General features: G+C 41.7%; 3 protein-coding genes across 4 annotated transcripts; 1 reads left to right on the forward strand and 2 right to left on the reverse strand.

Moving 5' to 3' along the window:
• Window positions 1–1,977: 1,977 nt before the first annotated feature.
• LOC126481010 (UDP-glucose 6-dehydrogenase) lies at window positions 1,978–96,166 on the reverse strand. 2 transcript variants are annotated; one of them, XM_050104465.1, is made up of 11 exons: window positions 96,016–96,166; window positions 95,734–95,893; window positions 91,608–91,745; window positions 55,009–55,173; window positions 33,031–33,228; window positions 31,049–31,196; window positions 28,464–28,558; window positions 20,715–20,918; window positions 17,701–17,856; window positions 17,087–17,204; window positions 1,978–2,117 (listed from the first exon to the last, which is right to left on the reverse strand). In XM_050104465.1, the coding sequence occupies exons 2-11, from the start codon at window positions 95,890–95,892 to the stop codon at window positions 2,035–2,037; spliced, it is 1,464 nt and encodes a 487-aa protein (XP_049960422.1). In that variant the 5' UTR covers window position 95,893; window positions 96,016–96,166; the 3' UTR covers window positions 1,978–2,034. The 2 variants fall into 2 exon arrangements, with proteins under 2 accessions (XP_049960422.1, XP_049960423.1); XM_050104466.1 differs by lacking the exon at window positions 1,978–2,117 and having other exon boundaries at window positions 14,189–17,204.
• Window positions 96,167–141,095: 44,929 nt separating this feature from the next.
• LOC126481964 (sel1-repeat-containing protein YbeT-like) lies at window positions 141,096–431,996 on the reverse strand. Its single transcript, XM_050105928.1, has 4 exons — window positions 431,745–431,996; window positions 431,523–431,664; window positions 431,311–431,443; window positions 141,096–141,204 (listed from the first exon to the last, which is right to left on the reverse strand). Exons 1-4 carry the CDS (start codon window positions 431,805–431,807, stop codon window positions 141,096–141,098), a joined length of 447 nt encoding a protein of 148 aa, XP_049961885.1. The 5' UTR covers window positions 431,808–431,996.
• A 7,117-nt stretch (window positions 431,997–439,113) lies between these two features.
• Window positions 439,114–498,130, forward strand: LOC126480673 (probable deoxyhypusine synthase). Its single transcript, XM_050103898.1, has 9 exons — window positions 439,114–439,264; window positions 440,225–440,411; window positions 442,334–442,443; window positions 442,525–442,689; window positions 452,338–452,556; window positions 468,131–468,323; window positions 469,037–469,140; window positions 476,549–476,674; window positions 497,989–498,130. Exons 2-9 carry the CDS (start codon window positions 440,234–440,236, stop codon window positions 498,085–498,087), a joined length of 1,194 nt encoding a protein of 397 aa, XP_049959855.1. The 5' UTR covers window positions 439,114–439,264; window positions 440,225–440,233; the 3' UTR covers window positions 498,088–498,130.
• The last annotated feature ends 50,254 nt before the right edge of the window (window positions 498,131–548,384 follow it).

Consider the following 548,384-nt stretch of genomic DNA (forward strand, 5'->3'; position numbering starts at 1 on the left):
CAAGACGCATCCAACACATGGCTAAGAAAAGGCAATATATACAGTGAGACGGAAGGATTCATGAGTGCAATACAGGATCAAACAATAAACACCAGATATTACAGCAAGCATATTATTAAAGATCCCAATACCACAACAGATAAATGCAGGCTTTGCAAACAACAAATAGAAACAGTAGATCACATCACAACCAGATGTACAATACTAGCAAATACAGAATACACCAGAAGACATGACAATGTAGCAAAAATAATACATCAACAACTTGCCATACAACATAAACTAATAAAACAACACATTCCCACATACAATTATGCACCACAAAATGTACTGGAGAATGATGAATACAAATTATACTGGAACAGAACCATTATAACAGATAAAACAACACCACATAACAAACCTGACATCATACTCACCAATAAGAAGAAATTAACACAACTAATCAAGATATCCATACCAAATACAACAAATATACAGAAGAAAACAGGAGAAAAAAATTGAAAAATACATCCAACTGGCTGAGGAAATCAAGGACATGTGGCATCAGGATAAAGTTGACATTATACCAATTATACTATCAACTACAGGAGTCATACCACACAATATCCACCAGTACATCAACATAATACAGCTACATCCAAATGTATATATACAACTACAGAAATCTGTAATTATTGATACATGTTCAATTACCCGAAAGTTACTAAATGCAATGTAACATATACCATACAGTTAAAAGGAAGTCACACTTGATCAAGGTCCGCGTCACTTTCCATTTTTAACCAGACATAACATCTGAGAAAGGAAAGAAATAATAATAATAATAATAATAATAATAATAATAATTAGTTTGGAGATGGTATCTTGTTACTGTTTAGAGGAGTACAATTTTTAATGAACATGTGTGACAAGCATGTGTAATGTGCAGTGAACTGAGCTAACAAATCATGGCTTAAGGACTGATTTAATGCTTCAGTTTGGCACTAGCTGCTTGCCGCACCTTCAAGGTGCTACAGACATTCTTTGGGGTTCTGACAAAAGGGATATCATTGGAGTGTTCAACTCAACAATGTCACTCATTTTAACTTATTAGCAAATGTATACATAACACTTTCCAGACTTTTGTAATACACTACCTAACATATTCCTAATAATATTACACAGTGATATTTCACTTCTGTTAATACCCTTTTCATTTTGCCCAGTTTTCTCAAAGTTGCGAGGTGACAAGAATGTTTTATAACTCCTTTGTACTTTTTTCCTTTTTCCTGTCCCTAACATAATCAATTTTTTCAGTTTGTTGGCCCAGTGTTAAGAAACATCACTTACACATTTATTTTTTCATCATACATCTTCAGTAGTACACTAAAACAGAGAAGCAGGGCACTCCAAAATATACTGCATGTTCTGGACCTGACCACAATCAACCCTCATCCTTCAAGCTCCAGCTTGCTAAGTTTGTCACTTATCATTCATTCATTCATTCACACATTGTGTTCTGTAAATCTCACCACAATGGAAAGGCTATGGGGATGTGGAATGAATCATGTCACACATTAACAGGCAGAAGCAGCCACAGCAGGTTACTTCATTGATGCCACAACTGAATAATCTCTAAGTCTTCAAGTGATGTTTTCACTGTTTTCTTCAATACATTTGTCTTGGAAGGTAGGGGATAGGGGCAGGTTAGTAATTCAAACACATTGAAGATCGTGTTATGCAGAACATCCAAGATATTACAAGCAGTGGCTTAATTAAGAGTACACCTCAATTATTGTAAATTATATTCATCATTCGTGAGGCATGCCATCTGTGACCTCTAGTTATTTAAAAAATTAGAAATCAATGCAATCTTAATGTGTGCAGCACTATAATTTAAATAATTAGAAAAAGGTGGAGAATGAAACAGTTCTGTCAGTTTCAGGGAGAAAGTGGGCTGTACCTGACTCCACAAATACTTAAATGAATTCCAGTATTTTTTTTTTTATTGGGATGTAAGTTCTTACACATTACAGTGCCATCATAAATGCATCAATGTACTTTATTGCACTGCAGTAGCAATGTTGCCAGGGAAGGATGTAGCCATGATCTCCCATAAGAAAGTCTCCCAGCACCTGGAGAGAAACAAATAAAACAGTAATTAGAATGACAAGATTTTTTTTAACAATTAGCATCTCAAATATTTGTTGAGTAATTGTACTTGTACTTCAATTATTATTTTATTTTGAGTTTTTGGATATGGTTTCAGTGTATAAATAACTTACTTATATGTGGAAAGCTAACATTACATGCTTGCTTAGTGTGGCTCTGTTGATAAAATACAATACTTATAGCTACATCTACATACATACTCTAGAAGCCATAGTATGGTGTGTGTTGGAGAGTACCTTATACCACTACTAATCATTCCATTTTCAGTTCCATTCACAAATGGAATAGGGATAAGACTCTAAAGTTGCCATTTTGGTCAGTTTTGAGAACTGTCATGCCACAAGAACTAAATTTTATAGGTGACACATAAAACTTATTACATTCCAGAGCATTATTGGTTATTCATTTTGTATAAGAATTCTGTAATGAATAACAAATCTGTACTCGTGGCTAGTGCCTCCTTGTAAGCATCTGTGGGATAGATGGTTCACTATTGATGGACTGAGCTTGTGCTCTCTTGAAATGTCACGATCAACTCTTTAGCAAATTCTTAATGTAATTTGGAGTAAATAAAAGTGCGTGCAAGAAGAGATCATGGATGTTTGACTGAAGAAGAAACAAAGTCTACACTGCACCATTTGAAACAAGCAGCGTATTTCTTGTCCATTGACATTGTGCTTCTTCGCAAAAACACCCACTTGCATTCTGCTGAGTTGATGGAGGATTTGTTCCAACAGTTTAAATGGGTAGTTTCTGAACATTAACCTTATAGCCTGGTCTTGGCCTTGAGTGATTATCATCATTTTCCCAAATAGAAGGACTTTGTGGGGGAGGGAGCACTGTGGAAATGACAACAAACTGAGAGAGGACATTAGTGCCTGATTCAACAACTTGGTGGCAACTGACAATGCAAAAGGCATGTGAAAGCTTGTGGAGACATACATAAAATGTTTTTAAACTGGAAGAGAGACTACATACAAAAATAGCTAAGATATCAAAATATGTTGTAACATGAGTTTCCTTTCCTCATCTTGAACTAAAGTACTTGGAGAAACCAACATTACTCTTATTCTACGTATCATTAATATGTTGTTTCCAATTAAATTTCTTATCAGTCTGGCTACTAATTGTTTGTTTTCTTTAACATTTTTTGCTAGTTACTGTCCTTACTTTATGCTCTTCCTTTATTGGTTAAGTTATGCACTGTCTAATACAGATTTGTGGGTACCATGTTTTATGTTAAAATGTAATCATACAATAACGTTGATCACTCCTCCTATTGACATATGTCAGTTGTATTCCATTTTAACTTAGTTTTGTCAGCAAAAATAACTATTTTGCTTCACAAATATAAGAGAGGTCATTTATGTCCTTGTGATTTTCAATTTGTAGACTGGTTTGATACAGCTCTCCACATTAGACTTCCCAAGATTTAACTTTATATACAAAATTAAAAAATTTCTCTTTTCCAGGAATGTTTATCTTGCTATTGACAGTCTTCATTTTACATCCTGTCTACTTTGTCACTTACATTATTGCCCAAATAGCAAAATTGTCTACTACTTTTAATGTTTCATTTCCTAATCTAATTCTTCAGCATCACCTAATTTAATTTGACTACATTGTTTCCTTCATTTTACTTTCATTGATATTCATCTTATTACCTCTTTTCACAACACTGTGCATTCTGTTCAAATGCTCTTCTAAATCTTTTCCCATCCCTGACTGAATTAAAACGTCATCAACAAACATCAAAGTTTTTACTTCTTCTCATCGATTTATAATTCCCTTTCCAAAATGTCCCCATTTCTTTTAGATATCACTAAACATATGGTTTGAATAACATCAGGCATGTACTACAATAATGTTTCACTCCCTTCTTGCCAATGCTTCCTTAAGTTCTTATAACCCCAGTCTAGTTTTCTGTACAAGTGGTAGATTACTTTTTGCTTCCTGTATTTTATTCCTCTTACATTCAGAATTTCAAAAAGTGTATTGAGCCGCATTGTTGAAAGCTTTCTCTACATAAAAGAATCTGTTAAAGGTAGGATTGCCCATTTTAAGTGTATCACCTAAGGTAAGTCTTAGGGTCAGTTTGCCTAACATGTTCCTACATTTCTCTGGAACACAAACTGATCTTCCCCAATGTCAGCTTTTGCCAATTTTGCATTCTTATGTATTCATGCCTTTCAGCACCTGTTGTCTATGGATTCAGAATTATTACCTTCTTTTTGAAGTCCAAGAGTATTTTCTCATATATCTTGCATATTAGATACTAGGTTGAATAGTTCTATCATCTCTCTCTCTCTCTCTCTCTCTCTCTCTCTCTCTCTCTCTCTCTCCCCCAAGGATCTCAATAACTCTGAGCAAATACCATCTCGGGTCTTTTTTCAACATAGGTCATTTAGTCCTCTGTCAAATTATTCTCACAATTTGTCTCATCATAACCTACTTCCTTTTCTCATTCAACAACATTGACTTGAAGCTCATTTCTCTTCTATATATTCCTTCCACTTTTCAGCTTTCTGTCCTGGCTCTTGATATTCATAGAGCTCTTTCTTTTTAATCCAAAGGTCTCTATTTTCCTACAGGTAACATTTGTTTTTTCCTCTAATCATACATGGTTCTAAAGCCTTGTATTTCTTGTCCAGCTATTCCTTCTTGGCCATTTTGTACATTCTGCACTCACTTTTTAGATGTGTGTATTTGCTGTCACCTGCTTGATTTGCTGAGTTTTTATATTTTCTCCTTTCATCATATCAGTAAACATCTCACTTGTTATCCAAGGATTTCTGCTGGGCCACATGGTTTGCCTGTTTGATCCTCTGCTGTCACCACAATCTACCTGTTTATCTTCTATTGAATTTCTTATCCCCATTTCTGTCAATTGTTGCTTAATGCTCCTTTTGAAACTGTAAACTGCCTCTGAATTTGTTTCAATTTATCCACCTTTCTGCAGTTTCTTCAGTTCTAAGCAGCAGTCAATGAATTACATGTGCAGAATACACACATGGTCTTGGGGCTGGTTTGTAGTATAAAACCTGGTTTCGAAATCTCTGTTACCATTATGTAATCTGTTTGGAGCCTTCCGGTGTCTTATCTTATATATCCGGTATTTTATTTTGTTATATACATATAAAAGGCATGTCTGGAAAGTAAATACTATTTTGGAAAATAAGTCTAAACATTTTTTTTTTTCAAACCAAACTTTATTTTCACAAGAAAGAGCATCACTTGAACTCTTAGTCTATGTAGTAGTCACAATTGTTCTAACATTTGTAACAGCAGGAAAGTAACTTTTCTATGCCTCTTCATAGAAAGATGCTGCCAATGAAAACAGCTACTGCTGAACCCCATTTTTTGCATTGCCATCCCTATCATAGTGCCTTCCTCCAAAATCACACTTCAAGTTCAAGAACAAGTGGTAGTCAGAAGCTGCGAGACTGGGGCTGTATGATGGGTGATCCAACTGCTCCCAACCAAATTGCTGAGTGACACCAGAACAATGGGGACATGCATTGTCACAAAGCAACACAGAGCCTTGACTGAGTATTCCACGCCTTTTGTTTTGAATTCAGTGCTTAAGTTTTCAGTGGTTGGTTGGTTGGTTGTTTCGGGGAAGGAGACCAAACAGCGAGGTCATCGGTCTCATCGGATTACGGAAGGACGGGGAAGGAAGTCGGCCGTGCCCTTTGAAAGGAACCATCCCGGATTTAGGGAAATCACGGAAAACCTAAATCAGGATGGCCGGACGCGGGATTGAACCGTCGTCCTCCCGAATGCAAGTCCAGTGTCTACCCACTGCGCCACCTCGCTCAGTTTTCAGTGTTTCACAGCACTGTACCACATTGACAGTCTCATCTTTGGGAAGGAAGTTGTCAGACAGTCTGCCCTGAATGCAGTGCACAATTTTTTGTGCAAGAAATGTTTTGATTTTTTTTTTTTTTTTTTGGGGGGGGGGGGGGGGGTGAGATTGTGAGTACCTCCAGTCCATCAACTGTTGTTTTGATTCTGGAGGGACCTCACAAACCCATTTCATCAACAGTCGCAATTCTATTTAAGAATTCATCTCCCGCATAAAGTATTTGGTACGAAATGTCAAAGCACTGCAGTCACTTTGTTTTGCGGACTTCTATAAGCATTTTCAGAACCCAAAGGGAACACAATTTGCAAGAATTTAAGTGCTTTGTGACAATCTTGTGCAAAACCATTTTCTAAATCTTTGGAAACTCTACATAGACCATTTTTATTGTGAACTGTCTGTTTTCATGAATTTTCTCAATTGCTTTCTCGACTAAACCATCATTAAATTGTCCCACCCACTTTCTCATCATTTCATGTCATTAAATTTTCATGATAAATCTCTAAAAGCTGATGAATTTTAACTGGCTGAGAATTCTTCCCTTTCAAAAACCATATTACAGAAGGCGCTTCATACTCTGTAGGCTCAGAGATGGTCTTAAAAGTTTTGAGTGATCAATAAAAAATGTGAACACAACACAAGGCTGCTGTAATGACATCAGTGGAAAGACAATGAACCAGAGAGGCGAGTGTGAATGTGTGGAACTGTGATGCTAGTGCTGCGGTGGTAGTAGAATGAGACTTTACTTAGTTTCTGGACACACCTTGTACAGTTGGAAGGTGATTCTTGGTCGACATGATTATTTCTGGTTGGTTAAATGTGGTATATAGGTCACAATTAATATTACGTGGGGAATATAAAATGTTGGAGTAATTTGTGAATAGTGAATGAAAACATCATGCAGGATCTACATTGCCACTAACTGTTCAACCATATAATTTTTGGAGTATATTTTCTACAAGTTAAAGTCTTAAAAAAAAAAAATATATATATAATGCTATGGGCTAAAGAATTAGCGTTGTTGCTCTACAGTTTCCACATTTCAGCAGTTCATTAGCAACATATGTAAAATAGTTGCCCAATTAGATTGTCATCTTCAATATCAAGCATTGTGATATTAGATAAGGAGGCTACTGGGATAAATGCACATTTTTTCCTCAGTTACAATCAAACTGTACTATATTACTTCATGTCAGTTTGAATGTAGCAAGTTGGAGCTGTGATCTGCTTTCAAAATACCTTCTTTATTATAAATCTTGTTAATAAAAGAATGTATTTTTGTAGTGCAATTTATAACTAAAATAGCACATTTTTAAACTAAATATTGACCTAATTGAGCACAATTGTTCTCTAGCCTTACTTTTTCAGTAAAATTGGTTTAGCTGAAAATAGGTGTTAGAAGGAGCAGTGAAATATCTGCAGCTTTCATCTGGAATCCCAGTAAAAATGCTATTAATGAATGTAATTTATTTGGGTTCATTATCAAAATTATGGTAAGCAGCACTCTGTCCTTTTAATAATATTATTGTTATGCCATCCTGGGCTTTCTGGGGTTAGTTTAAATTAGGAAATAAATTTAAATCATTCAATCAATGAATTAAAATCATGCCCTCAATGTGTATGCGATGATTTACACTTCAGCAATATAAGATGATGAATAAGGTTGAAAACTGTATATCTTCATGCATTGTATTCCATAGATACCATTCAGAGGATGAACCTTCAGGTGTATGGAATGAGTCAAGTTATACATGAAAAACAGACAAGCAAATGATATAAACTTAAATCATACACTGTAGCAATGATAAACTGAAATGCTTAATACTCTTTGTAATTATGACAGTGAAATATAACCTAGCAAATTAGAGAGGAAGCCATAACACTGAAAAAAGCTGTTTGTTCCTCTGCTGAACTCCAGTTGGAATCCCAACAATATTAGGAAATAAACAGATTGCTAGTCACTGTAAAGATTGTCTGTTGAGCTGCAGGCAGGCACAATGAAAAGACTGTTACAAATTATATTTATTGGCTAAAGCCTTCTTCACCGAAGAAAACAAACACACATCCACACAAGCAAGCACACCTCATGCATGATGACCACTACTACTGGCAGCTCAGACTGGAAATGCTTAGAAAGACATCTGCGAGGTGTGACGTTATCTACTTTACACAATAACTTCTTCTGAACAAATACTTTATTTACTTCAGCCGCACTACACCAAAAAGGTAATTCCTTAAGAGAACAGGGAGCTTACGTCTGTAGAAAGATCATACCTTTGTTTTTTGATCAACATAATGACAGATGCTTCTAAGGGCATAATGCTCTTGATTAATTTTTATCCATGTGTTGACTCCCTTTTAACTTTTTGTCCAACTGGACCACAAAGAATTTCACACACTGCTTCATTCAGTACATGGCTATTGATGTCTACTTCTGGTGCTAAAAGGTCATATTTGCTTGTTTAAAATTGTATAATATGAGTCTTTGAGAGATTAAGACCAACTGTTAGCTGTGAATCACTTGGAGGAATGTCCACTATCATCTGAGTTGCATCTACTAATTTGAATTTGGACCTTGATTAGCATGCTCATGTCAGCAGCAAATGTTACAGTTTTTGAACTGTTCTTTAAAGTCATTAGAAGATCATCTATGTATGTTAAAATAAGTAATCCTAATGCAACCTTCGTGGGAGCCCACAGTATGTTTTGCCATTCCAAGATTAGTATCATTCTTGTGGCACAGTCTGATAATGTGATTCTTGGCTTTCTGTTGTGATGGTATGATGCCATTTGCTCGAGAAATATGTTACTTATGCCATAAAAATTTAGTTTGTCAAATAATATTTTGTGTTCCACACTATTAGTTACTTTGTCAAGGTTACAGGCTATACCAACAGGATAATATTTATTGTTTAGCTTTGCCAAGAATTCACTTGAGTTCCCGTATGACTTTCTCAGTGGAAACCTATTATGAAAAGTCAAACTACAAGGCATTTAACACATTCTGCTCGTAAGAATGAGACAACATTCTATCATAGGCTACTCACTCAAACACTTTTCAAAAGATTGTAAGGAATCAATCAGGTCCGTAATTAAAAGTGGTTTGCGTATTTCTAGTTTTATAGATGGGTGCTACTACTGCACATTTAAGTCTGTCAGGAAATACACCCCACGTCTTTGACTGACTGACTAAAATGTAGCTTACGACTAATCCTATCGAGTCACAACAAAATTTTAATACGCTGAAACACCACAATATCCAGCAGCACAACTACTTTTTACACATAATCTTCTTCTTCCATTGGCTCTACATCCCAGGATGGGACTTGGCCTCCTCAATAATTTTCTGCCATTCCTCTCTGGACTTCGCCATGGACCTCCAGTTATGGCAACCGACTCTGGCAGTGTCCTCTCCAACCTCGTCGCTCCATCTCAACCTAGGTTGTCCCCTTGCTCTTCGTCCTCTAGGTTCACTGCAGCAGGCTTTCCTTGTGGGATCTATCTCGAGTTACATTACATGTCGAGCCCATCTCAGTCTACGCAGCTTTCTGAACTTTACCACGTCATCCTCCTTATAGCAGTCATAAAGTTAATCATTTCTTCACCTTTTCCAGGTCCTATTTACATATACAGGTCCAAAAATCCTCAGTATACTTCTTTCACGTGACCACAATTTTGTTTTTCATCTTGCTTCATAATTGTCCATGTTTCTGAGTCATAAGTAAGTACTGGGCATATCAGCATTTTGTAAAGTCGGCACTTAGTCCCTATTGATATAAGCTTGGATTTAAAATGTCGCCACATTCCAAAGCAGCATCGGTTAGAAGCACTTACGCCAGCCATAATTGCAGTAAAGGTGGTGCCATTTGAGCCCATATAGGTGAAACATTCCACTCACTAAAATGTCAATCCATCAAGGGTTATTGTGGGCTGTAAGGGTTGGTGAGTGCCATTATACATATACTTTGTCTTTTCTTCATTAATTCTCAGGTCCATCTTCTCTGCACTCAGTTTTAGAGCTGAAAATGTGCTTTGTAGATCTCTAAGTGTTCTGCTCATTAAATCCAAGTCATCTGCATATCCCAGCAATTGTCCAGACTTATAGTAGATAGTTCCTCTTGTCTGAATACCCGATTCACATACCACTTTTTCAAGTGCCAGGTTAAAAAGTAGGCAAGAAAGCCCATCTCCTTGCCTTAGCCCACTGAGGTGATAGTCTTGACTGCACTTGCATGGTACTCTGGGGATACTTTAGGGTAACCTCTGTTCAATGCACCAATTTTCCAGGCACTCTAAATCCTCGCATTGCCCCATAAAGTTTGGCCCAGTTTATTGTGTCAAATGCAGATTTAAAGTCAATGAAAAAACCAACATTGAATTTACTGGTCTTTTCTACTATTTGTCAGAGAGTATATACCCGGTTTACAGTTGACTTTCCTGGTTTGAACCCACATTGATAGTTTCTGATCTGCTATAGGTGAAAGTCTACTAAACAGGATATTAGATAGTACTTTATATATAATATTTAAAAGTGTTATGCCTCTGTAGTTGCTGCATTCAAATAGATCTCCTTTCTTGTGCACCAGACACACTATCCCTATATTCCATTCTTCTGGTAACTCTTCCTTTTCCCAGATGAGGCACTCAGTCTTGTAGATCCTACGATTTAGCTCAACTCCTCCAGCTTTCACTAGCTCAGATGTTATATTGTCAGTCCCTGGTGCTTCATTGTTCTTCAATGGGACAATGGCTTTCTTCACTTCTCCTTGGGTGGGGGTGGGGGGAGGCATCACCTTCTGGAGCAACTGGGGACTCTGAAGCATCCAACAGTTCACTGAAATACTCTACCCAATGCTTCAATATCTCTTGATCATCGGTCAGTAGTGTCCCATTTTTACTTTTACACAGGTTGATGCGCAGCTTAAATGCTCTTCTTTCACTATTAATTTCCTGATAAAATATTCTAACATCATTTGTTTTCCCAATTGTCTCCAGCTCTTCAGTCTGCTTTCTTTCCCATTCCCTTTTCTTTCTCCAATACAGTTTCTTCCCTTCTTTACTCTTATCTTGATAATTTCTTTTTGCTAAACAAGTATATGATTTTTCAAGCATTTTCCTGTATGCCAGATTTTTCTCCTGACTTTTCTCTTACATTCTTCATCAAACCAGGAATTCCTTGGTTGTTTTCCTTCTTTCCCTACCACTACTTCTGCTGCTTTAATGACTGCATCACTGCAAGTGTTCCATTCCTGATCCAGGTTATCACTTACACTAGGGGTGTATATTGCAAGATTCTCAGCAACTTGCGCAGAATACGTTTTAAAGAGGTCTTCATTTTTTAACTTCGATACCATATACTTACTTTGAGGTGTTCCTTTGACTTTTCTTGCATTGGATATTCGAGCTCTTAGTTTCGCAATTACAAGGTAGTGGTCTGAATCTACATTAACTGAATCTACATTAACTCCTCTGTAAGTTCGTACATTAGTAAATTTGAGGAATGTCTGCCATCAATAATTACATGACCAATTTGGTTGAAGGTACTCTGATCAGGGCTACAACATGTTGCTTTATAAACCCTTTTGTGTGGGAACATAGTGCTACCTACAGTCATGTTATGTGACAGTGCAAACTAAATGACTCTGTGGCCATTGTCATTTGTGTATTCATGGAGGCTGTGCTTTCCTATTAGTGGGAGGTAATGTTGTTCTTTACCAATCTGTGCACTGAGGTCTCCAATAATTATTTTAGTGTCATACACAAAGCATCTATCATAAGTTCTCTTGAGGTTCTCAAAGGTGTCTTTATCCTGGTCATCTGATATTTCTGTGGGTGCATATACATTGATCAATGGGTAGTTTGAGAATCGGGTCTTCAATCACATTTGTGAGATCCTAGATGTTATTCCAGTGAATCCACTCACTAAGTGTTTATATTTTTGTCTTACCGCGAACACTGTACCAAATTCATGGTGGCTCTCCGAACCATGGTAGAAAATTATCCAGCTTCCCCTATCAAGAATTCCATGTCCAGTCCATCGTATTTCCTGTAGGGCAATTATGCCTGCCTTGGTTTTACTGAGTTGATCTAGCAGTGACCTCAGGGCCCCCGATCTGTACAGCGATTGTACGTTTCAGGTTCCAATAAATACATAATTTTTTCGTTTGCCTTTAACAGTACCATGTCGTCGTTCATAAATTCCTCCGGCTTCTTTACTCTGAGGTTCCTGAACAAGAGTTTTTTTTTTACAGGAAGGAGTTGTTAGCCACTTGCCCAACCCCCAACTTGGAGGACCAGGATTTGTATGAAGTTTACTCCTTTAGGGAAGCTGGCTTCACTACGCCTATAGAGCCCTCCCTGCCCTATGTTGTGGGACACACTTTGTCTGACTCCTTTGTCAAGAGCACTCCAGCTTGAGTGACCCTGCCAGTAGCTACGCTACTGCCGACACAGCTCTTGACTTCATCGGAGCACGCAAACCCTCCCGCCCGGCACTGAAGGTACCTTTGATAAGGCGGTGTCCCCTGGGAAGGTTTTACACGTAATAACTTTTTAAAATATTCTTAGCAGTTGTATTTTTGAAACTAATATCTATTGATTGTGTAAACAGTGTCTACACAAATATATCTTTCACAGCTGTGTGTGCATTCAGATGACTGCAACTGAACTAGTACATTACAGCACAATCACTTTGGTAATCAATGTGACACAATTTTCCTTATTCCTAAAACGTTCTATAATAAACACACACTGATGAGCCATAACATTAGGACCACCTGCTTAACAGTGTGTTGGTGCACCTTTGGAGTGCCATACACCAGCAATTTATTTGGCATGGATTGAACAATTCCTTGTAGGTTTCTGGAGGTATGTGGAACTGTACGTATGAGCACTGGTTGTGCAATAACCGTACCTTATTGGCTGGTAATTTGTGGGCTTGGAGCTGACACCATATTGCATCCCATGTATGTTCCATCTGGTTCAGATCAGGTGGATTTGGTAGCCAAAACATCAATGTGAGTTTACTGTCAAAACACACCACAGCAAGATCCTGGCCAAGATTATCCTGCTACAAGATGCCACTTATCAGGAAAGGCATCACGCATGAAGTCATGCAAATGGCCTGCAATAATGCTCACAGAGTTCACAGCTGTCACAATGCCTTTGATTACTACCACAGGTCCCAATGGAATTCAACATGGATGTCTTCCACAGCACAGTACTACTCCCTCTGTTCTAAATCTGTGGCATGGTGCATGTTTCAAGCAGCTGTTAATCTGGATAACAGCATGTCGGACACGACTGTCGACCTGATGCAACAAGAAATAGGATTTTTCTGGCCAGACGACATGTTTCTATTGATCTGTGGTCCAATCCTGATAATCCCATGCCCACTGCAAATGTAATGTCATTGGTTAATACAAGCACGAATAGGGCTCGTCTGCTACAGAACCCCATCTTCAACATTCTGCCCTGAATGGTGTGCTTTGAAACACTTGTGCCTGCACCAGCATTGTACTCTGTCATCCGATCTGACACATATCACCACTTATCCTGCAGAGTGGGAAAGCCCTTCACCTTCATGTTCTATGAATAGGTGTGGGCATCCTACAACTTGTTGCCTACTCATGGTTTCACCATTGTTCAACCACTTCCACAGATGCTCAAGACAGGAGCATGTGAACAGTCTACCAGCTTCATATATCATTGCTGGAATGGTTTCCCATTCATCTCTGCTCCATTTATTTGCTTTCCTCTCCATGTCGCCTGCCAGCAGTCTCACAGTGAGCATGGTGATAATGTTTTGTCTCAGCAGTGTATAATGCTAAACAACTGGTAGTAAAGTTCCTACAGTGGTGTACCTCACATGGAGCAATAGAGGCAAAGTTACCCTTGTCTCTTACAAGGACTATAAGAACAGCCTCATTAAATGCATTAAAATTATGGAACACATTTTTTGCACTAAGCAGCTTCTCTGTTGGCATAAGATTATCCCAGTTCACCTAAGAGCACACATTTATGAAATATCAGGCCCAATACAGAACTGAATTAAGAATGTCTTGATAGATAACAAAATGTGCAGCACTGGAAGAACATAAATGTAAATTTAGGTCAGTATTCCACAGTAACAATGTTCATTTTCAGGAATAAGCGAGAAAAATTTTAACAAAATGTATTTAGAATTCATGTATTTGCACAGTTACAGATAATGCACAAATTACATGGTCACTTACAATTTAATAAATAAAACGGACAACATAAAACTGCATTTGATTTTCACGTTTGACACAGATTGAGACATCTCCACAAGACTGACCCTGGCAAATGAGATTATGGGTGGCATTTTTGGTATCAATAATTCAAAGCCAATTCTGTGGTCTTATCACAAGTGCAAGACATTTATTCTGGAATATATATTACAGTTGCTGAGAAAATAACAGCTGTGAATAGAATCATAAAAGTTATAATGCATGATGCAATTGTAGTAAGTCATTCATATAGCTGAACATGTATTATATTCACAGGGCTGTTAAATTATGCAGATAAGTTGGTGTGGGGGTGGGGGGTGGAGGGTAGGGAGGAGATCAACCTCACTGAGAAAAATGCATAATCCCAGTTGCCAGGATCAGGTTACATGCATAAAATCAACACTGGATGTGTTAACTGTAGCACTTATCCCATGCCCATCACCACTTAAATGAACTAACAAGGAAACATTTTATGTTACTTTAAGTATGCTACTGTCAACTGAAGGTTTCTGCTATGGAATGATCAATTGTACAAGTATAGCAGTGTAACAGAACAGTATCATAACTGGCCTAATTTAATATGAAATTCAGTCATGTTTACAAAATTTAACGACAATGGATACACAAAAGCACACTCAAGGAAATAAAATTCAGATTGCTGCCTTAACTTGAAGTACAGAACTATCACATACAAAGAATAACTGAGAAGAAAGATGTGAATGCTGGATGAACAGAAGGTTGTGAATGACTGCCAGCTCTATCGGAAATATTAAAAATATTTTTTTCCATCAACTTCAAGTAGTCAGTAGTAACAATAAATCGAGATGCATTTCACATTCTTTATCATATCATTATGGATCCATTCTCCTTTTTATTTCTGTTGTATAGACTTGTGCAGAAACTTTAGCTTTTGATATCTGAAGTTTGCATTATTTTATTTGCTGATGCTGTCATTCACTCCCCAATCCTCCCAACATCAGGCAAGCAAGATCTATCTATGAGTCTAGCACAAATGAAATATGGGGAGAGGTAACCACACACCCACTTGTAAGTACTGTCATTTATCTGCAGGTGACTAGTTACTTTCCCTCATTTTTGCTGTGGTTGTTTCTATCTTGATATTTTCATTATTGAAATACCACATACAAAATATTTTCCTGAACAACATGGCAGCTTTTAGCACACACAAATTAATATGGTAGTTACATCATCTAAAGACTCACTCAACTAAAGAGTAAATATTACAGATTCATGTGTACATAATGATCACTGGCATTTATTTGTTGCTGCATCAAAAGAACACATCAAGAAGTCTACAAAAAGCAAGTTTAACAATTAGAAAAATCACACATATAATTAAATACTTTTCATTCTATAATATTTTTTGTAAATGCATATTTGTCTTGCTGTAGTACATTTATTATACGATTAAATGCTTTCAACACATGTACAAAGAAGCTGGGAACAAATGAATAACACATTTTCACAATGAAGATCTTACTTCTCTACATCATTTCTTTTTAACATAATACTCTCTTAAGGGTTGCCTTCTTCAAAGAATATTGCAGTAGGTCAGAGGACAAAACTAGTTTGTTATTTAAGAAATTGATCAGTGGGGAAATTTTGAATTAAATGTCCCATAAACAAGTACCCTGACAACTACAGTCCTCAAAATACTGCAAATACTTCAAACAGGAATCAATTTTAAATGAGATGATACTTCAATCACAGTATCAATTGACAGCAGTCAATATTTATATTTGTGGTTTTATGTAATGAAATTTAATTCCACTATAGGGAAAGAGAAGGAACAATAAATAGCTAAAATATATTGTGAAACTATTAGGTGTAAATGGAATTTATATTGAAGTACACACAGAATACTTTCCTTTAAAATGTTATGCTATATATCTGATAATACTGATGGTATCTTGCTCTAGTTTCTGTATGGCAAAGGCAATTTCCCATAGAAATTACCACCACCTTGAAAGCACAGAATGAAAGTAAATCATTAAACTCCATTCCTGGCTCTCAATGGTAACATAGATAATGGATTAATATGAAAGGAGAAAGTGCATATAAACATTTTTAACTTGTGCTCTCTGCTTCCTCTTGCCTTATACCAAAAAGTGGAGGTGAAGATTGAGGGAGAGGGGAAGCAATGGCAGAGGGGGATAGAAAATATTAGTCTATATGATGGAAATCGCATGAGGATTATGACAGGGCACTTGATAAATATAATGGAGAGGATGGGTGTGAGGGGCTAGTAGCTTGCTGTCTCCATCAGTGCCCTGTCACTTACAGTCACTTTCTGAAACAAAAGTGCTACGAATGTTATGACGACGACACCTGTAGTGTCATTCATGAAAGTTACATTGACCACAAAAACTACAAAATGAAATCAACAATAAACATAAAACTACTTACGTGTGCTACTATGCAGGCAAAAACTAGATCTTTATGAAACTAAATGAATATTATCTCCACAAGTTGCAACAGTGATCATTAAAAGACAGAAAACAAGAATTATAACACAACAGAACACACCTATACAAAAGTGTAAAAGATGTAGATGATTAATATACAATGAACAACATACATCTTTAAGTTATATGTTTTATACAGAAAATAAGTCTTTAAATGCTAACAAGTGTTCACATACGGCACAAGTTACAGGAAAATTGACCTGCTTTCTGTCTGAAACATACTACTCAGTCTGACAAGATCATCTATGCAATGTCACTTTCACATTCAGTCTTTATTTAAACCTGTGTTGTACTGCCCCACACTCGAGATACAACTGGTCGTGAAAGTCTTTTACCTATTGTCTGTACTTGGAAACCAATCTTCATCAGAGCCTCATGATCCAAAATTTTCCGTCCATCAAATATGTATGCTGGTTTCATCATTCCATTATAAATGCGTTGGTAATCAAGAGTCTAGAAATAACAACAATGATAATAATAATAATAATAATAATAATAATAATAACAATAATAATAATAATGATAACAATAACAACAACAATAATAGTAATTATAATGAGTTTTACTATCAGCACAAAAATTGTGAGGGGAGCACTTAAGCATGAAAGTATTATGGCATGCAGAAGTTTATAAAATTAAGCTGTTAACATTTATATGTTTATAATTACAGGCTTATTCCACTACATGAAAACTTTTCTCCTACAAGCAAAACCCACATTTTAAAATTCTCATGCAACTGTTTTAAAGTGCTTGTACAAGAGGAGGGGCATCTGACAGCAGGAAATGGGTAAGGAGTGCAAGAAATTGGTAGGAAATGGGAGGAAAAGGTATAGTGTATGGAAAGGAGGACGTGGATGTGGGTATGGATGTGGATGTGGATGTGCACGTACCATCAAACTAACCCATGTTTCAAAATATATCAAAGACAGGTAATTCTATCAATACTTACAACAAACTCATCCCACTCGGTACATAGTACTATAGCATGCGTTCCCTTTGTTGCTGTATATGCATCACTATGTATCTCAATTGATTTCTTCACCTTTTCAGGCTCTTCTGTGACAGATGGATGTGTCAAGTCCTCAAGAATCTGTGAAGGTTCCACCTAATACAAAGCATCAACATCAGTTACTGCCAAAAATGGTAACAGTTGGCTAGAACACTAAGTGACAAGGCAGCACGCCAGCTATGAGATATTTTCTCTTTTGCATTTGTGACAAAAGTAATGCAGTTATCTACATTACCTCAATGAAAGTAATAATGTTGTGAATATTTTTGGAAGTATACATGTTGTTCTTTTATTTACTTGGTTATCTTGAGGGCACATTATGAAAATTGTTCTAAGCTACCAATATATTTCCTCACAGACTGTTGAAAGTACGTCTTCATACTGAAGCCAGAGACTGGAATTGTCTCCTATGAAAGAGCCTGTAATCTACTGAGTCATTATCTAGACACACCCACACATTATTGAACAGAATCACAGAAACGCAGTATTTAAAGGAGACGAAGTATCACGGACTGGCACGATGATGTGTTTTCTAGTTTGGAAAGCCTTTTTTGTCCAAAATAAAATGCTCAATAGCCTCTCTTTACATGGTGAGCAGCAATCTATCCTTATCATATCAATTTTTGTTATTCCATCCTGGATTTTTCATTACGTGAGAAAAAGACTATTCGCCACAGACATTCAATTTTGATAATTTTGGATGAATTTTTTTTAAGACAACATTGCTGAAATCCTCTAAACATAAACAACTGATAAATAAATGAAACCCTTTTTCACAATCTTTATTGTACAATGTAGGTTTTGAGTTATAGGACCAGTCTCCGCTATGTAACTGATACCAGAGATGAGAACCAAGCAATTCTATTTCTGTTAATTGTATAATTTTAAAGTTATCTCTGTTGTTAGTTTTGCTACAATTATATATGGAATTACATATTCATTAGTCCACCTCCATTGCGCAGCAGCAGCGTTACCGCCTACCATGCAAGGGGGCCTGGATTCAATTCCTGGCAGGGGACTGGGTGTTGTGTGTCCATCATCATTTTCATCAACATTGACACGCAAGTCAACGAAGTGGCGTCAACTAAAAAGACTTGCAATACGGCAGCCAAACCCCGAAGAGGATAGGCCAATAAATGTCATAAGATCATTTCATTTCACATCTTCATTAGCACAGCATTTATCATAAGTATGACTAAACGTACACTGGACTAGAGCTATGCACAGGAATGGAATCTTTTGTCATTATCTACTCATGAATGAAGACACTAATTTTTCTTCTATGCCAGAGGAGTAACATTGTCTAAAAAGGAATGAATAATTGAATTGTTCGTTCATTCAATAATAAATGTGGGGATACATACATTTGTTTCTTAGTTGCTGATATCTCTGAGTGAGCTCTGCACCCTTACTATGTATGTGCAAGACTTCTACATCTACTTTGTATTTGTCATTTTCATCTAAACAATGTTCAGAAAAAAACTAATCTGGCTTCTTTAATACATTTAGTCACAGTTTTGGTAAATGCTGTCCTAATGAATTTTTAAATTGTACTGCCAACACAGACAGTTTACAGTTTAAGTCTAAAATTGAAAGATTAAAGTTGACATGTTAATCTTTGCTTGGTTCTCATTTTTGGTATCACTCGCGTATTGACACTGGGCTAATAACCTGGAACCTAGGTCGTACAATAATAAAGACATTTGTGAAACAAAGCTAAAGAACTGTTTGTTTGGTTAATACAATATTTCACCAAGAACCCACAGATGAACAAAGAGAAATAAACACCTGACATCTTGTCAATATATTAAATGGTGGATTTCAGTTACCTTAAGCCTAATAAGAATAAAAATTTTAAAGGTAGTTAGGAAAGGAAACGTGTAACAATTATTGATTACATGAACAAAGAGAGGCAAACATATTTTGCGGCGTGCATCACGAGTGTGTGCGCAGTTCCAGGATCTCTTCCTAAATCCCTGCATTGATTTTGACACGGACACAGCAGGTTGCAAGAGTATCAGCACTCTGGGGTTTATAGCCTCCAAGCTCCAATAGGAGCTGAGATGTAGGAAACAGGTTTTTTTTTTTTTTTCATCCCCTGGTGTATAGGCTGGCCTGCATGACAGGTATGTAGTGTGGGAGCAGTGTTGGTCTGTCTAATCAAACTGCTTTGCATAACAGTCCCTTGATGTGTAGGCGTCCTGGCATGACAGAGGTGTTGTATAAGAGCAGTATCAGCCTGCTTTGTCAACTTGTTTTGTGGGCAGCATACATGTGTGGATGGGCACAGCTGCGGCAGTTTGAGACAGACAGTGGAGGGGCAGAAAGGAGGGACAAAGCAGAGGAGGAGGAGGAGGAGGAGGAGGAGATGGATAGGTAGTTGGAAGGGTGAGCAGACGAGAGAGAAAGAGAGACACAGAGAAGGGGGAGGATAAGGTGTGTGCAACATATGTATGGAATGTATACGTGAATGAAGCTTGGGAGGGGGAGGGGGGGGGGGGAGGCTAGTAAATATATAAAGGAAGAATAAGTTAAGTGCTACTCCAACTACTCATGTGACAAACAAGTGGGAGACTAAATTAATAAAAATGGTGGGTTGTTATACCGAACAAGAACACTAATCCATCATATAATCAATTATTGTGAAACTGAATATCAGTGAAAAGTGTTTTATCAAATGTAGCTTGTTATGAAAGTCCAGAAAATTTTATACTTTTACCTTGAAACATAAAAGTTTGTAAAGTTATAAAACAAGAACTATGAAGCTTTACAAAGTAAAGAGTACTTTCTTATTGATATGACAGGAGGCAAACAGAATGTGAAATAAAAATAATACATCTGACTGAAGACGGATTTAGCATTAATTTTGCTGCATACTCAGTCCAATAAGGCCCCTTAAAAATATATAATCTGTAAGGAACATGCATGCAAAATGCATATTTAACAGTACAAACCTTTGGATCATAAATATGCAACTTTGCTCCTTCATCTAGTAATGTCGTTGAAACGTGTATGGCTGGAGACTCCCGTGTATCTCCTGTATTCTTCTTAAATGCAAATCCAAGTATTGTTATTTTTTTGTCTGTTACAGTATTAAACAATGATTCTATAACTTTAGCAGAAAACCGAGATTTCTGATATTCATTCATATCTATCACCTGCAAAGGAAAATAGAACTATAATTTCATTACTGCTCAGTATCAGTTATTTAATTTTTATGTAAGCAATTTGAAAAGGAAAGGGATGAGAGTGCTGCTGATAAAGCGCTTAAAGTGCAGTCTCAATACAAATGAAGATCACACACGAGTGTTATCCAAGAGAGTGAAGACCAACATTTACATGTCTCACTTCTCCCTCCTTCCATTGTTGTTGCCACTATGTTGTAAAGGGGCAATGTAGTACGATTGTTTTTTTTCTTACATGGCTTTAAAATATGTAACAAGTATAATGTATATCCTTTCCACACTACAAGTGGGTCCTCATCCTAGGTCTGAGTTACTGGCTCTTCCTTTTTAACCTTGGTAACATATCTCTCACTACTGAGGAATTATTAGTTCTGAGATGCAGGTAATGTGTCCTGTTTACTTTTATTTCTGTTTGATGCTCACTGATATGTCTGTATTACCCATATTCCAAAATAAATGTGTTTAACAGCAATACTACACATTTTGCCTCCTGAAAGTAGGCACGGACCAGAAATAAGGTCTCTCAATTTATTAACAGATATAAATACTCTGCCAAAAAGGTGAGTCAAAATGTCACCAGCTTTCTGAAGGCTAAAAAGGTTAATTATACTAAAATTCACAAACTGTTAGTGACTGCAGCATCTTCTGCGCATCATTTAAGTTTAAAAGTATGTTCACTATGAACTTGATAGTAGTTCACAAGAAGCGAACAATGAGAGCTATCTTTAAATATCTCACCTGTCATGGGAGCTTCATAACGAATTTTCTTTAAATCGTGGTGTGACTGGTGAACTTACGGAACATCGATCTGCAACTGCACTATAGCTTTCTAGTAGATAGAACTCTGCATATCACTCTGAACATGAAGAAATTGACAGATGTTCAACTATACCAAAGGGAGCATCAATGGTTATTTACTGTTAAAAATAACTGCCACACCAAAAAAAGTGAAGCACCCAGCAGACATGGCTGGATTCAGTCTAACTTCATACACAGGCCCGTCATCAATGTGTATGTAAATAGTTAGACTTACAATTCTCTGTGACAGGTATAAGAACCACCAAAATGTGTCAGTGCCTTTAGTGCTGTTACCTATGTAAGGGGGGGGGGGGGGGGGGGGAATGTGAACAGTGCCAGGTGTTCAGTGATCACAGTGTAGGAAATGGAGATACCATGTACTCATAAGAGACAGCACTATCAGCAGCTTTTACTGAGATTTTGGGTCTCAGTTTGGCTGCTAGCTGAAACACAGAATATCCAGATTTATGGGGCATTCAGGTGTGAGAGTGGCCTGATGTTGGGCTGTAAAGGAAGTGTGGGCATGCGTATGCATCGACAACATTCTGGTCGACCATATCTAACCACCACTTGTGCCTTTTTGGGCACCAAGAGTGTCATAATGTGCTCACATCTTCACCTGCTATTTAAAAACAGCTAATGGGCTCCCTGCAACATATTGTGTCATGCTGCATCATTGGTTGGAGACCAGCAGCAGCTGGACTATAGAATTACCATTCCATGCATGCTCAGCTTTTAACACCATAACACAAACAACTGCATTTTGAATCGGGCAATGACTGGGAAGCATGGACTACTGAGGGATGGTAAAGCATTGTGTTCAGCAACGAGTCACAGTTCTCCACTTCTACAGATGACCATCGTTGAGTTGACCTGGGGAGAGATGCCACCCTTTCAATGTTTGGAGAGGCACAGTGGTGTTACTCTTGGGCATCAGAGTCTGGGGAACTATCAGATATGACTTCACATCAAGGCCATTAGTGATCAAGGGAGCTCTGACAGTAAAGCAGAGAATCTTTCATCCTCATGTGACAGTATCACGGTGCAATTTTTTGACGGGACAGTTTTTTTCAACACATGGCATTTATGTGTATGAACTAACTGGCTGCTCGATGTTGAGGTACTCCCATGGTGAGCGTCTGCTCCCAATAGAACATGTGTGGGGCCACCTCAGATGCCAGCTTTGTCCCAGTGTCTGTATCTAGGATACCGATGATCAGCTTGCCACAGCAGAAGCTGCAACAGCTTTATGACATGCTTCCCAATCGAATTAGTGCATTTCTCGAGGCCAGAGCAGTGCAACGTCATACTGGTAAGGAGCTCATATTTCCAAGTTCTTTGTAAATTTAACTCCATTTCATTAGCACCAAAATAATGGCACATACCCTCTCACCCATGAAGTTTCATTTTGTTTTCTCCTTTCCTTCTGGGTGCTTCACTATTTTTGTCAGGCAGTATGTATTCAAATGACGTGGCGGGTAACAACAGAAGTTTTGTAACCTTGTAACTGTAAAATATCTAGTAGTAGTTGTCCTAAATGCTTCAATGTGTAATGACCCTATAAAACTAGCTGTAAGGCAATCTGATGTTAGACAGATTCATTTAAAGAATCCTAATGATGTGTAACCCTTTCCTTAAAGAGGTAGTTTACAAAATCTTATTTGACTGATTTGTAATATTCTTAGATCAGCAATAGAGGAGATAAAGACGTGACTAGAACTACTGGTCACCAAAGGGACTTCAGGAATCTTGGAATCTTGCCATGTTGTCATCTCCTCCACTGCAGAGTCCTGAGGATAAAAAGCAATTCCTCACAGTAAACTGGTCCAGGAGCACTGACCTGAGACACATTTGGGGAACACAACTAAACAGACAATAAAGCTCCCCTTCTTAGACCATCAGTGTAAACACTAATTAAATTCTGGGCAGCAATTTAAAACAATGTAAAATTTAGTTTTAAAAATGTAATTTGGGTTATAATTATTCCTGCACCTCTTTAATTCTAAAATTAACCTGAGTGTGGAGCGATTCCCCTACTCCATCCCTGGCTTTGGAGCTTAATCCCCCCTCTCACCTCTAATAGCTCGAGTCTCTCCCTCATGTGGATTCTGAATGGTCTTGTTACCTATGGGCAGTTATTGAACAGATGTCCCAGTGGTAGCCAGGAATTGGAAATGAATGCTGATGATTTTGAAGATGTTATCAAACTGAGAATGCAGTCTCACCAGCATCTGCGAAGAAGCTAGAAACTGGGCTTGTGTGATAAGGCCCCATTGCCATCCTAACAGCCTCATGCTGTATCACATCCAGATATGAAAACCTTGTTTATACAGAAATCTGGCAACTGTATTAAAGTGGCATCTGCACGACGCCTTAATAAAAATGGAGCAGACATGCATTATCTTATTCCCAAGACTGACGACTAATGCATTTTAAAAATTTAAAGCCTTGAGACCTCTTAATTTCATGTCTTTAAGGTGTGACAGCTCAAGCACTTCATTTTTTCTGTAAAACTGAGAACAGTGTCCCTCAGTTTTAAAACAAGTATATTACCGAGAGGTGGGAACAATTAAAATCAACATAAACAGTTTCCTCTGAAGAGAAATTAAAACCTGTGGCAATCACCCAATTCTCCAATTGCCTGATAATCAAATGCAACTGATGAGTGGTTATTACTAGAGAACACGCAGCAGTTTGAAAACTCATCCATGAAAATCGAACATTGTGCGAGACTCCTTACCACAAACATAATGCTACTATTTATCATAATGCCGAACGCTGTTACACTTTAAAAACTTCCTGAGGCATGGTGTTGTTCTTAAAATATTCCAACAAGCCCTGTATCTAAAAACACTGTTCTGACAGGAAGGAGTGTATGAAACTGGGGAGGCATCCATGGAAACCACACCTGTGGAGCTGAGATGAGTGACTGGACACAAACTTTGGTGCGACTAACAGCCTTTACATGACATCAGAATTTCTTTGGGTTTTGTGAAAAAGAATTTGACAATATTCTGCTATGGTAGTCATTGAAGGCTGCTCTCGACAACCAAACACATTTTACTCAGTGTCTCTCTATAGCCCTATGCTTTGCTCTACACTTATTTAGCAATAGTCTGTTTCTTTAGAAGTTTCTTTACAGTGCTTGTTTACCATGAAGAGCCTCCCCACCCTTTCCTCCATTATGAACTTTTCTATTGGGTTCATATCTGTCCAATGCATGGTCAACTACTCTTTTATATGTGAACTATATTTCCTCGACATGACCCCGTCCATTGATAGAAGTTTGAATGTCCTCATTGAGAAAAGACACTGTCTCTTTTATCTAGTATTTCCAAACATACAAATCTTTCTTCTTGTTTTAGTTGCCTTTTATACTTTGGTTGTCACTGTTGCCACAACCGCCTCTTGGTCACTGATACCAGTGAGTGATCCTCAAATAAGTCAGGTCTGTTTGTTGTCATTAGATTTATTTCCATCATGAGTGGGATTCTGAACTATCTGTTCCAAGTAGTTTTCAGAGAAGGCATTTAATAATGTTTGAGAGGACATCTTGTCACACCCACCACTAACAAAACTGTAATTTTCCAAATCATATTGGTTGATCAAAATCTCCACTGATGATTACAGTATGACTGGGGAACTTATGGACAAGCAGACTGAAGACTTCACTAAAAGCTTTCGGTTATGTCAGGAGGTGAGCCTGCTGGTCAAAAGGAGGATTCAATTACAGTTTTATCCCATCCCCAATATTGATTCCTGCACAAACAATCTTGTATGCAGCTTTAATTTTAATCTCGTTAGATGTGAGTTTGTCTACTGTGACAAATACGCCACCCCATTAGCCCATACTTTCAATACACACTTAAATTTTCCCTAAAAATCGCACTGCTATCAACTTTCAGTTTTAGCCAGCTTTCCTGTTCCTAGAATTGCACGAGTGTCACTGCTTCTCAGGAGCACTTTAAACTATGACACTTTGTTGTGAATGCTTCAGCAGTCAAGTACTAGGATTTGAATACTCTCACCTTTGGGGGGACATTCCTTTGGATCTTAACCAACACTTTCAGGTCTCTCATAACATTCATTAGCTGTACTGGATGGAGACTCACTTAATCTGAAAAACCCTTGTGTCTATACCACTCACAGTCAACTACCTGCAAAGCAGCCTCTAATGTGCACTGCACACCTGGCCCATTTAGGGGGAACCTACAGTTCTCAACCCTATGGCACAAGTCCAGAAACTCGCAGCCTAGCTTGTCACAGAACTCTTGAAGTATCTGGTTCAGTCCTTCCACTCAACTCAGAACAAGGGAGCCACTATTAGTTCTGGAAACAATGCTACAAATTGTGAGCTTTGTAGAAACATGTGTGAGGCTGTTCTTCTCAAATCTTCTCTGCCAACTGCTGGAATGATTGATGTATTAACTCAAAGCCCACAGGAGAGGCATCGTTTGTTTTAACATTCACCACAGCTTGCAGTTGATTGCACCCTGTCCCATCAATGGCTGCCAGAATAAACTTTTCAACATGTTGAATGAGGCCCCCATGCATACACACTGAGTGCACCTGGAGTCCTTTCATGCCCCTCGCTACCATTTCCCTGGTGTACCTTTACTTATTGCCTGGGGCTACCATTATTTACTGCAGGTTCAGTTTACCTTAGTTTAAACCGTGCAGCACCAACAAAGCAGCTTTTCTGCTTGGGGTGGTTAACAGTGCATACAACTGCTTGATGTCCAGATGATCAACAAATTAAAACGGAATCTTGGAAACATAGGCAGAAGGGTTTGCCCAATATGTGAAGTCTCAACTGATCCATGTGTCCTGTATCCATTCTTGTTCCACTGAAGTATGGGAGCCATTTTAGTGTTTCGTTTTTTAATCTCCTCCTATCTTTCTGCTGGGACGGTGAGGCACTGACAGATTGTGGGGGAGGCATTCTGTGTGTAGTGGCAAGGCATCTAACTCCATGATATCCTCCTCATCAGTCAGATGTGCTATTATTACATGTTACGGTACCTGGGACATCTTTTGATCCAAACATCATGCTACTTTCCTGGTCAGTTTTCCCTTGGAGGTTGGTAGGGGAAATGGCAAGTTGAGAGAGACACTTTTTAGATTACCTTTTCTATAAACACTGTTAAAGCATTCCTTCAGCAATGTATGATTTTATAATCTTTACACAGATTTTACAATACCAGCAGAGCCATTCTAAACCTTCATGGATATAGAAAAGTGGCACTTTTTTCAAACATCCCCTCTATGTTTTTAGTAAATACAATCACATTTTGTTTGATTACATACTGAGACCCTTTACTAATTTTAATCAGACTATCAGAAGGAAACTCTTCTCTTACTCTTTTCGCCATGTGGTTGTGAATTCTTGCAGACAACACACCCATCGCATTTGGAGTGGTTTTCATCATGGTGTTCCCATGAGCAGCTTGGGATGTAAAGATTCACCCATACGGAGCCCTACTTGCCTGGGTAAGCATTACACAACCGAAATGTCGCAGGTTCCTCAGTCCTCAGAGGTTGTCTGGTGATGACAGATAGGTTTGTACCATCCTAGAATTGTGGGTGGTTAAATCAGGATCCTTGTTTCCTGTGACACACAACATTCCACCGGCTTGACCCACAGTGGTCGCTGAAGCATGCTCAGAACTTACAGTTCTAGAGGACTGGTAGTCTTCACCAGATCCCAGCTCAGGTAATGCAAGTTCACAAAACCTGTACTCAGCCAATGAAGGCCAAGTTTCCTATGGTGCTCTTCGTCTGGCAAGGTTTATTAATTTAATAGCAGCACTTGCTTGTGAAGGCCATGCACAAACTGGAGCATTATGGAATTAGGGGAAAAGTTAACAAACACTTCCTTCTACATCTATAAAAGGTTCAAGCAGAAGCTCATCCTCTAGTGTCAACATGAAGAGAATATATAGGATTACTATAATGATGTTATGAAGTGTGGGGCACCACAAGATTCTATTCTAGTCCATGGCTTTTCGAGACATAAATCCAGCAACTGCCGTTGATATAAGAGATGATTCAAAAACAAATGGATAAACCAGGACCACTTGGAAAAACAATGGATCATCATCATTATTATTTACATTTTATGGCATCCAATGGACCACTTTACGCAATTTTATTAAAAGAGTTTTTCAGTTTACTGTTGGACCAGTATTTCTCCATTATCTCAGATATAAATTTTTTTTTTTTTTTTTTTTGTTTCCCATCTGAAATCATCCTTCGCATTTTCTGTTTGCTGATATTTGAGTTATGTTTGTAAAATTGTTGAACCATTTCTATCTCTTTAGTCAGCATTATATATTCAGTATCTGGGGACCTACCTGAACCTTGCACGGCACCAAGCCAGAGATTTAAAATTCTTTTACACAGAAGGTAAGATCAGAGAAGAGGGTACTATCCAGATTGCCACACCTTTCACATCATTCTCATGACTGTAATGTCGCTGAAGAGTTTGGAGGCACCAGACAACCGATGAAGATAAACAGCCAGAACTTGGTACAGCACTGCAGCCTTCATTAGTATGAAGGATCAGAATGGCATTAAATTCAAGATATAGCCAAGTACATTTTAGGAATGGGTGGTCATGAGTAGACTTATAAACACATTGTTATAAAATCTAGTAATTTTTACTAAAATGCAAAGCGATATCGATGAAAAAATGTCATTAAAAATAATAGTAACACTAACCTGTTGCCAGTAAGCTGCAACTTCTGGGAGGTTAAGACATTCACAGATGTACACAAGATTAAGTATATCCTTCTGGAAACAGCTACCACCAAACCCTGTATAAGAAAATACACCACATTAAAATTACTGCTACACCTTAGCTGCACTTTGCACACTTTTCCTGAAACATTATACAGAAGTACAAGGGTTATTTTAGACTAGAGGTGATTTCTTTCTTTCTTTCCTACTTTCTTTAATTGATTCTATGCCACTGTGACCATTCCTGACAAGGCTGTGTGGTGAAGTTGAAAGATTATGGAGGAAAGTGTCAATAATAAGACAGATATTGATAGCATAAGAAGAAGCATACAGCCTGAGGCAGGGATTCAGGTTTATATCCCAGTTCATGTCCATAATTTTAACTTGTCAGTAATTATTAACCATTTCTCATGGGAAATATATTAATATTTTATTGAAGGATAAAAACAATACAAAAGAACTGCCAGACTGTGATGGTTTTAGGAGTACGTTATTTCATTCCAAAAGGTATCAGTCATTTCACTTATGGTCATGATGTGGTATCAGTATTTTTCATGATGTGGGTTTCAGTTTGACCAGTTGTATTTTCTTTTAAGTGAATTACACATCCAATCAGGCAATGAAATATTAAAGGCTCATATGCCTCAGACAGAACAGCAAGTCTGCCATGATGGAGCACCACAATAAGTTTAAATCACACTGTACTGTTCTGGAAAGCTTTCATGTACTAGCTGCACAGTCACTTACTTTCAATAGTAAGATACAAGAAGTGACAGAAATTGTGAAGCAGCCTGCCAACATGAAGCACAATGACAGATACAGGCAACTCTTGCCTTGGCTGTCAACAGAAGCTGGCCTAAGAGCCGATGGCATTTGGGAAGCTGCACCGAGAGATGTGACAGTAAACAAAACAGCCAAAAACATCTATTGTATGCACAGTTTAACTTTGCAGTTACTGTGGGGGATGCTGAGAGCGATGCCTCCATCCCACAAGCACTCACAACTCTTTGTTGGCTGCCTCCCTCTGACTGCTAACCACCCATCCCCAGTCCCACTCCCTGCCTCCCTTTCCCTCTACCCACCCTGCCCAACACTATCACTGCCACAAGCAGTACACCACCCACAAAATAGCATTGGTGCTGTGAGATTAGCTAGCACCACTCAAAGTATTTATGAAATTATACTATATAAGGTTTGATTGTGGGACTGGTCCTAAAAGCAAATTTGCCACCCTAATGGAGACCACTTGGAACAGTGGTTGGAACACTGGTCTAAAAAACATGACGACACAATTACACAATGGGAAAAGTTTTACCGAAGTTGGGCAATTCAGTTTTCATTATACATAGACTATTTATAAGGTGTCTCTCACTGACTCCTGTTGATTGCAGATCACACATGTATACATTTTTCTAGTGTTCTGCTCATTTATGGTGTCATAGAATAAACATTTTCTAGATATTCCTGACAATTTCTAGTCCATTCATACTGTATACTTATTCATACTGTATCTTCTATATTCTTCCCAAAACATCTTAATCATTTCATTAATTACCGATTCACTTAGCTAGACATAAAATATGATAAAAGATTCCTTTGCTACACACACAATAACAACATGATCAGCAATTGCACTGTAAACTTTCATTGGCTAATATCGTAAATCATGTCTTCTTCTTATTCAATCTGAGGACCAGTTCGATGCCTCTGTCCACATTATTATATACCATGTGAAACTTTTCATCTCTGCATTAACTACTGCAACCTACATCCATATCAGCATACTTACTCTATTCATCCCTTCATCACCCACTACAATTTTAGTCTCCCCCCCCCCCCCCCCCCCCCACATCCTGGTGCCCCCACTTCCTTCCATTACCTAGCTGATAATTTGATTCATAATTATTCAATCTCTCCATCTAATCTTAAACAATTTACTGTAGCACCACATTTAAAAACCTTCTATTCTCTTTTTGTCTAAACTGCTTCTTGCCCAAGTTTCACTCCCATACAAGGCTACACTCCAGACAAATATCTTCAAAAATGACTTTCCAATATTTATATTAATATCTGATGTTAGCAAATTCCTCTTTTTCAGAAATGCACTTTGCACCATAGCCAATCTAATTTTATATCCTCTCTGTTTTGGCCATAATCTGCTGCTCAAATAATAAAACTCATGAAGCTTTAGTGTCTCATTTCACTTCATAATTAATTCCTTCAACATTACCTGATTTAAATCTACTACATTCCATTACCCTTGTTTTACTTTTGTTGATATTGATCTTTTAACTTATTTTCACAACATTATTCCATTCATACTGCTGTTAAATAAGAAACACATACTTGCACCTTACGGTCCATTCTCAGTGCTTGCAAAATTATACTGTGGTATCCAAACTGCTTCCCTCACACAGGCTACACATCACATACATACTAGCATTTCTCTCATTTTGAATAAATTGTTCAACACATAGCACCTTCTAAGGTAATAGTGTTCTTCACATTTGAAATAATTACCTGTAATCAATGTGAAGCTATCATGATTACTTAAATAAGTGTCTTACCAACAGATGCTTGCAAAAATTTTGGACCAATCCTGGAATCAAGACCCACAGCACGTGCGACTTCAGAAATATCTGCTCCTGTTGCTTCACAAACAGCAGACAGTGAATTAATGCTTGAAATTCGCTGGGCCAAGAAAGCATTAGCTGCCTACAAGAAAAAATTAATCAGAGGCATTAACACAATAAAGTCAATTAGGAAAAGTCAAAATCTTCCAGATAAAAAAAGATATTAAGATGAAAATACATTCCACAGCAGAAATTGCATCAAGATTAATGTCAGCAGTAACAAGCTTTCAGGCATGCATGTTCAGAGTGCAATGCTTCTAGGCACGCATGTGCAGAGTGCGGTGCTTAAACTTGGGCAAATTTCAATTTGAATTTCCCACCATATCATAATTCCACCAGAGGTCACAATTGGCATTCTTGAAAGCCATATCCATCTAGTAAACAGTCAGAATCTCAAAATGGCCAAGATGTTACAGACAAGTGCAGAGTACAACCAAAGAGCTGCAATTATCGAAAGTCTTTACGCTGGGCGTTCACCCACTGAAACAGTTTAATTAACTTCAGGTATCTGAGATCAACTGTCTATGATATTGTGGCCAAGTATAATGCTTCAGAGAAGTGTGCAGTTTACATACTAGGTGTTGCGTATGGTGAGGGTGATATCATTACTTTGAATAGGGACAAACTGTCAGAAAAGAAATTTATCTGCAAGTTTTGACGAATGTTACAAAACTGTTAATGGTAACTGTGCCCTCAGGGAGACAATATGTCTTGCAACAAGATGGTACACCAGCTCATAAGAGCCATTTAGTCCAAAACTGGCTCTCTAATAATGTTGACATATTCTGGTAAAAGGAGTTATGGCCAACAAACAGCCCATATTTGAACCTCCTCGACTACTATGTTGCAGCATAGTTGAAAGAGTTACCAATAAGATGAGGCTCCCTAATGTCGCATCTCTATGCACCACCACTGAAGCAGCATTCATGAATATGGACAGCACTGTTTTAAAGAGTGCGTGGAATTGCTTCAGGACAAGACTACAGACGGTCATTGCGGCTGAAGGTGGTTACATCGAGTAATGTTACTCTTGAAAGATACCATTACTTATACGTAAAAGGATTTTCATTTGTATTTTGTTTTAATAAATTTGCTTTTAAAAAAGTTTCATTTTTCTGGATTTAAATGCCGCAGTCTGTACTTGGAGGTAGCAGGCACCTATACATGGAAGCAGGAGACAAGACAGGGATGCTAGGAGAAATTTTGGAGAGAAAAAAAAGAAGAGTGGAGAGAGAGAGAGAGGAGGAGGAGGAGGAGGAGGAGGAGGAGGAGAAGAAGAAGTAGTAGTAAAAGTAGAAGTAATGGAATGGTGATGTGGAGCACATGTAGCTGTAGAATGAGATAACTGAAGACATGGGTGGTGAGAAAAGTAACAGGGTGTCAGATTGTGAAGCTAGCACTGAAGTAAGTACATTATCTTACACTGCATGCTCTGAAACTGAGTGCTGTACTTGACCATTCATAGGTCTTAAAAGTTGGAAGGAAAACTTTGTATAGTGTCAGGTAGGCAGTGATAATTTCAGTGCATTCACTAATTAAAATTACATAAAGCTACAGTTACTAGCAGAAAAGCCAGGGAATGATTCTATAGGAATTAATTGTGCAGCCAGCAATTCTTATTCTCACCTTCTTGTTTGTTTTATCTGTCTTAGTAACTAACTCATGGCTGGCAAAAGTCATTTACGTCCAGGATTTGATTCACCATGAAAACTCAGATTTTTCTGAGGGTAAGAAATTCTGGAGTGTAGTTCACTCAGATTAATGAATGAAAATTAGGAACTGAAGAATGACTAGTGTCATTAATAGACAGGCTATCAAGTGACGGCCTAAAATTGAAAGGCTTGCACTGGTGTTGGGAGCCACACGATATTTACATTACCTATCAAAGTATGAATATTAATTTGTTACACACTAACCAGTTTAGACAGTTCAGATGACCATGTATTTGTTGTTATTATATTTCGTCTTGATATCCAATGTTCATACACCCAACACAATTTTTCAATAGCTGCTTGTCCTTCAGGTGAATCTTCGCCACCTATGAGCACTCTGTCTGCGTTGATCAGATCATCAATAGCAGTTCCTTCAGCAAGAAATTCTGGGTTTGACAAGATCTGAAAAATCCATATAAATTTATTAGATACAGCAAAGAGTAAACAGCCACTACCAATACATGGAAAACAACAATAAAAAGGACAAAAATCGTATCTAGGAGAATAATTAGTAAGACTAATTCAGTGGTACTACTGACTTATGATTTTAGAGGAAAATAACTATAGAAAGGAAGGCTAAATACAAATGCAGTCAGACTTGTAAGCAAAATAATGGACTATATTATAGATATAAAAAACAGACTGTGTGTATGTATGTCCAGATCTCCTCCCAAAAACCTGTATCATATGTCACCCAGATTTGGCACACAAATAGCAAACTTCGTATCAGCACTGTGGAGTTTATAACCTCCTATAGCCTCAATAGCAGCAGAGATATTGGCAAACATGTGATTTTAAGCCCCTGCTGAATATGCAGCCCTGCACAACTGGCATGTCGTGGGAATATCATCAGATGCGTTACTGACTTGCTTAGCGAAGCAGTCTATACATCAGCAGCAAGAAAAGATTTATCCAGTCCCTGTCATGTAGACTACCCTGCACACCAGGCATATTGTGAGAGCAGTATCAGCTTGCTTTGTCAACTTATTTTGCACTAGCAACACTTGAGAAGGACAAAAAGAGGAGGAAAATAGACAAACAAAAAGAGGAGGAGAAAAGATGAACTGGAGAGGGGGAATAGGGGATGAATAGGGAGGTGTGGGGGAAGAGGTAATAGACAGAAGAGAGGGAAGAGGAGATGAATAGAGACAGGGTAGGACATTGACATTGAGAAGGGGCAGGAAGGGATGGGCAGATATGCAGGCAGGAGGAAATGGGCACGGAGAGTGGGAGGAAAAGATGAGTAGAGAGGGGTGAGGAGGAGATGGACAGAGGGGAAGAAGGGTACAGATAGAGATATGGGGAAGGAGTGGTCAGAGAAGGATGAGGTATGAGGAGAGACAGGCAGTGGACAGGCAGTGAGGGGCGTGAGAAGGAGATGGGCAGACAAGGAGATAGACCAAGAGAGGCGGAGGAGAAGATGTGTGTAACGTATGTGTTGAACACTCATGCAAGCAAAGCTGCAGGGAAAAGGCTAGTGTGCATCTATAAAGCAGAGCATAAGTATGTATGTGCAGGAACTCCTCCCAGACCCCTGCGTCAATTTAAACCAAATTTGGCACATAAACATAATCTTCACGAGCATCAGCACTGTGGTGTTTATAATCTCCTGGCTGCACTAAGAGTGGAGATAGAGGCAAAAACAGCTTGACATGCATGTTGTGTGGGAGCTGTATGGACCTGCTTCACAGGGCAGCCATTATATCAAGGGGAATAAACGGTTTTATGGCCCCTGTGGAGTAGGCAGCCCCACACAGCAAGTGTGTAGGAGTAGTATTAGCTTGCTGTACCAACCTATTCTGCAAGGGCCACATGTGCTGATGGCACGGCTGTGGGAGGGTTGAGATGGATAGAGGGGAGAATGGACAGAGGGGGGGGGGGGGCAGGAGTGGATGTATAAGAAGAGAATGATGCAGGAGTGGATGGATAGATGGAGGGGATCGACAGAGCAGGGGAGGGGGTGATGAAAAGATGAGGGAGGAGTGACAGAAAGAGGAGAAATAGATGGACAGAGAGGGGAGAGGGATGAGGTGACAGGCAGAGGGGGGGAGAGAGGGACGAAGTGACGGGCAGAGGGGGGGGGGAGGGAGGGACGAAGTGACGGGCAGAGGGGGGGGGGAGGGAGGGACGAAGTGACGGGCAGAGGGGGGGGGAGGGAGGGACGAGGTGACGGGCAGAGGGGGGGGGGAGGGAGGGACGAGGTGACGGGCAGAGGGGGGGGGGGAGGGAGGGACGAGGTGACGGGCAGAGGGGGGGGAGTGAGGGACGAGGTGACGGGCAGAGGGGGGGGAGTGAGGGCCGAGGTGACGGGCAGAGGGGGGGGGGGGAGTGAGGGACGAGGTGACGGGCAGAGGGGGGGGGGGAGGGACGAGGTGACGAGCGGAGGGGGGGGGGAGGCACGAGGTGACGGGTAGAGGGGTGGGGGGGAGAGACGAGGTGACGGGCAGAGGGGGGGGGGGAGGGAGGGACGAGGTGACGGGCAGAAGGAGGGGGGAGGGAGGGACGAGGTGACGGGCAGAGGGGGGGGGAGGGAGGGACGGGGTGACGGGCAGAGGGGGGGGGGAGGGAGGGACGGGGTGACGGGCAGAGGGGGGGGGGAGGGAGGGACGGGGTGACGGGCAGAGGGGGGGGGAGGGAGGGACGAGGTGACGGGCAGAGGGGAGGGGAGGGAGGGACGAGGTGACGGGCAGAGGGGGGGGGAGTGAGGGACGAGGTGACGGGCAGAGGGGGGGGGGGAGTGAGGGACGAGGTGACGGGCAGAGGGGGGGGAGTGAGGGACGAGGTGACGTGCAGAGGGGGGGGAGGCACGAGGTGACGGGTAGAGGGGTGGGGGGGAGGGACGAGGTGACAAGCAGAGGGGGGGAGGCTAGAGGTGACGGGCAGAGGGGGGGAGGCTAGAGGTGACGGGCAGAGGGGGGGAGGCTAAGGGTGACGGGCAGAGGGGGGGGAGGCTAAGGGTGACTGGCAGAGGGGGGGAGGCTAGAGGTGACGGGCAGAGGGGGGGAGGCTAGAGGTGACGGGCAGAGGGGGGGAGGCTAGAGGTGACGGGCAGAGGGGGGGAGGCTAGAGGTGACGGGCAGAGGGGGGGAGGCTAGAGGTGACGGGCAGAGGGGGGAGGCTAGAGGTGACGGGCAGAGGGGGGAGGCTAGAGGTGACGGGCAGAGGGGGGAGGCTAGAGGTGACGGGCAGAGGGGGGGAGGCTAGAGGTGACGGGCAGAGGGGGGGGGAGGCTAGAGGTGACGGGCAGAGGGGGGGAGGCTATAGGTGACGGGCAGAGGGGGGGGAGGCTAGAGGTGACGGGCAGAGGGGGGGGGAGGGTAGAGGTGACGGGCAGAGGGGGGGGAGGGTAGAGGTGACGGGCAGAGGGGGGGGAGGGTAGAGGTGACGGGCAGAGATGGGGGGAGGGTAGAGGTGACGGGCAGAGATGGGGGGAGGGTAGAGGTGACGGGCAGAGGGTGGGGGAGGGTAGAGGTGACGGGCAGAGGGTGGGGGAGGGTAGAGGTGACGGGCAGAGGGTGGGGGAGGGTAGAGGTGACGGGCAGAGGGTGGGGGAGGGTAGAGGTGACGGGCAGAGGGTGGGGGAGGGTAGAGGTGACGGGCAGAGGGTGGGGGAGGGTAGAGGTGACGGGCAGAGGGTGGGGGGGGTAGAGGTGACGGGCAGAGGGTGGGGGGGTAGAGGTGACGGGCAGAGGGCGCGGGGGGGGGGGGTAGAGGTGACGGGCAGAGGAGGGTAGAGGTGACGGGCAGAGGGGGGGGAGGGTAGAGGTGACGGGCAGAGGGGGGGAGGGTAGAGGTGACGGGCAGAGGGGGGGGGAGGGTAGAGGTGACAGACAGAGGGGGGGGAGGGTAGAGGTGACGGGCAGAGGGGGGGGGAGGGTAGAGGTGACGGGCAGAGGGGGGGGAGGGTAGAGGTGACGGGCAGAGGGGGGGGAGGGTAGAGGTGACGGGCAGAGGGGGGGAGGGTAGAGGTGACGGGCAGAGGGGGGGGGGAGGGTAGAGGTGACGGGCAGAGGGGGGGGGGAGGGTAGAGGTGACGGGCAGAGGGGGGGGGAGGGTAGAGGTGACGGGCAGAGGAGGGAGGGTAGAGGTGACGGGCAGAGGAGGGAGGGTAGAGGTGACGGGCAGAGGAGGGAGGGTAGAGGTGACGGGCAGAGGAGGGAGGGTAGAGGTGACGGGCAGAGGAGGGAGGGTAGAGCAGATGGGCAGAGGAGGGAGGGTAGAGCAGAAGGGCAAAGAGATGGTGGAGATGGGCAGAGATGTGGAGAGGAAGAGAAGTGTGTATGACATGTGAAAAGCACTTATACGGGTGAAGCCGCAGGTATCCGGGTAGTTTAATATATATCTGAGGTTCTCCTAAATCACCTCTAGCTAGGAAATTGTTCACCACGCAAGTCGTTCACAGAATGAAGATTAATAAATAGAATACAACAGACATAGAACATGCAATGGTATACACAAGTGTTGTTTCATACTGAAGGTTTCCAAAGTTGTAGATCTGTGAGGAGAAGTGCTGGCAAAATCCTGCAATACTGCCGTGTACAGCAGCTTTCCCACTCTCAATGCTTATCTTCCCCACTTCTCCCCACTGCTCACTGTGTGTCTAGCACCTGTCTACAATGGAAGTGCTGACTGTTGCATCTGCCAGGTATGAAATCCATGCAGTTACCTAGTTTTCAAATATGAACCTAGTTTTCAAATATGAACAGGGTTCCACCTATCGAAACTAACCATCACTTGTGTGAAGTTTATGGCAAAAAAGTGTAAGGCCATTCATAATGTCTGCAGGTGGTGTAGGGAGTTCACTGCTGGTAGCATGGACATTCACACTGAAGACTGGAGCAGAAACCACTGATTTCAGATGAGACTGTTCAAAAGAATGTGACACTACTGTTCAAATATCAAAATATCACCATGTGTGAACTGGCTCTTCAGGTTCCTGAGATTCCGCTAGCTCTGTTGAGAGAATATTTTGTCTCAAAAATTGACATATCACATTTTTTCATGTGATGGGTCCCACGAAGCAACTACAAGCAACTGCTGGCAAAGTGACGACGACTCTGTTTTCAGACAGGTATTGTGAGACACTAAGGGACCTCAGGCAGGTGATCCAAAACTGCCAGAGAGGAAAATTGGGCAGAGGAGTGATGATGCTGCATGCTAACACTCAACACAGCATCTATTGTCAAAACCAAGTCCTCCTGGAAGGATTTGGCTGGACTGTCATTTCCCCACCCCTGCTCCTCTCTACATGCTGAACCTAGCCCTTAGTGATTACCACCTTTCCTGAAAGTGAAGGAACAATGGGGTGGACTATGATCACTGACTGATGAAATCAAACACAAGGTTATTTCATTACTCAGTGGTATCTCCAAAAATGTTTTGATAGAAATGATAATTATGTAGGAAAATAGAGTAATGTTTGAGCTTTAAAATGATGTGAGCAACTATGAAAATAAACAATGCTTTTTATTTCCAAAAAAATACGGCAATCTTAGTTTGAAAAATCAAGCCTCGGACATACGATTCTTAATATAATACTGCAAAAGACTCTACTGTAAGAACACATGTCATGAATCATGAACTAACCTATCACATCCGCTATCACTAATTTGTACTGCTATCTGTATTTGTGTACAAGCAACCATTATTTATTTGTTTCTTACACACAATCCATTCTTCATATTCCTCTGTTTAATAGTGCTTCATATGCATTTCATTCTTTTCTGGCTTTCTCACATTTCTTGAGTCTTAATTTGCAATGAATGTAGGATCTGCAGTCTCCTCATAGTCCTTTCTCACCTGAATATTCTTGTCACAATACGAACACCTTTGATATCCATACAGAATTTAACTATGCCTGTAATCTCTATGCTTGATACTTGTCTGTACTGTTAAATAGTCCTTGACAACAACTGATCTAGTTCCAATGTAGACTTGGCTTCTCTGTATCAGAATCTTCCTCATTTATGAACTGACTTGAATTATGTGATGCACTGTTAATCTATATGTGGCTGCAAGACTGGAAGACGAAATAAAAATGAATATGTCTTCCACAAATAAAGAGCACTGGATAGTGCACTTTACCATGAATGCAATACAATCAAGAGCTGTTGAAAACATAGTCACTTTTGTATAAAAAACAATCTTGTAGGATCTCTCCATTCTAAAATAACAATATTAGGAAAAGGAAAGCTGCCACTCACCACATAGCGGAGGTGCCGAGTCACAGATAGGCACAACAAGAAGACTGTCACAAATAAGCTTCCGGCCAGCAAGATCTTTGTCAAAAACACACACACACACACACACACCCACACACACACACACACACACACACACTACTGCTCTCTGGCAACTCAAGCCACACAATCTATATGCAACTCAGTACCTCCGCTATATGGTGAGTGGCAACTTTCCTTTTCATAATATTGTCGCATCCCATCCTGGATTTTCCACTGCGCAATGTCTAAAATAGTGTTAAGAGAGTAAGAATTTAAAATAAAAATAAAAAAAAGACCTTGTCAAGGTTATAAAACAATTGGATGTTGCTTGCATATGAAAGCCTGCTCTACAGCCACTTACAATAGAGGCTGTAGCGACTAAGCAGCTGCTTGAATTCTAGTATACCAACAAAGCACCAACTGACCACCTGATTTTAAGTCCTCTCTCTTACATCCGGCATACCAATGTTACAACAACTACTTGGGACCTACATGTCCTTAACTGACTTAAGGAGAGGAACTGAAATGGCTTTCTAGCATTACTCTGGGAACTGTTCAGTTTACTGTATTTAGTTTAAAATTTGGAGCAGGATTTTCTTAACATTTCCAATAATAAGGGCAGTAGCTCACAATTGGTTAAACCTCTTACTTTAGCAACAGACAGCAAAAGGTCATTATTCACAATGTTGAGAATGGCTGTGATGTGGGGTCTAAGTGGGGTACAGTCAAGTGGGGGGTGCCCTAGGGACCAGTGTTGGGGTCACTCCTGCTCCTTATTTATATAAATGATATGCCCTCTAGTATTACAGGTAACTCTAAAATATTTCCGTCTGCTGATGACACTAGCCTGGTAGTAAAGGATGTTGTGTGCAACATTGGTCCAGTTTCAAATAGTGCAGTTCATGACTTAAGTTCATGGCTTGTAGAAAATAAATTAATGCCAAATCACAGTAAGACTCAGTTTTTACAGTTTCTAACACACAATTCAAGAAAACCTGACGTTTTAATTTCACAGAATGGGAATATGATTAGTGAAACTTAACAGTTCAAATTTCTAGGGGTTCAGATAGACAGTAAACTGTCGTGGAAAGCCCAAGTTCAGGATCTTGTTCAAAGACTTAAGACTGCCATTTTTACTATTTGAATGGTATATGAAATGAGTGACTGTTTGACAAGAAAATTAGACTACTTTGCTTATTTTCATTCGCTTATGGTATTATATTTTAGGGTAACTCTTCCCATTCTAAAAGGATATTTTTGGCTCAGAAATGGGCGGTTCGGGCAATAAGTGGTGTAAGTTCACGAACCTCTTGTCCACTCCTGTTTATGAGTCTGGGTATTTTGACATTAGCCTCTCAATGTGTGTGTGTGTGTGTGTGTGTGTGTGTGTGTGTGTGTGTGTGTGTGTGTGTATTCCGTACTGTAATTTATTGTTAACAATATTAGCTTATTCCCATGAATAAGCAGCTTTCCCTCAGTTAATACTTGGCAGAAATCAAACCTGTATCTGGATTGGACTTCCTTAACTCTTGTGCAGAAAGGTGTACAGTATACTGCTGCATCCATTTTCAGTAAGCTACTGCTCAAATTCAAAAATCTCAGCAGTAATCCACACGCTTTCAAATCAAAACTGAAGAGTTTCCTCATGGCTGCTTCTATTCTATCGAGCAATTCCTTGAAAAATTAAGCTGATTCTTGTTGTATTGTTGGTTGTGTTTACTTAAAATTATGGCTTGACTTTTTCGGGTTCATAAACATTTCATTTTTATGTCATTACTTTTATGTTGTAATTATGTACTGACATGTCCCATGACCTTGGAGATCTGCTCCTCAATTTGGTGCTATGGAACTTGACGTGTAAATAAAATAAAATAATGCAGCTTATAGGAAGTAAAGAATTTTTAATGACATGGAGCTGTGTCCCCGCTGCTTCCTCAAAGAGAAGGTACTGTTCATCACTGGTATAACAGAAGTCCCAACATCACTTCTCATTATCACACTGTAACAAAAGAAAGCCAGAGCCTGACTTGCAGTGGTGGTGATGTTTTTGAAGAAAAAGAAGCTCTTGTCCTTTATTAGAGAATTAGGAGGGCAACTCATATCTCCCTCTGAAAGTCTCAAGTCTCCGAATTTCTACCTAAAGTCTCTGAATAGCTATGCACATATCTGCTTGTTTAATTAAATGGGTGAAGAAGATCAGAAACTGAAGCCATGGTCTTGTTTCTTTCTCTTTAATTATAGGTACCCGTTTTGCCGTTTCTGTCCTAAAGGCTGCAAGATTCTCACCAGATGACATGCCCTTGGAGCTCTGCAGAACCACCAGTCTGCCCGATTGTAGAGTGGCATTCATCATTTCATTGAGGAACAGGTGGCTCTTGAGGATGACCTGTGAAGGGCGAATTAATATTGTGGTGAACTGTTTGGTTATATGATCGATTCATTTCTGGGCCTTCTATCTACATTCAGGCACAACCAGTTGGCTCTACAATGCACAGTTTGGGTTGCTGAGCCCCCATTTGTAAAGCTTACTTTTGGGTGCTGTGCTCTGTCTGGTAGATGTATCCAGATTGGAAAGTGGTCACTGAAGTGCAGATTATCACTCACCTTCCACTGAGCAGGCTGTGAGAGAGTTGGAGACCTTAAGCATAGATCAATGGCAGAATTAATCTGTAGCACTGCTAAAATGACAGGTTTTCAATCACCACAAAGTTCTCAATAGCTTGAACCCAGGTGCAGGCGGCAGTGAAGCTCACAGCGCATGATGTGTGTGAAACTGCTCACAGAGTAGGAACATGCAAGCAACCGTGTGATAAGATTGTGCAGAGGATCAATTGCTAGATCATTACAAGGCAGGTAAAGGCTAAATATTGACACAAGAATGTAGCTGTTCTCAAAGGAAAGAAATGAGACATGGTATTCATAATTTATTAAGGTGGCAATGTGCCTATAGCCCTCCCTCCATCCTTTATGTGGAGACTATAATCCTCGAATGGGGCGTCAGTCTCTTTACAATGAATCTTCTACATGTTAATTCCTTCACACGGGCTGTAAACTATTTCCTGGCTGTGTTAGGGGTTGTGTCCTTGGCTATTGAGTGTGACATAGGCAGTTTCCAGTATCTGGGAGGTGAACCCTTTTCTTCAAGCTGTTTTGGAGATTATGAGTTGGTCTTTCTGTAATCCTTCAATATGAATTGCGATTGCAATCTATTAGATTAACTTAAGAGCTTGTGACTTTCCAATGGTGGCAGTGATTTCCTTCTGAAACGTTCTGGCAGAAAACAGGGCTCTGAAGGGTAGTGCTTTTGGTGGGAGCAGGAAATGGCCAACTGAAAGGCCTGAATTTGGCTCCTGAAGCTGGCAGAGAGAAAGGCTTGAATTTTAAATAATTTTGTGCAGTGGTTTGGGGCTTGTGAAACTGAGAAGATGGCTGACAAGTCATGGGCCCACAGGGCTGGAGGTGGTGTTTCCAACTGCATTTCTCAATGACTGTGTGTCAGATTAAGACTCGAACTTGGCACCTTTGCAATTTGTGAGCATGTGCTCTACCGACTAACCTAGCCAAGCACACCTCACAACCCATCCTCATGGCTTTAATTCTGCCAGTACCTCATTCCTACCTTTCAGACTTCACAGAAGCTCTCCTGCAAAACTTGCAAGAAAGGATGTGAGTCATGCCTGGGTAGCTCAGTTGGTAGAGCACATGCATTTATGGAGTCAGTAACTGAACCTTAGTGAACAACAAAGCCATTATTCAAATAATGCCTACATGAATCCAAAAGTGCATTCCTGTTCACAGATGTCGAATTCGCATAAGAATTGTCTGTTTTCTTTGCAAATGTTACTGTTTAGTGACTGAGCATGTGCTCAATAGGGTGAGACCTCAAATTAAGTTTTAGAGCTAAGTAGCTACATCGACTGAGGCGTTTAGTAAACAAGACAGACTTTGCTAAGTTTAATTGATGTCAACAAATTATTTTTGTTTTCACGGAAACTTGAGGTATGGTTGTTTGGTGTGACCTTTAATCCTGCTGGCTTTGAACTGTTATCTTGTTTCGTTTTTAATGGAGATTATTGGCAGAAGTTGCAAGAAGCCAGCTGGGGGTAGTGTATCAACTGTCAGCAGTGTACAGGGGGCGGACAAAAATATCAAAGTCAGAACCTCTTACCATGCCTAATATGGTGCAGGAGAACCACTGTCACTGAAAACTGCTTCCAGGGATCTCAAAATGGATAAAAACAGCACCTGTATGGTTTTCAAGGTAATCTTATTCCATTCTTCCTGCAAAATGGGGCAAGGTCATGCAACAAAGATGGAGGTGGATAGCCATCACGCATGTTTCTCTGAAAAATAGACCACAAAAGCTCAATAACATTGAAATCTGGTGATTGGTGGCCGGGGGAGATGCAACAATTCATCCTCGCACTCACAAAACAATTCCTACACAGTGAAAGTTGTATGAACAGGTGACCTGTCATCTTGGAACACAGCATCACCAATGAAGAACAAAACACTGTACCTCAGAATGGACTTGATCAGTCAAAATGATCATATAATCCCAGAATGAGATTTTCACTCTGCAGCGGAGTGTGCGCTGATATGAAACTTCCTGGCAGATTAAAACTGTGTGCCCGACCGAGACTCGAACTCGGGACCTTTGCCTTTCGCGGGCAAGTGCTCTACCATCTGAGCAAAGGTCCTGAGTTCGAGTCTCGGTCGGGCACACAGTTTTAATCTGCCAGGAAGTTTCGATCATATAATCGTTGGCAGTAATGCAACCTTGCAGAGTAAACATGGCATCCACGGAATACTATGAAATGGCTGCCCACATCATTACCAAACGCCCACCATGTTTCACTCCTCTTAGAACGTAAACTTGATCAGAAGTTGTCAACATTGTGCAACAAGACGCCTCTAATCAAATGACTTTTGCTCAATGATGCACAGTCCCAGACCATGTTCTATGGTTTTAGCACCATGTTTTCCTGTTACAGGTATTTGAATCGCTGAATAGTGATTTTGGGAGCTTCCCTGCAATTCCGTACTTACGGAGCACGCTTCTTCTTGTTTTTGTGCTGAGAAGGGTTCATGAGTACAACAGTACTGCAGGGACTTACGCAGCTGTCATCCTCTTAGTTTTCATAATAATTCTCTTCGATGACTGTTTATCACAAACACTCAACACATACTTTCACCCGTGTTGTGACTTAGCAGATGATGTTTTTTCACTTTCCCTGTATGTGGTATGAAACAGTGCCTCTTGAAACATTGAACACTTTGGCTACCTTGGTTATGGAAGCACCAACTGTAAGAGCATCAATAATTTGTCCACATTCAAATTCTCTTAACTCCAAAATAAAACACTCATAACTACGCAGAACATTGTTCTGAAGACAACTGGCACTTTTAACTTATTGAGGACATTGCGCACGTGCCATTCTTGGTCAACTACTACAGCGCAAACTGCAGGCATGGGCTAGCATCTGCATTATGTTCAAGCACACTTCAGCTTTGTTTTAAATACCACCACAATGGTAGTGAGGATTAGTTACCTTTGAGACGAAGTGGCAAGTTGAGGGGAAAGAGACAGGAAGCAAAACAGCTAGTTAACAATACACAATTCTCAAGGCTGATACCAGGATTTATTCATGGTTGCCAAAAGACAAACCGAACTGACAGGCAGACTTTGATGGGAGTGCTGTAGGGCAAGTACAATCAAACTGCTGGCAATGCAGCTGAATAGCTGCTGGAGTCAGTTGGTTGTATCTCCCTGTGGTGATGCGTATGTGGTGGGCAGAGTGTATTTTCGGCATAGGCCACAGCTGGTGTCTGCTGTTGGCAACAGTGCTGCACGGAAGCCAAGTCTCATGAATGCCGTAATCGATGTTTCTACTCCAGGAACTTCTGTGGCCTCTCCTACTGAATCTCGCTTAGATGTGTCTCTTCTGGAGTCCCCAAGTCAACTCTCCCACACCAGGATGGTCTCTTAGCATTCTGCAGACCTCACTCTTCAGACGTGGCCACACATCCAATTGGCCAGATCATCATCTTCTGCCTGATCAAATTATTTTGCAACATCCTTGTTAATTACAGAGGCTGGACAAAAACACGGAAACACCAAAAACACCTGTTCCCATACCCAATATGGTCTAGAAACTGAAATATGGCATCCCGGCTATTACACAAGTTGAAAATATGGTCACTATTTTTTTTATAAACTTAAATTTGCCATATTTCGTGACAGTACCTTTTCCATTAGACGTTTGCAAGCAAATATAAGTCTTGGCTTCAGTTGTCTAAGTATGATTCCACAATGCATCGTTGTCGGCTGCAGAAAATGACGTGGTTCAACGTGTTTCTCTCATTTTGGTGTTTCAAATACAGTTTCTTCAAATGTAGATTCTTCTTTTTAGTTAATACAAAAATAATAGTTAACATAATTCAAAATTATTTATGACGGCGACCTTCACATTGTTCTTCCATCAACACACACCAAGAGTTAGCTTCCGACTCGGACTGACTATAGTCAAAGACTACTCCAACGTCAAAGATATTTTACACAATCAGTTTCTTTGCTATTCTTCGCTACATTTTCTAATAGTAATCAATATGCTTTTACTCTCAAAAACAGAAGTAAATTAACATATAATAAGACAAATTATAATAAATTCTGACAAAAATATAAGAAAACATTTTCAATTCAGTATCGACAAATACGGTAAAAAAATAACATCTCCCAGATCCATTACAAAACCCAATGGCACCCAAAATCACATCCAGTCACCTCGAAATGAATAAATACAGACCATGTATGGTTTTCAAAGGAATCTTATATCACTCTTCCTGCAAAATAGAGGCAAGTTTGGGTAATGACGCAGATGGATATCAATCAGTCACCTTTCTTCCCAGAGCATACCACAACGGCTCAATTATATTGGTATTACTGTGGTGGCTAGGGGAGATGTGGCAATTCATACTCATGGTCACAAAACCAGTACTGAACAGTGCAAGCTGTGTGAACATGGACCCTGTTGTATTGGAACACAGATCACCACTGGGGAATAAACATTGTGCCACGGGAGGACCTCATTGGCCAAAATGGTCACACAATCCCTGCACTAATGCAACGTCACAGAATAACCTTGAGCCCATTGAATATCATGATATGGCTGCCCAAATCATCACTGAACTCTTTTCATGTTTTACTCTTACAATGTAAACTTGGCCAGAATCTGGAAACAGCATTCAACAAGACTCATCCGGTTAAACGACTTCCTTCATTGTTCCATAGTCCACATTTTGTGTCTCTGGCACCATGTTCTGCTGTTATGAGCAGTTGCAATAATTGACGTAGATTTGGAATTCCAACTCACCCTGCAATTCCCAGCTTATGGAGCACTCATGTTGTTTTGATGCTGAAAGGATTCGTGAGTGTGACATTCAGTTCTGCAGTGACTTCTGCAGCTGTTGTCCTCTTATATTTGATGACAATCCTCTTCAAAGACTGTGTCATGATAATTCAACAAACCCTTTCTTCTGTGTTGTTACTTAGTGGATGATGTTTTTCCACTTTCCACATGTATGGCATAAATCTCTGATATGGTTGTTCTTGAAACACTAAATACTTTGGCTACCTTGGTCATGGATACACCCACCCTACGAGCACCAATAATCTGGCCATGATCAAATTCACTTAACTTTGACATCAAGCACTCACAATTTCACAGAACACAGTTCAGATCCTGACTGACACTTGCAACATATTGACAACATCGCCAAGATGCCATTCATGATCAAATACAAAAGTGAAACCTGCAGGGTTGGCTAGTATCTGCATTTATGTTCAAGCATACATTTCTCACAGTGTTCCCATATTTTTGTCCAGCACCTGTACATTTTGTAGTCCAGTGGTTGCATGGCAGAATCATTTTGAGAGTAGTTGCATTTTTACAGGCCATTTATTGGTGGTACAGAAGTAGTTACAATTGTAACTGTGTCTCATGTGTCCAAGTGAGGCTGGCGACTCTTATGCAGATTGATTTAATAGTGTAACAGGTTAGAAGATTAATCCAGATCTGCCAATAAAAGTGTGTGTCGTATATTTTGTTTTGCGTACTGCACATCTCAGAGCCGCATGGATTCTGGCCTTGGAACTTCAAGCAATGCCACTGAAGTTCTGAGGCACAGATGAAAGGTACATTTTAGGATCCCCAGCCCACCACTGTTGAACCTCAGTATAACAGCCATTTTAACAGAGAAGTTTTTATCTGTTTTTCAGATTCTGGTGGGCTGATGTGCTTATTGCAGTTGGAGGTTTGGATGAGAGCTCAAAAGTTTCTCTTAGGGATAATTCGTATTCTATAGACTCTGCAGACAAAGTATCATCTGTTATGTAAAACAGAACCACACCAGTGCAGTCTGATGTTTCTGTTTTATATTCTGGATTTGAAATTACCAAATTGGCTGTAAGAGATAGACTTTCTAGCTTCTACATACTGATGTGGCAGTCACAGCTTCCACTTAGATTTGTGTAAAACAGTTACTTAATCCTACTAACTTTTTAGTCTAAGCGACAAATGGTGGTGTGAACAATGACAGTTTTAGAGCACGATACAGATTTTTCACTTCAGTGTAGGGGGATTCACTGTGTTGATTTTATTTTTATCAATGAATGCTGAGGACTTTTAACTCCAGACTTCAAAATTCCCACTGCACTTTATGCAGAAAAATAGCAATGATGTGGTGTTCCAGGTTATATGCTGCTTTTGTCACATTTGCTACAAACTGCCTAACTTTTGCAATTAATACTGGTGTACCCATAAACCACGGACCATGCCACTAGTGGGGTGGCCTGCGTGCCTCAGTGTTACAGATAGCCATACTGTAGGTGCAACAGCATTGGAGGGGTACTTGTTCAGAGTTCAGACAAACAGGTGGTTTCTACAGAGGGGAAGCAGCTGTTTCAGTAATTGCAGCAGGGGCAACAGTTTGGATGAGTGACTGATCTGGCCTTATAGCATCAACCAAAACTGCCTTGCTGCAGTGGTACTGCAATGATTGAAAGCAAGGGGAAACTACAGCTGTAATTTTCAAAATGGTTCAAATGGCTCTGAGCACTATGGGACTCAACTGCTGAGGTCATTAGTCCCCTAGAACTTAGAACTAGTTAAACCTAACTAACCTAAGGACATCACACACATCCATGCCCGAGGCAGGATTCGAACCTGCGACCGTAGCGGTCTCACGGTTCCAGACTGCAGCGCCAGAACCGCGCAGCCACTTCGGCCGGCAGCTGTAATTTTTTTTTTTAAGGGTGTGCAGCTCTACTGTATGGTTAAATGATGATGGGTAAAATATTCTAGGAGTAAACTAGTCTCTCATTTGGACCTATGGGCAGGGATTCCTTGGGAGGATGTCATTCGAAACAAAATTGGCACTCTATGGACTGCAGCATGGAATTTTAGATTCCTTAATCAGGCAGATAGGTTAGAAAATTTAACAAGGGAAATTAATAGGTTGAAGTTTGGTGGGAGGAGGAGGAGGGAAAAGACTCTGGTCATGTGAGTAAAGGGCTATAAATACAAAATTAAATAGGGACAATGCAGGCACAGGTTTTATAATGAATAAGAAGACAGGAATGTGGGTAAGTTGCTAAGTACAGCATAGTGAATAAATTATCACCACACCACAATAGTACAGTGTCAACTAGCTCCAAAGATGAGAAGACTGAAGAAATGTATGTTGAGATAAAACCACTCACCCTGCAAGATCCGGGCAATCACAGAGGGTGGGATTATTGGTAGTTGGAAGTTCCAACATTAGGCACGTTATGGGGCCCCTTAGGGACTTGGCTGACAAGGAGGGTAAGAAAACCACTGTGCACTCCATGTGCATACTGGGTGGAGTCATTCCAGATGTGGAAAGGGTCCTCCCGGATGCCATGAAGAGCACAGGCTGCAGCCAACTGCAGGTGGTTGCACACGTTGGTACCAACGATGTGTGTCACTTTGGATCAGAAGAGATTCTCTCTGGTTTCGATTGGCTAACAGAAGTGGTAAATGCTGCCAGTCTTGCTTGCAAGATGAAAGCAGAGCTGACCATTTGCAGTGTAGTCGACAGGAACGATTGTGGACCTCTGTTACAGAGCCGAGTGGAGGGTCTGAATCAGAGGCTCAGACGGTTCTGCGACCATGTAGGCTGCAGATTCCTCGATTTGTGCCAAAGGGTAGTTGGGTTTTGGGTTCCGCTGAATGGGTCAGGTGTCCTTACATGCAGGAGGCAGCTACACGGGTAGCAGGGCCTGTGTGGCATGGACTGAGTGGTTTTTTAGGTTAGAGGGTCTCGGGAAAACACAAGAAGGGCTTCAGTCACAAAGGGTGCAGGCTGAACACAGGAAGAACATAGATACACAAACCATTGGTATAACAGTTGTAAATTGATGTAGCTGTGTTGGGAAAGTACCAGAGCTCCAAGCGCTAATAGAGAGCACTGATGCTCAAATTGTTACAGGCACTGAAAGCTGGCTAAAGCCGGATGTAAGCTCAGCTGAAATTTTTGTGAAGAACCTAACGGTGTTCCAAAAGGATAGGTTAAACACAGTTGGTGGTGGCGTGTTTGTTGCTGTCAGAAGTAGTTTTACTTGTCGCGAAATTGAAGTAATTACTTCCTGTGAGTTAGTGTGGGCAGAGGTCACTGTTGGCAACGAGAATAAAATAATAATTGGATCCTTTTATCAACCTCCCAATTCAGATGATACAGTTGTTGAAAGGTTCAAAGAAAAATTCAGTTTGGTTTCAAACATGTACCCGACTCATACGATAATAGTTGGTGGTGACTTTAATTTACCCTTGATATGTTGGCGAAAATACATGTTTAATTCTGGAGATATGCATAAAATACCATCCGAGTCTGTGCTAAACACATTCTCTGAAAATTATTTTGAGCAGTTAATTCATGAGCCCACAAGAATAGTAAACGGTTGTGAAAAAACACTTGACCTCTTAATAACAAATAATCCTGAGTTAATAACCAGTATCAAAACCGATATAGGGATTAGTGAACACAGGGTTGTTGTAGCGAGATTGAATATTGTAATCCCCAAATCCTCGAAAAATAAGTGAAAAATATACATATTCAAAAAAGCAGATAAAAATTTGCTTGACGCCTTCCTGAGAGACAATCTCCACTCATTCCAAATTAATAATATAAGTGTAAACCAGATGTGGCTTAAATCCAAAGAAATAGTATCGGCAGCAATTGAGACATTTATACCAAATAAATTAACAAACAACGGAGCTGAACCTCCTTGGAACACTAAACGGGTTAGAACACTGTTGCAGAAACAACTAAACAAACGTCTCAAATTTAAACAGATGCAAAATCCCCAAGATCAGCGATCTTTTACAGAAGCTCAAAATTCAGTGTGGACTACAATGCGAGACGCTTATAACAGTTTCCACAATGAAACTTTGTCTCGAAACCTGGCAGAAAATCCAAAGAGATTCTGGTCACATTTGAAGTAGCAATCAATGCCTTCTCTACGCGATAACAATGGAGATACTGTCGAAGACAGTGCTGCCAAAGCAGAGTTACTAAACACAGCCTTCCGAAATGCCTTCACAAAAGAAGACAAAGTAAATATTCCAGAATTTGAATTGAGAACAGCTGCCAACATGAGTAACGTAGAAGTAAATATTCTTGGAGTAGTGAAGCAACTTAAATCACTTACTAAAAGCAAGTCTTCCGGTCCAGACTGTATACCAATTAGATTCCTTTCGGAGTATGATGATGCATTAACTCCATACTTAACAATCATATACAACAGTTTGCTTAACGAAAGATCCATACCCAAAGACTGGGAAATTGTACAGGTCACACCAATATTCAAGAAAGGTAGTAGGAGTAATCCACTAAATTACATGCCTGTATCATTAACGTCGATATGCAGCAGATTTCTTGAACATACATTGTGTCTGAACATTATGAATTACCTCGAAGAAAATGGTCTAATGACATACAGTCAACATGGGTTTAGAAAACATCATTCCTGTGAAACACAACTAGCTCTTTATTGACATGAAGTGTGTGTGCTATTGACAAGGGATTTCAGATCAATTCCGTATTTCTGGATTTCCGGAAGGATTTTGACACTGTACCACACAAGTGGCTCATAGTGAAATTGCGTGCTTATGGAATATTGTATCAGTTATGTGACTGGATTTGTGATTTCCTGTCCGAGAGGTCACAGTTCGTAGTAATTGATGGAAAGTCATCGAGTAAAACGGAAGTGATTTCTGGCGTTCCCCAAGGTAGTGTTATAGTCCCTTTGCTGTTCCTTATCTACCTAAACGATTTGGGAGACAATCTAAGCAGCCGTCTTTAGTTGTTTGCAGATGACGCTGTCGTTTATCGACTAATAAAGTCATTAGAAGATCAAAACACAAACTGCAAAACAATTTAGAAAAGATATCTGTATGGTGCAAAAAGTGGCAGTTGACCCGAAATAATGACAAGTGTGAAGTCATCCACAAGTGCTAAAAGGAACTCAAACTTCGGTTACATGATAAATCAGTCTAATCTAAAAGCCATACATTCAACTAAATACCTAGGTATTACAATTATGAACAACTTAAATTGGAAGGAACACACAGAAAATGTTGTGGGGGAAGGCTAATCAAAGACTATGTTTTATTGGCAGGACACTTAGAAAATGTAACAGACCTACTAAGGAGACTGCCTACACTATGCTTGTCTGTCCTCTTTTAGAATACTGCTGTGTGGTGTGGGATCCTTACCAGATAGGACTGACGGAGTACATCAAAAAAGTTCAAAGAAAGGCAGCAAGTTCTGTATTATGGGAGAGAGTGTCACAGAAATTATACAGGATTTGGGCTGGAAATCATTAAAAGAAAGGCGTTTTTCGTTGCAACGGAATCTTCTCACGCAATTCCAATCACCAACTTTCTCCTCCAAATGCGAAAATATTTTGTTGACACCGACCTACACAGGGAGGAATGATCAACGTGATAAAATAAGGGAAAAAATGGTTCAAATGGCTCTGAGCACTATGAGACTTAACATCTATGTTCATCAGTCCCCTAGAACTTAGAACTACTTAAACCTAACTAACCTAAGGACAGCACACAACACAGAGTCATCACGAGGCAGAGAAAATCCCTGACCCCGCCAGGAATCAAACCTGGGAACCCGGGCGCGGGAAGCGAGAACGCTACCGCACGACCACGAGCTGCGGACAAAATAAGGGAAAGCAGAGCTCGTATGGAAATATATATGTGTTGCATTCTTTCCGCGCACTATACGAGATTAGAATAATACAGAATTGTAAAGGTGGTTCAATAAACCGTCTGCCAGGCACTTAAATGTAATTTGCAGAGTATCCATGTAGATGTAGAATTGTGAAAGAAAGCTGTATACATGGAAGGGACCTGGAGACACTGGAACATTTCAGACTGATTATATTATGGCAAGACAGATATTTCATAACCAGGTTTTAAATTGTAATACATTTCCAGGGCAGGTGTGGACTCTGAGCACAACTTACTGGTTATGAACTATAGATTAAACTGAAGAAATTGCATTAAGGTAGGAAATTAAGGACATGGAGCATTAGGCAACAGTTGATTAGAACAGGAGAAAGCAATACAGTGGAAGATGAATGGGTAGCCTTGGGAGACGAAATAGTGAAGGTAGCAGAAGATCGAGTAGGTAAAAAGACAAGGCCTAGCAGAAATCCTTGGATAACACAGGAGATCATGAATTTAATTGATGAAAAGAGAAACTATAAAAGTGCAGCAAATAAAGAAGACAAAAAGGATTAGAAATGCCTAAGTGATTATACTGATAGGAAATGCAAAGTAGCTAATGAGGAACGGCTAGAGAACAAATGTAAGGATGCGGAAGCATAGAACACAAGGAGAAAATAGATACTGCCTACAGGAGAAATTGAAGTGGGCTTTGGAGAAAAGAGAAATAGCTGTATGAATATCAAAAGCTCAGATGGAAAACCAGTCCTAGGCAAAGAAGGGAAAGCTGAAAGGTGATAAAGACAGTCTATACAAGGGAGATGAATATAAAGCCAATATTATAGAAACAGAAGAGGATATAGATGAAGATGAAATGAAAGAAGTGACATTGCAAAAAGAATTTGACACAGTGCTGAAATATCAAAGTATAAACTAGGTCCCACGAGTAGACAACATTCTGTCACAATTACTAATACTCTTGGGAGAACCAACCATCACAAAACTCTTCCACATAATCAACAAGATGTATAAGACAGACGAAATTCCCTCAGACTTCAAGACGAATGTAATAATTCCAACTCTGAAGAAAGCAATTGCTGAGAAATGTGAAAATTACTGAACTACCAGTTTACTTAGAATGGTTGAAAAATACTAGTACGAATTATTTATCAAAGAATGGAAAGACTGGTAGATCCTGACCTCAGTGAAGATCAGTTTGGATTCTGGAGAAATGAAGGCACATGCAAGGCAACACTGAACCTATGACTTATCTTGGAAGATAAGTTATGGAAAGGCAAACCTATATTTATAGTTTTTGTAGACTTGGAGAAAGCTTTTGACACTCTTCATTGGAATATGTCTTTGAAATTCTGAAGGCAGCAGGGATAAAATACAGGGAGAGAAAGGGTATTCACAACTTGTACAGAAACCACATGGCAGCTGTAAGAGTCAAGGGGTATAAAGGGAAGCAGATGTTGAGAAGGAAGTGCAACAAGGGTCTGGCCTATCCCCAATATTATTCAGTCTGTACATTGACCAAGCAGTAAAGGAAACCAAAGAAAAACTTGGAATAGAAATTAAGGAAAAGAGAGAAGAAATAAAAACTTTGAGGTTTGCTGATGACCCTGTAATTCTGTCACAGACAGCAAAAGACGTGGAAGAGCAGTTGAATGGGATGAACACTGTCTTGAAAGGAGGCTATATGATGAAAACCACAAGCAAAACAGCGATAATGTTATTTAGTCTACTTAACTCAAGTGATTCTGAGGGAATTAGATTAGGAAACAAGGCACTTAACATAGGAGGCACATTTTGCTGTTTGGGAAGCAAAATAACTGACACTAGCTGAAGCAGAGAGGACATAAAGTGAAGACCGGCAATGGCAAGAAATGCGTTTCTGAAGAAAAGACATTTGTCGTCATTGAATATACATTTACGTGTTAGGTAATCTTTTTTGAAAGTATTTTGCGGAGTGTAGCCATGTATGGAAGTGAAACATGGATGGTGAACAGTTTAGACAACAGGAGAATAGAAGCTTTTGAAATGTGATGCTTTAGAAGAATGCTGCAGATCAGATGGGTAGATCGCGTAATTGATGAAGAGGTACTTAACAGAATTGGCGAGACAAGAAATTTGTGGCACAACTTTACTAGAAGAGTGGGGTCGGGTGGCAGGACACATTCCGAGACATCATGGGTTCACTAGTTTAAGTACTGGAGAGAAGTGTGGGAGGTAAAAACTGTAGAGGGAGATGAAGAGATGAATACAGTAAGCAGATTCACAAGAGTGTAGATGAAGAGGTTTGCACAGAATAGAGTAGCATGGAGAGCTGCATCAAACCAATCTTAAGACTGAGACCACACCAACAACAACTTCAGTACTTTATCAGTTAAGGCAAACATAGCAGATATGATGCACTGCTTGTGTAAAATAGAATTACAGCAGGCAACCAACCAATAAAGAACACAGACTATGTTACATCTTACTACTACTGAAACATGTTACATGTTCTTCCCAAAACAGCAAACAAGTAACATTGGTTCCCTATACCTACAGGAAGACCGAAAACACATGCAGAAATTCATTTCCTATGCTAGTTCATAATCTTCTGGATATGTCATCAGCCTTCTACTTACATTAACTTAAGCATATTTTGTAATCAGTTACCATATCTATAATGGTGAGGTAAACATCCATACCTGATACGATACACCTGGCTTTTTATTTGCTCTCAGGATGTTGAGTATACTTTCTGCTGCCCTAACAGGTACAGTGCTCTTTTCAACAACTATCTTGTCACCTGTGGCCATATCTGCAATCATTCTGGCAGCACTCTCCACATACTTCAAATCTGCAGCTCGACCCTGTAAAATGATAATGCATGAAATCCAGGCAAATTAGTCCCTTACTAAGCATATGAATATGGGTTTTGGTTCAGGTTAATTGATATATCATCCTAAGTAAATTGGTAGCAGTTGCAAAGTTTGGCAGTAAGTGTTACATACACTTGCTTCACTGACATCTAGAAATAAATCCAATAATATCTGTCTCTTCTTAATAACTCACAATACTTAATATATGGCAATATAAATCCTGACAGCAGAACATTAAATGTTCACAAAATACAAATATTTACATAAAACTCATACTAATTATGAGTCTCTCACATGCCAATCATAAAGTATGAACTCACATAACTGACTTCTCTGATTTCATTCACCACGAGACAAATTCTAAAATCCCACACCATTGTTCCTTGAAATGACACTGCTCAAGGTTTCTGCCAGCGGAGCGGCAGTGTAAAGAAAACTACTGTGAAAAATAAGAGGTACACTTCCCTGGTCAGGTGTGAGAACATGATTACAACTTCAACTGATGCAGTAATATGAAGCACAAACGTGGATAAAAGTAAAGCAATGAGATTTTGATATTTTACATGGTATATGTTTTACATTTACTCTAATTTATCGATAGCCATTATGTCCATATAAAACTAATAGGCTAACTGGATGGAACCAGAAATAAATAGGAGTAAATCTAATTGTAAATGTATTATTTTCTGAAAGATAAGCTAGATGACATTAGTGGTGGGTTGTTTATGGTCATAAAAAAGTCTTATAACTACAGTGCCCATCACATCAGAAGGTAAGTGGTGTGAAGGGAGAAAAGAATATGGAAGCATGGAGGGAAGGGGGGGTCTGTTTACAGACAGTGGCAATTGGGGTTGTAGGCAGTGGGGGCATATAAGACAGGCCATTGATGAAGTTGGCTGCAGCAGCTGTACTAAAATGAAAAGGATAACTGGCAATAGTGCACCATTAATAAGTAGTCTCCACCCAAGATATTAAGTCACGGGACAGTTTATTATGGTTTAATAACAATTTTAGAGCATTGGTACTGAAGCAAAACATTATTGAAAGCAGATTTAAACAAATATATAACTTAAGTGACGAACAGAAACTGAATGAGACCAAATGTGGAAAAAAAGAATAATTATGGCCATATGTACAATTGTTTGACTTTCTTGATAGCTTGGTTCTCCTGCTCTGGATCTACATAAATCTCAGGCCAACAGTATTTTGTACGAACCCCTTGACAATCTCACAGATTTAACAGTAACAATACAGTATGTAAAACTGAACTGAATAGTGGCAAAAGAATACTTTTTCCGTGTTACTAGTTTATTTCAAAACTTGTGATGATGCAACTCCATGCATCTTGTAGGTGCTACCTGTGATCCCTTGGTCACAATCAACGAATAAGAAAAAGCATTTACTTACATATAAAGCAATACTAGAATAGTAGTATCAATCGTTTATTTAAATTTATTTCTCTTAATCTCCTTAAGGTCAGTATCTTTGCTTCAATTACATTTTTAAAAAAATGAAGGTGGACACCATACAGGTATCTGACTGCAGTTTATTTTATTCCACTGATCAGTGGCATTGTATCAGTTTATTTTTACAAGATTGAAACTCTGATTTATCTTTTTTACATTTGTTGCCCTTTTAAACAGTAAAATACAGGGAGTGAGAGGCTATTTTCAACTGGTACAGTAACCAGATGGCAGTTAAAAAAGAGTTGAAGGGCATGAAAAAGAAAGGAGTGCAACAGGACTGTAGCCTATCGCCACCCTCCTTTAATCTGTACACTGAGTAAGCAGTAACAGAAACAAAATAAAAATTTTGGAGTAAAAATTAAAGTTCTGGGAACAGAAATAAAAACTTTTGAGGTGGTTTGGCAATGACACTGTAATTCTGATAGACAGTAAAGAACTTTAAAGAGCAGTTAAACTGAGTGGACAGTGTCTTGAACGGAGGATACAAGATGACCATCAACAAAAGCAGAATGAGGATAATGGAATGCAGTCTAACTAAATCAGATGGTGCTGAGGGAATTAGATTAGGAAACAAGACGTTTAAAGTAGTAGATGCATTTTGTTATTTGGGCAGCAAAATAGCTGATGATGGCTGATGCACAGAGAGAATAAAATGTAGAGTGGCAATGCAAGAAAAGCCCTTCCGAAGAAAAGAAATGTGTTAACATCGATTAAAGATTTAAGTGTTAGTAAGTATTTTCTTAAAGTATTTGTAGGTAGTTTAGCCCTTTATGGAAGTGGAACATGGATGATAAGAAGAGAATAGCAGCATTTCAAATGTGGTGCGATAGAAGAATGGTGAAGATTGGAAGGGTAGACCACATAACCGGTGAGGAGATACGAACTGGGCTGAAAAGAAATTTGCACCACAACCTGACTAGAAGAAGGGATCAGTTGACAAGACCCATTCTGAGACATCAAGGGATCACCAATTTAGTACTGGAGGGAAGTGTGGTCAGTAAAAATTGAAGAGGGAGACAGAGATGAAAACAGTAAGCAGATTCAGAAGGATGTAAGTTGCAGTAGTGATTTGGAACTGAACAGGCTTGCACAGATTATAGTAGTATCTAGAGCTGCATTAAACTAGTCTTCGGACTGAAGACAAAATAAGATTGGCTACATTACAGAATATAGATAATTAAATATTTCATGGAACTATTCCAACAATATCATGAAAAGGATAGTTGCTACTCACTATATAGTAGAGATACTGAGTCATACATAGGCACAACAAAAAGACTGTCAAAAGTGAGCTTTTGGTCGATAAGACCTTCGTCAAAAATACACAAAACACACACACACACACACACACACACACACAAAACAGGAGTTTCTGGCTGTTGAAGCCAGACTGTGAACAGCAGTGCATGATGGGAGGGACAACCAGGTGGCGGGGGTAAGGAGGAGGCTGGGGCAGGGAGGCGGGACATAGCAGGTTATGGGTGGGGAACAGTAAGTGCTACTTGTGGGAGTGTACAGGTACAAGATGGAGAAAGGGTATGGCAGCCAGGTGCAGATGTGAGGTTAGACAGCGGAGGGGAGGAGGGAGGTAGCAGGAAAGGAGAGAAGTAAAAAGACTAACTGAACGTTGGTGGAATAGAAGGCTGTGTAGTGCTGGAATGGGAACAAGGAAGGGGTTAGATGGGCAAGGACAATGACTGATGAAGGTTTAGGCCAGGAGGGTTACGGGAACACAGGATATGTTGTGCACCTGCACAATTCAGAAGAGCTGGTGTTGATGCGAAGGATCCAGTCATTGAAATGAAGAATGAAATGTTGGGGGGGGGGGGGGGGGAGGTGCTTGCTCAATAACGAGATGGTCCACCTGTTTCTTGACCACAGTTTGTATGCCGACAGACAGCTTGTCGATTGTCATGTCCACGTAGAATGCAGCACAGTGGTTCCAGCTTAGCTTGCAGATCACATGACTGGTTTTGCAGGTAGCCTCGCCTTTGATAGGCTCTGTGATGCTTGTGACAACTGGAGTAGATGGTGATCGGAGGATGTAGGGGACAGGTCTTGCATCTAGGTCTACTACAGGGGTACGACCATGAGGCAAGGGGTTGGGAGCAGGAGTTATGTAGTGATGTATAAGGACATTGTATAGGTTCTAGGGGAGACAGAGTACCACAGTGGGAGGGGTGGAAAGGATAGTGGATAGACATTCCTCATTCATGCTCTGAAATAAGGAATGTCCTATCCACTATCCTTCCCATCCCTCCCACAGTAGTATTCTGCTGCCCACCAAACCTACACATTATCCTCATCCATCTCTACAGAAGCCCTGCTCCCAAACCTTTGCCTCATGGCTTATATCCCTGTAATAGACCTAGATGCAAGACCTATCCTGAACACCCTCCCACCAGCACCTACTCCAGTCCAGCCACAAGCATCACCTATCCCATCAAAGGCAGGGCTACCTGTGAAACCAGTCATGTTACCTACAACCTAAGCTGCAATCACTTTGCTGCATTTTACGTGGACCTGACAACTAACACGCTGTCTGTCCGCATGAATAGTCACTGACAAACAGGTGGACCACCCAGTTGCTGACCATGGTGCCTGAAATGACTGTCTTCATTTCAGTGACAGCTTCATAGCCTGTGCCATATAGATCCTTCCCACCAACACCAGCTTCTCTAAATTGTGCAGGTGGGAATTCTTCCTGCCATATATCCTAATTTCCATAATCCTCCTGGACTCTACCTTCATTGGTCATTGTCTTTACATGTCAGCCCCTTTCCTGTTCCCATTTCAGCACTATACAGCCCTCTATTCCATCAACACACTTTCAATCTTTTCATTTCTCTTTTTTTGCACTCCCCCCCCCCCCCCCCCCCACCCACCCCCACCCTCCATTTAAACTTCCAACAGCACCTACCTGCCTGACCCTCTCTTGATCTCGTGCCTGTATGCTCCCACAAGTAGCACTTAGAGAGGAGAGAGGGAGAGAGAGAGAGAGAGAGAGAGAGAGAGAGAGAGAGAGAGAGAGAGAGAGAGTACTTTTCTGATGAAGGTCTGGTTGGCCAAAACTTACTACCCGACAGTCTCTTTGTTGTACCTATCTGCAACTCAGCATCTCCTCTATATGGTGAGTAGCAACCATCCTTTTCATTATGTTGTTACATTCCATTGTGGATTTTCCACTGTTTGACAGAACTGTTCCAAGTTATTTATATGGAAGAAAAAGCCAATTGTACAGATGGGTGGTACAGGCCGTTCACATTCAATGTTGTGAAAACATAGTATCAAGAGGTGCAGCTCAGTGGGCAGGTATAAGACAAATCCAAAGGTGCGATACTCAATTCCAAATCAATCTTAACATATTTTTCTGTTACTTATTGCTTCTTTCATCTCTAGAAAATTATCAGCTAATGTGAAAAGTTTCACAGTGCTTCAGAGTCCACATTAAACTGTTGATCCCCTTCCTACTGGCTGGGTAAGTCAGGAACAAATTATTAATTGATTCAGATTGACAAATATAACCTCTACTCATACTCACAGGAACCTTCTACTTCAATTTTGCTACAAGGTAAACTACTACTAACAGCAACAAACATGCAACCACCAACTGTATTTAATTTATGCTTTCGGAGTATCCCAGATTCCTTGCAAATATTTCAGCTGAACTTACCTCTGACTTCAGCCAGATTTAGGTAACTGTAATGATTTGAACTATGTTTTCTGTTAGCATTTGGATCCTGGCTCTTTCGCAACTCAACTATGACAATTTAGCAATACAATATGGACTTTTGCTATGTGTACTCTCGTCCTGTGTTTGTCCAGCATCCTTCAAGACTGAAGCCCTTTCTGTACTTTCCTGAGATACTCTAACTTAAAAAACAGCACAATCCATTCCGCACAACCCCCGTTATCTGTGTAGCCTCCTCCTGTGTGTAGTGGACCCCTGACCTATTAAGTGGAATCCAAAACCACACTATTCTATGGCACAAGTTGAGGAGTCTGCAGCCTACACAGCCGCAGAATGCTACGAGTCTCTGGTTTACACTCTCCAATTGGCTTTGTATCAAAGATCTGCAATCAGTCCTTTCAATGATGCCAGAGATGATGAACTATACCTTCATCTCACATGCAAGACTGGCACTCTTTACCAATTCAGATAACCAACCAAAACCAGAGAGAATCTCCCATAATCCAAAGTGACACATACTGTTTTTCCAACATGAGCTACCATCTGCAATTGCTCATCTGGAAGGACCTGTTCCATTTTTGGGATGACCCCCCGCCTGTAGTATACACACTGGACTACTACTGTTGCTTGGTAGCCATACCCCTAAGGGAGCCAATTACCAATCTAACTTTGGAGCTCTCAACCACCAGTAATCCCACCTCCTGTAAATGCCCAGACCTTGCAGGCTGAGAGGTTTCCTCTGAAACAGGGCACACAACTGCATTAGCTGTAGACAGCATTTGAAACCTGTTTGTCAGTCGAACCACAGAGACCTTGCAACCAGTCTCCCAGAAAGTCTTTTGCTGCCTGCCACACCACAAAACAATCTGCCATTCAACCACAGGTGGGGGGAGTCACCCTCAATGTGAGCAGTAAATGGGGTGATCACAGTGGTGGAGTGACTGGGGGACACGTGGGATATACTAAACATCCCTTGGATCCTCACATTAAGCCTCCACAGTGATACCCCACAGACAATAGCCTCAAGCTGCGTAACCAATGTCAGCACCACCTGGAGGTGTGAGTGAAGGGTCACCAACTCTACTTGCATCTGAACACATCAATCGCAGTCCCTATCCATATCAAAGATGGTGGATCTATACACTAGACAATTATTAAAGTGCAGAACTGTGGCTACTTGACACACAAACATACAAGGAATTTAATATTTTACACTAAAATGCACACACTCTCTCTCTTCTCAGCGATCACAGGCCCTGTAGACCACGCGCTGCATCAACGATCTGCTTCCACCACCTCCTATCTCTCGCAGCCTCTCTCCACTCTGCGAAAATTCCTAATGCTGCGATGTTCTCCTCTACGTCATCTTTCCACCTTGTATGAGGTCGGCCCAATGGTCTTGTTGCCTGGAGAGTTCCTTCAAATGCTTTCTTGGTGATTCTGTTGCTTTCCATTCTGGCCTCATGTCCAGCCCACTGCAACTTTTTAATTTCTGGATGATAATGGATTGATTCATTAACTGATGAATTTCATTGTTCTTTCAAATTCTCCATACGCCATTCTCCAACACAGGTTCCCAGATTTTTCTCATTACTTTTCTTTCAAAAACATTCAGTTTCTCTCTTTCATTCTTTGTAAGCGTCCAGCTTTCTGAACCGTACAGTACTACGGGGCAGATAATAGTGTTGTATATCTTCATCTTTGTGGTGATTGACAAAGCTTTACTTTTGAGTGGGCTGATTAGTGAGTACAGACATCTTGACCCTGAGGCTATTCTTTCATTTATATCCATTGTTATGAAATTTTTACTGTTGAAACGTGATCCAAGGTATTTAAACTGGAGAACTTTTCTGAATTTAGAATGTTGGTCAATTTCAAAGTAAGGATTTGAGTTTATGACTTGACCTATTTCCATATATTCGGTTTTCTCTTGGTTAATCAAAAGCCCGATTTTGCTGGCACTCTGCCTGAGAGATCTGTACATATCTTTCAGTTCTTCTTCAGTTTCACTCAGCAACACTATCTCATCTGCATAAGCCAGGAGTTTTACCTCACTGTGTTTGAATCGGAGACCATTGCATACATGTAAATTACTCTCCCGAACCACTTTCTCTAATGCAAGGTTGAAGAGGACACATGAAAGAGTGTTTCCCTGTCGTAAGCCTGTTTTCATTGGAAAGGTGGAGGATATGGATCCTCTGAACTTCACTGCTGCCTGGGAGCCATCCATGCACAGTTGTATCATCCTAATGATTTTACTGGGTATACTAAATTCTTGTAATGTGTTGTAGAGGCTACTTCTGTGGATGCTGTCGTAGGCTCGCTGGAAGTCAATGAAGAGACAGTGGATGTTTTTGTTAAGTTCCCAGTATTTCTCAAAGATCTGTCATATAGTAAACAAATTATCGGTTTGTTCGAAATCCAGCCTGGTAATCTTGAATAACGTTTTCCACGTAAGGTTTAAGTTTTCCAGAATGGTCATTGACAGGATTTTGTGTGTTATGTTCAGCAAACTGATTCCTCTAATTTCCACATTCCACTCTGTTTCCTTTCTTGTGTATAGGACAAATTATTGCAGTTTTCCAATCTTCAGGTAGCGTTTCAGTTTTCCAGATCATTGCGATAAGGTTATAAATTTCTTTGTGTAGTTTGCTTCTGCCCTCTTTTAACATCTCTGCTGAAATCTGGTCCTTGCCTGCTGCCTTGTTGTTTTTGAGCTCGTGAATGGAGCCGATCACTTCCTGTTCTGTGATTCTACATTCGTCATTATTAATGCTGTCACTCTCAGACATTGCATAATTGAAGGTTATGTGCGGATCAATGCAATTTAACATTTCTGAGAAATACTCTTTCCATCTTTCTAAGATACCTTCCAACTGCATTAGCATATTTTAATTTTTATCTTTTATGAATAGGTTTTCACTTTGATAACCTCTCTTACTTTCCTTTGTATACTGAAACAACTTCTTTGAGTTTCCATTCCTGCTTTCCACTTCTATAGATTCTAGGACTCCAGTTATATATTTCCTTTTCTCTGTTTGCAGAACTCTTGCTGTTTCTCTTTTAACCACGTTGAACATCTCCCTCCTGTCCTCACTCTCCTTATTATGCAGCCATAGCATCCTGGCTTCTTTCCTCCTTTCAACTGCTCTGTAACACTTTTCCTTAAACCATTTCTGTTTCTTCGTTTTCTTTTTCTTGCCCAGTGTTTTTTCTGCTGCATCTGTTACTGCAGTCTTTATTCTTTCCCAAGCCTTCTCGACACTATTTTCCTCCACAGCTTCTTGCAATGCTGTAAATCGGTTATTTATTTCAATCACATAGGCTTCTGTAACAAACAGTTCCTTCAGTCATTCGATGTCTAAATTTGGTTTTGGTGTGGCTTTTGGTTGTTGATTCCAAATCATCTTGATTTTCATCTTTCCTACCACTAGGAAATGATCCCAGCTAATTTCAACTCCTCTATATGTCCTGACATCTCTTATAAATGAAGTGAAACGTTGATCTGTCATAACAGGGTCAATCTGATTTACTGTTTTGCCATCTGGAGAGCACCATGTACCTTTGTGTGTATATCTTTTTGAGGGAACATTGTCGAGCAAATTCTCATATTCTTTGACAGTGCAAAGTTGATCATTTTTAATCCATTTTTGTTTGTGGTCGAGTGCTCGCTATGTTTTCCTATTGTGGGAATGACCAGATCCTCTTTACCTATTTTTCCATTAAAGTCCCCTAAGATAATTCTCATATTTCTTGTTGGAATACTTTCGACTACTCTCTCCAATTCTTCATAGTACTCATCTTTCTCATTCTCAATTGAATCTTCAGTCAGTGCATGGACATTTATGAATGTTATATCGTACCACTGGTGTTTGATTGTTATGTAAGACATTCTTTTGTTAATGGGATGGAATTCCTTAACCCGATTAATAATCCTGTTCTTAACAGCAAAACCAGTACCAAATTCATGATGTTTTTCACCTCCCCCATAAAAAATGACACAATTATCCTCCGTGTGTGTCCCTTCTCCAAGTCACCTAACTTCCTGTAGAGCTACACTATCTGTCTTGCATGTTTTTAGTTCAGATAGCAAAGTCATTGCTGCAGCTGGTTTATTAAGACTATGAACAATCTGCCACCTCACAGCTTCCAAGCTTGCTGAGTAATATTTTGGATTACCATTTCCTGGGCAGATTGCCTTTCCCAGGCTCCGAGCTCTGCCTGCCCCGTAGAGATGCCTTCCGCCTCTTCTACTGTTGGAATGCTATAAAAAAACATTCTCTTCCAGCATCTGAGCCGTTGACATCCTCTTCACTGGTTTTGGTCCACCCCAGGTATTTTATTTCCACGGTACCCACCATATCTGGTGAGCAGTCCCCTATCCGCCACCTGGGGAGGAGCCCAATGAGGGACCAGCAACCCCTCACAGTAAATTAAAGTAAGTCGCACCCTGTCAGATCTCGTACAACTCACAAATGAAACACCATGCTCTGATGTGATGCTGCAGCGACAGAAGCTGTCTCCTAACACTCTGTGTAGCGTTATTTTTATAGCTCCTTTACTGCTTTTGGTTCTTTCTTGGATATGCTAAATCTCAATCTTGGTGCTTCCATGATCTTGCGGCATGTATCACAGTGGACCACTTTTGGCATTCCTGGAGAAATAGAAGCTCCCATTTTCTCCACAACATTAATACACTGTCCAGTAACGTTAATGTGACCACTTTTCAGAAGCATGAATAACCACCTTCTGCAGCACAGACTGTTACGAGACATACAGGAAGACACCAACAGGGATGCAGAGCCAAGCACATTCCAGTTCCATGGCCAGCTGTGCTAGGTTTCTTGGACGAGGATCTATGTTGCAAACAGCCTGATTATCGTGGTCCTCCGATTCTCAACTGGGTTTAAATCTGTGGAGTTTTGTGACTATGGGAGTACAGTATACTCATTTCCAGTAGATAAATTTAATTATATTTCAAGAGACTGCAGTCTCAGGCAAAAGTGAGAACTCTGCAGAGCATATTTTAATGTTAGTTTATTCTCCTTGTTATGTTTTTTGTACATTCAAGCCTCATTAATGCAACATTCAAGTAATTTTTTCATTTTTGGTAGTCTGTTTGTATGTTCTCAGTTACTCCTGACTGCTTTGCCTGTATTTTTTGAGATCTTATTCAGTTCCTTTATGCATTACGATATGGCTAGGAACTGAGCTGGTTGTGAGCAGGCACAAGTAGAATTGGGTGCTGTCAGTAAACAGCTGGAAGTTGAGTTGGCTATGGTCAACATTCAATAGGCTTCTTCCTACTGCTCAAAGCTCCAATAACTTGGTGGTGCTGGCGACGAGACCTGTGACACCTTTGGTACCTCTGGAATCCCCCGGTGACCTGGTTATTGTTTTGTCTTCTGATATGCAACATCAAACCGGTCTCCCTACACAAAAGAGACAAAAGAGGGAATGGGCTGGATGGCTGGCACCTTGCCCCTTAGCAACAGCTATGATGTACTACTTAGTGTTGATAACACTTCTGAAACAGATTGGGATGCCTCTACTGTTGGGCCAGTGGCCAGTTTTCCTGCCCAGTCCAGATAGGTGCAAAGGGCAGGTATGCTAGTCATTTGGAGCTCCAATGTTGGGTGGGTAATGCAGTTCTACATCTACATCTACATCTACATCTACATCTACATCCATACTCCACCACACACCTCTATGGGTTCTCCCTTCTATTCCAGTTGTTCGTGGAAAGGATTGTCGGTATGCTTCTGTGTGGGCTCTAATCTCTCTGATTTTATCCTCGTGGTCTCTTCGCGAGATATACGTAGGAGGGAGCAATATACTGCTTGACTCTTCGGTGAAGGTATTTTCTCGAAACTTTAACAAAAGCCTATACCGAGCTACTGAGCGTCTCTCCTGCAGAGTCTTCCCCTGGAGTTTATCTATCATCTCCGTAACGCTTTCGCGATTACTAAATGATCCTGTAACGAAGTGCACTGCTCTCCGTTGGATCTTCTCTATCTATTCTATCAACCCTATCTGGTACGGATCCCACACTGCTGAGCAGTATTCAAGCAGTGGGCGAACAAGCGTACTGTAACCTACTTCCTTTGTTTTTGGATTGCTTTTCCTTAGGATTCTTCCAATGAATCTCAGTCTGGCATCTGCTTTACCGACAATCAACATTATATGATCATTCCATTTTAAATCACTCCTAATGCGTACTCCCAGATAATTTATGGAATTAACTGCTTCCAGTTGCTGACCTGCTATTTTGTAGCTAAATGATAAGGGATCTATTTTTCTATGTATTGCAGCACATTACACTTATCTACATTGAGATTGAATTGCCATTCCCCGCACCATGCGTCAATTCGCTGCAGATCCTCCTGCATTTCAGTACAATTTTCCATTCTTACAACCTCTCGATACACCACAGCATCATCTGCAAAAAGCCTCAGTGAACTTCCGATGTCATCCACAAGCTCATTTATGTATATTGTGAATAGCAACGGTCCTATGACACTCCCCTGCGGCACACCTGAAATCACTCTTACTTCGAAAGACTTCTCTCCATTGAGAATGACATGGTGCGTTCTGTTATCTAGAAACTCCTCAATCCAATCACACAATTGGTCTGATAGTCCATATGCTCTTACTTTGTTCATTAAACGACTGTGGGGAACTGTATCGAACGCCTTGCGGAAGTCAAGAAACACGGCATCTACCTGTGAACCCGTGTCTATGGCCCTCATGGACGAATAGCGCGAGCTGGGTTTCACACAAACGTCTTTTTCGAAACCCATGCTGATTCCTACAGAGTAGATTTCTGGTCTCCAGAAAAGTCATTATACTCGAACATAATACGTGTTCCAAAATTCTACAACTGATCGACGTTAGAGGTATAGGTCTATAGTTCTGCACATCTGTTCGACGTCCCTTCTTGAAAACGGGGATGACCTGTGCCCTTTTCCAATCCTTTGGAATGCTACGCTCTTCTAGAGACCTACGGTACACCACAGCAAGAAGGGGGGCAAGTTCCTTTGCGTACTCTGTGTAAAATCGAACTGTTATCTCATCAGGTCCAGTGGCCTTTCCTCTTTTGAGCGATTTTAATTGTTTCTCTATCCCTCTGTTGTCTATTTCGATATCTACCATTTTGTCATCTGTGCGACAATCTAGAGAAGGAACTACAGTGCAGTGCAGCTTTGGAAAAAGACATATAATCTGTCATCCTCTGTTTCAGTACCATTTTGGTCACAGAGTGTCTGGACATTTTGTTTTGATCCACCTACCACTTTGACATAAGACCAACATTTCTTAGGATTTTCTGTCAAGTCAGTACATAGAACTTCACTTTCGAATTCATTGAACGCCTCTCGCATAGCCCTCCTCACACTACATTTCGCTTCGCATAATTTTTGTTTGTCTGCAAGGCTTTGGCTATGTTTATGTTTGCTGTGAAGTTCCCTTTGCTTCCGCAGCAGTTTTCTAACGCTGTTGTTGTACCACGATGGCTCTTTTCCATCTCTTACGATCTTGCTTGGCACATCCTCATCTAACGCGTATTGTATGATGGTTTTGAACTTTGTCCACTGATCCTCAACACTATCTGTACTTGAGACAAAACTTTTGTGTTGAGCCAACAGGTACTCTGAAATCTGCTTTTTGTCACTTTTGCTGCCAGTTACTCAGGGATAGAGCATGCTCGACATGAAAAATGGCAATGTGCACTTGGAATATCTGCCCATGGAGGGGGTGCCTGGAGAGGGGAGCTGACTCATTCATGACGTGGAGGAGGCCCTGCCAGTGGGTACAGACCACACTGGGCACAACCGGCTGCAAATAGCGGCACATGTTGGGATGAATGATGCTTGCCACTTGAGTTCTGAGGCCATCCTCTGCTTCTTTTGATGGATGGCTGATTTGGTGAAGCCAACTAGCAACACACAAGGGGTGTAGATTAAGATTACTATTGACAGCACAATACCCAGGTCCGATCCTCTGGTGTGGAGCAGAATGAAAGGTCTAAACCAGAGCCTCAGACAACTCTGACAGTATCGGATGTGAATTTCTTGACCTCCACTATTGGGTGCAGAACTGTAGGGTTCCTCTTAACAACTTAGGTGTGTAGCACATGCAGGAAGGGGCTACTATGATAGCGGAGGACATGTAGCATGCAGATGGTCTTTTTTTAAAAGTAGAGACCCCCCTCCCCAAATTGGGATCAGAGATGAAATACATACCAATATTGAAGTTACAGCCATCACAAAGTTCTCAGAGAATGCTTGTTTTCCCAGAGAGGTATAGAAAACCTTAATATGGTATTAGTAAACTTCAGGAGTCTCCAAGGAAAGATCCCACTGATTGAAACAGGAAGTGAATAGCTTGGTTGGTTGGTTTGGGAGAGGGGACCAAACAAAGAGGTCATTATTGGTCCCATGATCTAAGATGGCAGAAAGTAAGTGAGGAACAACACAAATAGCACAGTCAGTCAACGTGCAAACAAAGAGGGAAAAGGGATGTCAGGGCAGCAGGAAGAGGAAAGAACAGGAGGGAAAGTAGGTGGAAACGGGGGGAGTAGGGGCTGGGGCAGTGTGGCATCAGCACTGCCACTGCCACCAACCTCTCCCAATACCTACACTGTACCATTATCACGCTACAATGGGGATGACACCTGAGGAAGAAGTCACAAGAAAAGGTAAAATAAAACAGTGCAACAGACCAGACAGAAATGTAGGGAAAGGGGGTGGAGGGTGGGGAGGATGGAGAGCCTGGCCAGTGTTGAGGCAAGGTTAAAGGCTCCATAACCAACGCCTATGCTAACCGAGGACTAACCAACCCAACCTAGTACAGCCAATACAAGGCTGCAGAGGATGGTAGATTCCCAACAGGAGAACAGCGGTAAGAACATCACATGGTGGGAGTCTCCTTGACAGCACAAAGTTTATTAGACAAGGGGGTGGCCTTCCAAGAATCAGCCCATGATAGAGCAGAAAAGGATTTGATGTAAAGCCATAAATCGGCCCATGGAGGGGGTGACAGATAATGTCGGTAGGTGGTTACCCCCACAGCCAAATGATCAGCAAGTTCATTACCTGGGATACCTACGTGGCCAGGAACCCAAAAGAAATCAACCAAACAAGCACCACCACCAAGATCAGCGAGAAGGTCGTTGATGGCAGAGAGTAAGCGGTGGTGGAAAAAAGCACTAAGTGATAATCCTGAAGGCCACTAATCAAGTCCATAATAACAAAACTCAGATGAGAGAGGACTGTTTAATAAAACAGAGGGCCTGCTACATGGCCATCAATTCCATAGTAAACACCGCACATGTGGCAGGCAAGAGATGGTGTCCCATACCAACAGAAGATGTGAAGGCGTATCCCACATGATAAACATATTTCAAGCCACCGGTATAAAAAACAATGGCATACTGAGACTCCTGTAAGAGTGTTTGAAACAAACATTGGAACACCATTGGAATGATGGAGGCTTTTGGCCCCAGAAAAGATCCATCTTAATCTGTAGCCAAGGAACTAACCAAGGAGGGGCAGTCGGGAGAGTACATGGGGAAGAGGACAAGGAGGGGAGACAGATGTCAGAGGAGAGAAGTGAGGCAGAGCCCAACTAAGAAACCCACCTGAGAGTGGGCAGTGGGCACTGGATGGCCCAAAGTTGTGAAAAGAATAGAATAGGAAGGGTAAGCATGGAAAGAGCAATGGTACAGGAAACCAGGAGCTGGGACAGTCAAATCGAAGGGTGAAGGATTCCAGTGTCAACCAGAAGACTATTGACAGTGCTAGTGGCCACGGCACCAGTGGCTAAATGGATGCCACGATGGTGAACCAGATCCAAGAGGAGTAATGTGGAAGGGTCAGCTGGTCCATAGTCCAGGTGGGGCAGAACCAAAGCCCTGTAAAAGCGGAGAAGGGTCAGACTTTCTGTACCCCAAGATTTGTGGGCAAGGAAGCGAAGAACATTGAGTTTACAAAAAAAGCCAATCTTCGGATGATGGACATGAGGCAATCAAAAGAGCTTCTTGCAAGAAATGGAACTGGGGGACCAAGGTCAGGCGCGGGCAGCGAGGTAAAAGTTCTGGATGAGGATGTGCTGTAACACGGCGACAGAAATACACCACCCTTGACTAAAGGGGAGAGAATTGAAACCTGTGTGAGAGTGTCCATGTGGAAGCATGCCAGATGACGTCCTGAAGTAGTTGTTCTGCAGAGGCCACCGAGTGGTATCTTAGCCAAATACAGAAATCTTCCACACACAGAACAGTGGTGACCTATGATTTGGCACAGGCCACAAATGATTAGAAAAAGGACATTTAATACTGAGCTCTGTGGAACACCATTCTCCTGGGTCTGCAGAAAGCTGAGAACAATGCCAATCCGGACTCTGAATGACCAACCGGACAGGACCTGGTGAATAAAAATTGGGAGGGGGCCCCAAAGACCCCGAGTGTAAGGAGGATGTGATGGTGCCAAGCTGTGTCGTAGGCCTTGGTTCGTTGGTTTAAAAGAGGGGGAGCGGGGGGGGGGGGGAGGGGGGGGGGGACCAAACTACGAGGTCATCGGTCCCTTGTTCCTAACTAAACGATGCCACAAGTGTGAGAATAAAACAGGTGAGACATATAACACAAAATGGAAAGAAAGGAATAACCACAAGAACAAAGGAAAGGCAACGAACACTAAAAGGAGCAACAGAGGACAAGAAAACAACTGGGAGACACTAGACACAGAAGAGAGTAAAACAAGAAAGCAGATTACAGTGGCTGGCTGACCACGAAAATAAAAAGGAAAAGCCAGCCACCCTACAACACAATAAAACCTCCACCCTAAAAGCACTAGGGTGGAAGAGACAGAGGGACAAAGGACATGCACTAAAACTTAGATCAAATCATAAAACCCACCCTCACAAATAAATCATAAAATTAAATCAGACAATGAGGCGTTGTCAGATAAAATGAGTGGCAACAAGACCGGTTACCCAAGATTTCGTCGCTGGGTAGTCAAAGTGGGACAGTGCACCAGAATATGGGCCACTGTCAACCAGGTGCCATACCGACACTGAGGTGGGTCTTCACAGTGCAGGAGGTAGCCATGGACCACCCAGGCATGGCCAATGTGGAGCTGGCGGAGAACCATGGAGTCCCTGCGAGGGCCCTCATTGAGGAATTCCACACATTCGTGGCCCCCTTAATGGCTCGCAGTTTGTTGTGCATACTGAGATTTTGCCATTCCATCTCCCAAAGCTGAAAAACCTTGCGGCGTAATAACATACGCAGGTCAGTTGCGGGGATGCCCATCTCTAGAAGTGGTTTCCGTGTAGCCTGTTGGGCCCACTTTTCAGCAAGTTCATTTCCTGGGATTCCGACGTGACCAGGGGTCCAGACGAACACCACTGAATGACTGGACCGTTCCAGGGCATAGCTGGACACCTGGACGGACGCTACCAAAGGATGACAAGGGTAGCACAGGTCGATAGTTTTCAGGCTGCTCAAGGAGTCAGTACATAAAAGAAAAGACTTCCCAGGGAATGAATGGAGATACTGAAGTGCACGAGAAATGGCTACCAGCTCTCCACTGAATACACTGCATCCATCGGGTAAGGAATGCTGTTCAATATGGCCGCCATGAACATAGGCAAAGTCAACGTGACCATCAGCCATCGAGCCGTCGGTGTAAACCACTTCAGATGTAGCCTGTTGGGCCCACTTTTCAGCAAGTTCATTTCCTGGGATTCCGACGTGACCAGGGGTCCAGACGAACACCACTGAATGACTGGACCGTTCCAGGGCATAGCTGGACACCTGGACGGACGCTACCAAAGGATGACAAGGGTAGCACAGGTCGATAGTTTTCAGGCTGCTCAAGGAGTCAGTACATAAAAGAAAAGACTTCCCAGGGAATGAATGGAGATACTGAAGTGCATGAGAAATGGCCACCAGCTCTCCACTGAATACACTGCAGCCATCGGGTAAGGAATGCTGTTCAATATGGCCGCCATGAACATAGGCAAAGCCAACGTGACCATCAGCCATCGAGCCGTCGGTGTAAACCACTTCAGAGCACCAGAACACGTCAAGAATCGAGAGGAAGTGAGAGCGGAGAGCTGCAGGATTAATGGAGTCCTTAGCGCCATGTGAAAGGTCCAGATGAAGCTGTGGCCGAGGTGTACACCATGGAGGTGTATGCGAATGGACCGCACGTAGAGGTGGTGAAGGGAAGGACTCCAGTTCAGAGAGGAGACACCGCACGCAAACTGCAATCGTTAGCCCCAAACTGGGCCGGCGATGCAGGAGATGGACTTCTGTGAGCAGGAAAAAGGAGACGGTTATTAGGATCCTCAGGTGAAATACAAATGTGTGCAGTGTAACTGGCGAGCAGTTGTGCACGTCTGATCACTGGACTCGTCCTAAAAGCTCCTGTCACTAGTCGAATCCCGCAGTTGTGCACAGGGTCAAGTAAATGCAACACTGAGGTCGCTGACGAACTATAAACCATACTCCCATAGTCAATTTGGGATTGGACAAGGGCTCTGTAGAGCCACAGCAGTGTAGAGCGATCTGCACCCCAATTGGTGTTGCTCAAGCAACGGAAGGTATTAAGGTACTGTCACCACTTCTGCTTAAGCTGACAAAGATGAGGAAGCCAAGTCAATCGAGTATCAAAAATCGGTCCACTACAGTGAGTGGGTCGTTATGAAGGTAAAGTTCTGGGTCCAGATGAACGGTACAATGCCGACAGAAGTACATGACACACGACTTTGCAGCTGAAAACTGGAAGCTGTGGGCTAGAGTCCATGACCGTGCTTTGTGGATGACTCCCTGTAGGTGATGCTCAGCAACACGAGTCCTGATGGAGCAGTACAAAATGCGGAAGTCATCTGCGTACAGAGAGGGTGAGATGGACGGCCCTACAGCTGCTGCTAGACCATTAATGGCCACGAAAAATAGAGACAGACTCAATACAGAGCCCTGCAGGACTCCATTCTCCTGGATGTGGATGGAACTATGGAAGGCACCAACTTGGACACGGAAAGTACAGAGCAACGGGAAGTTTTGGATAAAAATTGAGAGTGGGCCCCGGAAACCCCACTCATACAATGTGGCAAGGATATGATGCTGCCAGGTCGAGTCTTATGCTTTACGTAAGTCAAAAAAGACGGTAACCAGGCGTTGCCATCTGGTAAAGACTGTTCGGATGGCAGACTCGAGGGACACAAAATTATCAGCAGTACAGCGACCCTGGCGGAAGCCGCCCTGACACGGAGCCAGTAGGTCATGTGACTCCAGGACCCGACCCAACCGACAACATACCATACGTTCCAGCACCTTACAAAGAACGTTCTTGAGGCTGATGGGCATATAGCTATACACATCAAGCGAGTTGTTACCAAGTTTGAGCACTGGAACAATGGTGATCTCCCACCACTGCAGTGGAAAGATGCCATCGCACCAGATCCGGTTGAAGATAACGAGGAGATGTCGCCTGTAGTAAGATGAGAGATGTTTAGTCATCTGGCTGTGGATCCGATCTGGCTCAGGAGCTGTATTGGAGCAATGTGCACGGGCATTGAGGAGCTCCCACTCTGTAAATGGGGCGTATAGGATTCACTGTGGCATGTAGTGAATGAGAGGACGTTCCCTTCCAGCCACTGTTTGAGAGTGCGAAAGGCTGTGGGATAATTCCCCGACACAGAGGCTCGAGCTAAGTGCTCGCCAATCGTGTTTGCATCGGTAGATAACACGCCATTTATGGTAACACTAGGAACACCTGTTGGGGTCTGGTACCCAAAAAGACATTTGATCTTTGCCCAGACTTGGGAAGGTGACGTATGGCACCCAATGGTCAAGATGCATCTTTCCCAACACTCCTGCTTCCATCATTTGATAAGCTGGCGAACTTGGGTATGGAGCCGTTTAATACCTATGAGGTGCTCCAGGGAAGGCTGCCACTTATGCCGCTGTAGAGTTCGCCAACGCTCCGTAACTGCTTCAGGGACTTCTGGTGACCACCAAGGGACTGCCTTACATGTTGGGCACCCTAAAGAGTGAGGGATCGCATTTCTTGCCGCAGAAACAATTGTTGTAGTCACCTGGTCAACCATCACATCAATGTTGCCATATGGGGAGATTCAATGGTGTCATCAGAGGTGAAAGTTTCCTAGTCTGCCTAGTTTAAAGCCCATACAGGCAGGCATCCATGGGCCTGATGCTGGGGCAGTGACAGGAAGATGGGGTAGTGGTCACTACCCCACAGGTCATCATGTGCTCTCCCAGTGGATAGGTGGGAGAAGTCCTGGGCTGCAAATTGATAAATCAATAGCCAAGTAATTATCATGAGCCACACTGAAATGGGTGGCAGCCCCAGTATTTAAGAGGCAGAGGTCGAACAGAGACGGTAAAGTTTAGATATCTCTGCCTCAGCCAGAAAGCACAGTCCCACCCCACAAGGAGTTATGGGCGTTCAAATCTCCCAAAAGTATGAAAGGTTTAGGGAGTTGATCAATCAGTGCAGCTAATACATTCAGAGGTACTGCACCATCTGGAGGAAGATATACATTGCAGACAGTCATTTCCTGCATCATCCTTATTCTGACAGCCACAGCTTTAAGAGGGGTTTGAAGGGGCACAGTTACACTAGACTGACTTTAGGACATAAATGCAAACTCCACCTGATACTCTATTATAGTCGCTATGGTTCCTGTAATATCCCTTGTAGCTACGGAGGGCAGGAGTCTGCACTGATGGGAACCAGGTTTCCTGGAGGGCAATGCAGGTAGCAGGTGTAAAGCCTAACAGTTGCTGTAGCTCAGTCAGGTGGTGGAAAAAACTGCCGCAATTCCACTGGAGGGTGACATCGTCATGAGACTGGGAAGGCACAGAACATCCAATGAGGTAGTTTACACCTCAGGGTCACCTGCTGCCACCGACTTATTACCTGAGCAGTATATATCCATTGTGTCTGAGGGTCTGGCGAGATCTAGGTCCTCAGTGAATGCCAAAATCTCCATTCCATCCTCAGACACAGAGCTTGTAAGTAGTGGTGGTGTGGATGCCACTGCAATTTCTTTGGTCTTAGGGGGTTTTCTTTTTAGATTTCTCTCACTGCTCCTTGTGTTTCCCTGACTCTGAGGACTTCACTGGCTCAGTCCCTGGGACTGAGTATGAGTGTGAATTCCTATAACCAGCCACTATTGGGCTCATCAGCCACTGGTGGGTGTCATCTCCACTAGCAGAAATCTGGGAAGGGAGTGACCCAAGGGACCCCTTCCTATCGAGAGAAGCCGAAGAAGTTGTACGCTTCTCCGGCTTGGAAGTGGGGACTGATGTCCCCGATGGTTTGGGGGGGGGGGGGGGGGGGGGGGGGGGTTGCTCCTGAAGTAGGTGGTGCAGGAGCAACCGGGAGGGGAATGCCCCCCCCCCCCACCATCAAGGGGACAGGTGTAGTCTTCCAGCTCTGATAGGTGACTGGGATTGGCGGAGCTGATGGTCCCAGAACTGTTGTAGCAGCAGCATAAGACGATGTTATATGCACATGATGTAGGCGTTCAAATTTTCTCTCAGCCTAAGTGCAGGTCAGTCGGTCAAGGGTCTTTTACTCCATGATTTTCCTTTCTTTCTGGAGAATCTTGCAGTCTGGACAGCAAGGCAAATGGTGCTTTCCGCAGTTGACACAGATGGGAGGCGGGGCACGTGGAGTATTGGGATGTGATGGGCATCAGCAATCTCGATATGTGACGCTGGAAGTACAGCAGGAACACATTTGGGTGAACTTCCAGCACCTAAAGCACTGGGGGAGGGATGTAGCGCTTTACATCACAGCGGTAGACCATCAACTACCTTCTCGGGCAACGTATCACCCTCGAAGGCCAAGATGAAAGCACCGGTGGCAACCTGATTATCCCTCAGACCCCGGTGGACACACTGGACGAAATGTACACCTTGCCGCTCTAAATTGGCGTGCGGCTCATCATTGGACTGCAAAAGAAGGTCCCTGGACCATATTTCACCTCTTATGGGGCATGATGATTACAGAAACATCCCTCAGCTTGTCACAAGTGAGTAACACCCATGACTGGGCAGAGGATGCTGTTTTGATCAAGACTGACCCAGATCTCATTTTGGACAAGCCCTCCACCTCCCACAATTTGACTTCTAAATGCTCAACAAAAAGCTGACCCTTCAATGTCATGAAAGATTCCCCATCAGCTCTCTAACATACAAGGTACTGGGGCAAATAAGATCTGCTGCCATCCTTAGCCTGGCGTTCCGCCCATGGTGTGGCCAGGAAGGGGAACAATTTGGGGTTGTACTTTTGTGCATTCAATTGAGCTCGTGAACGCTTAGAGACTGCTGGTGTTTCACCATCAGCAAGTGATGATGGACTATGCTTCATCGCGTGTCATCCGCCCTGGCGCCACCCACTCCGACCATGGGCCCTCCCCACAGGTGCCACCCAGCTGCAGCAAAAGCCACCTGGCAGGGTGGTCATTGCCAGGAGTCCCGATACCCCAGGGGGATGGACATCTACCCCTTGGCATATGTGGGAGTTAACGGTGCAGGCATCAGCAGAGTGATCCCTGTGTGGTCAGGGGCCTACAACCTACAGGGTACATGGCATCCCCACACAACAGACTGGCTACCGTGCTGGATAACAGGTGCAAAGAAGTCCACTGTCATCATCACCACAGAAAGTGACACTGCAGAGCACATGGTGGGAAATGCACCCAGGAAGGTGTCCTCTCCCAAGAGATGGAGAATGAATGGGACTGAAATGCGCCTACGAGAAAGTGCGCTAACGATCTCAATGCACGATGGACACAATGCACTATGCAAGGTGCCCTTCCCCAATTGGCTCGCTCCTTAGGAAAATTTTGCAGAATGGAGGTCAAACCCTACAGGAGACCATCACATAATGGCCGAAACGTATGAAACTCCTTTTAGTCGCCTCTTACAACAGGCAGGAATACCATGGGCCTATTTTTACCCTCGGACCAGCAGTGGAAGGCGGCAGAGGACAACTGTTTCCCTGTGAGAAGACCACATGGAAACTTCCACACATTCATAGCCTCCTTTATGCAGTATGCAGTTTGTTGTGCATACTGTTATGCAATTCCGTCTCCCAAAGCCGGAAAACCATGCGGCATAAGACAGAACACAGGTCAGCATGGGAGATGCCCATCTCCAGTAACGTTTTCCGCATCGCCTGTTTGGCCAGCCTGTCGGCAAGTTTGTTGCCTGGGATTCCGACATGTCGTGGGGTCCACACAAAGAGCACTGAACGACGGGACTGCTCCAGTGCATAGATGGACTCCTGGATAGATGCTACCAGAGGATGGTGAGGGTAGCACTGGTTGATAGCTTGTAGGCTGCTCAACAAGTCAGTACACAGGAGAAATGGCGCGCCAGGGCATGAGCAGATCTACTCAAGAGCACGAGATATGGCCGCCAGCTCTGCAGTGAAAACACTGCAGCCATCTGGCAAGGAATGTTTTTCAACATGTCCTCTGTGAACATACACAAAGCCTATGTGGCCATCAGCCATCAAGCAGTCGGAGTAAACCATGTCACAGACCCAAGAACACATCAAGTATCGAGAGGAAGTGACAGCGAAGAGCAGCTGGGTTAACTGAGTCCTTAGGGCCATGCAAAAGGTTCAGACGAAGCTGTGGCCAAGGCGTACACCATGGAGGCGTATGTGAACAGACTGCGAAACCATGAACCACACTCCCACAGTCAATTCAGGATTGGACAAGGGCACTGTAGAGCTGCAGCAGCGTAGAGCGATCTGCACCCCAATTGGTGTTGCTCAGGCAACGGAGGGGAATTGAGTTTCTGCCAGCACTTCTGCTTAAGCTGACAAAGATGAGGAAGCCAAGTCAATGGAGCGTTGAAAACCAGTCCTAAGAATCGAATTGTCAGCACTACAGTGAGTGGATTGTTAAGAAGGTAAAGTTCTGGGTCCAGATGAACAATGGAAGTGCATGTCACACGACTTTGCGGCTGAAAACTGGAAGCTGTGGGCTAAAGCCCATGACTGCGACTTGTGGATGGCTCCTTGTAGGCGCTGCTCAGCAACACCAGTACTAGAGCAGCAGTATGAAATGCAGAAATCATATGCACACAGAAATTGTGAGACTGAAGGCCCTACAGCTGCTGCTAGACCATTAATGGCCACTAAAAATAGACACACACTCAATACTTAGCCCTGATGGATGCCATTCTACTGGAGATGGGGGAAACTATGGGAGGCACCAACGTGCAAATGGAAAGTACGAAGAGAAAGGAAGTTTTGGTTAAAAATTGGGAGTGGGCCCCGGAGACCCCACTCATACAATGTGGTAAGGATATGGTGTCACCAGGTCGTGTTTTATGCTTTACGTAAGTCAAAAAAGACAGCAACTAGGTGTTGGAAAAAGCCTGTTTGGATGGTAGACTCAAGGGATACCAGATTATCAGTGGTAGAGTGACCCTGGTGGAAGCTGCCTTGACATGGGGCCAGGAGGCTACTTGACTCCGGAACCCAACTCAACTGCCGACACACCATACGTTCCAGCAGCTTACAAAGAATGTCACTGAGGCAATGGGCCGGTAGCTATCCGTGTCAAGCAGATTCTTATCGGGTTTGAGCACTGGAATTACGGTGCTCTCATGCCATTGCGATGGAAAGATGTCATCGCACCAGATCTGGTTGAAGACAAAAAGGAGATGCCGCTTGTAGTGAGGCAAGAGATGTTACACAGCTGACTGTGGATCCAATCTGGCCCAGGAGCTGCGTCGGGGCAACATGCAAGGGTGCTGAGGAGCTCCCACTCTGTACATGGGACGTTATAGCATTCACTGTGGCATGTAGTGAACAAGAGGACTTTCCCTTCTAGCTGCCGTTTGAGAGTGCGAAAATCTGGGGGGTAATTCTACGATGCAGAGGCTCGAGCAAAGTGCTCGGCAATCGCATTTGTGTCGGTAGGTAACACGCCATTTATGTTAACACCAGGAACACCTGTTGGGGTCTGGTAACCGAAAAACTGAGCTGTTTAAAGCCTACAAGGTGCTCCATGGAAGGGTGCCACTGCAGAGTTCGCCAACACTCCTTAATTGCTTCAACGACTTCCGGCTACCACCAAGGACTGCCTTATGCCTGGGGCACCCTAAAGAGGGAGGGATCGTGTTGTCTGCCACAGAAACGTTTGTTGTAGTCACGTGCTCAACCATCACATCGATGTTACCGTGTGGGGGAGATTCAATGGTGGCAGCAGAGTTGAAAGTTTCTCAGTCCACCTTGTTTAAAGTCCATATGGGCAGGCATCCATTGGCGTGACACTGAGGCAGTGACAGGAAGATGGGAAGTGGTCACAACCACATAAGGCATCCTGTGCTCTCCAGTGGATAGCACTCATTGCACAACGGACACAACGCACCATGTAAGGCGCCCTTCCCCAACTGGTTTGCTCTTCGGGAAAATTTAGAAAGATAGAGGTCAAATCCAACAGGGGACCATCACATAAAGGCCAAAGCCTGCGAGACTCCTTTTAGTCACCTCTTACAACAGGCAGGAATACCTCGGGCCTGTTCTAACCACCAAACCTGCAGGAGGCCATGATGAAGAGACAGAAGAACCCAGAGAGGAAGCATAGCGTTCCCATCACACCAGTTTGCTCTGTTTACGTAACGGCCTTTGGCACAAGGTAATAAGACCGACAGAGGATGGGTGTCACTTATGTGTTGCAAAACATGACAACCACAGGTAGCGGTTGCTCCACCAAAGAACTGACCAATGGCAAATGGGGGCCATCAAGCAGAGAATGGCAATGCCGGCAGCATGGATTATCTTACTGCACAGATTGCAGATGACTTCACCAATGCAACCTGACAAAGACGATGGAAACATGACCTACGAGGTATATAGAGGCCAATCAGCATGATGGAAAGCCCAGGGGGGTAACCGAGTCATTGGGAGGCAGGAAGGGAGGAAGAGAATCAACAGAAACTGGTCACTCTCACAGAGGTCATCCTGTGGTGACCAGTGTAAGGAAGGACGAAGGGATGGGGAAGAGAGCGGAAGATCAGTGGCAGAGAAAGTGCTACATGCAGCACTAAAATGGAAAGGGGGACCATCATTAAGAAGACACAGGTTGTGGCCTACAAGACACTTGTCAGTGAGGGGCCCCCCACCTAGATGACTAAGCACAGCTCCGCAGAGGGTGATCGGAATTAAAATCCCCAACGAGGAGGAAAGGAGGGGGGAGTTGCTGAAGGAGGACAGTTAGGGTATCAGATGTAGGTTGCCAGCCAGTAGGAAAGCAGAGATTGCAAACTATGATGGCAAAGTCCAAGTGCACCCAAAAAGAAACTGGTTCCAATGTGATACGAACTGGGATTCACGTACTATCAATATCCATATGGACCAACCTGCAGACGCCACCAGAAATCCTCATAAGACCAACTCAGTTCCAACAGAAAGCACGAAACTCATGAATAGACAGTGAGTGAGTATCAGTACAGTGAGATTCCTGGAGAACGACCCAAAGTTGCCGAGTAGAAGACAAGACAGTAGTATCCATTACACACTGAAGAGCCAAAGAAACTGGTACACCTGCCTAATATCGTGTAGGGCTCCTGCAAGCATGCAGAAGTGCTGCAACATGATGTGGCATGGAGAAGACTGATGTCTGTCGTAGTGGTGGAGGGATTGACATCATGAATCCTACATAGCTCTCTGTAAATCCGTAAGAATACGAGGGGATGGAGATCTCCTCTGAACAGCATGTTGCAAGGCATCGTAGATATGCTCAAATGTTCAAGTCTGGGGAGTCTGGTGGCCAGCAAAACTGTTTAAACTCAGAAAAGTGTTCCTGGAACCACCTGTAGCAATTCTAGGCATGTGGAGGCTTGCATTGTCCTGCTGGAATAGTCCAAGTTCTTCGAAGTGTGCAATGGACAGGAATGGATGCAGCTGAGCAGACAGGATGCTTACATATGTGTCACCTGCCATAGTCATAACTAGACATTTCAGTGGTCCCATATCACTAATTGCAGATGCCCCACACCATTACAGAGCCTCCACCACCTTGAATAGTCTCCTGCTGACATGCAGGGTCTATGGATTCATGAGGTTGTCTCCATACCTGTACAAATCCATCTGCTCGATACAATTAAAATGAGACTCATCTGACCAGGCAACACGTTTCCAGTCATCAACAATTCAATGTTGGTGTTGGCGGGCCCAGGTGAGGTGTAAAGCTTTGTGTCGTGCAGTCATTAAGGGTACATGAGTGGGCCTTCAGCTCCGAAAGCCCATAACAAGGATGTTCTATTGAATGGTTTGCACGCTGACACTTGTTGATGGCCCAGCACTGAAATTTGCAGAAGGTTTGCACTTTTGTCACATTGAACGATTCTCTTCAGTCATCATTGATCTCGGTCCTGCAGGATCTTTTTCTGGCTGCAGCGATGTTGGAGATTTGATGTTTTACTGGATTCCTGATATTCATGGTACACTCATGAAATTGTCATACAGGAAAATCCCCACTTCATTGCTACCTTGGAGAAGCTGTGTGCCATCGCTCAAGCACCGACTATAACACCATATTCAAACACACTTAGATCTTGATAACCTGCCATTGTAGCAGCAGTAAATTATCTAAAAACTGTGTCAGACACTTGTTGTCTTATGTAGGCAATGCCAACTGCAGTGCCGTATTCTGCCTGTTTACATATCTCTGTATTTGAATACATGTGCGTATACCAGTTTCTTTGGTGCTTCAGTATAGTTCCATTGAATGATCACAGAGTGGGTATGAAAATGGGTGGTAAATAGGTTGGAGCAAATCATGCCACTGGATCACTATCCATCACCAACGATGATGTGATGACATCCAGAAATAAGACGTTAGACTCAAGTTGTGAGGGGGAGATGGTAACTCCAGAGGCACCGGCATGGAGGGAGGGGCTTGCTCTGGGACTTATGCTCCTACTACTTCTCTTTTGGAGGTTGAGGAGGGCAGGGCACAGAGGCAGAGCAGGCTTCTGCAAGATCCAGAACTGAAAGAGAGTGGGCGATCTTGGGGCGCACGGACTGTGTGTCCCATTGCCGAATTGTTGTATCAGGCCTCCAGTCTGAGAGACACAGGGCGGAGGGGGGAAGGGGGGAGGGGGGGGGGGGTGTCCTGGGAGGGAACCCTACCACCAGCAGCACCGAACAAGGGTGGGTGTCCACAACCTCCACACAGCAGGAAAACATATGACCAAAACGCAAACACTGGCAGCATCACAGGTAGCGGGGCGTACGGCTTTACATCACATTGATAATACAAAATGTTGACCAGCTCTAGGATGGTATCTCCCAAGAAGGCCAGAATAAAGGCGCCAGTGTCAGCGCAGTTGTCTTTACTATCCTTCTGCACATGTTGAGCAAAATGAACGGTGCATCACTCCAGCCCACTTTGGCCCAAAGTCCCTAATCAGTTTGAAGGATGAGATCCCTATGAAAAATCACTTCCTGGGCCATATTCAAAGACTGGTGAGACTCTGGGACATTTCCAAGATGATCTCAAGCACAAAGAGCTGCAGACTGGATGCATCTTACTGAGAGACTTCAGTTCACCAAACTTGTCCTCAATATTCTTCACAAAAAACAATGGCTTTGTGGCATTGAATGTGTCCCCATCCATCCTAGTACAGACCAGGTACTGGGGAAAATGTTTCATCCCAAATGCAAGCCCAGCCCTCCTCCCACAGGGCAGCCAGAGAAGGGAAGATTGCAGAGTCCTAAGAAGCAGCATTCAATGATCCGTTACCAATAGAAGAGATGGCAGTTTGAGAATGGCCAGATTTTTGCAGCTTGATATGCTTCACTTGCCAAGCATCTTGCCTGATAACAACCCACACTGCTCAGAGGCTCTCCTCATGGGCACCACCCACCACAGCAAAGGCCACCTGGCACGGTGGCCATTGCCAGTAGTTATGATGCTCCTGGATGACAAGCAACCACTCCTTGGCACATATGGGAAGCCAACAGCTCAGGCATCAGTAGTGTGATCCCTGTGTTGTCAGTAGGATCAGCCAGATGAGAACATAACAGCCCCACCATACAGACTAGCTGCATGTGCTGGTGACCTAGCAGGGCGAAGGGTGGTTAGGTGGGGAAGGAAGGGGGAAGGGGGGGAGAGACAAATCCACACTGTAGATGCTACAGAGGGAGTTCTTTCCCAAATGACTCACACTAAGGACATAAGATTTAGAAGTGGAGGTCAAACACCTAGGGGGTACCTGAAAACACCAAAAATGATGAAAGAGAAACGAAACCACAAGAAATACAGAAAACCACATGGATCCCCAGGTCGACATAACTAAGAGCACTGAAGGAGGGGAAGTAAGGGGCAGCAGGAAAGGAGCGAGGATGGGGAGGGAGGGGTGCAGAGAAGAAGAGGCTGCAACAGCTTGGGGTCCCATGCTCGAACTCACGAAAGAACCATGAGCTCCCCGGGGAGGGAAGGGTGGGGGTTGAATAGCAACAAAAACCTGGTTTCAGATTGGAATATTTATCATAAGTTAGTTGTCAATGGTGATGGCACATTTATTGCAGTAAAGAACCCAGTAATATCTAGACAGGTCATTATGGGTTCTGAATGTGAATTAATCTGGGTGAAGTTAAGCATCATAAGTCAGCCAAAAATGGCCATTGGATGCTTTTATAGAATTCTGTAGTTGTAGAGCATTTCAGAGAGAACTTGCAGAATATCGTTAATAATTTCGTCGATCATGCTGTAGTAATGGGGGGTGACTTCAACTTGCCAGGTATACAGTGAGAGAGTCATGCTATCAAAACTAGTGTCATTGACTAGGATTTGTGTGACATTATTAGAATATCGATTTCAAAAATTACTTTGAGCAGATGGGTAGAGAACCATCTTGTGAGTCTTAGGTGTCCTAGCAACAGACAGACTTGAACTTATCAAATCACTTAACACAGAGTAAGGTATCAGTGTCCATAAGACTGTGATGGCAACTATGAGCACAGGTTTTACAATGAATGTTAAGAAAGGTTGGAAGATATTTTTGCTTAGCAAGAGTGACAGGATAAAAACTGCAGAGTATCTGAGTAGGCAGCATCAAATATTCAGTGATGAAGACAAAGATGTGAGGCACAAATGGAAAAAAATTCAAAAGTACTGTTTAATATGCCTTAGACAAGTATGTTCTGAGCATGTTTTTAAGGGATTGGGAAGATCCATAATTGTTAATAGCCATGTTAGAAAACTGACACATAAACAAAGAGAGCTTCGTCACTCTTTCAAGAGAAGTCAAAACCTAGCTGACAGACAAAAACTGAATGAAACTAAAATGAGTATGAAGTCAGCAATGAGAGAAGCGTTCAATGGCTCTGCAAGTAATATTTTGGCAACTGATCTCAGTAAAAACCATAAGAGGCTTTGATCTTATGTAAAAATCAATAAGTCATTCAAAATCCTCTGTTCATTCACTCCGTGACCATACTGGCACTAAAATGGAAGATAACAGAGAGAAGTCTGAAATGCTGAATTTGGTCTTCTAAAATGCTTTCACCATGGAAGATTGTAACAAGGTCCCTCTTGTCAATCACCATATGGACATCGATATGGCAGGTATTGAGATAACCAACTGTGGATTAGAAAAACAATTACAGTCACTTAGAAGTGGAAAGGCATCAGGAGCAAATGAAATCAAATGGGCGAGGGCCTCCCGTCACCTAGATCTGGTGCAAGTCTTTTTAGTTGGTGCCACTTCAGTGACTTGCTTGTCGTTGAGGATGAGATGATGATGAAGATAACAGAACACCCAGTACCCGAGTGGAGCAAATCTCTGACCCAGCTGGGAATCAAATCCAGGCCCCTCGCATGGCATTCTACCATGCTGATCACTGAGCTATGAAGGCGGACATCAGGAGCAGATGAGATATCTATAAGATTCTGCAAAGATCATGCAAAAGAATTTGCTCCCCTTCTAGCAAGAGTTTATCGTAGATTGCCGGAGTAAAGAAGGGTACCTATCGATCCGATAAAGGTACAGGTCAGTTCCATTTTCAGAAGGGCCTTAGGACAGATGCATGTAATTATAGGCCTATATTGTTGACAATCTGTTTTAGAATTACAAAACACGTTTTATGCTCAAGAATTATGACACTTTTGGAAAATAAAAATCTCCTCCATAAAAAATCAATATGGATTCCGTAAACAGAAATCTTGCAAAACTCAGCTCACTCTGTTTCTCCATGAGATCCATAGTCTATTGACAATGACTCAGGTTGACGATGTGTTCCTTGACTTCAGAAAGGCATTAACACCGTCCCACACTGCTGGTTGGTGAAAAAAATATGGGCTTATCAAATGTTGGACCAAATTTTCAAATGGATTCAAGAAATTCCTTGCGGACAGAACTCAACGTGTTGCCCTAAGGATGTGTAATAGGACCATTACTGTTTACAGTGTATATAAATGACCTAGTGGAATGGGTCAGAAGCTCTTTAAGACTGCTCACAGATGATAGGACTGTCTACAGGAAAGTAGCAATGCCAGATGACATTATCGAATAGCAGAATGACGTGCAAGGTATTGATGAATGGAGCAGGCTCTGGCAGTTGACACTGAATGTGAACAAATGTTATGTATTGCACATACATAGGAGAAGAAATCCTTCCACATGCATCTCGTGATATGACCATAAAGAGAAAACTGGAGAAATTAGAGATAATACAGAGGCTTAACGGCAATCACTCTTCCCTCACACCATTTGCGAGTGGAACAGGCGAAGGGGGATCAGAAGTACCCTCTGTCACACACCATTAGGGGGCTTGCAAAGTATGATGTAGACCTAGATCCTGGTGCCCTTTGAATCACACGTGAACATTGCTAGCTGCGTGACATGTTGCACTGTCCTGCAGGTACATGCCATTGTGCCACGAAAAAGCAAACTGCAAGTAGGGGTGGACATAGTGCCTGAGGATAGGTGCATAATTGTGTTGATCCAATGTCCCTTTCAGAATGATGAAATCACACAATGAATTCCCTCTGTCTTCCTGGACCTTTCCAAAGATTGTTGCAGTGAGTTTACTTTCAGACTTTTCATGCCATAAACGCCAACAGCCATCTGTCCAATGGTGCATAGAACATAGTTCATATGAAGTGGCCACCTGTCGCAACTCAGTGGACATCCAGTTGTGATACTGGCATGCAAATTCCACCTGCATTGCCAATGAACAGCAGTCAGTATTGGTGCCTGAACCAGGTGCTTGCTGTGTCTGAAGTTCCATGTGGCTTTTTGCGGATGATGCTGTAGTATACAGAGAAGTTGCTGCATTAGAAAATTGTAGCGAAATGGAGGAAGATCTGCAGCGAATAGGCACTTGGTGCAGGGAGTGGCAACTGACCCTTAACATAGACAAATGTAATGTATTGCGAATACACAGAAAGAAGGATCCTTTATTGTATGATTACATGATAGCGGAACAAACACTGGTAGCAGTTACTTCTGTAAAATATCTGGGAGTATGCGTGCAGAACAATTTGAAGTGGAATGATCATATAAAATTAATTGTTGGTAAGGCGGGTACCAGATTGAGATTCATTGGGAGAGTCCTTAGAAAATGTAGTCCATAAACAAAGGAGGTGGCTTACAAAACACTCGTTCGACCTATACTTGAGTATTGCTCATCAGTGTGGGATCTGTACCAGATCGGGTTGACGGAGGAGATAGAGAAGATCCAAAAAGAGCAGCGCGTTTCGTCACAGGGTTATTTGGTAACCGTGATAGCGTTACGGAGATGTTTAGCAAACTCAAGTGGCAGACTCTGCAAGAGAGGCACTCTGCATCACAGTGTAGCTTGCTGTCCAGGTTTCGAGAGGGTGCGTTTCTGGATGAGGTATCGAATATATTGCTTCCCCCCTACTTATACCTCCCGAGGAGATCACGAATGCAAAATTAGAGAGATTCGAGCGTGCACTGTGGGTTTCAGACAGTCATTCTTCCCGCGAACCATATGCGACTGGAACAGAAAGGGGACGTAATGACAGTGGCATGTAAGGTGCCCTCCGCCACACACCGTTGGGTGGCTTGCGGAGTGTGAATGTAGATGTAGGCCCATATGCAGCAACACTTGCTGAATGGTCATTGATGAGAGACTATTGTTAGCCCCTTGGTTCATCTGTGCAGTTAGTTGCTCATCAGTTGCACATTTTGCTGTCCACAGTATGCATTAAACATGCCAGTACACAAGAAGTTCATAAAATTAGACATTTTGGATACTCTTCCACCTTAGGCCCAAAAGCCAATGATCATGTCCCTTTAGCTGTCGGGTCAATCACATTACACATTATGACAAAGAATGCACTGTTTTCCGTATCCCCCTGATAACCTGCCATTTGCCACCTGTGAGTCGTCATTGTCTCTTGACATTTAACATAGGTGGTGATAGTGTTAATGTGACAGGACCATGTATAATGTGTTACTACTGGTGCTTTTGAAGTCCCACAAAGTTCAGTCCTTTGCACAGCATATGCAGTGCTGTCATTTATATACTTCTCTGTTGGGCTGACTGTTTCTTGCCTTAGCTTCTTTAGCAGACAATCTAAATTTAACTTCAGTTGAGCAGCAGTCTTATAGTGCCAGGTTTCTGTTTGTCCATTCCCTCCATTCCATTCACATGAATTTTGCAAGGGATGTGGCTATCATTTGGAGATGGAGATAAAGTATCCATTCTTTCTCCCCAATCCTTTCTTTGTTTAGTGCCAGCCTGGCACATTTTATCTACATCTACATTTATACTCCGTAAGCCACCCAACGGTGTGTGGCGGAGGGCACTTTACGTGCCACTGTCATTACCTCCCTTTCCTGTTCCAGTCGCGTATGGTTCGCGGGAAGAACGACTGTCTGAAAGCCTCTGTGCGCACTCTAGTCTCTCTAATTTTACATTCATGATCTCCTCGGGAGGTATAAGTAGGGGAGAAGCAATATATTCGATACCTCATCCAGAAACGCACCCTCTCGAAACCTGGACAGCAAGCTACACCGCGATGCAGAGCGCCTCTCTTGCAGAGTCTGCCACTTGAGTTTGTTAAACATGTCCGTAATGCTATCACGGTTACCAAATAACCCTGTGACGAAATGTGCCACTCATCTTTGGATCTTCTCTATCTCCTCCGTCAATCCGATCTGGTACGGATCCCACACTGATGAGCAATACTCAAGTATAGGTCGAACGAGTGTTTGTAAGCCACCTCTGTTGTTAATGGACTACATTTTCTAAGGACTCTCCCAATGAATCTCAACCTGGTACCCGCCTTACCAACAATTAATTTCATATGATCGTTCCACTTCAAATCGTTCCGCACGCATACTCCCAGATATTTTACAGAAGTAACTGCTACCAGTGTTTGTTCCGCTATCATGTAATCATACAATAAAGGATCCTTACTTTAACGTCTGTAGACGTCTCTCCATTGATAACAACATGCTGTGTTCTGTTTGCCAAAAACTCCTCAATCCAGCCACACAGCTGGTCTGATATTCCGTAGGCTCTTACTTTGTTTATCAAGCGACAGTGCGGAACTGTATCGAACGCCTTCCGGAAGTCAAGAAAAATAGCATCTACCTGGGAGCCTGTATCTAATAATTTCTGGGTCTCATGAACAAATAAAGCGAGTTGGGTCTCACACGATCGCTGTTTCCGGAATCCATGTTGATTCCTACATAGTAGATTCTGGGTTTCCAAAAACAACATGATACTCGAGCAAAAAACATGTTCTAAAATTCTACAACAGATCGACGTCAGAGATATAGGTCTATAGTTTTGCGCATCTACTCGACGACCCTTCTTGAAGACTGGGACTACCTGTGCTCTTTTCCAATCATTTGGAACCTTCCATTCCTCTAGAGACTTGCGGTACACGGCTGTCAGAAGGGGGGCAAGTTCTTTCGCGTACTCTGTGTAGAAACGAATTGGTATCCCGTCAGGTCCAGTGGACTTTCCTCTGTTGAGTGATACCAGTTGCTTTTCTATTCCTTTGACACTTATTTCGATGTCAGCCATTTTTTCGTTTGTGCGAGGATTTAGAGAAGGAACTGCAGTGCGATCTTCCTCTGTGAAACAGCTTTGGAAAAAGGTGTTTAGTATTTCAGCTTTACGCGTGTCATCCTCTGTTTCAATGCCATCATCATCCCAGAGTGTCTGGATATGCTGTTTCGAGCCATTTACTGATTTAACGTAAGACCAGAACTTCCTAGGATTTTCTGTCAAGTCGGTACATAGAATTTTACTTTCGAATTCACTGAACGCTTCACGCATAGCCCTCCTTACGCTAACTTTGACATCGTTTAGCTTCTGTTTGTCTGAGAGGTTTTGGCTGCGTTTAAACTTAGAGTGAAGCTCTCTTTGCTTTCGCAGTAGTTTCCTAACTTTGTTGTTGTACCATGGTGGGTTTTTCCCGTCCCTCACAGTTTTACTCGGCACGTACCTGTCTAAAACGCATTTTACGATTGCCTTGAACTTTTTCCATAAACACTCAACACTGTCATTGTCGGAACAGAAATTTTCTTCTTGATCTGTTAGGTAGTCTGAAATCTGCCTTCTTACTCTTGCTAAACAGATGAACCTTCCTCCCTTTTTTATATTCCTATTAACTTCCATATTCAGGGATGCTGTAACGACCTTATGATCACTGATTCCCTGTTCTGCACATACAGAGTCGAAAAGTTCGGGTCTGTTTGTTATCAGTAGGTCCAAGATGTTATCTCCATGAGTCGGTTCTCTGTTTAATTGCTCGAGGTAATTTTCGGATAGTGCACTCGGTATAATGTCACTCAATGCTCTGTCCCTACCACCCGTCCTAAACATCTGAGTGTCCCAGTCTATATCTGGTAAATTGAAATCTCCACCTAAGACTATAACATGCTGAGAAAATTTATGTGAAATGTATTCCAAATTTTCTCTCAGTTGTTCTGCCACTAATGCTGCTGAGTCGGGAGGTCGGTAAAAGGACCCAATTATTAACCTAGCTCGCTTGTTGAGTGTAACCTCCACCCATAATAATTCACAGGAACTATCCACTTCTACTTCACTACAGGATAAACTACTACTAACAGCGACGAACACTCCACCACCGGTTGCATGCAATCTATCCTTTCTAAACACCGTCTGTACCTTTGTAAAAATTTCGGCAGAATTTATCTCTGGCTTCAGCCAGCTTTCTGTACCTATAACGATTTCAGCTTCGGTGCTTTCTATCAGCGCTTGAAGTTCCGGTACTTTACCAACGCAGCTTCGACAGTTGACAATTACAATACCGATTGCTGCTTGGTCCTAGCATGTCCTGACTTTGCCCCCCACCCGTTGAGGCTGTTGCCCTTTCTGTACTTGCCCAAGGCCATCTAACCTAAAAAACCGCCCAGCCCACGCCACACAACCCCTGCTACCCGTGTAGCCGCTTGTTGCGTGTAGTGGACTCCTGACCTATCCAGCGGAACCCGAAACCCCACCACCCTATGGCGCAAGTCGAGGAATCTGCAGCCCACACGGTCGCAGAACCGTCTCAGCCTCTGATTCAGACCCTCCACTCGGCTCTGTACCAAAGGTCCGCAGTCAGTCCTGTCGACGATGCTGCAGATGGTGAGCTCTGCTTTCATCCCACTAGCGAGACTGGCAGTCTGCACCAAATCAGATAGCTGCCGGAAGCCAGAGAGGATTTCCTCCAATCCATAGCGACACACATCATTGGTGCTGACATGAGCGACCACCTGCAGATGGGTGCACCCTGTACCCTTCATGGCATCCGGAAGGACCTTTTCCACATCTGGAATGACTCCCCCCGGTATGCACACGGAGTGCACATTGGTTTTCTTCCCCTCTCTTGCTGCCATATCCTGTGTTGTTGACACAATGATACATTTTTACGTACACTGGTATACCTGTTTGTCCCAAAACCTCATGAAAGATCAGTGCACACAGTAGTCCATTCTTCTTCTGGTGCAGCTTATCAAAACTGAGTGTTCTATGAAACATATCACTCCCATACCATTTGGTTCGAGTAAAAAGAGCAAGCATCACAATCTGTATTTAACATCTGAGATAATGTAAGTTATCAAAATACAGTATATGTAAACTGACAGTTTGGCTGCAAACCAAACACTTGTAAAACACTCAAAGAAGATTTGTTATTGGACCAAGAGGCAATTGCAACCATCTGAGTGTGGACAATATTTATGACTACTAATTGTAAAATAGGAATCTTACCTTTCCATTTCCAAATGTCTTTGTAGGTGTGTTAACTGAAATAAATATTAGGTCTGCTTCTTTGATAGCAGTTTCAATGTCAGTGGAGAAAAACAGATTGCGTCCTCTGCATTCCTTTACAACATCATCTAGACCAGGCTGTAAAATAATAAAAGAAATGGAATACCGTGAACATCCATATGTATAACTCACCAACAAGATTGAGAACATTTTTTTGTTACATAACAGTTCCTCCTCCATTTAATTCTTCAAACTAATTTTTTCTGCTAGATTCCTCACAGAAAAAGTTATTTTGAACAATGCACTCCAGTAATATGCTACATCTGCTGCAAAGATTTTAATGTGACAATTAGTCTATGCATTATGTTGCATTAGTATAATGTTAAATATTGCCCTGGACCATCGAGAAACAGACAGAGAGAGAGAGAGAGAGAGAGAGAGAGAGAGAGAGAGAGAGAGAGAGAGAGAGAGAGAGAGAGAGAGAGGAGGAGGAGGAGGAGGAGGCACTCATGATACTAAGTAGAATAAAAAGGGAAAAATTATGGCAGTTTTCATCAATTATTTCTGAAAGCATTTGAACAGGAAGTAATATAAACTTCACAAACAATGCTAACATTCTTACACTTACCACTAGACTTATAACTAACTCTCTTATGTAGATAACTGTCTAAACCAATTTGACATCCCAAGTTAGCTAAGAGTGATGCTGGTACAAGAATCATTGTCCACAGTGATTTTGCTTGGAACTGGATGTTTGAGCAGAAGGCCAAGTTTTGGGAAGTTGCAATTGTACAGTGGTCTATATATGAGAACATACTATTCCATATCTCAACCTAAGCTGTTGACCAAGCATTACCAATGACAAAATACAATGTTATGAGAAGCAAGGTACTTCTCATTTGTATGTAACAAACATTTTGAAATGTTGCATCTCTATAGTGGTGTTACTAGGCTGATAATTTGAGACGACTACAAGATATAAAAAAGTTAGTAAAACTGTAACAGCTGCGCTTCATCCATAATCTTAGTGTGAGTAACAAATCCGAGGATGTTATGTCTTTGACCCAACTCATCTCTTGGCCACTCAAAGCCTGTCAATTTTTAGAGTTCTGCAGTTTAGGGTAGTCTATTAATTAGAAATACAAACATAGTCAAAACAGCATGAAAACATCAAAGATGTATCTATTGGGAACTTCACATTACTCTGTTGCCAATTCAATGGTCCCTTGTCATCTGATAAGATCATTTTGATCCTGGAAAATACTGTGTGGCGTGTAAATAATGGGATAAAGACAACAGATTATTAACTGAAGCTTGTGATACCACTTCACCAATTCAACCTCTACTATGCCCCTCTCTAGCTCAGGACAAATCATTCTGTCCCACAACCAACATACCAAAAAGTAATATAAAGACTAAAAAATCATTATTCTGTTCTCTTCCTATTTGCACATACATATTGCCGTTAAGTGACACATCATCATCATCATCATCATCATGTCATGGGACTAAGCCAGCATCTGGTATTGGTAGCTTCATTTGATCAAAGATAATGACATACCAAAAAGAAATACAATTGAATGTGGTTTCTCACTATGAAAGTACTATTAATGGTTGTAACACATGGGTAGATATACATCCATGCCCCATTTATGGTATGATATCACGCTCTGAACTTTCACGATAAAGTTGAACTGCAGAAAACCAGTGAAGATTTGAATTGTTTCAACGCACAAAAAGCAGTACTTGCATGAGAAACAGCTGTCATGCTACATATGAATACATCTTCAGAGGCCTTTATATTTCATTGAAGTTTCTCATACTGAGAAAATGTATGGAGTGATCTAAATTTAGCTTGAAAAACATTTTACAGCCAAGATCGCATTCATCAACATATATTATTGACAACCAGTTTCAACAGTTTAAACAGTCATCATCTAATCTTCAAAAAAAAATTTAGGGATGAATTGCATTCCATTATGTTTATTTACACTTATGTAAAACGTGACAGTTGTTAATTTGTTACACATATGCAATGTCATTCACATCAATGCATCCACACCTTATTAGACTGGTTCACAGTAGATGCCTACTGTTCAGTTTGTATATTTTACAAACACATGAAATACATCATGAAACTTACTCACCAGGTAAATTATGACCATCCTAAGCATAACTCTCATCTCATTTACAAAGCAATTTGCTGTTCTGACAATTGTAATAACTTTGATCTTCTTTAACCCGTCTGTTTGTACCTTTGTGACTGCTCTACATTAACTGCTGTGTTCAATATATCACTTTGCCTGCTCACAAACAAACTGTCACTTTCCAACCTAACCTAGACCTCCGGTGGCACTACAGATCAGTATTTCACCAGATCAAAAATTTCGTATTCACCTTTGCTAGCTTTGCCAACATGCAACCAAATTGTCACTTTCCAACCTAATCTAGATTTTGAGCTACATTACAGATCAGTGTTATCATAACCTATATTTCAAAAGTTAATACATACACACAAAACTAAGATCTCAGTGATCTGTTCTCCTTCCATTTGCATACATATGGAGTCACCTGCCACATCATCATCATTACGTTCCCCCAACACCCAGTATGACTCCCATTCTGAAACTTTTTCCTTTGCACTCGCTTGCCATTAAGAATTTCAATCCAATCACAGATACAATAATAAGAAACTCAGAGTTGGTCCTTCCTTTCAACAACAGAGAACTATTTCTTGTTGCAGATCAGCCACAAGAAAGCACATTGACACATTGTACATATTTATCTACACTGCTGACAATAGAAAAGTTCATATAAAAATAGTCAATTACAATATTATTTTCAACTATGCACTACCTTACACATTATTAGAAGTTGGCGTAATGTGGCCGTGTGATTAGTTTATTGGCGAGGATTGTCAAATTAACATTGCTTTGGTAGGAAAGAAAAGAAAAATAGTAGTAGTAATAATAATAATAATAATAATAATAGGAACCTAATCTTGTTTGTTGATTGTACTAGCTGCTCTGAAGATGACCTAAACAGGAGGCAAAAATATCTAGCAAGCAACATAAAAGTGGGCTAGCTGTTTTTCATAATCTTTCTAATAAAAAAGTTTATAAGAATTGCACTATCCCAAAAACCAGTGTAGGCACCTACACCAGTAGTCGTTACTCTAACTCTTCTGATCAACCAGCCCAACGAAAATTGTAGGACAAGCATGTTTACGGTCATTGAAAAGTTATCGGAATTGTAAGACAGTCACTTGGGACTAGCATTTCTTCAAGAGCACAATCTCAAAAATAGAATTAAATACGCATCCTAAAGTACTAGTTCTTTAACAAATATGGTCATGTGAAATACAACAGAAATTTTAAGGAAACAAAACATTAGCACTTTATATTGGAACACAATCCTTCCCCTCATTTCAGTTTCAGAGAATAACTACTCAGCTAACCAAATGAGTCGGAAAGACTGAAAATCCACACAAAGAATTAATATCAGTGACAACAGCCCAAACAAGAATGATCAAAGTTTCCCTTGTGCATCCCACACTTACTTTTGAAAATCAGTTTATGGTTTACATTCCAAGTACAAAACCTGCAACTAAATGTTCAGCTGTTAGTGTGTTTGAGTACTGAAACAGATTTTCAATTACAGGGCATCAATTTTATTCTGTCTGACAATAATACAAATAAGTTTGTAGTTCCTCTTCTGTGGGATTTTAAGGAGTAGCAGTGTTGGGGATCTTGGAAGAAGCAGCCAAGTGTTCTTTACTGCTTCAAACTACAACAACGATAGCATCATAGTACTTTTGCACCTGAAAAATGGCAATAATACTAATCGGGGATCTGGTACACTCAGTTTTTATTGTGTGTAAACTAATGAATAACAAGAAATTTGGAGCACGTTTACACAGAATGAACGTATCATAATAGAAGAATGCAGATTTATTTTATTTATAGGAAACCTAACACGGCCTGTAAACATGCATCTAAGAAATTTTATTACATTAATTATGGATAATAAACAAAATATGTTTGTGAGAAAATTAGGTTATATAAATATCAGCGCACACATCTCAAATGCTACAGCTTAACAAAAAACATTAAAATTTTGAAGTTACCTCATATATTGGTAATTTCTCCGAATTCCATTGCGCTATTCTCTCCGTGCTCTTGTCAACTACGGTGACTCTGATTTTTGGACATTTCAACGCTATAACACTGCAGGTGGGTCCACCAACGTACCCGGCACCAATGCAACAAATTTTGTTGATAACCATGCTGTTAATAGGTGCGGAAATTAGAATAGTTCTCAATTTACACACAGGCAATTAAGAAATGTCTGACAATTAAACAAAATCCTTTTCTTCTGAGTAATGCTGACGATAAGACTTCCCGCTCACCTGCCTAATATGTGTACTGTCGCACTAAATTAAATAAATTAACTACCGTTTACTATTGCTTTGCGAGATCGGATGCGAAAAAGCACCCAGCGAATCTCACGTCACACACCCACTTCCACGCACATCGTCCCTGCTGCTGGTTACACGCACACTGATTCTACAGGAGCGAAGCCTTGTGTTTTGAAGAGACGCCAGATGACACTGTCTCTCTTCGCCCCCCACTACACCGACCGAAACAGAAGCGCGCGGTATTTAAAATAGCAATCTTCGAGTCGCTTCGATCTAACTCTATGTTTCGACGCCAGTTTCCAGCAAAAGCGGTATTACGCGTGTTTGTTTGACGGATTTTCGCACTCGCATACTTGACCTCGTATCTAGCTGGAAATGCTATATTCTGTTACGGTACATATTTATTTGAAAGCGCACGGGTACGAAGATTTAAAAGTCATCCAGGTATCATCTTACAATGATACAGGATCTGCCATTGAAATAAGATAAAAATAATTAGCTCAGAAATATATAAACACAGAATATATAAGTATGCCTTTATGAAGATGGGGCGGCTGGTCGTCGTGGCCTTGATGAAGGAACCATCCCAGCATTTACTTGAAATGATTTAGGAAAACCTAAATTAGATGTCTGGACAGAGCAAACACTGTCCTCCCGAATATGGAGTCTGTGTCTTTACAACTGCACTGCCTCATTCGTTTGGTCCTTTTGTAAACTAGTTTCTGATTTACACAAAACTTGCTCTAGAAAACTTATAATATGAAACATAGTTTTGCTCTTCATTGCTGCACATTCAGGACATCTGCTGGTGACTCCTGAACCATGAATATGTACCTTGCACTCAGGGTCAGCCTTACGCATGTGCAAACGGTGCAATCGCACAGGGCTACGCGCTTGTAGGGGGCAGGGGTAGTTGTAGGGACGACAGTCTGGATGACTGACAGATCTGGCCTCGTAACATTAACCAAAACGGCCTTGCTGTGCTGGTACTGCGAACGGCTGAAAGCAAGGGAAAAACACAGACACAATTTTTTCCGAAGGCATGCAGCTTTACTGTATGGTTAAATGATGATGGCGTCTCCTTGGGTAAAATATTCCGGGGGTGAAATAGTCCCCCTTTCGCATTTCCGAGCAGGGACTGCTCAGGAGGACGTCAAATAGGAGTAATGCAGGAGCAGGTTTAGTAATGAATACAAAAATGGGAGCACAAGGTAAGCTTCTACAAACAGCATAGTGAATGCATTATTGTAGGCAAGATAGACATGAAGCCCGCACGTACCACAGTAGAACAAGTCTATATGCCAACTAGCTCCGCAGACGACGAAGACATTGAAGAAATGTATGATGAGATAGAAGAAATTATTCAAATAGTGAAGGGAAATGAAAATTTAATAGTCATGTGGGACTGGAAAAGGAAAGGAAAAACTGTAGATGGGTATGGAATGGTGGTAACGAATGAAAGAGGAAGCCACCTGGTAGAATTTTGCACAGAGCATAACTTAATCATAGCTAACACTTGGTTTAAAAATCGTGAAAGAAGGCTGTATTCGTGGAAGAGGCTTGGAGACACTGGAAGGTTTCAGGTAGATTATATAATGGTAAGACAGAGATTTAGGAACCAGGTTTTAAATTGTAAGACATTTTCAGGGGCAGATGTGGACTCTGACCACTAGCTATTGGTTATGAACTATAGACAAAAACTGAAGAAACTGCGGAAAGCTGGGAATTTCAGGAGATGGGATCTGGATAAACTGAAAGAACCAGAGGTTTACACAGTTTCAGAGAGGGCGTTAGGGAACGATTGACAAGAACAGTGGAGAGAAATACAGTAGAAGAAGAATGGGTAGCTTTGAGAGATGAAATAGTGAAGGCAGCAGAGTATCAAGTAGGAAAAAAGATGAGGGCTAGTAGAAATCCTTGGGTAATAGAAGAGATATTGAATTTAATTGATGAAAGGAGAAAATATAAAAATGCAGTAATTGAAGTAGGCAAACAGGAATACAAATGTCTCAAAAATAAGATCGACAGAAAGTGCAAAATGCCTAAGCAGGGATGGCTAGAGGACAAACGTAAGGATATAGAGGCATAAATCAGTAGGCATAAGATAGATACTGTCTACAGGAAAATTAAAGAGATCTTTGGAGAAAAGAGAACCACTTGTAACAATATCAAGAGCTCAGATGGAAAACCAGTTCTAAGCCAGGAAGGGAATGTGGAAGGTGAAAGGAGTATATAGAGGATCTATACAAGAGCGATGTACTAGAGCGTGATATTATAGAAATGGAAGAGGATATAGATGAAAGTGAAATGGGAGATATGATACTGCGTGAAGAATTTGAAAGAATACTGAAAGACCTAAGTCAAAAAAAGGCCCCAGAAGCAGGCAACATTTCATTAGAACTACTGATAGCGTTGGGAGAGCCAGTCCTGACAAAACTTTACCATCTGGTGAGCAAGATGTATGAGACAGGCGAAACACCCTCAAACTTCAAGAAGAATATAATAATTCCAATCCCAAATAAAACATGTGTTGACAGATGTGAAAATTACCGAACTATCAGTTTAATAAGTCACAGCTGCAAAATACTAACACGATTTCTTCACAGACGAATGGTAAAACTTGTAGAAGCCAACCTTGGGGAGGATCAGTTTCGATTCTGTAGAAATGTTGGAACACATGAGGCAATACAGACCCTATGACGTATCTTAGAAGATAGATTAAGGAAAGGCAAACCTACGTTTCTAGCATTTGTAGACTTAGAGAAGGCTTTTGACAATGTTGTGTGGAGTACTCTCTTTCAAATGCTGAAGATGCACGGGTCAAATACAGGGAGCGAAAAGCTATTTACAATTTGTACAGAAACCAGATGGCAGTTATAAGAGTCGATGGGCATGAAGGAGAAGCAGTGATTGGGAAGGGAGTGAGACAGATTGTAGCCTATCCTCGATGTTATTCAATCTGTATACTGAGTAAGCAGTAGAGGAAACAAAAGAAAAATTTGGAGCAGGAATTAAAATCCACGGAGAAGAACTAAAAACTTTGAGGTTTGCCGATCACATTGTAATTCTGTCAGAGATAGCAAAGGATCTGGAAGAACAGTTGTATGGGATGGACAGTGTCTTGAAATGAGGGTATAAGATGATCATCAGCAAAAGCAAAACGAGGGTAATGGAATGTAGTCGAATGAAATCAGGTGACGGTGAGGGAATTAGATTAGGAAATGAGACACTTTAAGTACTAGGTGAGTTTTGCTATTTGGGAAGCAAAATAACTGATGATGGTCGAAGTAGAGAGGATATAAAATGTAGACTGGCAATGGCAAGGAAAGCGTTTCTGAAGAAGAGAAATTTGTTAACATCGAGTATAGATTTAAGCGTCAGAAAGTCTTTTCTGAAACTATTTGTATGGAGTGTAGCCATGTATCGAAGTGAAATATGAACAATAACTAGTGTAGACAACAAGGAAGCTTTCGAAATGTGGTGCTACAGAAGAATGCTGAAAATTAGATGGGTAGAACACGTAACTAATGCGGAGGTACTGAACAGAATTGGGGAGAAGAGGAATTTGTGGCACAGTTTGACTACAAGAAGGTATCGGTTGGTAGAACATGTTCTGAGGCATCAAGGGATCACCAATTTAGTATTGGAGGGCACTGTGGAGGGTAAGAATCGTAGATGGAGACCAAGAGATGAATACACTAAGCAGATTCAGATGGATGTGGGTTGCAGTAGTTATCTGGAGATGAAGAAGCTAGCACAGGATTGAATACCATGGAGGTCTGCATCAAACCAGCCTCTGGACTGATGACCACAACAACAACAACCTGAAACAAATAAAATAAGGTGTTTTATAAAATACTTTTAATGTAATGTAATTCTATTATACACCCATTGTGACACAACTATGGCCACTGGAGTACATCTCAGAAAATCATGCCTGCATTGGAGTCGAGGGAACCAGGGGCTAAGATACTGACTCGCTGTAGTAACATGTATAGTCATCACATGAATATTGCTCTTATGCATAAATAAGAGGTACGCGGGCATTGTTTCTCAGTGACTGTCTAGTCCCTCTCTACTCATTGTTGTGGCTAACAATCAAGAATTTTTCCGTCAGCAGGTGTTCCTCACAGAATTTGTTCATTGTCGTCAGTTTAAACGTAAGGTACTTTTCCAGTTCACAACATTTCACGTGTTGTGTATGCACTCTGTGTGAAGATACAGTGTTTTTGCATGTCCTGTGAAGGTTGAAGTGCCAACACGGAAATGTCTCGTGAAAGGGACAGATGTAGAAAATACTATTCTGGTGCTTGAAAGGTCAAGAAAGTGCTACAGCATGAACAATTTTTGAGCTCACCAAAAGGCGCTTTCGAAAAATTTCTTCGACTAACAACTTCAGGCAGCGAGATTAAAGTCTGCCTAAAGGACGATGGCATCAACGGTAGCCCCACATCATGTGGTGCTTTAGATACAAGTGAACATGAAACACTGAAATGTGGACCTTCTGTTATCTCCTATTCAGGTACGCCTGGTAGTAGCAATTGTGAAATAATCACAAATTCGAAACCAGGCACTTTGTATAATACGCTAACATCCTCTATGATAAATGAATCTGTACAGAAAGGCCCTTCTAAAATTGTAAATTTTGAGTATCCCTTAAATAAGAACAGAAGAAAATTTTCAGCTGATTTTTATGTAAGACCTTTACCAAATGGAGAAAAAAGGATCGTAATGGGCTTATGTATCCGAAATCTACCGACAAAGGTTTTCTGTTTTTGTTGTAAACTTCCTTTATCTCCTTCAAACAGGTTGTCAAGTGATTAACTCTGTGATTGAGTTCATTTAAGAAATCGGTTTCAAGAGCAGGAGCAATCATTTAAACACATAAACTGAACAAAAATTGATAGAATGTAAGATATGTTTGAAAGAAAAATGTGGTGATGATCAAATTGACCTAGAACTACTGGAAGAGAGAAGGAACATTGGCGTCAGTTTCTAAAAAGAATGGTATTCACCGTAAGGCACCTTGCTCAACATAATATAGCCCACAAGGGAACCAGCGACAAGCTCTATCAAGAAAATAATAGTAATTTTCTTGGTTTGATCGAAATGATAGCAGAATTTGACACTGTTTTGCAGGAACATTTAAGGCGGGTAAAAACTCAAGAAATTCATGACTATTATTTTGCATAAACATTCAGGTTATAACTAACAGTCGAGATCGCAATAATATTTGTTTATTTACCCGTTTCGGCTATTGTTAATGCCATCTTCAGAGTTTTTTGGTCCCCTATGGCTGGTGCTGTCAGCTCCTCGGTTTTCTCATGATACCACGATCTCAACTCTTGGTTTTAACCTAAATATAGCACCAGGTTGCTGTACTCCTTAGACAATGCTGCCTACATTTAAGAAAAACATTCAAACTGAACCCATAAATTTGCTTGCCAATAAAGTAAAAAACAGCATTGTTAATTTTGTAAAAGAAAGTAAATATTTTTCTGCCATACTTGATTGTACTCCTGATGCAAGTCACAGTTAACAAATGGCATTTGTTGTTATGTTTGTAAATTTAGCAGAAGACGCAGTGACTGTGGAAGAACACTTTTTCGAATTCAGGACATCTCTTTGACAACATGAGAAAGTTTGACTGAAACCCTTTTGCAGCGACTAGATCAACTACGACACAAAATTCATGATTAGTGAGGGCAAAGCTACGATAATGGCGCAAATATGAAAGGCTATGGAAGTGGTGTTCACATCAGAATCCTAAAGTGCAATGCAAGAGCATTTTATACGTCATGTGCCAGCCACAGTCTTAATCTTGTATTATCAGATGCAGCAAAATCTACTGCAAAAGCACTCACATTTTTTTCGGTAATTGAAAGAATATACACTGATTTGAGTGCATCCACTCAGAGGTGGGAAATCTTGTTAAAAAGTATACCAACTTTAACAGAGAAGAAGCTTTCAGATACTCGATGGGAAAGTAGGGTGGATAGTGTCAAAGCTACGAGGTACCAGACAGAAGAAGTCAGAGATACCCTTCTAGAGGTGAGCAACAACACTGTTGAATTGAAAAAAAAAGAGCGAAGCACACTCACTTGCTGTGAAAGTTTAAAATACATGCCAGATGAAGAATTGAAAATGCTATGTAAAAACCTTCAGATAGAGCTAGGTGTAAACATAAATGGTGACTGTTCAAAAGACATTGCTCTATCAGATTTTTTGAAAGAAATCAAAGTGTTCAGAGAAATTGTGCCTGAGGACGTGAAAACTTCTATGTTAATATTGAACTACAAGAATGACATTGCAAACCCATTTCCCAGTTATATTGCCAACAGAATTATACTAACTGTGCCAGTGATTTGTTGCCTCCACTGAAAGGAGCTTTTCACGTTTAATGCTTATCAAGAATTACTTCAAAGCACCATCTCGCAAGAACACCTGCTTTCCCTTGACATACTTCCACTGGGACACAGTGTGGTTTCAAAATTGATTTATGAAGATATTATTGATGAATTTTCTCGTCAGAAAGCAAGGAAAAGATGTTTTGTGTAAAGTATGTAAAGCAGAAAATGCTTAGTGTTCATAACCTACATCTCATTTAATTTCTTGTAAATATAGAACACAGTCATGTGATGAAAACATTTAAGTGTATATTCTGAATAATACTTGTGAACCTTATTTGACTTTGGATTTAATTAAATTGGAAGGATTCTCATAGCTAAGTTAGTTTCTATTATTAACATTTTAGTAGTTACCATACCCATTAAGATTCCTTCTCTGGTTAATTATTTTCCTATTACAACAGTAGGTCTGCTGTAGTGACATCTCCTGATATATTGGTGGTATCTCAATGAGAAAACTTAGAATTCTTTTGAACGTGATGAAGGTATATGCCACGTTGGAGGAGGGTGGAGGCCGGGGCAGATACGGGAGAGCCCCCTGCAAGAAATTATGCAGATGGTCCCGTGTTAGCTAAGGCTGGCCTTGCTTGCACTAACTCCATTTTGCTCAGAAAACTGACTCCACTCCAGTAAATATGCAACTATGCAGCCATACACATCTTCCTGTCCTCCCCTCTGTCCAACTCAAAAACTGAGTCAGCATTCCCCCATGACAACTGAGATGTTGAACTCAGAAGAAAGTGTCTTGAGACAGTGTAACTCATGGCATGCATTATCAGACACGTTTCAATATGTATATTGAAGGTTACATCATTTGTGTAGAACATGTGAAAACCTATACAGTCAGTCAGTGGTAACGTATATCAAGAGTTTCACATATCAGAAAACTTTAAAATTATAGTGTTAAGATGTTCAGAATTTTTTTGAAGTCATTGCCTTGTTATTTGAAGATTTTAAACATGGCTGCAGCATCAACTGTTAAAATTCTTCACAATAAAGGATGGCAGCCAAAAACAGTTGCAGGATAGAATTTTTCTTATTAAAATTTTAATAAAAAAAATTCTATCCTGCAACTTGTTATTTGAGTTTCGTAAATGTAATACTTATTTGTGTCACTGTAAAGTGATTACAAGTGCATCAATTAACTGTTTGTATTTAATCTCTGTAAAGTAGATTCCAGAAAAACCAAAAATTGCTATTATCAGATTTTCTTTCAAAGAGGCTCAGTGAAGAAGTGCCAGACCATTAATCCGAAGCTCTTAGGTTCAATATTCTGTTAGTCGTAGGATTTGTATCTGTCACTTTTCACTTCTCTTACCGCTGTCAGTGATTGTTAATGGGAAAAAGGCTGAGTTGGACATGAACTGTAGGTCTCCCTATAAATTCCTGGGTAGGTCTGTTTAAAGATCAGAAGAAGGCAGCAGAGTACCTTCTCAGAGTAAGACAACACTCAAACCAGCCTTTCTAGTTGACAAAAACTTTACATATTTATTGATAAATAATTACCTGCTTCACTGGGAAGTTTTCTGAGATTTTTGAAAAGGTAATGTACAGTGCTCAAGAACGTTCATACCTTGTGCACAAACCTATAACCTCATCTATGATTCTTTAAGGAATTGAGCTCCCATGTGTAAAACAGCTTCAAACATATGATGATTTTACAGATGATTTAATGTATGAAATATATGATGTACAACACTATATTCTCAGTATCGTCAGTAGCATATCTGAAAATTTCTGGCAAAATGAGAAGCCTTGTGTTTTGAAGAGACGCCAGATGACACTGTCTCTCTTCGCCCCCCACTACACCGACCGAAACAGAAGCGCGCGGTATTTAAAATAGCAATCTTCGAGTCGCTTCGATCTAACTCTATGTTTCGACGCCAGTTTCCAGCAAAAGCGGTATTACGCGTGTTTGTTTGACGGATTTTCGCACTCGCATACTTGACCTCGTATCTAGCTGGAAATGCTATATTCTGTTACGGTACATATTTATTTGAAAGCGCACGGGTACGAAGATTTAAAAGTCATCCAGGTATCATCTTACAATGATACAGGATCTGCCATTGAAATAAGATAAAAATAATTAGCTCAGAAATATATAAACACAGAATATATAAGTATGCCTTTATGAAGATGGGGCGGCTGGTCGTCGTGGCCTTGATGAAGGAACCATCCCAGCATTTACTTGAAATGATTTAGGAAAACCTAAATTAGATGTCTGGACAGAGCAAACACTGTCCTCCCGAATATGGAGTCTGTGTCTTTACAACTGCACTGCCTCATTCGTTTGGTCCTTTTGTAAACTAGTTTCTGATTTACACAAAACTTGCTCTAGAAAACTTATAATATGAAACATAGTTTTGCTCTTCATTGCTGCACATTCAGGACATCTGCTGGTGACTCCTGAACCATGAATATGTACCTTGCACTCAGGGTCAGCCTTACGCATGTGCAAACGGTGCAATCGCACAGGGCTACGCGCTTGTAGGGGGCAGGGGTAGTTGTAGGGACGACAGTCTGGATGACTGACAGATCTGGCCTCGTAACATTAACCAAAACGGCCTTGCTGTGCTGGTACTGCGAACGGCTGAAAGCAAGGGAAAAACACAGACACAATTTTTTCCGAAGGCATGCAGCTTTACTGTATGGTTAAATGATGATGGCGTCTCCTTGGGTAAAATATTCCGGGGGTGAAATAGTCCCCCTTTCGCATTTCCGAGCAGGGACTGCTCAGGAGGACGTCAAATAGGAGTAATGCAGGAGCAGCGAATATAGTTAGTAGTGAAGAACTAATAAATTCAAATGTCATGTTTGGTGCCTGAAGTTTTTACCCCATTATAACGAACATTTAGTAAATGATTATTTTTTTGGGACTGTAAACGAAAAAAATTTATGGGAAATTAGAAATTAAGGTTTATTGCAAGTCGCTAAGTGTCCTCATTATCAAACTCTGGATGAGTATAGTCTGAGTAAATTGCGCTCAGTTTTAAGAAAAGCTAGCTTTTCATGCATTTCAATATTTATGACTCCATATTTCCTGAATTGGGTGTCATTCAGTGGTAGTTACAATTTTGCGGTTAGGCCTACATTCAGTGATATAATTATGTGGATACTGATAATGCCTGCAAAAGAGTATTGCAAATAGAGTTAGTAATAAAGAAGTAATCAATTAAAATGTCATGCCTGATGCTGAAGTCCTATGCATGAACAGCAGAAATGTAGTGAGCAGTAAACTTATTTCTTTTCTATTTTTTTAAGATGTTAGAGAGAAAAAAATTTCAAAAAAGGTTCGAAATTATGTGTAAGGTTTTTGGAAGTCGTTACATGCTCACATTCTCAAATACTGTACGAGATGAATTGAGTATGAGTAATTTACAAGCCATGAGTTATGCAGCCTCAAGATATAAAACGTATGTTGTACTCAGTATCAACATTAATACTTGATTCACTATGTCTCATCTTTAACATAAGATTTTAACATTCATGTGTATACTAGCTTAGCGCCCACTGATTTACTCGTTTAAACTGTATGGTCTGCAGAGATTTTTTTGTTTGTTTTTATTTCGTCGAATTTTTATGCTGTTCACAAATTGCAACACCTCCTAAGCCTTTCACACTAATTAAGGCCATATAAGCCTTATCTTTTCTGAATGTACTTCTGATCAAAAAGTGATACTGGTAGCTGGAGTTCAAAGTTTTTGTTAACCTTGCCTTTTGCGTTCTTGTGGAGATATTTCCATCGCAACTTCCATCCCCTAACAAATATTTCTTTACATCTAACTGAGAAGTGAAAAAACATCTCTCATAAATTTAGTTTCAAAATTTTTCGATGTAACAAAATATTTTAAAAAGAATTTTCATCTCCTATTGCACTCCTTTAGGGGTTGCATTTCCAGAAGCACTGAATCACGTAATTTTTCTTATTTCTAACTGAAAAGCCAAATACCAGTTGTAATAGATGTTGTCTTAAAAATCCTTAAGTAGTTCTTTAGTAATTATTAAATTTTACAAAACTTTCACCCACTGTTTTACCGCCTTATTCCTTGAATTTTCAAATATGCTGAAACATGTATTTTTTCTGACTGAGAAGCCAAATACCAGTCTTTATAGTTCTAGCTTCAAAATTAGCTTAATAGTGACATACTTTCAAATAGCCGTTCATCCCCTATTTCACCCCCTTAGGAGTGGACTTTCAGGCAACCCCTTCCTAAATGATGCCTACAGTACGAGATCTACACCCTCTCCAAACTTCAAGTTTGTGTCCTTATGGCGTGGACTGGGCGATTATGAGTCAGTGAATCAGTCAGGTCTTATTCCACCTCCTTAGGGACTTAACTTTCAAAAACAGTGAAACACATACTTTTCGTCTCTAACTGAGGAGCCAAGGGATTGAATTCCCAAAAACACTGAGATGAATATATTTTATTTCTAAGAGGAAAGGCAAATACAAAATTTTCTAGATTTATCTTCAAAAATGCTTACTCAATGAAATACTTTGATAAAAAGTTTCATCCCCCATAGGGACTGAATTTCCAAGAACAGTTTTTTTATTTGTAACTGAGAAGCCAAATTTAAAATTTCATAGATTTAGCTTTAAAGATGCTTTCATAACAAAATAATTTCATGAAAAATCTTATCTTTATTTCACTCCCTTAGGGATTCAATTTCCAAAAACACCAAAATGCATATTTTTTTATTTGTAACTGAGAAGTCAAATATGAATAATCATAGATGTAGCTTTAAAAATACTAAAGCAGTTCTTTAATAATGATATCTTTTTTTAAAAGAAACAGCTTTCACCCACTATTTCACCCCTATAGTGTTAAATTTCCAAAAATGTTGAAATATGCGTTTCTTTATTTCTGACTGAGAAACAAAATACCCGTTTTTGTAGGTCTTGTCCAAAATTGCTTTAATGACAACATTTTTCAAAAGAACCCTTCATCCCCTTTTTCACCTTATTAGGGTCAAAATTTTGAAAAATCCTTTCTTAAGCGATGTTTACAGTATAAGATCCATACCTCCTCCAAATTTCAAGTTTCTATCCTTAGTGGTTAGGGCTGGGTGACAATAAGTCAATCAGTCAGTCAGTCAATCAGGACATTTTCTTTTATATATCATAGATTAAGATTATGACAGCATTTAAAATTTTTAAATTAGATCAGTTCATAATCATATGAAGTATTCAAAGTCAAAGTTTTGTTATATCTGAAAGCCATTAAATTGGTAACCTACAACTGGGATCAGGTGACCATTTTAGTAGTTAAATCCTGCAGATAGAATTCTTAGATAAAGTTTGTGTTCCAGAAGGACCTTTCCTGTGAAAATACACTCTGTCAATCAACTAGCTATATAATGAACATTTAAAAGTTAAATGTTAGTTTCATGTTATTAATTGTAAAAAAAAAAATTCTGGAGTTTGGCATTTGCAATTAATAACAAATGAAGTAATTAAGCTTTTCAGTTGCAGGAATATAAATAGAATATGTTACAATCATTTCATTTCCACAATGTATATCAGTTTTTGGAACAAGGCTAGCTGATATTGATTTCAGTCACCCTTTGTAAAACTTATTCTGATAAAATTAATACGTTTCCATACCAAACAACAATTCAAAAAAGAAAACAATAAAATGACCATAGTGTTCATGAAAATTTAGGATTATTTCCACAGGTGTCAGTTGTTACGTTGAAATAAATCGACCAACTACAGCTGTACTTTTATCTGAGAGCTTTAGTACTTGTCATTACTAGCTGATGTGTCCCAGTAATATGGTGGTCTGCTAGCATTGAAAGTATGCATCTGGATGGTAATATGTTGAGTATATGAAGATGAGGGACTGTGCATGGCTATAGCCTGAGCAACAGATAAGTGTCTGCTGGCTACAGATCTAACAAGGCATGTATTCAGGGCTGGTTTCTGGTAAAGATGGTCACAGTTCCCTATTTTCTCCCCCTTCTCTCCCCCCTCCCAATCACAAATATAATATGCTGCCATTGCCACTTTTAATGTACTACAATTATATAGGATTTAATAGTAATAACAATAAAATATCCAAAAGAGTTTAGTGTAATAACAATAAGTTGCTTACATTAATGCTTAGTACCAGCTTCAAAATAACTTACAAGAATAACGGTTTTCACAATATAAAATGAAAATGTGTACACACCATTGTCAGTGTTTCAGTTAGCATTCTTATTGAGAATAGAAGTATCCTGACTATGGCAAGCGTATAAATAAGAGGAATGCTATTTCTTTCAATCATTTCCATCAAAGGTCTGGAAAGTCAGTGTTTTTGTTTTTATTTTTCCTTAGAGGATGGCCTTTAGCACTGTGGCAACCAAGAGATTCATCGATCAACTAGATGCACTGTTAAATGGTGTGTGAAGTGATATCTTTCTTGCAGTTCGCTTTTGCTTAATATCTTGTAAAGACATAAGTTCTGTGACCTACTCAAAGTGCATAAATCTTAAGTAAATCGTCATTATGCGTTGCCATAAATTATTTCCTCATTTGTCATTAGGATAACAATAAGGCCAAAACTCTACAGTGGTTAAATACCAATTAGAACAAGCAGAAACATTAAATAACAGAGTTAGCATCACCACACTCTCTGACACCATCAACGCCACTGACTATGGCACTTAAAAGAAAAAAAAAACACATTGTTCTCTACTCCAACCACCTGAACTCTGGCTAAAAATGTGCTTTCGAGTTTCCATGCCATTCTGGATCTGCAAAATGCTTTATCTCTGCTGAAGAATGTGAAACTCCCACCATTTTCGTCAGCAAACAGTGAATGGTGGTTTCTTGAAGTAAAAGTGACTTTGACAAGTACATGTTAGTATTGGCACAATTAGACAATGATTACATAAAAAACATTGAAAATGTGTTAGTGAACAATCGTACATTCGTGTGAAAAGATTTTGCTTGTACATTATTCCTTCCTGCAACACAAACGTTTGAAAAATCTGCTTTCACCTCAAACTTGCTTGAAACGGAAACCCTCTGAAGTGCTGAGGGAACAGCGTTCGTTTACATGTAAAGACGCCTTTACCTGACCTGTTTTATGTCTGACATGGCTTAACATACTTCTCAGAAAAATACGTTCTGTGCTGCCAGCAGGTACTAACTTGCCTAGCAAAGAAGGCAAATGTAACAGGTAATTACCTAGAAGATAATGAGTTTTGTGGCGAAATTTCATCTTCTGAGAGTGGTCCCGGAATGAGCGTGCTGAAAAATGAAAATCCTCCTGGCCCTGGAATGTGCAGGGCAATGTCAATAGATGATACTGGTGGCGAATCGTGTGACTTCACGAGAAAGATACTGTGATCGCCACCAGAAAACAGCTTGCGCAGAGTAAACCAACATCAGTTTACACAAAGGTAGGTATCTACAAACAAAAGTCGTGTGTACAAAGAACAAAACTTTGACAGCAGTGCAAGTGTTTTACATAAAAAGATAACATGCTAATGGTTCCACAAGAAGTTTGGACACAGTGCAAGACAATGAACAGTGCCATGTGATTATCTGGCTGGGAATGATGAGCATTAGTGTGTGCCATACTCATGATGGAGATAAGTACCACCTGTACAACAACAAAAACCCTAGTAATGTACAGTGCAACAACAATACAATCCAAACAGTAATACCAGATGCAGATTCGTAGTCGATTCCAGTCCAAAAATTAAAGTTTTTCCATGGTAACTGTGTTCTGAACCAACTTCAGCCACCTCCCATAACTTGTCAGTGACAAATAATACCCGCACCAACACGTATGTTGAATGGGAGGTTTCATTAAATTTCTGTCCTGCTTTCGCGCCAACAACGAAGTTTGTCATTGCTGATGTCAGTGGGAAAATCACAGGAACTGACTGTGTAAGATTTTTCAGAGTGATGCCAGACCTGGTTAACAGCTGTTTAGTAAGTACCATCATTAACAATTTTCCTCCAGTCATGTGACTATGCTGCTTAACAAAGAGTGCGCAGAGCCCTCTCCGACGTGCACGAAGATTTCTGTGGTGCATTCAATGGATCCGAGCAAATGTCAACTGCACACATTTGTGGTACTTGAGAAGCAACCCGTTTCTTCTGCTACAGCATCCCTGACAGGTGACCTACGTGTCATCTCCAGTGATACTATCTATGCACAGTTATTGAATGAATTTCCTGCACTGATAGATCCAGTTTTTAAGACAAGAGAAACGCTGCCACACCACATAGCACCACATCAAGACCATGCCCAGACAGCCTGTAGTTTGCCATACAGGTCGACTACGTCCAGAGAAATTTGCAGCAGCACAAAAAGACACACACACAAAAGACGTTATCAGAAGGCATTGTGTCTGTGTTACACAGTGATTGGGCATCTACACTCCACATGGGGAAGAAGAGAGGTGGTACATGGAGATTATGCAGAGTTTACTGAGCGTTAAATGCTCGCATGATACTGGACCCCTGTGAGCTACTGAACATTGCCACTTTTAATAATGTAATTAGTACTGTATCTGTATTTCTATATTTAGTGTCGTCGATTGTGCTGAGGCAATGCAGACACCAATGGCCAAGGAGGACATAAAGGAAACGGCAATCATCACACCGCTTGGACAATATTATCACAATTTTGTGCCATATGGCTTAAGAAACATCATGCAGACATGTCAGAGATCCGTGCACAAAATTTTGTGAGGTCTCCCATTTGTATTTTGATCTCTTGACGATATTTTGATTTTTTCTAAGTCATTGCAACAACATTTACACCAACTCTTTCAGCAGCTTGAGGAATTTGGCATCCTTATTAATATAAGGAAATGTGTGCTTGCAAAGGTGGAAATTTCTTTTCTTGACTACAAGGCCTCCTGCACTGGGTTAGTACAACTGCAAGAAAAGGATGTAGCTATTCAAAATGCACCGTGCCTTGTTATATACAGGGGCCTCCAGCGATTTATTAGCTTCATGAACTTTTATCGCCACCATTTTCTGCGCGCTGCGGTTGTGCAACAATTTCTCGATTATATTCTCTTTGGAAAAAATAGTTCTGGCAACAGAAAAATTCTGTGGTCTGTGGAAGCATCTAAAGCATTTGAAGACATCAGTATCTAAGGCAGAGTTGGCCACGGAGTGCCAAACTGCATGCAAGCACGATGTGTGGGCTACATGCAGGCTGAAGCACTACCTGTCTCGGCATTACTCGGTCCTTCCCAGATGTACTCGGTATAGCGTGACATTTCGTTTGGCATTACAGTGCGGCATTTTTCGGTCGGCACGGCTTTCTTCAGTTAGCAGAATCACGGTGTCAGTGCTGTTTACTCTTCGCCATTTGTTCATAGTATACAAGAGGTACATAAGTCCCATGACTACACTCCTGGAAATTGAAATAAGAACACCGTGAATTCATTGTCCCAGGAAGGGGAAACTTTATTGACACATTCCTGGGGTCAGATACATCACATGATCACACTGAGAGAACCACAGGCACATAGACACAGGCAACAGAGCATGCACAATGTCGGCACTAGTACAGTGCATATCCACCTTTCGCAGCAATGCAGGCTGCTATTCTCCCATGGAGACGATCGTAGAGATGCTGGATGTAGTCCTGTGGAACGGCTTGCCATGCCATTTCCACCTGGCGCCTCAGTTGGACCAGCGTTCGTGCTGGACGTGCAGACCGCGTGAGACGACGCTTCATCCAGTCTCAAATATGCTCCATGGGGGACAGATCCGGAGATCTTGCTGGCCAGGGTAGTTGACTTACACCTTCTAGAGCACGTTGGGTGGCACGGGATACATGCGGACGTGCACTGTCCTGTTGGAACAGCAAGTTCCCTTGCCGGTCTAGGAATGGTAGAACGATGGGTTCGATGACGGTTTGGATGTACCGTGCACTATTCAGTGTCCCCTCGACGATCACCAGTGGTGTACGGCCAGTGTAGGAGATCGCTCCCCACACCATGATGCCGGGTGTTGGCCCTGTGTGCCTCGGTCGTATGCAGTCCTGATTGTGGCGCTCACCTGCACGGCGCCAAACACGCATACGACCATCATTGGCACCAAGGCAGAAGCGACTCTCATCGCTGAAGACGACACGTCTCCATTCGTCCCTCCATTCACGCCTGTCGCGACACCACTGGAGGCGGGCTGCACGATGTTGGGGCGTGAGCGGAAGACGGCCTAACGGTGTGCGGGACCGTAGCCCAGCTTCATGGAGACGGTTGCGAATGGTCCTCGCCGATACCCCAGGAGCAACAGTGTCCCTAATTTGCTGGGAAGTGGCAGTGGGGTCCCCTACGGCACTGCGTAGGATCCTACGGTCTTGGCGTGCATCCGTGCGTCGCTGCGGTCCGGTCCCAGGTCGACGGGCACGTGCACCTTCCGCCGACCACTGGCGACAACATCGATGTACTGTGGAGACCTCACGCCCCACGTGTTGAGCAATTCGGCGGTACGTCCACCCGGCCTCCCGCATGCCCACTATACGCCCTCGCTCAAAGTCCGTCAACTGCACATACGGTTCACGTCCACGCTGTCGCGGCATGCTACCAGTGTTAAAGACTGCGATGGAGCTCCGTATGCCACGGCAAACTGGCTGACACTGACGGCGGCGGTGCACAAATGCTGCGCAGCTAGCGCCATTCGACGGCCAACACCGCGGTTCCTGGTGTGTCCGCTGTGCCGTGCGTGTGATCATTGCTTGTACAGCCCTCTCGCAGTGTCCGGAGCAAGTATGGTGGGTCTGACACACCGGTGTCAATGTGTTCTTTTTTTCCATTTCCAGGAGTGTATTCGTGAAAGATTTTTTTCGATTATGAAATAAAGTAAATCATGATTACTTGACAACCTGAACACGAAAATCTGGAAACTGTCCGCATCTGTCCGTATGCCGACAGTTTTTACCAGATAAAAATTATATTTTGTCTTCAGTGAGCCAAAAATAATTAAAAAGTACTGAAAATTTGTTTTGTTTGTGGCCTATATTGTTGAGAATCGTGAAACATAGATCCAAATCATATACATTGCTGTGTGTTGCCATTTAAATGCGGCGTATTTGCCATTTCCCCTCTTCCCTCTCCTCACACACAGACAGTCTGCCATCTCGGTGATGGAGGAAGTGCGCAGCCAAACTGAACACGAGGCACTTGTGCTACAGGATGGCTCACGAGCTGAATTCTTGGTTTTCCTGATCTAAGGAAAGGCAGCTAACATATGCAGAGCATGGTGCACCATTATGAATTGTTGTAGATGCCAGCCAGATATCAGTGGGTCCTACCTTATGGCAACAGATTCACTGATCTTGGCAACCACTGGCATTTTTCTGCAGGCATCTTACAGGGGTGCAAACTAAATGGAGCCCTACAAATAGAGAACTTCTCGCCATGTACCTGGGCATTAAACACTTCCAACCGATTTTAGAAGGCCAAAAATTTGTAGAGTTTACCAACCATTGCCCACTTGCTTCTATTTTACTGCAGTCAACTGAACTTATTTCGCCAAGTCAATGCCAACATGCAGAATTTGTGGCCCATTTTACAATGAACGTTTGAGACAGCAAAGGAAAAAACAATACCATGGCTGATTGCCTTTTAAGAAAAGTAGCCAGCATAGCAATGGTGGACTGGGCGAAGATTGCATACAGCCAGTTGATGGACACTGACATACTACGGTACATTATCGATGGAGCACCTGCCTCGATTCACCTGATGCATATACCATTGGCGGATCTGCAAATGAAATGTTGTGCGACTACAACAGCGATCGTTTATGCCTCTAATCCCACAAAAACATCGTCGAGAGATCTTCAGTGCTATTCACAAGATTTCACACCCTGGCATCAAAGTAGTGGTCAGACTTGTGACAAGCAAGTGGTCTAACAAGGAGTCAAGAAAGACAGCTACATATGAGCTCGATCCTGTGTTTTGTGCCAGAAAAACTACATTTTAATCGGGACCTTATTGGCCCATTGCTATGTATAGATGGTCACAGTTACCTGCTAACGATCGTTGATCATAGAATTAGGCGGCCAAAGCCTTACATCTAGTAGAAATCACAGTTGAATCCGACACCAAGACACTTGTGAACGTCTTGTTTTCTCATCCAGGATCCCTCTTACCATTACTACAGACTGAGGGTATCCATCTGAGAGATTATTATTCAGTTAGATTCTTAACCTTTGTGGCAGCCACCATATTTGTACCACGAGTTCCCACCCAGCTAGTAATGATAAACTGAATGTACTGCTCATTTAAATCCGTTCCCATGTCCTGAAAAAGAATCTTGGACTGATACGCTCCTGTGAGCTCTGTTAGGTCTCCTGGTGGCTATAAAAGAATATTTGTCCAGCACAACTAGTGTTTGACGAACAGCTGAGAGTACTTTTAGTCTCTACCAGCAGATCAACCATCCAATAATGTTCTCCAATAACTAGAACTGCACATCTGAGAACAACATTCACAGAACCTGCAACAGCACAGAGAACACCCTCAATCCATTTTCAGATTCAACACATCAATGCTTGTCTCAATGTGTGATGACGCTGTACATCCTCCTCTCACTTCTCCACATTCTGGTCTAAATGAAGTGATTTCAAGAGGAACAAACACGTTTGTCATGCAAAAGGGCAAGATGAATGAGAATGTTCCAACTGAGCGACATAAACCGATAGTCACTGACAGTTTAATGTGCGAATGGGTATGCAATTTGCTAGCACTAGAACCTGCACAATAACCACTGGAGGCTATACCTCCCCTTGGTTCTGCAGCCAGCAGCACCTGTGCCAGGAGCCACAACCACTTCTGACCCATACCGTGCTACAACTGCAATCAAATTGATAGAGTGGGAAGATGCAGGTCTTGTAAAATACACCAAAAAGAAGTAATTAAATCGATCCTTTTTTTTATTCTGATTGCACAAGGAACACCATCACGAAATCGTCATCATATTTAATTACACTGTTAAAAATCTTTCAGTTGCAAAGCATGTACCATGCACTGTCCCCTATCCGCTGGCCTGCACCCAGTGCCGGCTCATGCCACCACACATGCAAGCTTCTCAGGGTCCTGCAAAATGATGCGTCTCTCAGCAGCCACATCACGGGATGGTGTTCAAGAGTATCCGCTTAGGCCACATGACTGACAGACCAGATGTCGTGTTAATCCCTGAACAAAGGCATCAGGTGGCAGAAACCCTTTGATACTTGATACCTGGGAAATTCCTGTTGAAACATCTGCTCTCTCTCTCTCTCTATCGCCCTTTCTCTCTCTAGTCCTGTAGCATGCTACTGCCTGACCTGAATGCGCCATCAGTTGTGGTTGGCCCATACTGCAAACAAAGCAGCATTTACCTGGTAAACTCCTGCAGAATACCGACGCATGTGAGAACTTCTTCCAAGGCTAATGCCTGACTGAGATTCGATCCAGAAATATTGCTGAAGTCAATAAATTGATTGAGTAATTTATTTCCTGTCACATGATCATGATGTAGGGGATATGACAGGAATGATAGCTCTCCACTCCCTTTCACGGTTGGAATAACCACAGCCTCCCACCTCAGTCCTGGTGCATTGATACTCTTTGTCGTTGAACACGAACTGCTTCAAGAGTTATTACATCTGGTGTTTATGCAGAACATTGTGAAACATGTAACTTGGAGATGTCACTGCAAAAAGAGAGAGAAAGAGCTTTTGCAGATGATGCAAGATTATTTAAGCAATTCTGAGGAATACTGCCACCGCACTTGAACATTGACTCTAAAAGGAAAGATTGTGGCACACTTGTGAAACCATCCGTGAGAAAGTTCGAGCGCTTTTGTCGGAAATACCCTTCTGCTGCTTCAGGAATTACTGAATCCAGTTGAATATGTCTCTAAATAGATTCTCAAAAAGATCGCTGCACAGTTGTTTGGTTCTATTTTGCTATGTATACCACCACAGACTTTAAAAAAGACTGTGTAAAATTATGAAATCTCTCAGTCTTCCTCCACTGTTCTGGAATATTTGCGCGCATAAACAAATTAGGTAAAGTATTTAATGCCTCAATACATTTGCAAATGTTGCTTTAAATAATTTGTTTCAAATACACTTGCACAAAAAACACTGCACTGTGTTCCCAAGTGCATATGGAACAGAAATACATCAGAGCAAGCACACTCGAAAATACATCGCACGGGAATATTTATTATAAACTGAAACTAAAATAAATGAGTGGAAACACACCACATCGAAACCCTGAAGACGATCCTACATTACGCAAAAAGTATTATTAAATACACTACTACTGCAGTTTACTGCACAAGGCACAGTCGTAACTCGGGACCCACAAAGTGATGGCGCGTTTTCCAGCAGCTATAGCTCGCCACAGAGCGAAATGTCGACCGGAAGTGGGGTTTTACGACTGGATCTATGAGCAGGCGAAAACTGTGGACAACCAGATCATTACCAGGTGGTCTGCATCCTTAGACCAGCATTCATGTGCAGGTGGGGTAGAATACACCACTCCTATTGGCTCACCAAGTAAAATGGCGGGTGGAGGTGGTAGAGGTTATATAAACCCTCGTCATGGCACAGTCAGTCTCATTCTGCTATCGCCTGTGGTGGGATCAACTCAACTGTGTTCTTATCGCTTGTGTGTGTATGTTGTGTGTGTGTGTGTGTGTGTGTGTGTGTGTGTGTGTGTGTGTATGCTACCGGGTTGTTTGGAAAAAAATGAAGTGATCAGCAGCAACATGTGGCAATGGGAATGCCAGTGGTGGCAAATGCACGAAGCAACAGGAATTGCCAGGTAAGCATATATTTAATTTCACAGCATGAGATCGAAATTCGTAGTGTATATTTTTGTAAAAAGTTTCACAGTATCAAGCTCAGATTTCGAAATAACAGTTTCATAGTATCAAATCATTATGTGTTCAGATTTCGAAGTTAAAGAAAGTTTTGTAGCACACATGTTCAGATTTAGCTTTTAATTTTGTTCTTATTGTTTCGGCATATATCCACCAAATAGTGGAAGAGTTGAAGGTAGAGGTCCAACAATGGCAGCAGCAGCAGCGATATCATTGTAAGTAGTATATATTTAATTGAATACATAATACAATGTTCCTGTTGTAGATCATTTCAAGGGGCCAAAATCGATAAATGTTACTTTTTCAGTAAAAATTTCGTATTGCTGCAGTAGAAGCCATGTATACATAGTTTCTTTCTAAAAAAATTATAGTTTATGTAATATGTTGTTGCTGTTGTAGATGATTTTGAGTATCAAAATCGATAAACATTACTTGTTTTCATTTCACTAAGAATTTCGTATTGTTTCAGTATACATAACCGTTAATTTTTTCATCTCCATACTGTGAATACATAATTAAATTGCATCGTATATGCAATTGGTGTACATTCCTTCTTGTAGATGACGTCCTGGCAGATAAAGAAGGCAACTGAGAGGGGTGTGTGCTGAAGATATGCAGGAGCCATTGCGGATCCCATCTAAGTGTATTTCTAAAAAGATATATTTGTTTCCCATAGTTTTTATGTCTATATATTTTTATTATTAGATCATTATTGTTGCAGGCAATACAGGGAGTTGGACAGATGGTTCTTTCCAAATTCAGGCAATGACGAAATGCCACAGTGAGTGGAAGAGATAGAGGAAGATCTTCGTTGTTGTGAGGAGATGAGGGAGATGCCAAGGAACCAGAGCAAAACAGGTAATACATACTCTCTCTGCTTACAAGTAATCAGTATTCATTCTTTCCTTGCAGCAGCAGCAGGCAATGTCTAGAACGTCTTACCTATTTTTTTCGTTATTCTACAGCAGTTGCGTCAGGGGGCAATGCACACAGTACACCATGCCTTTGGTGCTGGAGTGACGAAACCTATAACAGCGAGACAGGGTCCTGTGTGGCATGCTTCACCAGCAAGGGTACTGCTAGTCGCTGCACGGGAAGCCGCAGCTGCTGCTGCCGTTTCCGCCCCTGCCCCCGCTGTCACCACCCCAGCACCGCTCTGGCGTCCATGGGCTGCAGCAACCAGGCTGCTCACACTGACCAAATTCTGCAGCGTCTTCTCCTCCTCCTACTCGTCCTCCTCAATCATGTACTCGTCATCAATGAGAGGTACATGCACCACTGTGCATACCCCTCGACACATCACCAAAAGCAGCTTTGTCACCTAATGGCAGTTCTCTCTCCCATCCATTTAGTCAAGGACATCATGTCAGTGACACCATACTGCAGTTAGAATACTCAGTGGATGCAGATGGCTTTGAGCACAAGGATTGAGAATTCGGCAGGATGGGTTTCTAAGAGCATGTCTTTTGGTCGTGGAAATGGAGCTCCTCAAGATAGTCAATGATCTGTGGTATCCCGCCATTAAATGCAATGTGGTGCTCTGCATTTAATTGTCGCACCTCCCCCCCCCCCCAACCCCCCTCCCAAGTTGACTCAGGCATTGAAGAGACAATACTTCATTACCTTTGGGGGGGGGGGGGGTGATAATGTGGAACATGTCAATTGCCAAGTGGCTTTGTGAATCCACATTGAGTGATATAATGGGCTGGTTTTCCAAGGTCAGAAAGAGAGGATCAGCTGAAGCACTCAGCTGAATACTAGACCTGGACATTCACACACATGTCTTTGATCTGGTTAAATGAAGGGTCTAGTTATATCAAGCTCCCTAAAGATATAGCTGATAAGAGAACATGTATTAATGTCAAAAATGAAAAGGATCAGGCTTGTTTTGCATAGTCAGTTCTGGCTTGCTAAATAAACGTTAAAGTGAATCGAGAGTGCACATATCGATATGGTAGATACTTTGATATTGATAAGTGTTATAACTTTAATTGTATCAAGATCCAGGACATACCTAAATTTGAGGTGCAGAATACTTGGAGAAGAAAAACAAGCCAGGTGAGCAGGACAAGCATACAGTCGTCAGCCCCCTCCATTTCTCAAAATTTGACAGTGGGTGTAAGATGTATGCAAACACGCTGTTCGTCTTTGAAGGTGATGATTATCATTTCGTTTGGACATGTCCTGCCTTCATGCCTTGAGTAAACATAAGGCTAAACAATATATTTGCTTAAGGTGCCTCAATTATTTTTCCCCAGACAAGGTGTTAGTGGCACATCTAGTTGACTGTGCTTCCAAGGATCTGGTATATGTTATTATGCTTAATGAGGATAACAAATTCATAAAGTTTGAAAATGCTCACCACCAGGAGAAATGCCCATTTGTAGTGTATGCAGACTGTGAAAATGACCCCACAGCCTCACATACCACCTTTGCAGAATAACGCATATCATATGCACCATTGTACCAAATTGTATCATCTATGATTCAAGTCTTAACGACTAAAAATCTTATGGTGGGGATAATCCTGTGGTTTGGCTGCTCATCGAGCTCGAAAAACCTGTATGGGAGGTTGATAAGTTTTACAGTGACAATGTTTCCACGACCAAATGGAAGGAGAATGAAGATTTGTACAATAACGCAATTTGACTGCCATATCTGTGGGCTCTCATTAGATAGAATAGCAGAAAATCCTCACAGGGATCACTGTTATCGTACGGGAAGTTCCGAGCCACAGCTGGCATAGGCATAGGTGCAATTTGAAGTACCAGCTAACAAGGCACATACCCGTTTTCTTGCTTGATTTAAGTGGGTTTGATCTAACATTCTTGTTGAACACTTGGCTGATTTCAGCATGGAGAATGATCAGATTAGTGTCCTACCTGAAAGCGTCAAGAAATACATTTCATTCTCCAAACGAGTGACACCAAGAATTATGCACTGCTTCCTCGACACACTATGTTTTATTCAGGCGCCACTCAAGAAAATCATCGAAACTCTGCCTCGGGAAGATATGCTTATCACTCGAGCTGAATTTCCCAATGAGGAAGAGTTTCAACTTGGGATTAGGAAGGGGGTTTTCCCATATGAGTATGTGGATAGTACGGCAAAACTCAATGACACTAGGTTATGCGACATAACTGCATTCTCCAGCAAACTTACAGAGGAGGAGCATCCTGTGAATGTGTGGTGGGAATTCAACATCTCCACTTTAGCTGAGTATCCATGGCATTACAAGGATATGGACGTGTGCTTGCTTGTGGATGTTTTTGAGAAATTACAGAGTCTCTACATGACCACATATTCTTTGGATCCTGCCTCTTACTACATGGCACCAGGGTTGTCTTGGGATCCAATGCTCAACATAACGAAGTGCAGCATCGAATTATTGATTGATGCTGACATGCTTCTTTTCTTTGAGGGAGGGATCCATGGGGGACTTTGCCAATGTGTCCATAGGCATGCGAAGGCAAATAACCAATAGATGGGTGACAGGTTCAACGCATTCCTTGATTTGAGTTATGTAATGTACTTGGATGCAAATAACTTATATGGGCATGCTATGCAACAATCACTGCCGATTGGGGAGTTTCTATGGGTGCCCAAAGACGAATGTAAGGGATTAGGTGGAAAAATCGTGGGGGGTATGGCAGCTCATTCTAATGTAGGGTATGTAGTGGAGGCAAAACTCACATACCCTATTAGCTTGCATGATGCACACGCTGATTTTCCATTGTGTCCAGGGAAAATAGTTCTGCAAGGAGGCTCCACCCAAAAGTGATGACAACGCTGTGGAATAAATGGGGATATGTTATTCATTATCACAATCTCCAGCAGTGTCCCACCTTGGGGATAGAGCTGGTTAGAATTATCTGGGCTATCTCCTTCAAGCAGTCCCCTGATTGAAGGAGTATATTGATTTGAATACGAGACAGTGAGCTTCTGCAATGTGTGACGTTGGGAAAGATTTTTTTAAATAAGTGAATAATTCAATTTTCAGCAAAACAATAGAGAATTTGAGGGAGCGACCTGAAATTTTGATTAGAACCGAATGGGATGGGCATTATGACGTAAGAAAATGCATAGCCAGACAGAATATGAGTAGGTCACCATATTTAATAGGAACTTTGTTGCTGTGGAGACGGCGAAGACTGCACTAGAGTTTACGAAACCCATTTATGTGGGGATGTGCATATTAGACCTATCCAAACTCCACATGTACCGCTTTCCTTATGAGTTTGCAAAAGCTCATTTTGCAGTTCTAAATTACTTTATATGGATACAGACAGCTGTATCTATCAGGTGAAGAACTGTGATTCACAGAAGTAATAAGCAACCACAGTAACGAATTGGACAGGTCCTTATACATAATCAATAATCCTTATGATACTGTACCACAGAACAAGAAGGTTATCGGCCTTATGAAAGACGAGGCGAATAGATTTATGATCATGGAGTTTGTAGGTTTGCAATCAAAAATGTACGCGTATTGCACATTGGAAGGTGCCACCCAGAGAGGGGCTAAGGGTGTGCATCATTTGGCATCGAGAGTGCTCTCTATCGAAGACTATTTGTGGTGCTTGTACAGCCATGTTCGGGGTGCTGCACCACAGCTGCTGCATATGGTACAGCAAACTAGTATTCGATTGAGAGGACACGAGGTGTGTACACTGTGCTGCAGTCTAAAATCGGCCTGTTGCTTCGTAATGATAAAAGGGTCATTTGTGATGACATGATTGAAACTATCCTGTACTCACACTACTCACTTGTAGCGAAAGAAGAGCGGGGGACTCCGACTGAGAGAGAGGGACAGAATACGTGAGAGAGAGAGACAGACAGACAAAGAGAGAGAGAGAGAGAGAGAGAGAGAGAGAGAGAGAGAGACAGAGAAAGAGAGAAAAGGTGTGTCTGTAGAGGTGTAGTACACCATGTGTGGAAAAAGTAAAGAAGTTAAAACAATATAAACGAAAAGGTACACACACACACACACACACACACACACACACACACACACATACACACACACACACACACACATATATATATATATATATATATATATATATATATATATATATAATAAAGACAAAAAATATTTCTTTATTTATTCACAAGCAACATATGTGCAGCTATGTATTGTGCATCTTGTAGATAGAATAATTTCTTCGTTTTTCACCTTCCACTAGCCACCTAAGTCAGATTAGTTTTTATGTGTATACATCCATATAGCGCACAGTAATCATAAATTCAGAATTATTGTAAAAGCTATGCTACTGGGACTGTGAAACTTAGTTGTTAGTTTCAAGTACAAGGGTAAGTGGCTGCCGCTACGATCTTCCGTCGGTGCCTTTGAAGACCAGGAGTGTAAGCTGAGAGTTGGGTCAATATGCAGTACAGCTAACATTGCATTTCTTACAACTGTTGACTGACATAGTACCAGCCTTACATGTGCTCAGGGTTGAGAGAGGTCGGTTAATAGCCGACTATGTTGCAGCCTTTCCATTAAGGTCTGGTGCATTAAGGGTATAATTATTTATTTGCACTCTACCTCATTTTTAGTAAATGGATGTTCCAGGTTCTTGGGTAAATTTAGCTCAACGACAAGTGATATCTGAAAGATGTTCGCTAAGGGTCAGGTCGGCGATTTCAGCAGAACCATCAACAATTTTACCTAATTTATCATATACCACGGAGTAGTGGTTCTTGATTTGTGGGTATGTACATTGTCATGTTGATACGAAAAGGTATGATTTCATACTGTTGAAACACAAGAGAAACGTACTAGTATCTATAATCGTTTCATAAATACCTACACTGACTTTTTAATCGTTGAAACTGAATGGTCTAAGTCCAACCCACGAGAAACAGCACCAGGCCATCACACTACCTGGAACCTACCACGATCACTTACCCCCATCTGAGTGACACAGCACACAAACCACATACTCATCTAACAGTATTGCCATGGTAGAAAACGAAACATAACAGCATGGTTAAGTGTTTACATAGTTTGTATATTACGTTGGCAAATAATTGTAATGTTGGAAACAGAATAACGGTTCAACCAACAGAAAAGTAAACACACATTATTGCTACATCAGCACACACTTCCACTGAAAGATACTTCAAGTAAATGGAGGAGAAACATGAATTATAATAAATTATCCATGACGGACTCAGTGTGCATTCATATCCCACTAGAAATATCTCATCTGTCATTAAACATATCTGCGATGGAGACATAGTTGTTATGTTGTGTCACACAGAGTGCGTCCAGTGGTAAAAATGTGATAGTATCCTACGATGTCGATATGGATTCAGACGTCGAGATCTTAGTGGAACTCGAGTTGGGGTCTTCGCACGTCCACGCTAGGCGCCAGTGCCACCACACGCCCTCTAGAAAGTGGGCGCGAGTCAAGAACGGTCTCTGGCAAGCTGCTTTATAGTCCCGCACAGCTCTCCTGGCCGTCACTTTCTGTCTGAACATAAAGCCTTCGCTCGCGCCACCTTACAGTTTCGGTCCAGGGTCTCGACATTATTCTCTTGCACTACTATCCCGGTACTCTGGTCTTAGCTCGAGACAATTTTTGTTTGTTTCTGGTTTTCGGTTATTCTACCAATGAGTCAGAAGTCTTCACACAAATGGTAAAAGAGTGACTGATGTTGATTTATTCGTACAAATTGTACCATACACTAACAGAAAAAATATCGCGACACCAAACAGTAATTAATGTAGGTTAATGGAATCTTGGGAATACATTGGTGTAGGTAATATATTTAAGTGATCAGTATTGCAAGATCACAGGGTAACGTAATCACGAGAAAATCCATTGCAAAAATGAAATGCTGGTACATTAATAAGCGTTGTAACCGCTAGAATGTTGAATGCAAGCACGTAAAAGTGCATGCATTCTGTTGTACAAGTGCCGGTTGTCAGTTTGTGGAATGGAGTTCAACGCCTGTTGGTCGGGCAATACAGGGACGGATAATGCAGTTTACGGATGACGCTGGAGCTGCGGTCCAGTGATGTCGTCCCGTATGTCCTCGATTGAAGACAAATCTCATGATCGAGCAGGCCAAGGTAACATGTCGACACTCTGTAGAGCATGTTGGGTTACAACAGCGGCAAGTGGGGAACATTGTCCTATTGGAAAGCACCCCCTGGAAGCTGTGTATATGTATGTGTATGTGAAATCTTACGAGACCTAACTGCTAAGGTCATCAGTCCCTAAGCTTACACACTAATTAACCTAAATTATCCTAAGGACAGACACACACAACCATGCCCGAGGGAGGACTCGAACCTCCGCCGGGACCAGCCGCACAGTCCATCACTGCAGCGCCCTAGACCGCTCGGCTAATCAAGCGCGGCCTGGAAGCTGTTCATCAGTGGTAGCACAACAGGTCGAATCACTGCTCTGACGTACAAATTTGCGTTAGGGTGCGTGGGACAACCACGAAAAGGCTGCTGCTGTCACACAAATCCCACACCAGAAGATGTTCCAGGTGTAGGTCAACTACGTCTAGCACGGAGACAGGTTGGTTGCAGGCCCACAACTGGCTTCCATCTAACTAACATACGGCCATCACTGGCACGGAGGCAGAATCAGCTTTCACCAGAAAATACAACAGACCTCTACCCCGCCTTTCAGTGAGCACTCGCATGACACCACTGAAATCGCAAATGGAGTCGTTTGGTATCAGTGGATGCACGCAACCGGGCGTCTGGTTCGGAGAAACCGATTTGTAAAAGTTCGTTGTGTCACTGTGGTGCCAACTGCTGCTCAAACTGCTGCAGCAAATGCAGTATGATACGCCAGAGCTATACGCCGAACGCTACAGACTTCCCTCACGGTTGTGCCACGTGGCTGTCCAGAGCGCGGTTGTCTTGCGACCATACATTCCCGTGAGCATCGCTGTCAGCAGTCACGTACAGTGGCTACATTTCTGTCAAGCCGTTCTGCAATATCGTTGAAGGAACATCCATCTTCTAGCCCTATTAGACGACCTCCTTCAAACTAAGTGAGGTATTGATAATGGCGTCTTTGAAGTCTAACTGGCATTCTTGACTAACATCCATTCACGTGTCCATTTCAAGGTAACTAACTCTCACGACCCTTAGAGCGTGTATTTAAAGGAAATCTGATTTGCATCATCATAGTGCCACTCTTCCGCAACAGGCGCGAAATTTGAACAGACCTCATCTCTCAGATCTAGAAACACGCGTAATATGATTCTTCCTTTGAGACGGTGCACATAGTGAATTTTATGCCAGTACTTAAACGATTTTAAGTGCCCCTACAGACAAAAAGTTCATTGGAATGAAATTTGGTGAACTGGATGGCCACTCTACCAGGCCATGCCGATCGATCCAATCATCTCTATGTTGTAACGCAGCGGTGTCCCACCTTGCCGGAAGAACACAGGGCAGTCGTTACTTTCGTCCAGGATTGACAAGAAAGGGTCATTTTTCAACACGCTGGATTAGATTATCGCATAGAAAAAAAAGACCACCAATACTGTCGCCCCAAATTCTGCATCATGAGTTGCTCCGCTGCTTCAATTTTACAGTCCGAACCCGGTGTGGATTGCTGTTCATTCAATATCGGGTATTTTGCTCACTTCGCCATTGACATAAAAGTTTCTCTTATCCGAAGAAAGAACGGAAGTACCAAACCCAGAAACTTTCTCGTGCATTTTCAGTGTCCTCTCACAGAACACGACCCTACGGTAAGAATCATCCTTTGTCAGATGTTGAAACATCTGCAGATCGTATGGTTGCCGCATGTTACAGTCTGCAAAATGTGCACGACACTGCCTTGGCTGACTCCTGTTGGCGCAGACACACGCTAGAGCCGCTTTGTCGGATTCCTGGCCTTTCTCCCATCACCTGTGCTGACGTACTTCCATCATTTGCCGTCTTTGGTCCTCCACATCTGCTCGCATCGGCAACAGAATCTTTTGCTTTTGAATTTCTTGATGAGTTTTACCACAGTGTCATGGATTGTCTGCATTATGTACACTGCATTAAAAATGCATGCTACACGAGGGGTGGTACCGCTGTCAACCAAAAAAGTAATGCCAATCCAGTCTTCTGTCGTTAGTGGTATTTCTTTTCAGTTGGTTCACCTTGCTGAAAACGAAAAGCAGTCACCGCCTTCACCATGTGTACGGTGACTCATGACTCATCCCGTACACCTGCACTCTATTTGATGGCTGTACTGCCTCCAGTTGCGGCATCTCGTAATACCACCATTTCACCGCTTCAGTTCGTATCTTCCGCAGCTTCCTGCTCTCCACAAGTCACGCAAACGTTTCTATCGTGACTGGTAGAATAAAGGTAACGCTGTTCTCAATATGAAAGTTTGTTTGATCACCAATTTACTTTCACTCCTATTGAAGGCGGTATGCTATTACCTTCCTCCGAGCTTTCATCTGACTTACAGCCAGTTACACATTTTAAGATGAACTATGAACCACAGTAAACTCGTGATTTTTCGGAGTGACATAAGCGGTGAAGACTGTCGAGCGAAACGTTATGAAGACCTGCTTAACAGCTTATTTACGTCTCGGGAAAGGAATATATCACTGATTCTGCGAATCAGGGATCCGACAGTTCTTTGATTGGTTTGTGCAGGTATGTGGCATTAGATGCCTACGCACAGGTCAAATACTTCGCGCAAATAGCGGGCCACTGATTTGCGTACGCGGTGATGGCATCCGATAGCGACCCAGATGGGTTCCATAGGGTTTACATTAGATGAATTTGGCCGCCGACACTTCAACGTTAGTTCACGACAATGCTCCTCAAACCGGCTGCTGAAAGATGACATCGCATCGGGGAAGACACCAAGCATGAAGGGACGTAGGTGGTTCGCTGCTGCTAGTATGTCTTCGATTACTGTCACAGGTCACATGCAAGCTCAGGAGAATGTCTCCCCGTAGCTTAATGCTGCTCCCACCAGCCTGCGTTCGTGCCGTGCTGCACGTTTCGAGCCGTCGTTCAGATCGATGACGGCGTTTGTGCAGACGACCATTAACCTAGTGTAGCAAAAATGCGATCTACCCGAACAGCCGACAGGTTTCCATTGATCAACGGCCGAATCCCGACCGAGCGAGGTAGCGCAGTGGTTAGCACACTGGACTCGCTTTCGGGAGGACGACGGTTCAAACCCGCGCCCGGCTATTCTGATTTAGATTTCTGTGATTTCCCTAAATCGCTTCGTTCCTTAGAAAGGGCACGGCCGATTGCCTTCCCCATCCTTCCCTAATCCATGAAACCGATGACCTCGCTGTTTGATCCCCTACCACAAACCAACCAACCAATCGAATTTTGATGGTCCCATGCCCACTGCAATTGTAATTATGTCGTTCGGTCAACATGTGAACACGTAGAGGTAGTCTGATGCGCAGCTCCGTGTTCAGCAATGTACGATGAACGGTATGCTCCGAAAACATGTCCGTGCACCAAAACTGTGCTCTTTCGGCAGATATGCCACAGACCACCATCTACCCTACTTTGCAAAGCAGTCAATACTCCGAAACCCACGTTCTGTGAAGAGACGTGGACGTCCAACGATTTGGCGCCTAGTGGTAGTTTCATTGTTCTTCCGTCTCCCAGCGTAGATGCTCACGACAGTAGCACGTGAACATACAACCAGCTTTGCCGTTTCCGCGTAATTCGTTCACAGGCTCTGCGTAATAATAACCTGTCCTTTGTCAATGGATTTCCCCATTTTCACTCCATACCTTCGCTAAGGTGATCCCGCATCTGTCTCTGGTCCGCTTACATACTTCTGTTACCGCGTCACTTGCCCACATCGTCACCAGGCGGCATTCAGCGTCGCGGTGGGCAGTGGTCATAATGTTTTGGCTTACCAGTGTAAGTGATAAAACTAGTCGCTTACCGACTGGGTATTCTAGCACATGCCTTTGTAGTTGTAGTGCCGTGCTTAGCCGCTGAGCCACCGTGTAGCCAGTTACAAAAAGTTCATAAAAGTTTCTAAGGTAAACAGTTGGTTCTTATGGAGGCGAACGTCACTGCTCTGTCGTGCTCCAAGCCCCTCTTCATACGAATAACAGTGTGAGTGGCGCGTAAACACAGATGAACCTGTGGGGACTGTAAACCGTCACGTTAAGCTTCTTTCAACAGCGAACGCCTGTATGCGCACCCCGCGTAAGGTCTGAACTGCGCAGTTCGTGAGAGCTTCGCCGCGAGACGCAACGGCCGTAACGAGGTTTTTCCGGTGCACAGTTGTCTCGCAGATGCATTGCTTCCTCGCTACCTGACAGCTTCTGCTCCGTACTGACGAGCCGTTATCGCCCAAGGAAGAAACAATGTCTAAGATATCACTGACAGCTCAGGAGGAAGTGTTATCCGAACCTCAAACTAACTTTTCTTGAACTCTCGGGGATCTTCCGCGTCACTGACATGAATGCACTTAGAATCAGATTTTCACTCTGCAGCGGACTGTGCACTGGTATGAAACTTCCTGGCAGAATAAAACTGTGTGCCAGGTCGAGACTCGAATTTTGTACCTTTGCCTGCCGCGCACAAGTTAGGACGTAGGAGATGAGGTACTGGCGGAAGTAAAGCAGTGAGGATCTCTTGATCCTGAAAGACCGCTTCCTTCCTTGTATCCGGGAGGGCGGGAACGTGACACTGTGGAGAAAAAAGAAAACGTCGGCAGGCACTTCCCTACGAAATGTACACTACTGGCCATTAAAACTGCCACACCAGGAAGAAATGCAGATGATAAACGGATATTAATTGGACAAATATATTATACTAGAACTGACATGTGATTACATTTTCACGCAATTTGGATGCATAGATCCTGAGATATCAGTACCGAGAACAACCACCTCTGGCCGTAATAACGCCCTTGATACGCCTGGGCATTGAGTCAAACAGAGCTTGGATGGCGTGTACAGGTACAGCTGCCCATGCAGCTTCAACACGATTCCACAGTTCATCAAGAGTAGTGACTGGTGTATTGTGACGAGCCAGTTGCTCAGCCACCATTGACCAGATGTTTTCAATTGGTGAGAGATATGGAGAATGTGCTGACCAGGGCAGCAGTCGAACATTTTCTGTATCCAGAAAGGCCCGTACAGGACCTGCAACATGCGGTCGTGCATTATCCTGCTGAAATGTAGGGTTTTGCAGGGATCGAATGAAGGGTAGAGCGACGGGACGTAACACATCTGAAACGTAACGTCCACTGTTCAAAGTGCCGCCAATGCGAACAACAGGTGACCGAGACGTGTAACCAATGGCACCCCATACCATCACGCCGGGTGATACGCCAGTATGGCGATGACGAGTACACGCTTCCAACGTGCTTTCACAGCGATGTCGCCAAACACGGATGCGACCATCATGATGCTGTAAACAGAACCTGGATTCATCCGAAAAAAATACGTTTTGCCATTCGTGCACCCAGGTTCGTCGTTGAGTACACCATCGCAGGCGCTCCTATCTGTGATGCAGCGTCAAGGGTAACCGCAGCCATGGTCTCCGAGCTGATAGTCCATGCTGCTGCAAACGTCGTCCAACTGTTCGTGCAGATGGTTGTTGTCTTGCAAACGTGCCCATCTGTTGACTCAGGGATCGAGACGTGGCTGCACGATCCGTTACAGCCATGCGGATAAGATGCCTGTCATCTCGACTGCTAGTGATACGAGGCCGTTGGGATCCATCGCGGCGTCCCGTATTACCCTCCTGAACCCACCGATTCCATATTCTGCTAACAGTCATTGGATCTCGACCAACGCGAGCAGCAGTGTCGCGATACGATAAACCACAATCGCGGTAGGCTACAATCCGATCTTTATGAAAGTCGGAAACGTGATGGTACGCATTTCTCCTCCTTACACAGGCATCACAACAACGTTTCACCAGGCAACGCCGGTCCACTGCTGTTTGTGTATGAGAAATAGGTTGGAAACTCTTCATGTCAGCACGTTGTAGGTGCGCCACCGGCGCCAACCTTGCGTGAATGCTCTGAAAAGCTAGTCATTTGCATATCACAGCATCTTCCTGTCGGTTAAATTCTTCGGGTGTAACAATTTTAATGGCCACTAGTGTTAAAGTCCCGAGTTTAAGTCTCGATCCGGCAGGCACTTTTAATCTGTCAGGAAGTTTCATAACAGCGCATACTCCGCTGCAGGATGAAAATTTCATTCTGCAAACATCTCCCTGGCTGTGGCTAACAAGAGGACCATATGAACTTCTTCTCTCCGATTTGCTTCATAGTGGCGGGCTTGTAAGTCACAATTGGGACTTGGGCATAAATAAACAGGAAAACGCATTCTAGAACGTTTTCGAGAAAATCGAGTTTGAAAATTTTACTCGTGCTTATATATTTCTTAGGATCACCAGGATTCAGCAACCGAGCGAATGAACGCTTAGTTTCAGAAGCGCGAGGTCTCTGGGTCGAATCACGCCCCTGGTACTTTGTTTTTTATTCCCACACAATTCTAACAACATATTTATTGTGACTGTGCGAATTATCAATAATTAATTATCCGTTTATTATTTTCCTAATCTTTGTCCTGATTTTTTGTTAAGGAGGTAGAAAATAAGAAAAGGATTAACTAGAACTTTCGGACCAATATAGTCATTTTATTCACATTGCTGTATCTACATTTGTAGCAAGCTTAGTATATAACATATGAAGCACTGCACAAATCACAATGATAGTGATCGTAGAAACACGGAAAACAAATATTACTGCAACATACGGCACATGAACGTCGAAGTTTTCGATGTTCATGGTTTTTTCAGAGTGTCTATTTCAAAATAAACTTGGTTCGCATCAGAAACGGTTCTCGAATGGCACATAATTTCGCGGCGTACCACGCATGTCAAAGCGTATCATAGAATATTGATGCAGGTAGCTAAAAAAGTGTAGGACCAGTAGCGAAATTTGATCCAGCGAACTCGCGCTTATAAAACTGACTGCTTACTCCCTCAGCTGTGGACTTCTTGGGTAAGAGCGATCCTACCAAATATGTCAGCACCATATATGTTGAAGTCCTAGTCGTGCTCTACACAACCTGTCAATTTGCGTCAAATCGGTGAGGAGAAGTTCACATGGCCCTCTCATAAGCCATGTCTCCGCAATATCTTTTCTTCCAGGAGTGCTATTCCTGTAAGTTTCGCAGGAGAACGTCTGTGAAGTTTAGAAGGTAGGCGATGAGGAACTGGCGGAAGTTAGGCTGTGTGTGCGGGTCCTGAGTCGTGGTTGGTGAGCTCAGATAGTAGAGCACTTGCCCGCGAAATGAAAAGACCCAGAGTTCAAGTTTCGACGTGGCTCATGGTTTTAATCTGCCAGAAACTTTCCTAATGGTTCGAACGGCCCTTCAAATTGCATTCGAGTGATACCTATCCCAAGAGCATGAAAGCAATTTCTGTAGTTTCTAGTGTAAGAGACAGATGTAAGATGAATTACACGGTCTTCCCTTTTTATGGTGCCCTTTGCGGGAGGTCGTCGATAATGTCAATTAACGATTGAATTTTCTTAACTACATTGAAGCGCCAAACAAACTTGTATCGGCATCCGTATTTAAATACAGAGATTGTAAACAACAGAATAAGGCGCTGCGGTCAGCAACGCCTATATATGACAACAAGTGTCTGGCGCAGTTGCTAGAGCGGTTATTGCTGCTACAATTGCAGGTTATCAAGATTTAAGTGAGTTTGAACGTGGTGTTGTAGTCGGCGCACGAGCGATGGGACACAACATCTCCGAGGTAGCGATGAAGTGGAGATTTTCCCGTACGACCATTTCACGTATGTACCATGAATATCAGGAATCCGGTAAAACATCAAATCTCCGAGATCGCTGCGCCCGGAAAAAGATCCTGAAAGAATGACAACAGAAGAGAATTGTTCAACGTCACAGAAGTATAGCCATTCCGCAAATTGCTGGAGATTTCAATGCATGCACAAGTGTCAGCATGCGAACCATTCAACGAAACTTCGTCGATATGGGCTTCTGGAGCCGAAGGCCCACTCGTGTACCCTTGATGACTGCACGGCACAAAGCTTTACGACTTGCCTGGGCCCGTCAGCACCGACATTGGTCTGTTGATGATTGGAAATATATTGCCTGGTCGGACGAATACAGTTTCAAATTGTATCGAGAGGATGGACGTATACGGGTATGGAGACAACCTCATGAATCCATGGACCCTGCAGGTCAGCAGGGGATTGCTCAAGCTGGTGGAGGCTCTGTAATGGTGTGGGGAGTGTGAAGCTGGAGTGATATGGGAGCCCTGAATCGTCTAGATACGAGTCTGACAGGGCTACAGAGTGGCTGCAGGAAAACTCTTCTGAGTTTAAATACTTCCGCTGGCCCCCTGGGACGCCTTGCAACGTGCTCTTCGGAAAAGATCTTGACCTCCTTGTACTCTCACGGATTAATGACAGTCTTGCAGAATTCATGGTGCCAGTTCCCTCCAGCACTACTTGATACATTATTCGACTCCATGCACATCGTGATGCGGCACATCTACGTGCTGAGTGGGTCCGTACAAGATATTAGGCAGGTTTACCAGTTTCTTTGACTCTTCATTGTACACTCCTGGAAATGGAAAAAAGAACACATTGACACCGGTGTGTCAGACCCACCATACTTGCTCCGGACACTGCGAGAGGGCTGTACAAGCAATGATCACACGCACGGCACAGCGGACACACCAGGAACCGCGGTGTTGGCCGTCGAATGGCGCTAGCTGCGCAGCATTTGTGCACCGCCGCCGTCAGTGTCAGCCAGTTTGCCGTGGCGTACGGAGCTCCATCGCAGTCTTTAACACTGGTAGCATGCCGCGACAGCGTGGACGTGAACCGTATGTGCAGTTGACGGACTTTGAGCGAGGGCGTATAGTGGGCATGCGGGAGGCCGGGTGGACGTACCGCCGAATTGCTCAACACGTGGGGCGTGAGGTCTCCACAGTACATCGATGTTGTCGCCAGTGGTCGGCGGAAGGTGCACGTGCCCGTCGACCTGGGACCGGACCGCAGCGACGCACGGATGCACGCCAAGACCGTAGGATCCTACGCAGTGCCGTAGGGGACCGCACCGCCACTTCCCAGCAAATTAGGGACACTGTTGCTCCTGGGGTATCGGCGATGACCATTCGCAACCGTCTCCATGAAGCTGGGCTACGGTCCCGCACACCGTTAGGCCGTCTTCCGCTCACGCCCCAACATCTTGCAGCCCGCCTCCAGTGGTGTCGCGACAGGCGTGAATGGAGGGACGAATGGAGACGTGTCGTCTTCAGCGATGAGAGTCGCTTCTGCCTTGGTGCCAATGATGGTCGTATGCGTGTTTGGCGCCGTGCAGGTGAGCGCCACAATCAGGACTGCATACGACCGAGGCACACAGGGCCAACACCCGGCATCATGGTGTGGGGAGCGATCTCCTACACTGGCCGTACACCACTGGTGATCGTCGAGGGGACACTGAATAGTGCACGGTACATCCAAACCGTCATCGAACCCATCGTTCTACCATTCCTAGACCGGCAAGGGAACTTGCTGTTCCAACAGGACAATGCACGTCCGCATGTATCCAGTGCCACCCAACGTGCTCTAGAAGGTGTAAGTCAACTACTCTGGCCAGCAATATCTCCGGATCTGTCCCCCATTGAGCATGTTTGGGACTGGATGAAGCGTCGTCTCACGCGGTCTGCACGTCCAGCACGAACGCTGGTCCAACTGAGGCGCCAGGTGGAAATGGCATGGCAAGCCGTTCCACAGGACTACATCCAGCATCTCTACGATCGTCTCCATGGAAGAATAGCAGCCTGCATTGCTGCGAAAGGTGGATATACACTGTACTAGTGCCGACATTGTGCATGCTCTGTTGCCTGTGTCTATGTGCCTGTGGTTCTGTCAGTGTGATCATGTGATGTATCTGACTCCAGGAATGTGTCAATAAAGTTTCCCCTTCCTGGGACAATGAATTCACGGTGTTCTTATTTCAATTTCCAGGAGTGTATATCGATTACGTTGGGATATTGGAGTATCAGAATAATTGCACTAGTTATAGACAAATAAGATCAACGGACAAAGTATTAGTCTCCACCTTAAAAGAGCACTCTGGTCGCTTTGGACGACCTTATATAGTCTAGAACAGCTATCAGGCTGTCATGTATCCCTTTACCGCTAACGTGATCCATGACAGTGAAGAGAAGTGTATGAGCAAGTAGATTGGATGGAATAAGTGTATTAAGGTGAATCGACGTGGAATCGTGACAGAATATTGGAAAGGAGCTATCGTGTTTCGACTCACCCATGGCCACGCAACGAATGAAGCTGCCTATTTTATTAGTGCATCCGAAGTGGACTGTCCAGCGCATGTGGAGGATGTGTAAGAGCTTCCCAACGCAACTTCTGCAGCGTACTCGAAACAACCTTGGTAACGTGTGGGCGGTCCCATGCAGCTCCGATCTCTCCTCATGCTGTTTCCATATGTTTGGAGCCCTGAAGAAAGTAATTCATGACCGTCGATTGGGTTCGGAAGAAGAGATGCACGCTTGGGTAGAGTCATGGTCCTTAGGCAATCGCAAAATGTTTTCTTTGACGGCACTGTCGGCCTTGTCGCACAGTGTGATACATGTATTAACAGCCATGGCGATTGCTTTTGAAGTACATAATAGACGATAAACTAACTTTTTAGGATCCTGTACCTCAACTGGTAAAAAGGGAACTCTTACAGGATCACTTTTTTGTCCATCAGTCTGTCTATCCGACTGTTCACAACCTGTTGTCTCAGGAAACCGTAGAAGTATAAAGTTGAAATTTGTCACATACTGAGGTCTGTAGTCCTTTGATGGCGTAAATATGGTAAGCTTCTAAAGTCACTGTAGTCAGAAGATACGGCCATTTATGTCACATATTTTGATGCTAGCAAACTCACTGATTAAAACCTGCAGGATGTTTCTACTTGAAGGCCGGCCGCGGTGGTCTAGCGGTTCTAGGCGCTCAGTCCGGAACCGCGCGACTGCTACGGTCGCAGGTTCGAATCCTGCCTCGAGCATGGATGTGTGTGATGTCCTTAGGTTAGTTAGGTTTAAGTAGTTCTAAGTTCTAGGGGACTGATAACCACAGATGTTAAGTCCCATAGTGCTCAGAGCCATTTTTTCTACTTGAAGCAGAATTATTAAATTTGGCAAGAAGAAGGTTTCACGGTACAAGCAAAGGGAAAAAAAATCCGAGAAATTGTTAATTTGTAATTATATCATACGAAAAAATGTTTCTCTTGTCGTTTCTTATCCGACTTCAAACTTGAACTTAAAACATTCTCGGAAGTCTTGGAATTCCTGGACCGATATCCGGCCAGTATCTATGCCAATTCCAGGCAAAAATCGTCGAGATCCTCGATTCCCGGAGTGGATGAACTGGCTACACACACTGAAGACCCAAAGAAACTGGTACAACTGCCTAATATCGTGTAGGGCCCCCGCGAGCACGCAGAAGTGCCGCAACACGAGGTTGCATGGACTCGACTAATGTAGGAAGTAGTGCTGGAGGGAACTGACACTATAAATCCTGCAGGACTGCCCATAAATCCGCAAGAGAACGAGGGGGTGGAGATCTCTTCTGAACAGCACGTTGCAAGGGATTCCAGAATACTCAATCATGTTCATTTCTGGGGAATTTGGTGACCAGCGGAAGTGTTTAAACTCAAAAGAGTGTTCCTGGGCCACTCTGAAGCAATTCCGGACGTAAGAGGTGTCGCATTGTCCAGCTGGAATTGCCCAAGTTCTTCGGAATGCACATTGGACAGGAATGGATCCTCGTGATCACTTTGATGAGACAGGATGCTTACGTACGTGTCAACTGTCAGAGTCAGACGTATCAGGGGTCCCATATCACTCCAACTGCACACGCCCCACACCATTACAGTGCCTCCACCAGCTTGAATAGTCCCATGCTGACATGCAGGGTCCATGGATTCATGAGGTTGTCTCCATGTCCGTACACATCCATCCGCTCGGTACAATTTGAAACGAGACTCGTCCGACCAGGCAATATGTTTCCAGTCATCAACAGCCCAATGTCGGTGTTGGCGGGCCCAAGTGAGGCGTAAAGCTTTGTGTCATGCAATCATCAAGGGTACACGAGTGGGCATTCGGCCCTAAAAGCCCATGTCGATGATGTTTCGTTGAATGATTCGCACGCTGACCCTTCTTGATAGCCCAGCATTGAAATCTGCAGCAGTTTGCGGAAGGGTTGCACTTCTGTCACGTGTTGAACGATTCTTTTCAGTCGTCGCTGGTCCCGTTCTTGCAGGATCTTTTTCTGGGCGCAGAGACTTCGGAGATTTGACGTTTTACCGGATTTCTGATATTCACGATACACTCGAGAAATGGTTGTACGGGAAAATACCCACTTCATTGCTACCTCGGAGATGGTGTGTTCCATCGCTGGGCGCCGACTATAACACCAGTATCAAACCCACTTAAATCTTGATTACCTGACATCGTTGGAGAAGTAACTGATCATCTAACAACTCCGCCAGACACTTGTTGTCTTATACAGGCGCTGTCGACCACAGCGCCGTATTCTCCCGTTTACATATCTCTGTATTTGAATACGCATGCCTATCCCAGTTTCTTTGGAGCCTCAGTGTATATATTAAGTTTGTATAGAACCCTCAGTGTGCGAGTCTTACTCGCACCTAGCTAATTTTTTTTCCATCTGTCCCGTTTTTATTTGACTTCCCGTCACACATTACAAATCTTAAAGCGAATGTTAATTACAGTTGTACAGAACTTTCTGCAGCTGAGCGAAAATAGAACTCGCCAGATGATGGGTGTCAAAGCTAAAAGCAATATCAAATTTAAAAAATGCCATGCAGAATCTCTGTTGTATTGCGTTCCGAATGTGGACCAACAAGCATTAAGGCAGGAAGTATGTGAGTCAGAGGGATATAAATTGTAGAGGGAAATCAAGGCTTCATACCGTAAGGATCTTCAAACAGATGTACACTGCGGAACTTATTCGGAGAAAAAAAAGCCTTACACAGGACAGACAAGTGTGGATAGCTGTATCTAACCAATCTCCGGACTAAAGACCACAACTACGTGACCGAGTGTTTGTTGGTTGCTTACACCACACATCCTCATCTGACAAGGAAATATCACAGTTTCTAGACCACCAACTAATTTTCAAGACTAAGATTCTTAGTTCCTTTTTGGACTCCGGCATCTCTTCAGTATGCATGAGAATAATTGCAACACTCTCCGAGCTTTATTTCGCGCCTACATATCTGCATTGTAGGCTCTAGAAATGTCAACAATGTGAAGTTGATTTGATGGACTAGTTATCACCTGAACGAATAATTAGAAACATTAAGGAGTAATCACTTCGCGCGTTTGTGACTAGAAAAACTGAAATTTATCTCAAATAGAAGGCTTTCAGAATTCTGTTCTATAAGTAACTGCACGGGGTCTAATACAGTGGTATAGCCGAAGATAATGAAAGGACTGTTTTATGCACAGTAATTCTGCTAGACAAAAATCGGAAAGGAAATCATCCGGAAATCATAAACTTGTTCGAAACTGATCTTCTAGTGACTAGGTAAGCTTAGTGTTATCATTGTGTCACCTTCTTTTGTGTGTAACTACAATGACTAAATAAGCATTTACCGAGACTGTTTTGGCAACATACACTGAGGTAAAAAAGACATGAGATACGTACTAAAATCGCTTTGGATCTCCTTTTGCCCGGCGCAGGGCAGCAACTCGACGTGGAATGGACTCAACAAGTAGTTGGAAGTCCGGTGTAGAAATACTGCGTCATGCTCCCTCTGCGAAAGTGTTGCCCGTGCAGGATTTTGTGCACGAACTGATCTCTCGATTATGTCCCATAAAAGTTCGATGAAATTCATGTCGGACGATCTTGGTGTCCAAATCACTCGCTGGAGCTGTCCAGAATGTTCTTCAAACCAATCGCGAACAATTGTGGCCCGTTGACATGAGTGAAGTCCATGACTGGGCTCTAAGTAGCCAAAAATAATCATTTCCAGTCAATGACCGGTTCAATTGGACCAGAGGACCCAGTCCATTCCACGTAAACCAGCCCACACCATTATGGAGTCACCGCCAGCTTGCACAGTGCCTTGTTGACAATTTGGCCCTATGGCTACGTGGAGTCTCTCCCACACTCGGACCCTACCATCAGCTCTTACCAGCTGAAATCGGGTCTCATCTGACCAGGCTATGGTTTAGAGAAGATCCAAAGAAGAGCGGCACGTTTCGTCACAGGGTAATTTGGGAAGCGTGATAGCGTCACGGAGATGTTTAGCAAACTCAAGTGGCAGACTCTGCAAGAGAGGCGTTCTGCATCGCGGTGTAGCTTGCTGTCCAGGTTTCGAGAGGGTGCGTTTCTGGATGAGGTGTCGAATATATATGTAAAATTAGAGAGATTAGAGCGCGCACGGAGGCTTTCCGGCAGTCGTTCTCCCCGCGAACCATACGCGACTGGAACAGGGAAGGGAGGTAATGACAGTGGGACTTAAAGTGTCCTTCGCCACACTCCTTTGGGTGGCTTGCGGAGTATAAATGTAGATGTAGATGTTACAGTCGTCTCGGGTCCAACTGACAAAGTTACGAACAGAGAAGAGGCGTTGCAAGCGATGGCGTGCTGTCTGCAAAGGCACTCGCTTCGATCGTCTGTTGCCATAGCCCATCATCGCCAAATTTCGCCACACTTTCCCAACGGATACGTTCGTTGTACGATCCACATTGATTTCTGTGGCTATTACACGCAGTGTTGATTGTCTGTCAGCACTGACAACTTCACACTAACGTCGCTGCTCTCGATCGTTAAGTGAAGACCGTCGGCCACTGCGTTGTCCCTAGTGAGATGTAATGCCTGAAATTTGGTATTCATAGCACTCTCTTTACACTGTGGTTCTCGGAATATTGAGTTCCTTAACGATTTCCGAAATTGAATGTTCCACCCATGTATCTACCTCCAACTACCATACCGCGTTCAAGATCTGTTAATTTCCACCGTCTAATCACGTCGGAAACCTTTCCACGTGAATCATCTGAGTACAAATGACAGCTCCGCTAATGCACTCCGCTTGTGTATGCGATACTGCCGTCATCTATATACAGGGTGTTTCAAAAAGAAAGAGCAGATTTCAAACATTTATTTCTCAAAAACTACAAATGATAGAAACACAATTCCAACGGTCCTTCACTCAATATGAGTACCAAATGTTACACAACAAATATCAAAACTGTACCTCAATATGAGCACCATTTGTTACACGACAAATATCAAACCGGTATCTCATTTCTTGCCACACACGACGCAACTGGTCTTTAGTTACCGAATTCACGGCCGCAACAATTCGATGTCGTACCTCTTGAAGAGTAGCGGGCATAGGTGGGACATAAACACAGTCCTTTATGTACCCCCACAAATAAAAATCGCAGGGAGTAAGGTCTGGTGACCTGGGAGGCCACAGACGATGACATTGATCTTGTGCTCCTGCTCTTCCAATCCACCGTCCTGGAATGGTGTTATTTAGGTACCGTCGTACAGGTTCAGAGAAGTGTGGTGGGGCGCCATCTTGCATGAAGATGAAGTGATTTGAATCTTCCTGAAGTTGAGGAAATAGCCAGTTTTCTAACATGTCCAGGTAAATGGTTCCTGTGATAGTTTTCTCCATGAAAAAGAAAGGTCCATAAACTTTGTTTACCGAAATTGCACAAAAGACGTTAACCTTTGGTGAGTCTCTTTCATGTTGAATAACGTCCCTCGGAGTTTCACTCGCCCAAATTCGTACGTTATGCCGATTAACTTTACCAGAAATGTGAAACGTTGATTCATCTGAAAAAATTAATCGTTCGGCAAAATTGTCCTCTTCCATGTCCTGTAGAATTGCAGTTGAAAATTCGAACCTTTTGTTGTGGTCGTCAGGACGCAATGCTTGCAATAACTGCAGTTTGTACGGCTTCATGTGCAGACGGTTACTCAGAACGCGCCATACCGTTGTTTTAGACATGTTTAGTTCGTGACTTGCCCGTGTCGTGGATTTTCTAGGGCTCCTTTCGTAAGCTGCACGGACACGCTCGACATTTTCATCCGATGTGCGTGGACGACCCGTGCTTTTTCGCTTGCAGATGCAACCATCTTCTACGAATCTGTGATGCCACTCATAAATTTGCTTATGACGAGGCGGCTGTTTGTTGAATTGACGGCGGAATGCACGTTGCACACCAACAATGGACTCTAACTTTGCAAATTGCAGCACACAAAATGATCGTTCCTGTGGTGTCGTCGCCATTTTCCTACAAACAAACGCCAGCGCCACTGCGGATTTGCATGGAACTTCTGCGCGGACCATTGAAAAACTTTGAACCTTTCTCTGACAAGAAACGTTTGAATTGTGTTTCTATCATTTGTAGTTTTTGAGAAATAAATGTTTGAAATCTGCTCTTTCTTTTTGAAACGCCCTGTATATGCTGTCCCATGACTTTTGTCCCCTCAATGTACTATAAAATAAAAAAAATTAACTGCTGAATAGAGCGAGAATTCACCAAACTGATTGAGCAGTTGTTGCTGTGCATGACAATCAATACTGCGTCGATGTGTGATTTACCCATACTCCTCAAGCTTCCAATTAACGAAGTGGAAAGACAAAAGAGATACCATCCATAGTTTACATAATTTATTAACCATTACATTTACAACTGTGCGTTAGGAAAATTTGTTGAACAACTTGTATCTATATTTCCAAACATTTTAAAAACAACCAGAAGTGAGAGTAAATCCGTTGCCGGAGGTAGCGGAGCTGCTACTTCAGCTTGCAGTACCTTCCTCGGCCCGCGCACAGCTTCCGCAGCGCGTCCTCTGCCTGCTTCATACCCTTGCTTGCTGCCAATTCCAGCAGCTTCTTCGATTCTCTGAAATGACAGAAATTCACAGATTCAAGTCGTAGTCAAACAAAAGTACACGCAGACACCATGTGAGAAGGTGCTCGTACTTTGTTACAATACCGGAACGGTTGACACGAAGTCTGTTGTGTGTTTCGGCGTATGGTGCTTAATCAGGGTTTAGGATACTGCCAACACTGTTAGAAACCTGTAATTAGCTCTGCGTGCGTGTTATAACTCTTAGGTGAATAGAAAAAGCAGGAAATTATATTTTTCCGTTATTTGCCAATTAGTTGTTCAAATGTGTGTGAAATCTTATGGGACTTAACTGCTAAGGTCATCAGTCCCTAAGCTTACACACTACTTATCCTAAATTATCCTAAAGACAAACACACACACCCATGCCCAAGGGAGGACTCCAACCTCCAATTTGTTGTCACTCGAAGAAAACTGGGAGGGAGTTCATAGTTCAGGCAGACTCAACAGCGGTCTTCAGTTTCCACATTTTCATATCAGAAGAGATTGATATTGTTCCATGACCAACGAGTTGGGTATGTAATACTATGATGGTCTACAGAGGATAGTTGTTCTGTAAACTTTTAGTGAAAAAGTTATATTTACGAAGCATAGTGTTGTGGGTATCTGATCCCTATAGAAGGGCCTCCGAAAGTAAAAAAAAAAGAATTTATGCTCTAGCACACGATCATTTCCAAAAGAAAAAAAGGGTTAGAGTTCTATGTCCAGTCGACAACGAGGTTACAGACGTAGCACGAGCTCGGATTAGGGAAAGGATGGGAAGGAAATCTTCCGTGCCTTTTCGAAAGGAACCGTCCCTTCATTTGGCTTCGTCGATTTAGGCAAATCAGGGAAAACCTAAATCTGGATGGCTGTACGCGGTCTGAACCATCGTTCTCCCGTATGCGAGCCAAGTGTGCAAAGCCACTGCGCCAGCTCGCTCTGTCCGACTATTTCAGTCATATAGCCGAAATAATATTCATCATATGGACTATGGTCGCTATGATAATGATATTCTATTCCTTGCCTCCAGTGCAGATGAACATCTAACGCAAGAACTTGGTAGAGTAAGTTTGAAAGCTAGCTTGAAAATATTGGTTTGGTGCATAACTTTGTAGCGTTTTTGCGTGACTTCAATAAACACAACACAAACACATAAAAGAGACTTTAGCCGTCAATAATGTATTCTCCTTCGCTATTTACAACAGTCTGCCAACGTCGAGGAAACTTTTCGATTCCGCGACAATAGAAATCACGGGGTTTTGAGGTGAAGAACTCTTCGAGCCACGTTCGGAGCGCATTTTCATCGGGAAGGGAAGTTCCTTGAAGGTTATTCGATAGAGAGTGCAAATGGTGAAAATCTGGAGACGCAAGATCTGGTGAATAAGCTGGATGCGGAATGACTTCCCAAAACAACTCCTGTATAGTGTTTTTTTGGCACTCTAGCAGAATCAAGGGCGGCCGTTATCGTGGAGTTATATCACTTCACGCATTCTTCCTGGTCGTTGTTCTTGGACCGCGTCTACAAGACGTCTCAGTTGTTGACCTTGAATGTCAGCAGTGACGCTTACAGTTCGGGGAAGCAATTTAGTACACCGCACCGTTGCTGTTCCACCAGATGTATATCATCATCTTTTGTGGATGCACACAGGTCTTTGTACGGGGAGTTGTTACTTCTTTGGGCTCAGCCATTCCTTTATTTTCCTTTTGTTAGCATAAAGACACCGTTTCTCGTTAACAGTAACGACACACGATAAGAATGGTCGGTATTGTTCACGAGCCAATTGATGACGAGCAATTAGAGATGCACACGTGGCTACGAGCTCATTTTTGTGACTTTGGTTTAGAGCATACAAACGTCGCACGATGGTGGAATGATCACAGTTCATCACATTTACAACTCTTCGAGAACACTAAGGTGAATAATAGTGGATCAATTCGTTCAAACGATCTTTATCAAACTCCGAAGGTCTTTCTGAACGTGGAGAGTCATTAATGCCAAAACAATCTTCCTTAAAACGAAAAAAAAATTCCAGCTGTGCTCTGTCCAATGGCGTTATCCCTATACACGGTACAAATGTTTCTGGCTGTGTCCGCTGCTGCCGCTCCTCTACTGAATTAAAACAGAAGAATATGTCGGAAACGTTCCGATTTCTCCACTTGGCATTCCATTTTCTAGCGTCCACAGCTACACTTACGACCTCCAAATGACAAAATGTAAACTCAAGTAACAACAGTGAATCACAAATAAAAAGTAGCGATTGATAAATAAACCCATAGCATCCGAAATACCAACAGGAGGAGGAGGAGATTAGCGTTTAACGTCCCGTCGACAACGAGATTATTAGAGACGGAACACGAGTTCGGATTAGGGGAGGAAATCTGCCGCGCCCTTCCAAAGGAACCATCCCGGCATTTCCCTGAAGCGATTTTGGGAAATCAAGGAAAACCTAAATCCGGATGGCCGGAGGCGGGTTTGATACGTAGTCCTCCCGAATGCGAGTCCAGTGTGCTAGCCACTGCGCCACCTCGCTCGGTACGCTCGGAATACGAACACTGGAAACAACAATTATATTATTATTATTATTATTGTTGTTGTTATTAAATGTCCGTAATTATTATTCACTTAATACAATTTACGTTATTTGATAATGTTGCTGCAGCCTTACACAATATAAACAAAAACGAAATAAAGTAAAGTGCAGAGAAGACTACTAAGACTGCAACTCATTGTTCCTGCCTTCAGTTGTGCGCACATAAAAAAATTAATTTCAAATATTACTTAAGTATTGCAGTTTTCTCATATTATGTATTCATGAGTCATAACTTACTCGAAATTTTCTACCTTAACGGTAAGAAGAATCAATGAAAATACTAGTTAATCATTCCACTGTTCACTGTCCTGGATGATTCTAGCCGGCACAAATGAGTCACTTCAAGCAAACATGAAATGTGTTCGGCAGCCTGTGACGTTAATTTCATCTTGTTTTTGATTCACAGCTCACATGCACTCCGCATCTTTTACCTGATTAGTGTACGAACTCCCCAACTGACCAAAAACTGCCCTTACGGCTAGCACACGAATTCTGCAGCCAGCAACAGACCTACGGTATTCTCTTGGCCACTCGCAGCAACACGTCAGCAAGCCATATTGTTGGAGTGTAGGTAAATTATTATCTTAAATGCCTTAACTGACAGAGGTAAGACGAAAAACAGTTTAAAGGAAAGGAAGTATATAATAACTAGCTTCAACTGTGGGTAATTTTCTTCTGAGTATTTGTAAGCCAACTGCAACATGTAAGCTTGGTATGAAACACAGTTCAACAAGTGCAATACGTTCATTTCACCATTTTGCCACTGCACAATTTTGTACTCGGTGGATCATTGTCTTTCTTTAGACTTCTTGTCAGTTCTTTGTACGAAACCAGAGCCCACATAATTCAGACAAATGCAACAGTCTGTACTCTTCTCAGGTTACTCGCAAAAATGTGTTAGGGTGAGTCGATTTAGACAGCGAATTAAAATGAGAATGAATACATTCACACCATTTGTCATTCTCCAAAGCGCAGAGGACTCGTCTGTCTAGTTATGCACGATCACTACGCCACTAGACAGTCATTTAACAATATGTGTCAATCTAAACATTATTAAAAGCTGTTGATTTGTATGATGAACTAAATTCACTATCTTCTTGAAACATATACGATGAATTACTGCTGTCAAGTTTTTGATATTAAAAATTAAGTTCAAAATATTTCGGCAGGATTTTCCAGTAAGTCTTAAAAAGTCAGTTGTCAGACAGCATAAAATTCTACATCTCCATCTACACCTACATGGATACTCTGCAAATCACATTTAAGTGTCTGGCAGAGGATTCATCGAACAACTTCACAATTCTCTATTATTTCAATCTCGGATAGCGCGCGGAAAGACCGAACACCTATATCTTTCCGTACGAGCTCTGACTGCCCTTATTTTATCGTGGTGATCGTTCCTCCCTATGAAGGTCGGTGTCAACAAAATATTTTCGCATTCGGAGGAGAAAGTTGGTGATTGGAACTTCGTGATAAGATTCCGTCGCAACGAAAAAGGCCTTTCTTTTAACGATTTTCAGGACAAATCCTGTATCACTTCAGTGACACACTCTCCCGTATTTCGAGATAATACAAAACGTACTCCCCTTCTTTGAACTTTTTTGATGTACTCCATCAGTCCTATCTGGTAAGGATCCCACATCGCGCAACAGTGTTCTAAAAGAGGACAGAAAAGTTTAGTATAGGCAGTCCCTTTAGTAGATCTGTTACATTTTCTAAGTGTCCTGCCAATAAAACGCAGTCTTTGGTTAGCCTTCCCCACAACATTTTCCATGTGTTCCTTCCAATTTAAGTTGTTCGTAATTGTAATTCCTAGGTATTAAGTTGAATTTACGGCCTTTATATTAGACTGATTTATCGTGGAACCGAAGTTTAACGGATTCCTTTTAGCACTCATGTGGATGTCCTCACACTTTTCGTTACTTATGGCCAATTACCACTTTTCGCAACATTCTGATATCTTTTCTAAATATTTTGCAATTTGTTTTGATCTTCTGATGACTTTATTAGTCGATAAACGACAGCGTCATCTGCAAACAACCTAAGACGGCTGCTCAGATTGTCTCCCAAATCGGCTATATAGATAAAGAACAGCAAAGGGCCTATAATACTACCTTGGGGAACGCCAGAAATTACTTCTGTTTTACTCAATGACTTTCCTTCAGTTACTACACACTGCGACCTTCAGACAGGAAGTCACAAATCCAGTCACATAACTGAGACGATATTCCATAGGAATGCAATTTCACTACAAGCCGCTTGTGTGGTACAATGTGAAAAGCATTCCAGAAATCCAAAAATCAATCTGAAATCCCTTGTCGATGGCACTCAACACTTCGTGCGAGTAAAGAGCTAGTTGTGTTTGACAAGAACGACGTTTTCTAATTCCGTGTTGACTGTGTGCCAATAGACTGTTTTTTTTTCGAGGTAATTAATAATGTTTGTACACAATACGTTCCAAAATCCTGCTGCATATCGACGTTAATGATAAGGGCCTGTAATTTAGTGGATTACTCCTACTACCTTTCTTGAATATTGCTGTGACCTGTGCAACTTTTCAGTGTTTGGATACGAATCTTTCGTCGAGCGAACGGTTGTATATGATTGTTAAGTATGGAGCTATTGCATCAGCATACTCTGAAAGGAACCTAACTAGTATACCGTCTGGAGCAGAAGACCTGCTTTTATTAAGTGATTTAAGTTGCTTCACTATTTCGAGGATATCTGCTTCTACGTTACTCTTGTTAGCAGCTGTTCTTGATTCTAATTCTGGAATATTTACTTCGTCTTCTGTTGTGAAGGAATTTCGGAAGGCTGTGTTTAGTAACTCTGCTTTGGCAGCACTGTGTTCGATAGTATCTCCATTGCTATCGCGCATACATTGTGTCTTGCCGCTAGCATATTTCACATGCGACCAGAATCTCTTTGGATTTTCTGCCAGGTTTCGAGACAAAGTTTCGTTGTGGAAACTGTTATAAGCATCTCGCATTGAAGTCCGCGCTAAATTTCGAGCTTCTGTAAAAGATCACCAATTTTGTGGATTTTGCGTCTGCTTAAATTTGGCATGTTTGTTTCGTTGTTTCTGCAGCAGTGCTCTGGTCCGTTTTGTGTACCAAGGAGGATCAGCTCCGTCGTTTGTTATTTGGTATAAATCTCTCAATTTCTGCCGATACTATTTCTTTCAATTCAAGCCACATCTGGTCTACACTTACATTGACAATTTGAATGGAGTGGAGATTATCTCTCAGGAAGGTGTTCAGTCAGTTTTTGTCTGCTTTTTTGAATAGGTATATTTTTCGTTTATTTTTGGAGGATTTGGGGATTACAATGTTCAATCTCGCTACGACAACCATGTGTTCACTAATCCCTGTATCCGTTTTGATGCTCGTTATTAATTCAGGATTATTTTTTTCTAAGAGGTCAAGTGTGCTTCTCGAAATAATTTTCTGAGAATGTGTTTAGCACAATTTCGGATGCTGTTCTATGCGTACCTCCTAAACATGTATTTTCGCCAACATATCGAGGGTGAATTAATGTCACCACCAACTATAATTGTATGAGTCGGGTACGTGTTTGAAATCAAATTCAAGTTCTCCTTGAACCTTTCAGCTATTGTATCATCTGAATTGGTAGGTCGGTGAAAGGATTCAATTATTGTTTTATTCCGGTTGCCAAAAATGATCTCTGGCCATACTAACTTACAGGAACTATCTACTTCAGTTTCACGACAAGATAAACTACATCTAACAGCAACAAACACGCCACCGCCAACTGTGTTAAGGTTCTTCGCAAAATTTCGGCTGAACTTATCTCCGGCTTTAGCTAGCTTTCAGTGCCTATAACGATTTGAGCATCAGTGCTATCTATTAGCGCTTGGAGCTCTGGTACTTTCCCAACACGGCTACGGCAATTTACAACTGTTGTACCGGTGGTTCCTGTATCTACGTCTTTCCTGTGTTTGGCCTGCACCGTTTGTAACGGAAACCTTCTTGTGTTTCCCCGAGACCCTCTAACCTAAAATACTTCCCACACCGCGCCACACAGCCCTTGCTACCCGTGTAGCCGCCTCCTGCGTGTAGTGGAATCCTGACCTATTCAGCGGAACCCGAAACCCAACCACCCTATGGCAAATTATAAAATAAATGTCACAGAGATGCTTTAGGGCAATATTTTATTTGTTACTGTTTATTAATATAAACATTTACGAAAGAAAGGATGTTCACGTTTAACAAAATCCACACTTATCATATGATAATCCTTTGAATTCAGTGTCCATTAAGTGAAACCAGTTTGAGCAATGATCACATCCATTGTTTTCCAGATTATCACCCTCGACATCACTGAAAACTTCTTCATCTCACTCTCTACACTTTATTAGTGCAAGATTTTCTACATTCCGGCCTGTATTTGTCTTTTAGGCCTACTTCTCCCCCCCCCCCCCCCCCCTACTCTTTCTGCTTGCTTTTATTTTCCTTTCCTCTCTTCTTCTGAGAATGATTTTTTCTTTTACTTATTTTGCCTTTTCTTCATGTGAATACCACTCTCACCATGTGGTAGACGAGATTGCTTTAGGAAGTGATTTTCTTTTTAAAGATTTTCTTCGTCTGATTTCTTACTTTTAGCTTTATATATAGGAGCTGGATAATACATATGATTACCAAAAAGCAAAAAGAAGTTTCTTTCTGTTTGTAGAAGCTATAGTGTCATCTACAGATTCGCCAGGCGACGGTTCTGTTGGATCTGGCGGGAATCTGGAAGAATATGATAGTGTCTGATACGGTAATGATGAGGTACTACTGTTTCAAGAGACAGGATTGTTGCCTCGGAGGTATACTTGGAGTAAAATGAGCCTGAGTCAAGATGCTTAGCTGCGTAGTTGTGGGTCTGGACTCAGACATGAAAGCTGAGATTTCATTAGACTCGTATATTCAAAGAAAATGCTGCTTTTCATCCACCCACTTTCAGATCTTCCCAAATATTAACCCTCAGGTATACTGTTCACCACTTCCTTAGGTGGTCGAATGTATGGAGATACAACCATAGGTGGAACAATCTCCCCACCACCTGCGAACACCAAAAGCACTGTGAACGTTTCTTTTTCATTGCCGCACTGAGTAACCTTGACATTTCGTCAAGCTCTGGGGGCAATCGCTTTTCCTGTCTTTGGACGTATACTAAAGCTAGTTTCACTCCCACGCAGAATCCTTCCAGGATCCTCTAATATATCTGATACTTTAATTCTTTTAGATACACTGTTAGTTTTTTAAACCACTTCCTAATAGATTCCTCAGTAACGACTGCAAGTTTCTTCGAGATTCCTTCTGTAGTGCGGTAACTCAAGATACGGTGTCTTCCTAAGAAAGACAAGTACAACTTATTCCTCAGTCAGCTGTCTCTGAACGGAGTACTCCTTCCACCATCCAAACTTATGCTTCGAACTGTATTCAAGAGGTGGTCTTTCTTTTGTCCAAAACCACACTTAAACATATTTATTAACTACTTAACAGCCTTAAGCTCTTCACCTTACGTTAGAACTGTGAAGGTCCCATTTTTCTTGGTACACGGTTTTTTAGTCTACCTTGGAGTGTTCCCCATGGCACAATAAACTTAAGATTGGCTTGGAGAGCTTTTGCGACAGCATTCTCAGGATACCAGTGAATAGGCCTTCTACCGCCTGGCATCTTCAGTTCCAATCCGTAGATTACCTGACAAATAAACAGGCCATTCCAATCGTTCACGCTGTATACTCTACATAGAACCAGTGACATGTTAATCAGGTAGTTGGTTACTGAACACTGGCTCATATTATCCATAAGATAAGCCATATCTTTTTTGTATGGCTCGCTACTGGGTATAGCAGCAGTTACAGAAATATACTGGGTATACTGATATGACTTTTTGTAAAAGTAGGCTTAATGCCGAGTGTGGTATTCAAACCGAGCAATCAGCCTTCATGGCTCAATACTGGTTTTTGTTCCTAAACTTATTCCAATTGTTATCCATCCTAAGAAAACTTAAGAATGTAGTATGGATAGCAGTCTTTAATCTTTGTACAATGCGTAAAACGATGGTGGTTGGTATGAGTGTAATCTAATGTCAGAGTATAGCTGTCTCTTAAAACCAACTTGAAGTTAGTACAAAATCAGTCATGCACTTAGTTCAAAGGGTGACTCTGACTAGCAAGCACTCCAGAGTGCAGCACTGACACTTTCCTAGAGGTAGGACGGCTGAGAACTAGAACAACACTGATAGCGGGAAGAACTAAGAAATTTGTTTGTTATATCAGTATTTGTGAGAAAATGGCTGACTATTAGTAATGGCTCAATTTAGGTGCACCTCCCCTACGCGGTCACCTTCCTGAGGGCCAAATTGCGGAATTTGTTTAGGTGGATTAATGGACCCTTTCTCGACATTTTCCGACTTTCGGAGTTCCTTTACGCTCTCTATTTCATCTGCTCAATTTAATTACTTTGCTGTGAGTAAAACTGAATGACAAATTTTTCATATGCAGTTTATTCAAGAAATATTATCAGACTTTGAGAATTAACATAATAATATCCTTTTCCTATGAGAATCAAGCTGTGACTGAAGGAAACAGTTCAGAAATTCCCACTGGTAACATTTTCGTTTTAGTTGGCATGTCTTTCAACATATTTGGCACTATCCTGATCTTTGTTTTCTATTAATCATCTTTTCTCTACATGCCAATCACACCAAATATGTTAGAAAACCCGTTTATTTATTATTATCCGTCTCCACACCTATAATATTTCCTCTCTTCCGGGATAGCTTAGCTTGACAGCGTACTAACTTCCCCTCATTTTGTTAAGAATTTACCAGATATTTCTACCCGTGAGTACTGCTTCTAGTGCTTATTCATATCGTACTTTGTCTGTCCTCTTAACTCTTGATATTATGTAGGGCCAAATTTCAAGTGAATTCGCTTTCTTCTTCGCTGATTTTGAACTTTTCAATCCTTACAAGCAGATACAAATGTAAGGATGTAGAGGCTTGTCTCACTAGGGGTAAGATAGATACTGCCTACAGGAAAATTAAAGAGACCTTTGGAGAGAAGAGAACCACTTGTATGAATATCAAGAGCTCAGATGGCAACCCAGTTTTAAGCAAAGAAGGGAAGGCAGAAAGGTGGAAGGAGTATATAGAGGGTTTATACAAGGGCGATGTACTTGAGGACAATATTATGGAAATGGAAGAGGATGTAGATGAAGATGAAATGGGAGATAAGATACTGCGTGAAGAGTTTGACAGAGCACTGAAAGACCTGAGTCGAAACAAGGCCCCGGGAGTAGACAACATTCCATTAGTACAACTGATGGCCTTGGGAGAGCCAGTCATGACAACTCTCTATCATCTGGTGAGGAAGATGTATGAGACAGGCGAAATACCCTCAGAGTTCAAGAAGAATATAATAATTCCAATCCCAAAGAAAGCAGGTGTTGACAGATGTGAAAATTACCGAACAATCAGTTTAATAGGTCACAGCTGCAAAATACTAACGCGAATTCTTTACAGACGAATGGAAAAACTGGTAGAAGCCGACCTCGGGGAAGATCAGTTTGGATTCCGTAGAAATGTTGGAACACGTGAGGCAATACTAACCTTACGACTCATCTTAGAAGAAAGATTAAGAAAAGGCAAACCTACGTTTCTAGCATTTTTAGACTTAGAGAAAGCTTTTGACAACGTTAACTGGAATACTCTCTTTCAAATTCTGAAGGTGGCAGGGGTAAAATACAAGGAGCGAAAGGCTATTTACAATTTGTACAGAAACCAGATGGCAGTTATAAGAGTCGAGGGGCATGAAAGGGAAGCAGTGGTTGGGAAAGGAGTGAGACAGGGTTGTAGCCTCTCCCCGATGTTATTCAATCTGTATATTGAGCAAGCAGTAAAGGAAACAAAAGAAAAATTCGGAGTAGGTATTAAAATTCATGGAGAAGAAGTAAAAACTTTGAGGTTCGCCGATGACATTGTAATTCTGTCAGAGACAGCAAAGGACTTGGAAGAGCAGTTGAACGGATTGGACAGTGTCTTGAAAGGAGGATATAAGATGAAGATCAGCAAAAGCAAAACGAGGATAATGGAATGTAGTCAAATTAAATCGGGTGATGCTGAGGGGATTAGATTAGGAAATGAGACACTTAAAGTAGTAAAGGAGTTTTGCTATTTAGGGAGTAAAATAACTGATGATAGTCGAAGTAGAGAGGATATAAAATATAGACTGGCAATGGCAAGGAAATCGTTTCTGAAGAAGAGAAATTTGTTAACATCGAGTATAGATTTAAGTGTCAGGAAGTCGTTTCTGAAAGTATTTGTATGGAGTGTAGCCATGTATGGAAGTGAAACATGGACGATAACCAGTTTGGACATGAAGAAAATAGAAGCTTTCGAAATGTGGTGCTACAGAAGAATGCTGAAGATAAGGTGGGTAGATCACGTAACTAATGAGGAGGCATTGAATAGGATTAGGGAGAAGAGAAGTTTGTGGCACAACTTGACTAGAAGAAGGGATCGGTTGGTAGGACATGTTTTGAGGCATCAAGGGATCACAAATTTAGCATTGGAGGGCAGCGTGGAGGGTAAAAATCGTAGAGGGAGACCAAGAGATCAATACGCTAAGCAGATTCAGATGGATGTAGGTTGCAGTAGGTACTGGGAGATGAAGAAGCTTGCACAGGATAGAGTAGCATGGAGAGCTGCATCAAACCAGTCTCAGGACTGAAGACCACAACAACAACAACAAGCAGATGCACACTTACAAGAACTTCTTCTGCAGTTCCCTTTTGGTTTTTTACACTAATAGACTTCTTTGGTCGAAGAGAAGCTTTTTAACCTGCGTGGATTTATTACCGATGTACACGTCCAGATAGCCGACAGTGCTAAAGCCTCGCCCGCGGGGCACGGGGAAGCGAGGCGTATTAACGACGCGGCCTGGTGAGCCGACCAGCCTGGATGTGGTTTCTAGGCGGTTTCCCACATCCAACTAGGTGAATACCGGGCTGGTACCCACGTCCCGGCTAAGATACACACTTCCGGCTCAGATACACACTATGCAAACATTTCGTAAACGTTCTCTCACTTGAACTCAGGTTTACTCTAGACACAGACAGTCGGGATACACAGATTCCAATCTGGGGGACGGGTGGCATCAGGAAATCCATCAGGAATTCATCAACTAACTCTAACATTGCTTCAACCTATGTAGCAATGCCGACCCCGCAGAGAAAAGGGAGAAGGCAAAGAGGAAGAACAGAAAGAAGAAGAAGAATCTATTCTTGATACCTTTCTTGCTGTAGCTGGTTCTCCATACGGGGAAGTGGGATTTCCACACTGTCTCCCTACCAGCGTTGCTAGGAGAAGTGGTGTATGAATCAATGGTGTCCTTTGAACCCCAGTGGTGTATTGAAAAATCTCAATTTGCGAAGTGTGAACGACTATGAGAACCAAATACGAAACGAACGACTTGCATTAGCCACGTTGTAAACGACCACGGTATGATACCAGAGGAGTGGAACCTGGTGCCGACACGAAGTTCTTTTCCAGATACGGCAAAAGCTACCTCCGACCTTAAAGCACCGGTCCACAGGCCAACCTTCCGTGTTTCACGGATTCACTTCACATGGCGCTGCAGTGAGAAGTGCAGTTTAATCCAGGACAATGGCCAATAACCTAGCGATAAGCAAATGTACGTCGCTCCGTACGCGCCTTTGCCGCAAATTCTGTTGATGAGATTTTTCTTTTAGTACCGGCATTCTATGTAGCTACCTTATGGTCGTGCAACACTAAATCAGCATACTTAGAAAATTCCGCCACGACATACATTGACTCATTCCTGACACAACTTCAAGGCTAAGGTACACTTTTAAGTAGCTCCACGACTCACAGTAGACCCGTCAGAGAGTTTTAGTATTTTACTGTAGAGAGATGTCACTGCCGTTACCTTAAGACTGCTAGACATCGTCTTGTGGTCAAAGTAGTATCTTTTGAACATGAAACGTTGGTAAAGATTTATACTTCATAATTTTCCGACTGTATGCTGTCTCGACACTACCACATCGTCTGATAATTGATATAGTTTCACCATACATCGTTAATTTTGTGAATATCTGCAGGTTCGCCTCATTTGAAGAAGAATATGATAAAGAAAGGAAAATTCTTTTCTACAGTCAAAAATAACTTAACAAGATCACGCAAATAAACAGTAAATACATAAATAACGTGATCATAACAAAAAGACAGCCAACATTTACACTCAAAGATGCCAATGAACCACGTCACACCAGCTAAGGCGTGCCATATGCAGACATATAGGTAGATTAACATAGATGTAAGGAACAATATTACATGTATTTTACCATTATCACAGATACACTTGATAACGACAAAACGCCGAAACGACCCCTCGTGTAAGTTCTATCACTACGTGTAAGTAAATAAATAGCGCAGCAAAAAACTAGTACGTAAAAGAAAATTGGCTTTTTCTACAGTTACTTTCAGAAATCGTCGTAAAATTCAATTACTAATTTTCTCTGTCAATCAGACAAACAAATATGCTTTTCAAACAGACACTCAATCAAATAGTTAAACTGTTGTTTCTACGCTAGCAATTATACTACAAATAAATATTTTCCAGTATTAATTTAGGAAAGGGTACTGTGTACATTTCGTCAACGCATAGTGTTCTCTCCGTAATAAAAACTCTAATAAGAGAATTTTGCATTGCTTCGATGTACTAACCTCCTCGTACAAGAAAAAGCACATATTTTTGGAATAATCTCTTCAGGCAGTTGCTACTTCCATTTTTACTACGTGGAGACTTCAACGCATATCATCATTCAGTGGGGTGTAATATTTTCTCGAATGTCGATGACTGGAAAGTGAATCTGATACGCTGGGCTCAAGACACTTTCTAGCTGAAATTAAATTAAGTATTTACACGGAAAAATTAGTAGTACAGCAACACAGAAACGAAACCAAAAATGGTCTGAATATACGTCAGCTGCGAAAAAAATTATTCCACCGATTAGACGAAAGTCATACTGTTTCAGAAAAACGTTATTCGTACTAGAGGTAGTAAATAATGCTGCAACATATTCAATTCCACAGAATATGGAAAACATAAAAAATTAAGCATCTCTCGACGATGTGGGTGGAACACGTATGTTCTAGGGCTGTAGCTCGATGACGTATAGCATTGACTGAGTACAGGAAGCATTAGACGTCAGGTAATTACCGGAAACACAAACGCATTAGTTACGAAGTTAAGAGAGTTTTTAAAAAAAGTGAAGAAGAGCTACTGGATAAGTTACTGTTTTTTTGCTTACTAACGGACCAATAAACTCAGACTCCTTAAAGAATCGGACACTCATGTATAAGACAGCTTCAAACTTATTCCTTTACAAAGAAATTAATAAGGTAAATATTTGATTTTTGCAAGTGAGCGAGAAAAAATACTGAAAATATTTGAAATTGCGCCTAAAATTTGTTAGAACGCTAAGTGGTCTCACTATCGAACGCTGGAACAGTATAGTCTGGATAATTTGCGATCCGTTTTATCAGAGGCCAGTTTTTCATGCGTCTCAACGTTTATGATATCGTACAACGATATAATTTTGCAAGTACATTCAGTGGTTTATGTGGATACCGTCTGCAACATGTGTTGCGAACAGTCAGCAGAAAAGAAGTAATAATAATATATTTAAAAAAAAAACATGCGTGATACGGAAATTTTTACTGCATAAACAGCGAAAATGTAGTAAGCGATACACTATTATCCTTTCGCCATTTTGTATGTGTGTGTGTGTGGGGGGGGGGGGGGGGGGAGGTTTAAAATGGTTCAAATGGCTCTGAGCACTATGGGACTCAACTGCTGAGGTCATTAGTCCCCTAGAACTTAGAACTAGTTAAACCTAACTAACCTAAGGACATCACAAACATCCATGCCCGAGGCAGGATTCGAACCTGCGACCGTAGCGGTCTTGCGGTTCCAGACTGCAGCGCCTTTAACCGCACGGCCACTTCGGCCGGCGGGAGGGGGGGGGGGGAGGTTGGAGGAGGGTGTCTGCGAGAAATATTTCCATAAAGATTTGAAGCTATGGGTAAAGGGGTAAAGTTTGTTGGAACTCCCTAAGTGCTCTCATTCTCAAATAATGTATGAATAAAGTCTGGGTAATGGTGCGCTATAAGTTACGTTGCCTCAAGATATAAACACAAGTTCTGTATTAGTATAATAAACCTTTAACATGAGATTATATTTCTTATTGATCAGATTATGACAGCATTTTATGTATTTAAATTCGATCAATAATTATAATAAATATTGAAAATAAATTTTTTTCTGGCCCTGGAATCCGTTTGGCAGGTAACATGCATTTGCATTCGGGTGACATGAATTGGGTTAGCAGTTTAATACAGGGTTGTAAGAAAAGCTTGTAAGGGTGTAGCACGGTAGGTTGTGCTGAGATACAATTTTTAGGAAAAGTCTTCCGTACGTTGCGCCGTTTTCGAGTTAATTAGCGTGGACAGTGGCGGATTTACATATTGGCCCACTAGGCACGGGCCTAGGGGCGGCACCTTAAGGGAGGCGTCATGTTTTGCTCTGTATTCATTTTAACCTTTTACATTTTAAGATAACTACGCTTACAAACGACAAAAATGTTTAATATTGTTAAACAACTCGCTAGTTTAAATAAACCTAAGAACGAAATTCGACAATACAAACTTGGAAATATACATGTTTACTTGGTGACTCAATAGAAATTTAACAGTGGGTTTCTGTCTGGTGTCATCTTCATGATTGTTCAAGATATTTTGAAGTAAGCTGTCAGGTCGGCAATATACAGTAAAATGTTTGAAACATTATTATTCCGAGAATGTTATCGGCTTCTACTTAACCCTACCATATTTTCCCCGTGAAAATACCTGGACTCCTGAAAAGCTGTGATGAACTAATCAGCAGTTTCTTAAATACTTGAACATGTGTGGGCCTCAGTATGTAAAACCTGACTCTACTTAAATATCTTGTAGAAATTATGGGGAAGTATCAAGTCTACCGTCCATTACTGTAATTAATGTGAAAGCTCCGCGGTCTTCAGTATCTGAAAAAATGGTTCAAATCAAAAATGGTTCAAATGGCTCTGAGCACTATGGGACTTAACTGCTGTGGTCATCAGTCCCCTAGAACTTAGAACTACTTAAACCTAACTAACCTAAGGACATCACACACATCCATGCCCGAGGCAGGATTCGAACCTGCGACCGTAACGGTCACGCGGTTCCAGACTGTAGCGCCTAGAACCGCACGGCCACTCCGGCCGGCTTCAGTATCTGAGCTTTGATTTAATGGCACCCATTTAACAAAAACTGTTGCTACTGGGAATGTTTTTCATTTTTAAACACATGCTCATAAGAAAAGAATATAAGCAGAATATATAAAAATGTGTGAAATACGCTTCACAACAGTTTAACAATTTTATTTATTGTTTTACTTCGTTACTTTTTTTGGCGAAAAAAGAAGACGACACCAACTTTCGTTTGTCTCATTTATTGTGCTACAGCCTGCACGATATTAAAGTTCCCATTCCGTGCAATCGAACAGTATGTGGTATTGCAAATTTCATATTAAACTTCTTAACTAAGCTTATTTTCTTCGGGGAAAGATTATTTTTATTTTATGTTGGAACAAAAGGTGAATTTGCGGGTATACGTAACAGCAGTGTTCATACAAATGACAACACACCACATCAACTGCCAGGAAGACTACTTAAACTTTGAAGTCTGTCTTCTCTGCCCACAGAAACCGCTAAAATGTTATAAGAATAAATGGTAAAAGAGTCGATCCAGCACACTTCACTGCAAGAAACTGCAAAAATTACTTGCTTTTTAAATTAGAAAGACAGTGTCAAGAATATTCAGAACATATTTGCGTCCCAGCTAAAATTCCGGCGACGCGGGAAACAGAAGCCAAAAAAGAGACTGTCACGGTTTACAAGACGAATTCCAGCCGGCAGGTGTGCTTCTACTGTTCACTGACAACAGAGAAACAGGCGACACTGAAATTAAATTATTCTGCATTCTCGTTCTTTCATAGCACAGTTATGTCGAGTGATCTCTGAGCTGGTCAGTTCAGTGCTCCGTGTTTAAAGGAAAAATCTTTGTGCTCGTGTGCCGTGTTTAAAGTAAAAAGCTTTGTGCTCATGTGCAGTGTAGTACGATTGGAACTGGATACAGTCTTTCTTTCTTTCCTTTCACAAATTATTTCTTTTGTTTTGACTGTTGGTTCAAAATTTTGAAAGTGCCTTAACATGAATAACAGTGAACAAAGCAATCTTGCAAAATTAAGTGGGGTTGCATTTCTGAAATTATTAAGGAAAGGCGAAAACGACAAGCCAGTGTTGTAAAAACGCTCGGCAAAAAATGTTGCTGGTTCGACTTCGAGTTCAAGTAGTTCGGATGATATTTCTTGCACTGCAGCTGTTGTAAACGACGTAACAAAAATTACAAATGAAGAGAAGCAAATTGTTCCTGATCTCGAGTTTCACAGAAAACTAAGTGTCGAGTCAGACATCGTTAGTAATGAACCTGCAGAATGGTGTGTCAATGAATCAACAAGTGACCTTCTCTTACAACGTGGCGTTAATCAAAATTGTAACAGTGATTTTTCTAATTCAAGAAGATCAATAGGCGATAAAACCAGGTATTTGAAAAAATGTATTTTACTGTAAACTTTTAAATGGTTAATCAACTTTGCGTGATTTTCTAGTATACTATTGTAGCACCGGAGTTGTTTTTTGTGCCCCTTGTAAATTGTTCAGAGGTAAGGCTGCGTTTGCTACTAATGTTATTCCAGATTGGTAAAATATTTCTTTTATCTCATCATGAGAATTCACTTGAACACAAAAATTCTGAGTTATCACACTTAACAAGAAAAAATTCACTTGGAACAGTGTCTCTTGAACTTTTCTCGCAGAGCACATTGAACGATATGGAAATCCAGGGCAGGGACATACAAGTTATCTTTCTTCAACAATATGTGGTGAAATAATAGAGCTTCTTTCTGAACGAATAAAATGAACTATCATAAGTGAAATAAAACAGGCTAAATATTTCTCTATAATAGTAGATTCTGCTGCAGACATTCCACATATTGATCAATTATCTTTCATACTAAGATATGTGAACAAGAATGGTGAACCCGTTGAACATTTCCGTCTGTTTTTACCAAACCTGGGACACAAGTCCGAAAACTTAACTGAGGCCGTACTAGAAGTCCTATCTACAAATTCGACTGATATTACTGACTGTAGAGGCCTGTCATATGACAACGCAAGCAATATGTCTGGAGCCTAAACTGGTTTGCAGGCACGCATTAAAGAACGAAATTCGAAAGCACATTATGTGCCTCGTGCAGCACAGTATTTGAATTTACTCGGCACTAGTGCTGCAAGCTGTTGTTGGGAAGTGTGTCAATTTTTCAGTGTAGGGCAAAACCTTTCTAATTTTTCTCTGCTTCTACACAGCGCTAGAATAAAGTTCTTTTTTTCATGAAACCAGGAAGCAAAACGGTAAAAAGTTTATCAAAAACGAGTTGGTCAGCAAGAGAGGAAGCGTGTGTAAGTCTATAAGAAAACTGGGAGAGCTTTGTCAATGGCCTCACACATACTGCCAATAATACGTTTGAAAAACCACTTATGTGAATTGAGGCTTCAGCTTTATTGAATCAACTCAGCAGACTAGAAACAGTACTCATGATGACAATTTGGAAGGACACAATGCAGAGGTTTAATAGTGTAAATCCGAAACTCCAAAGTGTAAATATTGATACTAAAATAGTGCATGAATTACATGCATCACGTGTAGGATTTATTGCATCTATTTGTGGCATGTTCGACTATTATGAAAATAAATCGATGGAGATTGTGACTGATATAGACTATGAATGCACCTATAAAAGATCACGAAAACGCAAACTACATGATTACGAAGAAGCGGACTCTGAAGAAGTTTTTCTGAGTGGGAGGGAAAAATTTAGAGTCGAAACATTTCTCCCAGTAGTCTACAACTTGTACAGCGAATTAGTGAGGAGGAAGGAAAGCTATATAACACTGTTGGACTCCTTCACAGTTTTCATTAACCTTAAGAACAGCTCACCTGTAGATATTGCTAAACATTCAGAAAAACTCCAAGTGTCATATGACACAGATTTAGAGCCTTCCTTCCTTACTGAATGTGTACATTTCGCGGAACTTTTGAAACCTTCCGAGATTAGTGATATGCCATTCGAAATGAGTAAATTTTTACTAAAAGAGAGGCTACAGTGCGTGTTTCCGAATGTTGACATTACTCATAGAATATTTCTATGTATGGCACTTAACAAATTGTTCATCAGAACGCTCGTTTTCGGCTCTTAAAAGACTGAAATGGTACCTACGTTCTACTTTGTCTGAGGAGCGATTGAACGCCTTGTCCATTCTTCACCTCGAAGCCGACCTCCTAACTGATAACCGTCTGAACTATTAAGATACGATCAACGAGTTTGCTGCCGCCAAAGTCAGACGCAAACTTTGCTGACTGGCGTGTTTGTTTATTTATTCATATTAGATTTAAAAATATAAGATTATAATGTGATTTTTATTACAATCTAGAGCACATTCATTGGATTTACAAACTACGTATTACCTGTTTATTATACACTTGCCGATGGCAGAACGCGGAACTAAACCTTGTTTACGTGCAGACGTGACCGAAGGCGCCCGACAATGTTAAACAATACCCGAATGACCCAGGCCGATCGGCGCTGTGCAGCCAAGTTCAAATGGCTCTGAGCACTATGGGACTTAACTACTGAGGTCATCAGTCCCCTAGAACTTAGAACTACTTAAACCTAACTAACCTAAGGGCATCACACACATCCATGCCCGAGGCAGGATTCGAGCCTGCGACCGTAGCGGTCACGCGGTTCCAAACTGACGCGCTTAGAACCGCACGGCGACACCGGCCGGCTGCAGTCAAGTCATACTGATACTGTAGTATATTATAATTGATGCGTACTCTTGTCGTCTGCTGAAATGTATAGTTATAGCGGAAATATACGTTATCGGAGAGTACCCTCAGATGAAAGGAAGAATGTGTTAACACAATGCAGTTTTAAGTTTGTTTTATCCGCTGTCGTACACCAAGTGCAGTTCAGGAACCATATTACATTTTTATTGAGTGCGACTAGTCCACTGACGCGTCCTTAAGAACAACGAATAGCACAGTGCGGAAACAGCTCTCAGCGCTCCCACACAAAACGGCAATTGTGAAGTGATCGGGTAATAGTTATTATGTAAAACATGTTTTTTGGGGGGGGTTGCATATAATATGGTGTGCCTAGGGGGGCAAAATTTTTAAATCCGCCACTGAGCGTGGAAGTTAGACAGTCAGGCCGTTGCGCCCGCAAATTCAATCGGCCCACCAGAGACGCAGTCCCCAAACCTGTGCTTCATATAGTTTCCTAAAAGGGAACAAGAGAGCAATAAAAAAATTGGACATAGGACGGTAGCAAGAATCCAAGCCGAGCCAAAGGCTGAGCAGTCCCTTGCGCTATCACCTACTCTATGAAAACAACTGACAATAATTATGTCTGGCGGTCCGCTTGAATTTAGGCGTGCAACGGCCTGACTGGCTAACTTCAACGCTAATTATCTCGGAAACGGCGCAACGTATCGAATTTTATTTAACAATTATTTCTCAGCTCAACCTACCCTGCTACACCCTCACAAGCTTTTCAGGCTGTTTCTGACCACCCTGTGTAGATCCAGTATAGCCGCCGTATGGAATTAAGTCATATATGAGATAATAGTAGCTACATCGATCATTTTCTCCTCTTCCCTTCCACAGAACAGAAAATGCCGGAAGCATGTCCTGGCATTGACAACACACTCTGTTCAATGATCACTCATTAACCTCAGGAAGCCTTAATTGCCTTATTGTAAATATTAAATCAACTAAGGTACCGGGAAAAGCTAACTAGAGACTGGAATACACACATTGTTATTGCAATACTCAGATCCAGCAAAGATCCTTCCACTGCCGGATCTCATAGACAATAGACTATCATCTTGAGTGGGAAAACCCTGGATACATTAATAATGGAAAGTTTTGTATGGTGGTTGAAGTCAAAGAATACTCTGCCACTCAATTTGGTTTCACTCAGAAAAGATAAAGTGACAATAGGTAATTTAACAATGTTGTTTATTGATATACTCAAAGTTTTTGAGCGAAAAGAAACATTAATTGCTGAATTTTTTGGGTATTCACAAAGCATATCACAAAGTGGAAATAAACGTGTTAAAAATTGGAAAGGCATGGGATACGAAGTATATTCAAACATGAATCTGTATTTTATAAGAGAAAGAAGAATATTAGTCAAATTCAGAGAAAAATTTTTGGCCCAAGATTAATAAATATTGTACTGGTACAAGGAGCACGTCTTAGTCCTTCATTCTATGTAATTTACAGAGTCCACGAGAAAAATGTATGTACTCTTTGTCAGGCTCTACCGAGATATCGATATTGTCGTTCGCTTTGAGTTACGAGCGAGTTGTAGTATGGTCTTTGGCTCAAAAGATATTAGTACTTTCATTTCGGTATTGAGAAAACAAGATGGCTGGAGCGCGCTTGACATTCGAGCAACGAAAATGTATTGTAAAGTGGTTTACCAAGTTTGATAATGCCGTTGAAGTGCAACGTCAGTGGAGGCGGGAGTTTGAAACAAATCCGCCAATGGACTAACAATTAACGCATCATTGACAAGTTTGAACTGCATGCAACGATTTGTGATATTCACAAAGGAAGATCAGGAATACAGCATACAGCTGCAAGTCCTGCTTCCTCGGTTCTCGTGTTGGAAACGTTTGTTAATTCTCCACAGAAGTCTGCTACGCAACGTGCACATGAGGTGGGGTTAGCAGCACAAGTGTACGAAGAATTCTGAAAGCTGCAAAGTGAAAAGTTTGCATTCCACGATTACTGCACGCGATTAGAGATGACAATCCTGATCGTCGAATGCAATTTTTCGAATGGTGTCAGGAAATGGTAACTGGTGACGAACAATGTGTGACGGAGGTAGTGTGGAGTGACGAGGCACAATTTAAACATAATGGAACCGTGAATGGGCATAACAGAGTGTACTGGGCACCAGAAAATCCGCGTGTTTACGTGGATAAAGCAGTCAATCTAGCAGGGGTTCATGTGTGGTGTGGACTACCATCTAGGGGCTCAGTAGGACACTTTTTGCTTGATGAGAGAAGTGTACCTGGAAATGTTACGCACACGAATTTTGCTAGGTATACGTGCGCTTTATGGAACTGATTAAGAGGTCTTCTACCAACAGGATGGGGCGCCACCATAATACCACCTAGCCGTACGAGATTTCCTGAATGACATTTTTCTGGGGCATTGTACTGGACGAGGAGGGCCCACTGAGATCCATCCCCGGTCGCCAGATCTAACACCTGTGGACGTTTACTTGTGGGGAAGTGTGAAAGATAAAATCTAACGACGTAAGCCACGCACGCTGGAGGAACTTCGCCACTGTAACATTGACTGACGTAGTTGCGCCTCGAACGATTAACATTTTGAACATTTAAAGTAACCATGTGCTAAACTGAAAGTCGTACAACATGTGTGATCAATTATTAAATGTATAATAAACACATAAATAATGCTTTTCGTTCCTTAAAGTGTGTATACATTTTTCTGACGGACTCTGTAGATTCTGTATCTCGAAACTGTTATTGTTCCACGCACGAAATACCGCAGTACTGCCGCGAGGTGTTTGCATGTTCTGGAATATTCGATGTTTGCATAAGAATCAGCACTCTCCAGTCAGAAGTTCAGTTCTATTCTACTTGTAAGTTGGTGTCAGTGCAAAAGTTCTTTCAGTTTGAAATGTGTACTTCACTAACGCTCCTGCTTTCCGATTTGGACTTGACTGGCTACGATGTGACGATATGCAGATGATATTTGTGTATAATTCCTGCAGGAGGTACATGCACTGCGCAGAAGAGGCTCTTGAAAAGGCAATTTAATCCACTAATCGTTGGCTCTCTCTCAGTGGGTTAGAAACATCAACTGAAAAATCAACAGTAGGAATTTTCATGTGGCAGCACATCAGTTATGGAGCAGTAAACATGATCTTAGATTACCAATTCTTCCCAGTAAAATCACATACTAAATTTCTTAGACTGCTGTTTGACTCGCGCTTAACATGAGGTTCTCGCATAAACAATGCTATACAGTCCGGCTACGAAGCTGAAAATATAGTTAGAGCACTATGTCGTGTGTGGTGGGAACCCTCTCTAGGACAATTACTCAATGCATATGGAGCACAGGTAAGAACCAAAATCGATTACAGTTGCTTTTTATATAACGACGTAACGAACGTATGTTTTAACAAGCTGCGTAAATTGTGATACATATGCATCAAGGTATGCTTAGGAGATGATATTATCTCCAGCGAACGCTATCTTAGCAGAATCCTGCGAAACTACAGTCCATCTGCGAATACAGCTACTGGCAGCATTCTAACAGAATATTGATAGGTGGGCATCCAGTAATCACAAGCATAGACTCATTCTCTATTGTATCCAAAAATGGCTGTACCCTGAGGGGTTGGTGGTTGGTTTTTGGGGAAGGAGACCAGACAGCGTGGTCATCGGTCTCATCGGATTAGGGAAGGATGGGGAAGGAAGTCGGCCGTGCCCTTTCAGAGGAACCATCCCGGCATTTGCCTGGAGTGATTTAGGGAAATCACGGAAAACCTAAATCAGGATGGCCGGACGCGGGATTGAACCGTCGTCCTCCCGAATGCGAGTCCAGTGTCTTACCACTGCGCCACCTCGCTCGGTACCCTGAGGGGTAAAATGAAATTTTCTGATGGGTAAAAACTAAACGATTTGATACTGTTTCAGTCACAAAACTAAATTATTTTCATAACATCATTACTGTTATCACAATTTCGAAAGACTCTAATATTGATCATATAAGTTATCAATAATTACTTCTTTCAATTAGTAGCATTAATGTGATGGAGGTTGCAGGTTCCTCATATAGTCCACCCACTACACACATACGTTGTGCTTTGTCCCATACAACACTGATGATAAAAGTAAGACGCATATATAACAAATGCTGAATATCTCAAGAAAATGTCTTCTCTACGTAACAAATGCTAAATATCTTAAGAAAATGTCTTCTTCAAGATGTACTATAGTATTATAGTACTATAGTACCCGCAGCTGTCCAGAAATTGCTTCATTATTTATTTATTTATTGTTCCGTGGGACCAAATTAAGGAGATGTCTCCATGGTCATGGAATGAGTCAATACATGAAATTATAACACGATATTAGAAACAGATAAAATTAAATATAAAAAAACATGTGAATGTATGCTTTCCCGGCGTATACAGCTGGCGAAGAGTTCTCGGGCTTCCAGCCGGTGTCTTCCGGGCGGTGTCTTCAAACTGCGACGTTTCGACGAGTGACATACTCATCATCTTCTGGCGAAGTGCCGAGACTTTGCGGATGCCGGTCCCTTTATACCTGCGGTGTGCCCCCCACCACCTGGCCGCGGGAGGCTGGGTCCAGCGGAGCCGGCGGGCGGGTGGAGGGGGAAGCGGGTGCGCCGTTCGTGTCTCCGTCAGAGCATTCTGATCGCGTCTCGTGAGCTGGACGGTTCTTGTTGCGTTCCTGGCGTACTGCGGCTAATGCTGGATTCCAGGCCGCGCTCAGTTGATAGCCTTCGTCCCTGTTCACAAGATTCCCGTGGACCCGTATTTCTATTGATTCTTTAATGACGCTATCTCAATAGCTCCCGGCTCGGCACAGCACCCTGGTGTTTTCGAAATCAAAGGTGTGGTTTTCTTTGATACTATGTTCAGCTATAGCAGATTTCTCTATCTGTCCAAGTCGAACATGCCTGATGTGTTCCTCGCACCTTTTAGAGATGCAGCGCTGCGTTTGACCAATGTACTGCACACCACATTCGCAGGCAATGCTGTATGTACCAGGTGTGTTTAGTTTGAGTGGGTCTTTAGCTGAGCCCAGCAGCTCTTTCGTCTTCGGCGGTGGTCGGAAGACGGTATTTATGTTCGATTTTCTTAATAGCCTCCCGATTTTGGCTGATGTGGACCCCAAACATGGAAGAAAGGCGAGTCTCTGGTTAACTTCCTCTTCCTGAAATTTGTCAGCCTGTCTCCTCTTGAAGGCCCTGCCAATCTGTATTTCACTGTACCCGTTTTTCCGAAATACCTCTCTTAGGTGGTGTAATTCTTCTGAGAGGCTTTCTTTGTCACAAATGACGTGCGCCCTATGTACCAAGGTGGTCAGTACTGACTGTCGTTGCGCCGGATGGTGGCAGCTGGTTGCATGGAGGTACAGGTCTGTGTGCGTCTTTTTTCTATATACTGAATGGCCCAGCGTGCCATCCGCTTTCTTCCTGATCAGTATGTCCAGGAATGGAATACAGCCATTCTCTTCTACTTCCATCGTGAAGGTGATATTTTCATGTATGCCGTTTAGGTGGTCCATAAACTCCTCCAGTGCCTGCCTGCCATGCTGCCATATCACGAAAGTGTCGTCCACATAGCGGAAGAAGTGCCTGGGTTTACGGTGAGCAGTTTGTAGTGCCACCTCCTCAAAGTGTTCCATATAGAGATTCGCGATACTTGGAGCAAGGGGAGATCCCATGGCCACTCCTTCCACTTGTTCATAATGCTCTCCATTGCACTTGAAGTAGGTGGTCGTAAGTGCATATTCAAAGAGCTTCACTGTTTCAGGCTCGAAGTACTGATTAAGGAGCGCCACGGCGTCTTGTAGCGGTTCTTTCGTGAACAAGGAGGTGACGTCGAAGCTCACGAGTAGGTCATCACTCTGTATTCAGATGTCCTTCAGTTTTCTAACGAAATCTGCGGAGTTTTTCACGTGATGACTGCAGTGTCCGACCAGTGGTTTCAATAGTGTCGCCAGGTATTTGGCCAGTCCATAACTGTGCGAGTTGATAGTGTCCAGAATCGGCCGTAGAGGCACCCCATCCTTGTGAATCTTGGGCAATCCATACAGGCGCGGTGTCGTTGGCGCTCTGGGATACAACCGTTTCTGCACTGCCTCTGGTAGATCTGAGTCCTTCAGTAGTGCCACGGTTTTCCTGGTCATCGTCGATGTAGGGTCCTTGTTGAGTTTCCTGTAGGCTGGGTCTTGCAGCAGGGAGCAGATTTTCTGTTGGTAGTCGACTGTGCGAATCAGCACCGTCGCATTTCCCTTGTCTGCTGGGAGGACCATGATGTCAGCATCATCCCTCAATGCGCGGATAGCCTCTCGCTCCGGCGCAGTAATGTTAGATTTAGGGAGTCGTGACTTGTCGATGATCCTGCAGGTCCGGATCTGCTCAGCTTCCTCCTTGGGTAGGCCCCGGATTGCTTCCTCTACGCTGCTGATGATGTCCCGTTTCGGTATGGTCCTTGGTACAGGTGCAAAGTTCAACCCTTTCGAGAGGACAGAAGTTGTGGCTGCATCTAGCACCTTATCTGTCAAATTTACAGTAGCTCTGGTGCTATTTGTTACTTTCAGGGTCGACTGAGCTCCAGAGAGTCTGCCGAATTTGTTGATCTGTTTTGCGGCAACATGTCGTTTCTGCACCTCACTGTCGGCGTGAGAGCTGCAGTCAACCCACTCCCAAGTGTGTGCCGGTAATGCTTCTGCCATTTTCAGGTGACATGCGATCAGGATGCGTGCATTCTTGTCCAGTTCTTGCCGTGTGTAGTGAATGCGTTCCCTGACAATGGCCATCCCTGCTCGCCGTAGATACTCATCGTCTTCTGGCGAAGTGCCGAGACTTTGCGGATGCCGGTCCCTTTATACCTGCGGTGTGCCCCCCACCACCTGGCCGCGGGAGGCTGGGTCCAGCGGAGCTGGCGGGCGGGGTGGAGGGGGAAGCGGGTGCTCCGTTCGTGTCTCCGTCAGAGCATTCTGATCGCGTCTCGTGAGCTGGACGGTTCTTGTTGCGTTCCTGGCGTACTGCGGCTAATGCTGGATTCCAGGCCGCGCTCAGTTGATATTCAGGTGATAAGTCGTAAGTTTAAATGAAGAAAATCAACAATGTAACACTGGAATTTGCTTAATTTTTTAGCTCTTCCAGGAGCTCCTCGACAGAATAGAAGGAGTGAGCCATGAGGAAACTCTTCAGTTTACACTTAAGAGTGTTTGGGCTACTGCTAAGATTTTTGAGTTCTTGTGGTAGCTTATTGAAAATGGATGCAGCAGAATACTGCACTCCTTTCTGCACAAGAGTCAAAGAAGTGCATTCTACATGCAGATTTGATTTCTGCCTAGTATTAACTGAGTGAAAGCTGCTAACTCTTGGGAATAGGCTAATATTGCTAACAACAAACGACATTAAAGAAAATATATACTGTGAGGGCAATGTCAGAATTCCCAGATTTTTGAATAGGAGTCGACAAGAGGTTCTCGAACTTACACCACATATAGCTCGAACAGCCCGTTTTTGAGCCAAAAATACTCTTTTTGAATCAGAAGAATTACCCCAGAAAATAATACCATACGACATAAGCGTATGAAAATATGCGAAGTAGACTACTTTTCGTGTTGAAGTGTCACTTATTTCTGATACTGTTCTAATGGTAAATAAAGCAGCATTTAGCTTCTGAACAAGATCCTTGACATGGGCTTTCCACAACAGCTTACTATCTATCTGAACGCCTAGGAACTTGAACTGTTCCGTCTCGCTTATAATATACTTATTCTGTCTGATCAAAATATCGGTTCTTGTTGAATTGTGAGTTAGAAACTGTAAAAACTGAGTCTTACTGTGATTTAGCATCAAATTATTTCCCACAAGCCACGAACTTATTTCATGAACTACATTATTTGTTACTGTTTCAATATTACACACAAGATCCTTCACTATCAAGCTGGTGTCATTAGCAAACAGAAATATTTTTGAATCACCTGTAATACTAGAAGGCATATCATTCATATAAATAAGAAACAGCAGTGGCCCCAGCACCGACCCTTGGGGAACGCCCCACTTAACAGTGTCCCATTGGGACTGAACATCACTACCACTCTCAATATTGCGGAGAATTACCCTCTGCTTTCTGTTCTTAAAGTAAGAGGCGAACCAATTGTAAGCTACTCCCCTTACTCCATAATGGTCCAACTTCTGCAGTAATATTTTGTGGTCAACACTGTCAAAAGCCTTCGTTAAATCAAAGAAAACACCTAGCGTTCGCAAGATTTTATTCAATCCGTCCAAAACCTCACAGAGAAAAGACAATATAACATTTTCAGTTGTTAAACCATTTCTAAAACCAAACTGAACATTTGACAGCAAATTGTGTGAATTTAAGTGCTCCAGTAACCTTGTATATACAACCTTCTCGATAACTTTAGCAAACACCGATGGCATAGAAATAGGTCTAAAATTGTCAGCATTATCAATGTCTCCCTTTTTATAAAGTGGCTTCACTACCGAGTACTTTAATCGGTCAGGAAACCGACCACTCCTAAAGGAAAAGTTACAGATATGGCTGAGAACTGGGCTAACGTACATAGAACAATACTTCAGTATTCTGCTAGATACCCCCTCATATCCATGAGAGTTCTTTGTCTTTAGTGATTTAATTATTAACTCAATCTCCCTCTTGTCAGTATCATGGAGGAGCATTTCAGGTAACAGTCTCGGAACACCTTTTCCTAAGAGCGCTATATGATTCCCTGTTGGGACTAGGTTTCTATTTAGTTCACCTGCTATATTCAGAAAGTGATTATTAAATACTGTACATATATGCGACTTATCAGTAACACGGATATTCCCACTACGCACTGATTCTATATCCTCGACCTGTCTCTGCAGACCAGCAACTTCCTTTACGACTGACCATATGGTTTTAATTTTATCCTGAGACTTAGCTATTCTATCTGCGTACCACATACTTTTTGCCTTCCTAATAACATTTTTAAGCACCTTACAATACTGTTTGTAATTGGCTGCTGCATTTAGATTTTGACTGTTTCTAACGTTTTGATATAATTGCCACTTTGTTCTACAAGATATTCTTATCCCTCTAGTCAGCTACCCAGGCTGCCTGTTTGTGCTAGTACCCTGTTTTAAACGTTCTAACGGAAAGCAACTTTCAAAGAGCATGAGAAAAGACTTGAGAAAAGCATTATATTTATCGTCTACTGTATCAGCGCTATAAACATCTTGCCACTCTTGTTCCTTTATAAGGTTTACAAAGGTCTCTACAGAAACTGGATCAGCTTTCCTGAAGAGCTGATGACTATATTTAACACGTGTTGCAGCACAAAAATCTTTTAAAGTTAAAATTTGTGCATCATGATCTGAAAGGCCATTCACCTTTTTGCTAACAGAATGCCCTTCTAGTAATGAGGAATGAACAAAAATGTTGTCTATGGTTGTTCTACTGTTCCCTTGCACTCTCGTTGGAAAGAATACGGTTTGCATAAGATTATATGAATTAAAGAGGTCTACCAGCATCCTCTTCCTTCCACAATCACTTATACAATTAATATTGAAGTGACCACATATAACTTACTTTTTGTATTTCCTATAAAGTGAACCAAGAACCTCCTCTAGCTTTAGCAAAAATGTTGTGAAATCGGAGTCTGGGAATCTATAAATAACAACAGCTAAAAGTTTAGCTCCGTTATATTTAACCACACCTGCACAACATTCAAAACCTTTTCAGTGCAGTACTTTGAAACATCAATTGACTCAAATGGGATGCCGTTTTTCACATACATGGCTACTCCCCCACACCGCAAAGAGCTCCTCGAAAAGCTGCCAGCCAACCTGTATCCTGGTATAGGAAGCCTCTGAATTATCTCCTTATTTAAGAAGTGTTCAGATATACCAATAATTTCAGAGTCAACATCTATAAGCAGTTCACTAACTTTATCTCTAATACCTTGTATATTTTGATGAAATATACTAATTCCCTCAATACTCGGATACCTAAGCTTTGTCAAAAGTGATTCCCTTGTTAGAGAGACTTCCCTTAAACTGGAATACCTATCAGCTGACTTCAATCTAAAAAAGGTGCAGCTCTAACACACACTACTGCAGGAATTTTCCCATGAGTGATCCCACCAACCCCACCTATGCTGTCACCTATAAGCTTTGCCAACCTCCCCTTCCCATACCTGTTGAGGTGCAGGCCATGTCTAGTGAAATTCATCCTGCTGATAGACTCCACCGACACCACTGAAATGTGACCCATGCTTTCTGTCATCAGCGCACCCCAAAGTCTCATGCTATTACGCCTGACGGCTGTATTAAGATGAGGCCGATCGTGACGCTGAAACAGTACCACGAAATGCACATTCGTGTTGCCACTCTGAGTGGCTATCTTTTCCAGGTCACCATCTATGTTATACTCCCCATCCCTATCAATACTATTACCAGCCCCACCCACAATCACTACCTGCTCCTCTTTAGTAAAATCCCTACATAACCCTCCTATGTTAACAGTCACCTGAGCCAACCCTGCATTAGGCTTCACAATGCTGGTGACCTGGTACTCACTCCCCAGCACTTCCTGCAACTGCTGGCCTACACCTCTGCCATGAGAACTACCTAACAGCAGAACCTTCTTCTTCCTCTTCGATTTTGCAACGGTTCTAGGCACAGTAACTACTGAGGTCTGCTGCATACTTCCTACATCTACAGCTATTAGAGATTCCTCTCTACTAGACTCTGACAGTTGGTCATATGTATTGTAAACACCAATAGTAAAACTATCTGAAAATCTTCTTCTCCTAGCAGATCTCTTGCCAACAGATCTCTTGCCAGATCTCTTGCGGCACAACAGATAAATGAATTAATTGACAGCACGACACAGCATTAATTACGTAACGGCTACCATAGTGCTGTATTATTATTATTATTATTATTATTATTAAAGTGGTTAGACACAAAGAAAGCATTAACAGCTGAAGTCGCCCAACTTCTGCCAGTTCAGAAATAAGGAGTTCAGCAATCAAGTGATTTACAAACAATAAGGTCAAGGAAATGTCGCATTGGAGGGCAGTAATATAGATGAAGTATGTTTTGTAACAAGAGTCTACCTTCAATGCGGATAGTTAGCTTTCTTATCCGAGAAGGAGTTGGGTAGCACTTGCTTCATCATTCATTCTAACACACATACACAGACACACACACACACACACACACACACACACACACACTAAATATCATTCACCTTTCATCATTTTAAAAATAAAAGAATTCCAAGAAAATTGTTACATTCTGCAAAATAATCAGCCGCTAAATTTGGTGATAGTGGAGGGGAGAACCATCTCATTTTTGGGTCTACGGAAGGACAACTGAATCTAATCTAATCTAACTAGATAATGTCTGATTGCACTCATGAGTAATGGTCTAAGAAAGGTTGGGAACCACTGCTGTAGAAGAACCTCAGCATTATACCATAGTCGCAAAATATACAATTATTTGAAAATGAAAATTATTATCACAAAAATCTTCCAATCTATGAACGTTTATTATTCTTCTATGATGCACCTCTTATTCACAAGTCTGTTGGCCCAGTGAAGTGTTCTGTTAATATTTACTCAAAAATGTATGGGGGAGATGCTAAATAAATGTTCAGAGTATTTCTTCATCTACACTGATGGATCCAGGCTAACTAAAATGAGCATGTAGGAGAAGTCGTTTTGCTGCCCGCAATCATGAGGGTACAGAAAATATCAGTTACCAGACGGCACATAAAGTACGCCGCACACCTAGCTCCAAACAAAATTTTTTGTAACCGAAAATTTTAGTCAACAGGAACAAAAGCTGGGGAAGAACTTTGAATAATGATACCATCGACAGTATGGATCACTGCATACAATGTAACAGAAGAGGGAAACGCGCAGAGCTGGCATGGGTGAAAGCTCACTTCAGAGTCAGACACGAAGATGTGGATGTACTTGCGAAGGAAGCAGCAACAACAGGGATACAATTAAGTATAAAACTGACTCGTACAGAATTTTATAACGTTATAAAATCCAACTTAAATTCCTTTTTGGAAGAAGACTGGGCAGTCACTATGCAACACTATAAGAGAAGGTCCGATTGAAACCTTGTATCCACAAAATCAACCACTGCAGAAGAAGTCTCTCCAGTTTAATAAGGATGAAGCTAAGCCATGGGAATTTTCCAAACCATTTGTCCCTCCTCAGTCCTCGTGGGACACAGTGCTGTGAGAGCAAAAATTAAGCTGTTGCTGATGTGAGCCAGGTCTTATTTGCTTGGCCTCCATTAAGGATTCAGCAAGAAGAACTAGTGAAGAATATGATACAGAAAACTGTACCTCTCCCTGGGTCCAGTGTGAACACTCTTGGGATCAGGATTAGTTCCTTATTATAAACAAGTGTTAAAATAACTAAATTAAATTAATTTGTGCATCTGGTGCGTGTTCTCAGTAAGAAAAGTACCTACCAACAAACGTTGCAAATAATGTAACATTAATGAACTAAAAATGATAATTTTAGTGATGATATGATATTTATTAGCAATTTAATTATTCTGTTGTTGCTGTAATACTTGAATATACACACTCATTGTTATTATATGACCAGTTCAGTACCTAAATTAATCTTAATATTTTTAGTTTGTATTTTCTGTAAATGTGTACATGGAAAATAGTTGTATGGCGAAAAGGTCGAAAACCAATAAAGAACAAATAATAATAAATAAATTGGTGAATTATTCGTTTCTGTGCTATCAATTATTTTTCTTGAAATTAATATTTTAGAATATTTCCTAGGTTACCAAAAAGTGTACCATTCATTAAAATACAGTTTAAAGCTCTTCCAGGTCCTTGAAACACCAAAATATTCTTTTTTAAATACTTTCGTCATGTAGTTTAAAACCAAAGACATACTTATGACGATTAATACTTTTAAAAAATAATTAAAAATAAAATAAAATAAACTTTTTCATTTACTGTACATCTAAGCAGTTGATTAAAATTAAATAACAGGCACACCTGAAATAGCTTTTTTCGCAGCTATATAAAGTAATATCCATCGTAAAATGAACAACGATTATTGTTCAAAAACGTTTTAACTGAGTTCATTATCACCAACGATATAAAGTGCTACGCCTAGTAGTAAAAAGCCTTAACTCATTCCAAACAACTAGTCTTGATTCTAGAATGCCCAACAAGAGACAGAAATGGGCTGGGCAAACGATACTCGTTTTCGAACGGACGTGACACAGTGCAGCGCTCGATGCAGTATCGAGCCTGCTCGAACGATCACGTGATATTCCACGCGCGCAGCGCGAGTGCAAGGGATACGCACGGAACTACGAACAAGGCACAAGAACGAGCTTATGGCTCTGCTTGAAATTTGACTTTTTCCTGAAACACAGGACGAAATAACATTAAATCTTCCCACTCTACAAACTGCTGTTGTACGCCAACAAATTTGTCGTAGGAGTTCCCATGCAGTTCCGGTATGTATGCAGGCAAAGGCGTAAATGTTGTTCTCCAAAAAATATTGCTTCACTGAACCCAGTGCAATATTTTATTTTTATGGGAAACTGTAATGATTTATCCAGTGGGTTGCAAATGAGCATTTCAGTCACTGTTCACATATTAAAACAACAGGTAAACACGTAACCAAATTTTAATATCTGAAAAAAGATTCGGATGAAACAAGGAAGAAAATTACTCAAGAATTACACGCCTAACAAACGAAATACATAGTAATAAACTGACTGTAGCTGCTATAGCGATAATAAGTTACAGCGACAAAGCTCGTCTTGGAGACAGTAGCATCAGATGTGAGTAGATCACGGGACGACCGAAAGTTCGAGAACTGGACAGAAACATGACTGCAATCTTTTATTTGTTTATTAGGTGCCGCAGTTACATATGAACATAGCTAGAAGACATTTTAGTCTCTGATTTTCAGTTATTTTTATTATTAAAATCCATAGTGCATTAAAATGCTGACAGGTCATCGTACCAACAAATGCCACTAGATCGCGGGGCGATCGAAAGAGCGGAGAACTCGCGATTTCTAGAGTGGTGACGTAAGTTGCTCGAGCAGTTTGAGTGTGTGTGGTTTGAGGTTTTCGGGCGCTAAACAGCATGGTAGCAGTTCGAGACGTGCATAACCACAGCACTAGCAAAGAAGTGCTTTACATTTGTCATTCTCTAGATTATTTCGTTTAAGGGCCTTGATCGTCGCACGAGAAGTGGTATAGCTTCAGGCTTCTTGTTGTGGTGAAAGACCGTCGACCAGCTGGCTGTTGTGTCCGGCGACGTGATAAACTCGTGTTACGTGAAGTGCAGCCATCAGCTCGTGCCATATCTCCGTGCTGTACATGTAATCACTTTGTAGTTTAAGCGAAAACATTGTTAAAATTTTCTCATTAGGTTAGTTGTACACAGTACCACGCATGGTATTGCCGGCAAAGTCCATAAAATCTATATCACTACATTTTGGATGGAAATGAAGTCAACAGTGAAAACAGAAGTTCATAGAACGTTATAAAAGTGTACTGAACACAATTTGTAAACATTGCCACTGCCTTTGGACACAAAGATAAATGCCATGATGCTTTTTGGTGTACTACACATATCAAAAAAGTTTTGCATCGCCTCGGTTCCCAGAGTTCCGGATCCTGTACAGAAAATTGGAATAGTGATCAACATAAACATGATTTCCGCCCATTTTATTGTTCACGAAAACCACACATTGCATGTTGTACCACCATACAGCGAGACCATTAGAGGTGGTGGTCCAGATTACTGTACACACCGGTATCTCTAACACCCAGTAGCACGTCCTCTTGTATTGATGCATGCCTGCATTCGTCGTGGCATACTATCGACAAGTTCATCAAGACACTGTTGGTCCAGATTGTCCCACTCCTCAAAGGCGATTCGTCGTAGATCCCTCAGAGTGGTTGGTGGGTCACCTAGTCCATAAACAGCCCTTTTTAATTTCTCCGAGTCATGTTCGATAGAGTTCATGTCTGGAGAACATGCGGCCACTCTAGTCAAGGGATGTCGTTATCCTGAAGGAAGTCATTCACAAGATGTGCACTATGGGGGGCGCGAACTGTCGTCCATGAAGACGAATGCCTCGCCAATATGCTGCCAATAGGGTTGCACTATCGGTCGGAGGATGGCATTCAGTCGCGCGAAGTGGCCGCGCCGTTTGTGGCGCCATGTCACGGATTGCGAGGCCTCTCCCGCCGGAGCTTCGAGTCGTCCCTCGGGCATGGGTGTGTGTGTTGTTCTTAGCATAAGTTAGTTTAAATAGTGTGTAAGTCTAGGGACCGATGACCTCAGCACTTTGGTCCCTTAGGAATTCACACACATTTGAACATTTGATGGCATTCACGTATCGTACAGCCGTTATGGCGCCTTCCATGACCACCAGCGGAATACATCGACCCCACATAATGCCACCCCAAAACAGCAGGGAACCTCCACCTTGCCGCACTCGCTGGACAGTGTCTAAGGCGTTCAACCTGACCTGGTTGTCTCCAAACACGTCTCCGACGAGTGACTGGTTGAAGTCATATACGACACTCATCGGTGAAGAGAACGTGATGCCAATCCTGAGTGGTCCATTCGGCATGTTGTTGGACCCATCTGTATCGCGCTGCATGGTGTCGTGGTTGCAAAGATGGACCTCGCCGTGGACGTCGGGAGTGAAGTTGCGCATCATGCAGCCTATTGCGCACAGTTTGAGTTGTAACACGACGTCCTGCGGCTGCACGAAAAACATTATTCAACATGGTGGCGCTGCTGGCAGAGTTCCTCTGAGCCATAACCCGCAAGTAGCGGTCATCCACTGCAGTAGCAGCCCTTGGGCAGCCAGAGCGGGGCATGTCTTCGACAGTTCCTGTCTCTCTGAATCTCCTCCATGTCCGAACAACATCGCTTTGGTTGATTCCGAGAGGTCTGGATACTTCCCTTGTTGAAAGCCCTTCCTGGCACAAAGTAACAATGAGGACGCGATCGAAACGCGGTATTGACCGTCTAGGCAAGTTTGAACTACAGACAACACGAGTCGTGTACCCCCATTTGGTGGAAAACTGGTCGGCTGTCGGACCCCCTCGGTCTAATAGGCGATGCTCATGCATGATTGTTTACATCTTTGGGGTGGGGGTTAGTGACATCTCTGAACAGTCAAAGGGACTGTGTCTGTGTTACAATATCCACAGTCAATGACTATCTTCAGAAGTTCTGGGAATCGGGGTGGTGCAATTTTTTTTTTTTTGTGGTGTGTATATTACGATTAGAGCAGTCTTGCATGATTTTTCGACCTCCTCTAGTACTGTCCACAGCGCAGAAGAATGCGTGCGACACGTGGGAGTCGTGCGTGTTCTAGACAAACAGTTCGCAGAAAGTTTTCATTAATGCAGTTGCGCTAACACCGTGACGAACTTTAAAGAGATTTAACTGACGTAAAGACTCTGACAAAAAAGGCAAATCCCCAAAAGACATGGTCGGACATCAATGTAACTCCGTGCTGGTACACGCCGTCGGCAGATATGTAATGATTATGAATAGGCAATTCTCTGTAACAAGTACAAAGTCCAGCAGGTGTTTTGGTGTACATCGTATTTGTTACCATACGTGGCACGGTATGTAAGGAAAGTAAACAGCGGAAGATACTGAGTGATCGCTGTGAGACGGAGAAGCCATGTACTCGTCTGAGACAGCCTTATGAGCACCTAGCAGAGTTTGAAATGGGCCTCATTGTGGATTTTCTTTTAGCCGGATGTTCGAATCTCGGAATATTCTGATTTTTGGGGCTTTTGGCTGTGGCAGTGGCCCAATAGTGTACTGCATGGGAACGTGAGGACAACCATATTCGTCGTCAAGGTTCCGGTCGACCACTTCCGACCATCAGAAGGGAGGATCGCCGTTTGTGACCCAGACAATTCGTACCCCCTTCCCATCTGCGCCTACCATCCGAGAAAATATTATGGACTCCTTTCAAAGTTCTGTGTGATCCCGCACCATTGGTCGGAGTCTAGCAGCAGCCTGTCTAGGGAATTACCGCCCCATGTGCAGGCTACTGTTAACACCACAATACAGACGGCTGCCTCCGATCTGGTGCCGTGACGGGAACCATGGACTGTTGATGAATAGCGTCTCATTTTGTTCAACAGTGAAACGTTGTTCTGCACTATACGAGATGACCACCACCGGTGTGTATGCCGGCGAACTGAGGGGTCCCATTCTGCGAATTTTTCGGCGAGGCACAGCAGAGCTATTTCTGACGTTGTCGTGTGGGATGCGATCAGGTAATGCGTAATGGCTGGTTGTGATGGAGGGAACTCTGTCGGCACAACGATAAATCACGGACATCCTGCATCCTCATGCGATGCCTCCCACGCGACAGTATTGCGGTGTCGCTTTTCAACAGGACAATGCACCTCCACATATGACATGACTTTCTATGAACTGACTGCAAGATGTTGAGGAACTCCTTTGGCCAGCACGTTTCCCAGCTCCGTCCTCTATAGGCTATATATCGGATCAGCTCGGAAGGATATTAAGGAAGTGTTAAACAGTTGTAGGCAGTTTGCGTCAGAAGACGGTACACTGACTTTATGACACCCTTCCTTACCGAATCAGTGAACGCAGAGGGGGCGCAACGTCATACTGATTAAGTGGGATCATTCACTACGTTATTTACAAATTTTACTCGATATTGTAATCACTGAAACAAGGTTGCACACTCTCCCAACACGTGAAGTTTCAATTCCTACTTCCCTTCTGTGTACTTCACTATTTTTTATCAGGAAGTGTGTATTGTACAGAAAATTACATTAGCGACTACGTACGTACAAATCACACCCATGCGCAGAAATATGTTCACGTTATACTTCATCTGAAAACCAGTAGGTTTAGTATCTTGCAGGCATGAAGACGTACTGTTCACATTCAAATATTAGTTCTTAATTTTCACAGTTACGCCTGTCCTGAGTCACCTCTGTACACTGTCTGTCGCCATGTTCATTCCTCTCTGAACCGATGGGAGCGACAATTTGAGTTGTCTTATTCGCAGTGCATTCTGTTCTAAGCGAAGTCCTCACATCGTTTAGGGATTGTCAAATGGCTCAAATGGCTCTAAGCACTATGGGACTTAACATCTGAGGTCATCAGTCTCCTAGACTTAGAACTACCTAAACCTATCTAACTTAAGGGCATCCCACACATCCATGCCCGAGGCAGGATTCGAACCTGCGACCGTAGCATCAGCGCTGTTCCGGACTGAAGCGACTAGAACCGCTTGGCCACAGCGGCCGGCGATAGTCAAATCATTGTCGTTGACTGCACTCTGTTATCTACTGTCGTTCCTATTATTGTCGTTCCCTTATTTGCGTCTTTATCGAATGCCTAAAAGTAGCCTTCAGAAAAAATATTTTCCTGCGTCGGCTGTTATTCATTTAATTTTTTTTTTTCTAAATAGGTCGTCCAGGCTGTGTAGCTATTTTCAACGCCTTAAATACACACGTTTTGAGTTACAATTCTTCTCATTGACAGCCCGTGGATAATCGGGTTTGAAAGCTGTAGTTACGATATTTGGTACTATATAAACAGTACCACACGAATACGTCATTTAGTATTGTGAGGTAGCAATAAACATTTTACAGATGTAGCTGTCGGAGCTACGTGCTGTTGTTTATACTGAACTGATTATCATAGCTACAGCTCTCAAACCCAGCCAGCCACGTACTGCCCATGAAAATGATTGTAACTCAAAACATATGTAGTAACTTTTAGTTGAGTTTTCCGTTCATATGCATAGTTACGCTTAAAAAGCGACTGATTAAGTCATGAAACAATAGCAGTTAATGTATCTTATATGCCTTCTGTTCACGCCTCTTCGGCATTTTCCGAAAGAGAATTATCTGTGATGGGTACAAATAGCGGGAAGAGACAGGCAGAGCTTCAACAAATTGAAATAAAAAAGTAATTGTTCATTTACACGGTCCAGTCCCATTAACGTGACCACCGCTGTTCGGCGTCAGCGCGCAATAACCAGTCAGAGATGGCAGGTGACAGCACTAGCAGTGAAGGGCATATAAAGCGTGACGAGGGAAGCGGAAAACAGTGCAGTCGTCGTAATGCGGAAACGGAAAAAATTTATCAGATGTCCGAAAGGTCGTGATCAGTGACTTTCGGGCCAAGCGTGGAAGCATTTCCGTAACGGCTACGTTTAGAACTGTTCCTGTGCCGCCATAGTTAAAGTATAAGGTGCAAGGCAAAATGGAGCTATCCTAAACCAGCGCCGAGGTAACTGTGGTGCACCTTAGGCCATAGATGACAGTGGTGAACAATTGTTGCGGAGATGTGTGCCGGCGAACAGACATGCAACGGCTGACCAACTGACCGCCCAGATGAACCAAAGGGCTACCAACCGTGTCTCCTCAACGAACGTTGCTGTGTATGGGCCTCTGCAGCAGGCGCCTGGTTTATGCACCCACTGGCGATGAGGTAGGAATTTGTACGCCAGTATCGCAAATGGACGTCCAGTGAGTGGCGACAGGTGACCTTTCAGATGAGTCACGTTTTATGCTCCATTGGGCCGGCGTTCCCTGGGTGACCTCGTCATTCTGGGAGGCAAGGTGGATCAAGACAAATGTACGTCTATCCGTAGGGATCATGACGACTCCTACATGCAGCTTGTTTTTCCGCGGTGCGATGGCATCTACCAGCAGGATAATGCGATGTGTCAGACAGCTCGCAGTGCGTGGTTCGAAGAGCACCAGGATGAGACTACCATACTCCCCTGACCGCCAAACTCACTGTGGGATCACTTCGATCGAGCTGTCTGCGCCATGGATCCTCAACCGAGTAACCTAATGCAACTGGCCGCGGCACTAGAGACGGTATTGCTTCACATTACTGTTGGTACCTTTCAAAATCTCACTGATTCTCTTCCTGCACGTCTCGCACCGGTCACGCTTTTGCAGGTGGTCACGTTAGAACGGACGGAACGAAAACACAGTCAATTGGCCAAAAGGTTGCTGAGACCAGTACGTTGTCCCATCATTACCTGTTACAAAGGTAATACTTTTCCGATGGACAATTACACAGAGCATATATAGCTGGGGCGTCAGATGACTATGATAGCCGGCCGCGGTGGCCGTGCGGTTCTGGCGCTGCAGTCCGGAACCGCGGGACTGCTACGGTCACAGGTTCGAATCCTGCCTCGGGCATGGGTGTGTGCGATGTCCTTAGGTTAGTTAGGTTTAAGTAGTTCTAAGTTCTAGGGGACTTATGACCTAAGATGTTGAGTCCCGTAGTGCTCAGAGCCATTTTTTTGACTATGACAAATAGCACATGATGAAAATCATAAAAACGTACAGTAAAGCCGGACTAACAATAATATTTCTAAAACAAAATATCTCTCTATATGAAGCAAACAACGCGTCATCGTCATACGTGGACATACAGTATTATTGAGCCATGTTAAAAGTATAAATACCGGGAGTTATAATATCGAATAAGGGATCCAGTAAACAAGAATAAGGCAGAAGTCAAACAAGCAATCAATATGCTGAATTTTATTCTTTGGGCAGATAAAGTTTAGAAAATAAAAAAAGTTATAAGAATGAGTAACGTAAAGCACTTGTTTATGTGAGACAGAAACCTGGAAACTGAGAAAATAAGAACGAAGAATACTTGAAACTGGGCAAATAGATTTTTTTTTTTTTTTTTTTTTTTTTTTTTTTTTTTTTTTTTTTACGAAGAAGTTACCGAGTTTCACGGCGAGAAAAGATCTCAAATAGGGAAATCATGAAGCGAAAGGAAACGCCAACGTATAAGAGGTGGTGTAAAGTTTCCGTTGGAGGGCCTTGCTGTAGCGCATGCGCAACGTAGCACAATCCTGATGCGAGAGTATAAGCACCGACATGTAGGTAAGAGCTTAGTGCGGCATGCGTGTCTTTTCGATGTGTGTGCGGTAAACGTAGAAAGGTGAACTATGGCGACGTTATTACCAAATGCGTCCAAGCAGGCCCAACGTGCAGATAGTCTTTTCCTGGCTGCCGAATTTCTCACACCGGTAGACATCCATTGGAGAATAAATTATGTGTATGGGGCGACATGTCTGTCGAAAACCACCTTCCTGGAACCTGGGCCAAGGGGTCCTGCTACCAAACGGTAACACGCGTCCCCTTATCCCACATGTCTTAACGCAGAAGTTACGCCAAATCAAGTGGGAGACTGTCGAGGACCCGCCACATAGTCCTGATCTCTTCCCAAGCAACTTTCATGCCTTGGGCTAAGGGGCCGTGAAGAGTCGACAACTCACGTCGGATGAGGAAGTGCTGTAGGCATTTACGGAGTTCTTCGCGCAGAAGGACACCGTCTTTTACGAAACTGATTTCTTCAACTGGTGCGTCGGTGGTACGATTACCTCAGTGCCCACGGCGATTATGCCTAACTGACATACAGAACTTGGGCCGTACGGCCTTCGAAGAAATGCTTTTTTTGGGCCCCGTATATATCACTGAAGGGTGGAAGAACGGCGTTTAAGATAGTATGGTCGTGTGTTGAGATTAGGGGATGAACGACGGCCGAAAACAATATGTTGTTGGCAATCTCCACACAAGAGGAAAAGAAGAAGATTCTGTGCAGAATGGAAAATCAAGTAGGGAAATAAGCGATGGAGTGATTAGGAAGAAGCTTTATACAAGCATTGAGAGGCCTGCGTACGGCCGGCCGCGGTGGCCAAGCGGTCCTAGGCCCTTCAGTCCGGAACCGTGCGACTGCTACGGTCGCAGGTTCGAATGCTGCCTCGGGCATGGATGTGTGTGATGTCCTTAGGTTAGCTAGGTTTAAGTAGTTCTAGGGGACTCATGACCTCAGATGTTGAGTCCCATAGTGCTCAGAGCCATTTTGAGCCTGCGTACGAGGTTGCGAGAAACGGCCGCAACAGCTGTAAACGAATATGAGGCGATCAAAAAGTTCCCATTCGAATGCAGCACAATCCAGAATCGTAATGCCAATCACACAAATCGCCGTTAACATTGAAACAATCACTTCGCGAACGTACCAGGTTGAAGAAAGAATGAACCAGTTTCCTAAAACATCGTGTCCTACTGCACGAAGAAGTCCGTAAATGTCTGCCGCACATCCTCAAAAATGGCTCTGAGCACTATGCGACTTAACTTCTGTGGTAATCAGTCGCCTAGAACTTAGAACTACTTAAACCTAACTAACCTAAGGACATCACACACATCCATGCCCGAGGCAGATTCGAACCTGCGACCGCAGCGGCCGCTCGGTTCCAGACTGTAGCGCCTAGAACCGCACGGCCACTGCGGCCCGCCCGCACATCCTCATCCGACGTGAATCGTCAACTCTCCAATGCCTTTTTCGAGGGACCGAGGGCGTGATAATCTCATGGGAAGAGATCAGGATTATACGGCGCCTGCTCGAGTGTATCCCACTTGAATTGGCACAACTTCTGCTTTGCGACATTTGCGATATGGGGACATGCGTTACCTTTAAGCAGCAAGAATCCCTTGTCGCACCTTCCACAACGGTGGTTTTCGACAGACAAGCTGTACCATACACATTCTTCATTCTCTGATGGATGTCTACCTACCACTGTTAGAAAAGACTAACTGCACTTTCGTCCTGTTTGGGCGCATTTGGTAATAACATCGACATGGTTCACATTGCCGCACTTACCCCACGCACATCGGGAAGACACTCGTACCACACTAATGCTTACATGTTGGTTATACGGGGTGTTACAAAGAGGTACGGCCAAACTTTCAGGAAACATTCCTCACACACAAATAAAGAAAAGATGTTATGTGGGCATGTGTCCGGAAACGCTTAATTTCCATGTTAGAGCTCATTTTAGTTTCGTCAGTATGTACTGTACTTCCTCGATTCATCGCCAGTTGGCCCAGTTGAAGGAAGGTAATGTTGACTTCGGTGCTTGTGTTGACATGCGGCTCATTGCTCTACAGTACTAGCATCAAGCACATCAGTACGTAACATCAACAGGTTAGTGTTCATCACGAACGTGGTTTTGCAGTCAGTGCAATGTTTACAAATGCGGAGTTGGCAGATGCCCATTTGATGTAAGGATTAGCACGGAGCAATAGGCGTGGCGCGGTACGTTTGTATCGAGACAGATTTCCAGAACGAAGGTGTCCCGACAGGAAGACGTTCGAAGCAATTGATCGGCGTCTTAGGGAGCACGGAACATTCCAGCCTATGACTCGCGACTGGGGAAGACCTAGAACGACGAGGACACCTGCAATGGACGAGGCAGTTCTTCGTGCAGTTGACGATAACCCTAATGTCAGCGTCAGAGAAGTTGCTGCTGTACAAGGTAACGTTGACCACGTCACTGTATGGAGAGTGCTACGGGAGAATAAGTTGTTTCCGTACCATGTACAGCGTGTGCATGCACTATCATCAGCTGATTGCCTTCCCCGGGTACACTTCTGCGAATGGTTTATCCAACAATGTGTCAATCCTCATTTCAGTGCAAATGTTCACTTTACGGATGAGGCTTCATTCCAACGTGATCAAACTGTAAATTTTCACAATCAGCATGTGTGGGCTGACGAGAATCCGCACGCAATTGTGCAATCACGTCATCAACACAGATTTTCTGTGAACGTTTGGGCAGGCATTGTTGGTGATGTCTTGATTGGGCCCCATGTTCTTCCACCTACGCTCAATGGAGCACGTTATCATGATTTCATACGGGATACTCTACCTGTGCTGCTAGAACATGTGCCTTTACAAGTACGACACAATATGTGGTTCATGAACGATGGAGCTCCTGCACATTTCAGTCGAAGTGTTCGTACGCTTCTCAACAACAGATTCGGTGACCAATGGATTGGTAGAGGCGGACCAATTCCATGGCCTCCACGCTCTCCTGACCTCAACCCTCTTGACTTTCATTTATGGGGGCATTTGAAAGCTCTTGTCTACGCAACCCCGGTACCAAATGTAGAGACTCTTCGTGCTCGTATTGTGGACGGCTGTGATACAATACGCCATTCTCCAGGGCTGCATCAGTGCATCAGGGATTCCATGCGACGGAGGGTGGATGCATGTATCCTCGCTAACGGAGGACATTTTGAACATTTCCTGTAACAAAGTGTTTGAAGTCACGCTGGTATGTTCTGTTGCTGTGTGTTTCCATTCCATGATTAATGTGATTTGAAGAGAACTAATAAAATGAGCTCTAACATGGAAAGTAAGCGGTTCCGGACACATGTCCACATAACCTATATACTTTCTTTGTGTGTGAGGAATGTTTCCTGAAAGTTTGGCCGCACCTTTTTGTAACACCCTGTACAGCCGCATCGGAGTCGCGCTACGTTGCACATACGCTGCAGCAGCGCTCTTGAACAGAAACAATTTCATCGCCCCCTCATATACGAGGGCCGTTCAGAAAGTAACCTCCGGTTGATTTAAAAAAATACACCAAGTTAAATAAAAATATTTTAATATATACATCTTACAACTACATCTTTGCACTATTTTTCTACATAGTCTCCATAGCGATTGAGGCACTTATCGTATCTCTTCACAAGCTTTGAAATTCCTTCTGCATAAAAATCACCCGCTTGTGCCTGGAGCCAGCCTGTGACCGCATCTTTGAGCTCTTCGTCGTCATCAAACCGCTGTGACCCGAGCCATTTCTTCAAATGCATGAAGAGGTGATAATCACTTGGCGCCAGGTCTGGGTTGTAAGGTGGATGGTTGATAACGTCCCACATGAAGGACTCAAGAAGGGCCGTTGTTCTGCGAACAGAGTGAGGACGGGCGTTATCGTGCAAAAAAACGATACCGGAAGTCAGCATACCACGGCGTTTGTTCTGTATAGCCCGTCGTAACTTTTTTATTGTTTCACAGTACACGTCTTGATTAATGGTCGTACCACGTTCCATGAATTCAACCAACAACACCCCTTTGGCATCCCAAAACACCGTTGCCATCAGTTTTCTGGCAGAAAAATCTTGCGAGGCTTTTCTTGGTTTGGTAGGCGAATTTGAATATGCCCACATCTTTGATTGTTCTTTTGTCTCAGGGTTCACGTACTTAATCTTGGTTTCGTCACCGGTCACGATTCTGTTTAACAATGGTTCTCCTTCGTCCTCATAACGTGACAGAAAGTCTAATGCAGAGGCCATTCTTTGAGTTTTGTGGTGGTCGGTAAGAATTTTGGGCACCCATCGTGCACAGAACTTACGGTAACCCAATCTTGCTGTCACTATCTCGTACAAGAGAGTCTTAGAAATCTGTGGAAAACCAGTAGACAACTCAGACATTGAGAAACGTCGATTTTCACGAACTTTTGCATCAACTGTCTGAACGAGTTCGTCAGTCACCAATGATGGTCTACCACTCCTCTCTTCATCATGAACGTTTTCTCGTCCACTTTTAAATAACCGTACCCATTCACGGACAACTCCTTCACTCATAACTCTTGGTCCGTACACGGCACAAAGCTCACGATGAATAGCTGCTGCAGAATATCCTTTGGCTGTAAAAAACCTTATGACAGCACGCACTTCACATTTGGCGGGGTTTTCTATTGCAGCACACATTTCAAACTGCCACAAAAACTAAACTAGCGCAGGTACGACGTTCACTCGACCACGGCTTGATGCCGACTGACCTGTTGAGTGCGTGAACGCACAGATGGCGTCGCTACTCCCCCCACAACCCGCACTGTGACCAATCGGAGGTTACTTTCTGAACCGCCCTCGTATATACGAGGTGTGATCAAATGTACGGTGAATGAATTATTTTAGTGGCAACTGCTGACGCTACAACTATTTGATGTAATTTGTCCTATAGGCTACTCCGTTGAGACAGGCGGTATAAATCAAGTTGGAATACGTTCTGACTTGTCAGTCAGCGTCCAGAGATGCTAGTCAGGTTGAAATTGGTACACGGCGATAATGTTGTAACTCTGATGACTGTTTACAAGTTAACAAGTGATATGAGCGATTTAAAAGCGGAAATGGCTCTACAGAAGACGAGCAACGTTCGGGACGTCCATTAACGTCAAAAAGAGAAAAAATGCAAAGTGGGAAAACTTGTTTGTTCAAACAGTTGAAAAACTATTCGAGAGCTTGCCGAAGAACTCATCATCTCTTTGCAACGCATTTTAACGGGTAATTTGTAAATGAGACGAGTGAGCGAAAATTTTTTCCCCAGGGGTGTAAAGCTAGCTCGCCTCCACGTGGTGCACCCCGGGTAACGCTAAATGAGCTAGCACATAATGGCAGTCAGACAAACCGTGAAAGGTTCTCCTGACTATGCAAGTAGACACAAAAAACGTCCTCCTAAGGATATGCCAACAAGGAAACTTGGACCTACGGTCCGAATCTGCCATCTCAACATAGAGAGCATAAGCTATTCTAAGTGCCAATACTTATCAAAACTACTGAAGAAAGACAACATTGATCTGATCACCATTCAGGAAACACATTGTAGTACTGAAGTACAACTGCGGAAAAGGGGCAAAATACCCGGATTTGAATTACTTGGTGCCACTTACCACCATACCCATGGTGTTGCAACCTACATCAGACATGATATAGAAAATGCCTCCCTTATCTCCACGTCGTCAGGTGATGGAATCCATAATGTCACAGTAAAAAAAACCGTTACAAATATTTATAAACCTCCAACCACTCCATGGCCAAGATCAGTAATTCAGGCTCTACCTCACCCAGCAATCTATCTGGGAGACTTCAATAGCCACCACGAACAGTGGAAATATAAGGAGTGTGATGCTAATGGTGAAACCTTGGTGAAATGGGCTGAAAAAGAAAATCTTAACCTTATCTTTGATGCGAAAGACCGTTACACATTCAGATCAGCTGCCTGGGAGCAGGAATACAACCCGGATCTATGTTTCACCTCAACTGACGGAAATAACCAACCACTACCAGCTACCCGTAAAGTCCTGTGCGACTTTCCTCATAGCCAGCACCGACCAGTCATTATTGAAATTGGCAGCCAAATCCCACTGGTGACTTCCATGCCTTGCCCCAGATGGAATTTCAAGAACGCAAATTGGGAAAAGTACTCTCGAGACCTTGATAAATGTCTAGGATGGATACCACCTACCCATAAAAACTATAGAAGATTCATCGGAGCAGTAATAAGCACTGCCAAGAAGTACATCCCTAGGGGATACCGACGAGAGTATGTCCCAGGGTGGTCCAAAAACAGTGACGAGCTCTACCAGCGCTTCCTCAAGACGGGCGACAAAGAACTGGCCGATGACCTTCTCCACAGTCTTGATACTGCAAGACAACGTAAATGGACAGAAGCAATGGAGAGCCTGAATTTCCAGACTTCAAGCCGACAAGCATGGACCCTGTTAAGGAAATTAGGAAGTGGAGCACCTATTCAAAGACAGACAGCAAACGTCTCCCCAAACACCATGGCATCTCATGTAGTGGCCACGTCCAGAGCCCCTAGTGACAGAGCACACACGATCAAGATGAAACGAGAACTCAGGAATCTGAGGAATAAGGCGACAGAAACTGAATACGCTCTCCCTTTCTCACTCGAAGAAATAGAAACAGCACTCAAAGAGGTCAAGCCAGGGAAAGCACCAGGACTCGACAGCATTAACCCAGAACTCCTGATACACTGCGGTAAATACACAAAACTCTGGCTGGCGAGATTCTTCACCGACATCATCCAAACCGGTAATGTGCCTAGTGACCTCAAAAGATCGAAAATAATAGCCATCTTAAAACCAGGGAAACCAACAAACTCACCGAAGAGCTACAGGCCCATAGCACTACTGTCAGTAATATATAAATTGTTAGAAAGGCTCATCTACAATAGAATCTGCCAGAAAATACTCAATGCTATACCAATCGAACAAGCAGGTTTCAGACCAAACCGCAGCTGTGTCGATCAAGTTCTCTCACTCACGACGTACATTGAAGCTGGGTTCCAAAGAAAGCTTAAAACCTCTGCAGCATTCATAGACCTGTCAGCTGCCTACGACACAGTCTGGAGAGAAGGCATGATTTATAAGTTCCTCCGCATAATCCCATGTAAACTAACAGCTCGCCTACTAAACAACATGCTGAATGACAGAACGATCCAAGTCACCATGGGTTCAGATATTAGTTCACCGAGGAAATTAAAAAATGGCCTACCTCAAGGATCGGTGCTTGCACCACTCCTCTTCAATCTCTACATTGCAGACATACCGGAAACAAGATCAAAGAAGTTTGGCTACGCCGATGACTGGGTCCTTGCAACGAGAAGTCAGTCATTTGAAGGGGCAGAGGAGACCCTAACAGCTGACTTGGAGAAGATGGAAGAATATTTCCGAAAATGGCACCTGCAACCTAACGCCAACAAAACAGAAGTATCATGTTTTCACCTAAACAATAAAGCGGCTAAGAGGGAGCTCAGAATAAAATTCGAGACCACATGGCTTACCCACAATAAAACCCCAAAGTACCTAGGTGTGACCCTCGATAGAACACTCTCTTTCAAAGGTCACCTAATGAAAACAGCAGAGAAACTAAAAACAAGGAATAACATTATACAGAAGCTCTGTGGAACGACATGGGGAGCGGCAGCTACTACGTTACGGACATCAGCCTTAAGTCTCGTCTTCTCAGCTGCCGAATATTGTGCGCCGGTATGGCTAAACAGCCCCCACACCCATAGAATCGATGCACAGCTCAATAACACAATGAGAATGATCGCTGGTGTAATAAAGACTACACCCGTGGAATGGCTCCCAGTACTAAGCCACATACCACCCCCTAACCTACGCCGCACAAACGCTCTTATAAGAGAGTACAAAAAGATAATGAGCAATCGGAATCTACCCATCCATGGGAATTTTGAAGATGCCACCCAAAGCCGCCTCCACTCCAGAAGGTCACCCATCAGAACCGCAATAGCCACATCTGCAACAGAGGAAGAATTCAACATAACCAGCGCCTGGCACCAAGAATGGTCCTTAAAGAACATGAGGAAACTTCCATGTATCTCCCAGAAGCCTCCAGGTTTTGACTTATCACGCAAAACCTGGGCAACTTTAAACAGAATTAGAACTAAACATGGCAGATGCGCCTATTCCCTCTACCAGTGGGGCATGACAGAATCGCCGCTATGTCAATGTGGAGAAAATCAAACTATCCAGCACATAATAGAAGACTGCCCCAGGACAGCCTATGATGGGACTCCAGAAGATTTCCTGATGGCGACTCCAGAATCAATTGCATATATTAACTCATTAGATGTTTGTTTGTAATTACTTCCAAACTACTATAACTTTGTATAACTACTGTAACATGTGTATTATGTGTAATTTTGTATAATTTTGTATAATTCTGTATAACTATTGTAATAACTGTAAGAATATCTAATGCCAAATTATTACAATTTTGTATATTGATTGTAATAACAATTGTGTCTAAATGCCATACGCTAAATAAAATTTTTCCCCAGACTTTCGAGTGATGAACAGGGGAGAATCGATTATCAGTTTGAAAGGAGATGAAGCATCGTCTTCATTCAGATCCTGATTTCATCCCCAAAACTGGAACTAGAGATGAAATTTGGGTCTATGGATATGACTCTCAGACGAAAAGTCAGAGTTCCCAATGAAAAACCATTGAATGTCCTTGTCCTAAAAGGCACATCACTCAAAATCGAATGTCAAAATTATGCTCATTATCGTTTTCCATAACGAAGCCATAGTGTCATCATAGTTCGTTCTAAGGGGAACAACTGTATACGACGAATTTTACAGGGGCGTACCGTAAGGTCTACGAAATGATGTACGAAGAAAGAGACCAGAAAAATGGGCCACTGGCTTCCTTCGTCATCACGACAACGCGTCGTTCTACACTTCGGTTTTGATTCGCGAGTTTTTGGCCGGCAAAGGGGTTCCTATCTGTCCGCAGCTACCTTGTTCACCATATTTAGCACTATGCGACTTCTGGCTCTTTCCAAAAATTAAAACCGTGCATAAAGGAAAACGTTTTGACACCAGCCATGTCAGACCAGCTGAACGCATTTCCAAAAGAAGCCTTCCGGAAATGCTTTCACTCATGAATTCAAAGTTCGGATAAGTGCGTTGCTGGCCAAAAACAGTATTCTGAAGAAGAGTAAATAAAATTTCATGGAAGCTTTTTACTTGGGGTCTGACAAAATTCTTCACTCTATTTTTTGATCACATATAAAGTCATGTGATACCTATTAATATCGCGTCGTACCTCCTTTCTCCTAGTGTAGTGCAGCAGCTCGACGTGGCATGGACTCAGCCAAGTCGTTGGACCTCCCCTGCACAAACATTGAGCCACGCTGCCTCTATAGCCTCCCATAATCACGAAAGTATTGCCAGTGCAATATTTTGTGCACGAAGTGACCTTTTGATTATGACCTATAAATGTTCAATGGGATTCATGTTGGGCGATCTGAGTGGCCAAACCATTCGCTCGAATTGTCCAGACTTTTCTTCAAACCAATCGCGAACAATTGTGGCTCGTTAACATGGCGCGGTGTCATCCACATTTTAAGTCCATGACCATTGCAAATGGTGACCAAGTAGCTGAACATAACCATTTCCAGTCAATGGTCGGTTCAGTTGGACCAGAGGACCCAGTCCATTCCATGCAAACACAGCCCACACCATTATGGAGCGAACACTAGCTTGCACAGTGCCTTGTTGACAACTTAGGTCCGTGGCTCCGAGGGGTCTGCGCCACACTGTAATCCTACCATCATCTCTTACGAACTGAAATCGGAACTCATCTGATCCGACCACGGTTTCCAGTCGCCTAGGGTCGAACCGATAAGGTCACGTGCCCAGGAGAGGCGCTGCAGGCGATGTCGTGTTGTTAGCAAAGAAACTCGCGTCGGTCGTCTGCAGCCATTGGCCACTAAAGCCAAATTTCGCAGCATTGTTCTGACGGATACGTTCGTCGTACGCCGCACATTGATTCCTGAGGTTATTTCACGCAGTGTTGCTTTTCTGTTAGCACCGACAACTCTATGCAAACGCCGCTGCTCCCAGTCATGAGTAATGGCCGTCGACCGCTGCGTTGTTCAATGTCGGAGATAATGCCTGAAATGTGGTGCTCACGGCACACTCTCGACGCTGTGGATCTCGGAATACTGAAATGGCTAACGATTTCCAAAATGGAATTACCTATGCGTCCAGCTCCAACTACCTCTCTGCTTTCAAGGCCTGTTAATTCCTGTCTTGCGGCGATAATCACGCCGGGAACCTCTTCACATGAATCGCCTGAGGACAAATGTCGGCTCCGCCATGTGCACTGCCCTTTTATGCCTTGTGTACGCGATACTACAACAAGCGAACTCCCTATAGGCCGTTGTTAGAATCTCTCGGAATTCTATCTCTGCCATCCCTGTACATGCAGGGTCAAGCTGAACTCCATCGATAACATTTCGGAGATTTTCTGTGTATTCTGGTACAAAGCACCCTAGGTCTCTTGGGGCTCGTCTCAGAGTAACTGCATTTCGTTTCATTTATTACCTCTAGCTATCTCTGTATATGTATTACACTGAAGATGTCTGCTCAACAGCACAAATGTCGAAGGCAAGCATTGCGGGTTTTGTGTCGGAAGTATGCTTTCAGTGCAGATTGGTTACGTCTCAGATTGGTTTCTCTACCAGTACTGGTAGAAAGTGAATAGTGATACACAGCAGTACGCACAGATAAGATGAAGGCGTGGTTGATATGTACTTCGGATTGAGTTCATTGAATGCGATGGAAGAGCGCTGTAAGGGCGCAATGCTGATCTGTTTTCGCAGCGACAGCAAGCAACTCGCAGTATTTTTTTACTAACATCTGTTGCATAGCTCCGCGAAATTTTGTGGTGTATGTGATGTGTGAAATGCGTTCTTTACCTAGCAATTTCGGACAGAAATTTACGAAACACGAAAAGAAAACTTCTATAGCATACAGTGGCTGACGTTGAAGGATACAGCCCATTTTTTCGCCGATCACGATCTGCTTTTATTGAAAACTTCCCAATCACGTGGTCATTATTAAATAGTGAATCAACTACCCAGTCTACTTAACAGATTTTATGTTGTGTGTATTTTTTCTGTAGGGATATCTACAATTCTGAGTTGACGCTGCAACCACAGAGGAAGTGAAGGAAAGCAACAGACAGGAAGTCACAGACATTTGTCATGCCATAACGAAGCTAGCCAGTGACAGACTGCGTAAAACAGCTTCAGCAGTATGTCATCATTCGTGGCCGCTAGTTAACCGATTTAACCTTCCAGTGTTATTGGAAAATTGTTTAATTTGCACATTTTATAGGAAAAAAATTACGTTATTTGTGTCCTTTGATTTTTATTGCCGTTGTGAAGACGGGAATTATTTCTGGTGGAACATTCCTTTATGGATATATCAATTTTATTTTCTTCTTTTTGTATTTTTGCAAGAATCTGCATAATACAGTGATTCCCAATCTGGGATAATTGCCCCCTAAGGGGTCAAATGAAATTTTCTGAGAGCTAAAAACAAAATGTTTCGATTGTGTTTTGATCACACAGCTAAATTTTTTTTCAAAAATCGTTAACATTATCACTGTTTCATAGGAATGTAATATTGATTACGTAAGTTATCAATGACGACTTCTTTTTTCAAATAACGCATGGCTCAATTGGTGAAGGCTACCGCTTGTGAAAGGAATGTATGAACAACATCTTCCTCAAACAGTCCACCTGCAACATACATACTTTGCACTTTCTACCATGCGTCTTTGATAGTGAAATTGAGCACATACATTACATATCCTTACATATCTGATGAAAACACCTTCTTCTAGTTGTAGGTAGTTCCCTCTATGGACCGGATTTATTCACTTCATAACAGATAAACGAACTAATTGACAGCAGAACACAACAGTAACTACCTAATCGTTACTGCACTGCTGTACAGCTTACAAGTATTATTATTATTATTATTATTTATGAAAGTAGAAAGGCAAGTATTGGTAGCCTGAAGTCTTCTAGTTCCTACTAGTTTAGAGGTAAGGAGTCCAGGAATCAAGTGATTTACTTACAGTAAGTGCATCGGAAGCTTTTTAACTTGGTTGATTTTGAATGGGTTGCTTGGTGTGGGTGAAAAAAGCGTTGCTAGGAAGAGAAGTGGTGCAGAGGAAGCATATTTTGTATTTTAACTTGGTTGATTTTGAATGGGTTGCTTGGTGTGGGTGAAAAAAGCGTTGCTAGGAAGAGAAGTGGTGCAGAGGAAGCATATTTTGTAACAAATGTCTACCCTCATTGTAGATAGTCTTTTTTTCCCGAGAAGCAATTGTGGGTAGCACTTGAAATACGCTGAAAATTGTTTGATAATTTTGTTAAAAAAGTCGTTATATATAAGCACCACCAATTGTCTCATTGATTCATTAGCTCGTAGTTTAATAAAACACCTACAGAAACTGAATATAATTTATTACTAAAAATAAAAGAATTCAAAGACAATTCTGTTTCATTACGCCGGCCGGAGTGGCCGAGCGGTTCTAGGCGCTACAGTCTGGAACCACGAAACCTCTACGGTCGCAGGTTCGAATCCTACCTCGGGCATGGATATGTGTGATGTCCTTAGGTTAGTTAGGTTTAAGTAGTACTAAGTTCTAGGGGACTGATAACGTCAAATGTTAAGTCCCATAGTGGTCAGAGCCATTTGAACCATTCTGTTTCATTATAAACCGATAACATTGTGACCACTGCCCACCGCAACGTTGGATGGCACCTGGTGGTGTTGCGGGCGGTTGACGCGGTAACAAAAAGTATGAGAGCAGACACGGACGGGGGTCACCCTAGCGAAGATATGGAGTGCAAATGGGGCAATCCATTGAGATAGCCGGCCGCGGTGGCCGTGCGGTTCTAGGCACTTGAGTCCGGAACCGCGTGACTGCTACGGTCGCAGGTTCGAATCCTGCCTCGGGCATGGATGTGTGTGATGTCCTTAGGTTAGTTAGGTTTAATTAGTTCTAAGCTCTAGGGGACTGATGACCTCAGATGTTGAGTCCCATAGTGCTCAGAGTCATTTGAACCATTGAAATAAGCGACTTTGACATTGATCAGATTATTATTTCGCAGCCTATGATCGAGTATCTCGAAAACGGCGAATCTGGTCAAACGTTCACGTGCTACTGTCGTGAGCACCTACGGAGGGAGATAGAAAGACAGCGAAACTACCACTAGGCGCTAATTAATTGGACATCCACCGCTCTTCACAGAAAGTGGGGTGCGGAGACTTGTCTAATCTGTAACGTAGGATAGATGGTTATATGTGGCATCTCTGCCGAGAGAGTGCAATGTTGATGCACGGACAAGTTTTTCGGAGCACACCGTTCATCGTATATTGTCAAACATGGAGCTCCTCAGCAGACTACCCCTACGTGTTCATATGTTGACCCAATGACATCGTCAAGTGCGAGTACAGTGGCCGCGAGACCATCGTAATTCGACCTTCGATCAATGGAAACGTGTCGGCTCTTCGGGTGAATCACATTTTTGCTCCACTAGGACTCTGGTCGCCTCCATAAACGCCGAAAGCCGTCATCGACGTGAACGGTGGCTCGAAGCGTGCAGCCCGCCACGGACGCAGGCTGATGGGACCAGTATTAAGCTATGGAAGACATTCTCCTCACTTGCATGGGACCTGTGGTAGTAATCGAAGACACGCTGATAGTCGCGAACCACCTGCATCCTTTCATGCTTGATGTCTTTCCCGACAGGAAGAAGGAAGAATGGGTTTAGCGTTTCGTCGACGTCGAGGTAATTAGAGACGGAGCACAAGTTCGGATTGTGTCGAGGCTGGGGAAGAAAATCGGCCATGCCCTTTCAAAGGCACCATCCTGGCATTTGCTTAATGCGATTTAGGGAAATTACGGAAAACCTAAATCTGGATGGCCGAATGCGTATTTAAGCCGTCGTCCTCCAGAACGTGAGTCTTCCCCTACAGCGATGTCATATTTCAACAGTATAACTGTTTGTGTTTTGAAGCCAGAACCGTGCTCCTACGTTTGAGGAGCATTATAGCGAACTCTTGTTGATGTCTTGGCGACCAAATTCGTCTGGTATAAATCCTATGGAACCCATCTGAGTCGCTATCGGGCGCCATCACCGCGTACGCAAATCAGTGGCCTATTATTTACACGAATTACATGATCTGTGCATAGACATCTAATGGCACATACCTCCACAGACCTATCAACAAACTGTCGGCTGACTGATACGCAGAAACAGTGATGTATTTGGGTTCAAAGATGGACAAACAAGCTGTTAAGCAGGTGGTCATAATGTTTTGGCTCATCAGCGTATGTCTGGGGTACCTATCTGAAATGAGACGCGTTTGAACTGTTTATAAATTGAATCATCTATGTCAGGGGGTCGATAAAAGGAACCAATTATTAATTTATTCCTGTCGTCTAGTATATACTAACTCACAAGAACTATCTACTTCAGTTTCACTACAGCGTAAACTGCTTGTGACAGAAGTAAACACTCCACAATCAACTGTATTTAATCTGTTCTTTCTGAACGCAGTTACGTTCTTTGTAAAAGTTTTGGCTGAACTTATCTGTGGCTTTAGCTAGCTTTCTGCACCTGTAATAATCCCAGCTTCAGTGCTCTCTATTAGCGCTTGGAGTTCTGGTTCTTTCCCAACACAGAAAAGACAATTTACAACTATTATACCGATTGTTACTAGGTCTTCCCTCGTTCTGTGCTTGCCCTGCATCCTTTTAGACTTTCTGTAGTTTTCCGAGACCCCTTAGCCTAAAAAACCGTCCATTCCTCTCCGCACAGCACACGCTACCCGTGCTGCCGCTTCCTATGTGTAGTGGACTCCTAATCTATTAGCAGAACCTGATACCCAATCACCTACGGCGCAAGTCGAGGAATCTGCAGCCTACACGGTCGCAGAACCGTCTGAGTCTCTGATTTAGACTCTTCACTCGCCTCTTTACCAAAGGTCCACAGACAGTCTATCGACAATGCAACAAATGGTGAGCTCCGCCTTCAGCAGTGTATAGTTGGGCTAATACTGGAGAGGAGAGGAAAATAACTATTATCTGATAGTGCCCAGGTTAATGGTCTCAGAAAGTCGGGGACGACTGACATAATATCTCCCGCGTTTTGCAGTGCGTCGAGATACTTTACCTTTGGCGTGGAGAAACGTAGGACTAATATTTGGGTGGTGTGTATTGCATATCCCCATCCGACCGTTTTCATTTACGTCTCATACGTTTTTCCGTGATGTTCCTGAATCAGACAAGGCAAATGCTGGGATGATTGCTTTCAGAAGGGCACGGCCGATTTCTTTCCCCATCGTTCCCTAAGCGACTAGACGGGACGTTAAAAGCTATTATTCCCTCATTCTTTCCTTCCTCATTTAGGTTTACCGCTGCCGTCGTAAATAGCTCAGGCACGTCTCACTACGATCAGAGCAAAAAGACCTCGGCCTATCGCTTGCTATTCCCTGTATAGTCTGAGCATGCACTCACTGACTTTTGGCCTCCCTGTCAACTCTAATCTGCCTTCCTTTCTCATCCGTGGGACAAGAATTGCTGATCATGAGTCACTTAAAAAGAAAATTTCACTCTATAGTTGAATGTCTTTGTATTCTATCTTGGAGACTATTTTAAACTTTGCCGGACAGGGCTCGGACACCGATCTCTGTTGTAGATGGCAGCGTTCTGCCTATTCATCTTCTTCACAGAACTCTGTAGTGTAGTGTGCTCTGTAATGGTACATTATGACTCAGCTCGTTCGCCAAAAAGAATCTCAGCTTTTAACGCTTCGACCCTCATCTGTTCAGTTTTGGTGGCTTGGATACTGGACACTTCAAAAGACATCTACTGAGGCAGAAGATCATATCTTGTTGATAAGCAAAAGCGGTATTAAGTGCTTCCGCGAAAGAAAACTAAATGAGTCCGATAACTGGTTACATCGCTTTACCGGCGAAGTACTTTTGCAATGTAATCCACTTAAGACATCAGTTTTTTCCTCTAATGGAACAAGACAGATTCATTTACAGAGACTGTGTGCAAGTATTTACAGAGACTGATTTTTTTTTCATGAAGATTAGTAAACTCCTACGCTCAAATGACCATTTTAAATCGCAAATTACTACCTGTTTCGTGATTTAGAGGTGTACGTGTAGAAATTACTTAATTCGGGTAGGAGGCTACGTTTTCCTCTGTTAATGTTTTCTGCATACGAAATAGCAGAAACGTCACGAATCGTTACGTTAATCAGAAAGTAATCAAATTTCATACAAATAGTATAATTGTAACAGGATCCACAACTGTGATCAACCTCTTGAAAGAAATATGTTTCCTGCATTGCCCTGTTGTCCATTCCAATTTCATTTTTATGTTGTGTACTACGACGTTTCGGCTGTGCAGCTATTCTGAAGCAAAATGTTTAACCCGTTAACTACCTACATATGTTGCGGGTTAGAGTCGTAGAATTCCATGGGCAGTCCGTGGTTGGCCAGGTTTCAGAGCTGTAGCCGTGATATTCGCTTAGGTACAAACAGGAGCAGACAGACAAGCCATTTCTCGTACTGTTGTAAGGGAGCACTGAACTGTGTGCAGCGACACCTCGTGGCAGACGGAGTTCATTGCTCTCTCACAATAGTAAATAGATTTTCTGTGTGCTGTTGTTTGTTCTGAAACCCGCCCAACCCACGGACTGCCCATTAAATAATGTCACTATAAACAAGAATATATGCAGTCAAATGGTTGAACTTAGTTTGAGTATGGTTACATAACCGAATTGTCGTAGTAAACAAAATAAAAATAAAATGGAAACGTAAAACAGCCGATGCAGCAAACTAATTTCTTTCAAATTTCATACAAAGATACGTGCACACATAATTACCTATATAAACTGTAAGAGAAATGGTTGTCGCACTACACCTGTATCTGGTGGACATGAGTAGATTGTGAATTCGAGCAGCAGTAAATAAATAATTCACTACTTTCGTTAGGGTGGACTGTTATAGAAAAATTAGTACTTAAATAAGAAAAGAGCTTTTTCTTTTATCACAAGTTAAGTGTAATATCTATGTGTGTTGGGGATATATAAAGACAGACATTTTGTGTTCTTTCTTTCTTTTTTTTTTGCTTACACCTTTAACCGCAACGACGCAGGGTCGGCAAGGTTAATCGGATTTGGTAAGGTTAAGTGAAGGGGTGGCCGGATGCCCTTCCTGCCGCCACCCTGTACCCCCCGGGACGGAATTAGAGTACCCCAACTGTCTGTGTCGAGTGTAATCCATGGAATAAAGCAAATGTGTTCAGATGTCTGCGAGCAGTGTAACTGAGGCGGGACGTGGGGACCAGCCCGGTATTCACCTAGTGAGATGTGGAGAATCGCCTAAAAACCACATCAAGGCTGGCAGGCACACCGGCCTTCGTCGTTAAGCCGCCTGGCGGATTCGATCCGGGGCCGGCGCGCCTACCCGAGGCCAGGAAGCAGAGCATTAGCGCTTTCGGCTAACCTGGCGGGTGAAGACAGACATTTTGTGTATAAAGAAGAAATGAAATTGCGACCACCTCGGTCCAAGAACCCGCAGGAGTCTTCGACATCCCAGACGATGTCCAGTGAGGTCGCATGCTACCCTTGTCAGACACGTAGTTGAATCTCATTACATTCCCTCTGTGTTCTGCTATGTCATCTTAAAAATATTTTAAATCCGAATATACTAAAGTCACTAGTGTTACTTTAGAGTCAATAAAATCCTATCAAATATGACGTCGTTGTCTTATGACAACTTTATAAATCCACCCCCACAGTACACCCACAAGGATTTTAACGAGGCAGAGACCGGCCGCGGAAATTACGTATTTACGACTCTGTTGATTCGTTTGTAAGGCTGAATAACGTCAAGCACTTGTGCATATCTGTTTTCCCGCACCTCTTTCTAGCTTTTTAACCCCGTCCTCACTACGTTCGAAGCATTACGTCGCCGCTTATCGTACAACAAACTATGAAGCGCGTCATTCATACTTGCAGATCCGCCGGGAACGAACTCAGCGGCACACAGCGGGTTGAGGCAGTTTGCGACTGCGGCCTGCGTATCAACATAGGGATCGCCCCGCGTTTGCAGATATGCGGGACGCGCGAGGCCGCGGGATTAGATTAGATCGCTCAAACATTTGCCCGCGCCGGGCTGCGCGCGCAGTCCGGAACCTCGCAGACGTGGCCCGCTGCCGGAGCAACGTTGGCGTTATCTGACGATAGCGGGCTGCCGGCTGCCGCGTCCGCTACGTGGCTGACGCCTACTGCCTGCCCGTAAAGCCGTCCCCACACCAGACGCTAAAGCGTTCGTGGACGAGGATGTGGTCGAATGTCATTACGTCAATGCGTTGAATTTTGCGATCCACAGCGCTTCATTCTTTGAAAGATTGAATAAGACAAGTCTGTTTTTGCTTCTGTGGTGTCACCGCCAGACACCACACTAGCTAGGTGGTAGCCTTTAAATCGGCCGCGGTCCACTAGTATACGTCGGACCCGCGTGTCGCCACTGTCAGTAATTGCAGACCGAGCGCCGCCACACGGCAGGTCTAGAGAGGCTTATTAGCACTCGCCCCAGTTGTACAGCGACGTTGCTAGGAAAGGTTCACTGAGAATTACGCTCTCAATTGCCGAGACGATAGTTAGCATAGCCCTCAGCTAAGTCAATTGCTACGACCTAGCAAGGCGCCATTTATCCTTTGCTATGTATCTAATGAAGCATGTACAGTAACAAGAACAATTTCACCAATTGTGGATTAAAGTTAAGTATTCCGGCAGCTACGTTCTTTTCTTTATAGCATTCATTACGTATCCTGTTTCAGACCTCACGCTAGTCTGCGTGTAATTAAACGCGTGCCTTTCGGCTTCCTCTCACTGTGGATTGGCTGTCTTGCCAGTCCACAACAGCTTCGTGTAGGAAAACGTGGACAGTGAGTTGTAACATTGCGTTCTAAGCCACAAGCAGAACGTCGAAGATGCCATGTTGCATTTCGTAGTTTTGGTTGACACCCATATTTCGAGGGTTTAATAGTATAACTTGCGTCCTACAAACACACAGGTTGACCCAAACGTCCGGTAACATTTGAAACGGCACTAATTCACGGCATAATGTAAGAGGAGAGATAAAATTGACGCAAATACTTGAATCGACATGTGGTTTTTCTGAATCTAAAAACTAGTGACCGAGCGAGGTGGTGCAGTCATTAGCACCCTGGAATCGCATTCGGGAGGATGACGGTTGAGACCGGCGTCCGGCCATCCGGATTTAGGTTTCCCGCGACTTCTCTAAATCGCTTCAGGCAAACGCCGGGATGCTTCCTTTGGAAGGGCACGTCCGAATTCCTTCCCCATCCTTCCCTAATCCGATGGGATTGATGACCTCCCTATTTGGTATCAACCAACCAACCAATCAAAAACGAGTGCAAAACTGGCCAACAGATGGGGTTGGACAGCAATACGTCAGTGATGCCGCCTGAGAATTATGTAACAAGAAAGATCATGGGAGCTAGTAAGACGATAATCACTGCAATATAAACAAAACAGACGTAGTGCCGCGGTCGTCTACAAAGAACAGGTGAGTGTGGGTGCTGTCATAAGGCTTGTTTTAGACGATCGACTTTCTGGTCAAAATCGACTACACGTTATCGATGTGCGTCACGCGCTTGCGTGTAAATCAGCCGCCAACCACGTCGGAAGTGGGACAGTGACATCAATAATTAATCTTGCCGAGTGTGGATCTCTAAGATTTCACGTAGGCTGCAGAAGAGGGGGACTTCAGCGTCGTATACTAACATCGGAAGTTAACCTGTTCTCTCTGAGCTCACTCCTGCTATGGATTTTGTGCTTTTCTACCTTCTTAATCTTCATTTTGTTCATTGCTTTGTTTTCGTGACTCGCTGCGAAGGTTTTACGAGGGCCTCGTATTTTTGCTACTAGTGTTCTCACTTAATGAGACGAAATATCTAAAAGCAAAAAGGTATTTACGTTTTACAATACTTGGACAAAGAACACGCCTACACTACACGTAAATAAGAAAGTAAACAGTTAAACTTTTTTAATGAAAGTTCTTTCAACACTCAAACTTTATATCTGTTTATTTGGCACTTAGAAATAAAACAAGATAGGAAGTATAAAGTAGAAAGGCGCTATTTACTGTCTTGTAAATATTGTGTGATGTCTTTGAAAGTAACATTCTCCTACATATAAATGTAGAGGTTTTGAAATGTTTATATGAGACGTTTTCTTTCGAGAGTTTGGAGAGTTCACCAAACGACGTTTTTCAAACACACCCACTATGAATTCTGATTTCATCTTTAATAAGTATTATCATTGCTTGTTCCTACATTCTGTTATTATATTTAAATTTCTTCGCATAAAAGATGGTCCCTCATAACCTCACTTCCACCTCTCAGATGTCAAACCGCACAGCACATAGCTCTGATAACGCACGCAGTTTTGGCCTTGATGTACAAACTAAAACGACAAATCGTAACAGGAGAGACTCAGTACAGAATTAAGCGTCAGGCGTGCTGCAGCAGACTCGTCACAAGTAGGCCACTGGGACAAGAAAATCGCTCGTTTAAAGTAGCGCTTCATATGTAAGAGCCATCAAGTAAATTCTTCGCAATAAAAAAACTTGGAATTTTGATTTGTAAAAAGGCCCTTTTCAGTTAGCCTGAAGTTGGGAAGCGGGAGCTATTTCCGTTCTGCCAGCAAATCCTTTTATTGTAGAAACAGTACGGCGTGTAGTGCGGAGCAGCCTTACGTCGACCTCACGCGGGACGTGTTTATCATCCTTAAGCACGCCAGACTTGGTTAGTATCGTGGTTGGTGCGCGCTTAGAAATGAGCTGGTGCTTCCCACGCAACGTGCTCATCATGATTTGCGACTTCAGCGCAATTGTCGACTGTATCTGGTTGGAAATTCATATAACTTTTTTACGGAAATCGACGGGCGTAAAATTCGTATGTTAAATCTACTGAAATGCTCATTTTCACCCTTGTCCATATGCAAGTCTCTTTGCTCTGTCTGTCGTATACATCAATAAAAACTTCAATATCCATGAACATAAGATATGGAAAAAAGTCAGCAAGGACATCAGCTTATGAAATACAAATAGCGTGATACAAATTTACAATAGTCTTCCACATAGGATAAAGATTGTTTCATCATTCTCACTTTCATGTAAAATCCTAAGGTGATTCTTACTATATCACTGCTTCTACTCAGTATCAGAACTTCTAGAACATGTACGATACAAGCGACTTGAATCAAGAAAGTGCAAAAAATCCTACTGCAAGTAGTTCAAGCGCTCTTGTAGATAAAGCCGAAAAGACTATTTATTTAATGCACTATTAATATTGTGTGTGTGTTTGTGTGTGTGTATGATTGTGCACACAATCTAAACAAGATTTGTAAAGCAATTATGGATCCCATAACTTAGAACATTTTGCATGAATAAATAAATACTGAATTGTGATCGTATCTGGCAGTGATGTAGAAAGTAATTTTGCAGTTTGTTAGTCCATGTTCCCCAGCACGTTTAAAAGATTGAAGAAATTGATTGCTTAAATACAGTAAAGACTCGAATATTACAGAAAATACTTTTATTAAATTAATAAGAAATTTCCAGAACCTTATATCGGTGAAAAAATATAGCAGGACCCGCACACTTGACCGTTTAACTCCGCGCTTCTGTTCACAGCGCTACATTGAACTTGTGTAACATGTGATCATGTCTTTTATGTTACATTGACCTGAAGGCTTCAGTCGCTGATATATACTTTCACAACATGCAAGTTATAATACGAAAACAATCTGTACAAAATTCGTTAACCGCTGATATGACGTTTACTATCATTTTGTTACAACAAATCGTATCAATAACGACGCTCTTTCGAGGTCTCCTCAATGTGCTGTTGCTTTGAAACATTGTACGGGTGACCCGAAAGTCCGTTAACATTTGAAAGTTTAATACTTTTTGGAATAATGTAGATAGAGAGATAAAAATTAACCTACATGATTAAGATGACATGGGGTTTGATGAAACAAAAAAGAGCACAAAACGACCAGCATATGGCACCTCATGTGATACAAAAGCATTACTTGGCGTAACAATTGAGTTTTAGGAAAGACGGTGCTGTTTATAACAAATGCTCAATATGTCGGTATCCATTCATCAGCAATACCTACCTGTAGTCGAGGGACAATGTTGTGAACAGCACTGTACAGAATTTCAGTTGGTATGGTGACAAAATTGCCGTCGGAAGCTATCTTTCAGTATCCCTAATGAGGTCGGACGATCGCGGTAGACTTGCGAGTTCAGGTAACGCCACATCCAGTAACCACACGGATCGTGGTCTGGGGACTTGGGGGGCCAAGCATGATGGAAGTGTCGGTTCAGCACAGGTTCCTCACCAAACGATGTGCGCAAGAGATCTTTCACACGTGTAGCAATATGGGGTGGAGCGCCATCCTGTATAAAAGTCGTACCTTCGAGCAGGTGTTTGTCAGCCATGCGTTTCTGTAACACATCGGCGTACTTCGCGTACTCGTGTAGTAGTACTCCCTACAATGAGCTTGTAGATGATCTGCGTCGTTCTTTTCACTGTTTCATAGACCGTAGTTGAGATGTCTTCTTGCTCTTTTCACCTGGCCTATTTTGTTATTTGTGTCTGTTATTGCAGGAGAGCGATACTACCAAATATCTGAAAGCGTCACACACCTTGATTTTTTTAGGTTCAGTGTCTCCATGTTCTGAATTTCTTTTTCCTACTGCTAAATGTTCATTTTTCTTGGTCTTAATCACCCGTCTCCATTCTTTGTATTTTGCCTTCAGCTTTCGCAGCATCGTCTTTATCTCTGACTACAATAACCTCACTGTCAGTGAAATGAAGGGTGTACAAAGTTTTACCTTTTTGGATATGCACCTTCTGCAGCGCTTGTTTCTTCATCTAACAGTGGGTACATACACCCAACGCTTCTGCGATAGTGTTTATCTTTCGAACGATTGTAATACATACTTAGATGTAACAAATGCAGCTGTAGTCTAATATATTTCTGAAATGTTCTCGAGAAGTCGATTTTCAAAGTTTAACGAGCCTGTTGAATGGCATATGAGAAAACTACACGTCGACCAACGGCGTTTGCGCAACCAAGGCGAAAGATTAGATCGAACCACTTTTATAGGAAAGAACCAACAGTAACAATGATAACCATAGTAGTACATTTATGGCAAGGCGTAACCGAGGTACAATAAGGAATCTTGATGAAGTGAACATTTATTTGTCGATACATACTGCTACGTGTTATAAATAAAACGTCCACTTTTTAAAGCAGGTACAACCCGGTATTACTTTACTGCAAGCCATGCATGAAGGTATCGATAAATAAATATTTAGTCCCTTACGATTCCTCGAGTATACCCCGGCACGAAAATAGTACAGTGACTGTATTTGTTATTATTGCATTCTGTCTTTCTGACGGAACGTGAATCACTGTAGCGATACAAGTACACTCCTGGAAATGGAAAAAAGAACACATTGACACCGGTGTGTCAGACCCACCATACTTGCTCCGGACACTGCGAGAGGGCTGTACAAGCAGTGATCACACGCACGGCACAGCGACACACCAGGAACCGCGGTGTTGGCCGTCGAATGGCGCTAGCTGCGCAGCATTTGTGCACCGCCGCCGTCAGTGTCAGCCAGTTTGCCGTGGCATACGGAGCTCCATCGCAGTCTTTAACACTGGTAGCATGCCGCGACAGCGTGGACGTGAACCGTATGTGCAGTTGACGGACTTTGAGCGAGGGCGTATAGTGGGCATGCGGGAGGCCGGGTGGACGTACCGCCGAATTGCTCAACACGTGGGGCGTGAGGTCTCCACAGTACATCGATGTTGTCGCCAGTGGTCGGTGGAAGGTGCACATGCCCGTCGACCTGGGGCCGGACCGCAGCGACGCACGGATGCACGCCAAGACCGTAGGATCCTATGCAGTGCCGTAGGGGACCGCACCGCCACTTCCCAGCAAATTAGGGACACTGTTGCTCCTGGGGTATCGGCGAGGACCATTCGCAACCGTCTCCATGAAGCTGGGCTACGGTCCCGCACACCGTTAGGCCGTCTTCCGCTCACGCCCCAACATCGTGCAGCCCGCCTCCAGTGGTGTCGCGACAGGCGTGAATGGAGGGACAAATGGAGACGTGTCGTCTTCAGCGATGAGAGTCGCTTCTGCCTTGGTGCCAATGATGGTCGTATGCGTGTTTGGCGCCATGCAGGTGAGCGCCACAATCAGGACTGCATACGACCGAGGCACACAGGGCCAACACCCGGCATCATGGTGTGGGGAGCGATCTCCTACACTGGCCGTACACCACTGGTGATCGTCGAGGGGACACTGAATAGTGCACGGTACATCCAAACCGTCATCGAACCCATCGTTCTACCATTCCTAGACCGGCAAGGGAACGTGGTGTTCCAACAGGACAATGCACGTCCGCATGTATCCCGTGCCACCCAACGTGCTCTTGAAGGTGTAAGTCAACTACCCTGGCCAGCAAGATCTCCGGATCTGTCCCCCATTGAGCATGTTTGGGACTGGATGAAGCGTCGTCTCACGCGGTCTGCACGTCCAGCACGAACGCTGGTCCAACTGACGCGCCAGGTGGAAATGGCATGGCAAGCCGTTCCACAGGACTACATCCAGCATCTCTACGATCGTCTCCATGGGAGAATAGCAGCCTGCATTGCTGCGAAAGGTGGATATACACTGTACTAGTGCCGACATTGTGCATGCTCTGTTGCCTGTGTCTATGTGCCTGTGGTTCTGTCAGTGTGATCATGTGATGTATCTGACCCCAGGAATGTGTCAATAAAGTTTCCCCTTCCTGGGACAATGAATTCACGGTGTTCTTATTTCAATTTCCAGGAGTGTATTTGAGGCGCACGGTTCCAAAATCCGCCTTATCGATTTTTGCAAATTTTTGAGGAAACGAAAAAAACGTTTCTCGCTCGCCTTCAGTAAAAATTAATATATTTATTTATGTTTATTACATCGAAGTACTTACATATATTGATGTATCTGAGGCTGCACATAATTCGTGACATGTAAGGAAGATATTTATAAATTAAGATTGGATAAGGCGTGTTTTGGAACTCAACATTGGATAAGGAGGGTTTTGGGACTGTCATCATGGATAAGGGCGGGTTTTGCAAACGAAGCTAAAACTTAATAATGATAATTTTCGTAATTAATTGGAATTATTATCGACGTTCTTTGATTATTTGTTTAATTTGAAATCACAAAATATTTCAGTCATGGTATATAAAAATATGAAGTGCTAATAACTAAACTCAATATCAATCATAATGTCACAAAATTTTCCAAAAAATGACAAGTAAATGTTGCACGATGCACATTACTTTCCTACATATTTTTGAAACTATAATAATGTGTTCAAAACTGGCTCTAAACACTATGGGACTTAACATCTGCGGTCATCAGTCCCCTAGACTTAGAACTACTGAAACCTAACTAGCCTAAGGACATCACACACATCCATGCCCGAGGCAGGATTCGAACCTGCGACCGTAGCAGCAGCGCGGTTCCGGACTGAAGCGCCTAGAACCCCTGGTGTAATAATGTGTATCCAGAAAACAATCTAAGTGCTGATGTAACAGCAAATCATTCATATTCTGTAGTCAGTGTCTTCTCCATCACCACATTCATTTTCCCCTTCGTCTAGCTGTTCAGCGAAATCTTCATTCTCTGCATGTAGTTTTTTCATCAGGCTGGAGTAAAGGATGAGGTCCTCATTACTTTGTCACGCTTTGCCAAACCGTCTCGATATCCTTTAATTTTTCCAGTTTTAGTGGTACATCTTTCGGTAGAGTACTGAAGGTAATATTGTCAATTTTCTGATGTTTCCTCAATAGAGAACGGAAAACATCAAGGTCACATGTATAATTGGGCTCACCTCTAACCAAAACCGCAGACTTGCGTTTCTTGAAGATAATTCTTTTACACTGGTGAAGTCGGAAATGCCATCCACTTGGAGGTTGGTTTATTTGAGATACACCATGTGATTAACGAAGAATTTGAGATTTCCGACATTAAATCGAAAAGTATTCCCTACACATGGAAGGAATTACATAATTACTATATTTGGGCAGATGGTTCTAAAAATGATCAAAGAGCATACACCTTTCCTTCAATCACATCTGTAGTATCAGCATAATGAAGATAATAATAACAACCATGACAATAATCATCGAATTATCTGGTAACCTCACACGCTGCAGTTGTATTTCTCGAACTAAAACATTAGTTGTCATAGAAAACATTTCATATTGCCATCAAATCGAAGCTATTAAGACTAGAATGGTCCTTACATCACGCAGTCATGAGATTAGAATAATACATGCATTAGGAACTAGCAGGTAACAGTCCCCTGCTGACATGCAGGTTCCATGGGTTCATGGGGTGTCTCCATACACGTACACATCCATCCGCTCGATGTTATTTAAAACGATGCTCGTCCGACCAGACAATACGTTTCCAGTCGTCAAGAGTCCAATGTCGGTGTTGACGGGCCCAGCAGAGACGCAAAGCGTCGTGTCGTGCAGGCATCTAGAGTACACGAGTGGGCCTTCGGCTCCGAAAGCCCATATCAATGATGTTTCGTTGAATGGCTCGCACGCTGACACTTGCTGATGGCCCAGCACTGAAATCTGCAGCAATTTGCGGAAGGATTACACATCTGTGACGTTGAACGATTCTCTTCAGTCGACGTTTGTCTCGTTCTTGTAGGATCTTTTTCCGGCTGCAGCGATGTCACAGATTTGATGTTTTACCAGATTCCTGTTATTCACGATACACTCGTGAATTGTCTTACGGGAAAATCCCTACTCCATCGCTACTTCGGAGATGTTGTGTCGCATCGCTCGTGCGCCGACTATTAACATCACGTTCAAACTCACTTAAATCTTCATAACCTGTAATTGTAGCAGCAGTAACTGATCTAACAACTGCGCCATACACTCGTTGTCTTATGGGCGTTGCCGACCGTATCACCGTATTCTGCATATTTAGATATCTCTGTATTTGAGTACGCATGCCTATGCCAGTTTCTTTGCTGCTTCATTGAACTTATTTACATTAAAATGCTGTCCATAGTGAATCGACTGTAAATTCATTTGCCATTAAAAACGTTCAATAAAATATCTAATACACGCTTGACAACCCATTCTTTGTATTATAAATATTTACATTGCTTCCATAAATAAGCCTTGCCATTTTGTCATACAGTTGTCATGCTACACTACAAGACATATGGTAAATAAATGTACGTTCTGTAGTAAGTGATGTTGTATAAATACATGTTACCCGTGATTTACAGTCTAAGAAAAATTTAGACCTAGAAAACATGTGTACAATCTGCGACTGATATTCTTGCAGTAACACTGACGTAGACATGTGGCCTTCTTTCGTGGATCCCGTCAGAATAAGGCCCCAATGTAATTTAAACATTTTCATTCATGCAACATTCTAATAACGTCGTGAATGCGCTGTACAATAATTGTAATTACATGTGATATTTCACATGTGATTTTTGGCAAGCTTTCTACATGTTTTCATGCGTGTACGTATCAGTGCACCTGTATTAAAGTTCTGCGATCTATTTTCCTTTGTAAAACAGATAGCATGAAGAAGGCTGCCGAATCAATATATAGGCATATAAAAATTGATATGATAGTGCACGAAGATGGTTATATCTCCAAAACCACACACTGCCAATCACTGGTTTTTGTGTCTGTTGCTACCCTTAATTCCCCAGTTGTACAGGATAGCGGCTGTGCGATGACAGCTGTTGTGAGTGTGGGTACATGAGTGCTTCACAAGGTAGTCATCGTATCGCGGTAGTCACGAGTATATCTTCTGCCTCTTTCGTATCAATCTGTTTTTCAAGGAAAAAATTCGAGGTTTTTGTGTACTATTCTCGAGCTTATACAACGTTCTCAAATTTTTTCGAATATTGTAGAACGTTCTGGAGGTTTCAAAATATAATTTGCAAACGGCACTATGCGTTGATTCGCACTGCGGCAAAATCGTCAGAACAGATGAGTGGTGCAATGTAGCAAAGGCAGCGTAAGAAGTCATCGGAAAGGTGTAACTAAATACGAGTACAATATAGAAAGAAAAATGTAAAAAAAGGTTGTGCGAGCGAACAATTTTAGCAACAAAAAAAGACGTGGTTTAACAAACAAATCAGCAGAGACAGAATGTCATACCAGGGAAAGAAACAATATTTAAATCCTTTGATTTACGGACGATCCAAGCCGTACGCGTAAACCTCTTAACAGAATTCCTAATTTCGCACAATGTCCCCGGTCTGTAGTCGCAAAAAAGTTTCTAAACAGCATGGAAGAATCGGAATATAAACCGAACAATAAAAGGAAAGTCACTATGTGTATCACAAATTCCATTCACTTTAACCACCGTAATTTATATTTCAGCTTTGTAAGGCCCCAATTTCCGGTAAGATTAACGTACAGTCTGACAATTGTTGTTGTTGTGGTCTTCAGTCCTGAGACTGGTTTGATGTAGCTCTCCATACTACTCTATCCTGTGCAAGCTTCTTCATCTCCCAGTACCTACTGCAACCTACATCCTTCTGAATCTGCTTGGTCTCTTCATCTCTTGGTCTCCTTCTACGATTTTTACCCTCCACGCTGCCCTCCAATACTAAATTGGTGATCCCTTGATGCCTCAGAACATGTTCTACCAACCGATCCCTTCTTCTAGTCAAGTTGTGCCACAAACTTCTCTTCTCCCCAATCCTATTCAATACCTCCTCATCGTAGAGGGAGACCAAGAGATGGATACACTATGCAGATTCAGAAGGATGTAGGTTGCAGTAGGTACTGGGAGATGAAGAAGCTTGCACGGGATAGAGTAGCATGGAGAGCTGCATCAAACCAGTCTCAGGACTGAAGACCACAACAACTACTTTGACCAGCACCAGTTATTTTGCTCCCCAAATAGCAAAACTCCTTTACTACTTTAAGTGTCTCATTTCCTAATCTAATTCACTCAGCATCACCCGACTTAATTCGACTACATTCCATTATCCTCGTTTTGCTTTTGTTGATGTTCATCTTATATCCTCCTTTCAAGACACTGTCCATTCCGTTCAACTGCTCTTCCAGGTCCTTTGCCGTCTCTGACAGAATTACAATGTCATCGGCGAACCTCAGAGTTTTTATTTATTCTCCATGGATTTTAATACCTACTCCGAACTTTTCTTTTGTTTCCTTTACTGCTTGCTCAATATACAGATTGAATAATATCGGGGAGAGGCTACAACCCTGTCTCACTCCCTTCCCAACTACTGCTTCCCTTTCTTGTCCCCCGACTTTTATAACTGCCATCTGGTTTCTACACAAATTGTAAATAGCCTTTCGCTCCCTGTATTTTACCTCTGCCACCTTCAGAATTTGAAAGAGAGTATTCCAGTCAACATTGTCAAAAGCTTTCTCTAAGTCTACAAATGCTAGAAACGTAGGTTTGCCTTTCCTTAATTTTTCTTCTAAGATAAGTCGTAGGGTCAGTATTGCCTCACGTGTTCCAACATTTCTACGGAATCCAAACTGATCTTCTCCAAGGTCGGCTTCTACAAGTTTTTCCATTCGTCTGTAAGGAATTCGAGTTAGTACTTTGCAGCTGTGACTTATTAAACTGATAGTTCGGTAATTTTCACATCTGTCAACACCTGCTTTCTTTGGGATTGGAATTATTATATTCTTCTTGAAGTCTGAGGATATTTTGCCTGTCTCATACATCTTGCTCACCAGATGGTAGAGTTTTGTCAGGCCTGGCTCTCCCAAGTTCGTCAATAGTTCTAATGGAATGTTATCTACTCCCGGGGCCTTGTTTCGACTCAGGTCTTTCAGTGCTCCGTCAAACTCTTCACGCAGTATCGTATCTCCCATTTCATCTTCATCTACACCCTCTTCCATTTCCATAATATTGTCCTCAAGTACATCGCCCTTGTATAGACCCTCTATATACTCCTTCCACCTTTCTGCTTTCCCTTCTTTGCTTAGAACTGGGTTTCCATCTGAGCTCTTAGTATTCATACAAGTGGCTCTCTTTTCTCCAAAGGTCTCTTTAATTTTCCAGTAGGCAGTATCTATCTTACCCCTAGTGAGATAAGCCTCTACATCCTTACATTTGTCCTCTAGCCATGCCTGCTTAGCCATTTTGCAGTTCCTGTCGATCTCATTTTTGAGACGTTTGTATTCCTTTTTGCCTCCTTCATTTACTGCATTTTTATATTTTCTCCTTTCATCAATTAAATTCAATATTTCTTCTGTTGCTCAAGGATTTCTACTAGCCCTCGTTTTTTTACCTACTTGTTCCTCTGCTGCCTTCACTACTTCATCCCTCAGAGCTACCCATTCTTCTTCTACTGTATTTCTTCGCCCCATTCCTGTCAATTGTTCCCTTATGCTCTCGCTGAAACTCTGTACAACCTCTGCTTTAGTCAGTTTATCCAGGTCCCATATCCTTAAATTCCCTCCTTTTTGCAGTTTCTTCAGTTTTAATCTACAGTTCATAACCAATAGATTGTGGTCAGAGTCCACATCTGCCCCTGAAAATGTCTTACAATTTAAAAGCTGGTTCCTAAATCTCTGTCTTACCATTATATAATCTATCTGATACCTTTTAGTATCTCCAGGATTCTTCCATGTATACAACCTTCTTTTAATATTCTTGAACCAAGTGTTAGCTATGATTAAGTTATGCTCTGTGCAAAATTCTACCAGACGGCTTCCTCTTTCATTTCTTACCCCCAATCCATATTCACCTACTATGTTTCCTTCTCTCCCTTTTCTTACGCTAGAATTCCAGTCACCCATGACTATTAAATTTTCGTCTCCCTTCACTACCTGAATAATTGCTTTTATCTCATTATTTCCAATTCAGGAAACAAACGGAAAAACGACCAAGCGAAGCGAGTTCTTTTCAGTTGGTAATAAGCAGTTGTTGCACATACAACGAAATTCCTCAAATGTTTTACAACTTTTATCATGATACATATTACAGTTCATGTGTAACTGGGACAATAATAGAGCCTGAGATTCACCTCACGTTATATATAAGTTCATTTCCTGCTTCGTAACGTCCTAAAATAATTTTCTGCTTTTTATTGGTAATCACAAGATATCTTTTCCTCTCTTCACGAGAGTTCACGATGCATTCCACTCAGTCCTGAGAGCTTCTATCGAAAGAGAAACTTTCACAACAGGTACCAAAATGTATCTTAAAGCATTTTCATGTTCCTTGGCAGTAGTATTTCCGACCACCAAAAAAGTTCACTGCCGTACTAGCCCACTTTATGTTTTATCAAAGAAATTGAGATTTTATTTCACGAAGGTTGCTACTGATGTGAAATGATACCTCAAAACTGCATACAGCGACCTGTTAGTGAAGGATAGCAGGCATTCACTGCAAAGACTAAGCGTCTGATCGTGTGATAGACATATTGAGTGATATGACTGTCCGATGCGTGAACGTTTTATCAAACATTCGAGACAATTTTCGAGAGAAGCGTATTGGTTCGTCCTGCAGATACAGCACGTTAACTGATAAAAACGGAACGCTCTGCTCGAGATATATCATGTCACGTTTTAATCGGAGTTCGTCATGATATCTGGTTTCCGTGCAGATTCTATCAGTCAAATGATATTTGGTTCTGCGCTTTCAAACCACTTACAGATGTGTTTTCGTGTTCCTTTAATGAGAAATTCTATATATATATATCATGTTCTGCTTTGATGAATTCGTTGAAAGACTGGTAACATATGCTAATTTGCATAATTAACATTTTAGATAGTTATGAATCTATTTAGAAAAGGATGATTAAATCTATTCGTAATAAATCAACTAATTTATTTACCTCAGTTTGTTACGTAGTTCTGTGCGCGTCTAATCAGTGTACGTTTCCAATATAGTAACTTTCTCCCTCTTGGTGTGGCTAATACTAAATGAATTTAGAGTAGTTTTAGGTTGCAAATAATTTCCGAAGTGTTAATTAATTACTAGTACTTCTATTTCATTAAGTATTGACTTGTGCCATGGATCGTTTAAACGCTTTTTTTGTCGAAATAATGTGGAACGAGTCAGTATACAAGATACGTATGTGTGATTAGTGTTAACATTAATGAACACATTATTTTTTTAATCCTACTCATGTAAATACACTTAAAAACAAGGATGTGCCTTTTTTTTTTTTTTTTTTTTTTTTTTTTTTTTTTTTTTTTTTTTTTTTTTTTTTTTACAGGCTTCCAGAGTTTAATACAAATACGCGTATGGAACAGAAGGCGTTGCTCAGAAGAAATGATTTTGGGTCAGACTTAAAACTTATTTTGCCGCCTGTCATATATTTTATGTTATTGGGCAAATGATCAAAAAATTTTGTTGCTGTGTATTGAACTCATTTCTGAGCCACTGACAAACTTAAGAATGGCTAATTTGGTATTTTTTTGCTCTAGTATTGTGCGTATGAATATCACTGGAACAAAACTGAAATATGTAAATAACTAATACCGTGAAGTGGGCTGTTAAAGACTAAATTTAGTTTTTTTCATATTACAGGAATCTTATATCCAATAGCACCACGAATTACGATGCCTTCCCGTTCCATTCTAGAAAGGAGCGTGGCAGGAATGATTCTTGAATGCCTCTGTGAACGCTGTTATTAGTCTAATCTTGTCTTCGTGATCCGTATGGGGGATATACGTAGGAGGATGTATCATTTTCCTAGATTCCTTACTTAAAGCTGGTTCTTGAAACTTTGTAAGTAGGCTTTCCTATAATAGACTGAGGTGATAAAAGTCGTGGGATACCTCCTAATATTGTGTTCGTTTCGCCAGGCGTAGTGCAGAAACTTAACATGGCGTGGACTCAACAAGCCGTTAGAAGTGCCCTGCAGAAATTTTTAGCCGTGGTGCCTCCATAGCCGGCCATTATTGCGAAAGTGTTGCCGACGCTGGACTGTGTGCACAAACTGATCTCTCGATTATGTCCCATAAATGTTTAATGGGATTCGTGTGGGGTTATGCGAATGGCGATATCGTTCGCTCGTACTGTCCAGAATGTACTTCAAACCAACCGCGAACAATTGTAGTCCGGTGACACGGCGCACTGACACCATAAAAATTCTATCGTTGTATGGAAACACGAAGTCTATGAATGGCAGCAAGTGGTCTCCAAGTAGCCGAACATAACCATTTCTAGTCAATGATCGGATCAGCTGGACCTGTGGACCCAGTCCATTCCGTGTAAACACAGCCCACACCATTATGGAGCCAGCGCCAGCTTTCGCCGTGTCTTATTGACAACTTGGGTCCATAACTTCGTCTGCTCTATATTCGAACCCCCCCCCCCCCCCCCCAATCAGTTCTTACCAACTAAAATCGGAACTCATCTGATGAGGCCACGGTTTTCCAGTCGTCTAGCGTCCAACCAGTATAGTCACGAGCCCAGGAGAGGCGCTGCAGGCGATGTGCTGTTAGCAAAGACACTCGCGTCGATCGTCTGCTGTTATAGCCCATTAACGCCAAAGTTCGCCGCGCTGTCCTAATGGATGCGTTCGTGGTACGGTTATTTCACGCACAAATGGTTCTCTGTTAGCTCTGACAACTGTACACAATCGGCGCTGATCTCGGTCGTTAAGTGAATGCCTGAAATTTGGTATTCTCGACACGCTCCTGACACAGTGGGTCTTGGAATACAGAATTCCCTAACGATTTCCGAAGTGGAATGTCCCATGCATCTAGCTCCAACTTCCATTCCGAGTTAAAAGTCTGTTAATTCCCGTCGTGCGGTCATAATCACGTCAGAAACATTTTCATATGTATCATCTGGCTACAAATAGATCCGCCAATGCAGTGCCGTTTAATACCTTGTGGACGCGATACTATCGTCAACTGAATATGTGCATATTTCTGTGCAATAACTTTGATCACTTCAGTGTAGTTAACGTATATATTAAAGTGTCTGCATGTTTAAGTTTACCTGCATTTCCGTGACGGCACCTCGTGGATCGAACATACCAGTGAGTATTCGCGGTGCCCTGCTTTGTATATGTGTAGTATTTCTTGGTACTCCTATCCAGTATGGATTCGATTCTCTTGAGCAATATTCTAGGATGGGTCAAACGAGAGTATTGCAAACAATGTCCTTTGTAGACTGAACGATTTTTCCAATGTCCTACCAGTGAACCGCAGTCTGCTTTTCATGTAAGTGAGACTATGTGGTTATTCCGCTTCATATCCTTTCAAATTGTAATTTGTATGAGCTGAATGATTCCAGTTGTAACTTATTGATACGTTAGTCTTTTGATACTGCCTTTATGTGAGTTACGAAGTGCGTAGTTTATTTTTATTGTTTTTTCACTTTTAAATCAAGTTTTCAATCTTATATATACATTTTATACATATACAGGCATACATCTGACCTGCTTATTGTGACACATACCGCTATACAACAATGTTGTCACAAGGTGCCTTAATTTTACTATATAAAATGATATCTGCACGCCAATATACAACACAATATTGACCTGTGAATGGATGATGAACGAGGAAGCTCTTTACGTGAGGAAAATATAGTAGATAAAAGTAGCATTTCGTGTACGAATTATCTGATTATGAGATTAAGATAACAGTGTATATGCAACTAATTATTGTCACAGCTTTCAAGATATCTCAATATAAATAAGACACGCAAGTCACCTGCACGATTCACTGTTTGTGTACAATATTCCGTCCTTTACTGCAGCAGAAATGGGAAAAGATCGAGCTTTGCGAATACTCTAGACCAGAGAAAAATGGAACGATAACATTTAATAGTCTCTGTTATTCTCCTATGGCTGCAATACGTGACTTCTAAGTAGGAGGGGAGGGCCCTCGAGGGGAGGCGTTAAGTACATCTTAGTGAGGATTTGTGGAACCAACCAGAATAGATTTCAGTGTCCAGTCGAGACACTCACCCCATACAGTTGCTCACTGATTCACACTCTGTATTCAGACCACCTCAAGTCCTTTCTATACATAACGATTTTCTTCGACAGTCACCCGTGTTCCTACTGCACGTTTTCTAACGTCACCCAGTCATATTCTATTAGGTCACCGGGTCAATCTTTTCTTCTCTCTTAAATATCTATTAAAGGTACGTCTCCATAGCTGAGAGGTCAGCGCTGAAGAATACCACACGAGAGGCCTGGGTTCGTTGCCCGAGTGGATTGGAGATTTTCTCCGCTCAGGGACTAGGTGTTGAGTAGTCTTCACTATCATATCGTTCTCATCGACACGCAAGTCGCTGAAGTGGCGTCCACTAAAAGGACTTGCACCAGACGACAGGTCTACCCGACGGGAGGCACTAGCCACACGACATTTATTTATCATCCATTAAAGAATTTTCTTGGTATATCTGCCACCAATTTGCATGACTACGTCTCTTGCACAGGTCTATGACACTTTCATTACTGTCGCGTCTACTTACTCCAGTTCCCTGCTCGATTCTTTTTGTTTCCCTGTCCCTGACCATAGTTCCCAACAGGTACCTTTCAGTTTCTTGCTAAACAACCTCGGTCTCGGAATTATTTTCTCTTTAAAAATTCGCACCTCACTGCCAGACGCTGAAATTCACTGAAAAACTTCTGGATAAGACTTATTTAAATTAACTGGAATCTTTGTTTTCAAAACATTACTTAGTTGATCAGCCGGCTGAAGTGGCAGTGCGGTTCTTGGCGCTGCAGTCTGGAACCGCGAGACCGCTACGGTCGCAGGTTCGAATCCTGCTTCGGGCATGGATGTGTGTGATGTCCTTAGGTTAGTTAGGTTTAAGTAGTTCTAAGTTCTAGGGGACTAATGACATCAGAAGTTGAGTCCCATAGTGCTCAGAGCCATTTGAACTTAGTTGATCAAACTCACAACAGGCTATTTTTATTTTCCTGTCTATTCCTTTTGCTCTCCGTCTAGTCGCACCCCTAACTGCCATAAACGCAAAAATCATCATCTGGTTCCAGCACTTCATTGTTAACATATACTATTTTCTTTTTGATGTGTTCATTACAGACGCAAACATAGTATTTGGTTGTGATCGTAGGGATCTCATAGTTTATTACTGCCCCTCTCCCCCCCCCCCCCCCCCTTCCTTAAAATATAGCTTGCCGTCGCGAGCACTTTTAACGAGCCGTAGATGCGTAAGATACTCGTATTTTTAAAATACTGCATCAAACAATTTTACACAATTTGTTTTCGTCAGAGGTTAGTACATCTATTCAGTATAACTTACAAGAAATGGCATCTCACATAAATATATCATTTGGAAATCATTCGTCCAAAAATTTGAAAAGTTTTAATGCCTGTGTTCTGCAGTTGTTCTAAGATCAGTAACAGCAAAACCTTTGTCAATTTCTTAATTTGTATGCTATGAAATAGAAGTGCACAGTGAGTATTGGTGGTGTTACACTTAGCTATAAGATTTTCCATAGAGGAGGAGGAGGAGGAGGTTAGTGTTTAACGTCCCGTCGACAACGAGGTCATTAGAGACGGAGCACAAGCTCGGATTATGGAAGGATTGGGAAGGAAATCGGCCGTGCCCTTTCACAGGAACCATCCCGGCTTTTGCCTGTAGTTGTCTAGGGAAATCACGGAAAACCTAAATCACGATGGCCGGACACCGGATTGTTCCATAGAGGATCGGTGCTTAGTGCAGGGGTTGGCAATTGACCGTCAACATAAGCAAATGTAACGTCTTACGCATAAATAAGCAGAAAGACCCATTATTGTACGATTACACGATGCATTATCTCGAAGTATGCGCACGGTGCGTTTGAAAGTGGAATGACCACACAAAATTAATCACAGTTAAGGCAGATACCTGACTGAGTTCACTGGAAGAGTCCTCAGAACATTTGAAAATGTGTGCCCCGACCGGGACTCGAACACGGGATTTCCTGCTTACATGGCAGACGCTCTATCCAACTGAGCCACCGAGGGCACAGAGGACAGTGCGGCTGCAGGGATTTATCCCTTGCACGCTCCCCGTGAGACACACATTCCCAACTTAATGTCTACACACTACATTCATAGTGCCCCTACCCATTACACTCATTACTCGCGGCAGACAATCTTACCGAATCCCGTAAGAGTTCGGGCAATGCGTGTGCATCCAGCACAGAAGAAGAAGGTCAATGCCGGTTATCCTTAACTATATGAAGATGGTATCTGTTCTTTCGGACATGTCAGATGCCATCTTCATACAGTACCCAAATGCTGCTCGTCAGTCTGGCGTCTGCATCAGATAGAATTGATAGATGAGACACAGAAGATCGAAAGAAGAGTAACTTGTTTCGTTACTGGTTCATTTTAAAGCGGGAAAGCGTCACGGAGGTGTTCAGCCAAATTCACTGGCAGATGCCGCAAGAGGGGCATTCTGTGTAACGGAGTGTTTTTCGTTCAAATTCCGAAATCGCACTTTCCTAGAAGAGCCAACAATTACACTGCTTCCTCCTGCGTGTATCTCGCGAAAAGAGCACGAAGATAAAATCAGAAAGATTCGAGCTCAGATAGAGGCTTACCAACTATCGTTCTACCCGCGAACCTTGTCTGGTACAGGGAAAAAGGGAGGTGACAGTGGTACACGAAGTACCCTGCGCCACACACGTGGCTTGTGAACTGTTACCATGCTAACACGTGTCTGCAGACTACCGCTATGTGAGGATACAGTTGGGGCGAGTGTTGTATCTTATAGTCTCTTCTCCTACGTTTGGGAAAATCCGTCTTTCTGTTCTTTTTTCTTAAGGGAGCATCTTTCCCTTTCTGTCTATTCTTTCCTCAACTTCATGTGATTTGTCGGTTGCACCTGCTGGACTCACAAAACTTGTCAGTTTCGTTGCTGGTCAGCTCGTAGATCAGCGCCTTTTCCTGGTTGGAATATTTTCTACAGCCAGTCAAGGGCACAAAGCGGTTGACGTGGGATGACCCACAAGAACGCAGCTGAAAACGATCCTGTATTCAGTGTACCCCTCATGTACTCTCCTCCCCCGCTTTCCACCCCTCTCCCCACCCCTTGCATCCACACACCAAAGGAGATGGAGCAATGGTCATCACACTGGACTCCCATACGGGAGGACGACGATTCAAATCCGTGTGTGACCAACCACATTTAAGTTTTTCGTGACTGCCCTAAATCGCTCCAGTCACATTCTGAGATGGTTCCTTTCAAAGGGCACGGCTGATTTCCTTCCCCAGCCTTGCAACAAATGGAACTTGTGCTCCGCCTCTAATGTCCTCGATGTCGACGAGGCGTTAAAACCTATTTTTTCTTTATTCCTTTTTGGTTGCGCGGCCGGTTAATTATACATTGTTTTAGTTTTATTACAATTGACTGCAACTCTACTTTCGTACTTGATCTGTTTGTATTTTTCCTTCTTTGTTCAAGTTTATCTGCACTAGAAGAGAAAGAATATAATCAGCGAAAAAGAGATGGTTCAGATAATAACCATTAACGTTTATTTCATCGTTTATCTAGTTTAAAGGGTGTGAAAACTTCATCTAGGGAGCTGAAAGAAGTTTCAGTAATAACGAACATTCTTGTATTGTATTGTATTGTATGCAACCGGGGACCTAGAAACGACGGAGAGGCTTCGTCACCTCCGTAGCCCGCAGTGGTACACAGCCTCACAACAGGCTACAGCAGTCCACTCACACCACGACCGCCCCACATCGAACCCAGGGTCATTGTGCGGTTCGGCCCCCAGTGGCCCCTTCCCGGGAACGTCTCATTCCAGACGACTGTAACCCCAATGTTTGCGTGGTAGAGTAATTATGGTGTACGCGTAAGTGGAGAAAGTGTTTGCGCAGCAATCGCCGACATAGTGTAACTGAGGCGTAACCAGCCCACATTCGCCGAGACAGATGGAAAACCGCCTTAAAAACCATCCACAGACTGGCCGGCACACCGGACCTCGACACTTATGCGCCGGGCGGATTCGTGCCGGGGACCGGCACGCCTTCCAGTGCGTTACACCACACGTCCTACCGAGCGGGCTACCGAACATCCTTACTTGACTCCCCTTCTATTCTGAGTTTCCTACTGTCTTGATTAAATTTAATGAAAGCAAGTATCGGTTAAGTTTCTGTTTTCATTTACTTGAAACTATCGCTGTCTCTTCAGTAGCTGCCTTACTCTGTTTCAGATATTTTTTCTTTGCTTTCTTCGCACACGCAAAACTGATACTGTTTACGTAATTAGATTTGTTACATAACTAGTCTTTCGTTTATGTCCATATTATTCGTTTCTTCTGCTTTTACTCAGAATCTTACAAAATGTTTGATTAATAGAAAATCTAAAACTGTTTACCACAGTCACATGCTGTACACCTTGTGTACTCTTTAATAAAACATAGTGAATTATATTTTTAGTCGAGAGTGCACTTTGTGAAACACATTTTCTTATTGTTATCTTCTGGAATAATGTGTTAAAATTCTATTAATGCCTGAGATTTCTGAGATAGTAGGTACTAAAGAACTCGTTATTTTTATCTTACAAACCTTTCTCGAAAACACGGCAGATAGCAACTGTTCGGGGCTGACAACACTCCTACATTGTCAATGCTGCCAACTATTGTCTCGTTTGTTGTTGTTGTGGTCTTCAGTCCTGAGACTTGTTTGATGGAGCTCTCCATGCTACTGTATCCTGTGCAAGCTTCTTCATCTCCCAGTACCTACTGCAACCTACATCCTTCTGAACCTGCTTGGTGTCTTCATCTCTTGGTCTCCTTCTACGATTTTTACCCTCCACGCTGCCCTCCAATACTAAATTGGTGATCCCTTGACGCCTCAGAACATGTCCTAACAACCGATCCCTTTTTCTAGTCAAGTTGTGCTACAAACTTCTCCCCAATCCTATTCAACACCTCCTCATTAGTTATGTGATCTACCCATCTAATCTTCAGCATCCATCTGTAGCACCACATTTGGAAAGCTTCTATTCTCTTCTTGTTTAAAGTATTTATTGTCCATGTTTCACTTCCATACATAGCTACACTCCATACAAACACTTTCAGAAACGGCTTCCTGACACTTAAATCTATACTCGATGTTAACAAATTTCTATTCTTCAGAAACGCTTTCCTTCCCATTGGCAGTCTACATTTTATGTCCTCTCTACTTCGACCATCATCAGTTATTTTGCTCCCCAAATAGCAAAACTCCTTTCTACTTTAAGTGTCTCATTTCCTAATCTAATACCCTCAGCATCACCCGAATTAATTCGACTACATTCCATTATCCTCGTTTTGCTTTTGTTGATGTTCATCCTATACCCTCCTTTCAAGACACTACCCATTCCATTCAACTGCTCTTCCAAGTCCTTTGCTGTCTCTGACAGAATTACAATGTCATCGGCGAACCTCAAAGTTTTTATTTCTTCTCCATGGATTTTAATACCTATTCCGAACTTTTCTTTTGTTTCTTTCACTGCTTGCTCAATATACAGACTGAATAACATCGGGGAGAGGCTACAACCCTGTCTCACTCCCTTCCCAACCACTGCTTCCCTTTCATGCCCCTCAACTCTTATAACTGCCATTTGCTTTCTATACAAATTGTAAACAGTCTTTCGCTCCCTGTATTTTACCCCTGCCACCTTTAGAATTTGAAAGAGAGTATTCCGGTCAACATTGTCAAAATCTTTCTCTAAGTCTACAAATGCTAGAAACGTAGGTTTGCCTTTCCTGAATTTTTCTTCTAAGATGAGTCGTAGGGTCAGTATTGCCTCAAGTGTTCCAATATTTCTACGGAATCCAAACTGATCTTCCCCTAGGTCGGCTTCTACAAGTTTTTCCATTCGTCTGTAAAGAATTCGCGTTAGTATTTTGCAGCCGTGACATATTAAACTGATAGTTCGGTAATTTTCACATCTGTCAACACCTGCTTTCTTTGGGATTGGAATTATTATATTCTTCTTGAAGTCTGAGGGTATTTCGCCTGTCTCATACATCTTCCTCACCAGATGGTAGAGTTTTGTCAGGACTGGCTCTCCCAAGGCCGTCAATAGTTCTAATGGAATGTTGTCTACTCCCGGGGCCTTGTTTCGACTCAGGTCTTTCAGTGCTCTGTCAAACTCTTCACGCAGTATCATATCTCCCATTTCATCTTCATCTACATCCTCTTCCATTTCCATAATATTGTCCTCAAGTACATCGCCCTTGTATAGACCCTCTATATACTCCTTCCACCTTTCTGCTTTCCATTCTTTGCTTAGAACTGGGTTTCCATCTGAGCTCTTAATATTCATACAAGTGGTTCTCTTTTCTCTAATCGCTTCCCACGCCCGGGTTCCCGGGTTCGATTCCCGGCGGGGTCAGGGATTTTCTCTGCCTCGTGATGGCTGGGTGTTGTGTGATGTCCTTAGGTTAGTTAGGTTTAAGTAGTTCTAAGTTCTAGGGGACTGATGACCATAGATGTTAAGTCCCATAGTGCTCAGAGCCATTTTTTTCTTTTCTCTAAAGGTCTCTTTAATTTTCCTGTAGGCAGTATCTATCTTACCCCTAGTGAGATAATCTTCTACATCCTTACATTTATCCTCTAGCCATCCCTGCTTAGTCATTTTGCACTTCCTATCGATCTCATTTTTGAGACGTTTGTATTCCTTTTTGCCTCCTTCATTTACTGCATTTTTATATTTTCTCCTTTCATCAATTAAATTCAATATTTCTTCTGTTGCCCAAGGATTTCTACTAGCCCTCGTTTTTTTACCTACTTGATCCTCTGCTGCCTTCACTACTTCATCCCTCAAAGCTAGCCATTCTTCTTCTGCTGTATTTCTTTCCCCCATTCCTGCCATTTGTTCCCTTACGCTCTCCCTGAAACTCTGTACAACCTCTGGTTTAGTCAGTTTATCCAGATCCCATCTCCTCAAATTCCCACCTTTTTGCAGTTTCTTCAGTTTAAATCTACTGGTTCCTAAATCTCTGTCTTACCATTATATAATCTATCTGAAATCTGTCAGTATCTCCAGGCTTCTTCCATGTATACAACCTTCTTTTATGATTCTTGAACCAAGTGTTAGCTACGATTAAGTTGTGCTCTGTGCAAAATTCTACCAGGCGGCTTCCTCTTTCATTTCTTACCCCCAATCTTGTCTCGTAACAAATATAATTAACACGAAGCTTGGTTTATAATACGGTGTCGTGTTCGAATTAACACAGCTAAAGGTCTGCAAAAATAGTGGCAATCAGGAAAATATCAAAAATGTTTCACTGTCTCTATAGAGACCGCAAAAAATCTAACATATAGAACGATTTGATGCGACTGGTTATCATCGCCAATACGAAGAAAAATGAGACGGATGTTTTGTACTCCTGACTTTGATAGGCAACAAAGAAAGAAAACAGAATAAATCTCATCAGCTGATGAGTACTTATTTTCTGTTTACTGTTGCAACAAACGAATTAGATGATTAAAGCTTTTATGGTTGAAGGAAACTCATCGAGTTCAGAAGAGTTGAATTTTTTTTTTTTTTTTTTTTTTTTTTTTTTGTTCGAAGAGAAAAACTTGTTACCCAGAGACATTTTTGTAAGGCAGAAACGGTAGCTCATGACATTTAGAACGGTAGTACTAACCGGTTGTTATATAGAGTCCGGTTAGATCAGAATGGTGTCAGTTGAAATATGGTGTCAGTTGAAATATGGTGACTGTGATCTGCTGAGTAACAACTTAGGTAATCACTAGGAGAGGGCGGTTATCAGACACTAGCTTATGTTTCAGATTTAGCTCACTGGAAGTGGTGTGAAGCAGGGAAGAGACAGATTTGCCAGTCCACTTCTGAATTAAAGCGAGTAGTGACTGATGAATCAGGCCTCGTACCACGCGAATATTACAAGACCGTCTAAAAGTTGAACAGCGATGTCCTTACATGCATATGGTGGCAGAAGGCAGGTACTTATTCTTGTTCAGGTGTTTATAGCGATTATTCTAAAACATTTTGAAGATACTTTTAATGTTGATAAAAGTGTTAAAAGTGTTTCAGAACCATGTTCCAGATGCATAAGTGTTCCGGTGTAACATCAAGCGCCGGCACGTTGGCCTGGAACGGTACATCAGAGAGGGCTGTGAGACGATGTCAGCCAATAGTACGCTGACTAGGACGATACCGAGACGGGAGCGGCATCTACACGAAGAGAATATCAGCGTCGGAGTGGAAGATGAGCCGTCATACAAATGCTACAGCAGTGACTTATGAACTGTTTTGTTTCGCTTGCACTGAAATTCTATATACCAACGGACAATGATTATTTGCATGTCACCATTTGCTTGCGACTCACCTTTGTCAATATGCAAAGTTAAGTATTGTCAGTTTAACTTACTGTAATAAACTCCATTAATACGATTTGCTTGAATTTTTGTCTAGTGATCCGAGAAAACAGCTTCCTAGGCACTCAATATTAGACGATTGGACAGGATACTACAATAAGAAACTGTGGTGTCACACAACAGATGAAATTGTTCTATCATGTACAACGAAATAATACCGTCGCTTCAGACAGTCAATTTATGATCAATACTTCTCATATGCACGCACTTTTAAATACACGTAAATTCGAGGTGGTTGGAGAACAGCTTTTCGCTGAAGGAATAATTTGATATCACTATGAGAATGTAAAGGAAAACATCAACCAGATGCACTACCACTACGAAATAGAACTCTTGGAATGCTTCCCAAGTGCTTTGTTTACGATTGAAAACGTATCTGTTACATGCAGGCTCTTTTAGATAAAAATATTACAAATGAAACATGATTTCATTGATTTGCCGTCAACTGTTCAAGTAAAGATTCATGTCTCTCCCGTACTGTGACGCACATTATCGATAGACAACGATGAACACTGACAGTCCATTTGTTTAGTTGATCTGTAGGTGTGATTACAGGCGATAAGCTTCAGACTACGAATAGAAGCAGACATTAAGTACCTACAGTTCCGTGGCGGTGGGTGATCAAGGCCGTCGAGAATGACTCACAAGGCTGCTCGTGCAACAGGTTTTCCACCGTCATCACAACAAAAAGGGTACTGCTTATACAGGCATCACATTTCTTAGATGTAACGGACAATATGAAAGGAGAGAGAGGGGGAAAAGGATGAACAAGGCGTTCGGAATCTCCGCAAATACTTCTCCGGATACGCTGCTGATTCCATCAGCTCAACAACAAGTCGTGCCTGAAGTGAAAATGAATGAATCATATTTGCAAACTCGCATTCCTGTAATCTCATAAGGCACTGTTTTATCGCTGCTAGACTTTTACGAAGTAAATGGTGTCAGCACAATAGCATCCTCGTCTACTCGCTCGCTTTACCATTGGGGTGATAGGAATCGTAAAGAGAATCTGTTGAGACCATATACGCAAACTGTCAAATGTTTTCCTAGGGCTGTAGTATTTATTGACCAGCGCTTTAGAAAACAACAGGATTTCCAGCTTAAGCTGGAGTTTACTGGTACATCTTCAGTCTGTAATCATCTGTACTTTGGTTGAATCTCTTCAGTATATTGTGAAATTACCTACGCTAAGGATGAAAATATCTGAACCCCATTCAGTAATACACTACTGGCCATTAAAATTGCTACACCACGAAGATGACGTGCTACAGACGCGACATTTAACCGACAGGAAGAAGATGCTGCGATATGCAAATGATTAGCTTTTCAGAGCATTCACACAAGGTTGGCGCTGGTGACGACACCTACAACGTGCTGACATGAGGAAAGTTTCCAACCGATTTCTCACACACAAACAGTAGTTGACCGGCGTTGCCTGGTGAGACGTTGTTGTGATGCCTCGTGTAAGGAGAAGAAATGCGTACCATCACGTTTCCGACTTTGATAAAGGTCGGATTGTAGCCTATCGCGATTGCGGTTTATCGTATCGCGACATCGCTGCTCGCGTTGGTCGAGATCCAATGACTGTTAGCAGAATATGGAATCGGTGGATTCAGGAGGGTAATACGGAACGCCGTGCTGGATCCCAACGGCCTCGTATCACTAGCAGTCGAGATGAAAGGCATCTTATCCGCATGGTTGTATCGGATCGTGCAGCCACGTCTCGATCCCTGACTCAACAGATGGGGCGTTTGCAAGACAACAACCATCTGCACGAACAGTTCGACGACGTTCGCAGCAGCATGGACTATCAGCTCGGAGACCATGGCTGCGGTTATGGTGACGCTGCATCACAGACAGGAGCGCCTGCAATGGTGTACTCAACGACGACCCTGGGTGCACGAACGGCAAAACGTCATTTTTTCGGATGAATCCAGGTTCTGTTTACAGCATCATGATGGTTGCATCGGTGCTTGGTGGCATCGCTGTGTACACACATTGGAAGCGTGTATTCGTCATCGCCATACTGGCGTATCACCCGGCGTTATGGTATGGGGTGCCATTGGTTACACGTCTCGGTCACCTCTTGTTCGCATTGACGGCACTTTGAACAGTGGACGTTACATTTCAGATGTGTTACGACCCGTGGCTCTACCCCTCATTCGATCCCTGCGAAACCCTTCATTTCAGCAGGATAATGCACGACCGCTTGTTGCAGGTCCTGTACGGATGTAGAAAATGTTCGACTGTTGCCCTGGCCAGCACATTTTCCAGATCTCTCAGCAATTGAAAACGTCTGGTCAATGGTGACCGAGCAACTGGCTCCTCACAATACGCCAGTCACTACTCTTGATGAACTGTGGACTCGTGTTGAAGCTGCATTGGCAGCTGTACCTCTACACGCCATCCAAGCTCTGTTTGCCTCAATTCCCAGGCGTATCAAGGTCGTTATTACGGCCAGATGTGGTTGTTCTGGGTATTGATTTCTCAGGATCTATGCACCCAAATTGCGAGAAAATGTAATGACATGTCAGTTCTAGTATAATATATTTGTCCAATGAATACCCGTTTATCATCTGCATTTCTTCTTGGCGTAACAATTTTAATGGTCAGTAGTGTATATAGCATGTCGCAAATCCAGTTCCTGGATTTCATCAATGCAAAGTGATTAATTTCATGACTCCAGTCGACTCCGGGTCTCTGGTTCCGACGTTAACTCATTCTGTCACGTTTTGTAACTATGAGGGGAGCAAATGGACCATCACAGTAACTGTAACACATTTATCCGACTGTGATATAAGACGGCCAATGTCGTCATGCAAAAATGTTTACGGTTGTCTACGGAACCATGATCGTACGTAGGCGTGCACCTCTTCGACCGAAGCAAATCGACAGCCTCAAACGTCTTTCGTCAGGACACTAAAAATATTGAAATCACATGAGGAGAGATCGGGAATGCATGAAGGATGTGTAAGACGTTCCCAGCGAAACTTCTGCACAGAACTTGAAACAAATGAGTGCCAAGGTTGTTTCAACTACTCTGAAGATGTTTCGCTGGGTGCCTCTTACGCATCCTCCATACAGTTCCTACCTCTCCCAGTACGATTTCCATATTTTTGCTGCTCTGAATAGTCTTGGCGACTATTGAAAATGTGTTTTAAGATATTGCTCTCCCCACCATTTTAAGGGATACAACGTCAGGAAAAGAAGTATAAAAATGTATATAATAATAGAAAGAAGCTATCTGAAAGCTAGCTCTATTTTCATTTATATTAGTATTGACTTAAAAGATTTTTAATGCAAACTAAATTTGTTCGAATGTATATTAATCTGGCAGCAAAAAAAGTTAAAATTTATGTATAAAATGACGCACTGCAAAAAATGGAATTGACTTGATACAAGTTTTTGGTTAGAGTCAACGAGTTTGTTGTTAAGTATAGTGATCGACTTTGCTTCGATAATCGATAGTGAAATTGTCACAAAATATAGTAGAGGGTGACTGTCTACCTTACTAATAACCGACTTCGGAAAATACCTAGGATTGTCATTAGTGATCCAAGGCCACTCCTGAAGGCGACAGGAAGCTGCATGAGAACGGTATTTTGCTCTCATCGCGAACTTGCCATGAAACGCTGATGGCAGACGCCCGCACATAAATTGCGCGACTGGTAAAAGACGCGCATATGGTGTTATTGAACCGCCACTGCAACGGCATTTTGTAATCATCAGCAAAGCTTTACGTAGAAAGGATATAGGTCAACCGCAGAATTCCTCAATTGTAACTGGTGGCTTGGAATTGCCCAACACGATTCCTCGAGACGAGGTATTCACCAGAAGATAATGTCACTCAAAAACTTATTGCTGAATAAATGATCGCATGAATTTTCAGAAAAATGTAATTCTTTTTTTAGGCAAAATGTTGATAGAGTCATTGATTTTATTCGGATCACTAATTATGACGTGTAAGATAAATAGCAGTCAGACCATGCAGCGAAGATTCCAAAAGATGCTGCTCTGTAGTAGAGTTTTGTAATTACCTAAGCGGCCTTATTAACGAATGACTCAATCGATACCCAAATACCGGAACTACAGGAAGAGGGTGGATGTGTAATTGTGCGAAAAGTCAGAAATTATGCCATGCAGCCATTTTTAGCTCTTGCAGATGTCAACGACCCATTTATCGAATCCAGGATACTGCAAATCGGCGCAGGCTTTCATCCACAAAGTCAATATTACTGCGGGTATCCACATTCGCGCTCACCTCTACCCGTTAGCGTCTCTTCACCACAGACCTTACGGCTTACCTATGGTCACCAAATGTCATAGGGTGCAGAGATTAGCACAGGCGCACTAAAGACTTCCGTCTGACGTTGGAAGCATGGACAAAGGCCACCTGACTGTGATCCCGAGAGAAAAGAACAAAGCAAGTGGTGGAAACATGTGGTTTCATCATCACTGTAAAGATGAAGACCCAACCATCATAAGGTGATGTTGAGTACTTTTTGGGACTGTCATGGTATGGTGCTAACAGATTATGCTGGTAGCGGGCAAACCGTCACAGGAGAACACTTCCGAAATCTGGTGAGGTGGTTATGGAGGCTGTCAAGATGGTGCCACAGGAAGCTGTCTAAGACTCTACGACAGCGCCCCAGCTAATTCTGTACAGGAAACAGTCACCGCACTTGTTGTTTCTGTGTGCTATCGGTTTTGACTCAACCCTCTTGTTGTTTTTGTTGTTGTGGTCTTCAGTCCAAAGATTGGTTTGAAGCTATCCTGTACAAACCTCTTCATCTCCGAATAACCATTGCAATCTCTATCGTTCTGAATCTGTTTACTCTATTCATCTCTTGGTCTCCGTCTACGGTTTTTACCCGCACGCTTCCATCCATTAGCAAACTGGTGGTCCCTTGAAGTCACAGAATGTGTACTATCAACCGATCTCTTCTTTTAGTGCAGTTGTGCCACAAATTCCTTTTCTTCACAATTCTATTCAGTAGCTGCTCATTGTCCGCAGCTCGTGGTCGTGCGGTAGCGTTCTCGCTTCCCGCGCCCGGGTTCCCGGGTTCGATTCTCGGCGGGGTCAGGGATTTTCTCTGCCTCGTGATGACTGGGTGTTGTGTGATGTCCTTAGGTTAGTTAGGTTTAAGTAGTTCTATGTTCTAGGGGACTGATGACCATAGATGTTAAGTCCCATAGTGCTCAGAGCCATTTGAGCCAGTAGCTGCTCTAATCTTCAGCATTCTTCTGTAGCACCAAATTCTAAATCCATCTACTCTCTTCTTGCCTAAACTGTTTGTTGTCCATGTTTCACATCCATAGAGGACTAAACTCCATAAAAATACGATAATCATAGATGCATAGGAAATGAATTAAAATTTGTGCTATAGTGAGGACTCAAACTCAGGTCTCCTTGCTTAATAGGCAGAAATGCTAGCCATTACACCAACGCAGCACCATAGCCAAGGTTGTTGCACGAACTACCCAAGTCCAATGCCCTCCCCAACATAAACTTTAATTCATATCTTCAGGTTGTTATCCTATTCTGTGATCGTCGTTATTGCCGAAGTCCTCCTGCATTCGAATAGCACCCCAGCGTTGGACGAATGGGGAAATCCTGTACCTCAGGTGTTGCTCATCTATAGAGCTTATAATTAATTATTTAAGTAAGGAGGCCAGAGTTCGAGTCCCTGCAAATTTTAATTCATTTCTTCAGCTTCCATCATCATTATCATAGATAAATATGAGCCTCAAATGTCTCGAGAAAATTTAGTTATAAGATCCACACAAGTACTTTAAGAAAATACTCTTAAACCTATATTCGATACTAGCAAATTTATTTTCTTCAGAAACGCTTTTCTTGCTATTGACGGTCTACATTTTATACTCTGTCTACTTGAGGCATCACCCGTTATTTTGCTGCCCAAAAAACAAAACGCATCTACTACATTAAGTGTCTGGTTTCCTAATCTCATTCCGTCAGCATCACTTGATATGATTCAACTATATTCTATTATCTTCGTTTTGTTTTTGTTGACGTTCATCTTATAGCATCCTTTCAAGACACTGTCCATTCTTGTGACCTCCTCTTCCTAGTCCTTTGCTATCTCCTCAAAGTTTGTATTTCTTTTCGTAGAACTTGAATTTATACTCAAAATGTTTCTTTTGTTTCCTTTACAGCTTTCTCAATGTACAGATTAAAGGACAAAGGCGACAGGCTACAAACCTGTCGCACCCCTTCTCAACGAAAGCTTCCCGTTCATGCACCTCCACTCTATAACTGCCGACTGGTTACTGTACAACCTGTAAATAGCTTCGCTCCCTGTATTTTACCCCTGATATCTTCAGAATTTCGAGGAGAGCATTCCAGTCAACAGTATCAAAAGCTTTATCAAGCTACAAATGCTATAAACGTAGATTTCCTTTTCTTTAACCTATCTCCTAAGATAAGTCCTAGGGTCAGTCCTGCCTCGCAGTGTTCCTAGTTTTCTCCGAAATCCAAACAGATCTTCTAACAGTTTTTCCATTCTTCTGTAAAGAAGTGTTTTACAGACATGATTCATTAAACTAATAGTTCGATAATTTTCACACCTGTCAGCAACTGCTTTCTTTGGAATTGACATATAACCATTCTTCTTTAACTCTGAGGGTATTTCGCATGTCTCTTGAAATGGCACCCAGAAACTTCTTACCCTTCCCTCGGTTAAAGCAACCGTTGCGTTGCAGGCATTTCTGTGATGACAACGAGGTGATTTTCGAGGACAGCCAGAATGCAAACTTCTACAAACAAGAACTTCGCCAAGTCACCCATCGTTGGGAACTATGTGTCGCATTGTATAGGAGGAATAACACCATCACCCAATTTCATAGTCGCATCCCCTCGTACACCGCCTGGTAACAGATGTATAAGAAGGGTAACCGTCAAATGCCTGTAACCTTAACTTTTTACTTCTCCAGATTCCAGATTATAAGAACACATGAATCAGTAGACATCTCTGTTTTGATGTAACAGTATGTTGAATGCTCTGCAGGATATTACGTGCTTGGTAACCAAAGGAATAAACTTTGATTGAAGTTACAGTGCAGAAATTATTGCCCTGGCGACGTATGAGCTACGCGTGTATGTCCTGATTTGCTGTAGCTTGTTTTGAAAGACCTTTGGATAGTTATTTTCTTTGTTATGTCACTGCTCGGTGCAGCTAAACAAACAGTAACATCGTGGGAAACAAACAGACGAATTCGTAGCAAGGCGTGGCTCCCGAATGCCTCGGTGGTAAAATCGTTTCTTGCAACGCTGCTTTACAAGACTTGTATTTCACTAAATTTTTTGAAGAAGTGATTGAGCGAGAAGAAAAGCTATTCACTACTATTATTCTTATGTACATCTTTTTTTCAACGTCAATCTTTGTGCTACAACAGCTCCCCTTTCCACAGCGCACTTCGTTAGCGTTTTCGTATTACTTAGTTCTTAGCACATCCGGGGAAAACCTGTTTCACTGGGTTATAAGAAAATTTTTTGCAGTGGTTTATTTCTGTCTTTCTATTTTTTGCCTAAAATCACTTTTTATGTCTTTAATTTCAGTTGTTTCGCTATGATCTAACTATTACGATTCTCACGAGTGAAATTTTCTTTGTTGGACGTCCATGGTAAATTAAGAACTCATCTCAGTAAGAATGGCCACTAATACCTGCTCTCTATTGACGAAATTTACACGCCTGCTTAGCTGGAGTTTTCATGTACTTAAACGACCTTTCTCCTATTTTCGTTTCTGTCGATTTATTCCTTTCATTAAAAGGATTAGTCACAAAAAAATCTAAGTAAAATAATGCTGTTTAACGTATCTAAAAACAACAGTTACATCGACTGAAATAATATATGTCATAAGGCATAAACAAAATTAGTGAGCCGGCCGGAGTGGTCAAGTGGTTCTAGGCGCTACAGTCTGGAGCCGCGCGACCGCTACGGTCGCAGGTTCGAATCCTGCCTCGGGCATGGATGTGTGTGATGTCCTTAGGTTAGTTAGGTTTAAGTAGTTCTGAGTTCTAGGGGACTGATGACCACAGCAGTTGAGTCCCATAGTGCTCAGAGCCATTTGAACCATTTTTTGAAAATTAGTGAGAATGCTCTATAATTTAAAATGTTGCCTACATTTCAGATTAGGTTTAAGCACTTGCATTTGAGACGAAGTAACAAAACTAAGAACTAAGTCGCCCACGACACAACTATGGATGCAAATAAACGCCAATGGCCTCAATATGTCAAGAATATGAGAGCAAGCGATTAGTCAAAAGAAAATTCTTTAACTATATAAAATAATTATTGTGAGCAGAAGGTCAAGTTTCTCCTAGCCATCAAAACCCAGATAACGCATTAAGTATTATTTATGAGGCCACAGATGTACTATGTACAAGAATATTCAACCGTGGGAAGAATTCTGAAAATTCTTTCATTTCAAGGATGGTACACCTTCTAGCACCCATATTTTGAAAGTGGGAATAGTTGTTCGGTCTGTATAAAAATGGATGTGTACTTGATATAAAGTAAGTATTAGATCATGTTACAGTCAGCTGATTACGTCAGGCATATCTGTCAACAAGGTGTTGCAGCAGTGAAAGATGCCATTCTACGTTGCTTGAAAGTGGAAGTTACGTCTTCTTACACGCAAAATAGGCCTCTGGCCCTTGAGAAGGACAAAGAAATGTCCCTGTTTTGTTGTCCTTTAGTATGCTTTGTCGATATCAATGACTGGAATGGATATACCACTTTCGTGCTAATTTAACGCGTCCCGAATCGATATTGACAGCAAGGAATTTGAAGACGGTAATTGATATGGTTGTGCTATAAAGACGATGTAAATGTCAGGTTACAGTGTCATTAGTGAGAATAAGCGTTAAATGTCAAGCTGGCGCTGAGCATCAGGAGCCAAGTACCAGACATTTCGTAAGAGAAAGTCAGACAGATTGTTCAGCATTTCTCTTAAGACTGTCACGTTTTGCTGTGAAAGTCACAGCGCCAATAGGTCATTATAAAAACGAAACAACAACGGCCAGCATATAACTGATTACGTGTAGCTTTGTTTTGCTATCATAGACGTCAGAGGTGGGACTTTCGGGGCAAGTAAATCAAGTAAATGAAGTGAGATTTTGCCCGCATCTCGTGGTCGTGCGGTAGCGTTCTCGCTTCCCAAGCCCGGGTTCCCGGGTTCGATTCCCGGCGGGGTCAGGGATTTTCTCTGCCTCGTGACGGCTGGGTGTTGTGTGACGTCCTTAGGTTAGTTAGGTTTAAGTAGTTCTAAGTTCTAGGGGACTGATGACCATAGATGTTAAGTCCCATAGTGCTCAGAGCCATTTTTTTGAAGTGAGATTTTCCCTGTCCCTCTTTGCACCCCTTCCACCATACTTAATTTGCCAAATGTTGGAGACATCTTCTCTCTTTCACAGAGAGGGATTTTTGTATTTTTTATACGCCACCGGAAAAAAATTGTACACCTCTTTAGAGTATTCTAATTCGCTCAAGATTTACTGTTACAACTGTGCTTACGTAGTACATGAAATGACTGCATTTACAGATCAATAGTACAAGCGGTTCTGAGGTACCAGGTATCGACCCACAGTGAAACACCCATAAGTCTTGTCGGTCAATCATGGAGGGGGGACATCGGCTGGATAAATAATTGTCAGTGTTAATGAAATTCACCAACTGCCGTGTAACTTAAGACGTTATTTTATTTCATTTTGAAGGTTACCAGTTTCTGCGTTTCACTATGCCCTCTTCAGGCCCCATGTGCTACTCTACAAATAAACGAAAATATCAATAGTGCCATAAATCCTTAGAAGTCGTGAATTCAGTCGTCACACTAGTGCTTCATTCGAAGACTTGATAGCACCTCTTAAGTTACATGGCTGTTGGTGAATTTCATTGCCATTGAAAATATTAATAACTGGTATAGCCTCCACGGGCGGCAATGCAGGCACAGATTCTGGCATCCAAACGATCGCACAGGTGGCAAATACTCTCCTGGGTACGTTGTTCCACTCCTGCTCGACCTGTTCGCGTAGTTGTGTAAGAGCTGTTGGTTGACGGGTAACACGAGTCACTTCTCGATCCATCTATCTCACACATGCTCGATTGCAGTCAAGTCCAGAGATTGCGCTGGCCACAGAAGTTGCTGGACATCCTGCAGAGCACGTTGAGTTTCAGGGGTAGTGTATGGGAGGGTGTCACTCTATTGAAACAACATATCACTTTACTGTTGCAAGAGCGGCAAAAGAATGGGTCTAATTCCATTCTGCACGTACCGAGTGCTGGCTAGCGTCCCCTAGAGAAACACCAAAGTACCAGGAGTTGTAGCTTACCGCACCAGAGCCAGTGTGTCTTGAACGAATGCATTCTACAAGACGACGATCACCAGGTCTACGTGGTATGCGCAAACGACCATCACTTGCGTGCAAACAGAATCAGCTTTCATCAGTGAAGATCATGGCGCTCCATTCCATCTTCCAAGTGGTCTTCTGAGAGTACCAGTCGAGCCTTGCACGTGCATGCTGCGACGTGAGTGGAAGGCAGACTAGATGTGTGCGTGCCTTTAGTCCCAATGCTAATAACCGAATCGCAACAGATCTTTTGACATTTCTGGCCTCACAAGCTCTCATATCTGTGCCGTGGTAACTACACTACTGGCCATTAAAATTCCTACACCTCGAAGATGACGTGCTACGGAAGCGAAATTTAACCGACAGGAAGAAGATTCTGTGATATGAAAATTGTTAGCTTTTCAGGGCATTCACACAACGTTGGTGCCGGTGGCGACACCTACAACGCGCTGACATGAGGAAAGTTTCCAACCGATTTCTCATACACAAACAGCAGTTGACCGGCGTTGCCTGGTGAAACGTTGTTGTGATGCCTCGTGTAAAGAGGAGAAATGCGTACCATCACGTTTCCCACTTTGATAAAGGTCGGATTGCAGCCTAACACGATTGCAGTTTATCGTATCGCGACATTGCTGCTCGCGTTGGTCGGCATCCAATGACTATTAGCAGAATGTGGAATCGGTGGGTTCAGGAGGGTAATACGGAACGCCGTGCTTGATCCCAACGGCCTCGTATCACTAGCAGTCGAGATGACAGGCATCTTATCCGCATGGCTGTAACGCATCGTGCTGCCACGTCTCGATCCCTGAGTCAGCAGATGAGAACGTTTGCAAGACAACAACCATCTGCACGAACAGTTCGACGACGTTTGCAGCAGCATGGATTATCAGCTCAGAGACCATGGCTACGGTTATCCTTGACGCTGCATCACAGACAGGAGCGCCTGCGATGGTGTACTCAACGACGAACCTGGGTGCACGAATGGCAAAACGTCATTTTTTCGGATGAACCCAGGTTCTGTTTACAGCATCATGATGGTCGCATCAGTGTTTGGCGACATCGCAGTGAACTCACATTGGAAGCGTGTATTCGTCATCGCCATACTGGCATATCATCCGGCGTGATGGTATGGGGTGCCATTGGTTACACGTCTCGGTCACCTCTTGTTCCCATTGACGGCACTTTGAACAGTGGACGTTACATTTCAGATGTGTTACGACCCGTGGCTCTACCCTTCATTCGATCCCTGCGAAACCCTACATTTCAGGAGGATAATGCACGACCGCATGTAGCAAGTCCTGTACGGGCCTTTCTGGATACAGAAAATGTTCGACTGCTACCCTGGCCAGCACATTCTCCACATCTCTCACCAATTGAAAACGTCTGGTCAATGGTGGCCGAGTAACTGGCTCGTCACAATACGCCAGTCACTACTCTTGATGAATTGTGGTATCGTGTTGAAGATGCATTGGCAGCTGGACCTGTACACACCATTCAAGCTGTGTTTGACGCAATGCCCAGGCGTATCAAGGCCGTTATTACGGCCAGAGGTGGCTGTTCTGGGTACTGATTTCTTAGGATCTATGCACCCAAATTGCGTGATAATGTAATCACATGTCATTTCTAGTATAATATATTTGTCCAATGAATACCCGTTTATCATCTGCATTCCTTCTTGGTGTAGCAATTTTAATGGCCAGTAGTGTATACGATCTGCTACTTTTGTCCTTACAGTGCAATGATCCTCGCGGACGTCTGTGCTGCGTGGAGGTCACGTGACCACTGATACGAGCATCGATGCTCAACTGAAGCAGCACATCCAACTTGCGTGGAAATTCTCCGAAAGATCCATCCCCTTTCAAACTCTCTCAGTTTGGTGTAGAAAGCACTAGTGCGTCTCTGTGGCATGGTTGCCTGCTTGCTTCTGCGTGTGCGCCACACTGAGCCTTCTGGCTGTGAGCATTCCCTTTTAAATGGCTGGCTCAGATGGCGCTCTGGCAGCTATACCACGACGCTAACTGTTGTCGGAAGGCATTGAAACCATTATCAGTACATCTACTATGCTATCATCGGACAAAAATCGACGTCGTCTTTCGAGGTGTCCTAACTTTTTTCCAGCTGTGTATTTGTGTTAGGTATGGTATTTATTCAGAACTCAGACATCAATCTTTCAAAGCACTTCATTGCATCTCTGCAAAATTCTCGTAAAATTGACTTTGAAGTCTTCCAACTACTCTTTAATACGTTAAAGTAAGGTCATTTACCCGAGACTGTGGAAGAGTGCTGGCCTGTCGCGTTGTGGGTCTGGGTATGTTTTCCTGCCGATTCAAATTTTTAAACCAAAGTGCATGTTCTGTAGTGGTTCTGTGAAGCGGACACTACATAAAGATGGTAAAAAACGTAGTTTTTAATGTCTTTTAATTCACGCAATCTTGATTAACAATCGTTTACCGTCGTTAATTAAGAGTTTATATTTGCAGTGTGTAATTAGAATAAGAACTGCATTTTTCATAAAAAATGATAATTACATACGTGTTAATTACCGTACATATGATGAAACTGATATTTAAATTAAATATGTTTTCGAACTGAACGTATGTAACGTCCCCTTAGAAAAATTAATGAATTACTGTGCTGATAAACCTCTTACATTATTTGATTTTCAAACAGCTGAGCAGAACTGAATGTACTCAGACATTTCACTCTTTACCTATTCTGATCAACACTAAACTGACACACAATATTTTAGCGCAACGCAATCTGACTTTCAATAATCCCTACAGAAGAATCATCCTGACTATCATTAACCTATACCTTTCACAAATCACTTGCCTCACAAAAATCTTCGTTACTCGAACTACTGCAATACAGCGAGCGCCACTACTGCCAGCTAAATGAAAGATTCAAACTACTGACGGCACTAACTACTGATAGGTATAGTTAGCAAATGAAAGATTTTGATAGAGAACAAACAATGTATTTACCTTAATAGTGTTCAAAAATCACAATATATATTCATGATATCCAGTCTTACAAATTTACTGTCTCTGATGGACACACGTCCAGATCATCCACTCTCAAAACTCCGCCATTTCTCTCCCCACATCCACCACTGCTGGCGGCTTACCTCCAACTGCGCAACGCTACGCGCTGTTCACATTCAACTGCCCAACACTACAATGGCGAATATTCCAACAATGCCAACCAGCCACAGACTGCACACAGCACAGCCAGTGATTTTCATACGAGCGCTACGTGGCGTCACCAACAAAAAAACCTAAACAGCCTACTTACAAACGTTTTAAAAACGAGAAAATAATGACCGAAACGAGACTCGATCCAGCGGTAATAGGTCTTGATTTTCCTAGGCAACTTTATGTATTTTGCGCTTCACGGAAGTGCTCTTAGAGCAAGCACCTTTGTTTAAAACCATCAATCTGCTACGAATTGAACCCAGACCGCCAACACGGCAAGCGACCACTCTACCACAGACCCACATCACATGTCGAAAAATCGACCTCACCTTAGCATATTAAACATGGTCGGAAAACTTCGAAGTCGATTTTCTCGAGAACTTTTCCGAGTTGCACGGATCTGCTTGGGAACCGTGATATTTGGGTTCTGCCCCTCATGTCACACAAATACAAAAAAATTACAAAAATCCGATTCTCATGTGATCTTCTCAGCTAGTCATCAACCGACGTCATCACCGTTGCCGTTCCCGCCTCTCTTTGGTAACGAAAGAAACAAGTGCAATAAGTTTCAAAAATAACTGTTGAATTTTCAGTTCTTTGAGAAAAAAGTAAAATTTTAGTAATTTACTGTTTTCTACGAGGGTAGATTGGAAAGTAAAGGACAATGATTTGTAAAGTTTAATCGGCAACAAAACAAAAAGGAAGCCACAAATGTGCAGCCGGCATGGTTGCTCAGCGTGTTCGGTGAGAGGGTTAGCAGCCCTCTGTAATAAAAAAACTGAGTTAACCGATCAAAGACGAGCTTCAACGGATGTCTTACGACGTCCGCCCCGAGCACATACAACGAACGAAAACGAACAAAATGAGAATAATAAAAAAAAAAGGGGGTAGCGTCTTTGATTCATAATCAAAACGCTTTCGGTCCCGGGTTCGATCCTCGCCACTGCCTAAATTTTGATAAATAATCAGCATTGGCGGCCGATGGCTTCCGGCATAAGAAGTCAGCCTCATTCTGCCAACGGCCTTGTCAAAGAGGGCTGAGGAGCGGATAGAGGTTCAGGGCACTCTCCTGTCCTAGGGGTGGGAAATTGCCCCTAAAGGCGGAAGAATCAGCAATGATCAACGACATGAGGATGCAGAAGGCAATGGAAACCACTGCATTATAGACACGTAACGTGTATCCACAGGAAATGTGGCCTGTATTTGAAGAAGTGTCATGATGATCTCTCCTTTGGCAAAAGATTCCGGAATAGTCCCCCATTCGGATCTCCGGGAGGGGACTGCCAAGGGGTAGGTTACCATGAGAAAAAGATTGAATAATCAACGAAAGGATAACGTTCTACGAGTCGGGGCGTGGAATGTCAGAAGCTTGAACGTGGTAGGGAAACTAGAAAATCTAAAAAGGGAAATGCAAAGGCTCAATCTAGATATAATAGGGGTAAGTGAAGTGGAAGGAAGACAAGGATTTCTGGTCAGCTGAGTATCGGGTAATATCAACAGCAGCAGAAAATGGTATAACAGGTGTAGGATTCGTTATGAATAGGAAGGTAGGGCAGAGGGTGTGTTACTGTGAACAGTTCAGTGACCGGGTTGTTATAATCAGAATCGACAGCAGACCAACACCGACAACGATAGTTCAGGTATACATGCCGACGTCGCAAGCTGAAGATGAACAGATAGAGAAAGTGTATGAGGATATTGAAAGGGTAATGCAGTATGTAAAGGGGGACGAAAATCTAATAGTCATGGGCGACTGGAATGCATTTGTAGGGGAAGGAGTAGAAGAAAAGGTTACAGGAGAATATGGGCTTGGGACTAGGAATGAAAGAGGAGAAAGACTAATTGAGTTCTGTAACAAGTTTCAGCTAGTAATAGCGAATACCCTGTTCAAGAATCACAAGAGGAGGAGGAGGTATACTTGGAAAAGGCCGGGAGATACGGGAAGATTTCAATTAGATTACATCATGGTCAGACAGAGATTCCGAAATCAGATACTGGATTGTAAGGCGTACCCAGGAGCAGATATAGACTTAGATCACAATATAGTAGTGATGAAGAGTAGGCTGAAGTTCAAGACGTTAGTCAGGAAGAATCAATACGCAAAGAAGTGGGATACGGAAGTACTAAGGAATGACGAGATAGTTTGAAGTTCTCTAAAGCTATAGATACAGCAATAAGGAATAGCGCAGTAGGCAGTACAGTTGAAGAGGAATGGACATCTCTAAAAAGGGCCATCACAGAAGTTGGGAAGGAAAACATAGGTACAAAGAAGGTAGCTGCGAAGAAACCATGGGTAACAGAAGAAATACTTCAGTTGATTGATGAAAGGAGGAAGTACAAACATATTCCGGGAAAATCAGGAATACAGAAATACAAGTCGCTGAGGAATGAAATAAATAGGAAGTGCAGGGAAGCTAAGACGAAATGGCTGCAGGAAATATGTGAAGACATCGAAAATGATATGATTGTCGGAAGGACAGACTCAGCATACAGGAAAGTCAAAACAACCTTTGGTGACATTAAAAGCAACGGTGGTAACATTAAGAGTGCAACGGGAATTCCAGTGTTAAATGCAGAGGAGAGAGCAGATAGGTGGAAAGAATACATTGAAAGCCTCTATGAGGGTGAAGATTTGTCTGATGTGATAGAAGAAGAAACAGGAGTCGATTTAGAAGAGATAGGGGATACAGTATTAGAATCGGAATTTAAAAGAGCTTTGGAGGACTTACGGTCAAATAAGGCAGAAGGGATAGATAACATTCCATCAGAATTTCTAAAATCATTGGGGGAAGTGGCAACAAAACGACTATTCACGTTGGTGTGTAGAATATATCAGTCTGGCGACATACCATCTGACTTTCGGAAAAGCATCATCCACACAATTCTGAAGACGGCAAGAGCTGACAAGTGCGAGGATTATCGCACAATCAGCTTAACAGCTCATGCATCGAAGCTGCTTACAAGAATAATATACAGAAGAATGGAAAAGAAAATTGAGAATGCGCTAGGTGACGATCAGTTTGGCTTTAGGAAAAGTAAAGGGACGAGAGAGGCAATTCTGACGTGACGGCTAATAATGGAAGCAAGGCTAAAGAAAAATCAAGACACTTTCATAGGATTTGTCGACCTGGAAAAAGCGTTCGACAATATAAAATGGTGCAAGCTGTTCGAGATTCTGAAAAAAGTACGGGTAAGCTATAGGGAGAGACGGGTCATATACAATACGTACAACAACCAAGAGGGAATAATAAGAGTGGACGATCAAAAACGAAGTGCTCGTATTAAGAAGGGTGTAAGACAAGGCTGTAGCCTTTCGCCCCTACTCTTCAATCTGTACATCGAGGAAGCAATGATGGAAATAAAAGAAAGGTTCAGGAGTGGAATTAAAAATACAAGGTGAAAGGATATCAATGATACGATTCGCTGATGACATTGCTATCCTGAGTGAAAGTGAAGAAGAATTATATGATCTGCTGAACGGAATGAACAGTCTAATGAGTACACAGTATGGTTTGAGAGTAAATCGGAGAAAGACGAAGGTAATGAGAAGTAGCAGAAATGAGAACAGCGAGAAACTTAACATCAGGATTGATGGTCACGAAGTCAATGAAGTTAAGGAATTCTGCTACCTAGGCAGTAAAATAACCAATATCGGACGGAGCAAGGAGGACATCAAAAGCAGACTCGCTATGGCAAAAAAGGCATTTCTGGCCAAGAGAAGTCTACTAATATCAAATACCGGCCTTAATTTGAGGAAGAAATTTCTGAGGATGTACGTCTGGAGTACAGCATTGTATGGTAGTGAAACATGGACTGTGGGAAAACCGGAACAGAAGAGAATCGAAGCATTTGAGATGTGGTGCTATAGACGAATGTTGAAAATTAGGTGGACTGATAAGGTAAGGAATGAGGAGGTTCTACGCAGAATCGGAGAGGAAAGGAATATGTGGAAAACACTGATAAGGAGAAGGGACAGGATGATAGGACATCTGCTAAGACATGAGGGAATGACTTCCATGGTACTAGAGGGAGCTGTAGAGGGCAAAAACTGTAGAGGAAGACAGAGATTGGAATCCGTCAAGCAAATAATTGAGGACGTAGGTTGCAAGTGCTACTCTGAGATGAAGAGGTTAGCACAGGAAAGGAATTCGTGGAGGGCCGCATCAAACCAGTCACTAGACTGATGACAAAAAAAAAAAATAGCCATCTGCAGACTGCTAATTTCACTTCTGCATCCGTCGCTTAGCGTTGGTCCGACAGCAATTTTTCATGGAGCCAGGCCGGCCGAAGTGGCCGAGCGGTTCTAGGCGCTACAGTCTGGAATCGCGCGACCGCTACGGTCGCGGGTTCGAATTCTGTCTCGGGCATGGATGTGTGTGATGTCCTTAGGTTAGTTAGGTTTAAGTAGTTCTAAGTTCTAGGGGACTGATGACCTCAGAAGGTAAGTCCCATAGTGCTCAGAGCCATGGGGCCAGACACATGAGAGTCCGACGATGCAAGGTCCGGACTGTATGGTGGATGCAGGAGCACCTCCCACCCAAATTTGGCAATTTCCTCACGAACATGAGCAGCGACCTGGGGGCGAGCATTGCCATGAAGAAGTCTGACACCATCAGCATCAATGTTGTGGCTTTTGTCACGAAGTGCATGACGTAACTTAACCGAAGTTTTAATGTAAACTGCAGCATTCACATTAGCAAAGTCCATTAAAAACACAGCAGGTGCACCCAAGAACGCTGACAGAGGCACTTTCTTAGCAGACTGAGTCATTTCGAATTTTTTTCGTACTAGCAAACCAGGATGTTTCCATTCCATAAAGGCTTGCTTGGTTTCGGTACCGGTAGCCCACGATTCACCGCAAGTGATGCTTCCTTTCAGAATTTGGTGCCCTGCTGCGGATTAGTTGTGGTTGTCTGGCAGGTTCTTACGTGCACAGCGAGCACTAAGTTTACGAAATTTCAGTGTGTCATGAACAATGTCGCACACCGCACCACTGAAAATGTTAAACTACTGCGATAAGGTTCGTCGTTCCGCACGCCGGTCGCTGACGACAGCTGCCTCAATGGCTGCGAAATTCTGCAGGGCTGCGGCTGTTACCGGCCGCCCGGAGTGTGGCGAATCACTAAGGTTCACACGGCCCTCTAGGAAGACATTGCTACTGTCCATTCTGTCGTCCCGATACGCTACGCACATGCCCTTGTGAATTTCGCTCAGTTTATGCCCTATGGCTCAGAAATATCGAACTACACTCCACTGGTGTTCACAAGCTGACGACAGTAACATGCGCGCCATGTTTGTTTCGTAGTTTAGGCTTCTCTCTCTAGAGCTGCACGTGAAAACAAAATACCCTCCGGCAAACTTCGAACTATATCGGCATGAGATATAAACATTCCAGTCGCAATATCACGGGGAAAAAATTATTGTGCGATACTTTCCGCTCTTTCCTCATATTATTCATCACACATCTGCTCAAAGAGCGCAACGCACTAGCTTGCTAGACGGGAAGGTGACCTGGTTACAATCAGTGCAGCGGATTAAGGAACGTGTCTGGCGCACCGGCTACCCACATTTATGTTTCCCGTCATTTCCCTAAAGCGCTTGCGGCAAATGCCAGGATGGTTCCTTTGAAAGGGCACAGCCAATTTCCTTCTTCATTATTTCCTAATCCTAGCTTGTGCTGCGTCTCTAATGACATCGTCGTCGACGGGTCATTAGACTTCATTCTTCCTTCCTTCTTTCAAACATGCTGCCAATTTCAAAGGTACCACTTTCTTCCTTGCTCAAATTCTGAGGCTTCGTTAGCAATAGGGGGTGCCCAAGTTGGTTATAGGTCTGAGAGTAGGAGCAGATTATGACGTCGTTTTTACTTAATAACAACACAGACACTGGATATCCAGATCTTTCGGGACAAAGCTATAAATGTAGAGGATTTTAAACTGAGTTTTCTGAGCTAAGAAAACAGTGGTCGGCAACAAATACTTCACGTACTTGGGGTAGGTTGCAGCAGAAACAACACACAACCATCTGTGACGAATTGGTTCAAATGGCTCTGAGCACTATGGGACTTAACATCGGATGTCATCAGTCCCCTAGAACTACTTAAACCTAACTAACCTAAGGACATCACACATATCCATGCCCGAGGCAGGATTCGAACCTGCGACCGTAGCGGTCACGCGGTTCCAGACTGTAGCGCCTAGAACCGCTCGGCCACACCGGCCGGCTGTGACGAATTCTAGATTGTTTGTTTTCCTATAGCGTTACATGGCATAATAGGTGTACGAAACACCGTTACACTGCCTCGTCTGACTGTGATATGCCCTGCATACAAATCTCACAGTAGTGGCGTCTGGCGCCTCTCCCAGCTTGGCGCCCGAAGCGGTGGCTTGTGTCCCTTTGGCCTTAAACGGACCCTGTTGATAGGGTCCAGCAGTACGTGTCACTGTACAACAGGAAACAAGTATGTTAGAGAGATAGTGTGGTAAAATTTTATGGGCTGTTCTAACGCTTACATTCAGCCGGAAGTTGTTGTTAGGTGTAGGTTGTTTACGTCAAAAATGTTATTTCTGATCGTTAACTCCTTTCCTCAACGTTCTGTTTAGGATCTTCTACCACCTTTATAATTTTGATACTAAAGGTTTGGGGCACATAGACATTGGGATTGTGACCAGTTACCATCGAAATTTTCATACAAAACAATAAAAATGTACTGCCAAAATACCGCCCTAGCTATTTATATTTCCACTTTACAAAGGAAGTAGCCATGCGATCACATCGATTTGTCGTTGGCGGCAACCCTACTCCGGATTCAGACTCCGCCTTCGACAACTACAGGTGGTTTCTGCGCCATATTGATCGTTACCTCTATGTCGTAACCTCACAACATGTCCAGGTATATTGCTATAAAGACTACAACAGAGTTCGAAAGTTAACCACACTTACCAAAAGAGGAAACGGGAAGGAGGAAAGCTGAACAGTCGCTGTGAACGACCTTTTTTTTGTTTACATTATAGTGTTATACCTAAATACTTCTATTATCTATCCCATTCCCTTAAATGGCACAAAATGCATATATTATATCTCCAGATTTATTTACTCATATTCAAGAATTCATCTACGGTTCAAAATGCTTCAAATGGCTCTGAGCACTATGTGACTTAACATCTATGGTCATCAGTCCCCTAGAACTTAGAACTGCTTAAACCTAACTAACCTAAGGACAGCACACAACACCCAGTCATCACGCATCTACAGTATAGAAGGAGTTGACAAAGAGGTATGATTTCAATTTGTTTTTGAAACTATTACTGCTGTCTGTCAGACATTTTATTTCATCTGGTAATTTATCAAAAAGTTTTTTAGCATCATATTTCACCCCTTTCTGTGCCAAAGATAGGTTAAGTAAAGGATAGTGTAGGTCTTTCTTTTTTCTGGTATTGTAATCATGAATGTCGCTGTTGATTTTAAACTGGCCCATCTTGTTGAGAAAAAATTTCATTATTGAGTAAATTTACTGTGAAGCAGTTGTAAGAATTCCTAACCTGGAATCACATACGAACAGTAGTTTATTTTTACTGTATTCTAGTAGTACATTTGGTCATTAATGCATTTATTATTATTACTACTTCAACTGTTTATAAACAGTGTAAATCGCTTCTTAATAGAAAAACTGGCCAAGTGCGAGTAGGATTTGCGCACTGAAGCCTCCATACAAACTTAATTATGTATGTATATGGTTCATCCATTCCTGGAATCGAGAATCTCCACGATTTCTGCCTGTAATCGACACCGATACTAGCAAGATATCGGTACAGAGAATTCCAATATCTTATTAAAATCTCTCCCATAGTTTCACAGAGTAACCATGATGGCCGGCCTGGGTGGCCGAGCGGTTCTAGGCGCTACAGTCGGGAACCGCGCGACCGATACGGTCGCAGGTTCGAATCCTGCCTCTGGCATGGATGTTTGTGATGTCCTTAGGTTAGTTAGGTTTAAGTAGTTCTAAGTTCTAGGGGACTCATGACCTCAGAAGTTAAGTCCCATAGTGCTCAGAGCCATTTGAACCATTTAGTAACCAGGATGTATAAAAAAAGCTAGCGGCAGTCTTCAGTTTGTATATACAGAGACAGAATATTTAATAAATTATTTTTTATTTACTAACTAAAACAGGAGTACAACTTACATTTTATGTTTTCTTGAATTAGTTTTTTCCTATTATGCTTTTGACGGATGATGACTGCAATGTAAGCTATAATTATAATGGAAAAAATATTTTAAAGTGACATAATTACAATTTAATAATTTTCGACATGAACGGTCATAATTACATTGACTTAGAAGCTTAAATCTCTTACATCGTAAAGTTTTTATAGAGTTAAGTTTGTGACATAAATCTGAACTTGTTTCGCCAACCTGTTCCCGAGAAAAAGAGATCTTAAAAGACGGACAGACAGACAACCAGATAAAAATGACATAAAAAAATATTTTGTTGTACGATGTGATTGCAAATTAACAATTTTTGGATTTTTTCCTTTACTTGTACTGTGAAACCTAACTTCTCACCAAATCCCGTGATACTAGATCAACTGGAAGTACTCTACAGGTTATGATGAATCAGTTTACGAGTATCCAAATATGTGACATAAATGGTCATATCTTTCGCGTGGTTTCACTTGGAAGCTTCATCTTTTTTACATCGCCAAGGTACCGCAGACCTTAGTATGTGACACCAAATTCAACTCGATACGCCTATCCGTTCCCCAGAAAAACGGATTTGAACAGTCGGACACACAGGCAGACAGATGGACAACAAAGTGACCCTATAAGGGTGTGTGTGTGTGTGTGTGTGTGTGTGTGTGTGTGTGTGTGTGTGTGTGTGTGTGTGTGTGTTTGTCTAGTACGCAGTCAGTTAGTGTAAACACTGAGTTGTTTGTTATACTTGCACAAACGCACATGGATACTCACAGACAGAGAACAACTATAAACAAAAAATCGGGATAGCTGCCATCACTTACAGAAACATATCATACACTAGACAGTGGAAATAGCAGTTGGGTTAATTTTGTAGGAAACTACGGCGACTCTGCACGAAAAATGCGACTTTTTAACTGGTTTTCCACATGGGACAACTGCACGATCTTATTGTACTGTTTACATCTAAATACCAATATGTTGCAACGAAAAATCATTTTATATTCGAGGAAATCCACTGACGATGCCCACTTAAAAAAGACGAAAGGCGTCTGGGTATATAAATAAGAACTCATGTGTAGAACGCAAAAAGGTTGGTTCAAATGGCTCTGAGTACTATGGGACTACATAATGTAACTAACCTAAGGACATCACAGACATCCATGCCCCAGGCAGGATTCGAACCTGCGACCGTAGCATTCACGCGGTGCCGGCCGGAGTGGCCGTGCGGTTCTAGGCGCTAGCGGTCGCAAGTTCGAATCCTGCCTCGGGCATGGATGTGTGTGTGATGCCCTTAGGTTAGTTAGGTTTAATTAGTTCTAAGTTCTAGGCGACTGACTGATGACCTCAGAAGTTAAGTCGCATAGTTCTCAGAGCCATTTGAACCAAGCTAGTCGCGCGGTTTCGGAATGAAGTACCTAGAACCGCTCGGCCACAGCAGCCGGCCGCAAAAGGCGTTTTCTATTTAACTACTACAGTTTTAGTGTAGATGCTCCGAAAAATGGCCACCACAAGAAACTTGGTGAATAATTCTTAATATATTACAATGTTTTATACATCCAATCTTTGCGGAACATTGCCTTAACAACCACAAATACATAATAGGTGTACAAGTCTTACACAAAGAGAAAAAGGAGGCTAAACTCAGCCAGTTAGAAATTTTAGAAATTAAAATACAAACGTGTACGTCCCCACACCTATTGTTAAACGAGCAAACCAAGTTCAATTAGTCACCTCTTTTAAATGACATCACAACTCCGGGATAGAAGTAAAACTACGGACCTTAGTCTATCAGTAGATAAAAAGTTCTTGGCTAAGTATGTTTAGTCATGTTAGTGTAACTGCTAAATTGTGTAATTCCATGTGTACTTTGTCGTAAATGGCGATTGAAGTAATTTTACATTAAGCCAAGGACCGATACATTAAGAAGTTCAGATGACTATCTTCACCTTATCGACATATTTATCTTTGCATTATCATCTTTGGAATCAGTAATGTACTTGGAAACGGGCTTATAACCCGAAACCTAGGTTGCGCAGTCGACTCGCACACGCTCAGTGGACATTCGCGCGCCGGAGATCACCGCCATCAGTGTATCGTGTGTGCCGTCATGTTTAGTGTTCAGTTTCGCCGTCACACTCCATTGTTCACCAGTGCCATCGTCTTCTTCAGTGTTTGTGCGTCGGGTCAACAGTTCGTAGTGTGGATTGTCATCAAGTGTGAACGGCTTCTTGTGTTTTTATGTTCATGTGTCTCCCGTTTTTTCCCGCCGTTTTTCTAAGTGATGTCTCTTCTTTGTTTATCTCCTTTTACTCTCTTCGGCTGAAGAGCGGCGTATTGTGCTGATGCCAGCCTACCTGATTGTTCAGGTGTCAAAATAACAATAAAGTAAAAAAAAAGTTGCTCAGTAACCATAACATAACTTGTGAAACAGCAAAATACGGCGTTTGTTTAGCTAATTTACAGTCGTTTCATCAAGAACACACAGCTGAGTCAATTAAAATGGTTATATATATTCTATTGTTATTAAAATCACATACGATTTTGCCACGTTAAAAATAAAGCTGTATTTGTGAAGAAAGCGGGGGGGGGGGGGGGGGGGGGAATCCTAGACCCGTGCCTCAGGGCGTTGTGGAACCTATTAAAAGATCGATACCATCTGGGAAAGGTTTGTATATAAGGTGTCCACGCTATCGAGGCGCGTCAGACGGGAAGACCCGGCGTAGAGTTAGTGGCGTGATGTTGCAGCTCGCCGCCGCGAAGGCCACGGTTTCGCCACGGCGAGGTCGCCGCGCCTGGAATGTCGCCCGTCCACCTGCGGCGCCGACTCTGTAGGTCGCGGCTTCACCCTCTCAGGTCGTCGACCGGCACGTCATGTGCTCCACAGCCCACGCTCTATCAGCTAGCTCACGAGAGTACAGTTACGCCTATACCATGGCGGTTGGTGATATGTACTTCGTATGTCCCCATTAACTTCCCTTCTTTCCTATTCCAGTCGCAACTGGTCCGCGGGGAAAAGGGTTGTTGATAAGCCGCTGTGTGAGCTCCAGTGTCTCCAATTTTACCTTCAGTCATTTTCACGAGATGTTCATAGAAGGAAGCAATATATTGGTTGACATATGTAAAAACGTACAATCTCAGAACTTGACAGTAAACCAAATCTTCATGCAGAACGCGTCTCATGCAGAGCCCTCCACTGGAGTTGGCTGAGCACCTTCTAGACGTTTTCGCACTTATTAAATGAACCCGTAACGAAACGCGCTGCTATTCTTTGGATCTTCTCTATTTCCTCTGTCAGTTCTACCTTGCAGTGTATATCATTTTAAGCACAACACCACACTTAAACATACCGGAATCCTATATTTATTTGTGTTGTATTGTACTGCTAACAGTTAACTTAGTTCCTGACAGGTTATGACTCTATAAGTTCATAATGATACTGCTCCAGCATACTTTGCTCATCGCCAGAAGTGTCTGTATCGAGAATTTCAAGTTAAAATAAAATTCCAGTTACTTAATAATTTAAAAAATTGCTATGATGAATGCAGTAAGTGAAGCAGACAAAAAGGAATACAAACATCTCAAAAATGAGATCGACAGGAAGTGCAAAATGGCTAAGCAGGGATGGCTAGGGGACAAATGTAAGGATGTAGAGGCTTATCTCATGAGGGGTAAGATAGATACTGCCTACAGGAAAATTAAAGAGATCTTTGGAGAAAAGAGAACCACTTGCATGAATATCAAGAGCTCAGATGGAAACCCAGTTCTAAGCAAAGAAGGGAAGCAGAAAGGTGGAAGGAGTATATAGAGGGTCTATACAGGGGCGATGTACTTGAGGACAATATTATGGAAATGACAGAGGAGGTAGATGAAGATGAAATGGGAGATATGATACTGCGTGAAGAGTTTGACAGAGCACTGAAAGACCTAAGTCGAAACAAGGCCCCGGGAGTGGACAACATTCCATTAGAACTACTGACAGCCTTGGGAGAGCCAGTCCTGACAAAACTCTACCATCTGGTGAGCAAGATGTATGAGACAGGCGATATTCCCTCAGACTTCAAGAAGAATATAATAATTCCAATCCCAAAGATAGCAGGTGTTGACAGATGTGAAAATTACCGAACTATCAGTTTAATAAGCCACGGCTGCAAAATGCTAACGCGAATTCTTTACAGACGAATGGAAAAACTGGTAGAAGCTGACCTCGGGAAGATCAGTTTGGATTCCGTAGAAATGTTGGAACACGTGAGGCAGTACTGACCCTACGACTTATCTTAGAAGAAAAATTAAGGAAAGGCAAACCTACGTTTCTAGCATTTGTAGACTTAGAGAAAGTTTTTTGACAATGTTGACCGGAATACTCTCTTTCAAATTCTGAAGGTGGCAGGGGTAAAATACAGGAAGCGAAAGGCCTATTTTACAATTTGTACAGAAATCAGATGGCAGTTATAAAAGTCGGGGGACAAGAAAGGGAAGCAGTAGTTGGGAAGGGAGTGAGGACAGGGTTGTAGCCTCTCCCCGATATTATTCAATCTGTATATTGAGCACGCAGTAAAGGAAACAAAAGAAAAGTTCGGAGTAGGTATTAAAAATCCATGGAGAATAAATAAAAACTTTGAGGTTCGCCGATGACATTGTAATTCTGTCAGAGACGGCAAAGGACTTGGAAGAGCAGTTGAACGGAATGGACAGTGTCTTGAAAGGAGGATATAAGATGAACATCAACAAAGCAAAACGAGGATAATGGAATATAGTCGAATTAAATCGGGTGATGCTGAGGGAATTAGATTAGGAAATGGGACACTTAAAGTAGTAAAGGAGTTTTGCTATTTGGGTAGCAAAATAACTGATGATGGTCAAAGTAGGAGAGGATATAAAATGTAGAACTGGCAATGGCAAGGAAAGCGTTTCTGAAGAAGAGAAATTTGTTAACATCGAGTATTGATTAAGCGTCAGGAAGTCGTTTCTGAAAGTATTTGTATGGAGTGTAGCCATGTATGGAAGTGAAACATGGACGATAACTAGTTTGGACAAGAAGAGAATAGAAGCTTTCGAATCGTGGTGCTAGAGAAGAATGCTGAAGATTAGATGAGGAGGTATTTAATAGAATTGGGGAGAAGAGGAGTTTGTGGCACAACTTGACTAGAAGAAGGGATCGGTGGTAGGACATGTTCTGAGGCATCAAGGGATCACCCATTTGGTACTGGAGGGCACGTGTGGAGGGTAAAAATCGTAGAGGAGACCAAGAGATGAATACACTAAGCAGATTCAGAAGGATGTAGGCTGCAGTAGGTACTGGGAGATGAAGAAGCTTGCACAGGATAGAGTAGCATGGAGAGCTGCATCAAACCAGTCTTAGGACTGAAGACTATAAACAAGAACAACATGATGAATAAATCTTGTCGATCGTTCTGGTTGACGGGAGGGGTTAGTGGTCGTTGGTCCTAAGGAGGGTGGAGGGGTTGTGGGGGGGGGGGGGGGGGGGAAAGAGGAGTATATGGCTAGAAAGGGACATCCACAACAATAAGTTGTTCTTGTTGGCCTTGTTTTTTTTCGATTTTTAGAAAGATTTCCAGGTTGTCTTCAATTGCTAAAGATATCTTTACTACTGGTGGAGTACGGGATTCCATGGCAAGAAATAGGACACAAATGAAGCCTCAGGGCGCCGAAACAGTAAGCGGAACAGTTGATATGCAGAGAATGAGCTACTGCGAAATTGAACTCATTCTCGCTGTTTCTTGGACCGAAAACACGTTTATCTTAACGGAAAAAATGGAAATGAGCGTATGGCGTCATTGGTCGGGAGGCCCCTTACAGGGCAGGTCCGGCTGCCTTGGTGCATGACATTACATTCGACGCCACATTGGGCGACCTGCGCGCCGGATTGGGATGAAATGATGATGAAGACAACACAACACTCAGTCCCTGAGCGGAGAAAATCCACGACCCAGCCGGAATTGAACCCGCCCCCGTAGGACGGCAATCCGTCACGCTGACCATTTTTGTTTCTTTTGTTGTTTTTTTTTTTGTTTTCTTCCGATATAGTTCGTTGCATTTGGTCTGGGCGGACGTCACAAGACATCCGTTAAGGCTGATCGTTGACTCCTTGACTCAGTTTTTGTTTATTATAGAGAGCACACAGCCTTCTGACCGAACACGCTGAGCTACCGTGCCACTATCACTCATCTATGGGGGCGAACGTTTAGCTTAATAGAATGGTATAAGATAATTTACTGAAAGTAATGTTCTTCAGCAGCTAACATTTTACCACTTTTCGGTTAACAAACCGATACTCCGTTAAAAATATATTCAGATTCTTTTCAGGTGACCAAGAAATGGAGCCAAATTTCGAGATAGTTAATAGATGTGAAGTGTTGTTCAGAAAGGGCATGCTGCATGGACCTAAACAAGTGGTAATCGGAAGGATGATGTGGCTGAATATGGCGGATGGTGTAAGATATCCCACCGTAGTCCTTTCAAGGTTTCCTTTTACTCGGTTATCAGCATGTTGTTTGGCGTTTTCATGAAGCAGAATGACTTTCTCGTTTCTTTGAGCATATAGCGGGCTATAGCATGTAGTCGCTATTCTAATTGAGTAACTGTGCTTTGTAGCTTTCAGTATTCACCATCTGTCCCGTTGCAGCAGCTTGTGGTACACCACATTGACGAGAAGCATTTTGTCACTCACTTCAAGATCGTTCTTTTTGAATCGTCGACACCAATTCTGCGCGTTGTTTCCAAAAGAGTATGTTTTCTATACTCTTCTACTAGCAAACAAGGATTTTCAGAAGCAGATTTCTTGAGATGAATCCAGAGGAGTAACAGTTCCCATAAATGCTGTATTGTAGGTACAAAGCCCGGCAAGGCACTAAATAGGTATGTTCTTTCCGCTCTACTCGAAAGACACACATAGATCTGAAGGCCTGATATTGACTCTCCGAAGCAGATTTCTTGAGAGGAAAGCGGAACAAACGCTGTATTGTAGGTACAAAAACACGACATGTTCATGGTACCAAATAGGTATGTTCTTTCCACTCTACTAGAAAGATAAACACATACCTGAAAGCCTACTGTTTCTGTTGTTAAGTAGCTTTCGTGTCGCTGACCGCTATGCTGCTCCAATTAACTGATGCCCGCTCTTCGTCAGCAACGAGAATTAATTCGAGTGCCCAAAACACGAATCTTACAGTACAGCAACAAAATAACTTTTCTGTCCCACGTAGTGTTGCGCAGATTTACAAGCTATCAGGCTGAGCGTTGCACAACAACAGATAAAACACGCAGACATTGCTTTTTTGTTCCTCCCTGTCGTCGGTTCCCCCGCCCTCTCCCCCCCCCCCCCCCCCTTGCCACCACCATCCAGCCATTATCTATTAACGGATCTATTGACGTAATTTGTACCACATAGTTTCACAGCTAGTTTTAGATTTTCATTCCACTTCATAGTACGCGTTAGCCCATTCCGAACTGCACCTAGAAAGTAAGCAGCCCATCGTCAAAGAGTCTTTGTCTGTAGGTTGTCAACCATCGGCCAAGTCGTAAGTGTAAGAACTAAATGACCACTACCAACTCGATGTGCCACTTAGAAAACCTGTCCGGAAGAATTATCACCTTAAGAAGACGGACCGTCCGAAGATGAACATTCTGAGTCATTGGTCAATGTTAAACAAAACTGTTGAACAACGTATATGGGAAATCATTCAGAGGCGATTCCACTGAAGGATCGGTACAGTGGGTGCAAGTTAGCCAGAGCTTCTTGCTGTGGAGATTACATTACCTCAGTTTTTCAGCCACATCTCAGGCTACCCATTGCAATCGCACAACAGTACTCTGTGCTGGCGATATTTCTCCCAGAGTCATCTTTAGAGGTAAACATTGGGCAGTTTGCTCGCGGGTTTAGTTGCTCGTTATTATAATTGCATATTTCGCGTATCACACAGATGCAGTGTCGTACACATGAATAATTTGCACACTTGATGCTATTGCAGACCATATATTTTAAATGTATGACAAAATCTTGTTAAAATCTTGTTCGAACTTGTGTTCCACAGTTTGTCAAAAGGAATACTTATAACACCAACATGAACGCTATTAAATTATACAAGATGAGAAGCATTTATGACGCTTAATATGTAGTTAATATAAAATTAATAAACACAGTAAAAACAAAAGTCGAAATTGTTAAGTAGGTAAAGCAAATGAAACATCTACCAAAAGATCTGCACGATTCCCTAATTTCATTCTAAAAGAGAATAAAGATTCTTTTTTACACATTTTTTAAAAATTTTAGATTATCTAAGTAATATCTTTTTCTATAATTTTTTTGATGCAAGTGCATTTCAAGATGAACAAGACATGTTCACAATTTGTCGCCATCTGTTGGTTTAAAATGTAACACAGTACGCCGACATCGTGAATGTCTACGCTCATTGTAACGCAGATGTGAGTGCTTCAGTTTGTAAACGAAGAATACCCCCAGAACAGAGCAATGTAAACGAAGAATACTCCCAGAACAGAGCATCAAAGGATTTGTGCGAGTGTACTTCTCTAATTGGTTTCCGCATGGTATCAAAATGACTGGGTCAATGAGATGTAAATGAGGCGGAGAATACTTCTAAAGCAATTGAATGCAGCCCAAGCAGTAGGAGCTTCTGTGCAACTGTTTCCTACACACACACAGGCACACGCACACACACTTAAATAAGGCATTGTATGGATAACAGGACTTGTAATTTTATCACAACCAGCATCTTGCGGAAGGAAATCATACTAGGCGGTACGAATGCTGGAAGATAAGTAATTAGTAAATACGATTTAATCCAGGTCAGTCTGTTTGCTGATGAAGTGATGTTTACGCACAGAGGAACAATCATACTCAACTAACATAGTCTCATAATTAAAAACAAGAGTGATGAAAACTTCTAACTTAAACACAGGATAATGTTTCTGAGCGAGCTATATGTGGTGTAAAAGCATACTGGACGGATTACATAGTATTATTGAATATTGAAGCCACTGAAGTTGCAGTTGCACTTTAGACGTAAAAAGAGACAACCAGAGAAACTACATAGTCTCGAATGGCATTTATTTTTTAAATAGAATTAAATAATATTCGGCAAAACTGCAGCATTACCTTACGCTTCTTAGGCGACCAGACGGAAAGCACAAAATGCGCGTCAGTCATCTGGTATTCTCTTAGCTACTTCCCTATCCGAATCCGAGAAATTAATTTCAGTTCTGGAACTGTCATCTCTATGTTGACAACGAGTCGATCAACAACAGAATCCACGAAGCCCACAGTTGCCGCATTTTTTCCTCTTCTTTTATGACGTACCGTTCTATATCCCGCTAGCGTTCGTCAGTGACATGTGAAAAAGCTGCGTGCGTTAGTTCCAGTGTGTCTAGCAGCTTAACATCTTGTTACTTCTCGCGACAAATCCTTTAACCTGGCTCCAAGTCAGTTCTGTTGGGCCGGCAGCGGTGGCCGAGCGGCTCTAGGCGCTTCAGTCCGGAACCGCGCTGCTGCTACAGTCGCAGGTTCGAATCCTGCCTCGAGCATGAATGTGTGTGACGTCCTTAGGTTAGTTAGGTTTAAATAGTTCTAAGTTCTAGGGGACTGACGACCTCAGATGTTAAGTCCCATTGTGCTCAGAGCCATTTGAACCATTTTTAGTTCTGTTGGGTTCACGTTGTAATGGTACAGTGGCAAATATAAAAATGTAGCATTTGTATGGTGTGCACGATGCTATGAAAATGATTGTTTTTTATGTTTCTATAACACTTACTACTCTGGTTCATGTGAGTCTACGTCTGTGGTATAAAACATCGGGCACAGTCCAAGTAAAGAGTATTTGGTTTTTGATTTTTGTCCTAAAAATTGTTATGTTTTCTTAATTTAAGTAACCTTTATTAATAATCTTTGATAAAATGTCGATAACTAAATATTTATATTTTAAATGAAACAGAAATTTCGCGTGCAATATGTAATCAGAAACAAGAAGACGTGCATTATTCATAAAAATGATGATGATTTACAATTACGAGACATAGGGATTTGAAATTGAACGAAAAAAGATGAACCTGGCCGGCGAGGCTTGAACTAGCGATCCATGAACGGCAGTGGTTTATCAATCTAGTATCTACTACGTTACCGAGTCCGCTATACAATGCATAATAGTATATCAACTGGATCAAAAATTTATGAAAAACATTGAGAACAACCAACCTATTTCTCGGCACTTTTTAACCGTATTCCACACAAATGTTTTTTCACTACGGAGCACGAAGCAGCCTCAGCTATTTTCATGCTGCGATTAACAGCGCGACAATCAGAGCACAACAGTACAGCGACTGTGACTGTACACGATTTTTTAAATAAAAGCTACATAGCTAAAGCATTATTAAGGAAAACGTTGATGGCTTTTAATACATTAGAATATCTTTAAGTTTCATTTGACGTAACTTAGTAACAAGGTATCTAATCCATAAATAGGATCTACTTCCAAGAGCGTAACAGCACCCAGTGTACGTGTGCAACGGCTCCTGACAAACCATCGCGTTTGTGTTTCTTTACATCGGGTTTATCCTTATGATGAACAGAGTGTATCTATATTTACTGCACTGCACACAGTACCGTCCCCCATATCTCTAACGTAACACGGAGAGTAAACAAACAGCGCCCTTCCGTACTCGTAAATTACAAGCTCTGGTACTCAAACAGAGCAAAATTCCCGTATACATCGAGAAATAACACAATGTCACTACTACTTCAATCAAATCATTGCTCTGCCTAACATTCGACATCATCACAGCGTTGAGACGCGTTTTCACTCAGTGACATGTAATTACGAAAGATGCAGCTGGACGTTTACTGCTCGAATGTTCCTCTATTGTGTTTTCGCTCTTGCCCTTTAAGTTTGATGATAATGTTATTAAACTCTCTGAATGACTTACAGCCACGCGATAAACATAGTGTAGTATGAAAGGCAGAAGGTGTCTCGATGTTTCAATGCTTCCTCGATGACGTTTCCCAACAAAAGATATCGCTAGTTTCCTCTCTTCTCTATTTCCCGTGCTACCAAGTTACCTTCTTTACTCAGCCTCTAACACTAGGGTAACCCTTCACTGTACATGGCCTAAGTGATGTGTTTCAGAAATCAAAATAATTATAATAGCGCTAAAAATTAGGAACTTGGTCAGTGTGGGCGTACGTGTGTGTCTATGTGACGTGTGAATTGTGCGAGTGTGAGGTAATTCGGAGGAGGGCAGAGAGTGTGAGTTTCCAACATAAATAAGGGTAAAATGTGTTTTCATTATGGAACTTTCTGACATTAAAACTGCCTGCTGGGCAGGAACACGAACCCAAATCTCGGAAGATTCACCCGTGCAAACGTCATGACACTTTTCACGGTTTTAATATGCTAGTACCTGATTCCTACAGTTCCGTATTATTTAGACGCTTTCCTGCATCACTGTGTTTTAAGGCTTCCTCTTTTGCTATCTTATACCTGAATACAAGAGACGTTAAGTGCTGGTCCACAGTCGCAAGTAGGTAATGATTCTACGCTTCGTCAGTGGGACTATGGAAGTCCGTCTAAAGGTCGGAGAAAGGAAAGGGAATCTCCAATAGGACGATGCCGGGTGATGAAAGTCTTGCTTACGACTTATCTGATTATTTATTTGTTCACATATTTGCTACTGAACTATAAATTAGCTTAATTCAGCTGAAGATGTGAAACTGTATGACAGAGTAGAAATTTTTTGTAGCAAATTTAATGTAGTTAAATTTTGCACAAGGATATGTCTTCAGTGGAAGCCATGGTTTTCGAGTTATTCAGCAGAAACGCGTTTGAAGGTCACTTTGTACGATTTCATTAATAATTCGAAAACTATGGCCTCTAGCGAAAACGTATGCCAGTACAAACTTAACTGCATTAAATTTAAAAAAAAAAGGCGCTTTTCATTTTTTCTGTAGAAGTAATAGTTTGTGCATAGCATGCGAGAGAACATGAAAATACCGCACATGGTTTTTGAAGGCGCTAGTGGCTGCACAAAACCATTAGGTAGAAGCTGTTGAATCACACTGTATAGTTACATAAGATCGGTTTCTCATCAAAGATCCTACTATTATTCTTGTGAGGTTAAAAATAAATAGGATCCAGGAATTTTATGTAAATACTCGTAACTGTATATGTAATGTTCAATCATTTACATATACACACACTCCTAAAGGTTCTGAAAGGGGATGGAGAAGATTCTGAAAGGAGGTGGAGCCGTCACATTTTGTGTACTTACCATGTACAGGCGTGACGGACACCTGTCATCGGTGTCGAGAGTGATTTTGGGACTGTTCAGTATCAGGACTTGATCATCCAAGCTATTGTCCAGTCCTGCTCTCAACATTCCGGAGATGGATTCTTCTTTCCAGACGATAGTGTAAGTCCACACCATGCCCACCTCGTGAACACCTTCCTCCAGGAGGCAGGAATCAATCGAAAGCAATGACATGCGGTATCAGCTAACATGAACCCGATTGGCACCAGTTGATACATAACAGTACATAGTCACAGGCCTACTGCTTGCTCGCTACATGTCCTCAGAAAAGCCGCTGTTGAAGAGTGGGACATGCTTTAGCACCAACTTCTGGACCGACTTGTGAACAGCATGCCAACAAGGTTCCAAGTCGTTACAGTGCGAGGTGTGGAGGAAGATTGTACTGAAATCCAACAGCCGGTTTTGAATGTTTAGAATTTCGTAAGGCTTGTTCTTCCATTCCACGCTCCCCTTGAATTTAAGCCCACAAATGTTGGCAGACACACAGGTGGTATGAATCCTCTTTTGAGCAGCGTATGTCCCTCCTCTCGTCCTGCACATGAAATAATGGTCTATGTTCACGACGTTTGTCCAGTGAAACTCGTTTATGCTATTATGTTTATGTAGGATCGTATATTACGAAGATGGTCAGAGACAGAGAGATTTTTGAAGCAGACGAAAGCAACTCTGTTTCTAGAAACTGAGGAATCATCCTCCAACGAGAAAATAATTTAGCATTGAAGATGCTTGGCTAATGTGAAGTATCAGTGGAAATTATTATCAAGATGAAAAAGGAATTTTGTAACGATTGCGTCAATAGAATACTCAGGACTGATAATTATCTCGTTGAATACTAACATGCATCAGCGCTGCTTTATTGCGGTAATGGATGGATTAGTCTGTCACTCATCTAACATCTAATTCGTCATCTCGCCGCAGCTGCTGTATCTGTAGAGCCACTTATGACTATAAGTGCCATATGAGAGAACAGGCGACGGAAATGCTGGTAAAAGATATGCCGAAGGAGTGGAGTACTTTGGTGCCCATAAAGATAAGCGAAAAGAAATGCAGAGAACGCGCTTCACTTCGCCGAACAGTTTGAGGAGTTATTCCTAACTCTTTATTAATTAACGGGGTTGCGTGTGTTTATTTGAGATACGCGATTTCTGCATAGAAGCGCGTACATTTAAAACAAAATCTTGCTTATGTCGAGTACATCATGAAAGAAGGTCTGATTCATCTTGGGCTTGAGATTCAAGCTAGTATCCAATGCTAACGAGCTGACGAAGTTTGTGTGCGTGTTGTATTATTATTTATGACTCTTCCTCCTTTGTTTCTTAGTAACACGCTATAAGTTGCTTCAAGTTTCTGTTTGCACGAGTCATACCTTATTTACACTGTGAGAAGAGATATAGAATTTACCGAGTATTTAACAATATACACTGAAGCGCCAAAGAAACTCGTACGGGCGTGCGTATTCAAATATAGAGATATGTAACCAGGCAGAATAAGGCGCTGCGGCCGGCGACGCCTATATAAGACATCAAGTTTCTGGCACAGCTGTTAGATCGGTTACTGCTGCTACAATGGCAGGTTATCAAGATTTAAGGGAGTTTGAACGTAGTGCCATAGTCGGCGCACAAGCTATGGAACACAGCATGTCCGCAGTAGCGACGAAGTGGGGATTTTGCCGTACATCCATTTCACGAGTGTACCGTGAATAACAGGAATCCGGTAAAATATCAAATCTCCGACATCGCTGCGGCCGGAATAAGTTCCTGCAAGAACGGGACCAACGACGACTGCTGAAGTGAATCGTTCAACGTGACAGAGGTGCAAGCCTTTCGCAAATGCTGCAGATTTCAATGCTGGGCCATCAACAAGTGTCAGCGTGCGAAACATTCAACGAAATATCATCGATATGGACTTTCGGAGTCGAAGGCCAATTCGTATACCCTTGATGACTGCACGACACAAAGCTTTACGCCTCGCCTGGGTCCGTCAACACCGACATTGGGCTGTTGATGACTGGAAACATGTTGCCTGCTCGGACGAGTATCTTTTCAAACTTTATCGAGCGTATGGACGTGTACGGGTACGGAGACAATCTCATGAATCGGGACCCTGCATGTCAGTTGGAGACTGTTCAAGCTGATGGAGGCTCTGTTGTGGTGTGGGGCGTGTGCCGTTGGAGTGATATGGGACCCCTGATACTTCTAGATACGACTCTGACAGGTAACACGTACTTAAGCATCCTGTCTGATCACCTGCATCCATTCATATTCATTGTGTATTCCGACGGTCTTAGGTAATTCCTGCAGGGCAATACGACACCCCACACGTCCAAAATTGCTACAGAGTGGCTCCAGGAACACTCTTCTGAGGTTAAACGCTTCCGCTGGGCACCAAACTCCCCAGAGATGAACATTATTGAGCATATCTGGGATGCCTTGCAACGTGCTGTTCAGAAGAGATCCCCACCCCCTCGTAGTTCAAATGGTTCAAATGGCTCTGAGCACTATGGGACTTCACTGCTGTGGTCATCAGTCCCCTAGAACTTAGAACTACTTAAACCTAACTAACCTAAGGATATCACACACATCCATGCCCGAGGCAGGATTCGAACCTGCGACCGTAGAGGTCACGCGGTTCCGGACTGTAGCGCCTTTAACCGCACGGCCACTCCGGCCGGCCCCCCCTCGTAGTCCCACGGGTTTATGGACAGCCCTGATTCATGGTGTCAATTCCCTCTAGCAGTATTTCAGACATTAGTCGAGGCCATGCCACACCGTGCTATGGCTTTCTGCGTGATCGCAGGGACCTGCACGACATTAGGCAGGTGTACCAGTTTCTTTGGCTCTTCAGTGTATTTAACTCCGTGTGAGGATTATAACATTTGTGTTTCACATAAATGGTCTGCTTATAGTATTAATAGTGTGCTTCCGTGTATCCTATAGGGTTGTTTATTTTCCATTTTATTCACAACTCCCAGTACCTGAAGGAGATGACTGGATCAGTCATCGAAATATTGTGCATAAACTGGAAGCAAAAGTTCGGCTGGACATCCAGAAGTACGCCATTAATCAGCCACACCGAGAAAACGAGAGAGATCACAGACAACTTATCGCTGTTCGGAATTCACATACAGAGAAAACACATACAAATAGTATTTCACCATACTGGATGTTGCTGAGGATTTGTTTTCTCCCAATCACGCAAAGTCTGTGGGAGCTGACCTGTTGCTGGCATTTTTAATAGCCATCTGTAGTTGTAACATTTGTCACCTGCATCATTTATTCTATTATAATGGTGGTTGGACACGACATCGTTATTTTTGGAAGGATAGCTTTAGCATTCAAAACTTAGTCGATATAATGCCGAAAAATATGTAATTTGAAGGCCACTGAGGACAGGTGGGAGCTCGAAACATGTTAAAAAGCGACTGTTTGCTGTATTTCGTTGTTTATCGAAATAAAAGACACCCCAAATTGTATGCTATTCTCTGAAACACGGGGAGATATTGGTCTTAAAACGAGAGATGCTCAAACCAATGTCTCTATAATTTTTAGTTCTCGCTTAAACCAACAAAACGAAGACTGAAGCAATAGAAATGTTTCTTCATATTGTGCCGATGATTACATAATTAAAGACTGACTTCTCGCCTAAAAAGCACTACTGCTTCCTAGTTTGAAGGAATCTGTCTCTTTTATGGACTCGTTTGCATGGAAAAATCTAGAAGAATCTTTTATCCAGAAGTAGATGTCAAACGGCTGACAGTGAGGATATGTTTTTTCTACCCAAGAGGATTGGAAATTGCTGTATGTAACTAGAGCGCTACCACAGTAGTGTTCAGAGGCGAGTAAGACTGAATATATACCTCTGGGTTGAGAGTATCTCTTTTACGTATTCTTTAATATCAATATCGTGGCCGCGTGGTGTAGCCGCGCGGTCTAGGGCGCCTTGTCACGGTTCCGCGGGTTCCCACGTCGGAGGTTCGACTCCTCCCTCGGGCATGGGTGTGTGTGTTGTCCTTAGCGTAAGTTAGTTCAAGTTAGGTTAAGTAGTGTGTAAGCCTAGGGACCGATGAGCTCAACAGTTTGGTCCCATAGGATCTTACCACAAATTTCCAAAAAAATCTTTATCGTATTTCAGCCAACACACATGACTGTCTAAATCTATACTCATATCGTGCAAGTCACTTTACGATGTGTGGTAAAGGGTACTTATGGTACCAATATCTCTCCCCCCTCTTCTTTTTTTTGTTTCGTTCGTGTATGGTGCACAGGAGAACGACTGTAGGTAAACTATCGAGTAAGGTCTAATTTATCGGGTTTTCCAGTCATGGGAATTTCGGTAAATGTATGTCGATGGAAGTAATCCTGTTGCCTGATTCTTCTTGCAACGTACATTTCCAGTAAACTTCTCCGTGATGCAAAACGTGTCTCTCGTTTCGTCAGCCACTGGAGTTGCATCAGTGTTGCCCTCGCGTTTACTAAAAGAAACCAAAACGAAACGGCCAATTTTCTTTGGATTTTTCTCTATCTATCCTATTAATCCTATGTAGCAGACGTTCCAGACTGACGATCAATACTCAGTAACGGATCGAACCAGGGTTCTGTAAGCTACTACTTTCGTCGATGAACTACGACGTTTTCTTATCATTCTTTCAAGAAACCTCTGTGTGGCACCCGGTATATTACAGTTAATTTTATATGGCGTTTCCAGTTCAGGTCATTACTGACGCATACCCCCAGATGTTTTGTGGTTGTCACAGCTTCCAATAATTGACCGTCCAGTCTTGTATGCTAACAATAACGGTTTTCGGCTTGGTTGTTCACAATACGCTACATTTGTTTACCTTGGAGCCAACTGGCACTCCCAGCATAAACTATCGATTCTCTGAAGATCTGTCTACATTTCGCTTCAGTTTTCTAGCGTTGCCGCTTTTATTTTTATTACGGTTTCATCCACGAACAGTCTCACAGAGCTTCCGACGATATTCACCAAATTATCAAGGTGAACCAAATGTCCATCGATAAAATTTCGGAGACTGTTCGCGGATAATTCCTGAGTATTTCGGTGCAATGGAACTGTGGTTGCCTACATATTAATAATATAGTTATGATTTATTCTGTTTGTGCCCCCAGTTACCTTTTTTCTGTAAAAATTTCTTCACGACCGGGAAAAAATCTATAATATGCAATCACCAAAACATAGAACGCAAAACTCAAAATAATACAATAGCACTTATGTTGAAAAAAAGCGGCTTTTCGTTTAACCCTTGGACACTAAAGGGAGGGAAATATTACACTTCTACTAAACCATCATGAATTTTACTATTCCATATTCGATTCAAAGGAAGTCATAATTTATAGTTATGCACCAGTTAATTACAATGATTATGAGGGCTCCAGTGGTATGTCACACAAAAAAAATAAGTACAAAATATTCTGTTTTATACATTATGCTAACAATACATTAGTGGGACCCGTGCATTGGTACCAGCTGCAATCAAATATTTTATGAGGGTTTAGTAATTTGTGATTGTGGAGACTTTTTATAATTTTTACTTATTTATTGACACAATCACATTATTATGATACAATGATAACTGGTTTCAGCCACGTCATCTTCAGATGCTACAAAAATTGTAAAAAATTTATATTAAAACTGGAAGCAAGTAAAAAGATTTAGACTAGGTCTACTTGTGAGCTAACCGAAGTGTCATTAAAACAGGTTTACTTGGAAGCTAAGCAAAGTGCTACCAAAGTACATCTGTATCATAACTGAGAGCGGTATTTGGTGAACAAGTGTTCATATGTTCTCAAACTAAACATATCATGAAAAATCAGAGAATTATATAGATACAACAAGTGCACCTTTTTTTCCTACTCTTTGAACTAGATGTGTGCATTATCTACAGTACAATATTTATTTTTGAAAATCATAGAATATGACAATAATTGAAAGAATAATGCATACAGGTATACGTAAAATATAAAAATTATTATAGGTCGTTAACTCAGTAAAATCATATTTGAGACGGAGTAAGGTCTTCGGAAAAGAAACAAAGGAGCAGACCGTATGATGCAAATTTATGACGGCTGATGCCGCTGTACCTCTGGCTGCCAGATGTTTACATGACCGCCCATAAACTTACAAGGGAACCTCCCCATCGCACCCCCCTCAGATTTAGTTATAGGTTGGCACATTCGATAGGCCTTGAAAAACTGAACACAGATCAATCGAGAAAACAGGAAGAAGTTGTGTGGAACTATGAAAAAATAAGCAAAATATACAAACTGAGTAGTCCATGTGCAAGATAAGCAACATCAAGGATAGCGTGAGCTCAGGAGCGCCGTGGTCTCGTGGTTAGCGTGAGCAGCTGCGGAATGAGAGGTCCATGTTTCAAGTCTTTCCTCGGGTGAAAATTTTTACCTACTTTATTTTCGCAAAGTAATGACCTGTCCGTTCGTTCATTGACGTCTCTGTTCACTGTAATAAGTTTAGTCTCTGTGATTTGCGACCGCACTGCAAAACAGTGTGATTAATAGACAAAAGGACGTGCCTCTCCAATGGGAACCGAAAACATTTGATCGCAAGGTCATAGGTCAACCGATTCCTCCACAGCAAAACACGTCTGATATATTCTATACGACACTGGCGACGGCATGTGCGTCATATGACAAGAATATGTTGTCAACTCACCTAACTTGTACACTTGGCGAATGCGTAAAAAGATTCTTATACCTTGCCCGATTTAGGTTTTCTTGTGGATGTGATAATCACTCCCAAAAAAGTGATCGCATCGGACGGACAGATAATAATTGTCTGAAAATAAAAAATTAAAATTTTCGCTCGAGGGTAAATTTGAACCAAGGACCTCTCGCACTGCAGCTGCTAACGCTAACCACGGGACCACGGCGCTCATGAGATCAGATTGTCCTTGATGTTGTATATCATATGCATAGACTATTCAGTTTGTATATTTTGCTTATTTTTTTCATACTTCCACACAACTTCTTCCTGTTTTCTCGATTGATCTGTGTTCAGTTTTTCAAGGCCTATCCACTGTGCCAACTTATAACTAAATCTGAGGGGGGTGCGATGGGGAGGTTCCCTTGTTAGAAGCGACGACACGGACAAAGGCGGCTTTCTACTGCAGCTCGCTGGCACTCCTCTACCGGCTGCGAGGTGTTTACTTCTACTGGGCAGATGTTAAGAAGTGAAAGGCGGTCCGCACGGCATAGTGCAGCAATCGGTCGCAGGGTGACCCCATCAACGGTTGAAGCATGTAAACTGGTGAGCCAATACATTGTGACCAGCTCTTTAATAACTTGTTTGTCAGTCTTTGGAACGTAATACATCACTGATTCTGCGTATCAGGGATCCGACAGTTTTTTGGTAGGTTTGAGGTGGCATTAGAGGCCGCTGATTTGCGTGCGCGGTGATGGCGCCCGAAAATGACCCAGATGTGTTCTATATTATTTACATCAGGCGCATCTGGTCGCCGAGACATGAACGTGAGTTCATTATAATGCTCCTCAAACCTCTGCAGTACGGCTCCGGCTCTGAGACACGGACAATTATACTGCTGAAAGATGACATCGCCGTCGGGAAAGAGATCAAACGTGAAGAGATGCAGATGGTTCGCAGCTCAGTGTGTCTTCAGTTACTACCACGTGTCCCATGCAAGCGCAGGAGAATGTCTCCCACAGCATAATACTGCTCTCCCCAGCCTGCGTCCGTGGCGCGTTGCACGTTTCGAGCCGCCCTTTACCTCGATAACGGCGTTTTTGGAGACGATCATAGACCTAGTGTAGCAAAAATGTGATTCACTCGAACAGCCGACACGTTCCCATTGAACGACGGTCGAATCCCGATGGTCCCGTGTCTATTGCAGTCGTAACTGACGATGTCGTTGGATCAACATGCAAACATGTGGAGGTGGTCTGCTGCGGAGCTCCATGTTCAGCAATGTACAACGAACGGTGTGCTCTGAAACTCTTGTGCGTGCACCAGCATTGTACTCTTTCAGCATAGATGCCACAGGTCACCATATAACACCCTCTACAGAGCAGGCAGGCCTCCGAACCTCGTATTCTATGAAGAGTCGTGAACGTCCAACCATTTAGTGCCTAGTGGTAGTTTCACTACCCTTCTATCTCTTTCCGTAGATGCTCACGGCAGTAGCATATGAATATTCGATCAGTTTCGCCGTTTTCGAGATACTCGTATCCACAACGCCACCAGGTGGCATCCAATGTCGCGGTGGGCAGTCAGAGTATGTAGGACACAGTGACTATCTCAGCTGAATCGCTCGTCATAAATATTAAAACATGCATCTGTTGCTGACGCATTATGTTCATTAAGGAGTTTGTCTGGTTCCTTTCGTTTCCTGATACAAATCTCTGGTTCTTCTAAAATGCCTAACAGTCTTACTTACTTACTCCTCGGCTCTACAGCCCTTGAAGAACCTTGGCCTGCATCACAATATCCTGCCATTCTATCCGGTCCACGGCTTTCCGTCTCCATCCTCTTACACCCAGCTTTTTCATGTTTTCTTCAGTTTCGTCCACCCATCTCTTTCCGCGACGTCCCTTCTGTCGTCTGCCTCCAGCCTTGCCATCAGAAACTTCTGACATGTTCTATCTTCCTCCATTCTGACCACGTGTCCTGCCCATCGCAGTCTTCTTATTTTAATGGTAGTGACAATGTCAAGTTCTTCAAAAAGTTGTTCTAATTCTGGATTCGTACGGATGCGCCAACCTTCTTGATCGTATATTGGGCCGCATATTTTACGCAGAACCTTTCTCTCCCAAATGCTAAGGATCCTTTCCTCATTTGCAGTCACGGTCCATGTCTCGGCACCATACATAGCAACTGGTCTTATAATTGTTTTGTAATTGAGGATTTTAGATTTTCGTGATAGAAGTGACCTCCTAAGTATGGTTAGTGTGGCAAAGTAGCATCTATTGTCTGCTGTTACTCTGGCTTTCACATCGCTGCTGATGTAAATTGTCCCTGTGATAGTCGATCCGAGGTACTTGAAGTCTCTCACCCTTTCAAACTCCTTGTCGGCTATCCTGAGATTTGGCAGATTTTGCTGCCACATATTTGGTCTTTTCGACATTGACTACCAGGCCCAGTTCTCTTGTACCTCTCTCCAGTTGTTGATAGGCATTAGCCAGCACAGCAGTGTTTCGTGCGCGAAATGCCACATCAGCTGTGCAGGCGAGATCCTGCAGTGAACGATTAAAAATGTTTCCTCCTCTATTTAACTCTATCTGACTTATGACTTTTTCTAGCCATAGGTTGAATAGCAGTGAGGAGGTATTGTCAACCTGCCTCAGTTCCTTCTTCTCTTCCACTTCTCTGGAGATTTCGTCCTGTATCTTTACTTACAGTTCGCTTTACTGAGGGTCACCATAGTGAATTTAACGAGCTTCTTAGGTATTCCAGCCTCTCCCATCACATTCCGCACCGCCACTCTTGAGATGCTATCATAGGTTTGTTTAAAAACGATATAAGGCTTGTGTATGTTTATTTGATGTTCATAGCCGGCCGGGGTGGCCGAGCGGTTCTAGGCGCTACAGTCTGGAACCGCGCTACCGCTACGGTCGCAGGTTCGAATCCTGCCTCGGGCATGGATGTGTGTGCTGTCCTTAGGTTAGTTAGGTTTAAGTAGTTCTAAGTTCTAGGGGACTGATGACCTTAGGAATTAAGTCCCATAGTGCTCAGAGCCATTTGAACCATTTGATGTTCATAATATTTTTCAAGTAGTATGCGTAATGTGAAAATTTGGTCAGTTGTTGGCCTATTTCTTCTAAAGCCACTCTGCTAGTCTCGAATTCTCTCTTCCACACAGGGAGTAAGGCTCATAGGTAGGATTTCGTAGAACATTTTATATGTAGTATTTAGCAGGGATATTCCTCGGTAATTCTGGCAGTTTAATTTATCTCCTTTTTTGTGTATGGGGCACATAATAGCCGTTTTCCACTCCATTGACGTGCTCTCCTCCTGCCAGATGCTCAGTGTTACTTTATGTATTGCTTTCCACAATGTTTCCCCACCGTATTTGAGAAGTTCCGCCTGGATCTGATTTTCTCCAGGTGCCTTATTATTTTTTAAGGTCTTAATGGCTTGTATCACTTCCTCCAGTGTGGGTTCTGGTGTTACGATCTCTGGTCCGTGATAAGTTATTTCCACCATTTCTTCTTGCTCTAATCCTTCTACTTCAGGGTGCAGTAACTCTTGGAAGTATCCTGCCCATCTGTCAAGTATTTTATTACTCTCCCCTATCAAATCCCCTTCTTTATTTCCACATATATTTGTTCTGGCCTGAAACCCAGGCTTTCCTTTTCTTAATCTTTTGGTACAGTTCACGCATTTGCCTCTCATTTCCTAGCTGTTCAATTTCCTCCAATTCTTTCTTTTCTAGTGCTCTTTTCTTCTTTCTGCAAACCCTCTTAGCTACACGGCGCTTCTCATTATATTATTTCAGATATGCTCTAGTTCTTCTCTGAAATAATTTCATTCGTGCAATGTTACGCTCCTCAATTCTTCTCATACACTCTTCATCAAACCGATCTGCCTTCCTTTGAGCCCGTACATGTCCCAAAACCTTTCCAGCCGCCTCGAAGATTGCAGTCTTACATTGTTTCCACATTATTTCTATACGTTTATTTGATGTGCTGGTATTCCCTCTTCTATGTTCGTCTGATATGCTCTCTGTATTTCTTCCAATTTCAATTTCTTAATGTCAAAACTCTTGTTTTTGTGCTCTTCTTGCTTACCCAATAGTGAGATCCTTTGCCTGTACTTAATTCTCACTAGATGATGGTCTGGATTGCAGTCAGCTGCATGTTGGCTCCTAACATCCATTATGTCTGATCTGTGCCTCCGATCAATCAATATATAGTCTATCTAATTTCTAGTTTGTCCATCTGCTGACATCTATGTATCTTTGTGTTTCTTTTTGTGTGGAAAACATGTACTTCTGACAGTCATGTTTTTCTTATAGCCGCCCGTGGTAGCTGCGCGGTCTGGGCGCCTTGTCACGATGTGTGCGGCTGCCGCAGTCGGAGGTTCGAGTCCTCCTTCGGGCATGGGTGTGTGTGTGTTATCCTTTGCGCAAATTAGTTTAAGTTAGATTAAGTAGTGTGTAGGCTTAGGGACCGATGACCTCAGCAGTTTGGTCCCATAAGACCTTACCACAAATTTCCAAATTTTACTTATAGCAAAATCTACAACCCTAACTTCATTGTCATTTGATATTTCATGGAGGCTATGTCTTCCTATAGCCTGACCGTACAACTGCTCTACCTTGTTATAAAACTCATCCTTCTGTTGTTCATCTGCCTCCTCTGTGGGTGCATGTACATTTATAATAGTTATGTTGAAACATTTTCCCCTTAGTCTTAATACGGACATCAGTTCATTGATTAGTTCGAAGTGCGTTACAGCATGTTTCAGTCCTTTAACGACCACAAAAACTGTACCAAATGTATTCGTCCTCCCGCCACTGTAGAAGATAGTGAAATTTTCTGAGTCCATTATGTCACTTCCCTTCTACCTAATTTCCTGGAGAGCCAATCGTTTTATATCGTAGTTGTTTATTGCGTTAGCAGCTGCCGTACGGCTCCAGCTTGGTATAGGCTCCGCACATTCCATGTTCCTATGTACATATCTCTTATCCTTTTTTTGTTTGCTGGGGTCGTCAGCAAAATATCTGTCCGGCTTATTCCTTTGTTAGCATTCGCAACAAGTGATTTTTACAGGGGAAGACTGTTAATCTTCCGCCCAAGTATTTGAGGGGTTGCCCCTTACAGCACGCCAGGTAGCTGGTTCCATTTTCAGGGGAACATCCTTAGCCTTTGTAGATCCCTCTACTGACTGCAAGGCAGCAGTTGATTGTTGGGGGCTTCTCTGCCTTTCATCCAAGCCATTGACCGTCGCACGTGCTGGTTTTGGTCCACCCTAGGTATTTTATTTCCCTGGTACCCTCCATATCTGGAGAACGTTCCCCTACCCGCCACTTTGTGAGGCGCCCGATGAAGGACCAGCAACCCCACACGGGGCCTAACAGTCTACTTTTCCCTTTTTATGTAATATTTTAAATTGTCCGTCAATGATACCGGTACTAAGTCCTTCCTTTCGCTTATGTAAACCTAATGCTGCCATGTTGCTGGCACAAGTGTGCTCCTTAAACCTCGCAACAAAGGACGTGCATGTCTCGCTGATATAGTTTTCTTCACAGTCACGGCAATATATTTTACAGATCCCAGATTCCACATATTTTTGTTCTGGTGCGGCAAGGTATGACGCCCTCAGCATAGGCTCACGAACAGACCCAGCTTAAATCTTATTATCTTTTCATTATTACCTTTTCATTATTTTTTACAGCATATGAAGGTGACCAATGTGGCCGGAAACCGTTATGATTGTTACAAAAAAGTGATTGCACTGTGATGTGGTTACCGGAACAGCTCAGGATAGCGCCGTTGTGCCCCTTTTCTACTGCATTCGGTGAAGCCATCTACGAGTTGCTTATCGACCAACTCCTCATCGGTCAACCTACCCTCATCTGTACCACTGTAGCGAAACAACTAACACTGCCGGAAAGACACCAGACCCTAGGCGGAACCGAACAGTACTGAGTGAAAGCGTGTGGGTGAAAGTGAAGTGGGCGTTTCTGTTGTCTACAGCAAGTATCTTCAGTGAGTGGAATAAATTTATATCCGGAAAATGTACGCGGTGCGTAAAGTCAAAATTTGCACTGCTGTGCCGATATTATTACTGCAGTACAGGTAAAAAGATAAAGGGGACAAGATAACAATAGAAATACAATTATTCTGTAGTGAGTCAACAGCAACTAAGAGTCCTAAATATCAAATTACTCAGAAAATATCTCCGAATAACCTTCGAAATTTTGTCGATGGAGCTAGAGTTCATCTTGTATATCGTAAACATGAGGACGTATAACACCTCAGTAGGACAGGCTCGAAGTTACTTTTATGACTAACGATTTCGCCTTGTTATGAACGACATGTAAAACTTCTAAGTCTCCATGACTACTCTGCAATTCACATTAAGTGTTTGCATAGGATTCGTAAAACCACTTTCAGACTATTTCTCGACCGTTCCAGTGTCGAATAGCAAGTGGGAAAAATGAACACCTAAATCTTTTCGCACGATCTCTGTTTTACCTTATTTTATCACGATGCTCATATCTCCCTGTGCAGGTGAGGGTCAACAAAATATTCTAGTATTCAGAGGAGAAAATCTGTGTCTGTAATTTCGACGAAAGATCTCGCTGCAACGAAAAATGCCATGGTTTCAGTGATTGCCACCCCAATTCTCTCAACATGTTCGTAACACGCTCTTCCACGTTTTACGATAATATAAAACGAACAGCCCTTATTTGAACTTTTCCGATATCCTCCATCAATCAAATCTGATAAGATTCCCATACTGCGCAGCAGTACTCCAGAAAAGGACCGACACGCATTGTGTAATCACTTCTTTAGACCATTTTTTACACACTGTAAGTTTTCTAGCAATAAAATGCAATTCGCCTTTCCCACAACATTTTCTATGCTATGATTCAAATTTATGTTGTTCTTAGCTATTTATGACTTAAGGGAGGTCGGACGTCAAACGGGCTGACTTGGAGCAGGAGACGCACCAAAAGACATTTTAATTTCCACAGTCTATACTTTTACAAATAAATTTATAAAGCTTTGTCAGCATGACTAGGAAGGATTCAGGATTCACACTTATAGCAATGGAAGTTCAAAAACGAAACAAAATAATTTTTTTTTATTTCTCAAATTTCATTAGTTTTTCACTTATTATTGGCTACACTTGTTCCTATAGGTACACTTTTCTTCATAACTAGGAGATATCCTTCGATGAATTTTGCACAGCATACAAACCATAGTTACAGGTGTACGAAACTTTAGAATTTTCCAAATCTATTGAAAACTGTCGTAAAAATTGAGATAATTAACTATAAAATTTGAGTTTTTCTGAACATGAAGTTTAAAATGTAACAACTTATTCATTTTTTCATAAATTAAAAAAATTATAGAGTTTTATACACCTGTAAGTATGGTTTGTATGCTGCGCAAAATTCATCGAAGAGTCTCTCCTACTTACGTAGAAAAGTGTACCTGTTGTTGCTGTTGTTGTTGTTGTGGTCTTCAGTTTAGAGACTGGTTTGGTGCAACTGTCCATGCTACTCTATCCTGTGTAAGCTTCTTCATCTCCCAGTACCTATTAAAACCTACATCCTTCTGAATCTGCTTAGATTATTCATCTCTTGGTCTCCCTCTACGCTTTTTACCCTCCACGCTGCCGTCCAGTACTAAATTGGTGATCCCTTGATGCCTCAGAACATGTCCTACCAACCGATCCCTTCTTCTAGTCAAGTTGTGCCACAAATTTCTCTTCTCCCCAGTTCTATTCAACACCTCATCAGTTATGTGATCTACCCATCTAATCTTCAGCATTCTTCTGTAGCATCACACTTCGAAAGCTTCTATTTTCTTCTTGTCTATACTAGTAATCGTCCATGTTTCACTTCCATACATGGCTACACTCCATACAAATACTTTCAGAAACGACTTCCTGACACTTAAATCAATACTCGATGTTAACAAATTTCTCTTCTTCAGAAACGCTTTCCTTGCCATTGCCAGTCTACATTTTATATCCTCTCTACTTTGACCATCATCAGTTATTTTGCTCCCCAAATAGCAAAACTCCTTTACTACTTTAAGTGTCTCATTTCCTAATCTAATTCCCTCAGCATCACCCGATTTAATTTGACTATATTCCATTATCCTCGTTTTGCTTTTGTTGATGTTCATCTTATATCCTCCTTTCAAGACACTGTTCATTCCGTTCAACTGCTCTTCACAGTCCTTTGCTGTCTCTGACAGAATTACAATGTCATCGGCGAACCTCAAACTTTTTATTTATTCTCCATGGATTTTAATACCTACTCCGAACTTTTCTTTTGTTTCCTTTACTGCTTGCTCAATATACAGATTGAATAATATCGGGGAGAGGCTACAACCCTGTCTCACTCCCTTCCCAACTACTGCTTCCCTTTCTTGTCCCCCGACTTTTATAACTGCCATCTGATTTCTGTACAAATTGTAAATAGCCTTTCACTCCCTGTATTTTACCCCTGCCACCTTCAGAATTTGAAAGAGAGAATTCTAGTCAACATTGTCAAAAGTTTTCTCTAAGTCTACAAATGCTAGAAACGTAGGTTTGCCTTTCCTTAATTTTTCTTCTAAGATAAGTCGGAGGGTCAGTACTGCCTCACGTGTTCCAACATTTCTACGGAATCCAAACTGATCTTTCCCGAGGCCGGCTTCTACCAGTTTTTCCATTCGTCTGTAAAGAATTCGCGTTAACATTTTGCAGCCGTGGCTGATTAAACTGATAGTTCGGTAATTTTCACATCTGTCAACACCTGCTTTCTTTGGGATTGGAATTATTATATTCTTCTTGAAGTCTGAGGGTATTTTGCTTGTCTCACACATCTTGCTCACCAGATGGTAGAATTTTGTCAGGGCTGGCTCTCCCAAGGCGTCAGTAATTCTAATGGAATGTTGTCTACTCCCGAGCCTTATTTCGACTTAGGTCTTTCAGTGCTCTGTCAAACTCTTCACGCAGTATCATATCTACCATTTCATCTTCATCTACATCCACTTCCATTTCCATAATATTCTTCTCAAGTACATCGCCCTTGTATAGACCCTCTATATACTCCTTCCACCTTTCTGCTTTCTCTTCTTTGCTTAGAACTGGGTTTCTGTATGAGCTCTTGATATTCATACGCGTGGTTCTCTTTTCTCCAAAGGTCTCTTTAGTTTTCCTGTAGGCAGTATCGATCTTACCCCTCATGAGATAAGCCTCTACATCCTTACATTTGTCCCCTAGCCATCCCTGCTTAGCCATTTTGCACTTCCTGTCGATCTCATTTTTGAGACGTTTGTATTCCTTTTTGCCTGCTTCATTTACTGCATTTTTATATATTATCCTTTCATCAATTAAATTCAATATATCCTCAGTCATACAAGGATTTCTACTAGCCTTCATCTTTTTTCCTACTTGATCCTCTGCTGCCTTCACTATTTCATCCCTCAGAGCTACCCATTCTTCTTCCACTGTATTTCTTTCGCCCTATGTACCTATAGCAACAAATTCTGCCAACAGTAACTGAAAAAATGATGAAATTTCACATGCAAAAAAATTTATTTTGTCATTTTTGTGAATTTCCACTGATATGTGTGTGAATCCTGAATCCTTCCTGGTCATGCTGACAAAGTTTTATAAATTTATTTGTAGAAGTATAGACATTGGAAATTAAAATGTCCTATGGTGCCTCTCCTGCTCCAAGTCGGCCCGTTTGACGTCCTACCCCCCTTAACCGCTTCGGTCATCCGGCACGCTTTGCGTCAGACCCAAATTCACAACTTCCCGCTCGCAGCATCACAACGGCCCTCGCCCTTTAACCAGCTACTCGCAGATTTCTGATTCCCATAGGAATATGGACTTTGGTTGTGCATGCGCACTGAAACTTTTTCGTCAAACAGCCGTCGTGCCCGTGGAATTATATATTCAGATATGAAAAAAAAGCTCAAATGTGTGTTAAATCTTATGGGACTTAACTGCTAATGTCATCAGTCCCTAAGCTTATACACTACTTAACCTAAATTATCCTATGGACAAACACACACACCCATGCCCGAGGGAGAACTCGAACCTCCGCCGGGACCATCCGTATTCAGATGTGACAGTGGCCCTATGTTGGACTGCATGGGAACATGAGGGCAGTCATACTAGTTGTCAAGGTACTGGTCATCCATGTATGACAACACAAGGGAGGATCGTCGTGCTCTGCATCAAGCATTTCGTAACCCCTTCACATCTGCACCAGCCAACCCGCATCACGTAATGGACTCCCTGCAATGTTCTGTATCATCTCACGCCATTGGTCGGAGGATGCCAGCAGCTAGTCTAGGGAATTGCAGTCCCATGCGTAAGCTGCCGGTAGCCCACAACACAAACAGCTGCATTTGAAATGGTGCCGTGACTGTCAAGCATGGACTGCTGGTGAATAGCATCGCATTGTGTTCAGCAATAAACTGCAGTTGTGCACCGCCTGGATGACCAACGTTGGTGAATGTGGCGGCGACCTGGGGAGAGACCACATTCTGCCAATATTTTGGTGAGGCACAGTGGCCTAATTCCTGGCGTCATGGTATGAGGAGCCGTTGGGTACAGCTTCAGGCCACAGCTGATAGTGACTGACGAACAGGATCCCCAAAACGTCTACTGATAGAACATGGGTGGGGCCAGTTCGCACATCAACTCCGACTCAGCGCCAGTATTCAAGACACAAAAGACCAGTTACATCAGTTGTGGACTAGGTTGCCTTTGGAGAGGATACAATACTTCATATACCGCGTGAAGAATTAGACAAAGCACTGAAAGACTTAAGTCGAAACAAGGCCGCGGGAGTAGACAGCATTCCGTTAGAGTTATTGATAGCCTTGGGAGAGCCAACCATGACAAAACTCATCCGTCTGGTGAGCAAGATGTATGAGACAGACGAATTATCCTCAGACTTCAAGAAGAATATAATAATTCCGATTCCAAAGAAAGCTGGTGCTGACAGATGTGAAAATTACCGAACTATCAGTTTAACAAGTCAAGGTTGCAAATTACTAACACGAATCCTTTACAGAAGAATGGAAAAACTGGTAGAGCCCGACCTCGGGGAAGATGAATTTGGATTCAGGTGAAATGTAGGAACACGTGAGGCAGTACTGACCCTACGGCTTCTCATAGAAGATAGGTTCAGAAAAGACGAACCTACATTTATAGCATTTTTGGGCTTAGAGAAAGCTTTTGGCAATTTTGACTTGAATACTCTCTTTCAACTTCTAAAGATGGCAGGGATAAAATACAGATAGCGAAAGGCTATTTACAATTTGTACAGAAACCAGACAGCAGTTATAACAGTCGAGGGGCGCGAAAGGGAAGCAGTGGTTGAGAAGGGAGTGAGACAGGGTTGTAGTCTATCCCCGATGTTATTCAATCTGTATATGGGGAAGTACTGAAGGAATCGAAAGAAAGATTTGGATTACGAATTAAAGTCCAGAGAGAAGAAATAAAAACTTTGAGGTTTGCCGATGACGTAATTCTGTCAGAGACACCAATGGACTTAGAAAAGCAGTTGAACGGATTGGACAGTGTCTTGAAAGGAGAATATAAGATGAATATTAACAAAAGCAAAACGAGGATAATGGAATGTAGTCGAATTAAATCAGATGATGCTGAGGGAATTAGATTAGGAAATGAGACACTTAAAGTATTAGATGAGTTTTGTTATTTGGGGAGAAAATTACTGTTGATGGTATAGAGGATATAAAATGTTGACCGGCAATGGCAAGGAATGTGTTTCTGAAGAGGAGAAATTTGTTAACATCGAGTATAGATTTAAGTGTCACTAAGTCTTTTCTCAGAGTAACTGTATGGAGTGTAGTCATGTATGGAAGTTAAACATGGACGATAAGCGGTTTAGAAAAGAAAGGATAGAAGCTTTTGATATGTGGTGCTGCAGATGAATGCTGAAGATTAGACGGGTAGATCACGTAACTAATGAGAAGGAAATGAATCGAACTGGGGAAAGAGGAATCTGTGGCACAACTTGACTAGAATAAGGGATCAGTTGGTAGGACACGTTCTGAGGCATCAAGGGGGGGGGGGGGGGGGGGATGGTGGTAAAAATCGTAGAGAGAGGCCAAGAGATGAAGACAGTAAGCGGATTCAGAAGGATGTAGATTGCAGTAGTTACTCGGAGATGAAGAGGCTTGTCGGGATAGAATAGTGTGGAGCGCTGCATGAAACCAGTCTTCGGCTGAAGACCACAACAACAACAGCAACACAGCACTTCATGACACCTTTGCCAGAAAAATCGGTGTACGCGTCAAAGCCAGAGGGGGTGCAACTTTATACTGATAACTGGGCTTACACTGTCAAGTTATTTATAAATGTGATTCGATTTTGTAATCACTGCAATAACAACGTCACATAGCCTCTCAAACCAAGAAGTGTCATTCGATTCCTCCTCCCTGTCTGTGAGCTTCACTTTTTTTTTGTCAGGTGGTGTAATTCGATCGACAGCCTTTAACTTGTGTCATTTGCTATGTAACTAAAATTTAACGGATTTTTCTAGTACTCATGAGATTAACATCAATTTTTTATTGTTGAGAGTAAACTCCAACTTTTCGCACAATGAATGATATTTGGCTATATGAGTCCGTAATTCGTTTCGATTTTATGATGAATTAGTTAGACAGCAAATGAGAGTTTCATCTGCAAACAGTCTAAGAGGGCTGTTAAGATTGTCTCGTAAATCAGTTATATATATGAAGAACTACACAAAGCCTATAACACTTCCTTAGGGGACCCCATGTACAATCTGGGTTTCACTAAGCTTCGTATCAGCTACTACGAACTGTGATCTTTCTGACAGGAAATCACGAATCTAATCGGAACCTGTGTCAATATTCCACAGGCTCGCGATTTGATGAGAACCCGCTCCTGAGGAATAGTAACGAAAATCTTCTGAAAATCTATATATACGGAATGCCTGGTAGATGGCACACATTAATTCGTGTGAACTGGGAACCACTAGTATTTTCACAAGAACGACATTCAAAAGTTCGCTTCTTTAGGAGTATTTCATAGTGTTGGAGCACAGTGTACGTTCCAGATTCTGCTGGGATGTCTCGCATTCACTCACAATACTGTTTGTGACTTTAAATCTGAGGCGGGGCTACGTTCAAGAACGAAAGGGAATGCTCCCTTCTCCCCAGACAGAAGCCGTCTGTGGCGCAGCTGTCTGCGTGCGGCCTTGAGGCAAGGCAGCAGCAACCGGAGGTCGCATCTGCAGCACCAGGCGGACCCTGGGGCTCTTTTTGCCGCGCCACGACAGCTGATGTCAGCGGCCGGCCTTTGTTACAGGAAGTGTGACGTCCGAGGCCTTTCCTTCGCCAGACAGGCCACCAGCTGATATGAAATCACTCCGCCTAACCACCTACATACCAGCAAATTTCTGTTCCCCTCTGAAAATAGCCTTCTGGAAGCAATTGTGCCAGGTATTTATGTCATCAAGGAGAGGCTGTTGTTTGTAGCGTTTGTCACACTTAGTACATCTACACCTACACGATTACTCTGCAGTTCACAATTAAGTTCCTCGCTGAGGTTCATCGAATCACCTTCAGGCTCGCCTCTACCATTCCACTCTCGAGCAGCAGCGCGTGGGAAAAACTAACTCTTAAATCTTTATGTGCGATCTCTGATTTCTCTTATTTTATTATGATGAGCATTCCTCCCTATGTAGAGTGGCACCAATAAAGTGTTTTCACTCTGAGGAGAAAGTTGGCGATTCAAATTTCATAGTAAAATTCTACCGCAGCTAAAGGGGCATTTGTTTCAATAACTGCCACGCCAATTCACGTATTATATCTGTGGCGCTCTCTCCTCTATTTCGCGATAGTTCAAAAAAAGATGCCCTACTTTGAATTTTTTCGATGTGTTCCGTCGATCGTATCTGAGGCGAATCCCACACCGCACTCCAATACTCCAGAAGAGGACGTAACAAGTGTCGTGTAGGCAATCTCTGTAGAAGATCTGTTGTATTTTCTCAATGTTCTGCCAGTAAATCGTATCCTTTGGCCTGCTTTACCTTACAACATTATCTATGCGATTGCTCCAATTTAGGTTATTCGTAATTGTAACACCTAAGTACTTAATTGATTTTAGAGCCTTTATATTTGTGTGATATATCGTGTATCCGAAATTTAGTGGATTCTTTTTGGTACTCGTGTGGATGACTTCACACTTTTCATTATTTAGAATCAATTGAACTTTTCTCCCATATAGAAATATTGTCTGATTCATTTTACAATCTTTTTAGTGTTTCGTACGTCAATCAGTAAAAACAGAACCCTTATAGGATTAATTCATTGGCCATCTGCCTATGTGTCTGTCTGTCCGGCTGCCAGCAACCCCTTTCCTCAGGAACTGATAGAGGCATCAAGTTGAAATTCATGTTAGGTGCGTCTACGGTATAAAAAAATTTAAGCTTCTAATTCAGTGCAAGCAAAGGTACGACTACGTAGGACAAATATATTCTGATGCTTGCAACCTTGCTCCTCAAAACATGTGTATACGGGTGGGGCCTTGGGAGCTAGTAATAAAGCGCCTGACGGGAGCCCCAGTGACCGCGGCATCGAATCTCGATCGAACTATAGGGTTTTCAATCTTAGTTTTAACCTAGCCTTCACTTCTCAACCATGTAAGGAGTCGCCAAAACAACATGTTATTCGTATTTCACACTAAATCGAAGGTCTCGTTTCCCTAGTTGGATAACTAGGTTAGGTTATGAACATGCAAGTCGCCGTAGTGACGTTCAGTAGAAAGACTTGCGCCAGGCACTGAGCCACGCGAAACTATTATCATTACTACCCGTATAAATAATTAAGTTGGTACGGAATCCTCAGTCCGCGAGTCCGACTCACGCTTGTCCTGTTTTATTTTCTGCTTACACCAGATATCTTCTCCCTGTCTCTCCAGGCAGATTTGAACAAAAGCCTTAGGAGAAATTTCCCAAAATCCTTCTTCTCGAATATTGCAAACTACAGGTCAAAACACTATCGTTAGGATGGTGACACTGTTTTAACTACACCTAAGAAATGGAAAGTGTTACACCATCAACACCTTGACCGAACGCTGCCGAACTGATACTCCAGAACTGTCGTGCCTTTGAGATACATTGATTAAAATTTCATCCGTAATCCAACATACTTTCAGTATCTTCATTACAGAAAAACGACCGTTCCCACAGATGAAGACTGGCGTCAGAATATGATGGCCCTTGTATGTGCGCAGCATTACTGGAACTTTTCGGGTGGAGCTCGTAACATACCATGCTCAGAGGACGTGCATGTGGAGCTTATCGTCATGTTTCGGACTGTGAGAAATGCCGAATCGTTCACGTGACGGATAAGGGAAGATCATACAGACAGATAGCACAGACAGTTGCCAAGTACAACGACTGCAGAAAGTGTGGTGGCAATGGAAATAACACAACAGTGTAGCAAGAATAATAGTCACAGGTGCTTCCAGAAGGACTACACCACGAAGCTGGTTCTGACGATTACGCGCTTGACAACAACTGAAATGCGGACAGGCCAACTTCATATCCTGGAATCACGATATGGTGAGCTATAGTATATAAGCACATGACTGATTTGGCAAGTGCTGAGAGAAGGATGAAAGCTCATCAGTTTGGCAAGAGTGTAAAGGTTGTTGTCATACACTTCATGACCAGGGTGCCAAATTGCACATTCCAGTAGGATAATGCAAAACCCCAAACATGACAAACACCTTGAGCAATGTACCGATCTTCAACTGGCTTCCTTGGTATCCTGGTTTGTCATCTAAAGAGCACATCTGTGATGCAATAGCAACATGTGTACTTTCTTACAAACCTGCAGTCAGCAGTCTTCATGAACTGATGTAACATATAGTTTTGGAATCCCAAGACATTCTTCAAGATGGAATTTGGAGACTGTTTCTTTCCTCAAAGAAGAACGTTTGGTCTTACAGGACAAAAATACAAAATGTTAATGTCTCATTATTTAACTGCACAAGCATCCACTTAAGGGAGACAGAAATAGTCTCACTTATTAAACATACTAAAGTCATTATTGCACTAGTAACAGGAAGTTAGCTGGAATCCGAAGTTGACACCAACAAATACTAAATTCAGATTGGAAAACACATGGTGAGTAGATACAGCCTAATAGTTCTGGCACAGTACAACATTTTTCCTATTTTGCCCATGTAGACCAAGAAAGTAAAAGCTACTTTAAAATTTAGAGATAATTTGAGATTTCTACCACAGATTTCATATGGTTATAATTCGATTTCTTGTAAATAAGTTTTTTTAATCCACTTTGTTAAAATTTAATATCTAACAAAATAAATTTATCAGTTAAAATTCTATTATTCATTAAATTTCTTTTCCAATCCAATCTTAAAATAATCAGTTAGAAATTATGATTTAAGAAAATAAATTTATTCAGTTAAAACTTTAAAAACAATAAAATTCTACAAATTTATTCAAATTCAATGACATTAACCAAATGATCTTTAATTTGTTTTTTGCCCCAATATATAAGATTAAAACTCATAAATTTATCCAATTTATCTTTGTCTTTGGAAAAGATTTTAGTATAATGATCCAGAAAAGTAATTTTAAATTTGTCATCCAGAATTCACATAACATTTTGACCAAATTTTCTTCCCAAAATTCAGTATTTTAAATATTACAAGATATATGTTTTAATTCCTGACATATTTTTATTTTTAAATTTTCAGTTAGCTAAATTATTTATTCCTGAATTTATATTTTTTTAATTTTATTGCCCTACATTACTTAATTTTTTTAAATTCCTTAATTTTTAATTTACTAATTATTAATTTTATATTATTACAGTTTTAAAATCATCATCATCATCATCATCATCATTTTAGACTATCATGCCTTTCAGCTTTCAGTCTGGAGCACAGTCCCCCTTATAAAATTCCTCCATAATCCCCTATTCAGTACTAACATTGGTGCCTCTTCTGATGTTAAGACTATTACTTCAAAATCATTCTTAACCGAATCCAGGTATCTTCTCCTTGGTCTACCCCGACTCCTCCTACCCTCTACTGCTGAACCCATGAGTCTCTTGGGTAACCTTGCTTCTCCCATGCATGTAACATGACCCCACCATCTAAGCCTGTTCGCCCTGACTGCTACATCTATAGAGTTCATTCCCAGTTTTTCTTTGATTTCCTCATTGTGCACACCCTCCTGCCTTTGTTCCCATCTACTAGTACCTACAATCATCCTAGCTACTTTCATATTCGTAACCTCAACCTTATTGATAAGGTAACCTGAATCCACCCAGCTTTCGCTCCCATACAACAAAGTTGGTCAATAGATTGAAAGGTTCACAGATAACTTAGACTTGGTACTGACTTCCTTCTTGCAGAAGAGAGTTGACCGTAGCTGAGCGCTCACTGCTTTAGCTTTGCTACATCTCGCTTCCAGTTCTTTCACTATGTTGCCATCCTGTGAGAATATGCATCCTAAGTACTTGAAACCGTCCACCTGTTCTAACTTTGTTCCTCCTATTTGGCACTCAATCCGTTTATATTTCTTTCCCACTGACATTACTTTTGTTTTGGAGATGCTAATCTTCATACCATAGTCCTTACATTTCTGATCTAGCTCTGAAATATTACTTTGCAAACTTTCAATCGAATCTGCCATCACAACTAAGTCATCTGCATATGCAAGACTGCTTATTTTGTGTTCACATATCTTAATCTCACCCAGCCAGTCTATTGTTTTCAACATATGATCCATAAATAATATGAACAACAGGGGAGACAGGTTGCAGCCTTGTCTTACCCCTGAAACTACTCTGAACCATGGACTCAATTTACCGTCAACTCTAACTGCTGCCTGACTGTCTATGTAAAGACCTTTAATTGCTTGCAAAAGTTTGCCTCCTATTCCATAATCACGTAGAACAGACAATAACTTCCTCCTAGGAACCCAGTCATATGCCTTTTCTAGATCTATAAAACATAGATACAATTCCCTGTTCCACTCATAACACTTCTCCATTATTAGCCGTAAGCTAATGATCTGGTCCTGACAACCTCTAAGAGGCCTAAACCCACACTGATTTTCATCCAATTTGTCCTCAACTAATACTCACACTTTCCTTTCAACAATACCTGAGAAAATTTTACCCACAACGCTGATCAAAGAGATACCTCTGTAGTTGTTACAATCTTTTCTGTTTCCATGTTTAAAGATTGGTGCGATTACTGCTTTCGTCCAGTCTGATGAACCTGTCCCGACTCCCACACCATTTCAATTATCCTGTGTAGCCATTTAAGACCTGACATTCCACTGTATTTGATGAGTTCTGACTTAATTTCATCCACCCCAGCTGCTTTATTGCACTGCAATCTATTGACCATTTTCTCCACTTCCTCAAATGTGATCCTATTTCCATCATCATTCCTGTCCCATTGTATATCGAAATCTGAAACATTACTGATCATATTTTCACCTACATTGAGCAACTCTTCAAAATATTCCCTCCACCTGCCCAAGGCATCAACAGGATTCACCAGCAGTTTTCCTGACCTGTCCAAAATACTTGTCATTTCCTTCTTACTTCCCTTTCGAAGACTGCTAATTACACTCCAGAATGGTTTTCCACCAGCTTGACCCAAGGTCTCCAACTTGTTTCCAAAGTCTTCCCAAGATTTCTTCTTGGATGCTGTAATTATCTGTTTGACTTTGTTTCTTTCTTCAACATAACTTTCTCTGTCTACCTGAGTTCCAGTATGTAGCCATTTTTGATATGCCTTCTTTTTCCTTTTACAGGCTGCCTTGACTGTGTCATTCCACCAAGCTGTTTGCTTCATCCTACCCTTACACACTACTGTTCCAAGACATTCTTTGGCCACTTCTAGTACTGTGTCCCTGTACCTCGTCCATTCCTTTTCCAGTGACCACAATTGACTACATTCAACTAACTGGTACCTTTCTGAGATCACTGTTATGTACTTGTGTCTGATTTCCTTATCATGAAGTTTCTCCACTCTTATCCTCCTACACATGGACCTGACCTCCTGCTCTTTCGGCCTCACAATACCAATTTCACTGCAGATTAAATAGTGATCAGTGTCATCAAAGCATCCCAGTTTTAAAAGATTTTAAATTTTTATTTCTTAAAATCCATCTTTTTTTATATCTAAATAAAACAAAAAATGCTCATAATATTGCATATTTTTAATTTAAAAGACTTATGCCATTTTTGTAAAACAAATAAACTGAAAACTTTGTCAAAATTAAATTTAGATGAACTCAGATAATTTATTAATAATTGTAATGAGAAAGATATAGACACAAAACTACAAAAGAATTATGAAACATCTGTAAAACAAAACATTAAAAATTATTCTAAACATTATAAACAGGTTTAAACAAACGTCTTGAAAATCATAAGCCCAATCTTAACAATAATAGTAACATTAATGATAACAATAATGTAATGCAAAATAAAGCTTTAAAACGATTTCATTAAGTTTGTAAAATGAAAAATTTAAAGTAATATCCTAAGCTTAGCAAAAATGAATTAATCGAACTTACTAGAAAAATTTGGGGACAAAAATAACGATAATGAATTGTTACATAAAACATTAAAACAATTTCAAGAAATCTGTAAACTGAAAATTAAATAAATTATTCTATACTTAATAAAAAAGAATTAGTCGATCTTAATGAATAAATAATGGTAACAGATTGGAGAATAAATGTCTAAAAGAGCTTCTCATATAGATATATCAAGAATTTAAACAAAATACCAAAGAAAAAATTTAACATATTATAACTATCTATGCCTTGATGGAATGATTTTAAAACAGCTAAATGAATTAACAGAAAAGCGACAGACTTTAAATCTAGAATAATAACTTATGAAATTAATGTTGTAGAACAACAATTTTTAATAAAATTGAAGAATAAGTAATTAATAAATTTAAAAATATTTTGAAATAAAGGGGAGTAATTAAAGTTAATATGAGATTTTATTGTAGTTACAAAGACTTGATGAAATACCAGAATTAATTTTTGAAACAAAAAACGAATATTTATAGGAGAACAGATTTTGAAGACTATTACCAAAGATCAACAAAGCAGTTATTAACTGAAATAGAAGATATGCAATGAAAACGTTCCAAATGGGCTTTATATTCGACAAATAATTGAGAATTATATGTTAATAGACACAATCTGATTTTTGGTTCTTCATATATCGATTTCCCAAAAGTACTTAAAGACAAAAAAATCCATAATTTATGTTAAAAATACCGATCAAAAATGTGTTTTATAGTCAATAAAATCAGCTCTATTTCCAACAACTCGCAATGCAGAAATATTTAGTAAATATATTGGGCTAGAAATAGATGAAACTTTTTAAAAAGAAAAAATTAATTGTCCTGTACATTTAACAGACATTGCAAGATTTGACTTCCATTAACGTTTTTACTTATGATTAATAATTTATTATATACCATCTGCAACATAAAAAATAAACAAGATTTGTATGTTAATCTTCTTTTAATTTAAAACAAAAATAATTTATGCTGCTGTTGGCTATAGAATTAGTCTTGATTAATTAAATCGCAAAAAACTAAAAGTGAATCAAAAATTTATCATTGTGATAGACATTTAAGAATTTGTATATTTTCAATACAAACTGTCTCATGGTAGCGTTCTCACTTCCTGAGCACAGGGTGCTGGGTTTGATTCCTGGTGGGGTCAGGGATTTTCAACTGTCCCGAGATGTCTTCATCATCATCATTCATCCCCATTACAGTCAGAGGCCAGCAACGGCAAACCACCTCCATTAGGATCTTTCCTAGTACGGCCATGTGGGTCTCCCACATTGTTCCCCTATGCTACATTGTAAAATTATTCTTTAGTATAGATTAAAAATATAATAAAAATTGTACAAACCCTATTCAATTTTATCCAAGCGCTTTCTTAATTTTTGTTTTCTTGCATTGTTCTTCTAACTGCCACTGCTTCTAATTTTTCACTGAATAAGCATCATCAGTACACATTCTTTCTTTTGCCATGTTTTTCATCTGCTGCAAGTCTTTTTTCTAATCTATATTATCTCTTTAGAAAATATCATCTTTTTTACAAGCTTTGTCTAATTTATGTATTCCTGCATCACCTCAAGCTAATCTTCATTCTAATTTTGTACTGCAATAATCAATCCTGAGAAGATGCATTTCCAAAGGAAATTTATTAATTAAAGTATTAGCTAATCCTTTTCCATATTTTTCCAGTTTCCACAATGAGTGAGGTACATTATTCAAAAACCTAATCAAATATGGAATTTCTTTCAGATTATTAGGAATAGAATTGTTGAATTTATTTGTTAACATTTTTTACTTCAACTATTTTGTTATTATAATTTTTATTTCCAGCTTATTCTTTTCCATGCATTACTGCTAATCTATCGATTAATTGGCGTATATCATCCATCCAAACATGTTCTACTGCTTTTTCTGTATACTTTTTTGTGAAACCTTTACCTACCTTCATATTTTTTTATTTCTTCCCATATTGATTTAATTATCATATCATATTTCTCATCTTTTCTTGATTTGGGTTTGTTAGTATTAGGATCATTTTCTTGAAATACTGCATTTGTTAATTTTAAAATATCTACAACTTTCGTAGATTTTTCATCATATCCATTTGAATCATAAATTTATGTAAAAAGTACCATTAATTCATCAGTTGCTATGTTATGTTTTTCTTCATTTAAAACATCAACATTTAAATTTAATTTCTGATTCTCCTACAAATGTTTACCATTTTTGAAACAAAAACCAAAAACTTTATCATTTTGGGCACCAATATATTTTGATATTATTGGACCAATTATTATTATTATAGATAAAATTTGTTGTTGATTCATTTTTTGTTTTTGCTTCCCACAACTTCATGATAAATATGATTTAAATTTGTATGATCTCCTCTAAAAAAATTTTTTAAAATGTGTAACAGTATCTCATCGCAATGTGTCCTGGGGGATGGAAGGGTCGAGGAGGTCAGGTAGTATGGCCTCCCTGTTCAACAGAGCTGCATCTGTTAGATTTCTGGCTATGGGGGCTTTTCAAGGCTTTGGTGTATGCTCAAACCATGTGCAGTCAGTGCAGGAACATGTGTCCACTGCATGACACACAATCTATTGAAGTCAGGTGTATCTGAAAGAGTGCATGGAAGAAGGGCTGAGGGAAGTGCACTGCACTGCACTGCATATTGTGTTTTCTTCTACATAAAAGACAAATGTGTATGAAAGGGTAGGTTGGCCCATATTTCTGCAGGTATTGGTTTCTGAACCTTTGACTATAGGAACTTAACTTTTCTTCTCGTTTTGATCAGTACTAATTTTTGTAGGAATATGTCAGCCATTTTTAAACTGCCTGTATATTGCAAGCTTAGGGTAGGCGCCAATGGTAGTGGCGTATTTACTGTCGCAAAGAACTCTGCTATGTAGAGAGATTATAACAAATTCCAAATGCGAAATAGTCTGCGTAAAGGAAAGCGTCAAAGGCAGATAAAACATGGTAACACAATACATTTACAGACCACCTACATTAGGATCTGTAGTGATAGATCGTTTCAGAAACATCTTGGGGAGCACCACTAAATATCTAACAGGTAATCCTATTGTAATAGGGAGAAACCTCAACTTGTCAGCTGTGCAATGGAAGAGTCATCCAGTTAAAACTGGTTTCAAAGAAACACATTCGAGTGAAATTGTTCTGAATGTCTTGTCTGAAACCTACTTCGAGCAAAAAGATTCGAACAAAAGAACCGACACCTGAGCTCAACGTCTTTGACTTTCTGGAGAACGAAAATTTCCTCTATAAAAGTGGCTGTTGAGAAACTCAGCTCTGTTCGTCCATGATATGCAGATCGCTGTAAAAAGGCGACCGAATTAATACCAAGTTTCTTGACTCCCGGAAGCAATTCGACGCAGGTCATTTAACAAACAAAATACGAGCTTACCGACTATCCGACCAGATTTGTGACTGCATGTAGGACTTACTCGCACATAAAACCCAACACGTCGCTCTTGATGGAAGAAACTCTACATATGCAAATGATTTCAGGAGTACCCATAGGGAGTGTTATAGGGCCGTTACTATTTAATGTTTATATTAATGATGTAGAGGAGAGCGTTGGAGGCTCCTTGAGGCCATTTACGGACTACGCTGTTTTCTATAGGACGGTTACAACGCCACAGGACTTTAGAGAAACGTAGGATGACGTGCAGAGTATAGGTGATTGTTGGAGGGCCTGGCAGTTCACCCTGAATGTAAATAAATGTAACATATTGTGCATAAATAGCCAAAGAGGTCCTCTGATGTCCGATTACAATATTGGCAACTAATCACTGGAAACAGCAACTACTGTAAAATGTCTAGCAGTAATATATGGAGCTATCTGAAGTGAAATGTCCACGTAGAACAACCAGCAGGATAATCAGACGCCAGGCTTAGACTCGTTGGGAAAATCTCAAGAAAACATAATTCATCCCCCCCGAAATAAGTTGCATACAAAACACTTACTCAACCGATCCCTGTCGATTGTCGGTTCAGGTGGACCAGAGGACCTAGTCTATTCCATGTAAACACAGCCCACACTACCAGCTTGCACAGTGCCAATTTGACAACTTGGGTCCATTACTTCGTGGAATCTTCGCCACATTCGATCCCCTACCATAAGCTCTTATCAACTGCATTCGGGACTCATCTGACCAGGTCACGATTTTCCAGCCGTCTAGGGTCCGAAAGATATGGTTACGAGAGGCACTGCAGGCGATGTCATGATGTTAGCAAAGCCACCTGCGTCCGCCATTTGATCCAATAGCCACATTAACGATAAATTTCGCCGCACTGTCCTAACGGATACGTTCTTCGTACGTCTCACAATGATTTCTGAAGTTATTTCACGCAATGTTGCTTGTCTGTTAACACTGACAACTCTACACACACGTCGCTGCTCTCGGTCTTAAGTGAAGGCCGTCGGACACAGCGTTGTCCGTATCGATAGGTAATGCCTGAAATTTGGTATTCTCGGCACGCTCTCGACACTGTGGATCTCGGAATATTGAATTCCCTAATTATTTCCAAAATGGAATGTCCACGTGCGTCTAGCTTCAATTACCATTCCGCGTTCGAAGTCCTTTAATTCCCGTCGTGATGACGTACTCACCTCAGAAATAATTTCGCATGAATAACCTGAGTACAAATAACAGCTCCATCAATGCACTGCCCTTTAATACCTTCTGTATGCAATAATACAGCCATATGTACATATGCATTTCGCTATCTTGTGACTTTTGTCACCGCAGTGTAGATCAGGAAATATGACATCATGAAAATTGAGCTTTATGAAACCGAAACTGCATGGTGAAATTTGCTAGAGATACGGGTCAAATATGTGTACAAATATAAGTGAAATATGTCAAATATATGAGGAATACATGTGACATGCGTGAGTGTACACAAAGCCACTGGTCAAAAGCTGCTCCTAAACCGATGGATGAAGTGCAACCAGATTTGGTTCCTATATTACTTAGTTTCTGGAAAGAAATACTGTGGGCATAAGAACCAGCAACCTCCTATCGTAGTGAGGTTGATACAGTGGATTGAGAAGGAGGGAGAGAGAGATGTCCAGATAGAAATAGGCAGGAGGAGATGGACACAGATATGGGGAAGTAGGAGATGGACAGGATGGGGAGGCGAAATTGACAGGGAAAAGAGAGATGAGGAGATGAACTGAGAGAAGGGACTGGAAGAGATAAACAGCGAAGGGGTAAGAAGAGATGGACAGAGAGAGGTGAGAGGAGGAGATAGACTGGTAGAACTGGAATAAATACATATCGAGGCAGCGTCAGATACTCAGGTGGTAAGACAATGTCCTTACTGACTGACTCATCATCGCCCATCCCAAACCGCTAAGGATAGAGTCTTCAAATTTGTTGACGGTATTGTCTTATACTATAGGCGTCGTTTAAGAAGGGATTTTTAGGAATTCCAGTTGGTGGAATGGGGGATATGTTGCTATTGAGGCAGTTTTGAAGCTAAATCTATGAAAACTGGTATTTGATTTCTCAATCAGAAATAAAGAATGACATGTTTCACCATATTTTGAAATTTAACCTCTATAGAGGTGAAATTGTGGGCGATAGCTTTTTCAAATCATTATTCAAGAAATACTTAAGTGTTTTTATAAGTGCATTTTGAAAACTGTTATTTGCCTTCTCAGTTACAAATAAAAAAATAAATGCGTCTGTGACTTCGAAAACTCAACCTCTAGGGTGTTGAAATAGGGGATGAAAGTTTTTATGAAAATATTTCTCTGTTAGAAATGAAAGAAATACATGTTTCACTGTTTTTGTAATCTGAAGCCCTAATGGGTGAAATAGGAGATGAAAATTTTTAAGAAAATATTTCGTTGTATTAAAAAAATTTGGAGATAAATCTACGAAAACTGGTATTTCTCTTCTTGCTTAAATACAAAGAAATATATTTTAGGGATAAAAGTTTCTATGGAAATATCGCCACAAGAACATAAAAAGCATGATGAACAAAAATGTTGGACTAGAGTTACTGGAACTTGTTTTTGATCGGAAGTAAATGTGGAAAAATACCATGCTTCTGTGGCCTTTGTTAGCACGAAAAGTTTGAAAGGTTTTGCAATTTGTGAACAACATAAAAATTCGATTAAAGAAGAACAAAACAAAATAATTTTACAGAGCGTGTAGTCTACACAAGCAAAGCAGTGGACGCTAAGCTAGTTTAAGAATAAAAAACTGGGGTGCGCTGTTGTCACAAAGTTACCCACTTTTATAGTAATCTACAAGTTTAAGGTGGTTACGCTAAACCAATATGAACTTTCTCCGGATACTAACGGACCAAGACATGCAGTAAAATGAGGTCGTGGGTCTCCTCACAAAGGCTGTAATGCACAAACTGGCGCTTGTTTGTATCTGGTTTGAATGCAACTGACTACATCCCTGCATTAAAACAATGAACACTGGGAAATAATACAGCAGAAAAGAGGCCGCTGGTACCGAAAGGATGTGCTTTCATCATAACAAAGGAAGAATGTCAGACTCCCCAATTTGACTGGCGACTCTACTTCAGAAAGAGATTTAAATCATCTATTCTTTTCATATGAATAGTAGTGTGACCAGCAAATCACATGTTGAAAAAGGCTAAGAGATACCCATTTCCTACTAACCCCGCCACATTACTCACATCAGCAAAGAGAAAAGCACACAGACAACTTCTTAAAATATTTTTCCCTACAAACACAATTGTGTCTCACACTCTTGAAAAGCTTCTGTACCATTCCGTGGTCTGATGCCTAGAGATAACACCGTAAGTACGTATGTATTGCTTAATGTTAACCTTTTGGAAAACATTATGCAATCAAAAGTTTAGGCACCAATTTCATTCCATATCAAATTAGTATATCTGTTCAAGTGTTTATTCTTTTCGATATTAGGTGTACTGTTGCTTCCCATAATTTAACTTACAATGAACACAAGTAATTCTTTTTTCAGATGGCACAAGTAATATAATCGAACTCATTTACCAACAGAGAAAGTTGTAAATAATGCATTTAAAAAATTACTGACTGACTTTTTCCCTAAATGTTCTCTTCCTTAATTAAAAAACAGCAAGCACAATTCTGAAAAATCATGTAGTACTACACCAATGATCAATTGATCAAATTAAGGCCTGGACAAAAATAAATAAATAAGACAGAACTGTCAAACATTTTAGGTAGATGTATTGATAATCATTTAAATTTAAAAAAAGTTTTTTGAACTTCTTAAACAACTTATTTTAGCCATTTTTGCACTTTTATCATTGCAAGTCTTGGAGAGGAACAAATGCTTCAGTCGAAATATTTTGTTTTCTTTCATGCAGTAACATCCTTTGGGACTATATTCAAGGTGACTCATATTCAATAACGAAAGTCTCCAGACTGATGACCATAGATGTTAAGTCCCATAGTGCTCAGAGCCATTTGAACCATTTGAAAGTCTCCATTACAAGAAAGCCTGCTAGAAGGACAATATGTGGCCTTCTTTGATGGCCATCTACTAGACAACCACATCAAGGTATATATTTTTTTGTGAAATTTGTAGCACTCATTTCACTAGAATTCAGAACGAATAATAACATATGTGATTACAATATTAGAAGATAGTAATTATTATTTCATTAAAATGAACTTTAGCTCAGAAAGGGGTGAATAACTCTTATCCAACGACGTTAAATGCCTGACAGTAAGATTAAATTTGAATGTAACATATAATAGTTCCTTCTTGGAGACTTCTTCTGTTCTGTAGAAGTAGTTTTGTTTAGGAACTTGTAGCTTATTTAGCGCAACAACATTGCACACTTAGTTATGTTGATAAAGCAAATACGTAGCCACATTTAAATACAAATTAAATTAACAATCTATAAATTGGCCCATTCCATATCATTACTATATGTCTTGCAAGTGATCCATGGTGCATGTAACTAGCTAATTAACTAGCCCTTGACACTGGATGCTATTTCTGTTCGTTTGCATGTACACTGTGGTACGCTATGGTAAGTACTTTTCATTGCTATATAATTTTGTTGCATCAGGTAGATATGTAAGAGATAACTTTTTTTTTTCACTTATTGATTACCTAAGGGCGTACCCAGTGAGAGGTAAGGGGGGGGGGGGGAGGGCCATTTCACACACCCCCTCGCCCCCTCAGAAAAAAATGAGATATTCGCAAATCGAATTTTCGTCTTATACTGCCATGCAGATCAGTATCAGTTTGAAGGAAATCAATACATGTAATAGATACTGGCAAGTAGCAAGTGTAGCCACTGAGTCTTGTCGTGAAGTCTCGCAACTATTTAAGCTTTCGCTGCTATTCTACGTGCACCAGGAAATGGTATATGGCTCTGTTTTCTAAAAGCTTCCTGTAGTGATACGAGTAGACCTTCATTTCACAATGCTTTTTTCTCTTGTTACTGGGCAATGTCAAAGAAACTTTTGAGTATGAAGTATTCGCGTGTAAATGGACGATGCTTGCTTTATAACAAAATAATATACGCAAATCTCATTCCTTTGGATGCTGGATATCTTTTCAACATCAATAATGCTGCATTTCAGTAAATAATGCTATTATTATGGACAACACATACTTTATTAGATGATTCCCGATCAGATAGACGTCTTATAGCGATACACACCATGTACAAATGGTGTTCGGAAACACAGTAACTTAGATGCGTTATTCTGCCTTTAATGACTTATTACAATGGGGACTGTATTATTCTTTATGTTTTATTTTTTGTCTTCTTATATTCTAAATCTTTGGTAATTTTCTTTTTTACATATCTTTTACATTTGCCCTATTTTAAGAAATAAAAAAACGTATGTAAACGGGGGGAGGGGGTATTCTTATCATTTCTGACCGAATTTTGTGTCTATTTAAAGCAGATCATTGAGCTGTACTTTTAGTATATAACACTCCTACTTCAGTAAGCAGCCTTGACAACTTTGCGCCAAGGGTAAGAGGCTTCGTATATTTTAAGGCACCACTTTGTATCATACGTTAAGTATTCTTAAAGCATTTCTAACTGTGTACTGTAATTTGTTGACCGTAGCATAGGCTGATGATGGTACTTGGTAGCGAAACCGGTAGTCATTAGACAAAATCAAAGCGCGCCTGTAAATAAAAGAAATAATTTTTTTTCGAAATTTCATAAATTCAGTTGCAGGTAGTAAGTGCCCGATATTAAGTGTCAGGTGATTACTAAACACAGATTTTTAATAGTTTCAGATTTTAATTTGTAGTAAATCTTGCTTCATTTCCTCCAACCTTTCCTCCCCTCCCCCCCCCCACACCCCCGCAAAATTAATTGTTGCTTTCCCCTTCCTCCCCGTCTCACGTTTCTCCCTCCCTCCCCCGCCCCCCCACCTACCCTCTCTCCCTAGGTCAAATACTGGGTGCTTTCTTGTGTCTGCCACTCATGTTTTCCTGAGACTCAAAACGTGACGTAATTTTCAGAGTAGCTACCAAACATTTCCATCAGTTCCGGAAGGAACACAGTCGTCCAGATGAAAGATAAACATCAAACTGTCTCATAAAAATCTCCTTATGTAAATCGACGTTGTTTTAAAACATGTAATTGGCGTCTGCAGTCCCGTAGCGTACGTCACGAACTCCAACAGTCTACCTTTTTTTTCATAGAGCCAGACGGTGCAACCTTGGGACGCGCTTTCGAGAGTACCGGAGTTGAAACCACCATCAGCCATTCACATTTAAGTTTTCCGTGGTTTCCGTACATCGTTTCAGATGAGTGTCGAAATGGTTATACGGTCCTTATAGTCTGTGTCCAACTGAACTATTACTCTGTCTCCACTGACCTCGAAAATGGTTCAAATGGCTCTAAGCACTATGGGACTTACCATCTGAGGTCATCAGTCCCCTACACTTAGAACTACTTAAACCTCACTAACCTAAGGAGATCACACACAGTCATGCCCGAGGCAGGATTCTAACCTGCGTAGCAGCAGTGCGGTTCCTAGAACTGCTCGTCCACAGCGGCCGGCCACTAACCTCGACATGGACAGGAAATTTAAATTTAAGCTACCTTCCGTGTACCCCATTTTGTACCTTATCATACCTATGCTCTCATAAAAGTAACGTAGGCAATGGCTGTTGTCTTTCCTCTCCTCTATTCAAATCTACTACGCGTCTTCATCTGCCTCATCTGCTACCCAGGTCGTAGACGTATCAAGTAACAGGAGTAAAAGTTTATCTGCTACGAGGGTCACTGATAAAGTTCTCCATGTCCACCCACCCACATTCCAACATACTGTCGACCTGAAGTAGAGTTTAGAACAGTACTTAAAAGGTTAATATCTAGATGTCAATGGTTTTATAATATACAAGCGGAATGTTTCTATCTTTCTCACAGTTCGTCAAACAGTTTGCAGAAAGTATAGAATCCGCTCAGTGTCCGGGTGTGGTGTTGTCCTTATCATCGCCATTTCATCCCCATCGACACACCAGTCGTCGAAGTGGCGTTAAATCGAAAGACTTGCACCCGGCGAACGGTCTACCCGACGGGAGGCCCTAGTCACACGACATTTACATTTACTGAACCGCCAAAAGTTTTATTTTGCGTATATCAACAACTACATTTTCTTAAGTCGCCTTAAGGTATTAGCGGAAAGTACGAGGGGCTTTCAACACTTTATTTTTTCCCCATCTTCCATCTGATGCGCCATTTGACTCGTCATTAGAGTTGCAAGTATGTAGTACTTTTGTCTTACCGTAGGTGGTAGGACAATCACTAGAAGTATAACCCCTGCACAGTACAGCCCAATTTCCCAACTGCTGTCATTACCTGAGGGGACTACCTGGATCATAATCATCAAAAATAGCCGCGGACTGGGTGTAAAACGCTGCGAATATTAACATTCGGTTTTTGGCAGTGCATAGAGAGTAAGCGCCGTTACGAAAAGCGCTCTTGCAACACCACAGCGTTCGTCCCCATACGAGTCGGAAAACCCCGGCTGCCACTGCTGAAATGGGGTTCCAGGTACTACCACGCGCACCGTATTTTCCTGATCCCTTAACTCACGTAGGCTCTCCTCGAACCATTTTTCTGGCGTCTGTCGCACCCACCGCAGGACAGATAATCGCAGTTCCTGGAAATCAGCGAAATGATGCCTGCGGAGAGGTTACTTCATAGCTGCGAATAAGTTGTAATTGCAACTGTAATGATGAATCACGCAGCACACTATGAATGATGGGAAAAAAGTGTAAAGTGTAAAACAATATGGAATGCCTCTCTTACTTCCGACTAACAATATTATTTCCCTCCTTCTGTGTCACACTTGTGAGTAGTAGCCAGAAAGAACGACTATCGGTAAGTCCCTGTATAAGCTCGAAATTCTCTGATTTCTCTGCCGTGAGCATTTCGCGAGATGTATATAGAATGTGTAGTATGTGACTTCACATTTTTTGCAATTTGCATCCTCGTAATTTTAATGATTAACCCCTCTGGGACGCACAAAGCCTCTCTCGTATTGTCTTCCTCTGGAACTGAATAATGATCTCCGTGATGCTCTTATTCACTAAACGAATGCGTGAAGAACCGCGTTGCTCTTCTTTGATTCTTCTCTATCTCTATTTATTGCTACTTTGTAAGCTGTCAGACTAACGAACAATACTCAGGAATTGGTCGAACGAGTTTCATTTTTTGTGGAAGGACAATCCAGTATAAGTCGGTGCTACATAACAAATTCTCAGTGTACACTAACGGCTTTTTTTGAACACGGAACTTCGGAATGGTCTTGCATCGAGACGTGGGACATCATCAACAATGGCAGCTGGAGTGTGTACAAGATCTGATTCTCTTTGATCTATGTATGTGTCCACAAACCCCAGCTGAGATACTGTAGATAACTCAGCAAAGCGATGCGTTTATAGAATCACGAATCTAAATGTGACTGGCTTCCATCGCACCATGAATATCATCGAGCATTTCTGTGGAATTATTCTCAGTCGGATGTCGGGAACGAACAAAATATGCAGTGCTCGCGCGAACACGTCTAAATTCATTTTCTAAGCAGTGAACCGTCTTGAATTCTGGTACAGGGTTCTCACGAACTTTCCTCAAATCTGTATTTGGCCCACGTCCATATTTGAAATAAAAATGTTTGTGACTACGTTATTTTTGTTGTTCTCCATTTCCACGAAACTGCTGACGCTGATCACTTAAGACAGTTGCAACCAGACAACTCCACGCTGAATCTGTTTCTAATTCTACCAAAACTATTGACAGTTCAAGCTTATCAACAGGCATACCACTAATTTGTACAAATTTCCCAGACTTGTCAATTCACTTTCGAGTAACACACGCCCATTTAACTACATGAAACCTAATGGTAGCGGTTTTTCGTAAGTTTGAATATCGTAGCTTCCTTATACACTTGGAGCAATAATACGACTTGTCGAAGTTAAGTCACTTGACAATCACAATCCTCGATTGAGGGAACAGTAGACATCATAGTGGCCTCGCCACGGTAAGCTCGAAGAGATCAACTGTAAAATATGTTAATATAACTATCTGCGTAGAAGTGTGCTTCTCTGGTTCTCAGGAATCTTATTTTTAGCATGTACCCCATTACTTAGCAAAAAGATACAACGTTGACGCGTGTATACATATATTAATTTTCTCTCCATTTTCCTGTTTCTTATCCTGTCAGGTGTGAGTTCAACATACTATAGTGAACCCTTCATATGACACTGCCAGCGTGATGGCGATATGAGAATTGCTGCAGATCGAAGGAACGAGGTAGTACAGTGGCTGGCACACTGATTCGCAGTCGGGAGGACAGCAGTACATATCCCAGTACAGCTCCAGTTTTATGTTTTCCGTTAGTTTCCTTACATGCTCCATGATTCCTTTGAATAGGCATGTTCTTCCCCAATCCGAGCTTGTGCTCCATTTCTATTGACCTCATCGTCGACAGGATGTTAAACATTAATTTTCTTCGAATGAAATTTTCACTCTACAGCGGAGTGTGCGCTTATATTTTCTTCTTTATTTTTTCTTTTTGCTGCAGCTGCTTGGTATCGAGCTCGCCTCGATTTGTAGGTTTCTTAAAAATCAGTGTAGTGTGCCCTCATAATTAGCAACAAAATTGTACTGTTTGGTGAAATAAATGAAGCATCCAGAAATGGAGGAGGAAACTACACTACTGGCCTTTAAAACTGCTACACCACGAAGATGACGTGCTACAGACGCGAAATTTAACCGACAGGAAGAAGATGCTGTGATATGCAAATGATTAGCTTTTCAGAGCATTCACTCAAGGTTGGAGCCGGTGGCGACACCTACAACGTGCTGACATAAGGAAAGTTTCCAACCGATTTCTCATACACAAACAGCAGTTGACTGGCGTTACCTGGTGAAACGTTGTTGTGATGCCTCGTGTAAGGAGGAGAATGCGTACCATCACGTTACCGACTTTGATAAAGGTCGGATTGTAGCCTATCGCGATTGCGGTTTATCGTATCGCGACATTGCTGCTCGCGTTAGTCGAGATCCAATGACTGTTAGCAGAATATGGAGGGTAATACGGAACACCGTGCTGGATCCCAACGGCCTCGAATCACTAGCAGTCGACATGACAGGCATCCTATCCGCATGGCTGTAACTGATCGTGCAGCCGCGTCTCGATCCCTGAGTCAACAGATGGGCACGTCTGCAAGACAACAACCATCTGCACGAACAGTTCGACGACGTTTGCAGAAGCATGGACTATCAGCTCGGAGACCATGACTGCGGTTACCATTGACGCTGCATCACAGACACGAGCGCCTGCGATGGTGTACTCAACGACGAACCTGGGTGCACGAATGGCAAAACGTCATTTTTTCGGATGAATCCAGGTTCTGTTAACAGCATCATGATGGTCGGATCCCTGTTTGGCGACATCGCGGTGAACGCACATTGGAAGCGTGTAGCCGACCGGAGTGGCCGTGTGGTTCTAGGCGCTACAGTCTGGAACCGAGCGACCGCTACGGTCGCAGGTTCGAATCCTGTCTCGGGCATGGATGTGTGTGCTGTCCTTAGATTAGTTAGATTTAATTAGTTCTAAGTTCTAGGCGACTGATGACCGCAGAAGTTAAGTCGCATAGTGCTCAGAGCCATTTGAACCATTTTGAATTTGGAAGCGTGTATTCGTCATCGCCATACTGGCGTGATGGTATGGGATGCCATTGGTTACACGTCTCGGTCACCTCTTGTTCACATTGACGGCACTTTGAATAGTAGACGTTACATTTCAGATGTGTTACGACCCGTGGCTCCACTCTTCATTCGATCCCTGCGATACCCCACATTTCAGCAGGATTATCCACGACCGCATGTTGCAGGTCCTGTACGGGCCTTTCTGGATACAGGAAATGTTCGACTGCTGCCATGGCCAGCACATTCTCCAGATCTCGCACCAACTGAAAACGTCTGGTTAATGTTGGCCGAGCAATGGCTCGTCACATTACACCAGTCACTACTCTTGATGAACTGTGGTATCGTGTTGAAGCTGCATGGACAGCTGTACCTGTAGACGCCATCCAAGCTCTGTTTGATTCAATGCCCAGGTGTATGAAGGCCGGTATTACGGCCAGAGGTGGTTGTTGTGGGTACTGAATTCTCAGGATCTATGCACCCAAATTGCATAAAAATGTAATGACATGTCAGTTCTAGTATAATATATTTGTCCAATGAATACCCGTTTATCATTTCTTCTTGGTGTGGCAATTTTAATGGCCAGTAGTGTACATGAAACGTCACGTGCTGAGAGGATATGTGGTGTTATCACAGTGATTATACAATCGAGTCAAATTTACAAATAACTTGGCAGTATGAGCCCAGTTGTCTGTATGATATGCGCAACCTCTGGCCTGGTTGCATGCAAGGTTTCGGTCGGAAAGTTGTCATATAGCAGTTGTATCCTTTCCTGAGGGGAGTTGGCCCACAGTGTTGTAACTGCTCCCTCATATCCAGGATACTGGCACTGGGACGCCGCCATACACGGCTATAACAGTCATCTGGGATACTGCAGAACCGCGATTCATCGATAGACACAATACGATGCCACCTACCAACAGTCTGTCCTTCCTGATCACGGTAACGCTCCAAACGCAGCCATTTGTGTTACTGTGTTAACGGCAACCTACGCTTGGGACAGTAGTTCCTTAGTCCAGCTGCGGCTAGTCTCTGACCAATGGGGTGGCATGGCACAGAATGTTGCGGGGAGTCAGTTACATGTTCTAGGGTGGTAGGTGCAGATGTGCAGGGGTTACAATGTGCTTGATTCACAGTTCGGCAATCCTCCCTTGTGATGGTCAGGAACGTGGTTGACTCGAAGCTTGCTGCCTGCCCTCATGTTCCCATGTAGTTACTGCCACATACAAATGCTTCAGAAATCTGGATATTGCGCGACTCCACCAGCCCGCCAAGTGGAGACGTACAATGAGGTGACTGTCCAGCTCTGTCAGGAGATGGTAACACTGTCTGACACGAGTACGCGGTACCTTCGTGTCATTCACAATGAGCATCTCACGCTGTTCGCGATCATTATATGAGCTACCAGGCCTGGTAACAATAGTCAACACGAGCAGTACCAATGCTCTCTGGTGGTCGTTCTACCTGTCACAGAGAACTGCAGTTCTAATCATTTGCATACCCACTGATGGCGGGTCACAAAGTCATTTTGCCATCCAATCAATCTTCTGGGTGTTCATTTTTTTTTCGTCAGGCGGTGTACATACTAAACTATGTAGACATGAAAGAAACATTAATATGTATGCAGAGATGAAAAGATGTGGTTTCGAATTCCTTCATCATGTCACTGTCAAGGTGTTCTACGTATAATGTGTTCCTACGGTTATATCTTAATCTACACGGTTTCTCTGCAGTTCACAATAAAACGCCTGATAGAGGGTACGTCGATCAACCGCCAACCTACGTCTCTACCGTTCCATTCTCGAAAAGCGCGCGGGAAAAACGTAAATCTTTCTGTGCGAGCTCTGATTTCTCTTAGTTTACGATGATCATTTCTCCCTATATAGGTGGGCGCTAAAAAAATATTTTCAACCTCTAAAGAAGAAGTTGGTGGTTGACATTTGATGAGAAGATCCTGACGCAACGAAAAGCGCCTTTGTTTTAATGATTGCCACCCAGATTCACGTATCGTATCCGTGGCACTCTCTCTCCTTTTTCCCCTTCTTTGAATTTTTTTGATGTGCTCCTTCTATCCTGCATGATGCTGGTCGCACACAGCACAGCAGTATTGCATAAGAGGGCGGACAAGCGTAGTACAAGCAGTCTCTTTAGCAGATCTGTCGCATTTTCTGTCAATAAGTCACAGTCTTTGGTTTGCTTTCCCGACAACATTATCTATGCGATCGTTCTAGTTTAAGTTATTTGTAACTTTAATTCCTAAGTATTTAGTTCAGTTTACAACGTTTAAACTTGTTTGACTTATCGTGAACCGAAATTTAGCGGATTCCTTTTAGTACTCGTGTGGATGATTTCACGCTTTTCATGATCTAGGATCAACTGCCACATTTCACACCACGCAGATACCTCGTCTAAATAGTTTCTTTTGATCATCTGAGGGCATTATAAGGCGGCAAATGACAGTGTGGTGTCACCGCCAGACACCACACTTGCTAGGTGGTAGCTTTAAATCGGCCGCGGTCCGTTAGTACATGTCGGACCCGCGTGTCGCCACTGTCAGTGATCGCAGACCGAGCGCCACCACACGGCAGGTCTCGAGAGACTTACTAGCACTCGCCCCAGTTGTACGGACGACTTAGATAGCGATGCAACACTGACGAAGCCTCGTTTATTTGCAGAGAAGATAGTTAGAATAGCCTTCAGCTAAGTCAATGGCTACGACCTAGTAAGGCGCCATAGCGATTGATAGTTATCGTATGAAGCATGTCTCATCAAGAACGATACCTCACGCCATCCTGCGTGAGCTTATAGCGTGCATTTCGGTCTCCTCAAACCACACTGTGTCGGCACTTCTGTCGACACATCAGACAGCATCATCTACAAACAATCCAAGAGGGCTCCTCAGATTGTCTTCTAAATCTTGTATGTAGATCAAGGATAACAGAAAGCCTATAACAGTTCCTTGAGGTACACCGGATATCACTTTTGTTTTACTCGATGATTTACCGTCGATTGCTACAAAGTGTGACCTTTCTGACAGGAAATGACAAACTCAATTGCACAACTGAGACAATACCCCATAGGTAGAGGTCTGCGCGGATGCGGATATCCGCGGATGTATCCGCGGATATCCGCGGTATTTGTTACTTGGCGGATAAAATCGCGACCGGCGCGGATATCCGCGGGTGATCTGCCGATAATGAACAAGACATCTGCCCAGTATGTATGTTGCAATGTTGGAAACTTCAAGTCTGTTGAGATTCTTGGAATCTTGCAGGGCCCGGGTAAAGCAGATGTCTGTTGTCCTCAGCCCCTGGCTACTACCGACGTAGCTGCACTCAAGAAACCTGCGCCTAATCCGTTTCCGCGACCGTGTCTTTTGTGTGGGCTGTGAAGTGCTCTCTGGGTGGCAAACCTGCCCACTGTCTACCAGACAGGTGCCCGTTGCCATTTTCTGCTGCCTTCAGTTAGCGCTTTGTAGTGAGCGAGTGACAACGTGCATCGTAGCAAATATCAGTGACAGTTCTTTCTTCAAATGAACACCATATCGATGCACACAATTTAGTGGAAGGTGAAAAAAGGTGATTTTACATTAGTGAAGGAAAACAAATTGAAATCCCCAATTTGGAAAAAATTCGGATACATATTTGATGGCAACGAAAAGATAAAAGATATAGTGGCTTCTTTTGCATGTAAAAAAGTATATTCCTACACTGGACACAAAAGTGGAACTTCAAATTTGCTAAAACATTCGTGTGAGGCTGGACAAAGTAGCATAATTACTTATTTAAATACCAAGAGAGACGTGAAAGTTCCTGACGTTCCGCCAAATTTGAAGACAGCCGCGACAGAAAAACTTGTCAATCTTGTCAGCAAAGACATTTTACCATTCGAAGTTGCGTGTGGATATGGGTTTCTCGAAACGGCACAGTTTCTTATTGATGTGGGGGCCAAGTAAGGTGCAGTGAGTGCTAAGGAACTGCTACCTCATCCAACCACCATATCCAGAAATTTGAAGGAAACGGCCGATCGTCTGCGTAAAACTGTCTCCGCAGAAGTGAAGAATATATTCAGAGATATAGGTGGAGCACTAACTGTCGATTTATGGACTGATTCGTACCGTAAAATAAACTATATGGGAGTGACTGCACATTATGTTAATTATGAACTTGAGGATCGAGTGTTGTGCACCAGAAATTTTGAGAGTGAGATTAAAAAAACAGGAGGAAACATTAAACTTGAATTAATTAAGATACTACGGTCGTTCAATTTATTCAGTGCTCTGAATAACATCGTGTTCGTTACGGATAGAGGTCCACAATTCGCCAATACAAGAAGCTCTCGTGCTCAGCACACATTCTTAATAGTGTACTGGAGCACATGACTCGAGGACACGCGAATGACGAGAAGAGCGACGTACAGCGACTAATAAATTCCTGTCGAGCTATCACAATTTTCTTTAAAAGATCTGGTCTTCAGAATTGCCTTCAGAAGTCATTGAAAGGAGATATAGACACACAATGGAACAGTAAATTGGATATGTTTGAGTCTATTAATTCACAATGGTTTGAAGTTCTGTCAAGTTTTTCAGAGAAAAATCAAGATAATTTGATTGATTCTATAGACAAGAGGATGTTGGAAGAGAAAGGAGATATAGACACACAATGGAACAGTAAATTGGATATGTTTGAGTCTATTAATTCACAATGGTTTGAAGTTCTGTCAATTTTTTCAGAGAAAAATCAAAATAATTTGATTGATTCTATAGACAAGAGGATGTTGGAAGATATAATAACCTTTGACACCATTTAAAATAGCTTCTTGTGATCTCGAAGCCTCCAAAACCCCTATGCTTTATTTATGTGTGTTGTGGAAGTTAAAACTTCTCTCTTTCCTTGAAAAAAATGATGGCGACAGCCCATTTCTGATAGATTTTAGAGTACAGCCAAATCTATTTTAATCAGCGAATGGGACATAACAGTAACCCATAAACTTGCAACGTTTTTGAAACCAAAATATAAAAACCTAAAATTTCTTAGCAGTGCCGAAAAAGATGAAGTTGTAAAGGAAGCGAAAAATTATGTTGCGGGAAATTGTCCACAGTTAAAAGATAAGGAGGAAACAACATCTGGAATTCCTGCAAAAAAAACAGCAGTCTGACGTACTTTTTAATGAATTTGAAGATTCGTCAGAAGATGAAACGACGAGAGATCTTGACTTTGCGTCAGATGAAATTCTCAGATATACGAATGATAAAGTCCAATTTTCGGAAGGCATCGACCTGATAGCTTTGTGGCGTGGACGTGAAAACGTCTACCCGCGTCTTTCCAAACTCGCATACTTCGTGCACTGCATTCCAGCGTCCAGCGCGCCATCTGAGAGAAGCTTCTCTACTGCGGGACAAATAATGCAGGACCGACGCACGTCTTTGAAGCCACAGACGATTGATGACATCATGTTCCTGCATAGAAATCTTCCAAAATAAAAAGGTACTTGCACAGCTTCTCTTACTTCACTGTATTTTTTGGGCTTATCTGAATTAGTTACATTTTTTTTCATCTGATTCTTGCTTTTATAGAATTTGAATCAGAAGCAAGCAGAAGATGAAAATATTTAATCTGAAGCCTGAGAGTTTTTATTGTAATATTTATAGAAAAGAATTTCCTCGACATATTGTGAGTACTTCTACTATTCCCAACAAGTACATTTAAGTAACATTAGGTAAAAGAAGGAAATATTTAACAAGCAATTTGTTTTGTTGTAATTTTCATATTAAAGAGCTCAATTTTAAGTTTTTACTCTTCGCAACAAGAACATTCAACAGCTAACACGTCAATATTATTAAACTAGGCAATGATGATCTCATAAGTGCCTACCTAAATTTTAGCGTGCCCTACAGTAACATTTGCGGCCGCCGAGCATTGTCGCTCTTTGTGAACAGTGAAACAGCCCGGCCGGAGCCGTGGCACGGCGGGCCTTGTAATTAATTACAAGTGGGACTTCAGACTACAGCTCACAATCACCAACAAGCTGTGACTGCGATAGCCCGTGAAAGATTATTCTGATCACATTGAAAACTTACAAAATATTCATATAATCCAAAATAACAATGTGTCTTTTAATTTACCAGCCAATTAGTTAAGATAAGAGCTGAAATTCGTAACGAAATTGAACATTTTAACTGTAACTGAGTATTGCTTAACAAGGAACAGTGCCTAACATTTGAAGTTATGGGCCAGTGGTTTTTATACAGACATCTTGAAATCGTTTGCAGTTCCATTAAACTCTGAAAAAAATTATTTTTTAACATTGAAAGTATTAACTGCGAAATGTACTGCAAATTTTGTCTTAGTGATTTAGACCAATGTTGAGGATGTTTTAAAGTGTGAAAAACTTTGTTTAGATGAGAATGAAACAGACATTTCATTTATCGCTAGGTCTTAATTCGATAAATCAGCCAAAAGGTGAGATCGAGATATCAATCGTATTTTTAGCTGGAGCTAAATGGACTCCTAATTTCAATAACCTCTGATTTTGTTGTCACTCTCCGGAAGACGAGTTATTTCTTCCAGACAACGTCAATTATTGCTGGCAGTTTAACTTTTTCACAGGTGCGCCAGCGTATTGCAGTATAGACCTAACACTGTAAACATTTTCACCTGGAAATGACAAGGACTGAACGCGTAAGCTATAATATAATCATCAGCTGACATGAATGGCTTCAAAATTAGACATATCCAAGAAGTGAGTACAAAAAAACTGTCGGTAAATGACGCAATGTGCTAGTAACAGTTTAAAACCATCGCCATTTTCAGCTGCCTTGGCACAAGAGCAGCGAAATATAATTGTTTCTATACACGTATTTTCATCATTTAGTACTATTACATTGAATTTCATTTTTTTAAATAGCGTTTCCAATCTCACGAGATCCGAGCCGCTACTGTGTGTGCTCCGGAGCGCCAATGCTTTCCTGTTTGGAATGATCTGCTTTAGAGTAGGCATAGAGCATTTCCTGTGATTTAAGAAGTCAAGTGTAGTTAAGTTGTCGCAGAAATGGCACCCTAACAATAACTATGTCATCACCATAATTCTAAGTACTACTGTCTATTACTATTAATTACTCATTCAAAACTTAAATATATGCGGATGCGGATAAGGAACTTGCGGATGCGGATTAATTGCTGCGGATGCGGGTGCGGTTGCGGATTAGGACCTTGCGGATGCGGTGCGGATGCGGATTGCACTTTTCTTATCCGCGCAGACCTCTACCCATAGGCACGCAATTTGATTAGATGTAGCTTGTGAGGAACGGAGTCAAAAGCCTTTTGGAAATCTAAAAATACGGAATAAATAGCACTTACTACGTCGTGAGAATAAGAAGCTGTTGTGTTTGTCAAGAACGATATTTTCTGAATCGGTGTTGGCTGTTGGTCAATAAATCGTTTTCTTCGAGGTAACTGGTAATATTCGAACACACTGTATGTTCCAGAAGCCTACTCTAAACCGACGTTAGTGATATAGGTCTGTAATTCATCGGATTACTTCTGTTTCCCTTTTGGTTCCTGGTGTAACTTGTGCAACTTTCCAGTCTTTGCATAAGGACCTTTCGATGAAATTGGTGTTATGCGAGGGCCCTCTAGTAATGTAGGATCACAAATCTGCAGCTCCCGTGAAAATACTTACAATGGGAACATTTGTTGTCCAGTGCTACAGGTCCACGGTTCCATTTTCTCACTGAAGCGGTTATGGCTTTATAAATAACAAACAAGACATTTGAGAACTGTTTGGTTATTACTGTTCAGTACAAAAAGTAGCTCGAGCGTGATGCACAATGCACTGAAATATCTTGCTGCAGAAGTGTTGCCATCATCACACAACGCAAAAGATATCGACGCCATTTTAAAAATTATACATACCTGTAGCTTTAAAAGCATCTCCTTGATATACCCACCGATATCGTTTCACACTCTTCCCTCGACTGCATACCCACAACCGTGCAACGGTTCCTCACAAGACACGGGTCTGGTCGAATGAAAATCGTGTTTATAATACGATGATTGAACTGGGTTGCAAGGTGGTGGACGGGATAAAAACTTATAAAAACAAACATAACGAGAAAAGCGCCAAAATAAAAATCAAACGGAATGTTATTGTGATGTATATCAAACAGTTCCCATTAATCAGAGGATTACGAAACTAAAATTGGAGTTTCTCTAGACAAAGTATTGCAAGAGATTTCGATGTACCTTTATCGGTCTTTCAGTTAATTAACAGTAATTAAAACAACGTTTCAAGTCAAACTGCTTATCAGAATCGAGGGACTTTGACTTAATACTTCGACTGAAATATCAGTTGCACCAAAAGGGGTCTCTAAAAAAATGTCAAAATAAGGATGAGCAATGTCCTCATAACAGGCGTTGCAGAATTCGTAGATGGAAATTATCCCCACAAAACCCGTTATATCAATGTCTATAAGATGTAGTTCTGACTTATAATACAAGTTAGTAAATCTGGAGATAATTTCTGAGCCCAATACGAAAACTTGGACAACACAAAGGAAGTTGAAACAGTAAATACAAGTAAAATGCGAAATACGCAAAGGAACGGACAAATTCTAGCAATTCTGTGTAATGGTCGGAAGTGCCTAATATATAACGTAACAACTTTTATTACGTAGAATTTAATGCTATTGTTTGCAAAGCTGTCTTCATGCGAAATAATCAGTTTGGAATAGATTGTGTGGTCGCAATCAATCTCAGACTTATGAAAATACTGACGAGGTGAATAGAAATTATATCACACTGTGATAAACCACATATCAAGTGATTATAAGCCACTTACATTGAATGCGAGGATAAAATTGAAATGCTGCAGATACTGATAAATGATTTTACCTTACGTACGACATTCAACTGCACCCTGGCAGGTTACAAAAGGGCTATCAGCATTCACTGAAGCAAAAGACCACCAAAGCCAATACCATCATAGTAGGTCCGTATAACTATCAACCCGCCTCTGTAGACCATTTCGCGAAAGCACACTTGTGTAGTGGTAGTCGAGGGGGAGATATCCACCGAGCGAGGTGGCTCTGTGGTTGCACACTGGACTCGCATTTGAAAGGACGACAGTTCAAATTTCCGTCCACTCGTTCAGATTTTGGTTTCCCGTGATTTCCCTAAATCGCTCCAGGAAAATGCGTGGATGGTTCCTTTGATTTGCTTACCCATCCTTGATACGGTCCAAGTTTGTGTTCCGTCTCTAATGACGTCGATGTCGACTGGACTTTAAATCTTAATCTTCCTTCCGTCCTTCCTTAGAGGTAGCTCGTCAGAATCACGGTGGTGAAAGATAGTTTCGTCATCGGTACCTGACCGGCAGAGGAAGGAAACGAGGTGGTGAACAGTTGCCAATGACCAGACTTTGAATCACTCCGCAATTGCCCATATGACCGTTGATTGTAATAAGTCCGTCGGATTGGGACGTTAATCACGGCTGCCACCCTGTTGGTGTTCGAGAGGAGTTGGTATGTGGCACAGCCGGGTTTCTCCTTCCCCCTTCTCTCTCTTACCCTCATGAACAAGACGTCAAGCTAACCTCTAAACGCGCTCACCATAGCCACTTACAACGGACAGATACATTTGCGAGACAACATTCATTCAAGGAGAAGAGAAGGTGTTATTATGCGTGAGAAAGGAAAGTATTCCCAATGAGGGAGCTGAATAGAGTAAACCAGTAACGCCATGAGACATAACTAGTGATTTTAAAGCAAATGTATGCCCTGAGCAACGAAGTATCTCGTTCACTGATATTCTGTTTCAAAATACCACGCCCTGAGTCAGTATACTGACGCTGTTTACAGAATCTCAACATTCTACCGCCCTGATATCGTTACAAACGTACACATAGAAGGAGGATATGGTGCAAAACGATAATCACCTTCTTCTTCTTCTGTCTTGAAGGAAATTCGAATCAGTATTAAAACCTTGTGATGTTAGAGCAGGGGACACGTTTTGATGGCAGCCTTAACAGCGACTAATACTGTCTGCAGGGTTAATGTGCCTCTCTACTCCGTCCTTCGTCTGCTGCATGCGTGTGGTCCATGACACCTCGAGGAGGGGTCCTCCCCAGACTAAATTCTGTCCCATTCGCTTCCCCACTCCATTTCCTGTTTACTCTTTCGACCTTCCTGCAGATGCTAGTGTGCGTTCGCAGACATTTCAGAATGTCTATGTGTGTATGGGTGTGTGTGTGGGGGGGGGGGGGGGGGTAATATTTGCATACTTACAGTACTTTTAATTCTAGACGACACTGTACAGGAGACGGCTAACTGATTTCCATGCCCTTCTACTTTCCCATCCACTGTGACTCTGCCTTCCGCTGTCTCAATGTTACGACGTCATTTAAAGCTTCAAACTCTTTCTCTATTCATATTACCTTGTCTAACGGATCTTTATTGGAATACAGATTACTTCTTTCTGAATTTTTCCTTACACTTTTCCCCTCCTTCGCTATCCGAAAGAAGATATGACAATATTGTGGAACATTATTTTTGTTCCAGTTCCCTCGTACCACACGGAGAGTACTTTTGGACTTTCTGTCGTTGACACGCAAGTATAAATAGATTGTAACGTTGTAACACTCAATGTCCAGTAAATTCAAAAACCGAAAATGCGAAGGAATCTACAGTGGCTCGCCTCAATTGATTCCACTAAACCATGTAACGTAAATTAATATATGGATCCGGGCTTCCAAGGGATCTCTCCCAAATCACGCCAGCGTTTTACCGTTTTCTCGAATCTCACGTTAATTACATAAAATTAAACTGGATGATTGAAAAAAATGTGTGACATAGTCCTAAAGGAGGAAGTACTGGCCAAAACTAGAAGAAAAGTTCCGATAATCGTAAGCCCCGAAACCAGTGCCTGTTGAGATGGGATAGTGTATCCTCTCGTTCCCGTCAGTCTGTTACGTAGAAATTCACTATAACCAGAGGTGTATGTGGTTACCACGCTTCCTGACATATTTCAGTCCTTCTTCGCTGTGAATCAAGCGCTCTTAAAATACACCTGGCTTCATTCGGATTGAGTCATATACATTGGTCACATACTTCTGTAACGTCTGAATATTTTATATAGGTTTTTCTAAACTAATGCCTTTAAATGTTCCCAAAGCCAAGAAATCTAATGGATTCAGATCTGGTGAACTGGTAGGCCATGCTATCGCACTTCACTCGACCAGTCCATCGCCCATGAAACGTTGCAGTGAAGTATTTTCTCCTGATACGTAGAAAAAGGAGGTGGCGGAGTTGACTCGTGTAAAAAAAAAAAAAAAAAAAAAAAAAAAAAAAAAAAAAAAAAAAAAAGCAATCATTTTCTTTCTACAAGGATAACATTCTCCAATAGCGCTGGTAATTCATCGCGCAGAAATCGATGTTACACAATACCTGTTAATCTGTTTAGTAAATAGTATGGCTCTATCAGTCAGTCACCGGCAATTCCGGCTGCTACATTGATACGGAAGCGATCCTGATGCTTCACATCTACGATTCTTCGAGGATTGGCATCTGGATACAAGTGCGTGTTGTAATAATTTACTACGCCATCTCTTGTGAATCCTGCATCACCTATAAATATTACGTATTAATCGTCAAAAATAAAATGGCCCAATTTTCAATAGTTATTGGTTTCCTAACGTATGAAGTCTCGGCTGTAGAGAGTATTAAGGTTGAGTCCATGAGAAACAGATTTACTGCATTTAAAACATGGTAAGTGATGTGTGTTATTCATATTAGATGATAGTTTGATGATAAAGCGAGAAATATCAGCTCTATCTCTAATTTCATATTCTCGCTTATGACAACTTTGTCAGGTTGTGTGCACGTAAGCAGTGTTAAGAGCCAGAAACACAGCTGCCAATAGTAGTACTGTGTGCTGTGTTCGTGCCAGGAAAATGCTTTTTTGTGGAGTTTGTATTAATCTGAAGATGATATCGATAACTATGAGTCACATAAAGATCCCGAATATGTTCCCGAACTCGAATGGATTTCCAAAGTTGTTATTGCCGAGATAAATGTGAGTTTTTACTTAAGCAAGTAAACAATGATAAGCTGTGTCTTTTACCGTTGTTTACGGGAATTTATGACAGGGCTGTGGTGTCTACGTGTTGTAGTTAGGTGCTTGTTGAAATTAATTTACGCAGAATTGTAAATTACTTTCTGAGGTTGCTATAAGTTATTATTGCAAAAATTGTCAATGAAACTCTTAATACCAAAAATTGGAAAAATTCGGACCCTCTAATTATGTATTTTTGAGAAGTTCCGCAGTAATCTTTCGTTAATTCTCCCAGCGAGTAAATTGTGGTAAGTCAATTCCATCACATGTTTGCAAGTAAAATATGTTAAGGACCTACTGAGTAAATTTTAAGAATAAAGTTTTAGATAGAATATACCATTTTAGATACAAGTCGTTACTGCTAGTATATTTGAAAAAAAAGACCTATCTGATTAAAAAAAATCACATTGGACGTACTTGAGGCATCTTATTTATGAGATTTTATTGAAACTTTACTGTGCAATTTCTACTGACAGTCAACTTCTCCCTTAGCACTGTTTACAGCCTAGGTATTCATATAATTATAGTGACTTTTCTTCTAGTTTTGGCTGATACTTCCTTTTGTAGGAATACCTCGATTACACTCTGATGTTACCATAGTGACTACGCCCTAGAAACCGTCGTGATTATGCCCTAGAAACAGGGAAAGGAGACAGCCATACCGCACACTCCAGTATCTTTAACAAGTGGAGCGCTGTCACACACTGCACATCTATACGCCAGTGCCCTGCATAGCATGACGATCCAAAGATGGCTGGCACTTTTATTTGAAGGTACGCCGCAAGCATAATTACTGTGACAACATTTCTTTACGGCGTAATATGTATAAACCAATTTTCGTCAGAATAAAACACTGTTCGCTTTAATTCTAGTACTTCCTTTTTCATAATCTTTTAATGTAATTTAAAATCGTCTGGCTCTCGCATGTGACGATTTTTATCCTTGCAACTTTTTAAAATCAAATAAATTACTGGTAGCCTTGAAATCCAGTTCAGTGCGACGAAAACGGTGAAGTTTCTGTAAAATTAGTGTTTCTTTGTGTTATTCTGATATCGCAGCAATACTGCCTAATAATACATTCATCAATATCGTCAATGGGATACTTATTGTGCACACTTTGCTTCTTCTTTAGGGTAGGCAGTCTCATTACGTTCCAAACGGTATCGTGTCACTCCTTTCGTACTTTGTACGAGGCCGTGCTGAAAAGTAATGTCTCCCAATCTTTTACGTAAAAGCTCATAAAACTTTTTAAATAGAACAAAAGGTGATGCTAACCGTCTTTTTCGACGTCCGAGGTCCGACACTCGTCGAACTCCTTGAGCACGGGAGAATCATTAACAGTGGCACGTAGTTCGTAGCCTGCGCAAGTCCAAAGAGCAAAAAGCGTGAACTGCTCACGGACGGAGTGATTCTGCTCTATGATAACGCGCGTTAACACGTCTCCTACGTCACACAATGTCTAATGGTCAAGTTCAGGTGGGAACAAGTTGAGCATCCACTCTTCAGCACGGACATGTCGCCCTGCGATTTCCATATGTTACATCCACGAAAACAAATCTCAAAGGGAAGCTCTTTCAACTCGGTCGACGAACTGAAGGACACAGTGGAAGTCTGGCTCCTGTCACAGCTACGAATTCTGGGAACAGGGAATCCTTCGGCTCGTGAAGCAGCAGGACAGTTGCGCCCAGGCTTCTGGAGATTACTTTTGAATAAAGACTTCAATTACAACCACAGTGTTGTTTCGTACCCTTTCTTTTGGACACCCCTCATACATCTTTATTCTTCATGTCTACATATGTATTTCTCAACACAGTCACTAAGGCGACGAACACATTCCTCCCATTGAGAGACCAGTTTGTCGATACGGTCTCTGTAGAACGTTTGACTTTGTTGACGGAGCCACAACCTAACCCCTGCTAGCACCGCCTCATAACTATCCAAGTGAAGACCTCGAAGGTCTTCTTTAAGTTCTGATAGCAAATGAAAATCCAATGGGGCCAAGTCGAGACTGTATGGAGGATGACTGATGATAGTGAACGCAAGACCTCGATTACTGCAGATGTCGCATAGCTCGTTTGTGTCTAACAATGTCATGTTGAAGGAGATGGTGATCCATGTCTGGACGAACTCTTGGAATTCGAAACTCGATTACAGCATGCTGCTTCTCACGCCATGACATAGTTATGTTATGCACCACCATATTACACGCTAAAATTCGGAGCCCTCTAGCGGAGAAGGGCTGCAAATACGTACACATGAAGAATAAAACTTTAGAATGTTAATAACGTTTGTTTTATTCATAAACCTTTCAGAATTTTCACATAAAAATTCGGAGGCATTACTTTTCAGCACGGCCCAGTACGTCACCAACTTACTCTACTATATCATTTTTGCGTGCACGTTCCATCGCTTTCTCTGGTGGCGCTGTCGCCCCTTTCTCTTTCCCATCGGCAATAAATTTAATGACGTTAATATCGCACCATGGCGGCTGCCCATAAAGGCATTATCTGTGATCAAATCGGTGCTTGCACTGCAAAATAATGACGTGCACTAGTTTGCACTGGAATGTAGTCACGCAACCAGTTAATTCCCGCTATAGCCAAGTATACAGTTCGCTTTACCGAGTAATACATACATAGAAAGTAACTTGTAATTTATGTTTCTGAACACCTTTAATAGTGGCACTTGCCGGTACGGTATGTTCGAGAAAACAACCGCCCCAGGCTGCGAATTGTTGCCTATGTATGATGAAACAATTATTAAGCTTTCGTCATGTTGTAGATAACATGAAACAGACATTAATAAATGGTTTAAAGCTAATTCACCGTCTCAAACTTTGAAAAGACCCACTACATGAAGTTCAGAACCTGTAAGAGATTTCCTTCCAGCATGCTATAACATATGAAAAAATGCAGATCGAAGAGGTTGACAGTATTAAATTTCTGGGATTACAACTCGATAATACATTCAGTTGGAAAGGGCATACCACAGAATTGCTGAAACGCCTAAACAAGTCTGTATTTGCAGTGAGAAAGATGTCAGATGTAGGAGATATAAATATAAAAAAAGTTTCATGCTTTGCTTACTTTCATTCTATTATGTCATACAGGATCATATTCGGGGGTGACTCGTCAAACTGAGCAAAAGTTTTTAGCGTGTAAAAGCGTGTAATAAGACTCATTTGCAGTGTAAATTCAAGAACATAATTTAGAAACCCGTTCAAGGAATTTTGTATTCTACCCACTACAGATGAATATTTTAACGGGGACTGTTAGACTAGCTGAAGTAAAAATGTCTGTTAGATTTCAGTTTTTGACAGTACTTGGTCACAACAGTCAAGGTTAGGTATTTTGTGTATGATAAATGTATTAAAAGCGCATAACTATGATTCCATGTGAGAGTAAATATTAGCAGTTACAGTTTACTATAATGTATTCACCTAATATGTCAATTTGTCAATCTCCTTACAAATTATCAGGGTAGTGAGTATTATATTCAATGTTTTATGTTTTTTATTTTATACTTTCGGACTTGTTCCACACCCACGAGAATCATCTCATCTTTGGGTCTATGCATTGAAAACTGAATCAATCTAATCTGAATTATGTTACGATGGTTTCATGAAAAGGCGGGGCTTGGGTTTATGCCGTATTTCTTCTATTAGTCCAAGCGACCTGATTCCCCCCCCCCCCCCCCTTTCCACCCATCGAACAGAGACGGGACAAAATCGTCTACAGGTTTTTTTACTCATTTCCATGTCACATCGTTTTGTCTAAGGGCAGACGTAAGTCTCATTAATGATAACGGTGTTGTCCTAATACGTCACACTTTTTCGTACTTATATTGTCGGTCATGTGTAACATTTTGGCGAAAGTGTTTGACAAAACAGTCTATGCAACATAAAAATGGAGAATGTAGCTCTACAGATCAGCAATGAATTAGTTTCATATCTATTTACGTGGTTTTCTAAAAACAATCGATTTTAACTTATTGTTGACTCTGATATCAATAGGGAAAGGAATACAAGAAAATGGTTCAAATGGCTCTGAGCACTATGGGACTCAACTGCTGTGGTCATCAGTCCCTAGAACTTAGAACTACTTAAACCTAACTAACCTAAGGACATCACATACACCCATGCCCGAGGCAGGATTCGAACCTGCGACCGTAGCAACAGCGCGGCTCCAGACTGGAGCGCCTAGAACCGCACGGCCACCGCGGCCGGCGAAAGGAATACAGGCACAAAGTTAATCGGCAACGTTCTTGCTAATAATACCGTCCAAGCATTCGTCTTAACTTATTATAGAGAAACCACGCAAAATATAAAGCAGGAGATCGAACGTCCAGTTAAACACCGAATGTCTCGTACACGTTTCCAGTGCCTTAACCCCTGCACCACCTTCCGAGGATGCACCGATTTCCGATTTGATCAGGGCATTTGATTCGCAGTAGCTTTGTGCAGTTAAGCTAATCATTGAATTCAAAATTCTGTACTTCCTTGAAATACTCAGCCGACATAACGTTAAGATTCACATGTCGGTTATTTAAGTTACGAAAAGTTACACAGTAGGTGACACTATTCGAAAAATGATAGATTAGAATTGTATGTCAGGCGAGAATTCCAACCTATATCTTTGCCTTTCTCGGAAAATGCTGTCTCTCTAAGGTGTCCAGTCACGTCTTATTCCTCTCCTTCCCCCCCCCCCCCCCCCCCCCCTCGCCCTATTCCTCAGGGCATCAGTCTCTGCTACTGCTAGTATCTTCTAAACGCCTTCGTCGCTCTCCTATGTCCCCAAAGTACTAACTGCCAAGGCGTGTATACCGGAAGATTCCAAAAGTGAAGCAGCCATCATGAGAAACGTGTATTGTAACACTACAACTTTTTGCCAGACATGCCGTAACAGTCATAGTACGACCTACCCTTGCGGTTACACAGAATGCTGATCTTCAGAAAATAGTCACTGGGTTCTTGTCCATCTAGTATTTGCTTCCTGAGCCCCCTCCCCCCCCCCCCACCCACCAATGGGTCTCGTTCTTATTCAGTTTTCAAATTATTAAACAGTTGGGGTACCTCAGTAGCGATCGTACATACTAGCTGACTGTTTCCTCATCAAAATGCGGACCGCCCATCTCCCGATACGCCTTGTCTTCCTAGGACGAGCTAGGACTCAACTAAGGGCCAGATTATCCGTCTCTAGGTTAAATTCACGGTGTTCGAGATAAAACCGAAATTTTTCCGGGGCAAATAACACAGCTAACACTTCGCACTCATATACCTAGTAATTGAGCTCAGGCCCCTCCAGACGTCGGAAAGCAAATGCTAATGGACGCCTGATATCTTGAACTTCCTGTAAAAGAACTGTCGCCACACCTGTTTTGCAACCATCAGTCTGGACCACAAATCTTTTCTTAAAGTCCGTTACGGCTAAAGCCAGTGGTTGGCAGTCGCAGTTTTAATTCCTTCAAAGGCTGCCAGCTGACTTTGAGCGTAAAGGAATTTCTCATTACTTCTGCATAACAAATTTAACGGAGCTACAGGTTGCCCAAAGTTAGGGGCAAATCTGCGGAAATACACTAGTGGCCATTAAAATTGCTAAACCACGAAGATGACGTGCTACAGACGTGAAATTTAACCGACAGGAAGAAGATGCTGTGATATGCAAATGATTAGCTTTTCAGAGCATTCACTCAAGGTTGGAGCCGGTGGCGACACCTACAACGTGCTGACTTGAGGAAAGTTTCCAACCGATTTCTCATACACAAACAGCAGTTGACTGGCGTTACCTGGTGAAACGTTGTTGTGACGCCTCGTGTAAGGAGGAGAATGCGTACCATCACGTTACCGACTTTGATAAAGGTCGGATTGTAGCCTATCGCGATTGCGGGTATCGTATCGCGACATTGCTGCTCGCGTTAGTCAAGATCCAATGACTGTTAGCAGAATATGGAGGGTAATACGGAACGCCGTGCTGGATTCCAACGGCGTCGTATCACTAGAAGTCGAGATGACAGGCATCTTATATGCATGGCTGTAACGGATCGTGCAGCCACGTATCGATCAATGAGTCAACAGACGGGGAAGTTTGCAAGACAACAACCATCTGCACGAACAGTTCGACGACGTTTGCAGCACCATGGACTATCAGCTCGGAGACCATGTCTGCGGTTACCCTTGACCATGCATCACAGACAGGAGCGCCTGCGATGGTGTACTCAACGACGAACCTGGGTGCACAAATGGCAAAACGCCAATTTTTAGGATGAATCCAGGTTCTGTTAACAGCATCATGATGGTCGCATCCGTGTTTGGCGTCATCGCGGCGAACGCACATTTGAAGCGTTTATTCGTCATCGCCATACTGGCGTATCACCCGGCGTGGTGGTACGGGGTGCCATTGGTTACAAGTCTCGGTCACCTCTTGTTCGCATTGACGTCACTTTGAACAGTGGACGTTACATTTCAGATGTGTTACGACCCGTGGCTCTAAACCTTCATTCGATCCCTGCGAAACCCTATATTTCAGCAAGATAATGCACGGCCGCATGTTGCAGGTCCTGTACGGGCCTTTCTGGATACAGAAAATGTTCGACTGCTACCCTGGCCAGCACATTCTCCAGATCTCTCACCAATTGAAAACGTCTGGTCAATGGTGGCCGAGCGACTGGCTCGTCGCAATACGCCAGTCACTACTCTTGATGAACTGTGGTATCGTGTTGAAGCTGCTTGGGCAGCTGTACCTGTACATGCCATCCAAGCTCTGTTTGACTGAATGCCCATACGTATCAAGGCCGTTATTATGGCCAGAGGTGGTTGTTCTGGGTACTGATTTCTCAGGATCTATGCACCCAAACTGCGTGAAAATGTAATCACATGTCAGTTCTAGTATACTATATTTGTCCAATGAATATCCGTTTATCATCTGCATTTCTTCTTGGTGTAGCAATTTTAATGGTCAGTAGTGCAATTAGTCATCCCTACAAATTGGGCAACCTCCCTCTTATTTCGTGGCTGTGGAAAATTCTTCAACGCCTTAGTGCGTTCCTGATCAATACTAATTCCGTCCCTGGACACAAAGTGACCCAAAAATGACACTTGGCGCTTAGCCAAGGTCATCTCTGAGGTTTTCAGAGTCAGACCTTCATCCCTGAGACTGGTTAGTACCTTCCAGATGTGCTCTGAATGCTCTTCAAAGGAGGCACTAAATATGACCACATCGTCCAAATATCTGAAGACAAAATTAAACTTTAAATCCCCTAAAATTTTATCCAATAAACGGGATAGAACTGCTGCCCTGGTGGTCCAACGCGATTATAGGCGGTATCCCATGACTCTTGTCATCTCAGTGTATTTTCATACACCCAAACTCACTCATAAGATCCAACAGATGAACAATCTACACGCAGTCGGTCGTGGTGCTCTAGCGGCGGTCGACGCTCGGCGGCCGTGGCGAGCGGAAGTATCATGCTTACGTCTCGGCTGCTGGTGGCCGTGAGCTGTTGAGGTAAGATTAAAACGTATAGCGTTAATGCGTAAGTCCAAGAGAAATACGCCACCCGCCCCCTCCCCCTCCCTTGGCAACGAATTAATGACGTCACACCAATCGGCTTCTCCGCCACCCACCCCGAGAGCTCAGCTCCGTGCAGAGTCCAAAGGAAATCAATATGTAATTGAAAAGGTACCCCCTGCAGGTCTTAACTTTCTCTTGTGCTATCGAGAAGTTGCATGTGTTTAAACGGGAGGAGTAATAGCAGCTCAGAAAGACCAAGATTTGAATATGGTAAGAAGGTCCACATAGCAGCAAGTTGCAGTAGTTATGCAGAGATAATGCACTTGCTGGATTAGCGTAGACTACTGCATCAAACCAGTCTTCGGTCTGAAACCCATTACTGCAACAACAGCAGCAACATATACATAATTCTCTCTTTTTTTTTTTTTGTTTTGTTGTCCAACCTTTCGAATAATTTGATGCAGCTCGTCACGACTTCTTCTCTTCCGCCAATCTCTCCATTTGCACGAAGCGTTTTCGGTTATAGGATGCACGTATTTCAGTATCTATGTTGCTCTACAGCTTTTGCTCTATGCGGCTGTCTCTAGTACCATGGATGTCTTCTCGAACTGTCTTAACACGTGTTCTGTCATCATGTTTTAATTAATGTTTTCCAGGAATTTCTTTCGTCTTCGTTTCTGCACCGTAGCTCCTTTTTTCATGTCTTATCAGACAATTTTCATCATTTTTCTGTAAACTAAACCTCAAACGAATCGACTCTCTTCTTTTCCGGTTTTCATATGAAAATACGTGTCACAAAAATTATCAAAGTTAGCGGTTCCTGTGTGTAAGTTTATGAATGAGCCATTCCAGTAGTTAGAATACATTAGGCATTTATCTAGTATGATCAAACATTGAGGAACAGCCAGTGTCTCAGCTTTCGCAACTATTTTCAGCTTTTGTAAAGATACGATAACTTGTGAAGTCGAGGTAGTGCATAGAAGGTGAGATATAGACGAGAGAGAGCCTACAGAAATGTATTATACTCTTGGGAACTTTCATGCAAGTTGTGCTAACTTGCAGTAAAATTCTGAGCATTGATAGACAGATGAGAGTGAAGTAATTATTTATCTCGGAGTTCCAGCATGTTGGATTAATTGCAGTACAGTAACCTGTGTTAACCAGTTCGATACAGAAACAGTCAAAGTTGCAAGATTAACTTTTTATTAAATTGATGACTAGTTTCGGGCTAACAGAACCCATTTTCAGGTCATCCATAGAGACAAAACAGTATCTTTTTAGGAAATAGCATATACATCAGGTCAAGATCTTACATATTCGTATATGAAAGTCAAGATTAACTATGAACAGTGGCAGGGGTTATAAGTTTATTTTGTCTCTGTTCATGGTTGCACTTGACTTTTTTTACGTGTATGTATAATCTATATGCTATTTCGTTTTATAGATGGACGGTGAGGTCTTAGTGGACTACCGGAAAAACCCATGCCTGGAAACCGGGGGAGATACGGAATCGATTCTCGAGGGCATAATCGATTTTTCGGTCTTCGTTTTAAACTAGCTTTCATTTCTTAGTGACGTGAGATCGATTTTACAGTCTTTGTTTTAAACTGGCTTTCATTTCTTAGTGACGTGAGGCGTCGCAAGAAACTACACGTGGTTCGTATTCCACGAAAAACAATCCATTTTCTCCGGATGAAAGACGGATAAGTTAGGCACACGCAAGTCGCATGAAATGGCGTCGAATAGAAAGACTTTCCCCATGTCACTTAGACACATGAAATTACAATTATTATTGTTATTGTTATTATTATTATCATCGACACACATAATTAAGTTTGTACGGATCCCTCAGAGCGCGAGTCTTACTCGCACTTCCCCGATCTTTTTTTAAGCAGACTTCATGAGGAAAGGTCACTACCCTCTTACCTATGTAACTGTAGGAAACGAAATGCAAATTAAAAAGCACAGATGAGAGTGTGCTCAATATCTGGACTTATCGTTTACACTGCGCCATTTACTTGTGACTGAGAGCATGGGACAATAATTGCTGGATTGGAGTCCCGGGTCCCAGACCAGTACAAAAATGTTCATAATGTAACTTCTAGTTGAAATTTGCTTTTATAAATGCCAGTTACAATAATAAATTTGAATTTACAAGAGAATTGGTTGTGTCATCTCTAACAACGTGTTTTCTGATATTTGCATTATCATGATATTAGTTTGCATCTGGATTCATAGCCATATAGAGCAATTATCTCTTGTGGCCTCTTGTAGTAACCATTTTGTATAGTCAAACGTCTGCACCGAAAAGAGAACAGACGACCAGCAAGACAGTTACATCATATGGGTTGCATGAAAATCAGGCGAAACGCAACTTCACGTCGTTCGGATACTTTTGAAGATAACAGCACCTGCGCAATAGCTACTAGATTTTCAAATCTCTTGGCTCTCTCCCATGTATGGTTGCATCTGGATGAGCGATGTGACTTCGGAAACCGTAACTGTGACGGTCTCTGCTTGGTTCCATGGACTCTCTTAAGTAACTGATTCCTTTAGAACTTGGAACGCTTCTTACCTATGTCCTCGACGGTGTGTCTCATTACTCATCGAAATATGGAGCCAGAGTAAGACTCAGTACCGTACTGTAGCGGAGAGAGTTTCTAATTCATGCTCAGTTATCCACATAATTTTTTTTTTTTGAAATTTTTAATCAACCTTAAAATCACAAGTGTTTCACTATGCTATTGCTTAATTTTGACACCGGACCTGGTGAAAATGCTGTTCTTTGTTAATATACTGCCAAGGTAGTAATACGATATGGAATGATTTCTGTGGCAAGTGAAACGTTTCTAAGGAAAGAAGCGATTCGTGGGAGACATAACGTCGTCCTTTACAAATCATAACAAAACTTTTTTTCTATTTCTCTATATTTATTCTTGTGAATTTCTGAATATTTTCATCAAGAAGGACTTAAATGAACATTATAATAGAGTATTTCCGGAATCCAGAACATCCAATTAAATATTGCGGCTAATAAATACTCAAAGCTCGGAGGCCATGAACGGCGGAGAAAGTGCCTCCTATTGGAGGAGGCATGAATAAAAACTGCTGTGATGAGAGTCTTGGGAAATGAGAAATGATATTACGTGAAAATTACAAAATAAGGCACGTTCACCGATTTATGATTGTGTCACACCAATCTGTTTCTCTCATGCACTTCCGGTTGGCAGACTGGAGAGATATTCTCTTTTTTTAATGCAAAAAACTGAGTTAACACCGAATAGGTATCAGTTTGTTGATGAGAGTGAAGAAGAATAATTCAGCAAGGTAATCAGTCAATTTCGTAAATTGTCCAGGTAGGAGCTAGATGTGTAAACACACAAAAAACGTAAGGTTAAGGCATTAAGCTTTAAAATAATGTCGGCGACGAGGTCTTTGGAGATGCAGCAAGAACTGGGGCTGAACAAGGATAGGGAAGGAAATGTGTCTCGTTTTTTAAATAACGTGGGTCCAGGGTAGAGGTTTTTTCCTGGTGCATAGCATGAATTTCACTTCTGAAAAAATTTCAATTAGGTACGTGACAACTGCTCCTCCTATTTTGTTGAGTGAGTATGTAATGTAATGTAAAAATTTTTTACTTCTGATGAAGGCTGCCTTAGAGCAGTTGAAACCTAGGTAAAGTTGAAAATTTTTTACCTGTGCAACCGAAGAGCTGTATTTTCAAGTAATATTATAAACACCTTATTATCCTCAGAGATTTGCCGAAAGAATTAACCACAACATGAAGTCAGCGTTGATTACATACCACCATAAATCGCCCAAGAAGTGGGATACCACCTTGCCCTGATTAAACTCAGCATTTAACGCCGCTCGGCATGAAGCATCCCAGGCCACCCCAGCTAGCCTAATGCTCGCATATCCCATGAATTCCCTGCTCTTCAATTTATGGGAGATAAATGACCTTTTACCTCCCTCTATCAATCTGGGGGTTATTAGGGACAAATGGGGGCGAGCTCGGGCAAATATTAGGAAGGCTCACGACCGTCAGGTCTGTCGCTGTAATAGAAACAGGCACCCCTTTCAAGAGTAGATAGCAGCGAGAGAGGACGAGTGACTCACTCACTATTTTTCGTATTCAAGGCTACTCGTTAATGTTGATTTTACTTAAAGACATCATATTTGTGAGGTAACGGGAAGTTATCAACATGAGCAATCACTGATGGAAGCATGTAAAGTCTACTGGTAACCCATAGGGTCCGTGGAATTTATTCCTACGTCTTTCTTTCAACGCTTTATGCAGTTCATGTGGAGTGAGTTAAGTTTCCAGTTCTGCATTCTCTGCTTGCATCACAGTCGGTTCAGTGCAATTTAAACATGCCTCACGTGTGTCCCGTGAAATAAACATTGCAAACTTTATGATGTCCTGGTGGTGGACAAGTTGTCTTCCGCCATCATTGCGCGCGGCGTCCTCTTTGAATTCGACCAGACGGCGGAGAAGCTCGGTTTTTTCATCCTCCGTTTCAGAGATGTTATTTTGGTTTTGATCCGTTTTATTTTCAAGATGTGACGTGGCGTATGGCGGCATCTGTGTGTGGTTCTCTTAGACAATGGAAATGCAATTCTACTGTATTTCTTTACCACTGGTTGTCTTCAAAAGCGTAGCTTTTTAGTAAAGATCGTATTTCAGGTTTTGCATGTGTTACCTACCATTCCAGATTAGTTCAGTAGCGCCGTATGTTCATTAAGCACGTTTCCCAAACTCTCTTTAACCCGTGCTCAAATTCTGTGCCCATCAAGTGTGACAAATTGAATTTCGGGGCCCCCTACCCTCAAATGTCCTATGCTGTGGCGTCTTAATATTAGCCACAACTGCCAAATGGTCAGGAAAACTGAATGGACAAGTTTCGGCGCTGAGAACACATTTTTCAGGCTATTAGAGCCGTAAATTCAGTCTATCCTACTCATGGAATGGCTAGAAACATAGATGAGCCCTGGATTCCCTCTTGACTGTCTGATCCAGGCGCAGTCCTTTCACTTAGTCCTCCAGTTCCAGGCATGTGTTAGGATTGTGCGTTTGGTCGGCGGCGGAAAGAACACAGTTGAAATCCCCAACAAGGATGGTGTTCTGTTCGCAGTATTGAGTAACTCAACTACGCTTTCTTGAAAGAGGGTAGTTCTGTCCAGTCAGGCTTGCAAACAGAGCGGAGTGTATATATTAACGAGCTGAGCTGTGTCTGTTTCAACCGGGATTCCTCGTCCACTCGCAAGTTCTTTAATACTTCTATGTATAATTTCATCCTTGAATAACGTGTCAGTATCGCTTGCAGATCCTCTTTTAAGGATAAAATTGTCCCCAGGATGTGTTTACCCCCGTCTGTGTACACATCTTGCAACCTGACTATGTCTACACTGAGTTGACAAAAGTCATGGGATACCTCCTAATATGGTGTCGGACCTCCTTTTTCACGACGTAGTGCAGCAGCATAATGTGGCATGAACTCAACAAGTCGCTGCAAGTCCCCTGCAAAAATATTGTGCCATCTTACCTCTACAGGCATCCATAATTCCGAAGGTGTCTCCGGTGCAGGATTTTGTGCACCAGCTGACCTCTCGATTATGTTGCATAAACATTCCATAAGATTCATTTAGAGGGATCTGGGTGGCTAAATCATTCGTTGGAATTGTCCACAATGTTCTTCAAATCAATAACGAACAATTGTGGCCCGGTGACATGGCTCATTGGCACCCAGAAACATTTCGTTACTCTCTGGGAACATGAAGTCAATAAATGGCTGACAGTGGTTTACTTCAGACAATAATCGGTGTAACTGGATCCGAGGACTCACTCCATTCCATGGAAACACATCCCACACCATTATGGAGCCACCATCCGCTTGCAGAGTGCCTTGTTGGCAATCTGGTCCATGGCATCGTGGGGTTTGTGCCACCCTCGAACCCTCCCATAAGCTCTTATCAACTGAAATTGGGACTTATCTGACCAGGCCATGGTTTTCCAACCGGCTAGCCTCCAATCGACATGGTTATGAGTCGTGGAGAGGCGCTGTTAACAAAGGCACTCAAGTCGGTCGTCTGCTGTCGCAGTGCATTAACGGCAGATTTCGGCGCAACGTCCTAATGGATACGTTCGTCGTACGTCCCACATCAATTTCTGAAGTTACTCGAAACAGTGTTGGTTGTCTTTTAGCACTGACAACTCTACACAAACGCCGCTGCTTTCGGTCATTGAGTGAAAGCCATCGGTCACTGCGTTGTCAGTGATGAGAGGTAATGCCTAAAATTTGGTATTCTGGGCACGCTCTTGACACAGTGTGTCGCGGAATATTGAATTCCCTACTGATTTCCGAAATAGAATGTCCCAAGCGTCTAGCTGCAACCACTATTCCGCCTTCATAATCTGTTAATTTCTGTCGTGTGAAAAATCAGGTCGGAAACCTCTTCACATGAATAACCTTTGTACAAATGACAGCTCCGCCAATGCACTGTCCTTTTATACCTTGCGTACGCGAGACTGCCGACAGCTATCCCACAGCTTGTGTCATCTCAGTGTACATCGAACGCATATATAAAATCTCGTAAGCATTCTACAGGGTGTCCGAAAACTCAACCCTGATTAGATAACTCAGGCTAGAAGTAAGATACAAATATGAAATTTGTGTCGAATTGTTTATAACTATCAAAGTTTTTTTTCTATTTTAGGTTCGCAGTACGTAAGTAGTGGATGAGGTGCAGTGCCCAAGAAGCCATGTTAACCAACCAGGAGAAGGCACAGTGTGTCCCGTGGTACCATAAGACACGATCACCAACCACAGTGCAGAGACGCTTCCAGACAACATTTGGAAGGAATCCACCTGATGTCAAGAGCATTAAAGCCTGGTTTGAGACGTTCAAGAACACAGGATCGGTTGCAGACCTTCCGAGGTCTGGTCGACCAAGAACCTCAGCAGACAGTGTGCAAGCTGTAAGGCAGTCTTATCTGCGAAGTCCGAAGAAATCGGTGCGCAGGGCCTTACGTGAATTACAGATGCCAAAAAGCTCTCTCCGTGACATTTTACACAAACGTTTATTGTTTCGGGCATACAAAGTGCAAATCGTTCAGGCCTTGTTGCCCAATGACAGTACACGTCGATATGACTTTGCGGTCGAAATGCTATCACGTATTGAGGACGATGATGGTTATCTCAGACGAATTGCCTTTTCCGACGAAGCGACCTTTTTCGTCAGTGGAGTAGTGAATCGCCATCATGTGCGCATTTGGGGTTCACAATCCCCTGGTGAAATCATGGAGTGCACCAGAGGCAGTCCAAAGGTGAATGTTTGGTGCGCGCTATTGCACGATCGAATTATCGGGCCATTCTTCTTCGCTGAGGCTCCATCACATCTGCAGTGTATCTGGACATGTTGCAACTGTATGCTGTTCCTCAACTGCTTCAGTATCACCCCGATGTCTTGTTTCGGCAAGACGGTGCACCGCCTCATTGGGGTTTGGACGTCCGTGCCTGTCTTGATATGACATTTCCTGGGCGATGGATTGGTCGTGATGGGCTAACGGTTTGGCCTCCACGCTCTCCTGACATAACACCATTAGACTACTTTTTATGGGGTTATGTCAAGGACGAGGTCTACCGAACACGTGTACCAGATCTTGAAACCCTGCGGCAACGGATAACCACAGTCGTTGAATCGATCCCTCCAGTGATGTTGGCTAGTGTGGACGGAAATTTTATATCGCCTAGATGTGCTACGTGCTACCAAGGGTGCTCATGTGGAAGTTTACTGATATGTGAAAAAAACTTTGATATTTTGTAAACGATTAGATACCAGTTTCATATTTGTATCTTACTTCTAGCCTGAGTTATTAATTTATGTAATCAGGGAAAGACTTTTCGGACACCCTGTATATCAGTCACACTAGTGATTCGGTTTATGTTCACGGTAGCTACCCTAAAATTATAAGTCAGTGCTAGTATTCTTTTCGGTCAGTCATCGATTCACAGCCGAGTGTTAACGGAAGTTGTCTTCAATATCTTCATCATTCCAGTTGAGCTCCCCTGTATCACGTCCGCTACTGAGTGTTGCTGGCAGGTTACACTCTTCATTTCTTCATACCAAGTTATGTTGTCGGTTAGTGTTTCAGACACGTGCATGCTAGGAGTGAGACTGTCAATATCGCTATCGTTCTGTCTTAAGGCAACAATCGGTGATTCATTACTATGGTGATTGGCAGGAATCCTTTCTCCAGACACAGTTGATTAGTGTTTGCTTCTTGCGATGAGGGTCTCGTGTTTGATTGTGTCCTCTCTTCCGATAATTCATGTGTTTTCTTGTGGGTTTGCCGCAACTTCTTGGTCTTGAACTCCTTCTTCGTTATCATCCGCCTATACCTGCGGATGGTTAACTTTACGTGTTCCTTTTTTTCCTTCCATGGTTCCGTAGGTTGGTTGTCCGTATGTGTTGCACCTTTTTGAATAATTATGGTATTTGTGGATTCCTCTAATTTTCCTGTTTCATGGTGTGGTAGTTCTGCCGTTTTTGAGCTCTTCGACGTTTGTTGTTTTTCTTCCTGGCTTTCTGATGGTGTGGCATAAAGTTTGTATCGTACTTGCTTCACCTTTTGTTTCAGAATGGGCGCACTTTTCTCCACTCCATGGTGGGCAGTCCTGCGTTTTTCGTTTTACTTGTCGGAGCTCTCTGTTTTTTCGTCGGTTATATTCTGTGATTCAGTGTCATATACGTACTTTTGTTAATTATTTGGAGCTACGGTCATGTCATCGTTGTTTGCACTTTTGTACGCAATATCTACACCACTGCCTCGTTATTTTTCATAGAGATGATCGGATACTACGTCTTGTAGAGTTTCTTCTGGATTGGTCTTTTCCTTTCGTGCGTCCTCCGTGACGTGGCCCGCAGTTTCATGAATAACTGCCTCTGATGTCGTAGCTAGAGTTCCGCGAACTGCTGCGACGTACGTTATCGGTAGCTGTGACATAGTGGGCGGGACAGATGCCTCATCCGTCGGTATTTGTGTCACACGGCGCTGCAAACACTGAGCGCGTACATGTCCCTGGAATCGCATCGCGAATATGTTCTAGGTCATCCTTTCATAAATAACAATACGCTTTACCATGTAAGTTTTAACTGGCCTCACTCCATTTAATATTGGGGATTTGTATGCAGCCGGCCACTTCTCAGCAAATGTTGCTTACAGCGTTTCAACACTACATTAATTTGCTGTGCGGTTATTTCAAAGGGCAATTCGAAAATGCGAATTGTTCTGATTCCAAGTCCTGCATGAGTAACTTTACACAATATTGCCATCAGAACGTCTGAACTTTAAGTTGTTTACATATAATTTGTTGTTCCCATACAATTTGTTCACGTTTTTGAGGATCCATTAAGATACATGGTGCTTCTAGTAATCTGTAGATGAATTCCAATCACACTGAGGAACCAAAGAAACTGGTACACCTGCCTAATATCGTGTAGAGCCCCCGCGAGCACGCAGAAGTGCCGCAACACGACGTGACATGGACTGGACTAAAGTCTGAAGTAGTGCTGGAGGGAAATGACACCATGAACCTGCAGGCTGTTCATAAATCCATAAGAGTACGAGGGGGTGGAGACCTCTTCTGAACAGTACGTTGCAAGGCATCCAAGATATGCTCAATAATGTTCATATCTGGGAAGTCTGGAGGCCAGTGAAAGTGTTTAACTCAGAAGAGTGTTCCTGGAGCCACTCTGTAGCAACTCTGGACGTGCGGGCTGTCGCATTGTCCGCTGGAATTACCCAAGTCCGTTGGAATGCACAATGGACATGAATGGATGCGGGTGATCAGACAGGATGCTTATGTATGTGTCACCTGTCAGAGTCGTGTCTAGACGTATCAGGAGTCCCATATCACTCCATCTGCACACGCCCCAGAGCATCCACCTGCTTGAACAGTCCCCTGCTGACATGCAGGTTCCATGGATTCATGGGGTTGTCTCCATACACGTACACATCCATCCGCTCGATGTTATTTGAAACGAGACTCGTCCGACCAGCCAACAGTCCAATGTCAGTGCTGACGGGCCCAGGCGAGGCGTAAAGCTTTGTGTCGTGCAGTCATCAGGGGTGCACTAGTAGACCTTCGGCTCCGAAAGCCCACATCGATGATGTTTCTTTGAATGGTTCGCACACTGACACGTGTTCATCAATATCTGCAGCAATTTGCGGAAGGGTTGCAGTTCTGTCACGTTGAACATTTCTCTTCAGTCGTCGTAGGTCCCGTTCTTACAGGATCTTTTTCCGACCGCAGCGATGTCGGAGATTTGATGTTTTACTGGATTTCTGATATTCACAGTGCACTTGTGAAATAGTGGTACAGGAATACCCCTATTCCGTCGCTGCCTTGGAGTTGCTGTATCCCATCGCTCGTGCGTCGACCATAACACCACGTTCAAACTCCCTTAAATTTTGATAACCTGCCATTGTAGTAGCAGTAACCGATCTAACAACTACGCCGGACAGTTGTTGTCCTATATAGGCGTTGCCAACCGCAGCGCCGTCTTCTGCCTGTTTACATATCTCTGTATGTGAATACCCATACCTATCCCATTTTCTTTGGCGCTTCAGTGTAGTAAGGAAGCGAGTAACTATTTCAGACGAGTTTAATGATTTTTGACTGCGCGTTTAAATACGTGCAACTTCTCGATAGCACAGGAGAAAGTTAAGACCTGCAGTGGGTACCTTTTCAATTACACATTGATTTCCCGTGGACCCTGCACGGAGCCGAGCGTTCGCGTTGGGTGGCGTCAACAGTTCGTTGAGGGGGAGGGGGTGGGGGATGGGAAGGGGGAGTCGCGTATTTCTTTTGGACCCATGTATGAACGCTCTACGTTTTAATCTCACCTCAACAGCTTACGGACACCAGCGGCCGAGACGTAAACACGGCACTTCTGCTAGCCACAGCCACCAAGGGCCGACTGCCGCTAGAGCACCACGATCGACATGCGTGTAGATTGTTCATCTGTTGGATTTTATGAATGAGTTTGCGTGTATTAAAATACACTCAGGTGACAAAAGTTATGGAATACCTCCTAATATCACGTTGGACTACCTTTTGCCCACTGTAGTGCAGCAACACGATGTGGCAAGGACTCAACAAATCGTTAGAATTGCTCTCAGAAACACTGAGCCATGCTGCCTCTGTAGTTGTTCATAATTGCGAAAGTATTGCCAGTGTAGGATTTTGTGCACGAAGTGACCTCTCGATTGTGTCTCATAAATTTTCGGTGGGATTCATGATCAGGATGGCCAAATCATTTACTCTAATTATCAAACCAATCGGGAACAATTGTGACCTGATGACATGATGCATTGTCATCCATAAAAATTCCATCGTTGTTTGGAAACATGATGTCTATGAATGGCTGCAAACGGTCTCCAATTAGCCAAACAACCAGAGGACCCAGTTCAATCCATGTCAACACAGCCGCCACCATTATTCTGCCATCAGCAGCTCGTACAGCGCCTTGTTGACGACTTAAAGCTATAGCTTCGTTGCGATTTGCACCAAATTCGAACCCTATCATTAGCTCTTACCAACTTAAATCGGGATTCATCTGCCAGGTTACGGTTTCCTAGTCGTGCAGGGTCCAACCAACATGGTCACGAGCCGTCGAGAGTCGCTGCAGACGATGTCGTGCTGTTAGCAAAAGCACTCATGTCGGTCGTCTGCTGTCATCGCCCATTAACGCCAAATTTCACCGCACTATCCTAATGGATACGTTCGTCGTACGTCCCGCATCCATTTCTGCGGTTTACGCAGTGTTGGTTGTCTGTTAGAACTGAAAAAACTGCTCAAACAGCGCAGCTTTCGGTCGTTCAGTGAAGGACGTCAACCACTGCATTGTCGATTATGAGAGCCTATGACTGAAATGTGGTATTCTAGGCACACGCTGGGCGCTATTTATCTCAAAATATTGAATTCACTAACGATTTCTGAAATGGAATGTCCCAGCATTTAGCTACAACTACCATTCCGCGTTCAAAGTCTGTTAACTCCTGTCGTGAGACAATTAAAGGATCTGTCTTTTTAATTAATTTTTTGTAGGATCACAGTCAGCTACAGGCTAGAGGATACAAGGCGGACAGGGGCCGCATCTCGAGGCCTGGTCACGATGCCTGCCCCCCTTCCATCGCTGAGCTGCACCCTCACACAGCTCATTTTTTTACACGTGCATATGTTTTAAAAACAAATTGAAGTAGTCTGCCCATAGGGACCACGGAAAATCGCGCAAGGCGATTCAGGATGGCAGGTGGATCAGTTCAAAGGGTTAGGCATTTTTTGTTTCGTTCCGAATCGGGCAGGCGCCTGCCATTCTGGTAACATGCCAACATAGTGGTTACACGGTAAAAACGCTGTCAAGATAATTGGCAAAATACTCGCGATAACGATAACAGTGCAACCTCCGCATGTGCAGTCTGCAAGTACTATCAGAAATCGAGAGATGAGTGATGTGCATCTCCGTATAGACATACGAAGGTCAAGCCCTTCATTCAGAGAATCACCCGAGACTTTGTGGCAGGAACTGCCGAGCTAGCAAGCCAGTGCTGCTAAATGGATGCTCTCAGTGCGGGTATTGTTTATCAACAGAGAAAAAGCAGTAACGTTAAATATGAGATTAGTTATAGATTCTGTGGGGAACGACCTTCCTGGAATCAAACAATAAATTTGACACACTATTGTTACATGTGTAAGAATCACTCATGTTATTTACCAGAAATGGTAACGAAGTATGAAGTGAATTTATCAGGACGATTCTGAATCTCACCAGGAAGTAAGTCGACGGTCGTATAGTTGCAAAACGTATTCTACAACGTTGCCATTCTTATATTAAACCAGCGACAGAAAAATACGTTCATTCAACTGATGTGGCGAGCAGGCCAGTAATTGGTAAGATCGCCTTGGAAGACGGTTCGGAGCCTACTGCTGCCGCGCTAACACCCAAAACATGTAAAGCGTAGCCCACTGAGTTATATCTGAATTTCTATAACGATGATTTTGACGTAAAGTACAAATAGTGTCCAGACTCACCGGTTGTGACTCTCACATCTTAAAGAGAGCGGAAATTATTTGGACGGTTCTTCTCTACAGCAGCTGTCTTAACGAGTACTGCGAAATGAAGCTCGTTCACTGGAACTGATTCGATTTTCTAGCATCACCTGAAGCTATTAACATTATGAGCAATAGCTTTTTTTAAAAAAATATTAACCACTTAAAGCAGTTTTCCTTAAGAATGCTTTCATTGGCACCAGCTCTAACGTTTAATAACACAAAGGAGAAGACAACATAAAGCTGATTACAAAACACGAACATCCACGAAGGTATTTCATATGCCGCGAATAACACACAGTTCCAAATAAAAAAAGGAAGCAGTGCAAGGAAATCTTTCGCAATGACCAAAAAACAAGACTCAAGAAGCAAGTGAAGAAAATGAAACAAGTAAATGAGTTACAGTGCAGGTTTGATAATGTTAGATTATATGGGAGACTATATTGCTGATGATTAACTTGATTCGTATATTTATCTGCTTTGTTCAATAAACTAACGAAAATGAGCTACACTCCTGGAAATGGAAAAAAGAACACATTGACACCGGTGTGTCAGACCCACCATACTTGCTCCGGACACTGCGAGAGGGCTGTACAAGCAATGATCACACGCACGGCACAGCGGACACACCAGGAACCGCGATGTTGGCCGTCGAATGGCGCTAGCTGCGCAGCATTTGTGCACCGCCGCCGTCAGTGTCAGCCAGTTTGCCGTGGCATACGGAGCTCCATCGCAGTCTTTAACACTGGTAGCATGCCGCGACAGCGTGGACGTGAACCGTATGTGCAGTCGACGGACTTTGAGCGAGGGCGTATAGTGGGCATGCGGGAGGCCGGATGGACGTACCGCCGAATTGCTCAACACGTGGGGCGTGAGGTCTCCACAGTACATCGATGTTGTCGCCAGTGGTCGGCGGAAGGTGCACGTGCCCGTCGACCTGGGACCGGACCGCAGCGACGCACGGATGCACGCCAAGACCGTAGGATCCTACGCAGTGCCGTAGGGGACCGCACCGCCACTTCCCAGCAAATAAGGGGCACTGTTGCTCCTGGGGTATCGGCGAGGACCATTCGCAACCGTCTCCATGAAGCTGGGCTACGGTCCCGCACACCGTTAGGCCGTCTTCCGCTCACGCCCCAACATCGTGCAGCCCGCCTCCAGTGGTGTCGCGACAGGCGTGAATGGAGGGACGAATGGAGACGTGTCGTCTTCAGCGATGAGAGTCGCTTCTGCCTTGGTGCCAATGATGGTCGTATGCGTGTTTGGCGCCGTGCAGGTGAGCGCCACAATCAGGACTGCATACGACCGAGGCACACAGGGCCAACACCCGGCATCATGGTGTGGGAAGCGATCTCCTACACTGGCCGTACACCACTGGTGATCGTCGAGGGGACACTGAATAGTGCACGGTACATCCAAACCGTCATCGAACCCATCGTTCTACCATTCCTAGACCGGCAAGGGAACTTGCTGTTCCAACAGGACAATGCACGTCCGCATGTATCCCGTGCCACCCAACGTGCTCTAGAAGGTGTAAGTCAACTACCCTGGCCAGCAAGATCTCCGGATCTGTCCCCCATTGAGCATGTTTGGGACTGGATTAAGCGTCGTCTCACGCGGTCTGCACGTCCAGCACGAACGCTGGTCCAACTGAGGCGCCAGGTGGAAATGGCATGGCAAGCCGTTCCACAGGACTACATCCAGCATCTCTACGATCGTCTCCATGGGAGAATAGCAGCCTACATTGCTGCGAAAGGTGGATATACACTGTACTAGTGCTGACATTGTGCATGCTCTGTTGCCTGTGTCTATGTGCCTGTGGTTCTGTCAGTGTGATCATGTGATGTATCTGACCCCAGGAATGTGTCAATAAAGTTTCCCCTTCCTGGGACAATGAATTCACGGTGTTCTTATTTCAATTTCCAGGAGTGTATAAAGTACACTCTGTACTAAAACAAATTAACTGCAACTTACCATGAGAGCTTTGCAACGCAAGTCTTCTATAATAAAACAAAGTACGCATAACGCAAATGTCCCCAAACCGTCTACGAATTAACAAAATATTATCGTCTATTGCCATAAAATGTGTGTGTTCATACTGAAGCAGCGTTACAGGATTACCACAAAAGTATGCAAATGTAGCAGTGCAGAGAGACACTTAACGAAATCTAGGCAACAAATTATTCACTGCCCCAATTAAGTCATTACAATTGTTTCTTCACGAAATGAAATAAAGTCCTCAAATAACAGATGAAATATTGAATTGAATTGACAGAGCACTGAATCACGTATGTCGAAACAAGGCATGTGGATTAGATGACATTCCTTCAAAATTATTGAGATCCGTAGGGGGAAATACCATGACGGTACTATTTCATCGGGTATGCGAGATATGTAATATAGAAAAAATATCCTCAAGCTTCAAGAAGAACGTAATAATTCCAATGTCAAAGGTGAGAGATGCTGAAAGATGAAACTGTTATCGAACTATGGGTCTAATAACTCATGGTTGCAAAATACCGACACAGATTATTTACAGAAGTATGGAAGAGAAAAACTTGTTGAAGTTGGGCTCAGGCGAGATCAGTTTGGATTCCAGAGAAATGTAGGAACACGGGAGGCAATATGGACTATATCTTATCACGTAGGTAGGATGGCAAACTTACGTTTCTAGCATTAATCGATTTTGAGAAAACACTTGACAATGTTGATAGGAAGATACACTGAAATTCTGAAGGTAGCAGGTATAAAATACGGGGCACGAAAGGTTACTTACAACTACTATTAAATCAAGACTGTGGTTGAAGGACATGAAGAAATGCATTCAGGTGACTCTCTTTCAAATAGGATTTTCTTGAGTTAAGAACAAGCTGGCAGTCTGGTCATTTAACAGTAAATCTTCCAGTGGATGTTTGGGGCTTGGAAGCCACTTGCAGCTATTAGGACAAGGGACACGTCGAAGCACTTACCAGGGACAGAATGCTGGTTCCAAGAATTTCTCACACTAGTGTTCAGACAATGCTTTCAACCGAAGAGACGAAAAACCGACCTATCTGGATCTACCTCTTAGGCTCTTCTAGCCATGGCAAGGGCAGGGATGCAAGAGAAATTTAGGCTACCCTACCAAGGCGTTTTGACAGAGCCGTAAATGCCCTTTGCGAACAGGGATTACAGCAATAAAAATTCCAGAGTTTCCATTTTCTCTGTGGACTGGATGCTGTCGTGGGAACCATCAGGTGATGTCGTCCCTCTGCCTACCATGTTTTTTTAGGAAATCTCAGGCTTCGAAAGAATTATAGAATGGAATTTATGATGGCTCTGAAATGGTCTATGTTGGAATGCATAAGGTCATCTCTCAGTTTAGCCGAGGCCACTGCTCGCACACGCTGTAACGTTCAGCCCATCCGAATAATGATTTCTGTGATTACTGTGTTGTTCACTGCAGGGCCAAATAGAGACTCAAAACATACTGTCTAAAGTGGCCGTGGTAGAAAACGAGTCGGAGCACAACGTCTCCTTCTCTCTGCACGGGAATTTGCGAGTCCGGAATTGGCTGCTTCTCCAGAACTAGAAGAATATTGTTAACTTTGACTAGGATTGTCCGGTGTGTAGAGCAAACACTTTAGAGGAGAGACATGAAGCTTGTCGAGTCTGGTGATGGGCACAAAGCCCTTGTGATGGATGTTGCGACTCCGATCTGGAGAGGATTCTAGGGGACTCTTCTTAGTGTGACTTTGGTTCAAATGGCTCTGACCACTATGGGACTCAACTGCTGTGGTCATCAGTCCCCTAGAACTTAGAACTACTTAAACCTAACTAACCTAAGGACATCACACACATCCATGCCCGAGGCAGGATTCGAACCTGCGGCCGTGGCAGTCGCACGGTTCCGGACTGCGCGCCTAGAACCGCGAGACCACCGCGGCCGGCCTTAGCGTGACTTTGCATTGGCATTGGTCCTAACGGGGGAGTGGGGTGTGGTGAGGACATAGCTGTACCAGCAATTTTGATCTCAGTCATATCACACATACAACTCGCTGTGCCGAAGGCAGTCTTATTCGTATTGGGACTACCACCTTGACGTTTGATCTCCCTGTGAGCACTGCCGTACAAGTGAGTCAAATTGGTCCATGTTATTACCGGCGAACAGGAGTGTCAGACGCTGGAATCCGCTGAGATTTCAGGGTTTCATTAGAAAGTAATTGCGATCCGTGTAACAAATCTACAGCCACGAGTCTGCATACTTCCTGCCCGTAATAACGAATTACAGGCGCCGCACATCGCTACTCTGCAGACGCTTGCACTACGGCCATCACCTGGAACAGCGCTACACATCGAGAAAGGGGTATAGTATTGCTGCTCTGGCTTCTTAGAGTAAACAGAATCACAGTCTCGCCGCTTGTTCTCAGCTACACCAACTTAGTTTAATTTCTGTGTAGAAAGAATTCATCGAAGTCTATTCGGTGTTAGGTAATTTCGGATTGAGTTGTCCATATTTTGAGCCAGGGTAAATAGTGTAATCAGACAAATCTTAGTTTTTGCCAATTTGTCGTCGCCCAGTGGAGTGTTAACTATTCGTTGCGTCTCTTTGTGTTGCCAATAGTTCACGATTTATTTGTCATCACGCTTGACTTGTATTGTTTGTCCTATTTTATGATCAATAAACTTTAGCCATAATTTTTGTAAAAGATCAATCCCCTGTTGCTATATTAATCACCCATCAGTAATTGACTACAATAATGACAGGGCAACCATTTCTTTAAATTATTTCAGCATTGAAGTTCATTTAGATTATGATAAAACCTCTAATGCAGACTAACAACAACCACCGCTCTCAAAGGGTAAAATCAATTAAGCAGACGCATGGGCCTGACTGCTATAAGGGCGTAAACTCATAGGCGCCTATAGCCTTTCAGGTCATACCACAAGACCAGTGTAGTCCAGGAACATCATCTTTCAGATGTAGAAACAAGCCTACCAACCTTCGTTTATGGCGCGCAGCTCCTCTTTGGAGCTCCGATTTTTTTCCCATCAGTGTAAATTTATATCACGACTTGACTAAAACAATGGATTGAGGACACATTCTGAGGCATCAAGAAATCGCCAATTTGGTGATGGGAGGAAATTTTGGGGAGGGAGGAAGGGAGAGATCTTTGAGGATGGCCAAAAATCAGAAAGTAGGTTCTGGTGAATATTGGTTGCAATAGTTATGTAGAGATTAAGAGGATTCATTGGGTGGATTAACGTAGAGGGATATCTCAAACCAGTCTTCGTACTGAATACCATGACAACAGCAACGATATATGCACGTTTCTATGATGAAACTTTTTTTTTCACACACACCGGTATTCTGAATGATTTGCTGCGGTCCTCCACGACTCCCTCTTCTGTGGCAAGCTCTTCATCTGAGGGTAACACCTATACTCAATGTTCTCGGTCATCTGATGCATATAATCTAACCTCTGACATCCTCAACAATTTATGCCCTGTTCGGTTCTCTGACATCTTAACACGAGTCCTATTAGTCTGTCATTTCATCTAATTAATTTTATCCGCATATTACTTTCTTTGCCGAGTACGCAGAGAAACTCCTCATTTCCTATCTAATCAGTCAATTAATTTAATTTTTATCTTCCTTCTATAAAACCACACCTCAGACGCCTAGATATGTTCTTTCCCGGTTTTCCAGTGAAGATATAATTGTATCATAAAAACGTCAAAGGCGTGAGCTCCATTGTAAAAGTTTTGGAATGACCCATTCCGATAGTAAGTATAACTTACGCTGTTTAGTATTTTAAAACATTGAGGAGGCTTTTGGCAACTGCTTTAAGGTTTTGGTAAGAGGCGCTAACTTGTGGTAGTTTTTCCAAATCGCGCTGAAGACGGGAAGGATTTTGCAGAAGTGTATCACACTCTTAGGAACGTTCGTGCAGAACATACTAACGCTCATTAAAACTGAGAACACTGAAAGATGGGTGACAGTGAACTGATTATTTATCTAATTATAGAACATATAGAACATGCGTAGTGACCATCATTTTAGTTAAAACAATAACTGTAGTAAGCAACTATTAATTGTAATCAGCAACAAGTAGCTAACGAGAGACAATGCCGTACGCAAATACAGTGGAATGTGCACGTCTGCACTCATTTCTGGTTGTCAGCTGAGACAACACCGTCTTGGTGACTTACAGAAGGCAGATAAAGCATAAATTCAGATCGAAACTCATTATGCATCTATCAACAGATGGAATTAAATTAAAATTAGAGTCATCAACTAAATCACATTCAACCGCAATAAAGTTCTATTTAACGTAGCAGTACGTTCCGACAGTTACATCTTGATAATGCTCATTTCTGCTTTCTGATAGCGTAGAGGGTGAGCTGGTATGAAACAGTCAGGAATTAGATTAAGAGTAAACATCACCAGGTGCAAGTCACTGAGTAGAAACTTAACTCCACGCTCAGCCTAGTGGATCTCTTGTAGATATTTTGATTTCTCTCCGTCTGAAGCGTACTGCATGTTGACGAACGCAGTCATCGGACCCATGTCGCTTTTATTGACAAAGCAATAGCGGCAGTGATATTGCGACCATTATGAGAAGATGACTCTTTTTGTTTCTTTCATTGTAGATTGAATGGCATTTCGCTTAATGAAGACAATTCTAGACAACACTGTCACCGTTTTGCGTTCTTTTTTACGTTCTCTTGACAACTGCTTCTTCTTTCATGTTAACAGAACCTAGAATACAATTTACATTAGACTCATTTGCATAGTTATTTTCTTCGTAAGTTTTGAGTCCATTTCACTTTCTTAATTTTAAACGTAACGTTAGTGATACCTTTAGCTGCAGAGCCAATTATATTCAGATAACAGAATAACATATAGCGGAAATAATTTATCCAACAATCAAGATGGGTAGTTGTTGCGTAGTGTATATGGTGCTCCAGTGTCGATTCAATTGGCGTACAGCTGAGCTATTCTTTACTTGTCAAATATAAAGTATATTTTTTGAGGATGCAACCAACGGTCTTTATTGATTATCATTGGTGAATGAGCTTTTCAGTTTGCAACACGCTTCAGACCGAAAACGAAAATAATTACGACAGCTACTGGAGACGAAGTCCTCCCAAATTACCCCTTTCCTAAATTTATGGTCTACATCTACATCTACATTATTACTCTGCTACTCACAATAAAATGCCTACAGAGGGTTCAATGAACCACCCTCAAGCTGTCTCTCTACCGTTCCACTCTCGAACGGCGCACGAGAAAACGGGAACTTAAATTTTTCTGTGCGAGCCCTGATTTCTCTTATTTTATCGTGATGATCATTTCTCCCTATGTAAGTGGGTGGCAACAGAATGTTTTAGCAATCGAAGGAGAAAACTGGTGATTGAAATTTCATGAGACGATCCCGTCGCAACGAAATTTTAATGATTGCCACTTCAATTCACGTGTCATGTCTGTAGCACTATCTCCCCTATTTAGGGATAATACAAAACGAGCCGCCCTTCTTTGAACTTTTTTGATGTGATCCGTCAGTCTCACCTGATGCGTATCCCGCACCGCACAGCAGTACTCCAGAATAGGGCGGACAAGCGTGGTGTGAGCAGTCTCTTTAGTAGACCTGTTCTGCCAGTGAATCGCAGTCTTTGGTTTGCTCTACCCACAACATTATCTATGTGATCGTTCCAATTTAGGTTAAATGTAATTGCAATCCCAAAGTATTTAGTTGAATTTACAGCCTTCAGATTTGTGTGACTTATTGCGTAATCGAAATTTAGCTTATTTCTTTTGGTTCTCAGGTGAATAACGTCACACTTTTCTTTGTTCAGGGTCAATTCCCACTTTTCGCACCATAAAGTTATCGTATCTAAATCATTTTTCAGTTCATTTTGGCTATCTGATGACTTTACAAGACGGTAATGGATAGCGTCATCTGCAGACAATCGGCTACTCAGATTGTCTCCTATGTCGTTAATGTAGATGAGGAACAATAGAGGGACTATAGCACTTCCTTGGGGAACGCCGGATATTACCTCTGTTTCACTCGATCACTTGCCATCTATTACTACGAACTGTGACCTTTCTGACAGGACATCACGAACCCATTCGCACAATTGAGGTGATATTCCATGGGCATGCAGTTTGATTAGAAGACGATTGTGAGGAACGGTGTCGAAAGCCTTCTGGAAATCTAAAAATATGGAATCAATTTGACATCCCCTGTCGATAGCACTCATTACTTCATGAGTATAAAGAGTTTGTTGCGTTTCGCAAGAACGATATTTTCTGAATCCGTGCTGACTATGTGTCAATAAATCGTTTTCTTCGAGGTACTCCATAATGTTCGAATACAGTATATGTTCCAAAACCCTACTGCAAATCGACGTTAGTGATATGGGCCTGTAATTCAACGGACTACTTCTAATTGCCTTTTTGAGTACTGATGCGACTTGAGCAATTTTCCAGTCTTTAGGTACGGATCTTTCTGTGAGCGAGCGATTGTATATAATTGCTAAATATGAAGCTATTGTATTAGCATACTCCGAGAGAAATCTGACTGGTATACAATCCGGACCAGAAGCCTTGCTTCTATTGAGTGATTTAAGCTGCTTTGCGACACCGAGGATATCTACTTCTATGTTTCTCATCTTGGCAGTTGTTTAGGTCGCAGTCGTGAATCTATATAATATTCTCAACTATGCTTTCGTTGCACCTCTATCTGCAGGAACGCAAATAACATTCAATGGTCGATTCGTTTGGTGGACTTGGAGACTGCTCGCTCCATGTCTGTAGAATACATGTATGAATCATTTAAGAAACAGCTCAGTGGTCAAACATTTTTGCTGCTGCTTGTTTGAGACATGGAAACATCCCAGAATATATTTGGCAACAGTGTGATCGTCATCTTACTTCCTGGAGCGGCTGAGAATTATCCTGCTACATTCGCTTGAAATCCCCTTGCAATTTTTATTTTATCAAGTACTCTGAATAATTAGCATTTAAGGTTGACATCGAGCTAGTAAATTTACGTTCTGCGTTCAGAACGCTCGTTCAAAGCAGAAACTACAACTGATCTTGTCTTTCATGTTGCAAATTACTTGCCTCGGCTGTCACAGTGGCAATGAGGGAGCCCTGAATGCCATAGTTCTTCACTAGGATAGTGGCAATGTTGTCGGACATCAGTTTGAGGGCTACATTAGGTCGTGGTTCTAATATCGCTAGGGCTGAAAGTTTTACATTTGTTACACAGCTGTCGATCTAGAGGAGGAAGACTTGCAGAATTACACAGCTCTTAATGTCTGCATTTTCCTTCTTCTGTCAAGATAGTTATTTTTTTGTGAATACACAACTTTGTTGGTTAAATTTGCCAGTGAATAATTTGGTATATGTGCCTACTTTCCCTCTTTCATTTCCGTACTTTCGCGGTAGTCATGTAACGTTTCTTCACTATGACTGTGGACTGCAGGTACACACTGACCATTTTGTGGCCAAAAGCGTGTAACGTATTGCTAATTCGTCACAGTTTGGATATTCTTTTCTTATGGATACTTTGTTTCATAAAAATAGACTTTCTTCGAAAGGTAATCATGATAAATTTTAATTCATTGGTATTAGTACTTTACAAAGGCTTTTCGTTATCAGTGCACACAACAGGAAAAAATGAGACTGAAAGTAATCACCCGCGCGGATTGGCCGCGCTGTTAGAGGCGCCATGTCACTAATCGTGCGGACCCTCCCGCCGGAGATCCAAGTCCTCTCTCGGGCATGGGTGTGAGTGTTGTCCTTAGTGTTGAGTTAGATTAAGTAGTGTGTAAGTCTAGAGACCGATGACCTCATCAGTTTGGTCCCTTAGGAATTCACACAGATTTGAACATTTTTTTGAAAGTTATCGGGAACGATATATTCTCACACATTATCTGAAACAGTCTGACACAACCCTTATAGTTTTCGCTTTCTGTAGAAACGTATTAGTTTGGAGTTAAAGATGCCGCCAAACCAAGTTTGAAGGGTGCTTTCCTGGTGGTTGTTCTATAAAGAGCATGAAAGGCAAACATTTGAGGGTACACAAGCAGAATCATATTTTGTGAAATCAGCAGAGTGCAGTAGCAACACTTGACGTAGTCTTCTTGGTCGTTTCTCTTATATTCCGGCCACAAAGCAACTCAGTCGTTAATAATAAGGGCCAACGGCGATGGGCGTACCTTTGGAAGCGATTTACAGTAGACAGCAGCTTCTTTGTGCCACTATGCATAACGTGGACTCATACATGCCATTACCTAAGATTTTTTCGTTACACCTCAAACCATAATTTATTTCAATGCAGTTAACATAAAGGTACGATACGTCGTCACCAGCCAAGATGTGCGATCGGTGTGCTCAATGAGGCAGTGACAACGTTCAAGGATATGCAAAAATGCCATTTGACTTTTATAGCTTTCAGTTAGAACACGCAGCTCTGAACCCCTGTTCAGGAGAACGGTGATGCAATCCGTCTGACCACAGTGATTTAGACTTTAGAGTTGCAATCACCTGGGCTGGCGTCAGCTAGTGTGAGGCAGCCAGTGGCTGCTGGACATCGCCAACTCCCTCAGGAGGAAATTCTCACGCAAAAAGTTGTCGTCATTAGGACAGACATCCAGGAGGTCTTTCGCGGAAATGTTTCCGGAAGATTTTGCTGTTACTGGTGGGTAAGAAAGGTTGGGCCTCCACTAGACATACTTTTCTCTGTTTCTCCACGTTGTTCCGTGAGTTGAGTGGTAGCTTTAATTACTGCAGCAGCGCATCAAAGTACACCCTTAAGTACACCACTTCGTTTGTGAACTGACAGAGCTTTCAGACACTATCTGTGTCCGATAAACATCCTGAGCCAGATGCTATAACTTGCCCTGTTACAGGGGTAGATCTCGGTCTGCAAGATATGGGCAGTCACAGACGACGGGATTACTAGTAGCTGGAAGCTCCAGCACTAGACGTGTAATGAGGTCACAGTCATACGGCTGCCAAGGAGGGTAAGGGTTCAGTGTACCCACTATGTGCACACCGGGAGGAGTCATTCAAGATGTTTAACAGGCGCTTCTGCTTGCCATGGTTCAAATGGCTCTGATCACTATGGGACTTAACATCTGAGGTCATCAGTCCCCTAGAACTTAGAACTACTTAAACCTAACTAACCTAAGGACATCACACACATCCATGCCCTAGGCAGGATTCTAACCTGCAACCGTAGCGGTCGCGCGGTTCCAGACTGAAGCGCCTAGAACCGCTTGGCCACAGTGGCCGACCCCGCTTGCCATGAAGAGCACAGGGTGCCACCAACTGCTGGTGATAGCTCATGTCAGTACTAACAGTGTGTGCCGTTTTGGATCGGATTCTCTCTTGTTTCGGGCAGCTAGATTGCAAGATAAAGGTGGAGCTCACCATCTGTGGTATTGTCGACAGGACTGAGTGCAGGGTCTAAATCAGAGGCCCAGACTGCTATGTGACCGTGCAGACTGCAGATTCCTCGACTAGCACCGTAGGATAGTGGGGTTTCAGGTTCTGCTTAATAGGTCACGGGTCCACTACACACAAGAAGCAGCTACACGGGTATTGGGGGTTGTGTGGAGGGGACTGGTTAGTATTTTAGGTTAAAGGGTCTCGGAAAACTACAGAAGGGTATCAGTTTAACACAGTGCACGGAGAGAGGACAAGGGAAGACCTGGCAGTAATCGGTATTGTAGTTGTAAATTGACATATCTGTGTAGCGAAAGAACCAGAGCTCCAAGCATTGACAGAAAACACTGAAGCTCATCCGATTATAGGTGCAGAAAGTTGGCTATAGCCAGAGATAAGTTGAGCTGAAATTTTACAAAGGAAGTAACCGTGTTCTGATAGGACAGAATAAATACAGGACACAAAGGAATTAAAGACATCTGCCAGTGGGAACTGATTTATATCTATGGAGCATGTTTAAAACTCGTGCTGGACCGGTATTAGAAAACAAATGGCTCTGAGCACTATGTGACTTAACATCTGTGGTCATCAGTCCCCTAGAACTTAGAACTACTTAAACCTAACTAACCCAAGGACATCACACACATCCATGCCCGAGGCAGGATTCGAACCTGCGACCGTAGCGGTCACGCGGTTCCAGACCGAAGCGCCTAGAACCACACGGCCACACCCGCCGGCACCGGTATTAGAGCCCGGGCCTCTTGCTTATTAAGCAGATAGGCTGACCACTAAGCCATCTGGACACATTGGTCACCACAACCGCAAGGACTACCCTAGCATACCTCCCGTCAGATCCAAATTGTCAACTCATACCACACACTATTGATGTGCCTCCCACTCGTTAGCCTCATTATTTGCTGTACGTCACTGATTACTGTGAGAGTTAGAGCTTTGTGTACATCTGCACTGAATGACTCACTATCCTTCATCCCTTTAATTATACACATGGTGTCTGTTGTTTTAGACATGCCCGAAAGAAAAGACACAATGTTGACCCTGCCGCCTCTATGAATCACGACACAAACGAATTAAAGACATTAGCTACCAGTGGACATTGATTTATATCAATGAGGCAAGTTTAAATTTCTACCGGACCGGATTCGAAGCTGAGTCTCCTGCTTACTGGGCAGATGCGCTGTACTACCCTACCTTAGCACACCCCCCATTAAACCCGAATTCAACACACGTCCGAAAGAACAGACACCACACATATAATTAAGGCGATGACGGCCATTGATACCCTCAGTGAAGATACACAACGAAATCGATCTCTTACGGGGGCTGACGACATGCCCCTTGAGTAATGAAGATAATGAGCAGGGGCACTCCATCGCTAGTGGGCGGTATAAGTAGAGAATCTGGGTCTGACAGGAGGCTGCTAGAGTAGTCCGTGCAGCTGAGGTGACCAATGTGCTCAAATGGCTTCGTGGTCAGCGCGTCTGCCTAATAAACAGGAGACCTGGGTTTGAATCCCAGTCTGGCAATAATTTTCTACTTGCCATATTGTATCGATGTAAATCAATGCCCATTGGCAGCTTATGTCTTTATTTCCTTTGTGTCTTGATTCATAGTGGCTGCAGGATCAAAACTGTATCTGACCTTTTGGACAAGTTGTATAGGACAGAAACCACGTATATGAGATTAAATACAGTTGGTGGTGGAGTGTTTATTGGTACCAGAGGTGGTTTACCTTGTGGTGAAATTGAAGTAGATAGATCCTGTGAGTTAGAGTGGGTAGATGTTACACTTGATACCCGGAATAAATTAATAATTGGTTCTTTGTACCGACCCCTTCACTCAGATGACAAAGTTGCTGAACAGTTCAAAGAAAACGAGCCTCATTTCAAATAGATACCTCAGTATTCAATTATAGTTGGTGGTTGTTTCAATCTACCCTCGGTATATTAGCAAAAATACATGTGTAAAGTCGTTGGTAGGCATAAATCGTCCGAAATCGTACTGAATGTCTTCCCAGAAAATTATTTTAAACAATTAGTTCAGGGCCCACTCGAAGTGTAAATGGTTGCAAAAATATTCTTGACCTCTTAGCAACAAGTAACCCTGAGCAAACAGAGTGCATCAAGATGGATACAGGGAATAGTGAGCACAAGATCGTTGTAGCGAGACTGAACACTTTAACAAAATATATCTGTTCAGTAAGCAGATAAAATTCACTTAACGCCTTCCTAAGAGAGAGTCTCCACTCCTTCCAGTCTGACTACGTAAGCGTAGACCAGATGTGGTTCAAATTCAAAGAAGTAGTATCGACAGCAATTCCTTCGCCAAAGAAGATGAAGTAAATACACCAAATAAATTAGTAAAAGATGGTAATAATCCTTCATGGTACACAAAACAGGTCAGGACACTGTTGCAAAATCGGAATACTAAATTTAAAATAGCACAAAATCCACAGGATTGGCGAAACTTTGTACAGAAGCTCGAAATTTGGCGCCATCTTCAATGCGAAATGCCTGTAATACTTTTCACAACGGAATAGAAAACCGAGAGAGATTTTGGTCATACATAAAGCATTCTGGCGGCAAGACATACTCAATACTTTCACTGCACGATAATAATGGTAATGTTACTGAAGACAGTGCCGCTAAAGCAGAATTATTAAAAAAGTTTTTCCATAATTCCTTTGCCAAAGAAGTTGAAGTAAATATTGCAGAAATGGAATCGAGAACAACTGCCAACATGAGCAACTTAGAAGTCAATCTCCTCGGTGTAGAGAAACACATTAAATCAGTTAATAAATGCAAGGCCTGTGGCTGAGATTGTATACCAGTTACGTTTCTTTCAGAGTATGCTCATCCAACAGGCAGGTCCATATTGAGCAATCATCAGGTGATGTCAAATTGATTACATATTTCTAGGTTTCCAGAAGGCTTTTGATACCGTTCCTCACAAGCGACTTCCAACGAAATTGCGCGCATATAGAGTATCTTCTCAGATGTGCAACTATATTTGTGATTTCTTGTGAAATAGGTCACAGTTCATAGTGTTACATGACAAATTGGTAAGGAAACATGAGAGTAAAATTTTCTAAAATCGAACAGGAACCATTAGTCAGTCGCACGGAAATAACAACAGCCACCATCTGGGAAATGTAAACATTTCAGGTCAGGAAGACAGCAACCTCAACACTCTTGAGCGCAACTGCGACCAAGCTCAGCAGAAAATCGTTAGAGGAGTGCAGACCGAACTGCCTTCGTTACTCTCATAACGTTATGTAAGAGCCGCTAGGCAGGACACAGTAACAGGGCTTTGACTAAACAGTAAAAACCCTGCAACAAATTCGTTAAGCAAATGTAGGGGAACTGAAGACCACTGGCGACTCGATAAGAGCATGACCGATTCGGTCATTACGAACGACGTTGTAGAGTGGAGCCTGTCCTCAACGACATAAATACTCCACCCCCTAACCTAAAGCACTCGATCAATAGGATCCATGGCGTTCATGTCTTTCACTCTCGATTTTTGTTTATGGTGTGGTAACATCTTGTGTGTGAGATTGTTCTAGTGTGCTGGTCTTACAATTGCTATCTTACGAGAAGATCAGCGATCCGTAGCCACGGATGATGAAGCCCAGCACCGAGAAATGAAGTCATCACAACAGCTAGCGTTGGTGGGCAGTCCATGAGTCTACCACCACGGCTCAGGTCCACGGCAGAAGCTGCCCTAAAACGCCACCATCGCACGAGTTTGACGGGCTACTATGCCGGAGGGCCAGATAAAGCATTCAGCACGACATCACGGTCCAACTGACGGGGAGAGATCTGGAAGGGACTCAGTACTCCCTCTAACGGCTAGTGAATCAAAAACACACGTCGCAATCACCGCCATGTCCAAGCTGGGTGGCAAACCGCCGCACCAGGGTGTCACAGACATTCGCTCCGAGCTGATGTAGCGTCCGCGGTACCCTTGAGGCCACTGCTGGATTCAGCGATTTCCTCTCCAGGTTACGTAGCCACCATCCGATGCACAAAACATGGCAACGACTTGTATTCTGAATAATAAATGGAATAATCTAGACACTGTTTTATTGTGTTTGACGCCGCCACACAAGTCCTCGGTCTGTATTCTGACAAAATAGTAGGGGTTTCCAGCTCGGCAGTGGGCGACCTTACAGTAGTAACTCACGGAAAGTCATCAAGTGAACTTCCCCAAGGACGTGTTATACACTACTGGCCATTAAAATTGCTACACCACGAGGATGACGTGCTACAGACGTGAAATTTAACCGACAGGAAGAAGATGCTGTGATATGCAAATGATTAGCTTTTCAGAGCATTCACACAAGACTGGCGCCGGTGGCGACACCTACAACGTGCTGACATGAGGAAAGTTTCCAACCTATTTCTCATACACAAACAGCAGTTGACCAGCGTTGCCTGGTGAAACGTTGTTGTGATGCCTCTTGTAAGGAGGAGAAATGCGTACCATCACGTTTCCGACTTTCATAAAGGTCGGATTGTAGCCTATCGCGATTGCGGTTTATCGTATCGCGACATTGCTGCTCGCGTTGCTCGAAATCCAATGACTGTTAGTAGAATATGGAATCGGTGGGTTCAGGAGGGTAATACGGGACGCCGTGCTGGATCCCAACGGCCTCGTATCACTAGCAGTCGAGATGACAGGCATCTTATTCGCATGATTGTAACGGATCGTGCAACCAAGTCTCGATCCCTGAATCAACAGATGGGGACGTTTGCAAGACAACAACCATCTGCACGAACAGTTCGACGACGTTTGCAGCAGCATGGACTATCAGTTCGGAGACCATGGCTGCGGTTACCCTTGACGCTGCATCACAGACAGGAGCGCCTGCGATGGTGTACTCAACGACGAACCTGGATGCACGAATGGCAAAACGTCATTTTTTCTAATGACTCCAGGTTCTGTTTACAGCATCATGATGGTCGCATCCGTGTTTGGCGACATCGCGGTGAGCGCACATTGGAAGCGTGTATTCGTCATCGCCATACTGGCGTATCACCCGGCGTGATGGTATGGGGTGCCAATGGTTACACGTCTCGGTCACCTCTTGTTCGCATTGACGGCACTTTGAACAGTGGACGTTACATTTCAGATGTGTTACGACCGGTGGCTCTACCCGTCATTCGATCCCTGCGAAACCTTACATTTCAGGAGGATAATGCACGTCCGCTTGTTGCAGGTCCTGTACGGGCCTTTTTGGATACAGAAAATGTTCGACTGCTGCCCTGGCCAGCACGTTCTCCAGATCTCTCACCATTTGAAAATGTCTGGTCAATGGTGGCCGAACGACTGGCTCGTCACAATACGCCAGTCACTACTCTTGATGAATTGTGGTATCGTGTTGAAGCTGCATGAGCAGCTGTACCTGTACACGCCATCCAAGCTCTGTTTGATTCGATGCCCAGGCGTATCAAGGCCGTTATTACGGCCAGAGGTGGTTGTTCTGGGTACTGATTTCTCAGGATCTATGCACCCAAATTACGTAAAATGTAATCACATGTCACATCTAATATAATATATTTGTCCAATGAATACCCGTTTATCATCTTCATTTTTTCTTGGTGTAGCAATTTTAATGGCTAGTAGTGTAGGTCCTCTCCCGTTCCTGATCTATATAAACGATTTAGGAGACAATCTGAGCAGCCCCCTTTAACTTCTTGCAGACAATGCTGTGATTTACCGCCTTGTAAGATCATCAGATCATCAAAACCCCTAAAAATGATTTAGGCAAGATATCTGTACTGAGTAAAAAATCGCAGTTTACTCTGAAAAATTAAATGTTTCAAGTCATTAACATCAGTATTAAAAGAATCCGCTAAATTACGGATGCACGATAAATCACGAAAATATAGAGACTGTGAATTCAGGTACGTACTTAGGGATTACAGATACGAATAATTCAAACTGAAACGATTACATGGATAATGTTGTGGGAAAAGCGAGGCAAAGACTGCGATTTATTGGCAGAGCAGTTAGAAAATGCAACAGATCTATTAAAGACTCTGTAGACACTACCTTTGTCCGTCCTCTTTTGGAGTACTGCTGTGCGGAATGGAATCCACGTCAGACATGATTGACGGAGGACATTGACAAAGTTCAAAGAAGGGCAGCTCGTTTTGTATCATCACGAAATAGCGGAGAGAGCGCCACCCATTAATATTCGAATTGAGGTGGCAATCATCAAAACAAAGACTTTCTTTCATTGCGCAGAATCTTTTCATGCGAATTTTAATAGAGAACTTTCTCCTCCTAACGTGAAAATATGTTACTGGTGCCCTGCTACAAAGAAAGAATTGATCATCATGTTAAAATAAGAGAAAGCACAAGTCTCACGGAAAGATTTAAGTTTCATTTTCCCCGCGCGCTATTTGAGAGTGGAACGGTAGATAAATACCTTGAATGTGGTTCGGTGAACTCTCCGCGAGGCACTGAATTGCGAACTGCAGAGTAGTCATGTAGTTTTAGATGTAAATGTAGAGTACAGGTGGTCTGGTGGATTGGTACTTACAGAACATTCCGGAAGTTCCATTTTTGATCTCATCTGAATCCCAGATCAGGTTTCTTACGTGATATGGGCCTGAATCACAAATTTTAACTCGCATCAAAGGCTCCCTTCACCCCTGGGAAAGCCAAAAGAAGAACGTCAGGTCCCACCATTTTACGGAATCCCATTTTAACTTGATTACTTCCGCTACCAACTGGGGAGAGGTCGGTTTAGATCAGATCACGGGGTGACAGATGTCGCAACAAACGAAAACTCTGAATATTACTTATAGACGAAATTTAGTTTTTGTTTCATTATCGAGAAATAAGAAATAAATATGTTCGTAAACAGATGGATTTGATAAATTCGTTTAATGCTGCACAGTTCTCTGTTTCTTTACTTGCTATGCAGATTTTTTTGAGCGTTGCGGCACAAGACCATGAATAACCAGAATAATTTCTTCGTAGTATCTGAGATCATTCACCATTATTAAAATTATATATGCGTTTTTCTTTTTGACGACAAAACCATGGTGATTAGTATATAGGAATTCAGTATAAATGTGATACACTGAAGTTAGTGTTTGTTGAACAATGTTATGTCAGTTGATAAAAGTTGGCAAGTAAGCTTATCGTCTTAGCAAAACACGGTGCTTTGAGATGTCACTTCAAATAATAGTGTATGTTGGTACCAGAAGTTGCACGGAAAGATCATGCTCATGCTGTCGTATGATTATCATTAATTATCTTAATAAAATGCCGATTTTGGATCAGTTATCTGCAGCAATAAAGTTTCACAATCGACTGTTAACATTTTTGTTGTGACTATTAACGTCATACAAAAAGACGCGCATTACGGAGGATGATTTTATTGTTGGCAGTGATGTTCATGGGTGATTATTTTGTTTTCTTTTTTATGGCAGAGGAAAATGGACCTTTTTGTTAAACCGAATTTGCTTGGCATTGATCTTTTGTAGCTCCTAACTTCGGTTGAGTTGGTATTGCACTTTTTATTTCCTGCGGTGGGAATTGATGTGAGCTGATACACTATGAGATGAACAGTATCCGGACATCTGGCTGAAAATGACTTAAAAGTTCGTGGCGCCCTCCGTCGGTAATGCTGGAATTCTATATAGTGTTGGCCCACCCTTAGACTTGATGACAGCTTCCACTCTCGCAGGCATACTTTCGATCAGGTGGTGGAAGTTTTCTTGGGAAATGGCAGGCCATTTTTCACGGAGTGCTGCACTGAGGAGAGGTATCGATGTCGGTCGATGAGGCCTGGCACGAAGTCGGCGTTCCAAAACATCCCAAAGGTTTTCTGTAGGATTCAGGTCAGGACTCTATGCAGGCCAGTCCGTTACAGGGATGTTATTGTCGTGTAACCATTCCGCTATAGGCCATGCATTATGAAAAGGTGCTCGATCGTGTTGAAAGGTGCAATCGCCATCCCTGAATTACTCTTCAACAGTGGTAAGCAAGAATGTGCTGTGATAGTGCCACGCAAAACAACAAAACACGACCACACCGGCTCCGAATTTTACTGTTGGTACTACACACGCTGGCAGATGACGTACACCGGGTATTCGCCATATCCACACCCTACCATCGAATCGCCACATTGTGCACCGTGATTCGTCACTCCACACAACGTTTTTCCACTGTTCAGTCGTCCGATGTTTACGTTCCTTACACCAAGCGAGGCGTCGCTTGGCATTTACCGGCCTCATGTGTGGCTTATGAGCAGCCGCTCGACCATGAAATCCAAGTTTTTCTCACTACCCGCCTAACTGTCATAGTACTAGCAGTGGAACCTGATACAGTTTGGAATTCCTGTATTCCTGTATGATGATCTGGATAGATGTGTGCCTATTACATATTACGACCCTCTTCAACTGTCGGCGGTCTCAGTCAGTCAGCAGAGGACGTCGGCCGGTACGCTTTTGTGCAGTACGTGTCTCTTCACCGTTGCAGTTTACTATCACATCGGAAACAGTGGACTTAGGGATGTTTAGAAGTGTGGAAATCTCGCGTACAGACGTATGACACAAACGACACCCAGTCACCTGACCACGTTCGAAGTCCTTGAGTTCCGCGGAGCCCGCCATTCTGCTCTCTCACGATGTCTAATGAAGTATGGAGTACAATACACCTAAAACACGTATGTTTTCGGGGGTGTCCGGATACTTTTGATCACATAGTATGTTGGTAGCACTGTGTCTCCTTGCCTGTTATGCTGTGTAACAGGCAGAAAACATTTGCAGTGCAGCATAACGAAAAGGTGCACGTCATCGTGAATCATGTCACCGAGTGTCTCTCTTCAAAGAGAACTTCTTATCATTATGCCATTTGGTATCCGACATCTGCAACGGTTTGGTGGAAGTGCTCAAGGAATTCCTTCTTCTTCTTTTACTTAGCGCTAATTCCGTCTATTATGCGGTCCACTGTACACATGAATTTGGCAAGTTTATTTTATTTAACTTTGCTGCCGGATGCCTTTCCTATCAACGCAGTCATCAATTACATAAAGTATAGAAATCGGGTGCGCCACCTGTCTGTGAATTCTGTAACCTTTTTTCTGTGTGTGACCATATTTTAACTATTCCATGAGGTTTCGGGAGTGCCTCGGGAGCGCATGCGTATGACGTCGACTTGTTGCCGCGATATTTCGACTGATAACCGTTCAGCCATCTTCAGGTGAGTGTTTATCACAGGAGATTGCTAGTTCACATCGCTAACTTTATACCAAAAAACTGACGAGGAGACGCGTGCGCAAAGGCAGACTCTACATGAGCGACCTCTACCGAGTTTCGCGCCCTCTTCGAATAATTTTCTGTCTATGGTGGGCAGGCGCATGCGCAATGGTGATATTACATGCAGGTTATCTGTCGGAATATGGGCTTGCGATGTTAAAAATTCGGATGTCAAATTAATGAAATTAGTTGTCGCTAGATGTGTCACTTGTCTACTTCCTGTAGATATTAAGGAAATCACCCGGGTCTCACGCCTTATTGAGCTGAAAGACACCATCCAGATTTATAGGACATTCCGCCAAACGTATTTCCACCGATTTCTTAATAACGAACCCCAAAAGGATCACGTCGAGGCCAAGATTTCCGTGTCTGAGTAATCTCTGGAATGTCCTGTGGAGATACAATATTCGGCTACGATTGACTCACTGGGCTGCGAAAGACGAGTGTGGCGATTATGTTCATCGCATCTTTCACGCATTCAGGCCGTTTTCTTACCAAGGTAGGCTTTGCCACACTGACAAGGTTTTCTTTAGATTCCAGCCTTCCGCAATCCCAAATCGTCCTTTGCCGAACCGAGAAGAGCACACTTTTTGTAGGTGGGCGGAAGATTACTTTGACTTGATGTTTTCTTAAGATTCTGTCTAATTTCAACGAAATATTGCTGACGTACAGGAGGAACACTCTGGTCTTGAACCGCTTTTTCTCTTCCTAATCGTGTGGGTGGTCATTTTTCTTTTTCTTCAAAGCTGTGCTGATCTGATATGAAGAATATCCATTACGTTTGAACACTGATAGTAGGCGTTCCATCTCCTTTGCCAGGACGCCCATAGTTTGTGATGGATGGCCTGAAAACAAAGGTCTGTGTGTGGGAGTTATGGTACGGAATGCTCCAGTGATCCACCCACTTTACAACTGACGAAGACATCCGGAAACGGCAGAGAACAGTCCTTCTCCAGCTCCATCGTAAATTTGATATTCTTTGGAGTGAATTCAGGTGCTTCGGATAGTGTGACAGTTCTTCTTCACCGTGGGGCCACACTATAAAAGTATCATCTACATATCGGCATAATCGCCTTTTGCAGCCCAGTAAGTCAGCCACAGCTGAGCATTGCATCTCCACAGGACGGTCCATGGATTATTGTGCCACGGAAATCTTGATCCCAACGAGATCCTTCTGAGATATGATTTTTAAGGAATCGATGGAAATATAGCTGAATGGTTTTCAGCCGAAATATCGTGGCAAGAAGTCGACGTCATCCGGCTGCAATCCCGAATATTCTTTAAGTTGGGGAAATTTCAAGACACACTTATATTTGTTTCGTGTGTTATGAGGCGAAAAATTAAGAGTAGCCCATTATTTGCATAAACGAGTGTGGGAAACCACCTAAAAACCACCCTCAGGCTGGCCGGTGCACCAACCACTATTGTTAATACACCGTGTGGATTTAGTCCTGGTCTGGTTTATCTTCCGGTCTCCAGGCTGGCGCACTTTGTGTTACTTAATGCGGGTAAGTCACTCTCAGTCAAACGTTTATGTTAATACTAGTTGTGGACATCCATCAATACAACGAGAGAACTATGAATTTCATAAAGGTGATACATTTTACGACTAAAGTTATGGGAAGCGAAAAATAATGTCTACAAAGACAGTAGCAAAAAGAAAAAGGTATTGGTAACGTGCTGCTCATGAACACGGACACCTGCGTAATGAACCTTAACCTATATAAAATACAATTATGATTCACTGCTGTAGATCTTCTACTACGACAGATCAGGAGGAATGTCTCTTTTAAGACTACTGTCTGTATACATTACTTTGGATATTCCATAGCTCTGTCCGGAGATGGTCGTATCACATTTATGAGATCCGTAGTTTTCTCGTTTGGCCACTTCTATATTATTGTACACAATAGGTGATTCTACGTACACGCCAACTTTCGAACTGAAGCGAAGCAATATTGTTTCACTGCTTAGATTACGTAATTTGGAACTGCAGCTCTGTCGACGTGAAAAAGAGGAAGCAAGGCTGACAGTGAGAGGTATGCATTCAGAGACAAGGACAGAGACAGACAAGTCCCAGCCATGTGTAATATTCTCCACACAGTGTAGACAATACCTGCAATATCTAGGCCATACCACGTCAACTATCTAGAACAGCCTGCTCCATCAGCAATATTACCAGGCCACATCGCAATTATGTCGTGTATTCGTGGCACATTACAGCAATCTTGGCGGCAACATTACTGCGGCTTCACACTGACATAAAATATGAGCCGGAGTTAGGTATAGGTGCTGTGTTGTTTAGAGAGCGCTAATGTCCGGTCGATGAAGCAAACGGTTCATTTTGTCACGTTGCTGGGATGTCGTCATACCTTGTGCTAGCCGTCGGTGAAACGGTAATCAAAGTGTTTTATGATGGCCAAATCGTGGGTTCCTGCCACATGGGAACTAACTTGTGCAATTGCTAGGATTTCGTGTGTCACCTTCTCAGGTACCACGAGCACCTCTGTTCTAGGTAAATCGCCGCAGCCAGAGTCAACCACTGTGTGTAATAAAATGTTGATGACAGGGGTCACCGATTGTCGCGGATGATGCAGGGGATAAACGGGCCACAGTCCAGCAAAGCACTCGTCACTTCAGTATTGGATAGTGAGCAACCATAACATTTAGAGCCACTTCCTCGCTATGGGGTATGGAAGATGAAACTCTGTCCCCATACGTCACAGAGCACAGATCAGGTGTCAAGGTGCAAATACACTCCTGGAAATTGAAACAAGAACACCGTGAATTCATTGTCCCAGGAAGGGGAACCTTTATTGACACATTCCTGGGGTCAGATACATCACATGATCACACTGACAGAACCACAGGCACATAAACACAGGCAACAGAGCATGCACAATGTCGGCACTAGTACAGTGTATATCCACCTTTCGCAGCAATGCAGGCTGCTATTCTCCCATGGAGACGATCGTAGAGACGCTGGATGCAGTCCTGTGGAGCGGCTTGCCTTGCCATTTCCACCTGGCGCCTCAGTTGGACCAGCGTTCGTGCTGGACGTGCAGACCGCGTGAGACGACGCTTAATCCAGTCCCAAACATGCTCAATGGGGGACAGATCCGGAGATCTTGCTGGCCAGGGTAGTTGACTTACACCTTCTAGAGCACGTTGGGTTGCACGGGATACACGCGGACGTGCATTATCCTGTTGGAACAGCAAGTTCCCGTGCCGGTCTAGGAATGGTAGAACGATGGGTTCGATGACGGTTTGGATGTACCGTGCACTATTCAGTGTCCCCTCGACGATCACCAGTGGTGTACGGCCAGTGTAGGAGATAGCTCCCCACACCATGATGCCGGGTGTTGGACCTGTGTGCCTCGGTCGTATGCAGTCCTGATTGTGGCGCTCACCTGCACAGCGCCAAACACGCATACGACCATCATTGGCACCAAGGCAGAAGCGACTTTCATCGCTGAAGACGACACGTCTCCATTCGTCCCTCCATTCACGCCTGTCGCGACACCACTGGAGGCGGGCTGCACGATGTTGGGGCGTGAGCGGAAGACGGCCTAACGGTGTGCGGGACCGTAGCCCAGCTTCATGGAGACGGTTGCGAATGGTCCTCGCCGATACCCCAGGAGCAACAGTGTCCCTAATTTGCTGGGAAGTGGCGGTGCGGTCCCCTACGGCACTGCGTAGGATCCTACGGTCTTGGCGTGCATCCGTGCGTCGCTGCGGTCCGGTCCCATGTCGACGGGCACGTGCACCTTCCGCCGACCACTGGCGACAACATCGATGTACTGTGGAGACCTCACACCCCACGTGTTGAGCAATTCGGCGGTACGTCCACCCGGCCTCCCGCATGCCCACTATACACCCTCGCTCAAAGTCCGTCAACTGCACATACGGTTCACGTCCACGCTGTCGCGGCATGCTACCAGTGTGAAAGACTGCGATGGAGCTCCGTATGCCACGGCAAACTGGCTGACACTGACGGCGGCGGTGCACAAATGCTGCGCAGCTAGCGCCATTCGACGGCCAACACCGCGGTTCCTGGTGTGTCCGCTGTGCCGTACGTGTGATCATTGCTTGTACAGCCCTCTCGCAGTGTCCGGAGCTAGTATGGTGGGTCTGACACACTGGTGTCAATGTGCTCTTTTTTCCATTTCCAGGAGTGTACATCAAAAGCGAAGCGAAGCATTCCGCTTGACAACAGGTGGTGCAAATATTCTCGGGTAGAAGTTGGTTACAATTGATCAAATAGGGCCCTTGATATGTTTGAGATCCTCTTCCGCCAAAGACCTACAACGAAAACTATTGTCCGACCACGAGTATCCGTTTGCTAGCCTGCTGCAACTTGCACGTGACCTGTAGCTTCAGAAAGATAACGAACCATCCCATCATTCCCGCGCTATGTTCGAACAGTTGGAGAACATCATCGCGGACTTGACGATGCCTGATCTCAGTCCTATAGAGAACATCTGGGACATTATCGAGCGAGATATAGTAGTGGTAACTGTAGTAGTAGTAGTAAATTTTATTCATCCATGGATGGCTTTTACAGGAATATTGGACATGTCATGGTATTACACTTTTTGAACAGCAAAATATCATAACTAAAATACACAGGAATTTACATATTTACAGGCCTAGTTTGAGAAGACTGGGACATTAGTCGGCCATTCCCCTATAATAGGAAATATCCTGGCGTTTGCCTGAAATAATTTAGGGAAACCATAGAAAACCCAGATCAAGGAGGCCAGATGAAGATTGGAGCCTCCATCCTTCCGAATACAAGGCCAGCCTATTTAAAACAGTGCTGCCACATTCAGTTTGTCCCTAGAGTACAATACTACTCTATAATTAAGTTATTTAATAACGTAAAAAGATATAAATATGCACGCACTTTACACACATTATCGCCTAACATTAGGACCACAGCGACGATTTTTGGTTTCCATTTCGTGTACCGCAACTTCCCATTTGCTAGCCTGTAAAATTAAGTCAGCATTTCTCTACAATGAGCGATATGTTGAGCTCAGAAAGAGAATAAGTTGTTAGTGTTATACACGCAAAGCTCTGGAAATGAGGTCTTCAGAAAAGGTGAAAAACCGATTTCTGTGAGATGTGCACGTGAAATACAAATCGAATTTGAATAATATGTACAGATGGAAACAGGAAATTTTTAGGTTCACAAACACAGGTAACGAATGTTCGCAAACCACACAAAACTTTCTTCCGTTCGTATCACATCCTCATTTGATACATGTGGTCAGCTCGTGATTCGTCCTTAGTGTAAACATCCAGTTTGCTGAAATTACTTACAGCAAGCGCCGCACTTTTCCTAGCTGGTCATTCACTCACGAGTTGAAGACGGAAGATCCTCTGCAGTAAAACTGACAACTCACTATTTTACGTGAAATTCACCAGAACAAGTCTGGTGCCTAACTTGAAGGGTAGCAGGAAGTGAAACCTCTGCTACGGAAAATATTTACTGTAAAAGATAACTTCCTTAACTTCCTTGAGCGCTAACGACAGGTTTTACCACAGTGTAGTCGTAACTATAACACAGGTAAGATGAGAAACACAATGATAAAAAAGTAAATAACATTTATTAAGACAATTTACAGTGCAATAGGGTAATTTGCGATGCGTGGCTTTGTAGTTGAAGTCCTACACACTAAAATAACCCGACTTAGTGACTGGGAACTATCTAACTACAGAAGTTCTGTCTGGACTGCTGTAACTAATAGTTTGTTATTCAGGCTCTGAATACTGAATGACATTTCGATATTCGGCGTTTACCATCTGATGATCATTCGTTGATAGCAGCTGGACTTAAACGCAGCAACTAGAACTGATCAGTGATTGATGAATAACTACAGATGAAACTGGCGATGAACTGGCTGAGTGTGAGCATGCGTCCGCATGCGGAGGGCGGAAGGTTGTCCATCTGCGATCTATTCTGCGGAGGCAGAAAACTGTTCCTAGTGTCAGCGTCCTCTGTGGTGGCTGACCCAACTATTGAAGGATAGAGCACACTCTACGTAAAGTAGAGTCGCATGGTATGAACGGCTGGGAGACCCCAAAAGTCAGCCGCCTAATTGAAAATGTTTTCTCCATCCTTCACACCCACAGGCGCATAACCTTCGCGAAGTAAGAGAGTTGTATGGTTAAGTATAACTGTTAAGTGTAGGTGACGGTAATGTGCGTGTGTTAAGTTTTAGTGTCTTGTTTGAGATGACGAGGGAAGGGATAGGATGAAAACTGGTGCCGGCATATAGTCTACTCCTTCGAAGAGCACCACGGGGGACCCTGAACTTAACAGGTCGGCGATAGGAGCGGCATCCAGCCACTCATTAAATTAACCATGCCAAACGTGTTCATAACCATGCCAAACTTGCACCGATGCGGGACAGACGCACAAGAAAAAAGTGATCCTATCGAATGCGAGTCCTGTGTGCTAACCACGGCCCCACCTCGCTAGTTCCTAATGGAGTATTGTAGGACCTTTCTTCTTTTTCCTTTGCCTTTGTCCCACATCTACGCTGGGTCGACATTGTTACTGTCGGAATTGGCATCGTAACTCCTCGGGAGGGAACATTTGTGCCCCCAACTGTATGCGTATAGCGTGATCATGTGGAAGTGTACGAACTTTTTCTGCATATTTGCCAATCGTGTAAATGAGGCTTGCTGTGAAACCAACCCGGTATTCATTTAGCCGGATGTGGGAAACGTGGGTGTTGTAGGGTCATTACTGTTTACAATTTATACACTGAAGCGAAAAAGAATCTGATATAGGTAAGCGTATTCAAATACAGAGATGTGTAAATAGAATACGGAGCTGCACTCGGCAACGCCTACATAAGACCACAAGTGTCTGGCGCAGTTGTTAAATCGGTTACTGCTGCTACAATAGCAGGTTACCAAGATTTAAGTGACTTTGAACGAGGTGTTACAGTCGGCGCGCGAACATGGGACACAACATCTCCGAGGTAGCAATGAAGTGGGGATTTCCCCGTACGACCATTCCACGAGTACACCATGAATATCAGGAATCCGGTAAAACATCAAATCTCTGACATTGCTGCAGCCGGAAAAAGATCCTGCAAGAACGGGGCCAACGACGACTTAAGAGAATCGTTCAACGTGACAGAAGTGCAACTCTTCTGCAAATTGTTGCAAATTTCAACGCTGGGCCATCGACAAGCGTCAGCGTGCGAGCTATTCAAAGAAACATCATCAATATGGGCTTTCGAAGCCGAAGGCCCACTCGTATACCCTTGGTAGCTGCACGACAAAGCTTTACGCCACGCCTGTGCCCATCAACACCGACATTCAACTGTTCATGACTGGAAACATGTTGCCTGGTCGAACGAGTCTCGTTTCAAATTGTATCGAGTGGGTGAACGTGTACAGGTATGGAGACAAGCTCATGAAACCATGGACTATGCGTGTCAGCAAGGGGACTCTTCAAGCTGGAGGAGGCTCTGTAATGTTGTTGGGCGTCTGCAGCTGGAGTGATATGGATTGGTCTACATACGGCTCTGACAGGTGACACGTACGTAAGCATCCTGTCTGATCACTTGGATCCATTCATGTCCATTGTGCATTCCGAAGGACTTGGGCAATTCTAGCAGGACAATTAGGCACCCCACATATTCAGAATTGCTACAGAGAGGCTCCAGGAACGCTCTTCTGAGTTTAAACACTTCCGCTGGCCAGCAAACTGCTCAGACATGAACATTATTGAGCATATCTGGGATACCTTGCAAGGTGCTGTTCAGAAGTCATCTCCACCTCCTTGTAGTCTTACGAATTTATGGACAGTCCTGCAGGATTCATGGTGTCAACTCCCTCCAGCACTACTTCGGATATTAGTCGAGTCGTGTTGAGGCGCTTCTGCGTGATCGCGGAGGTCCTACACGATATTAGGCAGGTGTACCACTTTCTTTGGCTCTTGATTCTATTAATGATCTTGTGGATAACGTAGTAATCTCCATGAGGCATTTTAGAGATGATGCCGTTGTCTACAGGAAGACTGAAGACTGTGGGCAGACCTGCAGATGATCGAAATTTAGTGCAGAGACTTGCAGTTGACCCTGAATGTACATAAAGGTAAAGTATTGCGCATATATAGGCGACCAAATTCACCACTGTTCCATTAACTCTTTGACATAGATCACTGAAAGCAATAACTGCTGTAAAATACTTGGAAGTTACCATGAGAAACGACCTAAAGTGAAGTAATCACAAAAAGTCAACTGTAGTGAAAACAGATGCCACGCTGAGATTTACTGAAGAAACTTAAGGAACTGTAACAGATCTAGGAAAGAAACGGATTCCAAAGCACTTATACCACCGATTCTTGAGGACTGTTCATCAGTTGGGGACCCTTACCAAGTAGGATTAATAGAAGAGGTAGGGAAGATCCATCGAAGAGTGGCAAATTTCGTCATGGGATCGTTTAGTCGGCATGACAACGTTATGGAGATGTTCAACAAACTCCAATGGAAGGCGTTACAACAAAGGCGTTGTGCATCACACAGAGGTTTACTATTGAAATTTCGAGTTAGTACTTTTCGGGAAGAGTCGGACAACTTATTCCTTCCTTCCACATACACTTGCAAAAGTCATGTGATACCTATTATTATCGCGTCGGTACTTCTTTTGTCAAGCGTAGAGCAGCAGCTCGACGTGGCATGGACTCAACAAGTTGTTGGAAGTCCCCTACAGAAATAGTGAGTCATGCTACCTTTATAGTCGTCCGTAATTGTCAAAGTATTGCCGGCGCAGGGTTTTGTGCACGAACTGACCTCTCCACTATGTCTCATAAATGTTTGATGGCAGGTGAAATCATTCGCCCGAATCGTCCCGAATGTTCTTAAAACCACTTGTGAACAATTGTGGCCCGGTGGCATGGCACTTTGTCATCCATAAAAATTCCATCTTTGTTTGGGAACATTAACTCCATGAATGGGTGCACATGATCTCAGATAGTCGAACATAACCATTTAGAGTCAGTTATCGGTTCAGTTGGACCAGAGGACTCAATCATTTCCATTTAAGCACAGACCACACCATTGTTGAGCCACCACCAGCTTGCACAGTGCCCTGTTGACGGGACCATGGCTTCTTGGGGTATGTGCCACACTCGAACCCTACCATCAGCTCTTACAAATTCAAACTGGGACTCATCTACTTCGGCCACGGTTTTCCAGTCGTCTAGGGTCCAGCCGATATGGTCACGAGCCCAGGAGAGGCGTTGCAGTCGATGTCGCGATGCTAGCAAAGGCACTCACGTCAGTGGTCTGCTGCTATAGCCCATTAACGCCAGATTTCGCAGCACTCTCATAACGAGTACGTTCGTCGTACACCCCACATTGATTTCTGAAGTTATTTCACGGAGCGTTGCTGGTATGTTAACACTGACGAGTGTACGCAAACGCCGCTGCTGTCGGTCGGTAAGTGAAGGCCGTCGGCCATTGCATTGTCTGCGATGAGAGGTAAACCCTGAAATTTAGTTATATCGACACTGTGGGTCTCGGAATATTGAATTCCTTAACGATTTTCGAAATGGAAGGTCCTATGCGTCTAGCCCAACTACCATTCCGCATTCAAAGTCTGTTAATTTCCGTCGTGCGGCCGTGAGTACAAATGACAGCTCCGCCAATGCACTGTTCTTTTATACCTTTTGTACGCGATACTATTACTGTCTGCCTATTTGCGTATCGGTATCCATCATTTCTGCTACCTCAGTATATATCTCGCGAAATCACCACGACTAGAAAATCAGAGAAATTACAGCTCATACGGAAATTTATAGACAGTTGTTCTTCCCACACAGTTATTTTATTTACTTATTTATTTATTTTTATTTATTGATTTATTTAACCTGGCAAGATTAGGACCATCAGGCCCTCTCTTACATCTAACGAGGCATTCTACTTATTTTACTTTCATATGTTTTAGTAGGCATGTTAAACTACATCTAGTACAAAAGGTGAAATAAACAATTGCAAAGGCACACTGGGCAAAATACATACATATTCAGTTTATATTCGTAGATGATAAGCACTGCTATAATTATACATTATGATAGAGACAGATTTTAGATAGGAGTGGTAGCAGCAAGGGGTATGAGGGAGACTGATGGTGAAGTGAGGAGAAGAATAGGGACATGATGAAACATAATTAATGAAATATAAAGGAAAAGAAGATTGCGTGGCTAATAGAGATAGATGAAGAGGAAGAAGATAGAGAAGCAAATAGGAGACACTAGCTTTGCTATTTTACAGAGGGTAGTATTGGCCTTGAACATCAATTTTGTGGAAAACGTTATGAGGATGATTGTAGAAAATGCTTGAACTTCTTCTTAAAAGCAGGAGGGGATTGAATTTTGCGCAAGGTGAGGGGCAGTTTGTTCCAGAGGCGGACAGCGGCAACTGAGAAGGAGTTTGCAAAAGTTTTTGTTGTGTGAGTGGACACAGTTAGGATACCAAATAACAGTGACCTCGTGTTTCGATTATGATGGCATGAAAGGTGTTTAATCTCTGAAGCAAGGTACTGGGGTGCTTGCACGACGAGGAGCCAGTGAAGTAGACATAGAGTGTGGTAGTCACGCAATATGTCCGGCCGCAGCCACCGTAGCTGGGAGTATGAAGCACTAACATGATCATATCGGCGAATGTTGCAGGCGTACCGCACACAGGCATTGACGGTTAGTTCTAGCCGTTTCTTGTTTTCACTACTCATGCCTTGCTGAATTACATCACAATAGTGGAGGTTCGGTAGAACGAGTGCTTGCACGAGCTGGCGTTTCACGTCCTGTGGAAATACGTTCCGAAACTTTTTGAGAGCACACAGACAAGTGGACGTCTTCCGGCTCTGTATTTTCTGCCCAGTTGAGATGCTCATCCAAAGTTACACCCAAGCTCTTAACTGTTTTCTGATATGGTACTGGAATACCATCGAGCAGAATAGGAGGCAGCCGTTCGCGGAAATCTGAACTTATTAATTTCTGATGAGCTATTAAGATTACTTGTGTCTTTTTGTATTTAGTATAAGACCCAGGTTTTTCGACGATGTCACCACTGAAGACAGATCATCGTTCATCTGAGCGACTGCAGTGTTTATATCTTCAGGTCTAATGGTTCAAATGGCTCTAAGCACTATGGGACTTAACATCTGAGGTCATCACTCCCCTAGACTTAGAACTACTTAAACCTAACTAACATAAGGACATGACACACATTCATGCCCGAGGCAGGATTCGAACTTGCGATCGTAGCAGCAGCGCGGTTCCGGACTGAAGCGCCTAGAATCGCTTGGCCACAGCGGCCGACGTCTTCAGGTCTGACGCCTAGGTAGAGCTGGAAGTCGTTGGCATGATGATGATGATAATGATGATGATGATGAATCCCATACTTCTTTACAGAGCGTAGGGGAGCGACGCGGAAGACCCGCGCCGCCTTACTAGGCAAGGTCCTAGTGGAGGTGGTTTGCCATTGCCTTCCTCCGACCGTAATGGGGATGAATGATGATGATGAAGACGACACAACAACACCCAGTCATCTCGAGGCAGGAAAAATCCCTGACCCCGCCGGAAATCGAACCCGGGACCCCATGCTCGTGAAGCGAGAACGCTACCCCGAGACCACGAGCTGCGGGTCGTTGGCATAGAAATGATATTTACAGGAGGACAGAACCGACGAAATGTCATTGACATATAAGGAAAACAAAAGTGGTCCTAAGACTGATCCTTGTGGCACTCCTGAGGAGACATGTTTCGAGGAAGATTTTTCATTTACGCAGACAACACATTGCTGTCTGTATTTTAAGTAGCTTCAAACCATTTCATCGCACTATCTGAGAGATTAAGCTGTTGCATTTTTCCGAGCAATATGTCAAAGTTAAGAGTGTCAAAAGCTTTGCTGAAGTCTAATAGCGTCAATATTGTTACCTTTCGGCTGTCTATGGCGTATTTCAGGTCATCAGTTACTTTAATTAGAGAAGTGTTTGTGCTGTAGTGTTTACGGAAACCGGACTGAAATTTGTCATATAGGTTGAATTCATGCAGGTGTTCAGTGATTTGAGCATGAACAATATATTCAAGTGCTTTGGAAACAGCAGGCAGTATGCTAATTGATCGGTAATCACTAGGCAGTTGCGGGTTTTCCATCTTAGGAATGGGTCGAATTCAAATGGTTCAAATGGCTCTGCGCACTATGAGACTTAACTCCTCAGGTCATCAGTCCCCTAGAACTTAGAACTACTTAAACCTAACAGGATTCGAACCTGCGACCGTAGCGGTCGCGCAGTTCCAGACTGTAGCGCCTAGAACCGATCGGTCACGCCGGCCGGCTGGGTCGAATTATGCTTCTTTTCCACACAGTAGGGTAATCACCTGCGAATGGAAGAATAGCAGTGCCAGGATCATCTTCCACCACACTTACTTGCTTGCAGAGTATAAAAGTGAATCGTTTACGCAGCTGTTAGCGCTATAGCGCTGGTAATCGAAACTTCACTTTTTCTTCTTTCCAATGGTGAGTCGATTACTCAATACCATTTCTATTGCACGGACTAAAAACACTTTACGCCTATAGTTCTGAATAACCCTGTATATACAACAGCAATCGGAAGATGGTCTGAAATGTGGAAAGTTCCTTAACGCAAGAAGATGACGACCACATTTTTTGTAACTTTCTGGACTATTGTGAACTGGGGCTGCACTTCTGAGGATCTCGAATTTCATGGGATGATAAACGTCTGAGGAATTGGGAAGGTCAACAACTTATACTGGAACAACTGCGCACAGCAGTCACAGACCTTTGGATATGTGGAAACAAGTCGTCGAGCATAAACTATTATCTGTCTCATGACACGTTTAACTTTTTCATTGACGTGTCATTGAAAGACTGCTTGCGAAACAATCTGCTGTTTGTATCCTTGCAATCCAGTTATAGTTGCCCTTCGTCAAGCAAGCGTCACCAGCGCCTTTAGAGACCACGAACAGTTCCGACATGCGACTTCACGGTAAAAGGATTAAAAGTTCTCGTGCCGATGCTGGCACCACGCAAGCCCCGCGGCAGCTGCAAGCTGAATCGACAAGAGCCCCGCGTCCCACAAAGCCGTTACGCCAGTGTGCCAGCGAAAGCGAGCGCGGAGGTCAGCGAGAATCTTCGTGTCCCAACCGTAGACGCGCTGTAAAAAAAACGCCGTAGCTTTTATAGCTCCTACGCAGCAAAAGTGACGCAATCGCACAGAGAAGTGCGCCCGAAGAATCCGTTTTATCGCGTAATGGTTTATTAATTCTAATGAATAGTTTCACTATTTCCAATTGGAAACTTTTCATGTTCATCTGAACAAGTGATCATTGACTACTGCAGTACCAAAAAAGCGTTTCGCTAAATATTTGATTTAAACGTTTCTTAGGACATAAACTGAAACCAAGGTAACAATGAAGCCGCTTACATCTACCAAGTTATGCCACTATTTAAAATTCGAACAATATATGGCACAAGCTAATAAATAACGTGAGACGTACAAAATATGTTACATAACTGTCGAAACGTGCATGGGTAACCAAGAAAGAGAGAAACGTTTTACGTTTTGCAGTAGGTCTATTTAAAAAAATTGCCTCAATAAGATGGATGAAAACAGGAACTTTAATACCAATTAAAATGATTAGAGCAGTTTACATGATATTACACTCATACTCATAAATTAAGGATAACTGCAGAATGTGGTGCCACACAACGTGGCACTACACGAAACTGGCGCTAAAAGCATAGACACATAGCGAACACACACGACACAGATCTGTAAGTCCACGGTATTGGTGATAAGCTGAGAAAACCGTCACGAAACACGTGCTACAAAACGACACTGCTTCCTGCGCATGTACCCCGACATCAATATGGGATATGATTCACCATGCACACGTAAACAGGCCGCACAACTGGCATACTCTGGGTCAGGTGGTCGAGCAGTTGCAGGGGTATAGCCTCCCATTCTTGCACCAGTGCCTGTCGGAGCTCCTGAAGTGTCGTAGGGGTTTGAAGACGTGCAGCGATACGTCGGCCGAGAGCATCCCAGACGTGCTCGATGGGGTTTATGTCTGGAGAACAGGCAGGCCTCTCCATTCGCCTGATATCTTCTGTTTCAAGGTACTCCTCCACGATGGCAGCTCTGTGAGGCCGTGCGTTATCATCCATCAGAAGGAAGATGGGACACACTGCACTCCTGAAAAGTCGGACATACTGGTGCAAAATTACGTCCCGATACACCTGACCTGTTGCAGTTTCTCTGTCAAAGACATGCAGGGGTGTATGTGTACCAATCATAATCCCACCCCACACCATCAAACCACGACCTCCATACAAATCCCTTTCAAGGACATTAGGCGGTTGGTATCTGGTTCCTCGTTCACGCCAGATGAAAACCCGGCGAGAATCACTGTTCAGACTATACCTGGACTCGTCCGTGAACGTAAACTGGGACCACTGTTCCAATGACCATGTACTGCGATCTTGACACCAGGCTTTACGGGCTCTCCTGTCACCAGAGGTCAGTGGAATGCACCTTGCAGATCTCCAGGCGAATAAACCATGTCTGTTCAGTCTTCTGTAGACTGTGTGTCTGGAGACAAGTGTTCCAGTGGCTGCAGTAAGGTCCCGAGCAAGGCTACCTGCAGTATTCCGTAGCCGTCTGCGGACACTGATGGTGAGATATCGGTCTTCTTCTGGTGTTGTACACTGTGGACGTCCCGTGCTGTAGCGCCTGGACACGTTTCCTGTCTGCTGGAATCGTTGCCATAATCTTCACACTTTGTGGCACACGGAGGGCCCGTGTTACGACCTGCTGTGTTTGACGAGCCTCCAGTCGCCCTAGTATTCTACCCCTCATAACGGCATTAATATGTGTTCTTTGAGCCACTTTCAACAAAGTCACCATTAGCACATCTGACAACGTCTGCACACTTACTCGCTGCACCGTGCTCTGACATGCACCAACACACGTCTACATATGTGGACTGCTACCGGCACCACCGTGCGACGACCGCAGTTCAAATGCACCGCATGGTCATACCCCGAGGTGATTTAAACCCTCAAACCGCTCACCAGAGCGTTGTTTCACAATGTATCAGCATTATCCTTAATTTATGAGCATGAGTGTAGATGACTGAAAATAGTGTTCTCAAGGGGAGTTGGAACGCCCTATCCCGACAATGTTAAATTTAGTGACTTGGCTTCCCTGTATTTCAGGAACCACTGTAGCCATTTACATGAAACTTTTACAGGACATTAAACTGTATGTTCTGAGACTACTGAACTACAGTAACTGCATTCCAGCCTCTGATTTTGGAAATACAATTTTTTAATTACAGCGTTAAAATTTTGTGTACTTTTTATACGTTATCCTTAATAATTTTAATTATACAAAACATTATGTTCTTCTTTTAGTTCAATAGTCTCAGTATATCTATGTTATTAATCCCTGAAAATTTGAATACTCTACTCGAAGTGGTTTCTGAGATTTAGGCAAAAATGCAACAGAAAATGTAATTTTCAGGAATGGCTTCTAAAGTTTCAAAAGACTGTAACTCACTTAATATATGCTTAATTTTTTATTTTTAGTCACTCAGAAGCACCCTGCACCATACTGTACATCATTCTCTTGATCTTTTTTCAAGTTTTTTCTTCTTTTCTTCTTTCTGGACTCCTTAGTGGCCAACTGTGCTGCATACTCTGTTTTATCAATGCGAACCTTGTCCATCCGTTCAAGATCTCTGATGCAGTTTGCTCCAGGATTAATTGCCATATGCTGTAGCACTTTCGCCCTACCAATGTTGCCATCATTAAAAGCAATAACAGCATCACTGACCCCCCACTTCAATATCTTCATTCCAACAAAAACAATTTTTGGTAAGCGAGTCCATATAAGATTATTGAACGACTCATTGAGATTTTGAGTCTGACCGTGCAGACACTTCTTCAGTAATTCAGGATTTTCCAGGTCTCTGTAAACAGGTTTTATGATATCCATGACTGCTGCTGCGATGGAATGTTTATGGCTGTATGAACTGTTTGCGTACTGGGCATTGCGGTAATTGCACCATGAATCAGGTCCAGGAGGGCAAAGGTGGTGTACTGGTTTTTCATCAGTTGACAGTCTGTGGAAGAAGCTAATCCATACTGCCTGCTTCATTTTCACAAATATGTTAAGTGGGATCTACAAAAGCTGCATAGATGTCGTTATAATGCATTTTTATGGAATTCTTCAAGAAAGTTGTATCTGGATCTCATTTAGCCTGAAGTCATCCATAGAAAGTACAGAAACTCCACAAGAGACTTTACATACTAACTGATAACCGAGAATGTGTGGTCGGCGGAAAAAATTGTAGAATGCAAAAACAAAAGTCTTCTGTTCGCCTTAAGGAAAGATTACGAAATTGACTGTGAAAGCTGTTGTGGAACTGCTCTCCTCCATGTGTGATATCAGTTGTTGTGTCGATGTATTCTGGCTTAAACCAAGCTCCTACCTGACGATATTATAGAAGAACATCCATATTGCAATTTTAACTTGAGCTTGTCATTGTTACTAGTTGCTTAGCAAGTTAAACAAATTGCTTACAGTCTCTGTCTTATTCCAAACGATTTGCTTCTCGACGCATTTTTGGATTTTATTTCCTCACCATCAGATGGCATGTCTTGTAACGTTACAGAAATATGGGCGATGTTTATTTCACGGCGTTTCGGCAAAATATTACCCGTTTCTTTCATAACGACACTGCAGATACTACCGTAAAAACTTAACATTAATGCCAAATGAAGTTATAAGTATTTGTTGTTATTTACTTACAACAAATCACATGAATTGTTATCCAGATTATCGTAGACAGCAAATACGTTTCAGTATCCTACCTCGTACTTTGTTACTTTGCTTGTTCATCTGTGAAGTAGGCTGTTGGATATTGCAATTCATTTGTGTGTCTGTGACAGTCTGCACATTATTCTACATGATGTTTTGCAAGTAAACAACAATTAGTACTAGTTAAACATGAGTTGAGATGACCTATAACTCTGTCATAATACCATTCATAACATAAACTGCTTAGGTGCTAACGCACTCTAAGCAAAAAACAACATTATGAAACACAATGATCTTTCGTAATTTTCAAATTTCCTTCGCTCTTGCTGGTTTTCTGTAGATGTTCCAAACTACCTGCCAAATTACTTGTCTGTTTCTCTAGTCTATCTCCATTCTCTCAAATATGCCGAACATATTATTTCATCTTACGTGTCGACGGCTCCCACCGGGATTACAAATGTTACTAGCTACCTAGGTTTGGGTCATTTCTTCCTCCAATCGCCAAGGACAATTATTGAATTTTTTTCTGGCACATCTACGTATTTGAAACAAAACTGATGCTGGTTCAGTACCCCATCGATTTTGTTTTGTTTTCCTTAGTGTAAAACTACACTAAGGAAAACTTATTTACTGAGGTGAGAGATCAGACAGATATATGCGTAAGTCTTCATATCCATCACCACCTCCATTATCCTGTGTGAATGACATATAACAAAGAAGCAGTGTACAACTTTTGCTTTTTGTCACTATCCGAAAGACCAGCTTTAAGTAACTGTGTAAGTTACTAAGAGTTACATAGTCCTAATGACCTTACTGCAGCCTTCTCGAGAGGAGATCGAACCATCTGCAGCCTTCAGAGAAATGCGCGAAGGGCCACTGGATCCAATAACCCACTGGCCGTATGAATCATGAGGCTGTGATGGAAGCTCACACCTTGACCTTAGCGTAGAGAACCCGTGGGTACGGACAAGCTGTCTGTCAGCACACAGATGCAGCTGACAGCTGAACAAAAAAGAAATGAACGCTTTAACGTCACGTTGACGTCTAAGTCTTAGCATCGGGGCACAAAATCTTTTACTAAGGTATGAACTTTTTACAAACACACTGAACGAACCGAGAGTGTAACAGTCTCTGCTTCTTCACCATTTTCTGAATTTTATTATTAAATCAAGCTGGATCTTTCCTGTCGTCAATCCACTTACTGGGCACACACTTCTCCTCAGCACGATTTACAACCCATTTAAACTTTGTCCATAATCCTCTACGTACATCATATTGGAACTGAATAATGTTCTGTCATTGTCTAAGAGGGATGTTAAAAACTGCTTACCTATCTTCCCAGCAAAAATATTCTCCTAGCCTTATTGGTGGATTTATTAACGTTATTAACCATCGCCGCTGTGATGACTAACCCCTTTCTCTACATTGACACGGTCGATGAGATCAGACCTGTTTGTGTCTACAAGGTCTAAAATATTTCGATTGCGTGTCGGCTGTCGAACTAGTTACTGAAGACAGTTTTCGCAAAACGTGTTCAAAAGTACTTCACAAAACTATTTTTCCGTACCATCCGCAATGAATCCATAGACGTCCCAGTTTATACTCGGAAGGTTAAAGTCACTTCAGCTTCTACTGCATGATCTGGTATCTGCGTGACTGAGTGTAGATGTTCTTTGGATGATTCTGAAACTGTAAAGGCGAAATAGGCTGGCCGATAGACACAATATTTTTGTCCACTGGAATGAACACTCCCTCCCCACCCCACCCCCACCCCCCGCGCCCCACCCCCTTCTAAGACATCCAACCTGTCTTTTCGATACACATTCCATGCCTTGCTAAATATTTCAGAGCTTTACTCTTCGGGTTTCAGCGACCTTTCGATTCCGAGAATAATTTTAGCGTGACAAGTTTCCTGGAGGGCAGTAAGTTCAGGAACTTTGTTACGAATAATTCGACATTTTACTATTACAGTTGTGACAGTTGAATTGTTTTTACTGTGCACTGCCTAGCCTAACGGGCACTCAACGCACGTTCTACAAATACTCTGCTACCCGAATAGTTGCTTCCTTTGAGTAGTGCACCCATGGCTCAACAAGGGGAACCCTCAATTCTCCACCCCACTACTCAGATCCAGAGATCTGCAGCCAAGACCGTCACAGAATCGACGCTCTAGTTGTAAGTTAGTTGTAAGAAATCCGAGTAAGTGTGCAGACGTTGTCAGATGTGCTAATGGTGACTTTGTTGAAAGTGGCTCAAAGAACACATATTAATGCCGTTATGAGGGGTAGAATACTAGGGCGACTGGAGGCTGGTCAAACACAGCAGGTCGTGACACGGGCCCTCCGTGTGCCACAAAGTGTGAAGATGGTTGAATAAATTAACTCATAATTAACCAGTCTAAATACAATTCTTCAGACCTGGAGCGAAGCGCTGCACCACAGAAAACTGCAACAAACGTCAGATTGTCATGAAGTGCCCGACGTGTTTAGATACGCACAAATTAGGCGGCATTACCGCCATCTGCGTTTTGAACATAGGAAAGATTACCTGGGACAATCGTAGTGTCCGATTGTTCCAGTTCAAATAAAGGCTTAAAAGATAAAAAATTCCAGTACCTCTTCGGAAACCATAGCCTTCATATCAAGGATCCAAATACAGGAGCACATACAGACAGCATTGAAGGAACGTAGTCTGCTATTAAAAGATCCTTACAAGGACCAAGGCAGTGCAAAGAGTTATTTGACTCTTACTTAATTGAACATTCAGGGCTACTGTTAATGACTCATTCGTTTCCAGAGATTTATATTTCCCGGAATATTACATGTAAATACATGATTGATGTAGAAATAGATCTCTGAACTCACCAGTTTTGCGCTCTACGAATGTTCTACGAGTACCTCCGTGGTCACATGACACGGGTCCAGATAGTAGTCAAGTGAGTTCTATACCATATGTAGCAACATCCCGTCAATGTTTATCACTGCTGCGTTGATGCGTTCTCTGAACTATTCCAGTGTTATTGTTAGTGAAACTACGTAAACATAGCTGTTAATGTACCTACAAAGAAAAAGTGACAAGGCGTTGGGTTAGGCAACCTGGGGGCCAAGGGAACAGAGCTACATCATCTTCACCAGTGCGCCAAATCCATCGATGCGGAGATTTCGTCGTTCAGGTGCGACAAACGTCAGTGTTCCAACGAAGCGTGCCGTGTCTAGTCGGAGGATGAAATTTTCGGTATCAGTAGTCAGCTGTGGAAACAACTATGCCTGTAAAATATTAAGGTGAGAGGTACCCGTCACTTCCTTCTCACAGAAGAAAAACGGCCCATACCGCTTCGTCTGTGACATTACACAGAAAACTTTAAGCTTGAGCCAATCTCGTTCATGCGCCACAATTTCATGAGCATTTTCAGTGCCCCACACTCTCATATTATGACGATTAACATAATGGAAGGTTGGTCCGTCGCTGAATATTAACTTGGAGACGACATGTTTATCCTCAAGTACTTCCTGCACGGTGATCAAAAACTGAAAGCTCCGGTCATAATCACCTGATTTTAATTGTTGCACGAGCTGCAGACGGTACGGTTTGAAAAGTAACCGCCGTGGCAGGTGCTAGCACAAAGTTTGCTGCGGTATTCCGAGTTCGTGGCTTGCGTGGAGTGTTAAATTTTTTAGACTGCTTACGAAACTACCCCTCATCCTCTCCACAGTTGCATCTGGCACACATGATCGACTGCTACTTTTCTGTTTACAGAGACAACCATTGTCCCTAAATTGTCGATAACAACGCACAATTCTCTATTCTCATGGCGATTCTTCTTCTTAATTCCTTCCCAATGTACTTTCCACTGTTGTAACAGATATACATGTTGCATATTCCAACAAACGAAAACCCTTTTCATGCTTTGTCATCATCATGTCAGGGCTTTACACTCGTAACGCCAACTGGTGGGCGCAATTCAAACTCGGTGAGTTCGCGTCTGAGTCAATCATGTTTGTATATGTAATACTTTAGAAAACAAAGAGCTTTGAAAATAAATGAATCATTTGTAGTACGATATTGCAGTGCCTGCTGCATGTCTAAAGGAAGAGGCACTGCGGTGACTACAGCCGTTATGAAGTACATAAAATGTATTCCATTTGTGAAGACGAACAACCATCACCTGTATTAGGGAATGACGACAGTGAAAATTTGTGGCGGATCGATACTCAAATCCGGATTTCCCATTTTACGCGAGCGGCCGCTTTAATGGCTTCAGCTATCCGTGCACGACTCATAGCCAGAGCCAAAACTTCATATGTCGTCTGTCTTGCGTCACAACCTGTTCTCATACATACGTTATTAAATTCTCCGACAGTGAATGACATTTTAATTGAAATTCGCTGCTAGCTATACGAGGATAAATACGATACTGCAGTGTCTGTGGTGTTAAAAAGAATGATGCAATGTTCCTTCGGACATCCATGCATGTCTGAAGGAACATGCACTGCGGCGACTACAGCCGTTATGAAACACGTGAAATGTACTCGCAGCTGTGGCGCAGGAACGACGACATATGGAAGTCTGGTTGTGGCCGCGAGTCATGCAGGGTAGGCAAAGCGCTTAAAGCGACCGCTCGCGTAAAATGGGAAATTCAGGTTCGATTACTGGTCCATCACAAATTTACAGTATTCATTCCCTTATACAACTGATGGTTGTTCGTATTCGCAACTATTTATACTTTTCATACATTTATAGTACTCCTGCGCCAACGGCCTTGCAGCAGTGGTAACACCGGTACCCGTCAGATCACCGAAGCTAAGCACTGTCGGGCTGGGCTAGCACTTGGATGGGGGACTATAGACCTATATCTCTTACGTCGATCTCTTGTAGAATTTTAGAACATGTTTTTTGCTCGCGTATCATGTCATTTCTGGAAACCCAGAATCTACTATGTAGGAATCAACATGGATTCCGGAAACAGCGATCGTGTGAGACCCAACTCGCCTTATTTGTTCATGAGACCCAGAAAATATTAGATACAGGCTCCCAGGTAGATGCTATTTTCCTTGACTTCCGGAAGGCGTTCGATTCAGTTCCGCACTGTCGCCTGATAAACAAAGTAAGAGCCTACGGAATATCATACCAGCTGTGTGGCTGGATTGAAGAGTTTTTAGCAAACAGAACACAGCATGTTGTTATCAATGGAGAGACGTCTACAGACGTTAAAGTAACCTCTGGCGTGCCACAGGGGAGTGTTATGGGACCATTGCTTTTCACAATATATGTAAATGACTTAGTAGATAGTGTCGGAAGTTCCATGCGGCTTTTCGCGGATGATGCTGTAGTATACAGAGAAGTTGCAGCATTAGAAAATTGTAGCGAAATGCAGGAAGATCTGCAGCGGATAGGCACTTGGTGCAGGGAGTGGCAACTGGCCCTTAACATAGACAAATGTAATGTATTGCGAATACATAGAAAGAAGGATCCTTTATTGTATGATTATATGATAGCGGAACAAACACTGGTAGCAGTTACTTCTGTAAAATATCTGGGAGTATGCGTGCGGAACGATTTGAAGTGGAATGATCATATAAAATTAATTGTTGGTAAGGCGGGTACCAGGTTGAGATTCATTGGAAGAGTGCTTAGAAAATGTAGTCCATCAACAAAGGAGGTGGCTTACAAAACACTCGTTCGACCTATACTTGAGTATTGCTCATCAGTGTGGGATCCGTACCAAATCGGTCTGACGGAGGAGATAGAGAAGATCCAAAGAAGGGCGGCGCGTTTCGTCACAGGGTTATTTGGTAACCGTGATAGCGTTACGGAGATGTTTAATAAACTCAAGTGGCAGACTCTGCAAGAGAGGCGCTCTGCATCGCGGTGTAGCTTGCTCGCCAGGTTTCGAGAGGGTGCGTTTCTGGATGAGGTATCGAATATATTGCTTCCCCCTACTTATACCTCCCGAGGAGATCACGAATGTAAAATTAGAGAGATTAGAGCGCGCACGGAGGCTTTCAGACAGTCGTTCTTCCCGCGAACCATACGCGACTGGAACAGGAAAGGGAGGTAATGACAGTGGCACGTAAAGTGCCCTCCGCCACACACCGTTGGGTGGCTTGCGGAGTATAAATGTAGATGTAGATGTAGACCATCCGGTCTGCCGAGCGCTGTTGGCAAGCGGGGTGCACTCAGCACTTGTGAGTCAAAACTGAGGTTGATTGAGAAGTAGCGGCTCCGGTCTCGGGAGAGCGGTGTGCTGACCACATGCCTCTCCACATCCGCATCTGGTGACGCCTGTGGGCTGAGGATGACACGGCGGCCAGTCGGTTCCGTTGGGTCCGCCAGGGCCTGTGGACTGAGTTTACGTTTACAAGTTTACATAGTTCTCCTGTATTTTGTTGACACACGCCAAGATAGGCAGAAATGGTCAACGTAATAAAATATGAGAAGTCAGAGCTCGCACGCAAAGATTTAAGTGTTCGTTTTCCCCGTACGGTGTTCAGGACTTGAACGATAGAGAAACAGTCTGAAGGTGTTTCGATGAACTTTCTGCCAGCCACTTAAGTGTGATCTGCAGAGTAGTCATGCTGATGTAGATGTACCTGGCGTGATAGTATGGGGTACCTCTGGATACACAACACATTCACCTCTGGTTCGCATGGCCGGTAACCTGAACTCCAGGATTCCATTTCCGACCTGTTAGGTCTATTTTCAAGATCTCCTTGACATTACCTTTCAACAAGGTAGCGTAAGATCGCATGTTGCCAGCGCTGTCCTGATCTATCTCGATACAGAACGTGTCCGACTGTTGCCCTCGTCAGTACGTTCTCCAAATCTTTCATCCACTGAAAACATCTCGACATGAGTAGCCCAGACACAGTACGACGCTACTGGCCAGGCATCACGACTGACGAACTCTGACATAGCGTATCTCTCATCCTAGATCAGTTCCACGCGATGCTCAGCCGTGTTAGAACCACTTTTGCTGCCTGAAGTGCCATCTCTGTGTACTACAGACCGCACCCTGTATATTCCGAAATAACTTACGGCTTTAGTCGTGTACTATTCCTACTATACTGTATATGCACAATAAGCAAAATTTAGAAAATTTAGTCTGTGCTGTCCTTCTCGATATTTCAATTTTAATGTCTAGCAGCATTATTTTTGTTGATAAATTTTGCCGACCATGAGATCTATAGAAGGCGCACTCAGCACCATGCCTCAAAAGTAGCAACTCTAATTCTCAGATTTATATTCATCATCCGTCATAATCATAATATATCGAACTGTCAGGTGTGTCCGCTGTTGGCCTTTGTGGCGACTTGCACTCTGCTGAGGACACTTCTGATCAGGTCTCTGGAGGAGTGGCAGCCTATTCTTCCTCAAGAGCCGAAACCAGAGAAGGTAGTGGTGTTAGGCGCTGGGATCTGGAGCTCAATCGACGTTCTGACTCATCCCAATGGTGTTCCATTGGGTTCAGAGAAGGACTTCGGACAGGCCAGTTCATTGGAGTAATATTATCCACAGACCAATGCCTCACAGCTGCAGCTTTGTGACAGGGTGTATTGTCGTGTTATACAATCAATCGTCGTCTCCGAATTGCTCCTCTACTCTATACAGGACTCAGCGCTGTAAAATGTGTTCAGATCCTTCCGCATTTAGCTTTCTCTTAAGCGTAACGAAGGGATCAAACCCTAACCACGAAAAACACTCCCATACTGCAACACAAGCGCCTCTGCACTTCACTATTGGCACTACACAAGACGGCAGGTAACGTTCACCAGGCATTCGCCAAACCCAGACAGTCCCGCCGGACTGGCAGTGTGATTAATCATTCCAAAGCACACGTTTGCAGTCATTCACTATCCAGTGGTGTCTCTCTTGACGAAATCTTAAGGGTCGCTTACCAGTGTCGGAGCTGCTCTACCATTGTAGCCCATTCCACTCACAATAATCGTCGTAGCTGGACTACTGGTAGCATTTTGGAAGTCACAAGTGATTATTTCCGCTGATTTCAAATTCAAATGGCTGTAAGCACTATGAGATTTAACATTTGAGGTCATCAGTCCCCTAGACTTAGAACTACTTAAACCTAACTAACCTAAGGACATCACACACATCCATGCCCGAGGCAGGATTCGAACCTGCGACCGTAGCAGCAGCGCGGTTCCGGACTGAAGCGCCTACTCCGCGGATTTAATGTGATTTTTTACACCCACTGTTCGCTACGGTAGACAGGCCCCTCTGCCAGAACAAGAGGTCCTCCTGGTCTTGATTTATCTGTTGTCTTCCCTTTCCTTTTTCAGTTCAGAATCAATTGGGCAGTTTTAGAAAGTTTGAAATGCCCCTGATGGAATTGTTACACACTTGATATCTAATGAATGACCCACATTCGAAGTCCCTTAACTATCTTGACCGACCTATTCTGCTTTTAGTGCTTCTCTGCTGACAACACAGTACACCCCGCCTCTTTTTGTGGTGATGGGTCCGCCTCTCTTGACATTTAGTGGACACTTCCTCAGTACACAGGGGTATCCGGATACATTTACTCAGACAGTGTGGTTGTATTAACCAATACGGTTTGGTCTGAAAACAGTCAACACTCATGCGTACGGGTCCGAATTCCTCTAATTTTACTATCGTCCTTATTTAGTAAGATGTGCGTAAGAGGGAGAAATGTTTATGAAACTGCAGTCCATGTTTTGTCAAGAAGTACGATGCATGTCCGAAGGAACGGACACTGTGGTGATTACAGCCGTCTTGAAATACATTAAATGTATTCGCAGTTGCGAATACTGACGACCATCAGCTGTATAATGGAATGCGACAATGAAAATTTGTGCCGAGCCTGGATTCGAACCCGGATCTCCAGCTGTACGCATGGGATCGCCTTAACTGCTTTGGCGATCTGTGCACGACTCACAGTCAGACGCAAACTTTCATGTGTCATCGTTCCTGCTCCACAACCTGTTCTCGTACACATATTATTTAATTCCTGTACAGGGGACGACATTTCAATTAAAAGTCGCTGCTGGTATCGGCGTTTAAATACCATCTTGCAGAGGCCGTGTTGTTAAGACGTGAGTTCATGTCCGAAGGAACTTTGCGTCTCAGTTCTTAACGACAAAGGTACAGAATTATCGTATTTATTCCAGACAGCGACTCTCCGTCTGTATAGGAATTACGTAGTGCAGGTCTGGGTCTTGCCTTGTGTCATGCACGAATAACCAAAGCGGTTAAGGCGACCGCTCGCTTAAACCGGCAATTCCGGTTTAGAGACCCGGCCTGACACAAATTTTTTCATTGTCGTCATTGGATTACGCAACTAATGGTTGTCCGTATTCGCAACTGCGGATGCATTTCTTAAAGGCGAGCGTTTCTGGTAGCGCCTCCTGCTATACTTCTGAACATTCATGAGACGATCTCAAGCTGACTAAACAAAACTGTGATGAATCGTGCAGCTCTGTTTTGAACCCTCTCTATGTTTCCGACTTCTTAAGAGTCCCATCGCCGTCGAACAATATTCAGGAATTAGCCTACCAAACGTTTTGTAAGAGACCTGCCTGCACGAATTACATTTCCATATGATCCTTACAATAAACCTGAGCCTGGCGTTTGCCTTTCACGCAGCTTGCTTTATACGAATACTGCTAGATACTTGACGTTAGTGACTGATTCCAGTGGCTGAATGCCGATGGCATAGTCAAACGCCTTACTTCTATTTCCATTCAAGCTCACATGCCAATTATTGCCAGCCGGTGTAGCCGAGTGGTTCTAGACGCTACGGTCGCAGGTTCGAATCCTGCCTCGGGCTGGATGTGTGTGATGTCCTTAGGTTACTTAGGTTTAAGTAGTTCTAAGTTCTAGGGGACTGATGACCTCAGATGTTAAGTCCCATAGTTCTCAGAGCCATTTTGCCAATTATTACACAAGGCGCTGATCATCTGCAATTCTCCCTGTATTTCGTAATGTTGCCGCATCTCTGTATACAACATCGTCAGCTGCAAACATTCTCATAGAGTTACAGATGTTATTTATAAGGTCGTTTATTTACACTGATGAACCGAAACACTACGACCACTGCACACTGTGAGACTAAACGACGCCTGATAGCGTTTCAGGCTAGTGACACAGCAGAAAAGTATGTAAGCAGAGCAGGGGATGAATGGGGATCCTTCTAGCGACGATGCGATCTGCAAATGGGACAATTCACTTACATAAGCGAGTCTGATAAAGGGCAGGTGGTTAAGGCTCGACGGCTGGGAATGCCTATCTCGGAAACGGCCAATCTGATCGTCTGTTATTGTTCTGCTGTTGTGAGCGTCTATAGAACGGCACTGAATGACGGTGAAACTCTGAGTAGGCGATAATGAGTTAAATGTCAACGCTCCATCACAGTACATGAAGGTCGAAAGCTTACCTCGTCTGACGACAGAGTACATTGCTGGTGCATGGACGAGTGTTCCGGAGAAGATCAATAATAGACGCTGAATCAAGCGCACCTATTAGGAGAGAGGTGAAGGTGAGACTCGCGATCAACGTACCGCCAACGCCCTCTTCACTGCCAGTATTTAGATGGCCGCCACAGACCACAGGGCACAGTCGGTCATAGACAGTTCCAGCCCAGCCACACTGAGTCAGTCAGTCACAGTCAGCTCAGTTACTATTCTAGCTGGCCTGTCAATTCACATCACCGGCTACGAGAGTGTACTGTTTATAGCGGGGTATGCACTTCATCAGCAGTAAGGCTAACGTGGACTATTATGGAAGAGCTTTACCACAATAACTTGCTTAAATATAAGTAGTTTCTTGTTCTTATGAATAAACAACCCTGTTAATACATGTGTGCAGTGGTGTTATAGAAAGAGGAAACCGGTCACCAAACGACACCCTCTCCTTGCTTACCATGGTACAAGATTCTACAGTGTCAACGACGACACAGAAGTAATTATAGTGGTCTTGCTGTCTGGAGCGTTGGGTAATGAACTCCCCGTTCGTCGCATATTGTAGAACATTGGGCTCCGCAGCAGACGGCCCCATCGTCTTGCTGTGTTGAGCCAACGACTTCGTCAATTACGATTGCAGTGGGCATGGTATCATCAATTCTTGACAGTGGATCAATGGAAAAGAGTCACCTGGTTGACTCAATCAGTCCTTGTTATACCAAGTCGATGGTCGTGCTCGGATACGCCGAAAATAGATGCACAGCGCCACGGACGCTAGCCAGTGAGGATGAAATTATGCTGTGAGGGATACACACATGGGCTACTATGAAGCTCGTGGTAGTATTACTGCGGCTTAACAAGGAACCCCACGATTGCGGGGTCTCAAGCTCCGTCTCGAGTAAGGCTCATATGAAAGTGTTTTGTTAAAAGTAATGACAGGAAAAATATTCGCAGACTCACCATGTGCATCAAGAGGGCGACAGAAAATGAGGTCCGGGAAGTGCAGAGATCAACCTTCTATGGGATATATGTATCGTACTTCACAAAATGGACATCGTCGACATTCAAAAAATATTGTAAACAAATCGTTAACTTGCACCATGAACACCGAATGAAAAATAGCGCGTCAGAGTGATCACAAAGATTCGCACTATCAAGATCGAATGCGAGCTCTTTGCGTGTTACAAACCATGCAAGACGTTAAGCTAGGTATCCACTATTAAGGAAAGCTGATAGAATCATATTGGTGTAACGAAATCATGAGGACTGATGGAATATGATGGCATGAACCGAATGCGAAACTGTCTGTCGTAGAGCTTATCGTGCAATTGGCTCTCCTTTAAGGCGTAGCTGCATATAGTGCTATAATATGTTGTATAGTCTCGGAAAAAAACAGCATGCAGAAGCTGAATTTGTCCAGTGGTATGAATTGCAATGTCACGCACTTTTCTGGAGGGATAATTTGTTCTAAACGAGTATGCTTTGCCTGAAAATTCGTTATATTACGTCTTCCAATCCTGTAGTCTGTTTGAAGTTATACAACTATCCACTTCTATCCATGAAATCACTGTAATCTATGTCGCGCGCAATTTGATGTACATAACGTAATAGGTCACCATCACGCACATCTTGTAAATTACACAAATAAAAAAAATCGTATCACCTCAGTTCTGAGAGTTCCGGAACCTGTACAGAAAATTGGAATAGAGACCAACATAAACATCATTTCCGCCCTTTTTATTGCTCATGAGAGCCACACATTGCATGTTGTACCACCGTACAGCGAGACTTCAGAGGTGGTGGTCCAGATTGCTGTACACACTGGTACCGCTAATACCCAGTAGCTCGTCCTCTTGTATTCATTCATGTCTGTATTCACCGTGGCATACTATCCACAAGTTCATCAAGGCACTGTTGGTCCAGATTGTTCCACTCCTCAACGGCGATTCGGCGTAGATCTCTCAGAGTGGTTGGTGGGTCACGTCGTCCGTAAATGGCCCTTTTCAATCTATCCCAGGCATGTTCGATACGGTTCATGTCTGGAGAACATGCTGGCCCCTCTAGTCGAGAGATGTCGTTATCCTGAAGGAAGTCATTCACAAGATGGGCACGATGGGGGCGCGAATTGTCGTCCATGAAGACGAATGCCTCGCCAATATGTTGCCTATATGGTTGCACTATCAGTGGGAGGATGGCATCGTACAGCCGTTATGGCGCCTTCCATGATCACCAGCGGCGTACGTCGGCCCCATATAATGCCTTCCCAAAACAGCAGGGAACCTCCACCTTGCTACACTCGCTGGACAGTATGTCTAAGGCGTTCAGCCAGACTGGGTTGCCTCCAAACACGTCTCCAACGATTGTCTGGTTGAAGGCATATGCGACACTCATCAGTCAAGAGAACGTAATGCCAATCCTGAGAGGTCCATTCGGCATGTTGTTGGGCCCATCTGTACCACGCTGCATGGTGTCGTGGTTGCGAAGATGGACCTCGCCATGGACGTCGGGAGTGAAGTTGCGCATCATGCAGCCTATTGCGCACAGTTTGAGTCGTAACACGACCTCCTGTGGCTGCACGAAAAGCATTATTCAACATGGTGACGTTGCTTTCAAGGCTCCTTCGAGCCATAATCCATAGGTAGCGGTTATGCATCGCAATTGTAGCCCTCGGGCAGCCTGAGCGAGGCATGTCATCGACAGTTCCTGTCTCACTGTATCTCCCAATGTCTGAACAACATCGCTTTGATTCACTCCGAGACGCCTGGACGCTTCCCTTGTTGAGAGCCCTTCCTGGCACAAAGTAACAATGCGGACGCGATCGAACCGTGGGATTGACCGTCTAAGGATAGTTGAACTACAGACAACGCGAACCGTGTACCTCTTTCGTGGTGGAATGACTGGAACTGATCGGCTGTCGGACCCCCTCCATCTAATAGGCGCTGCTATGCATGGTTGTTTACATTTTTGGGCGCGTTCAATGACATCTCTGAACAGCCAAAGGGGCTGTATCTGTGATACAATATCCACAGCCAACGTCTATCTTCAGGAGTTTTGGGAACCAGGGTGATACAAAACTTTTTTTGTTGTGTATGTATCGAGCATCTTTGCAACGTGCAAACACCACTTTTTGTAACAAGTGCGCCTTGTCCTCTCTTGAATATCCTCAGTTCTTCTTTTGCACTCATACTGCTGCGGGCTCATTCGAAATCTGATCGTAATGTTTTTCCTTATTATGTTGTGGATGCTCTTCCATGTAAGTAAAATTGCTACACCACGAAGGTGACGTGCTACAGCCGCGAAATTGAACCGACAGGAAGAAGATGCTGTGATATGCAAATGATTAGCTTTTCATAGCATTCACACAAGGTTGGCACCGGTGGCGACACCTACAACGTGCTGACATGAGGAAAGTTTCCAACCGATTTCTCATACACAAACAGCAGTTGACCGGCGTTGCCTGGTGAAACGTTGTTGTGATGCTTCGTGTAAGGAGGAGAAATGCGTACCATCACGTTTCCGACTTTGATAGAGGTCGGATTGTAGCCTATTGCGATTGCAGTTTATCGTATCGCGACATTGCTGCTCGCGTTGGACGAGATCCAATGGCTGTTAGCTGAATATGGAATCGGTGGGTTCAGGAGGGTAATACGGAACCCCGTGCTGGATCCCAACGGCCTCGTATCACTAGCAGTCGAGATGACAGGCATCTTATCCGCATGGCTGTAACGGATCGTGCAGCCACGTCTCGATCCCTGAGTCAACAGATGGGGACGTTTGCAAGACAAAAACCATCTTCACGAACAGTTCGACGACGTTTGCAGCAGCATGGACTATCAGCTCGGAGACCATAGCTGCGGTTACCCCTGACGCTGCATCACAGACAGGAGCGCCTGCGATGGTGTACTCAACGACGAACCTGGGTGCACGAATGGCAAAACGTCATTTCTTCGGATGAATCCAGGTTCTGTTTACAGCATCATGATGGTCGCATCCGTGTTTGGCGACATCGCGGTGAACGCACATTGGAAGCCTGTATTCGTCATCGCCATACTGGCGTATCACCCGGCGTGATGGTATGGGGTGCCATTGGTTACACGTCTCGGTCACCTCTTATTCGCATTGACGGCACTTTGAACAGTGGACGTTACATTTCAGATGTGTTACGACCCGTGGCTGTACCCTTCATTCGATCCCTGCGAAACCCTACATTTCAGCAGGATAATGCACGACCGCATGTTGCAGGTCCTGTACGGGCCTTTCTGGATATAGAAAACGTTCGACTGCTGCCCTGGCCAGCACATTCTCCAGATCTCTCACCAACTGAAAACGTTTGGTCAATGGTGGCCGAGCGGCTGGCTCGTCACTACACGCCAGTCATTATTCTTGATGAACCGTGATATCGTGTTGAAGCTGCATGAGCAGCTGTACCTGTACACGCCATCCAAGCTCTGCTTGACTCAATGCCCAGGCGTATCAAGGTCGTTATTACCACCAGAGGTGGTTGTTCTGGGTACTGATTTCTCAGGATCCATGCACCCAAATTGCGTGAAAATGTAATCACATGCCAGTTCTAGTATAATATATTTGTCCAATGAATACCCGTTTATCATCTGCATTTCTTCTTGGTGTAGCAATTTTAATGGCCAGTAGTGTATGTTTAGTACCCGCTCCTTGGACAACGACTGTCCTTCACTATGTGTCACTAGAGACTGGATCTGTGGTTCCCTAGCTGACAAGGATGATGAACTGCATGGCTCGACACCTGTTTCAGTATCACTTTCACTTGTCAAGCACATATGTCATCATTGAACTCCTCGTGTACATTGTCCACACAGTCGAGCATACACAGCACCACACATTCCACTGACTCATCTTGCAGAAGCGCTAAAATTTAATCTCTGAAATTCGTGGGTTCCTAACTTGCGAAATGTCAGTATCGGCAACTTTTGTTGTAGGTACAATGCAATATTTGCCTTGTTAATTGTTTCCATTGCTCTGCCTTGTATCACCACCACTAGCACTCTAACACTGTTGTGAGTTACTCGTCGACAAAGCAGTTCAACTAAACTCCGAAGCCTCAGCTGTTCTCTCCATTGTATACCTCCAGTCACGCTTCCTGTTGCCATTAGCAACCTGTATTGTGGTTGCATGGGAAACAATATGTGTGGGGCGCCGAATGGCATTTTGCGACCTCGCACTCGAGAGTTTCTTTTGAGTGAACATTTTTGTGGACCATCTGCGGCCCTTCACGACTGAAGTCTTCGCCGACGGCGACGGGATTTTAGAGCAGGATTACCGTCCTTGTCACAAGGTCAGAATCGTCTTACAATGGTGTTCGGAGAATGACAGCGAACTTACATCAATGTCTTGGCCACTAAATTCGCCTTATATATACCTAATGGAACATATCTGGGACACTATCGGGTGCGAACTCAACACCCACAAACAACCTGCCTGTGATTTACGGGAACTACGTTATCAGTGTGTAGATATCTGGCTCCAAATATCTCCAGAAAGTACCAAGAACTTTTCGAACCCATGCCACGCATAATCGTTACTGTGCTGCATTCTAAAGTTGACAACGAACACGTTATTAAGCACGTGACCATATTTTTTTGGCTCGTCAGTGTATACCATGAACAGTAGCCACCCTGTTACGATATCTTAAGGTGCGATGGAGGCTATTTTCGTTTCTGACAACGCCCTTCCATTAAGAACGGCGTCTTAGGTTCTGTTCGTTGCGAAGTCTTCAACCCAACTGCATATCTGTTCGAATATTCCGTGTGCATGAATTTTGCTACTAGGCAGCGGTATCGAAAGTGTCAGATACGATGTTTATTAGTATCTCAGCAATGACAGAGTTCACAGCTCACATTGTAACAAGAAAACGGAAAAATTTCATTACAGTTTTCAAATAGCTACAAATCGGATTAACACGTTCCGTTTGTTATATATGAATGAATCTACATGATGACAGGAAAATTTCTGTCACGAGCAAAGTAAAATTTTCGAATGATCGCGTTTAAATGGAGAAGAAATGAAAAGCCATACCAACAGGAACGTAGAAACACATATCGTCCCATATTACAGTAGACACTTGATCATGGTGTAATGTAAATGTTCGTGCCATTAAGTACTTGGATATTCTCGTGTCACGAAGACAGCGCTGCAGAGTGCTTACGATCGATACTGTCGAATCTTTTAGCGTACTAAATAAACCAAATGGCTCTCCATGTTCGAGGCACATTGACGTTGAGCTACGTAAATAAAGTTTCTGCGACGAACAAAAAATAACATCAAACTAACGAAGCACTTTTATTAAAAAAAAAAAAGGATGTCATATTCGCCGTTGACTGTACAAATTAATCATTTCACAATTGCAATTTCAATCTTTGGGCCATTTTCAAGTAGTACTGTAACATTTTCCTTCAGCACATTCAGAATTTAAAATCCTCTCAACATGTGTACGTGTCATCGCCAAAAAAAGTTTCTACAGTGAAAAGACTTGTTTTTGTCTATAACAGGTATTCATATTGGACGGTTTTAAATCTTTTGCAGTACGACTTGAAAATAGCAATTGTGAAATAAATAATTTCTACAGTCAACGGCGAATAAGATATCCTTCTACTTGACTGTGAACCACGAGGATTTAAGAAAGCATACTGGCGAAAGATATAAGAAAAATAGATTGCAGTTACGTTTTCTCATAAAAACTATGAAAAAAGCACACGCCTTTACTTAGAATAAGCAATTATCACATTCCAGAACAAGCTGTGGCATATCACCAACGAGATGAATTACATATAGGAAAACCAAGTAAGAAATAAGATGTTAACTGCGGAAAGTGTACGGGCTTACTCTGTAGAAGATGATGATAATCAAATACAATAATGAGGTAATTAGAACTTCGTGCTACAATCTTCTAGGCTTTTTAGAAGGCCTTTGATTGACAGTAAGAGTGAATGACCATAAGAAAGCTGTTTCCTTACTGTAAGTAAAACAAATGTTTTGTATCTGTTTTATGATGAACTGCAATATAACTAGCACGGCCTACATTCATCAGAACTAACCTTCCGTTGACACTGTTAAGATCTCCTAAAGTAGTTCCTTAAGTGATCAGATGGCAAAAATATCGAATGGAATTATATTTGGCGATCAAAGAGGTTAGTAATTGCACCATATCAACCTGTCCACAATCCCAGAAACGTGATTCAAAATGAACAGTGCTTTGTAGATGTAATGTAGATTGTAATGCTATATCATTAACAAACACACAGCTGTGATGGTGCATTGACTCCAGAACACGTGTTGCATTTATACATTTCATTTTATTCTAATTTAATCGTAGCAGTGAAACGGAACATCTACGTAAATGGGACGTACTGAAAAGATCTACGTAATGCTTGTTACAAACTCTGAAACTTTGGAACAGGAATTTTGAATTACCAAGATTACCTGAAATAACTGTGATGGCAAACTTTTGTTTGTCGCGAGAGAAATGTGGAAAACTGCGGCAGTCAGGCTGTCAGAGCCATGGGCGGAGTGTTGTCTGACGTGTTTCCTGGAAAGGCACAGCATGTGTTGCCTGCTGGTGGCTCCCGTTGCAGCAGCTGAACAGGAGACCCATCTGGTCGTTCACCTCCGTCGCGCTTCAGTGCTCGTGAAACGAAAGGGAAAAAAAGAGGCGGAGGCTGCTCTCCGTGCATGCACGGCGCTTATAACCACACCTCCCACCGTCTATTCTCACGGCCAGCGACGTCAAAAACTAGTAGGTACGGTATAAAGGTTTCGGGGCCGTTTCTTCGTACAGCCCAAATGAATAGTCACGCTGCATTGTGGTACAATCTCTGACAGTGATATTTCGCCGTTGCTAATATCTGTACATGCTGACTCTTGCAAAATGCTGTTGTTCTGAATCTTGCGGTTGTCGTGATATCTTGCAGCGATATATTCAAGATCAGGTAGTTCGAATAAGATAGTAAAAAAGATAATATGAGATCATTCATTTGCACGCATTTGAGTTCCTTCTGTCTAACTTCGATCCATACATGCTTCGAAAGAAAGGTTAGAGTTTAACATCCCTTCGATAACACGGGCAGTAGAGACGGAGAGCGACTAGGATGGGGGAAAAATTGGCAGTATCCTTTTTCAATTCCCACCATTCGCATCAATCGATGAATGCGAGTCGAGTGATTTTAATAAATATGCATGCGTGGTTCAGTACTACCATGTCGTCAGCAATGAGTTTGTTTTCTTTCTTAGTTCCAAATCTGTTTTCGTATACAGCTGTCTGCCATATCTGTACACGTGTCCTTCTTCTTCATTTTGTAATCTGCAGTGCTTCTTCTGTCATTTTTCTCTTAAAATTTTGTCAGATCATTTTTTTGTTTTTCTGGTGGAGCCTCTATGTTAAGTTTGGGAAATTGGTTGCCTGAACGTTCTGGAACATTTCGCTACCAAGATACAATTATATGAAAAGTAACGAAACGGGATTACACGGATGATCAATTTCCGATAGTGAAAACTTAGACATACAAGCTCCCACGTGAAAGAAAGAAGCGACGACATAAAATTTTAACAGCACAGTTACTACATACGTATTGTAAATAACAAATTGTTAACGCAAGGACACGAAGAACGGTCGTAGTACACGTCTGGATCGATGATATGAGATTACGAGTAACACAGACCACTCATAATTGTATTAACTTGTATTTCCAGCAAGTCTCGTATAACTTAGAAACCTTACTGACGTTAGTTGGAGGCGGATAACGTTACATGCCACAGGGCCACAATGATGCTTAAATAGTGAGAGGGACACGATGAATTCCAACTGATAGGCCCATCAAATATCAACACAACCAAATATATCAGCGATCTGATCGAACACAGCGTTAGAGTTTACTAACCGCCGTCTTCGAATCAGCATGGAATCCGCTTGGACAAATTGTGATATCTATCTTTCTACGCATACTAAGAACTCCTGCAATTTATTTGACGGCGAACTGCAGGGTTTTGTGTGTCAAATGTAAAGAAGCACTCTCGTAGGTGGATGGTAATGATGCTATGGCTGATCAGTATACTTCTACTTTCGTTATTCTTCTTCTGGCTTATTGACACAACCATATATAAACTCTTATAAACCGCAGAAAACTCCGTTTTGTAACATGGTCGAAGCTGGGTGTACACAATGCCTGTGTGCGAATTTGTCTTATCATGAATAAGTTTCATGTTTCTCTCTATCACAAAGAAAAGAAACAGAATATTTCGAAAGATATCTTGAAACATAAAATTCCTCATTTTGTTTTACTTTGAAAAATAATAAAAAATGCGTGGGCCGATAACGGGAAATGAAATATCTCCGCTCTAACGTTCTTGACCGTCGTGCAAATGGTTCAAGTGGCTCTAAGCACTATGGGACTAAATATCTGAGGACATCAGTTCCCTAGACATAGAACTACTTAAGCCTAACTAACCCAAGGACATCACACACATCCATGTCCGAGGCAGGATTCGAACCTGCGACCGTACCAGCCGCGTGGTTCCGGACTGAAGCGCCTAGAATCGCTCGGCCACCGCGGCCAGCCTTGACCGTCGTGCTGGCGCTTCGCTTTACGCCGGAAGTATATTCTGGCCTTGTTCAGTATATGTTAAATGTACCCAAACACTCATGAGTAACTGTTACAGGTGCTGTATTAGAGATAACGTTCCCTTGTCGCCACAGCTACTGAAATACATTATGTGATCAAAAGTATCTGGACACCTTTATGTAATGCAAAATTGACAACTAAATGTCACGAGAGGCGGACCCCGCGTATAAAAGGAGGCGAGGGGAAGGTCCCGCTGTCTTGTCAGTAGAGATGCATTAACAGACTAATGGGTCAGTGAGAAGAGCTCAGTAACTTCGAATGTGAAGTAGTCATTAGTGTCATCTGTGTAACGAACACATCACGGACCTTTAAACTCCTCTAAAGTTGCCCAAGCTGACAGTTCCTGATATGACTGTGAAGTGGAAATGCGAAGATACAGTCACAGGTAAACTAAGACCAGGCAGTCCTCGTGTACAGACGGACAGGGACCGTCGAACATTTCGGAGGTTGGTTACAAAAAAATCGCGTGAAATCAGCTTAAAGAATCATTCATGAGTTCCAAAGTGCTACCAGCAGACCAGCTAACACAATGTAGGGAGTTAAAAGGAATGGGGTGCAAAGGTCAAGTAGCTCCTCATAAGCCACACATTTCTGAAGTCAGTGGCAAGCGACGCTTGAGGTGCTGCAAAGAGAGATGCCACTGGATAGTGGGTGACTGGAAACGAGTGATTTGGAGTGATGAATCACGCTATATCCTGTAGCTATCCGATGGAAGTGTCTGAATGTGGCGAACTCCTGAAGAACGTTACTTATCATCATGTGTAGTACCAACAGTGAATACAGAGGAGTCTGTATTGCAGTATGCGGGTGTTTTTCATGGTTAGGATGTGGTGAGTCATACTGTATCCTGTGGCAATCGGATGAAAGGGTCTGGGTTCGGCGAGTGCCTGGAGAACGTTATCTGTCATCATGTGTAGTGCCAGCAGTGAGATACACAGGAGGTGGTGTTACGATAAGGAAGTGCCTTGGATGTGGTCCCCTTACTGTGCTTTAGAATACGCCACATGCAGAAGGATATCAACACATTTTACAACATTGCGTACTACGTTCAGGAGAGGAATAGTTCGGGGATGATGGTTATACCAGCACGACAATGCACTCTGTCAATAAAGTAGAGGCCTATAGACAGTCGTTTTTTCCTTGCTCAGTACGCGAATGTATTGGAACAAAAAATCGATAATATTGGGGCTATATGCTCTCCATCGTGAACTGACCAGTATGTTGTCACAGATTAGATATTTCTAGATTTCCAGAAAGCATTTGACGCGGTGCCCCACTGCAGTCTTAACGAAGGTCCGAGCATACGGAATATTTTACTAGACATACTGGGTGGTTCTAATTAAGGTGCAGCAACTCACGGATGTCCAGCGAGTGCTGTAGCGGCAGCGAAACTTGGTATTCTAATGCATTCATACGGAATCTACTTATGCTGTGAAACGTCCCATTAGAAAAATTTATGAATTACTGTGCTGATAAACCTCTTACATTACTTGATTTTCAAACAGCTGAGCAGAACTGAACGTACTCAGACATTTCTCTCTTTACTTATTCTGATCAACACTAAACTGACACACAATATTTTTAGCGCAACGCAATCTGACTTTCAATCATCTCTACAAAAGAATGGCCCTGACTAACAATAACCTATACCTTTCATGAATCACTTACCTCACAAAAATCTTCGTTACTTGAACTACTGCAATACAGCGAGCGCCAATACTGCCAGCTAAATAAAAGATTCTAACTACTGAAGGGACTAACTACTGATAGGCATAGTTAGCAGCCGGCCGGTGTGGCCGTGCGGTTCTAAGCGCGTCAGTTTGGAACCGCGTGACCGCTACGGTCGCAGGTTCGAATGCTGCCTCGGGCATGGATGTGTGTGATGTCCTTAGGTTAGTTAGGTTTAAGTAGTTCTAAGTTCTAGGGGACTGATGACCTCAGTAGTTAAGTCCCATAGTGCTCAGAGCCATTTGAACCATAGTTAGCAAATGAAAGATTTTGATAAAGAACAAACAATGTATTTACCTTAACAGTGTTCAAAAGTCATAATATATATATATCAGTTCATGACACCCAGTCTTACAAATTTACTGTCTCTGATGGACTCACGTCCAGATCATCCGCTCTCAAAACTCCGCCATCTCTCTCCCCACATCCACCACTGCTGGCGGCTCACCTCCAACTGCACAACGCTACGCGCTGTTAACAGCCAACTGCCCAACACTACAATAGCAAATTCCAACAATGCAACCCAGCCACAGACTGCACACAGCACAGCCAGTGATGTTCATACAGAGCGCTACGTGGCGTTACCAATATAAAAACCTGTAGTAGTGTTGGGCAGTTGGCTGTTAACAGCGCGTTTCGTTGCGCAGTTGGAGGTGAGCCGCCAGCAGTGGTGGATGTGGGGAGAGAGATGGCAGAATTTTAAGAGCGGACGATCTGGACGTGTGTCCGCCAGAAAGAGTAAATTTGTAATACTGGATATACAGGCAAAAATGGCTCTGAGCACTATGGGACTTAACATCTATGGTCATCAGTCCCCTAGAACTTCTTAAACCTAACTAACCTAAGGACATCACACAACACCCAGTCATCACGAGGCAGAGAAAATCCCTGACCCCGCCGGGAATCTAACCCCGGACGCGGGAAGCGAGAACGCTACCGCACGACCACACTGGATGTCCTGATATATGAATTTTGAACATTATTAAGGTAAATACATTGTTTGTTCTCTATCAAAATCTTTCGTTTGCTAACTATGCCTATCAGTAGTTAGTTCCTTCGGTAGTTAGAATCTTTTATTTAGCTGGCAGTAGTGGCGCTCGCTGTATTGCAGTAGTTCGTGTAACGAAGATTTTTGTGAGGTAAGTGATTCATGAAAGGTATAGGTTATTGTTAGTCAGAGCCATTCTTTTGTAGGGATTTTTGAAAGTCAGATTGCGTTGCGCTAAAAATGTTGTGTGTCAGATTAAGCACAATCATTTATAAATTTTCTAAGGGGACGTTTCAGCTGGAAAAAATTAGCTCCAATTTTGGCCACCAGTTGCAGATCTGGCGCTGTGAACGCAAGAAAGACGTATATAAATATTTTCCATACGTAATGGATTAGGAACAGGATGTGGGCGGAAAAGGTCAAACAAATAAGAAAGACAATATTGTTTTATTATTAACCGCTGATTGCATAGTTTGTTCAATACGAGCACCGGAGACATCGACAAGATGCTGTACAGCGCCAGATTTGCACCTGTTGCCGAAATTGGAACTAATTTTTTTCAGCGTTAATTGGTTTCACATGAACATATCTACCAAGTTTCGCTGCCATACGATAATTACAGCCCACACTGGACCTGAATAGCTGCATTTTAATTATATCCACCATACAGATCAAGGGTCCCAGGACATGTTCCTGGAGCACACTCTAAGTTGCTTCTGCATCGGATGATAACTCTCCATCCAAAATAACATGCTGCATTTCCCCTACCAAAACAAAAAGAACCTTCAATCCAGTCACAAATTTTGTTCGATGGCCTGTATGACCTTACTTTGGTTAACGAGCGTTACTGAATCAAGATGTACTGCACCTATCTGATTACACTGATGTATGGTTTCAAATTCTTTCCAGAAGTCAAGAAAAATAATATCCACCTGGCTGCTTTGATCCATGTAGTGTGTGAAAAGTGAAAGTTGGGTTTGATCCGATCGATGTATCCATAATCCACATTTGTTGGCATGGAGGAGGACATCCTGTTCGAGATACTTCACTATGTTTGAGCTCAGGACATATTCTAAGACTGTACTACAAATCGATGCCAAGTATATTGAACTGTTTTCTTGCGAATCAACTCTGCTTCCGTTCTTGTAGACGGATGTGATCTATGCCTCCTTCCAGCCACTGTGCATAGTTTTTTGTTCGAGTGATTTTCGGGATGTTATAGCTATACGTATGACTACCTCAGCCGCAAATAGTGAATCCATCGGGACCTGCAGATTTGTTCAGGTTTAACGATTTCCTCAATTTCTCGAAGCCACTGACACTAAAATCTATTTCGCTCGTGTTTGCAGTGTTACGAGAATTAAATTGTGACAGTAGCCCTGGATTTTCTTTTCCCTTCAGCGCGATGCGTTTTTCCAAAGAGATGTTTGTCATATGAGTCTGCGTTTCGATTTTTCATGAAACGATCCATCTCGAAAATCACCTCGTCGTCATTCTGGAGAGCCTGTCACTCGATGGAGGAAAGAGAAAGAATTCGCTGAATACCGTGTCTAGAGAATAAGGAGGTAAGGCAAAATTTGATTGCCGAAAGACACAGAACGGGTGACGTATCCTTTGGAGCACTTTTTTGTCGTACGCTTCCACCAATTCAGCACGGATTGTTGCGGCGTTGTTCCCCTTCAAGTACAGAAAACTAATTACCGCACGATACTCCACTTTATCAACGGGCTGCACCTGCAGCCGCATCTCTATTGTGGTACATGAATTGCAATGCCTATCATGACTATAGACATTTACCTCAAACAAACAAGACATTAATTAGGTAACTTGAGATGTCCCGTCCCGATAGTAGCCCTGATGTCGTCCTTCACCAGTTGCGCACTCTCTCGCATGATATAACGTGGCTAACTGAATGCCTCTTTGTCTTCTGTAATCCATAGAGCCAAACTGGATACGAGAAGACTTTCTTCAGATGCATTAAGAATTAATTATATTCAAATGGCTTCTTTCGTTAATATAAATGAACGTGTTAAGCGACAAGACCGCACTTCGTACGAAAATTTCTTCTTGCTTATGTCTTCCTTAATAGAAACTGAATTCCAGTTTCTGCTTATATACAACATTATCGTTTAGTCTGCCTAGTTGAGAACGGAGAGCACTTTTAAATTTCAAATAAGTCGTAGTTGACGAATAAGAATTGTTTTTCCATTTCAATAAAACAATGACACATCGGGTTGATAAAATTCGATCGGCCACATATACTCTTTAACAGCTATACTGCATATTATAGAAATACATCACTTTAAACAGTTTTCTTCTTAAATGTTAGTTCATGTCTACGATGAGAATTTAAGATCTGCTACCCTTTGAAAGTCCTATGTCCTCTTTACTGTCAAACACACCCATAATCCGAAACTGTTAACAAGCAAGCTTTGCAGATAAAGTATCTGTAGCCGTATTATTTTGTGATTTCTTCCGAATGACCACCAAGATCAAATTTACACTCAGTCAATAAATTGAAACTACTTCGCTGTATTGCTCGAAGTTCGTCACTTTAAAAGAAGTTAGGTTTTTCCTTTTCCTAATTTTCCAAAACTTAAATTCTGACGCTCCTTCATAAACCGGTAACATTTTCAATGTAGGTTCTGCTGAGCATCATATTTCAAAATTTTCTGGCTCATTAATAATTTCAGAGCAGTGTTCACTGCTTAGCAAAAGGTTGAAATAGAAGACCCATCCTTCCACCAATCATCAATCATAGACTTTCAAACGTTTTCTCGAAGTAAGTCCAATTTCAGCAACTTCTGTGCATTTCGTTGGTACTATTTCAACGCTACTCAACAAACGTAGTTGACACACATTTAAAAACACTCTTTCTATTCACAAGACATTGACATGACATGCAATGTTCACACCACCTCGAGACCCTTTTGAGAACTTACACATTTTCATAAAGTCCTTTTGAACACCAACTTTAGAATAACACATAGAGAGGATGCCGACAATCATGTCCCAATGTTCTCGCCGTCGTGGACCGTCGGTGCCCTTGTAATTAGTGAGTGCCCCGCACTGCCAGTTTGCTGCGTCGGTGGAATACCGATGAGTCACCTGCCAGGATATCCTCCGTGCGATATGAAACACAGAAAAGTAGCAACATTTCAGTACGCACATAGCATAAAAAATTTACATAATTGAATCATATACTTCTGTGGCCTACCTGATGTCGCTCAAGCGGAAAATAACGACGGTTCTGCTCTTTAAAATCTGGAGCACAACTACTTCATTTTTTCGAGATTATAATTAAAGTAGCATGACTACCAGTCGTTCTTGTCGCTATCGTAATGGAATAGCTTGTGAAACACGTCATAAGTAGCAGGTTTGTTAAGGTGACGTCGTCTCCAAGAATCGTGCCGTTAAGCTATGATGGCTATCGCTCGATTCCGTGCTGCTTCCGATCACACGTGAGCCCCTTAGGTGGCGGATGCACTCGAGGGAGTTATCGGCGTGTGATAAGTGTGCGCTGTATCTCGGCTGCAGTTCGTGCGGTTTTTGGCGGTCTCATGAGTGCGCCGCTATTGCCTTGGACGTCCGCATATTCACTATCACGGAGTGACGTGCTCCACACCAGCTCTTAGATGGGAACGCGCTACCTCTGAACTGTCTGCTCTTTATTCACGCTTCTTTTCTTACTTCTGTCCTTCACACAAAAGCAAAGGACCTTATTTTTCATGTTTCTGTCTTCTATTCTGGTGACTGCAAAACTTAGCTCAGAAGGTCCCTGTCACGTCTTCAGTGTCGCAACGACACGCTACAGGACGATTTGCGTCAAGAGAGTTTCTAATAACAAATCTACAATAGTCTGGCTATAGCTGCGCGTTCTTTGATTGCTCGGTGAGGAAGCATGTGGGAACTGGAACACATGAAATATTAGTTCGCTTTTACAGTAATGAATAAAAGATTTACTTAGCTTCGGACACACTTCTTTGCCACGAGAGAACTGGATAATTTACAACTCTCACTGACCAACAAAGCGTCATTTGACACACTAATTAACAAACTGTTCTCTTGAGGTACAATGTTCGACATTTACAACAGCACAAGTTCATCGACAACTACATCTACATTAATACCCTACAATTCACAATTAAGTGCATCGAACCACCTTCGAGCTATTCCCCTACCGTTCCAGTGTCGAACAACGCACTGGAGAAACAAATACTTAAATCTTTCTGTGCGATCTATTATATTTCTTTTTTATTATGACGATCACCCCTCTCTAAGTAGGTGAGCGCCAACAAATTGTTTTTACACTCTGAGGAGAAAGTTGGTGATTGAAATTTCACGAGAAGATCCTGCCACAACGAAAGACGCCATTGTTTTAATGATTGTCATCCAACTCCACATATAATATCTGTGGTGCTCTCTCCTCTATTTCGAGATAGGGCAAAACTTGAACATCTCGTTGCTCCTACACTATGATGTTGACTCCTTAAGATGAGGTCATGAACTGGGGAGAGCTCTTCCATGCTCGACTCTACATTGACCTCAGCACGAGGGCACTCCAGAGATGACAGGGCAGGTGTGATCTTCAAGAGCGCCTCCCATACGTCGTTCCGGGTTGCAGCGAACTTGCTAACGTCTGTGGTATTGACAGGCGTTGCCACCCTTAGTGTAGCACCGAGATCTCTGGACAATACCACAGAAGTAGTATATCTTCCAAAAGTTCACAGGCTGTAGCCATATGAAATGATCGAAAACTTTCAGTACTTCGATATATGACCTACCCAACTTTCTCAGGGTGACACCTGCAGGACGGCCTGTACTTGTGCTCAGAAACTCGGCGCAAGAAGATAGCGCTGGAGTTTTTACCTTGTGAATGCTATCTGTCAAAATACCAACAAGCGGGTTGGTGCAGTGATTAAGAAAAAAGGGACTTGCATTAAGAATTATGGAGATTCAATTCTCTGTCAGTCCATCCACATTATATTTTCAAACGTTCCCATCTATACTGAAGAGCCAATGAAATTGTTACACCTGCCTAATATCGTGGAGGCCCCCGCGAACACGCAGAAGCGCCGCAACACGACGTCGCATGGACTCGACTAATGTCTTAAGTAGTGCTGCAGGGAACTGACACCATGAATCCTGCAGGGCTGTTAAGTACGACGGGTGGAGATCTCCTCTAAACAGCACGTTGCAAGGCATCCCAGATGTGCACAATAATGTTTATTTCAGGGGAGTATGGTGGCTAGCGGAAGTGTTTAAACTCAGAAGAGTGTTCCTGGAGCCGCTCTGTAGCAATTCTAGACGCGTGGGGTGTCGCATTGTCCTCCTGCAACAGTCCAAATCAGTCGGAATGCACAATGGACATGAATGGATGCAGGTGATCAGTCAGGATGCTTACGTACGTGTCACGTGTCAGAGTCGTATCTAGACGTATAAGGGGTCCTATATCACTCCAAGTGCAAACGCCCCACACAATTACAGAGCCTCCACCAGCTTGAACAATCCCCTGGCGACTTGCAGGTTCCATGGATTCATGTGGTTGTCTCCATACCCGTACACGTCCGACCAGGCAACATGTTTCCAGTCATCAACAGCCCAATGTCGGTGTTGAAGGGCCCAGTTGAGGTATAAGACTTTGTGTTGTACAGTCATCAAGGGTACACGAGTGAGCCTTTGGCTCTGAAAGCCCATATCGATTACCTTTCGTTGAATGGTTCGCACGCTGACACTTGTTGATGGCCCAGTATTGAAACCTGTAGCAATTTGCGGAAGGGTTGCACTTCTGTCACGTTGAACGATTCTCTTCAGTCGTCGCTGGTCCCGTTCTTGCAGGACCTTTTTCCGGTCGCAGCTATGTCGGAGATTTGACTTTTTATCGGACTCCTGATATTCACGGTACACTCGTAAATGGTCGCACGGGAAAATACCCACTTCATCATTACCTCTGAGATGCTGTGTCCCATCGCTCGTGCGCCGACTATAGCACCATGTTCCTACTCACTTAAGTCTTGATAACCTGTCATTGTAGCAGCAGTAACCGATCTAACAAGTGCGCCAGACACTTGTTGTCTTATATAGGCGTTGCCGACGGCAGCAGAGTATTCTGCCTGTTTACATATCTCTGTATTTGAATACACAAGCCTATACCAATTTCTTTAGCGCTTGAGAGTATTTGACCAGTTTATATCGAAAAAGGCTCAATGTTCACAATTATAACATCTATTTGACGCTCCTGTTTGTGGCCGGGCGCTGTGGCCGAGCGGTTCTAGGTGCTTCAGTCCGGAACCGCGCTGCTGCTACGGTCGCAGGTTGGAATCCTGCCTCGGGCATAGATGTGTGTGCTGTCCTTAGGTTGGTTAGGTTTTAGTAGTTCTAAGTCTAGGGGACTGATGACCTCAGATGTTAAGTCCCATAGTGCTTAGAGCCATTTGAACCATTTTTTGACCTCAGGTTTGTGTTGATTGTCTAGTGGTGGATAATTTCTTCTTAGGAAGGAACATTACAGTTGAAGAACAACTCATCTAATCTTCAGTATTCTTTTTTAGCACCCCATTTCAAAAGCTTCTAGTCTCTTCTTGCCTGGTCTGCTTATTTTCCACATTTCATTTCCGTGCAAGGCGGTTACTACGCCTTCAGTCCATTAAAAGTAGCCTTCAACGTTAGATTATTCCTGTCGGACGAGGATGTGCAGCAGTTAGTTACAAACTTCTTCGTACAGCAGGACACAGCGTTTTACCAAACCGGTATCTGGTGCACAGATGGCATGACTGCCTCAATAACCACGGCGATTTTGCCTAATTAGCGTACCGCTTCTGGACTGTATGGCCTTCGAACATAAACTTTGTGACGGCCCCTTACATACAGGTGGTTCATTATCTTCGAATTGATACCAGTTAAGTTGCCTTTGCTTTGTGTCATCATGCTCTATTAATTCCAATAGTAACATATACGGTAACATAATTATAAAGAAAAGTCCTATGAGATGTGATACTAAGTAGGTCAAGTTGGTCTGTTGTTGTTACCCAGTTTTGTTGGCTGGTTGGTTGGTTGGTTGGGGGCAGGGGACCAAACAGCGAGGTCATCGGTCCCATCGGATTAGGGAAGGTTGGGGAAGGAAGTCGGCCGTGCCCTTTCAAAGGAACCATCGCGGCATTTGCCTGAAGCGATTTAGGGAAATTGCGGAAAACCTAAATCAGGATGTCCGGACGCGGGTTCGAACAGTCGTCCTCCCGAATGCGAGTCCAGTGTGCTAACCACTAAACCATCTCGCTCGGTTCTAGATTTGTCTTAGCGACTTACCAAGCAACCTAACGTAAATTTTGTAATTGAAGAACGTAGTTACAACTCCACACGCATTTGCATTCTATGATTTTTCAGTTTTATCTACTCTTCTATGGGATGCATTGAATTCTATCTGCATGACTATTCTCTGTTCAACAGTAAAAGGTCGAAAAGGAAGCTCCTGATCTTTGCGTCCTGACTGTGAAACACTTACATGTATTTTCATAGGCACTTTTATTGGTTTCCTCTTTGGTTGGTTCAGTACTAATAAAACAAAAATTCACGAAAGCTACTACTAACGGGTTAGTGAAGACAAGACAGACATGAAGCCAACACCCACCACATTAGAGCAAGTTTATAAGCCAATTAGTTCCGCAGTTGGTGCAGATAATAAAGGAATGTCTGATGAGATAAAAGAAATTATTCAGACAGTTAAGGGAGAATAAAATTTAATTGCTATGGATGATCGACATTCGGTAAGAAAAGGAAGAGAAGGAAAAATAGACAGGATATTGTAGGCTGGAGGAAACGAGTGGAAGAGGAACCCACCTGCTACAGTATTGGACAAAGCATAATTTAACCACCACTAACACTTGGTTTAAAATCATGTAAGAAGGTTGTATATGTGGAAGAGACATGGAGACACTGGAAGGTTTCAGACGGATTATATAAATGTAAGGCAGCTGTTTACAAACCAGATTTAAACTGGAGGTCATTTCCAGGAACAATGTGGATTTTAAGAGTAATTTACTAGTTATGAACTGTAAATAAAAACCTAAGAAATTTCAAGCAGGTATGAAAGTAAAGAGATGGCACCTTGTTAAGTTGAAAAAACCATAGTTTGTCGAGAGTTTCTGTGGGAGCATTAGGCAATATTTGACTGAAACAGGGGAAGGGGATACAGCAGAAGACGAATGGTAGCTTTGAGGGATGAAATAGTGAAGGCAGCAGCTGATGAAATAGGTAAAGTGCAAGACCTAATAGAAACTCTTGAGTAACACGGGAAACGTTGAATTTAACTGACTAAAGGAGAAATATAAAAATGCAAAAAATGAAGCTGGCGAATGCAAAAACAAACATCTAAAAAATGAGACTGGGAAAAAGTGCAAAACGGCTAAACAGAAACGGCTAGAGGACAAATGTAAGGCTTCAGAAGCATATTTAACTAGGGGAAAAGGAAATGTTGCCTACAGGAAAATTAAAGAGATCGTCAGAGAAAAGAGAGCTGAGTTGCCAAGACGATACCAATCAAAGATGGGGAATCTGAAAAGTGGAAGCAATATATGCTCCACAACGGAAATGAACTTGAAGACAATACTGTAGAAAGGGAAGAGTAAGTAAATGAAGATGAGACGCAAGATATGATACTGCGTGAAGAATTTGACAACACACTGAAAGATCTAAGTCGAAATAAGCGGCCTAGAGTAGACGACATTCCCTCAAAATTATTGAGGTTCTTGGAAGATTCAGGCACGACAGAACTACTTCACCTGCTGTGTAAGATGTATGAGATAGACCACACACCCTCACACTTCAGGAAGAATGTAATAAGTCCAACTCCGAAGAAAGCAGGTGATCACAGGGATGAATATTACTGAATTCCCAGTTTAATAAGTCATGGTTTCAAAATACTGAAACAGTTGAAATAACTTACAAGAAAGCAGCCGCGTGACGTCGTCGACACCCACCGATGTTTCTGCAGGTGGCCACCCTGTCATTTTCTAGGCAAAACTGCAGCAAGTAAGCAATGTGAAAGGGAATTTAAAACCCCGGATTGCAGAGCAGTTACGGAAAGGTGGCCGCCCAGTTAGCCATGCGGTCTAACACACGGCTTTCCGGATTGGGAAGGCGCCTGGTCCCCGACACGAATCCTCCCGGGGGACTTGTGTCGAAGTCCGGTGAGCCGGCCAGTCTGTCGATGGTTTTTAGGCGGTTTTCCATCTGCCTCGGCGAATGCGGGCTGATTCTCCTTATTCCGCCTCAGCTACACTATGTCGGCGATTGCTGCGCAAACAAGTTCTCCACGTACGCGTACACCACCATTACTCTACCACGCAAACATAGGGGTTAGACTCGTCTGGTGTGAGACGTTCCCTGAGGGGGTCCAACGGGGGCCAAACCGCACAATAACCGTGAAAGAGTGGTTCGGTGTGGGGTGGCAGAGGGGTGAAGTGGACAGAGGTAGTCGTCATAGGATTGTGAACCACTGCGGCTGCAGCGGGGACGCAGCGTCTCCATCGTTTCTAGGCCTCCGGTTAACATAGAATACAATACAGTACTATAGGGAATGGTTATACACACACCGTAAGCGTTAGCGTCACAACGAAATCAAAGACGACCAATGCCAGATTTTATCGATAGAGAGAAAACTACTAAACAATGGCTGAGATAGCATTAACTCTGTCCCTCAGTTTTTTGACGAAGGAGGGAGCAGGATTCGACGCCGAATTTAAGAAAAACCTCCATCTCTATTTACAAGGTTACTTGCTAATTTAATTTCAACTGCTTCCTTAACGCTGCCCAATAGCTGAAAGAGCATGTCAATATCTCCGTGTTATTATATTCCACAGGATGAGCGGTGCCCAGACAACGTTCTGAAATAGTCTAATTGCTCGGTTGTTGTAAGCATGTGTGACTCATATGCTCAGTACACTGATCCTCCAGGGTCCAGATAGTCTGGCCAACATATGATATGCCACAACTGCAAGGAATACGACAGACTGTCGTCTTACACAAACAAAAATCATCCTTAAAGGAACCTAAAAGGACCCTAGTCTTAGATGGAGATCGGAAACACATTTCACATCATATTTCTGCATAATACAACCAATCTTGTTGGAAATGCTTCCTGCGTAAGTCAGAGAGGCCGTAGACCTTGGTACCAACTCGGTATTATCAACACATACTCTGTGGACGGTTGGTTGACAGCGCAACACGTCTGATCCGTCTGATCTGACGAAGGGTGACCTCAGCACTGGTAACTCAGCTGACAAAGTGGCAGAATGTGGAATGACATGATTCTTGTGAACCAAAATACGAAGTACCCCTCCACACTGAGCTGGATGGTGACAACTATCAGCCAGTAGATAAAAGTCAGTGTGCATGGGCTTCCTATACGATGTCACAACGTACTATAAACTTCCACTGCTGACCAACACACCAATGAAGGGAGGGCAGCCAACCCTTTTCCACATGTACCAACACATGTCGAAGCAGGTTCGTTAATTCAACAAGAAACTTCTATTAACTGTAAAGAATCAGACAGGTGTACGAGTGAAGAGAAAGACAACGTGAAAACTTATTAGAATATCAGCGTCATTCAATCGCATTCCCTCTAATCGACTTAAGGAATTCGCTGAGTTCTTAATGTGATACTCACAATGGCCTATTAGTGGGCTCAACAGAGTATCAAGGTGTATTGCAACATTGTACGTCGGAGCACCAATGTTACTCACAATCAGAGAAGAGAGATCTCTTCTTTGTAGTGCATTGGAGGTTCATGCAATCTAGGGATAGCAGCACAATAAGTATTAAGACTCTTGATAGTCTCCTGCGACTTAGAACTTTTCTCCAGGAGAGTGTCAGTCTTTCTCTCAACACTTTTTGTGGGATCAGTACAGATCCTGCAGTACGCTGGATCAGATAGTAAATACAGAATTTTTTAACATTATCCTGCTTGTCCTGATCAGCTGTAGCACTGGCCTTGTGAGCAGGTAAAATAATAATATCTGGATCAAGGTGGTGCACAGGAATTGCTAACTCAATCTGTATATCTTGTTTTCATTTTGGGGAATAATAATAATAGTAATAATAATAATAAGAGTACAAATAGATGTACAAATTAATTTGCAATATGAATGTAAAACCTCTCGTTCCAAGTCATGACGATTTATCGTGTAAAATGATCCATGGAACATGAAAGTAACTAACTAACTAAGTGAACGTAAAGCAGCCCTCTCTGCTGCTGTTATGTTACTCTTGGTAGACGGGAGGGATGGCGGAAGCATGTCGTTTGCCGACTGGGCTCTCATTTGCAAAAGAAAGTGGCTCTCGACTCGGAGGTAAGCCAATTCGAATCATGGAGGTGGATGAAATTTTCACTGCCAATATTTGGATGGCACGAGAAGGATAGTAGTGGGGCCGAGTTTATGATAATCAGTCCTTGCGCTAATATCCTGAATTAAGTCCAAACCTCTCCAAAGTGTCTCATGAAGTAAGGGCATTTGACACAGTTGACGATAATCTGTCCATCAGACTGGGACCTTATAATCGGCAGTTTCCTTCATGCAATAAAAGAGGAGTCGGCCATGTACTAGCACCATATCTCACCCTCTCACTTCATCATCATGTAACACAAACGTAGCAGTACTCTATACAAGCATCCGTTACACACACCTGCACAATTTGGATCTAAACTGTTTGGGAATTTGCAGGAAACATTTGGCTTCAGACCTTCTCAAATATTTTAATGATGTTTTGTTCCCAAACTATTTCTAATAAGGTATTTTTTCACACACAGACTTCCACGAACAATGGTTTAATGTGCAGATTGCCTCGTTGACAGCTTCTGCCCAAAATGAATCTGGAAGGCCAGACTCGAGAAACATTGTGCAAGCACTTTCTGTTACTGATTTGATGCGACGTTCAGCTTTGCCACTTTGCTGTGGTGTATATGGTGAACTGTTTTCATGCATGATGCCAGTCTTCTTGAAAGGATTATGAAGTTCATCATTAAAACTCTGTCCCATTGTCAATTCTGATAACTTTAAACCTTTAAACCCTTCTGCCTTTCCACCAACAGTTGAAATTCTGAGAATACATAAGTAATATCACTTTTGTTCTTAATAAAATATACAAGTCTCCTTGAAGTACACTCATCTTCAAATAGAACAAAATAGTTGGCGCCATCTAATGATGGGAGTGGCATGTAGGTAATTGTAGTGTATAGTTAAATAATATATAGTTTTAAGGTACTTACAAATTGCTGATTCTCAATACATAATTTACATTCTAGTGTATCCCATTACGTATCTATGCAATCAATATATGAATAAATCACCACCTTTTCCATTATATGTCTGCATTTTGACTACACAAGTGTTCATACTTTCTAGTTTCACACAATAAATGGAATATCTATATGTTACATGACTGAAATAGTATATTGTGATTACACTTGTGATTTGAATAAGAACACAGGAATAATAAATGGCTCTGAGCACTATCTGACTTAACATCTGAGGTCATCAGTCCCCTAGAACTTAGAACTACTTAAACCTAACTAAAGTAAGGACATCACACACATCCATGCCCGAGGCAGGATTCGAACCTGGACTGTGGCGGTCGCGCGGGTCCAGACTGAAGCGCCTAGAACCGCTCGGCCACCAACGGCTGGCACACAGGTATAATACTCTTATTTACTAATAATAAGGGCTTTTTCATCATTATACAAGTCCTTGAAGTTATCTACAAGACATTCTCCCACTGAATAACATGCCATAGTTTTAAACCATACATCTAATACCATCTTAAATTTACTTACAGTGAGGACTTTTGCTGATTTTGGAAGTTTGTTATATATCTTCAAACTCCTTAGATGTTTATAGCTAAAATGTATCAGTGATCATTTTGATTATGGTATGTCTAGCATGCAGTTGTTTCTGGTATTGTACTTATGAACATCCATTCTCAGAATGAATTAGTGTATATTTTCTTTGACATATATGAAGTGGTTCTACATATAAAGACTTGGGACTGTCAATCTGTTGGATTGACTGAAATGTTTCTTACAGGATTCTCTAGGACCCAATCCTTGAACACATCTGATTGCTTTTTCTGCCATCTGAAGTTTCAGTTCGTATCTAGTGAATTTCCCCATAACAGCACCCCATACAGCAGCTGCAACGGAAATAATGCATAGTAACAGTTAACCAGTAATTTTTTGTTGGTAGAATATCCTAGTTTATACAGTAGAAAAATCACAAGTGGAAGTTTGCCAAACAGGTGTTTTAAACACTCATCCCCGAGGACCAACAGTAACATTTTGATTCACTTCTTTTCATACCTTTAGATTATAATATGTTTCCTCTGCTTTTGTTTTATGTGCACATAGCTAGTTAGGTTTCCATCATTGGCTACTTTTTCCAAAAATAATCTTATTTTTGTGACATTTTATGCTTTCCTCACGGATCTGTTGCAAATACGCTTCTTGGGTTTGCCGCCAGATCGTATTGTGTAACTCACACAATTTTCTTATTTTTGTTTATGTCATCACCTGCTCACTTCCACCATCTGAAATCATAGTACAGAGGGCCATGTAAAGACATCTCTGGATGAAGTCAGGATAGCTGCTGGGGACCTGTGAAGTATCAACAACACTACCAAACCATTATTAGAGTTCAAACATTTATTCACAATATTTACAGGTCATCACTTTTTTGCACCAGCCTTGGCTGTTGTTCATTCAGCTGTGTACTGGATTCTAGCTGACATCCATCGAATCAGCTCAAGGACTGCACACCCAGGAGAAGATATCAGCATTTTCAGTGAGCAGGCATGGCCATTGCCCAGTGTGAAGTGGTCTCAGGCTGGCTACTGGAGTGTCCTCGGCCCCATTTCTAATTCTACAGTAGCTCTTGATGACCCATCCGCAATGTACCTGGTGTCTGTAGTCAATTGATCTCCTTTCTACCCCTGGTAGGTTTTAGCGCCTGGAGGCGCCTGAGTGTTGAACAGGAACACTGACCCCAACAGAACCTGTCGCTGGCTTCTGCTTCAAAGTTCAGTGGTGGCAATATCCTATGATGAGGTACAGTTTGAAGACAGCCGCCTCTTCCACCAGTAGATGGAGGTAGCGAGCAGCATGAAGTTCGTCAGGTGAAGCCGGTATTTCGAGCACATCTTCAGCTAGTTCATAGACAGTGCTGGAGGGTCTAGGACATAGATTCGCTTCAGTATTGTAATCATGGAATCGAGTGCTATATGCCATCAATCCCACTGATCAACTCATGATAGGAGCTGGGGTATTTAAAGGGAGTTGGTGTGAGGCTATGATGCAAGGCTTGGTTCTTAATGACTGCATGTGTCCTCCTTATTCTTCTGTATTCAATTAACAGGCAGTCAACTGCTGTGTCAGTTCCTCACTATGTGCTCTTTTTAAAGAGGGATAACAAATATACTTGTCTTGCTTCCTTTGGTTTTCTGTCGTAATCTCCTTTCTGCTTAATGTGTATCCTCGGATGACAGGTGGTATCTTGATGTGTCGATGATCTGAGCCACTTGCGATGTACTGGCTCACTTCCTAGTTCTGTCTCTGTCTCTAGCATGACTTGAGTTTGCCTGTGGCTATGTGAATGAGCTTTAACAATTCCTTTCGAATTTCTACCCCTTACTAATCTGCACCACAACAGATCTCTCCTCTTTAAAAATTCGTTTCAAATTATCCCATTCTTTCACTTACTAATTAGTCTGCACTTGCTCTGTATTTAAAAGGGAAGTCACTGTATAACTGTTTTCTGAGTTGCTTCCAAACCTTAGTCTCGAATATTAGTTAGCTTAATTAATCTACTTTGTCATTCTATCCTGGTTGCATGCACTATTTTCACTTTCTACTTACATTAACTATTACTAGGTCGTATCCATGCAACAGGTAGCTGTTCGATAATAGGTTCATTTGAATGACATATCTTACACTTTACACAAATATAAATTTCAGAGATGAACACTAGAACCAGGATTATGCTTGTTGTTAACACACCGGAAATGATTGTGTTTTGCTTACCATTCTCATGATACTGTAAAACACGTTGCATTATTTGACTGACTGAAATTTGTCCTTTTTCCTGAAGTTAATAATTCGTCAAGGACTTGTAGTGTAGTAGAACCTAAGGTATCATTATCAAATGTTATGTCTCGTTTAGGTAATATGTATAGTGGTTCTTCCACCAATACAACATTGGTCAAGACACATTAATTATTGCTGTGCCTGTGGTGGTAGCTGGAAGGTGAAATTGTCCTTCTGCTATTTCACATCAAGTACTATTAGTTAACAGCTCATTGCCCTGCAATTCTAGTTTCCTTATTCCATTTGATTTAACTCTATTTGGTTTACCTAGCAATTGATACTCAGATAATTACTGTTTCAGGTGTAAACATCAAGTAAATCCTCTTATCTTTAATTTTCTGGAATGTTGGCTGAGGAGCAATTTTTTTTTTTTTTTTTTTTTTGTGCTGCACTGCTTTCATTTTCCCTAGGAACAACTGCATTTCACATGACTAGTTATTCGTTTGTATCACCATTGTTGGACAAATAATAAAATTTTCTGAAACATAATCTTTTAAATCTGATACAGACACTTTGACATGAGCATCTCTCCATCTACTTTGTATACTGTTTTAATTATTGATATCCTCATCATCTGCTGTTACAAACACAGTTTTTAACAGGAGGTCTACATCTAACCAACCTCATTTGTACATCTTAGCATGTATGATATCTGTTAACTATTGCAACTGAGTCCTCGATATCTCATATGAGAGTCTTAATTCCTGACAGAAAAGGAAGTAGGTGAATCTACTCCCTCCTGTATACAAATAAATAAAGACAGAACATGACAAGTAAAGTAAATTAAGACTAACATAAGTAACTAATTCCATTTGTCCTTTTTACATGATTTTTTTTCTATTTTCTAGACCTAAGTGCATAAGGTGCGTTTTTATAATGTTTCTTTTTTTCCTTGGCAGTTCTCCTTTTTCTGCAATGGTTGGAGGAATCTGTGTCATTGCATCAATCTCATCTCTAAATGGTTTGACTATATTTATGTGGACTACAGAAGCTCTAATTGGCTAGCGAAATCCCTTGGATAACTTGGTGAGGTCCATGATATTTTGTTAAAAAATATTTCGTTTTGACCCTTGTGGTATATGGGTAAACTAGTAATACTCACTTTCCTATTCTGTATTTTGGCATCCAACTCGTCCATTGCCCAGTATGTTCTTGCTTCTTTAAAGCTTTTGGTTGGCACTTTACCTTTGTCAAATTTCTCTCAGTTTCTTCCCAAAATTTTTCACTAGTTCACCCTGTGGACCCAATTTAGGTTGAACTACATCCAAAGTCGATGGTATTTTTTGCTCATATATTACTTAGTACTGTAAGAGGCCAGTTCTGATATGAACTTTTGCGTTATATGCACTGACAACAAAACCCAAATATACACCCCAATCTGAATGGTGTGCATTTACGTAATGGCTTGACATTTTGGATAAAGTTTTTAGTTTGGATACAAAATTCATTCCCTGGTACACAAAAATGGTTGCTGGTATGCCAAATTTCAGTAACCAGTTGTTTACCATTGCCTGTGCTACCATACTCCCCTTCTGATCTGGGATGGCTATCATAAATAAATATCGTGAATAATATGGTAAGGATATACTTATTACCCACTTGAATTCTATCAAAAAGTCAAAAGGTCCTAAAACATCCAACACTAGCATAGAAAATAGTTTTCCAGCTTCTGGTAGTCTCCATAACTGAATTTCTGATGGCTCGAAACTGTTGTTTGTGCACAGGGGATGCAACATCTTATCGACTGCTCTGCGTCACTGTGGTGCATTTTCCATCAAATTCTTTTAACTGCAGGTCTATCAACTGTTCTCTTCCCTTCATGTTCTGATAAGACATCGTTTCATGCTTCACATAATATTTTCATTCTCAATCCTGCAAAAACTACAACAGGAGGTCCACACTTTGTAGATCTGCATAGCAACCCTTCTTGCGATTGAAACTTAGGTTGTATTCAAGAAAATTGACACTCAAAGTCAGCTTACTTTACCTTTACCCAAATGCCTGGCTTCCACTTACTACCTATAAAACTGCTATCTTTCTGCTTAGGGCACCATCATTCATATGTCTGACTCCTGACTTATGAATTACTTCACAACTAAACTAACTTAATTTTAACAACTATCTACTTAATAGACTTGATGGATGTTTCAGCCCTAATAATAATTTTAAAGATGCATGGTCTTTAGTCACTTTAAATTTCCAATCAATTGCAATGAAAATAAGAGGTTCTGTAAATAATTGCTAACATTTCTTTTTCAGTTGTCTACTAATTAGTCTCAGTCTTATTCAACTGTCTGGAGGCACATGCTGTCAGATGTTCTTTCCCATCAAGATTCTGACTTAAAATGCAACCCAAAGCATTGCTGGAGCTATCATAAGAAAGTATGAATTCCTGTTCAGAGTCAAGGATGACACTATGTTATCCACTAAAAACCAACACCTTTTCATAGCAACTTCGTTAATGCCTGTGTAATTTCAATGAATCCCTTCATGAACTTATGATAATAATTGCATAATCCAATAAACAAATGTAACTGTTTAGTAGCTTGTAACAGCGGAAGTAAGTTGAGAATACTTCATTGTTCCATCTTGACTGAGAATGTGCCCAAGATAACTTACTGGTGTCTTAGCAGTGAAAGAGATAAGAGTTCAGTGAGGTTTCGAGATTACAGCTGGATCATATTGACGTCTTGCCACAACATTTCGTCTGACAATCGTCCAGCCATCTTCAGGGGAGTGCCAGCCACTGGAGACTGCAAGGTCCCAGCATTGGCTTTATAGGAAAAATTGGCGCAGAAACGTATGCGCATTGGCGGCCGTCAGAGGAGCGTCCTCTACCGAAATCCGCGCCCTCTGCAAATACTGTGTTATCTGTGTTGCGCAGCCACATGAAACCTACATGTTCGCCCTGTGTTGGACATACCGACGTAACAGTTACGGAAAATATGAGTTTGTCAGGTTCGATAGTATCTGAATACCTCAGATCAGTCAGTACAAATAGCTACATTAATATGAGTATGACACTCACAGCACTAGCAGAAGTAATGTCCACCATAAGATACGTAATACCAAAACATCCTAGTAGCTGTTGAATAAACAGTGTGCCACTGAGTTTAGTGACATTTTAAGTTGACATGTGGAAAAATCGGGTCTACTCCCGGATGTTTGTGTCGCTCTGGCACAATATTTCGAACACATAACTCGTTGCCTTCTTCAGGTGCTACCTGAGACTGCCGTGTTGGAGGATCTTGTCCAGTATTTATGCCCAGAGGGCGCTGGGTGCTCTCTTTGCCGTCCGCGCCCGCCTGGCGCTGCTTGTAATGTGTTGTCTCTTCCCCGGTGTTCCCTTGGACGTCCGCGCCCGACTTGGGCGCCATCTGTGGCAGCTCTCTCAGGCCTGTCCTGTGTCGGGCGTTCCGTTCGTGGTCCGCGCCCGCCAGGTGCTGCTCCTGAGGTTTTTACCCCTCCCTGGTGCTCCCACAGACGTCCGCACCCGGATCGTCCATCATCTGTGGTCGTGGCAGTTGTCTGGGGCCGGACCCGCTTGTGGCATCCCGTTCTTTGTCCGCGCCCGCTTGGCGTGGCTCCCAAGGTGTTGGCACTTCCCTGGTGCTCCGACGGACGTCCGCGCCCGCCTAGTCCACCATCTGCAGTTGTGGCAGCTGTCTGAGGCCCGTCTTGCGTCGGGGGCTCTGTTTGCGGTCCGCGCCCGCCTGGCGCTGCTTGTAAGGTGTTGTTTCTTCCCCGGTGCTCCCTCAGACGTCCGCGCCCGACTTGGTCTCCATCTGTGGCAGCTCTCTGAGGCCTGTCCTCTGTTGGGCGCTCCATTCGCGGTCCGCGCCCGCCTAGCGCTGATCCTGCGGTGTTGGCACTTCCCTGGTGCTCCGACGGTCGTCCATGCTCGGCTCGTCCATCATCTGCGGTCGTGGCGGCTGTCAGAGGCCCGTCCTGCATCAGGAGTTGTGTTCGCGGTCCGCACCCGCCTGGCGCTACTCCTGCAGTGTTACTACTTCTTGAGGAGTTTGTTGGTTCATTTCGTTGGGCCCTAATAAGCTCCAGAGCCGGACTCCACGCCAAGCTGAGCTGGTAACCGCTGTCTCGGTTTATTAGGATGCCAGTAACCTTGTTCCTACAACGGCTAAGGCAGCTACACATCGTGGACTCTGACATCATGGTGAGTTTCGATGTGGTGTCGCTCTTCACACAAGTGCCACTCACTGATTCACTCAATATCACTGGACAGAAGTTCGATGGTGCCCTGCTTGACCTGTTCAAGCATGTACTGACCTCAACATATTTTCTTTATGGGGGTCAATTTTATGAGCAAACGGAAGGAGTGGCAATGGGCAGCCCTTTATCACCAGTGGTAGCCAACCTTTTCATGGAAAGGTACGAAGAGGAGGCACTTGCATCAGCCACTTATCAACCCAAGTGCTTTCTTAGGTATGTCAATGACACTTTTGTCATTTGGCCCCATGGTAGGAGAAGCTAGATGACTTTTTGGAACATCTAAATTCACATCACCCAAGTATAAAATTTACTATGGAGCTAGAGAACGATGGACAACTCCCATTCTTGGATGTCCTGGTCAAGAGGAAGGCAGATGGCACTTCGGGGCACAGTGTGTATCGTAAGCCCACCCACACTGACTTATACCTTCAAGCCAGTAGCTGCCACCACCCGGCACAGAAGAATGGAGTCTTGAAAATATTAGTTCACAGGGCTCGAGCTCTGTCAGATAAGGAAAGTCTGGCCACAGAGATTGAACATCTACAGCTGGTGTTCAGCAGAAATGGATACTCCTCCACAGACATCCAAAGGGCACTTCGTACTACCAGTCAACCACATGGTACACAAGAGGAGCCAGAGGAGGCGAAGAAGGTGGTATACCTGCCATATGCTGGACCTATTTCTGCAAAGATCAGCAGAATTCTTTCAAAATATGATATAAAGAGTATCTTCTGTCCACCCTCCAAAATTGGGACCATGCTAGGGAGTGTGAAGGACGACCTGGGGCTACGTAAACCAGGCATTTACAACATCCCGTGCCAGTGTGGAAAGTCATACATTGGCCAGACAACCAGAACGGTGGACATCAGGTGCAAAGAACACCAGAGGCACACCAGACTCAGACAGGCAACAAAATCTGCCATAGCGGAGCACTGTCTGGAGCTTGGCCACTCAATGGACTACAACAACACCAAATTTGTGACACAGACGCCAAGATTTTGGGACAGTGTCATAAAGGAGGCTATCGAGATCAAGGTCACTGACAACCTAATAAACCAAGACAGCGGTTACCAGCTCAGCTCGGCGTGGAGTCCGGCTCTGGAGCTTATTAGGGCTCAACGAAATAAACCAACAAACTCCTCAAGAAGTAGTAACACTGCAGGAGTAGCGCCAGGTGGGTGCGGACCGCGAACACATCTCCTGATGCAGGACGGGCCTCTGACAGCCGCCACGACCGCAGATGATGGACGAGCCGAGCATGGACGACCGTCGGAGCACCAGGGAAGTGCCAACACCACAGGATCAGCGCTAGGCGGGCGCGGACCGCGAATGGAGCGCCCAACAAAGGATAGGCCTCAGAGAGCTGCCACAGATGGAGACCAAGTCGGGCGCGGACGTCTGAGGGAGCACTGGGGAAGAAACAACACCTTACAAGCAGCGCCAGGCGGGCGCGGACCGCAAACAGAGCCCCGACGCAAGACGGGCCCCAGACAGCTGCCACAACTGCAGATGGTGGACTAGGCGGGCGCGGACGTCCGTTGGAGCACCAGGGAAGTGCCAACACCTTGGGAGCAACGCCAAGCGGGCGCGGACAACGAACGGAATGCCACATGCGGGTCCAGCCCCAGACAACTGCCACGACCACAGATGGTGGACGATCCGGGCGCGGACGTCCGTGGGAGCACCAGAGAGGGGTAAAAACCCCAGGAGCAGCACCTGGCGGGCGCGAACTGCGAAGGGAACGCCCGACACAGGACAGGCCTGAGAGAGCTGCCACAGATGGCGCCCAAGTCGGGCGCGGACGTCCGAGGGAACACCGGGGAAGAGACAACACATTACAAGCAGCGCCAGGCGGGCGCGGACGGCAAAGAGAGCACCCAGCGCCCTCTGGGCATAAATACTGGACAAGATCCTACAACACGGCAGTCTCAGGTAGCACCTGAAGAAGGCAACGAGTTATGTGTTCGAAATATTGTGCCAGAGCGACACAAACATCCGGCAGTAGACCCGATTTTTCCACATGTCAAGATCTCGCTGGCAAAGCCTGAAGAGTTATGACATTTTAAGTTATTTATGTAACATTTCCTGAACAGTTGAAATATGCTAAAGTTAAGTCTTTGTATAAGAAGGGAGGTAAGGAAATAAAGATATACTTCTATCCAATTATATTTTTACCCATATTTTCAAAAATTTTAGAAAAGAGGACATACAGTGGTCTTCTTAACCATCTGACCCCAAATAACGTATTATCCAAGTCACAATTCGGATTTCTAAAGGGTTCCAATCCTGAGAAGGCTATCTACACATACAGTAAGAATGTACTTAATTCATTAGACAATAAATTTCATGCTACTGGTATATTCTGTGATCTGTCAAAGGCATTTAAATGTGTACATCACTATATCTTTTGAAGTAATTTAGAATATTTCGTTGTAACAGGAAGTGCTGCAAAATGGTTCAAATCCTATATCTCTGACAGAAAACAAAGGGCGTCAATAGGAAAGAAATGTGTATTAAGCTATTAACCATCATTCAACTGGAAACAGATAACATGTGGTCTTCCCCAAGGTTCCATCTTAGGTCCCTTACTTTTTCTTGTGTATATCAATGACCTTTCATCAGTAACACTACCAGATACCAAGTTTCTTTTGTTTGCAGATGAGACAAACATTGCCATAAATATCAATCCAAGTATAGCCTTAGATAGTTGGGCTAATGAAATTTTCCTACCCAATTCTCTGTCACTAAACCTTGAAAAAGCACATCATATGCAGTTCAGAACTTGTAAAAGATTTCCTGCCAGTGAATACTTAACATATGATGACAAATAGAAAAAATTGAGAGTGTTATATTCTTAGGATTACAGCTTGATGATAAAATTAACTGAAAGCAGCTGAAGCACCTGAACAAATCTGTACTTGCCAAGTGAAAGTTATTAGTCATTGATGATATAAAAATAAAAGAGCTAGCATACTACACTTACTTTCATTCCATAATGTTATACAGTATTATTTTCTGGGGTAACTCATCAAGCCAAAATGGAGTTTTCTGAGCCAAAAAAAGCGCAATACGAATTATTTGTGGTGTGAATTCAAGAACGTCCTGCAGATGGCTGTTTAATGAACTGGCCATACTAACTACTGCTTCCCAATGTATTTATTCCTCAATGAAATTTGTCATTAAAGTATATCTTCTTGTCAAACCAACAGCTCAGCTCATGGAATCAGTACTAGAAATAAAAACAAGTTCCACAAAGATTTGAAGTCACTTACTTTGGTTCAGAAAGGTGTCCACTATTGAGCAACACACTTTTCGATAACAAGCCAGCAGTGATAAAAGCTTAACTAATAATAAAATTCAGTTTGAGAAGAGTTTAAAGGATTTAGTGGTGGCCAACTACTTCTACTCCACTGATGAATTTCTTAGCAGATCCGATTGATGAGTGAATGTTAATAATAATATCACTTAATGTGAATATAGAACATAATCTGTCTTCTGTACAAATTTTGTGCAGTAATTCGATAACTGTAAAGAAGTGGTATAAAATGTTTTTTATTCTATTTCATGACGTGTGGCTACAGTAGTCTACAAATTATTATATTCACCTAATTGTATTGAACATTTATATTTAGTGACAAGTTTTACATCCTTTTAGATGTAAATAAATATCCTTAAGATTTAATTTTATTTTATTTTTGACCGATTCCACATCCACAAGGACAATTTCATTTAGATCTGTTCTTATTTTGAAAATATTTTTTGTGTATTCTTGTTTTCTGACAAGTTCCACATTGCAGACGATCTCCTCACTATGAATCAATTGGAAAGAAAAGGACATGTAATCTAATCTAATCAAAGCTACTGTGACAACCATGAGATTGGCCAATCAACTAAGTGCAGTGCTAAGTGTTGTGTTAAATGCTACCTTACTCAGTTCGCTTTTGTTTGTTGTCTTGTAATGTTTTGTTACTGTTGTGTACATAGTTCTGAGTAGTCAGCGCGTACACAACTTTCCCACTAGAGCGCGCCCCGCTAAGCACAACAGCGCAGGCGCAGCACTCATCTGTCTCCGCTCTACGAGATGGCGCTGCCATAAAGACGGACCAAATTCTGCTTCCGCCGATTCGCCTATTAATATGTAGCGCAGCCAATGAGATTGCTGCTAACGTAGAACCTTCTCTCCTAGCAAATCACACTCACGCAGTGATACCTGAACGCTCGAGGTATTATAACGAGTGTACAGACCTCCGATTAGTCAATCTGCATCAGTCTGCATCAGTCTGCATTAGTCTGCGCCTAATAAGATTACCGTATTCCTGTACATAGCCATGAAGATAAATGTATAGACACTTTGCCAAGTATCAGAGATATGTGAGAATAAGATTAAAATACCAAGGCCAAAGGAACTTCAGATTGTCAATTGTAACAGCATCCAGAATCAAGTTACGTAATATCTATGATTTTTATTATTTTAATAAATGTGTGTGAAAATTAATCAAGTTCTGTTTAAAGTTGGTCACCGTCAATCTGCTACTCTAAGCGTGCAAGTGGCATTTCTATCGTCTGACCTAACGGCAGAAGATAAACACGCCATGATAAGACCACAAGACATATTGCTGACACTCGCCTACTTCGTTAGAGCGACAAGTCAAATAATCTGATGGTGTGTGTACCGAAGGTCTTACAGTATGCGTGCCACAGTTACTGTCAACCTACTCAAAGTGTATAAATCTTCAATAAATCGTTATTATGATTTACCATATATCATTTCCTCATTTGTACTTAGGGTACCAGTAAAGTTTATACCCTACAAGCTCATCAGCTGCTCCAGTTCTACTCTGTTACTACTTTCAGCCAAGAGATTTCGGTTAAAGTCGCCTAGTAATATGACTGATTTTTCTTACAATTTTGACAAGACTGCTTCACTCTTTTTCCCTGATTCCTACAGGTGCACTGTAAATTTATAATAAGACAACCGATTTCTATTTATTAGCAATTTTAAATCACACACTTCAAACTGTTGCTCAATACTGCTTAAGTCTAGGGCTCTAAATACCACATTATTTCTAGTATAAATCAGTATTCCACCTTTCTCCATGGTAGATCTACGATAATGAGGTGCTAAACTGAATTTGTTAATGTACAACATATGTTTTGGTCCTGTCCTCCTCAGTTGCGCGTAATACTACGGTATGTTGATGATTTTCACTTATGGACCGTCTGACAGCAACTGAATAAAACACAATTTTAGTGCCATACGCGTTTCGCCTTTATTTTCTGCAAGGCATCATCAGTGGCAGGTTGCGTAGACAGTTTCTTACATATTACGCTCCTGTTGCATTTTTGGTCTTGTTCTTCTTCCTATGAGCGCTAATTTGCTGTTTTTTCTGCATTCCACAGCACTATGCACTGAACGCTTTTTTTAATGCCAAAAAAAGCGTTCAGTGCATAGTGCTGTGGAATGCAACTGCTCTTCCAAGTCCTTTGCTGTCTCTGACAGAATTACAATGTCATCGGCGAACCTCAAAGTTTTTACTTCTTCTCCATGAATTTTAATACCTACTCCGAATTTTTCTTTTGTTTCCTTTACTGCTTGCTCAATATACAGATTGAATAACATCGGGGAGAGGCTACAACCCTGTCTCACTCCTTTCCCAACCACTGCTTCCCTTTCATGCCCCTCGACTCTTATAACTGCCATCTGGTTTCTGTACAAATTGTAAATAGCCTTTTGCTCCCTGTATTTTACCCCTGCCACCTTCAAAATTTGAAAGAGAGTATTCCAGTTAACGTTGTCAAAAGCTTTCTCTAAGTCTACAAATGCTAGAAACGTAGGTTTGCCTTTTCTTAATCTTTCTTCTAAGATAAGTCGTAAGGTTAGTATTGCCTCACGTGTTCCAACATTTCTACGGAATCCAAACTGATCTTCCCCGAGGTCCTCTTCTACCAGTTTTTCCATTCGTCTGTAAAGAATTCGCATTAGTATTTTGCAGCTGTGACTTATTAAACTGATAGTTCGGTAATTTTCACATCTGTCAACACCTGCTTTCTTTGGGATTGGAATAATTATATTCTTCTTGAAGTCTGTGGGTATTTCGCCTGTCTCATACATCTTGCTCACCAGATGGTAGAGTTTTGTCATGACTGGCTCTCCCAAGGCCATCAGTAGTTCTAATGGAATGTTGTCTACTCCCGGGGCCTTGTTTCGACTCAGGTCTTTCAGTGCTCTGTCAAACTCTTCACGCAGTATCTTATCTCCCATTTCATCTTCATCTACATCCTCTTCCATTTCCATAATATTGTCCTCAAGTACATCGCCCTTGTATAAACGCTCTATATACTCCTTCCACCTTTCTGCCTTCCCTTCTTTGCTTAGAACTGGGTTGCCATCTGAGCTCTTGATATTCATACAAGTGGTTCTCTTCTCTCCAAAGGTCTCTTTAATTTTCCTGTAGGCAGTATCTATCTTACCCCTAGTGAGACAAGCCTCTACATCCTTACATTTGTCCTCTAGCCATTCCTGCTTAGCCATTTTGCACGTCCTGTCGATCTCATTTTTGAGACGTTTGTATTCCTTTTTGCCTGCTTCATTTACTGCATTTTTATATTTTCTCCTTTCATCAATTAAATTCAATATTTCTTCTGTTACCCAAGGATTTCTATTAGCCCTCGTCTTTTTACCTACTTGATCCTCTGCTGCCTTCAGTACTTCATCCCTCAAAGCTACCCATTCTTCTTCTACTGTATTTCTTTCCCCCATTCCTGTCAATTGTTCCCTTATGCTCTCCCTGAAACTCTCTACAACCTCTGGTTCTTTCAGTTTATCCAGGTCCCATCTCCTTAAATTCCCGCCTTTTTTCAGTTTCTTCAGTTTCAATCTGCAGTTCATAACCAATAGATTGTGGTCAGAATCCACATCTGCCCCTGGAAATGTCTTACAATTTAAAACCTGGTTCCTAAATCTCTGTCTTACCATTATGTAATCTATCTGATACCTTTTAGTATCTCCAGGATTCTTCCAGGTATACAACCTTCTTTCATGATTCTTGAACCAAGTGTTAGCTATGATTAAGTTATGCTCTGTGCAAAATTCTACAAGGCGGCTTCCTCTTTCATTTCTTCCCCCCAATCCATATCCACCTACTACGTTTCCTTCTCTCCCTTTTCCTACTGACGAATTCCAGCCACCCATGACTATTAAATTTTCGTCTCCCTTCACTACCTGAATAATTTCTTTTATCTAGTCATACATTTCATCAATTTCTTCATCATCTGCAGAGATAGTTGGCATATAAATTTGTACTACTGTAGTAGGCATGGGCTTTGTGTCTATCTTGGCAACAATAATGCGTTCACTATGCTGTTTGTAGTAGCTAACCCGCACTCCTATTTTTTTATTCATTATTAAACCTACTCCTGCATTACCCCTATTTGATTTTGTATTTATAACCCTGTAATCACCTGACCAAAAGTCTTGTTCCTCCTGCCACCGAACTTCACTAATTCCCACTATATCTAACTTTAACCTATCCATTTCCCTTTTTAAATTTTCTAACCTACCTGCCCGATTAAGGGATCTGACACTCCACGCTCCGATCTGTAGAATGCCAGTTTTCTTTCTCCTGATAACGACGTCCTCTTGAGTAGTCCCCGCCCGGAGATCCGAATGGGGGACTATTTTACCTCCGGAATATTTTACCCAAGAGGACGCCATCATCATTTAATAATACAGTAAAGCTGCATGCCCTCGGGAAAAATTACGGCTGTAGTTTCCCCTTGCTTTCAGCCGTTCGCAGTACCAGCACAGCAAGGCCGTTTTGGTTAATGTTACAAGGCCAGATCAGTCAATCATCCAGACTGTTGCCCCTGCAGCTACTGAAAAGGCTGCTGCCCCTAATCAGGAACCACATGTTTGTCTGGCCTCTCAACAGATACCCCTCCGTTGTGGTTGCACCTACGGTACGGCCCTCTGTATCGCTGAGGCACGCAAGCCTCCCCACCAACGGCAAGGTCCATGGTTCATGGGGGCAGAGTTAGGGATGTAAAAAAAGGGAACTAGCTTTTTGACTTGTCTGGCAGCTTCGAAGACATTTAAATCAAAACATAGTGACATGTTCAAGCTTTCTTACTTGTTAGTATTAATGTCTATGTCATGTAATATAATGCATCATGTCAAGTAAAATAACATGATACATGATGTCATGTCATATAACACGACACATGCCATCATGTCATCCAGCATGGCATCTGCCATATTGTGCAGTATGACATAACATGTCATTTATGTTTGGGATGCATATTTCCCCACTTTCGGATATTTCATATTACAGATGCACCACCACTATTGTAGATGCATCCCAGCTTTAGAAGCACATAAATTTGTGACTATTTGTTCTTACACCCATCGCCATATATGTAACAGGGAGTATATTTGGAGAAGAAATGGCCACTTGAGGAAAAAATAAACTCCCACCCACAAACCCAAAAACTGTTTTAACATTCTCATAGAAACAAATCCACCTTCAGAAAGTTTATCCCCCCAGAAAACCTTTTTAGCTTTTACCTGTATGCCCTTCAGTCACGTGATACTATATATTGTTTACAATGGCCGGTCATTTTCTGGATTTTTGGCACTTAATCAGAGACTTTGCAAATTGCAGGTGCAAAATGCAGGTGCACCAACACCTCACAGCTGGGGAAGTAAGAAAGTGTAAATATGTCAAAATGTTTTGATTGAAATGTCTTTGAATGAAGCTGCTAAATAAGTTGAAAAGGCAGTTCCCTTCTTTTAGATCATAACTCTGCCCAGGGCATATTCGCCTTTTTATGCTATGATAGGAGCACTTTTCATTCTGTTTCCCAACCTTTACTTGAGCATAATTTTGATATTTGACCAACATAGCTTGGCAATCAATTTAGATTTTTGTTGACTCAGGCGATGACTAATTCAGTATAGGTTTTTTATTGTCTTTCGAATCATCTTGCTTATATCATGCCAACGAATAAAGCTTTCACTAAACACCAGAACAACCATTAATTACATGTATTTTTATACCTTCTTACAAAATTTGAACCTATTCGCATAAGTTTGAAACATAGACATGAAGCGGTAATAAGCTCACAAAAAACGTGTCTTTTTGCATGTAAAATCCGAATGAAGCTAGATTTTTGAAAGATAGTTTAAAATTTTATCGTAAGAATGCATTTTTTTATTTGTGTGATTCACTTCAAACATTTTCCGTGAATTCAATTCATGTAAGAATGAATTTTATATACCACAACTAGCTCAGCTTTAAGTCAATGTATCTCATCAATGGATAAAGACTACAGAATAAAAAAATCCGTTTTTATTTTATGTATTTATCTACCTTCATGCAAAGTTTGAAACAATTTGTATAAGTTTAAAGTACAGAAGTGATGCACTTCAGAAACCTCCAAGAAAAACATGTTTCTGGCATTTTTTGCACATAAAATCTTAACTGTGTATGCACAAATGTTACCAATAGCTGAGCATTAATTTCAGCTCAATTAAAATCTTTCACAAAAGGAATTAATAGATTCTCACAATTTGCTTGGGTGCCAGCTTCAGTTCATCATACAAATCTTGCTTACTATACTGTACTATAACATGGCTACAGTAAGACAGATCGCTACATAAATGGTGGCTGGTCCAGGCTAAACCATCATGTTCCTAGCTGAAATAAGAATCAATCAACAAGCCCCACCTGTCCCATGCACCTCCAAGCCGCAATTCTGTATGTGGCCTCTTCAGACATAGATGTTTCAGTGCTTTCGCACTGGAACGATTGCAGATCGCTATTCATGAATTATCTTAAGATGGTTCCATATACAATTTGCTGTAGAATTTGCAGCTTGTCAAATTCCATACTATTCAAAATAAAAAGCACCGTTTTTGCATTAAGCTCATCCCACATGCTCTGTACATCTGCCCTGTCAACTGGCCCTGCTTTACTTCTGTCAGTGAAGTCCAGCGATTTTTCGGCATGAAAGATAATTTCCATTTGATATTATTAAAACTGAAAATTACGTCCATCAACTTTCTGGATACTGAAAATCTTTGTTCGATTCATCTTTTGCCTTTTCACTTTCACAGAGATAATCTTCGCTGTAACTGAACTCTCTTCAATGAACTGATTGACACGAAGTAAATAAAACGTTATCCCAGTTAATAAAAGCGTTTTACTGTGGCCATAACCTGTTAGACAGACTGTACGCAAGTTATTACAGTTTGGAGTGAATAAGTTTTATTACTTGGGCAAAAGAAAGGTCCTTCAAATAAAAGAAACAGAACGTTTTTATTAACAACGACAAAAACATATGCAAACAAATAAAAGCTCGTGTGTTAGTCGCAAGCGGCGAAGATATAAAAACATCAGAAGCACAACTAAGATATTGTCCTCCTACACACAGGTATCACACGATAATCAGCACAACAGTCATATTACATAATATTGTACTATCTGACATTCATGGAAGCGAAGTAGGAGTAATTAGAAAAATCGGAGAATCGAATTTTAGTATCTAAGGTGTCACCAAATCCAGCACTTCTCTCAAGGAAGTACTGAAAGGATGTGACAAGATATTAAAGTATGGTAGTGGCTGTGTGTTAATTGGAGCTGCAAACGATGTTTATAGGAATGACAGCAAATGTGTAGGAATTCTCTTAGGGGAGCTTTGCAAAAAACATTTGAAGTGAATTACTTTATTGTTAGTATACCTCACAGACATAATATCATGAAAAATTCATGTCTTAGTCTTGGAATAAAGTCCAAAAACAAAAGCCTTGAAAAGTTCTGCAGTGATTTTTGCATATGCAACAATTCTTTGTGCAGACAGTTCTGTAAGAGGCCACTTAACCAGGAATTGTCTCTACAGGGACAATAACGACATAGAAGCAACGACAACTGAAAACTGAAGTTCATTAAATCATATATTGATGCGATTATTGAAGCAATTCATCTGTGAAATCCCCGGTCACTAGACACTAATGTCAGGTCATGTACAATTGAAGTCATGGCACCCAGTAAAGCAAACGTCATGCCATGTATATCAGAAGTCGGACCAACTGCAGCAGAATCGAGGTCATCTGCAGAAGACGCCTGTGCACCTAGAGAAGAGGCCATTTCGCCTCTAGGAGAAGCCAGGTTATCTCCAACACAGGTCTTACACTGGAAGCAATGGATCCTACACTGTCAGCAGAAGACCCTACACCAGCAGCAAAAGAGTAGTAGTATAGGAAGCTACACTGTTAGCAGCAATAGTAGAATAAGACCCTTCGCTGGCAGCTGAAGTTCCATCCTCACAAGTAGCAGTTGCAGTGTGCATTACAGATACGACACAACAGAATCTATTTATAACTGTTACCAGTCTATGTGCTAGAGATTTTCATATTTTAAGCTATAGCTGTAGCTTATCAAGAGTTTGAGAAATATAGATTTTGAACTTGGCCGGTCTGTGTGGCCGAGTTGTTCTAGGCGCTTCAGTCTGGAACCACGCGACCGCTACGGTCCCAGGTTCGAATCCTGCCTCGGGCATGGATGTGTGTGATGTCCTTAGGTTAGTTAGGCTTAAGTAGTTCTAAGTTCTAGGGGACTGATGACCTCAGATGTTAAGTCCCATAGTGCTCAGAACCATTTGAACCATTTTTTTTAATTTGAAGGTGCAATTAACGATGATTAAATTGACTCTTTTTCTATTATGGAGCGCTGGTGCAGGGATGTTGAATTAGTTATTGTTAAGATTAATCATTTTAGTTCAGCTCAGGCCCAGATCCTTTGGGGGGGGGGGGGGGGGATGGCGGACCGGGTTACCTGCCCAGGGTGGCAACTTGGCAACTTCAGGGGGTGCCATATTCATGTTCTTGAATAAGGCAATCTTCCAGAATGAGATTTTCACTCTGCAGCAGAGTCTGCGCTGATATGAAACTTCCTGGCTGATTAAAACTGTGTGCTGGACCGAGTTCGAGTCTCCAGCACACAGTTTTAATCTGCCAGGAAGTTTAATAAAGCAATCTTGTTTCACAAAGCACCTAGCATCCAGCATAAGTTGTTCTAATGGTTATTCATATGGTTTTGAAATGCATCCCTGTTGGTGTTTGAAAATTTTTGAACACATTCTAAAATGATTCCTGAACGAATTATAAGTTGATTTTCGAATGTGTGCAAAGTGTATGTGATGTCCCTGCCAGAGGAATCCTTGCCGCATCAAGAAAGAAAAAGCTTTCCCCACAGACAAAAGGGGACAGAGCTGAACACGCTAAGCCCAACAAACACAAACACGTGAATACATTCAGACTACCAGAGTGGAAATAAAAGGCTAACAGGTAAGAAAGATTACATATTATCCTCTTGGTGTATCTAAGAAATGAAATTTTGACAGAAAAATTTTGCTGGAATGCATGACTACTAAAGGCCAGTTGTACAGTCCCTTGTTAGCAGCTGCTATTCTCGGAATAGCGCGGAAAACGCGTTGTACGAACTCGCAGTAATGCCTAACCAGAGAATAAACGAAGGATAACTGACCCAGTGATTCTGGCAGGGTTAGTGAAGTTAACTGGAGAATAAACTTTGAAAATGACAGGAATAGTTACGGTGACGACATGATTGTTTGTTTGAATGATAAAGGAGAAGAAATGGGGAATCACACAAATTATATGGAAAAATATACGATTCCAAATTTATATATAAATTTCCTACTACTACTTTTCGATCTCATCCTTGTGAAACTGGAGTGTATGAATGAAATATGAAACTATTTCCTAACATGAAAGTTTTTCTTGTAGTAGGCCTAATAGGCGTTTGATATTGGTACTTTGTGAATTATATTCTGTCGTGTTATTTATGTAACCGAGGTAGATAAAATGACCATTTGTGCGAAAACAGTCTCGTTTATTGGGCGTGTGTTGCAACTACTATAATATTTGAAGGGTTGATTTCATTTTATGTAGCAGACAGTGACAAAATAGATCTAATCAAATCGAGAAACCACACCAGTCTTGGGTTACTGTTTGTAGTAACAACTTTTTTAGTATCAGACAATGACGTTTTGATTTTTCATGTAGCAAAACGTTTGACAAACTTTGATGAGGTAATAGATTCATTTGCAGAAAGGAAAGCACTCCGTGTAAAAGCAGTAGCAAGATTAGAGAGAAAAAATGCTGGGACCTATGGACTGAAGAAATGTAGCAAAACGTTTGACAAACTTTGATGAGGTAATAGATTCTTTCGCAGAAAGGAAAGCACTCCCTGTAAAAGAAGTAGCAAGATTAGAGAGAAAAAAATGCTAGGACCTACGGACTGAAGAAATGTAACAAAATGTTTGACAAACTTGGATGAGGTAATAGATTCTTTTGCAGAAAGGAAAGCACTCCGTGTAAAAGCAGTAGCAAGATTAGAGAGAAAAAATGCTGGGACCTATGGACTGAAGAAATGTAGCAAAACGTTTGACAAACTTTGATGAGGTAATAGATTCTTTCACAGAAAGGAAAGTACTCCGTCTAAAAGCAGTAGCAAGATTAGAGAGAAAAAAATGCTGGGACCTAAGGACTGAAGAACTGTTACTATCTTGCATGTCTCCTGTCTTTACTGGTTTTATGTTTCCTATTTTTAATTTTATGTCACACAAAAGTTATTAGCTAATACACAATAAACAGTGCAAATTTTTTGGAAGAATTCTTAATCTCATAGTCACAAATAAGCCCGTGCAGCATTAATTGTGAGCTTTTTTTTAAGGGAGTTAGAATGTCAAACTGGCTGACTGGCAGCAGGAGAAGCACCACAGGACGTTTTAATTTCCACTGTCCTGAGTATGTGTTTGATGGCTTCCATACAAAATATACCCATTTGAATTCCATGAAGTGAAACACAGCGAAGTGCGATAGAACATGCACTTTGGCACATTTAAGACCAAACCTGCCTTACATTTCCTCTAACATGAATGTTTTATATATCAACCTCCTCAGAAAGATGTACGCTACAAAATGAACGTTTTTCGAAAAATCCATTTTTTTAATTTTTGATATCCTATCTCAAGCGCTTGAGTGGAAGGTGGGGGGGGGGGGGGGGAGGGGCGTCACTATCAAGTTTTTGCCCCAGTTCAGATATATTGTTGATCTAGGGCTGGTTCAGCCAGGTAGTTCGATAGAAAGGATATCAAAAGTGGAGCAGTTTGCATTTTTATCAAATCCTTTGTTCGATATAAAAGGAAGTGTGAGACAGAAGCAATGAGAATCGAAAAGTATTTTGAAGCTGCTGTGATTCAGTTGAATGGGGAACTGGGTAAAATAATAATTACAGTAGCATGTAGATCACCTAGTAGAGTTACAGACATTTTCGTCAATAAGTTAACATTCTTGCGAGACGATATGTTTACTGAAATAGTCATTATAATTGTCTGTGGGGACTTCAGTGTAAACCTTTTGACTGAATGTTGATCAAAAGAGGTATTTCTTAATGTACGGTCCAGCTTCAATGAGTGGAGCATCTTAAAGAAAACGTATTTTCAAATTGTATACTGCAGAGATAGAAATTATTAATACTGATTTAGGGATATCTGATCATAATCCCACCATCCTCACAGTTCCAGTTACTCTTGTTAAAGAAATGGATGTATTTTCTTTATTTCTGGCGTCACCAGTCTTCTGACTGGTCTGATGTGGAATGCCACGAATTCCTCTTCATCTTAGAACAGGACTTCACACCCCCCCCCCCCCCCCCCCTCCCCACATCCTCAATTATTTGTTGGATGTGTTCCAACCTCTGTCTTCCCCTACAGTTTTTACCCTCTACAGGTCGCTCTAGTACCATGGAAGCCTGTCCCTGACATCTTAACATGTGTCCCATCATCCTAACCCGTCTTCTTGTCAATGTTTGCCACATGTTCCGTTCTTCGCCAAAGTTGCGTGAATCTCCTCATTCCTTACCTAATCAGTCCACCTAATTTTCAGCATCCTTCTATAGCACCACACCTCATACGCTTTGCTACTCTTCTTTTCTGGTTTTCCCACAGTCCATGACTCATTACCATACAATGCTGCTCTTCAAATGTATGTTCTCAGAAATCTCTTCCTCAACATCTTTTTTATAAAAAAAAATTGTGTAAGTTTAGAAATAGTCTAAGTAATGACTCCTGGTTAGAAGTTCTTTCACCATCATGCTCTAACAACGCTTGTAATTCTCTCTATTCAGTATTTACGACTCATTTTGAAATGTGTTTTTTGAAGGAATTGACCATAGTCCATTCATGTGTGACCAGTAAGTCAAGCACGTACACTAAGATTTTCTGTAGTACTCTAAGAAGGCTCAGTTTTGAAATGAAAAGATCTACAGAGATCCATTCTGTAGAATATATATAGACTTATGAGAAAATATATCAATAGGTACCTGCACAGGAAAAACATAATAAGACTGCAGGCAATAAGTCAAAGTCTGTATGAGGAATTGTAAAAACCAAAACAGGGAACAGTCATGAACTCACACTTATGAATGCTAATGACAATAAGACCTGCTAAATTATGTAAAGACCTGCTAAATTATGTAAACGATTACTTTATAAATTTTACAAACCAGTGTAAGCTTAAGTATTGTACATGTGCATATAGCATGAGTATGCTTCCAATTAGTGAAATCAAAGAAATAAAGGTGAGCAAAAACCTCAAAAATAAAATATCAGCAGGTGCAGTTGAAGTACCAGTGTCACTTATAATCTGTACAGTTTTAAAAACTGCAAAGCTCGAACCAATTATTCAAAATAACAGTCACAATCACATTATTTATTTTGCCGCCAACTGGTATCAAACTGGGATGGGGTCATCTTCAGTGCAATTTACACCATTTGGTCACTCGCTGGAGTCGTCACCCTGTGCACAGGCAGGGGGACGACTCCAGCGAGTGACCAAATGGTTTAAATTACCTTGAAGATGATCCCATTGTGGGTTGAAACTGGTTGGTGGCAAAATAAATAATGCGATTGTGACTGTTATTTTGAATAATTGATTATAAGTAAACCAATCGCTGTTATCTCCATACAACTATATTGTCTAAAAGTTTATGCAAAGCTCTAGGCTGACACTGCGAACTTATCATTTATCATTCAGTGGTGGAGTGTTCCCATTGTGTATTGTGTATTGAACTGGTGTCCTAGAAACGACAGAGAAGCTTCATCCCACCATAGCCCTCAGTGGTCGACAACCCCACAACAGGCCACAGCAGTCCATCCACCCGACTGCCATCCCACACTGAACCCAGGGTTACTGTGCAGTACGGCACCCAGCGGACCCTGGGAACGTCTCATACCAGACGACTGTAACCCTAAATGTTTGCGTGGTAGAGTAATGATGGTGTATACCAACGTGGAGACAGTGTTTGCGCAGGGATCGCCAACATAGGCGGAATATGGGGAACCAGCCCACATTCGCCGAGGCAGATGGAAAATCGCCTTAAAAACCATCCACTGCCTGGCCGGCACACTGGATTTCAACACAAATTCGCCAGGCGGATTCGTGCTGGGGACCGGCAAGCCTTCCCGCTTGGGAAGCAGTGCGTTAGACCACGTGGCTAGCTGGGCGTACTGAGTGTTCCCATATAGATTAAAAATTTCGAAAGCTATACTTTTGTTCTAGAATGATAATAGGCATAAAGCTAAAAGCTATTGATCCATATCAAACCTCTCAGCATTCTCTTAAGTGTTTGAGAGATTAATGAAACAAAAAAACCTACCAAGTGCTTAAATGACTGTGAACTACTGAACAATAATCAATACGGCGTTCAAATGGGTAGACGTAGAGAAAAAGCAGTAATGGATTACACAGATGAAATAATTAGAGACCTAGAAAATAGCAATAGTATTGGAAGAGTTAATTTACAGCTTTCTGAAACTTTCGATATTCTTAGTCAAGGAATACTTTTAGAAAAGCCAGAAACAATGGGGATAAAAATGATAGAAAATATGTAGTTTCAGTCATACTAGCAGAATAGGTCACAGGTTGTACAACTTGCATTAGCTCATTCTAATCAGATAAGTATCTGACACAAAGAAATTCGAAATAAGTGTATCACAGTGTAGTGTGTTAGCCCCCTTCTGTTCCTTATTTATATAAATGACACACAAATCGCAGAAATTGCAGCTAAGATCATGCTGTTTATGATGACATTTGTGTAATAGCGTCCAATGATAAGTAATCTCTGTCTACAACAAGTGATCATATTCTTAAGTCCATGCATCCATGGTTCAATTCCAACAGGCTGACTCTTAATGTGAACAAAACAAGTTGCATTCAACTAGGAAAAAGTGTGTGGTGTACAAAATTTTCCATGTATGTTGATCGAGTCTTAAATAGCAAAAAGCCACGTAACAAAACTCTCCCAGAGACTCAGTTAGGCAGGTTTTGGTCTGAGAATCGTTTCAAAAGTATGCTCCTGAGAATGTGCTACAGTGGCTTTGTTTGGTGACTTCTAATCCCTTGTAGCTTAAGAAATAGTTTCTTGGGGTAAAACTTATAGTCAATTAAATGATAACTTTACATTACCAGTACACAAAAGGGCTATTCAAATCTTGACATATAACTTTACAAGAGCATACTGCAAACCTCTACTTAAAAAGCTGTGTATGCTTAAACCAACCTCCCTGTACATACACAATGTTGATGACAAGAGCTTAATTTCGAGAACTGCAATTTAATAGCAATAACGATAGTTATAACACCCAAACTCCCTCCATGTAAAGTGAGAAGGAACGACTTGCATACAAAGATATATGAGCCACATTGACAATATAAGTTATAATATACTGCAAAGAAACATAAAGAGAATGGAGAAGGAAACAGCCTTCAGAACAGAGTTAAAAACATTTCTTGTTGAGGAATGTTTCTATGATGTGTGTGATTCTGTTAGCTTACAGAAATACTAGGCTATCATTTATTGTTTAGTACATTCTAATCTGTTCACAGATGTACTATCTATACCTGTGAGTCTCTTCATAAATAATGTTTCTGCTGATGGTGTCCTGTTTTCCCTGTTTCAGATGTATTTCAATACATCATCTCACTGAAAGAAATTAGTTGCAGATATACTTATGATGCATATAATGTTACCAGGTGCTGGGAAGAAATATTTTCAGAAGTGTACTGCTATATGTTCCTTTGCTTATATTTTTCAGAAGTGTAATACAATAAACTTTCATGTTTCAATAGAATAATAATTTTGTGTGGCTCAATGGACTGGTGAAAGCCTTTCAATTGGATACTGTTTGGCAACTTGTGTGTCCCTAAGCTATCCTTGCAATGCTACTGGCATAAGGGGACACAGTTTAATATGGAATCCAAACCACTTGTGATTACACTGATTATATGCCTTGTGCATAATTTAAGCTACTTATAGACAAGGTTCATGTGGTTTTCTTTCGAAATCATATACCGAGTGAGGTGGTTAAGGCTGTGTTGATGCACTGGACTCGCATTCAGGAGATGCAGGATTCAAGCCCCCAACCAGCCTTCTTCATTTGGGTTGTCCATGGTTTCCCCAAGTCGCTGAAGTGGTTCCATTGAAAAGGCCATGCCAACTTCCTGCCCCATCCTCGCCTGATCTGATCCTGGGTTGTATTTGTTTAATATATGTATATATTATTTATATACCTGTGCCAAATGGTCAAGGGAGAAATAAATAAAGAAAAATAATAAATGCAGATGTGCTGCCCAGATGAGTTACACTTCATAAAACTGTAACTACAAACTTACCTTTGAAAAATAATGGAAAAAGTTTATTAAAGAAAAATTCCCTCAAATCATAAATTTAGCGCCAGTACTCACCCATGCCGAAGGCCAGTTGGGTACCCATCCATATGCACAATAGCTAAATTGTAAGCTGCATGAGGATGCTCTTGTGCAACAGCTTCTTTCAGCCAATGTATCGCTAACGTAACATTTCTACGAACGCCGCTTCCTGTTTTGGAGGAAGTATTTGTTCATTATAAGCTAAAAGGTTTAATATTTCTCAAATAAGTAATGTGAAATTTGTTTACCAGTCAAATATTTCTGTGCTAAAACGCTCTGTGCTTCTGCATATCCAGTATAAGCGAAAAATCTTGCAACATAGAAATGTGCAGTCTCAGTGTGATAGTATTCGAAATAAACAGCTGCGCCTGTAACAACAATGGCTAAAATCTGGAGAGAAGAAATTTGAATGTTATCAGTCCAATCTTAGATCCTTTCGTTCAGTATCCGTCCTAAAAGATTAGACGTACATGTATGGTAACTATAAGAGGCGAATCAGCTTGCGAGTCATAAGGTTCCTCCTGCTGCATCATTATTTTACCGAGTTTTCCCTAGTACCTTCATGAATATTTCGGGTTCACAATTAACCTACAATAGTTAAGAAACATCATTACTATAAACCACCTAAAATTAAACAAGTTAATTAAAGTGCAAAGGAATAGTATAAGCTTTCGGCGCCGAGGCCTGATTCTATTGTTGGTCGAGGCAAGAAAACAGCTGAAAACGGGAGCTCACAAAGTTTGTGCAGTGAGCCGTCAAGTAACTCCTTTGCTCGATTCTCTTACAGGCGTCTAAAGCTAGCAAAATGAGGGATGCTCAACTACCGGACCTACCGATAGATGGCTCTACCAGCTGATTACAGTCGTCTGTATTGCCCGCCATATTCGAATTTGGCAAGAAGTTACTCTCGGTCTGTACGGTGTATAAGGAATTACGGACTATCGAAATGGTGATTTCTTGTTCCGATTTCAATTGTACGAAGCGATGGAGTAAGGAGAGTGACTTACCATTTCACAGGTAATACGACTACCGATACAATACGATAAAAATACAGACTTAGTGCGTTTGCTAATTCGATGTTTTTGAACAGGTTTCCTCTAAAGCACCCAGAGCTACTAAAGACATGGATTACTTCAGTGAAGCGGAAAGATTTTAATCCTACGTCTTGCAGTTTTCTTTGCGGAAACCGTTTCCGACAAGATGATTACGTAGTGAGCCCTGGAACGTGGGAGAAACGTTTCAAACCAGAAGCAGTGCCATAGTTTTTGACTTTCCGACACATTTGATGCACCAAATAAACAGTCACGACGACATGTTGTTAGGATTTTGAGTGAAAACGATTATTCTCCATTTGAGGTAGCTAATTACTTTCCTTGCTGTGTGTGCGCTTTTTACTTTTGTAAATTTATTTCGTACGCTACATAGGTCTAAGCAATGTTGTAATACAGGTCCATATTTTTGTTTTTAGCGTTCTGTCATGGAATCCGTGCTCGATTTGCCCATTGCAGACGCTGCTGATTGCGTGGAGAATGTTGTCAATGAGAATTCTTCCGTGGAAAGCATGTCCCACTTATCCAATGCAGAAGCTGCGAATTGTGTCGAAAACGTTAGTATAAGGATGTTTTCACACCCCCAACGTTTTCTTATAATATTTTTTCATCAAACCTTGAGTTATTTCAATCGTATATAACGAAATTATTTCCTTATTTAGAGTGCAGTTGGTTCTTCAGTAATTGATTGTGGTATACAGTCGAAAGTATAAATGGAAGACAAGGCGACCGAAACCTGCATTTCTTTTCCTCAGACATTGTGCACGAATTAAAACGTAAACTGAAGTGTGTTCGTGAAAAAATTCGAAGAAAAAAGTGTTTTCCGTGGATGACATGATAAGTTCATTGAAGGAGAAAGGGCATCTTCCTGAGAAGTTACATAACTTCCTCAATCATCAGAAAGGAACACAAGTGGAATTAGTGTGCAATTTAGTGAACAACTCTCTCTCATCAAAGGGTAATAGATACACAACAAATGTGAAAATGTTTGCGATGACTGTGTACTTTTATTCACCAGCAGCATATGAATACCTGAAAAAATTAATGCCTCTGCCCCATTGATTTCAAAATGGGTGGCAAGTGTAGACTGTGAACCTGGCGTCTTAAAAGATGTTTTCAAGTACATTGTAAGGGACCAGTTCAGCGATTCATGTCTAATTGTAGACAGTGTGGCAATTAGGAAGCAAGTAGTTTGGGACCAAGGAACTAAGCACAGGTTTTTTAGACTTTGATGGGGAAGTGCCTCAGTAAAAGAAGTAGTAGAGCCATCTGAGGCTCTGGTTTTCATGCTTGTCTCTATTAAAGGCAAATTTAAATGCCTGATTGCATATTTCTTTATCAACGGTGTACAGGCAAATAATCAGGCCACACTGATAAAATCTGCTTTAGAGAGGCTGCATAGTTCTAGCATTAGGGTTTGGTGTGTTACATGTGATGGCTGTAAGGTAAATATAAGCACTTTACGTTCACTTGGCTGTACTTTAAATTTTTACAAGGGTGATTTTAAAAGCTACTTTCCTCATCCTGTGGAAAAATACAATGTTTAATGTATCTTGGACATGTGCCATATGATTAAGTTTGCCAGAAATGCTCTAGCAGAAGTATCTGCTATTGAGTCACCAACTGGCATTATTAGATGGCATTTCATTGAGCAATTGAACAAGGTACAACAAGAAGAAGGTATGACATTCGCGAACAAACTATCAGGACAACATATAAGTAGTGTAAATAGAAAAATGAATGTTTCATTAGCTGCACAGACTTTGAGTTCTAGCGTGGCAGATAGTATAGAGTTTTTGAGGAGGGTTTGTGATCCAAATTTTAAAGGAAGTGAAGCAACAGTAGAATTTTTGTATTTTATTGATAGGATTTTTGATATTCTGAACTCTAGAAATCCATTAGGTAAAGGGTATAAGAGCCCCCTGAGACTTGACAACAAATCTTATTGGCTTGGTATTTGGGTCTAGTGTAGCAGGGGATACAAGCCGTCGGCTTTGGACAATGACGTCACAAGTCGCCAGATAGCAGTTTACCATTTTCGCTTTTGCTGTTATGTTTCAGTTTCATTTTTTTACTGATTGCTTAATAAAGCGGATCTGTTTATTCTATCTCGTGAGATTTTTTTTTAAAAAAAGCCAAAAAACACTTATCAGTCACTGAAGGGAGCTACAACACTAAGAAGAATCGCTTCTCGATTGGCGACTTGTGACGTCAATGTCCAAAGCCGACGGGTTGTATCCCCTGCTACACTAGTCCTTGGTATTTTCAGACACTGAAAATTATATCAAAAGCTTAAAAATCATTGGTGTTCCATTGCTGCTCCATGCAAGAAATGTTAAATCTGCATTAGAATGTATTTATCTCTATGCCAATAAAAATGCATTTGTAAATTTTGTTAACTGGGGAAAACTGTTTAAAACAAGTGACTGCGTGTACTCTGTTGTAGAATACTCAGAAACTGTTTCAGATCTTTGTGATTGCTGGGGATATGCGACAGAAATATATACAGGCCAAGATTTTGCATTGTGTTAAAATTAAATTCGTAGATTACCCATTTCCTGCTCCTGCTCTTGGTCATGATTACCATTATGAAATTGGGATTGAGGATTTACATCAGACTCAACTTGTTTGTAAGATTGCATCCCTGTACTCCTGCACATGCTTAAAAACATATGGAAAAAAAGCCCGCTGAGAAAATTTTAAACAACAAATCACGTATAAGGCAGAAGTTAAATAAACTCATATTGTTTAATCATGTATAGTGCTCAAATTGGAAAAGATTATGTATTGGGACATTTCATGCAGATGGGTGTGACATTTTGACAGATTTTTTAAAACTATTTTGTCCATAGATTTGTTGTTGTATAATGATGAACTTCAAACGATGAATCACATTGAAGTAAAATTAACTCTTTACATCCTGTGTAGATATTGTAACAAAATTATAATTGTTGTGTCTAGACAAGACAGCCTAGACACAATGAGAGGAAGCCGAAAGGCACGTGCTAAGCTAAAGCAGGATGGCGTGAGGTCTGAAACAGGATACGTAATGAATGCTATAAAGAAAAGTACGTAGCTTCTGGAATACTTAACTTTAATCCATCCTTGGTACATCGCTATTGACGATATAAGTGAGACTCCATAGATACGTGCAATGTTACTAATGGCGCCTTGCTAGGTCGTAGCCATTGACTTAGCTGAAGGCTATTCTAACTATCTGCTCTGCAAATGAGCGAGGCTTCGTCAGTGTGCGTCGCTAACTACGTCGTCCGTAGAACTGGGGCGAGTGCTAGTCCGTATCTCGAGACCTGCCTTGTGGTGGCGCTCGGTCTGCGATCCCTGACAGTGGCGACATGCGGGTCCGACATGTACTAGTGGACCGCGGCCGATTTAAAGCTACCACCTAGCAAGTGTGGTGTCTGGCGGTGACACCACAATAATTATTTATTATATAAGCTTATTTTAAGATGTTAGGTGTTACAAAATATGCACTTGCATTAAAAACAGGTGATTTGTGTGAAATTAATGAAAAAAAAAGTTCTGAGACTTATTTGAGAGATAGCTTTCAGTGTGAGAAAATATTTCCCTCAATAACTATGTTAACTTGAATTTTTCACTTTAAGAAAGCAGTTTAATCACAGAATGGGTGTGATCTAATGGAGTATGCAGTAGCCCTATGTTTCAAACAGTAATGTTTGTGGATACTCTGCAACATAAGAGCAATAAAATTGTTACTCTCTTAATTCTTGTTTTAATACTTCTTAGAATGAACACAATGTTCCAATTGATCGTAAGCATTCTTATTACTTTAGAACCATTCTAGAATAAGGGGGCCTGATTCAGGCAAAACCTAATTTTCTTATATATTTTCCTGTGTTGGGGGGGGGAGAGGATGCAAATAATCAACATTTACCTTCATTATACGGTTACACTTTTTGCTGATTGGTAATAAAAGCATTTCATTTTTTTAGTTCATATGTCCCATATGGAACTGAAATTATCAAGTTATGATGACAAAGGAAGGAATAAGGAATCTTACTTCACAGAAATTATGTAACAATGGTTACACTTTTTGCTAGTTAGCTTTAACATAAACCGTTTAGTTTTCCATTAAGAGTGAAAGCAGTTGCACGAGTCACATGAAGAACAAAGTTTCCCATAGGGAACAAAAGTATTTTACGTTTGAGTTATTGCTGACCCAAAGTATTGTGATCTTCATATTTCAATTTAAAAAAGTTCGTAACTCAAATTCACAGACATTTTGGAATCTGTACATACATGTGTGAAGCAAGGTACTTTTCATGTGCCATGTGGAACCTTTAATTTTCTGGTTTAAATATAATTTATTTCATGAATTATCTTTAATACCAACAATGTTGAATGCAATATTTACAATTTAGAAGAGGAAATCTTAGTGTACAGAATAACAAACCTCATGAAAAATGTGAGAGATTGTTCTGTACAGAACTTGGAATGGCTGTCTATCAATAGCAGGTAAAAAGAAGGCTTCTATTAAATGTTCAAAGAAACCAGTCAGTACCTCTTAATTCACCATAGAGGTGATACAGTAATAAAAGAATTTCTGCTAAGTATTAAATGTGTAAGACCTATTCAATAAGTATTTGCTTTACCAATAACCTGTAGTACAAGCACATGTATAAGCAGGTAATTATGGGAGTCAAGAGTTATGTTAAAATTAAAGATACTGACTGGTATTACTTGCTCACAAAACATTGTAGTTGCTGTACAGTTTATGCTGTAAGTGGTGTACCCAATGTGATTCCTGGAGGACATAATATTCTGTTATCCTATGGGAGTGCACTGCTACCACACCTATTGAAAGTAAGTTTTGCTGTGGAATAGTTGTATCAGACGTCTGTACCAGAAAACAAATCTCCACTGTGACACCCTCGTGTTCTTGGTATGCTATTAGCTGTTATTACAGGAATACTCTTCACATGGAGGGGAGAGAGAGAGAGAGAGAGAGAGAGAGAGAGAGAGAGAGAGAGAGAGAGAGAGATTGGAGAACATCATGTTCTTAGGAGGAGCAACCTTTACAGCAGCATATGCTGTTAAAAGCATGGTGCGATTTTCTTTTTTGTCATTTCCAACATTGTACACAACTTTCTTGCACTTTTATGTTATCACATTTTTCCCTTGAGAATGGAGAAGAGAGAGGAAAAAAAATAATTAAGCAAGCTCTCATAATAACTGAAAACTCTACTTGCGTCATTTGTTATATTCAAAATGTTACTCTCTTTCCAAATACTGTTCTATTTCTTCAAACCAATTCTGAATTTCTCAGGTTATTACATATTATTTACTGTACATTGTCCAGCAATACTTCTGTTGTTACTGGATAGTTTGTAATTTGGCACTGCCTTTGTGCCACTGGTATTGGCTAGTGTACTTTTGCAGGTAAGAAAATCGACTGGACTAGAATGTCCTGTCATTAAAGGACAAATTCAGACAATATGGAACTTTTTACACTAAATTTGAAATATAATGTCACCCTTGTCTCTCACAGATTGTAGCAGCCATTGGGGTGCCAACTTCTGCAGCTTTTGCTTTCAGGTTTGTTTTTTGCTTGGGCCCTATACTGACAACCAGTCATTTCAGTGATTGACACCATGTCAAAGACTGGAACCAAGATTCACAGAAATAAGATTCCATGGTTGTAATTCATAGTGTAATAATTTTTTCTCACTGACATGTTTTTAACTCAATTTTAAAATAAAACCATGGTACCAGTCATTGTTTGGGTGTCAGACTGGAAAATTACAGTTTTAAGACACCCCAACCTTAAAATTAACAGCTGTGAACGATGTTATTTTCAACAAGTTCCTTCACTTCCTACATCATCATGGATCAGTCCAATATAATATTATTAATAGACTTAACTTCCAAATGATACAAGTCATGCATTTAAGAGGAGCCTTAACGTTGGTTTTTGTGTTTCTCTCATTTAAATGTATTTCTTGTCTCGTATCAAAGACTGAAGCACTTTCAAAAACTAGTACTTCTACCTTATCACTCAGTTAAAATACACCGTGTCATGTACAGGCGTTAATAATATCATGGTATTTAAATTTCTGATCAAAGAGTGAGCCAAATTCGTAAGTGCATGTTGCAATTACAGTGTCAGCATATAAGCAGATCGGTAATGCATCACTACAGATAAAGAAAAATTTTTTCCGTTTATACGGAAGTAATACTTTAATAGTTCAGTTGTAATTTCTGTTGTCAGTAAAGATACCCCTAAGCAAACGATGTCAACTTCTCTTTAAGGGACGTCTTCACTCTTTTCCACACTTGATTTTCCGAATTATACCTGTAGTTAAAAGCTTTGGCAAGCAAGGTAATTTGTTGACCTCCATTGAATCTTAAATAGTGTTTTAAAACGGGCAAATAAGTAAAGCACTCATAAAATTAATAGTAAACAATTTATAGGTCAGCTTGCCAAACTTCCAAAACACACTCGAATTTAGGAATTTCATAGCAGAACAGTCACTGTTTTTTCTCGCTAGATTAGAAACACTTCATTATGTTGATGTGTAGATATCTAGAACATAGAATATAAAAGACTTATGAGGGCGCAGAACGAAAAACATTTTCATCCGTGTTTTGACACTTCGCTTTTTGCCAAATTCAGATATGGCGGACACCAGTGATCTCTGGCGGACACTCAATGATATGATGTTTGGTCGGCACGCGCTAGGGCCATCTATCGGTAGGTCCAGTAGTTGAGCATCCCTCATTTCGCTAGCTTTAGACGCCTGTGATTCTCTTGATCACTGGCGTTGTGTCAGCCTAACCAAAGATATTATGTGAATTTGAAAACCAGTGGGAAAGACCGGCGATTTGTAAACAACGAAATAAGATGCCTGTCTTCTACAGCATTAATAAATGATATTGACACCTGTGCTAAAGTTGCATTATAGGTAGGAAATCTTCCACGTCTAAAGCGCAAATTTCCAGAAAATGATTGTGTATTGGGACTGATAGTGCAAGTACAAACAGGGTATTAGTAGTAGTTGCGTTGCGGAACAAGTAATTAGTATATATCCGAATTTAGCAACAGTTTTGCTCCTGTATGTACACATAGGGAAACAAGATTCGAATCTATCCCTTGGAGATGTTAACACACAGCAGAAAAATTTCAATAAGTAGGCCCTGTGCTAAAATGTGTTTCAAGATTTCATGATTCAAAATATGATACCCAAATTTTTCGCATTACACTCGTCCCACGTGATTAACTGTGGCCCTTTCCAGTCTCCCTGTAATTTGCATGACTGCTTTCGTGCTGATAACTCCATGCAACCCAATGTACAACTGTGATTCAGATGATGGTATTATGTCATATTTTCATGTTAACTGCATAAAAAGGAAACTATTAATGAGGCAATAGATGAACATATAGAATGCAAATGAAAAATACCACAGATGGGGAAAAAATTATCATTATATAGGATCAGATGATGTGACATTCCTTCTCCCCACCTCAAACCCCATCTTCACCCCTATGTCCACCAAGCCTCCATTTTCTCAAGTTAACATTGGAAAAAATATCATCATATTATAGATATTCTCGTTGTTTCATTACAGTTCATACTGCAGGTTTGATTTCATAACTTGAAAACCAATACCTTGAGGATATGCTGTATACTTTACTATAGTGGGCATTCAAGCTATTATCAATTTAATCAGTTGGCACAATTGCAATGCAGGTAACAGGTGCATCTGTCACAGTTACTTTAGTTTGCATTACTCATTGATAGTTTAAAATTGTGGAAGCTACCAGTAGTTTGTAATGAAATTTCACTTATGGCAGCTTTTACAGAGCTGTTTTGTAAAACATTGTCACAGTTGTAACCATAAATATTTTTTCTACTACTAACAAGGGTCTAAGAATGTCAGGAAGTACTGAGGTCAAAGAAATATGTGAAAAAGGAGATGATGTTGAAGAAAAGGACAAATGTACTATAGTGAGAGGAAATGTTGGCCTAACTGAGGATATTCCAGAAAAGGCTAAAAGTGCTGTCTTAGTAGAAAGTGCCCCACTGCCCGAAGGGACACCGATAGTTCAGGGTAATGTATTTATTCATTAATACAAGTCTTGTCAAAAATAAATTATTAATTAGCAATAGACATAATTACCCTATTTAAAAATACCTGATTTTCTGTTAGCTGTATAACTTTTTGATCAAAGACAGTAGTAGTAGTTATTGTAATCATAATTAGAATAAACACAGGTGCGTAAGATAGTACTTCACTAGGCACTAATCTCGCTTTAAAATCAACCAATGGAGTAAAATATTAATCCAAATTACAGTGTCACACGGCATTTTACACAAACTTACACTTGTATCAGGCAAAAGGAATCAGTTTAATATTTAGGAAATGTCTCATATGCAAAGGATTAGTGCTCAAATCTTCTTACTGCTTACCCCGCATTAGACCATTTGTACCAGATGACATCAATACAATAGTGAAACATCACAGGTAAAACAGTAAAACCTAAATGTAAAATAAAGGTAATATTTCATTGCGACTGACAGTAATGTATTATTTCCAATAAGCAAGTGAAACAGTGGAGCATGGACTTTTGAATATAAGTCAAAATTTGCAGACAAAATTATCTAGCTGATCCTTGATGACATTCTTGAAGGTAAAGAAAATGATCAGGTAGTAAACTGCTATTATTTTCATCTGAAGTCAGTTGCTCTTTGTAGCTGAAAGCTGGCAACAATGCTGCCAGCTATCAGTGATCTCTTTTTAACTGACTCCACAGCAGTATTATTTCTGTTGATGTAAACTAGCAAGAGAGATGTGCCTGGAAAATTCCAAAACATTGGATGGTGGGTAGAGATTAACTGAAATGTTCACTATTCTTCACCAACCCTCAACCAGTCACCTTCTGACTTAATCTAGACCGTGGGCTATATTACAGATCTGTCTTTCACTGCAACCTGTATTTCAAAAACTAATATAGATGCAAAATAAGTATTGTCATTTTTCTGTTCTCTTTCTGTTTGTGCACATTTGTTGTTGAACACCACACCATTGTTACATTATGGGACAAAGGTGACATGCAGCATTGGAAGGTTGAAGTTTCATGTTGTCCCCTTTTCATCACTGTTCACTTACTTTAATCTTGTCGTTTTTATGTGGCAGTTTGTATGAATTAATAAGTAGCAAGGATAACATTGAAGACAAATAGGGTAACTAAGATCATATAAATGATTAATTCAAATATTAGTTGGTCCAAACAAAAATGTGGATAGTTGAAGATTTCAACTGATTGATGAGAAATACTCAGTCTCTTGTGTGTATTTTTGTCTTAAATGAGTTAACAAGAACTTTAAGGGACAGAATTTGAGCAGAAATTGTGCATAAGATTCAAAATTTTAAAAAGCATGTATGTGGAGACAAATAAGTTTAAACACCAAAACCTATTTCTGAGTTATCATTCCTTTTTATACCATACTAATTGTAATACTTTCAGTTTTTCAATATTTTGATGAAACATCTGTGTGTTCTTTCTTTTATTTAATTTGTGTCTAAATAAATTCTGTGGTTTGTTTCCAATTGATGTTAAGGGATTACAAAATTAGTCATTTAAACTTAAGGTAACACACAATATAAAAGGAGCATAGTTTTTAAATTTGCAGTTGTCCGCTTATAAAAAGCATAATTTTGAACCTATGACATGCTGATATGTTTTTCGGGAAATGCTTGATTTTGTAGATGAATAACTGGAATGTAAGAAAGATGAGGAGGAGAAGAAACATTACTCAGCAAACTTACATTCTGTTAAGCACACCACCCCACTCTGGATTCATATCCTGCTCTCTTGGAATGTTGTACTATAATTACAGAAACTCCACTTGAGTAACTATTGAAACTGGAAGGAGAAATCTATATTAATCTTTCTTTTATGTGCAAATTTTGACTTTGTTATTTTTGCATATGAATGAAAAGAGCAAGTATCATCTGCTAATTTGTTTCAGGATATGATTTTAACAAAGGAGTTAATTATCATGCCCTGCTGGAGACATTCCGATTTAGTGGATTTCAAGCCACTAATTTTGGTTTAGCTGTAGAGGAAATAAAGAGAATGGTAAGATTTTTGGAAAACAGTTAATTAAGATAAAGTTGAATGCTATATATTTACACTACCTTACTATTGAAATTTTCATAGATAACTTGTCGGAGGCAGCCACTTTCTGAAGAATTGCAGGACAAATTGGAAGAAGATGAATTCATAAAAAGGAAAACTAATTGCACAATTTTTTTTGGCTACACATCAAACATGATATCTGCTGGTGTTCGGGACACTATTCGCTTCCTGGTCCAGCATAATTTGGTAAGATAATTTAATTAACATTGTATACAATTACATTGGTATTTCCTTTAGGTATCTTTGGCACTACTATCAGTTATCTCTACAGTCTCCATATGTTATGCTTTGTTCTACATTTTTCACATGTAAGTTGTCTATATTGAAAAATTATCATTATTTTCTTCATTTATGTGTCATATGAAGATGATGCTGGTTGTGGTGACAATGATGCTGGCAGTGGTGGTAATTGCATTTACAAGTGCATAGGACAGGAATTTGGAACAAGTGATATTAATCTGGTCCTGGCAGAGCTACGTGTGGTGCTCATTGACATAGAGGAATTGAACTGGGCGATAGAGGTAGAACAGAGGAATAATGTGGAAAGGAGGATGTAAGTGTCAGATGTGTGAGGTGGGGATAGGTGTAACTGTTGCCAGGAGAACTGCAGGGTCAGAGGGTGTGAGGCAAGGCTAATTCCCATATGTGTAATTCCTTGAAGATATTAAGGGGTGGGAGGAGGAGGGGCAGCCACGTGGCAGGATTTGTGAAGCAGCCATTAGAGTGAAGCATGCTGTACTCAGTACGTGTTCTGCCATTGGATGACTAACACAGCTCTTGGCCACAGTTTGGTAGTGGCAGTTCATTGGATGGACAGGTGATTGATGGTCATATTTTACTCATATTCTATAATCATTATTATAGTTAATTGTTTTTTCACTGATATGAATATTTAGGTGTAGCCAAGACAGGCTTTTTTTCCGCACTTTAACATGGTTCATAAACTTGATTTCCAGTTCCTGATTTTTTCCCCCTCCCCAATCACAAGCTTATCTGCCATATTGTCCAGTTGATACTGACATTAACCATTAATCAGCATGACGGGGTGCAGTGGTATGTTCAACATCGTGGTTGGAATTGGGCCAAAACTATGTACTTGGATTAAACTTAATTAACACATGATTCTCCCCACCAACATGTGGGAAAAAACAAGGAAAGTCTTGCCTTACCAGAAACATATTGGAATATGTCAGTTACTGGATGTGGAGTGATATTCTCGGTGTCACTGCAGCCAGTGCTACAACACTTCTGCGTATCTTCACAGCAGTTTTTCCAGCCTAAATGTTTTTTACTGAAATAGCAAATTGATGTGTGTCACTTTTTGATGGTGCAGTAAGTCCTGTGACAGAGAACAATACCAATCCACATAAATCTATCCACATTGCTGAAACACAAGAGTGTGGACATCATGCAAATTACGTGAACAGCCTGTTTGCCAACCCTGATTCAGAAATAGCATGCAAAGAACATATTCAGATGTGCCCCAAAAGATGATGTAACCAGCACAGAAGCCTCAAAATCTGTTGAAGATTTGGAACTACATAGTTTTTGAACAGTCTCAAGGAAACTATCCCAAACAGCTGTGGACTGTGTGCCCTGTCCATTATAAACAGAAACCTTACTGACTTGTAGAAATTTAATGTGACATTGTATAGTGCCATTCCCAGAATACTCTTCTGTTCCTCACCTCTCTTTTTATTTTGTGTCTTCTTCAGAGAGTAATTCCTACTAAATACTTAAAATAAATTGACTACAAATTATAGATACACCATTTGATATTTTAAATTGTCCAAATGGGTGTAATTTAACAGACTAGAGACCACCCTATGCCTACATTGATACTCTGCAAACCCCTGTGAAGTGCAGAAAGTACTTACCATTGTACCATATAATTAGGGTTTCTATATGCATATGAGAATGACTGCAGATCACTCTTATAGGAACAGCAAAGCTAATATTAGACTAATTACAGTGCACACAGAGGCATTTAAGCAATCATTCCTCCTTCCACACATTGTGAATGGAATGGGAAGAAACTCTAATATGAGATACAATGAGAAGTACCCTCTGTCATGAAATTCAAATTGGTTTGCAGAGTATAAATCTAAATGTAAAATACTGGTTCCTGAAGCTTTGTACATGGGTCTTTGTGCGATAGGTGGCATCTATGTGCAGGTGACAATCAGTTCAGGTTTTACAGCATGCACCCACACATTCCCATAGGCCAAGCAGTCCTCTCACCATCTATGCTGCCCTTGCTAATATATGTTTAATGTCCCCGGCTAGTCCTGTGTGGTATGGGTCCAACAAATCTGAGCAAAATTCTGGAATGGTTCACACAAGTGTTTTGTAAGTAATCTCATTTTTAGACTGATGCCATTTTCCCAGTATCCTACCACTGGACAGAAGACTGCTACTTGGTTTACTTATGACTAAACCTTTATGATCGTCCATTTTATATCCTAGCACATTTTGCCGTCATTGGTACGGAATATGTCGTATATAATTACAGAGAAAATTATTCTTCTGTTCCTCCAACTATTCTGCAGAAAAATTTCTATTATTTTAATGTGCAAAATGTGGAGTGTGGGAACTAATAACACATCTGTGTATTTATTATAATAATAATAAACAAAAACTTACATTACATTGGTGCATAAGATCATAGTGATTTTTCCATAAGTTTAATCAACTCAACAGATACACATAAAACAGACTTTAGTCATGACTAATATATTCTCCGTCACTATTTACAACCGTCTGATAATGCTGGGGTAACTTTTCAATCTTTCGACTGTAGAAATCGAGTGGTTTTGATGTGAAGAATTCACCAAGCCTTGTTCGGAGCGCATTTTCATCTGGAAAGGAAGTGCCTTGAATGTTGTTTGATAGACAGCAGAAAGGTGAAAATCTGAGGGCACAAGATCAGGTGAATAAGGTGGGTGTGGAATGACTTCCCACCCCAACTCTAATATAATTTTTTTGTCAGTCTATCAGAATGCAGGCAGGTGTTATTGTGGAGTAGCATCCCTACATGGTCTTTTAGGTTGTTGTCCTTGGACTGCATCCTCAAAACATCTCATACGTTGATAGTAAATGTCAGCAGTGATGGCTACAAATCGGGAAAGCAATTCATAGCACACCACACCATCACTTCCACCAGGTACTTAACGTTAATTTTTGTGGATGTGCGCAGGTCTTTGTACGGAAGTTGTCGCTTTGTTTGGGTTGAGCCATTCCTTTCTTCTCCTTACCTTAGCATAAAGACACCATTTCTCATCATCAGTATTGATACAAGATGGGAGTGCTCATTATTGTTCACAAGCCAATTGATGAGCTTTTGCAGTACTACTTCCTTTTCTGTGCTGCATGTCTATCCTGCTGCTATTCTTTTCCCCTTCCTTGGGGATCGAATTGTATTCCTTCTTCGGGAAACCAAAGTTCTTGGTAAAACTGTGTATGGATTCATCCCATTCACACATCTTTCTTTTCCTACCCTTCCTTTTCTTACCCTTCCTCTGCTTTGGCATTGGAGGTCTTTCTTTTTCCTTTTCTACTTCTTCCTCCCTTTGTGTTCGTGGAGGCTGCCATAAGTATTCAATGCGTAAAAGGTGACTGGGTAATGTGTAATCCCCAGCCCCAGGTCAGCAAGGAGGGCTCGAATGTAAACCCTGGTAAAGGCCAGGACAGGGGAAGGATGATGATTGCCTGAGCTGGTACCTTCCTCTATGCCAATTGGTCCCTCCATCTTTAGTCTGGGAGGTGTGATCTGAGGTGTGGACAATCATCTAAGGCCCCTAGCAGGAAGGAGTGCACCATCAGAGATGTTGGCAATCATGGATGATTTCTCCATGATGTGTTCCTTATCTCAAAAATGTAAATAAGTTGAGATAAAAGAATCAACGTCTCTCCCAGACGCACCCTGATACCCCATGGTGTCACACGCAGAAGATTGTCACAGATCCCCGACAGTTAATCCATTTGTTATTCGGAAGGGTGTGATGCTGTTGTCGGCCCTTTGAAATCCTGTTCTCGATCCCATAATGAGATCTTGCTTTTGGAGACAGATAGTGCTTTTCAGTTGCAGAAACTGCTTGATGCACCACGTCTCAATGGCTATCCTGTTAAAGTAGAGGCTCACTGCACTCTGAATTCCTCCTGTGGTGTCACGTCCACTCTGCTGCCTGATGGCTTGATTGAGGCTGAAGTAACAGCCTATTTCACTGCCCATGGAGTGACTGCAATTCATCGCATCATAGAAAGGGCTGATAAAGAAGTAGTGCCAATTCGCATTCTATTCCTCACATTTGACTGTATGGTACATCCTTCAAAAATTAAGGCTGGCAATGAAGTTATTACTCTCAGACCATAAATCCCTAATCCACATATTGCTATAAATGTCAGCACTACAACCACACTCACGAATCTTCTGAAATGCAGCCAAATGTGTAACCTGCGGCAGGAACACTCATGAGGGTGCATGTCCATCTCCTTCCCCTCACCGTATCAACTGTAAGGGTAATCTTGCTGCTTTGTCCTATGACTGTCCAATCTGTCTCACTGAGAGAGCCATTCAGGAGATCCAGATGAAGGGGAAAGGTTCCTACTCACATTGCTCGGAAAAGTTGACTAGCCGCAAACCTAGTACACCACTCTCTGGCAGTTATAGTACAGCTCTTTCTACACCCCAGTCCATGAAAGACATGGCTATGCAGACCTGCAATTTCCAAGTCAGTGTCACAGGTGTGAAATCATCCAGCTTGAAGATCACCCCGTCATCTTCACCTGCTGCAGATGCTCACCATACCAAAAAACCTTCGCTTGCGCCGGCGAAATTGCATGTCTCACAAACAGAAACACAGGAATCAGATCCCTGTGATGACTTTCTGTGTACATCTAGCCAGTCGACATCTGGGTCTGCGCCTGACAAAACACCGAGGTTCTAAGCAGTCAGACAAAGACAAATGATCTCCACTCAGTGTTCTTCTTCAGTGGTGTCACTAAGTGATACCCTCAGCCGGCTGACCTCCATTTCACAGGGATGCACCACCAACCACAGGTGACTACTGACACCTCGGTGAAGCTAATGGACCAGGATCCTCCAGCCTGTGGACCTGGTCACTGTGCACATTTGAATTCTGGCACTCTGCAGCCACTGCAGTGTCCCGTTATTTGACCCATCTCCTCTCTCTCATCAGATGTGGTTATTCTCCAAACATTTGCAGCATCAGATCCAATAGGGTTGAACTGCAGCTCCTCATACGATCATACTGTCCATTTGTTTTCTGCCTCCAGGAAACAAAATTACACCTTCACGTTCACTTTCACCTCCCACAGTTCACTTCAGTCTGTTTTTATCTTCCTCCTGAGGCGGGGTCTCCGGCACATGGGGAGCCATGTTGCTCGTTCAGAATGACATCTGTAGTCACACCATTTCCTTGCACAGCCAGCTTCAATCTATTGCTGTCTATCTGTCCCTTCCCGCTTTCACCTTTTCTCTTTGCAGCATCTTCTGCTGTCATCAGGGCAGACATTTTGCAACTTATTGCTCAACTTCTTCCTCCCTTTTAGATGCTCGCTGACTTCAGTGCCCACCATCCCCTTTGGGGTTCTCACTGCCCCTGTCCGAGAGGCTCTCTCCTAGTAAATATCTTCAGCCATCTCAATCTAATCAATTTGAATACGGGTACACCCACATATCATTCTGATTCCACAAACTCCTTTTCCCACTTGGGCCTTCCAAACTGCACTGTTCAGCCCCCTTGTCGTCTTGAGTGGTCTGTTCTCTCTGACACACACTCGAGTGACTATTTCCTCTGTGTCATTCATTTGCTAACACCTATGATATCTGTGCATCCAACCAACAGGCAGCTTTCCAAAGCTTACTGGCAGCTCTACTCCTGTCTGGCCACTTTTGATGAACACCATTTCCCCTGCATTGATGACCAGGTAGAATATCTTACAAAAGCTAGTCTTACTGCTCTGGAATGTTCCATACCTTCCACTTCTTCCTTGTCATGACTTGTCCATGTCCCCTGGTGGACTGAAGCATGCTGCTACACAATCTGTGTGTGAAGACGTACTCTCCACATTTTTCAGTGCCATCCCATGACAACGAACTGTATCTGTTATAAACAACTATGAGCACTGTGTCACATCATTTTCAGAGATAGCAAAAAAAGCCAATCAGCTTTCTTTTCAAAGCTCTTTTAACAGTTTTACTCTCTCATATGTTTGGGGTAACCTCTATCGGCTTTCAGGAGCCATGGTCCATTCCCTGGTTCCTGGTCTGACCAAGGCCTTGTCATTGTAGACCCTCTTGATATTTCCAACACCTTGGGCCAATATTTTGCAAATATTCAAGTTCCACCCACTACCATCCTGCCTCTCTCCCTTTGAAATGGACTGCAGAGGCAAGGATGTTACCTTTCTCCTCCCAGAATCGTGGATGTTATGATACTGCTTTTACTATGAGGGAGCTCAAATGTGCACTTTCTTTGTACCGGTCCTCCAATCCAGGACTGGACGGTGTTCACATTCTGATGTTGCAAGACCTTCCTCCTGAGGGCCTACACTTTCTCCTCCAAACATATAACCGCATTTGGACATATGGTATGTTTCCCAGTCGCTGGCACAAGGTCGTTGTTATTCCCTTACCAAAGCCTGGTCAGGACAAACACCTTCATTCCAGCTACCACCTAGTTTCCATTACCAGTAGCATCTGCAAGGTGATGGAACATATGACTAATAGTTCGCTGGTGTGGTGGCTAGAGTCTCAGAATATCCTCATTAATCTCCAATGCGCATTCTGTAAGCACTGCTCTGCAGTTCATCATCTCGTCACCTTGTCAACTCATATTCTGAACAATTTGTTGTGGAAGTGCCAAACTTTGGCCATGTTTTTTTGATTTTGAGAGGCCATATGACACCTGCTGGAGGACAGGTATCTTCTGTATTATGTGCGAGTGGGGTTTCACAGGCCACCTGCCCCTTTTAATCTGGGAATTTTTAAAAGACCATATTTTTAAGGTACGTGTGAGCTCAGCTCTGTCGGCCACTTTACTTCAAGAGATTGGTGTTCCTCAGGGTTCTATGCTCAGCGTCGTCCCATTTGCATAGCCATTAACCGTATTATGGACTGTCTCTTGGTAGGTATCTCAGGCACTCTTTTCATTGATGACTTTGCAATCTATCGCAGCTCTCAATGAACCTGTCTTTAGTGATGTCTTAATAATCTTCACTCGTGAAGCATCAACAGAGGCTTCCGCTGTTTCGCTGACAAGACTGTATGTGTGAACTTGTGGCATGAGTTTCTTCCCCCATCCCTAAGTCTTGGCCCATTCCTTCTTCCATTTGTTGACATAACAAAATTCTTGGGACTCACGTTTGATAGGAAATTCTGTTGGTCTTCCCCCATCTCTTACCTGGCAGCTTGTTGTACTAGCTCCCTCAGTGTTCTACCTCTTGGGGAGTGGATCAGACCATCCTCCTCTGTGTTTAACGGTCCCTTGTCTGTTTGAAACTGGATTATGAATGTATCATATATTCGTCCGCATGTCTATCTTACATTGTCTTAACAATGTCTGTGATTGCTTGATACATTTAGCACTGCAGCCTTCTATACAAGTCCAGTTGAGAGTCTTTAGCTGAGGCTGCTGAATTACCATTTTCCTACCAGCAGGATGTTCTCCTCGGTCGTTGCATAAGCCGTCATTCTTCTATGGCCGGTCACCCATCCTGTGCTACCTTTTTTGATGATTCCCTTCACTGTCAGTATGGGCTGCACCTGTGTTCTCCATTGCCACCCAGAGTTCACTTTCATTTGCTGCTTCGACAGCTTTGCTTTATGCTCCGTGCCATGTTCCCCATGGGTGTGAGCTGTTTACCACCCTTGCTTTGTGCTGCTATATGTGTTCATTTCAGACTCCATTCGCTCCCAAGGACACTACTCTGATCTGGTGTATCGCAGTGAGTTTCTTGCACTTTGCACGCAGCTTGGGGACTGTATCTTCATCTAGTTCGACGTTTCCAAAACAGGCCATGGTGTTGTGTGTGCCTTTGTACTTAGCAATGACCCTTTTCAGTATCAGCTTCTTGACCAGTGCTCAATTTTTACCGCAGAGCTCGACGCCCTTTATCAGGTCACCCAGTACATTCACCAAAATTGCTTCCAAATTGTGTCATCTGTTCAGATTCTCTGTGTTCTTCAGAGCCTTCATGTGGTGTATTCAGTCCAACCTTTAGTACAATGGATCCAAGAATGCCTCCACTTGCTGACTGTGGGGGGAGCCAATGTGTCACGTCGACATGCCAGGACATGAGGTTGCTGAAGCCACTGCAAAGGCTGCATGTCTCATCCCTCAGCCTGCTAGTTATTCTTTTCCCCTCAGATGGTCTTCATGTCACTGTCTGTTGGCATGTAGTATCACTTTGGAGTATGTAATGGTCTTCTCTCCAGGGGAACAAATTTTGGGGTATTAAGCCTCTACCAATAGCATGGTTGACTTCCTCTCAGCCCTCACATCACAAGGAGTCATTTTAGCCCAGCTGCATATAGGACACTGTTGTTTTAGTCACTGCCATTTATTAAGTGGCGACCCTGCCCCACTTTATGCCTACTGTTCTCAACCCTTGACAGTGCGACACTTTCTGATCCGGTGCCCATTTTTGAACTATTTACTTTTACATCTGTGTTGGCCGTCTGCTTTGTCATATGTTTCAGCTGATGACGTGCATTCTGTTGATTGCATCTTACTTTTTATTCGACGCAGTGGCATGGTGAAGCAACTTTGAGCCCCCCTGCGGGGACCTTTGCCGTCTCAACGATGTTTTGAGAAATTTTCCCTAGGGATGTCCTTGTCCTTAGCTGTTCCTCTTTTGAAGTTGCTTGATTGGGTTTTCACCTTTTTCACATCAGGTTTTTATTTATTACTTGTTTTTTTCTTATGTTATGATACAAGTAGTTTGTACTCTAAAATGCCAGCCAACCATAAACACGATTTTTGAACCTTCCCCATTACATGCAAATGTCACACATTGGTGGAATGATCACAGTTCATCATATTTGTCAGTTCTCAATACACCATTGTGGATCTTTGTGGAGTAATGAGTTTAAATGATCTTCATTAAACCCTGAAGGTTTCCTGATTGTGGAGAATTACCAATGTCAAAAGGATCCTTCTTAAAATGAGAAAATTATTTTCTTGCTGTGCTCTGTCCAGTGGCATTATTCTCATACCACAGCGCAAATGCTTTTAGCTGCCTCCATCACTGTCAGTCCTCTATTGAACAAAGAAAAGCATATGTCCAAAATGTTCTGACTTCTTCTCTTGGCACTCCATTTTCCAACATCCACAACTCGACTCTTTATCTTCAAATGACAGTATGTAAACTCAGATAGTAATAGTGAAAATGACAATCCATAAATAAACCCATAGCAACTGGAATACCAACATGCAAAACAAAAACACTGTGAACTTGTGCGCCAACATAATAAATGTTCTAGGTGTAGCCATATTTACAAATTAATTTGAGATTTGGATGTAAAATGATTTATTCCACATATTTACAATGTATTAAGCAAATGATTCATGGAACGTATAACTAAATAACAAGCTAAGTAACCACAAAGCACTGCTTTTCATCAGATACTTAACACAGAGGTCTTAGACACACAGGTGGTTCAATTCTTAATTTTGTTTTATTTTTACTCTCAAATTAAATTCATACACTCTTTACTTTGAAACAAAGTTTCTGTTACTTGTAACTCTTCTCTTTGTGTGCAGTGTTTTCTATGGATTATGTAAAGTAGAAGTCTTACTTCCTTTTGTGCAGGTGGACTGTGTGGTCACAACAGCTGGTGGCATTGAGGAAGATTTTATTAAATGCCTAGCACCAACATATATTGGCGATTTTCATCTAGATGGCCGCAGGCTACGTGAAAAGGGCATCAACCGGATAGGAAATCTTCTTGTCCCAAATGAGAACTATTGTCGTTTTGAAGACTGGGTGATGCCTATTTTAGACAAGATGCTGCAAGAACAAAAGGAGAAGGTTTGTAAACTGTGACAGCACAAATAATTTTGCATATTCATACATCAGTTTAATTAAGTAGTATAAAATGCTTTTATTCCCACTCAGATCTAATTATGAATTCCCTCTTTCTTTCAACTTGTCAGTTTTTCAACACAAGTTTCTTTCACAGTTCCTCTCTCTTCTTACAACCTTATCATTCACTGCTCTTCTTTTCACCTTCATTCTTTCTTTCTCTCTTGCATTGTTGTCTCTATATTCTTCAAAGGTGATGCTTTCAATGTACTCTACAGTTTTTGACTGCCAGCGGTAACACTAAAGCTAAACTTTCCAGGAGGTGCAGGATGTAGGAGAGAAGTATTCTGTATTTTAAAAGCCAGTGATGAAAAAACAGATAATTTTCTTATCAGTTTTCCTAGTGTTCAAAATGACTGCAAGGTACGATTTTATTTTCTCATTATCTTGTAAAGAATATCACTCAGATGATCATCAATCTTACTGACATACATTTCTAATATATTTTTGTAGATTTATTACCATAACATCAGTTTCTTAAAGCAGTGCAGTTTTAGCTTTATTGTCAGCAATTAGTGTAGGTAATGATTTTCCATCATAGTCAGGAAAAAAATTACAAGAACCTTGGTTCCCTCTAGGGGGAAAAAATCTGCTTTCTCTTGTTCAACCTTTCCTTTCTTTGGCAGTGAGACCTACACGTTTTACAGTTTGCTTTTGTCTCCTAGCTAGGTAGTTTCCATGCTAAAGATTAACTACAGGTGCATTGGCCCAGATTTGACTATGATCTAAAAATTTTTGAGTGAAAGACAGTCACTGTTCTGATGTCCAAAATACAGTGTGAACATACACCAACACACCACTGTAGAACCCAGTACTTGTCTACATGAACGAGTATCTCATACATCAGCCTAAGAGTGAAACAAGTGTTCAGTTCTTCATACTGAACTATTAGTAAAATGCGGGGCAACCTGGCTCCTACATTTGTGTATATCTTCTGTTATCGACTGTTTCCTTATCACACTGCCTGTTTCTTTCATTCTGTTACCATTGCAAACTCACTCTTTTGTTTTACCTGTTTACCCTTTCTATACTTCACAGCTTTATTTGAATTTTCGTTCTTCTTACCTTTGCATTATCCTTCAAAACTGCTATTCTCTTTCCTAAATCTGAGCCTATGTTCTGCCTCTAATGCTTTCATCGTAAGTTGGATGGTAAATCACAGTATTCCTTTTTTCTTTCTTTCCAGTAACCCCCCCCCCTTTTCCTTTGTGTTCTGCATATATGCAGAATCACAACATATAATTTTGCTGAAATAGTGCATGATGTATATGATGCCTTACTGTGTAATAACTGAGAGTGGCTTAAAAGAATATTCATGATAACAAAATTTCTTACATTGAAATGTTAATGGAAAAAATGTTTGTTGCCAAGGAGTCATGAACAAAACATTGATGGACTCACAAGGGTAGAGTGTCTCATTTCTTACATACAGCTTTTCTGGGACGCAATATGTGATCATGTTTGTGAAAATCTATTTGATAATAAGAGCATCTTCAGGACATTCTTTCTATCCATGAAATATATACACAATTTTGAATATGGACAACATCAGCAGTATAATGGGATGACAACAATAAACATTTCTGTTGGACCGAGGCTCAGACCTGGATCTCCTGCTTACCATTAGGCTGCCCGAGCTTGTTCCGCGATCAGACGCAAACTTCCACATGTCATCAACCATGTGTCTGCAACCTGCAATCGTACTTTCGTTATGTATATTCCCATATAGACATATGATAATATACATAAATGGGGAGCGCTCCATGTTCTGGTGTATAGAACTGAGATGTACGAGGAAATCATTCAGCTTGTCTCTTCCACGTGGCCATACAACAAAGGTGTCATTGATGTACTGGATAAAACAGGTTGGTGTCCATTGGAGTGATTCCAATAGTGGTTGGACTAAAATACGGAAACACCATGAGAAATGTGTGCTTAAACATAAATGCAGATGCTAGCCTAGACTGCAGGTGGCACCATTCTATTTGATCACGAATGACGCATGTGCAATGCCTTTGATACATTGCAAGTATGCCAGAGCTAAGCGAATGTGAAGGGGAGCAAATAGTCTTGTGGTGGGTCCTTCTGTAACCAAGGTAGCTGAAGTATTTGACGTTTGAATAGGTACCGTATTGAAGATGTGTATCACACCCAAAGAAAGTGGAAAACATCTTCTGCTAACAAAGTGCCTGTTTGCTTCTGACTAGAGTTCTTTGGCCAACGTTCGTCCGACGATTTTACTGATGTTTCGCCAGCACGAGTGGCTGGCATTGTCAAAGCTTCACCCTCCATTGCCAGTGGTGAACTGGAGCCGAACTCGTGGCCACAGATTATATGTACCTGGTGCGCCAATATCTGAGGGCTTTTCCGCTGTCATTTCCGGTGCGGTTCTCCTCTTGCTACCTGCGACGGTCGTTTGCTGCTGTACGGGAAGCCAGGATCCGTTTACCTTAGACATTCTTCTTTCTTGTTGAAGCTAATTCCGTGTTTGTGTATTTCTACAGCTTCTCTGAACAATCAGGTGTGATAGTGCTTGTCTACAGTCAGAACTTCCATGTCGGTGAATTTTATTACATGGTTAGTCTCATTTAGTGCGTACTCTGCCACGGCCGATTTCTTCACCTGCCCCAACCTGCAGTGTTGCTTACGTTCTTTGATCCTGGTGTTGATTGATTGTCCAGTCATTCTGACTTAAACCAACGGTAAAAATATATGTATATAGATTTCTATCTCTAAATTTGTGTGTGTAATGACAGGTTGAATATTAGTGATGAAAAATAGGTGTTTTGAGATAATATGTTTCACAGGTCCACATTATTACCATTGTTTAATGTGACATATTTAAGAAAGTATTCTTCATGTGTGTTACCCTTAAAATGTCCTTTGTTAAATGGTGCAGACTTTTTTAAGTTATCATTGCACATTACCTGATTAACCCCTTCAGACCTACAGCACATTATAGTGTACAAAAATTTTAAACCAAATAAATTTGCCACGAATTTGGAAAAATTAGTGTACTCTGCACAATCTTTTTATTTATTTTGAAGCCATTAATGGACCCAAAACCAACTAAAATTTTGAATTACCAAAACCCCCAAAATAGATTATTGAGATCCCATATTTTGTAGTGACCAAAGGATTTGAGTTTGTATATCTAAAATACTTGTCTCTGAAGGGGTTCAAGACCACACTCAGTGTTTTTGCCTGTTCTTTGGTTCAGACATGTCTGGCTGGTCGGATTCTTCCTCAGGATCTTTATTGGGCTAAGCATACTCTTCAGGTTTGTGAGTGAGTACATTGTTCCTGTGTGTGGTTGCATTATCTTGAAAGTTAGAATGAATCCTCCGGAAACACCAAGTGAAGACAGTACTGTATTTACTCGAATCTAAGCCGCACCTGAAAAATGAGATTCGAAATCAAGGGAAATAAAAATTCCCGAATCTAAGCCGCACCTGAAATTTGAGACTCGAAATTCAAGGGAGAGAAAAGTTTTAGGCCGCACATCCAAATCGAAACAAAGTTGGTCCATCGTAATATGAGACACAATTTAGGTTGAATGAATGACGATACAGCTACAGTAGTTTGGTTCGAGTCGTAAGTTTAGCAGTTAAGCTTTACCAGGTAGCCATTTCTATGCGTCAGGCCCGTATTTATACAGGTACCCTTCCTTTCTCACGTGCTTCGTCTGGTTTGAATCGATTGCTTATTTTTCTTTTTCTTTGATCTGATAAGTGCTGTTCTTTTTGTTATAGGTGTTTACGTCACTCTAAGCTGAAAATGCGTTATTGTACTGTGTCATGCATTGTTTGTCGCATTCTGATAATGTGTGTTTACGACCTGTCGCCGATCGCAGCATGGCTTCTTTTGTGCGCGCTACCGCTGCTTACGATAAAAAAGAGGAATTGTCTCATTAGCGAAACAATGGCAAGAGACTGCTATTTGTTGTTACTTACACTGCTGCTTTCTTTGATAATGATCAAGGACCAAATAATAGACTGCGTATGATAGAAGATGTTCTGAACGAGAGTTAGCTAAAATTTTTCGCTGTTTGAAAATCTCTGCAGACGCCTCTTTTGTACATTACATTCTGCACAGAAATTAGTCGTCTTAGATTTAAAAATCTAGTCAATTGCCGTGCTTCATTTGTGACTGTATCACTATTAGGCATAAGAATAATATGAATATAAACATGACATGATATGTATATTCTTCCGCGTTTGCTGTTGTCTCACCCTAGTTTCGTAGTTTATTAGGCAGACAGGATTTAAATGAGATAGCAGCAAATACGAAAGAGTACATGGCAAAATGTTTATATTCATATTATTCTTATGGTGAAGAGTATACTGCATGTGGTTCTCAATTCATAAAAGTTTGTATTAGCAACCATCTCTTCTCACAGGTAGGAAAAAATTCAGAACGTAGAGTTGGCCATATTGACAAACATCCCAAACAGTCTTGCCAGTCGGATTTTCATAGTACATTGAAATGCTGTTACATTCGAAAATGAACAATACGCAATTTGTATTTACTTTGTTGGATAATGTATGAAAATGCAGTGGTCGAAACTCGAGGCGGAGAAAAAAGGTCGTCTTCCACCTTTTTTTAAACTTATTTACTGACTCAGAGGTTTTGGCGCCAGTATTTATCTTTGTGCCTGCAAAGCATGCCTGTGTAGCGCTACATACATTCGACGGCAGAAGTTAGTTGTGGCGGCACCTACCAACATTTTTCAGAACTTCCGCTTACTTTGCACTTGATTCTAAGCCGCAGGCAGTTTTTTGGATTACAAAAACCGGGGCTTAGATTCGAGTAAATACGGTATTCCAACTACCAGCTAAAAGGAGGACACTGCTTGATAGTGTCCGGGACAACCTCGGACTTTGGAAATCATGGGTCTGTTGGGATACCCTGGCAAAGTGAAAGTCCATATTACAAACATTAACAGCACACCAGGATTCAACAGTCTAATAATTCAGCAGTCTCGAAAAATTGCTTGTAGAAACTACCTAGAATGGATTAAAACCATACTACTGTTCTGGCACTGGAGTCTTCACTTTGAGGGTGTGTCATTAAAGAGTCTCTCATGATTTGAATAAGGGAACCTCTGATCAATTGTGATAGTGCCTGCATCCATAGCAAAGTTAGGGAACCAACACACTAATTACAAAGAGGAAGGGAGTATCTGACAATGAACTGACATCAGAGACAGGCAAAGCAATGGCATGAACCACACACAGTGACGTGTCAGTGGGAAGAAGACCTTGGATGTGCCCTCACCCCTGGGCACAGACAGCGGTAGCATTTCGGAGGGAAGGGGAAAAGAGATAAACATGCTGTGGTAGCTCATAGGCAATCTTGATGAGGGCAATGGGTTTGCTCACTGAAATATTGTGCCTGTTGGACACTGACATCTGGCTGTTGTGTAGGTACATGGTGGACACCCCCCCCCCCTCCTCCCTCCCCGCCCCTCCGATGTGGTAAAGATAAAATTTATTAAAAACAAAAATGAAACAGCGATCGACCATAAGTGTCAGCAAAGACATTAATTATGAATGCGCGGATAAATGAAAAAAAATAAAATAAAATAAAATCATCAACCACTTTTCTTTGTACATTATTTTGTTGCTGACACTCTCGTATATAGAAGTTCTGTTAAGACGTGCTGCTCGGAGTATGACGGGCTACAAGTGTTTTGTATCATATATGTTTCAAAATAAGAGAAGACTTGATATCAGTATTAAGTATTTTTATTGAATTGAAGTGGAACCAAGTAAGGAGGATTTTCTTAATTTTGACACGCACTGGTGTCCTTGAAGTCGGCTGCCTGCATCTACAATTGAAATGTAAGAGAGGAAGTCCGAATAGCCCAAATTTGTACATGCAGAACATTTCTAATAATTCATTTGTATTATCATTTAAATTTTTCTGTCCACCCATATATATATATATATATATATATATATATATATATATATATATATATATATATATATATATATATACACACACACACACACACACACACACACAAAACTGGCGACCTGAGTGGGACGACTTCAGGCCACTGGTTGTAAGTAGGGTTTGTTAACTATGTTGTAGTAACAAATTTTTGTGTCATTGTTATTGGTCATAAAAGCTAATTGTCTGTATTTTCTGTTTCCAATCGCGGAGAGCATGTAAAGCAAAGAGGCAAAAATTGAGGAGAAAATTTTGGAAAGGAATAAACATTGGACACAGGTTATGTAAAATTTTTCCATAGTAAGCCGTTTTGTTCGGCGCAGCAAAGGTAAGATGGCTACGCAAGTTGCTTGCATGGTTACGCTTGGTAGCGCCTCTTTTGATGTAGGTAGAAACCTTTTCCACGTTATTCCCTTTCTTGAATTTTATGGTAGAAAATTTACAGGAATTTTTCAGTGTGTGATGCATTGCTGGTAAAACTTACAGAATTGTGACACAATAGCGTGCGCATCATAAAAGATGTAAAACAGGCTTTGACATCGTGTAAATTACAATAACAAGTGTAATAATTAGCATATGAAATTTTTAACATTTTTGTGAAATTTTTATTTTTGCATATTCATACAACATGGCAGAAAAATATGTTCATTGTTGATAGCAATAGCGAAAATGCAACCAGCCAAGATGGCGTAGAATTGTGCGAGCAAACAATTGAAGTTCAGGTGCCATGCATGCCTACTGCAGAAAGTTTAAGTAGGTCAGAGATGAGTGTCGCAGGTGTGACAAATGATAGTGATGCTCCACAACAGAATAACCTTGACGACAGTGTTTACAATTGACAAAACAATGTCATGCATCTCCCAGAGAGTTATACCGCTCATGAATGAAACATTGGAGAGCAATACAAATATGACTCTTGATAACACATTATAAACACCATTTGTTCACTACACAAATATTAACTTCGAAAGTACAGCTGACAGTAACCACAGCAGTACAACTGAAGCACTGCTGTGGCAGTTATTATCTAACATAATCACGAAATTTGATGGTATGAACACCAATCTCAGTAATATGAAACACAATATGAACACCAATTTCAGTGCTATGAAACAAAATATTAATGCAAAAATTGATAGTTAGACACACAATCTGAAGACCGTCACACAAGATCTAAATATAATGAAACAAGAACGAAAACAAGTATTCAAGGATATGCAAGACACGGTCTCACAGAAATTCAGTGACTTAGCCAAAAATGTTTGCACTGAAATAGACTAAAAATTGAATGATATGAAAAAATAAGTAAAGCATGAAGTACTTTCTGAAGTTAAGAGTAACATTACGGAGTTAAAACAGAAAGTAGATTCTTTTAATGACCATAATGATCTAGTAGAGCAACAGATAAAGAAAATCACATACGCAAGTACAAATATCGAAATCACACAAAACCAGTTGTGTTCGACACTAATAAGGGCAACCACTGTCACACTAAATACAGACTATGAAGGTGTACCTCTAGCTGTAAAAAGCTTACTTTATGGGTAGCAACATTAGAAGTTGACTCAGCATGTGCTAAGAAGGAGAGAGAGAAGATCAAAGAAAATCTTGAGTGATATCATTAGCCAAGCTGAGCAGGTATGTTAGATAAGGATAATACCATTGCAGAGAAGTTAGTAACTGATTGTAAGTTATACACAGATGTAGTAGAAAAGGCTATTCAGAAAAAAGAAAATGAAACAGTGAACAAGGTAAACATCAATCTACAAGCCCGGAAGATAGGATCCACAATCTTTTAGAAGAAAATATTACCAGATCTCGAAATATGCATGTAAACAATACAAGGCAACAGTGAACAAACCTCAACCTGTTGGTATTTATCCACAAATTGTCACGAGTCCCACAGGAGGTACCAGTGACAGTTATAGAGTGCAAAATGTAAACATACCCATAACTCCGATACCTGAACAATTACCAACTGGAATTACAGGTAACAACAACATAAATATGACTGAAAATGCCACTTGTCTACCAACTATTTTTGCAGACAAAAGTGTGCTGAGACATTGGCAGTTTCCTACATGCACTACTGAAGGTAAAATAATGAATCTGGTAGTATTTATCAGTTCTTTTCATCGTGTATTTCCCCTCAACTGGACGGAAGCACAGAAAATCAGATGTGTCTTGGATATATGCAAGGTGACGTTCTTTTATGGCAACTGAAGTGGCCGAACATTACAGCAGTTACATCCAATTTGAACGAGCTTTCCTCGACAAATACTGGTCGGAGGCAGTGCAAGACAGACTCAGATGCGAGATTTTCAATCCCGCACCATTCAATGGCAAATACGATAGTCTATGTGGATACTTTGAAAAATACCTGAACAAGACACACTAGTGGACAAATCCAACATCGCAGGTGTTAAAAATTTTGAAAAGTCGTTTACCATCGCACATTAGAGAAAAATTAGTCACAACACCAGAGCACGGCACTGAATATTTTCTGTCAGTGCTTGATTCTATCGACTTGATCTTTGAGGAAAGACCTGTACCCAATAGAGCAACAGATAATCAGGCCCAACAACAATATAGTTATGTAAATCAGTCAGTAAAATTTGGTGTAAACGCACAGCAAGGATGGTATACACAACAGCAAAGTTACATACCCAGAGGTAACAAGTACAGTATTGGGAATGGAAAAAACAAATGATTTAAAAGAAATATTCAAAACAAAGGGGTAATTTCAACGAATGAGAGAATTACAATCCACCATCACAAGGCCATTAGCCAAAAATGAACAGAAACAGTCAGCTGCAGCAGTGGCTGACGCGTGACAACAATGCCATGTCTTAAACGCTGTACCCCAGCCAACGTTTGGGCAGCAAAATAATGGCACAGCAGCCCACGGCACAAATTGGTGAAGTACCGACACAGTGCAACTAACTGAAATTACTCCAAGTAATGAATTCAGTCACACTACAGTCGGAAAACACCATTCGGTCATAGTTAACCCCAGGCTATTGACCTCTCAGGAGATGGGGGCATGCTTGTTCCAGATGCGAGAAGAATAAGAAGAAGAAGGTAAAGAAATACTCAAGGTCATCAGTTTTGCTGGTTGCACATTATCAACAAGCAGAAAGATCGTACTCTGTGTCAGAATTGGAAAGTTTAGCTGTAATATGGACATTTAAAAAGTTTGAATATTTTTTGTGGGGTAAGAATACTACAGTTTACTGTGACAATCAGTCACTGTCATTTCTTTTAACATGTAAACTATTGCACCATAGATTAGTTTGATGGTGTCTATATTTACAAGAATTCAGTTTCGAGATATTTATATCAAAGGAAGTCGGAATGTTATTGCAGGTGCCTTGTCTAGGTTATCACAAGGTTTAGACGAATTTAGTGAATTAACAGAGCAAGATGCAGAAATCAAAATGTTATTAATGCAAGATACAACACAACAGTCTGATTACCATAAGTTTTATAAGCAAATGAAAATTATACAACAGCAAGATTGTAGATGGAGTAAAGTCATGCAAAACCTTAAGCAAGATGAAGGTGGAAAGGTAAGTAAATGGTATCAGCAGTAAAAGGGCATTTTGTATCATAGGAAACATGAAAAATTTGATCAATGGTGTGTGTGACACACATTTGAAGTATGGAGACATTGTGGAGTAGGCAAATGTACTGAAAAAATTGCAGCACTTTGTTATTTTACAAATTTGAGAAGGCGAGTCGTACAGGTATTAAGAAAATTTGCAATATGTCAAAAATCAAAACAGTCCAATGTGTCAAAATATACTGAGCTACACCCAATACTCACAAAAACCCCTCTAAATGTAGGATCTCTGGACGTAGCTGGTCCATATCCAAGAAGTAGAGGATGAGTAAGATATATAGTAGCACTATACGATATTTTCTCAAAACCTATCAAAATGTATACCATTAAAAATGCAACAGCCACAAATATCAGGAAAAGAATTGAGGGAGACTATTTTAGAAGAGTAGGTAGACCAAAGGTACAACTAACTGATAATGCTTCATATTTTCTTGGGCAAAAGTGGAAACAATTTGTGACCTCACAGGGCATAAAACGTGTATTAGTAAGCTTCTTTCACCCAGAAGCAAGTCTAGTAGAACAAGACTTTAAAGAATTTAACCAGTTTATTAGGACATACAACCCTCAAAAACATACCCAATGGGTAGAATACGTAACTCCCTTCATGAAAGTTGTTAATAAACTTCCACATTCTTCAACAGGTTTCACACCTAATGAATTGATGTTCCACACAAAACAATGAAATGAGTGGGAGTCGCCCATACAAAAGGTACCCACTACAGAAATGACACTACAAGACAAAATTAAACAAGCCATGGTTACAATAGAAAACAGGGCGGAGTATATTAAGAAAATTTATAATAAACTGAAACATGTTGCATATTTTTTGAAGGGCAACATGTCCTCTTACGGACGCACCCTAAATCGACAAAATTTGGCCAACTGAATAAGAAGCGGCAATTACTCTATTCATGACCATATGTAATTTCCGAAATACCATATCTTTTTACATACAGATCAGTCTATAAGAAAACAGGGAGAGACAAGGGTCTCCACCCTGACAAGGATATAAAAGCTTTTATAGAATGAAGAAGCTAAGTAGCATTTTTTCTTTCTATCATAAGATAATTTTACATAGTGTACATAACTCTAAATGTAATTTTTTTTCTGGAGTGTATTTTAAGATAAAGTAATGTGTATAGTCATAAGTAATTCTTTTGATTTGCACACGAAGGCATAAAATTGACAACAATGAGAAGTAATACACCACTTCATGCGAAGTGAAAGAATAAATAAAATTAGCATCATCACTGTGCAGAAGAACAGAATTACGTTGGGAGTAGCAAGTACCAAATGAAGAAACGAGCCACACCTCATAATAAGGATATTTATACAAAAGTCATAAGGCAATGAAAAATAAAAATAATCATTGTTGCAATATATCTCCATGACATTTATCAGTACCTATTCACTGCAGAGCACACACAAACAATTTAAGCATGTGATTTTACGAAAACCAATTAATTTTTATTGTGTCACATGAAATCTTGAATAATTACATTTCCAGGTATTCAAGAAAGATAAGTCTACGAGGTTGAAACTTCTTCATATTTCACACTAAGCTACACGTGAATTGAAGTAAGCAGCACTAATGCATGAAGAAACAATATGATACTACGTGACTGATTAGTCAGTACACATTATTTCCATGAAATAATAGTTCCTTGACAACTAGTCCATGACTCTATGAGTAATATTTCCTCATAAATCCTTGCATCAGTAGATGAGTATTTCCTTTCTTCCCTCCCAAACAAACGAGGTGCCACCAAGTGTAGTTAGGCCAGTAATGCATGATGTTTTACTCTTGTTTCAAATGTTTTTCTCCGTCCTCTACCTAAAGAAGAAATGAGCTCCCATAAGTGATAAAAGCTATAAAACGAAGCATAAATATATCATATGTTTGTATTGTACATAACAATGTGTTATGTAAATAATTTGTATATGTGATGTGAACAAAGATAAGTTAAAACTAACACACAACTGTAATAACAGAACCCAGTTAATGAAAAATTTGACATTTTAAAACTTAAGAAATTTATGTTCATAATATAACCAATGGATAGTCTGTCAGCCATATGTATAAGCTATCATGTTATGTATATTGTTGTAACTCAATATTTGTATGAATTTTCATTGGAAACCAAACTCCATGTGAAGGAATGAACTTTAAAGACAAGCAATTTATACAATGTTTTGGACAGCTATATGTTTCTTTCAACAAGTGGACGGTCATGTGTGGTGACATTAACATAAGTGTGCGAGGAAATAAATTCTGAGTATCGTGCCTCACAACGCTTGATACATTAATAAGTGAACTATAGTTGTTCGAGCCAGTACTTACCTCGTCGATGGATGCTGTTGGCCAGGGTTCTCTCAGCTGAAAATGTGAGTACAGTGGGTAATAATGACGCCCTTGGTGTAAAAATGGAGATCTTCGGCCACAGCATTGGATTTTGAACAGTAAGTACACACCCATTGCACCCAGAATGAAGACAAATGCCATGGCAATTCTTTAATATGTGGTACTCAGGTGAAAGTGTGACGCTCAATGTGAAATCAACACTAAGAAAACAAGTCCGACGGTAGCATCTAACATGTTGACCTTTAGCGACTAGTTCTTAGCCGCCAAATCTGTCAGTGCACAAGCGCGAAACCCAGCAGTGAGGCCGAAGCAAACTGTACATTATTGTCAGCGTGCTAAATTCAAATATGTAATGGACTATCATATTATGTATATAATCTTTTAATTTCTTGTAGAACTCTAACATACATAGGATAAGATGACATATCCATTCCATTAAATAAAAGAGAAGCCAACAAATAAAGGGCGTCGACCCCTATTGGCGACTATTAATTTAAGTTATGCACATACAAAAACACTGTTCGTCTCCATACCATATCAACGTACAGTGTGGGGGCAATTGTGTAGGCACATGGTGAAAAACCCCGGTGACATGGTAAAGTTAAAGGTTATTAAAAACAAAAAATTAAAGATCAATTCACCATAAGAGTCAGCAAATACATTAATTATGAATGCACGGTAAGATGCGGACAAATGAAAAAAAAATCATCACTCATTTTTCTTGGTACATGATTTTGCTACTGACACTTTCGTGTATAGAAGTTCTGTTAAGATGTGCTGCTCGGAGTATGACGGACTACAAGTGTTTTGTATCATATATGTTTTGAAATAAGAGAAGACTTGATATCAGTATTAAGTATTTTTTTTATTGAAGTGGAACCAAGTAAGGAGGATATTCTTATTTTTGACACACACTGGCGTCTTTCAAGTCACCTGTCCCTACAATTGAAATGTAAGAGAGGAAGTCCGATTAGCCCAAATTCTTACATCCAGAACATTTCTAATAAAGCAATTGTAATATACTTTAAATTAATTTTTTCCATTCACATATGTATACTTATTATTCTCTTTTTTTACTATAACACAGTCACCCCTGAACTATTTCGCCTTGAATTACTCTAAGAGGAGCTGTAGAACCAAATCACATACCACTACAAGGTGAAGATATATCACAGCATGAAAGGACTTAAGCTGCACAGCCAAGGGAGCTGTTAGCAGAGTGCCTTTACATTCCTTATGAGCAGCTGTGAAGAATGAGTAGTGTCGAACTTCACCAAGACCTATCATATTGGCTCACAGGCAGCCAGAAGAATCAAGAAACATGCTAGCATAGCCATTGTATGGGAAAAAGTACACGTTGTTCACTGGTTCTTGGGTTCAACTAACAAAGATCTATTTAAACTGCATTTACAGCTGCCAACCAGTTCAGTTCCTGGCAGTGGGAATGGATTGATGGAGTCACATGGGCCACAACAGATTCTGCAGAAAGGAAGTCTATTGGGCATCAAACATCAAAATTTGAGCATATATCAGAGAAACAAGTTTCTGATAGTCCCTGCAAGGCTATCATCAATCTCATTGCAAAGAATCTGGATGAGGGTGCTGTTTCAGTTCTGATGAAAGTACTTAACTTTGCACTCACTCCTAAATCTGCACCTATCATAGACGATATCAGCGCAGGGGAACAGGCAAATGCATGATTTCGACTTGAAGCAGCTGAAGAAAAATATCATGAAACCTGTTGTGCTCTCAGTGAAACAAAACCTGTGAAACTGAACATCTCTAGCATAGAGAGAGCAGCCATATGTGAACTAAATGAAGATACTGTGGTCTTCCTGGCTGAAAAAGATGAAGCAAATGTAGACCTGTCTCACCTGGATTATTTTACAAAGATGTGGGGCTTCTAGAAGTCATAGCATACCAGAAGATCAACACTTATCGTACCAAGGGAGTGAAGAAAAAGACTTAAAGAATCTGGATTGTAGGTGAAATTATTAAGAAGCTATGACAGAGAGCTCTGATTTCACAAACAACTTATCAACTTCCGAAGGTTCATAAAGATGGGGTGCATTTATGCCCATAGTTAGCAACATTGGTGCCCCATCCTACCAACCAAAAACCCAAAGGATATACTTAGCCCTCACGTCTGAAGATGCTCATGTCATATTCGTTACTCAGTGAATTTTGTTGGATGCCTTAAGAACTTCAAGCTTAAAGATACAGGCATCCTTGTGAGCTTTAACATTGCGTCTTTTTTTCACCAGATTGCTAGTAGATGAATCTTTTTAACTTGTTGGCCAGAAGTTTGAAATGGAGACAAAAACCATATTAGGCATGTCTTAAGAGAAGGAAGGAGATATATCCACTGACTGACTTTGGAGACGAGCAGAGCAACAGCAGAAATGCTGCCAGCACAAGTCTATGGGCACAAGCTGCAGACAGAATGATGTTTTAATGAGAGGATGGGAGTAAATGTTGGATGTCAAAGCACTACGCTAGCTCCTAAGGAGTCAGTTTGTCATTGCACCTAATGATGGCAACTTGGTCACTTGCCAAAATATTGTGCCCGTTGTACACTGACATCTGGCCGCTCACCAGTGAACTATTTTGTTGCATGTGCTATTTGCTTATCAGATATGCCTGGATCTACCCACTCCCTGAGAGATGGAATACTGTTATCTCTTTTTATGTATCTTACATCAGTTATAAAAATTCCTCATCTGTTCTCCATGAATTACTGTTCCTCATACTGTATCCAACATGAAATCATTTTTGCTTACCGTATTGGCACCAAAAGCTACTTCTGTTAAGTAAACTCTTTTGCCAACTTGTTTTTAGACCTTTTTGTATTCTGTGCTGGATTTTCTTTTTAAGCTTTATATATTTTTGTTTAGTACACTACCTCTACCCTCATCTTACTTTCCATTTTTGGAACCAACATTCTTGTCTCCTCTTCCCCTCTTGATAAATTCTGTACAAACTGTCTCCACTTAAAATTTATTGTTATCCCAGTTTCCACCACTCCCCAGACTTTTCTATTAGAAAGGCCTGTAGTTCTGCAGCCTGTGTTGAAACATTCCTATATTTCACAGTGTTTATGAATTTCTTGTATTTCTCCCAACCTAGCATTTTGCGGTTGTATTTTCACATTGCACACTTCTGTATTCTCTTGGCCCCAAATGTAAGTGAAGTTGTTAAGTACCAGCCTTTTTATAATGAACATAATTGATAGCAGCACAGTGATTGCATGCAGTGCTAACTCATTTTAGCACTTGTTAGCATCTACCATTTCATTGATCACAGATTTTTTTTTATTTTTTATTTTTGTTATTTTGTATCACTTCTGTTGTCTGTCAGTGGATGACACCATCTGAGGCAGTGGAATTTTGTTTGTTAATTCTTCTTCTTTTATTTCTTGTTGTACACATTTATTGTCAAATAAAGTTTCTTCTCTTGAAATATTTTTAAATGTGTTGCCTGATGAGTTTATTCATTTGTCTATATAATTCAGGGATGTCAGGGTTCCCTGCCTGACTTAGAATAAAGATGTTATGTCTAGATGTACTTTGTGTTTTTAGGGTACTCTATGGACACCATCCAAAATGGTTGCAAGGCTAGGGGAAGAAATTAATAACCCTGATTCTGTATATTACTGGGCAGCCAAAAACAAGATTCCAGTATTTAGCCCAGCTCTAACTGATGGAAGCCTTGGTGATATGATGTATTTCCATTCGTATAAGAATCCTGGACTTGTCTTGGATATCGTTCAAGGTACCATTACACAAATGAGGAAGTTAAGCATGACTGCATTGAATTACAATATTGGCATGTAGAAGACTTTCTTCCTCTCAGCTCATGATGTCTGGAATTTTTCTATTTTCTGTCAACCTGGCTAGCATCCCACCCGTAAACAGACCTCTTGTTTGTATGGAATATGTTCATAATATTACTTGAGATGACAAAACTATGTGATGCACACTTGGCAAAAATTAAATTTTTTATCTGAGTTACAATTGGAAAATCTTTTGAACCGGCAACATTTGGAGCAGGGCTGAAGTAAAAAAGAGTAAATACTGTCACTCTAGCTTTTGAAACTATGTACAAAATTCAGTAATCAGGAAAATAGTGAACTATAACTTAGTATGTTTGTTTTCAGTTTGATTTCTAACTTTATTTTATGTATCTCAAACACTCCACCATTTTTAAATATGAAATGCTACTTACTGATTTTGTTGTGTAACTGTCACAGAATAAATGCTTGTATTTTTAGCAAACTAAGCCTTTAAGTGACGAGTTATAAGAAAACAATGCCTTATCTATTATACTCTTCTTATTACCTTAGTATGAGGTTAGAGTATGGGACTAAAGAAGCTATATAGAGTGTAAAATAACATTTCCATGTTCATACAAACCTATTTTTCAAATTTTATTTCCCCCTCAAAAACATACATTTTAATATTAACCTGTCTTTTTGCTTGATGCAGATCTTCGTCGGCTGAACACAATGGCAGTTAAGGCTGCTAACACTGGAATGATCATAATAGGAGGTGGTGTTATTAAACATCACATCTGTAATGCTAATTTGATGGTAAGTCATATAAAGTGCATCAAAGTAGATTGTGTGACAAGGAATGAGGGAATCCATTTACTAATTGTTAAAATAAAAATTGTCAACTTCATTACATTATTGTTGGCCTACTGTGTATAGTATGTTTGCATTAGGCAGTCACAAATTGGAAGGCAAGTAAAAAAGAACACCATTTGTAAAGTAATTCTTTATGCTGAAAAATGTGGTAACAGAAGGCAGGATAAGAGTTCATTGGAACTGAGTGTGACATTTGCTTATGGAAGAAACAGAATTGGCAGTATTTATAACTAGTATTACTAGAAAGAAATTCACTGGCTCCCACAAAGGAAAACATCCTGACATTGAAGTAAAAGTTTCGTAATTCATCCATGAAAGGAGAAAGAAGGGGGAACCTGTAACTAGTGACATTATAAGAAACAAAATAAAAGAGGTATATACTGTTCTTAATATACTGACGCACGAGATTAAAGCTAGCCTAGGAAATGTTGATCCCTCTATGACACTGTACAACAGTATGCCAAAAGTTTCCTCAGAATATTGAGAAAAAATGTTAAGAAATTCAATGGTATGTCACCACATTTCGACAAGAGAAGAATTTTTTGATGGGCCAATTAGGCAACACTGATGAGATGCCAGTTTGGTTCGATATGTCACATAATTACACAGTTGATGAGAAGGGAACAAAGGAAGTTACCATCAAAACATCAGAGTGAAAAAACAGTGCATAACTATAATGCTGGGAATCACAGCATATGGGAACACACTTCCACCTTTCTTAAACTTCAAACAGAAAAGAAGCCCCACAACCCCTAAAAATGAAAAGTTCTTCCCAGATGACATCATTGTTAGAAATGAAGAGAAGGGATGAATGACAAACTTTAATGCTTGACTGGCTCCGAAACATGTGGAAATTCTGTCGTGATGGGCTTTCCAAACTTACCATCAACACATTGTCAATGAATTTCACAGTCATCTGATTGATGACATAAAAAAGAAGATCCACAGACTAGGCAGTGACCATGTTGTTATTCCTGTAGGAATGACTTCTGTTACGACTCCTGAACATTAGTATAAATAAACCTTTCAAACGTTACATTTAGGAACAGTATGAAAAATGGTTTCATGAACCAAACTGTGATGTTACTCCAACAGGAAAAATAACTGTGCTGCTCGTCACATTATTGCAGACTGGATTTCAGCCTGTCTGGAAAAGCATAAACAGGCCAATGATTGTAAAATCATTCAATAAATGCTGTATTTCAAATACTGTGGAGGCAGTGAAGATGTATTATGGAGCACACAGAAGATGATGGGGAAAGAGGAAACAAATCTGTTTATGATGTAGACTCCTCTGAACTTACCAGTAATGATGACATTGTGAATAATGATGAGTAATGCTTGTAATTTATGGTATGTTTGTTTGTATGTCATGTAGGTAATCAAGTTAGGCATTCTTTTTGAATAATGATTGTGTCATTTAACAATGGTTCACTTAAAATTGCTCTTGCTTTGATAGTTTATGTGTACATCCATTGTTGTGTAAAATGAATTTAGCCTTCCAGTGATGCGCCAACAAACTGCTTTCTATGATTTTAATGTTTAAAATTGGCATGCACATCACATTTGATGGTGCATTATATTCGCATAAATACGAAGTGTTAAAATTTAAAGAAAGAAGTGGGAAATAACTGTGGACTGATTGCTCAGATTCAGATTCCAAAATACAAATAATGAGTTGCAGGCAATTGAAAAGACAGTTACGGGTACTAAAAGTCAAAGGAACAAAACTGTACAACTGTAGCAAGGAGTGAAATATACAGGTACTGGATGGTGGAAATGGCACCCTTCCTGGCTCAGAAGAGGCAAGGCTGCGCAATAGGAGTGCAAAGTAACCAGTGGCAGTCACCTGATATTCAAATTCCAGGGTACTACAGTAGTAATCATGACACAGACAAACCAAAGCCTGGAAATAAATTGGAAGATGTACAAGAAAACAAAAAAGGAAAAGTAGATAGGTAAAAGGGAAGCCAGTAAATAGTAAGGTATAATAGTAATTGAGGTAAGGTAATTTTAAAGCGGGAGAAATCCATTGATAAACTACTCATATATAAAAGTTTTGCAGCACTTGCATATCTTCAAATTTGTCTGAGCTTAAGTTCAAGGTGAACAGGGAATGACAGAATAAGCCATCAATATAAGCAAATGACTAAACTATCACCCAATCCCAGTTTCAGATTGTCTATCAAAAGGCTTCCAGGTGCAACAAAAATTTGGTTTTAAGTATTCCATATAATTATTGACCAAATTTATAAATTTAAAATGCTATTAATTTAATCATTTTTCTAGTTGTTGAGCTGTGAGGCGGGGGGTTACACAGCAGGGGTATTAAAGCTAAAAACAGTGTGTCTTGAGGCAGCATGGCTCACGGCATGCAAATTATCCAGTTTACATTCAAACAGTATTTGAGAATGAGAGCACTTTATGGGTTTCAACATATTTTACACATAATTTGAAACATTTTCAAAACTTCTTGCTGACACCTCCTGCCCCCCCCCCCCCCTCTCCTCATCCTTCTCCCCTTCCTCGTCTATCTCTCCCCCCTCCCCCCCCCCCCCCCACACACACACACCCATACACATACACACAAAATAAAGAAAGAAAAAATTTTATCACTTACTACATTTTCCCAATTGATGTAGTAAAACCTCAGCTCCAGGCATGAAATTTTAAATTATTACTCTTCCACTTCTATAATCAAGCTGCTGAAAAACAACATGTGACAGCCAGGGACTTTGTTGCCAGTGCTACTACACAGCTGTTTGTTGGGATTTGTTGCCAATGTTACTACGCAGCTGTTTGTTGTTAAACCGTGTCGATCACTCATTGGTAGACCAAATGCAACCTTGAGTTGTAGGGGTGGCAAATGGTGCCTGTCACCATGGCAATGTTTACGAATTCCAAAGTGCAGATTGGCAGTAGAGTGTCACCTCTACACAATGTGCTCCACATGCATGAAGTGTCAGAGATGTTTTTCCGGCAGCCTCGCTATAACTCTGTTCGCACTTTCGCAGGCAATATCCACACATGATTGTGCCTTCAAAATTATGTAACTGAATGTCACATAGTTCATGAGCTAAGTCATAAACATTGAGATGTGTGAAAAACTACAACAGCTTTCCTTAAAACAGAGCTCAAATTACCCAAACTACACTTGTCTAGTGTTTTGTTAATGAGAGCACTTGGGAACTTCCAGCAAACCTAAAACTTAATTTCAAGCCTTTTGTAAACTTTTTCTCACATACAGCATCACAAAATAATGAAGGAAACAGTTTATAACTTATTAAATGTTCATTGTTCATGTGGTAAAACTTCAGCATCGAGTGTGACATTTTAGTTTTTTACCAGTTTTGGTTTTGAGTTTTTCATTAGTTTGTGGATGCATAATCTGAAACTAATAAAACCAACATAATTATGGTTTTTCATCTTCATCCATAAAGATTTTACATGCTTAACATCAAATATTTAATACATTAACTCATTTGTAAAGTAATCAGACGTGTGAAGATATGTTACACATAGGATATCTATTCTTTAAAGAATTGCTGGTAGGGGGTTACTGATACATGAAACAAAAAATAACTTTACCATGAAATAAAAACAAAATAATAACCAGAGTAAAATCAGATTGTTTGGAAGTGCACATCTTTGAAATCAAAATTTGCTGCTTTTTAACATTTGATACTGTGTTAGTCTGCCTCATGTTTTGTAACATGTTTGAATCATTCTTGTGATGTTGTCCACAAAGTGGTCAAGATTGTGCTGCTTAAGCATGTCCCACTCTTTGATAGACCCTCCAGATGTCATACAGTGTGCCATTGATCCATGCAGCAATGCACTGTAAGTGTCAACTACTCATAAGCATTATCAGTCAGTGTTCATTATTAAAACATCCACTACCCTTGGACAGTTATTTCTTGATTGAAGTCTTTACACTACCAAGTTTTAGGGACTCGTCTCCATCTTCAGGTGTGTCTATAAATAATACGTCGAAGCACCCATGTCGAAGGTAACTTACAAGGCAACACATCTGCTGTATGTGGCTCATCTGAATACCAACATAACTGTACAACTGCAGCAAATGTTTTACTCGTGAACATTACATGTAACAATTGTGGCTGTCGTAGCAGCAAAAATGTATTCTGACTCAGATTATACTGTATGCCCCTGGAATAATGATGGGAGGCATCTGACATATTTACATGATGCTGGTCCAAAATATGACCAACACATTTCCCTACAGACCTGCTTGGGGCCACTTGGCTGAAAAGTGTGTGTTGGTATCTGGCTACCTCCACACTCTTCTGCAACAATCATCAGGAGTCATACAGACCATGCACCCACTGGTGAAGAGAATCGGTTGCCATTGATGTATGTTCCATTGTGGGTGTTCCCTTGCCATCCTTCTTTATGCACCACAGCGCTTGCGGATTTGTACTGCTCTCCATAGTGGATGCCTAGAGACCAAACTGCTGCCCTCCCAGTTGCTTTCCAAAAGTCAGCACCTAGTTTTGTTGCATATTCTCCAGGGCACCTACAAGTCCAAATTTATTGATAGTAGTTTTCAGTTGGGGATGTTGGCCATGGCTGATCACTATGAGATAGGTCTTCAATCTTTTACGTCTCATGATAAGTTGGATGGTTAAATGACATGGCTGTGGCGTGCATCAATTCACTGTTGACCACATTTTAACCATAAAGTGATATGCACTCAAAGCCCAAGTTTGAAAAGACCATTTGTGGCTCACAAGCTGGACAGTGAAAAGCCACATACACCAAAATGTGTTGACGATACAGGTATACTTTTTACATAGTCAGATAAAAGTGTGTATTAGAGACCATCTGATTTATATGGAATTAGTGTGTACTGTTAGTGCAGCAGTGAGATTTGGATCTTTACTGCACAATTAATTCCAACCCACAGAGCCAGGCACAGAAAGATTAATACCACTAAACAGACAATATAAAAAGAAAGAATTTCAGAGTCATTGTCAGAACAACTGAGATGGATATGGGTGGATTATCAGATAAACAAACGAAATACATGCCATGGCAATTTTTTACTGGCTACTTAGTGGTGAGATACAGTCTAACAGAATTTGTGTAGACAAAACCAGCAAACAGGTGGGGCTGAGCTTACATGGATTAAATTTTCAGAACATTAAAAACACTAAAAGTGTTTTTTCTCCAGCAAGTGGACCAATTACTGCTTCTGTTAAGATCAGTTTTCGTGAGGTGACTGAATTGCAAAATATGGAAAAGGTCAATAGCTTGTATTTTTTAAGCAAATGAAACTGTGCTGTTGGTATAATCTGTGTAAAGAGAAGCATAACAACAACAACAATAATAATAACAATAACAATGAACTGGCAGTCGGATGCAACAACATATGTATTTCTTGAGAAAACGTGCCACTGTTCAATGTAGCTGAGTGATGAACATACTGTTCATTAGTTTGGCATGGAGAAAATACAGGGTGTTTCAAAAAAGACTTCACAACTTAGAAAACTCATATAAATTAATTCATAGTACATACAGAAGTGATTGTAGTGTCAATTTGTAGGGAAACATCAAGTTTTGTCCCGCATAGTTTGCTAGTGCTGAATCGCACCGTAAGGAGCACTAGTGGCATTGCATTAAAGATGGCTGCCTTCACTGGACCCAAGTGTGCTAGCTGTGTGTTTTGGTTTGAAGAATCGAAGTCGGCAACAGCAGTTCAGAGTAATTTCTGTACTAAGTGTGCTGAAGATCCTCCTAGTAGGCCTACAGTTTATGAGTGATATAAATGTTTTGTAGAAACAGGGTGTTCGGTAAGACATGGAAAATTATCAGGTCGTCCAAGTGCATCTGATGACCTTGTTGAGCGAGTGAGACAACGTTTTGTCAATGGCCCTACGAAATCAAACCAGCATGTACCTCGTGAACTGCAAATCCCACATATGACTGTTTGGCCTCTGTTGAGAAAGTGTTTGCATTTGAAACCGTACAGATTGACAATTGCACAAGCAATAAAAGACACTGATAAAATTGCTTGCAAGAACTTCTGTGTGGATATGTTAAATCGATTACATGAATATTAAAATTTCTTAGACAATATTACCTTTTCTGATGAGTCGACTTTTCGCACGTAACTGTAGGATTTTGAGCAGTGAAAATTGACATCACAAATTGCAGCATGTCCATGATACTCCTAAACTGAACTTTTTTTGAGCATTGAGCAAGAAAAAAGTGTATGCCCCCCCCCCTTTTTTTTTTTTTTTTTTTTTTTTGAGAGAGAACCATCAACGGGACAGTGCATCTGGATATGTTAGAATGTTAGAACAATTTTTGATAGCACAGATTGATGATGATGACCAAGAACGAAATGTTTACTTCATGCTAGATGGTGCACCACCCCACTACCTGACTGACATTCAGGATTTTTTGCATTTCAGTCAACAGATTAGCCATGATGCACCAATTGCATGGCCCTCACATTCCCCAGGGCTGACATGACTCTTTTTATGGGAATTCAGCAAGGATATAGTGCTTGTACCTCCTGTGCCAGCTTCTCTATCTGAACTCAGAGCAAGAATTTGTCACCACTGAGCAAGTTAAAATCACAATGCTACAGCAAGTTTGGAAAGAAATTGACTTCTGATGGGATGTCTGTAGGATAACCAACAGAAGCCACATACATCATCTTTAGTTTAAGGCAAAAAAAAAAAAAAAAAACCCTTGATGTGTTTTCCTACAAAATAACACTAAATCCAGCTCTACATCTTCTTCCAATAAATTTATATGAATTTTTAAAGTTGTAAAGTTCTTTCTAAAACACCCTGTATGCATATCTGATTGATTTCGTGGCATAATCTTGGTGTAGAGTAGTGAAAATGAGTTTGACTGGTGTCCATATTTTAACATTTCGCCATAGTGGCCTTCATAGCAAGTAATAATGTGCTCTTTATGATTATTATCTTCTGCCTGGATGAATCATATCGCTGAAGAGCAAATCTCATTTATCAGTTGGTAGCAGTGCAAACTGTGAAGTAACAATGAGCCAGATCAGTGTATCAAAGTTGTTAGGATTGTAGTGTATTGGCTGCTACAGATGTAATTTTGGGCAGTTATTTATGCATAATAATTAAAAGGATTATGTGTATCACAAAAAGCACAGTTGTACAAGTATGTGAGTCTTAATTAATGGGTAGCAGTACACAAGATAGGAAAATTTAGCTGCAAGATTTCTTAATCTATGATTTTGTCATGTAATCTTGGCTTGGTAATATGTGATTGGGAGCAAAATGATTAACAGAATTATTGTTGGGCTGATACTTGAAAAAAAAAAAGTAAAATTCATCTTCATTTTCAGAGGAATGGAGCAGATTACGCTGTTTTCATCAATACTGCATCTGAATTTGATGGTAGTGACAGTGGTGCCAGACCTGATGAAGCAATTTCATGGGGAAAGATACGAAAGGATGCATCTCCTGTCAAGGTTTGTAAAGAAATTCTATCATACAGGAGAATTTTCTTTATTTTAGTATCTTTTATTGTATTTGTCATATGCCCACAGAATTTATACAGCTACTGGCAAGTTTTAATGACCCATAGTAACACAATGTAATTGTGCTGGTGCCAGCGTGGTTGTCAGGTTTTGTGGGTATCCAAGGAAAATAACAATGGAACGACATTTTGTAGGTAAAATTTAGCTATATTCCTAGTACAGTTGGGTGCATCCTGGAGTCAGTGAATAAACCACAATCCAATCAGAAGGGTCATTGTAGTTAGTCAGTAGTGGAACAGTGTCCAAACATCATTAGAGAGGAGGGTAGGGAGAGACACTAAGCTTTGCTGAAAGCTGAGACTAGAGAGGACGAACACCTCTTGACCGACACTCTTGTTTGTGTCCCTGCAGCCAGCATGTGGTTCTGTTCCCATGCTCCCTGTTGGCAGTCAAGCATGATGTGGGGTAAATGTGTGTGTATGCATCCTTTTCCAGAACTAACTGCCATTTTGCTAAGTGGATGGTTGGATCAGGCATGTGGGCCGCGAGAGTTCGTAACAAAGTACAGGTGATAAAACAGTCCTGTTACCTCCTGGACCGGTGGTGGCTTACACGCCCTCCCCTTCCATGGAAGAGGCTAATAGAAGTCTGAAATGGCAGCTTCCATAAAAATGAGGTTTCCCACATGAGGGACTTAAAGTACATGAGGTACATTTACATTTTTCAGGATTGTCAAAGGGGGCTGACAAATAGTTACATGGGTCATTAAAACTTGAATGATGATACAGGCCTTCGCAGAGGCATTGATAAATTGCGGGGTGGCGTAGCTGAAGTGGGCAGCTTAGACTAGTTACAGGATGCTAGGCAGTTGAGCTGCAGAGGAATGGTGGTGCGTCCCACAGAAATCAGTTAGCTTGAGAGACGTGTACAATTGTCCAACTTTAATTCCATAAGCAACCATTTTGCACAGTGACTGTAGATTAATTAAAGAAGGATAGGAACACAGTAACTGATTGCAATCCCTTATTTTAGTTAAGAAATTTACATCAGTTGAGGATGTTTGTATATTTTTATTAAATGTATGCAGTTAATTAATTTTGTTTCAGTATTTTGCTATGATGTTAACAGGTTTCCATATATTGATTTGTATGAACTTTTTAATCTTTCTTTTGTATTAATTATGTATTGCATCTTTTAACCACTGTAGCAACTACACTAGATTTTAGCTTTTGATGATTTTCAAATTGGTGTCAAATTATATTTCATCAAGATAATCTTTAAAAACAAATTTCAGTTTATTATTTCTAATGTAATATGACACTTCTGTATAGGACAATTGCTTGGCCCTATTAATGATATTTTGTATAAGATTTGGTGGATCATTTCACCACTAATATACACTGATCAGCCAGAACATTATGACCACCAACCTAATTTCGGTGTAAACCCGTCCAGGCTATAGCAGGATCCCTGGTGAGGAATGACTGCTAGGAGGCGGACACACACACATATGGTGCATGTAGTATTAGTGATCGTGCTATCCTTGTGTAGCATGGGGAAGGTATGCAATCTATCTGAGTTTGGCTGAGGGCAGACTGCGATGGCCCGAAGGCTCAGCACAAGCATTTCGCAAATTGCATAACTTGTCGAGTATTCGAGGAGTGCTGTGGTGAGTGTCTTCAACACGTGGTGAAACCACGTCTAGATGTCATGTGGTTGGGCACCCACCCCTCTTTACAGATGTCAGACGTCATAGGCTGAAGAGACTGGTAAAACAGGACAGGCAGCAAACTGTGTTGGAGTGAACATCAGACTTTAATGCTGGGCAGAGTGCAAGTGCGTCTGAGCACACAGTACACCAAACTCTCAAACACTCTTAATCATGGACCTCCGTAGCTGACACCACATCCATGTACCAATGTTAACACCATAACATTGGCAACTGCTACTGAAATGGGCACTGGGCATTGGTGCAGTGGCAGAGTGTTGCATGCTCTGTCGATGGGAGGGCGCAACTCTGTCATCATCCAGGGGTACAGCTCCTTGACACCTGTACTGCAGGATGGAGCTAAGCTGGTGGTGGCTCCTTTATGTGCTGGAGAACATTCATGTTGGCATCATGAGAACCGAGGAGTGTCATATGCTAGTTGCAGACCACTTGGACCCATTCATGACAATCATGTTTCCTGACGACAGTGGAATTTTTCAACAAGATAATGCACAAATGGAAAAACTAGTAGAAGCCAACCTAGGGGAAGATCTGTTTGGATTCCGTAGAAATATTGGAACACGTGAGGCAATACTGACCCTACGACTTATCTTAGAAGCTAGATTAAGGAAAGGCAAACCTACGTTTCTAGCATTTGTAGACTTAGAGAAAGCTTTTGTCAATGTTGACTGGAATAGTCTCTTTCAAATTCTGAAGGGCGCAGGGGTAAAATACAGGGAGCGAAAGGCTATTTACAATTTGTGTAGAAACCAGATGGCAGTTATAAAAGTCGGGGGACAAGAAAGGGAAGCAGTAGTTGGGAAGGGAGTGAGACAGGGTTGTAGCCTCTCCCCAATATTATTCAATCTGTATATTGAGCAAGCAGTGAAGGAAACAAAAGAAAAATTCGGAGTAGGTATTAAAATCCATGGAGAATAAATAAAAACTTTGAGGTTCGCCGATGACATTGTAATTCTGTCAGAGACGGCGAAGGACTTGGAAGAGCAGTTGAACGGAATGGACAGTGTCTTGAAAGGAGGATATAAGATTAACATCAAGAAAAGCAAAACGAGGATAATGGAATGTAGTTTAATTAAGTCGGGTGATGCTGAGGGAATTAGATTAGGAAATGAGACACTTAAAGCAGTAAAGGAGTTTTGCTATTTGAGGAGCAAAATAACTGATGACGGTTGAAGTAGAGAGGATATAAAATGTAGACTGGCAATGGGAAGGAAAGCGTTTCTGAAGAAGAGAAATTTGTTAACATCGAGTATAGATTTAAGTGTCAGGAAGTCGTTTCTGAAAGTATTTGTATGGAATGTAGCCATGTATGGAAGTGAAACATGGATGATAAATAGTTTAGACAAGAAGAGAATAGAAGCTTTCGAAATGTGGTGCTACAGAAGAATGCTGAAGATTAGATGGGTAGATCACATAACTAATGAGGAGGTGTTGAATAGGATTGGGAAGTAGAGAACTTTGTGGCACAACTTGACTAGAAGAAGGGATCGGTTGGTAGGACATGTTCTGAGGCATCGAGGGGTCACCAATTTAGTATTGGAGGGCAGCGTGGAGGGTAAAAATTGTAGAGGGAGACCAAGAGATGAATACACCAAGCAGATCCAGAAGGATGTGGGTTGCAGTAGGTACTGGGAGATGAAGAAGCTTGGACAGGATAGAGTAGCATGGAGGACTGCATCAAACCAGTCTCAGGACTGAAGACCACAACAACAACAACAACAACAACAACAACAACAACAACAATGCACCATTTCACAGGGCCAGGAGTGTGATGGAGTGGTTCGAGAAACATGGTGGTAAGTTCTGATTAATGTGCTGGCACTCCAACTCGTCAGATCTGAACCCAATCAAATGTGTAATCAGAGCTCATCACACCCCTCCTAATAATTTACAGAAATTAGTTGATTTGTGTGTGCAGATGTGGTGCCATCTCCCTCCAGTAACCATCCAAGGCCTTATTGCTTCCATACCATGACACATTGCTGCTGTTATCTGTGCTGAGTGTAGCCATACCGGCTGTTAGGTAGGTGGTCATACTGTTCTGGCTAACCAGTGAATGAACACACACATAAATCAGAATGTCTTAATTTATTTTAAAGGTGATATGGTAAATATACTTGCCGAATTTATTTATTTAAAAAAAGGGTTTTATATTGCTATGTTGGAATGAAACTAGGTGAGCAATTTTTATAATATGGAGGCATTACAATTTTTGTAATGTGGGGGCATTACTTATACCACATGATGCAAACTGAGGCTGCTGTACTAGGTGTAGACAATCACCTCTGTTTCCATCTGCCTATACAGCAGGGAAGTAATGTGGGGACATGAATTGTTATCGGTTTGTTAAATGGTAACTCACTCAAATGGTATGTTGAGTAGAATTGCTCATTGCTATTGGATAACATGGTGTTTTGATTATTGTTTTATATAAATCTGTTCTGATTCTGTAATTTCCTTGTACTTTAGCAATGATGATGGCTATTCATAGCTATATCTGGATATACGAGAATAACAAAAAAACCACTGGGTTTGTGACTGATTGCTGTGTTCCTATCCTTCCTTATGTAAGAATGTATCTTATCTCTGTGTTAATTGTACAACTAATAGGAGCCTAGAGCCTTGGGGAGACAGCAGACAATATTAAACTCAAACACCACTCCAACTTCCCACTACTGCATACAAGGCAGTATGAGGAACAATCTAGAATCGTGGGACATGTGACCAGCACGTCACTAATCTATCCAGCCATTACTGCCAGTAGATGAATCCTGACATTGTCACTGCCTTCTTATTCAAGTAGCTCCTCATTTGGCTCACAAGGCTGAGTGGAACCTGTTCCAAACTGCTCTATCTCAGAAAAATCTGAAGACTTACCGGGAATCAAACTCATGTCCTTCCTCACTACAGCAGTGATGCTAACCATTTAAAGGGAGAGGTTTACAAAATGCTTTGTGTATGACTTATGAATTTGTGAACTTAACAGATTTTGTTTTCTAACATACATATCTAGTGTTAGGGGTATAAGTGCAGATATTGTGATCAACGGTGTATCCTCTTCGGTGTGTTAGTTGTTTTTCTCTCTGTCTCACAGTCTTCCTGCAAACACACAATATAATTTACTCCCTGATGTTTTCTGTGCAGTCGTAACTGCACCACTATATGGGCTACACTTGTCAGTGTAGACCAGGGCTTAACAACTGGCCGGTTTTGAGCGCGAGTACTCGCGACTGCTCAGGAACGTGCTCACGAGCAGGTGCAAGGTCGTGGAGTAGGGGGGAGGGGAGGGAGGGGAAATGCACGCGCACGTATGAATAGAACCACAGCGTGCCTATTGAATTCGCGCCGACTGTGTAACGTTAAAAGTACTACGATCAGCTCTAACAGTCACTTTGCTGGTTAAGAATCATGTCAAGTCGCCTTTGTGTAGCCCCAACCATGCTTTCGCAGTTCAACCCCCATTGGGAGGAATTGTATCTGTTTACAGAAAAAGATGGTATTGCAAAATGTTTAATATGTCACAAAACGCTGAATTCTTTTAGGAAATTTAATTTGCAGTGACATTATATGTCGTACCACGCGAAAGACTACGGAAGTGGAAAATTTGATGGACCAGATCGTGCACAGGAAGTTATTAAACTTAAAAGGAAACTATCCGAAGAAGATCTGGATGACGAAGAAAAATCAACTGAGGCAGCTCTCAGAGTGAGCTACAAAATTGCTTTGTTTTTAGCAAAATCCCTGCGCCCCTTCACTGATGGCGATTTAATAAAAGATGTTTGGTAGTTGCAGCGGAACATTTGTGTCCATCTCAAGTTGAACAGTTTCGGATTGTGCCATTATCTGACATGACCATTATGCGTCGCATACAGGACATGGCAGGCGACGTCCAGAGCTAGCTTGCAAATATCTATAAAGATTTTATGGTGTATTCTCTAGCTCTCGACGAAAGTGTTGATATCACTGGAACAGTGCAGCTTTCCATATTTATTAGAGGTGTTAATAGAGATCTTCAGGTGAGGAAGGAGCTCCTCGATGTAATGAAGAACACTTCAACCGGAGGTGATATTTTAAGTAGTGTTGAAGAAAGTGTTGAAAATATAGGATTGTCGTGGAATTCTTTAGTTTCAGTGTCTACAGACGGTGCACCAGCGATGACAGGGAAAAAATTAGGTTTCGTTGCACTGTTGAAGGAGAAAATGCAAAAACTGACCGTGCCGAATGAAATAAGGGGCGTTCACTGTGTGATCCACCAGGAAAACTTATGTGCAAAGAGTATCACTCTAAAAAATGTGATGAGTGTTGTTGTTCGTACAACCAATTATATAAGGAAGCATGCTAGCCTGCCTTATTACAGCGAGGTCCGCTGGCTTAGTCGTGGCGAATTATTAAATCGAATTTTTGCCTATTAGATGAGATAAATATGTTCATGGAAATAAATAACATGTGTGTTCCTGAATTGAAAGAGCCTTCATGGAAATGTGATCTCGCGTTCTTAGCAGATTTAACTAGCCATCTGAATGCTTTGAACATTTCACTACAAGGTAAAGATCTGCTAATTACTCATTTCATAGATCGAATACGAGCTTTTAAAATGAAATTGACACTTTGGGTGAGCTGGAAACAGGAAATCTAGCTCATTTTCCTAAATTGTCATCCATGCAAGATGTTCACAAAGACTGTGAACGTTATTCACATAGTTTAGTTGCCCTTAAGGAAGAATTTTTAGACAGTGATTCTGATCTGTTCTCCTCTCCATATTCAGCGAATATTGAAGAGATTCGTCCTGAGCTGCAACTAGAAATTATTGACCTGCAGTGTGACAGAGAATACAGAGACAAATTTCAGAACAAGAAAAACATATTGGAATTTTACAGACACTTCCCTCAGGATAGATTTCCTCATTTGCACAAACTGGCGGCTACAATAATATCAATGTTCGGTTCCACGTATGTTTGTGAACAACTGTTCTCTGCAATGAAATGTAACAAGACGCGCCTGAGAAACGCATTGTCTGATCGAAATTTAAACTGCACGCTGCGCCTACGATGCACAAGAACAATTACTCCGAACATAGACACAATTGTAAAGGGCAAAAAGTACAAGATAACAGAGAATCCCACACTTCAGTGACACCTTTTATTGTGTAACAGTTCACAAATTAATAAGAATGTAGAGGCATACACTAAGCTAATAAAATTATGTGGCATGTGTACATTCTCCTTTATTTGTTTCATTTGCACAGTAATAATTCGTGAGTGATATCCCTGCAGGTGGCCGCGGATTTACATTGACTGGCGGGAGCTGTTGTGTGCCCCACGTGACTCTCCCCACTCTCCACTCTGGTCCGGTAGTGGGGGTAGCGTGCACGCCCTGCTCCGTGCTCGCGCCTTGCTGCTCATAGCTTGCTCCGCGAGCACGTATATTGTGAAGCCCTGGTGTAGACTAACCATTTTGCATGTACGCATTGACAGTGCAACACCTGACCTGCTGCCCAGGGGAAAATAAGCATTAATGGCTTGCTATTGCCACATTTACTTGGAGATACTAACCAACCGTAAAAGTGTAGCTATAATTATTAGTCTGCAAATGAAGTAAATACTGGACTTATACTCCTAACACCCTCTGTGTGTGTGTGTGTGTGTGTGTGTGTGTGTGTGTGTGTGTGTGTGTGCTGTTTTGCTATCTGAATTTTAATAGTAGGAACGTTTAAGTTCAAAGCAAAGGATCTTTTTGTTACTATACAACAAATGATGCAATAATATAACACTAGAATAAAGTACAATAGATATTGGGTCTCTGACAATGCCATTCATGTGAGGGATGGGGTTTGATGACTCTACTTGGTGCATAGTATGCTGACAAAAAACCACACTTGATTAAATAGAGAAAATCAAATTAACTTTTGAATGCATGAGAGTTCGTACGTAATATGACACTAATCAGTGCCAGCTTCACTCAGTTAGAGAGGAATATCATGTCGTTCTGAACAGTTACAACCTATCAAAACTTAATAACTTTCTATACTGTACAAGGTACAGATAAGTCCTATTATTCCTCTGCATGTGCACACGAGATTGGAGGAGTGCCATTCAACAACTTCAGACAGTTTTTAAAATCAAGGACCTACAGATGACACACTACATTACCTCTTTCCAAAACTACAGTTGCAGTCATTACAAAAGTGTCAGCAAGCTAATAACTTACATACTAGCAACTAGTATTAGTCAAAGTAACACTCCTTGGGTGTACAACCAAACTCTTCCAACCACGTGTAATTTTCCAACTGTCATAAGAAAAATATGTAATAAGCTGGACACCTTGGTGTTTCCTGTAACAAACTTTTAACTTAGGGTTACACTAATACAAAATTGAACTAATACACTAATACAAAACGTGCCCCTACGTTAGGCTGCTCCAATGCTGCCCTATCAGGTATGGGTGCCCGCGAGTACCCATCAGCTCATTCAAAGACAGGTGCAAGTGGTGTAGGCAACCAGCCAGGCAGCACGATTGCATGCATGCTGCGCATGTGCAACCTTCTTGGCAAGCCCTGGCCGGCTGAGATCAGCCAGTGGACTATGATAGTGTATGCTGCAGCCCAGCTGCAAGACTGGCCATGCATCACCCATTCACTCATGCCTGCCTGCCCTGTGCACATTGCTGTCTGGCTGCTCTAAAGTGGGCATGCAAACTGGAGTAGCCTGCCCTATGCAGTAGTAGAAGGTCCACAAAAGGGGAGTAAACATGCTAATGGATTTACATTTTTTGTCACTATGAAACTTTAAAATCACATTGTCATGAATCACTGTTTATTTACAAATAAAAGTTTACTTTCTCAATGATTAATCATGTTCCCTGCTAATTAAAATATGATAGGTCACATTAACAGTACTCAGATGCATCACACAACTGTTAAAATCAGCATATAGCTGATATGAAGCACAGATATTGTCAATAGGGGCTTTAGTGTTTCGGGGGTTCCCCTGCTGCTCAACTCCTCCTCCTCCTCCTCCTCCTCCTCCTCCTCGTCCTCCTCCTCCCACCCCCCCTCCATCCTACTCACCTGCCCCTCTCCCAACTCCTGCCCCCCCCCCCCACCCAAAAAATAAAATCAATCTCTCTCTCTCTCTCTCTCTCTCTCTCTCTCTCTCTCTCTCTCTCTCTCTCTCTGTGTGTGTGTGTGTGTGTGTGTGTGTGTGTGTGTGTGTGTGTGTGTGTGTCATTCACTAACCTATAGGATACAGACTAACATATGCTGAGCTGGCAAAAGTCATGGGATAGCTCATAATGTAGTGTCAGACCTCATTTTGTCTGGCTTAGTGCAGCAACTCAATGTCGCATGGGCTCCACAAATCGTTGGTAGTCCCATGCAGAAATATTAAGCCATGCTGTCTCTATAGGCATCCATAATTGTGAAAGTGGTGCCAGTGCAAGAACAGAGCTCTTGATTATGTCCCATAAACGTTTGATGGGATTCATGTGGGGTGATCTTCAAGGCCAAATCATTCGATCAAATTGTCCAGAATGTTCATCAAACCAGTCACAAACAATTGTGGCCTGGTGACATTGCACATTGTCATCCAAAAAAATTCCATTGTTGTTGGGAACATGAAGTCCAGGAATGACTGCAAATGGTCTCCAAGTAGCTGAACATAACCATTTCGAATCAATGATCAGTTCATTTGGACCAGAGGACCCTGTCTATTCCATATAAACACAGTCCATACCATTATGAATCCACCACCAGATTGCACATTATCTTACTGACAATCATACCATCAACTCTTACCAATCGAAATTGGAACTCATCTGACCAGGTCATAATTTTCCAGTCATCTAAATCTGCTTCGATACTCTGCAAGCCACCATATGGTGCGTGGCAGATTATACCCTGTACCACTACTAGTCATTTCCTTTCTTGTTCCACTCACAAACAGAGCGAGCGAAAAACAACTGTCTGTATGCCCTAATTTCTCATATCTTATCTTTGTGCGCAATGTATGTCGGCTGTAGTAGAATCATTTGGCAGTCAGCTTCAAATGTCGGTTCTCTAGGGTCCAACCAGTATGGCTACGAGCCCATTAGAGGCGCTGCAGGCGATGTCGTGTTGTTAACAGAGGCCCTCATGCCATAGCGCATTAACACCAATTTTTGCCACACTGTCCTAACAGATATATTCATCTTACGTCCAACATTGATTTCTGTGGTTATTTCATGTAGTGTTGCTTGTCTGTTATCATTGGCAACTCTACACAAATGCTGCTTCTTTCGGTCATTAAGTGAAGGCCATCAGCCACTGCATTGTCCATAGTGAGAGGTAATGCCTGAAATTTGGTATTCTCAGCACACTCTTGACACTGTAGATCTCAGAATATTTAATTCCCTAACAATTTCCAAAATAGAATGTCCCATATGTCTAGCTGCAACTACCATTCCATGTTCAGAGTCTGTCACTGTGCCCTGGTGGGTGTGACTAGTCGTTTGAAAGCTTTCATTTGAAAACTTATCAACAATAGGCCACATATAGATAGTGGGAAGACAGAGCTCATGACATTGCCAAACCATGATAGCCACTAGACCATAATGTCGTAATGTAGGGAGAGATGTGCAAAGGAGGATTAAGGAGGGATAGTGATCTCACAGCGACACTGCACATATGGCACAGTAAAACGTGCATATTTTCAGAGGGAGGGAAGGGTCACGGAGGAGGTGGCATTTATGCTGGCCACGGCCATCTTGCAAGTGCAAGGAATAACATTGATGTGTTACTTGAGAGGCTACAGCCATTCTGTCAGCAATATGAGGTGCAACGTGGACATATCCAAGCTCCAAGTGTGCGACATCAGCTCAGTGTACCATGTGGAGAAGGACCTTGGCCATTGCAACTCTGATCTGTTTTCAGACTACAACTTGGCAGAATAGAAAACTTTTCCCCAACTTGTCCAACACAACGATGAAAATGGTGTGGCGCTAACAGCAATAGTACTGGTTGGGTAGTAGATGAGAGTTTGCTAGTATAGAAAAGAAAAAGACACTATGAAATGAGATTTTAGGTATAAAACCACGTGTTTCTCTCACATTGGTTTCTGCGGTAACCAGATACATTGTGCATCTGCTACAGGTTTTCTTGTCTCTTGAGAGATGAGATCAGGAGTCCACAGTGGATAGTCAGATACAGGGAATTGAACTCAGGTATTATGAGCAGTGTTAGAGACATTGGTATCTTTAGTTCCGATATTCAATGGTAATATTTGTGTTGGCTGAGCTGAGAAGCATTCGTGAGGTAGATTGCAGTAGGATCATGCAGAAAGAAAAGACTAAGGTATAAGAAACAGGTTTCATTAAATGGCCATCAATAACAGGATACTTTTGCGATAAGATACATGTTTTAATGCACAAAAACCTCAGTTAGAATAATTAGAGGAAACTGAACTCAGTCATCAACTGCAGAGAGTAATGGTGTTTGAAGTGTAATTCATACCATTGTGAGGTTGCAGATGGGAGGTTTTTATGCTTCCTAATGTATTGGAAAGTATTGAATTTAACTGAAGATGGATCCACAGGAATTTTGGCTGGTGGGGTGTCAAATGGCCATGATATTGCTTCAGCCTGTCAAAATGGGCAACTGTACTACAGTCTGCAGACTGTATCTTGGCGTCATAGATGACATCAGCCACAAAGTCTTGTATCAGCCTTTGGAGGATGGGGAGAACTTCTTTGTCTTTCCCTTTTCTGCTGTTGCATTTCTTAATAAGACCCAATCACCCTCTCAGTTGGGCAGTAGTACACCTCCTTTATTACCTCTCTTTGTCTGCTTAGCAGTTGCTTTAATATTATTATTTTGAACCATTTCTCAAGTAGTTTAAGTACAGTGGCTAGTCTGCTAACCTTTGCTTGAACTGATCCCTGGGGATTGTATGCTTAATTCTAAAGGGGAATTCATTTCCCCAAGTATATGACCTCATAAGGTGAGTGACCAATCGACTCATGGGTCCGACTGCTATAGGCGGATAAAATATGTGATATATACCTGTCCCTATCACAGTGAGTTTTGTTAACATAATAAGATAGTGTCTTTGTGGTTGTCTTCAACTCCCCTATAGGATGAAAATTAATCATTCTCCATTTCTTGATTCTCAAAAGCTTGAAAATTTGCACAAGCAAAGACATAAAATTTCTCCTGTGGTCTGTAAGAATCACACCAGGGCTTCCAAAAGCCAAAACAAACTCATGACTATCTCAAAAGCTATGGAACCCTTAAGTAGAGTTCTTAGTCGAATTCGGGGTTTAGTCTGTTTTGCTCTCTGTGCACAAAGAATAAAGGTGCGAGTGTAGCTTTCGGTATCACATTGCCCACCTTTTTACCAATACTCCCATTGCTGCTCACGCATTTGTGGCTGGCCTCTCACTGTAATAAGCTTGATTACTTTCATGAAATTGTGTTATATTAAGCTTTTGGTATTACCAGTCAATTCCATTGTGGATTTTTACGATATAGCTTACCTTCTTCAGGCACAAAGTGTGGATGGGTAGCAAACTGTTGGCATTCTGCACATTGTACCTATGCTTCCCACAACACAGCAATAAGCCTTGTCTCCTCGCAACACACATGTCTTTCTGCTTAGTGCTTTAGCTCTCTGATGAGTCTGCCACACTTGTAACAAATCTATATTTATATTTATTCAGCTTTAAAGCCCATCACATCAGTTGACTACTTGCATCTTTCAGATTTAAAAGCCACCGTCAGATGACATGATCGGTGACTACTGTGAATCATCTACCGTACAGTAGCAATTCAAATAGTTTACATCCAAAACCAGAGTTAAGAACTCTGTGTCAGTCGCATTATAATTAATTTCCATTTTGTTGATCTGATAGTATTTGTAACTATTGGTTTCTTTTCACCATCTCACTCCTGGCTTAGGACACAACCTACAGCATAATCACTAGCGTCACTGAGCAGAATAAATGGTTGTTCGAAGTCTGGATAAGTTAACAAGAGAGATCTGGTCAGAATATCTTTAATCATTTTCATTGCTATGTCGTATTCTGTGGTCTGCCTAAAAGATACTGTCAACAGCTTTGTAACAGAGGAATAATCTTGAACAAATCTACAGTAGTAAGTAGCAAGATAAAGGAACTGTTCTAGATTTTTAACATTCTTAGGTGCAGATTTGGTTTTACACCAGCGTAGCTTATAATTTGGACCAGGTATTGTGTTTGAGAGTTTGCAAAAGGAACCTTTTTCCAACTTTAAACTTAGGTTAGGCTCTTAGATCCACAAACTGCTGAAAAGTAATGGATGCATTTCTCAAACCAAAAGGGATTCTGAGAAACTTGTACAGTCCAGAAGACATAACAAATGCCATCATAGGTCTGTCTTGAGCTGCAGTTAGAATCTGATACTAGCTTGATTTCATGTTTAGTGTGGTAAAATACTTGCAATTTCTTAATCAGTCGAGAGTTTCATCAATGCAAGGCAGTGGATGTGTTTCGGATGTAGTTACCTAATTCACTGCTCACATATTGACATGGAGACGGTATGTTTTCTCACCATCAATTCTTTTTTTGGGCACAATAAATATAGGTGAATCCCAAGGGCTAGAGGATGCTTGAGTTTCCCCAGTGTCCAATTGCTGCTGAATGCTTCCATGAACTACCAGTTGTAAATAGTGTGGAATTTGTTACGGATTTTCTGCTATCAGCTGTGCAGTATCAGTCAGAATTTCACGTTAAGTCTGTGGCAGGCAAATACTGCCAAATGAATTTGTCCATTGCCAGGCATAATGGGCTTCTACCTGGTCAAGATAGATGCATTAATTTTTCTTCAGCTGGTTTTTAGGGGGTGGTGTGATTGTGCGCAGTTCTCCGATTGGCTATGTCTTGAAACTCTTTGTGGGACACTTCCTGCATTGCTTCAAACTGTCTGAACATTTTGTCTCTCTTATCAGAGACTATTCACTATTAGATACTTCTTGTAAATGAGCCAGTACTGTTCCATGAGGAACTACAATATCTTTTGCTACAAAATTATCTAGACAAATTGAGACACACTTTTTGCCATTCACACTCTCAGCCTTGAAGAGGCCCTGTTTTGCATGAACCCAGAAACAGTTTAAAACTTCATATCAGCTGAGTGGATCAACCAGAAAAGCAGTTTTGGTAGTCACTTGGATTTTTGTTGCCAGGCAGAAAACTCTTCCTGTCCCAACACATACAAGGGGGTACCCAAAAGAAACCAATTTATTTATTTATTAAATCACATTTTAAGAACAAACATTTAACTCCCTTCAAAGTACTCTCCACTTGCACTAATACACTTGTGTGATCTTTTACTCAAATTTTCAAAACAGTTGTTTAAATTCATCTTTTGTGATGCTTGACAATACCTGTGGTTTCAGTTGCCTGAGACTGCAGTCATATGTGTGAGTTGTGTGTGTGTGTGTGTGTGTCTGTGTGTGTCTGTGTGTGTGTGTGTGTGTGTGTGTGTGTACATCTATTGTTGACGAAGGTCTTAATGGCCAAAAGCTTTATTTGTGACTGTTTTTGTTGTGCCTATCTGTGACTCAGCATCTCCGCTATATAGTGAGTAGCGACTTTCCTTTTCATAATTGATACATTCTACCCTGGATTTTCCATTATTTGACAGCACGTCTGTCATTGTTTTTCTTCACCTCAGCAACAACAGCAAAATGCATTCCTTTCATTCTAGGAAACAAAAAAGTCACACGGGGCAAGGTCAGGTGAGTACGGGGGCTGAGAAATATGGGTCATACCATTTGTGGTCAAGAACTGTCGTACAGACGGGGCTGTGTGAACAGGGGCATTGTTATGGAAAACCTGTCACCCGACTGCCATAAATCAGGCCGCTTCTGCTGCGAACTGTTGTGCAATCTTTTTAAAACTTCCAAGTAGAAAGCCTGTGTAACTGTCTGGTTCTGCGGGAAAAAACTGTGAATGGCTGCCTCACCTCATGTCAAAAAAAAAAAAAATATAAATAAGCATTGGTTTAGTGTTTTATTTTATCTAATAAACTTTCATGGGACAAGGCAAACTTGAAAAATGTTCAGAACATTTCAGGACTCTTCTTCCAAATCACAGCATGCTTCCATGCAGTCTTGTTCTTGTTCAGCAGTCAACAGTCTTGGCATGAATTTAGCAGCCAGCCACCCTTTTCTATCCCAGATATTCTGTCACAGTTCACTGCACTGAACTCCAAATCATTCTCAGCAGCTCCAATTTCTTTGATGGCCGTCATCAATTTTTTTGATGATAGCATGAATGTTTTCAAGATTTTCATGTGTTTGGGCCATGGAAGGACAACCAGACTGAGGTTTATCATCAATTGACATTTCACAATTTTTGAAACAGAAAAGCCACTCAAACACTTGAGTTTTCCCCCAGAGCATCATCCTTGTATGCCTTTTTAACATTTCAAGAGGTTTTATTCCACTTTTTCTGAGCAAAAAGTAGAATCTCACCACTGCACGCTGTTTATGAAAATCAGCCGTTGCAAAAATGACAATCACACAAAGCAGTTGTCACTACAAACTCAGCCGGAACTAGTTCTGACCTCCTATAACAACAAGACTCAACTTACTGACTCTGGAATTTTCACTCTATGCACTCCTAGCAGCAAATTGTGGTACTACAAAAGCTCTGCCTACCAAAAAATTAGTTTGGTTTCTTCTGGGTACCCCTTAGTATGGCTTTCAAGGTACGTCATTTAATGTAATCTTGCAGAATACTTGTTTCTCCATAAGGTATTTGTGACTTTATAGCGATGTCGCCTCCAAATTGGTTTATTGTATCACTGCTACCTAAAGTCAATGCTGCCCTGGAAGTAACGCAGGAGTATTTCGCAAGAGTGACATCAAGTTTTGTCCCCTTTTTCTGAACACCTCCATCTCAAAGTTATACTTCTGTCTATCACAGCACAGCACGTTCCCAAAGTTTGATAATCTGGCTGCAGTTCACTAACATGACAGCAATGCAGCTTCAACACCTGCTTTCTGCCCGGGGGCAAAAGTATTAAGCTCACCTGAGTACCCCTGTCCACCAAAACTCTAACTGGTTTGCCCAAATGTTACCTTTTGCCACCTCTGTCGACCTGTGAAAACTAACAGTGTTGACTGACCTTAATTGGAGCGCATAGTGTTGGTAATGCTAGATCTTCTGCATTTGCCCTGACGGTACATTCCGTCTAAAACTTTGAAATTCTCCCCGACTTTGGTTCGGTCTATCGCGTCACCAGTGGTAATTCATACTGAAGTGGCTGCTCTCTCTACAATAGGTGCAGCAAGGAGTATGACACATTTTGGCAATATGGCTTAACTGCTTGCAATGCCTGCAGTTCATTCCAATTGTGAACATGCAGCAGGAGTCATTGTCACACGAAGAAAATGAGGCTAAACAACGAGCCTCTCTCACCACTAAGAAACAGAAAGCTTCTTACAAAGGCGAGAGTCACCACTTTTATCTCCCTACAAATCCATGAGTCCATTCGCATAATAAATGCTTCTACTGCCTGAGCCTGTGCTACCTCATGCAATGCATCATTTCCTGTTTGGTCTGACCCCAGTGTATGTTCATGGTATGAAACCAAGTGTATACGATTGGCAGAAGCTTAAAAATCTTCTCCTGACCACTGTTGAAGGATGGACAGCTTGTCCCGATGACAAATCGTGCGTGTAGGTCTACCAGGCTGCTAGCCTCTAAGCTAACGCATTAAAACTGCCAGCTTTTTTCAAAGTCTCCACTGACTCAAAGTATGTTCAAGCATCTGCTGACAGCTCCAAATGCATCTCCTGACAACTTTAAACGCATAGCATTTAATTGAAACTCAGACAAATTTGGTTAATGTCACACGTATGTACCCATATTTTCAAAGGTCTTAACAGGAAAGGAGGAAATGAAAGTAACGGCAGGAAAGGTGTTCGCTACTCTGGCCTGTGTTGCACAGAAGAGAATGAACTCCTGTTACTTGGCACTCTGGTTGTGTTCCTGCAGCCAGCACGTTATTCTTTTCCACACATGGTTATACAAGCATTATGTGATAAATTACTCTGTTGGCATCCTTCTCTAGACCAAACTGCCTTTCTGTTCAGATAATGGTTGGATCCAGCCTGTAGGCCATGATATATAGTGCTGAAGTACCAGTGATAAGAAATTTAAATGCAAAATTTTTTTTAAACTGACATAATGTAGTCTCGGTATCCCGTAGACTGGTGATGGCTTGCATAGAACGTATTAGCTGCAGTTTGTTTGGACCCAACATCTAGATTCCTGTAGTGGACCATAGTATGTCACTTCTAGATATATTATGAGCTTAATGATATGTAATCAACAATGAGAACGTAAAGTGGGATGTGGTATAGCTTTGTAAATAACTAATTAATTAAATACAGCTAACAGAAAAGGAAAGAGTTATTGGTAAAGTAAATTACTTTCATTTACAAACTAATAATACAATATTAACAACAGAGATACACTGATAAGTCAGAATATTGTAACCACCTACCTGATAGCTGGTACATGCACCTTGCAACAGATAGCAGTGGTGACACCTCATTGCATGAAAGCAGTGAGGCCTTGGTAGGTCACTGGAGGAGGTTGACACCACAACTGCACACACAAGTCACCTGTTTTCCGTAAATTTTGGGGAGGGGGTGATGAGCTCTGATGCCATGTTGAGTCTGACCCCAGAAGTGTTCGATCAGGCTCCGATCTGATGAGTTGGGCGAGGGGGGGGGGGGGGGGGGTGGCTGACATGTCAATTGGAACTCGCCACTTTCTTCCTCGAACCACTCCATCACACTCCTGGCCTTGTGACATGATGTATTATCTTGTTGAAAAATGCCACTGCCATCAGGAAACATGATCATTATGAAGGGGTGTACGTGGTCTGCAACCATTGTACAATACTCCTTCACCATCATGGTGCATTGTACAATCTCCACTGGACCCGTGGATGCCCATGTGAATGTTCTCCAGAGCATAATGGAGCTGCCGCCAGCGTGTCTCTGTTCCGCAGTATAGGTGTCAAGGATCTGTTCTCCTGGAAGGCGACAGATTCATATCCTTCCGTCTACATGATGGAAAAGGTATTGGGATACATCAGAACATGCAGTGCTCTACCATTGTGCCAATGTGTAGTGCCAGTGGTAATGTTCCTATTTCAGTTGTAGTGTTAATAATGGAATGTGCATGGGTTGTCGGCTGTGGAAGCCCATACTTAGGAGTGTTCAGTGCACTGTTTGTTCACACACACTTGTACTCTGCCCAGAATTAAAGTCTGATATTAGTTCCACCACACTGCGCCACCTGTCCTGTTTTACCAATTTGCCCAGCCTACGACATCCGACATATGTAATGAGGGGTGGCCGCCCAACCCCATGACGTCTGGATGGGGTTTCACCTTGGTTTTGCGACTTGATGAAGACATTCACCAGAGCACGCCTCAAACATCCAACAAGCTGTGCAGTTTCCAAAATGCTCATTCAGAGCCTTTGGATCATCACAATCTGCCCTCGGCCAGAGAGAGATTGTGTGATATCCCCATTCTATACACAGGCAGAAAGCTCACTTATGCTACACTGCTGTCACGTGGAGAGGTTCATATCAATAGTAGGTTGGTGGTCATAATGTTCTGGTTGATCAGTGTATAGTCAGTGGCCAGACAGATAGCTGTAAATTAGGTTACAAACTGTAAATTAGGTAACGATTATGTGGTCAGAGGAGTTCAAGTACTAGGAGAGCAGATACAAATGACTATTGCTGAGAAAGAAGTCTTCAGCTGTGAGAACAACTAAATAGAAATGGCATACCAGCTGATTAAAGGGTCTACAACAAATTATACTTATTTTTAATGCCAAGCTCAGACATTATTGTGCGGTCATTTGACCAAAGGTACGTAACATAGCAGAATGCTTCACAATGGACAGAATATGTCCGAATGGAAATTAGAAGCCAAGAAAAGAACTATTTATGGTCCAGTAAGAGAGAATTCCAAGTTAAGAAGGTGGCACAACGATGAACTGTACTTTTATAGGGAAAAGATTACACACCATACAGAAAAGGATGTGTGTTCCATGGACATACAACATAGATGAATCTGAATGGACTGACCAAGTGGATTTTTATATATTTTGAGGACACAAAAAAATTAAAGGACACTGGCTCACTGTGGTTAACTAGGATCTTCAGAAAGTGGAAATTACCATTTCAAAAATAAATTTGGAAGACACCTGTATTTAAAAGAAAATCCAAAGTTGAAACTGGCAAGATGTGAGCTGAAGAAAGAAAGGAGTCTCACAGATAATGAACAAGAGAATATTAGATGCAAGCTACAGTTCAAAGAAAGACTTAGTTGAAATAATGAGAGCCACACTTAACCAAACCAAAAGAAGGGCTTCTTGAAAGAAATGTATAAGGTGGGGAAGATATGTGTAAAGTAACAATATAGATGACTGCCAATAAAGTGTTGGTTTTACTGCGTTCATTTTGTCGGTTATTACCAACTGTGTTATATCTATTATTTTACAGGTATTATGTGAGTTTTCTTTCGAGAAATATTTGAGTACATAGTGTACAAACCACCAGTGATAGCCACAATTTTCAAATTCTTATCGTCCGTACTTTCTAATATATAAACTACTTTCAAAGTACCAAAAAGTACTACAATAAATTAAATGTCTATAAAACGCTGCACTGCACAACGAATTTACAGTGAGCAGTTGCTGTTTCTGAATTTCATCGACTGCGGCCTCTGGCCTGCCGAGGAGTACAGCAGTCCTTGGTCCATGGATAAATCATGAAAATCCACTGCATTATGCCACATACAAACAGACCTGGCCTGCAGGCAGTTCAGTGAGACTAGATCTGATGGACAGGACCTGTACATCAGTGTGAAACAAAGGGCTTCAGATTGGCAGGCCCCATCCATTAGAGATACCTGCAGAAATGGCCTGCCATTTTGGCCTGTCACAGAAATCCACTCATGTAGCCAGCTATCCAGGAGTCACAGACAGCATGTTTTCAGGAGTCACAGACAGCATGTTGATGAAATGGGACTGCAGTGATCAATCCATGCGACAGATAACTTGTGCAAAAACTCTGAGAATCAATAATAATGAGGATAGATAGCAACTCACCGTAAAGATGATCGCTGAGCCGCAGACAGGCATGTAGAAAAGACAGTCACACTCTCACAAATAAATTTCGGCCATAGCCTTTGTCAGAAAATGAGAACACATGCACAGTCACACAATCACTCACACACAACTCAGGCACACATGACCGCCATCTCCGGCCACTGCATCTACAGTCTCTGAGAATCAGATCCAAACAAATCACTCCTCACACCTCCCTGCCTCTCGCCAGCAGCAACTAGGCCAGCGGCAAAAAATGGTGGCAGCACTGACTGCAAGCTGACAGGAGTGGCTGGAAGGGGAGAAGCAGTAGTAACGAGGGAGTAAGGAAGCGGCGCATGTGCTCAGCTACACCCAGCCAATGAAGATGCACGATATCTCAGTAAACAAACCATTTCATCTACTGAGACAAAAACGAGATTTTCCGGTGGTTTTGTTTTTCTCCCCTGACACATTTGAAATTCCCTAATTTTCAGAAACAGTGGCAACCCTGGTAATTGTTCACTAAACTTTCACTTGCAAAAAAACATCCTGATTTTACTACTGTGTTGCAGTGCTATATTTTCAAATTTTTAAACAGAGGCCTTTTGTTGCAAAAAGTTCCTGGTTATTATATTTTTTTACAACACCGTCACATAAGCATTTCAAAGTACTACGTCATTTTGATCAACCAGTTGTTATCTGCAGGCTAAAGGCATATCCTGCAAGCAGTTTCCAGTGTTGTTGACAACAAAACAGAAACTGCTTTCAGCATGTACAAGGACACAGGCTGATCTAAACTAGTTATAGGATTGTGAAATGCCCTTCTGACAGTGTACATTCCATTACAGAGTAAAATGTTGCTTCTAAGAATTATACACAGGTTATGGTTAGGCCATTCTCAGCCATATAATTTCCTCAGGCTGCCAATCCAGTATGGTATGTGGGACTTTTGTTTTGTTCATGACTGCCAAATTGAGTGATTCAAGATCCGAGAACTTAAAATCGTACAGAAATTAAAATCTAAACAAGCCGTATCTTTGTGCAAAAGTCCATTGAAAGGTACAATATTTTCATCACAATACGAAACTGAGTGTGTTTTGTGGTAATCCAGCAACTTTTCCATGCACAATAGTAGAGGGTACATTCTATGCTTAAACCCAGTTTTAAAAATGACAAAGTTTTAAATACTTATCTCTTTATTGTGGCAGCAAGGTCTAAAAGTAATCTCTGAAAACTATGGAAATAAAGGAAAACCTTAATCTGAATTATATAACAATGATTTGAACCACACTCCTCAAACGTGAGTCCTTCTATATGGGTGAAAGAGCTATATGGCTTTCCTGTGCTCATATTTGCTTATTGCGAAATTTGTTTAAGAAACTGTTACATTTATGGTTATCAAGATTGCTTAAAATAGTAATAGTTGTGGTTTCTCTTTCCAGGTTTATGCTGAGGCATCATTGGTATTTCCACTTCTGGTTGGTGAAACATTTGCCAAGCAGTATCATGCCACAAAAGAAAAAACTATATCTGATGTCTGAAGTATTATTAATTTTTGTGGATAACAAAAGAAATTTTAACTTATTGCTTCAGTTTATTATTTTTATCTAAAATATAAGACTTCTACATAAACAGAATATTTCTTTTAAATAAGTTAGGAGTAAAGGTAACAACTTACTGAGTAGTAGAGGTATTGAGTCTTTGACAGGCACACATGCCAGACTGAAAACTTTGGTAGCTTTCAGACAAACCCTTTCTTGAGCTAGAGTTCTGTGTGCATAAGTATGTTTATGTTTGTGTATGTGTACTCGATCATGTCGTCCAGAAGCTAACGAAATTAAGTTTTAAGTTTTATTTTTTTGTCTGTCGACAATTCAATGCCCCTGCTATTTAGTGAGTTGTTATCTTTACTGCAAGATTTTTTTATGTTCTGCCAGAATTTACCAGAGTAACATAACACTTTTTTTTTTCAAAGTTGCCCTTTTCTTGCAGTTCTGTTGCAACAGTATGCACAGTAAATCACATAAAAGTTGCATATGTATTTCTTTCAAATTCTTAAATTTGCAAACTGTAATGGACAAGGAGCTGTCAGTAACTAATTTCTAGTAAGATTAACATTTATGAGAATATTTGGGAACAACAAAGAAAATAACAAGAAGGTACAGCAATGAGATAATACATATTATAAACCTGAAAAGAAATATAGAAGGAGACAATTCATAGACCCAGTTCACAAATAACAAAAAACTATTGAACACATTGTTGATGACTCATCAAAGGAAACTTATATACAATATAATAAGGGAAACATTCCACGTGGGAAAAATATATCTAAAAACAAAGAACATCATCTTTGTTTTTAGAAACTTATATACAAGTTGACAAACTGCCTATTGGCTTCTGTCTCGGGTTCTTCAGCCGACGTTCATCTAACGATTTTTCTGATGTTTCGCCAGCACGAGTGGCTGGCATTGTCAAAGCTTCACCCTCCATTGCCAGTGGTGAACTGGAGCCGAGCTCGCGGCCGCAGACTATATGTACCTGGCGCACCAACGTCCGAGGGCTTCTCCGCGGTCATTTCCGGTGCGGTTCTCCTCTTGCTACCTGCGACGGTCGTTCGCTGCAGTACGGGAAGCCAGGATCTGTTTACCTTAAGGCTTTCCTCTTTCTTGTTGAAACTGTTCGCGTGTTTTTGTATTTCTACAGCTTCTCTGAACAAGCGCGTGTGATAGTGCCTCTCTACAGCCAGAACCTCCGTGTCGGCGAATTTTATTATGTGGTCGGTCTCATTCAGTGCGTGCTCTGCCACGGCCGATTTCTCCACCTGCCCCAACCTGCAATGTCGCTTATGCTCTTTGATCCTGGTGTTAAATGATCGTCCAGTCATTCCGACATAAACTTTTCCGCATGTGCATGGTATAAGGCATATTCCCGACATTGCAAGTGGGTCTCTTTTCTCCTTCGCCGATCTAAGAGACTCTTTGATCTTCCTTGTCGGTTTGAAAATCGTCTTTACGCCATGTTTGCGCAATATACAGCCGATTCTGTCCGTCACTCTGGGAATGTATGGCAGAAAGGCCGTACCCGACATTTCTTTTTCTGGTTCCTTACTTCGCCGAGTGTTTGGCTTTGTTACACTTCTAATGTAATTTGTGGAGTACCCATTGCTCCTCAGAACAGTTTACAGGTGTTGCATTTCTCGTTTGAGGTGTTGCGGCTCACATATTCGTTCTGCTCTCATTACGAGCGTACTAATCATGCCTCTTTTCTGGCTCGGGTGGTGGTTTGACAGTTTTGCAGGTATCGGTCCGTGTGTGTCGGTTTTCGATACACGCTGTGTCCCAGGTTTTCGCCTTCCCTTGTGACCAACACATCTAGAAATGGCAGTTTCTTGTCCTTTTCTACTTCCATGGTAAATGTTATGTTGGCATGGAGGCTGTTAAAGTGTCTTAGGAAGTCGCCGAGCCATGGTGAAGAATAGCTCGGTGAAAAATCGGTTTTAAAATTGTCCTGAGGCCAAAAACTGCATAAAAAGAATCAATCATGTCGGTTTTTAATTGTCCTGAGGCCAAAAACCACATAAAAAGCATCAATCACATCAGTTTGTAATTGTCCTGATGCCAAAAACTGCATAAAAAGCATGAATCAAAATCAAATCAGATTATTAAATTCCATGTGACTGGTGCAAAGCATGTTCAGTATGCTGCCCCCGTTTTCTGCAACACATTGAAATCGAGAAACAGAATGTTCCACAACTGATCAAAGTGTTTCTGAGGTCATGTTCAGAATGTGTTGTGCAATGCATGCCTTCAATGCAGCTAAGTTTGTATTCGGAACACTGAACACATCATCTTTCAGACAGCCCCACAGCCAGAGGTCACACAGGTTAAGATCAGGTTATCGGGATGGCCAGGCTGTAGGGAAATGGCATTTGATAATTCTAGCATTTCCAAAATGGCACTTCAGCAGCTGCTTAACTGGATTTGCAATGTGCAGAGGTGTGCCATCTTGCATAAAAATGGTCCCAACCACACTGTTGGAGAGCTGGTGTGACATGGTTGCACGAAAGACACTCATACCATTTATCAGTGATGGTACAGGCAACAGGACCGGAAGCACCTGTCTCTTCAAAAAAATATAGCCTTACGATAAATGATGCTGTAAACCCACACCACACAGTGACCTTTTCTGGATGAAGTGGTACTGGTTGATTTGCGTGTGGATTTTCCATTGCCCATACTCAACAATTCTGTGTATTGACATATCCTGTCAAATGGAAGTGGGCTTTTGTCTATCCACAAAATCTTCCACGGCCAGTCATTGTCCACTTGACCGAGTGAGGTGACGCAGTGGTTAGCACACTGGACTCGCATTCGGGAGGTTGACGGTTCAATCCCGTCTCCAGCCATCCTGATTTAGGTTTTCTGTGATTTCCCTAAATCGCTTTAGGCAAATGCCGGGATGGTTCCTTTGAAAGGGCACGGCCAATTCCCCATCCTTCCCTCACCTGAGCTTGCGCTCCGTCTCTAATGACCTCGTTGTTGACGGGACGTTAAACATTAATCTCCTCCTCCATTGTCCACTTCATGCGAGCAAGAAATTCTAAAGCAAAGGTCTCTCTTGCCAGCAGGTCAACAGGAAGCAACTTGTGCACATTGGTAATTCTGAATGGATAGCAAAGAAGGATGTTTGTAGCATTTTAAGCACCATGCTCATGGGTACGTCAGTGTTTGGGCAATTCACTGTGCACTACACATTTGCGTGCCACCACTCGTCTCCTCCTGCAGTGATGACATCAAATCATTTCATTTCCTCCCTCTACCAGGTTGCTCACTAAAAGGATCCGTCTTTTTGAATTTCCGAATCATTTTCTCCAGATCCATGGCAGTCATCTGACCAACGCCTCTTTTCAAACCCTTCAGTGTCTGCAACTTCAGCAGAACAACATGTGCACAGTCACCATTCTTGTAATACAGATTTACAATCACAGCACTCTCCTGCTTTGAGACAGTCAAGGCGAGCTTCTGCCATGTAAGCAGGAGATCCTGGGTTCGAGTCCCGGATGGGGCACACATTTTCAATGTGTCCCCAATGAAGTACATCAACACCTGTTTGCAGCTAGGGTATCAATTTAATTATCATTTCATTTCTAGCAAAGCTGCATGGTCATCAATGGTAACTGTTCTTTCGGGAAGAGATACTACCGTCATACATAGAAAATCTAAATTTTTCTATGACTTCCTTCTGTAACTTGCACACAAAATGTCACTGTCATTTTGTATTTCTTGCATATAATACCTCACTTAGATACTTTTTTACCTGTAGTCACCTTCATAATTTCTCTTTCTGTCACCCTTCATTACAATAAGCACAGCACAAATTGTTGAGCAAAGAAATCAACATGTAATCTTGCAATGTTAATCACTTAAATGTGTTACCTAGACAAACATATTCCCAAAATTTCATTACTGTACATTAATTATTTTTTGGTGTTGTGATTTTTTTCCATTAGTATGTGTGTGTGTGCTTGGGCCTGTTGGAAATGTAAGTGCATGCACTAAGTTGAACAGAAAAAAAGCATTGTGTGGACACATCTATATTGGTACAATAGGTGTTGTACAATGGACTCATTTAAGGAAGTTCTTGGAAAACAGTTACTAGAAAAACAGTTCTGACTGGAATGAAGTCCAGGTTACATTGACAACAGTGCCAGAAAACCTGTCGTAATGGGTCTTCACATGGACATACTCTGACACACTATGAAGTAAGCTAACATTTAAGATGCTTTCAGTTGCACCTCAATGGAAAGGACATTTTGTACAACAGTTGATGCTCCGTTGTGTAACAGATTGTATTTTAGAATAAACAAATGGCATTGAAGGCTTCATGATGGAATGAGTGAAGAAAAGATTCAAATGAAATTAACTGTGACTGAGAGGTAATGGAATGATAGAGGCAGAAATATGTGTTTTCGTGGTGAATGGGAACAAGGAATGAGCAACAGAAATAAATGTTGTGGTGGCAGGTGGCTGTGTTCCATTTACGGGCTAATGAAAGGCATTGTGCATTAACTACTGTTAATTTAGAAAAAAATGTAACTTTTACAATTAGGAAAATGACACAGCTATGATTTCATAAATGTAGCACCGCTGATTCAACATTTGTTTATAGTCACCATTTCTTGTTTGTAATTGTTCAGTTACAATAATTTTGTGTCCCTGTTTGTGCAATAATTATTTAATTATTGAAATGGAAAGTCCTGTGTGGAATGTAAATAATAGAAGGAATCAATGCAACAACTCATGTAGTTGAAGCATTAAACAGTTTACAGGCACATAAAAGTTTGCTCAGCTTTCAGACAGTGACCTCCTTCAGAGCTGACTAGTCCAGAACACCTCTGCCAACTACATTGTACTTGCAGTGCAGCTAGACTGGGGTTAGAGTGTTAGAGGAGGTGGAGAGGAGAAGACAAAAAAGAAAGCATGTTAGGAGAGGAAGGATTATAGGGAAGGATGACTGGTGGCTGGGAGGGAGAGGCAGAAAGTTGGCCAATAGGACTGTGTCACAGGTGAGCTCACTCTCTCACAGGCAGGGGGAGTTACTTGCAGCACACAGTGACTTGAAGAAGTGGATTATGAGACGGAGACAATGGAAGAAGGGGCCAGTGGAAAGGAGGATGTGACAATAGAATGAGTGAAGAGGAGATCATCACATGAATCCTTACTCATCACTGTTGATGCCACCTCCCTGCATGCCAACATCCGCTCAGGCCTGGCTTTGCCACTGTCAAACACTAAGTCTCCTAATCCCACTTTCATACTGACTCTAGATCCACCAACTCACTTCTTTCTAACAACCTGATAAACTACATCCTCACCTATACTACTACTCATATGAGGGGAAGATATACAAACAAGTCTAAAATATGGCCACGAACACCCACGACACCTTTCTGGGCCAACTCATTTATGAGAAATCTTGAGGAAATGTTCCAAATCACCCAAGATCTCAAACCCATTGTCTAGTTCTGATTCATTGATGATATATTCATGATCTGGACTCACAACTCATTCCTTCACAGCCCCAACACTTTTATTTACTTCATCTGATCCCCCTCAGCCCAACATACTGCTTTCATGGAACTTTATTTTCATTTTCCCATAAAACCTCTGTCCATATCAAGCTCACTAACTATCAAAAGTACTTCCATTTTGATAACTTCCATTCCTTCCCATGAATTTCTCAGCATATGTGGGACAGACTAAAAATTCTGTCCCACATATGCTGAGAAATTCATTTCCAAGACCAATTTTAGTAATGTCTTACTAAGGTATGTACAGATAAGCATTAACATGCAGACATAGTCCACAAACAGATCTCTCATATTACACAGTCCTGTAATCCTCTGACCATCCCTATGAACCAGCTCCAATGGGGCACCCCCATCCCCACCAGTTCCCATTATCCATTAACCAGTGTCACCACAGACTGGAACAACTTAAAACTACATCACTTCGACTTCTCATCATACCTGGAAATCTTATCCACAGTCCTCATTTCTCCTCAAGTGGTATTCTGACACCCACTTAATCTATGAAAGATCGTGGTCCGTCCTTATGCCACATCTGCTTACAACCCCTTGCACTTGCATTGTATCCCTGTGGAAAACCCAAGTGCAGGCCCCGTATTATGCAGTGATGCAGCACATCTTATCACAGTCATATCCTATGCCTTCAGCACTGCCAGGGCTACGCATGTCTGTCATGCGAGTTTGATCACCAACTAGCTATCCTCCCATATAAATGGTCAATAGTAAACTGTGGCCAAGATCAGAGTTGACCACCCAGAGGTGAAATAAGCAACTGATCACAACATGTTCATTACAGAATGCAGCACCATTGCCAGTATTTTTTGTCTGAAGACTGGATAATTTGACCAGAATTGGTAACTAAATTACAAAAAAGTTATCTAGGCTGTGTTTTGTTTATAAAATTTCTTTTTCACTTGTTTCACAAAAATTCTCAACTGGATACCTGGGCCACTGTTGTCCTTTTTAAATAGATTTTCTGTGTACTTTATTCTTCTTTCCTCATTTTCATTCAATACCTTCCTACTGTAATCCACAAAGTTAGTTGTATCCTTATTCATAAACCAAACTACTACTACAATGAAACTGACACACTAATACAGTTCGGTGATGACACATTACTCGTACTCTTCATGTTGCATTGCAAACCTTAGTGTTGCCTGTCCTTGGACAGCTTTGCCCTTGCCTACTATGCTTCATGTTCTCATTGTGCATATTGAGAATGTTGATTTGTCCTTGTTTTCACATTACTAATCATTCGAATTAACTGAAGTGGCTTTAATACCAATTCTACTGACTACCCCAGTGTAAAACTTTAGGCCAGAGATTTGTTTCTACAATGGGCATTAATATTTTTTCTTTGATGGTGTTTTCCTCCTCTTGTAAATCTTCTGTGATCTTGTCGTTATCCTGTGTCTGTGTTATGATTATGATCAGCGATGACCCATTTAGTATAACTGTTCCGAATTTGATTGCATTTGACTGTGTGACACAGGCATACGTTCATCACTGTCTCTTATGGGCGATCTCGGTTGCCACATCCTTGGACAAATCCAAATCCTCCTCTGGAATTCCTATTGCCATTTGTCCTCATTACCTTCTTGAAATATGTTCTTGCTGAGACTCTTGAAGGCTTCATGGCTATTGTTCTTATTTTCTTTGTCTGTCAATTCTAAAAAATTCTATGAGTTCTTCCGTATTGACCATTTCATCTAGATAAGCAATACATTCCCAATAATTTTAATGAAATTGTAAATGGTGTTAACCTTCTTCAAATACAAAATTAGTCACCCCAGGAGCCGCTCGTATAACACAACCTCTAGCATTGATAGTGATGTCAAGTTTTTTCAGGTATGCCATATCCCGCTGAACCCACTCATTGGTGATTGGGTCCCATAGAACCACCAGATTGTGTTATGTTTACTCATATTTTTCATCCACTTTTCCAGATATTTTGAGACATTTACTATCGCATTAAAATAGGAGGATTTGGTGAGCCAATCAAGGTGCGATATAATGCCCACCGGACCAGGAATGTGGTTCATGTTCATGGTAACCTCACTGATACTAAGCTGTGGTATGAAAAAGACTAACTAAACCCCACAGAATCACCTTTGGCGTGAACTGCATCATCAATGCATTCAGCTCCATGCATCATTCATTTGCCAAAGTTGCAACCTATCGGTCCACACTACTAAACGCCTGTAGTCAGACACTGCAAGGTTTGTGTGTTGTTTGGTCTTTTGAATATTTGCTGCTGTAAGCAGTGGTAGTTTACAAGGTATTCAACACCAAATGCCCTGTGCATGCTCTTCCTTTAGCAACATTCGCCAAGAAACTGAATTTGCATTCACTGACAGTAGCAGTTCCTGCCAGGTTTGAAACTGATTGTCATTCCCAAGGTGTGACACTCTCTTTGTAAAACCACTGTTAGATGGCTGCAAGTAGTATACCAATCCATATAGGTATGTTGGACAGCCCATGCTGATAAAAGAACAAAGTGGACAGCTTCATTAACAGTGTGCTCATGAGCACATCCAAACACTACAGCTCCTTTCCTGATATTCTGTCACATATGTATGCAATTGTTCTTACTAACCCGACTCCATACAATTAACAGGTACTTACAGTTTGATCACGATTAACTGACCCTTTTTATTGGTGCTGTCAACAGCAGAAAAAATTGGCCCTAGTTCGAAGATATTTATTTGAGGTGTCTAGTGAGCGAGAGAGAGAGGGTGGCTTGTATGCATCAGTGATACAGATAACTATACTGTACGTGCAACCACAGTGGAGGTATCTATTGAAAGGCGAGAAGACACGTGGTTTGTGAAAAGGGTTAGTGACCTTTTCAGTACTCGCATGGGTAACAGTCTTGATGACTGACTGATCTGGCCTTGCAACATCAACCAAAACGACCATGCCATGCTGGTACTGTGAACTATTGAAAGCAAGGGGGGAAACTGCAGCAGTTGTTTTTTCCAGGGGAATGCAGCTCTACTGTATGTTTAAGTAATGATGGCATCCTCATAAAATGTTTCAAAAGTAAAATAGTTCCCCTTTCGAACCTCCAAGTGGGTACTACTCATGAGGATGACATCATGTGGAAAAACATAACTGGCACTCTATGGGTTGGAGCATGGAATGTTACAGCCCTTTATCGAGCAGGTAGGTTAGAAAATTTAAAAGGGAACATAGATGGGCTGAATTTAGATGTAGTGAGAATTAGTGAAGTTTGGTAGCACTTCCGGCCAGGTGAATACAGGGTTATAAATACAAAATAGGGGTGATCCAGGAGTGGGTTTAATAATGAGTAATGAAATATGAATGTGAGTAAGCTACTAGAATAGCATACTGAATGCATTATTGTAGCCAATATAGACATGAAATCCACACCCACCACACTAGTTCAAGTTTACATGCCAACTCACACTGCATATGATGGAGAGATTGAAAAATGTATGATAAGATAAGAGATCACTCAGACAATTAAGGGAGACCAAAATTTAATTGTAATGGGGGATTGGATTTTAATAGTAGGAAAAGGTAGGTGAACGTAGTGTCACGAGAAAGGAATGAAAGAGGAAGCCACCTAGTAGAATTTTGCATAGAGCACAATTTAATCATCGCTAACATTTGATTTAAGAATCATAAAAGAAGGTTGTGTACATGCTATTAGTATTGTCAAAAAGATCATCAACATACAACACGAGCAGCAAGGGTCTCACCCCACTTCCCTTGTGCACACCCAAAGTGACATAAAACACAAGCAGCAAGTCCGAAGTTACTTCCACATCTGATGATGACCCTTCATCCATGATAACTTACTACATCCTCCCTTCCAAAAAGATCCTCAATCCAGTCACAAATTTGTTGATAATACACACAGAATTTTGATGACAGGCATGTGGTACTGAGCCAAATGCTTCTCAAAAATCGAGAAATACTGCATCTACCTGACTGCCCTCATCCAAAGCTTTCACTACGTGAGCAAATTGTGACCTGGGTTTCACATGATTGATACTGGTTGGCATATGTGAGGTCATTCTGTTCGAGATACCTCACTATCTTTGAGCTCAGAGTATGTTCCAATATTCTACAACATATCATGGTCAAGGAAATTGGATGGTAATTTTGTGGATCACTTCTACTACCTGCCTTTTCAATGGGTGTGAGCTGTGCTTTCTTCCTATTACTGGGCACAGATTTTTCTTTGAAGGAACTACAATAGATTATAGTAAAAAGAAAGGTTAATTCAGCCACAAATTCACTATAGAATTTGATAGGGATCCCAATGAGCCCTGGAGCTTAGTTCAGTTTTCGTGATTTCAGCTGTTTCTCAACACCATGGCACTAACAGCTGTTTCATTCATCTTTTCAGTAGTAGAAGGATTAAACTGGGGCGGTCCTCCCAGGTTTATATGATAGTCTCTGTTTCCTTAGAAGTTTCTTTGCAGTGACTGTATCCCATAGAATGACCCTCTCATTATGACCTGTTCTACTGGGTACATATCTATCCAGTGTATGGTGAACTTTTCTTTTAAACTTGATCCATAGTTCCTCTATATGCTCCTGTTCTGAAAGTTCCAAGTCCTACATCTACATCCACATCAAAATGGTTACTCAGCAATTAACAATTCAGTGCGTGGCAGAGGATCCATCAAACCACCTTTAAGCTACTTCTCTACCACCCCACCCTCAAACAACGCATGGGAAAAATGAACTCTTAAATATTTCAGTGCAAGCTTGATTTCTCGTATTTTATTATGATCATTTCTCCTAATGTACATGGTCGCCAACAAAATATTTTCACACTCTGATTGAAATTTCATGAGAATGTCTTGCATGAGCGAAAAATGCCTTAGTTTTGATGACTACCACCTCACTTTGTGAATCATATCCTTGGCACTCCCCCCCCCCCCCCCCCCCCCCCCCCGCCCCGTATTTCGCGGTAATACAAAACGAGCTGCCCTTCTCTGAACTTTTTTGATGTTCTCTGCCAATCGCATCCGATGTAGATCGGTGATCTTTGGTTTCCTTTCCCCACAACTTTATCCATGTGATTATTCCAGTTTTAGTTATTTGTAATTGTAATCCCCGAGAAGCTGCTGAGTTTATAGGCTTTAGATTTTTGTGGTTTTAGAGTGAAATGCCATTTTTTGCACCATACAGATATCACACTTGTCAGAACGTCACCACCACGTTTCTGAGCGCCGAAGGTCGGAGTAACTCCAGCATTCACACTACCCGGAATATCAACGTCGAATGAAGGTCGTGATGTTACAGCTAATTCATAAAATACCCACGAGAGGCGCTATTTCGTAGTTCGTCGTACATCATAGTAAAATGCCAAAATTAAGTTTAAAGCAGCTTGCAATGATTGCTGTTGCACTTGATGATGAGGAACAGGAACAGCGAGCAAAAAGAGTCTGTGTTAGAAAAAAAAAAAATGTTGAAAATCTAGACTGTGAAGGAAAGTTCCACACTCTTTAAGAGGAGCTGGAAGAGGAGGAGTCATTGTTGTATAAATATTTCAGAATGTCTAAATAACAGCTTTTTTTAACTACGAAGCAGAATGCAAATAAAAATTACAAAGGGAAATTAAAGATTTAGGCCTCTAATGTCACCATGGCAGACACAGATGGTTTGCCTAAGGTATGTCTACATGAGCCGTTTGGCTGAACTAAACAAAACAAATATGGCGGTGCTACTTGCCGGCAGCAACAGGGAAATGTCACATGACCCTAGAAATGGCCTGTCAACAAATTCTTCCTGAGATACCTTGATGTGACGTGATGTGTCCTGTCGAGTTGATGACGATCCATTCACGGTGTGTGTGAATGCCACAATTTGAACTATAGAGGAGACATGAAGGTGATGTTTTGTCTAGTGTGAATCCACCTTAAATTGCTTGCGCAGACCAGGAATGACAGAAGGCTTATAAAACTTCCAATGGGAACGCCAGATGTGGGTAATGCTATTTTCTCAACAATACCTGCAAACAGTACTTCATGCGCAATATCAATGGCCGCTTGGTCGGCTATCGACTTTATGACAAAGAAGAATGTGAATATAGGCCAATTCACACTGGCCGTCACGTCACAGCACCGTCAAGATTTCGCTGGAGGAAAGTCTTGATGGCTGACGTCAACTGTTCACTGCTGATCACATGTCCCACAAGCTCATTTCTTCCCGATACACGGACATGGGCAGATCTCCACAGTTCGTTTCGATGTGGTTTTTGTAATGATATCAGTTGTTTGTTGTTAAATGTTGGTTGTAAATTGTTTCTTTTCGTTATTTTTTGTTAAAATTTGCAATAAATGACAACAGATTAATTGAAGCAGTCAGACAGCAATCTGAATTGTACCACATGAAAGTAGGTACTAAATTACTTGCCGTCTACAAAATTTGTAAAATGGATTTTTTTAGATACCGGTACCATATTTAATATTCTGCGATGAAATGGATTGCAACTTGAAGTGAAAAAAGTACTGTGGGCAGGTGGAATTTATTTGCATGTCGTTAGACATTTTAGTATTAAATAAAGAAATGCACTAAAACCTTTAGACATTGCAATTTGTTTGTTTAAATATGTGTTTGTGCCCAGCCTGTTTATTGTGAAACAGCTCTCTGAATTGAGTGTGAAACAGTTTTCAAGCACCAGTGGCCATATTTATGTGGTTTCACTATCAAACACCAGGACAAATAAGGCATTTGTACGAGGGTTATTCCAAAAGTAAGGTCCGATTCGCCGTAACTATTGAAATTTGGCGCCAATGACAAAACACGCATGCGCGCCGACTCCCGGCAAGCCTTGCGCGTCAAACGCCGCCATTCGCTTTGTTACTGTTGCTGAGTGTAGTTCACAGTGTCACTTTACAATGTTTAAGACAATTGATCAGCCCGCCGATTGTGAAGTAAGGGCAGTGATACGGTTTTTGTCCGCAAGAAACAATTCAGCGGCGGAAATCCATCGGCAGATTACTGAAGTGTACGGTCCTAACATAATGAGCGACAGTAAAGTGCGCAAGTGGGTGCGAGCTTTTAATGAAGGACGGGATAATGTGCACGATGAACCACGGTGTGGCCGACCATCAGTGATTTCAGACGATTTGGTCAATGCGGTTGACAAAAAAATTCGAGAAGATCGCCGATTCACTATTACAGACGTAGACATGCATTTTCCGAATGTGAGTAGAACAACTTTGTACAGAATTGTGTCTGAACATTTGAAGTTTCACAAATTGTGTGCCCGTTGGGTTCCCAGGCTGCTTACTGAGCCCCAACGAATGAAAAGAATGGCTTTTGCTCTTGATTTTTTTGGAGCGATACCATAAGGAAGGTGACAGTCTTTTAGACAATGTTGTCACAGGGGATGAGACATGGGTTTCTCACATCACTCCAGAGTCTAAACGTCAGTCAATGCAGTGGCGTCACACGTCATCGCCAGTCAAGGTCAAGGCAAAGCAGACAATCTCAACACGTAAGGTTATGGCGACTGTGTTCTGGGATAGACGTGGAGTATTGTTAGTCGACTTTATGGAGAGAGGAACAACGATTAATAAAGCCGCCTACTGCGCTACCCTGACTAAACTTCGACGTGCAATCCAGAATAAGCGACGTGGTCTTTTGTCGTCTGGAATCTTGTTGTTGCATGACAATGACAGACCCCACACTGCAAATGAAACGCAAGCTCTGATCAAGAAATTTGCATGGGAACAGATGGACCATCCTCCTTACAGTCCGGACCTGGCGCCAAGTGATTTCCACCTGTTCCGTTACTTAAAGGAGTTTCTCGGCGGCAAGCGCTTCGACACAGATGATGAAGTGAAAGAAGCAGTTAAGGACTGGTTATCGTCACAGGCGGCCGATTTCTATAACATGGGCATTCAAAAGCTTGTTGAACGATGTGACAAATGTTTAAATAAGTATGGAAGTTATGTAGAAAAATAGATAAAGATGTAAGGAATGTAAATAAAACAATTGTTTTGAAAAAACATTTTAGTTTTGATTTTTTTTTTTTTTTATAACCGGACCTTACTTTTGGAATAACCCTCGTACTACTAAAAGCCAAATACAACATGTAAAGAAAACCTGTACATCCTGAATGGAAAGATACTGAGGGACATATGACTGCTGATGCACAAAAATTTGCACTGGACTGGCAACTAAAGTTAATCTTACATCAAATTTTCACCGAATATGATGGAAGCTTGTAATGCTGTGTTCCTTCTAGTAATTCTGGCTGCAATTTGACGCAAGAAATGAAAAAAACTTATGCTTCCAATTTCCAAAATATAAAATGCTGATTCCTCTTCCTCAAGCTCCTTGTAAAACGTGTGAAATTCCCCGTCTGTATCACTAAATGACTTTTTTTTTTTCGGACCCACACACTTCACACTTGCTTCGTTTGTTAAGCTATCACTGCAAGCTGCAAACCATTTGAGTCCAATAAACGTCATTTTCATACAAATGTTAACTCAAGCTCCAAGCATATACTGTACTGTGTTATGTATGTGCACGTTGCTTGTAAAAATACTAGAAAATAATCGTGCAAAGAACGCCATTCCCGCGAAAAGAATAGTGGAGGGTAGCAATGGGAGATAAGATCACGTGACTTGAATTGACTTTGAAGTGCCGTGACATGACGGACAGCACGACTGTGACGGACAGTTTGAATACCACACTTAAATGTGACGGTGCCGTGAAGGATAGTATGAATTGTTGCTCCTCTATTCACTCGTAACAATTTCGGCTGTCCTCTTAGGTTCCAGCCCAACCACACCCTCGGAAAATGCCACACATTCGTAAATAAACGGCTAATTATTTGTGACAAGGAATAATATGAATGAATGTTAATGCTCCTTGTATCACACTCGAAAGGCGGCATATATTCAAAAATAGAGCGCCAAATATTTGTGAGAAGGAAGAATATTAATTTTATCGTTGTTCGTTTAAGTCGTAGCAATTTCAGCACTCATTTAGGTTCCTGCCTAACCACAGACTCGGAAATCACTAAATATTTATTTCAACCTTCGTTATCAGATCAGAAACTATGTAAATAACATATAATATTACAGAACACACTTGTGGCATAGCCATAAGAAAGTAACAATGTATTAGCAACGCTAACATGGAAAAAAAATTGCACGTAACAGGATGCGAACCAACAACTTTCGATTCCAAAAAGCACGTCGTTATTCATTACACTATCACTTAACAAGGCGAATTTTATCCCTGATCTTGGCTATCACATTCTGTCTTGAAAGCTTGTATCGTTGATGTGTTGATAGTCACAGTTAATGATAATGGTGATGTGTTTGTAATAAATTTCAATGCTCCATTACACTGAAACAGTATACTACAAATTATAAAACGAACGGTTTTCACTCTTAATTTGTAAATTATCGACGATGATAACTTAACCCTAAGAGAGCACTCTTATATGAAGGCATTAAGCGTCGAAAAATCATTACGTGACATTTTGTTATAGCAATAATTATAACGAATCATTCCAAGAATGACGTGCTTTTGTAAATCTCCAGTACACGCGCATGAAATTTTGTGAGAGACCAGTATCGAATGAAAACGAAAGTTGGTAGCCGATCATACAGTTATGAATATTGTGTATGACGTGAAAATGATGTCACGTTTGCGAGAATTATTGTGAAAGGAGCATTATCCGCCAAATATCAATTCTGTTTTACTCGATGTGCGTTCGTCATTTATTATGAACTGTGACCTTTATGAAAGGAAATCACGAATCTAGTCACACAACTGAGGCAACACTTCATAGGCACACAGTTTATTAGAAGTCTCTTGTGAGGAACGGTGTCAAAAGCCTTGTGGAAATCTAAAAATATGGAATCAATTTGACGTCCTGTGTCGATAGCACTTACGCTTAGTGAGAATAAAGAGCTATTTCTGTTTCACAAGAACGATATTTTCTGAATACATCTTGGCTATTAGTTTTTTGTCAATAAACCATTTTCTTCGAAGTAATTCATGTTCCAAAGCCCTACTGCAAATCGACATTAGTGATATGGATCTGTATTTCACTAGATTACCACTATTTCATTTCTTGTGTATTAGTCGGACTTGTACATGTTTCCCGTCGCTGGGTACGGATCTTTCTACGAGCGAGTGGTTGTACACTCCTGGAAAAGGAAAAAAGAACACATTGACACCGGTGTGTCAGACCCACCATACTTGCTCCGGACACTGCGAGAGGGCTGTACAAGCAATGATCACACGCACGGCACAGCGGACACACCAGGAACCGCGGTGTTGGCCGTCGAATGGCGCTAGCTGCGCAGCATTTGTGCACCGCCGCCGTCAGTGTCAGCCAGTTTGCCGTGGCATACGGAGCTCCATCGCAGTCTTTAACACTGGTAGCATGCCGCAACAGCGTGGACGTGAACCGTATTTGCAGTTGACGGACTTTGAGCGAGGGCGTATAGTGGGCATGCGGGAGGCCGGGTGGACGTACCGCCGAATTGCTCAACACGTGGGGCGTGAGGTCTCCACAGTACATCGATGTTGTCGCCAGTGGTCGGCGGAAGGTGCACGTGCCCGTCGACCTGGGACCGGACCGCAGCGACGCACGGATGCACGCCAAGACCGTAGGATCCTACGCAGTGCCGTAGGGGACCGCACCGCCACTTCCCAGCAAATTAGGGACACTGTTGCTCCTGGGGTATCGGCGAGGACCATTCGCAACCGTCTCCATGAAGCTGGGCTACGGTCCCGCACACCGTTAGGCCGTCTTCCGCTCACGCCCCAACATCGTGCAGCCCGCCTCCAGTGGTGTCGCGACAGGCGTGAATGGAGGGACGAATGGAGACGTGTCGTCTTCAGCGATGAGAGTCGCTTCTGCCTTGGTGCCAATGATGGTCGTATGCGTGTTTGGCGCCGTGCAGGTGAGCGCCACAATCAGGACTGCATACGACCGAGGCACACAGGGCCAACACCCGGCATCATGGTGTGGGGAGCGATCTCCTACACTGGCCGTACACCACTGGTGATCGTCGAGGGGACACTGAATAGTGCACGGTACATCCAAACCGTCATCGAACCCATCGTTCTACCATTCCTAGACCGGCAAGGGAACTTGCTGTTCCAACAGGACAATGCACGTCCGCATGTATCCCGTGCCACCCAACGTGCTCTAGAAGGTGTAAGTCAACTACCCTGGCCAGCAAGATCTCCGGATCTGTCCCCCATTGAGCATTTTTGGGACTGGATGAAGCGTCGTCTCACGCGGTCTGCACGTCCAGCACGAACGCTGGTCCAACTGAGGCGCCAGGTGGAAATGGCATGGCAAGCCGTTCCACAGGACTACATCCAGCATCTCTACGATCGTCTCCATGGGAGAATAGCAGCCTGCATTGCTGCGAAAGGTGGATATACGCTGTACTAGTGCCGACATGGTGCATGCTCTGTTGCCTGTGTCTATGTGCCTGTGGTTCTGTCAGTGTGATCATGTGATGTATCTGACCCCAGGAATGTGTCAATAAAGTTTCCCCTTCCTGGGACAATGAATTCACGGTGTTCTTATTTCAATTTCCAGGAGTGTATATGATTGCTAAGTATATCACTGAGATATGACACTTCTTTTTTATCTATTTTATTGAGCATAGGTATCTTTCTGCTTATATTAGTTGCCCTTTGTAATTTGGTAATCATTGTTGCCACAGTCTGCTTATCGTCACTGATAACAGTTTTGATGCGGACATCCTCAAAGAGTTCAGAGGTCTATTTGTTGCCATTAGATCTAATATATTTCCATCGTGAGTGTGGTTCTGAAGTGTCTGTTATAAGGAGTTTTGCTATGTCATAAGCAATGTGTCTTCAGTGTTTGATACTCAAGATACGAGTTTTACATTAAAAATGCATTTCATCTACCCATCTGTGCTTACTGGATGGGCGTGGTGAAGACGGAATAATGTGTGTGCTTCCACGAACTGTTCATGAATGTGCTACAGGCTACTTGCACGTGGCACTCTCAGGCAGCGCTTTTGGTGTCAGTGTCCCAAACAAAATATATCAGCTTCTATTTTCTCCATACTGCAGTGATACAGGGCTTTGTTTGAGTTTTAAAAGCAATTTCGACATGTTAAGCTGGCTTTACACTAGCAAGTCGCTTGCAGAAGTTACTGCTGCAAGTTATTGCGAGCCACTTGCAACTTGTGTTTACACAGCAGCGCTAAAATTAAGCAAGATTCTTCCGCAAGTTCTTTGGCAAGAAACTTGCGTCAGCAACTTGCTGATACTATTTACATATGCTTTCAGTACCACCACGAGTGTCAGCCTAAGTATAAACCGACAAGTAGGCGGGTGAGATATGCTGCAGCTCTTGTAATTGTAATGAAAAACGTGAAAAAGAAAAAGAGAAGTATTTGGGTTAGAGAGTGGATAATGAGAAGATCGCAAAATGGTACCTATAATAACCTTTTGCAAGACTTAGTATCGAGAGCATGGATACTTTTGAAAACTTTTGCAGAATGTCCTCAAATGATCTGGAATGTTTGTTGACGTTAATAGCGCCCGTCATATCAAAACGAGACACGAACCTCCGTACTGCTGTTTCAGCAAAGAAACGTTTGCTAGTCACTCTACGATTTATAGCTACAGGTGAGCTACGAATAAAATAGGCCTTTTCATTTATTTATGTGAAACATACAACCAAAAAAAGTTTGAATTTTGAAATCTTTTCTTTGTAGGAGACTCATAGAAGTCCCTAATGTACTTGTTTCATATTCCCATCAGCACGATTTCTCTGATCGTACCCGAAGTATGTAGAGCCATTTTTGACGTCTTGAAGAGGGAAAATTATTTGAAGGTATGTGAAAACACAACAATGAGATTAAATTTTATTGAAATAAACTGCATTTTACTGAATATGCTTATAAAAATGTTTTTTTCTAATGTTCATAAAATGGAAAGTGACAAGCTGATTAAATAGAACATGTAATAATTACACATCGTCTTTTTTTAGACTCCTAAAACAACAAGTGAGTGGATGCAGGCGGCAAAGGGGTTGTGTCCGCAAGTTATGCTACTTTCTCTGTACTTATTTCACAGATGTGTCGAATATCGACGAGATTTCATTTAATGCGCTCATCTTTTTCACTCTATCCTTAAAGTCCCGGTTATGCACGTTCCATATTTCGGAGTAGCTCTCCACGGCTTCAATAAAATGTTCTGTATCCTGCTTCATCCATTCCCGTTTCTCCTCCATTTCTGAAATTTGTTTGCATATAATAGGTAAGATGGTTGCATAAAATTAAGTCACCACATTAAGTAAAATGTTAAATATGAGTGTTATGCAGACAACATACTTACTATAACTTGCGCTTCCTACTTGCAGGAAATAGAAATAAAACTTAAAGGCTGCAAGTTACTTGCAGATACTTCTTGCGTGGTGTTCACACTGGAAGCGGAAACCGTGCAGCAAGTAGACTTGGCCACTGTTTCTATGTTTCGATACAGTGTATCGATACGTGGAACTTTTTCAGTGTTTCGGAACGGCTGTGGTTCTCTGTTTCGAAACAGTGGTGTTTCATTCCGCCCCTGTCTCGGATAACCGGACCAGATTCGATCTCGAGCCAGACACAGAAACTGTATCGTTGTTTCAAAATAAGGCTGTTTCAGTCCACCTGTGCTTGCAGCGGACTAACTGTATCGAAACAGTGATGTTTCATTCCGCTCTGTGTCGGACGAGATTCGGGCCGGCGCAGGTACTGAAACACAACATACCATTTCATGAAACACTTTCAAGAGTGTCGAAATCTTTTTGACAGGCAATAGCATGAAGCTTAAGATATCCGAAAATAAAGCTTCGTTTCTAGCTGACTGTCCTATTCCGAAATGGCGTAACATCTGCTTTATAAACACTAACCAAACAATAAAACAACGCGTACTATTCACATTCAAAATAATAAATATGTGAAAATCATTCAGTTAAATTACACTTTTTTCATAACATACGCTTCTCTGTTCATGTATAGTAATCATATTAAGAAACACAAGTAGACCTACAACATTTTGAATAAAGAAGGCGTAGAGTGACAGTTATTAGACACATACATAAATTTGATGTAGGTATAATTGCAAGCAATCTGTTTGACATATCACTTATAGTGTAATGGTGAACGGGAAGGCTGGGGAGCATGGTGAATTTATAGTAACGGTTCGAAACACCTTGAAAGACAACATTTTTTTCTGTTATATTATGTTATTTATTCGAATTATCTGTGAGTCTATAGTCAATGTGCCTATTATCCACAATGATTCCCTTTGTGTGCATGGAAATTAGCAGGATGGGTATATTACCCGCATTAACGGAATGTGGGAATCCCAGTAGCACGTCCGTAGTTTCTGCAGTTTGCTCCCACCTCCAGTTCCGTTCGTGGTGGTTCTTCTGTCTTCAGCTATGGCTGTCCTCAGTCAATTGAAAAGTATAAAAGTCACACGACACGAAAGCAGTGGATTTGCTGCAGGAAATACGAAATGCCTATACGCCTAAGTGATAGTTTCATACTTTCTGCAATATGATTAGCGCTCTCGCTCCTCATTTGTGTTTATATGGACATACTTATACAGTATGTCCCCCCCCCCCCCCCATGAACCATGGACCTTGCCGTTGGTGGGGAGGCTTGCGTGCCTCAGCGATACAGATAGCCGTACCGTAGGTGCAACCACAACGGAGGGGTATCTGTTGAGAGGCCAGACAAACGTGTGGTTCCTGAAGAGGGGCAGCAGCCTTTTCAGTAGTTGCAAGGGCAACAGTCTGGATGATTGACTGATCTGGCCTTGTAACATTAACCAAAACGGCCTTGCTGTGCTGGTACTGTGAACGGCTGAAAGCAAGGGGAAACTACAGCCGTAATTTTTCCCGAGGGCATGCAGCTTTACTGTATGATTACATGATGATGGCGTCCTCTTGAGTAAAATATTCCGGAGGTAAAATAGTCCCCCATTCGGATCTCCGGGCGGGGACTACTCAAGAGGATGTCGTTATCAGGAGAAAGAAAACTGGCGTTCTACGGATCGGAGCATGGAATGTCAGATCCCTTAATCGGGCAGGTTGGTTAGAAAATTTAAAAAGGGAAATGGATAGGTTGAAGTTAGATATAGTGGGAATTAGTGAAGTTCGGTGGCAGGAGGAACAAGACTTCTGGTCAGGTGACTACAGGGTTATAAACACAAAATCAAATAGGGGTAATGCAGGAGTAGGTTTAATAATGAATAGGAAAATAGGAATGCGGGTAAGCTACTACAAACAGCATAGTGAACACATTATTGTGGCCAAGATAGATACGAAGCCCACACCTACTACAGTAGTACAAGTTTATATGCCAACTAGCTCTGCAGATGACGAAGAAATTGAAGAAATGTATGATGAAATAAAAGAAATTATTCAGATTGTGAAGGGAGACGAAAATTTAATAGTCATGGGTGACTGGAATTCGAGTGTAGGAAAAGGGAGAGAGGGAAACATAGTAGGTGAATATGGATTGGGGGACGGAAATGAAAGAGGAAGCCACCTGGTAGAATTTTGCACAGAGCACAACATAATCATAACTAACACTTGGTTTAAGAATCATGAAAGAAGGTTGTATACATGGAAGAACCCTGGAGATACTAAAAGGTATCAGATAGATTATATAATGGTAAGACAGAGATTTAGGAACCAGGTTTTAAATTGTAAGACATTTCCAGGGGCAGATGTGGACTCTGACCACAATCTATTGGTTATGACCTGTAGATTAAAACTGAAGAAACTGCAAAAAGGTGGGAATTTAAGGAGATGGGACCTAGATAAACTAAAAGAACCAGAGGTTGTACAGAGATTCAGGGAGAGCATAAGGGGGCAATTGACAGGAATGGGGGAAATAAATACAGTAGAAGAAGAATGGGTAGCTTTGAGGGATGAAGTAGTGAAGGCAGCAGTGGATCAAGTAGGTAAAAAGACGAGGGCTAGTAGAAATCCTTGGGTAACAGAAGAAATATTGAATTTAATTGATGAAAGGAGAAAGTATAAAAATGCAGTAAGTGAAACAGGCAAAAAGGAATACAAACGTCTCAAAAATGAGATCGACAGGAAGTGCAAAATGGCTAAGCAGGGATGGCTAGAGGACAAATGTAATGATGTAGAGGCCTATCTCACTAGGGGTAAGATAGATACCGCCTACAGGAAAATTAAAGAGACCTTTGGAGATAAGAGAACGACTTGTATGAATATCAAGAGCTCAGATGGAAATCCAGTTCTAAGCAAAGAAGGGAAAGCAGAAAGGTGGAAGAAGTATAGAGAGGGTCTATACAAGGGCGATGTACTTGAGGACAATATTATGGAAATGGAAGAGGATGTAGATGAAGATGAAATGGGAGATATGATACTGCGTGAAGAGTTTGACAGAGCACTGAAAGACCTGAGTCGAAACAAGGCCCCCGGAGTAGACAATATTCCATTGGAACTACTGACGGCCGTGGGAGAGCCAGTCCTGACAAAACTCTACCATCTGGTGAGCAAGATGTATGAAACAGGCGAAATACCCACAGACTTCAAGAAGAATATAATAACTCCAATCCCAAAGAAAGCAGGTGTTGACAGATGTGAAAATTACCGAACTATCAGCTTAATAAGTCACAGCTGCAAAATACTAACACGAATTCTTTACAGACGAATGGAAAAACTAGTAGAAGCCAACCTCGGGGAAGATCAGTTTGGATTCCGTAGAAACACTGGAACACGTGAGGCAATACTGACCGTACGACTTATCTTAGAAGAAAGATTAAGGAAAGGCAAACCTACGTTTCTAGCATTTGTAGACTTAGAGAAAGCTTTTGACAATGTTGACTGGAATACTCTCTTTCAAATTCTAAAGGTGGCAGGGGTAAAATACAGGGAGCGAAAGGCTATTTACAATTTGTACAGAAACCAGATGGCAGTTATAAGAGTCGAGGGACATGAAAGGGAAGCAGTGGTTGGGAAGGGAGTAAGACAGGGCTGTAGCCTCTCCCCGATGTTGTTCAATCTGTATATTGAGCAAGCAGTAAAGGAAACAAAAGAAAAATTCGGAGTAGGTATTAAAATTCATGGAGTAGAAATAAAAACTTTGAGGTTCGCCGATGATATTGTAATTCTGTCAGAGACTGCAAAGGACTTGGAAGAGCAGTTGAATGGAATGGACAGTGTCTTGAAAGGAGGATATAAGATGAACATCAACAAAAGCAAAACAAGGATAGTGGAATGTAGTCTAATTAAGTCGGGTGATGCTGAGGGAATTAGATTAGGAAATGAGGCACTTAAAGTAGTAAAGGAGTTTTGCTATTTGGGGAGCAAAATAACTGATGATGGTCGAAGTAGAGAGGATATAAAATGTAGGCTGGCAATGGCAAGGAAAGCGTTTCTGAAGAAGAGAAATTTGTTAACATCCAGTATTGATCTAAGTGTCAGGAAGTCATTTCTGAAAGTATTCGTATGGAGTGTAGCCATGTATGGAAGTGAAACATGGACGATAAATAGTTTGGACAAGAAGAGAATAGAAGCTTTCGAAATGTGGTGCTACAGAAGAATGCTGAAGATTAGATGGGTAGATCACATAACTAATGAGGAAGTATTGAATAGGATTGGGGAGAAGAGAAGTTCGTGGCACAACTTGACCAGAAGAAGGGATCGGTTGGTAGGACATGTTCTGAGCCATCAAGGGATCACCAATTTAGTATTGGAGGGGAGCGTGGAGAGTGAAAATCGTAGAGGGAGACCAAGAGATGAATACACTAAGCAGATTCAGAAGGATGTAGGTTGCAGTAGGTACTGGGAGATGAAAAAGCTTGCACAGGATAGAGTAGCATGGAGAGCTGCATCAAACCAGTCTCAGGACTGAAGACCACAACAACAACAACTTATACAGTAGACATTCAAGATGATAAAATGTGTAGGTTTATTAGATTACTAAACACAAACTGTTTCACTGTTTCGAAACACCGTATCGAAACATTACATTGTACTGTTTCATTTGTTTCGAAACAGTTACGTGTTTCAGTTTGCCCATCTCTAGCAGCAAGTCACTTCCGCAATAAACTGCTACAGTCGCAAGCCGACTTGGCGATATGTTTAAACTCGCAACTCGGCGGCAAGTTCCTCCGCGCAAGTAAATTGCTGCAATAACTTGCTAGTGTAAACCGAGCTTTAGCTACATTCAGTATGCAGTGTTGTATCATGCAAAATGAACCAATCGTAAAGAGTCGTTGACCACATTTATACTGTAAACATTTCAAATTTTATACGATAAGTAAATAAGAAATTAAGAACCACAGTGACCAGTATCGAAAAAATAGGCACTTCATCATCAAGCTATGACGTGAAAATATGAGATATGAAAAACTAAATTTTATGTGCCAGTTAGTTCCTACAGAATCGAATAAGAAGTATTACATAGTGAAAAAAAATGCGCGAAACCGAATGAAGTGGTTTTTAATTTGGTAAAGAAAAAGGAGAATCTCACTGGAAAACAAAATCCAGAAGCTGATGTATCTTTGCTCCATTACCATTAAGCAATTATCGCAGCAAGAAAATCGGAAAACTGATTTTTCTCTTATATAGGCATCATCTGCCACGCAGCTGGCCTACACACATGAGGTACAATAGCCATACTGCACGGCTTCGCGTTGAGGCGCATAGTCCCACGCCGAATTACGCGAGGTGCAAATAGAGATGCCCGGCCAGTGTGGCCGAGCGGTTCTAGGCGCATCAGTCTGGAACCGCGCGACCGCTCCGGTCGCGGTCGCAGATTCGAATCCTGCCTCCGGCGTGGATGTGTGTGATGTCCTTAGGTTAGTTAGGTTTAAGTAGTTCTAAGTTCTAGGGGACTGATGACCTCAGATGTTAAGTCCCATAGTGCTCAGAGCCATTTGAACCATTTTTTTTAGCAAATTGAGATGCGCATAGCGCGTGTGGCATGGCGCAGAGCAGTGCGCAGTTTTGTAACTTTTTAATAGGTTTAAGTGCGACTGCACAAATTGAGACACGGAGCAAAGGTGAAGCAAGACGGGCATGGGCCATATTGTGTGGCTTTGTCGTTGTGGCACAGTTTGTCATGCTGCATGCCATGCTAAAAGTATGGGGAAGGTGAATTGCGGAGTGTGAAAACAGTGCTCCCCTATATTCCATTCGGCACTTCACATATGTGCAATGGTAGTACTGGCTTTCCGAAAAATATTGCCTACTACTGACTTTATATGTTTTGTTTTTAGGAATTTAAGCTCTTGGCCTTTCTTCATAAGTACCAATACATTATATTTTTCAGTTATTTATACCTACATCTGCTTTGTTTCGTTATTGTCTTCCCTTTGTCAACAATAATGCACAATGATTGGTGAGCCATTAGGATCTGGGACTATAGCTTCTGCCTGCACAATCTCTTCAGATGGCAAGAGGGGGCAGATGATTCATCGTTAGGGTAGTGAAATAAGAAATATTAGAAAATCATGTGATCAAGAAGCAAAGCAGGAAATTTCAAATATTATATAGTGAAAGTAGGTTGTCTATGTGCTGCCTATTATGGTGGCATATCTGTACAATCTGTTAGAAAAATTCAAAAAGTGGGAATTTCTACAGATATGTCTCCTGTTATGCTCAAGTTAAAAAGTGTCCAAGTTCTGAAGGATATAAGTTTCCCTATGATTATTTGGATATGGATGTAATAAGAAACATTACACTACATGTGTGTAGTAGATATCACATTTTCACTGTAAGCTAGAAGCAGTCGAGTAACCTTATGAATAATAATGTTCTAACTGGCACTGGTGATGAAAAAAGCATTTCAGTGGTTGCATCCACGGTATCAGCATCAATAAACTAATTACTCAACAGGCTACACAAATGAAGAATGTGATTGGTATTATTCCAAAAGAATGAATATCCTGAAAGAGTGTGGTGTTTTGGTATATTTAATTTGCTGAAATGTACTTCTGACAAAGGCAGGCCCACGTTCATGACCATGTTTTTCGAACGACATGAACTCTTTCCCTCACAAGGCACACCTAATGAGCTTCTGCATTTCTTTTGAACACATTATTCTCAGCTGTAATCAGAACACTGGCCATTGTATTGTATGGTAGGTGAATTGTTCACTTTTCTCAATAATTCCTTTATTCGTGAATCACACATTTCAGTTTGGTTAGCCACAGGTCAGTAGTAAAAATCTTCTGGGTGTACTTGTTACTCTGCCTGTAGGGTATGCTTGATATTATTTTCATATTGTTCAGATAAAGAACAGGAAGAAAATCTATTGTAAGTTTCCATTCCAGTAGATCACTATTAAAGATATGATGGGTTGTAGAGATTTAGCCAAAACTGCAAAGAACTGGCGATTCACTTTTCTGTGAATTTTTAACAACCTCACATCATTTATGAATAATGGTTACATTTCTCATATTGACAAGTTTAGCTGTGCTTCTTTTGCCAAAACACAATATAATTTGCAATAACTAACCTTGCAGCAGCTATTGCGACAGAATATTGAAACAGTGTGTCTCATTAAACAAGCAATTGGAAACCAGAGAGGTCAATAGCTTATGGAAAAGCTCGTAATGTCAGTTTACAGTAAAATAAGAGGAGAGATTCATGTTTATTTTCATACTAGGGAATTCTATTTTCACTGGTTCTTGATGACTCATAAAAATTACAGCGTTGGATTGAAAAGATAAAATAAGAGCTAAAACTTCTGATACACTGCCATAGATAAGAAAGTTCCACGTATTAACGATTTGGCAAAATACTCTCCTCTTGCGTGCTATCATTTGCCAGGATCTCGCTTTGACATCTCGTTCAGTATTTGTAGGTATACGCCTAAGGGATGTTATGAATCTTTCATTCTCGCGCGCGTGCAATTGGGAGTGAAAGCGCTACGTACGATATATCTTCATGAGATTGGAGGGAGATAGATACCTTCCCCCAAGTCTAAAGAAAAATTCAGTATGTTAGTTAAATTTCAAATGCAGTAACTTATGCATATGCACCAACCACAAAATCATACTGACCCATAACTTTCATTGCAATATTTACGAATATTACAAAGTGTCTTACTTATCAGGTGTAGAAGTATGAGACCGGAATTTCCCTATAGATGGTGCTAGCCGTCAGGGTAGAGCCCATGAGACCGCGTATGCAGCGCCATCTGCTTCCTCTAACGGCTGACGACGAATGTCAACACACAGTAACCCAAGTTCCATACATCGATCGGTACCTGCGTCAAACCCATAACCATGTCGAGTTTTGTACCTACGAACTATGATTTGCGCTCAGCATTGGTTTTGTGAATCGCATCGAATGCTTGTCGGAGCTTTCGGCGTACATGCACTTGGGAAAACAGTTTTTTGAGTGGTTCAAAAAGTGGTGATTTTGACGTGAGAATCGACGAGCGCGGGAAATTACCGAAAAAGTTCGAAGACAACGAATTGCAGGCCTTATTGTATGAAGCTGATACTTATTTTCGACAGGAAGTTGTGGAATAATTGAATGTGACGCAGAAAGACGTTTCTCTTTGGTTGAAAGCTATGGGAACGGTGCATCAGGATAAAGTTGACATTATACCAATTATACCATCAACTACAGGAGTCATACCATACAATATCCACCAGTACATCAACGCAATACAGCTACATCCAAAGATATATATACCACTACAGAAATCTGTAATTATTGATACATGTTCAATTACCCGAAAGTTCCTAAATGCAATGTAACATGTACCGTACAGTTAAAAGGAAGTCACACTTGATCAACGTCCGTGTCACTGTCAATTTTCAACCAGACATAACGTCTGAGGCAGCAAATAATAATAATAATAATAAAACATAAACAATCATCATAAAGGAATTCAAGTTCAAACGCTCTCTTAAATGGGAATAATCGAAAATAATAATAATAATAAATCCCGTGGAGGCCCGGGAAAAGAATAGGCCTCCGGTATGTTCTGCAAGTCGTAAAAGGCGACGAAAAGAACAAACCACTAATAGGGCTAACCCCCGTTTAGTGTGATTAGTTGGTTCAGAACAGAGGTAAAGAAGCCTCGGACAAGCGCCGTCATAGTCGGGGATGACGCTTGAACCCTATGCCCCCCCACAATGGTAACGACACTGCTAGCCAACTGGAAAATGATTTAAATCCAAACAGAGGTGTTTTGCAGGATATGCTTCCTGCAACCACCCTAGAAGGAAAACAAAGACAGAGGATGAGATGGTCAGATGAAGTTAACTGACACCTCATGTTCTGTTATTACCAAGCAACAAACCTAGGAACCAACACAACTTAATACAGATCACAAGTATACACAACATTTATTACCAGATACCCAGAATTAAAATTTTTATCAGAACAATGACTAGCTGATCAGATCCATACAATAATCAAAAATAACAGGATACCCCAGTCAGAATTAGAACACATCAAACAACAAGTACAACAAATACTGGAACAAAATAATGTGCAATCAGAAGAAGAAGAAAATACAATAATGGACTCAAACATCCCAGAGCAAACAAACAAAGAACAACACGCATCAATTAAACAATCAGAGGAAAACGAAATCTTAAGACAGCCACCAGAACAAGCACAAATAGAACATGAAGTGACACACATGTTAGATATGGAAGAAAAATTTCAGCTGACATATACAGAATACAAAGACACAAATACAGACATTAGACCATTCTTGCATAGACCGCCAAATAACCCACAAGTCGAAACAACAATAACAACTATCAACACAACCATACACAACAAAATAAATGAAAACGCAACTATGGAAGAGTTACAACTACTAGTTTATATAGGAGCACTCACTACACTAAATATACACACTAGGCAGAGATCAGAACCAACCAACATACAGAAGAAACCCATAAAACCAGCATGGCAACACAGGCTACAGATCAGAATAGAAAAACTGAGAAAAGACATCGGACAGCTAACACAATTTATAAGAAATGAAATATCAGACAAAAAACGAAAAAGGTTAGGTAAGATCTCACAACAAGAAGCGATAGAGCAATTAGATGAAAAGAAGCAGAAATTACAGGCATTGGCCAAACGACTTAGAAGATACAAAAAAAGTGAAAATAGAAGGAAACAAAACCAAACATTCAACACAAACCAAAAGAAATTTTAACAGACAATAGATAACACACACATTAAAATAGACAATCCACCAAACATAACAGATATGGAACACTTCTGGAGCAACATATGGTCAAACCAGGTACAACATAACAGGCATGCACGTTGGATACAAGCGGAAACAGACACATACAAGATGATACCACAAATGCCTGAAGTGATAATATTGCAACATGAAGTCACCCAAGCCATTAATTCTACTCACAATTGGAAAGCCCCTGGAAATGATAAAATAGCAAATTTCTGGCTAAAGAAGTTCACCTCAACACATTCACGTCTAACTAAATTATTTAACAGTTACATTGCAGACCCATACACATTCCCTGATACACTAACTTATCTGAAACCTAAAGATCAAGCAGACACAGCAATCCCAGCTAAGTATCGCCCCATAACATGCATACCAACAATATACAAAATATTAACTTCAGTATTTACACAGAAATTAAGGACACATACAACACAGAACAAAATTATAAATGAAGAACAAAAAGGCTGTTGCAAAGGAGCACGAGGATATAAAGAGCAACTGATAATAGATGCAGAGGTGACATATCAAGCTAAAACTAAACAAAGGTCGCTACACTACACATACATTGATTACCGAAAAGCTTTTGATAGTGCACCCCACTCATGGTTGCTACAAATATTGGAAATATACAAAGTAGATCCTAAATTGATACAGTTCCTAAACATAGTAATGAAAAATTGGAAAACTACACTTAATATCCAAAAAAATTCAAATAATATCACATCACAGCCAATACAGATTAAGCGTGGAATATACCAAGGAGACTCATTAAGTCCTTTCTGGTTCTACCTTGCTCTGAACCCACTATCCAACATGCTGAATAATACAAATTATGGATACAATATTACTGGAACATACCCACACAAAATCACACATCTGCTATACATGGATGATCTAAAACTACTGGCAGCAACAAATCAACAACTCAACCAATTACTAAGGATAACAGAAGTATTCAGCAATGATATAAATATGGCTTTTGGAACAGACAAATGTAAGAAAAATAGCATAGTCAAGGGAAAACACACTAAACAAGAAGATTACATATTGGATAACTACAGCGACTGCATAGAAGCGATGGAAAAAACAGATGCCTATAAATATCTAGGATACAGACCAAAAATAGGAATAGATAATACAAATATTAAAGAAGAACCAAAAGAAAAATATAGACAAAGACTAACAAAAATACTGAAAACAGAATTGACAGCAAGAAACAAGACAAAAGCTATAAATACTTATGCTATACCAATATTGACCTACTCATTTGGAGTAGTGAAATGGAGTAACACAGACCTAGAAGCACTCAATACACTTACACGATCACAATGCCACAAATATAGAATACATCACATACATTCAGCAACTGAAAGATTCACATTAAGCAGAAAGGAAGGAGGAAGGGGATTTATCGACATAAAAAACCTACATTATGGACAGGTAGACAATTGAAGGAAATTCTTTCTAGAACGAGCAGAAACTAGCAAAATACACATAGCAATCACTCATATGAATACATCGGCTACACCACTGCAATTTCATAACCACTTCTACAACCCTTTAGATCACATAACATTAACAGATACGAAGAAAGTAAATTGGAAAAGGAAAACACTACATGGCAAGCACCCGTATCATCTAACACAGCCACACATCGATCAAGACGCATCCAACACATGGCTAAGAAAAGGCAATATATACAGTGAGACAGAAGGATTCATGATTGCAATACAGGATCAAACAATAAACACCAGATATTATAGCAAGCATGTTATTAAAGATCCCAATACCACAACAGATAAATGCAGACTTTGCAAACAACAAATAGAAACAGTAGGTCACATTACAAGCGGATGTACAATACTAGCAAATACAGAATACCCCAGAAGACATGACAATGTAGCAAAAATAATACATCAACAGCTTGCCTTACAACATAAACTTATAAAACAACACATTCCCACATACAAGTATGCACCACAAAATGTACTGGAGAACGATGAATACAAATTATACTGGAACAGAACCATTATAACAGATAAAACAACACCACATAACAAACCTGACATCATACTCACCAATAAAAAGAAGAAATTAACACAACTAATTGAAATATCCATACCCAATACAACAAATATACAAAAGAAAACAGGAGAAAAAATTGAAAAATACATCCAACTGGCTGAGGAAGTCAAGGACATGTGGCATCAGGATAAAGTTGACATTATACCAATTATACTATCAACTACAGGAGTCATACCACACAATATCCACCAGTACATGAATGCAATACAGCTACATCCAAACTTATATACACAACTACAGAAATCCGTAATTATTGATACATGTTCAATCACCTGAAAGTTCCTAAATGCAATATAACATATACCGTACAGTTAAAAGGAAGTCACGCTTGATCAAAGTCCACGTCACTTTCCATTTTTGACCAGACATAACGTCTGAGAAAAGAAAGAAATAATAATTATATGCATAACTTGTCTGAAAAAAAGAAAGAATTACTTTTTTAATTTTATTGTTTTGTATGTAGTTAAGTATAGTTTACGGCAAGTGTGAAATAATGTTTAAGCTTTTGCTACTCTCCATTTCGCATTTTTGTGTGAGTGGGAGTTTTCGTACTTTTCTATTTTTTTTGGACAAATGTTCAAGATTCCTAAATCATGTATTAATTGACGTATTAACTTATGGGCTGAAAATCAGTCATTTTTCCATTCCAGCCACATCAACACTGACACTTATTATACACTTCTCTCATATTTGATTTTGCCACTTTATCAGAAAGCGGAACTGGTCTGTAATGCCTTATTTTATATGCATCTAAATTTTCATGGTAATTTTCTTTTATGTTGGCGTTTAATACAGGTTCAAATGGCTCTGAGCACTATGGGACTTAACATCTATAATACAGGTTCAACAAAGTTCATGTTGACACTCCACATGAAAGCCGATTTATGCACAATAGATAAGCAACTCCAAACACAAACTGCCATATTATGTACCAACAAGGTCACTTAACTAGAGTACAAATGAGAGGCTGAGAGCCATAATGGCCAAAAGCACACCATCTGTGAACCCCCCCCCCCCCCCCATATTTAAGTAAACATCAGAGAAACCAGTGAGATTGCTTTTTGTGAATGTTCATATTTATGTACAATGTGGGCCTACAGTGCAGATAAACCTAACTCACCATTACTTCAACAGATGTCAGAAGCTTGAATAAATGCTACAGTCTCACAATCGACGATTTGCATTATGGTTCTCAGTGCCTCAAATGGATTTTTCTATGATAAAATCCAAAACTTTATGTACTATATCTCATTTAAAGTCCCACAAAATATGTTTTTCTATCAGTATAACTATAGCATGTACTAATGTCCAGTCTAATTTTACTATGTATAGGTGAGTGAATACGCATATCTGTGGAGTGTGCTACGCTTAACGGGATTTATGCCAAGTGAACGTAGATAAACATCTGCTGCAGTGTGGTACTGCCTGATGGCATTGACGTAAACTTGTAGGTGAGTGATACGGAGCTATAATCCGTTCATCATAAGAATAAACCTAATGTAAAGAAACACAAACGCGATGATTGGTCAGAAGCTATAGCACAAGTACACTGGTGGTGTTATACTCTTGGAAGTAGATCCTACTTATTTATTAGTTATCTTATTATCAAGCTCTGTTAAAAGAAACTTTAAGATATTCATGTGTATTAACATCCATCAACGTTTTTTTAATCACTCTTCAGCTACGTCGTTTTTATTTAAAAAATCGTGTACAGTGACAGCCTCTGCAGCATTGTGCTTTGATTGTCACGCAGGATGAAAATGCCTGAGGCTGCTTTCTGTTCCATAGTGAAACACGCGCATGGAACATGGGTAAAAGTGATGAGAAATAGACTGTTCTTAATGTTTCTCATAAATTTACAGAAATAATCGGCTTTGAAGTTTTCGCAGTGTTGTATATAACGCAGTTGATAAACCAATCCACAGTGAACATGTAGCACAGTAGGTATGTAATGGAATGTGAGCAACTTGTGGTTAATCATGTGTTGATTCAAATCTCTGTAGTATCATTTTTTCTCATCCAACCTGAAATACCTACATCTCATAATTATAAAACCCACCATCATTTTTTATGAATAATGGACATCTTCTTGATTCTAATTATATATTGGACACAAAATTCATGTTTCCATTTCAAAAACAAGTTCTTAATTAAGGATGTTTTATGAAAGACTGTTCATAAAAGTTGTTTAAATTAAGAAAACATAACAATTTCATTTTTGAGCCAAAAATGAAAAACCAAATCCACTTTATTTGGTCTATGTCCATCATTTTATACCACAGAGGTAGATAAGTATTGTAGAAACATGGAAAAGAATCATTTATTTATTTATTTTATTCTTTTATTAGTCATGCAGAGCATACATTTTGTACAGCAGAGCACATCACAATATAGAACAAGTCTGGTGGATAACTCACATAGCAGAATAGATATATAGATATAATATATATAGACAAAATATAAAAAAGTTGTGTGGGTAAGAGTGGTGGTACATACTACACATAGCAAAATATATACAAGAGATACAGATGGAATATAAATAAGATACAATAATTAAATTATCTTACTAAGTAGAAATATCTACATGTGAATAAACAGCTTATTACAAGTAACTACAATTTTGTTTCAAGAAATTCATGTATGGAATAGAAACAGTTATTTAGTAATAATTCCTTTTATTTAATTCTCATTATTTTTGGGCTTTTCTTTATTTTTATGTCTGTTGGGAGGTGGTTGTATAATTAATGCCCATACAATTAATCCCATCAGCACATAATTTCGTTTTGTGAGCTATAGTTTGTTATTAGGTTTTGTTTCTTGTGCCATGTGTGTGGCGGTCTGCATTTCTGTGGAGGGATCCAAGTACTGTACTGTAAAATAAGCTAGTTCCATTATATAGAGGCATGGCAGCGACAGAACTTTTAACTGTTGAAACAATGGTTTACAATGTTCAGTTCTTTTTTACATTTTATTATTATTATCACTTGTTTTAGTAACTTGAAAATTATGAGAGCTTCAGAGCTATTTCCCCAAAAGATTAGGCCATAGCTCAAGAGAGACTCAAACAGGGCATGGTACACCAGCTTCAAGGTATCTAAACTGGCTGTGTTTTTTAATGATCTTAATAAATAATAAAAAGAAAATTGAGGCAAATCTAGGAGAAGACCAAAATTGGTTTCAGATCCGGAAAAGGGACTAGAGAGGCAATACTAGCTCTGTGGATGGTATTAGAAAGATGAATTGGAGTTAACAGGAAAACCTAATTGACCTTTATAGATTTACAAAAAGCATTTGACATGGTTAATTGGAAATGGTTATTCTGAACAATGAAGGAAGTAAATCTCGATTGGAGGGATAGAAGATTAATCTGGAACCTGTATAAAAGGCAGGAAGCAGAGATAGAAGTGAATGGTGTGAAGAAGAAAGCAAAAATAAGGAGGGGAGTAATGCAAGGATGCCCATTATCACCATATTTGTTCAACTTATTTATTGAAATATCATTGAAAATCGAAAAGAACAACCAAAGGAGTACTCACTGACTCAGTAAAGGAAATGGAGTTTACATTGCTAAAATTTGCCATAATTCTAAGAGAATTTAATCTAAAAATAAATAAGAAGAAAACAAAAACTATGGTAGTAGGGAAGACAAAAGACAATGGTAAAGTTAATGTGTTCTAGAGCAGGTTGAGAAATTCTGTTATTTGGGAGCAAAATCACTGACAACAATAAATGTATCATAGATATAAACAGGAGAATAGCCTTGGCAAAGCAAGCTTTCCAAAATAAAAGGAATTTACTAACAGACAATCATATAAGCCCAGAAAGTAGAAAAAACTTTGCCAAAACTTTTGTCTGGAATGTTTTAACATATAGATGTGAAGTGTATAATCTGGGAAAAGCAGAGAAAAAGAGACTGGAAGCAATGGACATGTGGATATGGAGAAGATTGACGAAAACAGGTTGGGTAGATAGAAAAAGTAATGAACAGGTCTTAAGAAAAGTGAATGAAAACAGAACGCTGCAAAATTATATAGGAAGAAGAAAATCAAAAATGATAGGGCATGTAATGAGACATAACTAGTTCCTAAATAATGTATTTGAAGGAAAAGTTTTAGGGAACATACCAAGAGGCAGGCCAAGAGCAACATATTTTAATAACATCAAAGAAGATATAGGGATAAAATCGTATGAAGAATTGAAGAGGATGACAATGGAGAGAGGGACAAGGCTAAATGGACAAGGCATAGCCTTTAGTTTATGATGAATAAATAACAAATTTTATTTATCTCTTGTGACTGTGTCTCAATATGTGGTTTCCAATTTAGAGTGTTACTGACGGTAAGTCCAAGAAATTTGGTGTCCTGCCTGTTTGTAATGTCATCTTTGCCAGTAACTATAACTGCATCGAAGGGGGTAAGATTCTGTCTAGTGTGGAAGTTCATACTTACAGTTTTTTCAGTTTTTATGAGTAGTCTATTCGTTTTAAACAAAGATTGTAATTGACAAGTAGTTTCATTGGCTACATCTTGCAAGGTGTCACCTCTATTGGTTATCAGAATGTTTGTGTATTCAGCTTACAGAAAGTAGCTGGCATTTGGTATGTGTTGTGGGAGGTCATTTATGAACAGTATGAATAAAACAGGGCCAAGAACAGATCCCTGAGCGACGCCATTTCTTTTATGTAGTCTATCTGACCTGAAGTGTCTGGATGTCTTTGATTTTTTTATTTCTGCATATTGCTTTCTTTCACTAAGGTAGCTACCGAATCAATTGTGGCTACACATCTAATCCCATACTTCTGGAGTTTCATAAGAAGCAACTTCTGGTCAACCATGTCAAATGCCTTGGACTGATCAAGAAATATACCAACAGCAGGTTGTTTATGGTCAACAAAACTTGAGCACTTTCTAGCGCATGTGGTGGACCTATTTTTCCGAAATCCGTATTGGGAAGATATGATTATGTTGTTAGAATTTAAAAATACAGGGTGATTCAAAAAGAATACCACAACTTTAGGAATTTAAAACTCTGCAACGACAAAAGGCAGAGCTAAGCACTATCTGTCGGCGAATAAAGGGAGCTATAAAGTTTCATTTAGTTGTACATTTGTTCGCTTGAGGCGCTGTTGACTAGGCGTCAGCGTCAGTTGATGCTAAGATGGCGACCGCTCAACAGAAAGCTTTTTGTGTTATTGAGTACGGCAGAAGTGAATCGACGACAGTTGTTCAGCGTGCATTTCGAACGAAGTATGGTATTAAACCTCCTGATAGGTGGTGTATTAAACGTTGGTATAAACAGTTTACAGAGAATGGGTGTTTGTGCAAAGGGAAAAGTTCTGGATGGCCGAAAACGAATGATGAAAATGTAGCACGCATCCAGCAAGCATTTGTTCGCAGCCCAGGAAAATCGACTCGCAGAGCTAGCAGAGAGCTGCAAATTCCACAATCAACTGTATGGAGAGTCCTACGAAAAAGGTTAGTTATGAAATCTTATCGTCTGAAATTGGTTCAAGCACTGTCTGCAGCTGATAAGATTAAAACAATCGATTTCTGTGATTTTATCCTTGCTCAAATGGAAACAGATGAATCTTTCGTTTCAAAGATTGTGTTTAGTGATGAAGCAACTTTCCACACTAATGGGAAAGTCAACCGTCACAATGTCTGTATATGGGGCACTGAGAATCCGCGGGAACAACTCAGTATGAACTTGACTCGCCTAAGGCGAACGTTTTCTGTGCTATTTCAGCCAATAAAGTTTTTGGTCCCTTTTTCTTCGAAGGTGCTACTGTAACTGGACTACAGTATTTGGAGATGTTAGAGAATTGGCTGTTCCCTCAGCTCGAACAAGAAGCACAACAATTCATATTTCAGCAGGATGGAGCGCCACCACATTGGCACTTATCTGTCCGTAGCTACCTGAACGTCAACTACCCGAGGTGATGGATCGGCCGCCAGGCAGCCCGTGACAGAGCACTTCATCACTGGCCTCCAAGAAGCCCTGATCTTACCCCCTGCGATTTTTTCTTATGGGGGTATGTTAAGGATATGGTGTTTCGGCCACCTCTCCCAGCCACCATTGATGATTTGAAACGAGAAAAAACAGCAGCTATCCAAACTGTTACGCCTGATATGCTGCAGAGAATGTGGAAGTAGTTGGAGTATTGGGTTGATATTGCTCGAGTGTCTGGAGGGGGCCATATTGAACATCTCTGAACTTGTTTTTGAGTGAAAAAAAACCTTTTTAAATACTCTTTGTAATGATGTATAACAGAAGGTTATATTATGTTTCTTTCATTAAGTACACATTTTTAAAGTTGTGGTATTCTTTTTGAATCACCCTGCATTTCTAATATAATTGACATACAGGATTCAAATATTTTTGAGAAGAGAGATAGTATAGCTATTGGCCTATAGTTTTCTATGTCCATTTTCTCTCCCTTCTTGTAGAGAGGTATAATTTTTACAAGTTTTAGTTGGTTTGGAAGTGTTCCCTCTGGAAATAAGGTACTTATGGTATTTGACAGGGGTCCACTGATGTAATTTGAACACTTATGAATTAAGAAGCAGGGTATCATATCATGCCCTGGAGAATAAATCTTTTTAACTCTTTTTAAATAATATCTTCAATTTCATACAGTGTTGTAGGAGATAGGAAAAAGGAGTTCACAGCATCGAGCACACCATACAAATGCTGCAGTTTTACATTTGCTACTTTGCTATTACAATATGAACTCAACAGAACTGATCTGGAGCCAAGCTGCCGGATTTGGCCGAGAAGTAACAAGACTGTTAACCCTCCCGTTACCAAGCTTTTTCACACCCTAAAAGAGTTTTGTGTTTTATTGTAATATTTGTTCTCAGATTTCGTTATTTCCACTGAATGGGTTTGTTTGGTATTGAAAAAAAAACTTTTCAGGTTATTAGAAGTATTTAATCAGATCACAAATACAAAGTACAAAAAATTTTTGTATCTTTCACTAAACTCAGTACTCAGTGAATAGAAAATTAATAATCAATGTACCTCAACAGTCACTGCAGTAAAATAACACAAGACTTTTTTCAGCTTTTCAGTCAACTACATTTTTGCACTGCATACACTTCACAGTAACAGTTTCTTCTCTGTGTATATTACAAACAGGTTTCTTGCACATTATCGAACAGAATCTTGTTTTCCAATCTTCGTTTCTCTTGCAGTCTTGACATCGTTGTGGGCGTTGGTAACGTGGAACACTGGGTCTGCATCACTGCTGCAGGAATTGCAATACCACAAGCTTTCAGTGCATCTTGTACATCTTTATGAAGACCATTGATATTTTTTTGGGCTCTTTCTTCCATGTTGCCTTTGCTGAGTCCAAATGCCAGTTCAGTCATGAAGAGTTTACATCGGCTTTGGTTAGTCTTCTGCCATTCAGGAAATCTTTGAGTATATTTGCATTCAGTGCTGCAATGTCTATCATTTCCATGAAGATTCTTAGTGGCCGCCGCCTCGTTCCTCTAACACAACTGTATTCTCTTGTCATTTTGTCCCCATTATCTACAGCACCTTTGGTTTTGTTGTAGTGTATTATGATTTCGGGTTTGTGTTCACGTTCTTCACCACTCACTTGTCTCTCATTATGCTGAGTAGAGAATAGTATTACTGCCTTTCCCTTCTTTGGAACATAGGAAACTAGGGTCAAGTCATTTGTGAACCAAACATTGAAGAGTGAACTTCTCTATCTCTGTTTGGCAAGAATTCCATTGGGACCTCCTTCTTATTGAAATGCAAGGTACCAACCAATGTCGTGTTTCGTTTCGGTAGTTCAGCAGCCAATGGAAAACCGGTGAAAAAATTATCAGTTGTTACACTATGACCGTTATTCAGAAATGGTTACATCAGATCCAAATCAACTCTCTGTCCTTGATTCACTTCCCGAGTATTGTCCACCGTCCCTGTGTAAATTTTGATCCGCAATAAGTAAGATGTCTTCACCATCTGCACAAACCCAAATTTTAATGTCGTACTTGTCAGGCTTGCTCTTCATATAAACCCTAAAAGGGCAGTTTCCTCGGTACGTTGGTAATCGTTCATCAATAGTCACCTATTCATAAGGATAGAAGTTCTTGCACAAGTTAGAATGAAATTTGTCGAACACTACCCTGATGACTTGTAGCTTGTCCTTGGTTTCTTCAGTTCTCTGTGCTCTTGTGTCTCTGTTGTCAAATCGCAAGAATTTTAGTATAGACAAAAATCGGTTTCTTGACATGGCAGCAGAAAAGGATGGTTGCCGAAAGGCAACATTACCTCCCCACAGATCGGCAGCACTTGTGCGATGCCCATGAGTCCTACCAGCTCCTATTAGAATTGCTAATGCAGCGTACACTTCAGTTGCATTTATATCTCTCCATGTCGTTTTGTTTGAAGAATGAGCTGCATTCCACAAAAAATTACTCGCTTGGTTTCCCGGTTCATTTCTTCTACAATGATGCTCACAATTTACGGTGAGATAAATAATAAAAATTACTCTGTTATTGTTTTTCCATCATTCACTGGGCCAGGTGTTACCTTCAAAATGTTGCAACGTCGACACTGCCCACCTTTTGGTGGTTCACTAGAAAATTGTAATCCACTTCTAGAAACAAACAAATCTCCAATGTCTTTGTCTTCTTCTTCTTCTTCTTAATCGTCCTCTTCTTCTTCTACTTGTTCACGTGAATGTGTAGTGTCTTCTGATATTTCATCATCAGCTTCATCTGATGATATGATATGGTCTTTGTCAAGAGGTTACGTACATTCATTCTGCTCATTATCAATGACCCATTCATTTTTATCGTCACTGACATCAGAATTGTATAGAAGTTCCATAATCTCTTCACTAGAAAGTCCTTTGGACATCTTTACTTGCTGATGAAATACTGACTCGTGTAATGTCAGCTCAACAGTGAATGTCAAATTCAACTCAACAGTAGTAACCAGCAACAATAACAAACATTGGATCTATGGCAAAACTCAACAAAGAAGATGAATGACAGATATATTTCCCAACATCTTCTTTTTCAACAAATAAGAAAATAAGATGTTTCATACCAAGCGGGGTAGTCTCACAATCCCACCAATAAATGACTTGAATAACAATGATAAAGCCAAAAAAATTAGACAGTAGTGAGTGTGAATTCAACGAATTTTAGTACGAAGTCATGAAACCACAGGCATGAGGCCCTTCAGATAATATTATTATAGGGAAAAAATCAACCTGGATTAGCCAGAATACCCCGCTTGGTAATGCAATGGATAAGCTGCCAGACATACTGGAACTAACACACGCAGCTTTTTCACACGTCACTGCAGGACGCTGGCGGGATATAGAACGATTCATCATAAAAGAAGAAGTCAAAATGCTGCGCCTGGTGGGCTTCATGGATTCTGTTATCGATAGGCCGTTATCAACGTACCAGGTGACACTTCCAGAACTGAAATGTATTTCTCAAATCCAGATAAGGAAGGAACTAAGAGATTACCAAACGACTGACTGTAAGTAATACCTTCAGTGGCTTCAATATTTAAGTATACAGTGAAATCCTTCAACACTCTCTTACATTATACACAGCTTATGTAGAAAAATTACCGTGTGGTTAAGTCAGAAATTTTCATCATTCCTGTTTTTATTTACAATAGTACGTTAGCTAAAAACGATAACGTGCTGCGGGTTTCGTCTAGTCGTCTAAGGACAGTATTGCGGGAGATTTGCAGTGTGTTATTTGACTCTGCTTAAAAATTAAATGACATTCGAAGCTGTATTGCCCAGCTGTTCGTCTCTTTTTACGTGAGAACTCCAGCTGGCCCCATCGCTGCAGGCTAGCTGTACCAGCTGACCGGCCAGTGGTGTCCAAACTAAATGCGCGGGTAAAGCTGTTGTCCCGTATTATCGCTAAGTCGATGTGCGCGTTACGCACAGCACAAAACGTTCCCTTATTATGGTGCTTGACAATACTCGAGACAGCTTGGCTGCAGTCCCACGTGAAGCGGAAATCCAATGAGGTCCCAGCAAATGCGGAAGAATACATAGTGCATTGTTTACATCAGGTTTATTCTTATGATGAAAGGATTATAGCAGTACACGCCGTGGCCATTGCACATTGTTTATCAAATCCTTATGTATTTGGCCCGTGAGGCAATTATGTCACACCAGCTGTGCATGCACAGAAGCTCCTTAAAATGTGTACAAGTGAAGATGTGTTTGCGACCCTGAGGCCAAGTTTCTTCAAGTCTACAAGAACAAAATTTAGCACAGCGCGGTAGATTTAGTGGCGTGTATTTCAGAATACCGCGTCTACATTACGTTTAACAGCACTCAAAGAAAAGTAACCATAAATCCGCAAGGTGTCAAAATTTAGCGTGTTCATGTGCTCTTCTTCTCTTACACAACAGACAAAACGGCTCTTAATACATTTATCCCATTCCCTTGCGGGCATGTCACTTCTTACATTAATAAAATTCGATATCCATGACAACAACCTTAAATTTTGGAAGATACTCTAAACATATAAAGCACTGAACAGTGGGTACACATACTCCACATTTACAATGTCAAAATCACTACCCTCATAGCATAAAAACACCAGTAACAGTAATAACAATTTATAGAGAGCTAATGCCCAACTACCACAGCCCAATAAATATTACCTACAGTAACTTTAAGCATCAAAATTGACATATGTCACCTTTCTTGCTTGAACATACAATTTTTTGAGGTTATAATCTAGGCCTAAATTTTCAGATACTGTACAGGTATTTCATATATTGCAGACGACATGCTGCATGAAGTAGAGACGTGGCTGAAACAGCTAAACAGCCACAGTACATACATAATTTAATATAAGGTGACGTTCAGTTGATTATTATTAAATATTTGAACTGGGCAAAACTTGTGGTTTCCAATAAAGTAGTGATTTCAGGCCATAGATTGCGAGAAATATGCCAGTTATTATAGTTCTCATTCACTGAATGCTACAAAATCGTTCTTCCTTGAACTAAACTGAAAAATTTCTAACAATCCATGTTTTGTGTGTGAGAACGTTCCCTGATCCGACGAAAGAAAACAAACTGATTTGAATCCCACCGGCGGCCATCCAAAGTTTGGGTGTTGAGACTGCTTGCTTTGAAACTGCCAACATACTGGAACATATATTTGAAAAGCTCTGACATCTTTCGCCGTTGTTGGTTGTCAGTGGAATACCCCAATGTCGGTGTCATACCTTATCGCTGATGTTTCCCAGGCAGAAAATTTGCGATCTTCCTTTGGACTCCTTTTGAAATTTACAAACGAAACGTCGCCTGCTCGCTGTCACGTTGTATTTCTCGTATCTCTGTTATTTTGATGTTTTACGTCTAGTCGCGTTTGTGTTTTCTTATTCTGTCGTCTTTCATCGCAATAAATGCAGTGCAAACTGTCAAGCAAAGAAATTGATGCCTAGGAGACTGGTTGAACAATGAGGCAACATGTAGACATAATATTGTGCTTGTATATATTATGTTCCATCCACTAATTTTTGCACATGCGTTTTTGTTCCACGCATTTGCGCTAGTGCAAGAGGTGCAGCATTTGGACACATATATGAATATGAATGCATTAGCCGCTGAAACATGGAAGAGTTAACATCACAGCGAGCTTAGTGTGCGGGAGTACACCTTTCCTGGTATATCAGTAGCATGTGTTCAAGGTCACATGTTGGTTCCATGCTCATTCTTGCAGCTAACACATATGCTTGCACTGCATATGGGACATGCGACCGAGCCAGTCATGACAAAATCTCTGTCAATAGTGCTAATTGCAGGCCAGCATCAGTCAGGTAACATTGAAATGTGCTTTCCCGGTCACTGTTCTCAGAATTATCAATGGATATGAAACACCATTCATCACTTATAATTGCTTCATTCAGTTTCTGACATTTGATACCTAGAGACAAAAGTGCAGACATCGTCCACTGTAATCACAACAGGTACCAGCTCCTGACTTAAATGAGCCAAAGAAGGCCAAACCAAGTAATGCGCATAATATTAATGCTCTATTGGGTGTTGATATGGTTGATCTCGCAAATTCCGCCTACACTGTGGATGTCATACCTAATAGCTTCTGTGGTAGTTCCGAAAATAGCCATTGTAGTGGACGGCACATTCCAAAACAGTTGAGTAGTAAATCCTGGAGAGTTCAGCATGACCAGCAGTCGCTCCTGCATTGCTTAGCGATAGGAAATATGCTAATAGGGATAATACATATCAGGTAACAGGTATGGGCCCATATTTTCTGATTTTAGAAGGCGAAAATTGTAATGTGGAAAAGTAGCATTCAGTGGCCCTGGGAAGAATGCTGTTTAAAGAAAGTAAAATGAGAGACATGAAATTCTTAAATATCAGCTATTGGCAGAAACAGGTATAAAGTTGAAACCAAATTTGAGCATCAGCAAATAAGTTAAGGTTGCTTGATGTCTTATAACAGAAAGTTTTGGAGCAAACATTCCTTATTTTCTCACAAACAGGCTGGGCATTATTCGAGATGTTGAAACTGTGTTATATATGAAAACATCCTTGCAGTAATAAAATATGAATTTTTACACACCAATGTGAGACGGTTCCCCAAGATAGTAACTGAAGATGGAGTTGTGAGGTGGCCTTTAAATCTCAACAACTTCCCCAATACGTATATTTGTGCAGTGTGTGCAGCCCAGCTGCACCATATGTCCCATCAGTTTTGCACTGTCATATCTCCTTCGATATTTCCATTTAAGTATATAATGTCGTATCAGTTCTTCTTATGCCATATGCACAGCAAGCAATGAGAATCCACAGCGTTCACGTAGCAGAGTGATCATGTGTTAGCAGTGCAACAGAAATCACGTCACCACCGACTGCTGTTGCCCGGTTTACCAGTAGAGCATGGATGTCAAACCCAGTGAAGCCTACAGCATCTCTTACACATTAGATGCTCCTTCCCAGTACCCATGATTTGCGCAGTGTGTTGTTGATGTTCTACATCTTGAGTGATCTCCCCTAATGGTTGGACTTAAATGTGCAGTGAACAAGAGGGCTTGCACGTGACCAGTAAACATGCTGTTATCTTGGTTCAAACTCTCAGGTCGTCAGGTCACACAAAAGTAAAATATTCACTTGAACTTTGTACAAGCACGCCTATTCTGACATCATCAGTGTGTAACATGCAGGGTCTTTTAGTTACATATTATTCATATGTACACTCAATTCTTAGCTATGGCACTCTTTTTTGGGGAACAAACGCACAAAATATGAACACAATTTTCAAACTCCAGAAAAGAGCCATAAGAATAATAACCAAAAATACTAATCAAGCCATTGTAAAGATCTGTTCAAAACACTGGAGATTTTAACTGCTCCATTTGAACACATTTACCAGTCCATTGTACACATCAAAAATAACATTGGTAATTACTACACAAACAGCTCTCTGTCCATGACCATGCAGCAAGAGATAGACTCAACTTACATTTACCAAAAAAAAAGAAAAATAAACATAAAACTCAAAACAGAATTTTCTACTGAGGAATAAAACTGTAAAGAAATTAACAAAAGAGATTTAATAAATTGCAGAAGTACACTTATTTAAAAAGGCAGCTAAAAAGTACCTGTTATGCAATACATTTTACACATTGAAGGATTACTTAGATAAAACAGAGTAGGTGTTTGATAAAAAATGTTGTACAAATAAATAACAATCATAATGATTATAAAACATCCAACATTCCACATAACACCTTCACTTTATGTTTTTTCATTTTTTTCCTTTTTAAAAACACTCTCCCCTCAAGCTATGCATAGAGCAATACTAACACCTCTTCCTCTTTCTGAGCTCAACATCTCACTCATTATGGAGGGATGCTAATTCAGTTTTACAGGATACAAATGGGAGGTTTCAGAGGATACAGAAAATGGCCCAGAGATCACCAGTATGTGTGTGTGTGTGTGTGTGTGTGTGTGTGTGTGTGTGTGTGTGTGTGTGTGTGTTGTGTGTGTGTGTGTGTGTGTGTGTGTGTGTGTGTGTGTAGTGAGCGAAGTGTTATGAAACAATGTGTGTATAGTGTGTGCGGTGACTGATAGTGAGATATGAGTGAACAGTGTGGCAATACACTATTTAATAAGTTATTTGTAAAAAAAAGTATTGTATACTAGGAGTAAAATTTAATGTTTGTCTCTTACTAGAAGTCTGTAAATATATGTGTATACAAATTAGCTTATTTTAAATTGGTCTAAACTTGTAAATACTTTGACATGTCCTATATCCTTGTAAAAAGAGATCTACAGATGAATAAAGCTACTACTACTACTACTACTATGTTATACGACTTTCAGAGTCCACAGGGTTCAATACAAAGTAATCTGTATCCTCCCACTCCTCTGGTCACGTCTCAGCCATACCGAGAAGCTGCTATTAAAGGCTTTTGTGCTTTAATACTGCAGACCTTTCTTTCCCTAAAGAAATGAAACAGACATGTAAAACACAGTTCTAATATGGAATGCTGTTTAAGAATTCTAAAAATTTGACAATGGCTTTGAAAGTCCTGTAGTGGAATGCACAGTCGACAATTTCGAACACATGGAGTCTTTGTACAGAACTTATCAGCAATCACGTATCTGTAGATCGTATATGTGGAACTAGGTTTAAGCCATCCCAGTGACCATACTTCAAAGGTTGTGCAACGCTTATACATGACAGAGAGGATAGAAAAGGAGGTGCCGCCATTTTAATCAGGGATACTATTCAGCTTTAAAAATTTTATTATCAGCCTTAGAACGATGGACACCCAAGCAATGGCCGCTGTTATTTACTTTCGTAATGGAGCATATGCCATTGGCGCCGTTTACAAACTTCCTCAGTGCAAATTACGAAACCTTGCTCTGGATCAGGTTACTTGCCAGCTTCAAACGCCGTTTCTCCTTTGTGCAGACTCCAACACACAAAACTCTGTGTGAGGTTGTGATACAGACGCGGTAGATGGCAGAGATTTGCTTACACTTGGCTATTCAACCATGACACATAACCCATACAGACGACCACCATTGATTTGATATTGCATACTGCTTATTTTCACTAATCAAAAAAGACACTTTTGGCTCAGATCATCTTCTCTTGGAAACTGTGATAGATTCCCCGTAAATCCAATTAATGTTACTTATCGAACAAGCAGACTGGCATGCTGCAATGGTCCAGGAGACGTTTTACTCCTTTGAAAGATGCCAAAGGATACTTCATTTCATTTACTGAAGAAGTTGAAACAGTTTCCATTCCAAGAAAAACGGAAGTAATCGTTTTGTAGCAATGTATCCGTATCTGGTGGACATTGGAATGCTCTAGAGCTACAACACAGGGAAAACTTAAATACAGTATCTTTTGGAAACAATGGATGTTAGAAAGCTGCATTGTGAGAATCCAGAGACAATTAAAGAACAGCAAAAAGAAGATCTCGAAACTTTTTTGTGAATCTTTAACTAATAATGTTATTCTTGCTGATGTATGGTAAAAGTTAAAGATTTTTTGAATATAAGAACTCAGTTAGTTGTCAGCCGTTAACTGATGTATGACTTGAAGATCTTGTGAACTTAATATTGCCAACTTCTGCAGCTGAGCAGCTATTTCGTCCCCCAGGCACAGGGATCAAAATCATCCCCTTGTGGTACCATTTTCATATAACGAACTGGTGAGGACTGATAAAGAGCCAGAATGGGAAGAACTTTAGATCGCCTGGTTAAAAATCGCCTGGACTGGTGGTTAGAATCAAATCATATCCTGCGATCGAGACAGTACAGGTTTCGAAAAGGGAATGGAACAATTGACAATTCAAATATTTTCACATCTTACATTTATGATGCAGCCACGCAGAAAGAGAAAGTCACAGCTGTCTTTGATGATGTTGTTTGTGCATATAATAATGTACACATACCAGTATTGCTACGGAAGTTGGAAACCTCTCGAATCTCGCCGAAGTTGATTTACAGAATTACACTTTCCTTTCTAAAAGACGCATATAGTTACACTTCTGAAATCAATAACTTGGACAACGCTTCTTACACCAGTTTTCCCACAAGGAGCCTTCCTCAGTCCCATACTCTTTGCACTCTATACAGCTGAGTTAGAGAAAATTATCCCTCCTCCTGCAAAAATTCTCCAGTGTGCAGACGATATCTATACGTATGTGTCTATCAGTCTGGATCAGGAAGTGTGAATTGTCATCGATGGTGGGTGTACTGGATCAAATATTCCATGGCCAGGGGTTGCAGACATCGCTAGAAAAATCGGTAGTTATACCTTTCACGAAACGCAATACATCAGGCTGTTTGCACGTTGATCAACTTTCTACTCATAAAATGCCAATCAAAGCGCAGGTTAGATTTCTTTGCGTCCCCTGTGATTTTAGAATGAGTTAGTGACCTCGTATTCAAACTCACACTGCTGCTAAAAAGTACCTCTCGCTGCTGAATAAACTACAGTAAAAAAAGTCTGTGCAACTGCCTTGTGGCTATGCTTTTCTTCTCCACTACAAAAAGAAATGCCCTTACATCTACGCATGATGCTGCTGTGCGATCTTTATGTTTTATAAAGAATGGCAGATATTTCCCATCCACTGATAACAAAGTGTGAAATGCTCTCTCACAAAAGGAATAATAGGCATCCAAGGAAAACACAGGTTTTTCTTTATGGTTGGTACACACACTGGAAACACCAGCAAACTATGATTCACCGAATGAAGTCCCTCCAGTGTTCTATTATGACTATCCTGGTTCTTCTCAGTTAATTTCTGTAACATACATTGATTGTTACAGCAACAGAAAAGGGCACGGGCAATTCTCACCAACGTCATACTTCGAAGACATGTGAGCAAGCTGCACCCAAATTTATACTGATAAGCAAAAATTAATGTGAAACGTTATACAGGATGCACTTTTTTGCATACAAACTGCTGAAGAAAGGAAGTTCCAACTACCAGTCGATGCTTCCATATTTCTCGGTGAAACATTTGCTGTTCTGCAAGCGATACAATATGTACACTCTCCACAAAGCATTAATAATCACTGACTCACAAAGCATACTAAAATGTATTAGCTACCAGAATTCGAACAAAGGAACTCGTAAATATACTCTCGACCTAATAGATAACTACCAGCAAGTAAAGACGTTTGATCACATCATAGAATTTGTTTGGATCACATCATATTCTGTTACAAAGCCGACCAACCACAAGAGACGCCATTAGCAGAGGAAGATCTACGTATATCATACACTAACTAACTTTTGTAAATTTAACAACAAGCAGTTCTTAGGTGGCAGGAGGAATGGACTCATAGTCAAAAAATAAGGGGTAAAAGATACGCAGGTGCACTGCCAAAAATACCGAGATGGCCATGGTTTGTGAAGTTCAAACACCGAAGAAAAATAGTGTCATCTATTGTGTGGATACGTCTCAATCATGGATCCTTCCCCGCCCATTTACGTCGAATCCGCTTATTGGGGCCATCTTACTGTCAATATGATAACATCACAATTTGTGATGTCAGTCACGTTCTATTTCAGTACCAGGAAAGCCAACTTTTTACAGGAGCTCTCGAGGCTTGGTCATTGCCAACCATTCTGTACTATCACAGTTTTTGGAGATTGTCCTGGAGTATCTGTGATGTCTTAGCCAAGTTTATAGCTCAAGAAGATACACAAATCTAAAAGGAATGACGACTGTCGATCTGACTACGGCGACCGAATTACCAGATTTCATACAAACATGTCGTTTACTGTCACTTATACTTAATACTCTAATTGATTTTTTTCCTTTATTGTAATTTCATTACCCTGTCCCATAGGGGCAGGGGAGGGCTTGCAGTGGCACAGTCCGCCGCTCTTCAGCCAAATGGCTTTAACAAAAATACAAAGGGAACTCTTACATAAAAAATGGGAGTAAAGAGGGGGACATAAAAATACAGTAAATGGAGATAATGGGAGTTAAAATATACACAGATATGGAGACATTGGGGGACATTAAGTAGTCCACATAAAGTTAACAGACACAGCTGGCAATTCGTTGAATACTTAAAATCACTGGAGTCAAACACAAGGTAAAAGCTGGCCACAGTATAAAATTCACACAGAGCGAGACACTTAAAAAAACAATACCACTGGAAACAACGAAACACTCACAAAGAATTTAAAAAACCACTGGTAGGGACCTGACGAGGGACTGGAGGTTGGAGAGGAGGGAAAAAGAGGGGAGGAAGGGATGGGAAGGTGGGAAGTGGGAGGAAGAGGGAAAAGGGGGACAGGGGGCGCCCCAAGAGGCAAGAGACAGGCAGGATGGGAGATGAAGAGGGAAGACAGGGCAGGAAAGAGTGCAGGGGCACTGCAGGGGAGCATGGGAGAGGGAGGGGGTGTAGGAGGGGGAAAGCTGCTCAGGAGAAGGGAGAGAGAGGAGAGGGAGCCCTGAGGAGGAGACAGGAGGAAGGTGGGGTTAGAGTTGGTATGAAGGGTAGATATCATGGAGAAGTTCATCATCCAGGGGGGTAGGTGCTGGAAGTTGTATTGGGAAAGGAGGTGGAGGGGGTGGAGATGGAGAGAGGGCAGGACACAATGGTAAAGGCGCGGCAACAGGCTGGGGGCGGAGAGGAAGGGGGACACCAGGGGGTGGGGGGATCGAGTTGGTGGGCAGTATACAAGCTGCGGATGGTTCAAGGAAATGGATAAGATGGGGGAAGGGGATGAGTGTGCATGGGGAACGCAAGGCGGATACGGAAGGCGAGGCAGAGTGCATGGTGCTCGAGGATTTGCAGGGTGTTATAGAACCTGGGAAGAGCGGAAATCCAAGTAATGCTGGCATAACAAAGGATGGGGTAGACCAAGGATTTTTAGATGTCAAGGATGATGGAAGGATGCAGTCCCCATGTCCGGCCAGACAGGAGTTTCAGGAGGCGGAGTTGGTTGTGGGCTTTGTGTTGGATGGTAAGGAGATGGGGAGTCCTGGTGAGGTGGCGGTCGAGAGTGAGGCCAAGGTATTTGAAGGTGGGAGTGAGGTGGATAGGACGGCCATATATGGTTAGGTAGAAATCATGGGGATGGAAGGAGTGGGTGGTGCGGCCTATGACGATCGCCTGGAGCTTGGAGAGGTTGATACAAAGGAACCACTGGTTTCACCAAGTGGTGAACTGGTCAAGGTGGGTTTCGAGGGTACGTTGGGACCGTTGAAAGGTAGGATAAAGGGCTAGTAAGGCGGTGTCATCAGCAAATTGGAGGAGATTAACAGACGGTAGAGGTTTGGACATATCAGCAGTGTACAGGAGATAGAGGAGAGGGGAAAGGATGGAGCCTTGGGGCATGCTGGTGTAGGTATAGAACGTACGGGAGTTGGAATTAGTGACATAGGAGAGACGACGGGAGAGGAAAGAAGCAACAAGACGGACGAAA

Source organism: Schistocerca serialis, chromosome 5 (genome assembly GCF_023864345.2).
Source record: "Schistocerca serialis cubense isolate TAMUIC-IGC-003099 chromosome 5, iqSchSeri2.2, whole genome shotgun sequence".
In the NCBI taxonomy this organism is placed as follows: Eukaryota; Metazoa; Arthropoda; class Insecta; order Orthoptera; family Acrididae; genus Schistocerca; species Schistocerca serialis.

What these genes read in the sequence shown, in the direction of transcription:
- LOC126481010 (XM_050104465.1), bottom strand. Translation starts at nt 95,892, where the DNA reads ATGGTTATCAACAAAATTTGTTGCATTGGTGCCGGGTACGTTGGTGGA. An exon ending in AGACATTTGGAAATGGAAAG is followed by an intron (nt 55,174 to 91,607) that starts GTAAGATTCCTA and finishes ATCATTTTACAG; the next exon opens with GGTCGAGCTGCAGATTTGAA. An exon ending in CATCTGAACTGTCTAAACTG is followed by an intron (nt 31,197 to 33,030) that starts GTTAGTGTGTAA and finishes TTTTTCTTGTAG; the next exon opens with GCAGCTAATGCTTTCTTGGC.
- LOC126481964 (XM_050105928.1), bottom strand. Translation starts at nt 431,807, where the DNA reads ATGATGCAGCAGGAGGAACCTTATGACTCGCAAGCTGATTCGCCTCTT. An exon ending in CTCTTATAGTTACCATACAT is followed by an intron (nt 431,665 to 431,744) that starts GTACGTCTAATC and finishes TCTTCTCTCCAG; the next exon opens with ATTTTAGCCATTGTTGTTAC. An exon ending in AGCACAGAAATATTTGACTG is followed by an intron (nt 431,444 to 431,522) that starts GTAAACAAATTT and finishes CCTCCAAAACAG; the next exon opens with GAAGCGGCGTTCGTAGAAAT.
- LOC126480673 (XM_050103898.1), top strand. Translation starts at nt 440,234, where the DNA reads ATGTCAGGAAGTACTGAGGTCAAAGAAATATGTGAAAAAGGAGATGAT. An exon ending in TCTGTAATGCTAATTTGATG is followed by an intron (nt 469,141 to 476,548) that starts GTAAGTCATATA and finishes CTTCATTTTCAG; the next exon opens with AGGAATGGAGCAGATTACGC. An exon ending in AGGATGCATCTCCTGTCAAG is followed by an intron (nt 476,675 to 497,988) that starts GTTTGTAAAGAA and finishes TTCTCTTTCCAG; the next exon opens with GTTTATGCTGAGGCATCATT.